Source organism: Oryctolagus cuniculus, chromosome 9 (genome assembly GCF_051225735.1).
Source record: "Oryctolagus cuniculus isolate XC-2025 breed Fujian yellow rabbit chromosome 9, ASM5122573v1, whole genome shotgun sequence".
Lineage (NCBI taxonomy): Eukaryota > Metazoa > Chordata > Mammalia > Lagomorpha > Leporidae > Oryctolagus > Oryctolagus cuniculus.
The window spans coordinates 85,894,718-86,463,465 of NC_142875.1; the positions used below are offsets into that span (position 1 = coordinate 85,894,718).

The following is a 568,748-nucleotide window of genomic DNA, read 5'->3' on the forward strand; positions in this document are numbered from 1 at the left end:
TATAAATTATATACCCACAGCCTGCTTCAACTTTTTTAAAAAAAGATTTTATTAGCCGGCGCCGTGGCTCAATAGGCTAATCCTCCACCTTGTTCTTTCTAAACAATGGCATTTTAAAAATATGAAATGTTAGGCTGGCGCCGTGGCTTAGTAGGCTAATCCTCCGCCTAGCCGGCACACCGGGTTCTAGTCCCAGTCGGGGCGCCGGATTCTGTCCCGCTTGCCCCTCTTCCAGGCCAGCTCTCTGCTGTGGCCAGGGAGTGCAGTGGAGGATGGCCCAAGTGCTTGGGCCCTGCACCCCATGGGAGACCAGAAGAAGCACCTGGCTCCTAGCTTCGGATCAGCGCGATGCACTGGCCGCAGCAGCCATTGGAGGGTGAACCAACGGCAAAGGAAGACCTTTCTCTCTGTCTCTCTCACTGTCCACTCTGCCTGTAAAAAAAAAAAAAAAAGTTTTTTTTAAAATTTATTTATTTTAAAGGTAGAGTTACAGAAAGAGAGAGAGAGAGAGAGAGAGAGAGAGATCTTCCATCCACTGGTTTACTCCCCAAATGGCCACAACATTTGGGCTGGGCCAGGCTAAAGCCAGGGGCCATAAGCTTCTTCTAGGGCTTCAAAGTGAGTCACAGGGTTCTAGAGACTTGGGCCATCTTCCACTGCTTTCCCAGGAGTATTGGCAGGGAATTGGAGCAGCCAGGACTTGAACTGGCAAGCGTTTGGGATGCCGGCATTGCAAGCGGTGGCCTTACCCACTGTGCCACAATACCAGCCCCAAGCTTCAACATTACCAGCAAGTGGCCTGTCTTGTTTCATCTCTAATTCTCTTGAATAATTCTAGGGGAAATATTTTATCACTTCATCTGTACTTACTATGTGGTGAAAGGGAATTTTACTTAGGTAATAAGTTAGTATTTGTGCTTTATATGTTGGCAAGAAAATGGCGCTAATATTTGACACCGTGCTTCACCCATTGATGTATTTCATGTATAAAAACAGAATTTGTTGAACCTGGAGATTAACTTTTTTTCCTTTTATTGGGTAAATAAGAGTTATGCCAAAAATACAGAAATAATGATTCCCATAGTTTGTATAAATGCTGAGGCAACTCTTATCATAGGAATGATAGAAATGTTGTGATTTCACAGTTGAAACATTAGTGAAATGCAGCTTATGATGTTGTGCCTTTCAGGTAACACTTGGAAGACACAGTCTCAGGTTACCTAGAGCTTGATTTTCTGGGCAATTATGTTTTTCAGCAGAAAAACCCCTACTGCCACTTATTATAGTTGATTCTTTCTCCCCAATAGCAGTCTTTCTTAAGATGCTGGTTTGGCCAGTTTGGCCCCTGACAAAGGTGAGAGACGGAGAGCTCTCATTGGTTAGTTCACTCTCCCAATGCTCACCATGGCCCAGGCTGGGCTAGGCCAAAGCTGTAGGAGCCAGAAACTCAATTCAGGTCTCCCATGTGGGTGGCAGAAACTCAATTACTTGAGCCAAAAGCTGCTGCTCCCCAGGGTGCATATCAGCATGGAACTGGACTCAATCAGTAGAATCAGGACTTAAACCTCGACCCCACAATATGGGATGCAGGCACTAGGCCTTACGCCTGCCCAGATACTTCTGTTTTTCAACCAGACTAGCACAGTATGTATCGTGCCTGGAGTAGGTGCTCAGAAATATTCACCGAACGTAAGCATATGTTTCCCGGATCCTAAGTTGTTTTCTTCTGCTTGCTCAGCCATGTCCCTGTTAAACTAAGCTGTGGAAGTTTCACGTGAAGCAAGAATATCAGTGAGTGTGCGTGTGTGTGCGTGCGCGCTCGCACACCTGACAAACATCCCAGTGTCAAATTGAAATAGGTGAGGGGCTAATTTACAAAGTAGAAACTAGACCATCTAGCACTGGGCAATGTTTTGCAACTATCAGATGTGACGTTTGTGAAGGCTGGACGGAGACACGACGCAAAAGGGCCCTCTGTCTTTCTAGAATGGAACACAGCAACGTGACTACAGTGGCTCTGTTCAGATGATGGAATTGTGAGTCATTTCCAGCTCACTCCTATCTTTTCATCTGTCTAAGATATTTTGTAACTAAAAGACTATGAAAAAAGAATAAGAAATAAAGTCAATAGCTGCCAGTTAAGCGGCACGATAAAATCAACATATGGAAGACAGTTAATTATAATGATTGAATGCCCATTATACAGATTTCACTTCTCTGTCTTTTGCCTTTTTTTCTGCTCCATCTTTCTCTAATGATCTCAGTTTGGACTTCCTTTTTCTTTTTTTCCTAGAATGCCTGGAATAAAACACTATACGTCTAATTTCCTCTTGCTAGGGTCATCAATTATTCCTAAATAATCATAATGAAAGTGCCACAGCTTCTTTTGGTGAACACACATGGTGAGATCATGTCTCTCCTCTCCCTCTTCTTTCAGCTCTGTCCTTGTCAATGATTTTAATGATGGCCTAGAAGGCACACTTATTCAATTTGTGGATAATTTGAAACAGGAAGTGTAGAAAAACCACTGAATGGCAGAATCAGAAACCGAAAAGATTTCAACAGCCTGGAAAGACGGACTACATCAAATAAGAAGCACAATGAGAACGTAGAGGAGGCTCTGCAACACGAGTCTTCAAAAACTCTGGTGTGCCAGGAAGGCCACACAACAGCTCTCATTCAGAAAGTCTCAGGGGTTTTAACCAAGAGTAAGAGTCCAAGGTGTAAAGGTGCCGACAGAAAAGATTCCTTTGATCTGAGATGCAGGGACAGAGTATCATGTCCCTATCACACCCCCTGGGGACCAGAGTGCAAGGCATGCAGAGCTGGAGTACGGGACCTCACAGAGCAGGCAGGACCTTGAATCAACCAACAGGAGATCATATAAGCAGCAGCAGCAGCAACAACCCGTGCAAAGGAGAAGGCCGGCAGGTGCAAGCAAGCCTGTGCATCGGGGGCTGGAGGAACAAGGGCATCCATAGCCTCTGGCTCAGCTCTCTGAGGGCCTCCCCTGGGCCTCCTTCCCCTTGCGGCTCTTCTCGCCTGCTCTGCTTTCCCACATGCCTGGAAGAAACCCTCTGGATACGAGGAGGGAAACAAACAACAGACAAACAACAAGTCATGCTGCGTGTTCATTCCTGAGTATCTCACCTCCAAGGACACTGATAAACTGGAAGGGCAGCTGAAAGCAATTTATAGAGCACGTCATTTGAGGAAGGGGTCAACATTAGGTGGATTTTGAGCCTGGAGAAAAGGTGCCTAGGGCATAGGAGATGTTTGTGAGCGCAGTCAAGTTTCACATCAAAACATTGGGCCTTCAAAGAGGATGCAATAAAAGTAATCCATGACTTGGCTCAGTCAATGGACTGAACGGCTCTTGAAATGATTTTCATCGCTTTAAGGTCATTGCTGAAGCTTTTTTACAATGGGGGCACTTGTAGGCTCAGTGGTAGGTTGCCATAAGCAAGGCTTTTGAGCCGATGGACTGATCAGCACCTTATCAATTAAATTTTCCCATGCCTGCCTGCCTGGAGAACTCGACAGAACGTCCCACAAGAGATTCTGTACTGAGTGCCTCTTAAACAAAGGAGCTTGAATTGTCTGGAATGTGAAGGTTTCATTCACATAATGTGGATGAGTTTTATAGGGTTGTGAGGTTCTGGTGACCATCGCCGCATGTCTGTACCATACAGTGTGTAGTCCTGGGAGACATCTGTTCTTTTGCACCAAGTCACCTAACCCATGTGGGGATGGAGCTCCTGACAGCGCCCCCAGTGAATAGCAGGGAAACAGGCCGTGGGTCCTCTCCTGTCTGTCTCTCACACTAAGGCTCCAACAGGTCTCCTGGTCTGGACTATGACAGCTGTTGCCATGTGCAACAGTGTGCTCCCCAATAGGGGCGAGAAAGACACCTCCAGAGAGTGTTTGTCCCTGATAACACTCTACAGTGTCTGGTTTTGCTAACCAAACAAGAGATGAAATGTTCTTTTGTACGTGAGCAGGAAGCAAGCAGATAGTGGACTTCAATAGCTTTTTATACCAACCAGGCGTGTTGAATTTGATCTTTCTCATCAGTAGGATCTACACACCTCTTTCATTAGCGATTCAGTTCGAAGAGTGCCGAAGCCTATTCTCACTCAAAGGCATTATCTCTTCCAGCTAAAACAGATTGCCTACTGCACCTTTATTCCCCAGTCAAGCTAAAATGAAATCACAATTGTGACAAATTATAGCATCTTTAGGTTCTTTGTAGGAAACTACCACAACTAACAAAAGGAAGTAGTAGTAAAGAAATGGCTGACTAATGCAAAAACCTGCAGCTTCTCAAAAGAATAAAGTTTCTAAAGGACACTAATCACAGCACGATATTCACATTAATCTAAGTTCGATCCAACCATGACTCAACCCTAAATAATTAGGCAATGCTTTAGTATTTTTAATGAGCGTATCCGATGGTAAAGATTGCTCCAGCTGTCCCTCCAATACCTGTTCTTGCTTTACAGACTTGATGCAGCCTAAACTCTGGTGGCAGATTTGGCAAGTGCTATCTCTGTGTGTTTAAAAAAAATTTAAAAAGAGCACGTGAAAAGAAATGGATTCAGTGAAAGTAAACCTTTGGCTGTTGCATGCTGAGCCTCTTTCCCCTAGAGCAGCCCAAGGTCTCTCCTGAAAAGCTCACTCCCCTCCAGCATTGTCCTGGGGGCCCCAAGCCATGGCCCCCTGCCCACACTCCCAGCCCCTTAGAAGGCAGAGATGGGGTCTTTCCATCCTAGGGCTGTGCCCTGGCACAAAGCCTGGCCCCCGTGGGTGCAGCAGGAGGAGGGCAGGACTGCCAGCTTCTCTTAGGGAGAGGGTGAGGGAATGAGATGAGGCAGAGGGTCAACGTGGCTCTGCATGTGCCCCAGCCTGTCTCCGGGCTGGGGGATGGGCTGGGGAAAACCCTGTTCTCAACCCCCCACCCCCACTCCTTTCAGTGGTTTGGAGGAATCACCTGGGCTGGAGGCAGAAAAAAAAAGGAGGGGGGGGGGGCCGCGAGCCAGAGGGATAAGGAGCATTAGAAAGGGCTGGGAAGCAGCACGTGAACCATGACACCTCCGGGGAACCATGGGGGATGGAAGGATGGCAGCGCAGGTGCAGGTGCCCTAGCTTCCAGGGCCGGACCCGGGTCTCCTGCGGGGAGCCGTCGGGCGGCAGCTCTCCTTGCCGTGTGGCCCAAGATGTGGCAATTTCGCGTTGCCCAAGCTCCCTGAGGCGGGGAGGTCGTCCATTCCTTCAGGAAGACTCACCAGTCCCGTTCAGGAGCCACGCAGTGTCTTTATCGTGGCCATCTGCTTTTTCAAACCTGTGGGACTTAGGTGAGACCGCAACGCTCGGTGGGGCCCAGGATGACCCCAGCCTTGGGGGTGCTGGAGACCCAGCTGAGGCAGAGCGTGGAATGAGTGTCCTGACAAATGATCTAGTACCTCACGTCGCCTGGTTTAGTTCTAAGAGTAGCAGAGTCACTCGTCCTGCGTAGCCAGCTGCCACCAGTCCGATAGCATTTCCCAGTCTTTGGGAAGCGAAGTACTGGGCCCTCAGGAGTTGTAGGGGAGTTTTTCAGCCTCCGCGCCTTTTAATTTTTTTTTTTTTAATTAAAGGTATCCTGATGCTATTCCTTGTTTTGCTTCTGGGAAGCAGGGGATTGAGGAAATGACTTGGGCGGGTGCTTCGGTACCGCCGAAAAAGTCTCAGACGCGCTCCCTTGGGACCCGAGCCGGTTCGCAGTCTTTCCCCAGGTGCCAGGCGGGCGTCCGGTCCTCTCGGGCGCTCCTGGTCAGTGACTCGTACTGAGGGTCTCTGGCACCTTCTGAGACTTCTCGGGACAGTCTGGCGGGGTCAGGGGCGGCGGGGGCAGCGCGAGAGGAGCAGGCAGAGCGAGTGAGCCGGACTGCGCCTCGCTCCTCGGTGCCAAGGACACGGTCTCGGAGGCGCGGCCAGCTTCCCTTGGATCGGACTTCCCGGCCCGAGAGCCGGGCGGCTGAGCTCCAGCCCTGTCCCCTCCCCAGTGTCTGGCGGCCCCCAGAGCTGAGTAAGCCGGGCGGAGGGAGCCTGCGAGGATTTCCTGAGCGCGAGGAGCGGGAGGGGGCAGGGGCAGGAGGGCACGGAGCGAGGACCCTGAACCTGCCGGGGCCGAGCTCCCGGGCCCGCGAGGCCAGCGCCTCCCCTCGCGCGCCCGGCGCCCGGTCCCCCGGCCCCCGCCCCTCTCCTGGGCCGCAGGGAAGCGAGCCTGGGAGGAAGAAGAGGGTAGGTGGGGAGGCGGATGAGGGGTGGGAGACCCCTTGACGTCACTAGAAGGAGGTGCCGGGGTAGGAAGTGGGCTGGGGAAAGGTTATAAATCGCCCCCGCCCTCCTCTCCTCTCAATCTAGGTCCGCGGGAGGCTCGGAGCGCGCCAGGCGGACACTCTTCTCAGTTCCTCCTCAGCAGCGGCGGCAGCTCGGAGCGGCTCCGGGGCTCGGGGACAGCGGCCAGCGGAGTGCCGGGCGGCGAGGAGTGGCCGAGGAAGTGGTTGTCTCCTGGCTGGAGCCGCGGAGAGGAGCGCTCCGGGCGCAGGACAGGAGCGCGCGCGGCGGGCTGAGGCGGCGGCGGAGCGCGGGAGGACGAGTGCTGGCGACCGGGTGGTCGGCCGCGAGGAGCGCAGGCACCGGGGGCGAGCAGGCCGCTTCGCGCTCACCATGGTCAGCTGCTGGAACACCGGGGTCCTGCTGTGCGCGCTGCTCGGCTGTCTGCTTCTCACAGGTGAGGCGCGGCAGGGGGCCGGGGCCGGAGCGGCGCTGGGCTGGGACGGCCATGGAGCAGAGACCAAGCCCCCTTCGCCCCCCGAGTCGGGGCCAGGTGCATACGTGGGGAAGGCAGGCGAGGCTGCAGCCGCGAGAAGCGAGCCCGGCGGGAACCGGAGACAGTTGCGGCGGGTACGCCCAGGACCGCGTTGCCTTTTTTTCCAAGTGGGCTCCTAAGAGAGTGGCTGACCGGAGCCCGCGGGCATCACCGCCCAGACCCGCCGCCTGCAGCGCGCCCGAGTTTGGCACTGGGGCTGCCCCTTTAAAGCAGGATTCTCTGCCCTGCTCCGGGGCAGGACCTAGCCCATCCAGGATGTGGGCACGGGGAGCACCGCACACTCGGGCTGACCTGGCAACGAGAACCTGTCCTTGGCTGCCTGGCGCGGGTCTGCGGGGCCCTCCGGGACCAACAGCAGCGGCTACGGAACGCCTGCAAGGCTGCCCGGGAGTGGGCAGCGATCAGGGCGTTGGCAATATTGGGCACTGGCCAGGACCTCGCACAGCGAGAGGGAAGCAGGAGAGCCAGACAGGAGCGTGCTGGTGCCTGCGTAGAGCGGGCGCATCCAGGGACCGGGCCAGCGCTGGTGTCTCTGGACCGGCAAACTGTCCCAACAAGCCGGACCGTCCCCGGGAGCTCTGGGAGCTCCCGCAGCGCCCAGCCCGGAGCCGACCAGGGGTCCTGAGCGCGCTGCGCGCAGCCACCAAGCTGGGGCCCCTGCGCGGAGCAGGCAGGGTGTGCCGTCCAGCGCAGGTCGCCGGCGGGGAGCGACCCTGACCCCCGAAGGCGGGCGAGGGCCCAAACAGCGTCAGGGTTTGACGTTGTAAGTCCGGTCTTTACATTTTGAGTGGAAATCGGTGATGTCCTGTCGGCGCCGCCACCGAAGTCAGTCGGGCTTTTGGGACAGGGGCGGCGGAAAGGTCAGGCAGGGGCGCGGAGGTTTTAGCGGCAGTTGGCGTGGAGACAGCTGCCGCGAGGGGTCACAGCCCAGGGGACACGGGGGATCGCACTCCAGGTCTCCGCTCGGTGAAGCAGGGAGCCCAGCCCGGTGCGTTCGGCACTCTGAGCGCCTAAGGAGCAGACCGCCCGGCGCGTTCCTTTTCAGGATCGTGGAGAAAAGGTAAAAGAGGCAGTGACATAAAATAGAAAAACGTAAAATAAATCATTGCAGCCCTTCGCAGGAAGAAGGCAAGAAGGCTGAGCGTAATAAAAACCAAAAAGACACCAGGCTTGTTAAACCCGCAAGGCAGGAGCAAACAGTCTTTCTCAATGCGAAGACTGCTGTGATCGCGGGTTTCTAAGTGACAGGTCCCTGGCAAGTCGGTGACGCTGCTCAGGCGGGAGGCAGAGAGAAGCGGTAGTGGCTGAGCCCTCAGCGGAGGTTGGGACAGATCCCAAAATTAGCACATTAAATCAGAGCTTGTGTTTTCATTTCGTAGAGGTGTATCTTGTTTTTTGAAAAGTCGCTTATGCTAAAATTCAATTGCTTAGGGAATTTACCTGGTTCATTCCTCGACTATGTAAAGGTAAATCTAGGTAAATTACTGTGAAGCCAACGCTGTAGTGGGAAAAGTACACATTTTATTGGATTCTCACATACCACAGGATCTTCAAAAAGTTTATGGAAAATGTGTTCTATGAGAAAATGGCAGGGATTTCCATTTCTTTGTGCACCAAAAATAAATTGCTCTTTTAATTCCTTTTTCCACGACCTTTTGGGAGTACCGCGGATGTATATATCCTTGCTTCAAAAACGTGGCTGATTTTTCGTGAAGTTAGCTTCATGATTGAGAACATCTTGGAGGAGTGGAAGCTTTACGGGAATGTGAAGTGGGTCCTCTTAGACTATAACTTTCTTAAATAGAACAGAAATCTTGGTACTTGTTTGGGGCTTTTAAGAAGATTTTAGACATTGTAGGAAGAATGGGGCACAAACATCGGCCAGGTGAGAACCACTTTCTTTACCTGGGGGCGTGAAGAAAGTTCTGTTTGTGATTGCACAGTGTGTGCCTTCTGGGCTGGTTAACAAACACCCTGCAGCAAAGCCGGCAGCTCCCAGCTTTCCCACCACCTCAGGCGTTCAAAGCACGGATCAGGTCCAGAAAGAGGCCTCTCTCCCGGTCCGTGGTTGTATCCGGAGTCCACTTTCCCCCACCAGGGCCCAAGTCCAAGCTCCTTCAGGTGCTACCCCTTTGCGTAGCTATCAGTTCCTAGTGTCCTGTGAGACTGTGTGCACTGTGTGTAAAACAGCCAAGAGTTTCAGGAACGAGAAAGGATAATGCGTATTTACCTCCTGCCAAGTGGTAGAGAGATGCCCACCATTCCAATAGTTTGAGTCCTCTGCATTGCGATCTGGAGGGTCGCGGTCCTTTTTCTCTGGCTCTCACATTCTTTTTCCAGGCCCCATGCCCGTGATTAAGGCCTCAGATCTTTCTTCCTTTCCTTCTTTCTTTTTTTTTTTTTTCCTTGAGTTCCTAAGCAGCGGACATTTACAATTTACTGGAACTAATTGGAAGCACTTAAATTGTACATTTTGTGATGGAAATCCACATTAGTAATACTGAGTTAGATCAAAATACCTACTTCCCAATTGAATGAAATAACTCATAATAAAAGCAGATTTTATACATAAGTTGTTCTCTCTGAGGCTTATGCAACCACACTCTCCCCACCCCAACTGCTTATTAAAAATGTTAATTATTTAGTACCCTTTGTTTGCCCACATAGCTTTCCACCTGATGGCTCCTGTGGCAGGAGCACCTACTCTACTTCTTCACATGTTTTTATTTTATTCTGTCAGTACTTTGTTACTTTTATTTATTTATTTTTTGCCTGTTGAAAATTCTTTAATAGACTATCTGATTTCTTTTCCAAGGATCACCAAGTGGGTTTTTTGTTTTCTTATACAAAATCGCAGAAGGCAGAGTAGATGGTTGATTTCTCAGGTCCCTTTCCAACTCTAAAATTCCATGAATGATTCCAGGAAGTGGACTGCACAGAGTGTCTGTCTTTCCTTTTCCTCCACTCCCACCCCACCCCCCTTTATATTTGTTTGTAGAGCGAGTGATGGACCGCTTGATGCTGGGGTTTAAGGTGAACAGGGCTTATATGGCTGTCAGGGATCACACTGTACGTTCTTAATGTAGAAATTAGAATGTACCTGGCCAACAATTAACTCGGTCATCCCTGGGCTCTATTTTGCCAAAGATGGGCTAGTAGACAGTGTTCCAGTGAGGAGTAATCATTATCTTGGGCTTTCTTCACCAGCAGAATGTGTACCGCTATGAAGCCGGCTCTCCTTCAGAATTTTAATTGCATTATCTCCTCCTTAAAGATTCCAGTCATTTCAAGTCCCCATGCATTTCTTGATTTTTTTTTAAATAAACTTTTATTTGCTCAAAAAAGAACCTTTATTCTAAAAGAGTTCCACAGGGATACTAAAACCCCTTATTTAAAGTTGTGTGTATTTTCTGTGACTTTTAAGACATACATCAAATGCTTACTTTGTTCTTTCTAAAAACATCAGCGGCACACTGTTGCTGGGGACATTTCTGAATCGACCTTGAATGTCTAAGTTGAACATGATATGTGGCAAAGAATAATTTTAAACCTATCCCCAAAAGGTAACATCTTTAAGGAAGATTATGCAACATACATGGTCTCCAAAAAGTTCATGGAAGGTGTGTAGAATGAAAAAAGAACCGTATATGTATTTTTTTTTGCACCAAAATAAACTTATCTTTTAATGCCACTTTTCCACAAATGTCTTGAAGTACCCTCATACTGCCATCTGTGCAGCAGTATAGCTGGTGTTTACTCTGGCTTGGGCAGCTTGCAAGGCCAAGAACAAATAACAAAGTAGATCACTTCTTCAGTGCTTTAGACCAAGATGTGCATGTGGGTGACTAAAGGGATGGAGCGAAAGGGAGAGAAGCTCCCTTGACACTTGGGTGTTAGATGCACGACCTGCTGGGTGGAGAGCGAGGCATGCTAGGTTTTTCTTTCAGCTGCTGCTAGGTTTTTCTTTCAGCTGCGTGGTCAGGGGGTGTGTTGGTGAGCCAGTAAATATCACCATTTTTCAGTATATTTGTCATTGCCGAGAGGCAGTGAAGGGGATTTAAAATCATAGCAAGCATTTTTTTAAGTCAAAATATATTACTAAGGGTGATTAAAGGCATAAAACTATTGGCTGGTTGCACGTGGCTTAAATAGTTTAACAGAACAGCCCATTTCACAGGGGCCCTCACCTACCGCACAGGCTCATGCCGATTGACCAGGCCTCTCACCAGGGGCTTTCTAGGATGGCTGCTGATACCTGGGACCCTTGCTTGCCTTGGAAACTGCATGCTGCAGATGAATTTGCTGGATTTTGAACCAGATTGAGGGGGAAGGAAATGGGAGGAATGGGGTATCTGAGGGAAGGCTTGAAAGGAAAGTCTCTGGCTTAGCCGTCGGGGCTGAGGGGGGTTTCATTAAGGAAGCAGTTCCATTGAGGCTGCTGAAGATAGCGGACTAGGTTTCCTGCATTGCTGCTGGGGCGGATGTGGGGAGATGTCAAGAATTCCTGGGGATTTCCCATCAGTCTTGGTCAGCCTGGTGGCCTGACCGCCACTTCTGGTGGCTGCTTGCCTTGCCTTTGAGCTCCTTGAGGCTCCATGCTGTCCCACAGGCAACCGCATCATGAGAGCTTAGATGGCGTCTCTCCCATCTAATCTACTCAGCCCAGAGATGAGAAAAGCAGCCCAGGGAAGTGTAGTGGATTTTTTCAAGGTCCAGTGCCAGACCCAGGAGAAAACTTGATGCTCCTAGGATACAGAAAAACATGTCTTCCTCATCTGTGTGTTCCATCCACCCCAAACAGAGGAGTGTTTCAAATATTTGTAGAATAACATTGTTGCCATGCTAATATTTCTTTCTAAACAATGGCATTTTAAAAATATGAAATGTTAGGCTGGCGCCGTGGCTCACTAGGCTAATCCTCCGCCTAGTGGCGCCAGCACACCGGGTTCTAGTCCCGGTCGGGGCGCCGGATTCTGTCCCGGTTGCCCCTCTTCCAGGCCAGCTCTCTGCTGTGGCCAGGGAGTGCAGTGGAGGATGGCCCAAGTGCTTGGGCCCTGCACCCCATGGGAGACCAGGATAAGTACCTGGCTCCTGGCTTCGGATCAGCACGATGCGCCGGCCGCAACGCACCGGCCGCGGCGGCCATTGGAGGGTGAACCAACAGCAAAGGAAGACCTTTCTCTCTGTCTCTCTGTCTCTGTCCACTCTGCCTGTAAAAAAAAAAAAAATATGAAATGTCTTCTATTTTCTTAAAGCCCATAAGGGGCTTAAGAGAAGGATATCAGAATGCTGGCTGCATTCTCTCTGAGAGATCTGGGGAGATTTCTTCTCCTTGCCCAGCTCCTGGGGTCTTCTTCTCCATGGCTGGTGCCAACACAGCCGCGGATTGTGTGCTAACTTCATCTTCACCAACTCCCTCCAGCACTTGTTCCAGCCACACAGCTCTGCCTTAGACACATGAGAGTCTCACCTCTGTCCTGAGGGGCCTTCATTTTTGTCACTATTCCTTAGGCTTCGCTGCCTGCAAGATCTGTTCCTGCCCTCTGTGTTCCCTCCTCCTTGGGCTGCACAATCCCCACCTCCAGCAGCTCCTCCTTACAGCCTCACACAGAACTAGTGGTTTCTTTTGCCTTCTTATGTGAGGGACTTCAAAAGTTTGTAGCTGGGGGTGGGAGTGGGGGAGCAGTGTTGTGGGGTAGTGGGTTAAGCCACCACCAGCATTCTATAATGGGTGCCAGTTCATGTCCCAGCTGCTCCATTTCTGATCCAGCTTCCTGCTAATGCACCTGGGAAAGTAGCAGAAGATGGCCCAGGTACTTGGCCCCCTACACCCACGTGGGAGACCCAGAAGAAGCTTCTGGCTCCTAGCTTCAGCCTGGCCCAGCCCTGGCAGTTGCTGCCATTTGGGGAGTGAACCAGCAGATGGAAGAGGCGCTCTCTCTCTCTCTCTCTCTCTCCCTCTCTCCCTCTCTCCCTCTCTCCCTCTCTCCCTCTCTCCCTCTCTCCCTCTCTCTTTGTCTCTTCCATTCTCTGTAACTTTGACTTTCAAATAAATAACAAATCCTTACAAAAAATGCATGGCAAAAATGCAATTAAGAGATAAGTTTATTTGGTGTAAAGCATTTTTGAAATCCATTCATGGTGGTTCCATAATGCACAATTTCATTGAGTTTTTCAAGATTCCTCATGAGCATTAACTATTTTTGCACCAAAATAAGCTTCCCTTTCTGTTCTGTTTTCCAGGAGCTGTTTGAAGTACCCTGCTCCAGTACTTCTCACAGTGCCTGTTAATATTTGATGTGTCTGTGTCCTCCCTCGTTGGGTGAGACCACATCATAGCTGTCTCCTAAAGTGTTAAATCTTTTCTACTTAATGTGTTGCCTGGCATGAAGACTTTTTGTAATTGTTGGAATGAATGAATGAATGTGCAGTCACACTACCATTTCAAAGAAATCTTTCAAGGCCTGATATTAATTTATTCCAGTATATTGTACATGCCTGTCTATTCAACCTCAGTTACAATGGATGACCCAGAATGACTGTTCTCAATAGATATTTGTCCCCTTCAGCAAATGACTAAGATGTAGGAAATCAGTGATGATCTTCAGCTCTCTGAGAGCTGTCTTATGCAATCTTCCCACCCTCCATGTTGTGGCCTGATGCTTCACAGGGCCTCTGAGACACCAAAGCCAGGCTTTGGTCTCTGCTGGTCCATCTTGGCCTCTATTTGAAGAAGGGCTGAGTGCTTTGGTTTTATCCTACGGTGTCTTACACAACTCCTGGAGTCAATGAAACTCCTGGATTTCATGGTTTGCTCCCATTGCCCTCTCATAGACTCAAACCTGAGTGCTGGCCTGGCTGCATACCCGAAGGGCAGAGGCCTGGCCACCGTCAGAATCAATGCTGTTTGCTGTGGGGCCCAGCTGGGCTGCCTGGCCTCCTCTAGCCTTAGGCTGGGTTTTCTTCAGCCCTTCTTGCTGGCTACCCTGCTGGGCATGAGGCACGTTCTTAAATAAGTTAGGCATCAGAAGACAAATATGGCAGGTCCTCACTTATAAGGGAACTTATAAAAAACTTATGTCATGCAAGTAGAGTGTAGAATAGTCTAGGAGGGGTTGGGGGAGGGGAAGTGGAGAGAATGTGTTTAATGGGCACAGTTATGCAGCTGGGGATGGGGACTAGCTTCCCATGTTCTGTAGCACTGGAGGGTTGACTGCAGTCAATTGAAAGTTTCAAAATAGCTCCTGGAGAGGAGTTTTGAATGTTTCCATGCAAAGAAACAATAAAGCTTTGAGGTGACAGATATGCCAGTTACCCTGATCTGATTGCTACACACTGGGTACATGTATTGAATACATATGTGTAACAACTATGTGTCAATTGTACAATTTTAAAATACTTTTGAAAACCTAAAGAAGGAACCAGAGAGTAGTTCATAATAAGTAAAAGTGCAGTTAGTATGTTTTTAAAATCTGAATCCTGGGGCTTGGGCTCCAGCAGGTGCCTTCCTCTGCCTGCCTCCGCCTCAATCCTGCCCCTGACCACAACATGCTCTAAAACATGCTTCTCAGAGGGTGGTCCGTGGCTGAGCAGCATCCGTATCCCCTGGAACTCAGCAAATCAGAGCCTGTATTTTAAGAAAATCCCCTGGTGACTTATGTGCACATGAAGAATGAAGCAGCACTGGTTTTAGCAAGGGATGCACAGTCAGTTGTGGAGTCAGGGTTCAATTCCTCTTCACTAACAGCCTAGGGGTGACCTTTAACTTGCATGATTAAGGAACCAGACCTGGGCCAGCCAGAAGCCTCTCCCGGCTCCCATGTTGGTCTTGTGCCCCGACTTCTTCTGGGACGCCTGTCTCCTGCTTCAAAGCTCTTTTTTACAAAATCTTAGACTTGCTTGGACATGATCTACATAAACAGGAGTTGTGGTTTTGAAGCATGCTATGGTTAACCAAATCATGGGTCTTAAAAAATATGGACTTGGTGGGAAATAGTAAAAATGGCATTAAATACATAGGCTTTAACCATAAACAAAAGTTCTACAAGGCATTTGCTTCCCAAACGTTACCTGGTAAAAAAAACTAGCAGCGGTGAGGTCTGCCCTAGAATTTTCAATTGTCAAAGAGGAGGGTCCCTGTCTCCTGCTGCCACTGATGTATTTCAGGGGCCTCTTACTGACTTGCACTTTAAGGTGCAGACCTTGGCAAGGGTGTGTGTCTTTTCACAGATTCTCGTGCTGCTCCCAGGCACGTTTTCTCAGCCTGGGCTTCAGTCCTCCTGTTTGGGTGGAGGGTCAATGGATTTCCTTTCAAGCCGCAGTCCCACCCGTGCGGTCAGCACAGGCAAAGCGGCCACAATTATCAGATTCTTTTGTTCAGAGAGGGCTGAAGTGAACCTTGTCCAAATGAAAAGCCTTGGCTTTTGTTACACACAAATATAAAAGCACTTAAATTCAAGGCTGTTGATAGCAAAACCCTGTTGGGTAATTAGCCAGCCAAGTGATTGCTGAGAAATCTTTTGCCTCCCTCCAGGGCCATGGTCCTCAACCTGAATTCTGTGTTAGAATTGTCAAGGTGGGGAGGAGGCTTTTTATTTAAAACAAAAACAAACAAACAAACAAAAACCTCTGCCCTGGCTGCACCCCAGACCAGTTTAATCACCATCTCTTGGTGGTACCCAGGCAGCAGTACTTTTCAAGCTCATGGTGATTCCAAGGAGGAGCTGAAGTCAAGAACAACCCATTCTAGCACACAGCATGGGCTTTCTCAACTCCAGCTCTTGGGGCCTCACCCCAGAGATTCTGATCCAGTAGATGTGAGATGGGACAGAGAATTTGCCTTGCTAAGACATTCCCAGGCAATGCTGCTGTCTGCTCCAGAGGTCACACTTCGAAGCCCCTGCCCTAGGGCATGTTTGAGGAAACCAGGCCACCTGGGAGAGACACCTGCCCAGGTGCTGAGCAGTAAAAGGCAGTAAATCATCACTTGACATATATTAAGATGGAAGAAGCCATGTTTTCGGGAATTCTTGCTAGGAAGCACAAGTGCTAGTAGTGTGTGGAAGAAGGAATGTTTCGATCCGGTGCTAGGGCCAGGTAACCAGAGCAGCTAAATGAAGTTGCCCCCTGAGGGCAGCAGATCTGTTCTGCTGATTGGGGTGTGCAGGTTCAGAGCCAGAGCTGTGTTGCTGGTCTAGGCAGCAGCCCTAACAGTAGCCCTCCTTCTCTGCCCTAAGTGCTGTGACAGTCAGCCTTTTCCCCAGATGAATATTGGCCAATGCCATTTTATCAGGGGGCCCTGGGCATCCACATGCCTCAGGCAGGCTTTGCTTCCCTCCAGTATTCCTTGTAAAAAATGGTGTCTCAAGCCGCAGGAGACTTGGCCTAACCAGGCTTCCTTTTTTGGGATTGGCACCTCTCACTTGATGGACTGGGTTCTCCCCATGGGAGCAGTCAGGGAGGTTCTGTGCCCTGCTTCAGTCTGGTGGTGGAGAGAAGGCATGGCTGATTGCACACAGGGCTGGCCTCCCATCTTGGACGTGCACTTTGGGAAACACCAAGAATCCCAGCTGTTTCCCTTCCCTGAGCTCACTCTCTCAAGGGGAACCTGCGGGGTATTTCATACCTGATACTGTGTGAGCTCCACTTGGACACTTGGATTTCCAGATAGAGCAAGCGCATGCCCTTTACCTACTGCCCAGTCACTGCTTCTGCTGAACGGAATCATGGTAGCTATTTGTACCTGCTACCTACTGCTAGCTAACAAGCTGTCCCAAAGCTTCCTTGGGACAAACTAAGTCTGTCTCATGATTCTCTGGGGAGGCATCTGTGCTGGGATCAGCTGGGTGATGGTCCTTCATGTCTCAGTGGGTCACGGCTGTGGCCACTGTCCCTGGAATTTTGACTAGGACCTTGGCACTGGGTCTCCCTCTCCACACAGTCTTTCCTTACTCACTGCTAACCCAGTGCTTCCCTACCTGGTGGCGGGGACATTCCAAGGGCCCAAGAGTGGCAGCTGCAGGATGTTTTGCAACCTAGGCTTTGGAGCTCCTGCAACATCACCCTGCCTCCTTCTTCTTTTTAAATGTTTATTCATTTGAGAAACAGAGAACAAAGATAGAGACAGAGCTGTCATCTGCTGATTTGTCCCCCCAAATTCCCATAATAGCCAAGCCTGGGTCTGGAGCTGAAGCCAGGAGCCAGGGACTCAATCCAGATCTCGCACATGGGTGGCAGGAATCCAACAGCTTGAGCCCATCACCTAGTGCCTCCCAGGACCTGCATTAGCAGGAAGCTGGAATCTGGAGCCAGAGCCGAGACATGAACCCAGGTGCCCCTATATGGGATGTGGGCATCTTTTTTTAAAAAAAGATTGATTGATTTGTTTGACAGGCAGAGTAACAGGGTGTGGGGAGGGGGGAGACAGAGAGAGAGATATCTTCCATTTACTGATCATTCCCCAAATGGCCACAGTGGCCGGGACTGAGCCAGACAGAAGCAGCCTGGAGCCTAGAATTCCATCCAGGTCTCCTGTATGAATGGCAGGGGCCCAAGTATTTGGGCCATCATCTGCCACTTTCCCTGGGTACATTAGCAAGGAACTGGAGGCAAAATAGCTGAGACTCGAACCCGTGTTCCGATATGGGATGCTGCCACTGTGCCACCACGCTGGCCCTGGCTGTGGGCGTCTAAATCGGCACGTGAACTGCTGTGCCACATGCTTGCCCCAAACTTACCTTTTTAATTCCATTTTCCCACGGACGTTTTAAGTGCCCCCTACACTTTGATGGAGGGAAGGGAGGAGACTAATCTCTATAGGACCGCCAGGCGCTGTAATTAACATGTTATTTCACTCACATTCATAGGCGCGAGGTAAATTTTTCCTTGGATGGCGGAAGTGGCCAGCAAAGGTGGAGTCAAAGAGTCTGGTCCCAGTCAGGCGGCAAACCCCACCCCCTCCATGAAAAGGGAGCGTGGGCGGGAGCGAGCCAGGCTTTCTTTCCGCAGCGCTCTGGCACGTCCACGGAATGTGAGAAGCCGCTGCGAGTTCAGCTTCAAGCGGCCCTGGCAGATTCCGCCGCTGTGTGCGGCAGGTCTCGTCCCAGTCTCCATCGTAGTTAAAGTCTGAAAAGGGCCCCAAAGCCGTTAAGCGCGGAATTTGATGGGGGCTTCCAATCTGCGTGCTGCGTTCTCAGTGACTGCAAACCAGGCCCACTTGCAAAGCAGGGCGGGATGACGCCAGCACCCCTAAGGCTCTCAGGCGGGTTGGGTCCACAAGCCGGGACCGGCTGACAGATTGTTCCTGCAGTCCGGGCTTTGCCGCCCCCTGCACCTCTCAGGTGCTCAGCAGCCTTGAGGACCTGGAGCTGGGATCCAGAGTGTTGGCTCCTGAAGGCGGACGCTGCATGAATTCGCGGGAGGGCCGACCTCAGCCTGCCCCCAGAGCAGGGGAAGGAATGCAAAGACTGAGCCTGTGCTTGCTCAGCTCTCAGAAAGCTCCCTGCGTTAGCTCAGGGGAGCACCTGCTTCACCCGCCAACAGGTGCTCCCGCTCTGTGAGATGTGTTTGTTGCGCTGAAATCCCCAGAGCCAGGACAAGGTGGGGACTTGCAGAGTCACCAGGACAGGATGCAAACCGAGGGCTTTCTGATCTTGATGATCAAATCGGGATCTTCAGGGAAAAGCGTTCAGTGTTTACAATACAAAGCTGCCGTGTCTGTGAGGGAGCCCACGTTCCGAGAGCCTTTTCCTTCAGGGGGTTAGGTGGCAGGGGTGGTCACGCCACAGGCTGCGACGTCCCTGCACAGTTGGCAGGCCCGGCCCTGTGGGCGGAACTGCGGGACATTCCTGATGTTTTGTTGCACCTTGTGTGTATGTCTCTTCCTGCACCTTGGATCTTTCTTTTCAAATTGTTCAGACCTGTAAGAAGTTGAGAAAGAGGAAATAGTGTGTTGCTTCTTCCTCCTTCCACTGCGTGGAGTGAGACACTTTTCCATACCAGCCTATGTTTACCAGAATCTGAGAAAATCCTCTCCTGCCACCTATCTTTCGCTCCAAGGAAACAGCTGAGAAGTGTAGTTAAGTGTGAGTATGGGTATGCCTTGGCCGGAGATTCTCAAGGGTGGTGATATAAACGCTGTTCGATGTTAATGGTGGTTTTCTGTTTTCTAACTTGGCATTCGAGAAGCCAAAAATTCGTGGAAGTGGATAGCGAGGCAGGGACCTGTGAGCTGAGACTGCAAGTGAGCAACTTGAAAGGCGGTGTCAGCGCTTGCCGTGGCAGTGCGCGGGGATGAATCCAGTTGTTTTCTTTTAGAGAAACATGGTTCACTCTCTTTTCCCACTTATTGTCCGTGCTGGATCGGATTTTTTACTCTCTGTTGATCTTTGGAAATTTTTAAAGTTTCAGAAGCTTCTTTATAGGGGATTCTGGTAGAACTGGAGAAAAAGACTGTACAGAAACTGAGTGACTGCATTGCTCTGGAATGGACTCTGGGTGCCTAGAGATCCCAGAGGGCTGGGAAGTACACGACACAGGTGATGGCTGTACAAATTAAATGTGTTTCTCCTGCTTATACCTCATCCCAGCCTCTGTCCTCAATACCAGTAGGTAAAAAATGCCCTATGCAAAGTATTTGCCACAGAAAGTCACTTAAAAGGCAAGGGGGTAGGGCAGGCGTTTGGCCTAGCAGTAAGACACTGGTTAAGATGTTCACATCCCACATCAAGTGCCTGGGTTTGAATCCCAGCTGCAGCACTTGACTTCAGCTTCCTGCTAACACAGACCCATGGAGGCAGTGGTAATAGCTCAAATACCTGAGTCCCGGCCACTCATGTGGAAGAACTGGAGTTAGTTCCTGGCTCCCAGCTTTGCCTCGGCCCAGCCCCAGCAGTTGTGGGTACCTGGGGAGTGAACCAATGCATGGGAGCTCTGTCTGCCTGCCTCTCTTTCTCTCTCTTTCTGTCTCTCAAATAATAATACAAAACTTAATTAAGGAAATACAAAGAGGAAATGCAGGGGTGCTAATTTATGAGAATCTTGCTTTTGCTTTAACCTTTTTGGGTAGATATTAAACTTAGTGATATTATATTCAGATAGATCTTCACTTAGGGTTAGTAAAATTTTCAAATGTAGAAGTGAAGTGTTTGTTGCTTTGTTTTAAAAATGTGCCTTATGGTCCAAACAGATGGGCTTAGGACTGCTAGAGTAATTCATTTTCCACTTGGAGATAAACTTGGGAGGGGATTTCAGAAACATATTAAAATGATTTGGAAAGCTGGATTTTGTGCCATGAGTTCACAAGGAAAAACATAGCTTATATCAAATTTAATCCCCCTGGTGCTTATCTCCTAGTCAATCATCATTGTAGATTCATGTCCAGTTTCCAACTTGACTTGAGATATACATGGAAGAGTGCTTTATTTCAGAACATTTAATGTATTTTTTTAAAAGGTGCTCAAGTGATTATCAACCAACTTATTATTTTTATTTTGAAGTGTAAATGTAGTTGTATATATTGTGCTGAATGTCTACCATTGAAAACGTGTTCTTAGTTTATGAGCTTAATTGTGAATTTTCGTATGGTGACTCGCATTTGTTAGTGAATATTTCGTGGCTCCCTTTAATAGGAAATGTGTTTCTTAAGCACAAAGTGTACCCAGCCTAGAGTTTCTCCCTGAAGATTTAGACTATCTGCCCTTTGTCTTGGTATTCATCTATTCTACTTCTAATTGACATCTCCTAAGAAGGCAGCTTAGGGCTGAAAGCCCTTCAAGAGGTAGGGTTTTTGTCTGATCGTCCGTGCAGTTGTGAATCCACTGCACATAACACATAGCAGTCACACAGTAAATGCTGGCTATACTTTAGAGACTGTACCATGAACCCTTCTGCTGGGTCTCAGAAGCCTTGTAGGAGTCATAGCTGCACACTGGCTCACCTACTAAGAACCTGGGTGTATATGTGTAGAGGAGGAGGTTTGCAAAAATGTGCCCAAGAGCTGGCAATGAGTCTCCCAATACATATGTAACGTCTGTTCCTTCCATCTGGGCCATCCTCTGGGCCCAGTGGCCGTTTTTTTTTTTTTTTTTTTTTTTTTTTTTTTTTTTTTTTTTTTTTGTCCATGGCTGAGCTAACTGTGTTTTCCTGAATTGATTGTACACTCAGGATTCTCTTTTTAATGTTCATTTATTTATTTGAAAAGCAGAGTGAGCGAATGACAGGGGGAGAGAGAAAGAGAGAGAGATCTTCTATCTGGTGGTCCAGCCCCCAAATAGCCACAACAGCTAAGGCTGGGCCAGGAGCCAAGAACTCCATCCAGGTCCCCCACAGGGTGGCAGGGACCCAAGTACTTGAGCTTAACTCTCTGTGCCACCACTCCTACATTCAAAATTGAGAATGAGAATACAAGCTACCCAGCCAGTTGAGAATTGGTTCTTGAGAGAGACGAGGATACTTTAAAAAATTCAAGGAAAATCGGAGTTAAAAGAAAAGTTTAGGGGCTAGTGTTTGGGACAGTGGTTAAGACACCACATGAGATGCCCACAGCCCCTGTCTGAGTGCCTAGGTTCAAATCCCACCTGCACTTTAGATCCAGCTTCCTGGTCGTGCACACCCTGAGAGGCAGCAGGTGATGACTCAAGTGGTCAGATTCTTGCAACCCACATGGGAGACCCTGATTGAGTTCAGGGCTTCTAGCTTCAGCCTGACCTAGCCTTGGCAATCTCAGGCATTTGAGAACGAACCAGTGGCTGGAAGATTTTCTCTCTCTCTCTCTCTCTCTCTCTCTCTGTGTCTGCCTTTCTAGTAAAATGAAAAAAAAATACTTTTAAAAAATTATTTATTTACTTGAAAGGCAGAGTTTACAGAGATAGAAGGAGACAGAGAGAGAGAGAGATCTTCCATCTGCTGGTTCACTTCCCAGATGGTTACAGCAGCCCAGGCTGGGCTGGTCCCAAGCCAGGAGCATGGAGCCTCCCCAAGAACTCCCTTGCAGGTACAGGGGCCCAAACACTTGGGCCATCTTCTGTTGCTTTCCCAGGAGGATCAGCAGGGAGTTGGAAGGGAAGTAGAGCACCTGGGATTTGAACCAGTGCCCACATGGGATGCTGGCACTGCAGGTGGCAGCTTAACCCATTGTATCACAGCCTCAGCACCTGTTTGTCATTTTTTATGAACTTTCTGAGGTACCCTCACATTGTCTTTGAGGTGGTCAGGGCTCCCAAACAACACAGGAAGAAGACAGCTTGATTGGGATACTTTACTTCTAGGTGCACGACCATAGCCTGAGCTACTAGGTAATGCTACCATCGCTGCCTGCCTTCCTCCCTCCCTCTCTCTCTTCTTTCTTTCTTTCTTTCTTTCTTTCTTTCTTTCTTTCTTTCTTTCTTTCTTTCTTTCTTTCTTTCTTTCTTTCCCCTTCCTTCCTTCCTTCCTTCCTTCCTTCCTTCCTTCCTTCCTTCCAATAATTTCCTCTTGGCTCTGGACTAGCCTCAGTGTAGGCTAGATGGACAGACCAAGTCCTGGCTAACGTGTCACAGAGCGTAGCTTCCTTCCATCCCTCTGATTGCTGACTTTCCACTCCAGTCCTCTCCAGGAAGCACAGCACAGCAGGACACAGTTGTATCTTCTCAAGTGTGTGTGACTCCCCCCTGCCCCCCACCAACAGCAGCTAGCAGAGTCAGATAGAGCTCAGAGTGAAAAAGATGTGCAAACCCAGGCAACTGAAGAAGGCACTGAACTTTCTCCTTTCAGCCAAGAGGTCAACCAGCAGAGTAGTGAAAGGCAAGAGACTTCTAAGGGACATTGTTACAAGAAAACAATTGCTTAAAAGTAAAGGCAGTTTAGGGGATTTGAAGATTGGGAAGTCTTTGAAAGAGTGAGAAAGAGATCTTGGTATATCCTTTAGCGAATACACTTCTGTTCTTCAAGTCTTATCTTACCTTCATTCTTCTAAAATGTCCCGCCCTCCCTAGGCTGAGTGAGACTCTCACATCTGATACTTACTCATAATGACACACACACTACAATTTAATTTTTTATTTAGATAAAAGGTAAGTCTCTCTATATATAATTAACATACAAGGGGACTTCAAAAAGGTCATAAAAGTGGAATTAAAAGTTAAGGTGCATTTTCCATGAACTTTTTTTACTTGAAAGGGAGATAGAGAGGGAGAGACCTCTCATTAGCTAATTCATGCCCCCAAATGCAGACAAGAGCCAGGGCTGGACCAGCTCAAAACCAGGAGCTAGGAACCCATTCCAGGTCGTCTATGTGGGTGGCAGAGATCCACCAATTGAGCCTTCACCTGCTGCTTCCCATGGTGTGCATTAGCAGGGAGCTGGAATCAGGGATGGAGCTGGAACACAAGCCCAGGCAATCCTGTGTGGTATGTGGATGTACCAAGTAGCATCTTAACCCATAGGCTGATGTCCACACTTCCATGAACTTCCATCCTATAATTATCTGTTGTCTGTGTTAAATCATAAACACTTTTTAAAAAGTAATCTTGGTTGTCCTGTTTACGAGTATGGTTCAAAGATAATAATGAAAGAGATGCTGGGGTTACAGATTAATCAACAAGGTAAGAGGGTGAGCAAAAGGAGTCATACATGGAATGCAGTACTAAAAGTAAAAGAGAGATAAGGATAGACACTAGACCTTCCACTTGAACAGGGAAATCCAGCCCTCACCCAGTTCGTGCATCTCATCAGCCTTGGGAACAGCTAGGGCACTGGGCACTTCTTGCTTCTGCACGAGGGTCTCCTTCTGGTTTTATGTGACTTCTCCTGACGGGTATTAGTTTTGTCCAGAGTGAGCTGAGCTATTTCACAGCCTGTTGTGCTGAAGGCCAAGCAACAACAGAAGTTGTTCCTCTCTATCATAGAGGCCGTCTCATCTATGACAGATGTCACATGTTGGGTGATCTAAAAAGGCTGGTTTCTAGAAGCTGAATTCTGGATAGAGTAAAGGAAGTGTATGATACAAGTGCCCTGGGAATTGAAACCAATATTTCTCAGGTTCAGGAACACAAAGCTCTCAAGTCTTCTCTAGATATATATAGGGAAGACCTTGGTATCATATACTGCCATGATTGGAAAACATTTGGTAATTTATTTCTTTTAAACAGTGGGATACTTCTTGTAGACACATACTATTTTTTTTAAAAGATTTATTTTATTCATTTAAAAAACAGAGTAACAGGAAGAAGAAGAGACATTGTGGCTGTTTGGTTTACTCCCCAAATAGCCACAATGACCTGAGCTGAGCTGGTGCGAAGTCAGGAGCAAGGAGCTTCTTTAGGGTCTCCCATGTGGGTTCAGGGGCCCAAGGACTTGGGCCATCTGCTGCTGCTTTCCTAGGCACATTAGGAGGGAGATGGATCAGAAGTAGAACAGCTGGGATTTGAACCTGTGCCCATATGGGATGCAGGCGTTGCAGGTTGGGGCCTTAACCCATTGTGCCACATCACCAGCCCAGACACATACTACTTCCAATGGGTTTCTTTCCCTTCCAGAAACTTGGTTCTCCATAAAACTTGTCTAGTATTAATTCTAAGGTTTTTTTTGTTTTTGTTTTGTTTTGTTTTGTTTTGTTTTGTTTTTGTTTTTGTTTTTGTTTTTTGACAGGCAGAGTGGATAGTGAGAGAGAGAGACAGGGAGAAAGGTCTTCCTTTGCCGTTGGTTCTAAGATTTTTTTTTTAAAAGTTTGCAGAATTTTAGAAAGACACAGTTATTACAGTATTTACTATGTAAATTAAGTGAGCTTAAGAAAATGTGAAAATTAAAAGCATCCCTCCTCAAAAAAAAAAAGTCAACATGTTCACCCCATTGTCCAAGCAGGATTTACGTCCAAAATACATGTAATGGAAAGCAATTCTATTACAAAGTGTCAAATTCAAAAGGAAACTGGTTTTGGCAACAGAAAGCAAGTACTTGTCAAGAATAGTTTTAATGAGCATTAGAAAGTATGCTAACGTGACTTTCAAAAACTCAATTCCCCTGTGATGGATAACTTTATCACATGCTCTTGGCTATTTAAATCTTCAAGGTCAGAGGGTTTGTATATATTACTGGCTGCAAAGACCAGAGATTCCCTCAACTTCCCTCTTAAAATATCTCCTTTGTCCACAGCCTATGGGTGTGCAGAAGAATGTTTGTTCTGTAGTAGGGACCAGAGTAGGGCAAATCATATCAAAGCAAACTCAAAATTCACATAAGAACTTCATCACACCCAGCCTTCCTGTCTCATTTTTTTTCCTTAGTTTTACATGCAGAGCAAATGGTATTGTCATTATTTGTAAGAGATTATAGAATTGGAAACGTGGAAAAGTATAAGAAGGGAATATATGCAACCACATTGATTATAACATTTTTGGCTTTTTCTTGCACCAATAGCTACAGTGTTGCCTGCCAGCCTGTCTTTTCTTTATTATACAAATATGTTAAGGCATTATTTTGGATTCAAAGTTAAAACTTGCCGCGGCTCACTAGGCTAATCCTCCGCCTTGCGGCGCCGGCACACCGGGTTCTAGTCCCGGTCGGGGCACCGGATTCTATCCCGGTTGCCCCTCTTCCAGGCCAGCTCTCTGCTGTGGCCAGGGAGTGCAGTGGAGGATGGCCCAAGTGCTTGGGCCCTGCACCCCATGGGAGACCAGGATAAGTACCTGGCTCCTGCCATCGGATCAGCGTGGTGCACCAGCCGCAGCGTGCCGGCCGCGGTGGCCATTGGAGGGTGAACCAATGGCAAAGGAAGACCTTTCTCTCTGTCTCTCTCTCTCACTGTCCACTCTGCCTGTCAAAAAAAAAAAAAAAAAAAAACTTGAACATCTTTATGGTTATTTAATAGCATCATAGTGTTACAGCTTCATGACATGTTGGGTTTTTCCTTTTCTTTCTTTTATTTAGCAGAATGTGATGTGAAAATTAGTGCTGAATTTTAACTGTGTGTGTGTGTGTATTTGTCTGAGATACAGAGGAACAGACTAGAGCTAGCTAGCATCTACTAGTTACTCTCCACATGCCCCCAACAGCATGAGCTAGACTAGACTCAAACTAGGAGCCAGGAACACAATCCAAGTCTCCTCTGTGGTGGCAAGGACCCAAATACTTGAACCACCACCTGCTGCTACCTCGAAGGGTTGCACCTTAACAGGAAGCTAGAATCCAGAGCAGAGCTGGGACATGAACCCAGGCACTTTGATGTAGATGCAGGCATTCTATGTGATCTCTGAGGTTTCCCTTTTAATTTTTTTCCTATATTTTGAAAAAAGTTTATTTAATTTGAAAGATGGGGGAAGGAGATCTTCTATTCACTGATTCACTCCCCAAATGGCTGCAACAGTCAGGTCTGGGCCAGGTTGAAGGCAGGAGACAGGAACACAATCCTGGCCTCTCATGTGGATGTGAGAGCCCCAAGTACTTGGGCCTTCGTCCACTGCTTTCCCAGGTGCATGAGCAGGAAGCTGGCTTGAAAGCAGAGCCACTGGTCCTCAGACTGGCACTTGGATCTGGGATGCTGGCATTACAAGAGGCAGCTAAACCTGCTGAGCCAAATGCTGGCCTCTTCCACTGTGCTAAATGCCTGCCTCAGTTTTTTTTCTTCCCAGAAATAACTGTGTATGAACCTGAAGAGTACTTGTGTCACATGGCAGTTTGTAAGCAGTGACTGAGTAACGTTAAAAGCTTCCGATCTCCACTATTGGTCTTTGCCATCATTTGGTACAGCCCTAAACTGAATTGATAAAATATTGCCCCAATATTCATTTTTTTAAAGATTTATTTGTTTATTTGAAAGGCAGAGTTACAGAGAGGCAGAGGCAGAGAGAGGTCTTCCAACCACTGGCTCACTCTCCACATGGCTCCAACAATTGGAGCTGCACTAATCCGAATCTAGGAGCCAGGAGCTTCTACCAGATCTCCCACAAAAGAGCAGGGGCCCAAGCACTTGGGCCATCTTCTACTGCTTTCCCAGGCCATAGCAGAGAGCTGGATCAGAAGTGAAGCAGCCCAGCCGGTGCCGTGGCTCACTAGGCTAATCCTCTGCCTGTGGCGCCGGCACACCAGGTTCTAGTCCTGGTTGGGGCGCCGCTCCTGTCCAGGCTGCTCCTCTTCCAGTCCAGCTCTCCGCTGTGGCCCAGGAAGGCAGTGGAGGACGGCCCAAGTGCTTAGGCCCTGCACCCACATGGGAGACCAGGAGGAAGCACCTGGCTCCTGGTTTCGGATCGGCGCAGCGCACTGGCCATAGTGGCCACTTGGGGGGTGAACCAATGGAAGGAAGACCTTTCTCTCTGTTTCTCTCTCACACTCTAACTCTGCCTGTCCAAAAAATAAAAAATAAATTAAAAAAAAAGAAGAGAAGCAGCCGGAACACAAACTGGCACCCTTATGGGATGGATGCTGGCACTGCAGGCGGCAGCTTTACCTGCTATGCCACAGCGCCGGCCCCTGCTCCCAATCTTCTCTCTCTGAGATGCTTTCCTACTAAGGGAACCCACAGCAATAGCAACGTCCATGAAGTTCGGAGACCTGCTCTTGCTCTCATTGTCTCCATAGACGTGACTTGTGAATTTCAACATGAACTGGTGACTGTGGTGCACTCGATAAAGCAAGACCTCTGTGTCCAGACAGGGCTCTACACAGTGACACTGGATGAGAACAGAGGCCAAGGGGGAGCAGGCTTCAAATGTTAACAAGGCTCCTGCTACTGATAGAGAAAGCAGAATGTGTCCCAGCCCTACCCAACAGACAAAACCTGCCTCTGTGCGTTTCAGGGTGTGAAGAGCGTTTGCTCTGTTCACTGCCCTTTGCATCACCAGATGATGGCCTCCCAGACTTCTCTGCCAAATACTTTACAAGCTCCATCTCATGCCCTGTCAGCCAGATCTTGACCTTTGCTCCAGGCAGCTCAGATAACCGCCCTGACATTGTACCGTAAACCGAAACGACGTTCGGCAGCTCAGTGGAGGTGGTTTTTGAATGCGTGCAATAAAAGAACAGCAGTGTGGGAGTGAAAGCAATATTTTTTTTTTGGCAGAGGGGAAAGGTAGCACTGTGGTCAGTGGGAGATTTCTCTCTGACCAACCTTAATTAAGTGTGATGTCACATGAAAAGGAGCTGGGCCTGACTATAGGTCATGGGGAGGGTAGGCTCCTGATGGTAGCTGGTGACAGGCCTAGTGATCAATGAATGTGCCCTGTTAAACCGTGACCCTCCCAAGAAGCCAGTGTCCAGAAAAAGCTCCGATATGTGCACAGAGGACAGGCAGCCGTCGTAAACGTTGGCAGTAGGAATGTTGATGCTGCTAGAGGAGCTTTCTCCTGGTAAATATATTAAGCCACACAGATTTGTTTAAGTGACTTTTTAAAAAATTTAATTATTTGAAAGGCAGAGTTACAGAGAGTGGGAGAGATACATAGAGAGATGGAGACCTTCCATTCACTGGTTCACTCTCCAAATGGCTGCAACAGTTGCAGCTGGGCCAGGCGGAAGCCGGGAGCCAGGAGCTTCTTCTGAGTCTCCCACCTAGGTGCAGCGGCCCAAGCACTTGGGCCATCTTCCGCTGCTTTCCTAGTCTCATTAGCAGGGAGCTGGACCAGAAGTGGAGCAGCTGGGAATTTAGGGAATTACCTGAATTTGGAGAATTACCTAGAATCAAAAAACTAAAGCCAGAAACCAGTGAATTCTTTTTGTGGGTTCTGCGTGGTCAAATAGGGATTTTAATACATTATGAAGATATAAAAGGAAGAAACCAGGCCCCTGGGATTAGACATTTTCTACAAATCAAATGTATTGTTGCTGGACAGCAGCGTTCTCGATGTTTATTCAACCCTTTCTTGGACCCTGAAGTTCAATAACACAATGACCTTAATCCGAAATATTCTATATTGTAAAATTGCCAATTTAAAGTCACAAATAATCTTATCTACAAAAAGCATCGTTCAGCCATGAGTCAGAGTTTCATGCTTTGCCACATACAAGTCAGTTTCTAAATCCCAGCCTGGAAAGAGCTTTCCCTATGCCTGAGCTGCATAAAGAATGCAATCAAAACACACACCTGTGGTGACAGGTAGACACCTGACCCAGCAGCTAAGATACTGGTTAAAGCGCCCATGATCCTCATTGGAGAGCCTGGATTCAAGACTCTGCCCTGGCTCCTGCCTGCAGCCTTCTGCTAATGCAGACTGGGAGTCTGCAGTGATGGCTCATGTAGTGGGTTCCTGTCACCCAGGCGGGAGACCTGGATTGAGTTTCTGGGATCTTGGCTTTGGCTCCAATCATTGTGGACGTTTGGGGGGTGTACCAGTGGATGGGGCTGTCTCTCTCTGTCTCTGTCTCTGTCTATATCTCTAACTCCCTCTCTCCCCAAATAAGTAAATAAAAATGTAAAAATATATAAATCAAGCACACACCAAACACCTCTTCCCCTTTCCATACCTACCATTGCTCCACAGCTCAAGCAAACTTGAGATTTCCTTAGACAGAAAAGTGTACATATATTTGTAGGCAGATATGTATATCTGTGTATTTGTGTACATCCTTTAATTTCATTAGATTTTACCTTGATTTAAGGCCAGTTGTTTTAGAGGGAAAATTTATTTTAAAAATTGGCACCGTGGCTTATTTTGACTTGTTATTTTGCTATCACATGAATGCTTGTTGGAGTTCACATTTTCTATGTAGTCTGTTGGTGGATGGAACTTGAACACTTGGCCCTTCTCCATTGGCCTAGAAATAAGAGAAAAAAAGCCCTTTAAAAATGCTCTTCAGCTGAGTGAGGCTAATTATACAATTAGTCTTCATTGAATGTAGTTATTCTAAGCAGTGCATTCAGTTCTGATGTCCACCTCACGGAGGCTAAGACTGAGAATTAGTTTATTATTAAGTACCTGAGCCTATGCCAGCTATAGGAATTAGCATCTCAAACAGAAACTTTGGTAACTTTCGTAAGTTTGCAACTAAATTCTTCATTTAAAAGAAAGATTTCTTTATTTATTTATTTGAAAAGCAGAGTTAGAGATGGGTACACAGAGAGAAATCTTCCATCTGCTGGTTCACTGCCCGCTCCCTGCCCCCCATGGCAGCAATGGCCAGGGACGGGCCTGACCAAAGCCAGGAGCTTCATCCAGTCTCCCACATGGGTTCAGGGGTCCAAATACTTGGGTCATCTTCTGCTGCTTTCCCAGGTGCATTAGCAGGGAGCTGGATTGGAAGTGGAACAGCTGGACATGAACCAGCACCCATATGGGATGCTGGTGGCACAAGTGGTGGATTTACCTGCTACACCACAGCACTGATCCCCCAACTGTATTTTTAACCATTCTCCCGCCAACCCAAAAGATTCCATGGATTTAGTTTATAAGACAGCTTTTTAATAAGCTACATCTTGGGGAAGTAATTTTTTCTTTTATTATGAATTATGTTTAATTGACCCCATTCAACCTTTGTAGAAGGCCCATGGCCTTAAATTCAAGTTTTAGAAACATGATACTTGGGAGTTATATTTAGATAAAGAGGTCATTTATCATGTAGGATTATGTGTTATAGAAAATGCAATATGCAAAAATCAAAGACAGGTGCTTCTCATTTGAAATAAATGTACTATACAAAGCTTTGGGTTAAAACAAATAAATTGAAAATCAATCATTTTAATAAAAAAGGAAATCCCAGTGGATTCTTCAGGGAGCACTAGCAACATAGTTTTCACTGTGGGTCACTTTGCCAATTTAGAGAGTTAAAATTACAAATATGCAATTAGAAGTGGTTTGAAATGAGGACTATGTTAAATTTGAAAGAGAGAAAGGGGGGCAGCAGTAAACTGATGTGTTTTGTGATATATTTGTAAAACTTCTGCTTCATAAATAGTAATGTTATGGAACAAGAAAGAAGTATTTGCAATCAGTTTTCTACAACTTGTAGCTGGATAAACCGTCACATTTATGGGTTATAGGTGGCAACACATCTCCAAATTTCTTCTTATTCAGGCCTTGTTTTAACTCTGTGAGTACTTTGGTTATAACTTGATGTTTTCTATCATTTTGAGAGTCAGAAACTGGCCTCCTACTGTATGTGAATTTTATCTCAGTATATATTGCCCTATTGCAATATCAATATATATCACATTATTGAGATACAGTTCACATACTGAAACTCCCCAAATGATGACCATAGGGGACCAGAATATTAGGGTGCATAACTCACTGGCTTTTTTTCTGCTCTGTTCTCAGAGTTGGCATCCATTACCAATATCTAACTTCACAACATTTTCATCACCTCAAGAAGACACTCCCTACTCAGTTATCAGTCATTTGCCTTCCCCTGAACCTCTGTCAATCACTATTCCACTTTCTGTCTCTATGGATTTGCCTGCTGTGGACATTTCAAATAAATGAAATCATGTAACATGTGGCCTTTTGTGATTGTTTTATTTTAGTTAAACTTAGCAAGATGTTTTTTAACATAGCGCTTTTCATTTTTAAAGATGTATTTATTTATTTATTTTGTTTTATTTGAAAGGCAGGGAGAGTTCTCCCATTTGCTGGTTTACTCCCCAAATGCCCACAATAGCCAAGGCTGAGCCAGGCTGAAGCCAGGCGCTAAGAACTCAATCCAGAATTCCTGGCAGGGACCCAGGTACTTGAGCCATCACTTGTTGCCTCCCAGGGTGTGCATTAGCAGGAAGCTGGAGACAGGAGTAGAGCTTTCTGGGACTTAAATCCAGGCATCCCAACATTGGTTGTGGACATCCCAAGTCTTAACCAATGTCTCAAGCACCTGCCCTTGTTTTCATTATTAAAAAAAATTTTTTAAAGACTTACTTATTTGGATATCAGAGTGACAGAGAAAGGGAGAGGGAGAGAGAGAGATCTTTTGTCTGCTGGTCCACTCCCCAGATGCCCACAACAGCTGGGGCTGGGCAGCCCAAAAATGGGAGCCCAGAAGTCCATCCAGATCTCCCTATAGTAGGGCCTCAAGTCCTTGAGGCATCATCTGCTGCTTCCCAGGCATATTATCAGGGAGCCGGATCAGAACTGGAGCAGCCAGGACTGTAAATGGTGCTTCCATATGGGACTCAGGCCATCTCAAGCGGTACTTAATCCACTATGCCACAGTGCCCGGCCTGTTTTCACCGTTTAAACAAGAAACTTTTACTTTCTCGAAGCTCTGGAAGCTGGAAGTTTGAGATCCAGATGTTGCAGGTTTGGAATCTCCCAAGCCCTCTATCTGTGGCTTGCAGATGGCCTATTTTTCACTGTGTCCTCTCGTGACCTTTTCTCTGTGTGAGCTGACAATTTTTTCAAGGCTCATCTATGTTGTAGCACGCATGAGTACTTCGTTTCTTTCTATTGTCAATAAAATCCCATTGTATGGATTTTGTGCTACATTTTTGTATATCCATTTATCATTGACAGACATTTGGATAGTATTCTCTTTTGGGGGCTATTGCTGCTGTGGATATTTATATATGAGCTTTTATGTGGACATAAGTTTTCAGTTCTCTTGGGCAGATACCCATTGAGTGTCATTGCTGAAAAATATGGTTAGCCTATGATGAACTCGATGTTTAAAGATCTGCGAAACTGCTGTGTTGTTTTCCACAGTGGCTGCACTGTTTGAAAAATTCCTGAAGCAATGCATGAAGTTGTGATCTTTCCATATCCAACACTTGTTAGTTCCATCCTTTTCATTTGTGCTATGTCTGTAGGTATAAAATATTATCTCAATGAATTTTTGCTTTGCATTTTCTTAATGACTAGTGATGTCCTTCATCTTGTCATGTGTTTGTTGGTCGGTTGTATATCTTCTTGGAGGAAATATCCATTCAGAACCGTTGTCATTTTTTCAAGGTTGGGCTATTTGTCTTTTTATTAACCATATCTTTACAATGTGATTTCTAACTTTTACATTATTATTAATTACTAACCTCAGAATCAATGGCAATTTTAGGCTGACAGGGACTATACACATCAGTCTAACCTCTGTTGACAATTTAAGAATCTGAGACTTAAGGCAGCTTGCCCATGGCCATAACATAACAAGTTAATGGCAGAGCTGGGGAGATTAAAGACTCTACATAAAAAAATGGAAAAGATAGGCATTTCATGATTTATATTTGAGAAAAGATCTTTTCTTACAGAGAATAATGCTTTGATTCCAGTGTCACAGAGGGGGTAGGGTAGCATTTGTTAGTAAGATGAACAAAATATGGGATTTGTTTTGAAGTTGCATTCAACTCCCAAGAACATTGATTTTATTTACATCAATGGAAACAGAAGTTCTCTAAAGGTCCTTTTAGTCAGACTTTATGTAAGTGTCTTCCTTGGATCTTTAAAATGATAGCAAAGCTGTCTGCTTCATGACGACCTCTTGCCTGTTCACTCAGTATCCATCACAGTAGCTTTGACAAGCCTTTGAATAAAGAGGTTCAGTCATTTGGGTTTTGGATTTGATTGCAAAATAAAACCATACTTGGAAATTTACTCACTCTTCCCATTGAAATCAAAGGAAGTCTTCCATTCTGCCTAATGAAATTAGGTGGGGATTGGAGGATGTCACTTTATTAAATTATGCTTTCAAAAACATTTTTAAATTTATTTGGGAGGCAGAGAGAAAGACATATACAGACAGACAGACAGAGACAGAGACAGACAGAGCGAGCTCTCATCTGCTGGTTCACTCAAGTAGTGTCCCAAAGGGCCTGCGATGGTCTGGGCTGGGTCAAGAGGCCAAGCCAGGAGCCCAGAACTTAATCCAAGTATCCCGACTGAGTGTTAGGGACCCAGTTACCTGAACCATCACCATTGCTCTCCAGGATCTGAGTTAGCAGGAGGCTAGAGTGAGAAGCTGGAGCTGGGAATTGAAACCCACAATACTCCAATGGTGGGGCCACTGAGGTGACCTTTCGACACGTCTGTGTGTAGGCTTGTGGGGAAGAAGAGAGGGTTTATGCCAAGGAGTCATTAAGTTCTATTCTACCTACCAGTTAATGTAGAACAGAAAAACAATGGGGGCTGGAGCCGTGGCACAGTAGGTTAATTCTCTGCCTGAAGTGCCGGCATCCCATATGGGCACTGGTCCTAGTCCGGGCTGCCCCTCTTCCAATCCAGCTCTCTGCTATGGCCTGGGAAAGCAGTAGAAGATGGCCCAAGTCCTTGGGCACCTGAACCTGTGTGAGAGACCTGGAATAAGCTCCTGGCTCCTGGCTTCAGATCGGCATAGCTCCAACTATTGCAGCCATCTGAGGAGTGAACCAATGGAAGGAAGACGTTTCTCTCTGTCTCTCTCTCTCTCATTGTCTGTAACTGTCTCAAATAAATAAATAAAATCTTAAAAAAAAAAAAAAAAAACAGAGAAAATATCCAGCAAGGTAAATACAAAGTGTCACTGTTCAAAGAAGTAGCAGTCACATGTTGTTGGGTTTTTTAGTTTGCTTTTTAAAAACTTTTTAAATGGGATACTTAGAGAGCATGCTCCCATCTGCTGGTTTGCTCTCCAAATGTCCATAAGACCCAGTCCTGAACTGGGCAAAAACAGGAGCTCAGAATTCAATCCAGGGTGATAGGGACCCGATTATGTGAGCCATCAAGGCTGCTCCCAGGTTCTGCATTGGCAGAAACCAGAGCAGAGTATGGAACCCAGGCATTCCAATGGGACATGGATGTCTTAACTGGCATATTAACCACCAAGCCAAATGCCTGGTCCAGATGTTGGTTTTTTATTATTTTTTAAATGCTATTAGTCCATACTGCTTGATCTTAACAGTTTTTTTTCTAACACACACACACACACACAGAGCATGTGATAAAGCCCATTGTCAGGCTATGCATTGAGTACTTTGCTTGTTTTATTTTATTTAAGTAATAGGTTTGCTCCTATAAATAGATCTGTGTGCCCCTCACGATTACATTGTAGTTGACTGTGATGAAAGCAGTATCTCTCAGAGGGGACAGACAATGCCAACCCATGGGGACAAAACAGCCTTGTAAATTGGATTTCTAGACTACCATGGCAAACAGTGGAAAGTTTTGATTCCTATCCAAGCTTCACAATGGGGAATCATTGTTCAGTTGCGGCGCTCCACCCTTGAACATGGACTACCCTGTGGATTCATTATCTAAATGGGAAGTGTGACTTGGAATGGCTGAGAAGAGCAAACTGCACCGCCGTGGTGTGCAGATGGACATACTTTCAGATGGGCACACGGTGTTACTTATACATATATCACTACTGTGATGGGAAAAGTGTCTGCTATGCAGTAGACACTCTAAGATGTTAGCAGATTCTTCATTGCCCAGATAGGTGTGTGGACATTAAACTGCCTCAAACAAATATTTCAAGGCCCCATAATGTGACTTCAAAGGCTTTGAGGAATAAATATTTCACTTTCCTTTTCCTTATTTGTTTTACCGTTAACTATACTCTTGGCATCGCCATTAATCTTAATGAAATTCTAGCTTCCTATGCGCCAAGGCATACAGATACACTCAGCATCCAGTTACTGAAAAAGAGTTCCCTGGGACTTCTCTCTTCCTCTGTTTCAGTTAACTACTTTTAACTAGTGTGCTCCTTCCAAGGGCAAGATTCGTGGGCTGCTTCTCCGTGGCCTCTCCTGCGGTGGGAAAGCTCATTGTCTCCACGTGGACCACAAAGATAACTACAAGTAATGCTAGAATTTTCCTCAGAAAGCTTTGCTGGTCTTTTCCAGCCTATGAACAAGTGCTCATTTAAATCCCCCAGGTTCCATGTCATTAAGACGGCCAGACACCATTCTGACCTGGAAATTTTTCAGAGTAGGTTTCATCAGCTGCTGGCTGTGGCTTTAGAAAAACCTCAAGTTCCTGTGGAGGCCTGATTTTGATTCTGCGGGAGTATGTGATGGATCAGTTGTATCTCTATGTACATTTTAATTTATGCTAGTAAATACTGAGCCATTTAATCTAGTAATAACTAGTAATACTAGGATGTATTATCTATAGTAGTTACTTACAAAAAAGATATATTTATTTATCTAAAAGGCATAGTTAGAGAGAAAGAGGGAGAGACAGAGAGAGGTCTTTCATCCATTGGTTCACTCCCCAAATGGCCACAATGGCCAGAACTGGGCCAGACCAAAGCCGGGAGCCAGGAGCTTCTTCAGGGTCTCCCACATGGGTGGCAGAGGCCTAAGGATTTGGTCGTCTTCTGCTGCTTCCCCAGGCTCATTGCCTAGGATCAGAAGTGGAGCAGGGGCTGGCTCTGTGGCGTAACAGTTGGGCAGCTACCTCCAGTGCCAGCATCCCATATGGGCACCGATTTCAGTCCTGGATGCTCCACTTCTGATTCAGCTCTCTGCTGTGGTCTGGGAAAGCTGTGGAAGATGGCCCAAGTCACTGGGCCCCTGCAACCACATGAGGGACCTAGAAGAAGCTCTTGGCTCCTGGCTTCAGATCAGCCTAGCTCTGGGCGTTGCAGCCATTTGGGGAGTGAACCATTGGATGGAAGACCTCTCTCTCTCTCTGCCTCTGCTTCTCTGTAATTCAGCCTTTCTTTATTATTTTTAAAAGATTTATTTATTTATTTGAAAGTCAGAGTTACATAGAGAGAGAAGGAGAGGCAGAGAGAGAGAGGTCTTCCACCCACTGGTTCACCCCCCAATTGGCCACTACCGCCAGAGCTGCGCAGATTCAAAGCCAGGAGCCAGGAGCTTCTTTTGGGCCTCCCACAGTGGTGCAGGGTCCCAAGGACTTGAGCCAGGCCATAGCAGAGAGCTAGATTGTAAGTGGAGCAGCCGGGACTTGAACCAGCACCCATATGGAATGCCAGCCCTGCAGGCAGCAGCATTATCTGCTACACCACAGTGCTGGTCCCCTCAGCCTATCAAATAAATAAAGAAGTGGAGCAGTTGGGACTCGCGAACAGTACCCATATGGGATGCCAGCATCACAGGTGGTAGCTTTACTTGCTACATCACAACCCTGGCCCCAAAAGTTAATTTCAAAATATTAATTTAGGAGTAGGCATTTGGTCACTTGGGACACCCACATCCCATATCAGAGCACCTGGGGATGGAGTCCCGCCTCCACTTCTGATGCCAGCTTTCTGCTCACACACATCCTGGGAGGCAGCAGGCAATGGCTCAAGCAGTTAGGTCCCTGTCACCCATGTGGAAGACCAGACTGAGTTCTGAGTGCCTGGCTTCAGCCTGGCCCAGCTTTGGCTGTTAGGGACATTTAGAGAGTGAACCAGCAGATGGAAGATGTCTCTAACTATGTGTGTGTGGGCCTTTCAAATAAAAATAAGTTATGTCAAAAAGAAAGACTGCAATAGAGCTTTTTTAAAAATATTAATTTGCATCATCAACAACTCCAGAAAAACATATGATGTTCGTTTAATATGTTTGTGGTTACCTACACAGCAAAATATTCTCTGCCAGGAGCCAAGAGAAGCAATTCCACCAGTGAGGGTGACGGTGACATCTGGCACGTGGCAGGCAGCACACTGACTCCTGCACACAGCCTGCCTGTTGGGGGGAGCATGGGTTTTCAGTTTTATTCCTGAGGCTGCTAAGCAGCAGGAAATTAAGTTATGCTAAGGCCGTGTAGTTAAGAAGCAGAAACCAAAGTTTCCAATGCAGATCTTTTAAAGAGTCCAGTTTTCCCTGAGCTATTAAGACCCAAGAGAAACACCGGAGAGCATCACTGGGCTTGACCTGGGAACTTGAGTGTCCCATCTCCCAGATCTGTTACCCAATACTGAGACCTGGAGAGCCAGCTGTCCTCAAGCTTCTATTGCATAAACCCATTTGTAAGTAAAAAGTAGTCCCTACCATTGGTGCCATGTACTTAATTTTTGTCTCTTCTCCAGTCCCTATTGCTACCTCAAGATGCTAATCCTCGGTCCCTGATCTGCTGTTACCTGGCTTTGCTACTGCCCTGGTAGAAAGAGGAGGGGAAGGAGTTGGGGAGAAAGTGGTGAGACAAGGGCTGGGGAGTGAGGGATGAGGGAGAGAATGAGGCCAAGCAGATCCTTCCTGGTGTTTTCCCCAATGGCCAGTGAGAGCTCCGGGGAGGCCCAAGCCCTGGGAAAGGTCGAAGGTGCGATCTCTCCTTTCATGATTAAGAGCGCCCAGAGTGACACGTCCAGGGTCCCATTGCTTGTCACCAGGATGGATGCCCAGAGATGGGCGGGTTTTACTGCACTCTGCTCTGCCGTACGTCCTTTCATAGCCTCTCAGCAGTCCCCCGTGAGATACCCTTGTCCTGTGTCCTGTAAGGAGTGGACAGTTCCCTTTCACTGCACCATTTTAGAGGGAACTGATAGGTTATGTTAGACAAGCCAAATGGCATCTAAACCTGACTTTGATTTTCATTTTGAGGAAGTTAGTTCAAAACCAAGGTTAGTTTTCAAAATGAGGAAGTTATTTCAAAAAGAAAAATGACGGGCCCCAAATATCAGTGCTTGTGTAGTGACTGAGCTACATCGAGAACCTAGGAATTTCTATACATTTATTAGAATAAAGATCAGACAAGTCCACGTGACTGGATGATCTACACTGGCATAAGTTCAGTATTAGAAATATATTTGGGGGGACCAGCACTGTGGTGTGGCGGGTAAAGCCTCCACCTGTAGTGCTGGCATCCCATGTGGGTGCCAGTTCGAGTCCCCACTTTTCCACTGATGATCCAGCTCTCTGCTATGGCCTGGGAAAGCAGTGGAGGATGGCCCAAGTCCTTGGGCCACTGTACCCGCATGGGAGACCTAGAAGGAAGCTCCTGGCTCCTGGCTTTGAACCAGTGCAGCTCCATCTGTTGAGGCCATCTGCAGAGTGAACCAGTGGATGGAAGATTCTCTCTCTTTCTCTCTCTGCATCTCTGTAACTCTGCCTTTATAATAAAATAAATAGATCTTTAAAAAATATATATTTTGGATAACACAAACTAATTTAATTTTGAGAGTTTTTAATAAGATCTATTAATATGGTTGTCTGTTGAACCATATGTGAATCTATTAATATTCCAAATAAATGGGCTTTTGATTATTACTTAGGTCATTGGGCTTAAAAGTATATATAATATTTGTGAGCAAGGTTTGGATTAGAAAAAACTGTGAATTAAGAAAAGTGTCTATTAGAAATGTCTTTTTATATATGTGAGTAAATTAAACATCACCTTTATAGAAAGAAATTTTTTTAAAAAGATGATAATGCAATTTGCAAATATTATATTCAAACCATTTGTTTTCCAGGAGCTAGTTCAGGTTCAGAATTAAAACGTCCTGAACTGAATTTAAAAGGCACCCAGCACGTCATGCAAGCCGGACAGACACTGTACCTCAAATGCAGGTAAGTGACAGTGTTCATTTGGGAATAACCTAGTTACCTTTCCCAAGGCAAAATTCACTCCCTGGCAGAGAAGAGAGGTAGGAAACTCAGTGGTCTGGGTGATCCTCGAATGCAAACCGCAGGTACCCAGCCTCACGTGCAGAGAGGTCCCCACAGACAGGAGAGAGACTCAGGGAAAGTGGGGTGAAGGAAGCTCACCCATTTGTGCATATTCAGAATATTGTTCAAAATCTCTTCTGAATATGTTGCTTTTCTGCAAAGAAGAAAATGACTACACTTAAAATATTTTTAAAATTGTAATGAATATGAAGAAAACAGATTTAATGCAGTCATAGGTACAGTTCTAAGAAGATAACCATACTTCCCTCCCCCACCCCCCTTATTTCTTCCTTTTTTATTTTTTGCAAAAACATTATTTCAATCCACTGTATAATCATGAGTTTAATGCACAACTAACTATAATATTCAACAAATAAAAAATATAAAGACCACAGTTCCACAGGAATGTAAAAAAGAGCTAAAAACAACAATCAAGTCACAAGGTGTCCATTTCATCCCTGTACTTTTTTGTGTATTCTATATTAACCACCACATATTAGAGAAAACATATGATACATGTCTTTTTGGGACTGGCTTATATTTCACTAACCATAATGGTTCCCAGTTGGATCCATTTAGTTCCGAAAGACAGGATTTCATTCTTTTTTACAACTGAGTAGTATTCCATAGTGTATATATACCACATTTTCTTTATCCAGTCATAAGTTGGTGGACACCTGAGTTGATTTCATATCTTAGCTATTGTGAATTGAGCTGCAATAAGCATGGGGGTACAAATAACTCTTTCATATGCTAATTTCATTTCCTTTGGGTAAATTCCCAGGACTGGGATGTCTGGGTCATTTGGTAGATCTATGTTCAGATTTCTGAGGAATCTCCATACTGAATGACTATACTTAAGAGAGAACCTTAGAACAGTGCTTCCTTAAAAAAAAAAATTTCTTAGCAAGTGGCACCAGCCATGGCCCCAGATGTAACTGTACTTTATCTTCTGCCCTCTGATTGCAGAGGAGAAGCGGCTCTCTCATGGTCTTTGCCTAAATTGGTGAGTAGAGAGAGCGAAAGCGAAAGGCTGAACATCTCGAAATCCACCTGCGGAAGGAATGGCAAACAGTTCTGCAGTACCCTGACCTTGGACGCAGCTCAGGCCAACCACACTGGCTTGTACACCTGCAGATACCTAACTATCCCCACTTCAAAGAAGAAGGAAACACAATCTTCCATCTATGTCTATGTTAATGGTAAGACTTCGGTGTTCCACATTCCTTGTGTGATTGCTTTGCTGCGGAGCCCACATCCACCCTGATCCTTGCTAGTGGGCGTGAGGGAAGTGGGCGTCTTGTAGAAACCTACAGAATGCATTTTTCCTGCATTTCCTGTGCATCCATTTCAAGTGGACCCCTCAAGGCCTGGTCAGTGAACTGGATGTTCCGTGAGGTTGGAGACTCTCCTCACTGCACCAGCAGCACCTGGAAGTCTCTAGCGTGCGTTTGGATAAATAATGAACGACAGGATCTTTGTTCTAATTTTTAATACTTGAGGAGCCTAAAAGAAGAGATTTTTTTGTCCTTCAATGCAACTGCATTGTCTTATGTGTTGGAATTGTAACATATTGGGATTTTTTCCTATTAACTTAATAAATGTAAATTTAATGTTGCTCCTTGGGTGTTAAAAAACTGGCTCTAGTTAACAATGTGATGTTATTTCATGTCCACTGAGGAAGTATTATAGTGATATAAGAGCTGGCCTGTGCCATTTTATAGTAAAAAGGACAAAAGGTAAAAATTAGTCATTTTGGGCTACAGTTTTTATGGTATGTTTTCCCCCCTTAGAGAATGAATAAATGAAGTAATATGCAAAGGGAAGAAAAGCAAAACCCTTAAGGAAATATAAATTGACAATACAAATGGATCCCTGAGAAAGAATAAGAAAAATGGCCGGTCATTTTTTTCTTCCTTGTAGAGTTACAGCTAGTTACCACTACTTGTTGAAAGGCTTAAAAACTAAGGAAAAACATCCTTGAGAACAGGATGCAAAATGAGTAGGCACCTCAAGCTCAAAATCAATTTTAAAGACACAACAACCAACCAAAAGCTTCGGTAGCTAAAAACGTAGTGTGAGTATACCTCCTGCTACGTTAAAAGAACTGGCGCCTTTGCATTGGCGGTGGTACAGTCGAATACCATTTTTGAATTTTAAAAATAAGATGACTGGCTAATGTTTTACCTGAGCATAATCTTCATATTGTAAGATCTAGATTATGATATCTGTAAGATTCAGGGTTTGACTTAGGAGGCAGTAGAAATGCTGTGTGATGTTGGCTGTGACCTCATTTGAGCGGCTATGAACCTGCTTTTGACTGGGCACTCAAGTCTCCACTCCTGGACTCAGTCCTGAAACCCTGCCTTTTTCTGTAGGGAGGGGACGAAGCATTCTGGCTGTTGTCATCATCCGCCCCCTGAAAAGGAAGATGAAGACGTAGGCGGGGCAGGGAGGGGACCGGCTGTTGCTTGGAGGAGTCAGCCTCTTCCGAGGGAGGGAAGAGAGAGTGGCAGGCAGGAAATGAGACAGGGTGGATGGAGAAGGTGCAGAATTAAGAACAGAGATTTCCAGGGAGGTGATTTTGCAGCTCCAGGGGAAAAACACTTGCTTGTGATGGAAAAAAGTCACCGCTCAGCCACTGTTTGGAGTTCCACGTGGTCCAGCCTAGTCTCTCCAGCACTTTTGGAAAAAACAAAAACAAAAACAAAAACAAAAAACAAAGCCCCTCACTGTGCGTTACATAGACTCCTTCCCTCCTGTTCCTCTGGGAAGTGGGAGAAAAATATCAATTCGCACTGAAATTCTCCTAAAAATTTCTCCTATTTTTTTTTAAAAGATTTGTTTATTTGTTTGAAAGGCAGAGATACAGAGAGAGAGAGAGAGAGAAAGGTATTTGATCCACTAGTTCTCTCCCCAGATGGCTGCAATGGCCAGAGCTGTACCTATCCGAAGCCAGGAGCCAGGAGCTTCTTCCAGATCTCCCACACGGGTGCAGGGGCCCAAGGACTTGGGCCATCTTTTGCTGCTATCCCAGGCCATAGTAGAGAGCTGAATCGAAAGTGGAGCAGCTGAGTTTCTAACTGGTGCCTATACGGGATGTTGGCCCTACAGGCAGTGGCTTTACCCACTATGCCACAGCACTGGCCCTCTCCTATGCATTTATCAGAGTCTGACTTGCACATCAGATATTTTAAATTAATAAAAGAATCCCTTCTCTTTGGAAGAAAAAAAGTTCAGCTATTTCTCTTCTTAACTGCTATACTATTTGATAGACCTCATGGGTTCATGGAGCCAGTAGGAAGGGAGTGTAGAACCTGGTCACTTCCGTCACCTTTTATGACAGAGGAGAAACTTAGCTATTTAGAATTATTTCCATTCCAATCATACAGAGCAGACCCGACCAATAACCATTACTTGAGTGTCAAACGATTATTAGTCTAAGCCCATGAGGGCAAGGTTCATGTCTGCCCTAATCACTTTTATCTGACTTGCATGCAGTAAGAATTCATTTGTTAAATGAGTAAATGACTAACAGGTGCTGTGTGGAATATACTGTTAAAATTGATGTTGAGGATAAATCCAGGCTTAGTGGGAAAAAGTGCTGTGATTGATTATTGATGTCTGTGATTGCATTTCAGGGGAAGTAGTGGCCACTGGGCCATGCATTTATCATGTCTGCTTACTTAGTGCACAAACATCAGCTTAAAGTTACAAGTTCCACTATCTCGAAACCTCTGTACAATTTGTTAGACATTAGGAAATGGTTTATTTCAAGGACTGCTCTTAGAAAAGGAAGGACTATGAAATGCATTGTTTTACAGGGCATCACATACACTTTGAATACCCTATGATTTCACTGGGAAAAAATTGTTAGGATATACATTGAGACTGATTATTTTTAAATAGTACTGATCTTAAAATATGTTTGGATCAATAATTGTAGCCATAAGAGTTTCTTGATTCTTAATCATTTGCTAATTAAAATTGTTAAAAGATTTGTTTAGGGGCTGACATTGTGGTGCAGTGGAGTAAAGCCCAGGCCTGCAGCACCAGCATCCTGTTTGGGCGCCTGTTTGAGTATTGGTTGCTCCATTTCCAATTCTGCTCCCTGTTAATGAGCCTGGGAAAGCAGTGGAAGATTGCCCAAGTGCTTGGGCCCCTGCATCCATGTGGGATACCAACATGAAGATCTCTCCCTCTATCTCTCCTTCTCTGTCTGTAACTCTGTCTTTCAAATAAATAAAATAAAAAATTTTAAAAAATATTTCATTTATTTGAAAGATAAAATGACAGAAAGAAGAGAGACGAAGAGAGGGAGAGATTTTCCATCTGTTGGTTCACTCCCCAAATGCCCACAACAGCCAGGGCTGGGCCAGACTGAAGCTAGGATCCAGGAGCTTCATCTGGGTGTCCAAAATGGTGGCAGGAACCCCAGAACTTGGGCTACTATCTCCTGCCTCCCAGGCACGTTGGAAGGAAGCTGGATCAGAAGTAGAGGCAGGACTCAATCTTGGGTTCTCCGTTGTGAGATCTGGGCACCTCAAGTGGTGTCTTAACTGGCCATGCTACAATGGCTGCCCTTGCTAAGTTAATCAACAGACATTTAGGGGACACTGGGTGCCATAGCTGCATTACCATGAAGCATAGCACCTGTTTTGTTGTTTGTTTCCAGGTACTGTGATACCGGTCTCATAATCACAAATTGTCCAAGTCCAAGATAGCTGCAATACAGTTCATTAAACAGCTGTATTTTTTTCAAGTCACCTAATACCTTCTGTATTTCTGTTTCCATTATTTTCTTACTTTATTACCTTTCTTCCTGATAAAAATTGGTGTTATAGTTCCAATTTTATTGAACACTTCCATTAAGGGTTTATCTTAGTACAGGGGCACAGAACTCACGTGCAGACTCACAGGATTGAGGTGGAGATTAATTAAATTCTAACCATGGCCTAATGCTCAGCTGTGATTACTCACCGTAGTAACTGGTTATCACTTACTTATTATTGCTGGATATTTACTTGAGAACATTCTATTCTGTCTGGAGGATTTCTGTTCCTGATAAGCTTCTATGTTGGCATTTAACATTAGTTTTCTCTGAAGCTGAGAAAACCTGTTTAGACACATCTTTTGAAAAGGCAAATTATAGTCCGGTAGGATTCTGGGAAGAAGAATCAGGAGTGTATAACTTTCTCTGTCATTGAATCTACCATGTGAATTATGAACAAACTATTATTTAGCTGTTATTAATTGCCTGAAGTGTAACAGGCACAGCTCCTATCTGAGCACTGACTTTGTGTGACATCTGATATATAGTGTACAGGAAAATCAATATCACAACTTTATCATTACAGCTTGCAAAAATCCACATACCTCTGACACCATGAAGCAAATAAAGCTAATCATATTTAACCACAGTAGTTCATTCCTGACTTGTCTGATGAATGCATTTCCATTAACATAACGACTTCTTGCATTTGGATGTTTCTTTTCACTTAAACAACTGGTTTTGTTTACCTTGTGCCATTTAATCCTTGCCATGATCCAGTGAAGTGTTATTCCGTGTGGGAAGTGGTGCACAAGTGAGAGCAGCAGGATGAGGGGTCAGATTTTCCCTTCGGATTCTCAGTGGTGGGAGGAGATTGGAAGGGGCAAGACTGAGACAGGGGACCAGAGCAGGTGCAGCCGAAGACCTGCAGGGGGCCTGATTCTCTGTAGATGGGGAAGAGAGTGGTGATAGAGGGAGCCAATCAGCCTCTGGGGTCAGAGGTCAGATGGATGGGGCAAGGGGAGGAGTCAAAGTGACTCTCAGGTTCTGGAAGGGGCAATCTGGGAATTTGTTGCAGGCCCCATTACCAGGTGGAACTTTTCCCACGAAATCACGGTGACACAACGTCAGCATCCGTGGCATCCTCCATGATATATACCCTTGGTGTGGTTGCAATAAGTGCCTTTTTTTAAAAGCTTTTTTATTTATTTATTTGAGAGGCAGAGTTACAGTAAGTGAGAAGGAGAGACAGAGAGAAAGGTCTTCCATCTGCTGGTCCACTCCGCAAACAGCTGTAATGGCTGGAGCTGAGCCCATCCAAAGCCAGGAGCCAGGAGCTTCTTCCAGATCTCCCACACAGGTGCAAGGGCCAAAGCTCTTGGGCCATCTTCTACTGCTTTCCCAGGCCATAGCAGAGAGCTGTTTGGAAGTGGAGTACCTGGAACTTGAACTGGCACCCATATGGGATGCTGGCACTGCAGGTGGAGGCTTAACCTACTGCGCCACAGTGCTGGCCCCACCAAATGCCTTTTGAGTGAGAATTGCCGACAAATGCTATACACACCTGTAAAAATCACTTTTGTGAAAATGAGTTGAACCCTCCAGTGATTATAGGCACACAGTTATGAGTCGTAAAGAAAAACAAATGTCAAAGCATCTCCCAGCTAACCGCTGGTTACAAAACTTCCGAGAGGAATATCCGTGTAGGGCTCTTCAGGGTTATCCATCCCCTGTGGTGAGAAAAAGCAGCACTTTGGCACTCCAGGTCAGCCTTTCCTAACAGGTAAAGGGTTTCTTTACAAGTAGCATTACGATATATGCGTGGTGCCCATCAGGTGAGCAGACTGAGAAGAAGAGATTTTAAATGGCACCTGCGACGTGTATAACACACTGTCCGTGCCTCCAGTTTAGCTGGCAAGACCTTGAACTCAGCACGTTGAGCTCCCCACACTGTGAAGTCAGCCTGCACAGCCCTCCTTCAGTCCCAAGTCTGAAAGTGCTGTTAATTATAATATGATGTCTCCTGATAAATTATAATCAAAAAGTGGAAAAATGGGGTGAAGGTATGTTTGGGTGGGTATCTTCTACTTCTGCCCATTACTACCCTTTTCTTCTGTTTTTATTCACTTGGTTGTTTTTTTCTTTTGGAGTATTTTCATAACAGATTTTCTTCTCCATCAATTTTCCTATATGCATAAAGTCTCATGATGAGATTTGCATAACTGCTTGATTTGAGGTAGCAAAGTCATCAGACACACTGAACGTCTGAAAATTAGTACAATTTTTAACTATCTATATTCTCGGAGAAAACACTAAGTATGCCCTTACATAAATGTATGAAGGTACTTCAGAAAGTTCATGGGAAAATGGAGGTAAAAATATTTTTAGTGCAAGACTTTTTAAATCCATGCATTATTTTTTTTTTTTTGTTAATATGTGTTTTACGTGAACTGTGGGAATTCCCTTGTATTTAGTGGGCAGAAAGCTCTACATGGGTATGGGAGTTTGAGCAAGTAAAAACCCAAACAGCAGGACAGGCTCTGTGGCACAGCAGATTAAGCCACAGTGCTGGCATCCCACGTGGGCACTGGTTTGAGTCTTAGCTGCTCCACTTCAGATCCAGCTCCCTGTTAATGTACCTGGGAAAGCAGCGGAGGATGACCCAAGTCCTGGGCGTCTGCACCCAAGTAGGAGACCTGGAAGAAGCTTCTGGCTCCTGGCTTCTGCCTGGCCCAGACCGCAGTTGCAGCCATTTGGGGAGTGAACCAACAGATGGAAGATCTCTCTCTCTGTGTCTCTCTCCCTCTCTCTGCTTTTCAAATAAATAATAAATCTTAAGGAAAAAATTCCTAGCAGCCCAGATATTTTGAGAATGATCCAATGCACTCATTTGTAAAGCAATGGATTTGCTTAAGAGCTTTTACATAATTATCACTAAAGAAACTGAGTTAGTATGCCCTCAACACCTTCGGCTAGGCCAGGCTGAAGCCAGGAGCCAGGAACTCCATCCAGGTCTCCCACATAAAGTGACAGGGACTCAACCTTTTGAGCCATCACCACTGCCTCCCACAGTCTGCATTAGTAGGAAGCCAGAATCGAGACTTGAACTCGGACATCCTGGTATGCAATGCAAGGGTCCCATCCTGCAGCCTAATGGACAGGCCAGTGCCCAGCCTCTTCTTCTATTTTGTATATGAGAAAAGAGCCTTGATGACTGCAAAGGACAGAGTTCATAAAGTGACAAACCGGGGTGGGGGGAGCCAGGTCAGAATCCCAGGTTAGGTCATTGCACCTCTTTTTTTAAAAAAGATTTATTTATTTATTTGAAAGGCAGGGTTACTGGGGCGGGGGGAGACAGAAAAAGTGAAAGATCTTCCTGCTACTGGTTCATTCTCCAGATGGCAGCAACAACTGGGGCTGGGCATGGCAGAAGCCAGGAGGCAGGAGCCTTTTCTGGGTCTCCTACATGGGTACAGGGACCCAAGCACTTGGCCATTTTCCACTGCCTTCCCAGGCACATTAGCATGGGGCTGGATTGGCACCCATATGGGATGCCGGCATTGCAGGTGGTGGCTTATCCCACTTTGCCACAGTGCCGGCCCAGGTTGTACTTTTTTACTTCAAACTATGGACTAGTGGTTATTTTAATCCCTGAAAACGTAGCCTAAATGGTTATTATTTTTTTAATCTCAAATTCTATTTGTTTCTTTTTCTTTTGAAGAATGAGAAGTGAGTCTGGTCTCAAGAGTATTTTTCTGAGCAGCAGATTCTGCTCCCAGAGGCCTTTGTGTGGCCACTGGTTGAAGACAGAGCCTTGTTTTGAACCTTCTACTTGTACACGGATTCACTGCTGCAATCCAGCTCATATAGCCTGGGAGGGAGGCATAGTTCTATTACTACATTGAGCAGAGTTTTATAAAAAAAATGTGTATCCCAACCCACTCAGAGGCTATGGAGTCAAATTAGTGGATTACAGCCAGCATTTTAAAAAACAGAAGAATAGAATGGAAAATTATCCAAGTATATTGCAAATAGCTTTAAGAATATTTATTGCTCATTATGTATTTATTTTTAAAGGTTTATTTAGCTATTTGAAAGACAGAGTTGCAAGGAGAGAGAGAAAAAGAGACAGAGTGAAAGAAAGAGAGAGAATCTTCCATCCATTGGTTTATTTCCCAAATGACCACAAAGACTAGGGCTGGTCCAGGCTGAGGCCAAGAGCCAGGAGCTTCATTTGGGTCTGCCAGTGGATGGAGGGAACCAAGGACTGGGCCATCTTCTGCTGCTTTCCCAGGGTAATTAACAGGGAACCAGATCAGAAGCGGAGCAGCTCAGACTCTTAACCAGCACCCATATGGGATGTCGAAGGCAGTGGCTTAACCCACTGTGCCACAATGCTGGCTCCTATTGTTCGTTATGTAGTAGAATTATTTTTGTTTCCATTTTATGTACATGCTCATATTAAGAGGCTGCTTCAAAAAGTGTGAGGCGGGAATGCAGAAAGCAGGTGAACCCCCTCATCCTGAACTGAAAGCGAACAGTGACGCTTTCAACGCAGGGCAGAACCTGGCGGGCAGAGGGAGCATCATGTGGCTGAACTGTCATCTCTGACGTACGTCATCTGCATCACTGTCACAGTTTTCTGAGAGAGATTTTAAAGATAAAATATTGTTTCTGCCGATTGAAACTCCCCTCACAGGGAAAATAGGCTAATGCTGTTTACATTTTATAGGAAGAAAACAATTAAGAAACCAACCAAAAAACAAGCCAAACCAAAACAAAAAATGTTCAGCCACATCATTTAGCTGGATCCTTGATCTCTGGATATCTTAGACAATCTGTGACATCAGTTATTCTGTTATTCTGCGGCTTTATATTTCAGTTTTCAATGTGTTCTTCCCACTCTTTCCTTACCCACTTCACCTCTGTCCTTAACACGTGGCTCTTCCACTTAAATTCTGAAACTTGTGTTTCCAAATTGTTGGTCTCAGGCACATTGTCAAGCATAGTAGTCACCTGAGCCCTTGTACCATTGGGCATCGCCAGGGAGCAGGGAATTGGGTGGTGGGTCACATCTTTACCTGCTGTTTTTGTTCAGGAGACAGGTGAATATTATGGGGTGAGCAAAATTTATCTCTCAGCCACTGCATGACGTGTCTGGAAACCCAGATGGATTTCCTAAAACAGCAGCAATGTGCAGCTGATCTGCATTTGCAGAATTCAACTTTAAATGATTGGGAAAGAATTCCTAGGAATTTTCCAGCCTGTCTGCTTACAGCGTCTTCAAGAATCTAATGCAAGGTCAGGTTTCGATGGGCTTTTGTGTTTTTTTTTTTTTTTTTCCATTTTGATTAAGTTGTGAAAGAAGGGAAACAAATATTTCTAGGGTTTAAGATATACACTGACTAGGTTGTTTGGAATCGCAGATTTTTCCTTGGGAAACAGACCCTGTGCATCCTGGCTCTGTGCTCCCTCCAGGGCTGAAGAATGAAGGAGATTATCCATTCTATCCATCACGGGGGGACAGCTGATTAGGACCACATGGCGAGAGTTTAGACAAGAGTAACTTAATTCTTAACCACTTTCCTTTCCAGCTACATGAGCATTTGATGGAAGACATTCTTGATATCCTTAAGCCCTGCCATTTCACATTTCCCCTCTAGAAACATTTTTGTCATTGAACACCAAGGGCCCTTGACCAATCACCCTCCTGTAATAGGATTGGAAGCCACTCGTGTTGGTGAATCTGTTGGCAGTCACCGTTGCATGTTTTTCCCTTGGCCCCTGACCTGGTGTTCGTCTAGTGCATTCTTAGGAATTTCATCCTTAAACTTGATGGTACCTGCCATATGTTCAGGCCATTCTCTCAGGGAAGGGTTCCTGATGCTCCCTAGACTCCGTATTGGGAATTTTGTTGTGCCAGCTCAGTAGAGCCACACTGCTAAGTCTTGCTAGGAACAACTAATTGTGCATCTCCAGGTATTTTGTAGAACTACATAAATACTCAAAATTAATTGGAATGAATGAGCCACTTGGATACAACGTATGACTCTGAAAAGTTGATGACTGGGGTAGAATTGTGAAATCTCCAGGCAGTAAGGAAATCCAAAGGCAATAACATTGGCCGTGACCTTTCATTCTCCCTGACAATCAAGAAGTGTCAAAAATAGTGGATCAAAACTTTATGGTTTTAAGGATTTTGAAAAATCTCCTTCAAGTAACGTTTGAAGAAAAATGAGCAAGGGACTTTTTTGGAAGAAATCCCCTTAAGCCGAAAAGGCTTTAAGTTCCTGACATTTCATAACTTTACCAGTGATAACGAGATGCCTGCCCTGCCTCGGGATGAGGGGGTGGTCTGTTTTGATCTTTATGGTCCTTGCAATTCTGATACTCACAGTTTTCCTTTACTGCTTGAAATGTTTGTTGTTTCATCATTTTGTGCTTTCTGCAGAGTTACACTGGCAGTCATGTGCCTGGCTGATTGTGCTATTCAAACTCGGCCACTTACTAAAGCAGTAAACACCCCTCCCTTCCTTCCTTCCTTCATCAAGTATCAATTAATATGCTCTAGTTGAAACCACAGAATCTGGGCTCCAGATTGGTTTCAAATCCCTATTCTAATACTTGCTAGGTCCTTGACTTGGGACAAAATGTTTGATAGAAATAATGATGAACATTTGAGTAGGTTTTACCCTTTGCTGGTTGCCATCCTAAGTACTTTGCATATGTTAACAGATTTCATTCACACAACAACTCCTATCAAGTAGCAGTATCATTTAAAAAATTTGTGTATATATTTTTAAAAATTTATTTATTAATTTATTTTTAAAGATTTATTTGTTTACTCAAAAGAAAGAGGTGGAGAGATAGAGAGAGTGAGAGGGAGAGGCATCTTCTATCCACTGGTTCACTTCCCAAATGGCCACAACAGTAGGAGCTGGGCCAGGCTGAAGCCAAAAGCCTGGGACTCCATATGGTTCTCTCACATGCGTGTAGGTGCCTAAGTAGTTGGACCATCCTCCACTGCTTTCCCGGGCACATTAGCAGGAAGCTGCATTGGAAGTGGAGTAGCCAAGACTTGAACTGGCATGCATATGGGTTGCCAGTGTTGCAGGTGGTAACTTAATCCACTCTGCCATAAGGCTGGCCCCTATTTCTTTTTTATTATTATTATTTTAAAAACACTTTGCTTTTTCTTAGAACAGTTTCAGTTCACAGCAAAACTGAGAGAAAGAAGCAGAGATTTCCCACAGAACCCTTTCCCCCATGTGCATAGCCAGGCTCCCTCCCCTGTTATCAACCAGAGTGGTGCAGTTGTTGCAACTGATAAACCTACAATGAGGCATTGTTATCACCCAAAGTCCAGTGACTTGAAAACATTAGGGTCCACTCTAGGTGCTGTACATTCTATGGGTTTATAAAAAAGGTAGAAATGATGTACCCATCATGAGGATATCATACAGAGAAGCTTCACTGCTCTAAAAATCCTCTGTGCTCAGCCTGTTCATCCCTTCTCTCCCAAGCCTTGGCAGCCACACATCCTTTCTACTGTTTCTATACCTTTATCTTTTCTGAACTGCACGTAGTTGGAATCACAGTCTGTAGCCTTCTCAGATGGGCTCCCTTCATCTAGTAATAAGTATTAATTGTTCCTCTATGGTTTTCCTTTCTTTTTTTAAAAAAAGATTTATTGTATTTACTTGAAAGCAGAGAGAGAGAGAGAGGGAGAGAGAGAGTGAGAGAGAGATCTTCATCTGCTGGTTCATTCCCCAGATGGCTGCAATGACCAGGGCTATACCAGGCCAAATCCAGGAGCCAGGAGCTTCTTCCAGGTCTCCCATGTGGGTGCAGGGGCCCAAGCACTTGGGCCATCTTTTCCCAATTTCTCAAGTGCATTAGCAGGGAGCTGGATCTGAAGTGGAGCAGCCAAGACTCAAATCGCCCACCTAGATGGGATGGCAGTGTTGCAGGTGGTGGTTTTACCCACTACACCACATGCCGGCCCCGCCTCTATGTTTTTTCATGGCTTGATAGCTCATTCCTTCCTAGACCTGAGAAATATTCCATTGTCTGGATGTACCACAGTTTATTTACTCATTCGCCTATTGAAGGATATTTTGGTTGCTTCCAGGTCTTGGCAATTATTAACTGAATATCACCAGGCATTTTGTATACTCACAAGTACATAAATACTCATGAATACTGTTAAAAACATCCATACTCAAGTTTTTGTGTGGACATTAAGTTTTCAGTTTCTTTGGGTAAATACTAAGAAACATGATTGCTGGATTGTATGATAAGAGACTGTTTAGTTTTGTAAGACACTGCCAAGCTATCTTCCAATGTGACTGTGCCATTTTGCATGCCCATCAGCAATGAATGACAGTTTCTGTCCTTCCATGTCCTCACCAGCATTTGGAGTTGTCAGTGTTGTAGATCTGGCTATTCTAATAGGTGTGTAGCAGTATCTTATTGTTATAGTTTGCATTTTCCTGATAACTTCTGGTGTGAATCATCTTTCCATGTGCTTATTTACCATCTATATGTCTTCTTTGATGAGCTGCTTGTTAAGGACCTTGGTCCATTTTTCTAATCCATTTCGTAGTGCTGAGTTTTAAGAATTCTTTGTCTATTTTGGATAACAGTCTTTTACCAATAATGTCTTTTGCACATTTTTTTCTTAGTCTTTGGCTTATTTTCTCATTTTCTTGATGTTTCTTTTGCATAGTAAAAGTTTGAATTTTGGTGAAGTTCAGTTTATTAGTTTTTTCTTTGCTGGATCAAGCCTTTGGTATTGTATTTAAAAAGTCATTGCCATACTCCTGGTTACCCAGGTTGTCTCCCATGTAATAGTCTAGGAAATTTATGGTCATGTTGAGTTTATTTATGTGGAAAGTATAAGGATGTCGATATCCATTTGTCCCAGTACCATTTGTTGAAAAGCTGTCTTTGCTCTATTGTATTGCTTTTGATCCTCTTCAAAGATCCGTGGATTCTGTTACATGGGCACACAGAAGGGCATGCAGAAGTCCAAAAAGACTCTCTACTCTTTTACATTGATATGTCCTTTTGCCAATATCACACCATCTTGACTACTCTGTCTTTAGAGCAATCCTGATATCGAGTAGTATCAGTGCTTCATTTTATTCTTCTTCAATTATGTTTTCATTATTCTGGGTCACTTGTGTCTCCAACAAAAATGTTAGGGTCAATTTAGTATCCACAAAATAACCTTTGAGATTTTGATTGGGATTGCACTGAATCTATAGATCAGGAAGAACTGACATTTTTGACAATATTAAGTCTTCTTATTCATGAACATGGGCTATCTCTCCAATTATTTGGTTTCTCTTTGGTTAAATTAATCATAGTTTTGTAGTTTCTCTCACATGTATTGATTCTTATACATGTTCTTTTAGATGTATGTTTAAGTATTTCACTCAGAGGGAGCTATTGCCAATGGTATTGTGCTTTTAATTTGAAATTCTACTTGTTCATTGCTGGCATATAATGGAAAACATTTGACTTTTGCATATTGGTTTTGTGTACTGCAACTTGCTCTAATCACTTATTCGTTCTAAAAGTTTTGTTGTTGTTGATTCTATTGCATTGTCTGTATAGACGATATTATCTGTGAACCAAGATAGTTGTACTTTTTCCTTTCCGAAATGTACACCTTTTATTTCCTTTTATTGTCTTATTGCATTAGCTAGGACTTGCAGCATGATGTTGGAAAGTAGTCTAAGGGACATCCTTCCTGATCTTAGTGGGAATGTTATCATATCCATCTGTTTCACTGGGAGGATTAAGTAACTTGCCCAAGGTCATATAAGCAGTACTTAGCAGAGAAAGCAACAAATTTCTTGACCTTTGTCACCTCTCATAGTCAGGAGTGTATACATATAAAGCATATAGAAAAGCATGTGGTGGACAGCATGCCTCCTGTGAAAGTTTATTGTTCCTGTGGTTGTTCTTATCAACTTTCGAGCCTTGGTTCCCTCACCCAGAAACTGAGAAGAGCACTACTTACTGGAGTTCTTAGGAGAGTAAATGATAAAATACACATCATGTAACACCAAGGAGCACCAATCAGTAGTCATTTCTGTGTGTGAAAGGCACTCTGCCAAGCAGAGTAGGAAGCACAAAGATGATAGCCTCAACTTCCAAGAGACCTACAATTTAATAGGTCAAATAAAGTAGATTAGAATGAGCTACACTACAGGAAGAAGAATTACTATAGGAAAAGAGAAGGTGGAGGGGAGTGCATGAGGGATGCTGTGCCTGGGACACTTCCCACCATTCCCCAAGCTCTTCTGCGCCTGCTTATTCTCACTCATTTTTCAGGACTCAAGTGAAACATCACCCCTTCTGGGAAGCTAACCCAAGCTCCCCTGAACTAGCAGTGGTAGAGGAGCTCTGCTACTGACTGTCTCTATCCTCACAGGACTCACCTCTGATGAGCTCTGTGGAGACCACTGCTGGATTCAGCGTGCTTACCACACTAGACCCAGGCCCTGGCGCATCGTCTGGTGCATAAAAAATGCCCAAGAAATATGTGTTCAGTGAAAGAAAGAAAAATGGACTTTTATGTTTGTATTAGTCCAACACGGCTTCCTTGACTTTGAAGAGGAAATAAGCAAATGAGGCAAATCCAGGGCCATCATTTACACATCATGTGACTGAACCATAATCCAAAACCATACCCAACAGACTAGCACAGTGCCCTGGGATCAGCAAACTGGGATTTAGCTGGAATAACTGCAAAGGCCTGTATTTAGCTTGCAAATCTCACCAACTACACTCCTGCTCTAGGGGAAAGCCATGGCTGAGAAAGCACACATGGGAAAGGCTTCAGGCTTTCAGTGGACTCCACATTCACCAAGAGAGTGAGCCCAATATTGAGCTGCATGAAAAAATGTGTGTTTCTGGAGTAAAGGTGATGCTGGTCCTACTGCTTAATTTATACTTCTAGAGGGACATTGAACACGGGAATTCCTAACAAATTACTTAACTCCTCTATACTTCATTTTCATTACCTATAAAATGAGTACCCGACTCATAGGGTTATGAGGATTGAATAACTTGAGAGCTTTCTTATTTTTCTTGAGGTGGGTGGGAAAACAGGAGACACAAGTCTGAGAGTCCCCTTCAAGGTTTCCTTCCATGAGAGAGGTTAAGCTTCAGATTTATAATCTTTGATGGCAGAAAAACTGTGTAAGAATCAAAGAAGTCAGGACAGGATGATTTCAGCTTGACAGAAGGAAATACTCTCAACATTTAAAGTTTTCCCAAAGTGGAATGAACCATCTTGGGAGATGGTGAGCTCCCTGTGTGTGTAGGTATTCAAGCACTAGACAGGCACTCACTTGGTGAGACTGGGTGAGACAGTGCTGACTCAGGACCTTTCCACTATTGAGATTCATTAAGCACCTGGTGTGTATGTCATTAGCATTTCTTGATTTCTGTCTCAGGCTCCTTCCTCAACAAACCAAGGAGATAAATTCTAGTCTCTGTCTCCTTTTACAGAAAAGTTGGATACATCCGGTACCATGTTCAAAGTTGTATCCTTTGTAAATGATCAAATCAAGGCTTGGGCACAGGTCTGGTTGACAGTGGAGCCACTGGTCCCACTCCAGCTTCTTCTGACATTTGTGTGCCATATGAAATCAGGGTGGGGAGCAGGGGTGCAGTGCAGGTGTGCAGACTGGAGTGTGTAGGCCAAATGCAGCTGGCACACGTCTTGATTGGCAGTTCCAGTGCCTTTGGCTGCCAATACTTTAATAAGGATTGGAAGAGTTCACGTTAAAACAAAATCTGACTTCCTGCTTATCTTTGAAAACTAGAGAATCTAACCATTCTGGGTCTCTTCCCACTTGGCAACAATTGGTTTCAGTGAGCAGGGACTACCTCTTTTACATATGCCCCCACTTCTCAACCACTCCCACTCCTCCTGTCTCACATCTAGTTCCTCTAGTCACCTGCCTTCTTGCCTGCCTCCCAGATTGACACCTGGTAGGAACATTTCAAGTGGACACAAAACACATCATGAGTCTAGAAGGTTCCTGTCCCATGTTTCAGGAAGCCAGGGAGTGAGTCCCACTGTGGCACAGGCTCCTGAGTCCCTCTGCAAGCGACCCTGCAGGGAGTGCCATTCTGATGGAGTGCAGCAGGGCCACCTCCTAGGAGAAGCCAGTGTCCACCCTGACTGAGCACCAGTGCACCTGCGAGGGAATTTCCGCCCCGGTCTCTGTCAATCAGGACTTGCTGTGGTTATCACTGAGTCTCCCACAGAGTCCGTGGGGCCCAGTGAGCCAGCTTCACTCAGATGCTGAGACTTAACTTCTCAGTCTGCTGATGTTGCTACGTCTGTCGGGAAGGTCCGTGGAACTCCCATCTCAAGACCCCCGTTTCTCCCGGGCTGTGTGATTCTCTGCAGACTGCTGAGTCACGGACGAGCGTCAGGGCCTCCTGGAGGGACGGCCACAGAGAGTGGTCTAAGATCAGAACCGAGAATTCAGTGTTGGCTGGACCGTTTCTGTTATTCTGGTGCTTGGGGACGTGTTCTCGCTGGACCACATTTTCCTCATCTGAAACATGAGAGGCCCTATCAGGGTGTCTTAAAAGTCCCTTGACGGTTTTAAAGTTTTATGGTTCAGAGGCAGAGCTGGGAATAATAGGCCCTGGGACTTGGCCAAAAGCCTTGGCAGTACGAGAGTTAGAGCGGTCCCCTCGAGAGCCTCCTTCCCCCTTCCTTTCTGTTCGTCTCCCTCCCTCCCTCCTTCCTCCCCTCTCTCTGCCTCCTTTCCTTACTCTGTCTTCTTCTTTCTTTCTTTTCTTTTCTTTTGAGATGCCCCAGTTCATCCAGAGGAAGCTGTGGCTGAGGTCCATCGTCTGGTGAGCAGAAGGCAGAAGCCAGCAGGCCAGCTCTGTGTGACGACGCGGCCGGCACCCACAGCCTGAGACCTCCTGACGTCTGCTCCATTGAGCTTGCCTCCACTCTTACTGAGCTCTCAGCTAATTTATTTAGATCCTAGGTACAAACTCTTTCTTTCTTTCTTTTTCTTTAATGGTTTCCCCACTTGGCTCCAAGGCAGAATTTCATACCTGGTTGTTCCTCGAATGAACTTTCCTGTGGGTGTTCCATGCCGCTAGACTGTGAGAAGTACAAATGCATGGACTTGGCCTTGTGCACAGTGCTGGAAACGTCCTATGTCCCAGGTTCACTTTTTCTCCTTGCTTCATGTGCTGTCTTCTCCAGAAACACCTGTTGATTGTGTGCCATGTGCCCAGCTTCTGCTAGATGTGGGATGAGTTGATTGTCTTGATTCTCTGCTGCCATACCTCTATGTCCTGAGGAGCAAATTCACGGACGAGAAAGGAGGAGAGAGGCAGAACCATCATCCCTGTTCTTGTCTCTCCTTTTAACTCTTCTCATTTTCTCTTAGTGCTGAGTCCACTCTGGGGCACTAGGACTTCAAGGAAAAAGCAAAATGATGTATCTTTCTTTGCAGAGAGGTAGATTGTAGAGAAAGAGCTTTTTTTTTTTTTTTTTTTTTTTTAGCATAGCAGGTAAAGATGCTGCCTGAGACAACAACATCCTAGTGGGTGCTTGTTTGTAGTCCTGGCTCCTCCAGTTCTGATCCAGCTCCCTGCTAATGGTCTGAGAAAAGCAGTGGAAGATGACCCAAGTGCTTGGGCCCCTGCTGTCCGTGTGGGAGACCTGGGAGAAGCTCCTGGCCCCACGTATTCCGCCTGGCCCAGCCCTGGCTGTTGTAACCATCTGGGTGTGACTCAGTGGATGAAGATCTCTCCCTCTCTCTCTCTCCGTAACTCTGACTTTCAAATCAATCTTTTTTAAAAAGGGTACTTCCAGCCGGCGCCGCGGCTCAATAGGCTAATCTTCCACCTAGCGGCGCCGGCACACTGGGTTCTAGTCCCGGTTGGGGCGCCGGATTCTGTCCCGGTTGCCCCCCTTCCAGGCCAGCTCTCTGCTATGGCCCGGGAGTGCAGTGGAGGATGGCCCAAGTCCTTGGGCCCTGCACCCCATGGGAGACCAGGAGAAGCACCTGGCTCCTGGCTTTGGATCAGCGCGGTGTGCCGGCCACAGTGCACTGGCCGCAGTGGTCATTGGAGGGTGAACCAATGGCAAAAGGAAGACCTTTCTCTCTGTCTCTCTCTCTCACTGTCCACTCTGCCTGTCAAAAAAAAAAAAAAAAAAAAAAAGGGTACTTCCTATTTTGTGCCATACAGATAATGAAATGTAACATTTTTTAAGTTTAAGGCAGCATCTTGAGTCTACAGCGACTTTCTCTGCTCACCTGAGGTGTGAGTCTGACATCTCTAGACCAGCCTTTGAGAGCTCTCAGACTTCTGAGTCTGGATCTGGACTCCACTGGAGTGGTGACACTTGGTCAATTCTAGCTGATTGTTTTACGGCAGTCATCTGGGTGGTCAGGACAGCCACTCTGGGAAGAACTCAATGGCACATCACATGCGGACTGCACGACATGAACACACCAGGCCAGTAACGTAACGTCTCATGAAGGCAGGAGGGTGTACCTTCCTTACGCTTCCCACTGACTCGGGGCAACCAAGTGCAGGCCTGAGGACATGTCCGAGGGGCGTGGGAGAGAAAGGTCTCAAGGACCTATAAGATCAGGAGTTTACCCTGGATGGTCTCTGGGCACCATTCCGCCTCAGAAAGCAGGGGGCCATCCTTTCTAAGAGCCTGGGGTGAGCCTTTTGGTGCCACAATTAAGCAGCTGGTTGGAACGTGTGCATCCATGTGGAAGTGCCTGGTTTCAGCCCTGGCTACAGTACTTGCAAGCCAGCTTCCTGTGCTCTCTGGGAAGCAGTAGATGATGACTTGAGTGAATGGGTCCCTTTCACCCATGTGGAACGCCTAATTGAGTGCCTAGGAGTGAGCCAGTAGACAGACCATCTCTCTGTTTCTGTCTCTCAAATAAAAGAAATAAGTAAAATAGAAATTTACATAATATAAATTAGAAATAAACCTTATATATTTAACATACATATGTACAATACATAAATATAATGTATATACAGAGATTTTATATATTTGAAATACAAAAGTATATATTATATATCTGAATTTTAAAAATAGGTTCAGGACACCTTAAAAATATTTTTGTACATTCTATATACAATTCCCTTATTGGATATAAAATTTGCAAATATTTTCTCCCATTCTGAAGTTATCTTTTCATTTTCTAGACAGTATTTTTATTATTATTTTATTTATTTATTAAATATTTATTCATTAAAAGGCAAAGTTACAGAGAAAGAAGGAGAGACAGAGAGAGAGAGAGAGAGAGAGAGAGAGAGAGATAAATCTTCCATCCGCTGGTTTACTCCCCAAATAACCACAATGATGAGGGGCTGGACCAGGCAAAAGCCAAGAGCCAGGAGCTTCATACGGGTCTCCCACATGGGTTCAGGGGTCCAACTACTTTGACCATCTTTCACTGCTTTCCCAGGCACATTAGCAGAAGGCTGGATGGGAAGTGGAACAGCCAGGACTCAAACTAGTGCCCATATGGGATGCCGGCACCGCAGGACTCAGAATGGTGCCCACATGGGATACTGGTGTCACAGGTGGCAGCTTAACACACTATACCACAACTCCTGCCATGATAGTATTTTTTTTGAGGCATAGCAGTTTTAAATTTTGATGAACTCCAATTTGCCTATTTCTTTCTTTTGTTCTTTGTTCTTTTTTTATCATATAAAAAACTCTTAAGAGCAAATCTAAGATCATGAATCTTTACTTCTGATTTCTTCTAAAAAGTATGTAGTTAGCTTTCACATTTAGGTCTTAAATCTAGTTTAATGTTTTTGTACGGTGTGATGTAAGGATACAACTCCATTCTTTTGCATTTGAAATTGTATCAGCAACATTTGTTGAAAACATTATTCTTTATCCATTAAGTAGTGTTGTGAAGAAGTAGTCGACTAGAAACCATTATTTTTTTAAAGATTTATTTATTTATTTGAAACTCAGAGTTACACAGAGAGAGAAGGAGAGGCGGGGGGGGGCGGGGGGTCTCCCATCCGCTGGTTCACTCCCCAGATAGCTGCAATGACCAGAGCTGTTCCGATACGAAGCCAGAAGCCCGGGGCTTCTTTTGGTCTCCCACGTGGGTGCAGGGGCCCAAGGACCTGGGGCATCTTCCACTGCTTTACCAGGCCATGGCAGAGAGCTGGATTGGAAGTGGGGCAGCCAGGACTCAAACTGGTGCCCATATGGGATGCTGGCACCACAGGTGGCAGCTTTACCTGCCAAGCCACAGCACTGGCCCCTAGAAACCATTATACTTAGTGAAATAAGCCAGTCCCCAAAAGACAGATATCATATGTCTTCCCTGATCTGGGGTAACTAATAGAGTACCTAAAATGTATTGTATTGGACTGAAATGGACGTTTTGAGATTTGATGATCATTTACAGCCCTTGTCTCTTCTGTTGAGGAGCAGTATTTTTTTTTCTTCATACTATCTGTATAACTATTTACTTAGTGTACGGTTAACTTTATGATCATTAAATAAACACAGTAGATCTTTGTAAAAGTTATGTGTGGGAATAGGAGAGGGAGGAGGAAGAAGGGTTGGAGCATGGGTGGGAGCTAGGCAAGGGTGGGAAGTCTCACTATGTTCCTAAATCTGTATACATGAAGTGTATGAAACTTGTATAACTTAAGTAAAATTAAAACAAAAAGTAGTTGACCATTTGGCCTGGCCAAGAAGACGCCAGTGGGGATGCCTGCTTCCCATAGTGGAGTGTGTAGGTTCTATCCTCACTCTAAATCCTTATTCCAGCTTCCTGCTAATGCGAATTGTGGGAGGCAGTAGGAGGTAATGGTTCTAATGATTGGGTCCCTGTCATGCACGTAGGAGGCCTGAATTGAGTGCCTGGCTCCTGGCTTCAGCCCCCTGGCCATTGCAGGCATTTGGGAAGTAAACCAGCTGACGGGCATTCTCTGTCTGGCCTCAAATAAATATAGATAGATAGACAGATACTTTTTAAAAAGCAGTCGACAATGGATCCATGAATTTATTTCTGGATTTTGGTTCTGTTCCATTGTCTGTATGCCTGGCCTTACACCAGTACTATGATTCTTGAATGTAGGGTGTTTTTCCATGGATCTAGATCTTTAATTTCTCTCCACCGTGTTCTGTATAAATGTTGCACTTCTTTTGTTAGATATATTCCAAAACTATGCTTTATTCATTTTGCTTTCTTAATTGCATTCTCAGATGATTCATTATAAGCATATAGAAATAAAATCCATTTTTTGCATGGTTTCATTGTGTCCTACAATCTTGCTGAAGTCACTTGCTGGTTCTAATGGTTTCTTAGTGGATTCCTTAGGATTTTCTTTAAGATCATGTCCTGTGAAAGTGGAAATTGTTCTCCCAAGTTCCTGCACCATTTTGATCTTTGCAGTCTGGGTGATTTTTATTCTTTTTTCTTGTCCAGTTGTCCTCGTTAGAACCTCTACTACACTGCTGAATAAAAGCAGCAAGAGTGCACAGCCCTGTCTTGTTCCTGATCTTATGGGAAAAAATCCAATGCTTTGCCATTAAGAGTATGATTTTTCTGTGTACTTTGTTATGGATACCATTTTGCATTCTTTCATTCTATTTATTCTATTCCTACTTTGTTTATATTTATCCTACCACTAGTGTTTTTATCATGAAGGAGGTTTGGACTTCGTCAGATACTTTTTATGATTTTGGTTTTTAGTCTGCTGGTATGGTATATTGATTGCATTGATTTATATTGTTAGAGTAAATCAATCTTTTATTCCTGGAACAAATCTCCCTTGGTCATTGTGTATAATTATTCTTACATATTCCTGTACTAAATTTGCTATAATTTTGTTGAGTGTTTGTGCATTCATTTTCATAAGAGATACTGGTCTGTGTTTTTAGTGTGATGTCATTGGTTTTGGTGTTGTAGTAACACCAGCCTCACAGGGAGAGTTGGGAAGCTTTCCCTTCTCTAGTTTGTGGAAAACTCTGTGAGGGATTAGTAATGATTCTTTAAGTTTAGTAGAATTCACTTGCCATCTGGCCCTAGGCTTTTCCTTGTGGACAGGTTTTCTTGTTTTTGTTGTTGTTTGTTTTTTAAGTTCAACCGCTTGATAGAGGCCTGTTTGTGTTGGCTATTTCTTCTTTTCTTATTTTGCAATAGCTTTATTTAAGATATGTTTTCTCCTTTTAAAATTTTATAAGCATAGAGAACAGATTTCATGTATTTCAGACACAATTCTAAGAAGAATATTTCCCTCTTGCTCCTCTCCCTCCCTCCATTCCCCCCTTCCTTCCTTTCTCTGAATATTTCTTAATGAGTTAGTGTCAGTAGTTTGTGTCTTTCTAGGAACTTGTTCATGTCATGATATCTAATTTATTGTCACATAACATACTCTTATAATGCTTCTTATTTTAATATGTTCATAATTTAGTAATGTCCACTGTTTCATTTCTGATTCTAGTAATTTGAGTCTTATCTCTTTTTCCTTGGCCTCTCTAGCTAAAATTTTGTCATTTTTGCCCAGATTTTTTTAAAGAGCCAACTTCTGGTTTCACTTAATTTTTTTTCTGTTGTTTTTAGACTCTTTTCCATTAATTTCCACTCAAACCTTTATTATTTTCTCCCTTCTTCTTGCTTCAGGTTTGGTTTGCTCTTCATCACCCAGGGCCCTAGGTAGAACTTTAGGCTATTATAGATTTGAGGTATTTCTTCTTTTTCAATATAGGCATTTATGGCTGTAAGTTTCCCTCTAAGCAGTTTTAGCTTCATTGAAAAATTTTTGTGTGCTGTGTCTTCATCTTCATTCACCTCAAAATATTTTTTAATTTTCCCTTTGATCTCTTCTTTGACTCTTTGGTTAGTTAGGATCATGTTGTTTTATTTCCACATATTTGTTAATTTCCCAGATTTGTTTGTTAGTGACTTCTACTTTTATTCCACACGAATATGTATGTAGTTAAACAATATACTTTGTTTTATTTCTGTCCTTTTAAATTTACTGAAGTTTATTTTATAGCCTGGCGTATAGTCTATCTTGCAGACTATTTTCCTGTGAATTTAGAAAAATGTATATCCTGCTGTGATGGGGTTGGGTGTTTTCAGATGTCTGTTAGTTATAGTTGGTTAACAGTGTTATTCTGGTGTTCTATTCCCATTTCAACCTGCTGTCTTATTGTGGTACCAATTGCTGAAAGTGGGATAGTAAAGTCTTCATCCCCTGGGGCCAGCACTGTGCCATGGTAGGTTAAGCCTTCACCTGCAGTGCCAGCATCCCATATTGGTGCCAGTTTGTGTCCCAGCTGCTTCACTTCCAATCTAGCTCTCTGCTAATGGCATGGGAAAGCAATGAAAGATGGCCCAAGAGCCATCTGCATGGGAGATCTAGAAGAATTTTTTGGCTCCTGACTTCAGATAGGTGCAGCTCCGGCCATTGAAGCCATTTGGAGAGTGAACCAGCAGATGGAAGACCCCTCTCTGTCTCTCCCTATCTCTCTCTCTCTGTAACTCTGCTTCTCAAATAAATAAATCCTTAAAAATAAATAAATAAATGAAGCTTTCATCCCTTATTTTTGAATTGTTTCTGCCTTCAGATAGTCTGTGCTTCATGTGTTTTGGAGCTCTGTTGTTAGGTGCATATATGTTTATAATTACAGCTTTCTGGTGCACTAACTCATCATTTAATCCTCCTCTTCATCTCTACTAACGTTTCTTGTTTTAAGTTCTGTTTTGTCTGATGTTAACTTTTGTGGTGATTGCTCCAAAGCCCTGTTTGAATTGTCAAAAGCTTCGATGGGCAGTGTCTGTCAGTGAAAATCTTCCTGTTTTCCATTTTTTTTGCACATATTTCAAATGAAGCAGTTTCCTAACCAACAAGCTGTCCTTGAGACCATGGCATGGTCCACAACATGACAGCCCATGTAATGTGACGGCTCCTGTGTCTATGCAGCGCCCTCTCCACAAGACTGCTTATTTGCTTTTCTTTTTTCAGAAAAAGATTTATTTACTGATGTATTTATTTGAAAGACAGTAGAAAGAGAGAGAGAGAGAGAGAGAGAGATCTTCCATCTGCTAGTTTCCCCCCTGAATGACCAGGACCAGGCCAACGGCAGGAGCCAGGAACGCTATCCTAGTCTCCCACATGGGTGACAGGGACCCAAGTACTTGGGCATCTTCCAGGTGCTTTAGCTGGAAGCCTGTGGAGCAGCCGGGACTCAAATCGTTGCTCCCTATGGGATGCCAGCATCACAATTGGTGGCTTAACTTGCTGTGCCACAATGCCAGCCATGCTTATTTATTTTTTTGTCCCCTCCATTTCACCCTCAGTAAGAAAAATCACATCCTGCAAAGGACCAGCCCTCAGGGGTAAGGGAAGTGAAAATAAAGGGAAGGGACATCAAGGAAAAGTTTATGAACATGCACATTTTTTCTCGAACTCCGCTTCAAGTCAGAAAAGCTCCCTACCTTTTGGGGGTCACCCATTTGCTGGGAGCCAGCAGAACTCCCAGGTGATACCTGTCAGAAGTGGAGTAGAGTGAGGATGACCCACCAGAGCCCCTCCGTCCATCCGTGCACCTTGATGTGCCAATGTGGTTACAGATTTCCAAAGGAAAAAACACATTTTAAAAATAGACATCATTCCATTCTGAACCAGGGTCCCTGTTTGATCTTTCCCTGTGTGTTCAAGCCCACTTGTTGACTTGAAAGATAAGTGACAGCCCAGTTACTCCCGTTGGGTGAGAAAACCTCATATTCTCTGCCAGCTTCCTGTCCCAGCTCTGAGCTCTGAGAGTCCGGTGGGGTGGGGGCAGCATGACCTCCACCTAGCCATGTGCTGGCATGAGTCCGGTGACAGTGTGTCTGAGCTGCCAGGACATTGGCAGTCTTTGGAGTAGTTCTTCCTTACTCTTTCAACAACCAGCCAATTTCATCTCAGGAAGCCGCTCTGCAGTGCTGGCTGGCTTTGGAAGTCATTTTTAATTTTGTGACAAAGACGAATGTGTCCAACGGGAGTAGTAAGTGGTTTTACTGGTGATATTAATGGAACCGTGACCTCTTCTGTATCTATGGTCCCACAAAACAAAATATGTTTGTATTCTAATATGTCAGGCAAATTCATTCTTAGCCCTTCCTTGAAGCAAATTGCAGAGGAAATATACTATTAATAAGCCCAGGGAGTATTGTTTGTGTGTGTGTGTGTGGTGTGTGTACAGATATAATCCCTTGGATTTATAAGGCTGCCAGTGAATGCTATATAAATGATATGTTTTGAATTGTTTGAGAGAAGACAAATCATCGAAATTCTGACATCTTTGAATACAACTGCTGCACTGAAATTGGTATTGGCTTTTAAAGGCCAAGAGGTCTAGTAAAATTCAGGTGTTTTTGTGATCCAAAGGCAAAACAGAGACTCAAAAGCATACTGAATTAGCCCCTTCTGTTTTCATTTGGGATTGGCATTCATTAGCCTAGAAATGACTTCACTGGTCTTTACTATTTCCTGTAGGAACTTTTTATGCCCCTGTCCTTTGTTGAAAATGGTTGCTAAAGGAGACAGTACATTAAATATGAAGGATTTACAGTTTAGTTAAATGAATTAAACCATTTCCTGGTGTTTGTGTTTACCTTGGGACTCACAAAGGAGACAAAAATATAGACTCACAGGAGGAAGGAAAGGAATGATCAAACCCCAATGGTTCCTAGCTAAATGTCTAGCTCAGCAACTTTATTTAAAGGAGGAATTTAATGCTGATAAGGAATCTTTGTCTCTGTATAATTAACTTTTCTCTTTGCATTTGTTCTATAACCTTTGAGAATGTCTAATAAACACATAACTTTATTGGTGGCGACAGTTAATGTCTTATTTTAGTGCAGAGGACAAAGCTAAAGTAAATCAAAGGCAAAACAGTTATCCGTGAGACTGCATGATGCTTTAGAATTTGAATTTAACTTCAGTCACTTAAAATATTATAAAATAATAATGATCACTCAAGAAAATCTGACAAATACAGAAAAGCTAAATAAGGAAATAGCCCATAAAATTACCACTCCAAATTAATTATCATCAACATGCAGTCTGCTTGTTTTAAGTCTTTTCTCTATAATATTACAAGTCTGAAATCACGGTGTTGGTGGGCCCAAGACCAGCTGAAACCTAAGGGAGCCCTTTCTTATCTCTTCCTCTCTCTGTTGGTTGCCTGCAGTCCTTGCAATGCCTAGGTTTGTAGCTGCTCCACATCAGTCTCTGGTTCCTTCCCCTCTCTCCTGCCCAGATAGCTCTTTTAAAAGACACCAGTCATGTTGGATTAGGGGCTTACCCTATTTAGTTTAGATTGTTACATTTGCAACACCACTATTTCCAAATGAGTTCATATTAAAAAATATACTGGGATCACAACTTCAATGATTTTGTTTTCTTTTTCTTTTCTTTTTTTTTTTTTTTTTTTTTGGTGGGGAGAGACACAATTCAACCCATAATAGTCACCATAGCACTACCTATTCTATGCAGCCACTGTCTGCTTCTTGTTCTTATTTCTCTCCAATTCGTTCTCCATTCAGCACCCAAAATGAGCTCCCTAACCTACAGGTCTGAGAGAGAACCAGCAAGCAGGTGGCGCCCTGGTTGGTCTTTCAGGCCCAGATCCCTCCTGGAGTATTGGGCTGGAGCCCAGGGAGGAGAATCAGAACCCCCTGTCTCCTGATGAGTTCCCTTCCTGTGGATGGCGGCAGGTTCCTAGGGCCAGGGCAGGGTGGACCCTGAGAATGTTTCTGAATGGATCTGACGCTCATTCCAGCTTCCTGGAGGAATTTCAGGGAAACCGAACAGGTGGTGTGAATCCTCCTTGCCGCTGAGACTGGCTCAAGGCCGCACTCTTAAGGGAGGTATTTTGGTGATTCTTTTTAAAACCTTTTCCAGAGCAGTGCAGGCATTTGCACCTACTTGGTTCTTAGTAGGTAAGTAGTGCATACCAAAGAAACAGACTCAATGTGCATATGAATTACATTTAGGATTCAACGGGCCTTTGCCTACCTCTTGCCCTCCCCCTAAGCAGCTCAGAGCTTCTTAGTAGGCCAGGAAATTCTGGAAAACCCTGAAGTCATGCTTCTGTCATTCAAATGCTAATCCTCTCTCTACACCTGTGCGTCCTGCATCTTCTCTAACTCTCCCAGAGAGAAGCCCTCTTGGCTGCCTCTCTGCTCTCTGAGTCCTAGCAAAGGCGCTGGAGGGCGTCTCTTGGGCCACTTATCATAGTTGTGCTTGTAAAGTTTATGCAGAATATTCCGGTTTCTCACTGCAGGTTGCTGGCTTCTCCTCATGGAGATGCCCCCTGTCTCACAATTGCACGTTGGGGTTTGAGGGCAACCTGCTCAAAGGCCAAGAACGGAACAGGAGATCAGTTTTTCTCAGAGCAGCTCTCTTTTTTTCTGGCCGGAAACACAAAAAAGCAAATTCAGGCAAAGACTATGAATTTACAGATTTTGTTAAGGGAAGAAGGTGTGGCTGTGGCAGGGTCTGTATGACCTTACCCACTATAATGTCTAAATGTTTGTGTTTCAATCACTTATGTAACTTTTTTTCATTTTTTTCCCATGCAGATGCAGACAAGCCTTTTGTAGAGATGTACACAGAGATTCCTGAAGTTCTGTACATGCACGAGGGGCGGGAGCTTGTCATTCCCTGCCGGGTCACATCACCCAACATCAACGTTACTTTAAAACAGGTAATGCTGAGCGATGCTGCCCTCAGCCTGCTTCTTACTGCCAGTGAACATCGTCAGGTTTCTATGACCCTGTGTCTCTGGAATGCTCTTCTGACGGATGTTTGGGCTTCTCAGTGCACTTTTCTATAATGTCCCTTTACTACAAAGGAGAAGTGCTGCAAGTTATACCCATGCATGTACTCAAACGAGTACAATGATCATATCTTACGCATTGATCTGAGTGCATAATGATGTGTTTTACGCACAGGGAGCCACCAGCTTGGATTGAGCTGGAAATTTCCTGATGACAAAGGCTCACCTCCTCTGGGCACCCAAACATAGCCTCTGGGAGAAAGAAAAGGGAAAGCCACCTAGGAGAATTCATATTATAAGTCGTACATATGCAGAAAGAGAAAGATTTAGAGTAGTTTTCTAGTAAAGACCAAAACTAGAATGTGACATTCAAGCTAATTATTCAACAATAAGAGTAGGCAGTATACTAGGACTAAGAATTGGACAAGCTCGCCAAATAGAAAACTGCTGAAAGAGGTAAAACAAAGTGAAGACTGCCCCCAAGGCAGCACCTCGCATGGTCCGCCATGGAGCAGGTGCTCTGGAAATCTTTGGCGTTGATGGTGGTGGAGGTCAGGTTGGCAGAGTTTGAAGACTGATTTTCTGTATCACCTGTTGACCCTGAGTCCTGATGGATGCTGACGTGTCTCTCTGCCTTCTCTCCTTACATTCACTCTCCTGTGTGGCTAATTTAAATCCTCTGCATCACCCAGCCGAGACAGGATTTGGCTTGCAGTGCATTTGTGTGCCACCTCCGGGAAACAGAAAGCAAGTGTATGTCAGAGCTGGGCACGTCAGAGGAATTGAACTCTTCAACTGGTTCCCAGGGTGTTGGGGACCTCCCAGGCATTACAGCCAATATCTTGACTTCCCATTCATTGGTCTTGCCTCCCCTCTCTGAGGGCTTGTGTAGAAGACCAGAGATTGCTAACTCACTGCTTGGATCTGACCAGTCTGGTGCTTACTGTTGGGCAAACTGAAAAATTAACAAACCCCTCGCCATCTTAGTTTCCCCACTGTAGAAATGGGCTGATTACAGAAGGAGCAGCTCACATGGTCAGGAATATAGTCCACAGGAAACACTTAGGAAGAGGTCTGGCACAAGATAAACCCTATTCAAGGGTTAGCTACTAGTATCACTTATTTACTGTTTAATACCCAACATTTGATTTATCATCAAGTCATATTTCTAATGTCATGGCTTAACTCCTCTTAGCCCAAGATAATAACTGCTTTTTGATTAATGTGAGAAAAACTACGGGGAGAGGAATCTCTCTCTGTCTCTCATACAAGCCCTGGTGCAGATTGGCTGTCTGTCATAAGGAATGTTCCAGAATTCCCACCTGTAAAAATGTGAGGAGTGAGGGGTAAAGTGGGATCATTCACTCTTTTTCTACCTAAGATCTGCATTGCACAATGTAAAATCCATGCATACAAGTGGTCTCTAAAAAGTTCATGGAAAATGCATATCACAGAAAAACTATGCATGAATTCTAAGTTTTTGGCACCAAAATAAACTTAACTTTTAATTTCATTTTCTACACTTTGAGGCACCTTCATATATATTGAAAATACTATAACCTATTACACTCATACTTACACTGGTGTGAAATTACTATCTTTCTCTTCCATCTCTTTTATTATTCCTTTTATTTTTTTTTTTTCCTGGAAAAGCAGAGAGACAGAGACAGAGATCCATCACTGGTTCATTGTCCAAATACCTGCAACAACTAAGGCTGAGCCAAGCAGAAACCAGGAGCCTACAACCCAATTTGGGTCTCCCAACGTGAATAGCAGGGACCCCAGTACTTGAGCCATCACCACTGCCTCCCAGGGTGTCTATCAGCAGGAAGCTGCCACTGGGAATGGAGCCAGGACTCAAATCTGTACCCAAAATGGGATGCAGGTGTCCCAACTTGCATCTTAATCTCTGTGCCAAATCCCCACCCTTCTTATCCTTCTTTCCCTCTAATTTGTTGTCCTTTCCCTCTCCTTCTCCCATGCCTGCTTCGGTATAGCCATTATCCACTAGAGACAGGCCTCCCTGCCCAGTACCTCCTTGTGAGGCCACCATGTCTCCACCCACCTGTCTACCTCTTGTGACACCTGCAACAAAAGTGGCCGGGGCCGGCTCACAGAGTCACACAGCCTGTTCCTGGTCCAGCTCTTGTCAGCTCAAAGCACACTTAGTCAGTGGAGTACCACTGTGGCAGCCATTACTAGATGGAGAGTGAGTGAAACAGTTTGAAGAATCTGTGACATATTTTGAAGTGACTCTGAGGAAGTCTGTTAGTGAACCTCTCTTTAATAGATTTGCCCCTTGCTGGTTTTCATTTATTTTTAAAGTATTGGAGATTTCAGTCCCTGGCTTAAATTTTTCTGAGTTTTCCCTTTCATCGTTTGCACCAAATTAGAAGAAGAGATTCTCTTTTCCCCACCGAATGCAGAATGTTTGGATGCTTATAGGTAGAATCTTGCTTTACTAAAACATATAATAAATCTTTCAGTTGCTTTCGGTTCTTTGTAAGCAGGATATAATTAATTTTCACCCAAATAACATGGATTACATACACCAGTACACACGTGCACCCTGGGAAGGAGGCACTAGTGACTTTCACACTAGAAATTTCCTCTTGGTCAAGATCACAAATCTAGATTAGCTCTTCCAACAAGCAATATAAATAAATGATAACTGGGTAGAGGGAGGAGTGTCAGACTTTTTGAAAGAAGATTGAAAAGGTTTCAAGCTTCTCTGTGGCTATTTGGCATTTCCTTAAAGGCAACTCACTTTTTTTCCCTTTCCCAGCTGGGAATAAGTGACAATGGTAGTCAGAGTCTAACCATTAAAATTGGGCTGGCAACCTGGCATCAGGGGAGTTGGGCTGGGCCACTCTCCAGAGCAAAGACCCTTTAATAAAGTTTAATCTTATGAAAGAGTGTTTATTTGGGGTTTTTAAAAATTAAGTCCTAGATATCGGAAGAAAGTGTAAGGACAGAAGCAATTATGGACTCATGTATTTGATGTAGACTCCCTGTGTTTGGCAATTTGGGCCTCGTGATTAAGACAGCTGGGTCCCATATCTGAGTATGGCCTTGCTCCAGTTTGGCCCTGGGCATTTGCAGCTATTAGAGGAGTAAGCCAGCAGATAGGCACTCTTCCTTTTTCTCTCTTTCTCTTTTTCTGTCTCTTGAATAAACAAATAAAAATTTAAAAGAAAATACTCCTAAGAAGGCGAGAGCACTCCGTTGCTAACGGTGCCCCTGTCTTCCCGAATCATCATCTCTGTGAGCCACTTGAGCTTCCGTGGTTTCCCTCCCAGTACAGGGCTGATGCCTTCCTGGTGTTGCAGTGGGATTTAGAATGGTCACCCCAGTGAGTGCCCTGAGTCTGGAGTCCCTGGGCTTATGCAGAGTCCACCATGCAACAAAGGAGGAGAAATGATGGCTTATTCAAAGCCGCAGGTGAACAGGACACCTGCAGATAATCCAGCAGCCCCAGTGGGGAAAAAAATGTGAACTCCTTTCTCTATTGAGTAACAGACTAGTTTATTATGAAAATACCCAGAGGCCAAGGAGTTATGAGCTCCTGCAGGAAGTCTGACATGGGGGTCAGGTCTATCCTGATAGGTGCAGCTTGTTGCCAAGACTGATAATAAATTATCATAATTAAGGATGGGCCTTTGGCTTAGAGCTAAGATGCTGGCCCCATATCTGAATGTCTGGGCTCAAGTCCTGGCTCTAGCTTCCTACCCCACACTTGTTCTTAGCCAAAAGGCCAAGAAGCGATTCTAGCTTCCTACCATTGCAGACCCTGGGAGGCAGTAAGTGATGGCTCAAGCAGTTGGGTCTTCTGCCATTCATGTGTGAGACTTGAACTGTGTGCCTAGCTCCAGATTTTAGCCCTGGGCATTTGGGGAATGAACCAGTGAATGGGAGTTCTCTCTCTTCCTCTCACTCTCTCTGCCAAATAAGTAATCGTAATTTCTATAATGTATCATAACACAAATATATCTTGCTATGTGCAAGGAAAACCCAAGACCCAATTATAACAAGCTGGAGTTTTTACCTGTATTATTTTCATTAAGCTGAAAAATTATGGTTGTACACACACCTAGGGAGAGGGTATTGCTACAGGGCTAAAATGATTTTATTCCAACCTGTTCTTCCTTTTCAGTTTCCAAGTGATCAAGTGATCCCCCATGGGGAAAGGATAACCTGGAACAGCCGGAGGGGCTTTATAGTATCAAGTGCCACGTACAAAGAAATAGGGATCCTGTACTGCGAAGCATCAGTCAACGGACAAGTGTATAAGACACACTATCTTATACATCGGCTAAGTAAGTGATGCAGGCACCAAGTCTGCCTGCTCTGTGGTTCATCTGCTTCGTGGATCTTTGATTGTTAAGCCATTTTCTCTCTTGTGCTTGCAGCCAATACAATCTTGGATGTCCAAATGAGCACCCTGAGCCCAGTCAAGCTACTCAAGGGGCGCGCTCTGAACCTCAACTGCACTGCCACCACTCCCCTCAACACCAGAGTGCAGATGACCTGGAGTTACCCCGGGCAAGTGAGTGACCTGTTTTTTTATTTCTTCCACAGGGCAGGATTTATCTTTACCAAGTGAAGCCCCCTTGGGTTTTTGAGATGGGAAAAAATCAGGAAAGTCTGACTCCACGCAGGGTTGGTCAGTCAAGAAGCCCTGGGTTTGGCCCGGGTGCTTTTCTTTCCTGCCCTTTCGTGAGCATGATATGCATAGATACAGTCTTTTGATGTCAGGGTGTTTGTTTTTGAAGGGTATAGGCTGGTGTTTGCCTTGCATGATTCTGGGTGGGAAAGGGAATTGTTTCATCCTTGGAAACTATTCTCTAGGATTTAGAGATGAGAGGGAAATTTATCACCAAATACCAGGCCAGAACTGTCGTTTGTAACAACAACAGCTTTAGGGGAGGCTGTTTTTGTCAGTGCATTCATTGAAGGTACTGGCAGCCAGGCAGGCACCTGATTAGAGCGTGTTTCCAAAAGATACAGCAACCCCACCATCCAGGATTCTGTTTGCTAAGTTTAAGTGGAGCGATTCTGTCCTTCAGAAAAATGAGAACAATGGAGACTGAGTTGAGTTCCCTTATTCTAGTCGAATATCCTCACAAACTTGTTTTATGAACATATAGATGGGGAAAATGTTAAGAAAATGTTGATGGCGATTTCCTTGTGTCAGGATGACATATGTGTCATATCCCAATTATTGCACAATCACAGTTAAGCTGTGATTAAATTCTGTTTGCCACATTGATGGATCAGCCCCAAGCTATTGTTTTTCATTAACAATCTCTTGTGATGGAAATAAACTAATTTAGCAACAAAAAGGTGAGACAAGTGTCCTAGAGGGACACTGGAGCTAATCAGTCATAAACCATCTTCTAGAAACTCTTATTATTTCATTTAAGTAAAGAGTCTGGGGTCTGTGCTGTGGCATAGCACGCAAAGCCGCCACCTGCAGTGTCAACATCCCATATGGGCGCCGGTTCCAGTCCTGGCTGCTCCACTTCCGATCCAGCTCTCTGCTATGGCCTGGGAAAGTAGTAGAAGATGGCCCATGTGCTTGGGCCCCTGCACCCACGTGAGAGACTCGGAAGAAGCTCCTGGCTCCTGGCTCCTGGCTTAGGATTTGCGCAGCTCCGGCCATTGCAACCATTTGGGAGTGAACCAGCAGATGGAAGACTTCTCTCTGCCTCTGCCTCTGACTCTCTGTAACTCTACCTTTCAAATAAGTAATAAATAATAAATAAATATTTGAAGAAAAGATTCTATGACTTGGAGAAATATTTTTGGGGTTCTGATCAAAATCAAATGTTCTCAGCAAATGACAAGTGGTAAGAAATCTCTCCTGCTAGTGTTGCTACTGTAAGTTAGTATATCGGTTATGAAATGCCAATTATCTAAAGTGGCACTGTCCAGGAGAACTTCCTGTGAAGCAAACATGATCTATCTGCTGTCCAGATCTGTGCTATCTATGGCTGCAGAGTGGTTGACACGTGGCCTACTGGGATTAGCTTTGTTAAATTTTGACCTAAATAACCACATGTGGCTGGTGGCTGCCGTACTGAACAAACCAATTCCAAAACACAGGATGAGTTGTTTTCCAAAACAGAAATTACACCAATGTTAACTCAAACTTGGGAAGAAAAGAAAAGGAAGAAGTAGTGCTCGGGGCCGGTGCTGTGGCATGGCGAGTAAAGCCACCGCCTGCAGTGTCGGCATCCCATATGGGCGCCGGTTCCAGTCCTGGCTGCTCCACTTCCAATCCAGCTCTCTGCTATGGCCTGGGAAAGCATTAAGAAGATGGCCCAATTGCTTGGGCCCCTACACCTTCGTGGGAGACTCCGAAGAAGCTCCTGACTCCTGGCTTTGGATCAGCTCATCTCTGGCCATTGCAGCCAATTAGAGAGTGAACCAGCGGATAGAAGACCCCCCCCCCTCTCTCTTTCTGCCTCTCCTCTCTCTGTGTAACTTTCTCTCTGAATTTCAAATAAATAAATAAATAAGTCTTAAAAAAATAAATATGTGTATGTTGGGGCCGGCGCTATGATGCAGTGGGTTAATCCTCCATCTGCAGTGCCGGCATACCATATAGGCACTGGTTCAAGTCCTGGCTGCTCCACTTCTGATCCAGCACTCTGCTATGGCCTCGGAAAGCAATGGAAGATGGCCCAAGTCCTTGGGCCCCTGCACCCACGTGAGAGACCTGGAAGAAGATCCTGGATCTTGGCTTCGTATCGGCGCCTCTTCAGCAGTTGCGGCCATCTGGGGAGTGAACCATCAGATGGAAGACCTCTCTCTCTCTCTCTCTCTCGCCTCTGCCTCTCTGTAACTCTGCCTTTCAAATAAATAAATCTTTTAAAAAAATAAAAAGAAGTAATGCTCATATAAAAAGGGGGTGCAAAAAGTCCCCTGGTCTGTTATGGTAGGGGACTGATTTCTGATGCTATTTTTTAAAAATGAAGTTTTATTTGTTTGAAAGAGTTATGGGGGAAGTGGTAGGCAGAGACAAAGAGACAGAGAGAGGTTTTCCATCTACTGGTTCACTCCCGAAGTGCCACAACAGCCAGGATTGAGCCAGGCCAAAGACAGGAGCCAGAAGCTTCACTTGGGTCTCCCACGTGGGTTGCAGGGCCACCTTCCACTGCTTTTCCCAGGCAATTAGCAGGGAGCTGGTTGGGAAGTGGAGCAGCCGGGACTCAAACCAGCGCCCATGTGGGATGCCTGCATCTCAGACAGTGACTTTACCCACTCTGCCACAGTGCCAGCCTCAGTTCTCTGATTTTTAATGAGAGTGACTGACTTTTACCTCTGGTTAGTGCTGAGAATGAACAAGATGGCTGGGACATGTGCTTGTACCGACAGACCTAAAGGGACAAGTGGGGTGGAAGTTTATCAGACATGGCACAGCAAAGAGCTAAGTTTAGGACCCAAAGATCAGTCTTGACAGCTTCCCAAGTCTTTTCTTCCATTCCCCACCCCTCCTTGAGGAAGGATTGAGATGAGGAAATTACATATACACTAGAAAATGTAATGCTAACTAGATAAGAGGAGGCAAGCAATGTGATCTCATCTTAAAGCCGTGAAGTCGTGGTGACCATACAGACTGCTGAGCCTCGGGCCTGTCTGCTGGGTGTCTCTGAGATCAACCTGGCTCAGCACCTGCTGCACGCTGGTTAAACTCCTCCATGGCTCTGGATGTCCCCAGAGCCACTTGCTATGATTTGGTAGAATTTCTTGAACATGGCACAGAGTGAACTGGGATGATACTACCTTAGTCTTTCCATTTTTAGCAAAAGACTCGGAAGGTGATTTATTAAGAGAAACACTGCCGGTGCTGGCCTTGCGGTATGAAGCCACCACCTGCAACTCCAGCATCCCCCGTGGATGCCAGTTCATGTCCCCACTGCCCCACTTCTGATCCAGCTCTCTGCTAATGGCCCAGGAAAAGCAGTGGATGGTGACTCAAGTGTTTGGGCCCCTGCATCCAAGTGTGAGACCCTGGTGAAGCTCCTGGCTCCTGGCTTTGGCCTGGCCCAGCATTGGCCACTGTGGCCATCTGGGGAGTGAACCAGTAGATGGTAGATCTCTCTCTCTCTCTCTCTGTCTCTCCCACTCTCTCTGTAACTCTGACTTTCAAAATGAATAAATAAATCTTAAAAAAAGTTAAAGAAGAGAAACTAAGGATAATTATTGCCCAGGTTTGTCTGTGGCAGGAGAACAGGTTACCATTAAGAGAGGTATACATGCTGGAGGAGAAGCACTACCAAGACCTGAGTTCTTAGCCTACATGGGCTGGAGTCTCTGTTGCTTCAGTTTCTCCATCAGTGAAAGGGTGATAACCTTACCACTCTCCCTCGGTTGTTGTGAAAAGCTATTGCGAGCTCTGGCCGTTACGGCCAATTGGGAAGTGAACCAGCAGATGGAAGACCTCTCTCTCTCTGACTCTCCTTCTCTCTCTGTGTAACTCTGATTTTCAAATAAATAAATAAATCTTTAAAAACAAAAAAGTAAAGCATTTGCGAATAAGTATGAGAAATTTTATTTGAAGAAAGTTAAGTGCTAAGTAAATGCTAGTATGATTCATACTCAAGGTATATCTAGACAGAGGTTTAGTTTCCTAACATCTTGCTCTTTGTAGGGTACATATATGTGTGTGTGTGTATATATATACATATATAGTTTACTCCCAAATGCCTTCAATGGCTGGTGCTTGGTTAGGGCCAAGCTGGGAGCTAGGAAGTCAATCCAGGTTTCCTATTGGGTGGCAGGGACCCAATTACTTGAGCAATCACCTGCTGTCTCCCAGGGTTTGCACTGGCCAGAAGCTGGAATCAAGAAACCAGAGTTGTGTCTTGAACCCAAGGTCCTCCAATGTGGGACCTGGGAGTATGGCTAGGCTAAAGGCCCACTCAGTCTTGGTGAGTTTGACATGCTTCTTAGCGTATAAAAAGAAGCTATCATCAAACTAATTGCTCTGAGAAATACTAAAATGCTATCCCTTTAAGCATAAGGATCATGACTTCTACGTTTGTTACATGTTTCCTTTTTAGACAAGTAAGAGGGCTTCGGTCAGGCAACGAATTGACCAAAGCAGTGCCCATGCCAATGTATTCTACAGTGTTCTTGTTATTGATCAAGTGCAGAACAGAGACAAAGGACTTTACACTTGTCAAGTGAAGAGCGGACCGTCGTTCAGATCTGCCAGCACCTCAGTGCACGTGTACGGTAAGCTGCAGAGCAGTCCTGCCCACCCGCTCTGTGCTCTCCAGTCACCGGAGATGCCTGGGGCTCAAACAAGTGACATTTCTCTTGTGTTTCTTCACTGTCATGAACGGATAGAGCTTTGCCACAGCCTCCTCCCTATCCCTGCCCCAGAGCAGCCCAGGTTACGTGGTCTTTAAGTTTAGGACTTTTGCATTGGACACCCTTTTCTTTAGAAGTTTGCTGGGGGTAATAATGCAGTTAGAAAATGCTTTCAGAATCCTTCTTTTAGTGCTCTAGAAAATGGAGATCAGTTTTATTTTTATTCTCTGGAGAAAAAGTCTCGCAGTTACTACCGTGAATTAGTGAAATAAAAATGTGCTATGCTAAATTATTTGAATTAATGCTATTTTAACCCTGGTTTTACTACATGAAATCCTAATATTGTCACTTACTTCCAATATTCAAATTCCTTATTTATCCCCATGTTGAAAAGGAAAACATGAGGCTGGCATTATGGCTCAGTGACTAAAGCTGCCTCTTGTAATGCCAATATCCCATTTCAGAGTGCTGGTTCGAGTCTTAGCTGCTCCACTTCCAATCCTGCTCCTTGTTAAACACTGCACCTGGGAAGGCAGTGGAAGATAGCCCAAATACTTGGGTCCCTTCCACCCATGTGGGAGAACCAGATGGAACTGCTGTCTCTTGGCTTCCTCTTGGCCCTAACCTGACTATTGCAGCCATTTGGAGAGTGAATCACCAGTAGAAAATCTCTCTCTCTCTCTCTGTCTTTCCCTCTCTCTCTCTCTCAAATAAGAAATCAAATGAATAAGTATTTTTTAATAAAAACAAGAAAGACAAACAGTGTGAAGAGCAGAAATTATGGAACAATTTTACCCAAAGTCTTTCGTGTCTTGTTGACTTTCTCCAGTTGATTTTTACAAAATATCAAATTAGTTGTTAGGGTATCTAGAACAACTTTCTCCAATCTTATTCAGATTGGCCGGGTAGATTTTTAGAAATCCCCTCTCCTCCACTTTTTGTTACTGTGACATAAATATTTAAGGTGTTTCAGTTTCTGTAGTTCCCACTGTTTTATGTCTGTTGGACTTGCTACCATTTGATTTGAAAATATTTCATCAGGTTGCTTTTGAATTAGGAGGGATCTTCAAAATTTTCACAGAAAACAAGAATTATGAGAAAATTATGCAGGGATTTCAAACATTTTTGTTGCAGAATAAACATCTTTTTAACTCTATTTTCCATGAGCTCTTTGAAGTACTGTTGTATTGTATTCATGGATATTCAGTCTCTTTGTCAGGCTCCATCTAATTCAGCTGTTTATTCATTACTTGCGTTCTCTCTTAGTGAAGCAGTGAGGTTTTGTTTCTATAAATGTGCTCTTTTCTAATGTACCTATCACCTTTCCTTTGAAAGACAAAGCATTCATCACTGTGAAACATCGGAGACAGCAGGTGCATGAAACTGTAGCAGGCAAGAAGTCTTACCGGCTCTCCATGAAAGTGAAGGCATTTCCCTCACCAGAAGTGATATGGTAAGACCCTGATGATTTTCTTGTCCGTGTAAGATAGGCTTCCTTAAGTAGGAAGATGTGAAAGCCCAGTGACTTGGAGCAAAGATCAAGAGGGAGCGGGGCACAGTGTTGATTTCTGGGTGGAGGGAGTATGGAGGGAGATCACGAAGCAGGAAGGGCTGAGGGTGTCCTGGGCGCTCAGTTTAGTCAGGCTCTCCCTGCCTCTCAGCCTCTGCATCTCTAAGCCTTCCTATGAGGTCAGCATTCTCTCAATGGGATGTTGAGCATTGACTAGGACGCATCATGACTGTGTAACACGCTCTATTAACCCTGAAGAAGTGGGCCTTGTAATGACGATGCTGAAAATCATTCTTTCATACACAGCTGGCTTGAGAGGTCCAGTCTTGATTTAAAATCAAACCAGCATAAATAGGCACAAGACTTACTCGTTGCATGAGAGGTTGGATGAACCTACCTGAATGAATTAAGTTTTATTTTGCTCAAAGACTGTATATTCAGAAACTCTTCAAGCAGTTATATTTTTTAAAAAATCCACTAAGACAACAATTGGTATAGAACAATGTAATCTGGTTATAATCTGCAATCATTTTGTGCAATTACTTTTAAATGCCAGTACCATTGGCTCAGGTCATTACATTTAAAACAAAGGGTATAATGCAAAATTGACTAGGAAAGCAGTCTGTATGATACAGAAGTGGTGTATTTTAGAACCTTGTCAACCAGAGCTTATTTGGCTTCCAGTGTCACGAGGGTAATACCTGTTTCCAGTTTCCTCAAATACTTAATAGGAAATTAAAGGGGAAAATGAAACTTTGCACACTCTGCCTTCACACCATCACAGTAGAAAAGGGATTTTATTTTTTGGCTCATGATAACAACATTTTGAATAGAAATGTCCTGACTCCAGGAGGTATTATGCTCATGCCTCAGTATCCTCATCTGTGAGCACTGATTTCTTCTGTAGTAAGCAGCAAGAGCCTCAGAACAATTCCAGCTCACCTCGGAAATGCTGACTTGCTAGGGAAATAATTTAAAATAACACTAAGATGATATATGTGTAATCACAAAATACAGTCTAGTTATTTTAACTGCTTGGGAACTGAGAGCTTGTAGTCACAAGAATTTATTTGCAGGACAAAGGGCCTTCAACAAATTCATGAAAAATGTTTATGATGAAAAAATTATGCCTGGATTTCAATATTTGCACCAAAACCCCATATATGTGTGTGTGTGTGTGTGTGTATACACACACACATATATATACATACACACACACACATATATATATATATACACAGGCAGAGACCACCCATTTGCTGATTCAATCCCCAAACACCTGCAACAACCAAGGCTGTGTTGGGCCAAAGCCAGGAGCTTCATCCAGGTCTCCCCTATGCAGGAAAGGGGCCCAAACCCTTGGTCCATCTTCTGTTGCCTTTCCCAGCTGGATTGGAAATGGAGTGGCCAGGACACAAATTGGCGCCCACATAGGATACCGGCGTCGCAGGTGTTGGCTTTTTTCTCATATGCCACAGCACTGGCCCCTCCATGAACTTTTTGAAGTACCCTTGTATATACATGGTTACGATACCATTTCTGATATAACACCCTGATACAGAACACAACCAATGCTTAAAGTGCCCATTAAAAGAACTGTGCCTAATAATATATAATATATATAATGTGCCCAATAATATATATGTGCCTAATAATATATATATTTTATATATATATATATATAATGAGACACTGAGAACTCTAGAAAAGTCTAGAAAACAGAGGTTAAAACTTGGCAGAGTATCCAGGTCTTTATACAATTAAGTGATAACACAGCATTGATTATGTATTTTTAATTTTTTATAATTTAAGTTTCTGTTTCTTTTGTGTTCTTCCTGGGGGCGGGGAATCTTGATGGTGTTGATCTCACTACATTTATGAAAGGGACAACTGGTGTGACCATTTGTATAGCTAATAAGAACTCCACATGAGACCACAATGGGAAAATCTATTTTTATTTTTATCTGGAGAAATGATCTAGTTGATCTTACAATGGCCCTTGTAGAGCCGATTGGAGCCTCATGGAAAACTCTGGAAAACATCTCGGGTGGGATCAGAGCTGGTGCCTGGGGATTAATACTGCAGCCAGTGTGGCCTCCAGCATCCCGCTGGGAACATTAACCCATGGCTTTTCTTTCTTCCCTTGGTTTACAACTTCCTCTTTGCTAAGGTAAATGAGGTGCTCCCCAGTCTCAACACCACACAGACCTTCACCGGGAAGTTAGTGCCTTTCCAAGGTGCTTCTCTCTTTCAAATCAACATTGATGATCAAAGGCTCAAAACCGATCACTTAAACTCTCAAACTCAAATGGCAGTGTTACCAGAGGATATCTGAGAGGCAGATGAGATGGCTACTGATGACACTTTGCACCACAGGTTAAAAGATGGGTCACCTGTCACTGAGAAATCTGCTCGCTATTTGGTCCATGGCTATTCATTAATTATCAAAGATGTAACTGCAGAGGATGCAGGCGATTACACCATCTTGCTGCGCATAAAGGAGCAAAATGTGTCTAAAAACCTCACGGCCACTCTAATTGTAAATGGTAAGTTTCCCATTCATACTCTCTTCTGGTTCTGGGCAGAGGGACATTACAGAAAATTAGCAAGTACAAAAAATCAGTATAGAACAGCAAAGGAAACAAAATGTGAAGTAATTCTTATGAAAACCTCTTCTTTTTCCATCATTGCTAGTTCATGTTTGCTTATCTTCCATAGGCAACGTGACTTTTTATAATGGTGGTCATACCATGGAATCAAATTATTACTGCTCTCAAAACACTTCGATTTTTTCCCGCTGGCGTCTTCTTGACAAATGTGGAGGTTTACTGTGTTGTTGTTTCCCCTGACATCAACACCAGGGGGGCTGTGGTCGTTGTGTGGCCCAAAAGGACATCGTAACAACCCTTGACCTCTGTCCTGTTCTCCATCTCGTTTCCAGTAAAGCCCCAGATTTATGAAAAGGCCGTGTCATCATTTCCAGACCCGACTCTCTACCCACTGGGCAGCAGACAAATCCTGACTTGCACCGTCTATGGCGTCCCTCAACCTATAATCCAGTGGTTCTGGCTCCCCTGTAACCATAATCATTCCAAAGCAAGGTAGGAACACTTGGATCTTGACTAAGCCTCAAGAAATTTAACATTAAGATGCTTTAATGGACACCAATGGGAGTTTGCACATGGAATGTGAAATATACTGGGGACAAAGGCTTTCCCTGCGATGGAAATGTGTAGACGTCAGTTACTCTTCTGTAGTAGACATACCTTGATATTGGCTACCCTTTTCATAAGTTCTCGCTCTGGTTTCCAGATTTCGGAGCACAGGCTCAGAATTAAGGTCACTGCATGAGCTTGTTACTTTAGAGTTCTCTGGGTCCTCAAGTGAGGCTCTGTGGATGTTGGCCATCCCACCTCTGTCAGCTCCCGGTCTTCCTATTCGTCACCTCATTCTCACTGGATAGGATCCAAGATCTTCCCTACACTGATGATCATTGTTTCCTACTTATGGACTTTGCTCATGCTCTTCCAACTACCTGAAATGCACTTCCACCCATTGTCTGTCCCCTAAGGCTCTCTCCAAAGCTCAGCTCTTGCATCACTTTCTCTGGGAACCCTCCTGCCTGCCTCATTCAGACTCACTTTTTCCTGCACAGCCTGACCAGCACTCCATTTGCACCACTGTTGGGTCACTCGGCGTGAACATGCTTGTCTCTGTCTAAGCTGTCATCTAACTGAGACCACCTCTGTGTGGTCAGGGCTGCTCACCAGGCCTGGTGCCCTGTGCATGCTGACATCCCTACCTTCTGCTAATTGTGTAGCATTTCCTTGCATCCTGTTGACCACTGGGCCTTGTTTGCTGTTTCCCCTTTTTGTTTAGTCTAGAAGGATGATACTAATGATAGTTCATGGGAGCTCATTTGAAGAACAGGAATAGAACTGATAGGTCCAACAATAAGATATTAGTGAAACTATCTAAGAATCATCATTAATGCCAAAAATGTTTTTAATTGCTTTTAATTCCTATAGCACAGTGTTCAGGAGAATTTCTGTTAAAAAAAGGATAGTTTGATGAAAAATAAACAAGGCATAATTCAACATAAACAGATACAAGTGGCTACTTGGCTTTCTAGATTCTTCCCACAATTCCAGTTCTTCATCTTGTGTTTTAAGCTTTTATTTAGGGTGTATCACGCAGAGAGTGGAAAGTTTCTGGTGAGTTCTGGAAATTCTGAGAAGTAGTGTTTACACATGTCTGATTTCCCATTTCAATGTCATTTTCTAAAAATAGGAATACAGAGAACTTGCAAGTCTGTCATTCTTTCTTTACCATTTTGGATATTTAACCTGACAAGCAAGTGAGATCTGAGATTTGGTATTATTTCGCTCATTTGGAGCAAGCATCAATACTTACAGACCCTCAGAAGTCTTAATACTTGTACTAACCTAGCATGCAAATAAATTTAAAAATAACTAAATAATTAAAGCTATTAGATTAGGCTCAAAGCATAGAGTTAATTTTTTGTGAAATTACATAGACTTTTAGAGATATTTCAAAAGTTTCCTTTTGACAGTATTATGCTTAAAATTTCAACGCTATTTAAGACTATAGTTAGTAACTGTTAGAAAATAACAATTATGAGTGATAGAACATATGATTATAAGCTTGGAGCTGAAGGATGCTAATAAAATAGGATTTAAGAGTCAGACCAGCTGACGTGAAACCTTGTAACCATGGCCTCTCCCTCTCTTTGTGATGTATGGGGTCTTTCCTCTACATTATCAGCCAACTCACCAAGGCCGGAAAAGATGTCTCATTCCTTTAGGCATTCTTGCAAGACTCCGAGCAGCTCTTTTCACATTTGTTGATTTTTTGAACTGGCTTCTGTTAGAGGCATTCAATTTTTGACTATTCACAAGATGTATCAGAAAGGAAAGCCTTAACTGTGCTAGCTTATTCCTTTAATATGTTGTTGCTGGAAATTATACGTCATAAATATGCACGTCCATAAGACGCTTGCCATCTTTAGTGAGCAGATACTGGTGGAGTAGCTTACATGTGTCAGGCCCGGATGTGGCGCCTGGGGTTAAATCAGTACATTTGACTTAGAAAGATTTCAGAAATATGCGTGGGACTTTGCTATGCTAGGAAACAAATCTAGCAACTCTGTTTAATCCTCTCAGAGAGAGAAAAGTCAAAATTTACAGTTCATGAAGCCTCTTTAATTTCTGGATTTTTCAAATATGTCTTTATATAAACATATTTTTATACACTTGGATTAACTTAAATTCCATTGTAGACAGGAATATTAGCAGCAAATGAATAAGAGATTCTGTCCCACTGACTTTTCTATAGTGACATGTTTGCATAATAGTATCTAAACATGATTGTCAAGAGATTGGATAATTATTATATATACATTTATATATTACTCTTCAATGTGGAGAATAATTTTATCTCTACTTAAAGGGCACATCTATATATGGTCAGAGCCAAAAACATTACTTTTGAGGCTACACTGTTGTTTGCTGTAGTTCAAAATTATTAACTGGTTTAATATGACCAGCTACTTAATAAAAGATAATATCGAAACACGTTCTGACTTGCACTGTATAATCTCTGGGAGTCTAATAAATAAGTAATTATATGTGTAAACTATCATAACTACTGTTCAACTAGAAATGTCCTCTTTTGAAAAATGTCGTAAAGGATTTCATGCAAGTACGCTATTTTAACTGAATAATATTTTGGTTTGGTTTTTGCCAAGAATTTGTTCTTATAAAACATTAGGGGGTCATGGAAGGATGGTTGCCTTTAAACTGACACAGCTAATGAATGAGCTGAGAAGAGGTAGAACAGAATCTTCCCCTGTTGTACTTTTCTGCCCATCTGGATGGTAAAGTGGTAGAAGAACCAGCCTATTTCTTTTGAATGTTTAATAACACGAGCTTCAGGTATCAACACTGAATGAGGTAAATTTTTGATTTTTTCTCAGCAACTGGGACAATTTTCAGCAACTGGGACAGATTTCTAAATAGATATTTCTAAACCTGCTCCATGTTAGCTTGGAATAAACCTAGGGTCTAGGGAGCATCCCAAATGGTGTTGAGCTTATACAAGGATACGTCACAAGATTAATGGAAAATGGAATGAAAAAGATTAGCTTATTTTGGTGCAAGAGAATTGAAATATATATGTGTGTGTGTGTGTGTGTATATATATATATATGTATATAAAGGGATCCTCAAATAATCCATGCAGAATGCATTTTATGAAAAACCCATACATGGATTTCAATTTTTTTTTGGCACCAAAATGAGACTGAATCCATAAAGTTGTCATTGAATTCAATGTTGTCCGTGGACTGTGTGAAGTCCCCTGATGATGCTTTTCACATGTCGCGTTCACAGCTCTGTCCGTACAAAATCAAGATGATTGCACACACTTCAGAGAGAGGCTACATGGCCCAAGCTAGTGTACTGGGGATAGATATGCCATCGAACTGTGAGGTTGCAATTATTGCTGGTGTGGGTAGGGGCAGGGTACATTTCTCTAAGTAAGACCCAAGAACTGTTAAGGAACTGGAAAGGAAAATTCTGCTGCTAGAGAGCTAGTTTCACAACAGTGAGAAATGTCACTCAGCACTTCTGAGAAGCTAACGCACGCTGTGGGAAGTAAAACGCAACGCTGCTGCACTTTTAGAAGCAGAATTTTAGTAGGGCTGGAAAGAGGAAATGGCCTAGAGTTGAGGAAAATGCAAGGTGTGACTTTTCAGAAGGAGAGAAATTCTAGAACTACAGAAGCGTTAGGCAAAGTAGAAGGAAGGCTGGAGGGAGGGGCGTCATGGAATGAGGCAACTCTCCGTGTCCGCGTGGCCGGACCCATTCCGTGGTTTCCTGGCACGGAGGAAGTGGTTTCACCTCCTGAATTGCCCGAGGCTGGGGTAGAGAAGAGTGGGCGTGTGGGCTCTGCAGGGCCGCCTTTGCTTTCTAGACCGCCCATCCTCCCTGCATTCGGGAGAGGGGAGCCATGCATGCCAGCCGCCCGGGTCAGGGCTACAGCTGCAGTCCTAGCCCTCTGAGCCAGGCTGGGTGCAGACTCGGAGGAAACGCTGTTCAGATGAGCTCTCCCTGGCCAAGCGCTTGGTCCGCAAAGGAACACGGAACAGCTTAGGACTGGGGGAAAGCGGCCCCTTTGTGAGGACCGCGAGTACCCCGAGAGGCCAGGGAAGGGAAAGCCTGGGCACCGTGCATCTGCTCTGTGGCTCACAGGGTCTGTGTTCTCAGGAAGAACCTCAGGAGGTGCTTCAGCACCCGCGGTCCCCCAAAGCACGGGGTCTATGTGTGGTGGTGACCCGGCTTCTGCTGGGTGCTTCTATTTTCCATTTGCCCTGATCGCTGCCCCATGAGTGTCCAGAGGCTACCCAGTGCTTTCTAAGGTTGTTCCCTCTGTTTAAAAAACAAAACAAAACCAAAAAACAACTAAAGCCTCTTTTAAAAATATTGAACGTATTTGACTTTTTTCCCTGGAGGGAGGTTGAAGGCCTACAGTCTTGTTTCGATTGGCACAGGTCTTTTAGGTCACGGCTACTTTAATCCTCTCTCCCCCCACCTAACTACCACAGCCATCATCCCAGAGTGATAAATAACAGTGGTCAGTTTTAATAGATAGAGTTGAAACATACCATGTCATTCTCCTTCTACAGAAAACATTATTAAGCAATACTGGGTTCTTTGTGATAATATTATTTTTTTTATCAGCAATCGGTGATGACTAGTAAAAATCTACTTAGACACTTCTGCTCCTTCTATGGCATTAATATTGCTCACTTCTTACGAACCAACCTTGTGTGGCATCGATATTCAGTCTAAGTATACTGTCTGCCATCTGCTCATGGCATAAATATTTATGAGGCGCCCACCATGTGTTAAAACATAAACGTCATTTGTGTTCACACTTAGGTTTGGATTGTAAAAATCAAGTGTTCATGGAGATTCCGTGTAGGAGTCGTGTTTGTACCTGCGGCATATCTGTGACACACTCAGGAGTAGGGACCTGGGAATCGAGGAAGCGGGTTCTATTCTTGGCACTGACCCTGACTTCTGGGTGACCTTGGCCAGTTATTTAATCTGTACTTCCATTTCCCCTTCTGTAAATGGCAGCTACCGGGCTTCCCCTTTCTTATAATACACAGCTAGGGATGAGTTAAATAAGAAAATCACTTGAAATGACATTTTCTGCTTTCCAAAACGCTTAAAATAATTTTCCAGTTCCTACAATGATGTTTCCCATTGACTGCTTACCAACTGTAAGGCCGTTTGACCATTCACTCTGAGAAGCAGTGCACAATTAACTGAAGCTTTCAACTTATGAAATTAGAATGCTTGTAAAAAAAAAAAAAAAAAAAACAGAAGTCCTATATACATTGTAAGTAGTTCCCTGGGATACAGAATTGACTCTGGTTCTGAAGCAGATAATTACCCAGGAAAAACAAAAGTCCAACAGCCCCTCCACCACTGTGTCAAGCAGTACTTCTTCAGGGCCAAGCTGGACCACCTGTGCGAGCTGCGGTCCAGTTCATACAGGTGAAGATGTTATCATTCTCTGCCCAGTAAGCACCAGCGCCTCACTTGCATGATTTGGTGCTTTGCCAGTGAGCTCCCTGAGGATGCAGAGAAGGTGCTGGAGTCTCCAGGCACAGGAGGTGGGGGAAAGTCGGTACAGGATTCTTCTTTACTTGTGTAGCATTGAATGATGGGTTTTCTAAGGAAAACCTTGACATACCTGGACTCTCAGGGGACTATTCCAAAAGTCTCATGGAGGTCAGAACTGGAGTAGAAAGTAATTACACATTGCAGAAGTTAAATAGAAAATAATATCCCCTGTCACTCTCAGTGACAATGTGATGTGCCCTCTCTGAAACACTGTTCATCAGCCCCATCAGTAGGGTTCTACTGGGCTCGGCCGAGAAAGCCATCCACTCCAGTGTGAAGTGTGCTTCGCTGTTTTCTCCCAGGGGATGGGAGGGGGTGGCCTACAAAACCAGGCAATGGCAGAGGCATCCAGAAACTCTAAGAAGGGCTTGCTTAATTGCATTTCTCTATTGTTTGCATTAGCAAATTGGCAAAGAAAGGAAGGCCTGAATCATTAGGGATGTGTTAGGGATAGATCATTTGGAGGAAATGTAGTTCTGTGCATCAGTGGGGTATGTAAAATTAACAAGACAAAAACAAAATAGTTGTTAATGGTAATTAATTAGAAATGGATTCAAGGACCCACATTGAATGAACTGCTGGCTTGAATGTCTATTATTTTTATGCTATAACAGTTTTATGTCCCATATTTGATTTTCTGTCCATAAAATCAAAGTTAACAATTTTGAAAAAAGTTATCCACATTTCCTGGGTGCAAAATGCGGGTCAGATGTCTGAGGGAAGTAACTTAAGAAGACTTCCTTTTGGAAATGTGATTGCATACCTCAGATTTTAATACTTACCACATTCCTCTTAAGTGCACACGTAGTTTGCTTCCATGTGTCTCTTAACATATATTCTATGCAGCGATGGCAGGCTCCCATCAGGCATGCAATGGAGAATTTTAATTTGCCACAAACAAAATCTTGAATCAGCCTTATGAAGAAGACCACTTGACCACAGACCACTTTAGCCGAACTTTGAGCTTGAACAAAGCCAAATAAAACTGGCCATCTTATACAGGAGGCTTTCATCACAAGCCAGAAGTGGATGTTCACTTACTAATGAGAAACTTCTTGCATTCTGTTATATAATTACTGCACAAGGAAGTGCACACTGTCTGATGCGAGTGTTCGGACAACAGCCCTTATTAATATTTCATACAAAGACCTGAGAGCAGAACACGAGTTCGTTTGCCAAATGCCTCTTTGCCACTTTTATATGCTTTGTGAGATTTTCCCTTTTTCCCACTCTTCGTGGTCATATAGTGATTCGGATGAATAATTGTTTCTAATGAATTAACTGTCTCCTGTAATTGCTATCAAACATTTCATTATGTGTCTTAAATTAAACAAAAAGGCTGAGTCATAGAAAGTCTATGCTGGCTGGTTTTTGTGGGGATCTTTTCAGCAAGATTCAATGTAGTTCCCAGGATTAGGAATGACAGGAGAGAATGACAGAGTTGGGGAGGATTCCCTAAGAAGACTGGAAGAACCTCTCACATTCTATGTGGCCATTCACAGATTTTTTTTAATTGAATGAGTATTTTCATTGCTGAATCTAGAAACTAATGTTCTGAAACAAGATCCTTCATTAATAGATAAATAAAACAAATCATTTATAAAACATGTACTATTTTTGAAATCTATCTTTTAGATATATCTCCATTGACTTGTTAGACTTTCTTTCCTTACTTCCCTCCCTCCCTCCTTCCTTCTTTCCTTTTTTTCATCCATCCTTCCTTCCTTCCTTCACTTTATTTGAAAGGCCAGAGAGACAGATGGAGAGAGATCTTCCATCCACTGATCCACTCTCCCAAATGCTGTAACAGCTACAGCTGAGTTAGGCCAAAATCAGGAAGCTTGGTACTCAATTCGCGTCTCCCAGATGGGTGGCAGGGACCCAACTACTTAAGCCCATCGTCTACTGCCTCCCAGAGTATGCATTAGGAGGAAGCTGGAGAGGAAGTGTAGTAGCCGAGCATGAACTATGCACTCTGATATAGAGTGCAGGTGTCCCAAACTGGAATTTAACTTCTGCACCAAATGCCTGCTCCAGTAGGCTATTTCTTAAAATACTGAATCTAGTTTGTGATGTCAGCCTAACATCACTGTCTTTTAGGTGAAGAAACAGGACACAGAGAACTGAGAATAGGAAAAGGGTGTGAAGGATTTAGACCAGGCTTCCCGTGACTAAGCCTTGTTTCTTCATACTTTCTCTAGACTCCTCCTAAGATGTTCTATCTCCTTGAATACAACGCCCTACCAGATTGTAATAGCTATAAAACGGTTCATGAATGAGCCCTTTCTCTGCCAAAAGCTGTGTTTGGCCCTCAACACACAGTCATCTGTACATAATGACCATAATTCTCCCTATTGTCCCACAAGGAAACCGAAGCTCAGAGAGTTACATCCCAGATTATGGCATGAAAGCAAAGAGGAGGAACAGGTTGGTGTTTCAGAAGGTTGCTTTTCATTGCTGTCCCCACAGGGTTCTTCTGTGCATTCCCAGAGGAAGAGGCAGTCGTCCTCCCATGGAAGCTTGGGGGAAGACTGGCTTAGCCTATCAGATCTGTGCTAACCAGCATTGAGTTCAGATTGAGTCCACCTGTTGAGTTAGGATTGCGCTGAGGCTGGCAAAAGAAAGGAATGATGAGTTAGCAGCAATTAGGAGAATTCGGCTCGAATTTCACAATTGTCTTTTGGGTCCCAAACCTGCACATGGAAGTAGATCTTTTGAGGAGCTATAAACCATAAGGGGATGAGCAAGTCTGACAAGACCAACCTCAGTAGTACAGTGAATCAGACAGTTAAAGGGCCCTCCCCAGCACTGCCCTCTCTGTGACTCTCTCATCAGCTGGGGGTATTTGATCTGTCCCAGAGTGTCCCATTCTCTTACTGATTGTTCAGGATTATTGTTCTGGATTGGGATTCAGCACACACTTAGCCTTCCTGAATAATTACATGGAGATGACACACGGAGAGTAATTGAAGGAAGTGCAAGAGGAGGAGCCCAAAGAAGACAAAGGAAAATGCATGAAGGTTTATAGTCAATGGAGTGAATGAGCTGGGGTCATGGAACCTGCCAATTTCAGCCTCAGCATGCCTTGACCCAGTCACCTCCAAGGATTACTTCCCTTAGAATGAAGAACACATTAGAAGTATAGCCCTCCCCCCACACACACCAGAAAAAAGAGCTAAAGCAAGATGAGAAACTATCGCTCATACATCAGCAGTTATCTGTCACTCCCACAGCTAGTTAATAGCAAGCCTGGAATGAGACCTGTGTCTCTGATGTCCTGTTTAGCGTTATTTCTACTACAATATTGTCTCACGTCTCCACGGGGGTGCTGAGAACCTGGCTGTAGAAAGTGGGCCAACCATAGACAGTAGGCAGTGTGTGCCACAGATTAGAGGAAGCCCTGTGGAACCCTGGGGAAGCAGAAGGATGGGTGGGTCCTGTCAAGTCACACAGAGAGGGAGAGGGAGTGGGCCAAAGATGTAAAGGAGTGGCATGGAGGTGGGAATGGGTTAAGGAGTTGATGAGGTTGTGTCAGAAGACTGATTTAGTTGGTGCATCAGGTTTGAGTTAAGACAAAAGTAAAAACCACAATTAGAAAGCGAAATTGGGACTTGATGTGGGATTTCTTGAATAGAGACAGGATAGTCAAGCCAGCTGGCCAGGCTACTTGAGCTGACCATCCATGGCCAGGGCCGGGTTGTCTGCTATATTTTCCCCAGAAGTATCCCTGGTCACTTGTTTCAGACTGGTGGACTTCCACATACTCATTATTGGTGGTCTTACTCCTGTGGCTCTTCTTCAACATGTATCATGTGCATCGTGCGTCGTATCCCCAGAATTCTGCCTTCCGTGTCTGAAAATCAAGACCAAGGAATTTCACTCAGGCTTCTTTAAAACTTGCAAGGGTGTATACTATCCTGTTCTCTTAGGTCTTGAGTGCTCCCTATGCCTTGTCATAAGAGACTCACTGATGGCTACATTATTGGCAAATCCTCTCTGTGAATATAAAAAAAGTCCTTCAATGAGTAAGGAAAACAAGAATGTGTACTTGGAGATTATCTAGAGGCAAACAGAAGGTTATGTCTGGGAGAAAACAGGATGGCCTCAGATTTCTATTTTATTTTCTTTATAACTAGAATTTATTGATCACCTCCCCATGATGTTAAATGCTTGATGTCCATTCTATATGCATTATCTTATTTAATTGTCACAGAACTTCTATGAAATGGATGAAACTGTTACCATTTTCCAGATCAGTCCAGGGACCTTGGTGAGAAACCAGTCCTCGTTGACATGGCAAAGAGACTGTGAATAAGTGGGCAAAATAACTTCTCTGGGTTTGGGTTTCTGCATCCATGCAAGGAATAATAGCAGTGACATCATAAGGTTGTTGACGAATGAAGTGAGGTAATATACGTGAAGTGCTTGGCCCAGTGAGTAGCACCTTGCAAGTACTAAGTTTGTTTGCTGAGAGTTGCCCAGTACTTTTGGTGCTTTCAAGTGGCTGCCAGCTGCAAAGCCATTTCCCTCTGAAGTGGCTTCACGTCCCCACCAATATCTTGTGAGATTGGAAAATAATCTGACAAGATGATTCAGGCTGTTAGGTTGATGTCTCACAAGGAAACACGCTTGCATTTTGGGGCATGCCTTCTTTCTATGATGACTTATTTCCAAGAAATCAGAATAGGGCCAGAAATGGTGGTTGTCTCAGCCTACTTAGGAAACTAGTGGAATCTTAGTTGCTTGGAACTCCTCTTTTTCATGAATTCTCCCTCAGCTATTCAAATCTTCATTGAATGTACTCTTGTTCAGTCTGTATGGCACGTGCCGTCTTGTTATTCCACTTGCTTGTGCTCAATTGCATTCTATTTTTCCAGGAACTCAACTCGTTTCTTCAATAAACACATATATTCCTTAATAACTGAAGGAACTAAATAGCGTAACTTCTGTGAGACATGAGCTTATATCTAAGTGGACTATCAGTGAACACATTACTTTGTATTTGAATAAAACAGTGCTGGTATAATTTTTGCAGCCAATTTTTTCCCCCTATTCTTGAAGACCACACTGGTCAGGGTTCTGTTTTCCACTGGACCAGAAGCTGCTTCTCCGTGTGAAACTGTCTGTGATTATCCACTTGTCAGGCAGAGATATTGCTGAGCCGAGTCTATCCAGAGCCCAGTGAGATCCCCTGTCTTCATTAATAGTCATCATGGTGAATGGAGAGGCACTGATGGCGGTGACATGGTGCTTAGTGTAGGGGATTGTTTGAGGGTCATTTGACGGTCACTAGTGTGACGTTGGAGGTAAGAAGGGGAAGGCAGCGTTGACACCTGCCACGAGCTTGGATCTGCATCAGCCAGGCCATGCTTTAAGGAACCCCTCTTCCCCTCAGGCCTTAACCGAGCGTACAGCAGGCAACATGTGCCTTCCTCTTCTGCGCTCTACCAGGTGACTGGGCAAAGCACAAGGCTGTAATGATGAGCCAGACAGAGTCCCTGTCATTAAGCAGCTCTCAGGGTGGTCAGAGAATAAAATGATAACCCGAATGAGCTCGTGACCACGTGCCAGGCACCGTGCTAAGCACGTCAGACAACTTAACACATGTGGTATCGCCCTAATATCTGCTGATGTCAGGGGGTTTTTCTTTAGATTCTGAAGTTATTTTCCTTCTGCTTATTTTCTGAAGCCTGTAATCAAAGAAAAGTAGTAAGGCGTGGAGGCAGAGGGCTACCACCGTGGAGTAGACCGTGCTCCGAGCACTTCCATTCCCAGAGAATGGGAGGTGGTTCGCAAAAGTACACAAATCGCGCAGCTCTGGGTGGAGCAAGAAAATGAGCTAAGACTAGAATGGAGGTATGGGCCACACACTTCACAGGATATCTTCAGAAAGTTTGTGGAAAATTGGAGTCAAGAGAACAAAAAATGGAATTTAGAAGAGGAAGGTTGTTTTGGTGCAAACAATTATGAACTTCACACATAAGTTTTTTCATAATTCTCATTTCCCATGAACCTTTGAAAGCTTCTTGTACTTTATAAGAAGAAAGGAAACAGACATTTGGAAGATGAATGCGCCCCTAAGATGAAAACAAATCAAGAGAAGTGTAAGCTTTCGGGCAGCTGAGCTGGGCGAGAACGATTTCTTGCCTCATAGTCTGTGGGATGCAGCACACACACTCCTCAACCACTTGTCTGCTGCAGTGAGGGTCACGGGACTGGTGATTCCAGCATTCCTCAGCGCTGGCCAATGGCATACCACCAAAGGAGAATTTATTAAAAAATGATTTATCTGGGCTAGTGTGATCAGAGACAACATTTCAGAGTCATTCAGGCAATCAAAAAGGTTGCAAGTCCTCTGCATAATTTTCTATCACTTTGATTCTCAGAATTGGGATTTTACAATCCAGATTCATACCTAATTAGAAAGCTGTGAAATGATGATTTGAACTCAGGGCTGGCTAATTCTCAAATCTATTGTCTTTCACGCTAACCTGTGATTCTCCACCCCTAGACCCACAAAGGCATTCTAGATGCTCTTGTATTTTTCCCAAGATTTTATGTTATTTATTTGAAAGACAGAGTTAGAGAGAGAGAGAGAGAGAGAGAGAGGTCTCCCATCTGCTGGTTCACTCCCCAAAAGGCCACAATGGCCAGAGCTGTGCCGATCCGAAGCCAGGAACCAGGAGCTTCTTCCAGGTCTCCCACATGGGTACAGGAGCCCAAGCACTTGGGCCATCCTCCTCTGCTTTCCCAGGCACATTAGTGGGGAGCTTGGTCGGAAGTGGAGCAGCCAGGACTTGAACCAGAGTCCATATGGGATGCTGGTGCTGCAGGGCCAGGGCTTTAACATGCTACACCGTAGCACCAGCACATGCTTTTTTTTTTTTTTTTTTTTAAGATTTATTTATTTGAAAGTGAGAGTTACACACAGAGAGAAGGAGAGGCAGAGAGAGAGAGAGAGAGGTCTTCCATCCACTGGTTCACTCCCCAATTGGCCACAATGGCTGGAGCTGCACTGATCTGAAGCCAGGAGCCAGGAGCTTCTTCTGAGTCTCCAACACAGGTGCAGGGGCCCAAGGACTTGGGCCATCTTCAACTGCCTTCCCAGGCCATAGCAGAGAGCTGGAAGGGAAGTAGAGCATCAGGGACTGGAACCGGTGCCCATATGGGATGCCAGCACCGCAGGCGGCGACCTTACCCACTACACTCCAACACCGGCCCCAGCCCCATACTTTTGTATTGACCATTATATAATAAGTATTGACCATTATATAATAAGTAAGCCACTCTTTCTCTGTATACAGAGAACAAAATGCAATGATAGCTTCAAAGACTCTTTTCTGAGTGATCAGAGCCAGTATTACAAGCTTCCTTCTTAAATGGGTTGAAGGATATTATTTGGAGCCACTCCTAATGTTTCCCTAAAGATTTGTGATTTATCAAATCACCCTTCCTCAGCCAGCTGGTCAGCTCTTTGCTAAGAAAAAATGAATGAACAAATAGATGTTCTCCGAGGCTTATACCTGGGAGGTACCCACCCTTGGCTAATATCTGGGTGTAACCAACCAAGTCGGTACCCACCCTTGGAGCCACCCAAGCCCAGGGTTGGGAGAGTCCCCAGGACCTGACTCTGACTGTGTGAAAGAGGGGAGGGGGTGAAGGAGGGAAGGGGCCAGGGGTTGGGTGGCTTGCTGGTGCTCAGGATGGCAGCAGGCAGAAGGGAGAGGGGAGGCAGGGATGCAGAGGCTGGGAGAGCCAGCCTTGGTCTGAGTGTGAATGGACCACGGAGCCATGGCGAGCAGGAAGTAGTGCAAGCCAAGAAGCTCACGGGAAGGCTGTTATCTCACCAGAGGTGGCCGGGGGATGCTGGATCCCCTCCACCATTGTCCAGGGAGCTGACCCAGAGCCTACAGTTCCCGAAGTGCTTCTCCACTCCGCCCTCCGCACGGAGACAGAGAAGTAATTTTCAGTATGGGCTCCCAGGCGTCACAAGGTCTCTCCCTGCCCAAGCAGGTCACTCCTCTGGGATCCCCTGGCCCTGACCCTGGGGCCCCCCTGAAGGCACAGGCCCTTTTCCTGAATGAGTCTGTCTAAACACTCCTTCCAGCTCCGCGCCGTTCTCTGCCAGCATCCTCGCTCTGATCTTGTGGATTTGCAGGGGAGAAGATAGTGGGAGCAGATTCTGTTCATCTGAAGGCCCTGACACCCCGTGGCTGAGTTCTGACACAGCACCCGCAGCAGCTGGCCTGGGAGTGTTCACTCTGGGCACTTCTCCAGGGCTGCGCCCGATCGGGGGGCCAGTCCCGCTCCTGCCCTCTGGCAGGGTTCCAGGTGGTCCATGTTTCCTTTCTTTTTTTTCAAGACCTTTTACAGCCTGGGCTCCTCTCCCCTTGTGTTTCCTCCATTGCAATGATTCAATATTCTTTCCAAACAGATTCTAATCGCAATTCTAGCGCGTGCAGTAAAATCCCATTAAACAGATAAGCAGAGTTCACAAGAGTCCTCAGATTTCATCATCCAAAAAAGAAAGAGAGCGCGAGCGAGAGAGGGAGATTATTCTCTGTATTGGGGCTTTGTAGAACTTTCTAGAGCCTCCTTTTTTCCTAACTGAATGTGCTTTATGCATACATCTAATATGTACATTCATTTGAGGCAAGGCTCAGGCTCAAATAGACAGCCATCAGGGGTTGGGGTACATAGCCTAGCTCTACCACTGGCCCTACAGCTACTCTTTCAAATATTGAGGTTCTTAAGAAAACAGGCCAGCTTCACCCCAGAATACCCAGTGGTCATGCAAACAAAAGCAAATTACCAGGGAAAGACAAACACTGGATAGAAATTTATTTTTGTTGTAAGCTTTTAAGAAGTGATCAAAATTTATCAGCCAGTAGAAGACAAAGTGTTCTTGTAATTTTAGCATCAGAGCTAAGCCGATTGATGTTGAAATGTTATTATAAAGTACACCTCTGCCCCCACCCCCACCTCCTTTCCCAAGAACTGGATCCTTCTTCTGCTTATCTGACTGTGGCAGTTCGAATCCAGAGGACCTCCTGAGCCTTTCTCTGTAAGAACTGACCCTGAGCAAATGTTGTCCGGGGAAGCACAGCGGGACAGGTTCAGACAGGTCTCCCTGTATGATGGGCTGTGCTCAGCCATGATGGGAAGAGATAAGAAGGCCTGGGTTCTAATCCCAGCTCTGCCCCTTTCTCTGTGAATTCAAGCAAGGCCTTAGATCTTTCTGAGCCTTGGCTTCCTTGGGCAATGGGGATCCTGACACCTGCTTCGCTGGGGCACTGTGAGAATTAGCTGAGGAGGAATGAATGCTCGGAGCTCCTGACCCAAGCCTGGCACTTAGCAGTAGCCCAGGCACACTGAATCTCCCTTCTGAGGAGCCAGACACGAGCAGAACGGGGCCTTCGAAAGACAAGTCGGCATGACACCAGGTATCACAGGGTGAAAGGGGATCTTCAAAAAAAATGAAACAAAACAAACTTAAGACTGATGACTGCTGGCGCCGCGGCTCACTAGGCTAATCCTCCGCCTTGTGGCGCCGGCACACTGGGTTCTAGTCCTGGTCGGGGTGCCGGATTCTGTCCCGGTTGCCCCTCTTCCAGGCCAGCTCTCTGCTGTGGCCAGGGAGTGCAGTGGAGGATGGCCCAAGTGCTTGGGCCCTGCACCCCATGGGAGACCAGGAGAAGCACCTGGCTCCTGCCATCGGATCAGCGTGGTGTGCCGGCCATAGCGCGCCGGCCGTGGTGGCCATTGGAGGGTGAACCAACGGCAAAAGGAAGACCTTCCTCTCTGTCTCTCTCACTGTCCACTCTGCCTGTCAAAAAAAAAAAAGACTGATGACTATGGGGTAGACCTTGTAGAACTGGAATGGCTATCAAACTTGCAGGAAAGTATTTCTGAAAGAGAATTTTATACAGGGTAGTGTCTGCCGGAGTCCCGCGTTCCATAGCAGGCACCAAACCAGGGGGCAGATTCTGTGAAGGCTACTGACCCATCCAGCCCAGTTTTTCAGAGTCTGTCATCTTCTTACCTGAGAGACCAAGGGCAAATACTAGCGGTGGCTGCCGCTCACCTGACTGGACGGGTCTGTCGGATTGCAGCCTGTGCCAAAGTCCTTCCCTTGAAGAAGAGACTCTGCGATTTAGAGGGGGGAAGAGGATGTAAAACAGGAGGACTGGGGGAAACCAGCACTGTTAGAAGCCAGCGGGGCGAGAACAACACAGGTGAGCATGGAAGGGCGCTCAGAGCGCATTGTGGTCCTGAGTGTGGGATCTGGAAGACGAACAGGAACTGAGCAGACCTCCGGAACTGCGGAGTGATCTCGCTCTAGTATGAACCCTACCAGCGGATAGGGCACGCTGTATCTTTTGCTGTGTGAGATGAAAGCTGTTGAACAGATTTGGGAAAGAAGGTCTATCATGTATAAAGAGCTAAAAGGAAGGAAGGAAGGAAGGGAGGGAGGGAGGGAGGGAGGGAGGGAAAGAGATAGAGAAAAAAAGACATTAAATTCTCAACTGCAGTAAGTTTGGGTGGTGAACAGCCGAGAGGACTTCTATTTCTATACACAAAAGGGCACTGGAGTAGGACGATTTCTTGTCGTATGATGGGAGCGCATGGATACCGTGTCACCTATGGTGGAAAGGTTCCACGCACACATCCTGAAACAAGCCGGAAGTGAGTGCGGAAATTCTACCAGCAATCAGTGTTAAGATAGTAGGGTTGAGCCCAGGGCTGGCTTTGCCTTTTACCCACTACGCCACAGTGCTGGCCCCTGGCTTTGCTTTTTTCTGTAGCTCCAGGCTGCCTCTGTCTTTGGTCACAGAGGAGGCAAATATTTACGAATGTGAAAGGAGTGGGACAAACCCATCACCAGGATGAGAGATTCTGCCCAAAGCACATAAGTCAGCAGTGTCATCTGCGTCCACGGAGGGGGACAGTGCCCTGTGCTGTGTTGAGAAGACGATCAGTAACTCAGAGCAGATGGGCGAGCGGGGCAGATGGCCCCCACTTGGAGTGAAACAGGCCGACGCGTCACCCAGAGTCGCAGCTGCGTGTGTTGGACATGTCACGGGCTGCTGGCTTTTCCTTCACGCGTATCACTCTCTAGTCTGAAACTAAGTCGTGTGAGCTGCAGAGTAATTGACAGAGATGACATGGAATCCACTCTTAGCCCCAGAATTTTTTTTTTCCTCTCTCTCGCTGGTTATAAATACCTCCTTGGCATGCCGTATGCAAATGGAGGTGGGAGTCCTAGAGCTCCTTAGGAGAGGGGCAGAGGCCCGGAGCGCGGAGAGGACAGCCCGAGCCTGATAACAGTGGCCTTGTCCAGAATAGTGCATGAGAGCTTTCTTATCTTGCCTTGGCAGGAGGTGCTGTGAGCTTCCTGTGCGAAATCAGAAGCGAGCGCTGCTTTCCTCTCGTTGTTCGGCTTCCTCCCCCCTCAAGACGGTTCCCAGCACCGTGATTATCTTTGCATCTTCAAACATGGCACAATCTACTTCCTTAAGAGCTTGATGTATTCTTAAGGCTTAGGCAAATCCCCCTCCCCCCCGAAATCTCTTTTCAAGTGCTGTTATAAAGTCAGCCTCCGAAATGACATTCTATTTTTGTGGTTCCAATGACAAAGAGGGAAAAATAACAACCTCTCAATTAGAAAATAGCCACAGAACGTGTCCGTTCCATTTGGGGGAGCCGGCGGTTAAGTCCAGCTTATAACTTCCAGACCAGGGCTGGCAGAGTTGCTTTCTGCCCTTAGCGCACTGAAGGAAGAATGGGGGCTGGGCGTTGGTGGGGGGGGGGGGGGGGGTCAGAAGCCCACAGCTCTGAGTGAACTCAGACAGGAGACTGTAGTTCCCTTGGGAAACTCCGAGGCTTGCTTTACCCTAACGTATTTCTTTGTATTTCCTGAAAACCAGGAGTAGGAAATTCACATCTTTATCATGGGCCTCCCTTACCTTTTTCATTGCTTTGGGTGAAAGCTAAAAGTGTTCTCTTCCAGGTACAAGAGAGTTTCAGCTGTTGCGTGTCAATGGTCCCAAGGAGCCATACACATGTCTACTATAGGTGTATACATGTGTCTACATGCGTGTTATAGATACTCAGATGTGTGTGTGTGCATGTGTGTGTGTGTAAGATGGGAAGTGAAACAGGAGTTTATGGATGTCTAGAATGTGGAGAAGAATGATCATGAAAATGATGGCAAAGTGGCTTTCACAGTGTGATTTTAAAACTTGGTCATTAAAATGTCTCCAATAAAGGAGAGAGTGAATGATTTCGCTTTAGTTCAGTCTACTCCACTAACCAATAAGTGTCAACATGTTCAATTATTTTACCCGAGGATGATATCTAATCATCAGTGAAAATCACCGAAGTTCCTTAAGGGATGCTCAGCCTACATTAGTTTTTTTTTTTTTTCATTCTAAATCATGTATGTGTAAAAATAGACATTTTTAGGGGCTTGCATTATGGTGTAGTAAGTTAAGCCACCACCTGTGATGCCAGCATCCCACATGGGCACCAGTTCATGTCCCTGCTGCTCCACTTCCAATCTAGCTCCCTGCTAATGAGCCTGGGAAAGCAGCAGAAAATGGCCTAAGAGCTCGGACCCCTGCACCCACAGGGGCCTCCGAAGCTCGGAGTGGAGCCTCAGAAGCAGAATCCTGCTGAAAGACACAACAATACAGGTCCCCAGCCCCACAGGCTCCACAGTCCAACATTCTGGGGGCCCTTCCGGGCTGAGGCGCCAGAGAGAACGAATAACCAAACATCCTTCTGACCCTCACGGTCCCTGTCCTCTTATCTTTTCCTCCCTAACCTTACCTTGTCTGTTGCGTCTCGTGTCGGTCAGTACTGCCGGTGGCTACTTAAGCTCAACCACCCCTTCTTTCTGCACGCTGGCTTCAAAAATCAGTCCCAGGGTGAACATTGCCAGAAACTGCCCAAGTCATGGACAAATTTGAGACCAGCACACTCTCTGCTCATGGAAAATTCTAGTCCAGAAGGCACAAGCACAAAGTGATGAAGTGTTTAAAGTAAAGAGGGAGATTTCATAGGCCTTATAGATAAGTGAAAGCAACATTTTTGTTTTCTAATTAGACACTTGAGGCCTTGAGATGCTGAGATGTGAGAGTTTGCCGTGATACCCAGAACTTGAAAAGAAATAGACTAACGTTAAATACTCTCTGTGATGTCTGTTTCTATGTGCAGTTAATTAACCCTGGAAAAAATTAGCTATGCAACTGAATATTCTGATGAAAAGCCAGCCTTTTTTTGGATGAGAAATGCTATTATTTCCTGGAGATTTTCATTGATTAACATGACTTCATTTCTGCTGCCCTCCCCGTATTTACATGTTACTTCTAGTAGGAACTCATTAAAATTGAGATATTAAATTTTCTAATTTATACATTTTGCTTTACTATTCACGATGCAGAAGAGGAAGGCAGTACACTGGTATGGATTTTTCTGCATATTAGGCAAATATGTTTGCTACTTTTAAGTTTTCAGGATGAATATAGGAAAATAATCTGCAGAAAAGAAGATTCACATTAAATATGTGACTTTGTTATCAGAAGACTTATGCAGTGGCTTTCTCTCTTTTTTAAAAAAGATTTATTTTGGGCAGGTGCCATGGCTCACTTGGCTAATCCTCTACCTGTGGCACCGGCATCCCATCTGGGCGCCGGGTTCTAGTCCTGGTTGCTCCTCTTCCAGTCCAGCTCTCTGCTGTGGCCCGGGAGGGCAAGTGGAGGATGGCCCAAGTGCTTGGGCCCCTGCACCCATGTGGGAGACCAAGAAAAAGCACCTGGCTTTGGCATCGGATCAGTACATTTGGGGAGTGAACCAATGGAAGGAAGACCTTTCTCTCTCTCTCTCTTTCACTATCTATATCTCTACCTGTCAAATAAATTTAAAAAAAGGATTTATTTTATTTATTTGAAAGTCAGAGTTACCAAGAGGCAGAGGCGGGGGAAAGAGAAAGAGAGAGAGAGAGACAGAGAGGTCTTCCATCCAATGGTTCACTCTTCAGATGGCTGCAATGGCCGGAATTGTGCTGATCTGAAGCCAGGAGCCAGGAGATTCCTCCGGGTCTCCCGTGCAGGTGCAGGGGCCCAGGCACTTGGGCCATCCTCTACTGCTTTCCCAGGCCACAGCAGAGAGCTGGAGCAGAAGTGGAGTTGCTGGAACTCGAACTGGCGCCCATATGGGATGCTGGCACTGCAGGCGGCAGCTTTCCCCTCTGTGTCACAGCGCCGGCCCCTGCAGTGGCTTTCATCACACTTGTCACCATGGGCTGGACTGTGCTGCACAGCAACATGGTGATGACTTTCTTTTCTACTTGCAGGTATGATTTTTGTTCCAAAAATGAAGAAGCGTTTCTCCTGGATCCTACCAGCAACACAGGAAACAGAATTGAGAGCATCACTCAGCGCACAGCAATAATAGAAGGAAAGAATAAGGTATTGTTTATGAAAATGAGCATTGGGATATTGATTCTATCACTCCAGTTGCAGCTGGCAGTTCTAGGTCCATGGGGACAGAAGTAATTCACGTGCTGAAACAAAAATTCAGAGAGGAGAGAGACAGTCTCTGAAATATGTCTCCATGGAGAGCGACTCTGTCTTCTCTGGTCACTGCCTACTCCAAGACAATGGGTATATCTGCTGCAAGCAGAAGAGACAGAGTTAGAGCTGTCCTCTTGAACTTCAAATGGGTCCATAGCAGGGCTTCTGCATCCTGGCTGCCTATTAGAATATTTGACTAACTATTGTTACATGCAGATCTCTGGGGTGGAGCCCAGGGCTTGCAACAATTCTCCAGATGATTTTAGCATGTAGCCAGGACTAAGAATCACTGATAAGCTGCCAGTGGGGTCCCAGTAGGCAAAGGCTAGTATGAAACTTCAGGCAAAAACTGAGTGCTTTTATTGCAAACATAGCAGGCTCTTTTCCTCTGTGCTGAGCTATGCAGACACAATCTATACCCAAATCCCTTGCCCTAATCAGGGCTAGCAGGTGGTTTTTTTTTTTTTTTCTTCTGTCAATCTTGAACCATTCCTTTTGTACTCTTCTAAGCACCAGTGAGTCTCAGCAGTCCTGAGCAGACTCTCCTCGGTTTTCAGACCTGATGACTTTTGTTCTTGCTGAGTGGGTGAAGAATACATTTACACCTCTGCTATGGTCAGGCACAGGAGAGCGAGGCCCCAAGCAAGAAGCAGCTATCCCATGACCCCTTGCTGAAATGTCTATTTACACATGCCTGTCTGGACTGGGAGTGGGCACTGCTCACACAGATGCCGCTCTCTGCTTGAGCCCGGTCACGCTGTTCTATTCAGCTGTATTCTTTGCATTTGAAGATGACAAAGTGGATGACATAGCTTTCTGTGTAGGATTTAACAATAGCAGTAACTAACATCAGTTTTCATTTTAGAAAACTGTTTCACATATGCTAATGTCAAAATCATTCTTGGGAAGATCAGTGTGATTGCCTTACTTTAAAGGTGAGAAAAACAAGAGTGATAAGATGATTCATCCGAAATCACACAGCTTAAAATGAGAAAGTCAGACCAAAGTCTTTCTGAGTCCAAACCCCAGTACTCTCACAGTATACAATTGAGTGAAAGTGGTGACAGCTTATAACAGTGGCTTATCAAGGATTTAGGAACAGTTTTTATAACCAAAGGAGTAGCTATAAGTGGCTCACAATTCTTTGTCCCTCACACATGATGTAATAGCTATTGATAAGAGCCATTTAATGAGATACTTAGAAAAGAGAAAATTCTATAAACTTGAAGGTTTAATTTGGGTGGTGCTGGATGTTTTAACCAAAAAATTGCCTCAGATCATTAGTAGAATACAGCCAATTAGTTGCCACAAGGTACTAGAAAACTTGCAAGATGCCATTGGTTGTGTCCATTCATTTCGCCCTTTACTGGCCATGTTAGGTGAGTCTGCTGTGGAGTTAACAATATCTGCCTCATCTAACTTCCTATTAAAAGGTCAAAATGAAATCTCAGCATGAGAAAGCCCTCTGCAAATGCTACCTTAATAAAGCAACTGCCATATGTAAATATATACCCTAGTCCCACTTCCCCAATGAACTGTGGACATATAGAATGAAGACGATTCTTCAAAAAAAATACAATTTTTTTCAGTGAAAAGATATTTAGTTAATACTCTTTCAAAGCTGACATATCTAGGGGTTGCAGAGCCTCTATGCAGTTGTAACTGTGACACATCAGACTTGAAGTATATGATTTCATGTCCTAAATTTAGGAGAATTTATTTCATTGACTTTTAGCAACTGCTAGTGTATCTCTGTGTGTGTGTGTTTGTGTGTGTAAAAAGAAGTGTCTTTCATGTGATGGTGGTGCGTGGAAATGTGGCTCTTTCTGATTTAGGTGCAGTGCTCTTTGTAATTAAAACTGCTCTAATTTTCTCTACGTTTTTAGAAAGTAAATGAAAGTTTGTGACGATCCCTTCCTCCAGTCATGTAATCAGCCTGCCCAGCAATCCTACCCCACCTATCACTGGGCAGTGCTCACCCAGGGGAACCTGTTGGATTTCAGAGACTTGTTTTTCATTTGTTTGTTCTGTTTTGTTCTGCTTAACTTAAATAAGGGTATAGAGGACAATCGAATTCCATTTCCTTATTGGCAAGTTTTGGCCCAGATTTGTGAAAAGTGAGTCACTAATTGGCATTGCTAAGAGCAAATGTGGAGTTTGCCTACTGTTCAAATGGAGTTGCAGACTACTGGGTCTGTAGACAGAGAGTAGGAAGCAGAAGGAGCCTGTGTTTGAAAAAACACATGGGAAATACGTGCTACAGCATGGAGTCTGGAGAACTGGAACCCTGTTAATGATTTAACAACATTTCCATTGAAATCATTTTGTAGGGGGCTGGAGTTGTGGCACAGAGGGTAAAGTTACCACTTTGATGCTAGCATCCCATAGTGGGGCCCCAGTTGGAATCCCAGCTGCTCTGTTTCCCACCCAGCTTCCTGCATATGGGTCTGGAGTGCAGAGAGTAAAGATGGCCCAGGTACTTGGGTCCCTGGAAAAAGCTCCTGGCTCCAGGCTTCAGTCTGACCCAGCCCTGGCTGTTGGTGCCATGTGGGTAGTGAATCAGCAGATGGAAAATATCTCTCTCTCTCTCTCTCTCTCTTTCTCTTCCTCTCTCTCCCTCCCTCCCAGCCCCTCGCCCCTTGTTTTCCCTTCCAAATAAGTAAATCTTTATTTAAAAAAAAAAAAAGAAAAAGAAATCATTTTCCAGGCACTTTGGGAAGTGTGTGTACTGGATGAGACAAAGCCATGACACAATTACAGCTAGTGGTTCAGATCCCACACGCCCGCGTTTTCTCTGATTCTCATCTTCCATTTTCCCATCAATCAGCCCAAATGTGCTACCCTACGGTAATTTTAGATTCTTCCATGACCTTTATACATCTACTTTTATTTCTCCTGAAATGCTGGAAAGGAAACTACCTTAGAAACACTCCGAGATTAATATCGCTGTTCCATATATAGGTTTTTAAAAACTGGTTCTGGAAAGTAGGCGGCATGACACACCACCCCATTCATCCTATTCCGTGAGATTCGGATGACGTTGTAGTAGGGAATTACTCATGCGGGGAAGGGGAAGGAAGGAAGGGGCGCGCAGAGGCTGTGCACCTGCAGTACTTGATGGTTTCCAGGAGCACAGAAGAGCCCAGACGATGCACCTGGAAGGATCTGCTTCTACTGTGAATGCTTGAGGTCCTGGCAGGGTCTGTGGGAGCATCCCCAAGGCAGCGGTGCCCCCCAAAGTGAAAGCAATAAACAGAGGAGTAGAAGAGCAAGGTTTTTAGGGGTGTGGAGTGAACACTGGACTGGAAACCTCCCTGAAAGCCTGCTTGTCTCCAATCACTGAGTCAACGACAAAGTGGAACTTTTATTTTTTACCACTCCTAACTCTTTTTATATTCAAGGTAAACAAAATTCAGGTATTTCATATATACAGATTTGGGGACATAGTGATATTCCCCCCTACCCTCCCGCCTGCCCACACTCCCACCCTTCTTCCTCCCTCCTCTCTAGTCTCTGTCTGAACTTTTACAATGATTACTTTCAGTTTACTTTATACTCATTTTTTATCCTTTTTTATAGAAAGCTTTTATTTAATAAATATAAATTTCATAAGTACAACTTAAATGGAACTTTTTAAATGTTGTCAGTTGATATGCTTGTTGCATGCAACGAGGCACTGTACATTTTAAGTGAGTGTGAAAGAACCTGTTATTTTCTGGCTGATCTGAATTTTGCTATTCTAATATTTTTATTTTTACTTATGCAACTTACTTGAGAAGCAGAGAGAGAGAGAGAGAGAGAGAGAGAGGACAGATAGACTGAGCTCCTGTTCACTGTTCGCTCACCAAATGCCTGGAAGCTGAGAACTCAGTCCAGGTCTCCCAGAGTGAGAGGTGAGAGGGACCCAGCTGCTGCGCAGGGTGCTCATTAGCAGGAAGCTTGAGCTGGGCACAGAGCCGGGACTCAAACCCAGGCACTCTACTGAGAGAGGAGTGTGACCCAGCAGCATGCTAACTGCTGCACGGAACATCTGTCTTTCATTTTACTTTATCACTTCTGCTTCTTTTCCTGCCTCTGTCCTCTTTCACTGATTTTTACTGATGGAAAATGAAAACTAATTATGGAACTAATACAGACATCCTTGATAATCTCTTATGGTGTGCCTTATACCATACATGATTATCATTTCAAATGTACCTTTTTTTTTTAAAGATTTATTTATTTATTTGAAAGTCAGAGTTACACAGAGAGAGAAGGAGAAGCAGAGAGAGAGTGAGAGGAAGAGTCTTCCATCCACCAGTTTACTCCCCAAATGATGACAATGTCCCGAGCTGTGCAGATCTGAAGCCAGGAGCCAGGAGCTTCTTTCGGATCTCCCATACGGGTGCAGGGGCCCAAGGACTTGAGCCATCTTCCACTGCTTTCCCAGGCCACAGCAGAGAGCTGGATCAGAAGTGGAGTAGCCAGGACTCGAACCCAGTGCCCATATGGGATGCTGGCACTGCAGGTGGGGGCTTTACCTGCTACACCACAAAGCTGGCTCCTCAAACATATCTTTAGAGTTCAAATTTGGACCCTTTTCTGTTTTAAAACATTAAGTTGATGCTTGGTGCTCCATCTGCTAGAGCAGGGGGTGGGGAGTCTTTTTTCTGCCAAGGGCCATTTGGGTATTTGTGACATTCACGGGCCATATAAAACTATCAATTGAAACATTAGCTTTTGTTGCGCATTTATTGAAATTTGAGGCTCACCTGTGGTTGCCTTGGCAGCCTGTCCAGCTCCTGGCCGGACGTTCCCTTCCCCTGTGTTGCAGTATTGCAGTTTTCCCCCTTGGATGTGCACATTGAAGAGTCAATTTGTGCCTTAACTTGTGCCTTGACACCCCTACCCTATGAGAACTTGCCTTGTAGCCCAAACATCACTGACCTTCAGCTCCTGTGGAGTTGTTTGCTGACCCCATATGATATAAGCTTCCAATGCCAAATGTCTTTTTTTTAATGAAAATGTTTTAGTTTATGATGTATGAATATATCCTCTGGAAGAAGAGAAGCACTCTAGACATGAGATAATTTTTAATAACATTGGTTTCACCTTATTTTAAAATTTTCTTTTTGTATTATAACATTGTCAAAACCACAGAACATTCTATTATTGAAAAACAGCTTGCAGTGTATGTTAGATGCTCAAACGTCTGTATGTGGCAGCATTTAGCGTATGTGACCCATCTCTACTGATTGAAGAAGGTGTTCTTGGGGAAAAACTCCATTTAGGGAGCAGAGCTTTACCAACAGATCTGTGTTATTCCAGTTAAAGTGTAGGCAAGAAGCAGCTGAGGGTGGGGAGGAAGCGCAGAAGCACTGCGCAGGCACACAATGGGCGCCAGTGCTGCCGGGCCCATCTGTGGCCTTGGAGTGAATCACTTGACCTCCATAAACCTCAGTTGCTTTATCCGTAGGATAGGGAAACAGGAAATGCACCCATCTTCTAGGAGGCTAGGGAGCATCCAACAAGATAGTGCAGGTAAACTGCCTTGCACACAGGTGTACCACCAGGGCAGCATAAAGGGACCCAGAAACAAGGAAATCCAGTAAACTCCCATCAGTGTCATTTTCTACATCCATTGTAACAGAAATCTTTCACATTGACACCTACAAGCTTCTCTTCTAATCGCTTCCAATTTCTTCCATGATTCTTACATGGTAGGTCCAATAATTTAAAGGAGACAGATATCCAGAACCTTTATTTCCCACCTCTTAGCAAGATTCAGAATCAAAATAAGGAGATAATGTACTCTTTCCATACTCTTCTCTGCTGGTTATTTGACTCTGTGGGAGTGCTGCTTTGTCAAAGAGAGAATGCTACATACTTGATCTCCAAGGAGGGACATTCATTTGTCACCTCAAAAGTTGTGAAGAGTAGGGATTATGACATTCTTCTCTGTCACCTTACAAACATCTGAGCATTGCCTTGCTAATCACTCAAGATAAGGGGTGTCCAAAAGTTCATGCAAAATGTAATTAAAAGATAAGTGTATTTGGGCGCAAAAAAGTTGAAACTCACACATCAAATTTTCATCATACACATTTCTCATGAATTAGTAATGTCTACTAAACTGAAGGGAAAATGCTACCCCTTACAGATATTTTGTTGCCAATAATTTTAATTATACACCAAGAACTTATGAGTAGACATAAACATATCCTTCCAACAAAGAGAAGAGAAAGTATGGTGTAATATTCACTCTGCCATAGTGAGATCACAGAGAATTTGAAGCAATACGTGTGCTGGCCAAAAAAAAAAAAAAAGAGAGAGAGAGAAATTGAGAATATGTTTTTTAGTCTTCTTCATTTATAGGTTAAAGACAAAAACACCTTAATTTATTAGGTGGGATGAGAGAACACAAGTAAATAGCACTTTATTTAGTGACTCAGAGAATGTTAGGACCCTTCCAGATGACCCGGATACTTGTACAGTATGAGCACCACCTTGGAAAGTTCACTGTCACATTCCAGAATGTTCATTACTTTAGCCTGTGAGGCACATGATCATTATAGTTCTGGAAACATCCACACAGCCTCTACAATTTCCAAACCCATGACCAGTTATCTATGGCCCAGGAGATAAGCTGCAAAGATTTAGAAGTCACTGGATTAGGTTTTTTTCCCCCCTGGGTAATTTCAAGGATGGACAACTAGGATTTGCAATTTTTTTTTGCTGGAAGTATGCCTTACTGTTTTATGCAAAGATGAGTTATCTTTAAGAACACTCAGCAGTTTGTTTCATGATGCTGCTTTTTTTCTTTAAACGAAGCCTTTGCAAGTCTTGAAGCTGTCCAAAATCATGTTTGATTCCTTTTTAGACATCATAGCTTGAGAAGTGCTTTGAAATGCATCCAAACTTGAGTACTGACATTAGGGTGCTAAGTTGTTAGGAGCAGCAGCAAAATCTAGAGGTGTTAGTTATTAGGTATTAGTGTTAGGTATCAGGTATTCTATTAGGTAAGTATTAGGTATTAAGATTGTGGTATTAGTTAATAACTATGTCTCCCTTTTTGAGGTTAGGAATTGACAGAGGGACTAAGTGATATCACACACACACACACTCACACAGGCATCTTAGCGCACTTTTTCAGTCCCTCTTCTCCTCAGGGCCAGTGGGGCTGCCTGCCACTTCCTTTGAGCCCGGGAGAGAACTAGTGCAGCCAGGCATTCTCTTCCACCTCGGCTCCCGGAACACTCCCGCAGCCCGCAGCAGAGCCCGCCGCCGCAGAGCAGCCTCCCGGTCTCCGTGCGGGACGCCTGTTCTCAGCCCACCCCAACCAAAGGGAAGGGAAGGCCTGGCCTCACCTGCTCCTCCTAGTGACGCAGCCCTGGCCACCTCGTGGGCTAGGACGTGCAGTCCCACATCTCGGCCTCAGGTCTGTGATTGTTAGGCCAGCAGCACGAGATAAGCCTGAAGCCCTCATACGAGTCGGATGTCAGAGGCCCCGGTCTCCTGAGGACCTGCTTTCCTGTTATTTTTCTACTCTTGCTGGGACGCAGCAAGCAGAGCGCTTTCTGGCCACCGCCCCCCAGGCAATACTGTCTTTGCTGAATGAATGGATTAGCTGAATCCTTACAGCCTTCAGAAGGAGCGTGGGGTGTTCAAAGGGTCCTTTGTCCCCTTGCTAGCTGCAATTTCCTCTTCTCTTGCAGACCGCCAGCACCTTGGTTGTGGCAGACTCCAGAATTTCTGGAATCTACAGTTGCATGGCTTCCAATAAAGTGGGGAGTGTGGAAAGAAACATGAGCTTTTATGTCACAGGTAAGCCACACAGCCCGCGGCCACGGAGCCAGCCTGGTGAACGTCCAGGTTCATTGTGTAGAACTGCCAAGTGTTGAGTACCTTCATCCTTGCTTTCAGGAGTGGAGTTCCACACCATCGAAGCTCCTGAAGAGCTATTTCCCTGAATTCTCTGTTCCAGCCCTTTGTGTGTGTCTGCTTTCCAGGCTCGACCGGGAATGTGGGAGCTCGTGTGTTCATGTTTTTTAGCTAGCATAGGGTCTGGCACACAGTGGTTGTTTCATAGCCAGTTATAATAATACAATATAATAATAATAATAGTAATAATATAATAATCAAAGTCAATTCTAATATGTATGATGACTTTCTTTTTTCAACCAAGAAGCTAATTGTTTTTTCAACTTCTGCTTTTGGGGCACTGAGGATCTCCTATAGAAATCTGAAACAGAGTCTTGTTAGCAAGTGTTATTGGGCTATTTTTATAGCATTTAAGAACTTGTAGTCTTCAATATGATGGGCTCTGCAAATCTGAAAACCTCTAACGTACACAAATGGCACTCTTATGTCCTCTGTGGGTACAGGAAGGAAGTAAGTAGCTCAAAGTATGAAAACAATTGCCTGGCTCCACACTCCCCCAATTTCTGAGGAAGCCTGGGCAGTCTGCCAGCTCTCTGGAAACTTCCCACTGCCTAGGGCAGGCTGCAGAAATTGCCTAGAAGTCTCCAGAAAGAAATGGGCAGGTCTGATTTCATGAGGCATGTAGGTTGTTGGGACAGGAGCCTGCTGGCCAGCTAGCCACAGCCACAGACCAATTGTGTGTGGGGAGATCTTTGAATAGATTTCCCCAGAATGTCCTAGCTGAAGAAGTTCAGTGTGAAAGCTCCTGCGTTTTCCAGATGGGAATTGGAGAGGTGGAGAGGGACGTGGCAGAGCGGCCCCACACCAAGTCAGCCCCTGCTGCCCACTGCTGGAAGGGAAAGCGTGTTGGCATCCATTCCCAGGAGGAAAAGGCCTTTATTTAGAGAAGGATTTGACAGATTTCACACAGATTGGTCCTCTAATAAATTTCTGATGATGTGGACTAATTAAATGCAACAGTGTGTACTGTCCTTTATTGTGACTGGAAACAGGTGACTGTCCAAGTCCACGCTCACTGTACCTTGATTTAGAATGTGGAAGACTGAGGAATTTCTCTTCTCTTCTGAACATGCATGCAGTTTGCAACAGTTTACTGAGCACTAAAAATTAAACAGTACAATTCAGCTCTGTACAGCACTCCTGAAAGACTAGCAGTGAAACCCTGTCTTTCTACAGTGGTGGGGAGCCTTTTTTCTGCCAAGGGCCATTTGGATGTTTATATCATGTGTGGGCCATACAGATTACCAGCTTCAAAATGAGCCTGCTACAGATTTATTGACTTTCAAGTCCTGCCTGCTGTTGCCTTGGCAGAGCCAGGCCAAATGATTTCACAGTCTTTATGTGGCCCATAGGCCAGGTGTTATTCTATCTAGGAAGACGTTTCCACCACCAAAGAAAGAATGAAATGTTAAATAGCATTGATGTGCAGGAGTAATGTGATAGACGAATTTACTCCCTGAAGTCATCTACGTGCAGTAGAAACATAAGCCATATATGTAGTTTAAAATATCTAGTAGCCACATTTTTAAAAGACAAAATCTATTTTATTTAATCCAGGATATCTAAAATCTAATCATCTTAACATGTAATATTATACAGCTTCAGATTTCAAATTCAAATCAATATTAGTAATATTAATGGAATAGAATTCAGGTCTTCAGTCATACTAGCCACATTTCAAGTGCACAGAAGCCACATTTGGTTCACGATTACCATGTTTAAGAGTATAGCTCCCAGTCTCTGAACAGGAGGCAGGACTTGAAGAAGCCCTGGGGTGATGGTGATTGTGGTGGTGGAGGTGTTGGTGGTGGTGGTAGTGGTGGTGATAGTGGTGTTGGTGATGGTGATGCTGGTGGTAAGTTATGGTATCGGTGATGGTGATGGTGATGGTGGAGGTGGTGGTGATGGTGGTGATGGTGATGATGGTGATGGTGGTGATGGTGGTGATGGTGGTGGTGATAGTATCAGTGATGGTGATGGTGGTAGTGGAGGTGATGGTGGTAGTGGAGTTGGTGGTGGTGATGATGGTGGTTGTGGTGGTGATGGTGGAGGTGGTGGTGATGGTATTGGTGATGGTAGAGGTGGAGATGGTGATGGTATTGGTAATGGTGATGTGGAGGTGGTGGTGGTGGTGATGGTGGTAATGGTGGTGATTGTGGAGGTGCTGGTGATGGTGGAGGTGATTGGCATGATGGTATTGGTGATAGTGGTAGTGATGATATTGGTGATGGTGATGGTGGAGGTGGTGGAAGTGTTGGTGGTAGCTGTGATGGTGATGGTGGAGGTGGTGGTAGTAATGATGCTGATTGTGGAGGTGGTGGTGATGGTGATGGTGGAGGTGGTGGTGGTGATGATTGTGGAGGTGGTGGTGATGGTGATGGTGGAGGTGATGGTCGTGGTGGTGATGGTGATGGTGATGGTGATAGTACAGAGTTTGAGTAGGTAGAGAGAAGAAGACAGACTGTCTATGACATTTTCAAACCCAAAACGAGAGTACCAGAGGAGGCTCACGGATCACTCATCTAAACACTAAGTTCTAAAACAAGCCAACAAGCTACTGAATATGTTTCAGCCTTCTATGAACAAAATCCCTTCATGATGGCTGGAGAGGCCACAACTCTGAATAAATTTAGAGTTCTGGGACTACTCAAGTTCCAGAGCACCGGGCCGTGCTGAAGGCCTGGCTCCCTCATCCTCTCTATCCACCCCTCACTCTGTCCCACACTAGGAGGGACCACACACTCTCCTTAATTACACACCAGCATCTCTTCTGTCCCACTGAGTTTTTCATTGCTGCATCATCTTTCTCTTTTATTGCTTTTTCCAGGTTTAAAATTTTTAGTTTAATTGTTTGAGATAACATTCTTAATCTATATTATAGTCAATGGTTTAATGGTTCTACTAAATAAAGAGTCTGACAAATAAAAAGTAAAAAGAGTATAACCCAGCAGGAAAGTGGGCAAGGGGTTGCATCATATTTCTAAGCGTAGTATTGTTGCTGAAAAGCCCTAGTTAATGAGGTTGGCCACCCACTAAATTCTCTCCAACCTCTCATCACATCATGTAGATTCTAAGGCTTTTCTGTGGAAAAGAACACCCATAATTGAATCATAATATACTGGAAAATTGCAACACTTTTCCTCTAAAAATTCAAGGGCTTTTTTCAAATTAATCTGTTTGAGAGGCAGAATACAGTGAGAGAGGAAGAGACAGAGAGAACTTCCATCTTGCTGGTTCATTCCCCCTAAGTGGCTGCACCAGCCAGTGCTGGGCCAGGCTGAAGCCAGGGGCCAGGAACGCCATCCGGATCTCCCTCTTGAGTGGCAGAGAGTCAAGCACTTGAGCCGCCATCTTGTCCCTCCCAGGGTGCGTTAGCATGGAGCTGAATCAGAAGCAGGATAGCTAGGACTTAACCCGACACTCCACTGCAAGTGGCATCTTTAACCCATTGGCCACAACGACCACCCCAAGAGTTTTCATCTTAAAACTGAAGAAAAGTTCAGCCCATCAAGCCCCTATTGCTTGAAATATACTTTATTTGAATTCTACCAGTCCTGAAAAGTTCCAGCTTTGACTGGGGATAGTCAATGAATTTCAGTATTTATTATCAGCTATTTTCTTTTTCTTACTCAAATCTTTGTCATGAGATTCATTCTCACCGGAGATGAGACTAAATATTCTTAGGAATGTCACAAACCTTACTTGTCTATTTTCTGGGGAAAAAAATGAATATCTATTTGTTCAGTGCATATACTTGATGCAATGCAAGTAATGCTTTAAAAACGGCTAAGATCTGTGCTCTAAAGATCTACGTGTGGATGTTTATTAATTCTCATTCCAATCACACTGCCCCTTTCTTAAAATACAATAATGGGGTGGCGTGGGGGTGATTTGCTTAGCATGTAAGATGCCAGTTAAGACATCTGCATCCCACATCACAGTGCCTGGGTTTCCTACCAGGCCCTGGCTCCTGATGGCAGCATCTCTCGACACAGACTCTGAGAGGCAGCAGTGATGGTGCCAGTCATTGGATTCCTGTCACACACAAGGCAGAGCCAACTGAGCTCCCCGCTTCTCCGGGCCAGCCAGTGTGGGTGTCTGGAAAGCAAACCAGCAGATGGAGAGCACTCTCTCTGTCTGTCTGTCGGTTCCTTTCTCTGCCTCTCAAATGCATTTTTAAAACACATTTTTCGTATACAATCATAATTTAGAGTTGCCTTTCAAATCGATGAAAGCTGGTGAACTACAGTCTTCAGAATTCTTGACTGCTTCAGCTCCAGACATTGGCACTCACCTGTCCGTGGCATCTGTTTGAACAAGTCACCCTTCCTAATCACAGCTCATTTTCTTTGTAGAGAATGCTATTTCAATTCTTCAGTGGCAGGAACGCCTCCTTATTTCCACCTGACAAATGAGAGCTCTTTCCTCCTTCTTAAATTCCTAACTTATCTCTCTGGTGAACTTAATCCACATGTGTGATCCGGCTCAGTGGATGTCTACTCCCAGAGATCGCCTTGATGACTGGGTTACTCTCTCACCAACCCCAGGTTGCATGTGTGCTGAGCAGGGCTTGAGTCTTCTCTGTGACACCTCATCAGAGGCCTTGGGTGTGCGGGGTCTCAGCTAGAATGTCCTTTGTTAACGCTGAAGACAGTGCTCAATCTGCAACACGTCCTGACGTGTGCCAAGATTTTTTGTTTTCACTTGGAGGGTTAGAAGCCGATTCTTGGGTCGGTTTTTGTACTCAAGCTTCAAAAAAAAAAAAAAAAATCAACGTGAATGAAGGAGAAAATCCCTCTGGGTTCATAAAATAGCTGAGGACATTTTATTGACCATCTTTCAGGGATCCAAAGAAAACAGTGCAGGGGGCTCTCCTGAGGTCTGGATCCTGGCTTCCAGAGGGCTGTCTGATCACAGAAACCCAGTTAGCTCCACTGACCGGGTTCCCCATATAAGAAACAGACCTCAAAATGAATGTGGCCCTTTTCTTTTCCTATGTGTGTGTTTTTGCTGCGTTGCTGGCACTCAGCATGACAATGGGTGTGTTAGCAATTACTGAGGGTGAAACAGGAACTGCACTGCCTTATCTCCCTGGTTTCCCAATGTCACTAAATGCATTTTATTTTGAGATTCCTGGTGGTGCTTGGCAAAGATAAACAAAATCTTCCATCAGGAAACCTGTGAGCTATTTCCACAGGAAGTTTCAAATCACTAAAGTAAATAGAAACTCGCTACATGATCTCAATGGTGTTACTTGGGGCTCTCTTGGGTTCTGACCACCAGAATGAGACCTCATAAACGGAAAGGTTGTGGTCTTTTCAGAAATGATTTGATTGCAACCAGCGCAGCACATCCCGGCTCTAGCGTCTGTGTAAAAGTCGATGGCTGATGGTTTGCTCCTCTCATGCTTGGAAAATGTCCAAAATGTCAAAAGATGCTGAATGAGAGGGCTATCTCTGACACCTTATTGTTATGCTAAAAATGACGGTCAGCTCTCTTGTATCATCTGGCACATTCTTTCATTTGCATTTTAAACGCAGGAAAGCCTCGACTGGTCTCCTGGAAACCACTGACCACTGACTGCTTTATAAGCCACTGTCAGCTCCCACTCCCAGGTTTCAAATGAATACTTTGGCATTCCTTCAGACGTGACACTTTATAATAAAGCCAAAGCCCAGAAAAATCAGAAAAACAAGCAAAGTGAGATTTAGGAAAGAGTTGATATGATAGCTAATTTTGGACTATTGTCCCCTAAAGGTTTAAAGGTTTCTTTATAGCTTTGTGTGGAAAGGATAATAATAATAATAGCATAACATAGTGCTTTTCATCTTCAAAGCACTTTGTAAAATGTTGGCCCAAATTCTTTGCTCAAATATAGAGATACCACTAGCAGCAAGCAATGACAGTGTTGAGAGCTGGTCAGTTTAGAGCCAGTAGCCAGTGATTTAAAAAAATAAAAATCCTCCAGGGGCCAGCTCTGTGGCGCAGTGGGTGAAGCCACCACTGACAACACTGGCATCCCCTGTGGGCAGCGGTTCAAGTCCAGGCTGCTCTGCTTCCTATCTAGCTCCCTGCTAATGCGCCTGGGAAAGCAGCAGAGGATGGCCCAAGTGCTTGGGTCCCTGTGGCCACGAGGGAAACCTTGGGGAGGTTTCTGGCTCCTGGCTTCAGTCTGGCCTAGCTCTGGCTGTTGCAGCTATTCAGGGGTTGAATGAACGAATGGAAAACCTCTCCCTCTCTCTCTGTAAGTCTGCCTTTCAAATAAAATAAATAAATCTTAAAAAGAAGAAGAAAAAGAAAGAAATCCTCCAGATCTCTCGAACCTCCAGGTATGAGTGCCAAGAGCAGAGCTCATGGTCGGTGAGCTCAAAGCCCTTGAGACAGGAGAGTAAAGGTTAGCTGGCAATGAGCATTGGAGGACAGGCTGCTAATGACACAGTCACCCTCAGAACATGGTAAATGCTTTTGAGAGTGCATTTCATTGCGACAGTTATTCCCTACCGTAGAATCTGGTGACTCTTCCGAGTCAGCTGTCTGTATTTGCAGACCCCTTCGCTCTGTTGGGTCTGAGTAGAACTGTCACCATAAAAAGTGTCCTGAGAAGGGGCCTGGTTCTTTGCAGCCACTGTGGTGCCGAAGTCCAGGAAAAGTAAACCCAGGGCAGCAGAAGAGGGGACTGAGTCCCAGCTGCTTCTTGCTGTGAAAGCTTAGGGCCAGAGGCGGACTGATGGGTACACACCTGGGACTGTGCTCACTCGGCCTAAGCTGCCTTAGATAAGGTTGACCATAAAGACTGTCTGATTTTTTGTACAAATTGCATTTATGTTACTTCAATATTTTGCCCACTCCTTACCAGTAGGAGTATCGGTGATAAGGACATAGGAAGCAACGTTATCACTCCGAGTTGGAACAAACGTTCTGCAACTTTGAGGAAGAAAGGGGAAAGTGCCATCCTAAGGCTGCTCTGGTCTGTGCTTCCTGCCTCCCTTCTGCTGGAATGAGCTTAGCTGGTGCCTACCTGATAAGTTTGACCATTTCCTCTCAAGGAAAAGATAAGATAGATATTCACACCTTTATTTTAAGGGGGAGGGGGGGATAGAGAGAGAGAGAGAGAGAGAGAGGGAGAGAGAGAGAGAGAGACTGCACTGGCAGGAAACGAGTCCCAGGCAAGCCTGGGACTCCTGCTCCGGCGCTCCAGTGTGGGATGTGTGCCTCTTAACACAGGCTAAATCCTCACTCCCGGAACTCATCCTGTTCAATGCCAAAGCTGGGGGAATTGTGTCAGAACAGATCTTCGCCGCGCCCATTAGGAGGCTGCTTTTTCTAAGAACTAAAAGTTCTGCCTTCTTATGTTGTAGACGTGCCAAATGGATTTCACGTTCACCTGGAAAAAATGCCTGCGGAAGGAGAGGACCTGAAACTCTCGTGCACGGTCAACAAGTTCCTGTACAGAGACGTCACTTGGATTTTGCTGCGGACAGTTAACAACAGAACAATGCGCCACAGCATTCGCAAGCAAAACATGGCCGTCACGAAAGACTACTCGGTGACTTTGAACCTGCTCCTCAAGAACGTGTCCCTGGAAGACTCGGGCACCTACGCCTGCAGAGCCAGGAACGTATACACAGGGGAAGAAACCCTGCAGCAGAAAGAAGTGACAATCAGAGGTGAGCACTGCAACAAAAAGGCTGTTTTCTCTCGGATCTCCAAATTTAAAAGCACAAGGAATGATTGTACCACACAAAGTCATGTAAAACATTAAAGGACTCATTTAAAAAAAGTAACAGGTGTCTCATATCAGCTTGATTTATTGTCACTGTTGCTAATCTTCAGGCCCAGAGGAGATGCTCCTCCCAAAATGAGTTCGGAGATGCTAGGAGAAATAATGAGACCCCCCAAGGTCCCTGCGTGGGCTCTGCCCTCTGGGGCTGACTTGGTGCGCATTTGGATTTGGAGGATCCCTGCACTGCCTTCTCTGTGTGTTTTTTGTTAGTTTTTTTCTTTTGCTGTCTTCTCCTGCCTGAGCCACAGCAACCGGGGACTGATCCTTTTCCTTCCACTTTGATGCCAACCTCTTTTTACTTTTAAGTTTTGAAGCTACACAAACTGAATAATTTAAACAAATGCTGGTTTCTGCCAAAGATGGACACGAATGCGTTCATTTCTCCAGCTCGGAATGAGTACAGCAGAATTGGAGACGCTGTCGGACTTCCGCCTGGGTTTGTCCTGTACTGTTTCACCTGCTCTTGATTTGTAAATAGCACCTGGATAGCAAGTTATAATGCTTATTTATTTGAAGATGCTTCTTCTTTGGCTTTCTTACTTTAAGCACATTAATCTTAAACTGGAGTTTCAAAAATGGGCCGCCCCAGGAGCGCAAGCTGTTGGTATAATTCAGAGATAATAAAGCTGTGTTATCATGTGGATTATGAAAGCCCCCCAAATCAATCCTCTCCCCCGGCTCACCCCACAGTGCCAGGTCACTCTGCAACACGCATCACAGTGCCCCAGTGCCCCAGAGTCTGCCCCCTCCTTGCCTCTGTTTGGACCACACAGCCACCGGCCACACCTGGCATGCCTCCATTTTAAGTATCTTTGTCCCCCTGCTTATTCTTTTAAAGAGCTTTGTTTGTGTCCCAATGGTGGCCTTCAAGGTGAACTTCAAGCACCTTATCAAGGAATTAAAGGTTACCATGCCAGAGGTTTAATGTGTTCTTTCAAATGTAAATTTTAAATTTGTCCAACCAGAAAAGTCCATTTTCCCCACCTGCAAATGTTCATAGGCTTTTTTATGGAGATTAAGAAATGGCAGACTGCAGAAGCAGAAATCAAAGTCATTTTGTGATACACGCCATTTTTAAATCAAGAAAGGTCCTAATCTCCTGATTTAAGCTTGCATTTGAGGGAAAAGTGACTCTGTTGCCAATTTAATATGCATTGTCCTGTTGTTTTCATTTATGATTGATCATTATATGTGAACTGTATGAACGATGCAGGGGGGAAGGGAGGAAAAAAATAACCAAAATAGCCATGGCTGAGAAACCCCGTGGCTGGACAGTTCAATAGGAGGTGACAGTATGACAGCTCTGTGAGCTTGGGAACTCACCAGCCTGCTTCCTCCTTTAGGTAGCAGCCTCTGTCCCACGCTAAACTTGTCTTTCACGTGGGAATTGCTTTTGTCAAGTGTGAAAGAGTAAACAATAGCATTTCCCCAGAATGCCAGTTTTATGGAGTCCCAAATGCTCTGAAAACAATTAGCAACCTGGAAGTTGTCAGCCCAAAGGAAAGAATAATCAATTGTATCTTGAAATTTTACCTATGCCTCTTTGGCCTGGGGTCTTTGTTCGTTCCAAGTCACAGAAACAATGGCCTAGGACCGCAGAACTGGGCTGTCCTGGTGTTGACTCCAGCTAAGAAAGCAAAGGGGATGATTTCCAGACCACTCATGGAAAAAACCAGTCAACTGGACGCAGAACCTACCACAGCCTTCCCTTTATTGCCATTTTTGTGGGACGAGAGGCTATTACTATTTTACAGAAGATGGTTTTAAGTACTTCCAAGAGAGATGATTTTCAGAATCCCATAGAGCAATTAATGGACCACTGAGTATTTCATCCTTCCAGGGGGTGTTTTTTAAAAAGTAACTGTTTGTTTTTTTTGTTTTTGTTTTTGTTTTGTTTTGTTTTGTTTTGTTTTTTTCTCACTACCCTCTTAGGGGTATGAAACAAGACAAGGATAACCATGGGAAAAAGAAAGGATAAAAAGCCTTATGTGGAGGCCAGGATGGAGTTGGGGTATGAGGCTGGTCCCTCTGTCCCCACTCCAATCACAGGGTAGAAACTCTATGTATAGGACCTGGCCCAGCTCCGGGGCCATAACCCTGCAAAGTGAAAGAAGAACCCCATGGGCAGCTTTCTTGGGCTACTGATAACCAGCAGAAATTCCCTGTGAACTCCAGTTTTCTGAGTTCGAAGGGATCAGCTACACTTTGCTAAAGTGGGAAAAGCAGGATACTCCTTGCACTGAGTAACCGAGGTTTCAGAGGGTGAGTTCGATGGACCTTTCTTATTTAAAATGGCAAAATGGATTCGTATTGGAACACATGGAGTAGGGATGGGCAAAGTAAGATTCCCACGTTGAGTGCTCATTTAGGAAGTGGCCAAAACTGCGACTGTCAACAGGAGAGGATGTTTTACAGAAAGGCATATGGAGGAAAAGCCGTCACGAGTCTGTGTTCATGTGAACTTTGTCTTTTCCCTGGGAGGCCTCTGTGTATTCTACAGCCTTGTGGCTGCTTCTATTGTCTAAAGTTTGTGCAGTACGAAGCGGGCCTTTGGGACTTCTTCATGACATTTATGTTCAAATAAAATGTTCTCTTCTATATAAGGATTGTTTTCCAATCCACCTGTTAGGGAAGTCCAAATCCTGTCTGTGTTGCTTGCTGATGTTAACAGTTTGTGGCTCTGGCAATCATTTGGGTGTTGTGTGCCCTGTAATTCAGACTTCCTTTGTGTAAGTTCTGGGAGCAATGACAGATTATTTTATCATACTGAATGCATGGGAAATTGTAAATGTGCTAGAGGAAGCTATTAACATTACAGCCCACTGAACTGGGTCTGAGTTTTAAATGAGACATGTCAAAGTTGGCTTGCCACTGTACAAGATGCAACATCGTCAATGATGCTGTTCTTTTACTCTGTTGTGTGTCACTGATGTGTTTGGGATCCTCACTGTGTAAAAATGTCAGAACTGTAATTCGCAAGCATGTACAAGTCATCAGAAATGGAAGGTATGATTCAGGCCGCATTTTCCATTAGGAAAAGACGTTTGCCACATGGTCCAGAATGCAAGTATGGGCACATTGTGACGGCTCCATCTAGGGCAGCGAGACAGGATGGAGGTAAAGGAACCACTGCTATCATTCCTTCCCAGTTATTTTGAGGGAAGCCTTCAAGAATCAGAGCCCTCCCTTTAACACTTCTGATTTCATTTGGTATAAAGTGAGAAGGCTAGTGATGAGCTATGAAAATCAAATCTTATTGAGAAATTTCCTCCTAACTGATAGTCAGCATGCCATGTTCTACTACTTGCACATGTCGTAAAAGTGCTATGATCATATCCTTTTGTAAGCTGGGACTTCTAAATGGCTTTCACCAATGCTCATCCTGAGAGTCTACCTGGTCTGGGGACTCAGCAGAAACCTACAGGGCCATGGAATCCAAGGCATTGCCAGGTAGCATCATTTGTAGCGTTGTCATCCCTCCCAAGCTGCTTTCAGAGCGATGGTAGACTGAGATGAAGAAGTCACAAATGGCCAGAGAAAGCTCATACTGTAGAACTGAAGCCAGTGCCACAGAATGCCTATGTTATGTTGCAATTCTCTGATCTCTGTCCCAGGATTTGTAACTGAAGGGGATGGGGAGGATTTGGAAGGCTGGGAGAGATGTTACAAGCTGTTTTATTCTTTTCCTTTGGAAGCTGGAGCCTCCAATTCAGTGCCCGCCTAACTAGAATGCACACACACATCAGCAGGACTGACCACTTCACTACACTGAGACGCACTGGGGTCCTTGGGGGTACTGCTGTTCCGACGTGGGATTTTCATGTTGTAATGTATTGCATCTTAATGTATTAAATTCATTTTGTTGTACTATATTGGTTGGCATTTTATTAAAATAAATTGTATTGTATCATATTTGTATGTTTTAAGAGAAAATAATATAAAATACAATATTTGTACTATTATATAGTGCAAAAACTACAAACCTGTGCCTCTGCCTCTTGAATTAATGCTTCAATGACTTGCATTGGGGAAGGGAACGGAGGAAGGAAGTAATCAATAAAGTTTTCCAAGTTCAAGAAATTCTCTTGTTTGGTCTGCTGATTTAGGTTACTGGCAATTGAGTAACACACACACATACACACACACACACACACACACACACACGACCTCACAAAGACATCAATAAAAATACATCTGAGATCAGATTAGCCCATTACCACAGCTCTCTCTATATTATGTAAAGATTCGTTACAAACCTGTCTACAAAATTGTGCTCTGTATTACGGCTCTGAAAATATTATGCAGAATCCTTGGGTTTTAGAAAAGCTCCTCTTGAAAAAATGTAAGGGATGACCCAATCAGACAAAAATTTTTGTATTGAAATCTACACATGTAGACTCTAGCCCTTGCTTTTTTAGGGTTCTAGTCCGTTTCAACTTACTGTAACATCTTGTTCAAGAGGAAGCCGTAGGTGGGCCACTGGAGAGAAAGTTAGGGAGCAAAGCACACGTGAGACCCGATAGGTGAGTGGCGACGCTTGTCTGCAGATAGTTGAGACGATGTCGTATGCGTGTGCAAGCAAAGCATAAAACTGACGAGTAACCGCGGTCCCTCTCTTTCCTCACTAGACCAGCAAGCGCCATCCCTCCTGCGAAACCTCAGTGACCACAGAGTGAGTGTCAGCAGCTCAACCACGTGGGACTGCTTTGCTAGCGGGGTCCCAGAGCCCCAGATAACCTGGTTTAAAAACAACCACAAAATACAGCAAGAGCCCGGTAAGACATTTTTGCCCTTGCACTTGCCCCTTTGCCTCCTGACTTTCCTGTCACCTACTTTCCAAGATTTCTAAAACTTTTCTATCACCTGCTTTCCAGGATTTCTAGAACTTTTCTATCACCTACTTTCCAGGACCTGCTGATAGAGTTGCAAAAACTGGGCCCTCGTTCATACTTGTACTGGGGGACTTCAAACGTTGTGGGGAGATGGAATTTAAAAAGAAGTTTATTTGGATGCAGCAAATTTGAAATTTGTGCATTTTTTTGTCATAATGCACCCTTTCTGTGAACTTTTTGATGATTCTTCTATGAACATCAACAAAGGGATACTTGGGCTAGTTCTTAGGCAGACTGTATTCCCAACCCTTTAGAAAGAGCCTTGCAGAATCTGTTCTGCATGCTTTAAATAATGCATTCAGAAAGGAATGTTCTAGATGGGTCACTCAGAAAATGGTTCAGTTCTCCTTGATGGCTGCACAGGTGAGGAGCAAATGGCTTGATTGGCGGTATTACAGAGCTTTGAGCACCTGGTGTCTGTGACATTTAGAGTAGATTCATAACCTTTTTTAATTCACCAACACCAATTTGGATGATTTGGTAAAAAGAAGACTATTTTAAATGATATTTTATCATACCAGTAAAAAAAAATAAATCTAAACCAGTGGTTATGGGTTTCTTTCCACAGTAAGTATTAATAAAAACAACCACACATAAACTATTAAGACTGTCTATTGTCTGCCTCATAATTCTATGGTTAATTGTCAACTTAATCTTATTTATGATTTTCATGAATAATTATTTTATATTGAAGATAAAATGGGGTCACTTATTTTCAATGTCCCAGCAACTTAAATAAGTAGCAGTGTGGAATGGCCCTTAAACTTGAGTCCCCTACACAAAAGGAAGCTCCCGTTTGCAGTTTGCATTTTGATGCACAGAATGAGTTTGTGCTGCAACCCTACAGATGCCTTAGGGAGGCCTTACACCCAGCACACACCACACCCTCACATCCCATCCTTGCTCTCCCTAAAGTTGCACCTCCTCTTCTAGTGTTGACATCCCGCACTCAGCCGACCTAACTGGGAGGGGCTGACCCCTCCTTGACCTCCTCATCTAAGCAGTCACCCGACTGAGCAGGTTCCACGATTCCATGGTGCGTGTTTCTCAGATCCATCTTGCCTGTTGCCCCGTTGGTTTGGGAGCTCGTTAGCCATCCCCTGAACATCTGTGGTCACCCCAGCTTGTCTCCCCACTTCTCTTGCCTCTCTTTCTGTTTTCCATACTCTGAAATGCAACTTTGAGCAGGTCAGTTCCAGCTTCCAGCCTCCCGCAGGCTCCCCGGCACGCGGTGCGATGAAGTTCAAGTGTCTGACAAGGAAGACCCCCGGCAGCCAGCCCCCGCCTGCTCCTGCAGCTTCGTGCTGGCCTCCCTTGCCTTGACCTTTGTGTTCTGGCAATGCCGGACGCCCACAGATCACTGCTTTCCTTGTTCCTGCCTCCCCACTGCCTGGAGAACCTTCCCTTTGTCTGAGGCCTGCCTGTCATGTAGCACTCATGTTGGGCCACCTCCCTGCAGAATTGCTTCTGTCTCTGTGACTCAGCAAAGTTTCCACTCTCTGTGACTGAGGTTGGTCTCCAGACTCTTCCATTTGTGTGTGTATGTATTTGCCATGCCTGTTTTTGCTGCATTCTTCCCATACTGTTTTTTAAAATAATTTTAAAATTTTTAACTGACATGAACCTTGCACATATTTATGGGGTGCCCTGTGAAGTTTCTTTTTTTAAGATTTATTTTATTTGGTTTGATTATATTTATTTATTTTTATTTTAGATAAAGTTATGAACACTCCCCAAATTACCACAATGGCCAGACCTGAGCTGAGCCGAAGCCAGGAGCCAAGAGCTTCTTCCAGGTCTCCCACCCACATGGGTACAGGGGCCCAAGCCCTTTGGTCATCCTCTGCTGCTTTCCCAGGAGCATTAGCAGGGAGTTGGATGGGAAGTGGAGCAGCCAAGACTTGAACCAGCATTCATATGAGATGCTGGTGCTACAGGCTGAGGCTTTAACCAGCTGCACCACAGTGTTGTCCCCTGTGATATTTCAATGCATATATGTGTTGTGTAACTTCCAATCAGTGTAAATGCACCTATCTCCTCAGACATTTATAATTTCTGTATGATGAAGCCTTTTAAAATCCTTTCTTCTAGCTTAGTCCTTCTTTTTTCTTTCTTTTTTGTGGAAAAATGTACATTTTTTTTTGTAGATCCATTTGTTTTATTTGAAAGACAGAGTTACAGAAAGGCAGAGAGAGAGAGAGACAGACAGACAGACAAAGCAAGATCTTCCATCTGCTGGTTCACTCCCCTGATGGCTGCAACAGCCGGAGCTCCATCCATCCGAAGCCAAGAGCCAGAGCTTCCTCCAGGTCTCCCACGTGGGTGCAAAGTCCCAAACACTTTGGCCATCTTCCACTGCTTTCCCAGGCCATAGCAGAGAGCTGGATCAGAAGTGGAGCAGCCGGGACTCGAACAGGCACCTATATGGGATACCGGCACTGCAGGCAGCAGCTTTACCTGCTATGCCACAGCGCTGGCCCCACACTATTGGTTTTTAATCACAAGCAGACGTGTGGCCCTCCTCCAGAAGGCAGACAGTGTATCTGATTTGTCTCATTTAGATCTTGTCTCTGCATCCTCAGGGCCTAGCACAGTGTGTGACCATCCAGAAATGTTCCATGAATGTGTGAACGAATGGATGGCTTTCAGAGGGTCTCCCTCTCTCCTTGGTAGCACAAACGCCTGGATTTGGGGTGAGGGTTGAGCCAATGTCACAGACGTTTTAGAGGTGAAGGAACCTGCAGAATTTCTTGAACCTACGATGTAGAATAGAAAACTCGATTCCAAACAGGTAAAGTGGTTTGCCCTGTACTGACACATCACCAAGATGGGCAGTTTCATGAAAAATAATTGCCTTGAGATGTTCTCACAAAATAAAGCATGAATTAATCCATGAGTCAATGCATAGCTTCTGAGAGGATACATGCAGTACCCCCCCCCCCCCATATTAGCATCTGAGAGAGCCAAGGAGATTCTGGACCAAAGAAAACCTGGGAGCCTTCCGGGCTTTAAGTACCTTAACCTCTAAACTTACTTGGCCACAAATACATTTGGTGAGGTTCTCGTGTCAGATGCTGAGTGGTCCTTCAAAATAAGTAAATTTGACATAAGTTCAGCTTTCGTATGTTGAGTGTGGGTTACAGAATCAACGTTAAACCAATTTTGAAAGCAAGTGACCATAGAGAGACATGAAGCTAGATAAGGCAGGAGAATGTGCCCCGGTGATCCCTATAGGCAGAAGGAACCAGTATGAAGTGCCAGGGAGACATGGTTTGAAGCTCAACATTGTCCTATACTTTACATAGAATTTGGACACTCTTGTGGCGGAGTAGGTTAGACCTCCACCTACGGCACCAGTTCAAGTCCCAGCTGTTCCACTTACAATCCAGTTCCCTGCTAATATACCTGGGAAAGCAGTGGAGGATGGCCCAGGTACTTGGACCCCTGCACCCAACATGGGAGAGAAGCTCCTGGCTCCTGGCTTCTGGCTTTGGATCGACCCAGCTCCAGCTGTTGCAGCCATTTGGGGAGAGAACCAGTGGATGGAGGACCTCTCTCTCTCTCTCTCTCTCTCTCTCTCTCCATCTCTCTATCTGTAACTCTGCCTCCCAAAAGTAAAAAAAAAATCTTAAAAAAAAAATTGGGGTATTTGGCCTTGCGCTCTGAGCCTTCCCTTGTCTTCACTCTCTGAGCCCCGATACACCTTTATGTAAAATCGGGATAATACCACACAGGGATGTGGTAAAATTTAAATGAGTTATAACAGTTAAGCTGGCCCATAGTCATGGCTTAGTTAAGTGTTACCTTCCAATGTACCTCATTTATACAGAAATTGGCCCGTGAACTCATTGGAGGATGTCAAGAGATAATAATCTCAAATGTCAAACAACTCGAAAACTAAATTATAAAATACTGAGGGGGAGGACACCTGCCTCACTGGCTGAGATGCCCACATCCCGTAGGGAACACCTAGGTCCCATTTGTAGCCCAGCTCGTTGAGTCTGGCTTCCTACTGCGGTAGGCCCTGGGAAGCAACAGGTGAAGCTCCAGTATCTGGGTGCCTGCCATCCATGCGGGAGACCTGAACTGAGTTCCCAGCTCCGGGCTTTGGCCCCTGTTGTGGGCACTTGGAGAATGAGCCAGTGAGTGAGAGCTCTTTCTCTCTATCTCCCTGTTTCTCACCTTCAAATGATGGTGATGATGATGATGATGATGATGATGATGAAATAGGTAAAATGAACTCCTCCGCCCAGGTTTTTAATCTTGGGAGAGTCAAGAGAAGAATATGTAAAATGGGTCTTCAGTACATTCTTACCCAAAGTCTTTTACAAATATCCTTCTAGTGTGCTACTATTAGCATTTACTGAACTCCACTATGCTGAGTGATTGATTTTGTCTTTCTCGCTTCCTTTTATTTGCTCTTTAAAATTACCAGAGCCTTTCTGGAAAGGGATATTTCTTGATTTTTCTGGAGTTGATCTTCTTAAGTGTATGTAGTTTCTGTGAAGTTCCATATGTAATTTGCAGCAGCAAATGCTGTCGCCAATGCAAGAGTCTCTGTGGCAGGGACCCTAACTTTAATGCGTAACGATACCTGCAGCGCTGCCGACTCTGCCGAACTTGTTCCTCTTTATAAACCTGTGACGAAAGGTTACAGAGAACCAAAGGCTAATCTTTGACTTACCAATTATTCCAAAGTTGAAGGGAAAGGACATCAAGATGGTGACCTGAAAAGACTGAAAGCTAGGTCATTGTGTACGGAGCCATGGGCAATTTAGACTGAGTTTCAAAGCCCTGAGAATATGAGCCAGGCTTTTGGCTCAGCCCGAAGTCACTGCTTGTGACATCCACAACTCATGCTGCAGTGCCCACGTTCAGCTTCCGATTCCAGCTTCCTGCTACTGTGCACAATGGGAGGCAGCAGGTGATGGTTCAAGTACTTGGGTCCATGCCACCACATGGAAGATCCTGGCTTTGACCTGGCTCAGCCCTGGCTGTTGCAGTCATTTGGAGAATGAAGCAGCCAATGGGAGAGATTCTCTCTCTCTCTCTCTCTCTCTCTCTCAACAAAAAGAAACCATGAGAATAGAGTGTGCATCCTTTAGAGACTTGGGGTGCATCATTTTATCTGAAGCTTGGCAGAGAATTTTAGCAACCTTGGATCATTTCTAAGATCCGGTCCATTATCATTGTTACTTGTTAAGTGATAACTTGCTCCCATTCCAAAGAAAATATGAGGGAGGAAGCAGGGCACACATGGGTGAGAGCTCGCGCTCCAGGCTGGGAGAACCTGGGGGACTGGGAGCTTTCTTTTCCCTTCTCATTTCCTCTCCGGAAAGAGCTTCCAATGGGCCCAGCCATTCTCCAGGAGAAACACAAGTTCAAAAAAGTGGTCATGAAAGCTGAGCCGTGAATTCTTGGGCCAAAGGGCACCAAGCAGGAACACCAGAGACCTTCAGTGTACAGGCCCAGGAAACTTGTGCCCAGGGGCCATCAGTGTAGGCCAAATCAGAAGAGAAGGCGCATTGCAAACCAGCTGCCTGCTACCCTGCTCTGGGCACTGCACTGGGGTTTTCCTGGCCCTCATCTGCAAGGCTCCTCCTGCCCCTTGAATCTTCTCATTCTCACTCTTCCTATTGTCTTCGCCCCTCCGCCCCTGGGCCTCGGGCTGCCTGAACACCTCTCCTTCCTCTCCCTAAGTTCTTCTCAATCCCACTCTAATTCTTGCTGTCACCAGGGATCCTTCTCACACATTCCAGGGCAGTGACTGTTCCTGTTTTCTTCCGTGTCCAGTGGGTTCACAGAGCACACCCCTGGGCCGCTCTCTGCTTTCATGTGGGCTTACTTTTAAAGCCTTTGAAGACAGATGAAGTATTTTAATTAGTCTCCTTTACTAAAAATAATAATAAAGACATGTTGAACATTCACCAAGACAGCACGTTGAGTATTTAGAAAGATTTCATTCAATTTTCATAATCACCTTCGAGAGAGGTCTAACTATCAGATGCAACTCAAAGATTTTTACCTAAGCATTAAGTGCTTGCTATTGCTGTGAGCGTTTTACTGGTGTTGATTTGTTTACTTCTCATAAAGTTCCATGCGACTTGCTAAATGATCGGGTCTGTTTTATAGACTAAAGGCTGAGGAAGTCTAGAAATGCAGAGAGGAGAAGTGACAGCCCCAGGTCCTGGAGCTGGTAGGCAGCCCACCAAGGTTCCCACCGGAAGCATTGGCCTCTGAGGTTTGCACTCGGAGCACTGTGTGTGTGCAGCTAAGTATTATATCACTCACAAGAGAACAAACACGCTCTAGTTTGAAATGGTCATTTCATACTGGGGCAACGGCAAACATACATTAAAAACTGCATAGCTGCAGCAGGTGCGAAGTCTAGAGGTTGAGAGGTGGTCGGGACACCTGCATCCTGAATCAGAGCACCTGAGCCTAGCGCCTGGCTCCACCTCCTGCCTCCAGTCTCCCGCCAGCAGGAGACTTTGGGAAGTAGCAGCTGGTGCCTCACGAAGCTGGGTTTCTGCACCGCCAGTGGAAATATGCACTGACTCCCTGCTCCCAGCTTCGGCCCCCAGCCTGGGCCCCTTGGAAGGCATTTGAGGAAGTGAATCAATGATCGGAGCTCACTCTCTCGCTCTCTTCTTCTTAAATAATAATAATTTTTTAAAATGAATATCTTTTCATTCCTAACCCTTAAGTCTTGTCTCCTAAAGATGACAGTTTATTTGAAGACATTTTTAAACATTTGTAAAGCACATTTATGAAAAAAAGAGCATTTTTGAAAACTGGACAATCCGTAGGGTTGATGCAAATCTAGTGACTTCTAAGTTTCCAAAGGTCCAGAATTCATGCCACATGAGCCCCACACTCATCTACTTACTTATTTAGCTAATGTTTATAAGGTACAGCTTTATCTGTGGCAATGTGCAAGGCTCTGCGAACACAGCAGGGAAAAAGACACCTAAAAATCTGAATGACCAAAAAGCAAAAGTAATTCATGTACATGTGTGCTGACATGAAATGCAGCTTCTTCAAGCAGCAAGCCTTTGTATCATCACAACAAGTCTAAAAATGGAATAAGATAAGCTAATAAATGGAACAAGTGGAAAATGCTAATGCTCATCACAAAATCCAAGGAGCTTTGATGCACAAGGGTGTGGAAGCTTTTTTTCTGCCCAGGGCCATTTGGATATTCATAGCATCCATTCGTGGGCCGTACAAAATGATCAACTTAAAAATGAACCTGCTATGGCTGGATTGAATTTCGAGCCCTCCCTGCAGTTGCCTTGGCAGGGCCAGGCCAGTGGTGGCCTGCAGGCCAGACATTCCCCACTGCTGCAGGATGAGAAAAATGAACAATACATCCTGTGCATTTAATTTTCTTCCTTTACTGCCAAGTGTAAGTAGCTTCTCATTTATAAGCTGAACATATTGATATGGAAAAGGGTCCAGAGAAAAACAGGAGAAAATATAAGGAAAGCATTTAAAGATGGGAGAGCCTCCAGTTAGAACTGAGTGAAGAGCAGCAGGGGCTGCATGGGTGCAAAGTGTTGAAAGATGAAGCCAATTTAAGACATATTTACTTTGATGGTGCTGGTGTTGGGGTGCAGTGGGTTAAGGCCTGGCTTGTGATGCCTGCATCCCAGAACAGGTTCAAGTCCCGGCTGCTCCACTTCCAATCCAGCTTCCTGCCGCAAAGGCAGGGATGATGGCTCAAGTTCTTGGTCCCCTGCCAGCTATGTGGGACACCCAGTGGAGTTCCTGGCTCCCAGTTTCAGCCTGGCCCAACCCTGAGGGGTAGTGGCCATTTGGGGAGCAAACCAGAGGATGGAAGAGCTCTCTCTTGTTCTGTCTCTCCCCCTCTGTCTGTTGCTCTGCCTTTCAAATAAACAAAATTTTTTGAAAACAAACAGAAAAGACATATTTACTTTGAAAAGATAGGTGCAAAGAGAATAGACCAGCACAAGCAAGCATGCTGTAAAGAAACAGAGGTGATGGGGCCGACGCCATGGCTCACTAGGTTAATCTTCCGCCTGCATTGCCAGCATCCGTATGGGCGCTGGGTTCTAGTCCCGGTTACTCCTCTTCCAGTCCAGCTCTCTGCTGTGGCCCAGGAGGGCAGTGGAGGATGGCTCAAGTGCTTGGGCACCTGCACCCTCATGGGAGACCAAGAAGAAGCACCTGCCTTCTGGCTTCGGATCGGCGCAGTGCACCGGCCATAGCGGCCATTTGGGGGGTGAACCAACGGAAGGAAGACCTTTCTCTCTGTCTCTCTCTCTCTCAATGTCTAACTGTATCTGTCAAAAAAAAAAAAAAAAAAGCAGAGGTGAGGGAGGGAGCAAAACCATGGAAGCCCCACCCCAGAGTTCCGTGTCTGACCTGCATTCTATCTCCCTTGGTCCCTTGGGTGCACAGACAGCAAGGCTCCTTTAAGAAACGTTTATTCCTAGTGGGCCAACAAGTTTAAGTTTGCAACCACTATGGGATAACAGCACAGAAACATAATCTGTTGGCACTGCTAAGTTCACGGCTTCACCGTGGAGAACCTATGACTCTGAGAGTTGTCCCTGCCCAGTGGACCAGCAGCTCCTCCAAAATAATAAAAAAAATTATCTTCTTACCTCACATTCCTCCCAGATTGCCCACTACAGTCCTAACATGCTTGGAGCTGTTGTATGGAGAAGCAGGTGCCCCACTCCCTAGTGGCACTTATGTGCGGGGAAGCTAGGCCTGGTGGAGGCCTTGTGTGCCCTGAAACAAGAGCAAACCATGGCATCAGTGACTGTGCAAAGAAAATGGATTTTCGGCAAGAGTCATTACAATGCTGCGAAAAAGTCACAACCTCTCCTCCTGTGAAAACACCTGCGACCACAAAAAGCAACTTTGACCGAAGACATTCGTAGTAAAGCTGGCCTGCACCAAGGAGCCACCATCAAACTGTTGTTGAAATTGAACTTCCGTGACAGCCAAACCTTTGCAACACAGTTGATTTAGTTAAGGTAGTAGAATCGAAACAGCGAAGAGTTCAGAAAAAAAATCAACTGTCTTAAATAGACAGGCTGAAAGAGGAGAGCATCACGCTAGGCTGGTCATTAGTATCCCTGCTGTAATAGGACTCTCATGGTCACAAGGACTAAGTATTTACCTAGTGATCAGCTGGGGACATCTTTGCTGCCACCACTATGTCACCGCCACCAAATGTGCCTCTGTAGGCACCATTTTCAGATCCAGGTGACCTCTCATTCTTGTACCTGGGAGAGGGGCAGGCTGGAGGCAGAATCTTCTCTGAACTGTAAAGTGGTGTGAACAGTCTCAGAAAGATACATAAAAGTGGAAGGGATGGGTGATGGTGCTGAGGCCCTCAGGCCATCAGAATCTGCAGATTTGCATGATTTCTTGGTAATAACCAAATTCAGAAATAGCAACTATCTTCTGCAAAACTCAAACAATCATTGCCGAGTGGAGTCCTGGCTACTCCACTTCCAATTCAGCTCCCTGCTAATGTGAAAGGGAACATCTGGGAAAGGAACAGATGATGGCCCAAGTGCTTGGGCCCCTGCACCCAAATAAAGCACTATTACTGCAGAAGGGAAACGTGTACAAGATTCCCAGGTACACATGGGCAGTGCATGGGCAGGTGAGCCAGCTGCTCTACTTACCATCCCCGATGCCAGGGCTGTTCTGGTGTGATTAGCTCAGTAGCTGTTCTCAACAGTTCTTTTCCTTCAATGTGCATCCTTAAGGTCAACGAGTCTGTATACCCAAACCAAGAAGAAACAGGCTTCATTAGTAGATATACCAGTACCTCCGCCCCTCTCCCCTCCCACCAGGACCTCCAAAAGTCCTCCAGGTATATTTGTACCTTTGACAGTGTAAATAATGCGACTCTGAACACGTTGTACAACCAAGGTTTAGCTCCTTTCCAAGGTTAAACTTCCCTCTAGAAGGGGAGAAAAAAAGTAGAAGTAAGGAGCGGAGTGGACTGGAGTGGAGTGGAGTGGATACCAGCATGGAAACGTGTCATCTGTTGGCAATGCCCAAGTTCAGAGCTTCAGCCCTGACTTCAGACAACACAGGGACCTTGACTTTAACCACAACTCTCACTCACCTGGTGAGAAAGTGGAAAACATTACTTTCTACAACTCTGCAGCCATTTGTTAATGTCTGCCTAGTTCAGTGAAAACGAAAAGTATAAGCTGAAGCATTCTGTTGTTTCTATTCAGAAAAGTAAGGTAACCCATGTGCTAAGTCCCATTTTGAGTCAGAAATTGATGGAAGATATTTCTTGAGAATCAATCTTTGTCCCCAAATACAAATTTATATTGGCAAGTTTCAGCTTATCCAGGGCATATGCACGTATACTTACTAAGTCTTGCACCTACATATACACGTATATGTTATATCCTAATGTTTTGTCCAAAGAAAATTTCAGGGATGGATCTTACATTATATCACCCTCAGTCCCATTTAGCCACTTAGGTCCCAACTGTGCGATCCATGCATTAGGCAGCAGCAGACTTGTGGATATAAATGACAGGGTTCCCCTGCGAGTTGCTTAAGTTTGTGTGTGTGTGTGTGTGAGAGAGAGAGAGTGTGTGAGAATGTGTGTGTGTGAAGTTCTCTTGAATTTTCAAACAAAAGATTTAGAATGTAAGAACTAAGAGAGAACTTGCAAATGTGGCCCTCACTTAATGCTTTTAAGATTTATTCATTTATTTGAAATGGAGAAAGAGAGAGAGAGATCTTTCATTTGCTGGTTCACCCCCCTAAAGAGTCAAGACTGGACCTGGTCAAAACCAGGAGCCTGGAAATCCATTCAAGTCTCCCACATGGGTGGCAGGGGTCCAAGTACTTGACCCAGCTTCTGCTGCTTTCCCAGGTACATTAGCAGGAAGCTAGTTTGGAAGCCGAGCAGTTGGGACATGAATCAGCACTCCATTATAGGATACTGGCCTCTGTGCAATAATGCCAGCCTTGTGGACATCACTTTAGAAAGAGTATCTCCTTTTTCTTAAAAGTGTAGCAAAGTAACACAACATAGGTTTTACCATGGAGAGCATTTTAAAGTATACAGTTCAATGGCACTAAATACATTCTCAATGTTGTGCAACTGTCGGTACTATCCAGTCCTAGAACTTTCTTTTTAAAGATTTGTTTTATTTATTTGAAAGTCAGAGTTACAGAGAGAGAAAGGTAGTGACAGAGAGAGAGAGAAAGAATTTTCCATCCAGTGGTTCATTCCCCAAATGGCTGCAATGCCTGGGGCTAGGCCAGATGGAAGCCAGGAGCCAGGAGCTTCTTCCAGGGTGCACTTGGGCCATCATTTGCTTCTTTCCCAGGTACATTAGCAGGGAGCTGGATTGGAAGCAGAGCAGCTGAGACTTGAACCAGTACCTATATGGGATGCCAGCATAGCAAGCAGTGGCTTAACCCACCATCCCACAGTGCCAGCCCTATCAGAACTTTTTCATAACCCCACACAGAAATCCCATATTCCTTCAAACCTCTCCTTTCTGACTGTAACTGACCTCTTCCTCTGATGCTCTCTGTGACCTCTTGCAACTCACAAAACTGTCCCGCCAAGATCAGCAGCTTGTCTGAAGAGCAGTCAATGCTTGAGGGACCAATGGCAAAGAAAATGTTGTGGGGAATGCAGAAAAACAATGAGAAGAGAGAAAAAGAAATATGAGACCATGATGGTGGGAATGACATCCTCTCCCAGTATCCATTCCGGAGCTCTGCAGGGACTGCACCCTGACAAAGACACCCCCAGATTAAGAGCTACATAGTTCTCACAATAGGAGGGATCTACAAGTTCCTCCATGTTTACCCTGAATTCTGGATGACCAAAAAAGGAAAACTCCATTACCTTAGATACGCTTTCTCCCCATCTCCTTTGTGAAATGGTTTCTTCCCTATCAAAATTTGCATGGAAATTTGCATGAAATTTGCACGGGAAGACTTTATGCCCCCAAGCACAAGCTTGGAGTCATTTAACCAGGACCTTAACAGACACAGGCTCAGCAGTGCCTCTGGGCTTGCCATGGTGCCCAATTTAGTCTAGAAAAGCATGCAAACGATCATGTGCTCAGATAAATAACCTGGTAGGTGAACTCAACCAGTCCTTACTAAAACAGTCAGATCAACAAAGTTCATCATCCCCTCCACTGAAATGACACACCCTGAATGTTACATAATCTGCTGCTAAGGAGTCTTAAATAATCAAGACTGTATACAAATTCGTTCAAGTAGTCATTTACTCGCTCATAATTAAACTGACCATCACTGAAAATCGAATCTGAAACATGGAAAACATATTCCATATCATGGTCCCTGCTGCAACCCCACCCCCAACACACACACACACACATACTTGCTTCACAGGGCGCCAATCTTCCTGATGGAATGGGTTTGGGTTTGCTCTTCTATTGCTTTAATCCAAAACTATACATTATCACAAAAGTGTAAAGCTACTATCCTTGCTTCCAAAATATTTGGTCACTCTATACTAGTCAGTATTACAAGGTCTTACAAATGTCTAAGCTTTGGATTGATAGAGCATGCAAGCTTTTATTTAATGACTCTGCTGATGTTAAAGAGGTCTTCGTTTTCTAAACTTTTCTACTCATTGTAATTAAACAAGTAATACATGAGTACATTCTCATTGTAAGAGACTCACTGAGTATAGAAATAGAATAATCTTGGGGCCGGTGCTGTGGCCAGCTTAACCCCCTGGCCTGAAGCACTGGCATCCCATATGGGCGCTGGTTCGAAACCCAGCTGCTCCACTTCCTGCCGAGCTCTCTGCTATGGCATGGGAAAGCAGTAGAACATGGCCCAAGTCCTTGGTCCCCTGCACCCATGTGGGAGACCCAGAAGAAGCTCCTGGCTCCTGGCTTCGGATGGGCACAGCTCCGGCTGTTGCAGCCACCTGGGGAGTGAACCACTGGATGGAAGACCTCTCTCTCTCTCTGCCTCTCCTCTCTCTGTGTAATTCTGACTTTCAAATAAATAAATAAATATTTTTTAAAAAAGAAATAGAATAATCTATAAACACTCTCCTTATAGAGAATTAACACGTTAACATAATTTGGTATGTCTCTTCTCAATGAGTTTTCCATTTTTATCTATATATGTGTAACATACAAATGTGAGGCTTTAAAAATATGTATATAAACAGGATTCAGTTGTTCAATCAACAGATATTCCCTGGGAGCAGCCTCTGTGACAAGCATGTACTGGGTGATGGGAACATGAAAAATCTAGGCAAGAAATTTAGCAAACCTACAGGTAGCATACTATCAGATAATAATAACCAGTGTGATGCAAATAAGTAAGATAATGGGTTACCCTGAGTCAGTAGTGGGTTTGTTTGTCAGTAGTAGCCAGCATCTCTGAGATGAAATTTGAGTTAAGACCATACTAATGGATTTGTTTCATGACTTATTTTTATCACCTAAAATATGAGATCTTTCTATGTCAGTACATAGTGTTCTATCTCGTTCTATTCTGCAGTCATCCACCATTATATATATATATATATATAAACTTTATATAGAGAAAGATTTTATATATATATATAGATTGATAGATCTCAAAAATTTATTTAGCTATTCTTTAATTGCTAGAAAAATACCTTCCTGACTTTAACCTCTCTTTTACAATCCCAGTCTTAAACTGGTCATCAGAAATGCTATTTATCACACAAGAAAAGCACATAGTATAGGTACATGAGTATATCATGCAGTAGGAATGAAACTCACATGACAGACAATGGCAAATTTAAACATATCACAGGAAGTTATTGAGGCCAAAGTGTGTGTGTGTGTGTATACCAGTGTGTGCATGCATTTGTGTATGTTTACAAGTAATAGACATACATAGTTGACACCTAATATGTTATAGTCAGTAATAATAGATGAGCACCACTTGACACATTTTGCAAATGCCTGACTCATCCTCAAACTCTTACAAGAGCAGAATTCATGGTGAATGAAAACAAAAATTATTTTATTTTTAAGTGTTGAAAAATATGTGTGTCTGGGCCAAGTTTCAAGGGGTTCACAGCAACTATAACCTCTTCCAGTCAACTAGCACACCATTTATTGAAAGCTTTTGGGAGCTATTCTATGCTCATATCTCAATTTTATAAGTTGGTGAAGCAGTAGACATTATTTCAAATGAAAAGACCTTTGTGGTTTTTTCCTTATTTGATGGTTTCATGGAGAAGACTATAATACAGCTTTTTTTTTTTAATCTTTGTCCTCAATCTTTTTTTTTAAGATTTACTTATTAGCCGGCGCCGTGGCTCAATAGGCTAATCCTCCACCTTGCGGCGCCGGCACACGGGGTTCTAGTCTCGGTTGGGGCGCCGGATTCTGTCCCGGTTGCCCCTCTTCCAGGCCAGCTCTCTGCTATGGCCAGGGAGTGCAGTGGAGGATGGCCCAGGTGCTTGGGCCCTGCACCCCATGGGAGACCAGGAAAAGCACCTGGCTCCTGGCTCCTGCCAGGATCAGCGCGGTGCGCTGGCTGCAGCGGCGGCCATTGGAGGGTGAACCAGCGGCAAAGGAAGACCTTTCTCTCTCTGTCTCTCTCTCTCACTGTCCACTCTGCCTGTCAAAAAAAAAAAAAAAAAAAAAAAAAGATTTACTTATTTACTTGAGAAGCATAGTTACAGACAAAGGGGGGGAGGGGTTCAGAGAGAGAGAGAAAGAGAGAGAGAGATCTTCCATCTGCTGGTTCACTCCCCCAATGGCTGCAATGGCCAGAGCTGAGCTGATCCAAAGCCAGGAGCCAAGAGCTTCTTCCAGGTCTCCCATATAGGTGCAGGAGCCCAAACACTTGGGCCATCTTCCTCTCTTTTCCCAGACCAGAGCTGAGAGCTGGATTGGAAGTGGAGCAGCTGGGATTTGAACTGGCACCCATATGGGATGCCTGTGCCCCGGGCAGATGCTTAACCCATTGTCCTCAATCTTACCCTTTTCTAAGAGTTCCTCTTCTTTCTCTCACGTCTCATCAGGGATCACACTGCACACTAGACCTCCTGTAAATCACATGTTTATAAACCCTCACAATTCTCTTCCAGCCTAACATGTTATTCTAAAACCACTTTTCATTATGTCTCCAGTGATCCTACACTTCATCAGAGTTTTGTTTTCTCACAGAGGCTTTGCAGGAGATTTGATATTAGGGGGAAAATTCTCAGTGAAGAAGGAAGAAGCCACAAGGTGGTCATCCGGAAACATTGGAAGCATTCATTTTTTTTTCAGTGCCATTGAATAACTCTATCGTTCTTTTTTTAAAAAGCTTTTATTTAATGAGTGCAATTTTCATAGGTACAACTTTAGGAATATAGCAGTTCCCCCCATACCCACCCTCATACCTCCACTCCCAACACACCTCCTACTCCCTCTCCCATCCCATTTTTCATTTTTCATCATCCCAAGATTCATTTTTAATTAACTTTATATACAGAAAACTAAATCTACACTAAGTAAAAATTTCAACAGTTTGTGCATACACACACACACACACACACAAAACATAAAAAGTGCTGAAAAGACAGAATTAAAATGGATGGAATGTCCAACATGGGAAGCAATCCACACAGCAGACTCATAGAATGACAGTTGCTTTAAGGAACACTCTGACCTCAGAATCAGCCCTTAAGGAATTCAGATGTGGCTGAAAAGCCCATGGGAGCAATTCAGGGATGTATCATTCTTTATCTCCCAGTTTCAGCACACTCTGCCATTTCACTAAACTTGGATTTCTCTTTCCCAGATGTAGTTTCCCAAACCTTTGAAGTTTGACTGGATATGGAAAATCTCTTGCTACAGCAAGTCAACCAGACTGTCACTCTAGACTTCCTGGGTCACCTTTAGCCATCTTAAATCTGTAGTTTAGCTTTTCTAGTCCTTCGTTCATACATAACTCTCAACTAATCAACTCCTTTAAGAGTTACCACTCTAAAGATACAATCGTTTGTTCTATCTAGCACTGAATACATGATCACTATCACAATCATCATGACTACCATTTATTGAAAACATATAATGTGCCAACTTAAAGAACCTATCATTTAGTTAGAGAGCCATTATCACAATAGTAACAAACAAGATTCACCTGTTATTCTATTGAACTTTAAAAACAGGTATTATGACTTTGTTATAATCTACAGAAAATGAAAATAAACAACACCTAGTGCTTAACTATGAAAAACTTACACACAACAGGTGCAAAGTCAATTTGCAAATGTGCAATGTGAGTGATATTCCATCAGAGGGATGAGCATTGTGGTACAGCAGGTTAAGCAGCTATTTGAAACACCTGTATCCCTTTTCAGAGTGCCAGTTTGGGTCCCAGCTACTGTGCTCCTGATTCAGTTTCCTGATAATGTATCCTTGAAGGCAGCACATTATAGCTCAAATGCTTGAGCCCCTGCCACCCCTGAGGGAGACCCAGATGAAGTCTTGGGCTCTTGGCTTTGGCCTGGCTCAGCCCTGACTGTGGCAGACATTTGGGGAGTGAACCAGCAGATGGAAAATATCTCTCCTCTCCCTTTCAAGTATGTGAAAATAAACACATTTTTAAATCTCAAATGAACACTTCTAACAGGTGATATGAGGATTTATAGAAATGTCATTTGACTTGGACTTTTTTGGATAAAAAAGGGAGTTGGGGCCGCGCCGCGGCTCAATAGACTAATCCCCCACCTGCGGCACCGGCACCCCGGGTTCTAGTCCCGGTCGGGCGCCAGATTTTGTCCCGGTTGCCCCTCTTCCAGGCCAGCTCTATGCTGTGGCCCAGGAATGCAGTGGAGGATGGCCTAAATCCTTGGGCCCTGCACCCGCATGGGAGACCAGGAGAAGCACCTGGCTCCTGGCTTTGGATCGGCGCGGCATGCCGGCCGCAGTGCGCCAGTGTGGTGGCCATTTGGGAGGTGAACCAATGGAAGGAAGACCTTTCTCTCTGTCTTTCTATCTCTCTCTCACTATCTAACTAACTCTGCCTGCCAAAAAAGGGAGTTGGGATGATGACAATTAGTTTGGCCAAATTGGAGCAACAGAATGTTCTCTAAATCAGAAGCGCAAATGTTAAACTGCACAACAAAACAGGAGTCATTTTTCAGATTAGCAGATAATTTAAGAAAGCAAAAGTTCATTGTGTGTGTATGTGTATGTGTGTGTGTGTGCGCGCGCAAGAAATAAGGAGCAATACCTGTTCATTTAATTAAATGCGTGATTCCAGAAGCACAACAGTTGTTTTTAAAGATAGATGTATTCATTTATTTGAAAGACAGAGAGAGAGAGAGAGAGAGAGGTCTTCCATCTACTGGTTCACTCCCCCAAATGGCCACAACAGCCTGGGCTGGGCCAGGCAGAAAGCAGGAGCCAGTATGAATGCAGGAGCCCAAGCACTTGGGCCATCTTCTGCTGCTTTCCCAGGCACATTAGCAGGGAGCTGGATCAGAAGTGGAGCAGCTGGCATACAAACCAGCGCCCATATGGGATGCCAGCCTCAAAGGCAATGGCTTACCTCACTATGCTGCAATGCCAGTCAGTACAGTTTTATTTACTCAACAATGAGTTGGATTAAAATGACAAGATTGCTCTTCATCGACAGGTGTAATGAGAAGAGACAGTTATTTACAATGTCCTGCAAAAATAGTAAAAGGGGTGAGCTCATTTGAATTTTAGGCCACACCCCCTGTATAAATAAATAAACTAACATGATCACAAACTGATCCATGGCCTCCATTAGCAACCAGCACAATCGGTCATTCAAGGCTTTACACTGAGTTTCATCATCAAATACCTTAGAGAGGTATTACAGGCTTCCGCAAAATCCACCCAGGGTACAGTTTTTTTGTTTTTTTTTTTTTTTTTTGTCCCTTTGGAGCTAATGTTTTAGAAACCTCTGAAACCTAGTTTGCAAACTGGGGCTTTTTAGGCCGCAAGTTGAGAAAACCAGTCGACATGATTTTAGAGGTTCTTCCCAGTGCAGGACTTCAGTCAATGCCGCCATGGAGACAGTCTGCTTTAATGACCAGCTCAGCTTCAGAATACTCAGCTCACCCCTCCTGGATCACCCACTTCCCACTTTCCATTGTCTTGATGTGTCTGGTCACTTCCTCTGTTCCTGAAGGTCACGGGTCTGTGGGTCCAGAGCCCACAGAGGAATGGACAGATAAGGAAGCCAACAGTTTCATGGCAAATCGGGACGTGCCAGAGGAGGACCATGAACAGAGTGACACAGGATGAACAGAGAAGGGATCCGAGCGTCGCAAGATGCTTTCCAGAGCAGCCAACACTGAGCTGAATAGTGAAGAACAAGCACCTGTTAACCAAGAGCCACAGAAACAACAGGGGCAAAGTCACTGAGACTTGGCAGGAACTGGAACTAGATCAGCATGGCTCATACCCAAGCAAAGTTAAGTCTGTAATAGCCCCAGAAGCCAGGAAGACAAGCATGGTCTAGGTTACAAAGGTTCTTGTTTAATCCAAATATCAAAGCTGATCCCCATGCCTATCCTCTAAGGCAGAGTGTGTCTAATCTATTTATGATGGGATTTTTTAATTGACCCTCACAGTAAATTTATATAAATTGATTTGACTGTTAGCATTTAAAAATCATGAGCTTTAATGCTATAGAAACATTTAGATTTTTGACTTCCCTTTAATTTAAACTTAGAAGACAGCACTGAGATTCCCACTAGTTGGAGCCAAGAAGTACATGGCAGATGAGCCTCCCATGCTCCGTAGACACAATCCCTCTCCCTCCATCTCATCCCCAACTCATTTATGTTACCTGCTTGCACCTTGCAGCTGTCTACATTGGCAAGATCTGCTCTATGCCCTGTTGGTCCAATCAGATACAACTACCTATAGTAAAGAGAAATAATAGGAGCTTCTACATGAGTTGTCATGATTTCAGTGGTTAAACAATCTGTATTTAGTATCAGAAGCCATGGAAACACATAAACAGGCCTATGGAAATGACTTAAGCTAGCCCTCTAGAAGCAAATAGGTCTGCAATTAAATTATCTCAGCAATACAGTGTAGCACCATGTTTATAAGTGAGTTCTATGTGTTAGTTCTAATGACAGACAGCTAAAGAGGAAACAGAAAATTCAGATACAGCAACCTTTCAAATAACCCATTATGTTTTTGTATCACAAAAAAATTACAACATCCCCAGGAATAAATCTAATTAAAGAAAGGCCAAATATTTAAAGAGAAAAGCATGAAAGTATTTAATGACATAAAAGAATACCTAAATAACTCAGACACTTGGTACACTTAGTTGAAAATATTTATTATTATGTGATACCCTACTAACATTTTTGTGGGTCAAAATATTAACAATTTTATATGCTTCAAAAGTAAATGTGATAATTTTCCCCAAATTAGTGTATAAATTCAGTAGAATTCTAGTGAACATTGCAAGCGTATTTTTTTACAGAATTTAACAGCTAATTCTGAAATTCCTACTGAAGTATAAAGAGCAAAGAACAGTCAAGATCACTGTGAGAAGAAGGTATTAGACCATACTAGATAGCAAATGTATTATCAAGCAGTCAAAATATGAACCTTTTGGTACAAGGATAGACAAAGAACTACGTTACTGTTAAGAAATAGAGAATTAGAAATCGTAGCACAAATGTATGGAAACTTAGTATCTGGTTGAACTGGCATCACAACTCGGGGGAAAAATAGATTTGGTAAATGATGCTGAGATCACTGGCTATTTATATGGTAACATTTAGATCTGTACCTCAAACCATACACATAGCCTTCCCCAAAGAAAAATCCATACAGATTACACATCTAAATAAGAAAAAAGTGAACTCTAAATCTTTTAAACAGATTTTATGAAGTATACTAAAGGAATTCTTTATGCCATCAGTGTAGGAGAAGATTTTTTTCAACAAGAAACAAAAACCACAAACTATAATACAAAGTATAGGAGTACCCTTTTGGAACACAGTTGACGCTGCACCCTATATCAGAGTGCCTGAGTTCAATTCCTGCCGCTGTTCCTGTCCAGCTTCCTGCTGATGCACACCCTGGAAGGCAGAGGTGGTAGTTCAAGTGCTTGGGTCCCTGCCTCCCATAGGGGAGATCTGGGCTGAGTTTCTGCCTCCTGGATTTTGCTTGGTCCAACTCCAGCTGTTGTGGACGTTTCAGAAGTGAACCAGCCGATGGGAAATACTTAGCTATCTCTGTCTTTCAGGTAATTTACAGAAATAAACTTTTAACAATATCCAGAAAAAAAATTTCCTCTGTACTCAACATGTGCAGATTTTTTAAAAAACAAGAAAACATTGGCCGGCGCCGCAGCTCAACACGCTAACCTCCGCCGCCGTGCCGCAGGCGCCCGCACCCTGGGTTCTGGTCCCGGTCGGGGCGCTGGATTCTGTCCTGGTTGCCCCTCTTCCAGGCCAGCTCTCTGCTGTGGCCCGGGAGTGCAGTGGAGGATGGCCCAAATCCTTGGGCCCTGCACCTGCATGAGAGACCAGAAGAAGCACCTGGCTCCGGGCTTCGGATCATCGTGGTGCGCCGGCCGCAGCAGCCATTGGGGGTTGAACCAACGGAAAAGGAAGACCTTTCTCTCTCTCTCTCACTGTCTATTCTGCCTGTAAAAAAAAAAAAATATTGATACCTTTTACATCAAAAATGCTTAAGATTTTGTATTTTAAAAATTCACCATAAATAAATAGAACAAGAGGTGTGCAACCTAATTAACTAACAAAGGATTAGCATCCAAAACATACAAAGTTCCCTAACATCACTGAGGAGAAGACAAATAGGCCAATGAAAAAATGAGCAAAAGATATAAACAGGTAAGTCACAAAAGAAGAAGCCTGAATGGTTAATTAAAATTTTCTACCTGACTAGTAATCAGAGAAATGTGGGTTAAAACCACAGCAAGATACCGCTCTACACCCATCATTTCAGTATACTTTCATAAAGTATGATAATATCAAGTGCTGGTAAATACACAAGGAAAGAGAAGCTCTTACTCATTCCTGATTAAATCGTAAATTAATCTACTTTGGGAGACACTTGTATAATACTTGGTGGAGTTAAAAATGGATGTGCCCTCCAATCCCACACCAGAAGACATGCTCATAGCAATATACACAAAACTTTGTCAAGTGCTCACTCAAGCATCCTGTTCAAAGCAAAATAATGAAAATTCTAACTATCCTACAGTAGCTGAGTAGATTTGGTTTTGGATCTGTGTCTTTTTATACAGTAGAATATTATGCATTAGTTTAAAACATATGCTTCAACAAGGAAAAACATAGACATTGTTGCATGAAAAAAAAAGTTGAAAAGGCATACATACCATATGAGCATGTTCATTTATAGTTATTCAACAGACAAAACAAGATTGTATGTTGTTTGTGCATATAAAACCATGCATGAGAGTGATACCAACATCAGGATAGCAGTCCCCCTGGAGAGAGTGAGGGAAGGGATAAAGTATCTAGAAACTTTATTTCATGTAGAAGAAGGAGGAAAAGGAATCTGTAGCAAATGCAGCAAAATGTTGACACACATTTTGTCAATGGTAGGCACATGGGCTACATTTGTTCTACACCTTAAAAAGTGTTTCCATTAACTACAATAAAAATTCAAATTAAACTCAAATAGACCCCTTTTAAGATGGTGTGCTCAACAGGACAGACAGAACCTGTGCCAAAGATCTGGAGTCATCAAGTGATACCAGTAGGTCAAGGTTTAGACGAGAAATTGCAGGAGACAATTACAAATTAAGCAAATTAAGTATGAGAAGACTCGAGGTACAGAGAAAATAATAAGGGAGTAATGTCCATTTTCTAAAAAGATTTATTTATTTATTTATTTATTTATTTATTTATTTGAAAGGCAGTTTGAGAAAGAGGGGGAGGGAGAGGCAGAGGAAGAGATATTCCTTCTGCTGGTTCACTCCCTAAATGGCCACAACGGCCAGGGCTGGGCCTGGCCAAAGCCAGGAGCCCAGAGCTTCTTCCAGGTCTCCCATGTGGGTGCAGGGGCCCAAGGACTTGGATCACCTTCCACTGCTTTCCCAGGTGCATTAGTAGGGAGCTGGATCAGAAGTGGAGCAGCTGGGACTCGAACTGTTGCCTATAGTCCATTTTTTTTTTTTTATGTATATAAAGGAGTTAAGGAGCAAACGGAGAGGATGAGAAAGTGCCCAGTGAGGATGGCGAGTGCCCTGTCTGCCTGTGACGCACCATTGTCTTTGTGCCATTTGTCCAAGTCCATTGTGCAGGCAAATCAGACACAAGAGTTTTGCCCACTGGTTTCGCTCCTACCCCATCCTTGTCCAGCACGGGATGGAAGGAAGAGCCTGGGCCGGATGCTGTTAGCTCATCCGCATCCTTGGGTCCATCCTCTCCCCTTTCGCCGTTGCACGGAAGTAAACTCCTTCAGTGCAATCCAAATCCTCTGGCTGCATTTGTTCATGGTGTGAGCCTGAAGCTGGGGTTTGATCTGCCCTTGGCTGCGGTTCAGATCTCCTGCAGAAGAGCAGTTGTGGGTAGCAAGATGACTGTTGTACTTGATACTGTCAACTCTCACCGCTGTGTCCAATCATACTTCTACTTTCTGTGTTGCCACTTAGACCATATCTTTCACTTTTCAAGGCTTCCAAGCTTTCTTTTAAATTATCTCAAAACTGACCCTCAGAGCAATACCATAAAATAGATAATGAAGCCATTACTTTCATGGTACAGATAGGGAAAGAGCCCCCAGGAGGATAAATGATTTATATGAGGTTACAGGGTAAGGCTCCCATTTTTTCCTATATTCTGGACTTAAAATCTTGGGCCAACTTTGGATTCATGTCTCTGAATTCCTGAAGCCAGTGAGGCACAGATCCCTGTGGATTGTTTCTGCAGAGTGTCTGCTTCCATTTCTTCCTCTCCACTTCCTTTCCCACCATCCAGGCTGGAGGACTTGTCAGTCCCCGGCTGAACTGCAGCTGCTGGGAGCTGGACTTGCACGTGCCGGTCTGCTCGGCTCGGTCTGTCCTGCATTCTCCTCCTAGACTAAACTTCCTGAAACAGCCCCTTCATTGTGTCACTTCCCTGCTCGAAACCTTTCTGGACTCTCTTTCCTTCCACACCGAAGCGGATCTCCTCAACCGAGAGTGCAAAGCTCTCTGTAAGCTGAGCTCACTTATTCCAGTCATCTGCTCAGAGTAGGTGCTTTGGAAATGGAGGGCTGGCCCCACATGGGAGTGCAGGGCTGGCACACATGTGGGGGCGCAGGGCTGGCACCCACGTGGGAGTTCAGGGCTGGCACACATGTTGGGGTGCAGGGCTGGCACCCACGTGGGAGTGCAGGGCTGCCACCCACGTGGGAATGCAGGGCTGGAACCCACGTGGGGGTGCAGGGCTGGCACACACCTCCTCCTCAGAGCTTTCCTAACCCTGAAAGGCCTCCTCACATTCCAGAACCCATGGCCCTCTTAACCTCCTTTATTTTCTTCATAGACTTTATTGCTACCCGAAGTCACGTTATTTGTTTGTCATTCTGTAAAAGCAGAAGTTAAGTCCTTGGCGGGCAAGATTTTATTTGCTTTGCTGATTATTCTCTCACTAGTATCTACAGTTCGTATATAATACATAGTGGGAGGTCAACCTATTTTTCACATAAATGAATGAACTATAAAAAAGAAATCCACTTAAAAATAACTAAAGGACCATCTAAGAAGCGAGATTGTAGGTGTTTGGGTTTATCATTTTTAAAACATTTTATCTTTTATACTTTCAATTATTATTCAATTTTTATATTGAGTATATCTTTAATAATCAGAGAAAATGAAAACTATTTAACTAAAAAAATAGCCAACCAAGTGGTCTGGCCTATTTTATCAGCGTTCCTCAACAAGTGCTCAATGCATGTTCATTTCAACATTAAGCATTCCTTACTCATCTCCTTCCTTGCCCAGACTTTGCACTTAACTGAGTATGCTATGCTACATTTATTCATTCTCGATCATTAAACGTTTTGTTGGATGTGTATGTGTGTGTATGTGTGTGTGTGTGTCTGAGACAGAGTGTATATGTGTGCATTTGATATACATTAATTTTCCCTCCTCAGCAGATACCACATCCCAGCCCTCCGCACAAAGTCTCTAATGCAGACTGGAGACCTAGTAAATACTCAATAAATACTTGTTGACAGTAGCAGGTGTGTAAGCTCCTAGGTGTTGAAATCTTTCAGGGATCTGGAAACTCCTGGGGCTCCTTCCCTAACCCGTGCCTTATAGTAGTACGTTAAGTCCATGCTTGCTTTTACTATGTGTCATGCACCTGCCGCTCATGTTCTCCTGCATCGGGTAGGAGATGTTTCATTTTTATCCTAACACGAGGAAACCAGAGCTTAGAAAGGTTAGGTGACTTGCCCAAAGTGACAGATCCTGACGTGGTAAGTAAGGAATGGATTCAAAGCCAGCCCATGCTCTTTACAACTCTGCCACATGGTTGCACCAAACAACATGACAAACGAAACACGGCTGCCTCTGACTCATGGGCCATAAACGGCTTGCAGTCCAGATGCAGCCCTCGGTGAAGCGACTTAGCCACGTGGACTCTCAGGGTCCTGGTGTGTAAGAGGGAGACAGGGTGGGGTTCTGAATGCTGAGGTAGGAATGGTGAGGTTGTGGGCAGGGCAAGTGCTGGTTCTCACCTGCTGGATGTGTGCCGTGCTTGAGGCTGGCTCTGGCCGCTCCCCACACTTGGCAGACCTGCATCTCCAAAGCTGGAGGTCCCAGCTCTGCCGGGTGGTGAAGGTGTTAGCAGAAAGCCTGGACAGAGGGCAAACAAACAATGCAGCCCTGGCCCAGCTTACCCGGAGTGGAGCTCGGATTTCCTTGTCTGAATGCATAATGATAGGAAGAAGGTTGTGTTACAGAAGGAGCTGTCTTTGTTTGTCATCCAGGCCCACTAATCTAAACATCTCTCACTCCTCAGGCATTATTTTAGGACCAGGAAGCAGCACGCTGTTTATTGAAAGAGTCACTCCAGAGGATGAGGGCGTCTACCAATGTAGGGCCAGCAACCAGAAGGGCTCCGTGGAAAGTTCGGCATACCTCACCGTGGAAGGTAAACAGCCGCCGAGCAGAGCAACAAGAAACTGCTCAGACACCTATTTCCCTGTTTGTTTAACTTCCTACCTCCCGGTCTCCTGCTGCCCGCTCCAGCCTGTTCCTCTCCCTGACCTCTTCCTCCCCCTCTCCCTGTCCCTCTGGGAGGCAGCTGTCTGGTTCTGTCTGGCAAGACAGCAGGTGAAGCCACCAGTGGGCTGGCCATCCTGAGCCTGTGAGCCGAACACAGCCTCGGATGGAGCAGTAGCTCCTGCTCACAGGGTGGATGCACCAACCCACGCAGAAGGGCCAGGGCCCTCTGCCCCTGACAGCAGCAGGGCCACGACCTGAGTTATCAAGGCCAGATCCAGAGAGGGTCGTACCCCCAAATCAGCCAGGCTGTAGGGTGGCAGGGAGGGGGAGACGGGGAAGATGGGCAGAGGACCCTACAGCACTTAAATGTGTTCCTTGTTTTCCCTTTTCTGATTCCCAGAGGTAGGTAGGTGTGTGCTGCTCTCCCCGTATGTTTCCGTAAGCTAGGAATTAACATGACGTTGTCTGCAAAGTATTATCAAAGAGGGAACAACACATAATAAACAGACCACATTTAAGAAAAATATTCCAAATGCTTCCTCTTTATAGGCCTCCGTTTGTTGAGCAGGAAAATACAAGGAAGCCTAGTCCAGCTCTGCCAATGGACATGTAGCTTCTGTTCAGTTCCGGGGGTGGGAAACAGCCGGCCCACGGGCCATATAAGGCCTGCAAAAGCATTTGCTCTGGTCCTGCCAAGGCAACCCCAGGTGGGACTCAAAATTTACTAAATCTGTAGCAGGCTCATTTTAAAGTTGATAATTTTGCATGTCCTACTAATGATGTTATAAATGCCCAAATGGCCCTGGGCACAAAAAAAGGCTCCCCACCACTGTACCTGAATTTCAATTTTCCAGTGCTAGTAATCATCCAAGACTGAAAACTTCCAACTCCATATAATAGCACGTTGATGCTTCTCATGTGAGTATCTATGGGCTACTGAGGTTTGACACGAAGAGCTGGAGCTTGTTCAGCCACCTGTCTCAGCATACGCAAGTCTTTCTAGCAAAAGAAATAGGAAGAAAGCAACATAGTTGAGTTCTCTCGTCTTGGGAACTTGTGCTCCTTAGAGACTGTAACTCTGAGAATTCGGCCTCCTTTAAGACAGAATAGCATCCTCACTCTTTTACAGGGAAATGGTTTTACTTTGTTACAATGTTCATTTTTGTCTGTTTGAAAGGCAGAGTAGGGAAGAAAGAGAGGGAGGAAGAGAGAGATCAATCTTCCGTCCACTGGTTCACTTCCCAGATGGCTACAACAGCCAGATCTGGGCCAGGCCAAAACCAGGAACAACTCCACCCAGGACTCCCACATAGGTGGCAGGAACCCAGACACTTAGGCCATCATCCCCTGCTGCCCAGGGTGTGCATTAGCAGGGAGCTGAATTGGATGCTAAGGAGCCAGCGCTTGTACAGCCACTCCAATATGGGATGCAAGTGTCTCAAGCAGTGGTTTAACCCACTATGCTACAGTGCCAGCCCCATGGGAGATGATTTTAGAGAAACTCCTGGAAATCTGAGACTACTACAAATTGGTTCTTTCAGAAAAAGTAAAAGAGTAGCATTTCTGTTTGTCTCCCAAATAATCCTTATTTCAAAATAGTGTTTGAATTCTTCTGTGTGTACACAGAGGAAACAATTAAGTGAGCCTCTCTCCTCATCACCCCCTTTCTACAAAGGATTCCTGATTTTTTTTTTTTTTTTTTTGGACAGGCAGAGTGGACAGTGAGAGAGAGAGAGAGACAGAGAGAAAGGTCAGCACCACGCCGATCCGAAGCCAGGAGCCAGGCGCCTCTCCTGGTCTCCCATGTGAGTGCAGGGCCCAAGGACTTGGGCCATCCTCCACTGCACTCCTGGGCCACAGCAGAGAGCTGGATAGGAAGAGGAGCAACCGGGACAGAATCCTGGTTGCTAGCCCCGACCGGGACTAGAACCCGATGTGCCATCGCTGCAGGCGGAGGATTAGCTTATTGAGCCGCGGCGCTGGCTGATTCCTGATTTAAAAAAAAAAAAAGATTTTATTTATTTATTTGAGAGGTGGAGTTACAGACAGTGACAGGGAGAGGCAGAGAGAAAGGTCTTCCATCCTCTGGTTCACTCCCCAAATGTCTGCAACAGCCAGAGCTGTGCTGATCCAACGCCAGGAGCCAGGATCTTCTTCCGGGTCTCCCATGCGAGTGCAGGGCCCAAGCACTTGGGCCATTTTCTGTTGCTTTCTTAGGCATGTTAGCAGGAAGCAGGATCAGAAGTGGAGTAGCTGAGACTGGAACAGGCTCCCATGTGGGATGCTGGTACTGCAGGCGAAGGCTTAGCCCACTATGCCACAGCACCGGCCCTACTGATCTATCTTTTAACAAGGACTTTGGATGTGGTCCTTAGGGTGTGGCTGCATCAAGCCAGGGAGTAGAGAGCAAGGAGGCATTCTTCATCCTCAGATCAAGGAGTATTTTCTGGTGCAGGCATTGTGGCGTAGCAGGTTAAATGGTGCTTGGGATGCCTGCATCCCGCACGGCAGCACCTGTTCTCATCTCAGCTCCTCCTCCCGTGATCCCATCTCCCTGTTCACATGCCTGAGAAGTAGAAGATAATGGCCCTTAGTACTTGCATCCTTACCACTCACGTGGGAGACCAGGATGGAGCTCCTGGCTCCTGAATTCAGCTTGGCCTAGCTCTGACTGCTGTGGCCATTTGGGGAGTGAACCAGCAGGTGGACTCTCCTCTCCTCTCCTCTCCTCTCCTCTCCTCTCCTCTCCTCTCCTCTCCTCTCCTCTCCTCTCCTCTCCTCTCTTCTTTCTCTCTTCTTTCTCTCTCCTTTCCCTCTCCATCATTCTGCCTTTCAAGTAAATAAATAAATCTTTTAAAAAAATAAAAGGCATTTCCTTCATAGCCTTGCAATAACCACATAAGAAACCTATAGCAATTAGGAACCTCTAGCAAGGTCTAACATGAGTGACCTCATTACAAGGTCAGGTCACAGCCATCCTAGATGCAAACTGGACCCCTTTCTTGGACTCCCCCACTCCCCCATCCCTGGCTGCCTCCGCTGGCCTTAGAAGAGAACATGGGTCAGCCACTGCTGACTGCTTAGGTGCTCTGGTGTGAAACAGATATGTTTGTGCAGAGAGGCCCTCCTTTCCCACCAGGCTGATCTGGCTTCCTCGGGAGCCCCCCGGCTTCAATTGCGCTTTAGGACATCTGTGTGTGCCTTCCGCCTACCGGTCTTGACCATCGCCCTCCTGTCTGCTCTGAGTCTGCTTTCCAGGATGCCTGAGGTTCTCCTTGCACTGCCCGGGGCCAGAGCAGTGGCACTGGGGAGGGTCCTGGACTGGATTCCAATGCAGGGCTCTGGCCATTGTTCATGATGTGACCACAGCCTGGGATGTCTTCTGTCCAGGCTCCATCCCCTATTCCAAACAAGCCTCCCCCTCACGGCCAGCCTCCAGATGAGCTGCCAAGTCACGTACTCACTTGCTGCCTGGCTCTCTCACATGCTGATTTCAGGATCATCAGTCAGAACTGATTTTCTTCTGCCTTTTGTCATGTCAGCATCAATGTGCTTCTCTTCCCTGCTGAGCTGCAAACTTTTTGAGGCAGGAACTGTCTGCTGTATCTTGGTACTCCACAGCATGCCCACGAAGCACATGTAGTTAGTACTGTAACTGCAGGCTCTGTGCAAGCTTAATTTTATGAGAATCCTAAGTAAATACACATAGTCATTATCCTCAGTGTACGGATGGGCAAATGGAGACCCAAGGACATTGAATACCATGCCCAGAGTCTCACAATGAACACACAGTGAGGCTGAGACTTGAGTCCACATCAGAGTGAATATTGGAGTAGCCCCACCTCTGCTCTTGCTGAAGTGCTATTGGCAAGGTCTGATGATAAATCAGTCTTTTGAAGTCTTTCTCTTATCCTGCTGTTTTGGTTTTCTCTCTCCATGCCTCTACACTTCCTGTGGGGACTCCTTTTCCCACTAAGTGGTTTACTGTTCTGAAAAGTCGATCAATGTCCAGGCTACTGCCTCACGGATCATTTCTGAAAGTGTCTGTCAGCCTGAATCAGTTGCTCCGGAGGAAGGGAAGAGTGTTCCCCCAGGGGCGGATGTTCTGACCCTTACCCTTCCTGGCCTCCTCTCTCAACCTCCCAGCTGGCCTGTCTACTTCTCCCCTTGCCCTCCTCCAACTCACCCCCCAAACTAGAGGAATTTTGTTCACCATCTAAGCTTAGGATGTGTGTCTCCCCAGCTTGAAATCTTGCACTAGCTCCTGGTGGCCTAATATGTACCTCCAGCCTCCTCCACCCCCTCCCCACCAGCCCAAGGCCTCCTGAACACATCGGGCTCCTCATGGCCTCTCTGCCTTGGCCGTCTCTCCCTGGTGTCCGGCCAGTTCCATCCCAACTCGTTCTCTTCCTGGGCATTCCCACTGATCCTTCAAGACTCACTCTTGCTCTCCCATCACTCTCCTTTTTGTCTGTTGGTTATTTCTATTATTTTTGTAAAGATTTACTTATTTAAAAGGCAGAATTACAGAGAGAGAAAGAGAGAGAGAGAGAGAGAGAGAGAGAGAGAGAGAGAGATCTTCCATTTGCTCGTCTACTCCCCCAAAATGCCATAATGGCAGGAGCTGGGCAAGCCAAAGTCAGGAGCCTGGAGCTCCCTCTGGTTTCCCACGTGAGTGCAGGGGCCCAAACACTTGGGTCATCTTCAGCTGCTTTTCCAGGCCCTTAGCAGGGAGCTGTATTGGAAGTGAAGCAGCCGGGTCTTGAACTGGTGGTGCCCATGTGGGATGCCAGTGTTGCAGGTGGTGGCTTAACCTGATCCACCACACCAGCCCCTGGTCCCTGTTCTTATACCTGGCCTCCCATAGCACTGATTTCCGTTGTTCACCGTTCGTTTTTCTATCCCAGAGTGCTCCATCAACAGTTGTTAGGTTGACCTATTTAGAAAACCACTATTTAATGTCAGAAAAAGAAAACGCACTACTACATTGTGTAGGGTGATAGAGATAAGCCACATCCAAGTAGTTAACAACTTATTTATTTGCTTGGGTCCCTGCAGGATATGGGGATGAAGGCTAGGATCAGTAACCTCAGTGTGCTTTGAAAACCCAACTGAGAGAAGATTCATGTTTACGAGCCTTCAAAATTGTCTGTATTTCCCATTTCTCCCCTTCCCTGCAGGGAGAGAAGTATATCAGTTTTTGAAACACCAAGTGAGTGTGTAATCACACGGCTGCGATTTCCTGTGGCATGATTTTCCCATTGGGTACATTAATAAATTGTATGCTTCTTTCCCTTATTAAAAAAAAATGAAGAAAAAAGATTAAGGTGCTCATGAGCCCAATCGACATTTTGAGCCCCTCCCCAGGGTGTAGTAGAAACACGAGCTGATAGAAAACAGGCTCCACAAAGCTACTGACAGAGGGCAGCGGAGTTCACAGGCAGAAAAGGATGTGGAGGGGACTTGACCTCCAGAGGCGGTCTTGTAGGACGCTGCATTGGCAGGAAATGGCAAGACAGCGAGTCTCGAGTCAGCTTTGACTCTTCTACCTGGATATTCCCCTGGGCGATAGCGAAGTCTAAATAATTCCAAACGTGCCCAGTGGCTAGTGCATCAGGTTTTCTGTGGAGCGAGTACTTCTGACTCAGCCCCTCTTCCTTCATGTGGCATTAATCTTCAGCGTCACTTAGGGAAATGGCACCACTTGCAAGGTAGCTGTGGACACATTAGGGGGCTTCAGAAAGCTCATGGAAAATGCAATTAAAAGGGAACTTTATTTTGCTACAAAACCCTTTTGAAACCCAGGCATAATTTTTCATAAAATCTGTTCTTCATGCACTTTCTAAAGCTTATTTATATGCTCACGATTTCAGTTTTTTGCACCAAAATACGCCTTTTAATGACTCTGTTTTCCATGAACTTTTTGAAGTACCCTCACCTGTATGACTCCTTTTTACCTATTAGTGGCCTTAACTGCTATGCTTTTTGAGTTCTCGTGTCTACTTTCTGTCATTTGTCAGCCTTCTGCTTGCTTGCTTTTGTCATTTCCTCTCTAATATTGGCTGTCTCCCACCTGTTTGCTTAAAATTTATGGTTAATGAGAAAATGGATTGCCTGATTTGCAGCCATGAACCATACCTGGAGTCCCATGCCCGTGTACAAAAGCAGCATACAGAAATGAACCATGGCCTGGGTAGAATCGTGCAAGTCTGTGAGGATAGTTAGTCTTAAAAAAAAAAAGGAGACAACCCAGGGGAAAACATGGCTGTTTTGTTCTCAACGCCTAAGGTGCTATCTGATGGAAGAGGCATCTAACTCCTCCTTTGATGCATCAGAACCAAGGAAGGGCAATGGAGGAGAAGTTTCTGGGTGGGGGGTTTTGGAGTCATCCCAAGGATCCGGTTTGTGAACAGGAAGAGTTTTTGGAAGTTCATATGACATGCATCTGAAGAAAGCCTGCACGTGGGAGCCAGCTGCAGGATCTTAAAGTACTTGTGGTTCACTGAATAAAAACTGGATCCTTGGCTGCTGCTCTTGAAAACGTGCCTGCCCAGATATGTTATAGTTGAACTTGGATACTGGCTCTCGAGCCACAGCCATTCTTATCAGCCTGGTGCTGCCGAGTCTGCCAGTTTTGGAGTTGCTTTCCTGCGAGGTGCAAGTGGACCCTCTACACTGACCCAGCTTGTCCAGCTGAGTTTAGGAAATGAAAACCAGGCAAACGAGTTGTGGCTATGTTTAACAGATTTAAAGAGGGTCACGAATTAGCCAGGAAGGAAACCGTCTGCTCTTTTTATTTCCCTTGAAAAAAGATTCGTATGCCCACAGATAAAACAATGTGTTATTTTGGTATCTGAAAAGGATGCATGGACCATGGAGTCCAAGTGGTGTCCTTAAATAATCACAGGTCTTGTTTGGTTTGGACAGAGCGTGAGCATGAGTGTGGCACACGTGGGGCTCTCAGAGGGGAAGCTGCAATGTCAAAACCGGCAACCAAGCTGTTAGTCACCCAGATCATTTCTGAAATTAATGTAACATGCAATGGGACTGTCACCTCGGAAGTCTGGCAATGTTTTCATCCAATTTTATCATCATACTGCAAGTAATAGCCACAATACACACAAGAGCATTCCCGGGCGAGGTGGAGGCCTAGCACTCAGTAGCATTGTAATTACCCAGGAGAAAATAGCTTGAAGAAGCACAACTTCAGTTTTACACACTTTCTGGAGATGATGGACGCAAAATATGGCAGAAGGCACCAAGGCTTGCCCTGGCCCTGCAGTCTTGATCTTTGACGTGAGGGTGCTGGTGTGACATGGCGGTAGTCTGCCACAATAACTGCACATCAGCCCTCCCTTGAGGCTGCGTTCACCTGTAGGAAGTACAGAACGTAGAGGTCTGTGTTCTCTAGTAAAATTCCAGGAGTCGAGACTGGAAGAGGCTCAAAGAGAGCAGAACTGTGTGGGGTTTCCAGCCACTGCTTTCCATCAGCAGCTCTCAGCTCCTGTTCCTGTGACCTCTCTGATCCCTGAGTCTTCTAGACTTTGGCCCTCCCCTTCCTGAATCCTGCCCCCCAGCCCCCTCCCGTGGCCCTCCTGGCACAGAGGAAGGATGTGGTACAGTCATTCGCAGGAACACGCTGGGGATTGATGTTGCTGCTCGCTTGGGTGTTGGCAATTCTGAAGGGTTTCCCAAGCACAGAGCAGTGCTCCCAGCAAGTGAGCTGGCTGCTTGCTGATTCCACACAGGATGACTGGGGGATGGGACACGCATGCCTTTTTTACTTCCAATCTAAACAATGACATAAAGCTGGCCTGGATCACAGATTCAAAAACTGGGTGGAATTCCATTTAGAGTGGCTTGAGCTTTTCGTAGATAGTTTCTGTGACAAAAACATTGATTCAAACTCAAACTACCTTAATTCCTCCTGTGGGAAGCAGATAGCATGAAACTGAGTAGGGGACCGTGGACTTAGCCTTGGTGAACTTGGTGTTAGGTGCTGTGCAGGCTGGAGACTATGGCATTATGTCTTATGGCTACAAAACACGCAAAGCACTGTTTTAAGCACATAGCATGCATCACCCTAGCTAATTTTTGCAATAATTCTGCAAGGAAGTGCAGTTATTTAAAAGTGTAAATCTATGCACAGAAAGGGTAAATGACGTGTCTAGGGCTGCACAGCTCGGAAGTGGCAGAGCTGAGAACTAAAGCCATGTTGAACAATTCCGCTCTATTATCTCTCAATTATGTGATAGCAGGAATATCACGGTTAAGAGGACCCACTCAGGGAGAGCATTTGGCCTAGTGGTTAATATACTAGGTAGCATACTCATGTCCCACGTCAAAGTTCAAGTCCCAGCTCTGGCTCCTGACTGCTCCTGCCGCCCATGGAGGAGGCCTGGGTTGCATTCCCGGCTTCGGTCTCTGCCCAGCCCTGGTTGTCATGGGCATTTGGGAAGTGATCCAATGGAAAGAAACTGCCTGTCTGTCTTTCTGCCTCTTTAATAAATAAATAAAAGTTAAAAAGGGAAAAAGAAAAAAAAAGATCCACTCTGAAGGTAGGTGGCTTACTGCTCATGAACTGTACAGCCTTTGGCAAGTTAATCACATTCCTGACGTCCAGGTTTCTCCTTGTAAAATGGGAATGTTAATAATGGTATTCCCACCCTTATAGGGTGTGTTGTAGGATTAACACATTTAAAGCAATGCCCAGTGTACAATAAAAACTTCATACGTGTTAGCTAACATGAATATCCCAAATCCCATTTCAGCACAACTTTCGATATTCTACTTACTTCAGGTCTTAGTGAATTTCCCAAAGAGAGTTCCAAACCACAGAATTCCCCTGTGGCTTAAAGATCTCACGAGTTATAATAAAGACACATTACAGAACTAATGTTACATTAGAACGGTATTTTGTATCTGCCTAAAATTATTTTTGAAAATGTACTTCAAATTAGATTTGAATCCATAATTTCCACACACAGTTTCAAATTGGTGTACACACATTCCTAAAAAGCTTCACAAACAGTCACAAAGGCTTGCAGGCCAGTTTTGATATTTCAGTAAGCTTTAGCGAGCCCACATCATAAGGTTAGCTGGATCACTAGCTACTAGGACAGGAGGAAGCAGCATTGTTGATCAGCCCGTGTTGATCAGGAACTCTAGCGGTCAGGTCTAGTTGGCTCTGACTAATTTGCTTTTATCCACACATCAATTTTGATTGAGACCCTCTTGGCCAGTGCTAGAGATATGAAATTAACACTGACTATCTATTTTTAATGGCCACAGAAAAATTGTAAATTTTATGGGGTATCATATGATGCCTTGATACATGTGCACATTATACAATGTTCAAATCAGGGTAGACATATCTATCTCCACAAACATTTATCATTTCTTTATGATAAGAACATTTAAAGTCCTTCCTTCTAGTTCTGCTTCTCTTTAGAAAAATGTACAGTATATTGTTATCTAGTCACCCTACTGTGCTGGAGACCCCCACAACGTCTCACTGCTGTCTAACAGTAACTCAGTATCCGTTCATCAATCTCCTTCTCTCCCTTTTTTGAAGGTCCCAATAAGTTGGGGCCCCTATAAATTGTTACCCCACATTAAAATAACAAGCAGACCAGAGAATAGCACCTACACCACCCTGCAGTGCCAAGCAAGTTTCTTGAGGCAGGCACAGCTCAGCTGTCTGCAGAAATTACAAGTACCTGAGCCAAAGTCAGAGAAAAGACAAATTGTGATGCGTGCAGTCTGTTTTTCTGAAGACAAAAATTATTTGAGGCCCAAAAAGTGACAAGGAGGAAAAAAAAGTAAAGGGGATGGGAGGGTTTGAGAGAAGGGGCAGGGAGGTAAGGAGAGAAGTCGAGGGCACCTTAAACATTTAGCTAGCACCAGGTTTACCCATTTCACCTGGGAGATAGGGGCTGTTACCCGTTTTGTAAGATTAAGGACACTGAGACATTGAGTCCTGGGTCACAGTGCTCATAGGGTCACATGAGGGCTCCCTACCCTTTCCTGATGAAACCTGTGCTCAGTCCCTAAGTGAAGCCAAGCTCTATGGCCAAGGGGCCCTGGTCTTTCGTTTAAAGTGTGTATTAATCAACTTTCCATCCCTATAGTGAAATGCCTCAATAAGACTAACTTTGTAAAGGAAAGAGGTTTATTTCAACCCATGGTTCTTGAGGGCCACAGCCCAAGATCAGGCAGCCCCACTGGGTCAGCCTCTGGTGATGATGTTCTTGCTGGCAGAGTCCCCAGGTGCACAGGCATCATGTAGCAAGAGACATGGAAGGTGTGCCAGTCTATGTCTGTCTATGTGAGGTCTCGCTCTTCCAGCCACAGAGCTGCCAGGATCCAATCACAGGGACATCACTCCCAATGACCTGATCCAATCAATCATTTCCCAAAGGCCCCACACTTAAAGACCATAACTGGAGTGGGTTTCCACCCCTCAGTGCCACTAACATCATAAGACTTTGAGGAGTACCCTCTGTGTGAGTTCAGGAATCAGATCATAGTCAAACCATAGCCAGGTATTTCCTTGACTTCTTGAGAAACTCTACCTGGTTATATCATATGAGCTGAGAATTCAGTGTGGTACCACACATTGCCTCATGCTGTGGCTGGTGAGCTGCTACATATTATGCAGCCGAGGCCACACACTCAGAGATCTGCAGTGGCCAGGAGAAAGGCTCAGGCCACTGAAGAGCGGCAGACCCTGTAGCCAAGGCACACTGCCCCTTGGAATCCGGTCTATCCCTGTGGGGTGCCTGCTCTTCACATTGCAAGAGGGTTGGGACATGGACACGGAATGTTCCAGACAGTAGGGTCAGCAATCTATGATAGAAGCCACCATCACCAAACACTCTTCAAATCAGCCACATGTGTGTCAGTATCCCAGATAAAAAATAGTCTTGTGCTGTGTCCTGACATTGGCCTTGGACACATCATATGGGAGTGATGTCCCCGAGACCCAGCACTAATTCCTTGTTATTGTCAGATTCTACCCACATCAATGCTGGGCTCTCTTCCCCCACCCTGTGCAGCTGGGCTGCTTCATGCCCTGAGCGCATCAGCTGTCACCAGGGGCTGGAGCTGGGTCCTAACCAGCCTGCTGTACAGATGCTTGGCCACCTAGACCACACCTACGAGCTCCTTTGAATCTCTACCCCCGGCTTATGACTGTCCCAACAGCCAGTTGTCAAACAGACAAGAGTGCAGACCCTGCAACAGAGAGTTCTTCAGAACTCTAGGGGAAAATGCATCGGTTTTGATGCAAAAAAATCTTTTCTTCCACACGCAGATTTTTTTCATAATACATATTTCCAAAAACTTTTTTGAAGGCCTCTCATACGTATGGACTTCAAGTATTTTTCACACCAAAATAAATGTATCTGTTCATTCAATTTTCTTTGTGTACTGTAAAAGTCGATCTTTATTTTATGGAAAGTCATACTGCATAGTATTAATCAGAAATAGATCCTTCCCTTCTAATACATGCCCATCTTGAAGATGTTTTCTAATGAGCTAATTCCTTAAATGTGTCAGTGTTTGCACACAAACACATTTGGTCCCACTGAAAGGAATTTCGTTTGAGTAAGGACTATGGAATTAGACTTTGGGGCTCAACTTCCTGCCCTGCGGAATGCAATGGGAAAGTTCCCACAATCAGAGGGGGCCTCTCTCGGCACATTCCATGCGGGAAGCATGTGCAGAGCTTTGTGTAGACAGCACCGTGTCTCGAGATGCTATCAGTCTCCCTGCCGGCCAAAGGCCATTGTGCCTTGACCAGGTCCCAATCAAATGCCATAAAACCTCTCTGTGCGTGCTCACGCGTGCGACTGTGTACAGCAAAGAAGCATTAGACTTCACGGGGAAGGGGATGAAATCCAAACTCAGAGGAACCTGCACTTCCGGCATTGCCGTGGTGAGGCTAGCTGCCGAGAGAAAGGGGTTATCATCCTTAGAAACTTCTCTAAGGAAGTTGTTCTCAGGCTCAAGATGTTCAAGGGAACTTAGCCACAAGTGGGCAAAACAGCAAATGAAGCCCATTTGCAAATCCATCCGACCGCTCCTTTCAGGATGCCTGCCACTGCCAGGCACTCTCTGGACACTGGAGATGTGAGCTGTGACCCCGGGGGTCATGATCCTGCATTCTGCAGTGTGGCTCAAAACGTTCAGCACACGCATCAGTCCAGATCTGAATACCACAGCACCACCCACACCCCTTCCCCTATCACAGGGTCCCAGCCCCTAGAACAAATCTGGGACATGGGTGCTCATCCACATGTTTATTGAATTAATAGAGATTTTACCCTCAACTCTTTGTGAAAGCTTATTCATCAGAGACAGATAAAGCAAAACATAGTTTCTGCAGCCATTCACCAAGTCCAATGGCCAGCGTGAATACAATAAATGTGATGTGTGGTCGCAGGCTCCAGGAATTTTGCATTCTGGGAGACAAAGCATGGCGGTGTCATAGGGCTGGTGTATTTAAGAGATGACAAGTATTTTGATGGGACTGGGGCCAGTGGGGAGACAGCAGTGGATGAAGCGGAAGAGATATTCAAGATTGGGATCTGGATTTCTGTGCTGACAATGATGAGAGTATTGAGGTTGAGGAGTGCAAGGAATAAATTTGTGCTCTGGCGAGAACACTGTGGTTGCAGAGGTGGAGGTGAGCCTGGTGCAGGTGAGGAGGCAGTAGCGCTGGGGCGGGAGAGGTGGTGACAGTCTCATGAACCGTGGAAGTCCAATGGGCAGGACTTGGTGATGGACGGGACAGAGAGCAAAATGTCTCTTTCCCTTCCAGACTAAGAATGCTCTGGCCTCTAGGAAGTGATTAATATGCTTGTGTAGAAGCTGACGGGATGAGAGAGGAGGAAGTGGCATGCCATGGAGGGTTCAGTAGTTGGTCATACGTGCAGCGTCAGTCCCTGGGCGACAGTCACAACCCCCAACTCGCAGGCTGTGTGCCTGCAGCAAGAGGCTTTCTCTCTCCGTGTCTCAGTTTCCTTCAGAAAGTGGGAATAAGCTGCTCGTAGGGCTGCTGTGAGTCCTGGATAAATGAACCACTGTCAGTCCACAGGAGGGCCCTTGGGATAGAGAGGGCTTGCTAAATCTACCTGTTTGAGTGATTGCTATGATTGGGGTGGGGAAGTTTCCCACTCCTGCAACATTGCATCTGAACCATGCACACAGATGCTCAGGACCTTCGATGGCCTTGCCCATTCTGTGTCTTCTCCCACACTATTGGGAGTGCCCTATTGTTTCCAGGTCTCTGTCATAATTTATCCTGTTCCCTCTCCCTGCCTTCATCTCTTCACTGGAAAATCTGCTTCCAGTGCCACCTCTTCCAAAAGCCATCAGTTACCCTCCATCTCCCAAGTTTTATAGCAGTCAGTTTCTTTGCATTTGCCTCCTATCTCGGAGGTAGGCTTGATTGGGCTCCTTGAGGGTGGCTACCCTCGCTGACTCTTCTCCCGTCTCGTCCAGCCCCTAACCTGGCCCCTTCACTGACATGAATACAGTAAATGTGATGTGTGGCCGCAGGCTCCAGGAAGTTCGCATTCTGGTAGACAAGCATGGTGGTGTAGTAAGGCTGGTGTATCTAAGAGAATTAAAACAGCCCTCCAGATGAGCCTCGTCTGTGAAATTGGGATATTACGGCTGACTCTCTCACTGGGTGGATGTGAGTGCGTGGCACTTAATAAGCACTCAATAAATTTCATCTTTATCCACATCTTCACTTCTAAAACTTTTCGCTTGCCCTCAGCCCATCCTTCTATAAACGTCGGTCTCGTGTTTACAAAAGTAGAGGATGAGGCATTGCTACACACGCCCTGGGAAATCGTGCACTGGAATCGTCATGGCGGGAAGCTCTGCTCTGGCCCACTGGGGCATTCCTCTGCAAATTCCAAAGAGCCTCCTCCCCGGAGCCATCAGCTGGACTACATTGGGCCTCTCCTTTCTGGTCTTGGAGGAGCAGCCCTCAGCTTTTGATCTCTGTGTCCCTGGGAAATGAGGTGGCTTCGAAGGACCCCGTACTGCCCATACCTCTTGCCCTCCCAGCACCTGCAGGCTGGCAGTGAAGAGATCATACAGCGCCCAGATGCGCGGCATAGGATGGGGCTGCTTTTCCCTGGCCGTTCCGAAAGCAGCAAGCAGGCAACTGTGACAGCCCTTGGGCTTTATTTTTATTTTTCTAATCTACTTTGAAGAATTTTGTGAGTCCCAAAGGAGCGCTCTCATGTCATCCATTTTTTTTTTTTTTCTTTTCTTTAGAATTTCCTCTAAAACCCATTAGGGAGAGCTAACATAATCCAGACTTAGCACTTTAGTGGGCTTTTGTCTGTGCCTTCATTTTTTGCCCCCATTTTTAATTTCTCCTCTGATTTTTTTTTAATTCATCATCTCTGGGACTACGAAGTTTGAAAACCCAGCAGCCAAATGTCTAGAAAAGCTTTTCATTGTCATGTGAGTCCCTTATGCTAATGTTGTGCACCTGCCTGACTCAGAAAGTCAGACGAGCTGAGACTAATTTTTGCCACCGCAGCTTGTGAACGTGGCAACAGACTGCGTAGAGGCCCTGGGCCTTTATGCCGGTTCAGGTATGGCTGTCAGCACCACCTTGGGGATCTTTCTCTTTCCAGGAACCTCAGACAAGTCCAGCCTGGAGCTGATCACACTGACCTGCACCTGCGTGGCTGCCACTCTCTTCTGGCTCCTGCTAACTCTCTTCATCCGAAAGCTGAAAAGGGTAAGGATGTGGGTGAAGTTCTGCTCTGCTTCTTACATAATATTCCTATTTTTTTAAGATTTATTTATTTATTTGAAAGAGTTACAAAGAGGCAGATGCAGAGAGAGAGAGAGGTCTTCCATCCGCTGGTTCATTCCCCAAGTGGCCATGGCCGTGACCAGGAGCCAGGAGCTTCTTCCAGGCCTCCCAAGCAGGTTCAGGGGCCCAAGAACTTGGGCCATCCTCCCCTGCTTTCCCAGGCCATAACAGAGAGCTGGATCGGAAGTGGAGCAGCTGGGTCTCAAACTGGAGCCCATATGGGATGCTGGCACTGCAGGCAGTGGCTTTACCCACTACACCACAGCGCTGGACCCTACATGATATTCTAGCAAGTCTGCTCTGATATCTGGAGCAAGCACTTTCCTTAGGAGCTCATTCCTCTTTGTGATCTCGTCAGCACTGGTAATCAACCAGAGAGATGTCTCTGACCACAGGCAGCAGTGGGTGAACAACAACAACAAAAAAGCAGATAAATATATCTCAGAAACAGAAGAATTTTTTATATAAAAATATGAAATTGAGTCTTTAAATTCAGGATGGGACCTGTAAAATCCTCATTGTTTTAACCTCATTCTCTGTGAAGAAATGAAAAGGAAAGGCACCCTGATTTCTCTTAGATAACACTATGGCAGTTCCAATAAAGGCAATGCTTCAAATATTTATATGAGCCTGCACAAGGCCGAGTGCTGGGTCCTGTGCAGGCCTGGTGGTGACAGTGGCGAACAAGTAGTGGCACATGCAGACCAAGGAGGAGCCTGGCTTTGATCAGCCACACAGTCGTGAAGTCCCTGCTCGAGACACCCACATGCCCTGTCAGGGTGCCTGGGTCCAGGTTCCAGCTGCCCACTTCCAATCCAGCTTCCTGCTTATGGGAACCCTGGGAGGCAGCACATGGCGGCTCAAGTACTTGGCGCTCTGCCACCCATGTGGGTGATCCAGATAGAGTTTGGAGCTCCTGCCTTCAGCCTGGCCCAACCCTGGCTGTTATGGGCACTTGGGGAGCGAACCAGTGGACAGTAGCTCTTTGCCCCGTCTGTCTCTCTTTCTATCTCTGTCTCTGTCCCTCTGGCTTCCCAAGAAAATGAAAACAAAACAAAAACTGCAACTTAGAGTTAGCTGACCAAAAGTTCTATAAGGGGGGTGATCGGGCAAAGAAGAGAGGAGAAAATTAGGCAGTCCTCTGGAATTTCAGGAATTCCATGCCCAGGAAGCTGGCCACCTGGTAATGTCCCCGAATGGGGAAGGGGCAAGAAACAGGAACCATAACCAATTTGTAAAAACACTCCAGTCTGGACACCGACTGGGCTCCCTGACCTTTGCTGAGATGCCACCTGTTAGGTGCACTTTCTTCATTAACCTTGGCTAACATGCTTACTGCTAAAAACGCACAAATAAATAATAAGAGAATTTTTAAAAAGAAGGAAGAGACAGGTGTTGTCGATGAAGGGCAGGGCGTATGTGAGGCTGGAGGGAGGGAGGGGCAGCACCGTGAGGATGAGGGAGGAGTGGCAGGCCAGGAGGGCTGCATCGGTGGGGCCAGGGGTGGCAGGGTTGGAGGCGAGGTTGGCCAGGCAGGCCCTTGTAGGCCCTGGGGAGGAATTTCGTGTGCATTCTAAGCGCAGTAAAAGCCTTGCACGGGGCAAGGAGAGTAAGCAAAGGTGGGGGCAGGGAATAGGTATGACAGAGATGGGTGTCTGTGAGAGGACTGGAGCAGAGTGAGAAAGAGTAAAAAGACAGGCAGCTGGCAGAAGGCTTTATGGTAGTCCAAGCAAGAGCTGAGGACAGGGGCCGGTGCTGTGGCGTAGCAGGTAAAGCCACTGCCTGTAGTACCGGCATCCCATATGAGTCCCGGCTGCTCCACTTCGAATCCAGCTCTTTGCTGTGGCCTGGGAAAGCAGTGGAGGATGGCCCAAGTCCTTGGGCCCCTGCACCCACATGGGAGACCTGGAAGAATCTCCTGGCTCCTGGCTTTAGGTTAGCGGAGCTCCGGGCCATTGCAGCCAATTGGGGAGTGAACCAGTGGATAGAAGACCTCTCTCTCTCTCTCTCTCTCTCTCTCTCTCTCTCTCTCTGCCTCTCCTCTCTCTGTGTAACTCTGACTTTCAAGTAAATAAATAAATCTTTTAAAAAAAAAAAGAACTGAGGACAGCTCCAAATCAATAATTAGAGTTGAGAGATAGGAGGGAAAGCCAACAGATTCCAGAAACATCCAAGAGGCCTTATTCATGTGTCAGGAGGTCCTGTGGGGTGATCTCAGTGAATCCTGCCCCAATCGCAAAGAGGAGGCTACACAGTCAGTCCTGTTTTATAGAGGGAAACTGAGGCTCTGTTGGGTCCCAAGCCACTATTCTTGGAGCTTGGTTTTCAGACCCCGGCTGTTGGAACTTAGATGTTGCTACTAAAAAGCCGGCAAGGTGTTCTGACAGCACTGTGCGAGAGGCGAGGCTAGCAGCCCCCGGTGCCAAGTACCTAACATTGGTGCCGTCCAAAGCGATTGGTGCTGAGACCTGATCAGTCGAGGCCGCTGCCTGAGAAGGAAATGGGGGGCGGGGCACAGAGCAGCTTTAGGGTTGGGGGCTCATATAGGGAAACACAGGGAACAAAAGCAAAACTCGGCTAAGCTGGACAGAGACCCAAAGGCCACAGTTCAAAGGAACAGAGGGGAAGGGAAAAACTTCAGAGAGAGGGATGCTTGGGTCAGACTTTGAAGGCTGTAGCTAGAAGAAAAGAAGCAGAGAAACACAGCCTGCCCGACCCCTCCCATTCCCCAGATTGGGGAAGTGGTCTGGTGACTTAGCACACAAGAACATGGCACACAGAGACTGGGAAGGTAGCTGGGCCTGCGTGGAAGTGGTTCCTTCTTTATAAAAAAATTTTTGATTTATTTATTTTCATTTTATTTGAAAGGCAGAAAGATGGAGAAAGAGATTTTTCCATCCTCTGGTTTACTCCCCAAATGACCACAACAGCTAGGGCTGGACCAGGCTAAAGCCAGGAGGCCAGAACTCAAACCAGTTCTCCCACATAGGTGGCAGGGACCCAAGTACTTGAGCCATCATTTGCTGCCTCCCACATTGGATTGGAAGCAGAGTAGCTGAGACTCAAACCAGACTCTCCGATATGAGTTGCAGGCATCCCCAGCTGAGGTTTTTTTTTTTTTTTTTTTCTTTAAAGATGTATTTATTTGAAAGAGTTAGAGAGAGAGAGAGAGAGAGAGAGAGAGAGAGCTCTTCCATCCTCTAGTTCACTCCCCAGGTGGCCCCAATGGCCAGGGCTGGGCCAGGCCTAGGCCAGGAACCAGAATTCCATTCAGGTCTCCCACAGAGGTGACAGGGACCCAAGCATTTGAGTCACCTTCCCTGCAGCCCCAGGCCCGTTAGCAGGAGCTGGATAGTAAGCAGAGTAGCTGGGACACCGACAGGGCAGTGGCTTCACCCACTGCGCCGCCCCGAGACTCCAGCCCCACCAGGTGGAGATTTACCCCTGCACCAAACACCTGCCCCACGGGAGCACTCTCTTCTGTTTCTAAAATTCTGTGACATTTTGACATCTTAAAAAAAAAAAAAGAAAAAGAAAAAGGATGAGAACATGAGATACTTATGTTGAAAATCAAACGCCCATAAAATTCAAAAAGGAATTGGTTGTGAGAGGCAAAAAGAAACAAGGCATCAAAAAAGCATGTGGCTTCTCTAACCACAGTGTAAACTCTTCCCTGATAAAGGCAGGATCTTATCTGCTGAGCCCTGCCCTGCGCAAGCCAGGGTTATAATTAGAGCTAACATTTATTAATGCTTGCTAGATACCAGGCTCTGCTCGAAGAGTTTTCCACTCTCTCTCATTCATTTGATAGTCACAACAACCCTGGGAGATGATTGTTCTTACACGATTCTACAGATAAGGACACTAGGCTTAGAGGAGTGAACTTGCCCAGGGTCACATACTCGGTCAGAAGCTAAGCCCTGAGTCACATCCAGGCAGCAGGCTCCCCGCCTGGGCTCCAGCACACGTAACTGTGCAGCCTCCATGCCAAGCACCTAGCAGGCTGCTCAGCGTTAACGTCAATGGAAAGAATAAATATTTGTCGGCTAGCGGTCTCCTATCACGCTCGCCTCAAAGCCCTTACTTAAGGTTTGTGTGGTGTTTCCTCTCATCTGCCCCACTGAGATAAACCGTAAAATTCCCTGGTGACCCGCAGGGAGGCTGTCCACCATGGCCTGGTCCCCTGTCTCAGTCAGCACCACTGCCAACCTCCCTACACATCCTGCATAAACTCAAGATGTCCCTTGCTACCTGGTAGCCATCCCGGGCCCTTAGGGGATTGGGCATTGTTCCTGTGGTCTTGGCTCTACTGGGCACTGAAAAGTGTGGTCAGAGGGCCTATTTCCGTAGCTTCTCACGGACACCCAGCACCTTGGGACTCATGTTGACCTCCAGGCTGAGTCCTTGCCGTGCAACGCCAATGGCAAATGCAATTTGTGACCCCCGTGCTCCCTATCTTTGTGCTCTGCTGGTTTCTGGAGGCCCCAGGCAAGCTTTTCTGCCATGAGCTGTTTATCACACACTTTGGTGATAATTTGGGGGAGAAGGAGCCCCCGACTGCAAGTGATGGATGAGGTGGGCTGTGACAGCCCAGGACAGGGTGAGTAAAGATAGAAGAATGTGGTGGGCGTGAAGTGATGTGCATGGAGAGGTCATCTCCACTCCAACTCTGAGCCGGCATGGGGAACAGCCCCGGAAGGAAGGGCCTCCCAGACTCATTTAAATGAAATTTGCATAGCTTCTAGACAAGAGCTACATGGGAAAACGGGCTTCCTCTCTGCTCTGCCCGCAGATGTGCAGACGTCAGTTCTGGAAATTTGCCCACTAGCAGGAAAGGCACCCATGGACATGAATCCAAGACATTAAATGTGAATCCAGTTATCTCTGATCTGAAATGAAGACTATTTTCTGGACTTGATTTGCATGACTGAGCTAAAACAAGTGCTTCAAGACAGATGCCTGCCTTACCCACTGGCACCCAAAATGGCCAGATGAACCCAGAACATGCCTGTGTATCAGTCTTATACCACATGCACCCCTTGTCCTTGAGATAATTAACTTCTACTCCTTACTGAAGGCAAACCTTCCTCTAACCTCACTCATGGACTCTGTAGTCTGTACAGGTGGCTGAGGCAACCCAAGCCTTCTAAGTGTTTAAAGACTTTACGACACAGGTGCCTTTCATTGCCTCTGGAGCCCTGGGTCTACTTTACGGCTTCTGACCTCCTTATAAAGAGAGAGAAGCCGCATTGCACTCCAGTGTTAGCCCAATTGAAATGTACATTCCTGGTTGTGCAGAATGGCCATGGAAAGTCCTTGTTGGTCATTGTGTGGAATGATTTTATTAGAATGGTTTGCACTTTTTTTTTTTTTTTTTAAGAAAACCCACCATGTAACTGCTTAAGAACAAACGTGACACATAAGGTCGCTTGAGAATATGTGTTTTGTCCAAGATAGGATGGTGGAGCTGGCACTGCAGAAACATAGTGTGGGAATTGTGAGGAATCATTTTGTGAAAATTGCACGCTCAACTGTGATGTGTGGATGTGCTCAGGGCACACTCTCTGTTCTCGACCAGGTTCAACTGCAAGGACCCAGAGCAACAGGAGATGCTGCCGAGTACTGTTTTACATTGCATTTCTGGAATTTTAAAAGTTGTCTTCTTCTTGGGGTGGGTGTTTGGCGTGGTAGTTAAGATGCCAAGTAAGACGTCTGCAAAACCACATCCGAGTGCCTGCGTTCAATTCCCATCAGCTTCCTGCTGATGCAGACTCTGGGAGAAAACACTGATGGCTCCGGTAATTAGGTTCCTGCTAAAAACATGGGAGCCCTGGATTGAGTTCCTGGCCCAGCTCTAGCCATTGCAGACATTTGGAGAGTGAACTAGTAGATGGGAGAACTCTCTCTCTCTCTCTCTCTCTCTCTCTCTGTTTCCCTGTCAGGTTAAGCATAATAATAATAATTCCCTGACTCTCAAGTTAAAAAAGAATAATAATACCGTTTTGTTCTTGGTGACTTTACGATCTCTTTATTCCTCAGTCTTCTTCTGAAATGAAGACCGACTACTTGTCGATTATCATGGACCCGGATGAAGTGCCCCTGGATGAGCAGTGTGAGCGGCTCCCTTACGATGCCAGCAAGTGGGAATTCGCCCGGGAGAGACTCAAACTGGGTAATGTATCTGTGTGCAACAGACTCTCAAGCCCGTGCTGTGCTCTGCGGGGGCAAAAGTCACTTAGATCCGGGAGTCCACCCTCCAGAAGCCAGGGAGGGGAAAGGACACACGGTGGCTACCCTAAGCAATGCCTCGACAGCAGGGCAGGTGACACGGCAGCAGCGGTCTGTTCATGCAGTACTTACGACGCACCTTGAGACCTGTCAGCCGCGGGCACTGGTCAAAGCCCTAGGGATGCAAAGGTGTCTGCTGTCAGCCAGCGTACAACTGAGTCTGGCGAGCAACAGTGACATCACGTGTCTGGGGAGAGTCGGTGCTCTTCAAAGTTGTGGATGGGAAGTCTCATCTGCACAGATCCACCGTTTACAGGCCTTGGGCTCCCCAGGGCCACTAAGGGGTCACTGACGCTTCATTTTTGAAGAGCACAGACTATTGTTTTCTAGGTAGCAGAGACGATGTAAACAGCAGGCCAATGTCCTTCTAGCTTACCCCGGTTCCTCCAACCCTCACGTCACAAAGTGAGTCCATCTCCAGCCCGCGGGGCTACAGAACAATTGGAGCCTCGATGACGCCGACCTAAAGTGTTTGGGTTGTGGTTTCTGTGAGTGTTCCACTCCCTCCTGGGTGTGCCAAAGTCATTAGTGATCGGAAGTAGGAAAACAGACTGTGGATCCAGCGTTCCTGGAGTTTGTCACTCTCAGTGCGAAGGAGCTGCGGTTCCAAGTTCAACAGCGTTGCCTCTCTCCCCACGAGCAAACCAGGCTGGGATGGGGAGGGGACGGAGAGGGTATGATGGCTTGTTGTTTTCCCCCTTGGGCTTTGAAATGATTCCACTTCCATTGTGAAAGGACTGGCCCCGGGAGCATGTTCTGCTTGGCTTTGACCAAAGAGTGGATATCATTAAACTCTGGAGAGGCACGACAAAGTTAGCAATGGCTGCTGACAGGGGTGGGGGAGGTGGGGAGACCAACTAAATTTAGAGTGGTGAAGGGCAGGTGACACACTGAATGAGTTCCTTCTGCAAGTCTCAATTCCATGGCAGCTGGCCCAGCCTGTCAGTGACCTTGGCAGGGACCCTGGGATCATTTTCCCACAATCGCGAGCCATTCTCAGCCCGCGCTGCTTTCCAGAGTTATTAGTCATGATTAACCATGTGTCTTCTTGCAGCGGAGGACACGTGAGCTGTGCCTCCCGTCCCTTCGTGCCATCCTAGAACGGCAGTGACCCCTAGCACGGTGAGGGACGTTGCTCACCCTTCCACCCAAGTCCCCGGGGGCTCTGGGGATCTACACGATCCCACTTCAGGAGAGCCTCCTTTCTGGAGATGCCACGTGCCATGACAGGGCCCATGTCTGCTGCAGCATCTCTGATGGGTGGGAGAAAGTGTGCCCTGGCATCTGCTGGCCGGGGGGATGCTCCTCCCTTTCGCGTGGGAGCATGGAGGCGTGAGAGTTGCTTTGTTGTCGAAGCCAAATAAGCGACAGTCATTTGAAGCAATGCCTGGCAAGTGAGAGCGCTTGTCTGCACAGAGAGAAAAGGCTGGTTTGATGGGCAGACTTACAGCAGGTTTATAAACGCAGAGAAATGCACAGACCAAGTTGCGTCTGACGTGGCGCTACCTCTGAGGGTTGCTGCGAGCAGCTCAGGCAAGGGAAGTTGCCATTTGCAGGACCTGAGAAATGGCTATAGTTGGAGCTGGGGGCAAAGATGTCGCTACCATTGAAATTCAGGAACAAAAGCAACCTGGTTTGGTTTTGTGGTGGTGCTTCCTCATTAACCCTGAGAGAAAAGTCAGCCCCCATAAATTTTATCACAGAAGCTAAGGTAATGGCCCGTGCTGCATCTTTCCAGTGGAAAAGAATTTAAAGTCAAAATTCACTCATGGAGGGAACCTCACCAGCAGTCTGGAATTTGGCAAATGGATGCTGCCTAGGCTGGGGCTGTCTATGGCAGAACCAGCCCTGAATGCCACACAGGGGCCTGCTAGGGCTGCCGTGCACTCTCCCCCAGGGTGGTGGGGGACACTGGCAGTCCTGGGCACTCTGGGAGGGGATCCCAATATTCTTGCCTTGTATGCCAATGACCTCGCACACTGCCAAGCTGGTTAGTGGCCTTGCAGGCAGCAACATGAAGAATTTGGGGGGAGAGGAGGAGGAGGTGAGGCCAAGCCCAGTGTTTGGGAGCTGAGCGGGATGGGGGTGGGGCTCCCAGCCATGGCTCTGAGATGGACTACAACCATCCAATGAGCTTCATGCTGTTTTATGAGGCAGCAACCAGCTTCCAAGAGAGTAAATGAAAAGATTGAGAGAGGCCAAGTGAGAACCCGTTTATTCTCACTGATGGAAGCGAAGTCCCCAGACACTTGTTAAAACAAAGTGTGTTGTGATGGCCTGGAAGGGAATGTGTGGGGGTGGACGGATTCCATCTGCTGCTCCAGGCAAGCGCCTGCAGGGGCGCTGTGTGGGCAGAGGAGCCCCGGGGTTTCTCCTCATAGTTAAGGGTAGAAGGCACTGTGGAAGGGAAACATCGTTCTTTGTCCCTAAGTAAAGTGAAGACTAAATCTCCAACCCAAATGCACCCCTTTCTAACAAGGTGTCTGCCAGAGCACTTCCCACGTGATTATATGTCAGCACTTTCCGGGGTCCACTGGGAGCTCTCCTAATTTTTAAAATGTTTATTGATTGATTTGGAAGGGAGAGTTACAGAGAGGGAGGGAGGGAGGGAGGGAGAGAGAGAGAGAGAGAGAGAGAGAGGGATCTTCCATCCATCCTCTAGTTCACTCCTCCAGTGGCTATAACAGCCAGGGCTGGACTGAGCCCAAGCCAGGAGCCAGAAACTGTATCCAGCTCTCTCATGAGGGTGGCACATGGACCCAAATACTTGAGCCATAGTCTGCTGCCTTCCCAGGAGCATTCGCGGGAAGCTGGATCTAAATCAGAGTAGCCGGAACACAAACTGACACTTCCATATGGGATGGGGGCATCCTAAGCAAACAGCTTAACTTGCTGATCCACAAAGCCCTCCACAAAGGGCTCTCTTATTTTCACAGTCTCCATGATGTTCTTGGATAATATTACTGAAGGAAGTGGGGAATATACAAGGGTACTTTCAAAAGTTTGTGGAAGGGCAGGCGTTTGATGTAGTGGTTAGGCCACACCCATCCCACATTTGCATACCTGGGTTTCCGTTCTGGCTCCACTCCTGATTGCAGCATCCTGCTAATGTATACCCAGGAAGGTAGCAGGTGATGGCTCATGTAACTGGGTTCCTGCCATCCATGTGGGAGACCTGCATTGAGCTCCTGGCTCCCACCTTCAGCCTAGCCTAGTCCCACCATTGCGGACACTTGGGAGTCAAATGGTAGACGGGAGCTCTGTCTGTCTCTGTCTCTCTATCCCTTGAATAAATAAAATTTTTGAAGTTCATGGAAAATGGCATTAAAGGATGCTTGTTTTGGTGCAAAAAAATTTTGAAATCCATGCATAGTTTTTTGCATAAGCATTTTTCATGAACTTTTTGGGCTTTTTTTTCCTCATCAGTTCTCATGCTAATATGACATTAATACAAAGAGAACAGAGTCAATGTAGCTCACAGATACACTTTTTTTTTTTTTTTTTTTTTTTTTTTTTTACAGGCAGAGTGGACAGTGAGAGAGAGAGACAGAGAGAAAGGTCTTCCTTTGCCGTTGGTTCACCCTCCAATGGCCGCCACAGCCGGCACACCGTGCTAATCCAATGGCAGGAGCCAGGTACTTCTCCTGGTCTCCCATGGGGTGCAGAGCCCAAGCACTTGGGCCATCCTCCACTGCCTTCCCGGGCCACAGCAGAGAGCTGGCCTGGAAGAGAGGCAATCGGGACAGAATCCGGCGCCCCGACCGGGACTAGAACCCAGTGTGCCGGCGCCGCTAGGTGGAGGATTAGCCTAGTGAGCCACAGCGCCGGCCACAGATACACTTCTAAGACTAAAATGATAGTTCCAGGAACTTCCTGAAGGCATGGATTTCAAAGTTTCTTGTACCAAAATAAAATCTAGCTTTCCATTCCAATTCTCCATAAATGTTTTGAACCCCCTCATCTCTCTGCCCAAGTGGCATGCTGTGGGAGGAACAGCACGTAGGAGTAGCCCGGGGTGCATGTTTGACCAGAGAAAAATCAGGTCATCTCACCAGTGTACCTGTACTGATGTGCAGAGACAGGCGCACGGAGGGTGTCAGCGTTGCGCTGGTAATGGAAACTCGCCCGCACCCAAACTGCATACCTGGGGGGCAGTGAGGTAGAGGCACTGGTCAGAGGCAACGGGGAAGACATTTTCACCACTGAGTGGGCCAAAAAAAAATTATAAAGGCTCCAGTATGACAAAGGCACAGGAAAGCTACGTAAGAAACATTATGAGACACTTTTCATTTTAATGTCTTTTGGGCAAGGGGATAAGAGGATGCGGAGGGGAGGAAGAAAGGTTAATTACCTGAAGGCACACTATCCAAGCAGTCTGAGAAAAAAGAATCGCTCAGGAAAGGAGGGGTCGTGGTACGTTACTCAGAAGGTGAGCACTGACTTTGGGCCTGTGGCGCTTTGATGTTGTTTGTACAAGGTGATTTCAAAAAGTTCATGGAAAAGTGGAATTAAGGCTAAGTTTATTTGGATGCAAAAATATTTTGAAATCCATGCAGTTTTTTCATAATACACAGCTTCCATAAACTTTATTTTTAGAGATTTTTTTATTATTCGAAAGGCAGAGTAACAAAGAGAGGGAAAGACACAGAGAGGAAAAAAAGAGATCTTCCACCTGCTGATTCATCCCCCAAATGGCCCCTGGGGCTGGGCCAGGCCAAAGTCAGGAGCCTGGAACTCCATCCTGGTCTCCCACGAAGGAGGCAGGGGTCCAAGCACTTGGACCATCTTCCACTGCTTTCCCAGGACTCTGGGTCTGAAACAGAGAAGCCAGGACTAGAACTGGTGCTCCGATATGGGATGCCAGCATTGCAAGCAGCAGCTTAACCTGCTGTGCCACAACGCCAGCACCTCCATTAAATTTTGAAGCCCAAAGTTTTCAAAAAGTTTTTGCACCAAGATAAACTGATACTAAATTCTATTGGCCACAAACTTGGGGACCTGCACAGCTGGCAGCGGGGAAAGTACTGGGAAGATTCAGACAGGGTCCTTGTCCCTGCGAGCCAAGTTGGCTCACTGGAAGGAAGGAAAAAAAACCAGGTTTACCCTTGGTGATAGCATAGCCCAACTGGTACAGTGAAGGAAGCCTTGTCTTGTTACCACAGCTGGCAACTGCTTCTCTGGGGTCGAAACAAGTTCCTAGCAGTGGTCGCGGGGCTCCCATGCTGAGCCACGAGGATTTATAATCATTGCATAGAGACATGCTGGCAAGACTGGGGATATTTTGCCTGAGAGGGCAGTCTGAGAAATGGCTTGGCGATTATTACTGAGTTATGAAGCATTATTATAACCCAGAGCAGAAACCACCGTTCTCTATTTCTCTCTTTTAGCTGAAAACAGATGAGAAGAAATGACCTTAAGTGGCAAGAAGAGGCCTTAGGTTAAGTAATCACGTTATTAAACAATGGAGAGACCACCCAGGATTTGGTAGCCTCTCTCCTAGGAAACTGCCTCCTAGACAGCCAGCCTCCTTCCGAAGGATGTGGGGTCGCGCGCAAAAGAGAGCCGGGGTGATGGGAAGGCTCCAGAAACGTGTCAGCTCATCTGAGATCCATTGAAAGCTACATGCCTTGAGGAAAAGGCCATTTCCTTCCTGAAAAAGACTTCAACTCACTCTGCTGACTCGGCAAACAAACCTACTGTCTTCTTTTCCTTGCAGGCAAATCGCTTGGCCGAGGGGCTTTTGGAAAAGTGGTTCAAGCATCTGCGTTTGGCATTAAGAAATCCCCCACCTGCCGGACAGTGGCCGTGAAGATGCTGAAAGGTACGTGTGTGGCAGGTCGGTGTTCAGCTGAGCCAGCCCTACGTGTGCTCCCTATGCTGGCCCAGGTTGACAGTGGTGCAAGTAGAGACACAAGCCATGCCTGCTCTGGTCACGGAAGGCCCCTCTACTCCAGGAGTTTCCCGTGAGGCCAGCCAGCACTAGCTCAGAATAAACCTTAACCATGGAACAATCCAGCACTTCTGATGGGAAAAAGGTCTCTGTCACCTGCAAGGCCTTTCTCCTCTCCTGTTGTCTCAGCCTCTTCACTACCAAGGATGTAAGCCCATTGTAGCTGTAGGTTCCAAGCATTGACATGATCCACTCCGACGCTGCCTTAAGGGAAACCTAGCTGCACATCACAAATCCCAAGGGCTTAGAACGTGGCCTTGACCTGACTGTAAAGGGAGACTATAAATCTAGGACAACTCAGCTGATCAGAACACCACATGATTTTACATTATCCAGCCCTGACCACTAAAATATTTCTTCTTTAGAAACTGCAAAAACCAAGTTATCTTTCTAGGGCTGAAAGATACTACCACTCGGTGAAATACTAGGAGAAAGAGCCAAATCACACAAATGAGTCATGGCTACCAGCATAAGAGACAGAAAATGAAAATCTGCAAAAACTGCATAAGCCTAATGTCTCACCCATTCCTGTGGGTGCACTTCAAAAGTCAAGGGAAATGGAATTACAAGATACATTTTGGTACAAACCCTTTAACGTTTAGAAAACGCTTCAGCATTCGTGATGGAGAGCTCATGCCATTTCAAATCGTTTTAAGACAAAAAAAAAAAAAAAAAAAAAGGAGCAGGACGACTACCCAGTACTAGCACAGAATCCCGGGAGGGAGCCGTGTGCTTGGGAAGACTTTGATTATCCTGATCCTTTGCCAGCCCGTGAGGTAGACAGGATTCTTCCCAGTGTGCAGATGAAGAAATATGGCCCCAGAAGGTTAAATAGCCTTTGCGAGGCCACACTTGGCTCTGTGCGTAAGTTGAGGGTTTGTATGCAAGGCCTGAAAAATCATCCTGGCATGCTTCAGGGAGGCAGTCCAATATCTAACATGGAGGGAAAGTCAAAGCCGGATCTGGAGGAAGCTCTGCGCCCTCAGCCGGTCCCGCTTCCCAGCTCACTGCCACCCACCGTGTCAAGGAGAGGCACAGAGGATGTCTGAGTTATTCTGCTCTGCGTCCAAGTTCACACCTGGGATCCTGCCTAGAAAAGAAACAATCTGGTCAGCAGATTTTGGCCTGCGCCAAAAGGGTATAAATGCCTGGAGGGTCTGATGGGGGAGAAGATTCTGACTCGAGGTTTTTTGTTTCTTTCTAAAGAATCCATAGAAAGTTTCTATGTAGTACAGAAATCGTGTGTCCAATATCTTTCTAACTGCACATCTTTTATTAAGTCATCAGCATGAGTTGAAATAAAAAAAAAAAAAAACCCTGCCAAATGACCCACTCTACAAAATTCCTTAAAAACCATTTCCATTCAGCTCTCTTGCTTAAATTGGTTGGCCAGCTGTATCTGGGAGAAACAGAAGAGGCAGAATGTCAAACCAAGGCCACGAGTCAAAGCCCTTTCAAAGGCTCTTTGAGCAACAATCATAACCTTTTGGACCTAACATTCATGTCTGAAATGGGAAGAATAAGTATGGTTATCCAAAAATACTTGTTAAGCATCTATTCTGAGCCAGCCACAGCCCCAAGGGGAGGCTTCTGGTGTTTACTTGGTTATTATTAAAATATGATTTGTGCATATGAAATACCATGTTAACATCTAACAACATGAAATGCACATACCTTTAACCCACTTCCAACACTCTAATCCTACAGAAACACTTGCAGATGTGCACAAAGATTACACACATGCTGTCTACCACAGTGTTATCTGTCCTAGCCAAACAACTACAGTCTAAATATCTGGAGGCTTGCTAATCCATTTCACAGACTAGAAAAGGCCTCTGACAGATTGGAAGTGGAGAAAAACAAAATTTAAGAATACATCTGCGTGCAGATATGATCGCCTTCAAAGCTGACTTCTCATGGAGTATACATAAAAGTTCTGAACCGCAAGCTAGTAACAGTGGCAGTTTGGAAGAAGGTCAGTGGATCCTCCTTTTACTGCACAAATTTCTACTCCGACTCACATTGTTGGACTGTGTTAAGGCAAGACTCTTGGACCCTTCTGTTTCTAAAAATAATTTCTAAAGTTTGGATGCCTTAGACAGGAGCCAATGAGAACAAACACATGGAGGCGGTAGACTCTGCTAACTCCTGGACTGATGTGTTCCTTATCTCTCAGAGTGAAGTTGCAGTCAGATGCTACGGATCCTCCCAACCCAAGATAACCCTGTGAACTCTGGGGCAGGAGAAAATAACACATGGCAAAGATGTTTACAGAAGCAGCCATTCTGCCCTAGCTGGGTCCCCCGGTGCCCCTTCTCTGAGACTCTCCAGTGGGGGAGGGGGTGCCTCCCCTGCCCAGAGCGTTCTTGCTGCACTTGGTTCTGCCAGAAGGGAAGCCTTTGGCTGGCCATGCCCAGCTCTGAGTCAGTGCTAGATGAAGAGCACTGGGTCCACCAAGAGGAAATGTCCAATGACTAACCCCAGCACTGCACTGGGCCTTACTGTAATCAAAAGGATGTTGGCTCGGGAGGGTAGGAGTAATGAAAACAGTCTGGAGGCTTGGCCTCTCTGCAGAATGCGGGGAAGTTAATGAAGCCACCGGCTGAGCACTGACAAACAAGGCAGGCAGGAATACTGCTTCTGCCGGAAGCAGCTCTACTGTCCTGTCGCCCTGACTCTTCCTTCTTCTCACACAGAGGGAGCCACGGCCAGCGAGTACAAAGCCCTGATGACTGAGCTCAAGATCTTGACCCACATTGGCCACCATCTGAACGTGGTTAACTTGCTGGGAGCATGTACCAAGCAAGGAGGTAAAGGAGGTGGGGAGGGCTCCACCCCGCAGGGCGCCGGCTGAAACAGGGGTTCCCTAACACCCAGCTCCTTCCCCTATCTGTGCTTCTTCCCCCTCCAGCAGAGTGGCCTCTCGCTAGCTCCAGGTGACACAATTTATCCACTCACAGAAGGGCGTTCCAACCCTAGAAATGCCTTCCCTACACACAGATTCAGAAGAGACGACCCCTTCCAGCCTCTAGGTCAAGCGGAGGGCGTTCTTCTCTCAGGGTGACTTGGAGAGGGTGTGACCTAAAGAGCTAAACTTGAAAGGCTGCACATTTCTCGAAGCTTCCTCTAAATGCACGACTCACCACCACGGGTGAGATGGCGGGAGCAGGTGATGGGGGATAGCCAGAGAGGCCCTTCCTTTTCAGCTCCACCGTGTAGACAGGTCTTACTCCCTGGGACAAGTGGAAGGGGCAGGGCTGTGCCCTGGGACGAAAGGCCCATCATGGTCTCACCGACCTTTCTTCCTACTCAAGGGCAAGGCTAGTGCTTGGGTGTAGACGGTGCAGTTAATGATTGAGCCAGAAAAAAAGGGGCTTGGAGGTGAGGGCTGGGGACCTCGACACAGCCCCGCCTGCTTTCCCATTTAGCACCTGTTAATAGATCAGAGCTAATGAGACCGCCCACCTCTCTGCCCGTCCATGAGACACGGGTGGCGGGATGGAAGCCCTGCTGAAGGCAGGATTCTGTAAACCAGGTAGGCAAGGAGACAGGCAAACTGTGCTAGCACCTTCTGTTCCAGAACCCCGCGGGAGGAGGAGGTGCTATGAGGATTTCCAGCACTTTCAAAAACCAGCAAAATCCTGGTAGTAATCACACAGCCAGGACAAGCCCAGACGCCGGCAACCTCGACCTAAGGCACCCTGCCACTTCCGCACCCAGCATCCGGGGTGTGCTCCCAGCATGCCCCACAGCAGCAGCTCCATGGAGCACCTCCGGGGTCATGCGTGCTTTGACCCGGAAGTGGTGCTTGTGGTGGTTGGGGGGGAGCAGGCAACAAAAGAAAGGAGTGGTTTGTGCCCCACCGGGCATCTGCAATGCAGCCGGGCTTCCTTCCCATCCTCTTGCTTCTGTTAGACCAGGGGTTGGCAAACCACAGCCAGTCTCTAAGCTGAGAACAGTTTGTGTGTTTTAAGTGGTTGGGGGAGGAGAGAAGATCAAAAGATGAAGAGCCGTGTAAAATTGCGTGGCATCCGTTTTCGGCATTCACACGTGTGTGGGAGCACGGACACCCTCCTCTGGTGGTTTTCTGGGACTGGCTCCAGCACTGAACAGTCGGGTGCCCTGCAAAGCCTGATCCTTAACGGCAAGAGTTGACGAATCCCCTGCTTGAGACCCTCCAACACAGCCCGAAACAAACTGTGCAGACGACCCCAAGTGGCAGCGCTGCTGGACAGAGGCGGGCCTGCTGGCCTGTTCTCCGCCCTGCGAGGGACAGAGGAGCTGCCCAGTAGTCTAGGCTTGCTGTGACAGTGACCAGGAGCCACTCACCCGCCAGGGTCCGGTTCAGGGCCAGGGAGGGTAGCTGGCTTTTACCTCTCCCCGACTCAAAGTCATTTTTCTACTTCTCCTGTGCTCTTTTTCTTTCCCTCTTTGCTTCCCCTGCGCTGCCCCTGCCTCGCCCCCCCCCCACTCACCCCTTCATCTTCTCCTATTTCTATTGTAAGGTTTAACCTTACCCTTCCCAGCTTCCTTTGCAGAAGTCACTGTGCTCCGGGGCCTCTCAGCCCCCAGTTGAGCTCTAGCAAGGCAGGTTGGGTGGTGGCTTCTCTGACACCCATGGAGGGGTCCACTGGCCCCGGGGTGGCGGACATGTGCTGTTTTGGCTGCAGGGCCGCTGATGGTGATTGTGGAATACTGCAAATATGGCAACCTGTCCAACTACCTCAAGAGCAAACGGGACTTATTCTTTCTCAACAAGGTAAGGGTCTTACAGGTTGGAGTCTGAGTTTCCCTTTGGGTTGCAGCAACTTACAGCTTAGACCTGTATTGTTCTAGTAATGAAATTGGGGCCGAAAACTCAGTTCTGCTTATTCCATCTCCTTTTTCCATGTTTTACTTCCACGCTAATTTGTGGATAGCACAGAAAATCGTTTGACCCCAGCATATGCAGCAGTAATGCGGTATGATAATGTTACTTCTCTGTCGCCCCTCTGTGTTTGTCCATGAATTTGTGTGCACGCCCATGACACACATTCACGTCAGGGGGCTTTAAAAAGTCTGTGGAAAAAATGGAATTCCAAGAAAATGCACATTTTCCCATGAATTCTTTGACGTCCCCCTTGTGCAGTCTCACATATTCAAGTCACTGATTTCTTCAAGGAAGATGCTGGCACGGGTAACTGTCTCCATTTATGAGGTTAGGGAAGGAAAGGCCAAACCCACTGGGTGGCTTGGACAGGCAGCAATAGACCACTGATGGGCCCAGAGCTGGAAATCATTTTCTTTTCTTCCTTCTGCCCTTTCTCTCACTTCCTAGCACTGTCACTGCTCAGGTCATCCCCATACACACTCTGAACCAGTCTTACCAAGAAATAATTTACTCAAACTTTATGATAACACGTTGCACCAGTGCTGTGTCCTTCCCTGGGCTCAAGAAGTCCAGTGAACAATGAGTCAATGTTATTAACCAGTAAGGGATCTGTGTGGCAAAGAGATGAAATATTTAGTTTCCAGAATCAGACTTTTGTGATTTAAATCCTGCCCCTGCCTCTTCTGAAATCTGGGACCTTGAGCCAGTAACTCGATTTCTCTAAGTTTCCACTTCCCCATTTGTGAAACAGAGCTAATACTAGAACCCAACTGATGGAATTGTTGGGAGAATCAACATATCTCAGTGAAGCATTCAATACATGTTGACCACCACCATCATCCACATCTACCCTCCGAGACAAAAAGATTGGGTGAGTTCAACTTAATGCCACCGATCTACATGGCAGATAAAGAGTCAGACACCAGAGAATGGGTCCCATCTCTGTCAAGAATCTTTGCACAATACTAGACAGCTGGACCATTCTCTCAGCTCCCAAACTTTGATCTAACTAAAGACACAGGGGATCCACCAGCCTGGTGATATGGTCTGCAAGAAACACTTTCCCCAGATTTTAAACCAGGCCTTCTAATTGGTAGAATCTTGAAACTGAAAGGCATCTCTTTGATCATCTGGTTCACACTGGCAGAGATAGAGGTGCCCAGAGAAGTCACATGATTGGCTAAAGGACACACCCACCTCCCACACGAATCCAGCTCTCCTGACCCTGCACCCACTGCTTTCCTGTGCACCACACTGGATAAGGGGAAGAAACAGCAGCAGTGGAAGGTGGTGCCCTGGGCTGTGAGCAGTGCATATTCTTTTCGGTCCTGAAGTCCTGGACTAGGTTCAGAAAGAACTAAGCCAGCAGGACGCCCTGGGGATCTTGGCAGGATGGGACATTTGGGTTCGTGCGTCCTTTGTTTTAAAGAGTCTGCTTCCTTCCCTGGCTATATTTAATGGTTCGCCTCCCTTGCACCTTGGTGGAGCTTAGTGTTTTCATGGAGAACCCACAATTACCTTTCCTATTTGGATCCTAAAGGACTAGAGAGAGGAGACGAAAGAAAAATGAACCAAAAAGAAAAACAGCTGACTTGAAAATAGGATGTTCCATATTCCCAATAAATTCAGTAAATTCACCTTTGTTTCACAGAGAGGGTTACCCATAAGCCAAGCTGGATGAACCACTGGTTGGAGGGCGGGAGGCAGGTGAGAAAGTCTAAGTTTGAGTCCTTAGGGGCTGCCCGAGAGACTAGCCCAGAGGTCACTTTTCTCCCCCAGGCCATTGCTAGCACTCTCCACTGCCCTCCTGTTCTGGGAGAGGGTCTTGTGAGAAATCAAATCCCAATCTCACTGCCTCCTGGAGACCTGGCCACCAATGGTGAGACTCTCCACCTGCCCTCAGGCACACTTGGTGCCCTGGGCTTCGCACTGTGCAAAGAAGAAGAGCTAAGCGAGCATGGAGCATTTGGTGGGTGGGGGTTGTGCATTCTTGAGCCCTGCCTCTCTCTGGCCACACAGAAGGTCCGTTGTTGGGGAACAAGGGCCTCGGTACTCCACACACACACCCTTGCAGAACTCCACACACACACCCTTGCAGAAGGTCTGTTGTTGGGGCTGTCCTGCCAGAAGCTCCTCCCTGTCTTTTGCCTGCTCCTACTGTGCCCTCTAGTGGAGGGACCACTCCTGCTGTGTGACATTTCTAGAAAAGCCACTGAAGGATGAGAAGGCTGGTTAGAGGGAGCCCTGCTACGCTGTGCAGGTGGATAAAGAGATGCCACCAAACCCCACTCCCTCTCAGCCTCTGACTCAGGATCGCCCTCTAGCGGAAGCTAGGTGAGGCACGTGGTCCAATCCTGAAGCCACTGCAAGTGCCGCCTTTTAAGTGTCGCTGTTAATACGTGAATTCTTAAAGGCAGTAGAAGTCTTTTCCGGTTCCATGTGAAAACCCTGAACCAACTCCTTTCCTCCAACCCATTAAATCACCGCAGGATGGTAGAGGGTTTGGGATGAGGAAAATGCTACCCAGAACGTGAACATGAAGACCAAGCTCACGTGATGGTTGGAAAGAGCCAGAGGACCAGCCAAAGCTCAGGTGCCCATTCCACGCAGAAAGGCCTTTTCCACCTCTGTTAGGATCAGAATATATCTTTGAAAAGAAATGATCGTGTTCCCTCCTCCAGGAAAACTGGAGAAATTGGCTACGGTAGCCTACTCTTAAAGCGTCTCATGGAATTTCAAATGAAGCCCCAGGTACCCCGGGGGATACTTTTCCATCATTCACATTATCTTGCACAAGATGATATGTGGTGTGCAGAAGCAGCTACTTGTCTTCTTGGCCAGACTTAGGGGCACGTGAACTGGCTTCTCCACATCTAAGAACTACTTGATGGGGTGAGTGCCCAGGGTTCAAGTCCCGTCTCCTCCATTTCTAATCCAGCTTCCTGCTCCTGGGCACCATGGGAGGCAGCAGATGATGCTCAAGTACTTGGCTCTCTGCCACCCGTGTGGGAGACCTGGGTTGAGTTCCAGGTTTCTGGCTTCAACTTGGCCCAGCCTCAGCTGTCACGGGCGTTTGGGGATTGAACAAGTGGATGGAGGCGCTCTCTCTTCTCTCTGTTTCTCTCTGCGTGGGTATGTGTGCATGTGCCATTCAAATAAAATTTAAATAAATAAAATTAGAAAACTCCTGTGCAAAATTTTGGGAAGATTAAAAGAGTAAGCATTCAGTAAGTGCCATCTGCTTCACATTGGAATTAACAGTCTTAAATCTGATCTACGATGCTATGTAGAAGCCCGGTCAGGAGCAGAAGAGAGCCCACAACCCCACAAGTTGCCAGGCGTGTGGCCACCACTGTCCATTCTGCAGAATGAGGCCCTCAGCTCGGGCCCCTGGTCTCCAGCGTAGGGCCCAATTTCCCCGGGGCTGACCTAGAGTGCCCCTTCCTCACCTGTGTACCTTCGTGGTCTGTTCAAAGGAGGCAGCATTACACATGGAGCCAAAGAAAGAAAAACCGGAGCCAGGCCTGGAACAAGACAAGAAACCCAGACTAGACTGCGTCACCAGCAGCGAGAGCTTCGCGAGCTCCGGCTTCCAGGAAGATAAAAGTCTGAGCGATGCTGAGGAAGAGGAGGGTAGGTATCAAGTCCTTCCTGTCCTGCGGCCTGGGATATTTTTATAACATACTGTGCATCCCTGAAATTGTTTTCTTATTTCTCGCCCTTAATAAACATCCGTGGGAGACTCCAAGGGTAGTGGCCTGAGGAGATAAGATTTGAATTAAGATTATTTAGAGTTACTCATTCTGACAGGGACAGAATTGTCCCTCCCGGTCCCCCACCCTTCAGGGCCTCTATGTCTTCAGGGCTCATCCTCTGGCCCCACCGTGCTTAGGTGAAATGGGCTGGAGGGCCTGGAACAATCTCTGCTGCTCATGTTGGAACTCAGATGCTCTTGCAAATGAACTCTGACCCACATGTCGCTTTGGTTTATGTTTTGCTAACCTTGTTCCACTACATTGGGATTCGGTGGACTCACAAGCGCCCTGACAGTTACGGTGCTCATGTTTTCCAGACTTGGATGAGTTCCACAAGCAGCCCATCACCATGGAAGATCTGATTTCGTACAGTTTTCAAGTGGCCAGGGGCATGGAGTTCTTATCGTCCAGAAAGGTCAGTCTGGTTCTTTACAGTGGCTCTGCTTTGCCAGGCTTGCACGCCATCTTAGCAACAAGTCCATTTCTAATCCCCCACCCTGCTTACACCTGCAGCTTGAAGTGTAGGATGATTGTCACCACACGAGCCTTCATTTGCCCGGATAGGACAAGGTTTAAGGATGATGAACTTTGGACTTCAGCAGGCGGAACCGGTTTCCAGGGACAAACGTCATCCCGGGGTTTGGGCTTCTCATTCTGGCAACCGTTCTGCCCGGCTGGCTGATTTTCAAACACTGGCCAGAATCTCAGAATCTGTGACTCCCCAGGAGTGCTTCTAGTAATACAGCCCTGGAGGGCCCTCCCCCAAGGCGGCAGCTGGCGACAGATCTGCCCTGAGCAGCTCGAGATACAAGGCTTGGCTGGGGTGGGGGAGGGGAGTTTGGGTCACTAGAAGACCTCAACTTGCCAGCAACCATGCTGACCAGGGCACCACCTGCAAACAGTAGCCCGGTGCTTTTGGCGCTTTTCTTGGCTTCAGGGCCTTGAGGGACCTGGCTTTGCAGAGACGCGCTGTGTGTTTACGGTCACCGTGTGCTCGCCAGCCGCTTCCTTTGCCGCATGTGAAACGGATCAGGGAATTAAGACTGATGGCCCCCAGAAGGCACAGGAAACCAGTCGGTTAAATCAAGGAAGTGCATTGATTCTGCGGCCGTCTTTATTATAGTGCATTCATCGGGACCTGGCAGCCCGGAACATTCTTTTATCTGAGAACAATGTGGTGAAGATTTGCGACTTTGGCCTCGCCCGGGATATTTATAAGAACCCCGATTATGTGAGAAAAGGAGATGTGAGTAGGGTTTGGTGTTTATTTGACTCCTTTATACTCTGTCATTCTCAGACCACAGGCTGAAGCCCTCAGTAAATATTTGCACTTCCTCGGCTGTAGCCGCCGCAGCCGCCACGTGCTCCTGGTGTAGGATACACAGGCTCTGCCAACCAGACAGCCCTGGCGCGGGCTTGGAAGGGCTGTGTGTCCTGCTCCTGTGTGTCCCTCATCCCTGGCTTGGTCCCTGTCCTTGGGGCGGAGGCCCTGGTCAGATGCTCTCCTTCCCTCCCACGCACTCCTGGGGGAGTTGCTTGTCCCACTGAAAAGAACAGCCTGGACTCTCCCCCTCGAATAAACCGGATGATGGATTCAGCAGGTGTGTGTGCGTCTCAGGAAAGGGTGGGGTCGGCGGCGGCCGGGCGCAGTGTCTCCCTGCTGGCTTGTGCAGTCGCCCCTGCTCTTCTTGTTTGTGAACACCGTGTGATTTTCTCCTTCCGTGCCTGACCTCCTGTGGCCTCCGGACTCCTGTCTGGACGCCACTGTGGACTCATCAGACTCCAGTGGGCAGGCTGATAGCCAGAGAAGGCCCCACCCCCACAGCTTCTGCTTCAGGAAGCCTTGGTGGGGCCTGAGAACTTGCATTTCTAGCACACTGCCAAGTGATTCTGCCAGAGCTGCTCCCAGGACTTGGAGACCCAGTGTCCCACACTCCCTCATCAGAGGGGACAAAACACACGTCCCGTGGAGCCCCACTGCGCAAAGCTGCCATCTGGCCTTTTTCTCTTTGCTATCTGTCCGTGTTTGTTTCAGCTTCTTCCCGCCCTCCTCTGTCTTAGCCATCCCCATCCATATATAGTGGCAGGCCTCATTCACTGGGATGCTTGCTCTATGAAACAGAAGGGAGATTTGCATGCTTGAAAATATTTCTTTCTAAATATATATTTTCTGAAAACCAAATACTAAATGTTTAAACTCTAAGTCAGCTTCCCCTTTTCCTGCACCTTTGCCCACTCTCCCTATTCAGAAACTTTTAGAATCCTGCCTTTTTGCCTTTCAAATCATCTTCCTTGGAATTAAAAAATCCTAGAAATCACCAATTTTCAGGATGCCTTCTAATTCAAACCAGTCTTTTCTAAGCCCTTACGTGTTCCTATGGAATGTAGAATGTTTGGGGGAGGATTCCTTTTTAAAGTTTTTTTTTTTTTTTTAATATTTATTTGCAAGTCACAGAAAGAGGATAGACAGACACACACAGAGAGACATCTCCCTAACCCCCTGCAGCAGTTGGGGCTGGGCCAGGTTGAAGCCAGGAGCCAGGAACTCAACCTGTCCCTCCCTCGTGGGTGGCAGGGACCCACACACTTGAGCCATCACCGGCTGCCTCCGCGGGTGAACGTTAGCAGGAAGCTGGGATCCGAAGCAGAGCAGGGACTGGAACCCAGCGCTTCACCAATGTGGCATGCATCTTTACCCCGCACCAAACGCCCGCCCAGGGGCAGAAGGATATTTCACGGAGCTGTAGAGAATCTTCTGGACACACCAGAGGGGCTTCCTAAGCGTGTGTTGCCCTCATGGGCCTCAGCTCAGCATGGCGTAGGAGCGCACGGCAAAACGTTGATAGAAAATGTGTATTATGAAAAACACATGGATTACTTTTTTTTGGCACCAAAATAAACTCACTTTTTAATTCCATTTTGCTTTCACTGGGGTCCGTCTGGTAGCAGAGCAATGTGCGCGGTGAGAGTGCTCTCCCTGTTAGGAAGCCGGGGCTGCTGTAGGAAATGATTTCTGGGCCAAGTGTGATCTGGGAGGTGACCCTTGGGCACGTGGGTTGCGGCTGCTTTGTGTTCTTGACCTTCTGCTCACAGTCACCCTGCTTCCTTCAGACTCGACTTCCTCTGAAATGGATGGCTCCGGAATCCATCTTCGACAAAATCTACAGCACCAAGAGCGACGTGTGGTCCTATGGAGTCCTGCTGTGGGAAATCTTCTCCCTAGGTAAACCTGGGCAGGGGCAGCGGTCAGACAGCCCAGAAGTGCTTGCCCCTGGGAGGGACACCACCTTCAGATCAGCCTGTGAAACAGCTGCCAAGTCCTAGGGAGGCCTGGGTCCAGGGAGACGCTCGGATGGGTGTTAGCATTGTGTGCACCCCTTGCTGTGGAAAGGGTCAGTAGGGTCATCAGTGGCTTACACAGATGGCAGAAAAACTGAGGTCAAGTTTATCTTTCTCTGCTCCATGCCCCCTTCTCCTACTTCCTCAAACAGCCAGCTCCCTTCCCCTTCGCCCCCTACGCTACCTCCCCTGTCAGAATTTCTTCTTAGAGAGGCCTTGATAAGCACACTGAACCAGTAGAGAAGGTGCTGTTAGAAACAGGAGGCCTTTCTAGTGCTTCTAGTACCTACTAGCACCTTCTAGTACTTTCTCGTGACATTATCATTACACAGTCCAGGACCCTGGTTTACGATAAAGAACAGTGGTTGTATTTATTCTGCTGGCAGCGGCATCCACGGTGGGTGGCTAAAAGCCGTGCTCCAGGTCCCATGTACACAGATGCACAACAAGCCCACATCTGCTCACAGACATACAGCACAGACCTGAGGCCTCCCTAACTCGGGTTCTAGCCAAGAGTCTTTTGGGCTTTGCCAGAGATTTGCCTTTGCAGCCCATCGGAGCAAAAGCCACCGGGTAACATCCCTGGTTTCCTGTAATGTGTGAAAACGATTCGCCTGCTTTAATGACAGGCACCTGCTGCTTCCAGTCTTTGAAAGCAGCCTGGCGGCCACAGTGATCCCTCAATGACACAGTGCCAGCACCGCGCGTCTCCCAGCTGCTTCCTACCAGCAGCGATCCCTGGAAAGTGCAGACAAACAAATGCTGGGGTCGAGTAGGGTCAAGGGCTGGGACAGAACAGACTGGGAGGCCTTGGCCACCCCTACCCAGTCTAGAGTCTCCGTAAAAGTTGGAAAGTGACAGGAGGATCTTGGACATTGGCAAAGGCAGCATCGAGGCGCTTCTAGCATCTGTAAGTCTGCAGTCTCCTGACCCCGGGCAGCCCTGGCCTCACACCGTTCAGTCTGGACCTGGAGCCCAAGGCCTGTCCCCACTCCTAGTTTCCCTGTGCCGCAAGATATTGGTGAAAAAAAAAGTAGGGAATCCAAATCATCCTCCCCCAGGGAGGTAGGGAGGATCCACAAGTCCATTGGCTTTTAAAGGAGAGGTTCATTTACCCGGGCCTGAGCCTCCAGTGACCATGCCCCTTCCCTGACAATGAGGAAACCAGAGAGGCCTGAGAGCATCAGACCCCCAGCACTGTGGGCCTGGCCAACCACGCATGTGTCGCCAGCTGGGGTCCGTTGAGCCCCTCCGTGCGTGCGTGCATGTGTGTGTGTGTGTGTAGCTGCACGCTGGAGCCATCCCTGGGAATGTATACCTAAGATGTCACTCTAGTGGAAGGGCCGTTTGTAGCCTGCAGCCGTAACGTGCCCTATGCCTCGTGCCCTGCCCCCCCCACCCAGGTGGGTCTCCATACCCAGGAGTGCAGATGGATGAAGACTTCTGCAGCCGGCTCAAGGAAGGCATGAGGATGCGGGCGCCTGACCACGCGACCCCTGAAATGTGAGCACTCTCCCCACTTCCTCCACGGCGGCCCCCAGAGAGCGCTGGGGTGGGTGTGGAGCGCCCCCTCCAGGCGGCGGGCCCCCTCAGCCCGCTGCGGGTTGCGCAGGGTACACAGTGGTCCGCCTGTCCCTCACCCACTCCCCTCCTGACCCCTGCCGCGGCTTTGCAAGGCCTGCAGCTGGGAAGTGAAGTTAGACTCTGGGTGTCTGGGCTGAATCTAGGCCAGAGGGCTAGACCACCCAGGAAGTGAATGTGGGACCTTGGCCCTCCTCACCTGGTTGGGAGCCAAATGAATTGGGGACAGAGGGCTGCAGGCTGCTGTGGACCACTCCTCCGTCTGCACCACGGGCCCACAAGGGGCTTGGTTCAGGCTGTAGGAGAGGAAAGGGGAGTTTCCTGACAGAAGCCGTAACATCTTCCACAGCGGGCTAGCTGGGCACCATAAGGGCTTTGGAATCGGTTCGAGAGGCGCAGGCCTAGAGCCCTAGCGGTGGCCCCCTGCTGTGCCTTCCTGGCGACCCTGGGGGGAGCCCCACCCGCCTCTCTGGGGCACTCCTCCTGAGCCCTGTGCAGGTCCTGCACTTGGAGGCCAGGGCAGGAATGCGATGACACCTGCAGTTTCTTTGGCACTGCTGACAAAGGCTTTGGGCCTCCAGGAGGCGGCACTAGGTTTCCTGGCCTGGCCTGACCTGGCCTGGCGGGCGGCCCTCTCCCTCCCATCCGCACAATGGGGTCCTGTTCGAGGCGTTTGGGGAGGAGCTGGAAGGAGTTAAGGAAATGCGGGCTCGGCCAAAGGGCAAGGCCACTGCTCTTTCCTGGTGTCTCAGGACAAGGCTGGGGAGACCCAGGCTGGGGAGCTAGCTGGGTGACGGGGCCAGGACTCAGGCCTGCAAAGACTCAGGCAGGGGCAGAGGACAGCAGGCACAGGGCCTGCGCTCTTCCATCCTGCCTGGGGTCCTCACCAGGGAACGGCAGAGCTGGAGGCAAGAGCCCCTCGGGAGAGCTAGGGACCAAGTTAGATTAGCGCCGGGAGCTGGCCTGGGACGAAGAGTGTGGAAGGCTGTGGGAGTCTCAAGTTTTTTGCTTCCCCAGAACTTGGCCAGAGAAGCAAACCCCAGGAGACCTGACTTTGCACCTCCTGGTTTCCCCGCTGATTTCCCACGCATCTCCTGGTCTGGAGGTCCTGGCATCGGCCTCTGAACTGGACAGACGCTGTGATGAGACGCTGTGTCTGCCGTCAGCTCAGCAGCGATGGAGACACCGTGGGAGCTCAGTCCCCTGGACCCACAGGGTCCTGCAGTGTGGGGGCTGTGAGATAGCAGAAGACCCCGCGTGTCTGGCGGAAGCCCACTCCCACTCCATCCACTGTGCCCCCTCTGCGCCTTGCATCATCTGCAATCCGTGGGACTCAGTTCTCCTTACTAACAGTGATGACAGTAATTACAAGTACTATGGAGTCACATTCAGTCACTCAGCATTTCTCCAGTGCTCTAAATGCTAGCCAGTAGCCACTAGCCACTGTTTTAGAGGCACTGTTAACATTACATTGATTGATGGACCTAATGCTCATAGCAGCCCAATAGGATAGGTGTTATTATTATAATACCCATATTACAGATGAGAAAACTGAGGCACTGGACATCTCCATGATTTGCCCAAGGCCACATTGTTAATAAGTTAAGCAAACTTGGTGTGAGTCCAGATGTCCTATATACGTGCAAGGTCTCTTTCCAGTTCTTTATCCACGTTCTGAAACAAAAGAACTCTGACGGTACAAAGTTGCATCTGTTCCGGACTAAACTTCCTTGGGCTTTATCAGACTTTCAAGTCTTTACATGAACTGCACCCGGGGTCCCCGGAACCCCAAGCAGTCACTAGAGAGAGGCTCAGCTCTGGGGGAGGGGAACATTTCTGGGAGAAACATCCAAACGTGACGGGAAGCTTTGTGAAAGGTGCGTGTGGGAAGCCAGAGCTCAAGCCCTCAGCGTCTCCCCAAGCACATGGAAGCAGAGGCAGTCAGTGATGGCCGTCTGGTCTGTTCCACCAGCAGGAGGACCCGGGAGAGGACAGCGCTCTCGGCTTCTCAGAACTGGGCTTCTGAACTTGGCCGAAAGCCGTGTGCACTTGGGAACTTGGGCTATGACAGCTTGGAATGGAAACACTCTTCCCATAGGCCTCTCATCCCGGGTTTGTGGGCAACTAGTGTCTCTTTATGACACCTGTTGACTTGGTGGTGTGAAAGCATAGAATGCTGAACCATTGGTTTCCCGCCCAAGCCTGTTTCATCAGATGTCTTTCAATAAGAGAATAAGCAGTGGATTTTCTTCTTCCTTTGGTGCGAAGCACAGTGCCTTCTAGACAAGAGGAGTGGAATCTAGGAATGAGAAGTGACATAGCAGCAAGTGGCTGAAGGTGGTCCCTGTTGCTAGTTTCAGCAGAGAAGCCAGGGAGGGTCGCGCTGGGGGCTGCGCCTCTCCCCTACACCTGCTGGCCACTGTGTGCGGTGAGCCGCTGGAAAGACTGCGCTCGCTACTGCCTGTGGCCCAGGCTCCTTTTTGTTTTCCTGGTCTGAGCCTTTCTTGCCCTGGCTGTCTTCCATACACTCTGCAGGTACACATTTGATGTTCTTCCAACTGCCTCGGGCCACTTGTTGATGGCTGGAGAGACAGGGTGACGCAGAGGCTAGTCCTGGAGCAGCCAGGTGCCTCTGGCCACAAAGGCCCCGAGCCCTCACTCCCTGGTGCTGCTGATCAGTGATGGCTGGGACTCTGGGGGCCATCTCACTGGCCACGGGGCCCTCGCAGCTCTTTCGGAGCCAGTTCACCCCATCCCACTCTGCAGGGGTCGGGTCCTGTGGGTACAGGAGATGAGATACAGGGCGGAGGGCACCCAGAATCCCCTTTAAAGTTCAAGTTTGCACGGAGAAGAAGGAGCGGGAGGCCGTCGTCCAGAACCACATGTGGATGCCAGGTTCCCCTGCCTCTCCTGGGCCTAACGCATAGCCTAGGACACAGCCCTGGGACACTCTGCTTTGCCTCGCTGAGAGCATTTTCTGCAGGTCAAGCTCTGGCCGACCTCGTAGCAAAGCAGTGCTGTGAAGCCGTTACTGCCAGGCTGGTAGGGTGGGAGAGAGGCCCGGGAGGCCCTTGTTTCGCATTTCAGGCCTGGGAACGGCCACACTGCCTCCCAGTAACTGGCCTGGTGTTCAGACTCCGCCTCCCTCGTTTCCTGTCACTGCTCCCCCCCTTTCTCACCACCTGCCTGGACGGTTGGCACCTGCCTCTGCTGAAGCGCTCAGAATCCAGAGATGGATCTCGCTTGTCCGTTTACCCCCGCCTCCTCTCTCTGTTTTGTTACCTTCCTGTATTCTTACCATCTTCGTCACCTCCCGTGCTTTGAAATAAAATAGGGCCACACTGGTGAGATAATTGGTATTGTTGGGGCAACCTGAAGGCACAGATCTAAGACGAGACAGGGACAGGAGCAGGCACTGGAATTCCTCAAGTTTTCCCCTGAAACACGTAACTCCCAGCTAACGAGTGATGCCTGCAGCCTGGCTGAAGTGCCCGTGCCAGCAGCAGAGCCATCTCTTCCCGGTGACTAGGCTGGCTGCCTTCAGCAGCTGTTTGTCACAGGCTTAACGTGCACCAGCCCTGGGCTGGGGGCGGGGCACAGAGACGCCAGTCCCTGGCGATATGATGCTGCCTGGCTGGTTCTGACCCAGTTCCAAAGGCCCAGCCATTCAGGTTCATATCTGACGCAGTCCAATGGGGTAGCCGAGAATAAATGTCCCTCACGAGAATAAATCCCAACCCCAGCGGTGCAGCGTGGGTTTTGCCGGGGGTGCGGTCAGAGTGCATCTGCAGATGTGAGCGCGAGAGGAGCCTGCTGCCTTTGCCTGTGACACGTCATATTTGCCTGGGGGCGGGGGAGGCCAGTTGGTAATAAGCAGCAGCTCTGCATTGCAACGGGAGAGGAATCAGCCCTACGCAGGCACCTCCGCACACGACATGGGCTTCACCCTGGGGAAGGGGTGGGCGTGGTGCACACCGGGCCTTCTCACCAGGCTCCACAGCTGGGCCCCACCCGGGCACTGTGAGGACTTGGAAACAGCACGTGGAAATTACGAGGCTGGGACATGAGAATGGCAGACGGTGCGCGCCCTGGGACTGGGGCCGTGTCCGCGCTTCCTTGTGAATGACACGGTCCTGCTTTGGAAGGCGAGCAGACGCTGCTGCCCCCTTTCTACAGAGCCCCCCAAGCTGCCACTGCAGAGGCTGCAGGCGCTCCAAAGTGCGGGGGCCCAGGAGCTCTGCACGGGTGGTTGGTCACCGTGCCTTGGTAGGCAGGTGTTTTCCTGTCACCAGCACGACCTGGCCCCAGGAGACCATTCTGGGCTGGTGCTGCAGGCCCAGAGGTAAAAAGGGAGCAATGTCCCTGCCACTGCGAGCCTGGTCTTGGCGCGTCCACTGACACCACCACGCTGGATCGAGAGGACGATGTGTAGTTAGCACTGTGTTCCAGCTGCTCCTGCTGTGCTCTCTCCCAACAGCTACCAGATCATGCTGGACTGCTGGCACAAAGACCCAAAAGAAAGGCCCAGGTTTGCAGAGCTTGTAGAGAAACTCGGCGATTTGCTGCAAGCGAATGTTCAGCAGGTAAAGGTAGACCATCAGAAGGCCAGATGCCTTTGACCGACAGTCCGCGGGCTGTTTTACTCGCTTGTTGTCGTTCTGAGCACCATTAGCAGAATAGCTGAAATCAGCAGTGTAAAAAAAATGTATGCGTGTATGTGCAAAATTCTCTTCTCAAAACCCAACTACGGTGGATGTTGTGGTTCGGCAGGCTAAGCCACTGCTTGCAATGCCCACATCCCATATCAGAGTGCCTGGGATAGAGTCCTGCTTCCACCTACTGATCCGGTTTCCTGACAAATGCTCCCAGCAGGCAGCAGATGATGGCCCAAGTACCTGAGTTGCTGCCATCCACATGGGAGAACTGCATAGAGTTCCCGGCTCCTGGCTTCAGCCTGGCCCAGCCATGGCTGTTGCATTCTTTAGGGAGTAAACCAGTGTTAGGAAGATCTCTCTCTCTCTCCTCTCTTTCTCTCTCGCGCTCTCTCTCTGTCTTTCTCTCAATCTCTTCGTCACTCTCTCTCCATCTGCCTCTCACATACATAAACAGATAAATCTTTGAAACACGCATACGGAACCAAGATGTGTAAATGGCGTAGCAGAAGTTGAGCGAGTGCTTCCCAGGAACGGGGTGAAGGAGGACTTGTGTGACTGGAGCTGTGTCTCTGCTGTTTCAGGGTGGGAAAGACTACATCCCCCTCAATGCCATCCTGACCGGAAGCAGTAAGTTTCCGTACTCCGCTCCTGCCTTCTCCCAGGACTTCTTCAAGGAGGGCGTGTCGCTTCCCGGGTTTGATTCAGGAAGCTCTGATGATGTCAGGTAAGATTTCTTTCCCCAGCTTTAATTACTGAATTTTCAAGCCTGCCAAATGATAGTAATAAAAAATAAATGAAGAACTGTGTAACAGTCACCTTTATGCCCACCTCTGTGTCCAACCCTTGCAGCCATTCGGCCCTGTTATGTTTATATACTCTAAATATCTGTGCATTTTATAAAGAACATTAGGCATTTCCAACACTTTAGTCTTAACTATTTTTGGTGTGTTTTTGCCAGAAGAGAATTCCATGTAGCTGCATCAAAATTATCACACTAAAGTAATTCCTAATATCATCTATTCAGATTTTTAAAATTTCTGCCAAACATTTTTATATTTCTTTTAAAAACAACAAGAACCCAATAGAGAGTAACACAGGGTATTTTCTGAGGTTTCTTTAGTCTATCTTATTTGAAAATCATTCCTCTTCTTCCCCCCCTCCCCCCATGACATTGATCTTTTTAGATGAAATTAAATAAACAGGGGCCGGTGCTTTGGTATAAAAGGCTAAGCCTCCGCCTGCAGCGCCAGCATCCCATATGGGCACTGTTTCAAACCCGCACTGCTCCACTTCCCATCCAACTCCCTGCTAATGGCCTGGGAAAGCTGCGGAGGATGGCCCAAGTCCTTGAGCCCCTGCACCTGGGTCGGAGACCCAGAGGAAGTTCCTGGCTCCTGGCTTCAGCCTGGCCAAACCCCGGCCATTGCAGCCATTTGGGGAGTGAGTGAACCATCAGATGGACAGTGTCTCTCTCTCTCTGTCCCCCCTTCTTTATTTCTTTCTTTCAAATAAATAAATAATCTTTAAAAATTAAATAGACAAAAAAGGCTCTTTTTTCTTGTCAAGCAAATGAATATGCTCACGTTACTGCAGAGGAAATTGGAGAAGGGGCAAGGGGACAAATATTCATGGTGGGCACCCCCTGCCCCCGCCAGCCATGGACCTGTCGTCACACTTGCGTTGACCACACGCAGCCCCGGCGGTAACACAGGCACACGCTGTGCTCAGGCACTGCCCTGGGCTCTGTGCTTTCATCAGCTCCTTTGGTCCCCAGAAGTCTCGTGAAGTAGAGATTTTTCCTGTTACACATTCAGCATTAAGGCTCCAAGGAGGAGAGCTTGCCAAAACAGCGTGGCTAGGGATGGCAGAACGAAGCTTCCAACTCAGCAGTTCTGACCGTCTCTCGCTGCACCCCAGGCAATCCGGACACCCTTGAGGACTTCTAGACTGCCCTGCAGGCCTGCCAGCATCTTTGTCTGCAGTGGGCACAGCGCTCGGCCTTGACCTTGACCGCCCCCTGGGGAGGCAGGGGAGAACTGCAGCCTGGTGTGACAGCCGTCCCGTGGGCAGCCCAGACTTATCCGTGCTCTTGCTTCACAGGCAGCCCAAGAGGCCGGAGCACATGAGTCAGCCTTTTTTTTTTTAAATATGAGGAAGCTATCTTGGATAACCTGGATTAGCAAGGTCTGATTCGGCTGGTGATGGGAGTGGTGTGGAGTGGCGTGGAATGTCCAGGTTACACGGGCCCTGCTAATATGTTGCTCAGTCTTTGATGCTTGCCTAAAGAAATTTGGCCTTCCAAGGATGACAGAGTATCAGCTGGCCTGGTGGGTAACCTGCTCTGCCACTCTTTCCTAAATAGATCATCAACAAAACTCAGTGGGTACTTACAGAGAAATCATGTACATAACTACCCATTTCTCCCACTCTGCAGTCACGGAACAACATACAAGTGCAGCCCCAGCACTTCACAATACCTTTTTTTAAGATTTATTTATTTATTTGAAAGGCAGAGTTACAGAGAGGCAGAGGCAGAGAGAGAGAGAGAGAGGTCTTTCATCTGCCGGTTCGCTCCCCAAATGGCCACAATGGCCGGAACTGAGCCAGGGGCCAGGAGTTTCTTCCGGGTCTCCCATGCAGGTGCAGGCATGCAGGCACCCAAGCACTTGGGCCGTCTTCTGCTTTCCCAGGCCATAGAAGAGAGCTTGATTGGAAGTGAAGCAGCCGGGACTTGAACCGGCGCCCATCTGGGATGCCAGCACTGCAGGCGGCAGCTTTACCTGCTACGGCACAGCACCAGCCCCCCACAATACCTTTCAGTTAGCTGTGCTACAAGCTTGGCAGGCCGTTTTATGTGTGACCTCACAGCCTTTTAGGAAGTAGGCAGTGGTAAGATTGCTTCCCCGGACATCATTTCTCTGTTGTCCACCGCAGGCGCGTTCAGAACACGTGAGGTCTCAGGTCTCTTGGTGGCCTGATGCCTTCTGATTCCACAAGGGACCAGTGTGGGACCCTCTGGGGTTTTGCTCAACATCACGGAATGTGAATTAGCAGCCGCGGGAGGAAGTTGCATTGCCCTGAGGATTCCCAGGGGCCCACCACTGGGAAACGTGAGCCTTGGGGGAGTTCAGCGGCGCCTTCTGGCGTTTCGGTTCGTCTTCTTGGGCCCTGGAGCCCCAGGTCTCCTGACTCATCCCGGCTGGTACACTCTCCCAAGCTGGCTGTTCTCTCTGCTTCCTTGTTAGATACGTGAACACTTTCAAGTTCATGAGCCTGGAGAGAATCCAAACGCTGGAAGAACTTGCGCCACACACCACCTCCGTGCTTGACGTAAGTTGTGAACTGAAGCTTCTCGAGGCCCCTCAGAACCCTCAGCCGGCATCCACCCAGATCCCAGCTGCAGGAGTCCCCGAGGGCCGGCCACCGGCGGCCAAGCCAGCACTGTCGGCAGACCAACAGCTGGACTTTGCTCTGCCGAGCTCATCTGAAAGTAGAATTTCATGGTTTGAAGATGACCCAGAATTCCCCTCAAGACCCAGGACCTTGCCTGGTAGGAATTAGACCCTCGGTAAACTCATACATGTTTCTAAGCCTTTGGGCGATCAGTGATGCCTCCTTGCTTTCAGAGTAATAGAGGAAGAACTCTTGGCTGTGTGAGTAGCTAGGCCTTGAGATGTAAGCGGGAGTTCACTCTGAATAGCCACCTACAATCTGGTAGGTTTCTACCTAGGCTTTCGGCCCTGGCTCTGTGTCTCAACCAGCTCTTCCCTTGAAATCCCTGGGAGAGGAGAGGAGGGGTGGGCAGGAGCACACTGCTGCTACTGCGCATGCTCACACTCGGCCTGTGGCCCCTGGAAAAGCACGGGGCCATGACCTGACAGCAGGTTAGAAACACCGACCCTCGGGACCTGCTCCGCCTTGCCACAGATCCCCAGGGGACTCCCGTGCAATTGAAAGTCGGAGAAGTGCTGATCTTGACCATGGCCCGCAAAGGGACTGGAAGACAGCCACAATGCAGAGATCATCACCACAGCTGATACAGCCTTGGGAGAAGCAACAGCCACCCGTTAAAAAACCCCAGAGTGGGCAGTGAGCCCAGCAGTTAAGATGCCCGTGTGCCACATCAGAATGCCTGCCTCTGGCTTACTGGTGGGCGGCAGTGAGGGTTCAAAGCACTGGTCCCTGCCACCCATGTGGAACAAATGCACTGAGTTCCCAGCACCCCGTTTCAGTCCCAGCCAGGGACTGGTTCAGGCATCTGGGGAGTGAATCAGCAGAGGCGCACTTACTCTGTCTCTCCTCTCCCTCTCTCTCTCTCTCTCTCTAATAAGTGTTTTAAAAAATTTCTGGCCGGGCTGGTGTTGTGGAGCAGCAGATTAAGCCGCCACCTACAACGTCAACATCCGTGGTCCCGGGGCACTGATTTGAGTCCTGGCTGCTCCGCTTCCTGTCCAGCTCCCTGCTAATGTGCCAGAGAAAGCAGATGGCCAGGTGCTTGGGCCCCTGCTTCCCGTGGAAGACTTGCATGGAGCTCCTGGCTCCTGGCTTCAGCCTGGCCCCGCTCCAACATCCTGGGCATTTGGGGAGGGAATCAGTAGATGGAAGATGTTCTCTCTCTCTCTCTCTCTCTCTCTCTCTCTCTCTCTCTCTCTCTGTAATTGCCTTTCAAGTCCAAGGAGATAAAACTGAGAAGAACACGGAAGGTATCTTGTAACCTTAAACCCCACCCCAACACAGGGGTGAATTACGACGGCTGTTTTGTTTGCTCCGGTGTTTGCTGGCCTTTGAGAACATTGCATATAGCCCAGTGAGGTCCCTGAAGGCTGGTGGGAGCCCTATGAACCCACTTACCGGAGCACGCTGTGTTAACAGAGTAATGAAGAATCTGCGTGACACTCGATGCCAGAGGTGAACCCGTGAGAAAATGTAATTGCTGCATACAGTGACTAAGGAGGGCCTGAAAATGCCACAGAATCTTCAAGAAAAAAAATTGAACCATCTCTTTATAATTTCCTAGAACTTTTATGGATCAGGCTCCCAAATAATATAGCATTGGCACTGGTGTTCTGCTGCAGCATGGTTAAACCAACCATAGCTTAAGATACCAGCATCCCGTATAAAGGTGCCGGTTTGAGGGGCCAATGCTGTGGCGCAGTAGGTTAAGTCTCCACCTGCAGTGCTGGCATCCCATATGGACACTGGTTCGAGTCCTGGCTGCTCCTCTTCTGATCCGGCTCCCTGCAAATGGCCTGGGAAAAGCAATGAAATATGGCTCAAGTCCTTGAGACACATGGGAGACCCAGGGGAGGCTCCTGGCTTCAGCCTGGCCTAGCCCTGGCTGTTAGAGTAGTTTGGGGAGTGAACCAGCGGATGGAAGATTCTCCCTCTCTATCTCTTTCTTTCTTTCCTCTCTGGATCTCTGCCTTTCAAATAAATAAATAAATCTTTAAAAAGAGAAAGAAGAGGCTGGCGCTGTGGCTCAATAGGCTAATCCTCCACCTTGTAGCGCCGGCACACCGGGTTCTAATTCCGGTCGGGGCGCAGGATTCTGTCCCGGTTGCCCCTCTTCCTGGCCAGCCCTCTGCTATGGCCCGGGAGTGCAGTGGAGGATGGCCCAAGTGCTTGGGCCCTGCACCCCATGGGAGACCAGGAGAAGCACCTGGCTCCTGGCTTCAGATCAGTGCGCCAGCCGTGGCAGCCATTGGAGCGTGAACCAATGGCAAAAGGAAGACCTTTCTTTCTGTCTCTCTCTCTCACTGTCCACTCTGCCTGTTTAAAAAAAAAAAAAAAAAAGAGAGAGAGAGAGAGAAGAGGTGCCAGTTTGAGTCCCAGAGGCTCTACTTCCAGATGGAGCTCCTGGATCCTGGCTTCTGTCTGCCCCCAGCCCTGGCCTTTGCGGGCATTTGGGGAGTGAGTGAACGAGCACATGGAAGATGCCTCTCTGTCTCTCCCTCTCTGTCACTCTTTCCAAATAAGTAAATCTTCAAAAACAATAATAAAGCAGACTCATAGCCAAAAGTAGTTTTCTTGCACTTGCACAGTGATCGGCACTAAACATAATCTGTGGACAGTGCTAACCTGCTGCTGTGATTTAGATTCATCCGCTTCACCTCCATGCACCAGGAGTAGGCATTTCTTGTCGCTCGCCAAGTTCCTATTTGCAATCTGGAGAAAGTGCTTTGTCTCAGTAGGGAGTGTGGACATCAGAGGCTCATCGCGATATCACTCCCGAGACTGGGCAGGGGCGCTGCGGGGGCCAGGCCAGACCATAACCTTTCCCCCCCTCCCTCCCTCCCGCCAGGATCATCAGGTGGACAGTGGCACACTGCTGGCCTCCCCGCTGCTGAAGCGCTTCACCTGGACTGAAAGCAAACCCAAGGCCTCGCTGAAGCTCGAGTAAGGACGCCGGGCCTCCTCTCTGTGACCCGATGGTGGAGGGGACTGCCGGAGGCTGCGGGGCACAGGGCTGCAGGGGGCTCTCTCAGGGCCGTGGGCAAGAGGGGCTATCTCAGGGCCGAGGGCAGGAAGGCTGCAGGGGGCTATCCCAGAGCTACTTGCCCTCCTCAGCTGTGGCTTTCAGGCATCGCAGAAAAGCACTTCCCCTCCAAAGCGCAGCAACAGGGCATGAAGTCAGGCAAGCGAACGCCGAGCTCAGGGAGACAAGCCTGGGGCTTAGGAGAGAAATGCTGCAGAACATTCCTGCAGGCACGGGCGGCCGGGGTCCGGCTGTGCAGGGCGCACAGGGCCTCCGAGGAACAGAGCCTGCAGCTGAGCTAGCAGAGGGAGGTGGGCTCCCGGCAGGTGAGAAGGTTTGTGCGAGAGGAGTCCCAGGGCTCCTCGGGGCCGAGAATCCGCCCTCCTGCCCCCTGTTGGATTCTGGCACCCTTCTCTCACTTGAGCATATCTCCCCCTCCCCGCCGTGGTCAAACCTCCCCACCAGAATGACTCTGGCTCCTGCTGTGAGCTCCACGGACCCCCGCGGGTGTCACTTCAGAGAAGCGGGGTCAGCCCGGCCCAGCCCCAGCCATGGTCGTTTGGAGAGCGGCCCAGCCCCAGCCATGGTCGTTTGGAAGGCAGCCCCGTTCTCTCTCGTTTGTGCCTCTCTCTGTAACTCCGCCTTTCCAATGAATGCGTACAGCCTTTAAAAATAAAAAATATAGACCCAACGGTACCAGCCCCTGGGCAATCTAAGTTATGGCAACAGATACATCCGAGTGCCACGACGGACACAATCTGTCACCCGTCAGTAGCTTGGAAAGACAGGGAACGTTCCCAGGTGGTGATCTGCATGTCCGTTCCCTTCTAATGCAAGCATCGTGGCGGGGCCAGGGGTGAGTCCCAGCAGCCTGGAGGACACCATGAGGTGGATGAAAAGCGGAAGGAGGGAAGGAGAACTACCTACCTTGGAACACTCCAGAAAGTGGGTGGGCACCTTTCTCTGGATCTTTGACGAAGGAAAGAAAACTGTAAATTCTATCCCCCCCACGCCCTCCCCCCACTAAGCCCACCAGGCAGCACCTGCTAGGCCTGCCCTGCCTTGCTAACCGGGTCCTGAGGGTCTCCCGCTAAACAAACACTGCCTTCGGAGGTTCTGGGAGGGAATCCAGTGCTGGCGGCTTGTGGCCCCTGGTAGCTTCAGGCACTCCCTGGCTGTGGCTGCACCTCCCTGTGCTGTCTGCCCGTGGTCTTCCCCACTGTGGGAGGTCAGGCATGGCTCTGCCTCCCTCGGCCTTCCTCCTGTAAGGACCTGCGGTGCTCTGTAGGGTCCCCCCAGAGAGTTCTGGGTAAGCTCCTCTGTTCACGATCCAGAGCGCACTCAGACCCTCCGCAGCTTTTGCTCTGTTGCCATAGAAGGTGTCATCACAGGTTCTGTGGATTTGACGTGGGTATTCTGGGGACCACCACAGAAGCTATGCGACCCAAGGGTAGCAGAGATGCCCCCCTCCCGGAGTTACTGCCTGCTGGAATTGTGAATTTTCATTCTCTAACCGTGCCTTCCACCCCCAACCCCTGGGCCGCACCCTTCTACCCGGTGACACCACGCAGGCTTCCGGGAGGTGGCGTCCAGTTTTGGAACGGAGAAAATCTGAGCAGAGGTTGAGATGGGCTCGGGAACCCTGCACACTCCGGGGACGGGCGCCAGCAAAGCACCCACTGAGAAAGCAGAGATTGTGCATTTGTTGTCGGGACACCCATTTTGTACCTACAGCTGATGGTGTTGCTTTTTCTCTCTTCAGCTTGCGAGTGACCAGCAGAAGCAAGGAGTCGGGGCTTTGTGACATCCCCGGGCCACCTGTCTGCCACGCCAGCTGCGGGCACCTCAGCCGAGGCCGGCGCAGGTTCACGTTCGCCAACGCGGAGCTGGAGCAGAAGACGGCTCGCTGCTCGCCGCCCCCCGACTACGACTCGGTGGTCCTGTACTGCACCCCGCCGGTCTAGAGCCCGAGGGGAAGCCTTCCGTCTAGAAGCACATGTGTATTCACACCCCGAAAGCTAGCTTTTGCCAGTATTATGCATATATAAGTTTACACTTTTTCCTTTTCACAGGAGTGAGCTGCTTTTTGTGAGTTTTTAATAGTGCTTTTTTTTTTTTTGGACTAACAAGAATGTAACCCCAGATCAATTAGAGAAATAGTGACAAGTGAGGAACACTACTGCTCAATCCTCATATTACTCGCTGTGTTGGCAAAATCCCTTCGAAGCCCCGTGACGCACCTGCTCCAACCCCTGAGACGTCAGGCACACGCATGCGCTTTGGGGCGTGCACTATGGACGCCGCTGGGCCAGCCCCACAGCCCCGGAGCCAGGGGACAACAAGGCCTGTGCTGGAGGGATCGCTCTCTGGCCGAAACGTGGCCTGTGGAATCCTCTGGGAGGCAGGTGTAAGATGTGGGAGAGAGAAAAGGGGAAAGAGAGAAAAAGGAGGGGAAGAACCAGGAGAGGGTCCAAGATGGAACTAGAGGCATGTCAGGCCCTCGGGTGGCGTCCAGCCACGGCCCCTGTGCCCAGACAGTGCAGCGATAAGGGGACGGTGGCTGGGTTCTGGGAGGCAGGAAAAGGACAAACCGTTTTTGGAACTCAAGTAGATGTCAGAGCTTCGCCTGTGGGAACAGGTCTGTGCCCGCTTGCACACGTGGCCTGTTTCGAGTTTTAGCACTGAGGATGGCGGGTGGGCTCCTCTGGCGGATACACTGGGAACTTAGCAGGGCTCGGCCTGCTCCGGGCCTCTGCAGCACGCTGTTCAGGAGGAGCCCTGCGGGATTAGTTTGGTTGGCAGGGTTGTCCACTATGGGGCTCAAAGCCATATGTTTAAAAATGACGTCAGATTGTATTTCCAAGATTAATGTATAGTCAAGACACTAGCTTTGTTTCGTGTTCTATCGTTTTGTACAGTTAGCTGCAAAAGGAAGCTGAGGCGACTGGAGATGCAGTCTTGCAGGGGGTTTTCTCTGGATGAAAACTAGCACAAATGGGGAAAAACAAGGCAGGGCGCAAACTCCGTCTCTATAGCAACCAAACCACCTCAGCAGAAGCGTTGGGACCCGGACGCCCAGGAAGTCAGCCGTACTTCCTTGTGGTCTTACACTAACCTGGAAAGGGTGTGGAGAGCGTTAACCAATGTTCATCAAGCACTTTATGCTCCTGAGGGGGCGGGGGAGGGAGAGGTGAGATGTGATTTATGCAAGGTGTCTCTCCAGCTGGGACCCTGGATAGCGGCTCCTGAGCCATCCCCAGGGGAGGAGACAGCTGTGGACCTTGCCTTGGGGCTGAGGCCGCAGGCAACGGGGGACAGGGTAGCAAAGGGCGCCTGCTCTCTGGGGGGCTCCAGAGCAGCGAGCCCCGGACCTCTCCACCGGCTCTGTGCGATGCTATTTGTACAAGCTGTGGGCTGTGTGTTAGGATGTGTGCAGGCACGGAAGCCAGGCAGGCAGCAGTGACCGCTGCTTCCGAGAGGAGCGTGGGGGACTTGCCTCTGTGCCGGTGAGGTGGCTCTGGGGCCCCAGCTCCCAGGTGACAGAAGACTCCTCCTCCACCTGCCACTTTCTTGTGCAGGTTCTTTGTGGGGAAAGCAGGGCGAGGTAGCACAGGCCCGGCTGAGGCAGTGGGCGCCTAGGGGGGCTTCTCAGGGCCTCCACGGCCAGGCCAGAGGAGGCAGCAAGGCCTCTCCACCAAGAACCAAATTCAAGCAAAATCAGGCCAAGGCCAGAAAGAGAGAAACACCTTTGTTTTTCTTCTTCTTTGCATACACAGAAGCACCTGTGACTACTGGCAGTAGTACAACTAAGATAACCTAGGAGGAGGTTCAACAGAGAGAAACGGAAGAGGACCCGAGTAATTCTCTACTTTTTTTTCAAATCAGATAAGGCTCCAAAAATGAGTGATTACAATAAAAATCTTAGCTACTCATCTGATGTCTTGATTTTAGTCGTCTAATAATCTTAGGAGACCAAATGAGCCAATCTATTAGAATTAGGCTACTCTGCCTCTTCAAAGCCTCGGATTTGTAATCTGCGCGAGTGCATCAGTCAAAAAAAATTTTCCCATCTGGAGTCATAACACAGAAAAATGGAAGCTTGCAGGCATGAGTGTTGCCGAGTTGCACAGTGTTTGCTCGTTAAAACAGTGCTGGCAGTGCAAGTACGAACGGATGGTAATTCCAGAACTGGTGTGCCGTTCAAGACGGAACTGGCTGGCACTAACCAGGAACAGGCACGTCTCTGAACTAGCGTGGGTGGGATGGGACTGACACCATATGCAAGTTTTACATCAAGTTAATCTCAGAAACGATGCTCAGAAAGTAGTTTTAGCCCCTGGGAAAATTCGTCCAAGTCTTGAAACCTGTGCAGCTCTCGCTTGTTTCCCAGCCCATGAGAGTGTCAGACATGACACGGATAACACGTGCCTGCCGCACTCAGATCCAGCCAAGGGGGAGCGCCTCTCTGACCGCAAGTGCTCGTTACCGTTTGTGTACTCGTGGAAGTATGTGTGTCTCTGTGTTTTGTGCATGACTATTTAAGGAAACTGGAATTTTAAAACTACTTTTTATACAAACTAAGAAGATATGCTACAGATATAAGGAAGACATAGTTTGGTTCTACATGTCTAGCCATGATGAATGTATTTTGTATACTATCTTCATATAATAAAATTAACATCCAAAGTTATCTCCAGGTGTTCCTCTTGATCTTGTGAGTGAAAACTGGGTGTCGGTGGGGGCGGTGGACTGGTGTTCTGGGAGAGCTTAAGTACTACACAGTGCAAGAGAGAGAAAGCCAACACAACCAGAGAGGGCAAAGAACTTTCCATCACAAAATGGCTGCACTGAATAATCAGGGTCGTACAAACTGTAAATAAGAAGTAAAACCAGTCTAGGCGGATTGCCCAGAAAACTAGACACTCGAGTGAACAGGATGCTGAAGCCACTGGTGCACACACACAGTGAGTGAGTCCTGGCTGCAAACCGCTGCCCTCCATTCTGGGGGGCGCGGGAGGGGGGGTCCCGACCATAAACAGTTACCGTAATTACAAGGTTTGTGTGTGCGTCCACACGTACGCACGTGCATGTGTCCTGGAGGCTGCCATGCAGGAAACCATAGGACGTAACAGACAAAAGCCTAAAACACGAGGGAAGTACACCAGCTGAGAATTCGGTTTTGTTTTCTGGATTGCATTCCAGGGAGGGAAACAACCGGCGATCACTGGTAGACGTAGAAAAAGTGGCCAACAGCCTGACTTACGGAGTGCTGAGTCTGACCACATCAGCACGGAAACCACATTGCTAGGGGAAGGGTCGGGCCTACTTGCTTCAGGGCAACAAGAAGGAAAGAGGGTAAATGGCCAATTTCAGTAAACTCGTGGCTAACTGAAGAACGTAAGAGATAACTTTATCTGCAGTAGCCTGAAATCCTTCTAAAACCTCGGTTTCCCTAACACTCATTTGGACAATGATTTGAAGAATGCTTGAGGAATCAGTGTCACATCACAGGTCAGAAATTTTCTCACGACTCCGGAAACTGATGGTGCATTGGGGAATTCTTTCTTTCTTCCTTTCTTTTTCTTTTTTCTTTTTTTTTCTTTTTTTTTTTTTTTTCTGCAGGAGGATAGCCTAGTATGGTTAATGGACTCCTCAATGTTAAAACACATTTTCAGATTCTTGGGTCTCACAGGTCAGGAAACTGAAAAAAATATATCCTGGTTCCAACACAGTGATGACCAAGCTTCTGTGAGTATTTTGTGAAAGAGGAGCATTTTAGGGAGGAAAAAGCAAAATGCAAACAATGTATTACAACCCTAACTGGATGCCATGGACGGGACGCTGCATTTCCTGATGTGGGTGGTGCTGCCCATGTGTGTTCACTGTGTGAGAAGCCACTGTGCTGGACACTCGTGTGAACTTTTGTGCGTGCTCACACCCTGGAGCTCCGCAGAAGAATCACGGAAATGCATATGAGAAACTCTGCATTTCAAAACTTTTTGCAGTGGCCGGCGCCACGGCTCAGTAGGCTAATCCTCCACCTAGTGGCACTGGCACACCGGGTTCTAGTCCCGGTCGGGGCGCCAGATTCTGTCCCGGTTGCCCCTCTTCCAGGCCAACTCTCTGCTGTGGCCAGGGAGTGCAGTGGAGGATGGTCCAGTGCTTGGGCCCTGCACCCCATGGGAGACCAGGATAAGTACCTGGCTCCTGCCTTTGGATCAGCGTGCTGTGCTGGCCGCAGCGCGCCAGCCATGGCGGCCATTGGAGGGTGACCCAACGGCAAAGGAAGACCTTCCTCTCTGTCTCTCTCTCTCACTGTGCATTCTGCCTGTCAAAAATAAAAAATAGAAAAAAACTTTTTGCACCAAAATAATCTTTTGATTTCATTGTCCATGAACTTCTTGAAGTCCCCCGTAGGCAGTGTATGTGAATGTATGTTGTCCTTTTTATGCAGAGTTTTTCTGATTGACACATAATCGTACATATTTAGGATGCATACTGTCATACTTCCAGACATGCGCACAACGTGAAATGATCAAATGGGAGTTGTTAGTATGCCTATCACCTTAAACATTTGTCATTTGTTATAAGAATATCAAAGATTCTCTTTTAGCTTTTTTATAAAAGATTTATTTATTTATTTGAGAGGCAAAATTACAGAGAGAAGGGGTGAGAGATGAGAGAGAGAGACAGAGAAAGAATCTTCCATCTGCTGTTCACTCCCCATATGGTTGCAACTGCAAAGGCTGAGCTGACCCAAAGCCAGGAGCTAGGAGCAACATCCAAGTCTCCCACGTGGGTGGCAGGGGTCCACGTACTTGGACCATCCTCTACTGCTTTCCCAGGAGCATTAGCAGGGAGCTGGCTCAGAAGTGGAGCAGCCAGGACTTGAACCTGTGCTCATGTGGGATGCTGGCATTGCAGGCGGCGGCTTAACCCGCTGCACCACAATGCTGGCCCCTGGAGCAAGCGACTCTTCTGCTGCGCGATGTGTCCCAGGGCGCTGGTTGGATTCTTGCACTGGCTTTGGTTCCAGGTGGCTGCTTTGGTGTAGTGGCTGTGCAGCCTCTTCAGCTGCAGTCGGCACTGCTGGTGTCTGTGGGTGTCTCCGCAGCTGAGGCTGCAGGATTTGGAAGATTGCACCGCTAGCTGAGATTCAGCTCCCTCGGGCCTGGGTGCAGGACACCTGGCTGCAAGTGTGAGGTGCCCATCGCTTTCTACAGGTTATGGGAGGGCAGGAGCACCCCTATGGGTCCAGGGAGGTGTGGCACAGTACGCCTGGTAGTGAGATGGGGGTGCCGCTCATGTGTGAGGGCTACCAGGTGACTCTGTGGGGCCTCCAGATGCTTCCCAGGGCTGGAGGTGGGTGGGCAGGGCATAACCTCAGCTTCTCATGGCCTCAGTGGGTCAAGATGCTGAGAGCAGGCTGTTGAACTGTTTCCGGGGTGAGCCTCTTGATTCCTGGGAGCCTCAGGGGGCTAAGCCATTCAAGAAAACCTCCTTGGCTGCTTACTGGGCCAAGGGTAGTGCACCTGGGTCTTTATGAGACAGCAGGAGTGCGGGCTGGGCTGCCCTGCTACTCCCTGGGGCCAAGCCTATGTGCACAGGCTACCTGCCTGCTTCTGCGGTGGCAGGAGGACAGGCATGGTGAAGCTGCCCCCAGGGCCTCTGTGGGATGAGCCACTGAGTGTGCTGTCCAGGTTCTTCCCAGAGGCACAGGCAGGCGGGCAGGGCCTCCTGGCCAGTTCACAGGGCTGGTCTGTGGAGCTTCCAGAAGCAGCTATCCAACTGTCTCGTGGGCTCCCGGGTGGGCGTGGTGGGTATCACAAAATGACTTCATGCAGCCAGAGCCTGGGTAGAAGGGGGCACAATGGTGGCTCACTCACCACCAGGGCCTTGCAGCAGTGTAGTAAACAGCAGCTCCCCAAGCACACAGGGCTCTCCAGTGCTAAGTGCCCCGGGATCTGTGGCATGAGTGGGGACTGCTGGAGGCTTCTTGCTTAGCCTTCAATCACATCTGTCTTGGTTCGGGTTGAGAGAACAGCAGTGCCATGTGCTTAGATCCCATATTTACAGGGCCATTGCGTATCTCCATGTTCTGCAATGCCCAGTCCACCCTCCAGCAGCGGAGTCACCATCGGGGCTGTGCTGCCTAAGACTGGGGCAGGGGTTCTGGAAGTTGTCTCCTGGTCACCTGGCTAAGCTGGTTGCAGGCACTCAGTCTTGGGTTCCTGGTTGGGGCAGGGGCCATGGGGATCTGCCCAGAAGACTTCATTTAATCCCCTCTCTCCCAGCCGGTGCTGTGCCACAGCGAATTAACACCCTGGCCTGAAGCACTGGCATCCCATATGGCTGCCGGTTTGAGACCCGGCTGCTCCACTTCTGATCCAGCTCTCTGCTGTAGCCTGGGAAAGCAGTAAAAAATGGTCCAACTCCTTGGGCCCCTGAACCCGCATGGGAGACCCGGATGAAGCTCCTGGCTCCTGGCTTTGGATCAGAGAAGCTCTGGCCATTGTGGCCAATTGGAGAGTGAACCAGTGGATGGAAGACCACCCCCACCCCCCGTGTAACTCTGACTTTGAAACAAATAAGTCTTTAAAAAAATCCCCTCTGGCCGGCGCCACGGCTCACTAGGCTAATAATCCTCCACCTTGCGGCGCCGGCACACCGGGTTCTAGTCCCGGTCAGGGCACCGGATTCTGTCCTGGTTGCCCCTCTTCCAGGCCAACTCTCTGCTGTGGCCAGGGAGTGCAGTGGAGGATGGCCCAAGTGCTTGGGCCCTGCACCCCATGGGAGACCAGGATAAGTACCTGGCTTCTGCCATCGGATCAGCGCTGTGCGCCGGCCACAGCGCGCCGGCAGCGGCGGCCATTGGAGGGTGACCCAACGGCAAAGGAAGACCTTTCTCTCTGTCTCTCTCTCTCACTGTCCACTCTGCCTGTCAAAAAAAAGATCCCCTCTGTCACCCCCAAATGGGAGCCCCCCATATATATATGTATACATATATATATACACATATATATATATATACACACACACACACTTTATATACACTTTGCTGCTTGGGGTTGAGGGAGGGGTGACACAGGCAATTATTTCCTTTCTGCCTTCTTCACTGGGTCTTTTCCTATTACTGCACGAAATCAGGTGCTGTGTCTCACCTGGCTGCCCCAGCGCTTGCAAAGGTGGAAAGGTGGATTGTGAGTGAAAAGCTGCCCAGACCGGCATCTCTGTGGGGAGACCATCCGTGGAGCATCCTACCCGGCTACCATCTTGCTCTACTTCAGCTCTGTGTGCTAATCTTCAGACACACACACACACACACACACACGGCAATAAGGAGAATCAGGTGAGAGCATCATGGCACAGAGGGTTAAAGTCCTGGCCTGCAGCGCTGGCATCCCTATGGACGCCAGTTAGAGTCTTGGCTGCTCTGCTTCCCATCCAGCTCCCTGCTAATGCACCTGGGAAAGCAGTGGAAGACGGCCCAAGTACTTGGGCCCCTGCACCCATGTAGGAGTCCTGGATGGAGTTCCGGGCTCCTGTCTTTAGCCCAGGCATGGCTGCTGCCACCATTTGCAGAGTGAACCAGTACATACACAGATCTCTCTCTGTGTAGTTCTCCTTTTCAAATAAATAAATTTTAAAAAAAAAGAAGGAAAAAGCCCTTCTGTCTACTACCACAACTTCCCACGGTGGGTGGGGGTGGGTGGGGACCATTTTAAAAGAACTGCTTGGCTGGCGCTGTGGCTCACTTGGCTAATCCTGCCACCTCCGCTGGCACCCCGGGCTCTAGTCCCAGTTGGGGCGCCGCATTCTGTCCCGGTTGCCCCTCTTCCAGGCCAGCTCTCTGCTGTAGCCCGGAGTGCAGTGGAGGATGGCCCAAGTGCTTGTGCCCTGCACCCCATGGGAGACCAGGATAAGTACCTGGCTCCTGGCTTCGGATTGGTGCAGTGCGCCCGCCACAGTGCGCTGGCCATAATGGCCATTTTGGGGAGTGAACCAACAGAAAAGGAAGACCTTTCTTTCTGTCTCTCTCTAACTCTGTCAAAAAAAAAAAAAAAACTGCTTAATCTCAAACTATATTCATTCAGCTTTATTTCAGACATGCGCCTCGACTTACGTGATTACATTGCAGTAAATCATTGTCAGTTTAAAACACCATAAGGCAAAAGGGTGCTTACTACACCCAACTCAGCACCATCCTGGTTTGGGAAGAGCTCACTGCAGGGCGTGGGTTGTGTGCCCGCCTGACTGCAGGGCTGTCTGAGAGACGTGGCTGCTGCCGCTGCCCAGCACCCGAGAGAGAATCGGAGCACACAGCGCCAGCCAGAAAAGACCAAAATTCAAAACCTGAAGCAGAGTTTCCACTAAAGGCAGATCCTTTTTTGCACCATTGTGAAGCTCAAAAATCATTAAGTTACGGGCTGTTGGCATTATCTTTCCTGTTTCCACTTTAATTTATAAAAACAAAAACAAAAAACCCACACAGCCTCATTAGGAAGACTCAAATGAACAAATGCTATTCTGTAGGTTGATATCTGGACTCAGCGCCGCTGCCTAGTGAGTGCTTACTCCCACCCTCACAGCCGCCGGCACCTCTGCTCGGATGCTATGGCTTCCCTTCCACACAGCCAACCCAAAGCCCAGGCCAGTGCACCTGACCCCTGGGCCTCACCAGCTCCAAGACACTGCTCCAGCAAGTCACCACTGCCTCCCTCCCAGCGGTTTTTCCCCCTTTCCACTGGATAGTACAAACATGCTGTTCTCTCTCACGTCTTAAAAAACAAAAATCCCCTCATTTCCCTTGCCAGCCCCTACCCCATTTTCTGCATCCCCCTTCAGAGCAAACCTCCCTGGATGGGTCAGTTACACTATCTGCTTCCACTGCTCTCCTCCCAGTCACCTTACACTCGCTCAGAGCTTTCACACTCACACTCACAGAAACCGTTTCAGATGATCACAGCGACCCCACTACTGCTAACCCTAACGCTCACTTCTCAGGCCCGGTCTTACCCGACATCCAGCACCTTTGTTCTTCCCATCTCGCTGGCTCCTGTCTCTTCTGCTTGTCTCTGCCTCTGTTCCCTTGCCTTTGAGCAGTGCTCCAGTTACCTCGGGGCTCTGCCCCGGAACTCCTCTCTTCTCAGCCGATGTCAGGGCTTTCAATAGCACCTATGCGATAATGACTTTCAGGTACAGGACAGACCTCGCTACACTGACATCCCTCCCTGGCTGCTGTGGCCGACTCTTGTTCAACATAGTATGTCCTGTCCCACCTGTTTAGCAACACGCTCTTGCCACTCTCCCTTCGAATCTTCTTCCCCCAAGGGCAGAACTGACTCTATGACTCACTTGGAAATGGCAGAATTCAGAAGTGACATTGCCTAACTTGGAAGCCAGGTCAGAGAACACCACGCCCTTTCTCCCTGAGCATCACGGTGCACTCCCCTCCAAAAGCTCTTCCCAGGGAGCCAGCTGCCATGCCCAGAGAAGGCGGAGCCACATGGCAGATAGAGGACAGACATGTGCAGGTGTTCCTCGGACAGTCCCCCCCTTAGTCCAGCCCCCAGCTACTGAAATTTTCCTTCCTGAAGTCCCAAACACAATGGGGTCGATCAAGCCATCCCTGCTGGTGCCCTATCCAAGTTCCGGACCCACAGAATCTCTGAGCAGAATAAAATGCATGTTTTATGCCATTAGGTTTCAGCCATTTGCTGTGAAACAATACATTAGCAGAATAAATGTGTACTAAACATTTCAAATGTAATGGGCACCAAACTCCCAGTGGTCTTTCCCACTGCCTTGCAAAGCCCTTCTTGCCTAAGCGTCTCTCAACTCGGCAGAGCCCTTCATCCTGCACGCGACAAGCCAAAATCCTAAAGTCACTCTTGACTTCTCCCTTCCTTTCTTACTCCACATCGAACAAATCCAACAGGACGCCTCCTCCTGTTGGGTCTGCTTTTAAAACAGACTCAGAATTCAATCACTTTGCACTTCCTCAGCTGCCACCACCCTAGTCTAATCCCGCATCTTTTACGTGGGGTGCTTTCTCCCATAGCTGATGCTCACCTCCTGTTCCCGGTCCATTCTTAACACAGTAGTGGCCAGGGTGACCCTTGTCAAGTGATGGAACATGGAGCCATTTTGTTCAACCCCCCCTGCAGTTCCCCAGTTGAGAGTGAACGCTTTATAAGTGGTTCACCAGACACCACCTCTTCCCCACCTTTCCGGTTTCCCTTCCTCCTTAACCCTGCTTTAGCTGCACCGACCCCCCTGCCACTCCTTAGATGCTCCTGGTGCATTTCCTCAGCTATTTGCATGGCTGGTTTGTTCTCTTGCAAGTCCTTGTTCACCCATCAGCTTCTCACTGAGGCCTCCTAGTGAGATTACCTCACTTGGAATCATCGCACCACCACTCCCATCTAGAGCTGCAAGATGAAACACAGGACAGCCAGGTGCACGTGAATAGCAGACAATGGGGGATTCTCTAGTACATGTCTGTCTCAACGTAGTACTTGACACAGCTATACTATAAAAATTATCAGCTGTTTATCTGAAATGAAAATTCAACTGGGTATTCTATATTCTTCATTTGCACAAACTGGCAATCCTACCCAACACCCTTTGTCTTGCATGGCTTTCTTCTTGTATCCATCACTGTTTTCTTACACACAGCCACCCCCTGGTATATTGGCAGGAGTGGTTCCTGGACCACCACTCCACCAACGCCAAAACCCTTGGATGGCCAAGTCCCTTCACTTAAGAGGGCATGGCATTTGCATAGAGCCTTTGCATACTCCGGCCCCATATACTTCATTTAAAAAAAAAAAAAAGATTTATTTATTTGAAAGGCAGAGGCAGAGAGAGGGAGAGAGGTCTTCCATCCACTGGTTCACTCCCCAAGTACCTGCAACAGCCAGAGCTGGGCTGATCTGAAGCCAGGAGCCAGGAGCCTCCTCCAGGTCTCCCAAGTGGGTACAGGGGCCCAAGGACTCGGGCCACCTTCCACTGCTTTCCCAGGCCAGAACAGAGAGCTGGATCGGAAGTGGAGCAGCCAGGACTAGAACTGGTGCCAGTATGGGATGCTAGCACTGTAGCTGGCATCTTTACTTGCTACGCCACAGGGCCGGCCCCAGCCTCACGTACTTTAAATCATCTCTAGATTACTTCTACTACCTAGCAATGTAAATGTTATGTAAGTAATCACTACGCTGGATTTTTGCAGGGGTGGGGGACATCTGGCCAGTGGGCTGTATGAGGTCTACAAAATCATTTGTTCTGGCCCTGCCAAGGCAACTGCAGAGTAAATACAGCAAGCTATTCTTTTATTTGAAAGGTAGAGTTGGGGGGTAGGGGGAGACAAGAGAGCTATCTTCCATCCACTGGTTCACTCCCCAAATGGCTGCACCGGCCGGAGCTGGGTCTATCTGAAGCCAGGACCTGCCTCCAGTTCTCCATGGGTGGCAGACCCAAGCACTTGGGCCATCTTCCACTGCCTTTCCCAGGTGCATTAGCAGGGAGCTGGATGGGAAGCGGAGCAGCCAGGACTCAAACCAGTCGGTGCCCATATCAGATGGCAGCTTTACCTGCTATGCCATAGCATTGGCCCCAGCAGGCTAATTTTTAAGTTGCTAATTTGTATGGTTTGTGAATGATGTTTTAAGTATCCAGATGGCCCTTGGCAGAAAAACTGCTCGCTACCCCAGGGAATAGTGACCAGAAAAAAATCTGACATGTTCAGTACAGATGCATTCATTTACGACCCACAGTTGTTTGAATCCATGGATACGGGGGATCAACTGCACTGTCGTGTCTCTGCTATAAGGAAAACTCTGGACAGCAGAAAATTGTCTGCTGGGGTCATAATTTTTCCCTTGGTTCCTGGAACAACAGCTGGCACAAAATACGCATTCAGTAAATACTGAGTGAATCCCAATTCACTCAGCTGTGGCACTGAGGTCGTGAGTGGGTTAGCCAAGAATCCAGAGCTCCACGTGTAGTTCGTATTCCATTTCAGGCGGTCTTGTTCTAGCCAGTGGGTTTCTGAACCACATGGCATACATTCTAAACACACTGTAAAAGCCATGGGTCTCTAAACCCTCTTTCCTCTCCCTCTGCCTGTAGCTTAAACACAGGGTGCTCCTGTGTACTTCATCAATGCGGAGCAAAAATCTCACTTGGACCATTCAAACCACAGTTCCACGTGCCAGAGCACACCAAATATAATACTGGCTTAGCTTTATATTTTTCATGTTTTCCCCTAAGAAATTCTTTGTTTTACAAATTTTATTTATCGAAAGGCAGAGAGCAAGTGAGCACATGCGTGCAAGTGCTCCCAATGCCCACGGCAGTCAAGGCCAGGCCACATCAAAGCCGGAAGTTTCTTCCACGTGGATGGCAGTGAGACAACTACTTGAGCCATCACACCTGCGGTCTCCTAGGGTGAGCATTAGCAGGATGGCAGAACTGGAAGCAGAACCAGCACTCAAACCCAGGCACTGATATGGGAAGCAGGCATCCTAAATGGCATCTTTTTCTTTTAATAAATTTCATTTCTTTGAGAGGCAGAGTTACAAAGAGAAGGAGAGACAAAGGTCTTCCATCTGTTGGTTCACTCCCCAAATGGCTGCAACTGCCAGAGCTGAGCCAATCTGAAGCCAGGAGCCAGGAGCTTCTGCCGGGTCTCCCACTTGGGTACAGGGGACCAAGGACTTGGGCCGTCGTCTGCTGCTTTCCCAGGCCACAGCAGAGTGCTGGATTGGAAGTGGAACAGCTGAGATGTGAACCAGCATCCATATGGGATGCTGGTGTCACAGGCAGAGGCTTTGCCTACTGCACCACAGTGCCAGCCTCCCAAATGGCATCTTAAGTACTCTACCAAATGCCTGCCCCCAACCCCTCCAAGACATTTCAAGCTAAAAGATCTCCAAGTAACCTCATCCAAGGCCTCACAATCTCCTTTTTGTCTTCCAAACCTGTAGTGATCACTTCCATCTCCATCCGAATCTGAAGACCCCTCTGGGTGTCCTACACAAGAGCCCCCTGCTCTCCTGTGCTCTCCCCTCCAGTGCGTCCTTCCAGGAGGACTTCCCCGTCCTGCTGCTCAGACAATCCCTCCTTCCTTTCTGCTTACTCTTCACCTGTGTCTCATGTCCATTCCTGTCTCTATGCTGTGGTTGTTACCATTTTATTTCAAATGTGCAGAAGCAAAAATAAGCATGCACTACTCAGGTTCAAATAAAACATTTCTATTTTGTCATATTTTCTATATCTACCCTTCTAGCCTGCGAGTTTCTGGAAACCTGCAGGTGAGGTGGGACATCCCTCACCTCTATGGCAAATTAAATGCTGAATCAAAGCTCAGCTACCTACTAGTTCCTATTTCTTCTCTCAATTACTCTAAGCCATGATGATATTCAAATGTGCGGGTAACTACACTTTATAAATGCCGGTCCACACATCTGTAGTCTGAGGGCTGAGAACAAAGATACTGTAGGCAGGCATTTAAGAAATGTCTGATAATGAATAAATCTGCTACCACCTCATCCAAAGATGAAAATTCCTCCAAAATATATACAAAACAATCTTTTCAAACCGAATCATAAGGTAAGCATCATCTTGTTACATGAATTGGAGCCAAAAAAAAAAGGACAAACTTATCTCTGTAATTCTTTATTAAAAATACTGCTGTACACATAGAGACTGAAAACAGGATTAAAGATGAGTAACACATACTGGGATCATGACATGAGAACTTAACATACTGGTGCTTTTCAGGGAAGCTGTTGACATCCAAATCACAGAACCAAAGTCAAATGTGAACTACAAAGGTACCCTCGAAAATATTTACAATGAAGTAAATATGCTAACAGAATTTAAAATAGGTACAAAAAATTGAAATGACCAACATTGCATGATTTCAAGGTTGTCTCTTCTGTGCTTTGTACCTGTTGTAACAGGGAAGTATGGGAAGTTTATATTCTTAATTTGACTGCTCTCGGGTATTAAAATCTTCCAATGAGTTAAAAAGACTAACTTTTAGACAACCTCTTAAATGGAATTACACTATGGAAGAAAAGAGGACTCCCCCAAAAACACCTAAGCAGAACTGAGAGTTCTTTTGAAAACCATCCCCAATAAAAACTAACTGAAAAATAAATATAAAACAAAGCTAAAAGAAAAAAATGCATTACCTGACACCCACTGTTTTCTGGCTGACAGTATTTACTCATGAAAACATATCAGCTGTCTACCTTTTATAGTCAAACCGAGTCCTGAGGTCATAGGGGCTGAAGCCAACTAGCATTGACGACGCAAACATTCTTGGGTTTGTGATGTGACCCTGCCTTTGCAGAGGGGAGTGTGCTGGTCTACACAGAATGGAAAGTTCAAGCCCTGTTTTACCCCTGCCCTTCTTTAGCTTTCACAAAACATTGGTCCACAAATTAAATTTCAAAAAGTTCCCAGACCCTAAAACTAAAATAGATGATCCCCTTTCATTTTCAAAGAAAACAATATTGGAAAAAAATCTCCAGCCCGCTTATAAATTAAGCATTTCATATTTCTTCTAGAATACAAGTAGTTCTTTTTTGTACAAAAGAATTACAATATGATTTGTCAAAAAACATATAAAAAGACAGCTGCTCTTCTCAAATACATGAGCTAATGATAAAAGACTTTTGCATGTTAATGTCTCCAAGTTCTTGTTCCTTTTACATAAAAAAGAACATTATGGTGGCAAATGTTAATTATCCTTTCAATGTTGAACATTATGTTCTTTAAAAATCCATCCAGATCAAATGCAATAATTGATTTTCTTTTTAACTCAACAACTGATGCTACCGAATGTGGCCTCATTTGTTATCATGTGTAAAGCGTATCTCTGGTCTTCAAAGCTTTCAGGTGAAGAGAGGTGCTTTTTCTTGATGCAAATCTCAAGGCAGAGAAAATCATGTTAAAGCTTATAAAAAGTGGACAGAGAAATATTAAAAACTTCTCTGAAACATACAAATATGTGTAATTATTAAAATTGAAGACAGTAACATCAGTTGCAAGTGCTTGGGAGTCTGTCCTAACCTTCTGAGTTTCCACATGTTCTTCATAGTTGCACGGTGAGCACCCAGTGCTAGTGAAACATTCAGTGCTGGGAAAGGAGATACAGTCTTCATTTTGTTTTTTTTTTTAAGAAAGAAAATTCCTATATATTTGGCAGTCTTCAGTATCAAAGTATAGGTATTTCATTAACTAAAAATTCCACGAATACCCAAGTTTGGTGACAGTTGCATGTCCAAATATTAAGAAAGTTAAGAGGAGGAAAATTCCAAACTTTTGAGATGGACTTATTCAGGAATATCCCACTGAGTGAGTTTTATCAAAAGTACTATTACTTTGGGCTAAGCAGTGACTGCAAAGGCACAGCAGATCGTTATCCCTCCAGAGTCAGGCTGTACAACATCAGAAAGCTCTTGATGCCAGACCACTGCTGTGTTAGTTCATCTTCCAAACAGTGTCTCTGAGTCTGTATCCAGTGTAAAGTACCATAATAAAGCTGTAGTTCAAAGAATAGAACTTTATACAAAAAAAAAAAAAAAAAAAAAAAAAAAAGGCAGACTGGAAATAACCTAAAGTATTAATGCTCCTGAACTTTAGGTCTTTAACACAATTTCTTAATTTCTATTTAAAAAATTGCATAAGTGTAAGCAGGCAAACACCTTTTTTTAAAAAAGGCTCTGGTTGCATCTGCAGCAAAGAGCTATCCATGCTCCTTCAGGTACTCTTTATTTAGTCCTTATTCAGAAGAAAACTGAAATCAACTAACAGGAATTCATATCCAACCATTCACTGATATTTCTCTGAGTGTTCTTAAAAAAAAAAATCTCAATTTGAACTAACAGTGGGTGGCATTTAGAGCTTGCATACAATACTCTTACAAGAGTTATGCACTATCCTGCACTTCTATGCAATTATTTACCTGGTCCATTATGTTATTCATGGCAACCTATCCCCAAAAGAGCAAACTCAGCAACCCTCAATGGCAAAAAAGGCTGCCCAGCATTGCTTCCCCAAATGTCCTTGCAAATAGTTTCCCTTAATAAGTATACAATGTGGCAAAAGTTCAAAGATCAGAAAAAAGTCTTTAAAAAATTAAAATTAGTGCATATACAAGTGGAAAAACCAAAAGTAGGAACATCATTCACCTGATGGTGCTCCTGAATTTAAAATAAATTCTTCACAGATATAGCCTCCAACGGCAGCCAGAGCTCTTGGATAAATGAAACATTCTTCCTTTCAAGTAACAGTGTACCTGACTGAAGTGCAAGCAGCTTTGCTCATCTCCTGTTTGTTTCCCAAATGTGAAATGAGATGATGAAAACTGTTCAGCTGTAGTGCAATTCGCTATTAGATTCCTCGGCCATGTCCTGCGTGCTTTTTTAGCAAATACTACAACTGACCATTCGCAGCTGCAATCAGTTCTTGAAAAGTATTTTCGAAGCAGCGCTTCAAGTCACTGTATGTCACCACGAGTACACTCTTCTCGTCTCTGGAAATCAGGCTGATTTTTTCTGGCACACCAGCATCCAGCTGAAACAGACAGACACACAAAATAGCAAGTGCTTACAACATGGAACAGAATCTATTTTAGGACATTTCCAACAATGATAAATGATATGTTATGTCTTATTATCCTTTAAAGTATCCATAATACTTATACCACTAGTCAGTATGCACACAATTTCCAAATCATATGTTTTTAAACACTTTATAATTCTACCTTATGAATGTATTGTTTATATTACTGCATTCCATTTGATATTCTGTACTTATTCCTCCAGTATTCCCCCCCCCCCCGGCCCCGTTTAAGGTTTAAAGGTTTTATTTTTATATATCACAGCTGATGAACACCAAGGCCTTCCCCTGCAGAGGCCTTGCTCCACCTCGGACCAGGGGCACTGCTCTGGAGTGAGAGCTGCTCCCAGCAAAGTGGGTGGCGTGAGAGGCAGAGCTCCAAGCGCCCGTCCAAGGTAGTGAGGAGACAGTCTGGAAGCCTCAGCCACAAGAGCGGTGGGAGCCACAGTGTGTGCACTCAATGACACGGCCTCCTGGGCCCCAGCTTGCTTTTTGGAACCCAGCAAGTGCAGTCTGTCCCCAAATTGGTGTCCTATGTCTGAACGCACCACAGGCAACATGAGTTCTCACAGCCTTGCTTCTTCCACCTTGCCATCAGGAATTTGTCCACCTAGCCTTTACTACAGTATTCATATAGTTGTCTGTTTTATGGCTTTCTGATTGTGAAAGAGGTCAAAGATGTAGCAGGTTTTCTGGGGGTGGATACTGAAGCATGCCACAGAGATTCTGATTCTACCTTCCTATTTCAGAGGTTCCATTTCAGCTTTTTTTTTTCTTTTTTTTTTTTTTTTTTTAATTCTTGTTTTACTTGAAAGGTAGTTATCAGGTTGGGGAGGCAGGGAGGGCAGAGAGGATCTTCCATCTGCTGGTTCACTCCCCACATGACAGCAACAGTTGGTTCTGGGCCAGGCCAAAGCTTAGAACTCTATCTGGGTCTCCCATGTGGGTAGCAGGGGCCCAAGCGCTTGGGTCTTCTGCTGCTGCTTTCCCAAGTGCATCAGCAGGGTCAGAAGTGGAGCAGCAGGGACCTGAACCAATGCCCATATTGGATGCCAGCAATGCATGCAGAGGCTAGACCTGCTGCAACACAAGGCAGGCCCTCTTCTCTCATCTTTTGATCTAATTCATCCAGTGCTGACTCGATCAACTCCCAGCCATCTGGAGGAGCTTTCTGGCTTGTTTTGACTTTAGGCATCTTTTCCCACAAGATAATTAGCAAAAACCCTAACACTGGGGCTGGTGGTGTGGTGTAGTGGGTAAAGCTATCTCCTGCAAAGCTGGCACCCCACATGGACACTAGTTTGTGTCCCGGCTGGTCCACTTCCGATTCAGTTCCCTACTAATGGCCTGGAAAAAGCAGCAGAAATAGGTCCAATTGTTTGGGCCCGCACTACCCACTTATGAGACCAAGGTGAAGCTCCTGGCTTCTACCTGGACCAGCACTGACCACTGTGGTCATCTGGGGAGTGAAGCAATGAATGGAAGATATGTCTCTCTTCTTTCTCTCTTACACTCTTTCTGAACAAAGATCTTTTTTTTTTTATATCATATAGAATTTTACTGCCAAGTTTCTGAAATATTACCAAATTTGGCTGACACAGATAAAGAGAGCCATTGACCTCTCTCAGTGTCATCAACCCTCTATTATCTGTACACTATCCAGACCAGAAAATGTTCTCCTTAGAAGTGACACAGTGTCTTAAAAAGATCTTCAGCCCCTCCTGATACTTGGTTCACATAGAGATGAGTGGATTCAGGGCCGGCGCTGTGGCACAGCGGGATGACACCCTGGCCTGAAGCGCCAACATCCCATATGGGTGCTGGTTCTAGTCCCGGCTGCTCCTCTTCCAACCCAGCTCTCTGCTATGGCCTGGGAAAGCAGTAGAAGATGGCCTGAGTCCTTGGGCCCCCGCACCCACGTGGGAGACCTGGAAGAAGCTCCTGGCTCCTGGCGCAGCTCCGGCTTCTAGGGAGTAAACCATCGGATCGAAGACCTCTCTCTATGTAACTATCTTTCAAATAAATAAAATAAATCTTAAAAAAAAAAAAAAGAGGAGTGGATTCCACTTTTCCTGAGCTGCCATCATTTAAGCACCCACTCTTTCTCTAGCCCTGCCTGAACCCCAACCACCTAATGAGAGTGAGGCTGCCCCACCTGACCTCAAGGTTCCTTTTCCAGGCGTCAGAAAGCTAAACATGAAGGCTATGGACATTGCATTTATCTCCTCCATTCTGAGTAACCAAATGTCCTAGCCTCATTCATCACCTTTTTAAAAAAAAACCTTGTTCATGTGGTTATAAAGACATTTTCTCTAATTTCATCTTAAGATTCTGCTTCCTCTCAGAGGCACAACATGGTGAAGCAAAAAGAACAGAAGTCTCGACTCATGCAGTTCTGGTCCCAAGGCCAAGGTCCAGCTCACATTAGCCATCTCATTTCTCTAGCCCTCAATTTCCTGTTAGGTTGATGAGATGAACAGAGTTCATACGTTCTTTCAGATCATTAAGTAGGATGCTGAATGTAAACCACGGTAACAGAGTTCCACATCGTGTTCCTGATTTCCATCTTCTGAACGAAGATCATCTCTGCAGTTACAAGCTCAGATTTCAGTGCAGCTCTACCAGGTATCCTGTGGCTCTGGAGAAGTCTCATCAGTGCCCTGGGCACAATCAACAAGGAGCTGCCTCCTCTCAGGAACTCACTCTGGCTCCCTGGCCCCCATCAGCGCCCCCCCCCCCTTTTTTTTTTGGACAGGCAGAGTTAGACAGTGAGAGAGAGAGACAGAGAGAAAGGTCTTCTTTCCGTTGGTTCACCCCCCAAAATGGCCGCTACGGCCGACATGTTGAGGCCAGTGTGCTGCGCTGATCCGAAGCCAGGAGCCAGGTGCTTCTCCTGGTCTCCCATGTGGGTGAAGGGCCCAAGCACTTGGGCCATCCTCCACTGCACTCCTGGGCCACAGCAGAGAGCTGGACTGGAAGAGGAGCAACCAGGACAGAATCTGGTGCCCCAATCGGGACTAGAACCCGGTGTGCCGGCGCCGCAGGCGGAGGATTACCCTAGTAAGCCACAGCACTGGCCTGGGTTCCAATTTTTTAGTAAAATGATTATTCTGCAATGAAAATCTGATTTTCTTATTCTGTGGAAGTTTTAGATTTTTTTTTCCTTAGGTGAAAAAAAAAAAAGAAAAAGAAAGGACAGAAATCTCCTAGGTGAAATATTTAAAAGTATAAGCAAAGTGTAAAGTATGAGTGACTTTGTAATTTGATACATATAGCTAACTATTTTCCAAAGGATAATGATAAAGCAATATTGATTTATGAGTTGTAACAATTTATCAACAAACTCATATGGAACAAGTGCCTTGCAACTGATTATATAATTAAACTTTTTTAATATATTTACTTTATTTTTGATTGTATGAGTGCCAATCAGTGATCTTTACCTACTCATCAGTTGAGATTTGGTAGTAATAGTTTAATGAAATCTTTATACAGCATTCATACTAATCCTTAGTCCACCTAAATAACTTGGTTTTCACATTGTGTTAGTTTTCAATAATGTATTTTAAAAATTTGACTCACTTTTTAAAAATTTGTTTTATTCATCTGAAAACCAGAATGACAGAAAAGGAGAGGCAGAAAGACAAAGAGATCTTCCACCCACTGGTTCACTCCCCAGAAGCCCAGAATTCCATATTGGTCTCCCATATGAGTGGCAGGCACCCTTGTATACCTGAGCCATCTTCCAGTGCTTTCTGAGGCAACAGATCAGCTCTGTTGCTGGACTGGAAGCAGAACAGCCAGGACTGGAACCAGCACTCCAATATGGGATGCCAGCTTTTCAAGTGGTGGATTGAAGCAATGAACCACAATGCTGGCCCACTGATTCATTTAAGTATGTTTAAAACTTAAGGCTTGGCAAGACACTCTGGCAAAAAGATCTCTGTGAGTGAGATCCCAGTGGAAAGAACAGGTCTTCAAAGAGGGAGGTGCCTTTCTCTGAAGGGAGGAGAGAACCTCCACTTTGACTATGACCGTGTCTAAACAAGATAAGAGTCGGAGAACTCAAGGGGCTTCCATAGCCTTGGAAACTCATAACTGGTGCATAGGGAGATTACTGATGCCATAAACAGGAGTGTCAATTGGTAAAGTCAACAACAGGAGTCACTGTGCACTTACTCCTCATGTAGGATCTCTGTCCTTAACGTGCTGTACACTGAGGCTTAATGCTATAACGAGTACTCAAACAGTATATTTCACTTTGTGTTTCTATGGGGGTGCAAACGACTGAAATCTTTACTTAATGTACACTAAACTGATCTTCTGTAAAAAAAAAAAAAAAAAAAAAAAAAAGAAATTATCAATTCCCAACTTGACTCTCACTGGGATTAAACATGACAATAGGTATGATCTGATTTCATCATCATTTAAAAAAAAATCATCTATTATTTTTCACTTTATGTTTCTGTGTGGGAGCAAACTGTTGAAATCCTTACTTAAGGTATACTAAGCTGATCTTCTGTATATTAAGATAATCGAAAATGAATCTTGATGTGAATGGAAGGGGAGAGGGAGTGGGAAAGGGGAGGGTTGTGGGTGGGAGGGACGGTATGGGGGGGGAAGCCATTGTAACCCATGAGTCGTACTTTGGAAATTTATATTCATTAAATAAAAGATTAAAAAAAAAAATAAATAAATCTTTAACTAAATAAAAAAAAAAATCACGATTTGTGCTGCGCGCTCTTGTGTAACACTGCAGAGTCTCCTGTTTGAAGGAGGTGTTATAAAGGTTACCTATCGCTTGTTACCCCCTCTGAGATCCTTGTTATCCCCTCATTACACTTCACCAAGTGAGCACGCAGCCTGGGACTACACCTGTCTATAACCGAAAATCTATTTTACTTCTAGAAGTGACCAATTTCATTTGTTAGAAATTCTTCTCCATGTCACTGTGCACTTACTCCTCATGTAGGATCTTTGTCCTTAGTGTGCTGTACATTGAGATTTAATGCTATAACTAGTACTCAAACAGTATTTTTCACTTTATGTTTCTGTGTGGGAGCAAACTGTTGAAATCTTTACTTAATGTATGCTAAACTGATCTTCTGTATATAAAGAGAATCGAAAATGAATCTTGATGTGAATGGAAGGGGAGAGGGAGTGCGAAAGGGGAGGGTTGCGGGTGGGAGGGACGTTATGGGGGGGGGGGAAGCCATTGTAATCCATATTCTGTACTTTGGAAATTTATATTCATTAAATAAAAGTTAAAAAAAAAAGAAAAAAAAAAAAAAACTTAAGGCTTGGGGCCACTGCTGTGGTGTAGCAGGTTAAACCACCACCTGCAACACCAGAATCCCATATGGGTACCGGTTCAAGTCCTGGCTACTCCACTTCTGATCCAGCTCCCTGCTGATGTGCCTGGGAAAGCAGCAGAAGACAACCCAAGTGCTTGAGTCCCTGAACTCATGCAGGAGATCTGAATAAGCTCCTGGTTTCAGCCTAGCGCAGCCTTGGCTGTTGTAGCCTTTGGGGGAAAGGGGTTAACCTGCAGATGAAAGACCTCTCTTTAACTGCCTTGCAAATAAATGAAATAAATCTAAAACAAACTTAAGGCTCAAATTTTCAAATCATTTTGTTGGTTAATTTCTCTCATCATTTCCATCAAAATAAGCTTATTATGAAATCTTAAATTTTATAGAATTAACATGATCTCCCTTCCTTTTAATTTATCATACTTTTTACAAACTAAGAAAATTGTCACACTTCAAACTTGGGATAAATTTTATTTGCTACTAGGTTACCATAGGATATGTAATAGAATTTCCTGTAAATTTTCAGTTGTCCTAATATTCATTAAATAATCTTGGGTTAAGATATCTGTGCCTTATTACATAGGCTCTAGTTGTCAGTGTTTATATAGCAGTTCTATCTGTTCTTTTTTAAGCTTTTTTTAAGTTTATTTATTTATCTGGAAGATAAGAGTTACAGAGAGAGGGACAGAGAGAAAGGTCTTCCATCTGTTGGTTCACTCCCCAAATAGCTGCAACAGCTGGAGCAGAGCTGATCTGTTGCCAGAAGGTTCTTTTGGGCCTCCCATGTGGGTGCAGGGAGCCGAGCGCTTGGGCCATCTTCCACTGCTTTCCCAGGCCATTATCAGAGAGCTGGATTGGGAGAGGAGCAGCCAGGACATGAACTGGTGCCCATGTGGGATGCCGGTGCCACAGGTGGAAGCTTATCCCACTATGCCACAGAGCTGGCCCCTCTTTAAAATTTTTATTTATTTATTTTAAAGACAGACAAATCGTGGGGGGGACAGGTGGAGAGACAGATCTTTTATTCACTGGTTCATTTCCCTAACACCCAGAACAGCCAGGGCGGGGACTCAAGTACCTGCTGCTTCCCAGGGTACATTAGCAGGAATGCTGGATCAGAAGCAGAGGTGGGAGTTGAATCCAGCCACTCTGATATGGAAGGAGGGCATCGCAAGATGTGGCCTGACCACTGTGCCACAATGCCCACCCCGTTCTACCTGGTTTTAAACATTGAATTCTCCATGCTATGGATACTATGTTCCAAAATCTGTTAATTTATTCTCCACTGGCTGTTCCTCAAGAAAATGTTTTATCCTTAAGAGAAATTAAGGGAAAATGAAAATATAAATCATACTGAAATAGTTCAATGGTATACACAAAAATTTTGTGTTGTCTTAATCCAGGTTATGTAGGTATTCTTCCCTGTAGTACTCATCACCTACGGACAGTCTAGACCAAGGGTCAGCAACGCTCTCTATAAAGGTGAATGTTTTAGGTTTCAGCCACACAGTCTCTGTCACATATATTCTGCTTCTTTTCCCCACTATCCTTTTACTTGCAGGCTATACAAAAACAGGCTGCAGAATGGATCTGGCCACCGGTCAGTTTGCCTTCCCTGGTTTAAACATAAACCTAGCCAAAGACTAGGATTTACTTCTGCAGACTAGTTTTAAATTCTGTTATTCTGTGTAATTTTCAAGGAAATTGGATTCCTTCTTTCCTCTGTAAATTCTATCTGTTCTCAGTGCTTTGAAAAACACAGAGTTCATCATTCCAATAAATCTGCTGTATCTCTATCAGATCACTCAGTTCACCATTTATAATAGCAAGGACTAATGATATTAACAATATTGTGCTTTCATTTTATTATTATTATTATAAACAAATGAATTGACAACACTCAATACAATAAATGACATAGAACTATTTTTAAAAAAATATTTAACCTAAAATAATTTTTTTTCTGACTCAAATGTTTCATTGATATAAAAAATAATGTGTAAGTAAAATACAACAGAGAAAGGGAGAAAAGCAGTTGTTTTGTGACACTTAATCACAATAAAAAATTCTGAAATTATTCAGTGTTAAAAACTCTTCTATCCTAGAAAAATGTTAATAAAACAGACCATCATAAGAGTACATCCCAATTTTTTAAGTCTCAGAGTATTTGTAAAAGATGCAACTCTACAAATTGTAAATAGCATTATAATCTAGAAATCCAGAGACAGGGGATGGCATTGTGGCACAGCAAAGTTAAGTTGCCACTTGCAATGTCAGCATCTGGTACTGAGAGTGCTGGTTACAGTCCTCCCTACTCCACTTCTCATCCAGCATCCTGCTAACGTGCCTGACAAAGTAGTGGAAGGCGGCCCAAGCACATGGGCCACTGCCAACCATGTGGGAGACCAGGATAAAACTCCTGGCTCCAGTCTGGCCCAGATCTGCTGTTGTCATCTGGGGAGTGAACCAGCCAATGGAAACATTCTACCTCCTTCTCTTTTCTGCTTTTCAAATAAAATAAATGTTTTTTTAAAAAGAGATTTAATTATTTGGAAGGCAGAGTTAGAGAGAGGGAAAGATACAGAAGATTTTTCCACCCTCTGGTTTCTTCCTGAAATGATGGCAACTGTTGAGGTTGGGCCAAGCCAATGCCAGGAGCCTGGAACTTTATCCAGGTCTCCCACTTGGGTGGAAGGGGCCCAAGCACCTGTGCCATCTTTCACTGCTTTCCCAGGTGCATTAACAGGGAGCTGGACAGGAAGTGGAGAAGCTGGAACTTGAACTGGCACTCATATGGGATGCTGGAGTTGCAGGCAGCAGCTTAATCTGCTATGCCACAACACTAGCTCCAATAAATTTTGTTTTTCTTTTAAAGTCCACGTACAAGTTACCTTGTTAAGACAAGAAATGATGTGACTGAGGTCAATCCAGGGAGCACCCGCTTCTGTCACCTGATGAAAAAGATGATCCCTAAAGAGTTTCAACAGGTAACGGTCTCCAGTCTCTGACCAGGTAGGATCCTTCTGAAACCTAAGGAAGTCAATATTTTACCTCAGTAACTCAGTTTGTACACTGCATGACCACGTGTTTGTTTTCTGGACTCAAAACAAGTTTAATTTTTTCCCCAATTTAAGTAAGAAATTAAGAGGTTTGTGTAGTTTTTTACAAAACACTCTCACTAAACATGAAGGTACATCAATTTCATATTCCAACTCTTAATTCCCAAGGAAATCATCCCTTGTGCAATCCTGTTTTATATATGTCCTTACTGCAGTCCCTATCGTAAGACAGAATGGGGGGATAAAAAAATCTCCTAAGGTATCTTAGAAGTTAAGAGAACACTCTTTTCTCTACTCTCCAGACGAGACAGAGAGAGAGATGTCTTCCACTTCACCAGTAAACAGAAAACAGAAAAACGTCCAATGAAGAAAAAGGTGTGGTTTCCTTCCATTCCATCTGAAAGCAAACTGGAGAATGAGATGACCACAGTTAGTTTCCAGTGACCTCAGGAACTTACTGTCTAGGAAGGAAATAGATGTTATTTAAATATTCAAAGGAAACCTGTAATGCAAATTTACATATTGGCATTAAAGAAAGGGTAATGACACAGAACAAACCATGAGTTCATCTGGGAAGACAAGGAAGGTTTTCCAGAGGAAAAGCTTCCCGTGGATGCATCTTAGACCCAAGAACATGATGGAAGGTCAGTGTGTCTGGATGGGGCTCAGCGAGAAGAGAGAAGGAAAGAAGAAAATTCAAGGGGAAGGATGACGAGTGGGTAGGGACAAGACAGGAGGACAGAGAGAAAACAAAGAGAAGGCAAGAGGAAGGGAGGAGAAAAAAATGTAAAAAAGGCAGATTTGAAGCAAGGATGAGAAGTTAGAGGCAGGGACCAGACTACATAGCCCCCGTCATGTCAAAAACCTGGGTCTTCAGTCCAGGAACCTGGGGGGTGCCCAGCACAGGGTTTAACATGAATGCACTGCAAAGGCCACTGAGGGACTTCAACTAAATGGCAGGTTATCTTTGTTCTCTAAAGCAAGTACCTTAAAAAGGATGCAAATCCAAGAACAAATAGATCAAAAGCCAACAGTACTGGACAAGTTATGAAAATCTGGAAGGCAGTAAGCAAAAAGGTGAGTGGTCACACTTAGCAGACCTAACATAAGTAAACTCTATTGTTGTAGGAAGCGCTAGAAAGGGGGACCCACAAAAATTAAGTCATATTGGTGAGGCTCAGGAACACAGTGCTTCAGATAGTCCTGAGGTACAGGTTTGGCCTAAGGCTGCAAACAGCAGAACTGAGGAAGGATTTCACACACAACAAAAGGACAATCTCAACACTCCACCTCCACTTCTGCCTGGCAGAAATCTGAAGGTCTTTCGACCAAGAGTGAAACACGGAAGCCCCAGCCTCAAGGTGGCAGGCAAAGTAGGAGCTGAGGAACTGAGGAGTAGCAGGGGAGGGGGAGATCCCATTCAGCAAGGACCTCCCCTGCTGGACTCCCAGCCCTTGGCTACTGGGCTTCCTCAGCGATGCTGACCAGATCCAGACAAATGCAGACATTAGGGAGTCTGCCAAAAACCAAACAAAACTCACACATAATCACATCACGCAGAAAAGCTCAACGTTCTGCAAACTCTGTCCCTACACAGAACTTCTCATTAGCTTTTTAGCGCCTTATTTTTAGCACGAGTAGATGGCCAAGGATCAGAAATCTTTTGAAGAGAGAATAGGATAAAACAAGGCCAAGTAAACTCTTGTTTCCTATGAGATACTGTGTGGAAGAGAGTAAAGCTTAATATCTCCCTGCATCCGCAAAACAAAACCACCAGAAAACCTATCATTGACAGCTTCTGAGAAACAAGAATTAGACAGTACAAAACAAACATCCAGAGAATTTAACAGATCATGAAAATTGAAAATGTGAGCAGAAATCTGAAAATTCAAGGGAAGATTAGAAAAAACTTTTAACTTTACACAAAAGTTAACAAATCAGAACAAAAAGATAAGAAATAGGAAGCAGAAGAGAGTATTAGAAACACAATAGGAACAATGGGAATTTCAACAGAAAAGGAGGAGGCCAGGCCAGTGTGTGGCACAGCAGGTTAAGCCACTGCCAGCAACACCAGCATCCCAGCCCAGCCATTGCAGCCATTTGGGGAGTGCCAGTGGAAGGAAGATGTATGTGTGTGTGTGTGTGTGTGTGCACGCACACACGTCTGTCGCTTCCTGTTAGTCTGTTTTTCAAATAAATTATACTAATTATTTAAACAGAAAAGGAAGTTATTAAAGAACCAAAGAAGACCATTTCAGAGACCCAGATACAGTATCTGTGTCCTGGCTTTGGCAGGCCCAGCCTGGCCATTTTAGTCACTTGAAGAGTGAACTGGCATATGGAAGATTGATTAATTGACAGTTGATCTGTCTCTTCATGTCAATCTATCTTTAAAATAAATAAAATCTTTCAATTAAAAAAAAAAAAAAGTAAGTAAGTAACCAGTGAGGATCATTTCCCAGAATTGAAGGATTTGTTTCCAAGATAGAAAAGACCAAACTGCTGGTTCATTGTTATGAATCAAAAATGAACTCCAAAGTACTCCATTGTGTATTTTTAAACTACAGCAACAAAGACAAGACCTCAAAAGCTAAGGGAGAAGGGAAGGATTTGGAAAGACAATGGTTTGTAATCTGTCTGGACATTCTGAAGACAATGGAGCGAAGTTTCAAACGCTAAATACACCTGTCCTTACTATTACTTAACTATGTATTTTAAGTACTAGCTAATAGTCACTCAAGAGAAATGAAATGTCTAAGTATTAGAAAAAAAAAGAAATATGACTATCACTATTGGAAGATGAGATTATATACCCGAGAATTCCAAGAGAATCTAGTGAAAAGTTATCCAAATAATAGGGTGTCAGGATAAAAAAATTGCAGAATTAAATAATTTTCATGTACACCAAAAAACAAGCAGTAACAAGGCAGAATGGGGAACAGGGTTCACATATATAATAGCAACAAGACAAACACTTCAGAATAAACTCAGGATGCTAAAACTACTTAAAGAACAACTTAAATACAAATAATGATATACCATGATGTTAAGATGATTTAACATCTAAAACAACAACACTCCTTAGGTTTATTAATAAAATAAGTTCTCTTCCTTATAAAAAATACCATCAGACTGAATGTTTTTTTTTTAACTAAACAGAATAATTCTAGAATTTACACAGAAAATTAAAGTTTTAGGAAAACAGTGAAACAACACAAAATGAAATGGGAATGGGAAAGAACCAACACTATTAGATTTTTAAAACTTCGTTAAGACAATGTGGAAGAGCAGAGCTTCAGGTCAGTGGGGGTGAAGCTAAACTATTTAATAAATACCAGAGTACGAAGGAGTCTTCTAGAGGGAAAAAAATGCTGGATCGACACTTTGAACTCTGTGTAATTGTTGGTTACATCACAAATTTTAATATGGAAAAGTGAAGCCAGAAACATTCTAGAAGAAACCACAATTCCTTCATAATCTTGGAGTCAAAAAGACCTTTATAACAATGACTCAAAGTGCAGAAACATAAAAGAATTCTGATCAGTTAAGCTACACATTTAAATATCTGCATGGAGAAAAATGACCAGTCTTTTAAAACAAAATTTGCACTAAAATTCAATTTCTCGTCAATCAGGTTGACCGTGAGATGTTCTGACACAAGCACTTGGTAAACCCTTCTGTGCCAGTTCTAAAAATATAGTGACACATTCACTGAACTAGTAAGCAAAAGAGGCCTATCTTTAGGCATGCACAAAATTAAGAATGCATAAGAATCTTTGCAGCTGTGTTTATCTTGAGCAACAGACTGAAAACATTGCAAAAGACCATCCATTGGGAACTGGGGAAATAAATCCTACTATATCCATAGAATGGACCATCAGCTAGCCATAACATATGAAGAAATCTAGTGTGATGATTAAGAACACAGGACTCTGGAACCATACTGTCTAGGTTAGATTCCTGGCTCATGTACACCAGGGACAAGTTGTTTAACCCCTCTATGCCTCAATTTCTCTGTTAAATGGGAATAATAACAGAACATCCATCATAGGTTGTTAGGAGGAATAAGGTCGTATCTGTAAACTATTTAGAGTGTTACTTCACCTAGCCTCAACATATCTAAATAGATTTTTAGAAAATATTGTTAGGAGAAAAGAGAATACTGTGTACAGCTTACATATACTTTAACATTTCTATATATTTAAAAGGGGATAAGAATATATAGTTGTATTTATAACTCTCAGAATATATGTAAGAAACTAAAATACTGGCAGAGGTAACGGTGAGGATTGGGGATGTCAGGCAGAAAAGAGACACTATTTTCTACCACAAACCTTTTTTTTTTTTTTTTTTTTAACATTTGTTCACACATAACCAATTCAAAATATTTAAGTAATAAGAATTTCCTGAGGACAATTCAGAATTTTATAGGCAGTCATACTATAATGATGATGTGTGAACGTAGAATTCTCAGGGTACAAGTGAAGCAAACCTCTAGCTCTAAAGTCCAAGTGTGCAGGCTTAATGTGCACCTGCCCCACAGGGAGCTCCAGGGACAACTTCTCTCTAGTGGAACAGAAAAGGGAACTGATAGTTTACCTGTTTCTGACCACATGGAAAGGTGTTTTATAACTCTGGCAGAGAGTCTGAAATGAATTTTTCATTTGTTTAGTTTTCTAGATAAGACAATGATTAACTCAGGGGATGGTAGGGGAAGGACTCAAAACTATACAGAAGAAAGGAAGTATAATTATATTTGCTAATAATTATACTTTATTAAGTGGTAAAGCTGTGAACAATTATTTAATTAGACATGAATATGGCAACACTAAATATAAATTTGACTCAAAACTCCTGGGTTACATGGCAGAGTATATTTATGTATATAGGTATTGAGGGAGAAATCAGCTGAATATTGAAAAAAATCATGAAGTAACTAGCATGCATTGTGGAAGATATATACCACACGAAATAGCTAAAACAGTTTTGGAAAAAAGGTTCTATATTCTCTTCATTTAGAAAAAATATTTGGAAAAATATGGAGTCTGCTGACTTAAGCAAAGGCAAGCAGACGTTAATTTTATGATCAAAACAAAAAAGCTGTCAGGCAATGATATTTATTTATCACCTATCTCTATTAACAGATGAACAATTGTGAAATATGAGTGACATTACAGAGCTGTAATTCTGTTCTATATTTGACAGTTACAAACTACCAACATCAACTCTGCTTATGAACATAAACAACAACAAAGCAGAAATCAATGACAAACAGTGTAAAACGGTGATGTCTTTCCAATGTCACTGACATGATGGCTATAAAGGCAGCACAGTTAAGAGAAGATTAAGAGGCATGCAACAATTCTAGATTGCTAAGTTTATAAAGGAACCAAGGTAAACTGATTTGGCAAGGCTTCAAAAGGAACACAAGGTAGAAGTGTGCACATGTGCAAAAGCACAGTAGAGATTTCTAACTGTATTTTCTGTGTGCACATAAACATGTAATATCCCTATGGACAGCCACACCTAGGTTATGGTTAAAAAATAGCACCTTAATGCTTACTGACTAACACAAAGTTAAGGTCACTTCATATGAGAAATTTTTTTTCCAAATAAAAGCAAAAAGACGAAGGTACACTCATAAAAAATGGAGCCCTTAACTGAAAACACAGCATAAAATATTGTAAATTCTTACTCCGGCCTCTCATTGATTGTTCCCAATTTTGCTAGAAGCCTAAACAGTCTTCCATTTTGAACCTCCTATAAAACATTTTAAAAAGAGAGAGAATGTTAATGTTCCAGCTAACTGAATATTAACACTAAATTTATAAACACTGGCATTCTCCACCAATATTATCTTTAAACAATAAGCCTTAACACTCCCACCTTTTGGATATACTTTTAAATACAAACCATTTCATTCAATAGTAATTCTCAAGAGGATTAAGCAATTTAGCAACTTTGGGAATTGTTACAATATATACACATAAGAAAAAAAAACTGAAGATTTTTGTCATGTGACTACAGCAAAGCCATGAATGAAAAGAACAATGCCCAAGACAAAGGAAATTAAAATACTAAACATTTAGTTTGGGCAAAAATATCTGCACTGTTATCCAATAAGGTAATATATTCAGCACAGTGATTACCACACTTTCTACCTGCTTATTCACACAGATGCAAGAGTATGTTCACTCGTTCAACTGCGCTCTTTACCTTCGCAAGGTCTTCCTCTATGACATCATTTCTCATTTGAGCAGCATCCAATTGAGTATAAAATCGAGCACCAATCATAGGCATGATGTCATTTACACTTCGCATTCTATTTTGGTCAGTCAACAAATACCTAACCAAGATAAAGAGGAATCACTTGAATGCCCATCAAGCAATTTAGAAAGCAACACAACTCTCACAGTTCTTGCTGCTGCCATCATCTCAGGGTACACAATTGTGAGAACAATTTTCATGCAAGTTCATTTTAAAGCTACATTTATATAAATTTTAAAGTAATATTTATATTACTTTTTCTCCAGAAAATTTTAATAAGCAATGGAGATACATGTCTCTTTTGCATATTTTCACTTTCATTGGAAATGAGAAAGGAAAATACCCATTTCCATTCTCAAACCCTTCTTTACTCTTGTGGCAGATGAGTGATACACAAGTTTTGAGAGGGGTTATGGGATGGCTTGGAGTGGGGTGCTTTCCCTGTTACTCTTCAAAGATAATGTTTAACTAAAACTGGATCTTCAATTTTGCTAAACTGAATGAGCCGCAGATTTGTGGAAGATGTTCTCTACTAATTTTATTAGTTGTCATGATGTATTTATTTCTGAGAAAGCTTCATGGGCTAATACACACTGGAAGAGATCAAGTTTTTTCTATCAGTTTAACTAAGAAAATATTACATACTACATTAATAGTAATATTATTAATATTACATATTACATTTCAAGGACTACCTAACTAAAAGACAATGATTCTCATCTATTACTGCTTATTCCTGTAGGTAAAAGCCACTCTCTGATCTTCATTAAATCAGTCTCCCACTTTTTTTTTACTCTTTAGCTTATAGTTCTAGCTTATTTTCATCACTCTTATTGTTATCTGTAAATATCTTAGTTGCTTTTAAGTTTCTCTTTCTTTCCCTTTGGGTGTAAGCTTCAGAAAATGGAAATTAATTTTGCTCATCTTGCTCAATGTATTCTCAGCATTTGGCACATAGCAGGCATTCTTTCAATGAGTAAATGAACAGTTACACCCAGGTGAATAATCTATGTCCCGGCTATGTATCTACAACTGCTGACATATTTAAAGTTGTAGTAAGCTATATGATCTTGGCAAGTTACTTTACCTCTCAATTCTGTCATCTCTAAAATGGGGCTGATAATACCTAATTTGTAGGGTTACTGTGAGCACTAAGTGGAAAATAATTCATATCAAACAGGTTCAAAGCATCTGACACATGCTTTATTGCACCATAAATTTTGGTTTGTGGCTATTCCAAAGTATGATCGACTTTGTTTGTTCACTTTTTATTAAGGAAAATTTCAAGTACTTGTAAAAGCAGAAAACAATATAATGAATCCCCATGGATGATCATCCAGTTTAAACCACTAACAGATAGCTACTTGTTATATTTTTGTTCTCTACTCTTTTTTAAAAAGGAAAATCTGGAGATTACAACCTATTATTTAAAATATACTAAATGTTGTACACTAAGGCTAGGAATCACTGCTACAATTATATATTAACTGTTTTTATTTAAAGGAGAAATCATTTTATTTATTAATAGGATCCAGGCAACAACTGGCTTCCAGTGCTCTTTGATAACAGGGCACTTAGGCCAGGGTAAGAAAGAACAGGTGGGCAGCCCCATCCTCCATCCCCCAATTCCATACCCCAGGGCTGGTCCAAAAAGACTGGATCATCCAGGGCTACACAGAAAGATCAGAAGGGACAGCTGGAAGCTAAAAGAGACTGTTGATTAGGATCAATAAGTTCTAATTGCTTCTAGAACATAATAGGAAAAATTTCAAGAGACTTCCTAGCATCTCTTCCATAGAGTAACATAATTATAATAAAGCTTGTGTTTGCCCACCCTCTGGAATCTTCTAACATTAGGAAAGAAGTCCTTTTGTGGTAACAGGAGTCCCAGTGGCTTTAAGACAAATTCATTTTAAACTACACTATTTTCTGGAGTCTTAAGATACTGTAGCATCAACATGGGGTTCTGCACACATGTGCTTTCTGGAATGGGTGTCTGGATCACAGAGCACACAGGTAGTTTGCACTGAGGTGCATTCATGACACCCTTCACATTGAGAGCATCACCGGCCCACAGAACTCTGAGATGATGGAGATGCTGGATGTCTGTGATGTCCAAATGTCAGCCAGGAGGTACAAGTGGCTGTTGAGCTCTTTGAGATGTGGCTAGTGTAACCGAAGAACTGAGGGATTGATTTTAATTAAGTTCAATGTAAAAGGTTCCACACAGCCAGTGGATACCAATAAAACTCTAGATGGTGCCCTTTGACCAAATGCTTTTCAAACATCAATAACACACTGATTTGTGAATTTAATCCAACAAATATATACTTAGCAATAAAAAAGTAAAGAAATAAAAAGGTGCATTTTGATTTTAAATAGTGGGAACTAAAACAGATCATTGTTAAAAGGCCCCTTATGGAAATCAGCAACACCAAAACTTGAAACAAAAACAGCTCAGCCTTGTCTCATATGATCATTACATAGGTCTTACCATATATCACAACTTACAAAATCAGATTCTTCAGATCAGAGGAGTAGTTGATTGTCACCAGTTCCATGGCTTTCTGTAAATTTTCTCGCTGAATTCCTGCCAAAGAGTTGCAAGCCAAAGCCAACACAACTTTTCCTAATGATATCAGATCTGCTTGCTGACATGAAAGAATAAATAATACTTTTAATTTTTACTTCAGGGGTACACATATAATACACTGATACAACAGCCTATAGGGAGAAAAAGCACTGTTATACAAAAGCTGCAGAATTAAAGGCGAGGTTTTCAATTATTGGCACTTCTCAGCATCACCTGGGAGCTTACTTATAAAGATGATTTCTGAGCCTCTGGGCTAGAGAGTCTCATTCAGTGGATATGGGAACAGGCCCAACACTTTTATCATATCCAGGTAATTCTGATGAAGTAGTTCTAGGACCACATTTTAATAAATGTTACTCTAAGCAATTCACATGCCAACTACAGAACTGTTACTAAAAAAATTTACTTTTTGAACAGAATGGATAGTCTCCTCTATTAGAACAAATTCAAGATTATTATACTCTTGCTTTACTACAAACATGGCAATTTAAGGTAAGCATTTTTCTCATGTTCCATGATTTCCAGAATACAGTGGAATGTTGAGAATTGTTATCGTATCCAGAGGCATCAACCTGATTTTAGAGCATGTTCTCTAGAACATGGAAAATACGGCAAACCTCCTTGGACACCTCTTTTTTGTTTTTGAGGTCTGGAACCACCTGCTTTCCTACCCCTACCCCCACTTTTTTTTTTTTTTTAATAGATTTACTATGTTGAGGCATTTCTTCTAAAAAGATTTTCCAAAGACGACTAGCTAAGGTGAGCTCTTTACCACCCTTAACTCCAGGAAACGGAATGGACACCTCAAATGGCCCTGCTTAGTAATCATGACTAGGAGGACAGGCCTGGCTCAGTTAGCATGAAATCACTGAAATAATTCTGACAGAAGATTTCCATAAATCTTCAAAATCTGAGATCTTTTCTGAATTAATGGATACACATTCACTTACTGAATGCTGATTTAGTAAAAAGAATTTTCAAGCTGGCTGAAATTTCTACATCATCTGAGGAGCTTAACCAACAAACAAAACAAAAATAACAACAACAACAAAAAATCACCTGGTGGCCATCTCTTCCTCCCAGTTTTGGTATTAGTGTGGGGTAAGGTCTAGGGAACTGGTACTTGTCAAAGCTCCCACAAGAGATTTTATTATATAGCCAGGTGAGTATTTTAAGACAATCACTAATGAAGTTTTAACACTAGATGACTATCCTTAACAACATTCTAGCCAAATGATAAATAGCAGGAAGCTATTAGTAGCTCCCATTAGTAAAATATTAGAAAGTTCAGATTTTAAAATGTATCCAAAATTAGCCTTTGTGAGTCTAACATTTTGAATATGAGAACCTCTTAATCAGTAGAAAATTTGATTAGATAAACAAACTACTCTGGATCTATAGAAGAGATGCCAAGGACTCTTGTCAGAGAAAAAAACTTCACTAGAGGTATGGAGTTACAAGCCCAGCAGGGCAGGAGGGAAGGGCACCACTATGAGCTCTGGGGGGCTGTCCCCAAAATCAGTAAAACATCCAAGTTGTTATAAATTATAGAACTCTTGGTTAAGAGAAATCAGTGTGTGTCAATGCTAACTATTTTAATTCAATGTATTGATCAAAGCAAACTGAAAGCTGTTGTAATTTATCAAGTACCCGAGCAGCAGGTACCAATACCCAGCCTCCCAACTCTGAAAGCAATACAGTTTTCATTGTGGCTCCACAGTTAAGTGATGCTGTACTAAGCCTCCCAGCATCAATCCCTGTGTGAGACAAGAAAATAAAGGTCCAAGATCGCTGAAAAGCTGAGTGGGATTAAACCTTGAGTATATTCCAGCACAGAATTCCCCTAAGCTGACTCAAGGTGAGAATACCTACTTTTAGAAATAAAGTACACGTGAGACACAATCCAGATTAAGTTAAAATTGATTTTTTAAATGAAAGAGGCTAATAAAGTCTTGTTTAATTGAATTTAACAACATAAATAGCCAATAACTCTCCTTTCCTTATTTTCCAGCTACATAATTTTCCATTTGTTATGTTGCTTCTTACCTCCATCTGGTTTTTCCCCCCATTTGTTGAATTCAGGAGGTTTTCCCCCCAATTCATTTTCAGTTTCTTCCTGATTCTTGACTTCGTGATTTCTTTCTCTGATTCTATCTATGGCTCTACTTATGTCCATTTTACTGAAAGTCAGTCTCTATTCACGTGTCTGAAACAGACTATGAAAAATAGACTACAAGAACAATGCACTCCTTTCTCACGTACCCTCTTCTCTGTAAAATTACACTCCCCCTTTTGGGATATCTTTAATTCTCTCCTGTACCTTATGATAATAAGCTCTGTGAAAAATTTTCTATATGTATATACCAAAAAGTTCTTAAATGAAGAAAAGGAAACTTGATCATCCTTTACTACTGAGAAATAAAGAGGAAGTAACACTTGCTTGAAGGCTGAGTTTATAAATGAAAACAGTTCTTGACATAAATCATTTGCTCTAAATTTTAGCTTAAAAAGTTCGGAACCTGAAGATTTTTTCTTATGAAGTATTTTTTTCCAAAATAACTACACAACCCATAACTGAAATATTGTACATCCACAAGCAAAAAGTAGGAAATAAAATTATGACACCGAAACAAAGCCCAAGTAGTCTTACTTTACATGGATAATTTTTAAAAAGAGAGGAGGGGAGAACCTAATCACAAGAGAATGAAGAGGCAACTGTAAAGCATGTGTTTTATTTTTCAACGTGGACAGGGTTTTTCCAGATAAACAATAAAAATTGATATCTCTGACTCTAAAAACAATTACTTCCTAAGAAAAATTTAACATTATTTTCTTGCATAAGTGAAGATTAATAGTATTTTAACAGATAACAATCACCTTTGAAAGCATAAAAATCAGGAAGAAAACCTAATGAGAGCCACTTAGGCACTTGGTATACAACAGAAGGTAAGAAGGAAAGCAGCCAAGAAACAATCACCCCAGCTAAGATGGAGGGAACGAATTCTTTCAGGTGGAAGAAAGCTGCTGCTGGAGGATGAAAACAATCAGTGAGATTCTTGCCTGCACTGTCCAGACACTCCATCAACCACAACAGGTCAGCTGCTGTGCAGGTCAAGTAGGTACAAGCAGAGAAGGAGATATGAAAAGCTGTATACAATTGCATGCAATGATTGCCTGTACATCTTGGGGTTCCACTGTCTGTAGGTGAGTAGCAGAAGAGATTTAGGTAAGAAGTGAAACACTTAGATGCTATTTCTCACTCGTCCTTTATTTTTTATTTTGAAATTTTGTCTTACACAAAAGGGAACTAAAATATTCATTCAAAACATTAAGCAAAAAGAAGTTGAAATTAGAAGAGCAAGACGGTAAGGTGTTTCTCCACAAGATTAAAAGAGTCTGCCTGGGGCCAGCGCTGTGGCGCAACGGGTTAATGCCCTGGCATCCCACATGGGCACCAGTTCGAGACTCGGCTGTTACACTTCCAATCCAGCTCTCTGCTATGGCCTGAGAAAGCAGTTGAAGATGGCCCAAGTCCTTGGGCCCCTGCACCTGTGTGGGACACCCGGAAAGCTCCTGGCTTCTGGTTTCAGATCGGCACAGCTCTGCCCGTTGCAGCCAACTGGGGAGTGAACCATTGGATGGAAGACCTCTCTCTCTCTCTCTGCCTCTCCACACTCTGTGTAACTCTTTCAAATAAATAAATAAATCTTAAAAAAAAAAAAAGTCTGCCTGTTAATCCCATCTAAGTTACTAAATGTCAAAAAAAAAAAAATCCAAAAACTTCTTACAAGCAAAGAACTAAAACAACCCCAAAATAATGGTTGCATATCCTAATGTGAAGCACTACAACACAAACTGGTTTACATGAAAATTTTACTTTAAATAGTAATGTTACTTGCAGAGAATAGTCAAGGTGAAAGCAACTATTCTTAATGCTTCCTTGCAGGCTCTTATTCCCCTATGTCTTATCACATTAGTCAGAGAATAGGAAATAGCAAACTAGTTACCAAAAAAGGACGGACCTAAATCAACACTAGTAGAATTAAGTCACACAAGATACATTCTGACTAAACAAAGGAAAAAAATGACTTAGAAAGTGGAAATACAACAATCCTTTGAAAATGCTTCCAAACTTCTATGATTGGCAGTGGGACGAGTGCTCTAAAAAGTGAAAAGGATAGATGTCATTAAAGTGAAATCTAAGATGTCACAATATAATCTATTCAGCTAACAAATGGATATGTTTTCAACTACAACAAGAACAACAGCTGCAGTTTGTGACATTCACTAATTCTACAACACTTCAACTTCAAGGGCTCTACTCTGAACACCTCACAGGGGCTAAGCCACAGTCAATGTTTGCAGAGATGACTACTCAAGGGTAAACTGAAACCTAGACTTTCAACCCAGAAATGCTTTAAAATAAGTATCATTTGTCTTTAAAAATATGAAATGAAAAAAGAAACAAACAAACAAAAAACACACCCAAGCATTGTTTTCATGCTGAATTTTACTCACCTGGTACTGGGCCATTAATGCCAATGGATTATTGTTTTGACTGTTATCAAATGTTAAAACATCAAAAACTCCAACACAATTTACTCGTAACCTTTAAAGACCAGAAAATTTAAGAAAATTAAAATAAGTTTTATTATGTACTGACAGGAATTTAACATTTCCTATAATATTAGCAAGGATCTCAGATTATTATTTAAGTCTAACTTCCATCCCCAAACCCCAATAATCTTCGCTACTCACAATTTTAGAGATTAGAAAATTAAAGTTCAGAGGTATCAAGGAATATACTTCCACTTACAGAAGTAACTGACAAAACCAAGACCTTAACTCACATTTTTTGACAATCAGATCAGAGTCCATTTTTAATCACTCCAAGTTGTCTATTAGCTATTCATGAAAGAAAATGAATTAGCTTTCTAAAACTTGCTAAAGATGTACCAGGTACTGTTTTACATGTACTGACTCACTCCCATCTCTCAATGACATTGAGGTAAGTACCTTAAATTTGAAGAAAATGTACTTAGAATAGTACGCATCTAATGAAGCTGTTGAAACACAGAGAAGTTGTAACTAGTTCAGGGTTGTATCAATACTAATAAACAGAACCAGGATATGGACTCAGGGAACCTGGTATTAGATCTTAAGGTTTTTCTACTATGCTCCTCAAGACAATGCTGAAAATTATAGCAACTCACAACTCAGGTGAAGTTAAGTCTGTGTTATTTAACTCTATCTGTTGTTGTCAAAGCATGGGACTTAACCAACAAGAGCATCAGGAACTTCACAGTGTGCAAATTCTCAGGTCCCACTGCAGATTCAGTAAATACAACAATTGGGGTAGAACTCAAGTACGGATGCTCAATCAGCCTTCTAGATGATTCCGACTCATGCTAAAAATTTGAGAATCCTCTAACCCTAACTACATATATCTTCCTGATCCTTCCTACCAAGATTTTTGGTTCATTACCAGGAATTTTATTAAGATTAACTTTTTAAAGAAAAAAACTTACAAATGAACACTGTCACAGCAGTTCTTCTGGATGGAATATATGAAAAGGTAGAATCAAAACAGATCATGCTTTATTTACTGTCATAAGTTAGATGCTCAATTAAGAAGCCAAAACTCAAAATGCTAGTACCTTGTCTTGCCAGTTATCAGAATCTTTGTTGGGTCCATAACTCGACAGGCCAAACCTGCTGTATGAATGGTACGCAATGCAGAACTCAGTTGGACAATATATGCCCAAATAAGAGACTCTGGCAACAATCCAGCGTGTTGTCTGGGCAATGGTCCATCATGTTGACCTATAAAGCAAATAATGTAAAAAAAATGTCATTTTCAATTAAGTAATCAACTAAAGATTAAGTATCAGTCAAGCTAAAATTAACCAAGAAAACTATATTCATGGCACAACACGTGAATGTGTGTGTGTGTGGACAACTTAAGAGACAAGTTCAGTTTCCTGTGTCCAAAATAATACTGTTATATACCACTGGCAGCAGCACAGCTTTTACTGAAATGCACTTTTTGTGACTTGATAATTATTAAGCTATAAACAAAAATTTAAAGAATTCATGTTAGCCAAATAAATATAAATCCTGATTAAAAGCAGGAACCACTGAAACTCTTCTTTTTCTTAAAATGTAGATAATCCTAGTGCATTGTATTGTTTAGGCATTTGACAGCTGTTCATTCATGGACTGAGGGAAATAAAAGTCTCTAGCGAAATCTGTATTTAATGTTTTCTTCCTTATACTGATAAGCCTCTTCTATTACACATATATACACAGGATGATACTCAATCCACACAAAAATACATGTAAAACACTGAACAGCACTTTATGTAATACTGAAACACACACACACTCTGATCTACCACAAGTAATCGTTTTTATTTTACCAACTTATATGTGATTTTTCATACTTTCTGGGGCATTGTTAATACTTAAAGTGGTGCCAGTGCTGTGATGCAGCAGGTTAAAACCCTGGCCTGCAGTGCCAGCATCCCCTAAGGGCTCACTGGTTTGAGTCCGGGCTGCTCCACTTCCAATCCAGCTCTCTGCTATGGCCTGGGAAAGCAGTAGAAGATGGCCCAAGTCCTTGGGCCCTTGCACCCACATGAGAGACCCAGAAGAAGCTCCTGGCTTCTGGCTCTGGATCAGCTCAGCTTTGGCTATTGTGGTCATCTGGCGAGTGAACTAGTGGGTAGAAGACCTCTCTCTCACTCTTTCTCTCTCTTTCAAATAAATAAAATACATCTTAGAAAAAAAAGACATAGTTAAATGACTACTTATAGAGATAACAGATAGCAAATATATAGGATAGTCAAAAAAATCCATGGGAAATTGAATTTAAAGGTAAGATTAGTTGGGTGCAATTTTTTAAAAATACATACATACAAGGGTCTTCAAAAAGTAACCTGCAGGGGTTGGTTTTGATCTAACAGTTGGGAAACTCAAGTCCCAAACTTGAGTGCCCAAGTTCTATTCCCAGCTCCAGTTCCTGACCCCAGTGTCCTGCTAATGCAGATCCTGGGAGGCAGCAGGTGATGCTTCAAGTTAGTGGGTTCCTCTACCTACATGGAAAACCTGAATTGAGTTCTTGGTTCCAGCTTGAGCCCAGGCCCAGCTCTGGCTGTTAGAGGCAAATGGGAAGTAAACCAGTAGATGGGGAGTGCTTGCTCTCTCTAACAGTTTTTAATTGCATGAAAAATGTGTACTATGAAAAAACCAAACATGGAGGCCAGACGTTTTCTGCACCAAAATAAACTTATCTTTTAATTCCATTTTGCCACTTTGTTAAGTGCCCTTGTATTCTCATACTTATGAACTGGGGATACAATTTCTAGTAAAAAGCACATGTAAAATTCAGAACCCATGATCAATCAATTTGGATAGAACTAAAGATAATGTTCTGGAAAAAAGTGTTCAATGACTCACAAAGTGGCTGCCATGATAAATATTAAAACAGTATCAAAGATTATCATGAATACTTCAAATAAAATAAACAAGCTAATAAGCAAAGGGAATATTTATACACATAGTACTTACTGTATGCCAGATTAAGTTATAGGTATTTTATCTACTTCAATTCATTTTAAACCTCTTATCAAAATCTAGGATAATGTATTGCTCCCATTTTCTAAATTAGCAATTTTTTATGTGACTCTTAGTTTGTTCTAAAACAACAAATTACATGGTATAAGAAAACAGCAGGGGAATGGCACTGTGGTATAGAAAGCTAAGCCTCCACCTGCGGTGCTGGCATCCTATAGAGGCAAGTTCATATCCTGATTGCTCCATTTCCGATCCAGCTCCTGCTATGGCCTAGGAAAGCTTGGGGCCCTAAACCTGTGTGGGAGACCTGGAAGAAGTTCCTGGCTCTTGGTTTCCAACAGGCTCAGCTCTGGCCATTACAGCCATTTGGGGAGTGAACCAGCAGGTAGAAGACCTTTCTCTTTTCTTTCTCTAACTTCATCTCTCAAATAAAATAAATTTAAAAAAAAATCTTAAAAAAAAAAAACATAAAAGAAAACAATAGACTTCCATGCACATATGGTAAGCTTAGGGAAGGACTATCACTCAAAAAATTTAAAATGTAAAATATAATTCCTGTGAAAATATAAAGATTAATATATCAGTCAGTCAACACCGAAACCCAAAGGGAAAATAATGCTATAATACAAAGGAGTGGTTTTCAATAGGAGTAAATTCTGCTTCCCCAGAGAACATCTGGCAATGTCTGCAGATATTTTTGGTGTCAAAAATGGGGTAGAGAGGATTGCTACCAAAATCTAGCAGATATAGGACAGGCTATACAGTGGGAACGGCTACTGCTAAACATTCTTCAGCACACAGAACAGCCCCCACAAAAATCATCCAGCCCCAAATGTTAATAGTGCTGATGTTGAGAAACCCAGCTATAAATTAAAGCCAACAGCCATTTCCCAGGTGTTATGTCTAAAATAACTTGAACTACAATCATGTATAGGAAAAGTTCTACCACATCCCCTTCAAGAAAATTATGCATGTGTCTACAGTGACATGACAAAAGGAAAACAGTGACCACACTATATGAGTAGACTTTTAATGTGAAACGACCATGTAACCACAGCTTTCTTCTGTAACTGTCAGAATACAGGAAGCAAAGTCATAGGTTAAACAGAAGTAATGTGTATTTTACCTAAAACTACACTCTTTAGAGGAATTACAATCCCAAAGATAATATAATGCAAACTCAAATCTTTCAGCTTCTTCTAATTAATATCAGTCATCTGCTTAGGAAAATCGTAAAAAGCCTAAAAACCATGACAAAAAATGTGATTCTTCTTTCTTACTCCCAAACCAGAAAATGAGACCTTTTCCAAATACATATATGAAGTAACATTATCAAAATGGACCTCCTTTTTCTCTGAAATAACTTATTCTTTAAATACACATTTGTCACACCATGAAAATATTCTGATTCTTTATAAAACCTGATTATAAAACAATTCTTTAATATTAGAAAAGGGTAAAAAAGGAAGGTAATCCATGCTTATGCAAAGTTAAGAGAAAACCATTTATTTTCTTAGGTAAATAAAATAAAAACTGATTTAGTCACACTGTACTATAAGGGAATTATTAAATTACATTCAGAGAAAATAAAATTTAAGGTGAAAATATTTAGAGTAAATGAAAAATTAGATGTAAAATGACAGACAAAACAATGCAAAAAGAGACCAAAAAAAACCCACAAAGACTGGGAAGAAATCAAAAGATTCATAATAGTTGTGATTCACTAGAGAAGAACAATGATTACTTTTCTAATTTAATAAATTTCCCATATATTTTTATTTAGAAAGAATAATTTAAAAGAAAAACATTTTGGGGTCCGTCCTGTGGCGCAGTGGGTTAAAGCCCTGGCCTGAAGCGCCGGCATCCCATATGGGCACTGCTCCTCTTCTGATCCAGCTCTCTGCTATGGCCTGGGAAAGCAGAAGATGGCCCAAGTCCTTGGGCCCCTGCACCCACGTGGGAGACCTGGAAGAAGCTCCTGGCTCCTGGCTTCAGATTGGCTCAGCTCCGGCCTTTGCGGCCATCTGGGGAGCAAACAGTGGATGAAGATCTGTCTCTGTCTCTACCTCTCTTTGTAACTCTTTCAAATAAAATATATCTTAAAAACAAACAAACAAAGCAAAACATTTATGAGGGGGAAAATTTTTTTAAACACATTCATAGTTATTTCAAACACCTAGATTTCAGTCTTCTGTCAATCTCAGTGAACAGACATAATATATTATTTCCTAACTTAGTACAGATCTACTCTATTTACTTGTGATATTTCTTCCTAAAATGCAATAGATTGCTTTAGCTAAATGATTACAGGGATAAGTTTATATGTATCTGTCAAAATAAAGTTTGCTTGCATCTTTTTCTTACCCCATTTTCTCTTTGTGAAATAGGCGTCAGCGTTGGGGTCATTAAAGTGTCTGCTCATCATAGTTTCTCCTCCAGCATGGAAATCATATGCAAACACAAGAGCTTAAAATAAAACACAAACACTCATTACTGAAATCTGGCTTCAAATAATGAAGCTCACCAGGTGCAAAACAGCTACAGTACAAATTACTCACAAGGCTCGGCGAATGCTTTAGTGGTAAATACTTCACGCAAGGTTACAATATTTGAGTGCTGAATTTTTTTCCACATATCAACCAACACCATGCACTTTGTGTTAACAAGACGAAAACCTAAAAAAAAAATTTTTTTCACTCTAATAAACTGCAAATGACATCCCCTTTGTATTCCACCAGAAATGTCATGTATAAACTGTTTATAAGATACTAATTTCCAAATGAAAAAATTTACCATTCCTTAAATTCATGTATTAAATAAATCAACATACTCAGTAAGGTTTTTCAAAAATAACCTTAGCCTCAATAATACGATTATAAAAGAGAAGAATTTATCTTCCTTACCATGTATCCTTCGAAGGCAGTATGGCAGATCATCTTTGCTATTTACAGCTTTGTAGCAAGATGTAATATATCCAAAATTACTTGATTTCTGTATTCGGTTGGGGGGTGGCAGTGGTTCTAAAGGGAATAGACTATGGTAGCTGTCAACTTCTGAAGGGACCGCTATAATAATTCACAGAAGATTTTATATTACATACAGTCATAAATCCTCAACAGTACTAAAGAAACCAAATCTATAAAACATTCAGTTATTAAAACTCATATTACAGAATAGTGCCAACATTTACAATTCGCCCCCCAAAAAAACCCTGAAGTTTCCTATAACACAAATTTTGTTTCTCAGAAATAACTGTTAGAAACAATTTTGAGTTCTCACTTAGCTATTAAACATTTTTTATTGTGATGCTGAATAAAAATCAAGATGGACTATTCCTTTAAATACTTTATTCTGTATAAAATCTATTTAGATAATGATGCACCCAGGAAAAACAGGAGACAATTTCACGAGTACTTGCACCCCTGCAACCCAGTGTAGGAAACCTGAATGGAGTTCCAGGATCCTGGCCTTGGCCTGACCCAGTCTGAGCCACTAAGGCCATCTGAGGAGTAAATCAACAAATGAAGATTTCTCTCTGGCTCACCCCTTGTCTTTGTAACTCTTTCAAATAAACAAATATTTAAAAATGTATATGAATTTTAATTTTTAATGCATAAAGAAACTCAAAGCATATTAAATTGGTATGCATGTTTGTATGTGTAACTACTTATGTAACCTATAAACATGGTAATTTTTAATCAAAACTCTTAAATCCAAACATTCGGTGTAGTAAGTAACACAAGGAAATTACCCTCACAAAATAATTAAGGGATGAACAAATGGCAGCAATGTTCACTGTGGTTTAAAAATAGTGAAAAATGCTTAAGAACAGGAAACTTGTTATAAATAAATATTAGTAGAGACACTCAGTAAAATATCACAGCTTGAATCCCTAGAAAAATACTAAAAAACAAAACTTTATCATTAACTTTCATGTTCCTCACAGAGAGAAAAATTATGTTTAAGAACATACAACACGTAAAGATCTGTCCATGATATACTGTGAGTTCCAGAAGCTAAGTACAATCCAATTTGGTATTTCATATAAAAACTAAGAAGCTGTATGCTAACATGACTTCAGTGGCTGCTGTTACAGAGTACAGACAAGTTATTTTCCCATCTTTACTGTTTCCCAATTTCTCAAGCAAACATGAATCAGTTCTATAATTCACAATGACAAGTAGGCTTTTTTTAAATTAATGCTTCAAATACAATTAGGTTTTGAACTTGGACAGCTTCCACTCAGCTAACTGTCTTGGATGCTTATGCTATTTTAGGTGAAAAGAAGGTAACTAAACAGGCAATATACACAGAAGAAAACAACCAGAAAGACAACAGAAAAACTGCGACAATGGGAGCCAGTGATGTGGTGTAGGGGGTAGAAACCACCACCTGCAATGTTGGCATTCCACATAGGCACCAGTTTGAGTCCCGGCTATTGCACTTCCGATCCAGCTCCCTGCTAACGTGCCAGGGAAAGCAGACGATGGTCCAAGTGCTTGGGCCCCTGCACCCATGTGGGAGACCCAAAAGATGTTCCTGGCTACTGGCTTTGGGTTGGCCCAGCTCCAGCGTATGTGTCCATTTAAGGAGTAAACCAGTGGATGGAAGACCTCTTTCTTTCTGGCTCTCCTACTGTCTGTCTGTAACCCTGCCTCTCAAATAAATAAATAAATCTTTATTAAAAAAAAAAAAAAAAAAAAAAAAAAAGAGGGGCCCGTGCTGTGGCATAGAGAGTAAAGCTGCCACCTATAGTGCCAACATCCCATATGGGCGCTGGTTTGAGACCTGGCTGCTCCACTTCCAATACAACTCTCTGCTAAGGCCTGGGAGAACAGCAGAAGATGGCCCAAGTCCTTAGGTCCCTGCACCTGTGTGGGAGATGCAGAAGAAGCTCCTGCCTCCTGGCTTCGGATCACCCAGCTCTGGCCATTGTAGCCATTTGGGGAGTGAACCAGTGGATGAAGATCTCTCTCTCTGACCTCTCTCTGCCTCTCTGTAACTATGCCTTTTAAATAAATAAATGAATCTTTAAAAAAAAAAAAAAAAAAAAAAAGGAAAAGAAATTCTCACGTAACTACAGAAGTCTGGGTCAAAATGATCCTTCTGGCCGGTGCCGTGACTCAATAGGCTAATCCTCCACCTGCGGCGCCGGCACACCAGGTTCTAGTCCCGGTCGGGGCGCTGGATTCTGTCCCGCTTGCCCCTCTTCCAGGCCAGCTCTCTGCTGTGGCCCGGGAAGGCAGTGGAGGATGGCCCAAGTGCTTGGGCCCTGCACCCCATGGGAGACCAGGAGAAGCACCTGGCTCCTGCCTTCGAATCAGCGCGGTGCGCCGGCCACAGCATGCCAGCTGTGGCGGCCATTGGGGGGTGAACCAATGGCAAAAAGGAAAACCTTTCTCTCTGTCTCTCTCTCACTATCCATTCTGCCTGTCCAAAAAAAAAAAAAAAAGAAGAGAGAGAGATCCCTCTGCCTTTACCAGATATTTCACACTGATTAACTCAGTGAGATGGGATTTGCTATTTCCTGAACAAGGAAAATGAGGATTATAAAGCTTTGAGAGGGAATCTGCAATGCAAACCCACTCTTCTTTAATCCTGTAGTCTTATGCTTTCAAACTTTATTTGGCATTTTGGCCACAGTACAAAATAAACAGAATGATTCCATGTTACTTTATTTTTTTTATTTATTTATTTTTTTGACAGGTAGAGTGGACAGTGTGAGAGAGAGACAGAAAGGTCTTCCTTTTACCGTTGGTTCACCCTCCAATGGCTGCTGCAGCTGGCGCACCGCGCTGATCCGAAGCCAGGAGCCAGGTGCTTCTCCTGGTCTCCCATGAGGGTGCAGGACCCAAGCACTTGGGCCATCCTCCACTGCACTCCCGGGCCATAGCGGAGAGTTGGACTGGAAGAAGGGCAACCGGGACAGAATCTGGTGCCCCGACCGGGACTAGAACCCATGTGCCGGCGCCGCAGGTGGAGGATTAGCCTATTGAGCCGCGGCGCTGGCCCCGTGTTACTTTCAAAGTTAAGTGAAGTTGTATGTTCTACTAAAATAGAAGTAGAAATAAAGTATACACACAAGTGAGTATAACTGCAACTATTACTTTTGCTCATTAACTTTTTTATTTGAATAATCAGTGTAATTTCCATAAAGAAATCAAATGGTGAAAAATTCTGCTTCCTAGCTATTTTATAGGTAGTACTTAATACAGGAAGTACGTAATTTCAGATCAGCAAAAAACATACTAAACCCATTATGTACTAGTGCACCCACAATGACAAAAAATGAATTGGCACCCTAAAAAGCCTTAGAGAAAAATAAAGACAGTAAGCTTACATAAAACGTAATACTGGGGCCAGCTCTGTGGCATAGGCAGTGAAGTCACCACCTGCAGTGCCAGCATCAAATATGGGTGCCAGTTTGAGTTCTGGCTGCTCCACTTCCAATCCAGCTCTCTGCTATGACCTGGGAAAACAGTGGAAGATGGCCAAAGTCCTTGGGCCCCTGCACCTACATGGGAGACCCAAAAGAAGCTCCTGGCTCCTGGCTTCGCATCAGCGCAGCTCTGGCCAGTGTGGCCAGTTGGGGAGCGAACCAGCGGATGGAAGACCTCTCCCTCTCTTTCTCTCTCTGCCTTTCCTCCTCTCTCTGTGTAACTGACTTTAAAATGAATAAATAAATATTAAAAAAAAATACTAAAAAAACAGCTATTAAAATAGAGATTCACCATGACACTGGCTCCTGAACTTTAGCATTCCATTAGGGTGACAAGAGTCTTGTACAAAGACAGCTGGGCCCCACCTGAATCAGCAAGTCTGAAGCAGAATCTAGGAATTTATAATTCTAACAAGTTCCTACACACTATTGGAATTGTTGCTGCTTGCCTAAAGACCATACTTTGAGAACTACAATGCTAAGGAAATAATGGGAAGTTAGCCATTCCCAAGAATATTAGGAAAGACCTCACAGGGTAATCTGCATTTCTTACTACCAAATGAAGGGTAACACTGCTTTCAAGAGGCTAAAAGGAAGCAGAAAGGTGCTTCATGGTAAGGGAGTAAACAGAACAACAACAAAGAAGGCCTACATATGTACACTGTGTTCAGGGAGGGAGAGATTTCATTTGGTAGGAGCACATGTGTGTGTTTGAGTGCCACAAAGGAGGTGCAGAAGGAAGACAGAGCTAAAACAGATGCAATGACATCCTAGAGAAATTTAAAGGCGCTGAGGACTTGAGATTTATTATGTCAAACAGTGGTGTTCATATCACCACATGACAGGAGACCGGAGAAGGGACACAACTAGCTAGACTGTAATGCTTTCACCACCTGTATTCTCTGACCACTTTTCAAGCAAGTCATATTGAATTCTACAGTGCAGGAAAAAAATCTGTGCTTAAGTGGAAAACTTAAATGTTATCCAAAGGATAATCCTTGGGTGTTGGATTCTGATTTTGGGAAGCTATTTTACAATCTGGTACACCATAGGTAATGAACAGCACTATAAAATCATACAGGTTCCATCTAGTAGAAATCCAACTTCCCTCTTCCTCAGTAGAGAAACCAGTACTTGTTTTTAGTTCAAAGTAACAAATACACATAAATAAGCATGAATAAAGCGGTGCTTCAATCACTGTTAGGCATTAAAATGATTACTATGAGTATGCTAGAGTTCTTATAAAAGCAAAAAAGAAAATCAAGTTGGAAGAATATATCTAAAATAGGAATAATCAACTTTTAGACTACAACCAAGTTGTACCAGATAGCATAAAAAAAAAAAAACCCTTAGTTTTTGTTTCCTATATAAGTACACTTCCCCTCAAAAAGCATATACATGATAAGCTGGTAAATCCACAACAGGGTTTCTCCATCTCAGACAATAGTATCTTGGACTGAATCATAATTTGTTGTAGGATGTTCAGTAACATCCCTGGCCTCTATCCACTAATGCCAGTAGCATTCTGCTTCCAGTGGTGACCATCAAAAAATGTTTTGATCATTGCCAAAAGCCCTCTTAAGGTTAAGGATAAAATCATTCTTGGTTGAGACTCACTGATCTAGGGGAAATAGATTATGTTTTCATAGTTCAGAAGTACAAATCTGATGGAAGTATGAAATACAGAATAGAAATGAAAAAGAGAAAAGAAAACCAAAGAGTAAAAGGGCCCGGGTTTGTAGTGCAGTGAGTTAAGCCTCCAACTGCACCACCAACATCTCATATGATTACCAGTTCAAGTTCCAGCTGCTCCACTTTGTATCCAGCTATCAGCAGAGGATCACCCAACGTTTTTGGGCCTCTGCCACCCATGTAGAGACCCAAATGGCCTGGCCCAGTCCAGGCTGTTGTGGATATTTGGAGAATGAAATAGCAGATTAAAGATTCTGTCTCTCCCTTTCTGTAATTTTGTCTTTCAAATAAAATCAATGAATCTTTAAAAAGATTAGTCAAAATAAGAAATTGAGTATCAACAGCCAACCTATGAAATGAAAAAGATCAGAACTACACAAGTGGCAGAAAGAACTACCAAACCATGTCTGAACTTAAGTACAGAGTTCAATTAATCAAACCTTTACTTCGTGATAAAAGCATGGCCTGCTTTTATTTAGCTAATAATTCTTAATAATGTAATAAGAATCTGAAAACTTGGCACTCAAAACAAAGCTGAGATCTTTACATTAGCTTACATCTGACCATATGGCCCACTGTACCAATCTCTGCCTTTCTTCTCTTTCCCTTCCCTTCCTGTTTATATATGTTTTATTATATCTATTATGTATTTCACAAAAGCGGATTATATATGTGTGAATATATATGTATACGTGTTTATATATACACATAAATATACATAGTCTTCTGCCCATTTTTAAAATTTGTATTACTAAGATTCTCACGTATTATCACATGTCAATATACTTTCTTCATTAAATATTTAAATATAATTTCAAAAAGTTTGTAGAAAAAAGAATTAGAAGTTAATTTTGGTACACTATAGACAGCCAGACACTAAAATAAATATCTTCCTTGTATTTCCCCACCCATTAGGGATACTCAACATCTCTTCACATACCTACAAGTGTTTCTTCTTTCATGAAATGCCTACTCTTATCTTTTGGTCATTTTTCTTTTGAGTTGTTTGTGATCTTACTCACACGTGAGGTTTTTTATAGTCACTTGTATGGAAGGCAAACATCTTCCAAGTTTTGTTTTCTTTTTACTATAGGTGCCTTTGGACAGTTTTAACTTTAGTAATAGTTTTCAGTATTTTCTTGCGGAGACAATAATATTTAGGACCTGTATATAAAAATCTTTTCCTACTAAAACATTAAAACTATTCATTTATGTTTTAAAGTTAAAGAATTTTGTCTTAGATATGTAAATTCTTAATCTACTGAGAGTTGATCTTTTAATGTGGCTTAATTTTATCTCTTTTCATTATTTATCAATCAGGACGACACTGGACTATGCTGAATCCTGAATATCATCAAGTATTTTAATACTATCTTTGAAGCAAATGTATTCTTACTGTATTGTTTCTATAAAGTTTGCTAAGTTATATTGTATTTAATTTTTACAGAGTAAGCTAGAGAAAGAGATTTTTAACATATGCTGAGAGTACTGTCAGGAAAACCTAGGTTTATATCTTGACAGACTATTTACCAGCTTTTGGTCTTAAAGGCAAGTTGCTTAACCTGTCAGTTTCAGTTTTCCTTGTAAGTGAAATGCAAATGATAATAGCATGTCACAGAATGTGAGGATTAAAGTCACAAAGATTAAAGTCACAGATTAATTAGCACACTGTGGTCTCGGAAATAATAAAGACCTTCCCCTTCCACTTAAAAATCCCTCATTAAGTTTCAAAAGTCAAAAATATTCTAGTTAATAGTGAAGTAAATCACTGCGAACTGTAAAACCGCATTTGATTAACTAGGATACTATTATACGTAAGACTGACTGAAATACACTGAGTGATCAGGAGCATCTTGGGATTCTTAAATTTGCACAGAAACAAGTAGTACTACATAGGCATTATAACAGCCTTTAAAGGGAAGAATGAATCAACTTGCATTTTACCTGGCATATCTGCTTGATCAATTTGAGCCATTGTTATTAAATGTCTGTTGATCAGCTCCTAAGAAAAGGAAACAAGTATATTGATATCTAAAAGCAGTTTCTTACCTGACTCCTTCCCTCTCCGTTTCTCAAATAAACATCTTAAAAATGCTTCTTTATATTTTAGGATACACAGAGCTTCTGAAATATAGATTTCCTATCATAACTAATATGTGTACTTTTAAATACAGACATCATGAAATAACATTTTTAAAAATGATAAAGTATATAAGCCCCAAAACTAGATAGACCTGTCCATAACTAAAGTTGAATTTAAAGAGCTGTGCTATAACCCAAAGTATATGATAAACTCATTAAAAAAATCACTATATTGGTAGAACTTACATCTGTGAAACAAAAATATTTAAAGAATCTGGGAATTATCAAATAACTCCTAGCTATTTACAAAAAAAAAAAAACCTAAGCTACTTTATAAAATTTTTTAATAATTAGAACACTTAAAATGAAATCAATTTCTGGACCAACCTATCAACTCTAAACTTACACCTATTAGGTTGGAAACCACATAAAATATTTAAGTACTTCCAAGAACTCTTTCAATCGAAAAGAATATGAAGTACACAAAGGTGGACCATTTAAGTAGCTATTGTTGATATTTTCTTAAAAGGTTTCCCTCAATAAATAAACCAGTTAAAATGTATGCATTCTAAATAATTTGCTTGAGCACAGCATTTTGAGTTGAAAAGAGCTCTTTCTCTTCTCTTTGCTAAAGCACAGTAAGTATTTCTACTAAGAATTATGAAAGCATACCTGTCGGAGTTCATCAGCCATGAAGAAGGAAGGTGCATTTGCTTTTGGCTGCATGTAAGCAACGTGAGGTGCAGTTGGAGGATAAATATGATAGTTTGGAAATACCTAAAAAGGCAGGGGGGGGAAATGCAATGACCAATTCTTCTCAGTGGATAAGCTGTTATCATTGTTTCATGTGACTGATAAATCTTGAGTACATTTTTAATTGTTAAATGATAAACATCTCAGAGAATAGCTATCAATATTTTCTGAATTAATTCACTTTCAAAAGGCTTGTATTTTAATAATCAATTTTTAAAATCTAATGAGGAATGGGGCCGGCGCCATGGTTCACTTGGTTAATCCTCTGCCTGAGGTGCCGGCATCCCATGTGGGCACCAGGTTCTAGTCCCGGTTGCTCCTCTTCCAGTCCAGCTCTCTGCTGTGGCCTGGGAGGGCAGTGGAGGATGTCCCAAGTGCATGGGCTCCTGCGCCCGCGTGGGAGACCAGGAAGAGGCACCTGGCTCCTGGCTTCAGATCAGTGCAGCGCCGGCCATAGCAGCCATTTGGGGAGTGAACCAATGGAAGGAAGACCTTTCTCTTTGTCTCTCTCTCTCACTGTCTATAACTACCTGTCAAAAAAAAAAAAAAAACATCTAATGAGGAAGAAAACTTTTTTTAGATATACTCAAATTTAGGCTCCATTAAGTATACAAAATTAGCTCTTTGAAGAAATGTCTTCCACTTATAAAAAGATTACAGGAATTATTGGAATGCAATTGGGAGAGAGGAAGAAAGAGACTGTGAAAGGTGTTTGGGCACAGAGGCATAAGGAAATGGGCCACCTAATTCAAGCATTCTCTGCACATTAAGCACTTCACCCTGCCATAGCAAAGAGAACCAACTTACTTGAGGTCAGAGAGGGAAGTGAACAGAATGATGCAGTGAATATTTGCCTTCCAAGCAAACAATGACAAAATTACCAAGTTGGCTTCCAACTTCTTATCTTTTTATTTCTCCAACTGGACTCACCCTTACAACACTGCTTTCTTCTCCTTTTCCTTATCACTTTGTTCTCCTGCCTCTCCTTCCCATCACTGGTCCAGGATACAAAACTCAAGGCACATTTTAAAATATCTTTTCTATTTTTTATTCTTTCATTTTAAAAACTCGAACCTTTTTTTCTCTTTTAAAAATCCATTTAGCTGTTCTGTTGCCCTTAGACAATTATTTTGCTCTAGATCGCAAGTAGAACACTTATAAGTATACAACACTTATAAGGTTTCCTTTAACCCTATATCTGCAGGAAGAATAACACCTCTTTTTTCTTGCTTTGGTTTCCTTACATCAGATAACAGTTTGGCTTAATTACTTCAGGTTTTTCTAAGAGCAAATTTAAAGGGTAGTTTGAAGGGTAACAACAAAAACATGTGCCACATTTAATCTCTGTAAAAATAGCAGAAACAGTTTTGTGACAAAAGCACCTCTTTATTAACTAAATTTCCTCTTTCTACAAATGTGATAAAATAAAATATAATAAAAGCATAAATAATTATAAAACATAATATCCTCCACAAGGGCAAAATACAGATGAAGTCCTTACTTGAAAGGACTAAAGAGAGGCTTCTACTCAATTATTTGACCTTTTACTGATAAATAGTTCTAAACTGACTTGTGAAAGATTTCTGTCCAAAACAACAACAAACAAGAAAAACCCAAAATTCATCAAGACTGCTAGTTATTTTATTATTTTCCTAAAACCTATGTTAACAGGAATTACAACTACTTCTGTAACTTTTTTATTTATTTCTTACAAGGTGTTTAGGAACCATTATCTTCATTTTATACCTGAGAAAAGAAGTATAAAGATTCGGGACCAGCGCTGCAGCACAGCAGGTTAAGGCACCAGCCTGCAGCACCAGCATCCTATATGGGCACCAGTTTGGATTCTGGCTGCCTCACTTCAAAGCCAGCTCCCTTCCCATGAGCCTGGGAAAGCAGTGGAGGATGGCCAAAGCCCCTGGGCCCCTGCACCCATGTGGAAGAAGCTTCTGGCTTCTAGTTCGGATCAGCTTATCTCTGTCCATAGCAGCCACTTGGGGAGTGAACCAGTGGATGGAAGCTACCTCTCTCTGTAACTCTTTTATATAAATAAAATAAATCTTTAAAAAAAATATAAAGATTCAGAAGTCAAAACAAAGGCAGGACTAGGCTTTTAAAAGCAAAAAGGAATTTCCTGTCTTTTCACTGGTCACCTTTTGGGATTAGTAAAAAAAAAAAAAAAAAAAAATCAATCAAAATAAATTATTAAGCCACTCAAGGAACCAATCTGTTTACTGAAATCTAAATATACTTTCCATAGGAATCTCTCATCTAAGACTGTGAAATGCCTCTGGTTTATATCTGTCCTCACTCCTGTAATGGAATTTGGCTTCCTTACACATGAGCTCTTCATCCACTACTTATTTTTCAAGAGTAAATAATTTTTGAACATGGACAAAATAATGAAGCGGAAAAGGTACAATGTATGTAACACCTTAGTGCTCCCCCCTTCTCCTCTCTGTACCCTGTCATCTATTTCTGGCTCCTGCTTTTTCTCTCTGTCTGCACACTACTAATTCACTCTTAGAAAACTTTCTTGCTAGACATATTCTTCTCCTCTTGGGCTTCAAGGTCATGATTTTTCTGAGCCTGTCTCTCCCCATTTGATAACTCTCTCTTCTCCCTTTGCTTTGGCAGCTCCTTCCTCATTCAAACTCAAGACTTTCATCTGAATCTTCTCCCTACTTAGCAATGATCCCAACAGTAACTGTTACATCTGGGGCAAGTCAATCATCAGTTTGCTTTCAGTAACTACCAACAAAATACTACCTAATTTCTGACCTTCTAACTAGAGGTCAAATTACCTGTACAGTACAAGCAAACAAATGTCAGTGAACATCAATGCCAGCTAACATGCAATAAGCAAAACATATTATAAAGTACTAAAATAAAGCATGAACAAAATCTCATTTCTGATTAAAACCGGATTTGCCAAAAACTAGATTAGAAAGACAGAACTCGATTAATTTAAGATTAAAATTCTCAATTGAATTAGAAAATGAAATACTTTTTACATCACAATAAAAGGATGCAAGCAGGAACATCACAGTAACAAGAGTACTATAATTGCTGTCTAGCGAGGACATACCATTCCAGTCAAAGGTGCTGGAGCTGGAGTCGTGTCTGTATAGAAGTAAGTTGTCCCACCAACAGTTTCCTTCTGGATCACCTGACCAGAAGATGGGTTCTGGGAAACAGGATTATTAGCAGGTGTCGAGGCACTAGAAGGCACCATGTAACTGGCTGGATTCGGAGTGTGACTTCTTCTCCTGGGGGCAGGAGAAGTGTGTGGAGTAATCTTGGGGGAATGAAGAGGGGAGGATCCAGCAGACAATGACATTCCTGAAGAAGACATGAAAAAGCTTCTTAATGAAACCATTGGTTGTAGAGTAAAAAAACAAACAAACAAAAAAAAACACAACGACAAAAACTGGGAAATAAAATGCAAATGTTCATTTGGAAGCAACATCTGATCTTTGGCAAATTTTAGGTACAAATATAAATGGCATAATTTTATCTCATTTTGTTTCAGAAAAAGAACTGATTAAAGCAATGTTACTTTTTCAAATAATAGTAATTTCCAAATAAACTGACAAACTTACTACAAGAAGTCTCCATATTAAAGTTTATACCAGAAACTTCAATAGTATGAACCACCAAAAATTTAATGAATCAACTTCATGGAACAGTGGAAAATAACAGAAGAGTGACTCTATAAAATTATGTCTTTTATTTTTAAAAAAACCTTTTATAAAAGGCTACTTTTATTTTTATTTATTTATTTATTTTTGACAGGCAGAGTGGACAGTGAGAGAGAGAGACAGAGAGAAAGGTCTTCCTTTGCCGTTGGTTCGCCCTCCAATGGCCACCGCGGCCTGCGCACTGCGCTGATCCGATGGCAGGAGCCAGGTACTTATCCTGGTCTCCCATGGGGTGCAGGGCCCAAGCACTTGGGCCATCCTCCACTGCACTCCCTGGCCACAGCAGAGAGCTGGCCTGGAAGAGGGGCAACCGGGACAGAATCCGGCGCCCCGACTGGGACTAGAACCCGGTGTGCCGGCGCTGTAAGGCGGAGGATTAGCCTAGAGAGCTGCGGCGCTAGCCCAAGGCTACTTTTTTATTAAGGATCACTTAAAAGTGCTACTACTAACTATTCAAACACATTCCCCCAAATATCGTAATATCCAAATGCAAATTATCTACTAAATTTCTTTTAAAAAGAATTAAGTGTTTCAAGAAGGTAAAAAAATAAGTCCAAGCTGACACAATACACATTTTTAAAAATCAAGCAGTGTATCTCTTTGATGACTTTTTGTCCATAACTCTACACAGACATACTCTAAAACAAATGGAAATTTCTACAGAAGCACTTTTTTAAAAATTAGGGCAACTGATACAGTATAATGTTTTAGCACAAGTTTCACATACTAACAACCAACAAGAAATTATGTGCAGAGCACTCATTTTATTACGCTGTTGTGGGGAAAGAGAATGACAATTGTCTTTTACCCTTCAGGAGTTTCCAAGCTAGCTGAGAAAAGAAGACCAGGTCACACATAAAAGACATGAAATGAGTTACAAAAACACTCAAATAGAAATTAATGTACTGCAAACCATATGCATAGATGCAGATGAAATGCAAACTAGTTAAAACAAGGTAGATTTAATTAAAGGCTTAGTGAAAGCGATCCGTTTCTAGAAGAAATTGAAAAAGGAATCTAGAACTATATTTCCTGGATAAACTAGCTTATTCAGGAACTATATTTTCTGGCCAGTAGGGAAATGACTAAAATCTTTTCTTACTGAAGTTATATGCTACCTTACAATCTAAGAAAAAGAAAGTATCAAAAAGCTGCTGATCAGAGAATTATGATGCATAGGGATATGAGTTTGTCTAGTAAGACAAAAGACAACAACATAATGTTTTCTGAAAACTTGTCTTACCAAAATGACCTGAGTTTTCAGATAATGTCTGTATTTTCTCTGGACAGCTCTCTGCATTTTCTAATGAGCCTCAACATAATCATTCCATCTGATTTTCTTAGCAACTAAATTGGTAGGTAGGTAAGGCAGGTCAGGTTATAAGCACCAAAGTACAGATCAGAGAACAGACATAGGGATGCTTTGGTATTTAACCAAGAACATATGTGCAAAGTCAACAGAAAAATTAGGATTTTAACCTAAGTTCACAATTTCCTGATCTAGTACTCCTACTGCTGTAACACAATGTCTACTACATTGATACTAAAATATGCCAGGAACTTTCAAGTATGTGTTAAATGTAACTAAGAAAAACTTCAAAAGCCTAAAACCCTGCTTTAATTTTAAAAACTTATGAAAAATTATATTAAGATAAAAGCCCAAGATTTATTTCAATATTCTAACTTCTAGAAGTCTGTTTATCAAACTCTGCATTATATATTTAACTATTAACCCATACAGCAAAACTTTTTAGTATATTTTCAAAGGACAAATACTCCTACTTATCTAATATGAAATGTTTTAGAGAATTTCTCCTAAACTTTTCCCCCGTAACAGGCACCAGTCTAAGTGTTCCACATGCCTCAGTTTAAATTCTCACAACCACACTGAGTTGGTATGTCACATTCATCTCATCTCACTAAGGAGGACAAACACAGATTATAAAACAACAGAATCACGATTCAGACTCAGGTCTCACTGATTCTAAAATCTGTGCTCTTGGTCAATATGCCATGCAACTGTCCAACCCCTAATCCCTTACATGATGGAACAGAAAGTGGATCCATTATACTTCTTAGTAGTCTCCAAAGTAATCAATCACTCAAGCTATATGGGGAGGGGTAAGTGCAGCATGGAGTGATGGGAAAGATTTTGACACCAAAGTAGGTATATAAAGTGAAACAAAAGATAAGACTATCCCATTTCTTAGAAATGGACTACTAAAAATGATTTAAATGAGGTTAAGAAAATTCACGGACAAGTGTTGTACTGCAGCATGTTAAGCCACTGTCTGCAAAATAGGCTCCCGTATCAGAGCATTGGTTCAGGTCCTGTTTGCTTCTGATCCAGCTCCCTGAAAATTCACCTGGGAAACAGCAGAAGATGGCTCAAGCACGTGGGCCCCAGCACCCTGTGGGAGACCCGGAAGAGGCTCTTGGCTTTAGCTGAGTCCAGCCCCTGCTGTTGTGGCCATTTGAGGAGTGAACCAGTGGATGGAATCTCTCTCCCACTCTCTCTCTAACTCTGCATATATATATGAACTGAGGCTGATTGGAGTTATTTACATATATTCAAAATAAAACATGTATATGAAGCATCACCACATACAAAATTAAAAGGGTACTTAAATTCTATAGGAAGCTAGAAATGAAACTTCAAATTACTAAAACACCAAAACTAGTCAGAAATAGCACTACCTTGGATCACCTGCGTTTACAAATATGCTAAAGAATTAAGTAAAAAATCTACATATTCCTTGGACAGATACTTTATAATTAGTATTATGAAGATGACAACCATAACATGTTCATTATATGCCCACAGGGGCCGGCGCTATGGCTTAGTGGGTAAAGCCACCGCCTGCAGTGCCAGCATCCCATATGGGCTCTGCTTCGTGTCCCGGCTGCTCCACTTCTGATGAAGCTCTCTGATAATGGCCTGGGAGGCAGTGGAAGATGGCCCAAGTCCTTGGGCCTCTGTACCTGTGTGGGAGACCTGGACAAAGCTCCTGGCTCCTGGCTTCAGATTGGCACAGCTCTGGCTGTTGGGGCCATATGGGGAGTGAACCAGTGGATGGAAGACCTCTCTCACACTCTCTTTCTCTAACTCTGCCTTTCAAATAAAATAAATAAATCTGAAAAAAAAGTTATATGCCTATATAAAAACACTGAAATATAAATAGCATGAAGGGATAGAAACATACTACACAAATGAGTTGTTAAAAATAAGGGTGCAACGTCCCCTCAGACCTACCCCCAAGGGTAAAGCTAATAACCTGCCACAGGATTCCAAAACCCATTAAGTTGGCAGGTACCAATACCATCTTTTTTTCTTTTTCTTTTTTGGACAGGCAGAGTTAGAGAGAAACAGAGAGAAAGGTCTTCCCTCTGTTGGTTCATCCCCCAAATGGCTGCTAAGCCAGGAGCCAGGTGCCTCCTCCTGGTCTCCCATGCGGGTGCAGGGCCCAAGCACTTGGGCCATCCCTCACTGGCTTCCTGGGCCACAGCAGAGAGCTGGACTGGAAGAGGAGCAACTGGGACTCGAACCCGGGGTGCCAGCGCCACAGGCAGAGGAATACCATCTTACTAGTTAAAGTGATCAGTTTAAGTTCATAACTGATCATGAAGATAGAATTAAGTGTTAAAGGGATCACATAAATGAGACCAACTGTCTGCTAATAATAAAAGAATTAAAAAGGAGAGAACAATCCAACATGGGAAGTAGGCCACTCAGCAGACGCACAGAATGACAAATGCCCTAAACAGCACTCGGGCCTCAGAATCAGCTGTTAAGGCATTTGAATCTGGCTAAAAAGCCCATAAGAGCATTTCAGACATGGAAAGCCAAGACACTGTGGCAAAAAATTACCTAAATGAAATATCTCTGAATGAGATCCCAGTGGAAAGAAGGGGTCATCAAAGAAGAAGGTACTTTTCTCTGAAGGGAGGAGAGAATTTCCACTTTGAAATGGTCCTGCCTCTCAATAATGTCGGAGCTTGGGAATCAAGAGGCTTCCATAGCCTTGGAGATCATGACAAGAGTCTCAGGTGATCATTGACATCATAAATAAAAGTGTCAATGGTTAAATCAACAATAGGAGTCACTGTGCACTTGCTTCACATGTAGGACCTCTGTCCTTAATGTGTTGTACTATAAGAATTAATGGTAAAACTAGTCTTCAAACAGTACTTTATACGTTGTGTGTCTGTGTGGGTGCAAACTGTTGAAATCTTTACTTAGTACAGAGTTGACCTTTTGTATATAAAGATAATTAAAAATGAACCTTAATGAAGAATGGGATGGGAGAGGGAGTAGGAGAGGGGATGGTTTGTGGGTGGGAGGGCAGGTATGGGGGGAAGAACCGCTATAATCCAAAAGTTGCACTTATAAAATTTATATTTATTAAATAAAAATTTTCTATAAAAATGAAATAAAATAAGGGTACAAATAAAAATGAACAGATTCTGCTTAAATCAAGCAAAGTTGATCCACAGTTAAGAATTCTTGGTTAAAAATTACATCTTCGTGGGGCCAGTGTTGTAGTGCAGCAGGTAAAGTTGCCGCCTGGGACACCAGCATCTCATGTGAGCACTGGTTCATGTCCTGGTTCCTCCACTGCCCCCCCCCCCCGAAGATTTATTTTTTGAAAACACTTATTTATTTGAAAGGCAGAGTTACAGAGAGGCAGAGAGGCAGAGAGAGAGAGAGAGAGAGAGATCTTCCACCCACTGGTTCACTCCCCAGATGGCCACAACTGCCAGAGCTGTGCCAATCCAAAGCCAGGAGCTTCTTCTGGGTCTCCCACGTGGTTGCTGAGACTCAAGTTCTTGGGCCATCTTCTACTGCTTTCCCAGGCCATAGCAGAGAGCTGGATCGGAAGTGGAGCAGCCAGGTCTCAAACTGGCACCCATTTGGCATGCCAGCACTGCAAATGGGGCTTCAACCCACTGTGCCACAGCGCTGGACCCTCCTACGTTTCTGATCCAGTCTCTGTGGATGGCCTGGGAAAAGGTGGGCAAGATGGCCCAGCTATTTGGATCCCTGCTACCCACATGGGAGACCCAAAGGAAGCTCCTGGCTCTTAATTTCAGCCTGGCCATAGCAACCATCTGGCCAGTGAACCAGTGGGTAGAAGATCTCTCTGACTCTCTCTGCAATTCTGCTTTTCAAATAAATATTAAAAAAAAAAAAATACGAAATTTTCCATGGCATCTAACTTAATGTTTAACCATGGGATCTTTCACTTAAAAGGGTCTCAGGAATCCATCTGATGTAAACTGAAGCTTCTTCCATCTATGATGATGCACATCAGATACCTTATTAACAATGTTAATGTTCTTCACTACAAATTTCAACTCCTTCACATACAAGCATTCCTTCATCATTTGTACCTTTCTCTATAAGCAATGGGAAGGATTACCACTGATTATAGTAGCCTGATATTAACTGGCATACAATCAACAGAACTCAAAAGCAAATACAAGAGTACTTCAATAAATTCATGGCATAAGGACTTAAAAGATAAATTTATTCTGGTGCAAAAACAGTTTGAAACCCATGCATACAAAGGATCTACAAAAAGTTCATGAAAACTCCATAAACTGGATGGATTTCCATTTGTTTTTGCACCAAGATAAACTTATCTTTTATTTTTATTTTCAAACTTTTGAAAGTGCCCTCATCTATCACACACAGAATGATCAGTGTAAGAGACAATCTGAAGGGGATAGCATTATGGTAGAACAGGTTAAGCCTCTGCCTGTGATGCTGGCATCACATATGGATGCTTGCTGGAGATATGGCTGCTCCACTCTGATCCAGCTCCATGCTAAAGTGCCGAGGAAAAGCAGTGGAAGATGGCCCAAGTGTTTGGGCCCTTGTACCTACATGGGACACCCAGAAGAAGCTCCAGGCTCCTAACTTTGGCCTAGCCTGGCCAACTCCAGCCATTGCGGACATTTGAGGAATGAACCTCTCCTTCTATCTCTTTCAAAAAAAAAAAAAAAAAAAAATCCAGAAAATGAAAATTTGTACTGCTTTGAGATCGGGTCTAAAATCTTCAAGTGGGGCTGGCGCTGTGGCATGGTGGGTAAAGCGACCACCCGCAGTGCTGGCATCCCATATGGACACCGGTTCGAGTCCCGGCTGCTCCACTTCCAATCCAGCTCTCTGCTATGGCCTGGGAAAGCAGTAGAAGATGACCCAAGTTCTTGGGACCCTGAACCCACTTGCGAGACCCAGAAGAAGCTCCTGGCTCCTAGCTTCAGATCAGCACAGCTCCGGCCGTTGCAGCCAACTGGAGTGTGAACCACTGAACCGAAGACCTCTCTGCCTCTCCATCCTCTGTGTAACTCTTTCAAGTAAATAATAAATCTTTTTTTTTTTTTTAAAGCCTCTTGTAAATAGTGACAATTCACTGAAGTAACAAAGAAATTAATATACAACAAATCAACACATTTCCCAAATACAAACATCTAATTAGTGAAAGACTCTGGAAAATGAGGGACAGAACTAATACAAAAATCTATCAACTCTCACCAATGTTATAACCACACAGAACTGTGAGATAATTTAACAATAAAGCAGAGGTAAGAAAAACAGTAATAATACACACACCACAAGCATGAAACTTAAGTAGAATTTAGAGCCTAAGAGGTTACTTTGTGCAGTTTAGCCCTGAGTCCATAAATTATGGAGAATGCAACTAAAACCCTTGTATAAAGCCAGGACTCTGGAAAATCTGCAACATCAGTTAATGTAGGACCAGAAAATTTCTATGTTATCAGCCCAGAGGCCCAAAGGGAAGTGGTCATGGGAGAAAGATGGAGGAGAATTTAAAGCTTGGGGTGATATCCTAAGGGAAATGGAAATGCCAGGCTTGTCCTATACATATGGTATATTTAGGGGAAACACCTTCACATGAACTTCCATTAATAGGAATCCCAATAAGAAATCAGTATAAAAGTTGATTTGTTCTGGCAAAGCCCTCAGAAACCTGGATGAAGCAAGACAATGAAGTATTTTCACGAACACCTCCCATATACACAAAACATACAGGAGCCTTTCCTAGAAAATAATTTCACTTAAAAAGAGATCAAATGTAAGAATCAGGGGCAGGCACAACAGTTAAGTGGCTGATAGGAAGCCAGCATCCCATACAGTAGTGTCTGGTTTGAATCCTGGCTCCTCCACTTCCAATCCAGCTTCCTAATAATACATAAACTTGGGGACAGGAGATGGCTCAAGTACTTATATCACTGCCAAAATTGGGTGGCACCATATTCTGGTCTCCCATATTCTGGCTGTGGTGGGAATTCAGGTAGGGAACCAGCAGATGGAAGATCTCTGCCTTTCAAATATAAAATGAAAACAATTGTTATAAATAAAAATTTTTTTAAATCAACCAATGGTGTTCCCATATTCTGGCTGCCTGGGAATTCAGGGAGTGAACCAGAAGACGGAAGATCTCTGCCTGTATCTATCTTTCAAATATAAAATGAAAATAATTATTGTAAAGAAATGTTTATAAAACATCACCATGTAAATATACTAGAGAATTAGCATCCTGACAACAAGAAACCCTAGAAGACAGAAACTTGTAAAATATAATTACTACTAAAATGACTGAGATGAAAGTAACAATCACAACAGAGCAAGATGCACGTTCTGCAACAGAACAAACGAGGTTCTTTAAAGAATGTAAGCATGAAAATTAAAGCAGAAACATTCTCAAAAGATGAGTTAAACAGCAAAGCAGACACAGAGGAAAACAGTAAATCAGAAAGATATGAAGAAATTATCTAGAAATTAAACTTATAAAACAGAACAAGAGGCTGGCACTGTAGCTCACTAGGCTAATCCTCCGCCTTGCGGCACCGGCACACCAGGTTCTAGTCCCGGTCGGGGCACCGGATTCTGTCCCGGTTGCCCCTCTTCCAGGCCAGCTCTCTGCTGTGGCCAGGGAGTGCAGTGGAGGATGGCCCAAGTGCTTGGGCTCTGCACCCTCATGGGAGACCAGGAGAAGTACCTGGCTCCTGCCATCGGATTAGCGCGGTGCGCCAGCCGCGGCGGCCATTGGAGGGTGAACCAACGGCAAAGGAAGACCCTTCTCTCTGTCTCTCTCTCTCACTGTCCACTCTGCCTGTCAAAACACACACACACACACACACACACACACACACACACACAAAAGAACAAGGGGGTCGTCGCTGTGGTGTAGCAGGTTAAGCATCCCACATGGGAACCAGTTCAAGACCTGGCTGCTCCACTTCCAATCCAGCTCTCTGCAGTAGCCTGGGAAAGCAGTAGAAGATGGCCCAAGTCCTTGAGCCCCTGACCCTTTGTGGGAGACCCGTAGGAGACTCCTGACTGCTGGCTTCGGATCAGTGCAGCTCCAGCCGTTGTAGCCAATTGGGGAGTGAACCAGCGGATGGAAGACCTCTCTCTCTCTCTCTCTCTCTGCCTCTCCTTCTCTCTTTGTGTAACTCTGACTTTCAAATAAATAAATAAATCTTTAAAAAAAATAAGAAGTATCCTAGAGAAAAATTAAAGATTAGAGAAATGATATTCAAAAAGAAAAATATGATTTTCAAGAACTAATTCACCATAAAAATTCTCATTCAAGAAATCTTAAGAGTTCTGAACAGAATAAGAAAAAAATAAATCCCCTTTGACAAATTATGTGAAACTATAACATGCCAAAGAAAAAGAAACAGAAAATCTTAAAACCTAACAGAAAACAGACAAACTATCAGTGGGTGGGCACTTAGTCTAGCAGTTCAAAGCCAGTCAGGATGCCCCCACATTCCTTTTCAGAGTGCCTGGGTTCAAGCCCCTGGTCTACTCCTGATTCCAGCTTTCTGCTCAACGCACTATCAAGGCAGCAGTGATGCCTCAGGTAGTTGGGTCCCTGGTACTCATGTGACATGTGACATGGACAGAGTTCCCAACTCTTAGTTTCAGCCTGGACCAGCCCTGGTTGTTGTGGGCATGGACATTTAGAGAAAGAACTACTGGATGAGAGAACATGTGTGCTATTGTGCTTGCTCAAAAAAATACATAAAAATTAAAACAATTAAAGTTATGAATAGACATTTCACCAAATAAGACATACAAATGGCCAATAAGCACATAAACAGAAGCTCAATGTCATTAGTCAACAATGACAAGAAAATAAACCCACAAACACATACCATTTCCTACCTACTAGAATGGATACTGGAACTTTCATACATTGCCAGCAGAAATGTAAAACAGTGTTGTCACTTTGAAAACAGTTTGGCAATTGCTTAATTTGCTAAACATAGTTACCATATTATGCTGCAATTCTATCACTAGGTACATTATGGGACAGAATTGAAAACATGGGAAAATTTGTATATCAATGTTCATAGTAGCATTATGCATAATTGCTAAAAAGAGGGAACAATCTAAATGTCTATCAAGTAATAAATGTGTAAACAAATGTAACATATCCATCAACAGAATATTATCTCCCCCCAAGAGGAAATACCAATTCAGGTTATGACATAAAAAAACCTTGAAAACACTAAAGAGGAAGAAGCCAGACATAGAAATTCCACATATTATATTTTCCTACACATATGAAAAATCCAGAATAGATAATTTATAAAGTCAGAAGGTAGATTAGTACTTTCCAGGGGCTGGGAAAATGCAAAATGACTACTACCAGGTACAAAGTTTCCTTTTATGGAATTAATGATGATGGCTGTTATACAATCTGTGAATATACTAAAACATACTGAATTAAAACTTTAAAAGGATGAATTTTATGATATGTTAATTTTATCATAACAAAAAACAATACTAATCAGTGCTAAAAGAAAAAAGAATCAAGAAAACTTTATAAATCCAGGTAGAAGAGGAGAGCAATGAAATACAAGAAAAAAAAAACCATTTAAATTAATTAGCAATAAAAAAAGATTAAAATTCTAAGCATAAACTTAACTAGAAATGTACAAGATTAAAATTCTGGAAAAAAAAAAAGCTTGAACAAAGAGAAATAAACATCTGTATTAAAGATGTCAATTCTACCCTAATCTAAAAATCTGTTAGTACAATGAAAACATGAACCATAATCTTAAAATTAGCCAACTTAATTAATTAGCCGCTAAATAAACATTGAGAACAGCCTGCTCAAATATAGAAAGGGAGAGGGGGGCGAACAAGATAAAGAAAGCAAAAAGGAGAATATTATCACCACTGGATATTAAAAAGTAACCTAACTACAGTCATAAGGATGCCTTAAATTGTCCAATATGAATAGTGGACCAAAGCTGTAGAATAGAGTGCCACAAATGAACTTAAATAAATATGATAAAATAAGTATAAGATAAAGGTGACTTCAAAATCCAGAGAAGGTACACAACAGCTACTCAAGAGTCAGGAGTCAACCATCAATAGATGAAAACACTTTCTAGCCATCAATAGATAATGCAATGATTAGAGGTAAACACGTTTAGATAAATGCAATAAAAGTGAATCTTTGATCCTCACACATAACTTCCAGATGAATATTCAGATTAAATATTTAAGTACACAAAAAGAAATGAAAAGGCTCTCACATGTTATAAAGACACATGTCTTTACTTTCATAGGTCAAAATAAAGTCCATCAATTTAACTTCTTCAAAACACTGAAAATTTCTACACAGCAAGAAAAGATGATTTGTAACACTTAATAAAGGGCTAGTCTACTTACCACACCATTCTTAAAGTCATTAATAAAACTGAAAGCAACCAAAAGAAAATGGACAAATTACACAACTAGCCAACTTAATCAAAATTAAATGTCTCAAACACAAAAAAGATGCTGTGATCACTTCTCAACCTTTTGGCTAACCTCAAGTATAAAAAAGAGGCTGCGACCCCTGATAATTAAGGAGATACAAATTAAAACCACTTTATTCCTTATCACTGCTCTCTTCCTAGTTAACACAGACAATAAGTAGAAAAGTGAATGACAAATACTGTCATATACTACTAATATCTTCTTGAAGGCAATCTAGCAGTGTCTATCAGTTAAACTTTTTTATTGCCATCATAATGGTAAACAATTACACAGAGAAAGTCATAAAATGAAAATGAAAGCTATTAACTCCATGGAACTGGAAATCTTTATTTTGCTCATCTTTGTGGCCCAAATCCATTTGAGGAAACTCCAAAAGAAATATTTTTTTCAATCAGAAAAGTTAAAAGATTTCCTCTCAAAATAAATCTATCTGAGATCTCCCAGTAAAGATCATTCTAAATAGGAAAACATTAAAAACATTCCTTTCTGAAGGAAGTAAAGAAAGAAGGGGGAGGGAGGAAGGGAGAGAGGAAGGATAGAAAGGAATTATCATTATATACTTCGGACTATACTTATGAACTACATTAAATCTGATCTCTTTATCTTGAAAAAAAGCTTAAACATTAATTTTAAAATCAGGGACAAGACAAAACGTCAACTATGTTTGTTCACTTGTACACAACACTGTACTAAATGCTCTAAAGACTGTAAAGGAAGAAAAATATTATCATTATTTGCAGAAAATGTAATATTCCAGACACTAGAATCTATAAAATATTAGGAGTAACAGTTTACTCAGGTGAATAAATATGAAATAGAATCATCTGAAACAGCTCCCTGCTAATGCGCCTGGGAAATCTGAGGAAGACGGCCCAAGTCCCTGGGCTTCTGTACCCACACAGGAGATCTGGAAGAAGCTCCTGGCTCCTGGCTCCAGCCTGGCCCAGCCCTGGCCACTAGTAGCCATCTGGGGAGTGAACCAGCAGATGGAAGATCTCTATCTCTCCTTCTAGTTCTCTGTAACTCTACCTTCCAAAGAAATGAATAAATCTTAAATAAAAAAAAATGGTACTCAATACAAAGAAATAAGAAATACTACTTAGTCTATTTGATCATTACATATTATATACGTATATAAAATTCTCATATCCCATACATATGTTCAATTATTATGTGCCAAACTGAAACACTTTAAATAAAAATTTAAAATATATTTGCAGCCTGACATAGATATTCTAGTTGTAAAAAGTGCCCTTAAAAAAAAAAAAAGCCCCCAAAATATTCTGGAAGATATTGAAAGCCAAATGTATATACATAAAACATATATATTTATGCTGCTTTTTAAAAGGCAATGCTATTTTTCAACTTTTAAGTAAATAAAACAAGTTTTAAGAGACTGACAATTTGAAAGGCAAGGAAAACACTGTCAATTAGCTGAAGCTTACTAAAGTGCTAAGAATGGTTTCTTGGGGAAAAAAAAAATGCTCTACAAGTGATGCACCGAAACATACAACTAAATTTTTTCTCACAATTATTTTGATTCAGTCACAAAATGTTGAAAAGTTACCCGAATGCATAACTACCTAAAATTAATTTCTTGTAATCTCATGAGTAACATTAAATATTTTAAAATTTAAAGTTACTATCACTTTGTAATATACATGAATTTTTAAAACTTGGAAAGAATTCCTTAGTCAATAATTTTCATTTCATAATAATCACCTCATTTAAAGACTCATCTTCAAACATAATTATCTTTTACAATAGAATTCTAAGAATTTAATTTGTAAATTTGTCAACAGTTGCAGGGGAGAAATTTCTTTTAACAATTTATTTATTTGAAAGGCAAACTGACAGAAAGAGAGGACTCTTCCAACTGCTGGTTCAATCTTCAAATACCCACAACAGCCTGGTCTAGAACAAGTCAAAGCCAGCAACTCTAACCAAGTGTCCCATGTGGGTAACGAACCAGAGCACGACCTACTGCACCACGACACCCACCCTGAGCGGGGAAAATGAAAATTTCCACTATTCAAGCCAAAAGCGATCCAGCTTTTCTGCTCTTTCTTACAATTAGATAATTGGGGCAGAATATACTTCAGTGATGTGTTCAGTCATTTAAATTTATACTTAATGATGAAAAAAATCGATGAAATGTGTTCTACTGGATGGCATTTTAGAATCCAAGAACATTATAAAAACCTTGTTTATAGTTTTAGCCACTTTTCTGCCCAAGAGGGACTGATGGCAATAATTCTTTCAGTTCTTGCCATTAAGATTAAAGTAGAAAAAGTCAGTATTTTACTAAAAATACCAATTTGGGAACATTTTTGCCACCTCTTTTATGTTATAAAATGGGATGAGAAAAGGAAACTTGAAAAAAATGGACACAAATAAAGATAGCACTGGGACAAGTATCAAATAGGTATATGTGTATTTTTGCTGTGAATCTAATCCCAGAACATACTGTACAAAATAAAAAAAAATACTCCATGATCCAAAACTCAACAACATTAGGAAGTAAAAACTAAGATAATACCAGCCTTTACTTCTAATATTTCATTGTCCAAATTCAATGCTGCAGATAATTACCAAAATTGGCTAAAAATATTCTTAATCAAGAGCATCATGCTTGAGGTCATAATAATCAAACAGCTAATAAACCTCAAGCGGAACTGTTTATAAGTCTACTTGTCTATGATAAAATTCTCCTAGCTCTGCCATGATGCAGGACTATTTGCACCTCTTGCCTAAATAATAAAAGGTATTTAGAAGAAATCTAATACATATAGATTAAATTCCCATCATCCCTACATATTTTGTATCAACTAACTTCAAATGATTAAAACTAATATATTTACAAGCACTCTGGCCTCAGAATCAGCCCTAAAGGCACTCGGATCTGGCTGAAAAGCCCATGAGAGTATTTCAGGCATGGAAAGCCAAGACACTCTGGCAAAAAGATCTCTGTGAGTGAGATCCCAGTGGAAAGAACAGGTCTTCAAAGAGGGAGGTGCCTTTCTCTGAAGGGAGGAGAGAACCTCCACTTTGACTATGACCATGTCTAAACAAGATAAGAGTCGGAGAACTCAAGGGGCTTCCATAGCCTTGGAAACTCATGACTGGTGCATAGGGAGATTACTGATGCCATAAACAGGAGTGTCAATTTGTAAAGTCAACAACAGGAGTCACTGTGCACTTACTCCTCATGTAGGATCTCTGTCCTTAATGTGCTGTACACTGAGGCTTAATGCTATAACGAGTACTCAAACAGTATATTTCACTTTGTGTTTCTATGGGGGAGCAAACAATTGAAATCTTTACTTAATGTACACTAAACTGATCTTCTGTAAAAAAAAAAAAAAAAAAATTATCAATTCCCAACTTGACTCTCACTGGGATTAAACATGACAATAGGTCTGATCTGATTTCATCATCATTTTAAAAAAATCATCTATTATTTTTCACTTTATGTTTCTGTGTGGGAGCAAACTGTTGAAATCCTTACTTAAGGTATACTAAGCTGATCTTCTGTATATTAAGATAATTGAAAATGAATCTTGATGTGAATGGAAGGGGAGAGGGAGTGGGAAAGGGGAGGGTTGTGGGTGGGAGGGACGGTATGGGGGGGGAAGCCATTGTAACCCATGAGTCGTACTTTGGAAATTTATATTCATTAAATAAAAGATAAAAAAAAAATAAAACTAATATATTTACAATCTTCTAATTTTAAGCAAAATTATATGCATTAGATACAGATGCAGCTTTGAGAAAATACTTCCTATGTCATCCCACATTCCAAAGTTTTACAATCTTCAAAAAGACAATTCTAAGTATCCACACATGATTTATTACAGCCCCCAAATTTAAGATCTTAAGACTTTTCCTTCTGTAACCCAAATTCCTCATGCTTCAGATTTTAAAATCTATTTATTTAAACATTTAAAATCACTCTCATTAACTCAAAGATTGATACCAATAAAACTAAATTTTTAAGGTAAGGAATAACTGTATTACTAATAATTTGTAAGTATTAAGTATCAAAAAGGCATATAAACTGAAATATAAATTTTTCACTAACCTAATAAAATATTTACTAATCAAGTGAAGTCCCATTTAACCCTAAAATTTTCAAACCACAAATGCACTCTACCTCTGTAAATATGAAATAATCCAAAGGCCAAACGGTTTACTTGAGAGAAATATTTACAACCCCATGTGAAAAAAGGGTAACTTGGTTTTACAAGCAGGCTGCAAAACTCCTATGCTGACCTCTCAGGAAATACAAATTCTTGCTGGCAACAAGTTGCAGCAAAATATCTACATTTTCAATAATTGTTCATGGAGTTTGGTGATAAAATGGAAATGGAATCAGTAACACTGATTTTAATTGCCAGAACTGATTCCTCCAAAACCCTGTTTTCACAACAGCAACCCCTTATGATAAGGGGAGTTAAAAGTTGCTGAACTCAACAATCCCTTCAGTTAAACAAACAGACCCCTCATAGAGCTGTCCAACGCTGCCCAAACTATCCATCCTTTAGTCGAATCAGTCAGTTTCATGAATTGTAGGATTTATCTTCAAGTCCAGTGCTGACTCAGAGGGTAGCTTGTTCCCTAGAGAAAACAACCAACAAAAATCAGAACAGCTACTGCTCATAAGCTCTTTCAACACCCAAGTGGAAAAGGACAAACTTATTCTGTCCAAAAAAACAGTTCAACTTGCTTTCAACTACAGAAGTAGCCAATAAACTGAAAGGTATCTATAATACCACAGGGAGTTATTGGTTGAAGCCCTCCCTGAGTTACAGTAGAATGTTAAATAGCTAACAAAATTTGTAAGAAAAGCTACTGACAAAACATAAGGTTTTTCGCTGAGCAAAAAATATGCAGGAAATATAAATGGAACATATTCTGAAAGCCAAAGTGTTTTTGTTTCGTTTTATCTTTGAGAAGCCTCTTTCCTGTGTGTATACTGGGGTGAGGGAATTTAAATGTCTCCAACCAGAAGGAATTCACTTGTCTAGAGTAGCTTTGTTTAATGGCAGACACAATAAATTACTGAAGTGTTACCTAATTCCTTAAGTGGAAGGTTACAAAACTCTGAATCAAAAGATAAAGGGAGTTAAGTACTATATTTGGTTTCAAGAGCTGAAATAATGATTTGTCTACAACAAAAAAAAATCAACATACATAGACTGAGCTTCAAGATATGCTCAAAAACAAGAAAGCCTTTCCATTTCATGAGTTAGTGATTTTGTCTACAGCAATGTGATATTATGAATAAGGGGGGAAAGAAATATTAAGAAAGGGAATCAGAGAACTCAAGCTCATTTCAAAGCACTAGAATGTCACTGTCTTTCACAAGAATTAGGTGAAATGGTTTTCATAAAGCAAACATTACTCAAGACTATGTCCGGACAGAATCATGAAGGTGACCAACACAATGTTTCTTTTAAAAATTTATCAATGTGATCAATCAACATGAAAATATATTCTAATAAAAAATTTTCAATCTCATTTCTAGTTGTAATATGAAAAACTCTTGATTCTCAGTCAATAACCTTAGTGCCTAAAAGCTCAGATGTGGGAGACGGTAATGAAGTTTTATCTGTTCTATTCAATGTTAGGTTTGAAGATTTTATATTAACTTCACAGGAGTTCTGCTACCTTTAAAAATGTTTGAAAATCACTGTCCTAGGCTCTAATTACATTTTGGTACTCCTGATTCACAGGTTCCCTAGGGGCAGAAAAGGTAATTAAGTCTTAAAGACTTTTGATGCTAGCTGAGCTGCCAGTTCCTGTATATAGGGATGTTCCAACCCATTCTTACTATCTTATCCCTTATTAGTCTCCTCACTTTTGACAACCCTAGAAAACAATATGTCAAACTCTGGGATGCTAATGGTAAATATTCATAAAACTTAAGATTTCAAGATTTTAAAAGATTTAATGAAGCACTTTAAATGTATGAAAAATTTCTCCAGAAAAATTTCTTTACCTAGATAGCATTCTCCATGTTTCTGCAGAATCTATCCTGCTCACCCTCCTGACACTTCTAATTTTTAACACAAACTTCTGTGCTTCAGATATTTCATATATGGTTGCTCTCCATATCACACAAATGACTCCAAGAATATGCATTTGAAAATAAATGTAACATCATAAAAGTAATGACTAAGAGCCTCTAAGAGGGCTCAATGAAACAGAACTATCCATATGAACTAATAATGATAGTTTAAATTATGTACAATCATGGCCACTTTTAGAAGGGCTGCTACTTAAATCACTACACACTAGTACTAATTTAAAAAAAAAACAAAACCTGAAACAAAGTGCAAGCTGGTAAACAACCTTGCCCTATACCAGCTCCTCCAATGGAACTCTGGACATCTCCACAATGGGCATTTGACAGTTACTGCCTACTCCAGCAGGACTCTGTTTCAACAGAAAGAATCTGCTCCAGGCCCATGGCCTGGTTCCAGGCCTAACTGGGATTGTCTTCACACGTGGTCAGTCTTGACCTCAGATTCAACTACTTTTTCAAAGTTCACTGGTTGAGTGAGAACCTTAATAACACTCATTAAACTGGTTAAAACAGAAAAAAAATCATGAAATTCATGAAACCTCAACTGTCTGTTTAAACATCCAAAGAAATCCTGTCCATTCTTTAAAATTCATCTTGAAGTATTTTCTTTTCCAGACTTTTTGTTTGTATACCCTTATTCATTCAAATCAGATAAATATCACTTTTCTTCAGATTTTCTTTCATGTGAAACTTTTTAATTTCCTCTGGAAATAAAACAGCATAATGTCAGAATCTCTTGTGAATGCTTATATATACAGATGAAGGCCAATGCTCCAAATTTGGGGCTTCTGATTTACTACATCATAGATGGGGACAGGGAGACCTAGATTTTCAAAGTAACATGGATGATTCTGACCTGTACCCACATATGAAAATTCCCTGCAAGACGTAAGGCACTGAGCAAGACTTCAGGAAATCAAGAAGTAAGATCTAGGCCTGATCTTACACACAGTTCATATTCTACCACAAAGCTCACTAAAGTGATTCTAAAATCTTATTCTTAATGTTTACTGTAGGTTTCCATGTGTGATCACACAATCAATATAATAAAAATATCTCCAGAAGTATTTAACTTCAGTGGAGGAAAAAGGACATACAAAAAAGTAATATGATAATCAGGCCGGTGCCGCGGCTCACTAGGCTAATCCTCCGCCTTGCGGCACCGGCACACCAGGTTCTAGTCCCGGTCGGGGCACCGGATTCTGTCCCGGTTGCCCCTCTTCCAGGCCAGCTCTCTGCTGTGGCCAGGGAGTGCAGTGGAGGATGGCCCAAGTGCTTGGGCCCTGCACCCCATGGGAGACCAGGAGAAGTACCTGGCTCCTGCCATCGGATTAGCGCGGTGCGCCAGCCGCGGCGGCCATTGGAGGGTGAACCAACGGCAAAGGAAGACCTTTCTCTCTGTCTACTCTGCCTGTCAAAAAAAAAAAGTAATATGATAATCAAAGTACACTAAGCATAGAAACAGGAGATATTAATAATGACAAGAGAAACAGAACTGACACCGAGGAACAAGGCAACTGATATAATTTATGCAAATGTGGAATCTCAAGAAATAGAGTCTTCAAGGAGAGTAAGATCCATGCAAAGTCAAAGACTTAAGAAAAAGGCTTTCCATATTCCCATACATCTTCCCAAAAAACATGGTACGTACTTTATAGCAGAGACGGCCCTTCATAAAGTAGAGTTAAAGGGACAAGAATTATTTACCTAGTAAATAAAGTTGGTGATGTTTTAATAGAATAGTAGCTTCTTCCTTTATCTGAGGGGACTGCATTCCAAGACCCTTGATGGTATCAACAATGATGTCTTAATGTCTTTTTCATTTTACTTATGCACTTAACATGCACTGTGGCCATAACTTACTTTCAAAAAAAAAAAAAAAGATTTACTTATTTATTTGAAAGGCAGAGTTAGAAAAAGATCTTTCATCCACTGGTACACTCCCTTCCCCAAATGGCCACAATGGACAGAGCTGGGCCAGTCCAAAGCTAGGAGCCAGGAGCTTCTTCTGGGTCTTCTACATGGATGCAGGGGTCCAAGGACTTGAGCCATCTTCTACTGCTTTCCTAGGTGCATCAGCAGGGAGCTGGATCAAAAGTAGAGCACCTAGGATTTGACTCAGTGCCCAAACGGTATGCAGTGTCACACCTTTACCCACAATGCCAATGCTGGCCCCATTTCTTGCCATATAACTTCAGATAAGATTCATTATTACAGCAGATCTCAGCAACCTTGGCATATGATTTTTTTTCCTCTTTTCTTATTAGAGAGTTTTTACCTTTTCATGTAAACCAAGCACTTTATGGCTTCTTTATGGCAAATCAATATTGTCAGTATCACTATTTTGCACTTCGGGATCAATATTAAATAAAATGGTTATTTTTAACACAAATACTACAACAGCTCAACAACCAATCTGATAACAGAGATGCTACTAACAGGCAAGATTCACATTCTAGTGTGATTTCACCTTATTATTCAGAATAATACATTTAATTTAAAGCTCATGAACTGAGAATGGCATTTGGCCTACTGGCTGAAATGTTCAAAAACATATTACAGTGCCTGTGTTCAAGACCCTAGCTCTGGCTCTGGACTCCAACTTGCCACCAACCTTGGGGGGCAATGGTGAGCAATCAAGTAAATGAGTTTCTGCCACCCAGAGGGGAGACTGGCTGTTGGCCAGGTGGGCATTTTGGGAGTGAACCAGCAAATAATTAAAATTTATGAACTGCTTATTCCTGGAATTTTTTATTTAGTATTTTCAAACCATGAATGGCTACACAGTAAACAAAACTGCAGAAAACTAAATCATGGATTGGGGAGACTATTTCCTTCTTCAATTATTTCAATTTGAGAAATATTTCCTGAACATCAGCCCAGAGAGGTTATTTCAGTGGTTTCCCATTTCAGTTTAAACAAAAACAAAAACTTCAGATTGTAGTAAATTCTAAAATGGAAATGCACAGAGTAACATGCTGGAAGATAATAGTGGGAAATTTCCTTGATGATGTAAGGCCATATTTTGTAAAAGACATTTTAGCAGAGACCTAAAGGAGAAAAAACAAGCCATGAGAACAGGTAGAACAACATATACCAAGAACATGAGTCAAAAGGTGTTGACATATTTGAGGAAGGCCAATAGAGACAAAACTGAGTAGACGAAGGAAAAAGCAAGAGACTAAAGACATACACAAGACACAGATTGGGTAGGTTTATAGTTACAGACTTAAATATAAATTAAACCATGGCTTTAAAAATTCAAGATTTTTCATTTTATCTATATGAAAAAGGAACTGTGGTAGTAGATCAACTAGGCAATGTGAATAGTGTGCGACACAGGCAATGGCAGCTATAAAGCAGGAATTCAATCCAGAGTTTGAGAGATATAAATGAAAGCTTCATCAACAGAGTTAATAATAGACTAGACATGGATCTAGTCTAATAAAGGAAAAAGCAAATCTTAAAAGTCCTTAAAGCAGCATCTTTGAGGTGATCTGTTTATTCAAATTCAAAAGACAAGAAAAAGCCTAACCTCAACAAATGTGAGTAGACTGTAGAATAAGAATAAATTCCCAAATGAACTGATACACCAAGGGAAGTTAATACTTATTCCCCTAACATAATTAAGAGATTTTCAATTAGCTTAGCCACTGAAAATGGAAAAATTAATCAGTCCAGGATCCTTGCTTACTATAATTTTTAACAGAGAAATTACACATTCACATGCACATAGGCACAGACCATAGTAAAACTTCAAACCATGAAAACTCTTAAGATAATATAATTAGCATTTTCGCTACAAACATAGGGAACGGGAAGTATCTGAGGAACAAAAAGAGTCCTCCTCCTACTCATTGTACCAAGACTAGCGCTTCTGTACTGCCCCACCAGTCCTGAAGCATCGACTGGTTCCTTAACCAGTACTGGACATTGGCATTACCAGAAAGGCTTTATAATGTTGACATGCAGAACTAGAGAGAGAGAAAGAAAGATCTGGTAAGACACTGGACTGATAAGTTCAGGATAGACTGTGGTTAGGATGATAAATTACAAAAGCAACTGGAGAAGTGTTCATGTGCATTCTTGGTAAATCTTTAAAATATTAACAGAGCCAAATTAATTTCCATAAAAAATCTTGATGATTAACCTTGCCTAGAAGGGTTCAAACCATGAGGTAAATCCATTATAGTTAAAAATATTTCATAAATGAACATAAGTGAACTTAAGCAAGAGAACTGTACCTTATTACATGAAATTAAATGTTTAAATTAATAAAGTGATAAAACAGAAAGATTACCTTTATAAAATTATGTTTAAACTATACCTTTTTTTTTGGGGGGGGAGGATAAGGTGGTCATGTTTTCCACTGATTTTAATTCAAGTACAGTATTATTTTATGATAACACAAAATCTAAACACCTACTTAAAAAGTTTCTCCAAATAATTCTCCTAGAGAACACCAATACTTTCTGCAAACATAGGTACATACAAAACTATCTTAAGGGGCCGGCACTGGGGCACAGTGAATAAAGCTGCCACCTGTAGTGTCAGCGTCCCATATGGGCACTGGCTGGAGTCCCAGTTGCTCCCCTTCCAATCCAGCTCTCTGGTATGGCCTGGGAAAGCAGAAGATGGCCCTTGCACTTGCATAGGAGACCCGGAAGAAGCTCCTGGCTCCTGGCTCCATATCGGCGCATCTCTGGTTGTTGTGGCCAACTGGGGAGTTGAACCATCGGATGGAAGACCTCTTTCTCTCTCTGCCTCTCTTTCTCTGTGTAACTCTGCCTTTCAAATAAATAAATACATCTTAAAAAAAAAAAATACACCACTATCTTAAGGGAGTTACTTATGAGAGGCAAAAATTCCCTCATCAAAGCTTAGATTTCTAGGGACAGGCATTTGGTTTTAGCAGTTAAAACACTGGAATCCCGTAAGAGTGCAGAGGTCCTGACTATTCCTGATTCCAGCTACCTGCTAATGTAGGCTAATGTAGACAGCAGCCCAACACCTGACTCTCAGATCTATGAGAGAGACCTGGATTGAGTTCCCAGCTCCTGATCTCAGAAAAGACCAGCCCCAGAAGTTATGGGAGCTCTATTGATCTGTCTCAAACAAATGTAAAAATAAACTAAATAAACTGTTTTGTAAAAAAACCCCACAAATTTGTCAAGCTTTTCAGCATGTAAAATAAAAATCACAGATGTATTAATATGTTTTACCAAGTCATTTTAATAAACCTAAAGATTTTTATTGAAATAAATTACTTTTCGTTAGACAAAATTTTCAAATTGCATTATGTTCTTTTCATAGAAACAAAAGTAGGAGACAGAGTTCATATCTCAGGTATATTAAAGATCAGAAAGACTATAAACCTGATGTTCCTAAGTAAAACGATGCAGGCCTATTATTTCACCTCTACTCTGACTTTCTAATATCCTGAGACAGCCAAGTCTGCCTTACAGAATACAATGTTCAAAACACAAAAACTGTCAACATAAAAACATATAAAAACGACACAATTGTACTTCCTCCAAAAGAAGTCACAGTTAAAAGAATCAGAGTGTCATAATTTCCAAAATATTAGGAAACAATGCACTTTAGCAAGCTGCAAAATTATCTTCTCCAGAAATCCATAACCTATTTTTAAATGATACTGTGTGAAGTAAATAGTAAGAATGAGTAATAAAATGAAGATTAGCTCACAAGAAATATGGAAGTATATATACAAGACAAAACTCTACCCCTTATGTTATTTTTTTTTTTTTTTTTTTTTTATTTTTTGACAGGCAGAGTGGACAGTGAGAGAGAGAGACAGAGAGAAAGGTCTTCCTTTTGCCGTTGGTTCACCCTCCAATGGCCGCCGCGGCCGGCGCGCTGCGGCCGGCGCACCGCGCTGATCCGGTGGCAGGAGCCAGGAGCCAGGTGCTTTTCCTGGTCTCCCATGGGGTGCAGGGCCCAAGCACCTGGGCCATCCTCCACTGCACTCCCGGGCCACAGCAGAGAGCTGGCCTGGAAGAGGGGCAACCGGGACAGAATCCGGCGCCCCAACCGGGACTAGAACCCGGTGTGCCGGCGCCGCTAGGCGGAGGATTAGCCTAGTGAGCCGCGGCGCCGGCCCCCTTATGTTATTTTTAATTAAAATCAATTTATTTTTGATTTAGGAAATGACGTACGAGTTTTTACAATCTTCTATTTAAGAGCTGCTGAAACAAATCCTAGAAAGTTATTATCTGAGGCAGGTGTTTGCCTGCATCAAGTCTCAGCTCTACTCCCAAATCCAGCTTCTCAGTATACAAAGTAGTTGGGCCCCTGCTACCCACATGGGAGACCCAGACTGAGTTGTTGGCTCAAGGCTTCAGCTGTCCCAGGGCCAGCTTATGCACACATTTTGGGAGTGAACAAGTCAAGAAACCTTAGTCTTTCTACCTCTCTGCTTTTCAAATAAATTTTTTAAGTTATTATCTATGTTTTTTCTAATTATATCAACCACATTTGCCTTATTTGAAATTACTGATTTAAAATTCCCATATTATAATTTAATAAATAGCCAGCATGCTTCTTGTTTATGTACTCAAGAGGAGGGAAAAGTATAAGAAAAATCACATTCTATTATGTAAATTTAGATTAAAGTTATAAAATAGGCCTAACCAAAAATCTTTCTGTAAAAACAATAGGGGATATGCACATTCACAAACCACTATTTACAGAGGTAGGATCTCTCCATAGATCTTATTTATTTTTATACTGATTTCCTGATAACCAATTATAGCTTTTACCCAATATAATAAAACGCAGCATTGAAAAAAATTTGGGGATGAAAGTTATTCATTTCAGTACTCAGGTTGAGCTACCACCTGTGATGCCAGCATACCATATCAGCAACACCTGGAGTCTTGCATGCTCTACTTCCTATAGCTCCCTGCTAGTGCTCCTGGAAAAGCAGCAAGACGGCCCGAATGCTTGGAACCCTGCAACCCACATGAGAGATCCAGATGGAGTTCCAGGTTCCTGGCTTTGGCCTGGCCCAGTATGAGCCATTTCGGCCACTTGGGGGAATGAACCTACAAATGAAAGATCTCTCTTTAACTCTGCTTTCAAATAAAAATAAATCAATCAAAAAAATCCTCAAGAATTTTATCTAAATACTGATTCTTTATATACATATACATTATTTTGCTGTCCTTCAATCTGTATCTCCTAATTATACAATTCTTTGAAACTTCCAACTCCTTACTGAATATCCATACAGTGAGTGTAAAACCTAACTCTTATTTTTACAACTTCCAACAAAAAACTGGACTAAAGATATAACCGAGACCATGAATATATTTATTATATATTTTTTATGACATAGCACTCTTTTCACTTATGAAAAGTATGAAATGTTTAGCTACTCAATTACAGTGACATTTCTATTATACCAGGGATTTATATTTTTTCTCATTATATTATGCAATAAAAATGACAAGTTTCCAAAAGACTTCATTTTAACTTACTGAGAAATTTAAGTAACATTTTACAGAAGCCATGTGGATCTTACCAAAATAAAAGCAATTCAGTATCCATCTCTGGTTTCCTCTCAATAATTAGAGAATCCTGGCAACTGATTTAAAAGTCACACATCATTTTTGCCACATATTTATGATAAAAGATATTTGGACTATCTGGATATTAAAAATATTACAAGCATTAATAAAATTAAGTACCCTAAAGCTTCTTCATAAAATTTAATCACATTGATCAAGCTCAGGCAAATACTATCCATTCATATATGATTTTAACTTGAGTTTCATCAACCACATACTCTTCAACAATACTTGATGGAGATCATGGTCCATACTTTTGCTTTGCATGTCTACATATAACAATCTTCCTTTGAGCCCAACTTCAGCCTTGCCTCTGTCAACAGCTTCATTTCCAGATGAGTTGTTGCTAATTCAACAATTATTAGAGTAATGAATATGTATAAAACACAATACTTATACCCCTAAAAGTGTGAATAACTCAACCACACTTTTAAAAACCATTGTCTGAAAAGGGAGGTAATTTATTTTGGTCACTGTAACATCTGAAGAAACAGTACCGCGAGTGAATCACTTACTCCCAAACGTGGCCAAATAATCTGAAATGGTATGACCACTCCCCCAGACTTCAATGGTTGGGATCTTTTAAATGGTAACACCTAAGATAATTTCAACAAAGAATCAAAACATAAGCTACTAAATGTAACATTTTTTGATCAAAGGAACTATTTGTTTCTTATATAAAGATAAATGGTTATGAGTAAATGCTACTCATTTATAGCAATAAATTGTCTTGTTTATAAACAAAAAACTTGCTCCAAGACAAGTTTTCTGAAAGTCACAAAAAGTAATGTAAGGTCAATATTAGTTAACATAATTTTTTTCAAAGATTTATTTTTTATTTGATGGGCCTGGGGATGCGGGGACCCAGAGACAAATCTTCCACCCACTGGTTCACTCCCCCAGTGGCCACAATGGCCAGGGCTAGGCCAAGTCAAAGCCAAGAGCCAGGAACTCCACCTGGGTCTCCCACGTGGGCAGCAGGTGCCTGAGTACTTGGTCCATCTTATGATGTTTTCCCAGGCACGCTAGCAAGCAGACGTACTACAAGACCATCCCAACTTAACATAATTTAATTTTGGACTTCTTTCCAATGAATAAAAACTGGAAACAAATTTCAAATTTGACTTCAAGAAAATGTTGTGACTGAATCAACACTTTTCTTATCTAATATTATGAGTACTAATTTTCATTAACCATTTTTAAACATACTATTAAATATATAACATGTAAGTAAAACAATATGTGATTACTCATTCCAGACTCATGGGTTTAAAATTTTAAACAGCCAAAGTACTTAATACTATTCATTTTCCAAGTAATCCAACAAATCTATTAATTATATAATTAATTTACATTATTTTTGTCTGGTTTAATTATGAAAGTCTGAGAAACCCCTGTTGACTCTTTTATTAAATTTGTATATGTGCTCTTGAACTTCAGAAAAACCCCTGCAACAATGAACTCAGTTATTTAGAGCACAGACATGAATCAGAAATGAAGTAAAACTAGTTTCAGCCTAAGGGTAATTTGAAGTCTGTGTACCTTACTCACAGGTATAACTTCAAGCCCTTGACACAAAGACCTTTCCCTATTTTCAAACAAGTATTTAAAAATGAGTTGTTAAGCTTTGTTTTGCGCTTCCTCATTTTCACATTGGAGTGCCTGGATTTGAGTCCCATCCCTGCTTTCCATTCCAGCTTCCTGGGGGACAGCAGTGATGGTTCATGTCACCCATGTGGGAGATTGGAACTGAATTCTCGGCTTCTGGTTTCAGCCGGGCCCAGCTCTAACTGTTGGCAGGCATTTGGGGAGTGAAAGAGCAAGTGAGGCATCACTGTTTTTCTTAATAAAATAAGATGCATTTATGTTCTTAGCCCTTAGCAAATTAAGAAGAGGAAGAGGCCGGCACTGTGGCTCAACAGGCTAATCCTCCACCTGTGGCGTGGGTACCCCAGGTTCTAGTGCCAGTTGGGGCTCTGAATTCTGTCCCGGTTGCTCCTCTTCCAGTCCAGCTCTCTGCTGTGGCCCCGGAGGGCAGTGAAGGATGGCCCAAGTGCTCGGGCCCAGTACCTGCATGGGAGACCACGAGGAGGCACCTGGCTCCTGGCTTTGGATCGGCGCAGTGTGCCAGCGTAGCAGCCATTTTGGGGGTAAACCAATGGAAGGAAGACTTTTCTCTCCTCTCTGTCTCTCTCTCTCTCACTGTTCACTGTCTAACTCTGCCTGTCAAAAAAAAAAAAAAAAAGAGGAAGAAGAGATTTTAAGAGAAAAGTTGAGATATCCGGTTAAAGGTCTAACAGTCACTTTCAAACATGAGGGCCTAGGACAAGTCTTCTCCAGTTCACCCAGACTTACTCAAAAGAAATTTTGAGGATGGGTCCCTTAGGCTCTGGGTGATTCAAGAAGCATCTAAGTCATTCTGATGAACTCTTCAAACATCCGAAAGGTAGGGATACTAACAGGACAACACAGTCATCAATAATCAGCTCATGTGAATTTTAAAATGGCTTAACTAAGCCTCCCCAAAGAGTCATTCAAAGCACTATTTTCAGACACTTTAACAGATTTAAAGACGAGAGAAAGGACATATTTTCCATATTTTCAATGAGTTATAACCTAATATAGTGAGGCAGAAGGTTAATGGAAAGTATAAAGAATCTAAGAAATCAACAATACTCTATCAACTCTGAATACTTAAGGTAGTCAATCTATAGTCTTTCAGTACAATTACTGAAATATGTATGTTTGAGCATGAGCCATCGAAAAGTTTAAAGGACTACATTTTGTTTGAAGCAAGAGATAACTAAGTTTTAGCAGCCTTCACATGGAAAAACTGGTGAAAATGCCAAGTTCTCACAATCAAAAAAATAGAAGCTTCTGATATAGAAAAATAAAGCATGCTAAAGAAATTTCTCTTGATACTAGATAAGTCAGTTATTGCAGTTCCTTTGGTGATAATTTTAAAGCACACAAAGAATATGCAAATGAGATAATGCCCCAATGAACCAGCTATTAAATTTTTGCACCTCAAGATGCCTGAAAAGTATAGTCTAGCTGCCTTAAATAATCCAAGTTCAGACTGTGATCAATGGTCATCACAGAAGAAACTTGCAAGCAACTCAAATGCTTGGTCCATACCAACTTCCCACTCTTGCTACTATCCATGCTTTCCCCCTTCCAGCTGCTCCAGAAATGCTGAGAAACTGTGGAGAAGAGGATCTAGATGACCTGAACACACACCCTGGAATGCCATAAATTCAAGAAATAAATATTTTCCATTACATTAGCAATCAATTTGTTTCAGCAGTTTAACCTACCACCAATGAAATCTACAAACAGTTGGTGATTATATTATGGCCCATACCATGACTTTAGAGTAGGTGATGCCCAAAAATGTATTAACATCCTATTGATCTAAACCGTTTTATCAAAGGAACACATCCCCTAACATGACTATCAGTTACTAATTACTACTTACGAGAATATCACTCTAAAATCTGGATAACTACTTTTAAAATATGGGAATGTGTTCGTAAAATCCTAAGCAAAAATCTCACTGCAAATGTATCATTGTGAAAGAAGCTCAGGCCTAAAGAATCTAGAACTAAACACTACCACTATAAACATGCAGTACACATCTGGGTCTCTGCTAACAGGAATCACATGCTTGCACTGGAGGTTTAACAGGGGTTACATCTAGGCCAGGCATTCAACCTAGCAATTATCACTTAGGCTGCCTGCATCCCATATGAGAGTGCCTGAGTTCAAGTCCAAGATGCACTCCTGATTCCATCTTCCTGCTATCCTGGACCCTGAGAGCAGCAATGATGGTACAAGTAGCGGTGTCCCTGCTACCCATGTTGGGGGTATGGATTGAATACTGAGCTCCTGGCTTCAGTCCAGCCTATCTCAGAATACTGTGGGTATTTGGGGAGTGAACCAGTAAATGGTTCTCTGCTTCTCAAATAAATATAATTTTTTTCAAAAAGTTTTATCTCTAATTTATCTCTTTTTAAGAGAGAAAAGATCCTTCCCAAATGCCCTACTTTGGAGTCACCATATGTGAAAGACAAGAAAAGGAAGTAAAAGATTACTTTCATAGCTAAGATGAAGTCACATGATAATTCAACAATCAAAAGGGGTAACAGCCACCTAATTCATTCCTACAGCATTAGAGGACTGCTCCTAAACAGACATGTAACACACAGCAAATTATTCATATAAACACTAACCCCTTCCCCATTACTATCTACAGTGCACCAGGCACAAAGCCAAAAGATTAAAGAAATGATGCCTGGAGCTCTCAAACCTATTTAATCGAAGAAGCCTTGCCAGCCTTGGTGGGTAGGGGAGTGGGTAAGGACTCACTTCTAACACACCTCTTTCAGCTAAGGATCTGATAATTTTTCAGTTCATGTTCTATCTCTCAGTTCAATTAGAACCACAACACTCTGATTCACTCCACAATCTGATCTTACACTGCTAAACCAAAGTTCCCCTCCTCTGTACCTATGAAGAGATTCAACAAGGAATTTCAAATGCTTTTTCAAAATCCTTTTAAAGTCTAGTACAAGCTGTACTCTTTTGCTCTTTATGCTACTTCTCACCGTGTTCACTTGTCTCTGACTGCTATCTCCTACAAATCCACACCACAAAAGAATGCAATGTTAGAAGAGAAGAAATCATCCACTATTATCTATCTCCTGATGGATAATAAAGACTCCAAAACACAGAAATCAAGTAGTATGCTGAAAACCACATTAACTACTTTAGTAGATAAACTAGCACCGTGTTCTAAAGGCAATGGGATCAAAATCCAAAGAAAGCAGTCCCAGATCAGCAGCTACAAAAACACTGAATCTACGCCCTATAGTTGAAGGAAGCCCCTACCCAGTCCCATTCAACCCCTACCCCCTAAGTTTTAGGACAAGATAGTCAACACAATGAGATTTAAGTAGGAAGCTCACAATAGGGGAACTCTCAAACCTAACAGGACACATTAAATTAACCAGGGATTGCCCAATCAGTAGACTCTTATCTACCAGCAGCTATTTAAGCCTTACCTGACAGGTCTCCAGGCCAGCTGCAGCAGCCACATTTCCCTCTGTGCCATAAACGTCTCGCCTCAGTTTCCTGAAATTCCCAACTGGGATGGGAATATGGCCAGCAGGCACTCCCAACACCAGTATGATGCTATAGTTCTACCGTTAGTAATGTTCCCTGGGATATCCATGCATTCCCAGACCAGCCCTCTTCCAGGATAAGCTCAACACTACTGGGCAATGAAAAGGTCATCTTCACAAAAACCTTGGAGACCCCTGATGTTAACTACAAAACAGATAATTTGCTAATCTTTTTATTTTTTTTTTTTTAATGTAGAAAGCAATTCCCAAACTAGAGAACCTGGAAAGGTTTGAGTGATTCTGGTGAATATACCTGAAAAACAAAGTAGTTACAAAAAACGGAAACAAGCAATTTAAAAATATTTAAACAAATACTTTAAAACTGGTTGTAAAAATGTTTAAGCACCTCAAAATACATAGTGACTCTAGTTTTGTGCATTTATGCTATTTCAACAAGTAATTTCTGTTCCTCATTTGACTATTACTTATCTATATAGGCTTGAACATTTATAGTTTTAGAAGTTCTTCTGAGATGTTTACTGAATCATTAAAATTCACTGTACTTAAGAAATACCCACCAATTATAAAATTATTTTCCAAGACAAGAATGAAATTTTGCTACAAACATTTAATTAAGCAGCATTTATGCCTAAATTTGTGCTAGAAATGTAATGGACCTTTCTTGTTAAGGAATTTGTAAAAAGCTTAGGAAATCAAGATTAATACTTAAAACAACTGGAGTAATATTTTAATGCTAAACTACTTCTATATACGGTAAAAATAATGCAGAGAAATCAGTTTAGTCTGAAATACCAGAATAAATGTGACAAAATTACTTGACCATCCCACAAAGTTGATTTAATAGCAGGCTTCTGAAAAATAGTTACAAGGAAAACCCACTTTACCTATTAAATATGGTAAAGTTTAAGAACTATGTAAATATTTTAATAACTTTTTTCAGTAAGTGGCATCATTTAATAAACACAAAACAGTATAAAGCAATAGTTTTTATTCCTTGAGTAACATAATATAGAGGCTAAGATACACAATGAAAGCTTAAATATGAGATTAGATTATTTACCATCAACATGGTCATAGATTCTCCCTGTTGGCTGACTTTCTACTTTTCCAATGCTACCCTCATAGCTGAATTTCAGAGTAACAATACAGCTAGGTAATGTATCTGTGAATTTAATTTTATTCACGTTAGTGTTCAAGTCCTTATGGCATATCTCACAATTTTTGATCTATAAAATTTCAGTTTTCCCTATACCCTCTTGTCTTTCAGTCATACAACTGTATCACTTAGGAACACACACATTAAGAGCGAATCTGAAAAAGAAAACTAAAAAGGCCTTCATGTAGAAAATTTATTCCATTCAACAAAAAAGGAAAAGAAGTAGGATTTGAACGTGTAAGATAAAGACAGATTAGCATAACATGTAACTTTTACTTTTATCCAAAGTGTCAAATGTACACTGCACTGCCTTGGATATCTAATGAATTCCTTAGTAGTGAAAGTGACATAGCAAAGGTTAGATGACCACAGCACTCTGTAAACCCAAAAGCTTCCAATGAGACTGATGACCAATGTCACATTACTTCCTTAGCCAACTACTAAGCAATTTAAATGAAATAAGCTTCCATTTCCTCATATATGATATTTCATGGCAAGAATCACAGAATTTTATTTGTTTAGCATAGAACGTTAAAACTGAAAGCGAGTTTTCTTATCCAAACCCTTCAACATGGTAACTATTTTTAAATTGCCTACCACACAGAAAACGCTTTGATATTATGGAACAAGAATGCTGAATAAATATTTATTTCCCCTTTTATTCCCCTTCTTCTTTCCCCCTAAACCTTTCCAAAGCTAAAAATAAATGTAAAAATATTAGCAAATTTTACTAATTAATTTAGCACCATCAATTTCAGGAATACATAATAAATGACTTCATTATTTCAAAAAAACTGAATACAAGTATTTCAAAACATCGGAACTAAGAATATAAATATGAGGGTAATTCAAAAAGTTCATGGGAAAGTTTGTTTAGGTGCAGAAGGTTTTTTTAAAATTCATGCAGTTTTTTCAAAATATGCATTTTCCACAAACTTTTTGAAGTACTTCTGTATTTTCTTTAAACTTATTTCTCCAAAAAAATACAACAGAATGGTAATAAATGAATACAACTATAAATTATGTTAAGTTTGATACAGTAATTAAATGTTTCCTCCCATATCATGAGACATGTTATAATAATTCACAATAAACTGCATCTAATGGTTTGAAAACCTGTACTACCTTGATCATGACAGAATGAATATCTGAAAAATGCTGAAGTCACTGCAGCTGTTTCTCACTTATAAATCAAAGATGACATTTCAAAAGCCAAGAACTCACCTCTGCCCCTCCCAAAGGCCCACATACAATTAAGCAGAACAAGAGATGCTGGATTCCTGAATCACATTGCACAGGAAACCAAAGACATATCAGAATACTACTCAGAAATGTGTTTTGCTCCTATTGCTACCTCCCTTAAAATCATATCCAAATTATATATGTGAATGTGCTGTGAATCTGGTAATACTGAGGTATCTAAAGTACATAAGATTTAGTTTACTGTCTTATTAAAATGTTCTTAGGAAAAATATTGATAAATGATTTTGTAATTAGTTCTCAATGAATTCTTTTTCAGGGCAAAACAAGGGTATAAACTGTCATCATGTAATTTCATTTCCAAGCATCTCTTTTTAAAAGTTTTTGTCCACATAGATCTATTAGAAACATATGTCTTCATATTATGTGTCAATGAAAAGTATTCTTATTAAAAAACACTCTGGAAAATAATTTTGCTAAATGTGTCTTAAGCCAATGGTTCTTAAATTTTGGAAGGCTGTGATACTCTGAAAGAATACTAAAAGCTAAGACCGAAGAAAAATACATGCATACAGTTGCAGAAGTTCAAAAAGGCCATGAAGCCCAAGTACTATCCCTTAAATATTCTTAAAATAACTATTTACACAAGAGATACTCAGAAATATGGCTTTTAATTTTTGTATGAAGTTTTACTTCTTGTATTAAAGCTTATGAATAAAAACATAATTTGTATTTTCTTTAAGAGGTCAAAACAGGGGCCGGTGCTATGGCATAGTGTGTAAAGCTGCCACCTGCAGTGCCAGCATCCAATACGGGTGCCGACTAGAGTCTTGGCTGCTCCTCTTCAGATCCAGCTCCCTGCTAATGTGCTTGGGAAAGCACGGGAAGATGGCCCAAGTCCTTGGGCCCCAGCACCCACGTGGGAGACCCAGAAGAAATTCCTGGCTCCTGGCTTTGGATCAGCTCAGCTCCAGCAGCTGTGGCCATTTGGGGAGTGAAACAGCAGATGGAAGACCTCTCTCTCTGCCTCTGCCTCTCTGTAACTCTGCCTTTCAAATAAATAAATCTTAAAAAAATAAATAAAAGGCCAAAGCAAATTTTGAAAAAGAAATCTCTAGAGCCCACATTATGCTAGGCATTATGTTTTTGTTTTTTTATAATTTGAAGAAATCTAAAACCTGAATACCTATTCAATTTAGCTTCAATAACCTTACTTGTTTGGTTAAAAATATATTGAGATGTATATATGTTGTCCATGTATAAAGAAACTGACAGGGCCAGCACTGTGATGCAGCAGGTTAAGCCTCCACCTGTGATGCCAGCATCCCTTATGGACACCAGCTCCACTCCTTGCTGCTCCACTCCTGATCCAGCTCCCCGCTAACGTGCCTGGGAGAGCAGTGGAAAATGGCCAAGTGCTTGGACCCCTGTACACACGTGGGAGACCAGAAAGAAACTTCTGGCTCCTGGCTTCAATTTGGTCCAGCACTGGCTGCTGCGACCATTTTGGGGATAAACCAGCAGATAGAAGACCTCTCTCCCTCTGTAATTCTGCCTTTCAAATAAAACAAACTTTTAGAAGAAAATGACATTAGATTGATTATACACGGTCCAAAATATTTCAGGTTAAATATTTTTCATATGACACATTTTCAAGGGCAATAATTTTAGGAATAGAAATTTTTAAAAAAGGAAATAAATTACCAATGAATTATATCTATAGAAAATAAGAAACATTAAATATAAATGAAATCATCACTAATGTAGGTAATCTCCACAATCTTATTTATTCTATAATCTTAAAGAAGAAAATGTCAAGAACCTTTCTCATGAAAGACAATAATATTTGTGGATAAGAAATGCTTGAAGATAGGGAGGGGGCAAAACAGTTTCCTGAAAATAATGCTGTTTTTCTTTGCTTATCTCCAGAGTCTTTAGCCATTAACTAAAAGAAAAACATATACAGAAGTAATAAATGCAAAAACATTCATCAATCCAATATTATCAGAAAATACTTTAATCAGTTGATGCCATTTGAATGATGAATACTTTTAAAATAATAAAAGAATTCAGGAATACATTTAATATAAAGCATTAACCTATTTCCAATGGTTCCAGAGAATAATTATTTTTATCATTAAGTAAGCAGAATGGCCATTTTAATTCTTGAGCTATGTAAAAGCATTCAGTTAATTTAATTTTTAAATTAATTTCACCTTAAACTATGATAATCAACTGGAACCACTGAAACACCTACTTAGAAATAAGTTAATATCTACTGAAAAACTTAAAAAAATACTAAAGTAATGGATTTATTAAAAGGTTCTCAGGCATGAAAACTCACTTTAATATTTTAACTCCTCAATATTCAAAACCGCTAGTACTCTAAAATGAAATTGGAGAATCTGATCACACAATAGAATGTAAACAAAATATTTTATCTCTGATACAGGGAAGGATGTACTGGTAGGATAAAATTAATTGGCACTGAATTAGTAAGCAAGCCAGTTTTCTGCTTGCCATATGGATCCATTATCATGGATGCTTTGTAAACAGACATATCAAGGTAAATTACAATAATACTCAGAATTTTGGACAATGTCTAAAAAATTTTAGATTTATAGCTGACATGCAAACTATGCACCAATAAACAATGTGAACACACCTCAAAGAGAAAAATCAAAGTACCATATTACTTACAAGTAAAACTTTTAGACTATCATAGTCAATTCTGAACCCACTCTCTAGGGAAAAGGGAAAATGTTCATAAATTCAACTGAACCTGAAAAGAATTAATGGAAGAAATGGTGGAGGTCCACATAAGAGGAAGGTGGTTTGGAGAGATGAAAGGTGGAAAACGAGAGAGAGAAAGATGGAGAAAGGAAACAGGATAAAATCCTGGACAAGACCAAGGTTGTTCAAGCTTTGAGTATTTGTGACACTTTGTAAACTAATACACATTCTGTTTCATAATGTTATCTTTATCTTCATTTTTCTCCCCTAAAAGATCCTTGATTTAAATACCAGTATCAAAATCAACATTTATTTTACTTACTAGATTAAGCCCTGAACCTGGTACTAGTTCCAAGCTAATCTAGATAGTTCTTTTGGCTTTGTTTTAATGGGTATATATTTCTTCTTATGTCTGTTTCTTGCACTGTCCAAGATGACAACATGATTTTGCAGTACAAGTTAAAGAAACTGCACATCTGTGCAGTTCAAACATTTTAGATACAAAATGACTTGCTAATACTAACTCTGAATTCCATACAACAGCCTACCTGACTTTCCAAATCAAAACAATAGTAGTGGCACCTGGTGATGTTACTTATCAAAGAAATTTTTATGTTTTTATAACAATAAAGTAAATGAGAAATCTATATTGTTTTAAAGATAAAAGAGAGGACCTCCAGAATCACAGGTCTATTAAACGTTCACTTGAACTACACCTCAGGATCCCTTGAGTATAAGCAAACTGGCTCAAATTCTTCTGCACTGAGTGTACTTGGAAGAAAATGATTGAGAAGCAGTTCTCACTCCTTGCAGTAGGACTTAATATGATTCACTTTTTCCTTCTATTCTTTGGAACGCTTCACCCAATTTGAAGTTACTACAGTATTTATAATAGCTAAAAGACAACACATCAAAGGATGTATTTAGAATCAATACTGTTTCTCATGATTGCACAAAAATCTTCAATGAAATAGCATTATCATTGACTTTAAAAAGGAATATCAAAAACCAGATAATTTTTATCTTTTATTTTTGTGCTCTTAAAAGTTCTTATATATAATTTCATTTATATTTAGATTTTGCTTTAAAATTCTCAACTATACATATTTGGTCTATGGAACCAAAACCCAGAATAAAACTCATAATGTGTTCAAATGAGAATCACTCAATTATTTAATTTCAGTGCTGATAAATTAACAGCAAACAGTGGTTACAGATTTGATATCTGGAACTAACTGGAAATAGTTACTCAACTTACCTGGTGCTAATCCAGCAGTAGCGGGGCTTCCCATGGATGGGTGAGAGAAAACTTGAGAGAAGGCAGACATATTTGACTGGGACACGTTACTCAGCCTGGAGGTTGATCCTCCTTTAGGAATAAACTCGCTTGCAGTAGGATTTGGTGTCTATTTAAAAATCAAATATATTAAGTTAACACACTTCAAGCCTAAAAAAGACATTGACTCTACTAGGTATTATTCCACAGTGTTCTGTTTACTGAATTTACAAGTATTTTAAGTTTACATATTTTGGTGTGGTATGACTAACTTTCTTGAAGGAAAGTCTGATAATCAAATTTGAGGATTCTGATCATTTCATCTGCAGGACTGTAATCTCTAACATATGAAATTTGGCTTTATTGTCAAGCATGCATCATTTCTGAAGTATTCTAACATACTTTAGAGAACTGGGAGGTTGACACTACCTCAAAACTGAGCAACAAGTTTCAAATTTAATATCTTTTACCACTTCTACCAGGATAAAGGACAAAACTACCTTATTTCCAAAATTAATCACTTCTCTTTTCTATATGTACAAATATTTCTCTAACAATATGCTGCCACAGATTTAAGTAACAGAGTAAAGATAAACACTTAGAAGAAGGCAAACATGTAGAAGGAATCAAGATAAAAGAAAAAACTGAACAGAGGCCCAATGTCTGGGCATCATCACCTACTACGAGTTATACTGAATATATTTACTACGTGATACCATAGTGGCATTATATAAATTTTTATACATCCAAGTGGTATGGTACTTCCAGTACTTCATGAACTACTAGAATGGTATGAAACTGTATATCAAATTCATAAAAAGCCTACATGTTGTCCACAGTGAATTTCCATAGGAGGCAAAAAATAAAGTGAAGAACTAATTACTACAAAATCCTAGAACAAGTTCCTTATTTGACATGAATCACACCTTAAACTTCAAAGACAGAGTTCAAAATACTAGATTTGGAACACAACAAGAGTATTTATTTATAAACTCTAAAATAAATGATATTAGCAGTTATGAACCAGCCAAAATTAAAAATGAAGTGATAAAATATTAAAGAAGTACTAAATCTGAAATTATAATATACCAGAAATACAGAATGAAATTTCAGTTTCTGCCACATCTAAGATATAAAACCCTGAAAATTAATCAGGTCTCAGTCAAAGCAGATTTTCCAAAGAGAAAAAAATAAATTATTTTTCATCACCTCAAGTATATTTGTTTATTTTATTTATTTATTTATTTTTTGACAGGCAGAGTGGACAGTGAGAGAGACAGAGAGAAAGGTCTTCCTTTTGCCGTTGATTCACCCTCCAATGGCCGCCCTCGCCGGCGCGCTGCACTGATCCGATGGCAGGAGCCAGGTGCTTCTCCTGGTCTCCCATGCAGGTGCAGGGCCCAAGCACTTGGGCCATCCTCCACTGCACTCCCGGGCCGTAACAGAGAGCTGGCCTGGAAGAGGGGCAACTGGGACAGAATCTGGCGCCCCGACCGGGACTAAAACCTAGTGTGCCGGCGCCGCAAGGCGGAGGATTAGCCTATTGAGCCGGCCTATTTTTATTTATTTATTCGACAGGTAGAGTTACAGATAGTGAGAGAGAGAGACAGAAAGATCTTCCATCTGATGGTTCACCCCCCAAATGGCCGCAACGGCCAGAGCTACACCGATCCGAAGCCAGGAGGCAGGCACCTCTTCCTGGTCTCCCACGAGGGCACAGGGGCCCAAGCACTTGGGCCATCCTCCACTGCTTTTCCACAGAGAGCTGCACTGGAGAGCAGCAGCCGGGACTAGAACCCGGTGCCCATATGGGATGCCAGAGCTGCAGGTGGAGGATTAACCAAGTGAGCCACGGCGCCGGCCCACCTCAAGTATATTTTTAAAACCCTTTCGAATTCTAAACTTCTCAAAATAGTAATATGTTCTTTAAATGTATGGCAAATTCATTAATTTCTGGAATAGAAAACAAACCACCACAGTTCACTGACATTTTTTTCCTGCTTATAAGGAAACAAATAACCACTTAACAGGATAACAAATATGTCAGAGCTAGCACAAACCAGTTAACCTTAAACCTATCCTACAAGGTGAAGGTAAAGGGACTGGCATTGTGGCATATTAGCAGGTAAAGCCACTGCCTGTTCCCATACAGGGTCTGGTTAGGTCCCAAGTGCTCCGTTTTTGATCTAGGTCTCTTCTAATGGCCTGGAAAAGCAGCGGAAGACGGCCCAACTGTTTGGGCCCCTGCACCCACATGGAAGCCCCAGAAGAAGCTCCTGACACCTGGCCCAACTCTGGCCATTAAGGCCATCTGGAGAGTGAACCAGAAGATGGAAGATCTCACTTTCCCTCTCTATAACTCTGACATTCAAATAAACAAATCTTAAAAAAAGACAAAAACTATCATATATACTGATAAGAATTCAAAATGGCTAGAAGACACAGGGTTTCAGGATTACAAGATTACAAGGCAGCAGCAAAATCAGACAAGGAAAATAATATACATGTTTTAACATTTTTAGTGTATTCCTGAGAAATAAAGACTAGCCAGTTTCCATTTCCCATACTTGTATATCTTACAATTATAGTCAATAATAGAGTGATTTCAAAATTGAACTTTTCCAATTTAAAATTTACTTTACAATATTTTTGAAAGCCTGTTTTAAAGGAACTTTAAAGGGTAAGCATTTGATGCAGCAGTTAAGATGTTGCATAGAAGCGGGTATGGGGGGCAGTTTTGTGGTATAGTAAGTGAAGCCATTGCCTGCAGCACCTATACCCCATACATGTGTGGGTTTGAGTCCTGGCTGGCTTCACTTCTGATCCCATTCTCTGCTAATGCACCTGGGAAGCAGTGGAAGATGGCCCAAGTGCTTGGGCCCCAGCACCTTGTGGTGACCCAGAAGCTCCCAGCTCCTGGCTTCAGTCTGGCCCAGCGCTAGCCATTGAAGCCATTTGGGGAGTATACCAGAAGGAAGACCCCCCCCCTCTCTCTCCCCCCCTCTCTCCCCCTCTCTATAATTTTGCCTTTCAAATAAATATTTTTAAAATTACTTTTTTAATTTTAAAGATACTGTATGGGACGTCCACATAACATATCAAAGTGTCTGGTTCAAGTCCTGGTTCCTCTTCCAATCCAGCTTTCCAGCTAATGCATGTCCTGGGAGACAGCAGATTATGACTGAAGAACTTGGGTCCCAGCTTACACCGTAGGACTCTTGGCTTAGGTCTGGCCCAACCCTAGCTGCTGCAGACATTTGGAGAATGAGCCAGCTGATAGAAAATCTGTCTCTTTGTGTCTGTCCCTCTTCCTCTGCCTTTAAATATACTGAAAATATATAAATAATTTTTAAAAGGGATACCATAAAGGAGAAAAGATGGAGAGGGAAGAAAATTGTACCTTCAACAAGCAAATCATATTATAATGAATTATAAAGGGCCTACAAATTTATAATAGAAACTATGTAAATTGTAGTTATATTAATTTTAATAAACTATCAATTTTATACAGTAATAACAGATGTCAAAAATCTATGAAACTGAATTGGAAGTAAATGAAAAAAAAAAAAAGGGCAAAAATCCCACCTCCCTTTTTGAGCTAATATCCCTTCAACTGCATAATTTGGGAGTTTGTTTTGTTTAGCTGTGAGCACTTTAGATGACATTTAGACACAAACATAAAGGTTACTGTAATTAAAGATAGTATTACTGTAATTATCATCAATATATATTAAGATAACATTTTAATCTAGCGATCCCAACTGATTAACTTCCATTTTCAAATGATAAATACAGGGATATTTTTTACAAGTAAAATAATATTCTGGGGACCAGGGTTGTGGGTAAAGCTGCTGCCTACAGTACCAGCATCTCATAAGGGCACTGTTTCAAGTCCTGGCTGCCCTCATTCCAATCCAGCTCTCTGCAATGGCCTGGGAAAGCAGTGGAAGATGGCCCAAGTCCTTGGGCCCCTGCACCTGCGTGGGAGACCCAGAAGAAGCTCCTGGCTCCGGATCAGCGAAATCAGGCCATTGTGGCCATGTGGGGAATGAACCAGTGGATGGGAAACCTCTCTCCCCCGGCCTCTGCCTTATAAAAAAATAAATCTTTTTAAAAAATAGCAATAACATTGTGATGAAGTTTGAAATTCAAATTTAATAAACTTTATATTTTTCTACTATCACATTACCTCAAATAAAAGTTGTTTTTAAAGTAAAATTTAATACTCTGGTGGATTATACTACAAGCAGAATATTTACTATTGCAAAAAGATACTCTTTAAGAGGCTAATCAATTAACAGTGCAATAAGAGAATACATCCACTAAATTCTTTCAAAATTTAGGTGGACAAACACAATAGGTTTGTGTTTAATGAAAACAGAACATAAGATATGTAATATCTCATTGCAAATATGTCAAAAAAGGCCTGTAAGAAAAAAATTATGATATTGATGGGAAGAATGATTGAGAAACTACGAATAATCTTGAATACTGGCCAACTTTTTAATCACATAGTAAATTCATAAAACCATAAAATACCTTCCCTTGTAGAGCTACTTATACTAAGTTTAATTAAGCTTGCTTGACCTTCCTTATTGACTAATATCATTAATCACTCTGTTGTAAACATGACCTAGCTAACAACATTATTTAGAGATAACTGTCAAGTAATAAATGATAAATATTTGAAGCATAAACTCTAATAGCTCTTAACACAGGCATACAACCAAGCAACTACCAACCAAATCTAGAAGATGAACATATACATCATGCTGAAAGTCTTAAATTCTGCATTTCCACCCTTCTCTGCTTACTGTACACCCACCCCAGGCAACCACTGTTCAACTTTCTGTCCCTAGAATATTCTAAAATTTTATATGAATTAACCATATGGTATTTTTCACTAGCTTCTGTCACACAGAATCAAAATTTACTCATGTCATTGTATCTATCAATATCTGTTATTAATGCTGATTTTAGTACTCAGTAATATGGACATACAAGTTTGTTTATCCTTTCATTTACTGGGCATTTAAACTGTTCCTACTTTAGACTATCACAAATAAGCTGCCGTGAACATCTGCACAACTTTGTGTGTGTGCCTATGTTTCATTAAACATAGTTAAACACAGTGAACGGCTTGGATGTCAGCAAACTGTTTTCCAAAGTAGTTTACTGTTTTAATACATTCAGCAGCACTGTGTAAGAAATAAGCTGGTCTGTGTTCTCAAGCTCATGTGCTCTGGTTGTTCTTTTTCACATTAGTCCTAACAGGTGTGTCATGGCATCTCACTGGGGTTTAAGTCTACACGTCTCAAATGACTTCTTTGCCATTCTGTATCTTCAAGGTGTCTGCTCACATTTTTTGGCCACTATTACAGGGCTTTTTGTTTTCTATTATGGAAGTCTGAAAATTATTTATATTCTCAACAGAAGGCCTGTCTCAGATATGTGAGTTACCAACTATTTTTTCTAGCCTATGAGTTGTCTCTTTAGGCCTTAAATTTTGATAAAGTCTGTTCTATCAAACTGTGTTTTATGGGTTATGTTTTTGGGGCTGTATTTAGAAATATTTGTCTAACCAAGAGGAGCAAATATTTGACTTAAGTTTTATAATTTTACATTTGAAGACTATGAGCTATTTTCAGATCATTTGTGTATGGAGCGTGACAGATGGGTCTAATTACACATTTTGCATATAAATACATAATGATCCCTTCTCCATTTGCTGAAAAAGATCATTTCCTCTCCTCTAGTTTTTCTACTTTATTGAAATCAACAGTCTACTAGTTATTTAATTTCTGGCCTCTCTAATCTGTTCTATTGAGTTGTCTAGCTTGATGCAAATACATTATTTCAATTTCTTAACTTTACAGTGTAGTCTTTCATCTTTGTTCTTTAAGTTGGTTTGGCTTTTAAGTACTTTATATTTTCATATGAACATTAGAGTAATAAGGCTGTCAATTTCTATTAAATAGTCTGCCAGGATTTTAACAAATTCTAACAAGTCTCTGAATTAATTTGGTGAGAATTCACATTCTTTTAACTTTTATTGTAAAACCAAGGAGGAGTGTGTGTGTGCTGGACTGAACCCCTTTTCAGAAAAGCCACTTCTCATATAAGCAGAGGCCATTGATGTCACCTTCCACCTGAGCCAAGGATGTCCTCTTCTCAAACTTGAGCTCCCCAGAGTACATCATGGCTCAGACTTGGGTCAAGCTCTTGGTACCAGTGTCTTGGCAGGAGTGCTGGATGCCAGCAATCAGGGGATGAATTTGTGGATGGACCCTTTCTCCTGCACAGACCAAGACCCCAGAGACCTCTTGTGCTACTTTGATTTTGTCAGCTTCACTGAAATAGTGGTTCTGGCTGCTGAGATGCTTGTCCATGGCATCGAGAGAACCCATACCCTGATTATCCCATCAAAGAAGTACTCCCCAGGGGCTTCGGTAGTGGCAGCCAGGAGGGAGCCCATCATTACTGTGGAGGCCCCAAGGGCCAAAGCTTTGGTGATATGCTCTGCATTCTGGATTCCTCCATCTGTGATGATGGGAACACCAAAGTGCTGTGTGTACTCGTATACCTTATAAATGGCTGTTGCTTGGGGCCGCCCACAGGCCAGATGGAGCTACTTCGCACGCCCACCCACAGGGCATCCACCCCTGCATCAGTGAGGTTCTTGGCCTGTGCAGCAGTGACCACGTTACCTCCAATAGCTTGGAGATTGGGGTATTTCTCCTTGATGTACTTTATCATATTGATCTGGAAGATGGAGTTTTCCTGGGAAGAGTCCAAAATCACTACATCTACACCACCTGGGCTAGCAAGTCCAGCCTGTCCTTGTCATCTTAATGAGTGCCGATAGCTGCCCCAAAGAGCAGCTGCTTCTTGGCATCTTTGGAGGCCAGTGGGTAGTCCCAGTTCTTCTTTAGGTCAGTCCAGGCAATGATGGCCACCAGCTCCTCATCTTCATTTACAATGGGCAACTTTCCCTTTTTGCTGCACAGCAGCATTTCATTTGCTACCTTCAGTGTGATGCCTGCAGGGGCAACCACTAAGTCTTCCCTCTTTGTCATGATCTCTTCTAGAAAACAGTCATGCTCCTCTTCCTTAAGAAAATCAATGTTCCTTGAGGAGATGATGCCCACCAAGCAGCTCTCCATGTGGCCTGTGTCAGTGATGGGGATTCCACAGAAGCCTCAAAAACATCCCACACTCAATCCTTGGGGCTGAGGACCACAGGGTCTGTGATGAATCTTTGTTCGTATTTCTTCACTTTCCGAACTTCATTAGCCTGGAATTTAGTTGTGGTGGATGAAGACAATACTTCCTGTAAGCGCCATTACTATGGCCATCCCAGCCTCTGTGACAATGTCCATGGGTGAGGACAGAAGTGGGGTCTTTAGCATGATCTTCTTGGTCAGAAGTCAGGACCACCTGGTCTGCAGTGAAGATGATGCACCCAGGGAGAATGAGACAGTCGTTGCTGGTGAGGCCATCCCCGCAGTTGAAGAGCTGCTGTGAGGTGAGTCTGTTGTCGGGCATGGAGGACGTGCCCCCACTTATCAAGCAGTCAGCCATTGCCAATGAGGAGCACTGCCGCATGCCTCAGAGGACCAGGCCACAGAGGCCTCTGCCGTCTGGGCCACGCCAATATAAACCAAGAATTCACATCTTAATATAACTGAGTCTTCCAATCCATGAAAAAGACAAACACTTCCATTTATTTAAGTCTTTAACTCCTCACTGGAATGTTTCATAGTTTGAGGTTTTCTTTTTTTTTTTTTTTTTTTTAAGATTTATTTATTTGAAAGGTACAGTTATAGAGAAGGAGAGGGAAAGGCAGAGGCAGAGAGAGAGAAAGTCTTCCATGCACTGGTTCACTCCCCAAATGGCCACAGTGGCCACAGCTGGGCCAGACCAAAGCCAAGAGCCAGAAGCTTCATCCGGGTCTATCCTTCACCTGGGCCACCTTTCTCTGCTTTCCCAGGCTCATTAGCAGGGAGCTGGATCAGAAGTGGAACAGTGGAGACTTGAACCAGCACCCATATGGGATGCCAGCACTGTGGGAAGTAGCTTAAACCGCTATGCCACAGCACCAGCCCATTTTTCATAGTTTTAAATGTAGAACTCTTAACCACTTTTGTTAGACTGGTCTCTAGGTATTTTACATTTTTGATGATACCACAAGTGCCTGAATGTTTTAAATTTCAATTTGTATGCATTTGTTGCTAGTACCTATGTCATCAGTTTACTATAGCTGATGTAATAAATTATCAAAAAGCAATTGGCTTAAAACAAGAGTTTCAGAATCCTAAGACCAAAATCAAAGTACTGGGGTTCACATTCCCTCCAAAGGGTCTAGAGAAAACCCCATTCCATGCTTCTCTCCAAGCTTTGGATGTCTGCCAAGCATTCTCTGTCATTCCTGGACTTGTAACCATATCACTCCAATATCTGTTCCACGTTTACAGCATCTTCTCCTATGTGTGAAATCTCTCCCAATTTAGTCTTAGAAGGATTTCAGGCCCAGTTGACAATTCAGAATGATCTCAATACCCGTAATTAGATCAACAAAGATTTTTCCAAAAAAGGTGAAATTCTTAGGTTCCATGAATTAGGACATGAACTTATGTTTTTAATTCAACTTTATGGAATTCAATGTTTTTTTTTTAACCAGATCCTATCTTATCTACAATAATTATGTCCCCCAAAAAATACACTTGTACTTACTTCTATCCAATCAGTATCTCTTATTTCTTCTTGCCTTAACACACTAGAATGTGCAGTAAAAAGCTAAACAAATGTTGTAAAAGCAGATACTTTCCTTTACTTCTTTCTGATCTTAGTGGATAAAAACTAAATGCTTTTCCCACTAAGTATTATACTAGCTAAGGCTTTGTTTCTTTTTACAGATGCACTGTATCAGATTAAGGCTGTTCCCTTGTATTCCTAGTTTACTGTGAGTTTGTTCTGAGAGGAAGAAAAACAAAGTTCCCACCACTGGTTCATTCCAAGTGCCAGCAACAGTCCCAACTTGCAGCTGAAGTTGGGAGCCATGAATTCAAGCCAGATTTCCATAGAGGTGGCAAGAACTCAATGACTTGAGCCATCACTGGGTCTACATTAGGAAGAAGCTAGAATCAAGAACCAGAGCCAAGGTTCAAGTCCAGATACTCCAAACTCCAGTGTAGGACATAGGCATCTTAACCCCTGCACCAACTTGCTACCAGAGTTTTTAACGAGTGCAAGTAGGATTTTGCAAATGTTTTTTCTCCATTGAAATGATCTTAGGACTTTGCTTGGTTGTGGTAAATAATTCATTAATTGATTTTTTTAAAATACTGAACCATCTTACATTGAGACAAGTTCTTCTTACTATTGTATTATCATTCTATATATTTGCTAGAATATTTAATAAAATTTTGTAAATTTCTATAACTATGTACAGGTTATTTATATTTTCTTTTTGTGCAATGTCCACTTTTGATATCATAATAACCTCACAGTAAGTTGGGATATATTCCCTCTTTTTCAATTTTTGGGGAAAGTTCACAAAGAATTTGCATTATTTCTTCCTTGTACACCTGGCAAATTCACCAATGAAGCCATCTAAGTCTTCTTCTAGGGAGGTTTCCATCATCTTTATAAACTGTTCCTTTGTTTGAATGGCCTTCTTTATCCCTGGGAATACTGTCTTCTTTGAAATCTAATTTTTCTGAAACAAATACAGTAATGCCAGCTTTCTACTGACTAGCATAGTATAATTTTTAACTGATTTTTGCTGTTTTGTTTCAAGTCAGTTTCTTATAAGATTCAACCAAATAAATCTGACAGGTTTTTAAAGCTCAACCTGAATATATCTGCCTACTACTGATGTATAGCATACTTACATTCAATATGATTATGGATATGCCGAGGTTTAAGCTATCAGTTGCTAACTGTTTTCTCTGCTCCATCTGACATCCTTTGTTTCCTTTTTTCTTTGCCTCTTTCTTTTTGCCTTCTTTGGGATAAACCATATTTTTCTAATCTCGTCTTATATCCTTTCTAGACTTACCAGCTGTAATTCTGTTCTTATGTTGGAGCAGTTGCCTTTGGTGTGTATCTTCATACCACATCACACACAGCGTAAGAAGCTCACGATATTATACTTCCATTTTCTCTCTTGAGATAGTCTTTTTGCTAGTCTTATCACTGATGTGTTATAAACCTTATAAGCCCACTGTTACTAATTTTGCTTTGAATGGTCAATTATCTTTCAAAGACACTTAGAGTGTAAGGAAAAAACTTTCTCAAATTTATTCACATAGTTATTGTTTCTCCCGCTCTTTCTCCCTTTGTGTAGATCCAGATTTCCATGGGGTACCATTTTCCTTCTGCCTGAAGTGCTTCCTTTAACATTTATTTTTTTTTATTTTTTATTTTTTTTATTTTTTTTTTTATTTTTTATTTTTTTTGACAGGCAGAGTGGACAGTGAGAGAGAGAGACAGAGAGAGAAAGGTCTTCCTTTGCCGTTGGTTCACCCTCCAATGGCCGCCGCTGCAGCCGGCGCACCGCGCTGATCCTGGCAGGAGCCAGGAGCCAGGTGCTTTTCCTGGTCTCCCATGGGGTGCAGGGCCCAAGCACCTGGGCCATCCTCCACTGCACTCCCTGGCCATAGCAGAGAGCTGGCCTGGAAGAGGGGCAACCGGGACAGAATCCGGCGCCCCAACCGGGACTAGAACCCGGTGTGCCGGCGCCGCAAGGTGGAGGATTAGCCTATTGAGCCACGGCGCCGGCTCCCCTTTAACATTTATTGAAGTATTTATTTGCTGGTGATGAATTCTTTCAATTTTGTATGTTTGAAAAGTCTTTACCTTAAAATAATTAAGTTTTATGCAAAGATTCGGAAGAAGTGGTACTTTTCACTATCTTTCACCAGGCAACTAAAATAACACTAGTACATTTTCAAATCCAAGAAATTAATATTGCTGTAATAATTTTAACTGAACTACCCCCTGATTTAAGTTTTACCAGTTTTATACGCATTCATTTGACTGCATTTTGGGAGAAAAATTCATATATAAAATTCTGGGTATTTTCTGTTTGTCCTATATTTTAAAGATACTGCTGTACCGTTATCTGGCTTGTATTATTTCCAAAGACAAACATGCAACTTTAATCTCTGTTCTTCAAAAATGGGTCTTTCATCTGGGGTTGCTTGTTTGACATGCCTTGGTGTAGTTTTCTTCATGGTTCTTGTGCTTGCAATTTTATAAGTGCCTTGGATCTTCAGGTTTACACTGTTCAACAAATTTGGACAGTATCTGCCCATTATTAGTTTTTTTGTTTTGTTTTGTTTTATTTTTCTGTATATCCCACACTCACCTCTCTTCAGGGACTCCAAATGCAAGTATATATATTAGGCTACTTGATGTCACCTCACAGCTTGCTTTTCCTCTGCATGTAGTTTTTCAGACTGTCTCTATTGTTATGCATTCAAGTTTACTACTCCTTTCTTCTGCAGTGTCTATATGATCTGTCATTAATTCTATCCAATACATTTTTCATTTCAGATATTGTGGAATTAAACTCTAAAATTCAACACGGATTTTTAAAATATCTATTCCATGTTTTTAATTGCATGTTTAACCTTTCCTCTAGTTGTCCTAAACATACAGAATGTGATCTTCTGGTATTCTTATACACTATTTCTGTTTAATTTTTGGGTAACTGTTGATTGACTGTATATTTTTCTTATGAATCTTATTTTCCCATTTCTTTACCTGCCTGGTAATTTTTTATTTATGGCCAATACCATACCTTGGTTGGTGATATATTCCCAAAAATATTCTAAACCATTGTTCTCCACTGTAAGTTGTTTAAAAATCAGTTTGATTCTTTTGAGTTTTGCTTTTAAATTCATTAGGAGAAATAAGGGAAGCATTTATTCTAAAGCTAAGTTGGCCCTGTTATTGAATAGTCCTTACTTGATCGTTCATGAAGCAGAAAGTTTTCCATATTCACTGGGGAGAACAGAAACTAATTTTGGCCTTGTGGAAGCTCTGAGAGTCATTTCCTGTGACTTTTCTGGAGATTTCTTTTTTCAGCTCAAATAGTCTCCTCATGATCAATACTGAATGGCAAGTTCAAGGGGATCCCCTTTACAAATCTTCAGAGCTCTGTGTATGAGCTCTCTCCTCTTCAGTACTTGTTCTTGTTGACCTACTGATGCCATGACACTGTGGAATTCCAATCTCATATCTTCAATTTACAAAGACTACTAGGCTCTCCCTGAGGTCTCTCTCCCTTCATGGAGCCTGGAAACTCTCTCAATTCAGTGAGCTAGGTTAATCACAGGGCTCATATCATTTGTTTCTCTTATTTCAAGTGCTATATTTGTGTGTACGTTCCTTGCAAAAGCCAATAACAGTGAATTACTTGGGAAGGCAGAAGAAGCAGTACCAAAAATGAAGGGAAAGGCAGGACTAAGGAACTCTTCTGCCAAGCTACAGTGATCTAAGAAGCATAAAAAGAAGAGACCCATGGATAGAACAGCCCTATTCAAAGCTATTTTACTAGTCTGTAGATTTCATAAATAACACAGAATAAAGAGGAACAGAGTAGGACAGAAAGGGGAAATCAAATGGTTAACCAGAACCTCCAAGTTCACATTTCCACAAGACCTTTCTTCTTCTAATTTAATGGGTTGTCATTTCCTCTTATTCAAGCATATCCAAATATGGTAAATTTAAAATTTATTTTCAAAATATACTCAACTTCTGAGTTATTCACATAGTTGAGGACATCTGGCTCTCCGATTTGTACTTTTCTGTAGTATCTGATTTTTTTTTAGTAAGTGTACTATATAATTTTTATCAAAAAGTTTTTAAAAAATGTGTTAAGATTTGAAAATCATGAAACCATGGATACCATTCCCCACTTCCTATTTGTTTGCATATTATCCCTGAGTGTAGAGTGGTATTATTACAAGAATTCACATGAAGTATGCAACATTTTAAGTTGAAACCATTAGAATCAAGGCATATAAAAAAAGAAAAGCTGTATCTGGAAGATAGAAGGCATTTAAAAGCAAAACCAGACTAACTGCATATCTAATACTCAAAAGAATCTGAAGTTATTTAAATGTCAAAGTGCTCCAGTAGCAGTAATCATTAGTCGTCACAGGGCATATGACCCAGTTTATTCCCAATATTACTCCCCTAAATAAATAAATAAATTTCCATTTAAGTCAATTAACAAGTAGACCAGGAAACTGAGACCATCAATGTATTTCAGAGAGGTAAGAATTACTTTATACAGCTACACTTATTTTCTGTATCTATGCATATCTTCTATCCATAGTTATAAAAGTATGTAAGTAGGCAGAATTATTTAGAAGCATTCTTCTTAACCAGGAATCTTGCCATATTTAATCACAAAATTTAACATCTGTTAAGATTTCCAAATGTTTTCCACAATGGTATTTTTTGCCATGAAGTAGTATCAAGGGACAATTTAAGACTACAAAACATGATATTTCAGGACTAGCAATAGGCCAAACATTCATATAGCTAGAAAACCACTAATGTTCACTCATTCAGTAACACATAAAAGACACTGTGTTAGGGAAAACACAGGCACTGCATGTTCACAGGCTGGCAGCTCTCAGGTACTGAATGTATCCTCAACGCAAAACAATGCTACACTCCCAAGAGATCAGAACATCCATGTATCAAACAAAACATTAAGTATCCACAATAAGCTATAAACTATTAGCCTTTATAATGAGCTATAGAAATAATTAGGACAATAGCATAAGTGAGCAGGTGTCTAATGCTGTCTAATTAGTTCATAAGACCAAATGCTTGAATTCAACCCAAAAGAAAGATGTGCCAAGTCAAAAACAGAGTGAAAGAAATGGAGGGAAGGAGGTACACAAAACCACACGAATGTTCAAACAGAAAGCTCAAAGGCAGAAGCATGAAGACGTGGCAATTTTCAGGGTCCATGTTCAATAGGTCCACAGCAGGAAGCAGGAACAAGATCAAGAGGCAGTGCTGAGGGCCAGTTATGGCTTAGCAGATAAAGCCACCTCTTGCAATGCCAGCATCCCATATGGGTACTGGTTTGTGTCCTGGCTGCTCCACTTCCAATCCAACTCCCTACTAGTCTGCCTGAGAAAGCAGTGGAAGATGGCCCAAGTGCTTTGGCCCCTATACCCACGTGGAAGACCAGAAAGAAGCCTGGAAGAAGTGCCCGACTCTGGCTTTAGCCTGGCCTAGCCCTTGCCATTGTGGCCATTGGAGAAGTGAACTAGTTTAGATGGAAGATATCTCTGTCTCTACTTCTCTCTCTGTAACCCTTTCAAATAAAATTAAAATAAAAATCTTTGAAAAAGGAAAAAAGAGATATTAGGATGCTTTCTAAAGGGATGTAGATTTTTTTCCTAGAAACAAAAACCAAATGAAAAGAAAAATCAAGTAATAATGAAGTGATTTGAAAGGTAAGATCAGAGGCAAGAAACCAGGTAAGATACTATAATGTTGACAGTCCAAGCAACAAAGCTGGAGTTAAACTATAATTCAGTAACAAAAGAGTGAAGATAATTTCAAAGTAGCATAAGCAATAGATTTTAGTAGATGAAAGATGTGGCAGGTAAGGAAAGAAGAGTCAAAACAGTCTCACAAATCAGATACTGAGTGACATTAATAACAAAGATAGACAGGGACATATAGTTGTGAATAAGTGTCCTTTGTGACACTCATTCATGCATGAGTGAAAGAACAGGTCTGAAGCAAAATACATGGTTGCCATTTTAAACCTACTGAAAGTGAAGGCCTGTGAAATATAGATGAAGATGTTCAGAATAAACTAGAAATACAAAGATACATCAGAAAGTTCACGGAGGCTGGCACCGCGGCTCAATAGGCTAATCCTCCGCCTGTGGCACTGGCACACTGGCTTCTAGTACCGGTCGGGGCGCCGGATTCTGTCCTGGTTGCTCCTCTTCCAGTCCAGCTCTCTGCTGTGGCCCAAGAGTGCAGTGGAGGATGGCCCAAGTACTTGGGCCCTGCAGTGGGCCCTGTACCCACATGGAAGACCAGGAGAAACACCTGGCTCCTGGCTTTGGATCAGCGCAGTGCGCCGGCCGCAGCGCTCCAGCTGCAGCAGCCATTAGAGGGTGAACCAATGGTAAAGGAAGACCTTTCTCTGTTTCTCTCATTGTCCACTCTGTTAAAAAAAAATAATAATAAATAAAAAAAAATAAAAAAAAAAGTTCATGGAGGGGCCGGCACTGTGGCGGAACAGGTTAAGCTCCCAGCTACAGAGATGGCATCCCATTTGGGTGATGGTTCTAGTCCCCACTGCTCCACTTCTGATCCAGTTGCCAGCTAATGTGCCTGGTAAAGCAGCAGTGGACAGCCAAAGTTCTTAGGCCCCTGCACCCGTGCGGGAGACATGGAAGAAGCTCCAGATACCTAGTACTAGACTGGCTCAGCCTCAGCTGCTGTGGTCATTTGGGGAGTAAACCAGTGGAAGGAAGACCTCTTTCTCTGTCTCTCCTTTTCTCTCTGTAACTCTTTCAAATAAATAAATCTTACAAAATAAAGTTCAAAGAAAATGCACATTATTTTTAGTTTTCAATGAACTTTTTAAGTATCCTCATATAATATTTAGAGTAAGTGCAGAGAACCTGGAGGAGGGGGAAAAACCAACTTAAGTCAAATCCAAATCCAAACAGAAGTAGCTGAAGTAATGAAGATATTTGTGGACACCAAAAAGCACTATGAACAGTAAAAGAGAAGACAGTCAGCAAAAGAGCTCAGGAGTTTTTAAGGGAAAGGCAAAGGACAAGAGGGCTACAAAAACAAATAATAAAGATACTTGCTCCCCTTCCAATTCAGCTCACTGCTAATGTGCCTGAGAAAGCCCCTGCACCCACATGGAAGACCGATGAATCTCCTGGCCCAGCCCTAGCCATTATGACCACTTAGGAATGAACCAGCAGATAGAAGACGATGACTTCTCTGCCTCTGCCTCTCCTGCTGCCTCTCTGTAACTATAATTTTCAAATAAATAAATCTTTAAAAGCAAACAATGAAATATACCAGTGAGGAGTTAAAGACCTAAATAAATGGAGATGTCTATCTTATTTGTGAACCAGTGAGTGGAAGTTATCTCCCCTCTTTTCTCTCTCTCCCTGCCTCTCCTCTCTTATATAAAACTCTGGGTTTCAAATAAATAAGAATCTTTTTTAAAAAACACTGCCAATTTTGGCAGTTAGTAAACTTATTAAAGTTTTTAATACAGTGTTCAAAGGGAAAAGGAACATACAAGGAATTAAAGATAAATGAAAGATGGAAAAGTAGCCACAGTAACAAACATTGCCCAAACTGTACAGCAGTTTCTTAAACAAACTAACCACCTTTCTCCTCATGTAGCACTCTTTGTTCTAAGGTTCCCCAAATAACAAGAGAGATTTAAACATACTGTGTTTGATTTCTTCCTCTTACTTTACAATGTTGAAGGAGAGAAAATCTAAAAATTAGAGATAGGTGATAGAATAAACTGCTAGAAGGAACAATGATGAATTATAGAGCACACAGCAAAGGAGCATCTATTTGTCTGACAAAGGAGGAAAAGATTAAGAAAGGATATGAATAAAATATACAGAGGGCTGAGAATTGAGGAAATTCATTCCCAATGGCCTTTTTTCTCCCGACTCTGTATGACAAAGTCATTATTCAAAAGTGAAAGTGAGGGCTGAGTAGATTCAAACAAATTGGTATAGCTAAACAACAGGAACTGTAGAGAAGAGGAGAGAGGGTCTGGAGTAGAATGAAGGGCACAAAATCCTATAGCTAAAGTAGAGCCACTGCCACTTTACCATAGTTACCCAACTCTTCAAAGGCTCAAGGAAACCGAAGCAGCTAAGCTGAAACTTCACGTTATAATTTTCAATACATTCCATTCAAAGCCTAAATTCCCCTTTTCCTTGAACATACAGACAACAAAACCTAGAGAATAACTAAAGATGAAGCATATCCAGTGAGTTCAAAAGCTCTCTGAGATTTTAAAAGCACCAGCAATAAGCAAGAGAACCTGTGGGCCAAGAGATTTAATGTGAACATTTTAAAACACTTGTACCAGAAATGCCATCTGATCAGAGCAGAAGAGGGGAAAATATCATCAAAAGAAATGCTGAAAAGTAGATAATGAAGTCAGATGGGTCCCCTAACAGAAAAACAGTCCTTGCTGTTTGCTGGATAAACTAAGAGTAATAATGATAAGCTATGATAGAAAATCTCACTATTTTCTAAGATCTGAGACCAAATGAACAAGATTTAACATGTTATTACTTTCAGGTAAAACTTAATCTATAACATCATAAGAAGTTTATAAAATCATGTATTTCCCAAGAATTTTACACAAAATTTTTATGTGAAGAAACACACTGTTACACTGTTACCCTTTGCCTGAAAAAAGCAAATCAAAACTAATTTTTGAAAATACTCAAGTGAGTCAGCATTGAAATGTAAGTCACTAGAAAGTTAAATATCACTGCACCACTCTACACATACCACGATGACATATACACATGAATATAACTACACATAGTACTCTATAAATAACTATACACGAAGACCTACTTTAGGAGACACCATGGTAAAATGAAAGAAAAAAAACATTTATAGAAATATCTTTTATGTGCTTGGAAATATGCTCCCTTACAACAATTCTATAGGAGACGTGATAAAATATTTTAACCTCAAGCAAAGGCATTTGGCCTGTACAATCACGGAACAAAAGTGCATTTGAACTTAGATGAAATAAAGTATTCCTAAGGCAGAGTCTTAGATGATCTTCCATTTACCATCTGCTGGTGTTCGATTATGAGAATAATACAAAACGGGGAAGTTTTTTCACTAAAAAACACTGTTGAGAGGTAATTAAAACTATTACCATGATCAGAATACTAAAAATTATCAAGAATAACTGGATACTATTAAACATTGATTTTTTTTTAAGGAATGGAAGATCTCTAATATTTCAAAAGAAATTACCAACTTTAGGTCTAAAACAATTGAGACACTAAAACTAAATAGTACTAACAGTTGTTACAAAATTCAAATAAAACCAGTGAAAAAGGCATTGTGGTGTAGCAGGTAAGCCTGCCCATGCCAGCATCCCATGTGGGCATTGGTTCCAGTCTCACCACTCCACACTCGATCCAGCTCCCTCTTAATGTGCCTGGGAAAACAGTGGAAGACGGCCCAAGTCTTTGGGCTCCTGCTGCCCATGTGGGAAGAAGCTCCAGGCTCCTGGCTTCAGACTGGCCCAGCTAAGACCAAAGTGGCCATCTGGGGAGCAACCAGAGGATGAAAGATCTTTGTCTCTCCCTCTCTATGTAAACTCTGCCTTTCAAATAAATAAATCTTTTTAAAAAAAGTATGATCAATTTTCTTAAAAACATAAATGTCTCAGAATGAAATTTTACAAAATCTATTATACAATAAAAGAAAATTAAGCTGTGGCATTTTCAAACAAGCATAATACCTTAAGAAAAATAGAACACACATATGGCTAGCCTCGATTACTTACAATTCAGTGGGAAAAGACAAACAGTTAAGAAAATTTACTATAAAACAGAATGAAACTGGTAAACACCAAGTATTCTAAAAATGGGAAAACAGTATACACACACACTCATACTCAAATATATATACATATGTTCCCTGCCTCCCCTGCCAGATAATTGAGTAAGTATTCACAAGGAGGTAGCATTTCAGTCATCTCTTGAAGAAAAACCAAGAAAGATGTTTTTTTCAGGTTCATTTAACAATAGTACAGAGAACCGACACCATATTTCATAATATATATAATACAAAAGATACTATATAAGAATGTAGTATATGTGGATGGATATGGAGAGACAGCCTTTGAAAGGCAGGATATGACAGATGGAGATGATTTGACAAAAATTACTCAGAAGATGTTTATGCATAAAGTGTAAATGATGTCACAGCTGAAAACAAGGAAAGGAGGGAGATGCTGCAGATTTTTAAACAAGGATTAGAGGCAAACAATATAACAGGAAAACTTCTGGGCTTAGGATTAAATACATTTTGGCTAGCATCCCAGCTCTACCACATAGAGGATATCCAAATGCTTAGGACCAAAAGTGTTTCAGATTTTTGAAGAATCGCACATATATAAGAAATCATGAGGAAAAGAAAGACCCAAATCTACAGATAAAATTCATTTGCTCCATATAAACCTTATACACACTCAGTCTGACAGTAACTTACACAACATTTTTAATGGACTGCATTTTGACTGCAACCCACTGCATGAGGTCAGTCTGTGATTTTCCACAAATATATGTGGCGCCTTGTGGTACTTAAAAGGTTTCAGATTACAAAGCATTTCTGTTTCCAAATTTTCAGATTAGGGATGCTAAATCAAACTAGCATTAGGTTTTTCTAACACACAATTTTCATTTTTTTTAATCAAATGGGGATAATATGTGGTTGTTGTTACAAAGATTCAATATGATAGGAATTGTATTATTACCCAATGTATTGGTAGCCAAACCTCAGGAGTTAACGTCTCATAGTAAGTGGCAGAATGTGGGAGATGGCAGAAAAGGAGAAGTCAAAAGATATTTAGTCTCAGTGACTGGGAAGATGATAATACCATTAACTGAAGTAGAAACATAGGAGAATACATAAAAAGCAGATGTGGAGAACAGAAAAATAAGTTTAAACATGTCAGATCTGCAATGATGGGGGATATAAATTACATGCAAAGATATCAGAAAGCACAAGAAATCTGAATCTTGAACTCAGAAGACAGTTTAAACTTTATTTAAATTTCAGGGATAAACAAAGAGCATGCAAAGAAAAGAACATACAAAGAGCAGAATTAAAAAGGAATCATGAATGAAACAAAGAGTTAAGAGTGCAAAGAGAAAAGTGTTTCAAAAATAAACATAGCCAGCAGTCTAGGAACTGCATGAAACTGTTAGATTTAGCAATTAAGGAGATCTACAACAAACTCTGAGAGCAGTTTCAGGGGCTGGTGCTACGGCACAGCAGCTTAAGCTACCACCTGTTGCACCAGAATCCCCTATGAACACAGGTTTGAGTCCCGGCTGCTCCATTTCCCTTCCAGCTTCCTGCAATGACCCTAGCAAGGTAGCACCAGATGGCCCAAGTGCTTGGATCCCTGCACCCACATGGCAGACCCAAATGGAATTCCAAGATCCTATCTTCACCTTGGCCTAGTGTGGCTATAGTGGCCATTTGGGGAGTGACCCAGCATATGGAAGATTTCTAACTGGCTTTCAAGTCTACAAATAAATATAACATTTAAAAACAGAGAGAGAACAGTGTCAGCAGAAATTTGGTGACATGAAACTGTACACATTTAAGGAATAAACAGGTGGTAAATAAATGAAGAAAAATAGTACAAAAGATTTCATGGGTCCCTAGTTGGGAATTCCACAAACACATTAATGGAGAGCAACTGGGTATTATCAGTATTTTTTTTTTTATTTGACAGATAGAGTTAGACAGTGAGAGAGAGAGAGAGACAGAGAGAAAGGTCTTCCTTCCGTTGCTTCACCCCATAAATAGCCGCTACGGCCGGAGCCACGCTGATCTGAAGCCAGGAGCCAGGTGCTTCCTCCTGGTTTCCCATGCGGGTGCAGGGACCAAGCACTTGGGCCATCCTCCACTGCCCTCCCGGGCCACAGCAGAGAGCTGGACTGGAAGAGGAGCAACTGGGACTAGAACTCGGGGCCCATATGGGATGCCAGCGCCACAGGTGGAGGATTAACCAAGGCCATATTATCAGTATTTCTAATGCCATATGAAGAATAAATTTAGTCTCTATAAAATGACAAGAGACTGAAGAAAATTTTATCTCTTTAATTCTAAAGTGAAAACATGAAATCACTGTTCTTGGTGGAAAACAAAAAGATTAGTAAGTAACAAAAGGTTGACAATCATGCATGTTAGAAATCTGGTGCTAAGGAGAATAAAGGCAGTATGAGTGATTATATTTCATCACTTGAGTTGAAAATCTAAAAGATTTTGTTAAGCTTTTTGTTGTTTGGTATTCATTTTATTTTCAGAAGCTGAAAAAGGCCAAACAGTAGGTCAAGATTAAGAAATCAATGTAAAGAGGCCAAAATTCTGGTATAATGGTGAAAGCCATCACCTCATATGGACACCATTTCAAGTCCTGTATATTCTACTTCCGATTCAACTCCCTGCTAATGCTCCTGGGAAAGCAGTAGAAGATGACCTAAGCATTTGGGTCCCCTGCGCCTATATGGGAGACCAGGAAGGAGCTTCGGGCTCTTGGCATCAGCTTGGCCCAGCTCTGGCCATTGTGTTCATTTGGGGAGGGAACCAGAGGATGGAAGACCTCTTTCTCTGTCTCTTCGTCTCTTTCTGTAGTTCTGTCTTTCAAATAAATAAATAAATCTTTTCTAAAAGAAGAAATCATAAAAAAAAAATAAAAATAAAAAAAAAAGAAAAAAGGCCGGCGCCGCGGCTCACTAGGCTAATCCTCCGCCTAGCGGCGCCGGCACACCGGGTTCTAGTCCCGGTCGGGGCGCCGGATTCTGTCCCGGTTGCCCCTCTTCCAGGCCAGCCCTCTGCTGTGGCCAGGGAGTGCAGTGGAGGATGGCCCAGGTGCTTGGGCCCTGCACCCCATGGGAGACCAGGAAAAGCACCTGGCTCCTGGCTCCTGCCATCGGATCAGCGCGGTGCGCCGGCCGCAGCGCGCCGGCCGCGGCGGCCATTGGAGGGTGAACCAACGGCAAAGGAAGACCTTTCTCTCTGTCTCTCTCTCTCACTGTCCACTCTGCCTGTCAAAAAAATAAAAAAAATAAAAAAAAAAAAAAAATAAAAATAAAAAAAGAAGAAATCAATGTAAAGAAACGCCTAAAGTTCCAGAAAGGCAGGAAAATATCACTGAGAAAAATAAATTATATGGAAAAGAATTGACCTTAATAAAGCAGCACACTTGGGCATAAGCTACAGTCCATGTCTAGAAAATTACATGTGCAATCTTACTCTTAAGAAATGCTGTCCTATATAAGCTCAGTAAACCAGTGCAGTTAGAACTGTATCACATCCAAGTGAAAACATGGGTTCAAGTTTTGGCTCCTGGGGCCAGTGTTGTGGCATAGCAGGTAAAGCTGACACCTGCAACACCAGCAGCAGCCCATATGGGCATCAGTTTCTGTCCTGACTGCTCCACTTCCAATCCAGCTCCCAACTAATGTATCTGGGAAAGCAAGAGAAGTTGGTCCAAGTGCCTGGGCACCTGCCACCTACATGAGAGACCCAGATGAAGCTCCTGGCTTCAGCCTGGCTAAGACATGGCCTTTGCAGCTATCTGGGGAGTGAATCACCAGACAGAAGATCTCTCACCCTCTCTATTTCAAAATAAATAAATGAAACTTTAAAAAAAAAAAAAAAAAACACAAATTTTGTCTCCTCTACTGACTGTTTAACATTACTCAGCTTCTCTGAATGCGTTTCTTCATTTCACATACATTTATCCCATGAGATATTAGGAAGCCCAAAAGGCAATGTATATAAAAGTTAGCATGGTGCATGGCACAAGACAATTAAGAACTACTGTTAGCTATGATTATTAAAATAAATATAAATATTCTTCTAACCTGAAAAGACCTAAGCTTTAAAAATTTACTTATTTGAAAAGTCATAGTTACAGAGAGAGGAAGATCTTCCATCTTCTGGTTTACTTCCTAAATGGCCGCAACAGCCAGGATGGACCAAGCCGAAGACAGGAGCTTTTTCTGGGTCAGTTGGGTGCAATGGCCCAAGTACTTGAGCCATCTTCTACTGCTTTCCCAGGTCCATTAGCAGGGAGCAGGTAGGACTCAACCCGGCCCCCAAATGAGATGCTAACACTGCAGGCGATGGCTTAACCCACTGTGCCACAACACTGGGCCTAGGACCTAAGCCTTAAAGGAAAGAAAATCAGTGGAACACAAAAGACTAATATTTATGGCTAACAATTTAAACCTTTATGTGTTAAAAATAAAAAATAATATTAAAGGGTAAACATTACCCAAAACCAAAAAAAATCTTAGGGAATTGATATATAAAATTATTTTTCTTACTAAAATATAAAAAATATATACTAACATAATCTTCAGGTCCCCAGTTTAGGAATTCCCAAAGACAGCAATGGAGAAGAACTGCATTTTTCTCAATACTTCAAACATGACTGATAAATGTAAGGCATTTTAGAGTTAAAAAGCTCAAATTCAGAGTATTAACATTCTGCGTCTCCTTAAAAAAACTTTTTGAAGCATAAAATAACAGTATTTGAAATATTAGACACCAATTTAATCTTTCATACACATTAATGCAAATTTATTACTAGATGTCTTAACAAAAAAGCATAACTCTGGTATATGTTCTTACACAGACAAAAGTGACCTCAAAACTACTACTGTTGATAAATGGCAGGGAGGGAGGGACAGTGGCAGAGAAGCCTAGTGTCTACACCTCTGCATTGCTAAGTATAACATCCCCACAACTCACAAGCAGTTCTAGTACCACATCTATCTGTTCTTACACAGGCAGGGTTCAATTTACTTTCAGGTTTTCTTTTCAAAATTGAAAAAAATCCCATCTCTAATCTCTCCTACTGATCCCAAAGACAAGAAAAATTCAGGTAAAACACTATTCCTAATTGACAAATCCAAAATTTTCCAACAGTATTTTAAGTACATACATGATATATGAAACCCTTTGGCTTTCCATTATCTTTAGGGGGGGAACAAACACTACCAAAATTTCATTTGGGACAAATCTCACATTTTGCAACATGTTTGAGAGTAACATTTTTGTTCTTGTGCCCAAGGTGGCATATATATTGCTAGTGTATCTATACTGAACAAAACAAGAGAGGCTGGTATTATGAAGTAGTAGGTAAAGATGCTGCCTGCAATGCCAGCTTACCACGTGTTAGCTGGGTCGTGTCCCAGCTGTTCCACTTTTGATGCAGCTCCCTGTTACTAGCCTGGGATAGTAGCAGAGGATGGCCCAAGGGCTTTGGCCCCTGCTACCAATGTGGGAGACCTGAAGAAGTTCCTGGCTCCTGGCTTCAGCCTGGCTCATCCCAGCCACTGTAACCACCGGCTCCCTCCTTCCTTCCCTCCCAATCTTCCCCTCTCTCCCTCCCTCCATGTAAATTTTTGAATTAAAAAAAAAAATGATATTGTAGAATCTGTTTATAAGGTAGGAGACAGAAATAAAGCCAAGTTGTGAAATTTGTAATATTTTTTTATGCTTTGTACACGTGGGATTGCAGAGATTGGCTAGGAATTATTTTTAAAACTAATTTACTCAAAATTTAGAAAGAAAATATGCTACTACTTCTGGCTAAATTGAAAATTTTGACCAAAAGCATTATCTATACTATAAAATAATTACCAGTTATAATCCAAACTAAAATGGAATATGAAATTTTTACAGGTACTTCAACATCATATAGGGACTAGCCCTTGAATTATTAAAATTCACTTTTCATTGTTTAGAACTGACAACAAAAGGCAGAGTCAAAGACTGAAATGCATCTGTAATGACCCTATGACAACATACCATTGAATGTGATTTTAGAGGAAATCTGATGTTTGTTTATACACAATCTTTATTTCCTATCAAAAGTTGAAAGAAAGAAAATATATAAAGCTATTATATATAAAAGATATATAGATATATATATATCTATATATAAAGTTCAGATTCTAAACAAATGGGACTTTCTGTACTAACTTTTATAACATGACTTTTGAGTGTAATACCCTAAGTAACTCTGTATTAAAAACTAATTGATCTCAAATGTTAACAAGTTTAAGAGGAAAATACAGAAACAGGAGAAGCTTAAAAAGCCACTGAAGCTAAAAATCATTCAGTTGGTTACTGAACCACTAACTACACTTTGATTCAAAAATTTTAGAAACCACTCAGGTATTTCAGATAGGTCATCCAATCTTTTTACACCCGCCATCACACATAGATACAGAAAGTTGCCATGATATTCACTTTCAAAAATGTCTAATAAAAATCATTTTTACCTGTAAATTGTTTTCTGTGACTCTGTTCCACCAAACCATATTGATGGGTACTCCTGATTTACACCTGTCGGCAAGGCAGCCAATAGGGTTCTTTGCTTTCCGTGCCTTTGATCCCATCGGAACTAGCCTCTCTTCCAGCATCCCCAGGCGATACTTCCTTGGCTAGGAAAAAGAAGGAAAGAAACCAGGCCACTCCTAACATCCCCACACTAATCTAAACTAACATATAGAAGACAGGGGAATGGTAAAATAGGGAACAAGAAAAATTTCTATGATACTCCTTCTAATGTCCATATCACCACCCACTACTTCCCACCTCCACCCCCCATACCTCCAAAATAATCCACAGTCTTTTAGAGGCTGAACAATATTATATAAAGCTACAGGTGTTGTACAGAAATATATTGTAATCTGATTTTAGTTAATGAATAGAAGAAATTATCAGCAAAGTAAATGCTTTGCACAATTTTCCACTGGCACTTACCTATTCTCACTGCAATATGAAGAAATGGCTTCAAGGGCACAAAATACAGATTAGAAAAATTCTCCAAACTGTAGCTTTTTCTGCTCCTCAACTTGTTGCCTTATTTTCTAGTAAGAACTACTCCACTTAAAAGAAGGAGCTGATTTCTAAGCAATGGATTTTTATACCTTAAAAACTTCTATGCATATTAGGCTAGATTCTAAGACACTCACTCTACCTGAAATGAGCATTAAAACTAAGGTACTCAATGGAAAAAAATTAATTTCAGACTAAAAGTAAAAGCAACAAAGTAACAATAACACAAACCTTTTTGGTCTTTTAAATCTTAGTAATTTGTTACTGAATAAACTGTCCAAAATCATGAAATCATTGGGTAACATTGTAATAAAGTTAATAAACCATCTTAACAGTGGTGAGCAGCGCTTTTAAACCTGGAATGTAATGAGTTTTCACCATCTTTTTACAATTTGCACTAAATTGTATCTTACAGGGAATTTGTGTGTTATGCTTGTGTATAATCTGCCCCTTCAAGGAATACTGATATATGTGTAAAAAGTTATCTAATTTAAAACCTCAATAAGAAAATCTATGTATAATTATGGTTCTGTCATGACCACTGAAACATTTGAAAGTTCTCACAGCCAAACATGGATTTTAAAAATTGTCTAGTATAAAGAAAATCAACCTGAACATTTGCTTTCTAAATTTCAAAAACCTTGCAAATAACCCTACACAAATTATATTTTTCTCCCCACAAGTGGGCCTCTTCTATACTGGAATTTAAGAGGGTCAAAATAATTAACCTGGCATTATGAAAGGTAACCACATTACCTGATCAACAGTTATAGCAATGGAAATAGTTTAACTTCATTAAATAGTTTAATAGTTTAATGAAGTTACACTATTTCCACTTTTATGCTGTCTTGGATCAACCTAGTTACCTTCTGTATCAGAAGAAACTGCTATGGGTATGAATAATCATGCATTCTCCATGATTCATAAGAACATTACACGCCAAAGTGGTTTAAAACAACTTGTTTCTAGTAATATATCTCATTGGAAAGAATATAAAATGAAACTCATGTTTTTGAGTTCAAGTAGACAACTATCAAGGTTTTGACATATGAATACATTAAGAATAATATAACCTTCATTAAGCCTTCGATAATATAAAATTTGTATTTTAGAAAATATTCCAACAAAATCATAACCTGTCAAACAGGGCTTATACAAGAACACCTACTCATATATATGAATGCAATAAAATTATTCCTTTATGTAATCTACTGTAATTCTGAGACTTCAAATTCAGACCCATTTTTAACCCAGGTATTACAGTTAGTACAATTTGGTTTTTTTTGTTGTTGTTGTTGTTGTTTTTAATTTTTGACAGGCAGAGTGGACAGTGAGAGAGAGAGACAGAGAGAAAGGTCTTCCTTTGCCGTTGGTTCACCCTCCAATGGCCGCCGCTGCAGCCGGCGCATCGCGCTGATCCGATGGCAGGAGCCAGGAGCCAGGTGCTTTTCCTGGTCTCCTATGGAGTGCAGGGCCCAAGCACCTGGGCCATCCTCCACTGCACTCCCTGGCCATAGCAGAGAGCTGGCCTGGAAGAGGGGCAACCGGGACAGAATCCGGCGCCCCAACCGGGACTAGAACCCGGTGTGCCGGCGCCGCAAGGTGGAGGATTAGCCTATTGAGCCACGGCGCCGGCTTACAATTTGTTTTCTACATAGTAGTGCATTAAGTAACATAGGAAAAGGGTTTAAAATATATCTAACATATGATCCTCCTTTCTCAACAGCTGTCATTATATAATGATGTTTCTTGTTTTTTTCCAAAGAGGAATTCATCACCCTTGTCTCTCTACCCCATGCCCAAAAACCCAACTATTCCTAGGCTTTTCATTTTAGGTAGAAGAGATGTCCAAACATGTGCCATTATAAATATAAGGTTTTTTCAATAAATAGCCAGAGATTAAACTCTAAAGTACAACTATATATAACTATATAAAACTATATACATGATGATAATAACTGTATGTATGCATGTATGATGATGAAAAGACCCAAGGTATCACTATCATTATAAGCACAAGGACAAAAATGACATCTGAAGAGATGGCAGCAATAGAAAGCATGATAGTTTCACTGCCTAGAACATAAATTACAGCACTATCTCATCTGTAAGATAATTTTCAAATTTGAATTATCATTAACCCCATTAAATATGTTTTCAACTAAACATTTTAGAACTTATTTTTTATCACAAAATGCTCTCTGTACTAGGAATTCAATGGTGAATAAAATACATACTTATCCCTCAAAGAGAGAACATGATCTAGTAGGTAAGACAATATGTAACAAAACAGCTTATGATGATGTAACAATGAACATAAAATCAAGGTGCTAAATGCTTTCTGTAGAATACAGAAAAGTAACAGCCTGACAAATAAGGCAAATGCTTGGCAGTATTTTGAAGGAAACATAAGTGTGTCTAGACAAGAACAACCAGAGAGAGATGTATTATATGCTAGGGAAAGTGTATGTAAAGCATAAGGGCACTGTGATATTTGGAACAAATGACAGGTATTCAGTATATCATCAGATTAGGCTTGACTGCAAAAGACTGAAAGCAATAAAAAACATTTGTTTATACCCTGTACTTCAAACCATGGGCAAAGTGGAATTTCTGAAAGCTTATGAATGGGAAGATTTCATTTAGAAAGTAAGTAATATGGCAGTGTGGCAGAGAGATCAGGGAGCGAAATTACAAACAGGCAGACAAATCACTAAACTCTGGGAACAGTGTTAGTTAAGGTTTCTGTATCTCAGCACTTAAACACTTTAGGTAATTCTTTGCCCTGTGCATCGTGGGATGTTCATCATCATCCCTATCTTCCACACTAGATAACAGTAGCACCACTGTCCTAGTTGTGCCAACCAAAAAATGTCTCCAGATTGCGTTCTCGAGGTAAAGAGACACAAATGACTCTAAGTAAAGGATGTGAACTTGAGGCAATTACAACAGAAAGATGGAGTATGACTATAGAAAGAGCTGGTGGGTAAAATAACTACTGGCGATTAATGAAAAGAAGGGAACGAGGAAAAGGGAGAAGTCAAATGAAAAACGAAGAAATAAAAGGGGCAAACAAAACTGTAAGGGAAATGTTTACTTACTAAAGCTTTCTGAGTTCTATAAGGTCCAAGCCCCTCCTCTTCCTTTTCATTAGCTTCTAAAAATCCCTACCCAATCCTGAAAATGTAATAGTTTATTTTAAAAATAGCAAATTCCCTTGTTAATCCTATATAACTGATGGTCTGGTCAGCCCCATCTTGCTAGTTATAATGCAGTGGAAATACTTTAAAATGCCAATCCTCATAATAACCAGCTTTTCTACTCTACCTTCTATACATCAACTGTATACAACTTCCTGATAAAATATCCAACAGAGCCTATAACTAGCTTCTTTACTCCTCTTTCTCTCATACACACACACACACATACATTTTAAGTCTCAAAATAACTAAAGTGACTGGTTTTTATTTTTCTTCACAAAATCTAAATGAGCAACAAAATTAGATAGCTGTTGAAAAAAGTGTTATCCTTTGTATTGGTGATTAAAGAAACTTAGAGCTTGAACAAACATTTTTAAGGTTAAAAATTTTCAGAATGTATTCCAGAGTAGAGTTTGTCAAACTGTAATTTACAAACGAATCTTCTAGGGATGATACTAAAATAAATAATCTCTCATGGTAGACACTGAGGAAGGCCTGAGACTTTGCATATCTAAAGAGCTCCCAAGACTGAATGTGCTGCTGGTCTGATAAGGATACTTTGGGCAGTAAAGATCTTTAGAATGTCAGAGAAAATCTGGATAAGAAACAACTAGTGGTACAAACCTCCCAAGATGAAAAAGGATACAGCCTTAAGTCCGATACCTCAACTCCTTATATCTCTCTATCCCTTTGGAGTTTGACCTAAGCACTCTGTCTTTAAAACCACTACTCAAAGCCCACAAAACACTAGCTTTCCAAAAATGATTTTCCCATTCCATACCAGTTAATTTCTATGGTTTGAGATTAGGGGAAGTACGCTCTGATTCCTAACAAGTGAGTTAAGTCTCCAGACTCACTACGTCAAAGGAAAGACTAGCAATCTTAATTTAGAACTATTTTAGCTTTGTACCCTAAATGAACACATATTTACTGTGTTAATTCACTCAAGATTTCAGAATTGGCCTCTCTGACCTTCACAGAAATACAATCAACACTTGGAATTATTTTCTTCCTGAAAAAAGTTCACAGTCTAACTAAACAACTACCTATAAAAATCAGTGATTATACAGAAAATGTAGTTAAAGTTATCAAGTAACAAAGCGATATTCAAACTCTTTTGGTAATTTGAAAACAGCACCACCTCCAAAATGTCTCACAGCACCACTCACACATCATATACAATAATCTAATCATTAATAATGAGCCGGAGAAACAAACTTATCACAGGACAAATGTTTGCAATACCCTAAATTTTAAGAACCCTCTCTTAAAATCAAAAGCATAGTAACTGACATTCCTATAATGGCTGCTTCCTGGAAGGTAGTGTCCCACACAACGGTTTAGCCTCAGGATCCAGAGCTCCACCCAACAGAGTATTTCAACCCAGATGTATCTCAAGATCCCAACACCCTGACCTCAGTTTCAACACAGTTACTCTGTCTTAGTATCACTGCTTTTGATGCTGCCTGTTGAAGCAGAAGAACTAGAGATAAAATGGCATTTGGTGTGATCTTCAGCATTACAATCATTCATGCTTACTTGGGGGTATTCACACCAAATAGATATGGACAAGTACGACATTGAAGGGCCTCCTAAATCTAAACCTCACCCTGAAAACTTTTGTGATAATGCAGTTAAGTCTGAGCTCTGGTATCTGAAAGTTTCCAAGAGTAAAAACAGTATCTTCACATTCTTCTTTCCTATAAAATGGAAACAAATTACTATATATTAAAGAGAAAAACCAGGGGCTAGTGTCATGGCATAGTGGGTAAAGACACTGCCTGAAATGCCACTATCCCACATGGAAGCCAGTTCAAGTCCCAACTGCTTCACTTCCGATTCAGCTCCCTGCTAATGGCCTGGGAAAAGCAGTAGAAGGTAGCCCAAGTGTTTGGACCTCTCTGACCTACACGGGAGACCTAGCATAGGCCGCTGTGGCCGTCTGGAGAGAATCAGTGGATGTAAGAATCTCTGTCTCTCATCCTCCTTCCCTCTCTCATATTCTAACACTGACTTTCAAAATAAATAAATAAATCTTTTTTAAAAATTGAAAAAAGTCTTTTCTTTATATATATATATATATATATATATATATATATATATATAAAATAATGCACTAGGGGCCAGCACTGTGGCATAGCAGGTAAAGCCACTGCCTGCAATGCCGGCATTCCATATGGGTGCTGGTTCAAGACCCAGCTGCTCCATTTCCGATCCAGCTCTCTGCTATGGTCTGGGAAAGCAGTGGAAGATGGCCCAAGTCCTTAGGTCCCTGCACCCGCACAGGTGACCTGGAAGAAGCTCCTGGCTCCTGGCTTTGGACTGGCACAGCTCCGGCCATTGTGGCCAATTGGGGAGTGAACCAGCGGATGGAAGAACTTGCGCTTACACTCTCTTTGCCTCTCCTGTTTAACTCCGACTTTCAAATAAAATAAATAAATCTTTAAAAAAAGATGAAACTACTATGAAAAAGTTCATCTAAATTTACAGCAAAACATGATTAACATACATAAACATTTTTTAAAGTTCTGTTATGAGATCACTGAAGGAATATTATCTATGAAAACTTAATAAGCCTATAAAACACTAATTCTATTCTTCAAACTTCACAAGGCCACATTAATTTCTTTAAAAAAGAAAAAAAAATTTACTTATTTGAAAGGCAGAGTTATGGGGGGGAGGGGGAGTGGCAGAGGTAGGCAGAGAAGTATTCCATCCGCTGGTTCACTCCCCAAATGGCTGCAACAGCCGGAGCCAGGCCAGGAGTCAGAAGCTTCCTTCGCGTCTCTCATGTAGGTGCAGGGGCCCAAGCACCTGGGTCATCTTCTGCTGCTTTCCCAGTCCATTAGCAAGGAGCTGGATGGGAAGTGGAGCAGCCAGGACACAAACCAGCACCCATATGGACACTGGCACTGCAGGAAGTGGCTTAACCCTCTTGCTAGGCCACACCACTGGACCCCACATTTAATTTCTCAAGAACCGGAACATCAAAATGCAACTTTTTGTATTCTTTTGCTTCAGAATGCACCAGAATACAAAGTACGGAAAAATAAAATACCACATCAAAGTAATTAAAATAGAGTGAAAATGAATAAAGTTCTCTTTTTAAAGGTAAGTTATTTTCATAATAAACCATCAATTGTAATTATCAGTACATTTTTTTAAATCGCTGACCAAAAGTAATCATCATGCTAAAATGCTACTGCTTATTATCAAAAGGTGTCCTATTTAATTTACGTGTATACACTTTAGTTATATCTTGACACAGAGTATCTTCAGAAATTAAACTAAGATAGTTGTTAAACTAAGTTAATGAAAAATAATCTTACACACATGTAGAATCAGGTAAACATAAGCTTTAAAACTGCAGAATCGTAAGCAACAGAAAAATATACTAACCTTTGATAAACACAAGACATTATGCCAAGTGTTTTATATCTAATAATAGTTAATATGCACAATTCTATGAAACAGTGCCTATAATTAGAATGACTTTACAGATGATTAAAGTGAGTCTTAGAACATTACCACAACTTGCCTGTAATCTTACAACAAACCTAAGGTTGGACTCCAAAGATTCTATTCTTAACTGAATCTTGCCTGCTATTCAAGTGTATCTATTCTACATTCTATAATATTCTATCATTATTCTAGTTAAAACATCAGATGACCATATACAAACTCCTAAGTGAAGGCAAAACATCTGGTACAGCAGTTAAGATGCTGTTTGGGACACCTACATCCATATTGGAGTGTCAAGGATGGAGTCACCTCTACTTCAGATTCCAGCTGCCTGCTAATGTAGTTTGGGAGGCAGTAAAAATGGCTCAATTAATTGGGAGGCCCAGATTGAGTCCTAGCCTTCTGACTTTGGCCTGGTCCAACCTCAGCTGATATGGGCATTTGGGGAGTAAATCAGTGAATGTTTCTCTGAATCTAATTGGTACAAATGAAATCAGTAAGAACAGCTAGTGTCTTCATTCAAAGGCCCATGTGGGAGACCTGGATGAAATGCCTGCCTCCTAGCCTCAGCCTGGCTCAGCCCTGGATGGTGTTGCCATCTAGAGAGTGAACCAGGGCATGGAAGATCTCTGTCTTTCCCTCTAACTTTGACTTTCAAATAAATAATAAATAAACAAATTTTAAAAAAAAAAAATACAAGAACAACAAATTTGGGGGGATAAAATAGACTACATGGGTTTGGTTAAGGTAACCTTAAAACTTAGGCAAGAATGTGGATGAGAATTCTAAACCCACCTTTAATATTTCATTCCTTAAACCTACTTCTTAGAAAATAGGGACCAACAATCAGTAATGCCAAGCTCTTTTAGAAAAACTTTTTTTTGTTTGAAAGAGTTAGAGGGGGAGACAAAGAGAGAGAGATGGGTCTTCCATCCGCTGGTTCACTCTCCAAATGGCCACAATGGCTGGAACTGGCCAATTCAAAGCCAGGAGCCTGGAACTTCTTCCAGGTCTTCCACATGGGTGCAGGGGCCCAAACACTTGGGCCATCCTCCCACTGCTTTCCCAGCCCATTAGCAGAGAGCTGGATCAGAAGTGAAGCAGATGAGATTTGAACAGGTGTCCACATGGGATGCCAGCACTGATGATGGCAGCTTTACCCCCTATGCCACAGTGCCAGTCCAAATGCCAAGCTCTTACACTAGCTATTACACTTTGTAAATGCAAAGACCTGCATAGAGTATAAAGAAGCTAACCAACTAGTTGGCTGAGACTAGTTCCTAGGTCCAACTGGCGCATGCACTATGGTCTTACTAAACTATCATTATTAGTAACAAAGAACTCAAAATCCCCAAAAGGATAAAATGCCTATAGCCAAAAGTATTATAAAGAAAAGCTTTGTAAATTTCAGTTCACATGTAAATATAATGAACACCATACCACCACATACACTGGGGGAAAAAAAAGGCTTCTAAAACAAAATTTTTCATGAGCTATTAATACAACAGAAATCCTAATTCAGAAAAATCTCTTGATTCAACAAAAACAGGGGTCACTGCGCATAAAATACCAATTAAAATATATAGAGTACACAGTTGAATCACTCATGTGTAACGTTACAACAGAATTTGATCTGTTCTTCCCAAAGCATACTGTTATCTCAACACAATCCTGGAAAGTCACCCTGCAGTACTCTTAGCAGAAAGAAAATTAACCCTTTCAAAACTGAGTCCTTTATCAGCCATTTTGTTTTTAAATAAATTTCAATCTAATGTTACTTTTTTATTTTAAGGAAAGAACAGACTAAAATAGGAAAAACATTTAAGTCTTCTGGTTAAAAAGCAGAGAAGAGAAAGAATATAAGCCATTTACTATGGGAAGCTGATTTCTACAGACCATTAGCAATAAAAATAATAATGCATTCAAATAATTTTACTCAAAATTACCAACTCATCAGATTACAGCCTATTCATGTTATTTTGGCAAAGATGAGTTTAATATTGTATTCTTTTTAATGTATTTAATGCAAGAATATCAGTGTAAGCATGGTATTTTGAAACTTTGAAAACTGAAATTCAAGATCAAAATCAAAATGGGGAGAGACTTCAACATCTGATGGAAGAGGTTTGACTCTCGAATATGCAAAGAGCTCTTGAAATGAATTTAAAAGAACAGTCCAAAAGAAAAATGAACAAAGGAAATGAAACATACACCAAGGTCCAATAAACATAAAAATGAAATTCAATAGAATCAAATTTAAATGAAAATTTTTGGCCTATAAAAATCAAAGAAAAATTTTATATTCCAGTGTTTAAGAAAACCAGTATCTATGAGAAGGAATATAAATTTGTATAACTTTTGTGAAAGGTTGTCTGACAACCATCAAAATCTGTATTCTTGTTTAAAAAAACTGTGGTCATAGAAATTTACAATGAGATAATCACAGAAATAAGGGGAGGTAAAAGGTTAATTAACATTTTATTTCCTCCTCTCAGTATCACCAGTAGCCTCTACCCACTATCTCTTGGTTTTTCACCTTACAGAAGCTCAAGTCATCTTACCCCCTTCTCATGTTGTCCTTAGAGAGATTCTTGCTTTCCTCTTAAAGATGAATAAATATTATCTATGTTATTCTAGGTAAGTCATGTGATCTCTCAAAATTTTCACTTCCAAAAACAGGGCAAGATAGTACTTTTCTAAGAATTGGAGGGGGAGGGGTGATTAAAAGACATAAAACATTTAAGTTATGAAAGGATTATGTAAGTTTACCATATTATGTGAAACACAGAAAATCATCAATATAAATAAAAATAAAATGAAGTTTCCATATTTCTTGAACTACATTGCAAGAGGACCCCAGCTAGGGTCCAAAGTGAAGACATGTTTGAGAAGCTAACAGGAGGTTTTAGTGGGGACAAAGGCAAAAAATTAATATTAGAAGAGGAGGCAACCCAAACACCTCCAAGAAAAGGTGGACATATTCAGAGCAGCTATTCATTAGGCAATTTTAATACAGCCTGACCTAAAGTAAGCAGCAAGAGATATGTATCTAATAATAGTTAGCAGCTTCCAAGCAAGGCTTGGAACAACAATGCATTACCTACCTGCCAGTAACAGCTACCATTTACCAAGTACTTGTGTGCCAGGCAAGGTAGTTCATTTAGTATGCCACACAACTCTGCATAGTAAGTACTATATATTAGTATTCTCAATTTGCAAGTAAATAGCAGGTTTACTAAGTGAAGAAACGGGTTTTCAATTCTAACTTCCTGGCATCCAATTACAAATCCTAAAGTCTTAAGTAGTATCCAATACCAACAGGCTACTACTACTCTTACTGTTTGCTCTTTGAGAGACATAAAGTTCACTAAGAGGCTCTAAGCAAACTATATACAGGAACCATGCAGGAGTGCCCCCCTGCATAGGAACTTGAACTCCAGTAACTACTAGATATCAAAAGGGGAGGGAGCCACACATTAACTGCAGGTCTAAAACCACACCTACATGATGGCAGAGTACCCACCAGCACAGCATGGCAAGTGGAGGTAAAGAGAAGTTTAGTGACTGCAGGAGAGGAAAAATAGCTCTGAATATGTTTAGTTTGGAATTCTAAATATATTTTCCACAGAAACATTACTGTATAATATTCATGGGTAAAGGGTACTGATACAGCTTACTGGAAATCCAATTACTAAATAAAGTATTATTACTTTGAAAACATATATAAAGAACTTAAAAACAAAACAACTGTTTATGACATTCAGGACTGCAATTCTGATAGGCATAAAGGGCCTAACCTTCAAGCAATAGTAAGAAAGAATCTGTATTCCAAATTGTGCATACAATAATTCTACTGATTTCTTCAAATTTACCTTTCTCCACGAAAGAACTCTACAAATACTCTAGTTTGTTAGTCCATATTCTTTGCTAGAGTAAAAACATAAAAGTGATCTTTCAAAGACTTTCAAACAAAAACGCTACAAGAATTTTAAATGTCATTTGATCAGAAAATATAAAATATCTATCATAAGTTTTCTAATAGAAATGGTAGAGAAGAACATATGCTCTTAAGCTAGACAAGAGTACAAATCGGAACCAAAACTACACTCAAACAAGGAAGAAAGTACTATTACTGAAATTTTCTCTCATGCAGAATAATCCAGAACTGGACTTCCACCACCCATTTTCTCCTCATAAGCCATCAGCAGATGAGCCCACTTCCCTCATCCTAACAAAGAACTTTAAAATATGAAATAGAAGAAATAAATGTGAGATTTAAATCTGTGTCTCCCAACTCCAAAGAATTTAACTTGCTATTAAAGCCTTAAAAAAGTACAAGTATGTTAAATTATTATCCCACAATTTAAAATATAAAGCAAAAGCCCATAAAGCTACATACTGACTAAAATAAATCAACCAAAGAAGCATAAATGATGGGTACCAGATCCTTTTTATTTATTTATTTTTGCTTTATTGGGGTGAAGAAACTGAATAGAAAAGTCCTATAAAAATAAAATGGAAAAGTGAAGGGCAACAGCTCAGAAACATGAAAAGTGGGAAGAATGCAAGACAGAAATTCTGAAAACTGTTTGGTCTGGGATTTGCCTTAATCACGGACAGCCTTGCATAAAACTCACAGCTTAGCAAAAATCAATAACAAGACATTGTGGCACTAAATACTTCATTTATGATTGTCTATATTTCAACATCTAACTTTGTTAAAAAGACACTCTGTTCCCAAAAGATGTATTAACTGAAATGTTTATTGCTTGCCTGGATCAATTTGTAATTCATGAAGTCTCTCAATCTTTTTCTTCCCCTACCAATATTTCCATACCAGTGTTCAACTTTATCTACTGCCGTGGGGGATGGGGGCTTAACTCTCCTACAGAACGTAAAGCTGTGATTCAATTTCTTAACCACCACCCTTGGCCAAGAATTATACAAATTTTGAAATAATGGTTATTTTTTACCTCAAATTATATATTTCTAATGTCAAACATCAACATAAACAACCACTCTTAAAGGTTTTTCCTATACATCATGGTCCAATAATTATGTAAAATAAACAAAACAATGATCACATATTTGGATGTCACATTATTATCAAACTGTTAGAGAAATGTCTAAATGTTTGCTTTCAATTGTTTGTGTCCTCACAGACAGTAAGAAATAATGCATGGACTAGCAATGGTCACTTGACACACAATAAGTAGCAGTGCCCTAGGACATATATTCATAGTACAGAGCTCTTCAGAAAGTTCCTCACATGTCTTACAAAATTAATACAGCCCTTGACATCCCACATATTAAGTAAAGCTACTAAAGCTGTCACCCATATCTTCTTAGTTTATCTATCTCAGAAAGTAGACTAAGAATTTATAGATGCTTCTACCTATACTACATATAATCAAGCATACATTCTCCCCAGGTGTTCCTCACCCTCAAACACCCCATTGAAAACAACTTCTCTCTATAAATTGTTTAGTATCTAGAGAATTCTCTACCACCTAGCAATTACCAGATGGTTAAGTTGGCACTAATTAGTATGCTGCTATGCAAATGTATCTAGCAAGTTCACATATGGTCTCAAATTGGAGGAAATCAGTTCTTTTCAATTTTCCATACAGCACAAAGTAAAGATACCTGACTGCTCTGAACTCAAAAATGTCACAGAACTTCATAGGCAAAAAGCAGCACATATGGCCAGGGACTGACCCAATGTGATTTTTATTAAATGATTTACCTCAATGGTTATGAAAGAATGGTAAGTTACAGCCTAACTCACTGTTCTCCAACATCATTATGAGGTAAAATGCTACTAATTAATCATTCTAGCCTATTTGATAAACCTGGAATTATATATTTACATAATCTTTAGTTAATTCCACTTTGTCATTAAACAGACACTATGAATTACTACAACGAAAAAAAAATAGGCAGTCCCATATGACTTCACTTTATAACGTATAACATGAAATACTCTTATGCCAAGAGTGTTTCTAACATGAAGATGTTTCAAACCTCCTCAAATCAACCATTAACAATTTTAAAAATATATGAAACCTGTATCCACATACATTCCTATATAGATAGCCCACAACTGGAAAAACTTTCCATGTTACTAAACTACATATTATTTCAAATGTAAATGACAAGAAAATATGGTTCTTTAAAGTTGTATGAATACAAGAACCATGAATTTCTAGGTAGAAACCAACATGTGAATGCTTTTACTTTATACAATCATTGAGCTTTAGAGAAAAAAGATACACAGCAACTACTAGAGCCATTTAAACACAGAAGATTATAGTCTAGAAAGATGGCATAAGGTCACAAAGTTAGAGATGCAAGTACTCAAAAAAATCACATCATGGGGTGGGCATTGTCACACAGCAAGTCAAGTCACCACTTGGGACAGCTGCATCCCATACTGGAGTCCCTGATTTGAGTACCAGCTACTCTGCGCTACCAAGCTTCCTGCTAGTGTACCTGGGAGATCATATATATTGGGTTAATATGGCAGACACAGGATGGAGTATCTGGCTCCTAACTTCAGTCTGCCCTTAGCCCCAGCTGTTGTGAGCTTTTGGTGAATGAACCAGCAGATCGAAGGTTATCTCCCCACTACCTGTCCCCCCATCATTCACTTGTTAAAATAAATTTTTTAAAAATCACAGCAGAGTGCTCATTTCACTGTTAGTCTGCTTCCATTAAGATATAGTCTAGTATCTCTTCAAATGTTAACATTTATAGTAATATTTCCTTTCACTATTTTCCTTTAAGATACACACACACACACACACACACACAGCTTCTCTTTTTGAGTATCCAATGATTTTTAATATTTTTTCAAAAATAACTCTTAATAGCTCTAAATCATGCCTTTCAACTTTAAGATATATTACACCAACCCCACATATTAGGAATACTTTAAGTATTCATTTACTTTCTGTGTGTACATGAGAAATGCCAATGTTACTATTTTAAAATGAGGAAAAGCCATTAGGAGGACCCCAAAAAACTTAAAGGACTTTCTATTTCCCCTAAATAGCTCCAGATATTTGATTTCCAAGTTTTCACCTGCTTTTCAGCATTTTATTGTTTACTTTCATATTAACAGGCTTTCTCAATTGTCATTGAGTCTGCTTATATCCAATTCTGGTGCACCTCTGGCATACAGATTTACAAGTTACATATGACAAAAAAGGTATTTAAAGTAAGAGTAAATTTATTCTTGGTGAGTGCCTTTAAGAAAATCTATAAAATCAAATCTATATGCTCTAATCTATCAAGTCTAATTACTTACAAACATTTTATAATTCTTTTTTGTTCACATCCATATCTTAAAACGGAGATAAAAGTACATGAAATGTTAATGTAATTTATACTGTCCATGTAATTTCTTCTTGAGAACATCTAGTCTTCCTGATTTTTTTTTTAAATCACTGTAGTGAGGTAAGCCTGGTTTGTAAAAAGCTGTGTATTTAATGCATACAACTCAATGAGTTTGGGGTTACACATATACCATAAACCATCACCACCATCGTCTTCCTAAATTTCATTTTATAATACCACCCTCTGATCAGATCCTTTGTGAAAGCATCTGATCATTTTTCCTAAAATGAATATTCTTTTATTTCTTGCCTCTCTTTATAACAAAAGAAAATGGAATAATTTTTCTAACTTTAAACTCCATGAAGATTTACAACCCCCAGAATATCTTCAGGTGCTTCTGATCCTAACCACCTTCTTTAGATTATTATGTATTACAAGATTTTCACAAAAACTCAAAAGCATCAAGCTATTTACCAAAACTTGTCAGAAATCAGTCCTTATAGCATACTTCCAAAGTCTATATATGGTCTATTAAACTCAATTCTAAATAAAATTCAATTAAATGTCTAACATGAAGACATTTTAAACAGTTGGGCCAATTACAAAAATTGAAACCTTTAAGTTTGCCTTGTAATGAGGAATTTAAATAATCTTTGAAATTTAGGCAAAGCAATCAGAAAATAAAGTTAAAACATTATTTACATACCTATAATGGCTCACACTGTTGATAACTACAACATTAAATTAGATCTTATCTTAAATATAGAGCCCATTAAGAAAGAAAATAAACAAAAGCAGGATTATCCCTTCACATAAAACCTACTACATGCACAGAGTTCAAATATAATTCCATACCAAAAAAGATAGAAAGGGGATAAGCAAAAAGGCAAAAAATAAAACCCAAAACATTGTTTTCTCCACACACTTATGAAATTGATACTACATAGGTAACAATCCTAATATCACCTCTAAATTCCCAGTACTTTCACTCAAATTTCAATGTCACCCACCTTTCTTCTCTGAGAGATGTTGAGGGCACCAAAGTCATTAAACAAGGATGAAGCAGGTGAAGTTAGAGGATCTGGAAGGTAAGTTACATAAGTTTCCATACAGATAATTTAGGCGACCCATAAATCTAATAAATGTTTAACTTGATATTAGCTATAATAGTAACAAAAATTATTTACCACAATTTCAGTGCCTTAATCAGTGGCTATTCAAATTACTTGTAATTTCTAAGTAAATGAAACATAAATTGCTGAATACTTAATTCAGCCAGTACTCAATACACACTTATTCAGAAGCTACCTGAATTAGCATGCATCTATTTGATAAGAACCAAAAGAAAAATCTAATAGAGAAAAAAGTATCTCAACCATGTTATTTGGAGTAGGTTTACATAGAAGTGAGTCTACCTATAATAAGTAAATGTATTCTTATAGCCCAATCCTAAGAATTTAAAAAAAAAAAAAAAAAAAAAAAAAAAAAAAGGAGGCAGTCAACCATACTCAGAGATCTAGACTTGGATTTAAACATATTGGCAAGGTTTTAAAATCATGTACTCTATTTTATAATTTTATCTCAAGAAATCTTGATATTCTTACTAAAATGACAAGGTAAATTACTAAGTTTTTAAAGATGGAAATATTAAATGTTTCATAACACAAATATGAAATTCAAGCATTTTAGAGATTCATAGTTTCAATACTCTGCAGGCAGAAGTTAAAAACACAATTATATCTCACTTTACAAATCTGAAAGGGTACGCATGAGATCCATGGAAATAATTTTCATCTCGAAACTTTATTATCTATAAAGTCCTTACAAATATATTAAATGTCCTCAGTTAAAGAATCTTAGGTGTCGGTGTAGCAGGTATAGCCTCTGCCTGCAATGCTGGCATCCCATTATGGGCACTAGTTTGTGTCCAATGTTCCACTTTCCATCCAGCTCTCTGCTAATAGTCTCGGAGAAGCAGTGGAAGACAGCCCAAGTGTTTGTTCCCCTGCACCCACATGGGAGACCAGGAGGAAGCTCTTGGCTTAGGCCAGGCCCAGCTCTGACCACTGTGTCCATCTGGGGAATGAACCAGCAGATGGAACATCTATCTCTCTCCCTCTAACTCTTTCAGAAAAATAAATAAATCCTAAAAAAAAAAAAAAAAAGAGGAATCCTGATCTTCTCACTATGCAGTAGAAACTATTATTAAATTTTTCTACCTTCTCCCTAGTCCTAGACTGTCATAATCTAGCCCTTCATTAGAATTAGCATGAATTTAAAATTAAATCAGAAGAAACTAAAAAAGCAGGAAACAAAATATTTTTATATAATTTATACATTGAAGGCACCTGTAAATAGGACATTATTAATCCTTTATGCTACATCTGATAGCATTTTGAAATCGGCATTTGAATTCCAAGGAAATACTAAATCTATATAATGCTACAACTTATTTTCTAACAATTTTACTTAATATTAAAATGTTCAAATTTCCTAATGATGGAAATTTGATATACTACCACAAAACAGCTATAACAAGAAGCAGTAAACACACAGGCTCTTATTCTAACATATCACTATACTGACACTCAACTGTTACAAGTATTTTAAAAATTATCCTTTAATATTTTTAAATATAGCAAAATACCTCAAAATTCTGAATCAAGTCTTAAAAATATTCATAATCTGAAGTAATAATTCCATTTCTTGAGATGCAACTCCATAGGTTACTAACTCGATAGGTTCACATAGTAGTTAAGATGTAACTCAATAGTTACATAGTTAAACATAGTTAACATGTAATTCAATAGGTTAACAACTCAAAAGGTTCACATAGTACACTGGAATATAACAGTTTAAAGAAAGTAGTTAAATGAACTATGAAAATAACAATGGAATTGAGTTTATAGTGATGAAGAAAACATTTAAAGATATATTTATATGATTCTAATTATTAAGTATATATTAATATACACAAAAAGTAAGGTATCTAAGTTTTAATAGTTATCTCTGAGCAGGGTGATAATAGATTATATACTCTTTTTTAAGCTTATTCACAATTTTTCAAAATTTCTACAATGAGCATATCGATTCCAGAGTAAGTGTGTACACACACACACACACACACACACACACGCAAAAGGAACCAGGGTCTTACCATGGCCTGTATATGGCTTGGCACTGTCATTTAGAAGGCTTGGGGAGCTGCTACTATTAGTCATTCTCTGAAAAATAAAATATGTATACACATTATCACTGAAGAATACAGAATTAAAAGTATTCAACAAATTAAAACTGACCACCAATGTTTCTTACCCTCCACCCACCCATTACTGACAAAAACTTATCTTCTGATAAATACTGCTGTTTGTATTACAACTATCTGCAGAAACTTCCAAAGACTCCTACAATGCATGAAATGAAAATTTTACTCACTAGCTAGGTATCTAAAGCCAAAGTTACAGATCTAACTGGAACTGTTCTTCCATAACTTATTAGCTTGGGTAAAACAAATAACCATTTTGCTTATCCAAAGAATATGAATTCCAATATCCATGCAAGAGGATATAAAGTGATTATGTATAATCAATAAACGCTCTAATATCTTCATTCAATTTGTATTATCCCATTATTTGTATTAGATATTATCTTCATTCAATTTGTATTTGTATAACACCTTATGGAGCTTATAAAATTAGGCTATTTTCTTTTCTCTAAATAAGTTCCATGCTTTCTTGACTCACTCCATAGTCTCTAATGGCCTCTCCATCCTGGAAGGTCCCTCATCCAATGCCCACAAATCTTTGTCTCATATATAACATCTAACTCAATGCCTTTGGAAGTAGAAATTAAGAAATCCCAACTACAGGTTGAATTCTACAATCCTGAACTTGCATTTCCTTTTTATTTTTAAAATTTATTTATTTGGAAGAAGAGTCACAGTGGGACGGACAAGGACACACACACACACACACACACACACTTCTATCCACTGGTTCACACCCTAAATGGCTGCAAAGGCCGGAGCTGTGTCAGGCTGAAGCCAGGAGCCAAGAGCTTCGTCCAGGTTACCACACAGGTGCAAGGGGCCAGGCACTCTGGCCATTCTTCTGCTGCTTTCCCAAACACATTAGTAGGGAGCTGGCACATACATGGGGTGCCAGTGATGCAGGCAGCTGTTTTACCCAATATGCCACAATGTCAGCCTATACATTCAATTTATTTATCAATTTATGTATAATTAGAAGAAAGGAATTAGAGTTAAGTTCTTGAGGCGATTTGTGTGTGTGTGTGTGTGTACATAAGAAAACTGTACCTGAAATCACAACAGTTCAAATAAAGGTATAAACTGTTCATTTAAAAATCAACCATTTCTGTATATGGATATGCATATTTACTTATTTGCTTACAGTACAAATTACTCTTAGGATTCTATCTACGTGAAAATTTAGCTTTCACAAAAATAAAAGTTAAGTAGGGGCGGCAGTGTGGAGTAATGAGTAAAGCCGCCGCCTGCAGTGCCAGCATCCCATATGGGTGCCGGTTCAAGTCCTGGCTACTCCACTTGCAATCCAGCTCTCTCCTATGGCCTGAGAAAGCAGTGGAAGCAGGCCCAAGTACTTGGGCCCCTGCACCTGTGTGGAAGACCCGCAAGAAGCTCCAAGGTCCTGGCTTCAGATTGGCCCAGCTCCAGCCATTGAGGCCTTTTGGATAGTGAACCGGTAGATGGAAGATATCTCTGCCTCTCCTCTCTTTCTGTAACTCTGAATTTCAAATAAATAAATCTTTTAAAAACAAAAAAATAAATAAAAGAATAAAAGTTAAAATCAGAGGCAGAGCTTGTGGTACAGTGAGCTAAGGCACCACTTGGAACACCCACATCGCAGTGGAGTGCTGGGATCAATTTCCACTTGCCTCTGCTTCCAAACCAAACTCTTTGCTAACATACCAAGATAGCCCAAAACACTGTGTTCCTGCCACCCATATGAGAGACCCAGATGGAGTTCATGGCTCCTGGCTTCAGCCTTGCCAAACCCTTACTGCTGCAGGCATTTGGGGAGTAACTAGTGAATGCAAGATATCTCTGCCTGTCTCTCTGTCTCTCTCTCTGTCTCTCTCTCTCTGTCTCTCTCTCTCTTTCTATCCGTGTCACTCTGTTTTAGAGAAAGAGGAACAGAATGGAACAGCATGGGAGGGAGGGGGGGAGAAGGAAGGAAGGTTGATTATGAAAGGTTAAAATCATTCAAAAAAAGCACTGGCTGGGGATGGCACTATGGTGCAGCGGGTTAACACCCTGGCCTGAAACGCCGGCATCCTACATGGGCACCAGTTCCAGTCCCAGGTACTCTCCCTCCGATCCAGCTCTCTGCTATGGCCTGGGAAAGCAGAAGATGGCCCAAGTCCTTGGGCCCCTGCACCCATATGGGAGACCCAGAGGAAGCTCCTGGCTTCGGATCGGCACAGCTCCAGCCGTTGCAGCCAATTGGGGAGTGAAGCAGCAGATGGAAGACCTCTCTCTGCCTCTGCTTCTCTGTGTAACTCTGACTCTCAAATAAACAAATCTTAAAAAAAAAAAAAAAAAAAAACTGGCATCCTATAGATTCTTAAAATCAGTCCAACTTGAAATGTAAAAATTAAACCCTCTTGAACCAATGGCAAAGGAAGATCTTTCTCTCTGTCTCTCTCACTGTCCACTCTGCCTGTCAATAAAAAAAAATTAAACCCTCTTGTGTTTAAAAGGCCTACTGTAATTATGAATAGGCTGACTTGTGGTGCATTGCAGTGGCAAGACAAGACAGTATGGTGCCAGCACTGTGGCACAGAGGGTAAAGCCACTGCCTGCAGTGCCGGTATCCCATATGGACGCCAGTTCGAATCCTGGATGCTCCACTTCCGATCCAGCTCTCTGCTATGACCTTGGAAAGCAGTAGAAGATGGCCCAAGTCCATGGGCCCTGCTACCCACGTGGGACTACCCAGAGGAACTTCCTGGCTCCTGCCTTCAGATCAGTGCAGCTTCAGCCATTGCAGCCAGCTAGGAATAATAACCAATAATAATAACCAGCAGGGCCGGCACCGCGGCTCACTAGGCTAATCCTCCGCCTAGCGGCGCCGGCACACCGGGTTCTAGTCCCGGTTGGGGCGCCGGATTCTGTCCCGGTTGCCCCTCTTCCAGGCCAGCTCTCTGCTGTGGCCAGGGAGTGCAGTGGAGGATGGCCCAGGTGCTTGGGCCCTGCACCCCATGGGAGACCAGGAAAAGCACCTGGCTCCTGGCTCCTGCCATCGGATCAGCGCGGTGCGCCGGCTGCAGCGGCGGCCATTGGAGGGTGAACCAAGGGCAAAGGAAGACCTTTCTCTCTGTCTCTCTCTCTCACTGTCCACTCTGCCTGTCAAAAAAAAAAAAAAAAAAAAAAGACGGAAAAAAAAAAATAATAACCAGCAGATGGAAGACCTCTCTCTCTCTCTGCCTCTCCTTCTCTGTGTAACTCTTTCGAGTAAATAAATAAATCATTAAAAAAAAGACAATACACTGCCTTCACTGTTGGTATATGCCAATTTTCCAATTAGTAACACTAGAAATTTTCTAATTTTTCAAATTCTTGCCACATCAATCTACAAAAATGTGAACAAAAAAATCCTCAATATTACATGCAGATAAACAAAGAAAAAGCAAATAGGTAAAAATAAAATGGGTAAAAAAAAATTCAAAGACATCTTTAACATACAAGATCTCTCAAGTACCATGGCTTTAAATTTAACACTTTAGGGGCCGGCGTTGTGGCGTAGCAGGTAAAGCCGCCATCTGTGATGCCAGCATCCCATATGGGCACTGGTTCATGTCATAGATGTTTCTTTCCTGAAAGAAACATCTCTCTACTGTGCCTGGGAAAGCAGTAGAGGACAGCCCAAGCATCTGGGCCCCTACACCCATGTGGGAGACTCAGAAGGAGCTCCTGGCTCCTGGCTGCAGCCTGGCACAGCCGTAGCCACTGTGGCCATCCAGAGAGTGAACCAGCAGATGGAAGATTTGATTCTCACTCTCTGTAACTCTACCTTTCAAATAAAAATATACATAAATCTTTTTAAGAAGTAATAAAATAAATTTAACACTATAAACATTAAATAAAATAAAGCTAGCAAGATGCCTCTAAATATAAAGAATATTCTTAAGGACACATAGGAAATTGGTTAACTAGCAATGGTAGCTGCCTCTAAGGTTAAAAGAATGGGTGATGATCTGGTAGTAGAGACTGATTTGTAATTCAGACCTTTCATAACACATACATGTATTATCTACTCCAAAATCACATTAAGGGGCAGGCATTCCATATCTGAGATACCAGTTAATATACACACATCCCATATGGGAGTGCCTGGGTTCAAGTCCTGACTTAGATTCCCTATTCCAGCTTCCTAGTAATGTAGAGCCCAAGAGGCAGTAGGTAAGAGCTCAGTTCCTGGCTCTGGGCTTGGGCCTTTTACCAGCAGAAGGATGTTTTTGTTCTCATTCTCATTTTCTCTTTCTCCCCACCAACTCTACTAATTAAAAGAAATAAAATTTAAAATTGTTAACTACTACCAAAATATACATACAAAATACAAAGAGTGGAACAAGTCTTTATCTTCCCACTACACACCCCAGGCTCATCTTCCAAACCACAATACCTACAGCCTCCCACTGATTCTAACTCTATAGGAAATGGCTTACCTATACTTCACACACCTCATCACCTAAACTCTCACCTCCCACTCAACAAATTTAGGAATAAACGAGGACTCCAGATAATCTGCAGCCCCAGAATAAACTTCAGTGTGTCGTGCAATATAAATTCATACTAAGGATACCTGCATCAAGGGATATTTTGTTTCTACAGGGCTTCCAAATCCATTGACTCCAATAAAGCTGGTGCTGAAATAGGAATCTGTGATACTTGAATCAGTTAAAGCACTTCCATCCATTCCAGGAACTGAAAGAGAAGAAAAAAATCCAAGTATTTAAAATTATTCAAAAGGACAAAACACAAATTTTTGTATTCTTAATAAGTTTAACATCTCAAATCCCTGAACACTTTTATTTACCAGTTCATAATTAAAAGAATTCAAATAAAATTGGCTAAGTTCTAAAAATTAAACCATGTTAAAGTTGACAATTTCTACCCACAGAAATAGTAATTTATTTTGTATTAATCAGCTAATAGCCACCAAGCACAATACAAAAGAATCCACTCTTGCATTTCTAGCTTTCAATCCAGTTCTCTTCAACAAAGGAACAGGAGAATATAAACCACTGCAATTTCTCCTGTGAATCATTCTATGTTAAACAGAGGTGAACTTCTCTAGATTGGTTCTCACAAGACCCTTTTTGACAGAGACCAGAAGTCTCATTCTAACTCATAATTTGGGGAGGAAAATTCTGCAGCAGTAACAAGGAGACAGAGTCCAGGAACACTGACAGCTGTCTACTACTTTCTGGACAGGATAATATAGGTTTATAAAGCTAGTAGGGCTTGTACTCTTGTCAACAAAGTATTGGACAATTTGTTTCAGATGCTACTGAGTACTGGGATGGTTGAGTACTGTTGGCTAAGTACAGAGCCTTATCCCTCACCTAGAAGCTGAGCTGTAGCTCTGCCCTTCACTGAGCAAAGCCACTGAGAAGACCCTATACCTCCCTACAAAGAAGCAAGCTTGGAAAAATGCTCACAAAAGGATGCAGGGTATCCCTGGAAAACAATCTGAGGTAATTTTATGCTCTTCATTGAGTTTTATTTCCCAAAATATTCACAATGAAAATGTACTAATTTTATAACTACAGAAACATTATTGTTTAATAACTTATATCTTAAATTAGTGATTACAACTCCACATGTGGGTAAAGAAAATAATCCAAAGCCCTGAATATTTATATACAACTTTTATACAAATTTTATTAGACAAATTTATACAGGTTGATATATGCATAAAAATTAAAAGTATTCATTTAATAAGAAATCAAAAACAATGTGAAATGTCCAACAACAGAATAAGTAACTTCCAATATACTGGTTGAGGAACTATTATGAAAGAACTAAAGATCTTAGCAATTAATATCTAGAATTGTTTAACATATTCTAACAAGGGGCCGGTATTGTATGAGGGTTAAATCATCGCCTGCAACAGCGGCGTCCCGTATGGGCACCAGTTCAGGTCCCAGCTGCTCCCCTTTTGATTCAGCTCTCTGCTAATCTACTTGGCAAAGCAGTTGAGAATGACCGGAGTCCTTGGGCCCCGGCACCCACAAGGAAGACCTGGATGAAGCTCCTGGCTCCTGTCTTTGGCCTGTCACGGCCCCCCCCCCACAATGTGGCTATCCGGAGAGTGAACCAGCTGAGTCTGTCTCTCTATAATTCTGCCTCTAAAATAAAATATTTCAACAAAGAAAAACAAAAACTGAGAGCACTGTTGATATCTGGGTAACAGAGGATCATACTACCCTCTACTGTTATGGAAGTTTAATTTTTCCATGATAAAACATGGTAGGAACTAAGGATGAGATTAATAGTGTCTGCGATGTGAAAGAACTATGTAGTTTATTTTTGACTCAAGCTCCTAGCAAAGGTCCCCTAAAACCCCTGTAACTTCCTAAGTGATAGGATACCAGGAGCAATTTTTGTTCTAATACTTGGTCTTTGACGCCATGCCTGATACAGGCCTCCTCCTAAATTTCTAGGAATTTCATGGGTAATAGAAGCAGTTTCTGTTCTACTGAAGTGATTCTTGGTGAGTTTCTAGATAAGGAATGGTCACCAGAAAACCATGCCATGATTACAGACTTGGAACATTGAGCCCACTTGTCTTCCAGGTAGTGGAGAAGGGCTGGAGATTAAGTTAATAATCAATCATACCTAAAAGACTCCATAAAAACCCCTGACCTAGGAGGCCAGGCTTGTGGTGCGTGATAAATACATCCAAAAACAAAGAGCGGCACATCCAACTCCAAGGGACAGAAGTTCCTATGCTCAGGACTCATGGAGACTACAGTTTACCTACCTCTTCTTCTGGTTATTCATCCTCCCTTATAATAAACCAGTAAACTTGCTTCCCTAGTTCTATGGTCTATCTTGTAAATTACCAAACCTGAAGAGGGAATCATGGGAACCACCAATATACAGCAAGGCAGAGAAATGTGTTATAACCTGGGGACCCATTATTTGCAACTAGCATCTAAAGTTGGGGGCAATCTTTTGATACTGAGCCCTTAACCTAAGAGGTTCATACTAACTCCAAGTAGTGTCATAACTGAATTGGAGGACACCTAGGTGATAGGGGAGGAAAAATCCACACATTTGTTGTCAGATGTATAGGAGTACAGGAGAGAGAAAACAGGAGCTATTTTTATTTTTATTCATTTTAAGTATAATAACAATTTAAAATGTGAAAAAGAAATACATTTTATTTATTTATTTTTATTTATTTATTTATTTATTTTGACAGGCAGAGTGGACAGCGAAAGAGAGAGAGACAGAAAGGTCTTCCTTTGCCCTTGGTTCACCCTCCAATGGCCGCCACGGCCGGCACGCTGCAGCTGGCGCACCGCGCTGATCCGATGGCAGGAGCCATCCTGGTCTCCCATGGGGTCAGGGCCCAAGTACTTGGGCCGTCCTCCACTGCACTCCCTGGCCACAGCAGAGAGCTGGCCTGGAAGAAGGGCAACCGGGACAGAATCCGGCGCCCCTACATTTTATTTATACTATGATAACGATGTGGGATTCCAGATATATACACACAGAAAATAAGACTGAAGAAATATGCCAAAATGTTAATCTGGGGTTACTTAGTTGATTGAAAGGAAGAGGTTTAATCTTTTCTCTTTTGACTTTTCTAGTAATTATTTTGAGAATAATGATACAATAATATCCAATAGAGGAGAGAAGTCCCTCTATTCCACCAAAACCCTTATGGCATCCACTCTTTATTCTTCTGCTAATAAAACAGATCAATCACTACAACTCCAGACTCAAAATTTCGTGTAACAGCATTTTTACTTCCAAAGCTTTTTGTCTCAAATGTTTATTATTCCAAATGTTTTTTACCTTTCATTTCAAACCCAATTTTCTCTTTTCTTTATATTTTATACAAACCAATGCAACAGAATGTTTAGTAAACATATTAGAATTTAACTACTAATGGTCAGCGTATTACTTTACTTAATAGGTAAGCCAAAACGCACCATCATGAAGCAGAGCGCGGCTCTCCTCAAACAAGGAACCTGATAAGGGCTAGGCAGAGAATCAGTGAGGGACAAGGAACTAAAGACTGCTAATGCCCATCCTATAAAAAAGACTCCAGCCTGGGTAGAGGAAATTCTCCCTTATGAGGTTCCCTGCACTCGTGTTTTAAGTGTGTACTATCAATCTACCTTTCAATAAATCCTGCTTTTTTATTCACCTCTATCTGCATCTCCCAGTTGTATTCTTACACATGGAAAGACGAGAACCTGGACTAAAGCTAGCTGGGGCTATGTTGCTCGGCAAACTGTAATCCAGGGTTCTCTATCCCCACAAAAAATCTACAAATGCCTTGATCATAAATTTCTTACTCTTCCAGTTGTGCGAAATAAATTCTGTTCTTTATAAAGATAAGAAACTGGTACCACTAAGTGGCGTATTGTCATAACAAATACCTAAAAATGTGGAAGCAGCTTTGGACTGAAAAACGAGTAGAGGCCAGACCCTAAAAAGCAATCCTGCTGAGAACTCAGAAGAAAATAGCTATAGAGAAAAGTCACAGACTTTCTCAGAGATTATTTAAGTGGTGGGGGTCAAAATGTTGGTACAAATGTATAGTAAAGGCTGTTCTGATGAAGTCTTAGGCAAAAATGAGAAACATGTATTAGAAACTAGCAGAGAGGACATCACTGTTATAAAAGTGACAATGGGGACCAGCGCCATGGCTTAGTGGGTAAAGCTGCTGCCTTGCTCCACTTCCAATCCAGCTCTCTGCTATGGCCTGGGAAAGCAGTAGAAGATGGCCCAAGCGCTTGGGTTCCTGCACCCACATGGGAGACCCAGAAGAAGCTCCCGCCTCCTGGCTTTGGATCAGCACAGCTCCAGCCGTTAGCAGCCATCTGGGGAGTGAACCAGTGGATGGAAGACCTCTCTCTCTCTCTCTCTCTTCCTCTGTCTATAACTCGACCTCTCAAATAAATAAATCTTTAAAAAAATAAAGTGACAATAAACTTACTCAACTGTGTCTGTCTTAGTGTTCTGTGGTGACAGAACTTCTCATAAATGAACTAGCATATTTGGTGGAAATCTCTAAGATTTGAAGTTGTTGCATGGATTCTCTTTATGAGAAGAATGAATTAAAAATGATATTTAGGGGCTGCCATTGTGGTGAAGAGGATCAGTCACATCCTGGCTGCTCCACTTTCAACCCAGCTGCCCATTAATGGCCTAGGAGAAGCAGGGGAAGCTGCCCAAGTATTTGGGCTCCCATGCCCATGTGCAAGACCCAGTTGAAAGCTCCTAGGCTCCTGGCTTCAGTCTGGCCCAGATCCAGCTGTTGCAACCATCTGGGCAGTGAACCAGTGGATGAAAGAACTCTCTCCCTCTCTCTCCAATTATTCAAATAAATAAATCTTTAAAGAAAAAAAAAAACAGAAAATGAAACTTATAATAAAAAAGGGAGGCAGAATTTTTTTAAGACTTATTTATTTCAAAGGCAGAGTTACAGAAGCACAGAAAGGGGGGTTGGTCTTCCAACAGCTCGTTCTCTCCCAAAATGGTGTAACAACCAGAGCTGAGCCGATCTGAATCCAGGAGCGTGGAACTTCTTCCTGGTCTCCCTTGCAGGTGCAGAGGTCCAGGCCATAGCAGAGAGCTGGATCAAAAGTGGATCAGACGGAAATTGAACCGACACCCATATAGGATACTGGCACTGTGGGCAGCCTGCCAAACCACAGCACCCACAGAATTTAAAGATTTGAAAAATTCTCAGCCTGACTAGTCTTTTGTAAAGACTAAAGAGGGGGGCCAGCACTGTGGTATAGTGGGTAAAGCTGCCGTCTGCGGTGCCGGCATCCCATATGGGCACCGGTTTGAGTCCCGGCTGCTCTACTTCTGATCCAGCTCTCTGTTATGGCATGGGACAGCAGTGGAAAATGACCCAAGTCCTTGGGTCCCTGCACCTGCTTGGGACACCCAGAAGAAGCTCCTGGCTTTGGATTGGCCCAGCTCTGGCCACTGCAGCCATTTGGGGAGTGAACCAATGGATGGAAGACCTCTCTCTCTTTCTGCTTCCTTCTCTTTGTGCAACTCTTTCAAATAAATTAAAAAATCTTAAAAAAAAAAAAAAAAAAAGACTACAGAGGTGTGTCTAGGAGAGAATTATCAAAGTACAGCCAAGGGTGTTTGATAAAGAGAATAACAGATAGACAATGGAACAATGGTACCTTTTCAGGTATCTTCAGGGCTGCCATTTCCATCATTGCCCCAGAATGTCAGGATCTTGAGGCAAGAATCCTTTCAGGCCGGCGCCACGGCTCACTAGGCTAATCCTCCACCTGCAGCACCGGCACCCCGGGTTCTAGTCCCGGTTGGGGCACCAGATTCTGTCCCAGTTGCTCCTCATCCAGTCCAGCTCTCTGCTATGGCCAGGGAGTGCAGTGGAGGATGGCCCAGGTCCTTGGGCCCTGCACCCACATGGGAGACCAGGAGGAAGCACCTGGCTACTGGCTTTGGATCGGCGCAGCGCGCCGGCCACAATGCGCCAGCTGTAGCGGCCACTTGGGGAGTGAACCAACAGAAAAAGGAAGACCTTTAAGTCTCTCTCTCTCTCTCTCACTATGCCTGTCAAAAAAAAAAAAAAAAGAATCCTTTCAAGGGATGAGCACAGGGTTACCACAGGACTTCAGCACTCACTGCCCAGGACTGCCTCAAGTCTCTGCCCAAAGCATTTCCCAGTAGCACTCCTTGGTTGCCCTAGCTGTAGCTCAAGGGTGCCCAAGTGCACCTCAGGTTACTGTTCTTGAGGGACAAATGGTAAACCTTGATGGCATCCACATAGTGCCACCTCTGAGTATGAGTTGCAGAGGCATAGTTTCTCCAGTCTAGATTTCAAAGGATTTTTTAGAAGATTTATTTGTTTGAAAGGCAGAGTTACAGAGAGGCAGAGCGGAGGGGCAAAAAGATCTTCCATCCAGTGATTCACTCCCGAGATGGCTGCAACAGCCAGAGCTGAGTTGATCCGAAGCTAGGAGCAAGGAGGTTCTTCTAGGCCACAGCAGAGAGCTGGATTGGAAGTGGAGCAGCCTGGACTCAACCCCTGTCCATATGGGATGCCGGCATGGCAGGTGGCAGCTTTACCCACCAAGCCACAGGCAATGCAAAACAGAGCTGTGGCGTCTGGGTTGCTACAGAATCCTCCCTAGCACAGATGTCTGATACAGATGTTGACATGAGAGCAGAGCAAACCCTATGATTCCAGAACTGGCAGAGTGCAGTACAAGCCTTGAAGAATCAGAGGCACTCATACCAAACTGTGAGAGCTACAGCATGAGCCAGGCTAAACCCAGCAAAAGTCATGGGGGCAGGGTCTCCAGAAGTTATGAGGACTAACACTCCATCTCAGTGTGTCCAGAAGGCAGAATACCGAATTCAAAGACGATGCTATGGTTTGGATGTGTCCCCTTAAAGTTCCTGTGGCTCTACCTCTGGTGGAGCTTGCATCCTATGAGTCCCAGCTGCTTCATCTCCAATCCAGCTGCCTGCTAATGCACCTAGGAAAGCAGGGGAAGATGGCCCAAGTGCTTGGGCCCATGCACTCACGTGGGAAACCCAGAAGCTCCAGCTCCTGGCTTCAGATCCACCCAGCTCCAGCTGTTGTGGCCATTTGGGGAGTGACCCAGCAGATGGTACATTTCTGTCTCTCCCTCTCTCTCCAACTCTGCCTTTCAAATAAATAAATACATCTTAAAAAAAAAAAAAAAAAAAAAAAAAAACTTCATGTGCTAGAAGTTTGGTCCCCGATGTCACAGTGTTGAGGTGGTAGAATCTTTTAAGACACTGACCTAGTAAATGGTCACTAGATCATAGAGTCACTGTCCTCCAAAAAGACTGAGGTGGTTCATGCAGGACTGAGTTAATTCTTACCAAAGAAGCTTATTTTAACAAAAGGATACGCTGTATGCTTGGCCTCTGCTGCAGCCAGCTGGCTCCCTTTCTATTTCTCTACCACACTGTGATGCAGCTTGAGAGGCCCTTGATAGGAAGGCAACACCTCACTCTTTTTTTTAAAGATTTATTTATTTATTTGTAAGTCAGAGTTACACAGAGAGAGAAGGAGAGGCAGACAGAGAGGTCTTCAACCTGCTGGTTCACTCTCCAGTTGGCCGCAAAGGCAGGAGCTGCGCCAATCCAATGGCAGGAACAAGGAGCTTCCTCTGGATTTCCCACACGGGTGCAGGGGCCCAAGGACTTGGGCCGTCTTCCACTGCTTTCCCAGGCCATAGCAGAGAGCTGGATCGGAAGTGAAGCAGCCGAAACGTGAACCAGCGCCCATATGGGATGCCAGCACTGCAGGCGGCATCTTTACCCGCTGTGCCACAGCACTGGCCCTAACCCTCACTCTTAAAAGACTTCCAAGAGTCTGATTTTAATAAATCCTTTTCCTTCATAAAATAACTAGTCCAGCTTTATAAAATAGCAATGAAGTTGACTATTAGAGAAGATCTTTCATTCTCAAGCATCAAGAGTTAATGTTGTTTGCCTGTTGGGTTTTGGATCTATCTGAATCCTTTTATCCCCTTTGCCTTTTGGAATGGAAATGTTTATGCCATGCCTGTCCCATCACTGTATTTTAGGTACACATAAACTGTTTGATTTCATAGGCTGACAGCTGGAAAGCAACTTGCCCTAGGTTGAATCATACCTTGAGTCTCATCCATATCTGATTTTGATGAGACTCTGGACTTTGAAATTTTTTATTGGTGCTGGAATGAGTTAAAACTTTGAGGGCCCTTAAGGTGGAATGAATGTATTTTAGGAATGAGAAGGAAATGCATTGGGGGATGGGAAGAGGGTCAAGGGCAGAATGCTATGGTCTCAATGTCTCCCCCCAAATACCTATGTTGAAGCTTATTTAATAACAATGTGATAGTACTAAGAGGTCAGGCTTTCAGTAGGTAGATAAGGTCACAAGACCAGAAAACCCTTATGAATGGTCTTAGTACCCTAAAAAAAAAAAAAAAGAAAGAAAGAAAAAGACAAAGGAACTGTCCTTCCCTTCCACCATGTGAGAACACAGTAGCATGGTTTTGCCTTCAAGCAAAGAAACCAGCCCTCACCAGATACCAAATGTACCCACATCTTGGTGGTAAAGACTTTCCTAGCCTCCAGAACTATGAGAAATAAATATTTTTATCAGGTAATATTGTTATAGCTGCAGAAAAGACTAAGACACTGGGGCCAGAGCTGTGGTACAGCAGGCTAAGGCATCGCCTGCATCTAATATGGGCCTGGTGTATGTCTCAGCTGTTCCTCTTCTGATCCAGCTTCCTGCTTATGGTCTGGGAAAGCAGTACAAGATGGCCCAAGTGCTTGGGCCCCTGCACTCACAAGGCAGACCAAGAAGAAGCTCCTGAATCCTGGCTTCGGACTGCCTCAACTCTGGCTGTTGCAGCCATTTAGGGAGTGAACCAAGGGATGGAAGAACTCACTCTCTTTCTCCCTCTCTCTGTAACTCTCTCTCAAATAAATAATCAAATCTTTAAAAAAAAAAAAAAACTAAAACATTATGGGATTATAATCAATTGGCTAATTATTAGGCAGATATGAATCTCCATCTGAATAACAACTGAGGCAAAACTGATATTCTTTTTATTTTATGGCTAAGCAAACTGATTCAGAGAGATTAGATAGCCTGCCCAATGCTACAAAGTTAGCAAGTGGTACAACTGGAATATTAAAGCAATCTTGTCCTGCTCTAATTTGACTTTCAGTTTTTAAAAGAGAAGTATAAATCAAGAGACAAAATATCAACTTTTCCATTTTCAAATGATTACAACACATTCAAACTTTGGACCAAAGGATATGACAGTATGGAAAGGAAAGAATAAGAACTTCTACATCTGTCAGCAGTTACCCCAAATACCAAATATATGAACATATCAATAACCTATTTTAAAAAGAATAAAAAAAAAAATCTCACAGCTATTCTCCTTTACCTTCACTCTTACCCCCTCTTAAGGAAATGAAATTAATTCTCCAACAACATCACACTAGATCAGTGTTACCCCAAAAGGTTTCTCTGGGTTCCAATAATTGTGCAAAAGGTGTGGGCCGGGGCGGGGTGAGAGGGAGAGGAGTAAATCAACTTCTTTTCTGCATAACTTACCAGAATCTGCATATAAAATTGAGGTGAGCCTATCCAAAATGGAGACAGAGAATTTCTCAAACTTACTTGACCAGGAAACCCTTTCTATATGCTGAATCTTGAGGAACTAGTTTCATAGAAGACATTTTACAAAAAGTGCCCAGCGAAAACTGGTGAGTATTCCTCTGCTAACAAGTACATCACAAACAAGATGTTGGTGATGCATACCCAAAGGGATGAAATCCAAACCTCTTAATGTGATTAGCAGGCTCTCAACAAACTGTTCTATGCTAACCTTTCCTAAAGGGTGTTCAGTTTGAGTTTCAACTCTGCCACTTAATAGCCGCAAAGTTTTGAGCTACATTTTCATAAAATGGAGATTACATCATCAATTATAAAATCAGAATATACCATCTCCGTTGCAAACTTCAATGAGGAGTTGCATAAAACAATGAAATCTTAAAAAATCTGTTTAATAATCTTGATGGTTCAAAGGAAGAAAGTTGAAAATTAACAACTCAAGAATCTTTAAAACATGCAAACACATGGAAACTGAACAACATGCTTCTGAAGGAACCATGAGTCACAGAAGAAATCAAAAGAGAAATTAAAAAAAATTTCTGAATATGAATAAAGACAAAAATACAACATATCAAAACCTATGGGATACAGTAAAAGCAGTGTTAAGAAAGCAGGTTATAGCAATTGGTACCTTCATCAAGAAACTGGAAAGGCACCAAATAAGTGAGCTATCAATGCATCTCAAGGACCTAAAAAACAAGAACAAACCAAACCCAAAGTTAGTAGGAGGAAAGAAATAATCAGAAATAATAAACAAAATTGAAACTCAAAAAAAATACAAAAAATAAGTGAAATGGTTTTTTTTGAAAAAAAAAATGAACAAAATTGATATACCACTGGCCCAATTAACCAAAAAAAGAAAAAAAGGGGGAAGATCCACATCAATAAAATCAGATGAATAAGGAAATGTAACAGATACCACAGAAATAAAAAGAATCATCAGAAATTACTACAAAGAGCTATATGGAACAAATTGGAAAATCTAGAAGAAATGGAGAAATTCCTAGACACATACAATCTACCAAAATTCAAATCATGAAGACACAGAACACCTAAACAGACCAATAACCCAGAAAGAGATTGAATCAGTAATAAAGGCCCTCCCAACAAAGAAAGTGCAGGACCAGATGGCTTCACCACTGAATTCTACCAGACATTTAAAGAAGAACTAATTTCAATTCTTCTCAAGCTATTCAAAATGACTGAAAGGGAGGGGATCATCCCATCCTCCTTCTATGAGGCCAGAATCACCTTCATTCCTAAACCTGAAAAAGGTACAACAGAAAAAGAGAACTACAGACCCATTTCCCCGATGAACACAGATGTAAAAACCCTCAACAAAGTACTAGCTAACTGAATCCAACAACACATCAGAAAGATCATTCACCTAAACTAAATGAAATTTATTCCTGGTATGCAGAGATAGTTCAACATTCACAAATCAATGTGATACATCACATTAACAAACTGAGGAACAAAAATCATATGATTATCTCAATAGACGCAGAGAGAGCATTTGATAAAACACAATATCCTTCAATAGGGACGGAAGGATCATTCCTGAACACAATCAAGGCAACTTACGACAAACCCACAGCCAGCATCTTATTGCATGGGGAAAAGTTGTAAGCATTCCCATTGAGATCCCACTCTCACTACTGCTATTCAATATAGTCCTGAAAGTTTTAGCTAGAGCCATTAGGCAAGAAAAAGAAATCAAATGGATACAAACTGGGAAGGAGGAAGTCAAATTATCTCTATTTGCAGATGACAGGATTCTATATATAGGAGAACCAAAAGACTCCGCTAAGAGACTACTGGAACTCATAAAAAAGTTTGGTAAAGTGGCAGGATATAAAATTAACACAAAAATCAATAACCTTCACATATACAGACACTGCCATGCCTGAGAAAGAACTTCTAAGATCAATCCCATTTACAAGAGCTACAAAAAAAAATAAATACCTTGGAATAAATTTAACTAAAGATGTCAAAGATTTCTGCGATAAGAATTACAAAACATTAAAGAAACAGAAGACACAAAAAAATGGAAAAATCTCCCATGTTTGTAGATTGTAAGAATATCATCAAAATGTCTATACTACCAAAAGCAATTTACAGATTCAATGTGATCCCAAAATACTAACAACATTCTTCTCAGATCTAGAAGAAATGGTGCTAAAATTCATATGGAAACAAAAAGATCCCAAGTAGCTAAAGCAGCCTTATACAACAAAAACAAAGCTGGGCAGATCATAACACCATATTTCAAGACATCCTACAGGGCAGTTACAATCAAAACAGCCTGGCACTGGCAAGAAAGCAGATGAGTAGACCAACGGAACAGAATAAAACTCTATAATATAATCAATCCACCCATCTACAACCAACTATCTTTGACAAAGGAGCTAAAATCAATCTCTGGAGCAGGGATGGTGCTGGGAAAATTGGATTTCCTCATGCAGAAGTATGACACGTCTACCTTACACCTTATACGAAAATTCACTCAAAATGGATCAAAGACCAAAATCTATGACTAGAGAACCTTGGGGAAACTCTCTAAGACATTGGCATAGGCAAAGACTTCTTGAAAAAGACTCCAGAAACCCAGGCGATCAAAGCCAAAAGTGACAAAGGGTAGTACATCAAGATAAAATGCTTCAGCACTGAAAAAAAAAAACAAAAACAAAAACAAAAAACAAAAAAAAAAACCTCTGCAAAGTGAAGAGACAACCAAAAAATAAGAAAAAATATTAGCAACTATCAAATTGGTAAAGGATTAATACCCAGGATCTACAAAGAGCTCAAGAAAAAACAAACAAAAAAATAACAATCCAAACAAAACAATCCAGTTAAGAAATGGGCAAAGGACTTCAACACGCATTTTTCAAAAGGAAATGCAAATGGCCAACAGACACATGAAAAAATGCTCAAGATCACCAGCCATCAGAGAAATGCAAATCAAAACCGCAATGAGGTTTCACTTCACCCCAGTCAGAATGGCTCTCATACAGAAATTAACAAACAATAAATGATGGCAAGGATGTGGGGAAAAAGGTACCCTAATCCACTGTTGGTGGGAATATAAACTGGTGCATCCACTGTGAAAGACAGTATGGAGATATCCCAGAAATCTGAAAAAGAGGTCTACTCTATGACCCAGCCATCCCACTCCTGAGAATTTATCCCAACAAAATGAAATCAGCATATGAAAGAGTTATCTGTACCCCTATGTTCACTGCAGCTCAATTCACAATAGCTAAGATATGGAATCAACCCAGATGTCTGGATGAAGAAATTATACATACACTATGGAATACTACTCAGCTGTAAAAAAGAATGAAATACTGTCTTTTGCCACAAAATGGATGCAATAGCTTAAATATCACGTATCATGGATTCTTCCAAATTCCTAAACAACTTTTATTAACACTTCTACCTCTGATATATGGTACTATGCCATAACTTGAAATTTAAAACTCTTTTACTAGACTATGCACTCATATTATGAGGATCATGTTTGAAACATCTCTGTGGGGCCGGCATTGTGGTGCAGCGGGTTAAAGCCCTGGCCTGAAGCGCTGTCATCCCATATGGCCGCCGGTTCTAGTCCCAGCTGCTCCACTTCCAATCCAGCTCTCTGCTATGGCCTGGGAAAGCAGTGGAAGATGGTTCTGGGGTCCCTGCACGCACATTGGAGACCCAGAAGAAGGTCCTGGCTCCTGGCTTCAGATCGGCGCAGCTCCGGCCGCTGCAGTCATCTGGGGAGTGAACCAGCAGATGAAAGATCTGTCTCTACCTCTCTTTGTAACTCTTTCAAATAATAAATTCTTTAAAAAAAAAAAAAAAATCTTAGTATTCCAATATCTAGGTGGCACCTGGCCCAGAAATGTCCACTACATGTTTGATAATTAAATGATGTTATCTAGTAAGTGTCTAAGTGTCTAGAGCAACATAAGCTGTCATTTATAAAAGATTTGAGTTGTCTGCATAAAAAAAGTTTCTAAAAAGGAAAGGTGACACTATTTTAAGGCACAGTGTACCTGAGAAACTGGCCCTTATGCTGTCACACCTTTGACCCAAAATAGCCAAAGCAATGCCTATGACAAGACTTCTCTGTCTCTCTCTGACATACACACACACACACACACACACACAAATCTTTAACAGCAGTTTTAAATTGATCAAGTGGCTTAATCTGTACCCAGTATGCTAGTATGTTGTTTTGACCTGAAATTTTTAAAAAGATATTAAAAAATTATTTCAAAGGCAGAGTTACAAAGAAAGAGGGAGAGATAGGAAGATCTTCCATCCACTGATTCACTCCCCAAATGGTCCCAATAGCCAGGGCTGGGCCAAGCCAAAGACAGGAGCCTGGAACTCCAACCAGGTCACCCACACATGGGTGTCAGGGACCCAAGCACTGGGGCCATCTTCTGTTGCTTTCCCAAGAGCATTAGCAGGGAGCTGGATAGGAAGTGGACTTGAACCAGCAGCCATATGGGAATGTTGGCATTTCAAGCAGCAGCATAAGGCTGAACCCAAGACAGATTTCTTTTTTCTTTTTCTTTTTTTTTTTTTAAGATTTATTTATCTAAACGGCAGAGTTACAGAGAGGCAGAGGCAGAGAGAGAGAGATCTTCCACTTGCATTCACTGGTTCACTCTCCATATAAGCCAAAGCGAGGAGCCAAGAGCTTCTGGGTTTCCCATGTGGGTGCAGGGGCCCAACGACTTGGACCATCTTCTGCTGCTTTCCAAGGCACATTAGCAGGGAGCTGGACTGGAAGTGGAGGAGCCAGGAGTTGAACCGGTGCCCATATTGGATGCTGCCACTGCAGGTGGCAGATTTATGCACTATGCCACAGTACCAGCCCCAAAGACAGATATTGTTTTTTCCAATCTGGAAAGAACTGCAGTGCAGCAAGACTGCTAAAACAGGTGATTCTGAGGAACTCTGCAATAATCATAGCCTCTCCAAGATGAATGCTGCAAATCTGACCAACTAAATTGGGCTCGTAGGTGAAGCTATTTAGTACTGTCTATCTGAATACTTACTGCAAACTGTCTTACAATAAGACAGTTTGAGATTTATGCCAAACTGCTATTTTTTCACAACCTAAAGCTGCCAATAAAGCAATGTTCTGAAACTTTTCAACTGCTTATGTTTCCTCAGTAAAGTAGTTTGGAATTTAATGGAAAATGAAAAAATTATTTCTAAAACCAGCTTACTCATCACACAAAGCATCAATTTAAGATCACCTTAACCTACAGTTTACTGACAACTTAAGAAGGGTAACCCTGAATTTTTGAAAGAACTCAATCCAGGTCTCCCCTGAGAGTGAAAGGACCCAATCACTAGAACATCACCTGCCGTCTCCCAAGGTGTCCTCAGCAGGAATCCTGATTGGAAGCAAAGCCAGACTCAAGCCCAGAGACTCTGATTCAGTATGTGGGAGACTTAACTGCTGCACCACCAAATACGCTCTCAAGTTGTTTTTGAGTTTCTTTTAATACTTATTTATTTTCAAAGTCAGAGTTAGAGAGTGGGCAAAGACAGAGAAAGGATCTTCTATCCACTGGTTCACTCCCCAGCGGTCAAGGCTGGGCCAGGCTGAAGCCAGGAGCTTCATCCAGGTCTCCCACTTCTATATGGTGGGATGATGCCACGGGCCCACCGCCACCCCAAGTTTATTTTATAATGGGGTAATTATCTCTAGCTCTAGGCTAATCTAACCATAAGCGTGGCCAATTAGAATAATGCAGCAAAGACTGAATGAATATACCACTCAGATAAAGACTTAATTTTAGTATAATGTGTTGTATCTGAACCAGTTACATTCTACTGCAAAAAGAACATGGGCTTTGAAATAAAACAAATGTGATTATAAATCCTCTCAACTACTTCCTTCGTGACCTTGAAAAATTACTTAGCATGTGAGTGCTAGTTTGAACTGTCAAATGAAAAACATACCCACCTTATGAAATAGTTAATGAGTAGGAATATTAAATGTGACAGAAGAGCATTATTTATAATATGCTTGCCACACAGTGAAGTACCCATGGTTTTTTTTTTTTTTTTTTTTTTTTTTTTTACAGGCAGAGTGGACAGCGAAAGAGAGAGACAGAGAAAGGTCTTCCTTTGCCGTTGGTTCACCCTCCAATGGTCACCACGGCCAGCGCGCTGCGGCCGGCGCACCGCGCTGATCCAATGGCAGGAGCCAGGTGCTTACCCTGGTCTCCTATGGAGTGCAGGGCCCAAGCACTTGGGCCATCCTCCACTGCATTCCCTGGCCACAGCAGAGAGCTGGCCTGGAAGAGGGGCAACCGGGACAGAATCCGGCACCCCGACCGGGACTAGAACCCGGTGTGCCGGCGCCACTAGGCGGAGGATTAGTTTCAGATTTTCTATATTTTTTATTTAAAAGCCAGAGTGACATAGTCACAGAGAGAAACAGATCTTCTATCTGCTGGTTCACACTCCAGATGCCCACAACTGCTAGGGCTGGACCATGCCAAAGTCAGGAACTCCATTCAGGTCTCCACATGGGTGGCAAGAACCCAAGCAACTGGTCTATCATCTGCTGCCTCCCGTATGCATTAGCAGGAAGCTGGACTTAATCCTAAGCACTTTGATATGTGATGTGGGCATCCCAAATAGCAGCCTAACCCCACTGTATCACTGCAGCCATTTTAAATGTCATGATGACTTATGTTTTACATCTCCTGTCCCAATCTTTCCCAGGAACTCCAGTCTCACATCTACCTCCTCAAAATCTTTAATCCAATGTCCTATATCTCAAAACTAACATATTCAAAACCAAACTCTTTATCCTCTATCCACAACATCTGTTATCTGAACCATCTCAGATGGTACCAACTCCATGCTTCCACCTCCTTGAAGCCAATCCTTTGACCCCCTCACACTTTACATATAATCTGAAATTATGTTAGCTCTACCTCAAAATATACTTGGAATCTGACTAGTTCTTGCCACTTCCACTGCAATGTCCTGCCTACATACACTACCATCACTTCTCACTGATTACTACAAGTTATCTCCTAAATTTTCTCCAGCCCTCTTCTTTACCAGAGAATCCTCTGTAAAACTAAGATCAAATCACTCCTTTGACTCAAAATATAAGTAAAAATAACTGTTCCCCTTTCCTTACTCCACAACAGCCTTACTGGTCTTCTAATGTGCTCTGAGACCTTAGCTCTACTGGTTCCCTCTACCTGAAATACTTTCTCCTGATAACTTGCCTTGGCTATCATTATTCCAGTCTATGCTCAAATCTCATCATCAGGGCTGATGTTGCGGCGTAGCAAGTAAAGCTGCTGCCTGTAACACTGGTATCCCATATGGGCACAGATTCATGTCCTGTCTACTACACTTTGGATCCGGCTCCCAGCTAGCTAATGGCCTGGGAAAAGCAGCAGAAGACAGCCCAAGTACTTGGGCCCCTGTCACCTAGGTGGGAGATCTGGAAGAAGGTCTTGGCTCCTGGCTCTGGCCTGGCCCAGCACTTGACTGCTGCAGCTATCTGAGGAGTGAATCAGTGATGGGAGATTTCTGTTTCTCTCCCTCTGTGTAACTAACTTTGAAATGAATAAACAAATCTTTAAAAAAAAAAAAAAAAAGCTGGCGCCGTGACTCAATAGGCTAATCCTCCGCCTGCTAACACGGCGCCAGCACCCCGGGTTCTAGTTCCGGTTGGGGTGCCAGATTCTGTCCCGGTTGCTCCTCTTCCAGTCCAGCTCTCTGCTGTGGCCCGGGAGTGCAGTGGAGGATGGCCCAAGTGTTTGGGTCCCTGCACCCGCATGGGAGACCAGGAGAAGCACCTGGCTCCTGGCTTCGCATCAGCACAGCAAGCCAGCCGCAGCAGACGGGGGGGGGGGGGGGGGGGGGGGGCAACGGAAAAGGAAGACCTTTCTCTCTGTCTCTCTCTCTCTCTCTCTCACTGTCCACTCTGCCTGAGAAAGAAAGAGAGAAAGGAGGGAAGGAGGGAAGAAAGGAAGAAACTCATCCTCAAGGAGGATTACCCTGATCTGCCTTTTTAATTCTGTTAACAACTCTACTTCTATATTACCATTGCCTCTGACTTAACTATCCTTTGTAAAAAATAACACTTGTCGGGGCCAGCATTGTGGCACAGTAGGTTAATACTCTGCCTGTGGTGACGGCATCCCATATGGGCACCGGTTCAAATCCCAGCTGCTCTACTTCCCATCCGGCTCTCTGCTATGGCCTGGGAAAGCAGCAGAAGACGGTCCAAGTCCTTGGGCCCCTGCACCCGCATGGGAGACCCAGAGGAAGCTCCTGGCTCCTGGCTTCAGATCGGCCCAGCTCTGGCAGTCGTGGCCATTTGGGGAGTGAACCAAGTGAACCAGCCGATGGAAGACTTTTTTCTCCCTCTCACTCTACCTTTCAAATAAATAAATAAAATCTTAAAAAAAAACAACCTGTCATCTTTCTACATACCATGAAATTGAGGTTTATACTTATAATATGCCTTGCCCATAAAAATACAAGGGCCACAAAAGAAAGAGTATTCTATTTATTTCACTAATGTATCTAGAACAATATCTTACACAGAGTAAGACACTCAATGCCTGTATCTCATAGCAGAAAGTGCTGGTTTGAATCCTGGCTACTCCACTTCAGATCCAGCTCCCAGCTAATGCACTGGGAAGGCAGCAGATGATAGCCTGAGTACCTGGGTGCCTGCCACCCATGTGAGAGAACAGTATGGAGTTCCTGGCTGCTGCTTTCAGCCTGACCCACTTTTGAAGTGAACTGAGAGATGGAAAATCTTTCTCTGTTTCTCCTCCTCTGTCACCGTGACTTTGAATTAATTAAAAAAAAAAAAGAAAGCAACACAACATGAGATTAAAAAACACTATTCTTTTATTACAAACACAAATGAAATTCCCCAGTGATTACTAGACTCTTTACAAAATACTAAGCTATTAAGTTACGAAAGACGTGATTTACACATCTACTTCTAGATAGTGAACCACTAGGAAAAAACGGTCTTGCTGTGGCTTTTCAGCCAGTAGTGCAGAAAATACAGTTTTTATTAGCATACCAAGTTTGAACCAGATTACTGAAGATTCTACAAGCTCCTTAATATGTATGAAGCATATATTGTATAAACTTATACGTAAATATTCATAATACATTAGCAATTTAGTGCAACCATTTACAATAGGAAAATTATATACAATCTACATATGCATTATAAAGAACTTAATAACACAAACATATAGTGGAATACCATGCAGCCATGAAAAAATAGATTTCTACATGTGAATGTGGACAAACTACAAGATAAATGATTACATGAGAAACTAGGCTTTCATGTGTGTGCACCCACCAATGTGTGTTTATATCTGTGAAAGGTGAGGAAATACAAATGTATGTATAAGAAAAGAATATTCTTGAATGGCTATAAAATAAATTGAGAGGCTGAATTTTAGAGAGATCTAGGTAATGAGAGAGACTATTTTGTGTTTTTAAATGTTTAACCTGTGCATATACTTTTTTAGTTCCAAAAAACAGATGCTCCTGTTTTCAAAAGCTGAAATACTTTAAAATTAAAGATGTAATTAAAAACTAGCTTTAGGAACAATATTTTTGAAAAAAACAAAGGAAATCAAAAAAAATGAGACACCAAAAAAGAAATAACTTCAGGAAAAAATTCCTCTACATACCAATTAATTCACTCAAAGTTTTGAGAACAGTATGCCCTTACCTATGAAAAGAAACTACACTACCGAATGGTGGGCGTTTTTTCCCATTACTTTTTATTTATTTATTTTCATTTTATTTGAAAGGTAGAGAAACAAATCTTCCAGCCACTGACTCATTCCTTGATTGACCTCAAGAGCCAGGGCTGGGCCAAGTGGAAGCCAGGAGCCCTAGGGCGCCATCAGGGTCTCCCACATGAATGGCAGGGGCACAAGTATTTTTTTTTTTTTTTTAAGAGATTTATTTATTTGAAAGGCAGAGTTACAGAGAGGCACAGGCAGAGAGAGGTCTACCATCTGGTAGTTCTCTCCCCAGACGGCTGCAACGGCCAGAGCTGCACCGATCCAAAGCCAGGAGCTTCTTCCAGGTTTCCCACGTGGGTGCAGGGGCCCAAGGACTTGGGCCACCTTCTACTGCTTTCCCAGGCCATAGCAGAGAGCTGGATTAGAAGCGCAGCAGCCAGGACACGGGACAGGAACTGGAACCGGCGCCCATATGGGATGCCGGCACTGCAGGTAGTGGCTTTACCCTCTCTGAGGAGCCCAAGTACTCTGAGGAGCCTTCATTTGTTGTGCATTAGAAGGAAGTTGGATCAGAAAGGAAGGACCAAGAACTGAAACCAGGCACTCAACAGAAGCAGGTGTTCCAAGCAGCAACTTAAGTGGTGCACTAAACAATAGCCCCTGGTGTCTTTTTAAAAGTTATCAGAGGGCAGCCCGGCCCTGTGGTGCAGTAGGTTAATCCTCTGCCTGCAGTGATGGCATCCCATTTGGGCACTGGTTCTAGTCCCGGATGCTCCACTTCCTTTCCAGCTCTCTGCTTTGGCTTGGGAAAGCAGTAGAAGATGGCCCAAGTCCTTGGGCCCCTGCACCCGCATAGGAGACCCAGAGGAAGCCACTGGCTCCTGGCTTCGGATCGGCGCAGCTCCAGCCATTGCGGCCATTTGGGGAGTGAACCAGCAGACGGAAGACCTTTCTCTCTGTCTCTCCCTGTCACTGTCTGTAACTGTACCTCTCAAATAAATAAAATCTTTTAAAAACAAAAAAGTTGTCAGAGGGAAGGGGAGTCCCAAATATTGAACATAAAATAGTTGTTTTCTACAACAAAAACACATAACAGCAGAGAAGCACTTGAGAGCTGAAGTGATTTGAGGTCATACACTCTATACTCCAATCTCCTATGTCTAAGGCCACAAAGTCATTTCTAAGAGCACTAAAATCATAATCTCAGGTCTCCCCAGCCCAGGACTAATGGCTTTGACCTAACTCAGTCCCAGCTTTTGCAGCCACTTGAGAAGTGAATCAACAGACGATCTACCCCCTGACAAGCCCCCAAAATGCCACTCTGCCTTTCAAATAAATAAAAAGTAAATCTTTTTAAAAAATGAAAATAACCCTCAAGTAGATTAACTGAAAAACAAGTATTTAAATCTGGTGACAAATTCTTATCTTGACAAAAATTTTCAAAATATCATTGCTAAGTACTGTAAGTGTCCACAGCTTTATACACAAAACCAGATACGGCTATAAAAAAGCAAGCAAAAGGGGCTGGGCTGTGTAGGTAAAAGTTGCCACCTGAAGTACCTGCATCCCGTATGAATGCCAGTTCAAGTCCTGGCTATCCCACTTCTGATCCAGCTCTCTGCTATGGCCTGGGAAAGCAGCAGAAAATGATCCAAGTCCTTAGGCCCCTGCACCCACCTGGGAGACCTGGAAGAGGCTTCTGGTTTTGGTTCAATCCAGCTCTGACTTGCGGCCACTTGGGGGAATGAAACAGCAGATGGAAGATGCCCCTGCCCCTGCCTCTCTGCCTTTCAAATAAATAAATTTGAAAAAAAAAAAAAAAAGAAAAGAAAAAAAAAAAGCTGCTCCAAAATAAAAACAAATATAAATTTTCCAAATCAAGAGAGACAGACTCAAGAGAGAAATTCAAGCAATAAAAACAAATGAACCAGGATGGACATTGTGACATGGCAAGTTAAGCCCCCACTTTGGACAGTAGCATCCAGTCAAGTGTCAGTCAAGTCCCAGCTACTCTGCTTCCAACACAGCTTCCTGCTAATGCAGGCTGGGAAGCACTGGGTGATAGCTCAAGTGCTTGGGCCACTGCTACCTGCATGGGAGATCCAGATGGAGTTCCTGGCTCCCAGCCTCAGCCCGGCCCAGCCTAGTTGCAGCCATTTGGGGAAGGAATCAGCAGACAGGAAGATCTCTTTATCTTTCCCTCACTGTCACTCTGCCCTTCAAATAAATAAATAAATCTTTTTAAAAAAAATTGGGGGGAAGATGGAAATGTAGAGGTTACCCATAGGTGTATTGATAATATTCAAAACTGTTGCAAATAAGACTGAAAGCTCACTATGTGCCTGGCAATGCCTTGTAGTGCCCCACACAATTCTCATCAACAATTCTGAAGAATGCGATATTATCTCCTCTTTTTAAAAGACTTGTTTCTTTGTTTAAAAGGCAAAGAGAGCAATCGATTGACTGATCTATCTTCCATCCACTGGTTTCACTACCAAGTGACCAAAATAACTGGGGTTGGATCAGGCTTAAGCCAGGAGCCAGGAATTACATCCAGGTCTCCCATGTAGGTGAGAGGTACTCAAGTGCTTGAGCCATCATCTGCTGCTTCCCAGATGCATTTTATTAGCAAGGAGCTGGATCAGAGGCAGAGGATCCAGGACTTGAATCAACATTCAGATATGGGATGCAGGCAGCTTAATCCACTTTGTCACAAAGTCTGCCCCATCTCTATTTATTGCTTATTTGCTAATTTATTTATTTATTTATTATTTATTTATTTGAAAGGCAGAGTCAGGGTTGGGTGGAGAAGACTGTCTATCTGTTGGTTCACTCCCTAAATGGCCCACAATGACTGACTAAAGTCAGGAACTCCATCCGGGTCTCCCACATGGATGGCAGTGACCCAAGAACCTGGGCCATCATCTGTTACTTTCCTAGGCACATTAGCAGGGAGCTGGAACAGGAGTAGCGAGGACATGAACCAGGCACTCAATATAGAAAGCAGGCATTGCAAGCAGCAGCTCAACTCACTGCACCTACAATGCTGGACACCCATCTCCATTTTTAAGACTGAGACACAAAAGGCCGGCCGCAGCGGCCATTGGGGGGTGAACCAACGGAAAAGGAAGACCTTTCTGTCTCTCTCTCTCACTGTCCACTCTGTCAAAAAAAAAAAAAAAATTGAGACACAAAAGTTAAAAATGTACCCAAGAACAAAAAGCTAGTAAATAAAGGAAGCAGGATTCCATTTGAGATAAATCTCATTCCAAAGCTTTCACTACTAAGTTAACAGAACTGAAAAGATAAGTGTTATTTTGGGAAAATAAGTAAGTCTAATAGGTTACAAATAAAGTAATACACATAAAACACAAATACTGGGATAATAAATATATTGGCTACTAAATAATAAATATACTGAATAAAGCCATTTTGAAAATCTAGCTGGTAGAAAATATTAGAATCATTAAAATGTCAATCATTCAGTTTAGCAGTTAAACATTAGAAATTTCAACAAAAATATAAAGTGCCAAAAAATTAAAGTAAAATTTTGTGCTTTTTTTTAATAAACTCATCTCCCTAAAAACATCCTGAATGCCAGAAAATGTTTACTACCAAACTGCCGGGTCAACAGAGGAACTCTAGGACAGCAGTTTTGGGAGACAGATCCGGGACACCCCACAGGCTCAATGTCCACAGCCACTTCAGGACTCTGCTCCACGTAGTCTGCCACAACACTCCTCAATCACCCCCACCAGAGCTCAAGCTGGTCCAGGTGCAGCTTGAGCTAACCTCCCAGAAGGCACAGGTGAAAACCCTTAGTGGTGTCCGTATGATGCTGCCCGTGCAGGTGCAAATTACAATAGTTGTGGGACCATGTCAGCCTGCACCTGGATTTCAAAGGACCTCAAGGACAGCCTCAGGGGCCCAGGGAAAGACGGTTGCAAAGGCAGAGCCACCACAGAGAATGACAAGATCAATGCCCAAACTGTTGGAGCAAGACTACCAAAGTCCCCTCTCTCTTGGCAATGCCAAGTGGAGCTGTGGGAGTGGCGCAGCCGTGGAGATCACCAGCATGCAACCCCAGCCTGGGAAAGCGGCAACTATGAGACTCCAATTGGTGAGAGCTGCTGGGCCCTGACCCCAGCAAAATCATACACCTGGGGCCTTGGAAACCCAACACCCACCCCCAGTGTGTCCAAGATGCTGGAATCTCCAGTTTGTACACTACTACATTTTGGAAGCATAAAGCTTGTTAATTTCACTGGCCCACAGCTGGAGAGGTATTTGTTTCAGGATAAATCCAGCCTTGAGAGTCACCCATCCCTGATTTAGGTAAGACTTTGGACTTTCAACTCGATGTCGGAATGAGTTCAGATTTGGGGGACCAAATGGGACAGAATGGATCTATTTTGCATTGTAAGACACATGAATTTTGGAGACAAGTACTAGAGTGCTATAGCTTGAACATGTCTCACAAAGTTCAAATGCTGTAAACTTAATACCCAAGGCTACCAAGGCTATCAGTGTGTTTTTTTTTTTGGGGTGGGGGGGGTGGGGGGAGATGGTGCGGAGCCTGGAGCCAGGATCATGGCATAGTGGGTAAAGCCGCCGACTTAGATGCCAGCATCCCATATGGGCACCGGTTAGAGACCTGGCTGCCCAACTTCCGGTCCAGCTCCCTGCTGATGTGCCTGAGAAGGCAGTGGAGGATAGCCTAAATCCTTGGGCACCTGCACCCACAAGAGACACCCGGAGAAAGTTCCTGGCTCCTGGCTTCAACCTCGTGCAGCCCCAAATGTTGTGAGCATTTGGGGGGAGGAACCATCCAACAGAAGATGTCTTTCTTTCTCTGACTCTTCCTCTGTGTAACTCTTTCGAGTAAATAAATCTTAAAAAATATATATATAAATTAAAAAAAAAGGAAGGGAGGGAGGGAAGAAGAGAGGGAAGAAGGGAGGGGGCTAATAAGAGGTGATTAGGCCACAGAGGCTCTTCCCTCAGGAGTGGATTAGCATCTTTACTGTGGAGTCAGCTGGTGGGAGAGCGGTGCTATCAAAAAGGAACCTTCAGGCCCCTCTGCACTCTTGCGCTCTCACCCTTCCTCAATGGGATAACACAGCATGAAGGCCCTCATCATATGCCAATACCTTAATACTGAATTCCCCAGCGTCCAAAAGCTAAGAAATAAAATTTCCTGACTTTATAAATTTCCCAGTCTTTGGTATTGTTACAGCAACACAAAATGGATTAAAACAGCATATAATACTTAAATAAAAAGTTCAAAAACACACATGCCTGCACATACACGATAACAGAGGAAAAAGAAAAAACATTAAGGTGCAAAAGAAGCCAAACAAAATATTAACACAGGAACATCCAGCTTATCACAGCAGATCAGCTTATAACTCCTCAGCATAAGAAATACTGCACATTCTTACATTTTAAAAAGAGCCAAGATAAAAATAAATAAAACTGTCTCAGTAATGCTAAAGATCAGGTCAGCAACTAATAAAATTAAATTTCTCAAATAGTAATCTCTTAGAAATGTGCTATTTTAACTGCTTCATACTCTTAACAGATCCAGCCTGTCTCAAAAGATATAGTGTAACACAGTACAAGAAAGCAGACTAACAATTGAGCATATAAAATTCAGAGTCCATGTTGTTACCAACACAACCCTCTTCCCTTATTCCTGAACAACTTCACTTAACACACACTGATAGGAAGCAACTTGATTTCATCCACATGTCACAACCTAGGCATTACTGAAGAGATACCAAGAAGCCTACCACAGAAAACAGAAGCCTTATGTTTCCGCCAATCAAGTTAAAGTAAACGCCCCCGGCTCCAAGAATGAAAATCGGCTATTTAATTAGAAAACTGTTACAGGAGTACTAGGTTTTCCAATGCTTTTTTAGCACTAACTGCCTGAGCTCCGGACCCTATCTCATTCCTCTTCTCATCTGTGGAATGGTTCCACCCCGGGGTCCATGCTAGTTATTTTTCTCCTACCTCAGGGGCTTGCTTACCCTTCAACTCCCCTCTTCCCCTGTTTACATCCTGTCCTATCTTCCGTGTCGCAACTCTACCCATTTTAAGTTAATTAGAAAAGCCTAGAACGATGGCATATTAACTCAAAGATCAGCATTTTCAAACGGGCCTTTTTGTGGGTAAGAAAACTACTGCTTAGTTTCTTTCACTGCTTATTACTCAAATAACTCGAGTCCAAAATCACCGTCCAGCAGAAGTTTACCATGAAAATACAAAGTTGCTGCTCGAGAATGATAAAATTTCACCAATAAAGTAACTGCTTTTTACAAGACATCTGAAGTTACAAATTAATTATCCTAGCATTTCAGCTTCACCAAATACATCTGCATTAAAGTCAGGACCATCACACCAAAGGAAACACATGATCTGTTAAATAAATCTCGAAAACAAAACAAAAAACCTGACACCTACTCTCCTTTTTCTTCGCAGGCAACATTCCAAAAAGTTCAGAGGTTACACTTGCACTTGCACTTGCAAGCTTCCCCGACTAACAACTAAGAAGCCGCACGTCAACAGACACTAACGAACGAAAAAGTAAAAGCTATAGGCGGCACTCCACGGCTCGGCAGCATACAGCCGTCCACCGCACAGCACAAGTTTTCAAGGCACCGCGCTAGGAGTTTGCTCATCCAAACCTGTAGAAGACAGGACTCCAGACGACGGGCGCAAAGTCGCTCAAGCTGTCCGAAAACTATGTTGAAATGCAAATGCTGTGAAATTCCTACACTACACTCTAGATTAAACCTGAGCGCGCTAAAGACGCGGCGGTCGCCCTCTCCTAATCCTTAGAAAGCATTTCCTGCCTTGGGAAACTTCCCTCCGTCCTTTGAAGCGACTCCAGGAGGCCTTAGGCCCGCCCCCTACCCCCACCCACTAGGGAACCTCCACTCTCGGCAGACTCCACTCCACACCGGCACGCAGAACACATGTGGCCTCCAAACCCGGCCCCTTTCCACACCCCCCGGAAACGACACCCCCTTTCTCACACTCCGCACGCCACAGCCCATCCCCCTTCCTCCCCGCCCCCACTCGCATCACCCCAGTCCACCCACCCACCCACGTTCCCAGGAACCCAGCCTCCCTGGCTCGCCCAGGGCAGTGGGGAGGGGAAGCAGGAAGAGGGAAGGAAGGCTCCAGGCCCGGCCTAGGCCGCCCAGACCGCCTCGGGGAGCTGAGGGGGGGAGCCCGCCGGCCCAGCTCGGCTCCCGTCCGCGGCAGGGCCTCATCCGGCCCCAGGCCTGGCCTCCGCTGCCGCCCCGAGGCCCAGGCGGCCCTCCCGGCCCGCAGCACACTCACTGGCCAGCCGCGGTCCATCGAGTCCCCCGCTGCTGCCGCCGCCGCCGCCTCCTCCGCCGCTGCTGCTGCTGCTGGCGGCTCCGGCGCCCGAGCCGCCCAGGTCCGGCTTCTTGGGCCCCGGGGGCGGCCCGGCTCCCCCGGCCGGGGCCGCTGCTCCGGACGCGAAGCCGGCCACCGGCGCGCCCGCCAGAGCCAGGGGGACGCTGTTGCTATGGAGGCCGAGGCCCGGGGCCGCCCCGGCGGCCGGGTCCTCATGCAGGAACTGACACTCCTCCCCGTAGAAGCAAGTCTTATCCTTGGCATAGTAGCGGCAGTACTTGAGCTTCACGCCCGCCGCCGCCGCCCCGCCGGGGACACCCCCGGGCCCCGGCGGGGCCACCACCGCCACTGCCGCCGCCGCCAGCGAGGAGGAGGAAGGGGAGGCGGCGGCCGAGGGGGGCGGGAGGCCGCCGCCACTGTTCATGGCAACGCCGCAGCCTCGTCTTCCGCCGCCGCCCGAGGAGCCGCCGCCGCCACCATAGACGGGGGAGGGACGGAAGACGCTGCCGGTGCCGGATAAAAGCCTGGGCGGGTGGGTCTGTCCCGCTGCGGGAGCCGGAGCCGCCCGGGGAGAGGGGGGGAGGGGAGAGGGGAGGGAGGAGGGGGTAGGAAGGAGGGGAGGGGAGGGGGAGAGTTGGGATTCTCTCACTCACTCTCTCGTTCTCTTTTCTTAAAGGGGCCGCGCGGGACGGCGGGGTGGGCACGCGGGCCCAGACGGGGACGTCGAGGGCGCGGGCAGGGGGGAGAGGGAGCGGCGGCGGCGGCAGCAGCGGCGGCGGCGGCGGCGAGCGGGTGGGCAGGGCGGAGGGGCTGGTTTATTTTTAAATTCTGCCTCCACTCGCTCTCTCGCGCTCTGGTTCCTCCGAGTTGTTTATTCCATTTTCCTCTTCCTGAGACGGCCGTCGCCGACGCGCGTGCGCGCCGCGGCGCGGGGGCTTGTGGGTAGCGGGAGCGCGTGGGGAAGCCCGGCTGGGCGTCGGGTCCCCGGGGCATCCGCGAGCCGGCAGCGGTTGGACGGGCGGGCTTCGGCGGCGGGTCCGGGCGCCGCTCCGAGGCCGGAGTTCTCACGAGACCGGAGGCCCTTTTGTCGTATATTCTCTTCCTTGTAAAGCCAGGTGTCCTTTTTTTTTTTTTTTAATGGAAAAGACGGCATGGGCAGACTGTAGCCGGTCATTTGGAAGGGACCGTGGGCGTGGGGACGCGGCCCGAGCCCTGGTTCTGGCTGGAGACTCGTTTCTGATTGCCACACTTCCTCTCTTGCCCTCCCCTCGAAGGTTGGGAGAGCTACAGGACCCATGATGACCTTAGCTTCTGGGCCCTTTGTCAGAAACCTGAGCCAAGAAGTTGATTTAGACAAACCCCCTGCTCAGAGCGGCACCTGTTTTCTCTGTGTTTATGTGACTAAAAGCCCTCAGTAAATTATCACGGAACACACGGTGCCAGTTGGGAAGGTTTTCTCCATAGATATGCTAGCTTGCTTTTCTCCCATCAGCCTACCGACTTGAAATTCATTTTTAAAGCATGGGGGTCCCCGTGTCCCCTCCCCCGCTGTGTCTGGTGTTTTGCTGTTCTATATTTTAGAAAGGTGGGGAGGAAGAAAGGGGGTTTGGGAGATTTTCAAGGATTGTGATAAAGGGGAAAGTAATTTTAGCATTTTAGCTTTTCCCCAGTAAAAGAGATTGATGTCGGGAGGGGAGAGTGTTTGTTGGCAATATGTAGAGAATGGAGTCAAATGAGATCACAGAAAGAAGACCGGATATGAGCAAAAAGGACCGACCGCACTGCCAAGAGGGGAGAAAGGTGGATCCCTAGAAGACACGCTGGTAAGCCTGGTGATGTTCCTCAGCTACATTTGAAAATGCTAACATGTATTGTGTCTTTCTGTTGAGAAGCGTTTCCACTTATTGTTCGGCTAAGGCCCATCAGGTGCAGCAGGAAGTCTGTTAGGAGCCCGCCAGTGGAGCACAGGTGAGTAAAAGGCAGCCTTAGTTGAGTTCAGGTGCTTTATCCTCTGGCTGGGGAGGGGTAAAGTACTCAGGAGGTTGTAAGTCCATGTCTTTAAAGCACTGCCTGTTAGAGGATTTTGCAAGACTTGCTGGACAATGTGGATGCCTTAGTAGCAGGGATCTCAACAGTGCCTGCCCTTAGCAGCTGTGATACTCTTGGTAAGTTGCTTCACTTATCTGTGCCTTACCTACACAACTGAGGTAGGACTAGTACAGCCTCGTAACGTGTGAACCATGAGTGTGTGTAAAAGGCCCACACTTAGGAAGAATTCCCCAGATTGGAGCTGTTCCACTTGGTGGTATTGCTGCTAATAGTAGTCCACGCACAGAAGAGCATTCTGGGCAAAGCAGACAGCTTGTGCAAAAGGACTTGAGACACAAGAGCCCAGTTGTTAAGGAGAATGGTAGGGAACTGAGCAGAGACCTTGAAGTCCTTTTAAGGCCAAGTTACAGGGTTGGACCTTTTCGTTAAGGTCCTGGGAAGTTTTTACAGTGTTTTTGAAAAGTCAAGTAATGACATTCAGATTTCACTTCAGGAAATAAAGTACGTTGACCTTCCTAAGAACCCTGTGAAGCAAGTTCAGAAGGTGGACTCTCACCGTTTTTAGTAGAACAGACTGAGTAAGGCCTGGAGTTACAAAAAATTACCAGCTTGAAAATGTCCAATTGATTACAAAACCGTGCTCTATTACACATTTTGCCATTTTTAAATGAACATGTGTTTTCTGATGTCTTGGGTAGGAAAGTGGTGTTTATAGTGAGACAATAGGGGTTGAATAGATCCGTGCCAGATTAGGTCTATCACTCCAACCTTCTTTGAAAATCTACTATATACTGTGTGCCGAGGATGTTCTGTGCTAGGCTCTGATACACCAAATCATGCAAGATGCAGTCTTGGCCGGCACCGCGGCTCACTAGGCTAATCCTCTGCCTGCAGCGCCGGCACACCAGGTTCTAGTCCCAGTTGGGGCACCGGATTCTTTCCTGGTTGCTCCTCTTCCAGTTTAGCTCTGTTGTGGCCCGGGAAGGCAGTGGAAGATGGCCCAAGTGCTTGGGCCCTGCACCCGCATGGGAGACGAGGAGGAAGCACCTGGCTCTTGGTTTTGGATCAGCGCAGCGCTGCGGCCTTAGCAGCCATTTGGGGGTGAACCAACGGAAGGAAGACCTTTCTCTCTCTCTCTCTCTCTCTCTCTCTCTCTCTAACTGCCTGTCAAAAAAAAAAAAAAAGATACAGTCTTCGTCTTTAAGAGTTACTGGAGGTCATAAAGATGTATAAAGATAAAGCAAATCATCCCTCAGGACCAAATTTGATGAAGTTTTCTATTAAATTCTTGTGAACTGCGTAGAAAAAAAAATAATACTAAGGAACTACTGCTAGGTGACTTCAGTACTCTTTGATTAGTTGTAATCCAAATGTTAATAAAACTGGATTGGAGTCCTTGAACAATTTCCAGAGGGTATTGATATATGTCAGAATACTCTTTACTGCCCTCCTTTTGGACTCTATCTTAAGCTTCTTTATGTAAAAATTTTGAGTACTGCCAAGATGACGAAGTTACCCCCACAGCAGATTCAGCAGACTTTGCAGTGTGCTGCGAAACCAGTCAGGATAGATAATGCGATAAATGACAGCTGAGGATCCGTGAACCTCTGTCTGCTGGAAAAATAGACAATGCCAACAAACTTAATACAGGTAAATGTTAAGTTTTTGGCTCTGATTAAACTGAAAGAAACAGTACACACACTCATGGATGATGCAGTCTTCTCACTCCACCCAAAAGCAGGTTGCCAGTGTGTTTTTTTTTGTTGTTGGTTTTTGTTTTTTGTTTTTGTTTTTTTTTTCAAAAAGCTTTAAAATGTTCATTGCCTTTCAGTTGTTACTATTCCGCTTGGCAAACAAATCCCAAGAAAGTAGCTGTTGTAAGTTTTGTTACCAATATATTCATTTCAGTAACAGGAGAGTTGAAAGAAAAGGTAGCAAATAAACTAGATTGAAACTACAGGAATGGCTAAATAAAATGGACTATCCACTTGGAATATTATGCAACTATTAAAAATAATAGCCATTAAATCTTTTAACTTTATGACACAGTGTATCTTTTATGTTTAATATGATACAAAATTGTGCTGTATTATAAGGGTATACCAAGACTAGAGCCATGGCTCAATAGGCTAATCCTCCACCTAGCGGCGCCAGCACACCGGGGTTCTAGTCCCGGTGGTGGTGCCGGATTCTTTCCCGGTTGCCCCTCTTCCAGGCCTGCTCTCTGCTGTGGCCCGGGAAGGCATTGGAGGATGGCCCGAGTGCTTGGGCCCTGCACCCCATGGGAGACCAGGAGAAGCACCTGGCTCTTGCCTTCGGATCAGCACGGTGTGCCGGCCGCAGCGCGCCAGCCATGGCGGCCATTGGAGGGTGAACCAACGGCAAAAGGAAGACCTTTCTCTCTGTCTCTCTCTCTCTCACTATCCACTCTGCCTGTCAAAAAAAAAAAGGGGGGGGGGTGTATAACAAGAGACTAGTGAAAATAAAGGTTAAAGTAGCTGCACCAAAATATTGATTACAGTCTTAGTAAGGAGATAAAATGACAGGTTTTTCCTATCTTTCCTCTATTTCCCAAATTTATTACACAACTATATAATCCTTCTATTATAGATAAAGTATTAAAAATGTATGTAATTTAATCTTCTAATTCTGAGGAGTGGGTACATGATGTTAATTAAATTGTTCTCTACAAAATTTTCACTAGCCCAGTGTGTCTCTTACTATTCTATGTGTTTAACAGTGAATTTGTATTATACCAAGAAGGATTCCAGTGTTGGGAAAGTTTGACAGCCACTGAGTAAACATCTTTAATTACAGCAGGTATTTTTCAGAGCCTTTAGTAGTTAAAAGCAGGATATGTTATGTACCATGAGCCACATCTTTAAACCACAGAACACTTTTCCTGTCTTATCTTGTGGCATTATCATCCTAGAACACGTGAGAAACGCCGTCAGTCGCCCGCTGTCTCTTTCCCTTTAGAACCTGTTCTCACATTCTTCCCTAGTCTAAAGTCCCCATCCCAGGCTTCTACCTTTCTTTCTTCTTACAGCCATAAAAAGAAAGCACCCAGCACTAACCCTCTTCTGCATATTCTGAACTTCATCCCCTGACACTTTCTGAGAAATCCAGTTCTCTATCGAGAATCTTCTGACTCCCCTGTAAGTATATAGATATGTAGAGTCTCACATATAAGTAATTTTTAAGGCATCCAGTTCTTTCTACTACAGACCTTACATAGAACCAAACAAAAAAAATATTATTTCAAGAAACACCCCAGAAGCTGAAATACTGCTGGGAGGGAGACTTACTGAGTAGCTGCTTTGAGGGAGATTTGGCACTATCTATAAAATCTTTAAGTATTCCTACCCTGAGCCCCAGCAGTGCTACTCTTGGTATCTGCCCTAGAAAAACACTCTGATGCTCAAGGAAGCACCACACATAATAATGTTTATTTGAGGCAGTGTTGATTAATGCTAAAATTGGAAAGAACCTGGCTATTTATGAATATGTGAATCATTCTGTAAGATCTGTTGAATGAAAAAGGGAAGGTGCTGATAAGAAAGTGGAATGTGACACCTTGTATGTAAAAATGTTAGTTGAAATGTATTTCCTATAAGGATATATGTGAATGCATACAGGAGGGCTGCAAGGATAAACATTGAATAATCAAAGGGAACTTTAGTTTAATCTGCATTGTTTCCATTTTTATATGCAAAATATATGCCTGCTTTACCTAATTAAAAATTCATTCCTTAAAGAAAGCCCTCACCACTGATTTCCTTTTGCTGCAGCCCTTCTCTTCACGAGTCTTTAGTCATTTATTTGTAACCAGTCTCTTCCTCTCCCATTCATCCCTTAATCAGAGGTAATCTGACATTTATCCTTGCCATGCTACAGTGTTTTTTGCCACAGCCACCACTGACCTCTCTGACCATATACTATTTCCTCGGCAGTATTCAGTGGTAACCACTTCACACTTCTCTTGCTTGGCTTCCAGTCACTTTCCTCCCCTTTTGAACCCCATGGCTTTTCCTCTGCCTCTATAAATTCAGTGCAGTCACATAGTAGGCATTTTAGAAATACCTGAGAAGTACATTTAAGTTATTAATTATAATTCAGTATCATGCATAGATACCCTCTGAGCTTTTGTGTTTGTGTTTTGAGCAGGAAGCTGAATATTAATGACAAAAAAAGTACAGTGTGTTTGGGATTAAAATAACTGGTGTGAAACCTGAATTTTATTACATTATACCTGTGTTGCTTCCTGCTAGTCTCTTAACCTCACTTAGTTTCAGTTTCTTCATTTTTAAGATGCATATAATGCCTATCTTATGGCTTTTTCTTGAAGATTGAATGATACAATGACAGCCTCCTGGAAAAAATAATCTCTCAGCCATTAAGTGAAATACAAAAGTTTTTATTTGCAAAATTATTTTAACCATCTTTCTGTGCAGTAGGGACTGTACTCCTGACAACTTTATATTTTATTGCCTTTAATATTGCCTCCCTTAGCACTCCCTCTCCTGCATCCCTCTACTTAAATGATGATGACTTTGGCTATTACCGTGATGATGCCTCAGATTCCATAGGGTTTCTTAGCTTAGAAGAGCAGCCAGGCAGAGTTTTCTTTGTCCTCGTAACAATCCTCTGAAACAGTTAAAAATGAGGATATGATTTTCATATGGGGAATCAGAATTTGAAAAGACCCTGTGAGGTTCTATGAGTTGACCCAGAATAATGCAGTTTAGGCATAAACCCAGGTCTTTGAATTCAATGTTCTGTGCTCTTTCTCCTAAGATACAGCTATCTCATTTGTATTTGGATCCTCTCACTCTGGGTTTTCCTACTGTTGCCTTCAGCCCACTCAGGACCTAAATATATTCCTTCCTCATCCTCTCTTGAAATGCATCAAATCCGTATTTCATTCCTTTAGATTCTCAGTCATTATCTCACAAGCAAATGTGGGCTTTTGAAACTCACAATCTACTAATAGGAAAGGAGCATCACTTCCAGTATTACCTGTGTGTGCTTTAGCAAGAATGTTAACAGATACACTGACATTCCCACTGTGGGGCATGGAGGAACTGAGTTGTATCAAAAAAGTAATGAGATTTTATTTTATTTTCTCCTTAAACTGATAATCTAAGTACTATTTTCCACATAGTCTCCTTGGTTTAAAAAAAAAAAAAAGGCTTACTCTGCATAATATTTTTTAAAAAAATTTATTTATTTGAAAGAGTTACAGAGAGGTAGAGCCAGAGAAAGAGAGAAAAGTCTTCCATCCACTGGTTCACTGCCCAAATGGCCACAGTGGCCAGAGCTAAGCTGATCCAGAGCCAGGAGCTGCTTCCGGGTCTCCCAAGCAGGTACAGGGGCCCAAGCACTTGGGTTATCTTCTACTGTTTTCCCAGACCATAGCAGAGAACGGGATCAGAAGTGGAGTAGGCAGGACTCGAACTGGCGCCCATATGGGATGCCGGTGCTGCAGGCCACGGCTTTAACCTGCCATGCCACAGCACCGGCCCCAATAACATACTTTTGAGACTAACTTTAATACCCAGTCACATTTTAAAAAATACCTCCATAATAGCAAATCTACATCTTATAGGAAGGAATTTATTTTTGGAAATGACCTAAAGTTGCCAGACCCAGGTGTGGTAAAAAATTACTAAGCAAAGCTATCTCATTTGTGATTGAAAGTGTTAATATAAATAAAATCGATATTCTTCAATGGTTCAAAAGCTGATGATGAAAACAATTTCATAAAAACAGTGAAAACATTGTTAAAATGAAAGTGTCATTTTCCCAGGTAACTATAATAGGTATTCTACAAGAAAATTTCATTTGATCATATAATCTAATGTATTTGCTTTCAAAAACTTACTTAAGGATCTTACCCTACATATCTTATCTCCTAAAAACACATTTTGTAGGCAAGTACCTGCTCTTCAAGTAGGGCTATCTTTTTAAGCAAGGTTCTTTATTTGTGTATATGACAATGGATATTTTCCTTTTAAAAAAATAAATTATGACTACTTTTTCCATTTTTCAGTGTTCATTAAGGAACTTCCAAAATAATTTATTCTTCTTCATTCTTCAGGGATTATTCACAGAGGAAATCATCATTTCATATCTTAAATCCCAGGGCGCTCATGCATTCCTTGTGGGCCTCAATTAGACATCCACAGTGCTCGTCTTCCTCGGTGCTGCAGGCGTCACATGCCTTCTTGGAATCTAGGCGGGCGCCAGCAGGATTTCAGTGACTTCCAAGGATCTGACAAAGCCGGGCTTGTGGCCACCAGACCTGGCCTCAAGCTTCATTCTTGAATAGCCTTTACTAAAGAATATGTCTGTAGACAGCTCCAAGTCATCTCCCTGCTGATTATGCCAGCTCTCTGCTATGGCCCGGGAGTGCAGTGGAGGATGGCCCAAGTGCTTGGGCCCTGCACCCCATGGGAGACCAGGAGAAGCACCTGGCTCCTGGCTTCGGCTCAGCACGGTGCGCCGGCCACAGCGGCCATTGGAGGGTGAACCAACAGCAAAGGAAGACCTTTCTCTCTGTCTCTCTCTCACTGTCCACTCTGCCTGTCAAAAAGAAAAAATAATAAAAAAATAAAAATTTCTCCCCTTAGACCATCTAAAGTTGAATTTACACGTGACTAAGTTAGAATTTACTATTTTAAGTCCTAGAAATGAAATTTGCTGCATAAGTAGATAAATACATACATCTATTTCTTACATGTCACCTTATGCCCTAAGCTTTGCTCTGAATATTACTTGAAAATTTTATTTATTTGAAAGGCAGAGAAACAGATCTGCCATCCACTGGTTCTGTTCTCAGATGCCTACAATAGCCAGTGCTGGGCCAGGCTGAAGCCAAGGAGGAGGAACTCTGTGTGGGTCTCCCACATGGGTGGCAAGGACCCAACCATGTGAGCTACCACCTGCTGCCTCCCAGAGTGCTCATTAGCAGGAAGCTAGATTGAAGCAGAGGGAGATTCAAACCCAGGCACTCTGATAATAGGATATAGGTATCCCGAGCCGTATCAGCTCTATGCCAAACACCTGGCCCAGGCAGGATAATTTTAAAAATTTTTACTAGCAGTTGCTTTAATCTTACGTTGTCAAGCTTTGGGTGCACTGGAAACAAGATGTTTCCTGTTTGTAACAGTTAAATAACTGCTATTTTGAAAGATTTTAATGTATCTATGACTCTATACCCAAAGAATCTATTATCACTATCATAAACTTAGGTTTATGAGAACTTCAAAAAGTTCATGGAAAAAATGGAATTAAAAGATGAGTTGATTTTGCTGAAAAAAATTTTGAAATCTATGTATATATAGTTTTTCAAGATACATGTTTTCCCTGAACTTTTCAAAGATTTCTTTGAAAGGCAGCATGGCTCAGGAAGAGAAAGAGATCTTCTGTCTGCTGGTTCACTCCCCAAGTGGCTGCATCAAGCCAGGACTGGACCAGGCCAAAGCCAAGAGCAAGGAATTCCATCCAGGTCTCCCAAATGGATGGCACTTGGGCCATCTTCCATTAGCCATCCAGCCAGGCACGTTACCAGGGAGCTGGATCAGAAACAGCAGCAGGACTGGAACCGGCACTCCAATACATGATACAGGCATTGCAAGCAGTGGCTTAACCCATTCCACCACAGCACCGTTCACAGATTCTAGAAAGTTTATCTTTTGTAGTCTGTTCTTTCACAGTACTTAATATAGAGCAAGAATCCAGGTACTACAATTTATTTGGTATGTTTTAATGATTACCTAGATACAAATGAAAGCAAGAGATTATTCATAATGTCAAGCAATAAAGGTGGAAAAGAGGAATATTATATAAACAAAAGGTGTATGCCACAAAAATTATCTTAATAAACTGTACTCAAAATAATAACAGTACAAAAAACCAAAAACCTAAGAACTTGGTTAGAATTACGCATGATTAAAATGAGAGAGTTTAAGATTAGTAGATGAAGGGACCTGCGCTGTGCCGCAGCGGGTTAAAGCCCTGGCCTAAGGCGCTGGTATCCCGTATGGGTGCCTGTTCTAATCCCGGCTGCTCCACTTCTGATCCAGCTCTCTGTTATGGCTTGGGAAAGCAGTAGAAGATGGCCCAGGCCCTTGGGCCCCTGCACCCAAGTGGGAGACCAGAGAAAGCTCCTGGCTCCTGATGGGCTCAGCTCCAGCTGTTGCTGCCATCTGGAGAGTGGACCAGTGGATGGAGGACCTCTCTCTCTCTCTCTCTCTCTCTCTCTCTGTCTCTCTCTCTCTGTCTCTGCCTCTCTCTCTAGCTCTGTTTTTCAAATAGATAAAATCAATCTTTAAAAAAAGATTAGTAGATGAAAAGCAAGGATATAAGTACCAACTGACTTGGTTTTTGTCCAAATATATGATTTTTCACCCAATTGTAAAAGTAGATGTCCTTTTCATGTGATCACGGAAACTTTACAAAAATCAAACATAGTTGGTAATAATTTAAGCGACAAATTTGTTGAAAATAGAGGTTTTATAGGCTATATCTTCTGATTATAATTCAATGTGGCTAGACAATAACATACTATAAAGAGATCAGTACAGATTTTTAACCTGGTGGTTCAAACACCAGTTAAGACACTTGTGTCCCATTTCTGAGTGCCTGGGTTCAAGTCCCCTTTCTGGCTCCTGATTCCAGACTCCTGCCAAAGCATACCCGGGAGACAGTGGTGATGGCTCTCAAGTAATTGGATTCCTGCCATCCACCTGAGAGACCTGGATGCAGTTGCTTCAGTCCATCTTCAGTCAGCCTTTGCACACATTTGGAAATGAACCAGTGGATGGGGGCTTGTCTGTCTCTATCTGAGTTTCCCCAACTTGAGATAACAGATTAACAGCACAGTGGGTAGCCTGTATGAGTGCTGGTTGAGTCCCAGCTGGTCCACCTCCAATCCAGCTTTCTGCTAATGCTTCTAGGTAAGGCAGTGGAACGTGGCTCAAGTGCTTGGGTTCCGGCCACCCATGTGGGAGACCCAGATGGTGTTCCAGGTCCCCAGCCCGTGCCATTGTAGCCATTTTGGGGTGAACCAGCAGATACAAGCTCTCTGTCTCCCTCTTTTTCTGTAACTCTACCTTTTAAAAAAATAAGGAAATCTTTTAAAAGTTAGTGAATTAAGAGTAAAAGGGACCATCAAGCCCACCTAATCAGATTAAAGAAGGAAAAATAACAAACTGAAAAGTCAAGGGAAAGGAGTACATACTCATTTTAAGACGAATAGGAGGGGTTGGCACTGTGGCATAGTAGGTAAAGCTGCCACCTGCAGTGCTGGCATCCCATGTGGGCGCTGGTTCAAGTCTTGGCTGCTCCACTTATGATCCAGCTCTGCTGTAGCCTGGGAAAGCAGTAGAAGGTGGTCCAAATCCTTGGGCCCCTGCACCCATGTGGGAGACCTGGAAGAAGCTCCTGGCTTCTGGCTTCAGATCGGCCCAGCTCCTGCCTTGCGGCCATCTGGGGAGTGAACCATGGATGGAAGACCTCTGCCTCTCTGTAACTGCCTTTCAAATAAATAAATCTTTAAAAAATAAAAAGTATAGAAACACTACTACACTTAGAATTACGTACTTTTAAGTGGTTTTATTACTTAAAAATGAATAGTCACAAACAATGGGCAAAATGGACAAGAGAAAAGAAAAAATGTATCATAAAGGAAAGGCTGAAATAAAATGGAACATTTTAAAAGGATGATGAAATAAAGACTTTCATACAAATGAAATCTGTCGCTAACAGACGAAGATTTTGGAGGGAAGGAATAAAGTAAAATATGAGGGTAGACTAAATTCATATTGACTATAAAATTACAATACTTGTAGAATTTCTAATAGACATTATTTTAAAACAAACAAAAACACCATCAGGGATGTAAAGGAAGGACCCTAAGGCCTTACATTTCAGAGTAATGAAAGTAATAATTTATCTTAAACATCCATGTTACAATTTCTAGGGTTACTAAAAAGTAAGAGAATATGTAACAGCATAATAGAAGGAAGAATGGAATAATGAAGTATTTAATCCAAAAGAAATTGGTAGAGAACTGAACAAAGAATAGGCAGAACAGATAGAAAAAAGTAAGACAAATTTAAATCTAAATACAGTAAATCATCAAGTTCCAACTAAAGGACTTTCAGAATGGATTAGGAAAAGAATAGGAAAATTATACTTCTAATAGGGTACAATCAGAGAAGCACAACCACTATGAGTGCTAAAGAATGATTAAAGGGGTTGCTGTGGCGTAGCCAGTAATGCCACCACCTGCAGTGCTGGTATCCCATAGGGGTGCTGGTTCCAGTCCTGGCTACTCCACTTCCAATATAACTCTCCGCTATGGCCTGGGAAAGCAGTAGAAGATGGCCCAAGTCCTTGGGCCCCTGTACCCAAGTGGGAAACCTGCAAGAAGCTCCTGGCTCCTGGCTTCAGATCAGCCCAGCTCTGGCTGTTGCAGCCATTTGGAGACTGAAGCAGTGGATGGAAGACACTCTCTCTGCCTCTGCCTCTTGTAACTCTGCCTTTCAAATAAATTTTTAAAAAAAATAATTAGAGTTTATTATATAGATTAGATCTTTATGGCAGCAGGTGATGTCAGCATCTGGCTCAGAGCTAAAGCCACTCTGTCAGCCATACCTGTAGTATGGAAGGGATGATGGATGTAAACCAGGACCAACAGGAACCCAAGTCTTTTCTCGTGGTATTGCACATAAACTTGACCCATGAATTAAAAATCTATAGAAAGCCATTGAAGGAGCTTCAGTGCCCCATGCTTCCCACATCACTATTAGAATAGAAAGACTGGGGCTGGCATCATGGTGTAGTGGGTAAAGCTGCTGCCAGTGATGCCAGCACCCATTATGTGGGCTCCAATTTTTGTGCTGGTTGCTTCATTTCCTAGTCGGCTCTCTGCTAATGGGCTGGGAAAGCAGTGGGAGCATGGCCCCTGCATCCACATGGGAGACCTGCAAGGTGCTCCCGGCTCCTGGCTTTGGATTGGCTCAGCCCTGGCCATTAAAGCCATATATGGGGAGTGAACCAGTGGATAGAAGATCTCTCACTCTCTCTCCCTCCCTCTCCCTAGCTCTGACTTCCAAAGAATCAAATAAATCTTAAAAAAATAAGTCATAAGTACCTGGAGCACTGCGCTGGCTGCAACTTCCCTTCCACCTGCCCAATCGCAAATAGAGTTCCCTGTCCTCAGCACGAACTAAGAACCATACTGAGAAAGAAAGTGGTAAATGGAGCTCTAGTTTAGCAAATTCCACATAATACAAAGGCACACCAGTCCATAATTTGGCACCAGCATATTTTCTTTAAGCATTCTTTACCTAAAAATAAAGACAATAGCAAAGCATGCTTCCAGCTAGATTGGTCAGTTTCCTTCATAAATTTAAGCAGCTCTCTCCCAACAGGAGGATATAAAGTCATTGTCCATCTTTTGGTGGTATTCCTAACTGAATCAACCGCCCTTAATGATACCCTGTAACTTAAATCCAGTGTTGTAAGGATAATTACTATTAACACAAGTTATATGTGTTAGATGATGGGGTAGTAGGAGGAGAGAGGAAAATATTTAATATGCATGAATATATTCAAACCAAAAGAAGAAATAGCAGTGAACTTTTGGCTTAGTTGTTAAGACACCAGTTGGAGGGGGCCAGTGCTGTGGTGTAGCATGCTAAGCCTCTGCCTGCTGTGCTGGCATCCCATATGGTGCTGGTTCATGTCCTGGCTGCTCCTCTTCTGATTCAGCTCTTTGCTTATGGCCTGGGAAAGCAGGAGAAGATGGCCCAAGCCCTTGGGCCCCTGTATCCACGTGGGAGACCCAGAAAAATCCCCTAGCTCCTGGCTTCAGATGGGCTTAGCTCTGGCCATTGAAGCCATTTTGGAGTTAACAAGCGGGTAGAAGACCTTTCTCTCTGACTCTCCCTTTCTCTAACTCTACTTCTCAAATAAATATAATCTTAAAATAAAAAAAAAAGCCACCAGTTGGGATGCCCAAGTCTCAGAAAGGTGAGCGCCTGGGTCTGAGTCTCAGCTCTACTGATTCTGGCTTCCTGTTGATGCACACCCTGGGAGGCAGCAGATGATGCTTGGTTCTCTGCTGCCCATGTGAGAGACCTGGTTTGGATGCCAGACTTCTCTGGGCATTTGGGGAGTGAACCAGTAGATGAGTGCTCACTCTCCCTCCCTCTCTGTCTTCCCTCTCTCTTTCTCTGCTGCTCTTTCTCAGATTTTTCTATGAAAAATAAATATTTGGGGGCAGTTGTCAAGCCCTCCCTGATCTGCCTGCCCACTGTTCCTTGAATGGTGTTCAATAAATCCAGATCTGCTCAGTTTCAGAAAGAGAGAGGATGGAAAGAAAAGAATTATTCCCAGCCTTGTTTCTGTAACTCGGTCACATTGTATTACTTCCTTCTCCCGCTATCTGTTCCATGGTCCCCTTGCCATTAGGAGGTACCCTTCATTCCTGTAGGGTGTAGACTGTTAGCGGGCCTGCCTTGTTAACTATAGCTCTCCATTGACTTTCTTTTAAAAAAAAATCTATTTATATGAAAGAGTTACAGAGAGGCAGATGCAACAAGAGAGAGAAGTCTTCCATCTGCTGGTTCATTCCCCAGTTGGCTGCAACAGCTGGAGCTGAGCTGCTTCTGGGTCTCCCAGTGGGAGCAGGGGCCCAAGGACTTGGGCCATCTTCTGCTTTCCCAGGCCATAGCAGAGAGCTGGATTGGAAATGGAGCAGCCAGGACTCAACCCGGTGCCCATATGGGATGCCGGTGCTGCAGCCAGTGGCTTTACCCGCTACGCCACAGCGCTGGCCCCTCCTTTGACTTTCATCACTGAGCAAGGAGTACTGTGTGATACCGCAGGGGATCAGCTGCATTCCTGAGAGAATCTTTACCTAATTGTCTCGTAGTGATGCAATTTCTTTTTTATAGGCAGAATCAGTCACCCCAGCCACTATAATGGTTTCCTTCTTTGCTTCACTGTCGTGGGAAGCTAAATATGGCTTGGTGAGTCTCTGCTCCTAGTTCAGTCAGCCCTCTTTACCAATGCAAACAGAGTCAAGACTATCTCTAAACCTTAGAAAACTAATTCCAGATAATCCAGAGACAGAACACATCCATGAAATTGTGCTCCACTTTTTGGGTGTCTGTTGTTTGAGTAGCAGATCACCCCAAAACTCGGTGGTTGAAAACAGTCATTCATCTCTGCTTATGAGTCAGCAGTTGTGTTTTGGCAGCCATGGCTTATTTCTGCCCATGCAGTATCGGCTGAGCAGCTTGTCTGGGAGCTGGGATTTACTTTCAAGATGTCTTACTCAGGTTGGGCCTGTTTGGATGCCCCCATCTTACTTCAGAGTATTGGGTTTGATTCCTGAGTCCAGCTTTCTCTATTGCAGACTCTAGGAGAGAGTGATGTAGGCTCAAGGAATTGGGTTCCTGCCACCCACATGGGAGACTTGGATTGAGTTCCTACCTCCCAGATTTGGCACCCTGGTGGTTGCAGACATTTGGGAAGTGAGTCAGCAGATGAAAACTCGTTATCTGTCTCTCTTGCTCTCTCATTATCTGCCTCTCAAAAAAAAATTTTTTTTAAAAGATGTCCCACTGCTATGACTGTCCCACTCCTGGTGCTAGCTGTCATGGAGGAGATTACTGTGCTGGACTGACATGAATGGCCCAGTTGCTGGATACGTGGCTACAGTTTTCAGCTCAAGGATTGTAATTTCTCCAAGAGATGTAGGTGCTTTATTCTCCAACCAAATGACCAATCAAATTAAATAAAGATCATTCCAAAATCAATTGGTTTTGTACAATACACACAAAAGCAGGATAAGCAAAAATAAGCAAAAGATCGGTAAGAAAATTACTTGGGCATAGAATGTTGCTAATGAACCAAACACTGTATCTGTGGAAGAAATTGTCCAAATGGTCCAACAGACAGTCTCTTCAGGGTGCCCAGGTCCAAGTGATGTCAGATCATGAGCAGTGAAGGAAAGGACTTTTCACTCCAGGAGATTTCCTAGTGGCCATCAATCTCTGCCTTTTCAGAGTAAATATTCAGAGTGGAGTTGCAGAAGGATGTGTCCAATCTGACCAAGACACTCGTGTTAATCACCCCCAGAAAGTGCATTATTTTAACTTTCCAATGTCAGTCTTGGAGGCAAAAGTTGTGGAGCACGCCATCCCATTTGCATATCACTATAGTGTCAATTAGCTGACTGATGTGAAGGGTGACTCTGTCAGCCATTTGGCTCAATTACAGCTTGTGATCCAAGGAAAAACTCTTGTAACTAAATGGAGCCAGTGCTTTCAAAGCAAATATAGATTCACAAGAATTGTAAGACAGCAAAACACACATCATGATGAGGATACCCAACAATGTGGGGCAAGGGTCTCACTTGTACTCCTGCGTGAGTTGCTTGGGCTCTCTCACATCATGGTGGCTAGGTTCCAAAAATGGCTGACAAGAATCAGGAAGAAACTGCATGGCCTTTTCTAACAGGAAGTCCCACAGTATGGTTTCCACTACAGCCTACTCTTGAAAGCAGTACTCTATCCATCCAGACTCCAAGGGTGGACAAAATACCTTTTGATGAGGAGGTACTTTCTTTCTTTGTCTTTGTCTTTGTCTTTGTCTTTGTCTTTGTCTTTTTTTTTTTTTTTTTTTTTTTTTTTTGACAGGCAGAGTGGACAGTGAGAGAGAGAGAGAGAGAAAGGTCTTCCTTTTGCTGTTGGTTCACCCTCCAATGGCCGCCGCGGCTGGCACACTGTGGCTGGCACACCGCGCTGATCCGATGGCAGGAGCCAGGTGCTTCTCCTGGTCTCCCATGGGTGCAGGGCCCAAGTACTTGGGCCATCCTCCACTGCACTCCCTGGCCACAGCAGAGAGCTGGCCTGGAAGAGGGGCAACCGGGACAGAATCCGGCGCCCCAACCGGGGCTAGAACCTGGTGTGCCGGCACAAGGCGGAGGATTAGCCTAGTGAACCGCGGCGCCGGCCAGAGGAGGTACTTTCAAGAAGAGCGTGTGGGACAGGAGATATTGTTGAAACTGTCTTTGGAAAATATAATCTATCGCAATCTGTTACCTTGAAAATAAAGAATCAAAAAAGTTAAAAGTGAGGATGGCATTGTGGTATAGCAGGTTAAGCCGCCACTTGAAATACCAGCATTCCATATCAGAGTTCCCAGTTCACGTCTCAGCTGCTCCACTTCTGATCCAGCGCCCTACTAATGTGCCTGGGAAAGCAGTGGAGGATGGCCCAAGTGATTGGGCCCCTGCCACCTGCATAGTAGACCTGGGTGGAGTTCTAGGCTCCTGGCTTTGGCCTGGCCCAGCCTTGGCTGCTGTGACCATCTGGTGAGTGGATCAGCAGATGGAAGATATCTCTCTCTCTCCCACCCTATGACTCTGCCTTTCAAATAAATCTTTTTTTTTTTAAGTTGACAAAATATGTACAATAGAAACAACAAAATATACCTCTACTGATAAAGAGAGACATTTCGTATCTATAAGTTAAATTCACCAATAAGATTTAACAGTCCCTGGGGCCAGTGTTGTGGGTGAAGCCACCACCTGCAGTGTAGGCATCCCATATGAGCACCAGTTTGAGTCCTGGCTGCTCCACTTCCAATCCAGTTCTCTGCTATGGCCTGGGAAAGCAGTAGAAGATGATCCAAGTTCCTGGGCCCCTGTACCCACTTGGGAGACCTGGAAGAAACTCCTGGTTCCTGGCTTTGGATGTGCCCAGCTTTGGCCATTGCAACCATTGGGGGAGTGAAGCAGCAGATGGAAGACTCTGTCTCCCTCTCCCTCTCTCTCTCCCTCTCTGTAACTCTGTCTTCCAAATAAATAAATCTTTAAAAAATTTAACAGCTCCAAATTTGTATTTATGTAACATATGCTCAAAATATGTAGTGTAAATATGTCAAAATTAAAAGGAGAGAATAAGCAAATCCGCAATCAAAATGGGAAATTTTAATTGCCTCTCAAAAACTGATAGACCAAGCAGACAAAATCAGGACACAGATGATGCAAACATGATTTAACAAATCTTGTAGTCACTGTACCTCTGCAATTGCAAAGTGTGCACTTTTCAAATACTATAGAACGTTTTTAAATTCACCAAATGTCGAGTCATAAAGCAAATCACACTAAATTTCTAAGGATTGAAATCGTGTATAGTCTCTAATCACAACAGAATGGAAATAAACTTGAAATCAATGATGATGATGTGGAACTGAAAAAAACCTCTCTATGCTTAGAAACAACTTCCCCACCCCAAAGAAACCGTTTATTTAATGAGTACAAATTTCATAAGTATAAGTTTAGGAATATAGTGATTCTTCCCATAATACCCACCCTCCCACCTCCACTCCCACCCCACCTCCTCCTCCCTCTCCCATTCCCAGTCCCATGCTTCATTAAGGAAAAAAAAAAAAAAAAAAAAACCTGTTCCTTGAAAGTCAAGACAAAGGCAGTTCAAGTCATTGCTTCTCAAAGTGTCAATTTCACTTCTACAGATTTCCTTTTAGGTGCTCTGTTAGTTATTATAGATCAGGAACAACATATGGTATTTGTCCCTTTGGGACTGGGTTATTTCACTAAGTATGATGTTATAAACACAACTTTAAATAACTCACAAGCCAAAGAAGGAATTACAAATGAAAGTTAGAAAATATGTTGAGAGGTGGCCATTTGGTAGAGCAGTTAACATGCCACTTGAGATGCCTGCCACCATGTTGGCCTGCACAGGTCCGAGTCCTTGCTCTGCTGCTAGTCCAACTTCTTCCTTGGAGGCAGCAGGTGATGACCCAAGTAGTTGGGTTCCTGCCACCCATGTGGGAGACACAGTTGGAGTTCCTGGCTTCTGATTTCCACCTGGCCCAATCTCAGCTGTTGTATTTGGATGGGAGACACATATTTCTTGCTTCTGCCCTTCAAATACATAAATAATTTTTGAAAGGAAAATACATAATAAAATTACATATCAAGGCTACTGAGATATAGCCAAAGAAACTTAGAAAAACAAAGCCTTAAATGCATGAATTAGAAGAGAAGCGGAAGAAAAATTATTAAACAACCATCTCAAAAAGTTTGAGGATAAGCAGAAAATAGAACTATGCACATAATTAAATCACTAGTTAAGAATTAATCCTTTGAAAAGGCTAATAAGAAAATGGATCCTCTGAAGACAGTGATCAAGAAAAAAATGAAGTTACATCATTACTCGTATGAAAAGCAATCTTTTTATTTTTAAGATTTATTTATTTATTTGAAAGGCAGCGTTTCAGAGAGGCAGAGGCAGAGAGAGATCTTCCATCCACTGGTTTACTCCCCAAATGGCTGCAACCGCTGGAGCTGAACCCATCTGAAGCCAGGATCCAGGAGCTTCTTCTGGGTCTTCCAGGCATGTGCCGAGGCCCAAGCACTTGGGCCACCTTCCACTGGTTTCTCAGGCCGTAGGAGAGAGCTGGATCAGAAGAGGTGCAGCCAGGACTCGAACCGGCACCCATAGGGATGCCAGATCACAGCACCAGCCCCTGAGAGGGAATCTTTCATAAAAAGATATGAACAAAGAACTTTATGAAATATGTTTGAAATTGTAAAGAAATTATTTTTTCAAAGAATTTTAACAATATGAGAAAAAGGAAAGGTGGATAGTTGTCTTCTAAAGGAATTTAATGTAACATTGTAGATATGGAAACTACGGTAGCAGACACCATGAAAGATTTTAAGAAAGAATTAGACCCTTTGTTACACAAACTTCAGAGAACTACAATGAAGGAACACTTCCCAAACCTTCTTATACCAGCAGAACCTTGACATCAAAACTGAGCCATGCCATTACAAAGAACAGACACTTGCTCATTTATCAGCATAGCCCTGACTGTTAATGAACAACTTAATACATTATCCCTCTTAGTAGTTTTTTTTGTCTGTTCTACTTAATATGACTGGTTTAATTCTGTAATTAATACACAATTATTCTTAAGTGTTAAAAATTAACTGAAATGTGATCCCTGTTAAACATAAGAGTGGGAATAAGAGAGGGAAGAGATGTATAATTTGGGACATGCTCAAGCTGACTTGCCCCAAATGGTAGAGTTAAAAACATACCAGGGGATTCCAATTCAATCCCATCAAGGTGGCATGTACCAATGCCATCTCACTATTCCAAGTGATCAATTTCAGTTCACAATTGATCATAATGAAAGGACTAAGAGTCAAAGGGAGCACATAAACAAGTCTAGTACCTGCTAACACTAACCGATGGAATAAATAAAGGGGAGAGTGATCCAACATGGGAAGTGAGATACTCAGCAGACTCATAGAATGGCAGATGTCCTAAATAGCACTCTGGCCTCAGAATCAGCCCTAAAGGCATTCGGATCTGGCTGAAAAGCCCATGAGAGTATTTCAGGCATGGAAAGCCAAGACACTCTGGCAAAAGATCTCTGCGAGTGAGATCCCAGTGGAAAGAACAGGTCTTCAAAGAAGGAGGTACCTTTCTCTGAAGGGAGGCGAGAACCTCCACTTTGACTATGACCTTGTCTAAACAAGATAAGAATCGGAGAACTCAGAGGGCTTCCATAGCCTTGGAAACTCATGACTGGAGCATAGGGAGATTACTGATGCCATAGACAGGAGTGTCAATTGGTAAAGTCAACAACAGGAGTCACTGTGCACTTACTCCTCATGTAGGATCTCTGTCCTTAATGTGCTGTGCATTGAGATTTAATGCTATAACGAGTACTCAAACAATATATTTCACTTTGTGTTTCTATGGGGGTGCAAACTGTTGAAATCTTTACTTAATGTATACTAAACTGATCCTCTGTAAAAAAAAAAAAAAAAAAAAAAAAAAAAATTATCAACTCCCAACTTGACTCTCACTGGGATTAAACATGACAATAGGTCTGATCTGATTTCATCATCATTTAAAAAAAATCATCTATTATTTTTCACTTTATGTTTCTGTGTGGGAGCAAACTGTTGAAATCCTTACTTAATGTATACTAAGCTGATCTTCTGTATATTAAGATAATCGAAAATGAATCTTGATGTGAATGGAAGGGGAGAGGGAGTGGGAAAGGGGAGGGTAGTGGGTGGGAGGGACGGTATGTGGGGGAAGCCATTGTAATCCATAAATCGTACTTTGGAAATTTATATTCATTAAATAAAAGTTTAAAAAAAAATAAATGCAAAAATCTGAAAGGAATCTAACAGTACACATATAAAAAAGACAAAAACAGAGAGCTGTATTCCAGGAAAGGAAGGGTTGAAAAATCAATAGTCTACCATATTCACAGAATAAAAGAGAAAAATCAGAGCAATAGTAGTAGGAAAAATATGAAGTCCTGTGGGGAGCAACCCGGACTGGACTGAGTTACTGGAATTAAGACTTATTCTATGCATCTGCTCTCCCACAATATGGCGCTGGGAGAGGAGAAAACAGCTTCTATGCAGCTGCCTCTTGCCAAGTTGAGTGATGACCTCCAGGAACTGATCCTGCTCCTGATTGGAGGAGAGCAGCGTACTCGGCGTGTGGGCAGCTGAGTTGGGATTGGCAGAAGAGGACTATAAAGGAGGAGAGAGACAACATGCACCAGGAACATCTAAGAGGAACATCTGAGGGAACACCTGTGCAGCCCCCGAGAGAGCCGGCCGGCGGTGTGCCGCTCCCCTGCGGAAGTGGGGAATGTGGCAGGGGGAACCGCCCTTCCACAGAGGTGGAAGGGACGGCAGCCAACCCGGGAAGAACCAGCAGCAAACCCGGGGAGGGCCGAGCAGACGAAAGAACAGCGCAGGGTCCTGTGTCGTTCCTCCACGAAGACGGGGAGCGACAAAGTCCTAGGATTTAGAAAGAAAAAAGATAAACCAGGAATGGAAAGGATCACATTTAACCTTATAAATAGTATATTTCGCTAAATAAAAACCTACTAACACTAGCAAACAGCATATTTAGTGCTGAAATAGTGAAAAATTTTTCTTGAAACCAGGACATGAGGTGACCATGATCCACACTTCTATTCCACACTGTACTGAATGTCCTAACCAGTATTTTTAAGAAAGGAAAATTAAGGATCAAAGGGGAGAGAGAAAGCTAAAGATCTGCAGTCTATGTGACCATGTATTCCTGGTTACAAGGTCAGCACGTAAAATTCAATTGTGTATCTATGAAACAGCAAAAATTAGAATACTGAAAATTTTTAAGTGGTAATACTTACACAGTCATTCCAAGAAACAATTCTAAAGAAAGGCATGCAAGAGCTCTACACATAAAATTATACAAATAACAAAAATAAGAATTATTAACACCTAAATACATAGATATATCAAGGTGAAATATTGGAAACATAGAGATGTCAACTCTTCCCAAATTGATATACGAAATGCAATTTTACAGTGGGGAGAAAATATCATAAATGGAAACCACATAATACATCCAACTGACCAGATATCACAGCTTAGCTTCCCAACATATTGTATAGTATCAGTTGTTTGTGCCCATGATCATGCACCTAACTGGGAACTTAGAGCTCACTGCCAAAACCCAGCATCATAAAGAAGTGCATGCATATCACTACCCTGGGGAAATATGAAAATTCAAGCTGCAAAGTTCAGTTTCTACTGAATGCATACACTTTGAAAAATCATAATATTGAAAGAAGCTAAATTGAACCATCATATGTTTGGGGCCTTCTGTATAGATTTAATACAACCATAATCAAAGTACCAGTAGGATTTCTGCATCAAGGGTATACCAGTATCTCTGCAAGAACCTGCTTTCAGTTCTTTTGGGTATATATCCAATGGATGTGCAGCACAGCAGTGAAGAATGTGTGGTCTTATCAATAAATATTAGTGTTTCAACTGAATATACCTATGTAGGGATTGGGGAAGAAAGCTAACCCTACCCCACACCATATACAAAAATCAACCTCAGATGGAAAATAAGTTTAAATTTGAAATTAAAACAATAAATTTTCTTTATAATAAAATGGTCGAATAGCTTCATAATCCTGAAACAACAAAAATTTATGAAAAGAACATAAAACACTTCAACAAGAGAGAAAAATGAAACTACATTAAAATTAAGAGCTTCATTTTTAAAGATACCATTACAATAGTAAAAAGTGGAAGTGGGATAAGGTTTTACAACACATATATAACCAGCAAAGGACTTGCGATCATAGTATGTAAAGAACCCCATCAGAGTCAGTATTATGGCACATTTGGTTAAGCTGCCACTTGTGATGCCAGCATCCCATATGAGCACTGGAGTCCAGCTGCTCCACTTCTAATCCAACTACCTGTAGATGTGCCTGGGAAAGCAGCAGAAGATGGCCCAAGTACTTGGACCCTGCCACCCACCTGGAAGACCCAGATGGAGTTCCAGGCTCTTGGATTCAGCCTGGCCCACCCCTGGCCATTGAGGCCATTTGAACCAATGGATAGAAGTTTCTTTCTCTTCCTTTCTTCCTTCCTTCCTTCCTTCCTTCCTTCCTTCCTTCCTTCCTTCCTTCCTTCCTTTCTTTCTATCTATTTTCTAGCTCTAGCTCTATCTCACTCTGCCTTTCAAATAAATAAATCTTTTTAAAAAAAACTCAAAGTGATAATGCAATAGAAAAATTAGCAAGAAATGCAAGTCATTTCTGAAAAGACGGTGGACAATAAGCACATAGAAAAGTGTTCCTCAACATTACTAATCAAAAGAATAAAAATTGAGGGGCCCAGTGTTGTGTCATAGTGGGTAAAGCTGGCACCTGTAATGCCAGCATCCCGTATAGGCACCAGGTCAAGGCCCGGCTGCTCCAGTTCTAATCCAGCTCCCTGATAATGGCCTGAGGAAAGCAGCAGAGGATGGTTCAAGTGCTTGGATCCTTGTACCCATGTGGGAAACCAGGAGGAAGCTCCTGGCTCCTGATTTCAGCTTGGCCCAGACCTGGCCATTGTGGCCATCTGGGGAGTAAGATACTTTCTCTCTCTCTCTCTCTCTCTCTGCCTCTGCCTCTGCCTCTGCCTCTGCCTTTCTGTAATCACATTCAATATCAAGGGGCGTAGGTTCATGTCCTGGCTCTACTTACAATTCTAGTTTCCTGCTAATGAACACTCTGGAAGCAGCAGGGAATGGCTCAAGTAGTTGGGTCACTGCCATCCACATGAGACCCACATTGACTTCTGGGCTCTTGGCTTCTGCCTAACCCAGTTCCAGCTGTTGTGGACATTTGGGGAGTGAATGGAAGATGGAAAATCTCCCTCTTTCTCTGCCTTTCAAATTAAAAAATAAAAGGGAATAGTCCTTGAGAATTTTCTGGGTTTTTAAAAATTAATGAATTTATTTGAAAGACAAAGAGACAGAAAGAGAGGGAGAGACAGAAAGAGGAAAAGGTCTTCCACCCACTGGTTCACTCCCTAAATGCCCCTAGTGGCTTCGGGGATGGGCCAGGCCAAAGCCAGGAGCCCAGATTCAATACAGGTCTCCCACCTGTGGCGCCGGCACACTGGGTTCTAGTCCCGGTCGGGGCACCGGTTCTGCCCCGGTTGCCCCTCTTCCAGTCCAGCTCTCTGCTGTGGCCCAGGAGTGCAGTGGAGGATGGCCCAGGTCCTTGGGCCCTGCACCCCATGGGAGACCAGGAGAAGCACCTGGCTCCCGGCTTCGGATCATTGCCGTGCGCCGGCCGCAGCAGCCATTGGAAGGTGAACCAACGGTAAAGGAAGACCTTTCTCTCTGTCTCTCTCTCTCTCACTGTCCACTCTGCCTGTCAAAAATAAAAAAATAAAATAAGAAATGGAACTCATATGGGATGCCAGCGTTTCAGGCCAGGGCATTAAACCGCTGCACCACAGCACTGGCCCCAAAATGAAGGTTTTTAAAAAGATTTATTTATTTATTGAAAGGCAGAGTGAAGCCGGCGCCGCGGCTCACTAGGCTAATCCTCCGCCTTGCGGCGCTGGCACACCGGGTTCTAGTCCCGTTCAGGGCGCCGGATTCTGTCCCGGTTGCCCCTCTTCCAGGCCAGCTCTCTGCTGTGGCCAGGGAGTACAATGGCAGATGGCCCAAGTGCTTGGGCCCTGCACCCATGGGATACCAGGAGAAGCACCTGGCTCCTGCCATCGGATCAGCGCGGTGTGCCGGCCACAGTGTGCCGGCCGCGGCGGCCATTGGAGGGTGAACCAACAGCAAAAGGAAGACCTTTCTCTCTCTCTCTCTCTCTCACTGTCCACTCTTCCTGTCAAAAAAAAAAAAAAAAAAAAAGAAAGAAAGAAAGAAGAGAAGAGAAGAGAAAAGAAAGGCAGAGTGAGAGAGAGAGAAAGAGATCATATATACACCCGTTCACTTCCCAAAGTTTGCAACAGCTGAGGCCCAGCCAAGCCAAAGCCAGGATCCAGTAACTCCATCCAGGCCTCTCACAGGAGTGACTGGGCTCAAACACCCTGGGCCTTCATCTGTTGCCTTCCCTGGTGCATGAACAGAATCCTCTGAAGTATTATTTCCCCTGTTTGTAGAAGAAAATGAAGCTGAGGAGGGTAAAACATTTCCTCAAGATCACACAGCTAAGTAGAGACAGCCATGGTTCAACACAGATCAAATAAATTTAAAAGTTATTTTTTCAACGGCCCATGCTAATTAAAGGAATGCTGTTACCTTTTCCCCAAATATACCCCTCCTGTCCAACTCCACCATAGCTTCTCTGTTCTCTGCCTCCCAGGTAAGGGTGACTGTTCTCTGGACAGGTGTATCCTTAGCTGACTTGCATTAGGCCAAGAATTTATAGTGTGTTAAGAAAACCCAAGACACATCACAGGAAAGATGCAGTCCCTCATTAAAGTATTTCTGTGCTAAAATAACGTATAATTGTAAGCTGAAAGCTTGGATTCTCCACACTTAGTCAAATGGAAGTCCTTTCCCATCAGGAATGCATTCAATAATGCAATATTTTGAAGTATAAAGGGACAGGTATTTGTCCTGAGGATGGATAGGACACCTGCCCGGATTTGAATCCTGTCTCCATTTCCAATTCTGGCCTCCTGTTAATGTGCTCCTTGAAGACAGTAGGTGATAGCTTCTGCCACTCATGTGGGAGACCTGACTGAATTTCAGGATCCTGGCTTTGGCCTGGCCCAGTTCTACCTCTTATTGGCATTTAGGGAGTGAACCAGTGAATGGAAGATTCTCTCTCTCTGCCAACCAAATAAAATGAAAATCAATAAAAAATAATAAAAATTCATTTGGGATGTAAAAAGGACTGGGTACATATGAATACATGCTAGTGAATTTTTAAAAATATATAATTTAAGAAGTCTATAGGGATGGGTATTTGGCCTAATGGCTAAATGCAGTTGGGATGCCCACGTTCCATATTGGAGTGCCCAGATTCCATGCCCAGCCCTGACTCCTGATTCCAGCTTCCTGCTAATGCAGACTTTGGGAGGCAGCAGTGAAAGCTCTGATGATTGGGTCCCTGCCATCCACATGGGGGACATGGACTGTTACTGGTTCCCAGCTTCAGTCCAGCCCTGTCTCAGCCACTGCAAGCATTCGAGCAGTGAACCAATGGATAATAGTGCATGCTCCCTCTCTTTCCCTTTCTTTCTCTCTCTTTCCCTCTCAAATAAACTCATTAAAATATTTAAAATAAAATAATTGAAAGTATATAATCACAGCATTAATTGTTTTAAAAAATGGAATGCATAAAATAGAATTAAGCAAAAAGCCTGTGTTTGTAGGACAAAGCCTATAGCGGTATTACAAAGAGCAAGAGCATGCTTCTCTGTGGAGGCAGATGCTTTGTGCATTCCTGGTTGGAATGTAGCCAGGCCTATCTAATGTATCTTGTCCTGACAGAGTCTCGTGGTTCCAGATGGAATGACATGCACCTTGGCTCCAAGGCAGCGAACTGGCCCTGAAATCACAGCACTCGTATATGGAGGAAGCTTGACAGAGACGTCCCCGAATTTCACAGAAGTCCAGGAAGTTTACACAGCATAACTAATCATGAGGTGCGATGCAGACATTTTGAACCGCTAATAAAAAAGAAACTTTGATTGACCATGCTTTATGAATGACTGAATCATCTTTCTAGTCTCTCTGTAGAATAGGATGTTCCAAAAGCTTTGTCATGAGAAGGAGCTACCAAAAAATTGTGCAGTTGGAAAAGGTAGGAAAAATGCTAGTCCCACAATTATTTAAAAATCAATTAATTAATTAAAATAATTTTAAAATAAAGTTTTATTCTGTGAAATTTGTGTTGTCACTTTCTAGAAATCTACAATCTGTTATATTTTCTTTAACTGAAAATAAACATTTACCTTTGTGCCTAATTTTATACTCATGACTTTCTCTCTCTCTCTAAGATTTCTTTATTTGAAAGGCAGAGTTAGAAAGAGATTCCATCTGGGGCCAGCACTGTGGCATGCCAGCATCCCATATGGGCACCAGTTTGAGTCCTGGCTGCTCCACCTCTGATCCAGCTCTTTGCTATGGCCTAGGAAAGCAGCAGAGGATGGCCCAAGTCCTTGGGCCCCTGCACCCACTTAGGAGACCTGGAAGAAGCTCCTGGCTCCTGGCTTCAGCTGGCCCAGCTCTGGCCATTGTGGACCCAATGGGATGGAAGACTTCTCTCTCTCTCTCTGCCTCTGCCTCTCTGTAACTCTACCTTTCAAGTAAATAAATAAATCTTAAAAAACAAAAAAGTGTAGCAGCCTGGATGCCAGCAGCACAGGTGGAAGCTTAGCCTACTATGCCACAGCACCGGCCCCAGTCTATTTATTCTTTTTCTTTCTTTTTCTTTCTTTTTTTTGACAGGCAGGGTGGACAGTGAGAGAGAGAGACAGAGAGAAAGATCTTCCTTTGCCATTGGTTCACCCTGCAGTGGCCACTGCAGCCAGCACACCGCGCTGAGCTGAAGCCAGGAGCCAGGTGCTTCTCCTGGTCTCCCATTCTCCCATGCAGGTGCAGGGCCCAAGGACTTGGGCCATCCTCCACTGCACTCCCGGGCCACAGCAGAGAGCTGGCCTGGAAGAGGGGCAACCGGGACAGAATCCAGGGCCCCGACTGGGACTAGAACCTGGTGTGCCAGTGCCGCAGGCAGAGGATTAGCCTACTGAGCCGCGGCGCCGGCCTAATCTTTTTCTTAAAGAAGGCTCCCCCCACGTTGTATGACTCAGGATCCCTCCAAAAACTGGGTCCTCACTCTAGGACCTTTAGCACAGGCTTCACTTAGACATAATGGGGTTGGTGTAGTTGGCCCCTGCCACCCACTTGGGAGACCTGGGAGGAAGCTCCTGGCTTCGACCTGGCTCAGCCCTGGCTGTTATGGTCATCTGGGAAGATCTTTCTCTCTTCCTCTGGCTCTCCCTCCATAATTGTTTTTTTTTTTTTTAATTAATTTATTTATTTGAAAGTCAGAGTGACACAGAGAGGGAAGGAGAGGCAGAGAGAGAAAGAGATCTTCCATCCATTGGTTCACTTCCCAATTGGCCACAACAGCTAGAGCTGTGCCGATCAGGAGCCAGGAGCTTCTTCCAGGTCTCCCATGTGGGTGCAGGAGCCCAAGGACTTGGGCCATTTTGTACTTCTTTCCCAGGCCATAGCAGAGAGCTGGGTCAGAGACCCATAGCAGAGAGCTGCAGCCGGGACCCGAACCAGCGCGCATATGGGATGTCGGCACTGCAGGCGGTGGCTTTATCTGCTACGCCACAGCACCAGCCCCTCTGACTTTCAAAGAAATAAATACATCTTTAAAAGAAAGGGGGAAAAAGAAAGAAAGTAAGTGTAGATATTGTTATGGTTTGGATATAGTTTGTCCCCTTTCCATCCCCCAAACTCATGCAGCAGTTTAATGCCCAAAGTCTCATGTTAATGGTGTTAAGAAGGTAGAAACTTAATTCAACTATAGTATTTATACCTGAGACCTCTGGGAAATAATGAGATTAAATAAAATCTTTGGGGGGCCAACGCTGTAACGCAGCGGGTTAACGCCCTGACCTGAAGTGCCCACATCCCACATGGACGCCAGTTCTAGTTCCACTGCTCCTCTTCCAATCCAGCTCTCTGCTTTGGCTTGGCAAAGCAGTAGAAGATGGCCCAAGTGTTTGGGCCCCTGCACCTGTGTGGGAGATCCAGAAGAAGCTCCTGGCTCTTGGCTTTGGATTGGCGCAGCTCTGGCCGTTGGGGCCAGTTGGGGAGTGAGCCATCAGATGGAAGACCTCTCTCTCTCTCTGTCTCTCTCTCTGCCTCTCCTCTCTCTATGTGTAACTCTGACTTTCAAATAAATAAATAAATCTTTAAAAAAAATAAAATCTTCGGGGTGGAGTCCCCATGATTGATAGCTGGTGGCTTTATGAGGAGAGGGAGAGATTGCACACAGGCAGAGATACATCTGTAGCCCAGCCGTGATGAACTGCAGCCAAGAGGGCTTCTTACAAGAGCTGTCTCCATGCTGTTTGCATTTGCAGGCTCCAAAACTATTGAGCTAAATAATCCTCTTTCTTTTATAAAGTAGCTTGCCTCGGATATTCCATTATAGTCACGGCAAGTGGAATATACAGATACGCATAATAGAATAGATGAGTGAACAGGATCATGAGCCAATGCACAGGGAAGCCTGCTCACTTCTGCAGCCCCACATTCAGAGGGTGAGTTTTGGGGCCAGTGCTGTGGCGCAGTGGGTTAATCCTCTGCCTGTGGCACCGGCATCCCATATGGGTGTCGGTTCTAGTCCCGGCTGCTCCTCTTCCAATTGAGCTCTCTGCTGTGGCCTGGGAAAGCAGTAGAAGATGGCCCAAGTGCTTAGGCCCCTGCACCCACATGGGAGACCAAGAAGAAGCACCTACACCTGGCTCCTGGCTTTGGATAGGCGCAGCTCCAACCATTGCAGCCATCTGGGAAGTGAACCAATGGAAGGAAGACCTTTCTCTCTGTCTCACTGTCTGTAACTCTACGGCTCAAATAAATAAATAAAATCTTAAAAAAAAAAAAAAAGGTGAGTTTCTCACAGAAGACACTGATATACTTGGGTGCTGCATGTTCCGGTCTCTCGTCTATCCTCCTCCTCCACCATCTTCCTTATTTGATTGCACTGAGTCCCCTTACTTCAATACCATATCCACAGGCCAGTGGCTCCCACATTTCTCTCTCTAGCCCAGTTTTCTCTTCTGAATGCCACCCTTGTAAGACTCATTATCCATCATTATTTGAATTTTCATAACATTTCACAACATTGACCAAAAGGGTACTGCTTATTTCCCCAGACTTTTTCCTTTCCAGTCTCTCCCATGTTAGTCAAAGGCAGCTCCAAACACTGAGTTTCTTAAGACAGAAACACGAAGGACATCCTGTGTACCCTGCTTCCAAGTCCCTTCAACCCACCTTCAAAATCCATCCACTCTCTTTTCTTCCCCTCCACTGCCATGGCCCTTGTTCAAATCATAACCATCTTTCTCCAACTTTATGTTCTACAGTCCATTCTCGACAGAACAGCCAATTAATGCTTTAAAAAAAACAAGTGAGCTGTTTTATTTTTTAAGATTTTATTTATTTATTTGAGAGGCAGAGTTACAGACATAGAGAGGAAGAGACAGGGAGAGAGAGGTCTTTCATTCACTGGTTCATGCACCAAATGGCCATAGTGGCCAGAGCTGGGCTGATCCAAAGCAAGGAGCTTCTTCCAGGTATTCCACATGTGTGCAGGAGCCCAAGAACTTGGGCCATCTTCTGCTGCTTTCCCAGGCCATAGCAGAGAGCTGGATCAGAAGTGGAGCAGCCGAGACAAGAACTGGTATCCATATGGGATGCCAGCACCATAGGTGAAGGCTTAGCCTCTATGCCACAGTACTGGCCCCTAATTAATGCTTTAAACATGTAAACTGGGGGTAAGTATTTGGCACAGCAGTTAAGACTCTGCTTGCAACTCTTTACTTAACATAGAATTAATCATAGGTATATAAATCCAATTGAAAATAGATCCCTGTAAAAAAGTAAGAGTGGGAATAAGAGAGAAGGGAAATGTACAGTTCAGCACACATTCCCACAGACTTAACCCTAAGGGTAAAGCTAAAAACTTGCTATGGGACTCCAAATCCCATTAAGCTTGGTGGTACTAATGCCATCTTATGTGCTAAAGTGATCAGATTGATAGAACTAAGTGTCAAAGGGATCACATAAATAAGACTAAGTGTCTGGTAGTAACAATATATAGAATTTAAAAAGAGAGAATGTTCCAACATGGGAAGCAGTCCACATAGTAGACTCATAGAATGACAAACACCCTAAATAGCACTCTGACCTCAGAATTAGCCATTGAGACATTCAGATCTGGCTGAAAAGCCCATGAGAGCATTTCAGGAATGGAAACCTAAGACACTGTGGCAAAAAAATATCCCCACATGAAGGATCTCTGTGAGTGAGACCCCAGTGGAAAGAAGGGACCATCAAAGAAGGAGGTACTTTTCTCTGAAGGGAGGAGAGAACTTCCATTCTGCTTATGGCCCTGTCTAAATACTGACAGAAGTTGTGACCTCAAAAGGCTTCCATAGCCTCAGCAGCTGATGTCAAGAGCCTCTGGTGATTACTGATGTCTACTTACTACCCATGTAGGACCTCTGTCCTAAATGATTTGTACTATGAGAATTAACTGTAAAACTTGTTTTCAAACAGTACCTTATACTTTGTGTGTCTGTGTGGGTGCAAATTGTGAAAGTCTTTACTTAGTATAGAGTTGGTCTTCTGTATACAAAGTTAATTAAAAACAAATCATAATGAAGAATGGAATGGGAGAGAGAGTAGGAGATGGGATGGGGGGTGGGTGGGAGGTGGGTATGGGGGAAGAACTGTTATATTCCTAAAGCTGTACCTATGAAATTCGTATTTGGAGGCCAGCGCTGTGGTGTAGTGAGTTAAGCTGCCGCCTGTGGTGCCGGCATCCAATATGGGTGCCGGTTCAAGATTCAGCTGCTCCACTTCTGATCCAGTTCTGCTGTGGCCTGAGAAAACATAGAAGAAGATGGTCCAAGTCCTTGGGCCCCTGCACCCATGTGGGAGACCCAGAGGAATATCCTGGCTCCTGGCTTCGGATCGCTCAGCTCCAGCCATTGCAGCCAGTTGGGTAGTGAACCAGCGGGTAGAAGAGACCTCTCTCTCTCTCTCTGCCTCTCCTTCTCTGTTTAACTCTGGCTTTCAAATAAATAAATACATATTTAAAAAAAGAAATTTGTATTTAATTAGATAAAAGCTTTCTTTAAAAAAAGACTCTGCTTGGGACACCTGCACTCTGGTCAGAGTTCCTGGGTCCCAGGCTCAGCTTTGCTCGGAAACTCCTGCTAATGTGACCCTGGGAGGCAGCAGGTGCTGACTCAAGTCCTTGAGTCCTTGTCACTCCTGTGGGAGTACTGCATTGACTTCCAGGCTCTTGGCTTTGACCTGGCCCACCCCCACTGATTATAGGTGATTGGGAAGTGAATCAGCAGATGGGAGTGACCTCTCTCTCTCTCTCTCTCTCTCTCTCTCATTAAATGAATTTTAATGTAAACTGGAGAATCAAGTCTCACCCCCCACTCCACCTCCAGTTCAAACCTTCATTTGATCGTACAGGATTCAATGTAAATCCAGACTCCCTAGCTGAGCTCCAGTGTTTGAGGACATGGTATATCCCTCCAGCTCATCTCCCCTCAGGGCGGCAGCTCTGACCTCACTGCAGTTCCCGGATACATGAAAAGTCCTTGCTACCTCCGGTCTTTCTCTATACCATTTCCTCTACCAGGAAGACAGCCCCCCTGCCAAGCCCCCACACCCCACCCCACCCCCAATTTGAACAAACCCTTCTACAGGGCTCAGTTAAAATCTCTTCCAAGAGGCCTTCTCTTAGCCTGCAATTTGAATTAGGTGGCCAGCAGAGAAATTCATTTGCACCCTGCGCCTTCCTGCTTCTGGCCCATGTGCCCTGAGTAATTAGTGATCGCTTGTTTAATGCTGGTCTGTTCTCCTGTGCTAGAGAACACCGTGAGGGTAAGAACTTTTTCCATCTGGCTCAGCACCTGGTGCACAAAATGCTTTTGATAAATGTTTGTTAAATGAATGAGTGAATCTATGCAATGCCTGCTTACACCTACAAGCAAGCCTATTAAAAGTACAGTGCAGAATCACAAGGGAATAAACTTAGCCCTTGTACCCGATAACCTTCCAGGTGCAGCCTAGTATCTGCACTTCAAAGTCCTGCCCAGATCCTGATGACCTTCCAGGGAGTCCTGCCTCTTCTACCTGATAACCATCTAAGGTGGGTCGATGGCAGCCAGGCTTCCCCTGTCTGATAACTTCTTGTGGGGAGAGGGTGGACTCAGAAAGGAATTTTTCGTATTTACATCCAACATGTCCTTTGTTTGGGAGAAGAAAAGGAGAGGGGGAGGGAAGACAAGACCATACCCTTAAAAACCTCAGCCTAAATGTGCATTATGCACTCTCTCTTAGGTCCTGTCTGGAGAGGTGCCCATCCGTTCTTACGAATGTCCCTACCCTAATAAACCCTGCTATTTTGCTTTCCACTACTCTCTATCTCACGCCTGAATTCTTTCTTCCACGAAGACAAGGACCCTTTGCCTCTCCGGTAACGCTTACACCTACAAGCAAGCCTACTATAAGTACAGTGCAGAATCACAGGGAATAAACTTAGTTCTTGTATTACCTCTTGTTGTGGTCTCTGTGGGGTATCTCCGTACTGAGTGTCTGTCTTTTCTTAGCCTGCTGCTGATTAAGGTCTGTTAAATTGTAGGCATTTTAGAGTTAGAAACATACTTACAGCTGGAGGTAGCCTTGTGGATGAAAAAGCAGAAGTCATGACCTGCCAAGGTTACATGGCTTGTGCATGGCACAATTAAGACAGCACCACACCCAATAATTGCTCCATCAGGGAGCTTTTCACTAGGAGGTAGCAGTGAGCTTCAAAAGAGGGGAGAGAGAATGGAATCGCAAATGCTATGTAAGCTACTGTAACTCTTAGGATATTTATAAGTCTTTTTAAAGGTTTATTTATTTATTTGAAAGTCAGAATTAGAGAGAGAGAGAGAGGGAGAGAGAAGGAGAGACAGACTGAAATCTTCCATCTGCTGGTTCACTCCCTCAATGACTGCAACTGCCAGAGCTGGGCCCAGCCAAAGTCAGCAGCCAGGAGCTTCCTCTGAGTCTCCCATGTGGGTACAGGGGCCCAAGTGCCTGGGCCATCTTTTGCTGTTTTCCCAGGTGCATTAGCAGGGAGCTAGAATGGAAGAAGAGCAGCTGGGACACAAACCAGCATCCATACTGGATCCCGGCACCACAGGCAGCCATCTTATACTTGGAAGAGGAAAACCTGGAACTCGAATCTGCACCCATATGAGATGCCGGCCTGCAGGCAGAGGATGAACCTATTGTGCCACAGCACTGGCCCCTGAACATTTCTATGTGCAAAAATTATGATCTGGAATCCATAAGATACATTGTTATTTTATGTTGTGCTAAAGGGAAGAAGTTTTATTTTGAATTCTTGTGTTATACTTATTGGAAGAAGGAGCTCTTTTAAACACTTTTTTAGGCATAGGTTCTAAAAATTTTTATAGATCCTTTTAGGTTTCTACAAAAAAGACAATACAGGGTTAAGCTGCAGCTTGGAACACCCATGTCCCATAACAGAGTGTCTGGGGCTGGGTCCCTCTTCTACTTCCAATCCAGCCCCCTATGTGCCTTTGGAGGCAGCTGGTTCTGACTGTAGTGGTTATGTCCCTGCCACCCACATGGGAGACCTGAGTGGAGTTCCAGAGTCTTTGTTCAGCCTGGCCCAGCCCCGGGCTAGTGCAGGCTCTCTCTCACTCTGCCTTTCAAATACATAAAAATAAACCTTTTTTTTTTTTAAAGAAAAATATAAACAAAATTAATGAATTTCCTAAAACGTCCTCCTATGCAGAATGACATCGTGACATAGAGCTGTCAGTGTCACATAGTTCCTCCACAACATGCTTCTTCAAAGAAACTGAGGGGTTAAAGTTAGAATTCAAAATAATAGAAACTTTTCCCTGCTTATTTAATTTGAATCCCAGCCACAAACATTGTTGTTAGATAGGAAATATATTCCCTTATGAAAGTGGAGAAAATGCAGCTGTCTAGCTGAACAAAATTAAAAAGTCAGAAATGACAACAAGTGCATAATTATTAGCTGAGTAATTGGGAAGTGGATGAGGACCCTCCCACGTTGTGGGGGTGGGGGCTTATTTGGAGCTACTGATTGTACTGTGATATACACACCCTTAACTTTATTGACCAGTTCAGTTCCAAATGGCTGGCTCTTAATGTATGGTGGGGGGGGGGGTGCAGAGAGAGAGAGAGAGAGTGTGTGAGTGTGTGTGTGTGTGTGTGATTCCATCACATTTTCTAAGCCTCAACTTCTCATGTCGCCAACCAGGTATGATATCTTTCTGCTGCTTTTCCATGTCATGAAAACGTTGCTGCCAGTCCCCAGTCCACATCAAAACCCTCATGTGATAACACAATGGTGGTGGCTAAAAGGAATACAAAATGGGCTAAATGTTGACATTTGAAAAACAGTTTGAAGAAGCCACCAGGTAAACAGACTGGCCTGTGTGAATTAACAGGAAGATGTACCTAGATTCTAATTTCTGACGTTCGATATGTAATCTATAATCCTAAATACGTATCAGAGCCAGCCTGAGCTCCATTTAGGCAGATGAGTGACTTCCAACTCTGGGAAGTTTGTAGATGATTTAAAAAAAAAATGCAGAATGGGCATTTGACATAGAAGTTGACACCACTTGTGGCACCCACATCGCACATTGGAGTGCCTGGGTTCCAGTCCTGGCTCTACCTCTGATTCTAGTTTCCTGCTGATGTGTACCCTGGAAGGCAGTAGGTGTTGACTTAAGTACCTGGGTCCCTGCTATTCACCAGGGAGATCCAGGTAGAGTTCTGGACTCTTGGCTTCAGACTGGCTCAGCTCTGGCTGTTGTAGGCATTTGGAGAGTAAACCAGTAGATACAGTATCTATCTGTGTGTGTGTTGAGGTGGTGATGGTGGGAGAGAAGTGTCTCCTTGCTTTTCTATTTTTTTTTTTTTTTTTTTGACAGGCAGAGTGGACAGTGAGAGAGAGAGAGACAGAGAGAAAGGTCTTCCTTTGCCATTGGTTCACCCCTCAATGGCCGCTGCGGCCGGCGCACCGCGCTGATCCGAAGGCAGGAGCCAGGTACTTATCCTGGTCTCCCATGGGGTGCAGGGCCCAAGGACTTGGGCCATCCTCTACTGCACTCCCGGGCCATAGCAGAGAGCTGGACTTGAAGAGGAGCAACCGGGACAGAATCCGGCGCTCCGACAGGGATTAGAACCCGGGGTGCCAGCACCGGCCTCTATTTTTTTTTTTTTTTTTAATTTGACAGGCAGAGTTAGACAGTGAGAGAGAGAGAGAGAGAGAGAGAGAGAGACAGATAGAAAGGTCTTCCTTCCATTGGTTCACCCCCCAAATGGCTGCTAAGGCCAGTGCACTGCACCTATCCGAAGCTAGGAGCCAGGTGCTTTCTTCTGGTCTCCCACGCGGGTGCAGGGGCCCAAGCATTTGGGCCATCCTCCACTGCCTTCCCGGGCAACAACAGAGAGCTGGACTGGAAGAGGAGCAACCAGGACAGAATCCGGCGCCCCAACTGGGACTAGAACCCGGTGACCATGTGGGATGCTGGTGCTACAGGCGGAAGATTAGCCAAGTGAGCCATGGCGCCGGCCCCTCCTTGCTTTTCAAATGATAAATAAAGAGATAAATATTTAATTCCCAAATTTTGTCTTATTGTGCATGTAAATATGACTTAAATGCTGATGAAGTCTGATTAGGTTTTTATTAGGTGTTTGAAGTACTATAGAGAAATAAATTAGGAATGACTAGTTTGAAACATCTAAGGAGCTAGAATAAATGTCTAGAGGAACTTAATAAAATACAGTGTTTAAATTTATAAATGATTGAGTATTAATCAAATATAAGTAAAATATGTGTTTTACATTTCAAAACAAACTGTTAGATTTGCAAATAAAATGGCAATATTTGCAAGTTGAATTTAAAAGCTGCAAAAAACTGTTATACAAGTTTGATTCTTTTATAGCTGAATGACAGCTTCAAATTGGTTACAGAAATTGTGATTCATCCATATGATGGAATGTATAACTAATAAAGATAATGTTATAGGGGGAGACATTTAGTGCAGTGGTTAGGATGGGAAACCCACATCCCATATCAACATGACTGCTTTCAAATTCCGGCTTTGATTCTGATTCCAACCTTTTAATCATAGGCACCCTGGGAGACAGCAGGAGATGGTTTCAGTGGTTGGGTCCCTGCCACCCATGTGAGAGACTTGGCTTATGTTCTAGACTCCTTGCTTCTGCCTGGCCCAGCCATGGCTGTTGTGGGGATTTTGGGAGTGAACCAGCAGATGAGAGCACTCTCTTTTTCTTTCTCTCTCCCAAAGTCCTGCCTGGCCAGTAAATAATTCAAAGTAGAAGTAGAAGAAAAATTAAACACCAGTCAAAAAAGGGTTAGTCAAGCAGTCCAGAAAGAGCAAGGAAAATGGTTAAGAAGAGGGAATGGGTCTTTGTGGACAGAAACCACATCAAGTATCAATAAAGAGAGATCAGGAGTTTGTAGTTCTGCCTCACCATGACTCTAAGTTGAGGTTTATATGAAGGCGAGATAGGAATGAAATAGATACAGGCTAAGCCGTTGGTACAAAGAGACCCCAAGACACATCAGATTAAACAAGACTGATGTTGGTTTCTCTCAAGTGCAGTCTAGTGGGATACAGGCAGTCCCAACTTGCAGGGTTCTTCATTCAGATCCCAAACAGTGTCTGTACTCTGCCTTCACTCTCCCATAGCATGTTGTCCTCTGTATCATCAACAGGGGAGTCCTGAGACAGCTGTGGTCCAGCTCAAAGGGAGGACAAAGCATAACATGATCAGAGTGCTGCATACAGTTTGAGGCTTAGTACACGATAGATGTTTATAAAGTGCCACGTAAGTCCCAAGAGCAGATGCTGTCTCTATTTGTAGGATATAAATTCAATGAAGATATGTTAACTCTTTCCTTGTTAATTGTACTGCCCAAATCTCCTATGTCTTTACTGGATTTAAAAAAAAAAAAAACATTTTATTTATTTATCTTTAATTGATTCATTTATTTGAGAGACAGAGTTACAGACAGACAGAGGGAGAGATAGGGAGAGAGAGATCTTCCATCCACTGGTTCACTCTCTAAATGGCCACAACAGCTGAAGCTGGGCTGAACTGTAGCCAGGAGCCAGGAGCTTCTTCCAGGTCTCCCATGCAGGTGCAGGGGCGCAAGCATGTGGGCCGTCTTCTGTTGCTTTCCCAGGCCATAGCAGAGAGCTGGATCAGAAGTGGAGCAGCAGGGACATGAACCAGTGCCCATGTGTGATGCCGGCACTGCAGGTGGAGGCTTAACCTACTGCGCCACAGTGCCGGCCTCTTTCCTTGCTGTTTACAATTTCAGATGGGCCAAGTAGTCTTTAGGACAGTTCTTTATCACCTGTCTCCTTTCCATGAACTCCCTCCTTTGGTCTCCTGAATCATCCAATCCCTCTCTGTTTCAAAGTTTCTGATTTTTTAGACTTCTCTGAAATGGGAATAATACCTACCCTATAGGATTATTATGAGGATTCAATAAAAATAATGATTGCAAGGTGGTTACTGCAACATTTGGCACATGGCAGACACTCCAGTGGCAGTAACTATTATACTGAAACATCATTTGTCAATAGGGACTTGGGATACAGTCAGCTGAGTGGTAATCTCGTAGAACCTCCTACTAGCCCTGAGACTTTGGGTGTGTCACCTGACAGCTCTCGTCCTTAGATGTCCCATGGAGAAACCAGATCGGTCTCATTCCTAAGGAGACAAGTCAGAGATAACCAGTCTGCAGTTTGCTGAATTGCCTTGCAGTTATTTGAGGACACAGACATGTGTCTTCTAAAAATTTCCCAGGGGTCATATTATTTAGTTTATACCTTTTCGTTTTGCCTTAAACTCTTTTAAAGCAAAATTTTCAACAGCTCCCATTTTGGTGTTAACTTTTTAAAATTACTCTTGTTACATTTCTTTAAAAATATAAAATATCAAATTGATATATTCAATATAACAATTAGTAACAAATCTGTAGAAGACTGTGGATTAGTTATGAGATATTACCTTTAAAATCTGTTATAAGATGACTTATGTCCCCACAAAAAGGACATTTTTGAGTCCTAACCCCCTATTCCTTTCAAAATATTTTTTAAAAGATTTATTCATTTATTTGAAAGGCAGAATTACAGAGAGAGCGCGAGGCAGAGACAGAGATAGAGATCTTCCATCTGCTTGCTTACTCCCCAAATGGTTGCAACAGCTGGAGCTGTGCTGATGCAAAGCCAGGAGCCAGGAGCTTCTTCCGGGTCTCCCACATGGGTGCAGGGGCCCAAGGACTTGGGCCATCTTCTACTGCTTTCCCAGGTGCATTAACAGGGAGCTGGATTGGAAGTGGAGCAGCCTGGACTGGAACTGGTGCCCATATGGGGCAGCAGCTTTACCTGCTACTCCACAGTGCTGGCCTCCAAAATGTTTTTTTTTTTTTTTCAAAATATTTTTATTTATTTAGGAAAGAAAGAAAGAGAGTGTGTGTATGTGAGAGAGATTACTCCTGGGGCCAGTGCTGTGGTGTAGCGGGTAAAGCCACTGCCTGCAGTGCCAGCATCCCATATGGATGCCAGTTTGAGATCTGACTGCTCTACTTCTGATCCAGCTCCCTGCTATGTCCTGGGAAAGCAGTGGAAGATGGCTCAAGTCCTTGGGCCCCTGCACCCAAATGGGAGACCCGGAAGAAGCTCCTGGCTCCCAGCTTCAGATCGGCCCAACTCTGGCCATTGCGGCCATTTAGAGTGAACCAGTGGATGGGAGACCTCTCGCTCTCTGTCTTTGCTTCTGCCTCTGTCTTTCTGTAACTCTGCCTTTCAAATAAACAAAGAAATCTTTTTAAAAAAAGAAAAAGAGAGATTACTCCCGTCCACTGGTTCACTCCCCAGCTGACTGCAAGGACCCCAGCAGGGGCCAAAGCCCACAGCTGAGAACTCAATCCAGGTGTCCCCCGTGGGCAGCAAAGACTCAACGGCTGAAGTCACCCTGTTCCTCTGTGGGTCTACAAGAGCATGAGACTGGAGGTGAGGAGCTAAAACCAGGATTCAAACCCAGGCACTCTGATATGGGGTGTGGGCATCTGAACAGCCTAAATGGCTGTTCCTTGGAGCTGGTGCTGTGGTGCAGCCGGTTAATTCCCTGGCCTGCAATGCCGGCATCCCATATGAGTGCCAGTTTGAGACCTAGCTGCTCCACTTCCCATCCAGCTCTCTGCTATGGCCTGAGAAAGCAGTAGAAGATGGCCCAAGTCTTTGGGCCCTTGCACCTGCATGGGAGACCCAGAGCTCCTGGCTCTTGGCTTTGGATCGGCACAGCTCCAGCCGTTGTGGCCAATTGGGGAGTGAACCAACTGATGGAAGACTCTCTCTCTCTCTCTCTTTCTCTCTGCCTCTCCTCTTTCTGTGTAACTCTTTCAAATAAATAAATAAATCTTTTAAAAAAAATGGCTGTTCCTTAACATTCTTTTATCACAGAACATTTCCAAGAAAAACATGAAGAACTTACTTGACAGTTGTTCTGATTCAAGTTAGTGAGTTGTGGCCAATCTTGATTCCTCCACTTAACCTTCCATTCAGGTTACTTTGGAGAAAATCTCGGACTTTGTATCATTTTAACAGTGTCATTGATATCTAATTTGCATGCATTTATCTAGTTAGTGCACAATTCAATGACTTTTTAACATATTTTCAAAATCATATAAATATCACCACACAATATTTTCATCATCCCCAAAAAGAAACCCTATAGCCATTAGCCATTACTATCTCTTTCCCTCCAGCTTCCCACTTTCCCTTCATTTTAGCTGTAATTATTTCATGTGTACCCCCAGAAAGATGAAAACTACTTTAAAAATATGTGATGTTGGGGCTGGTGCTACCCCACAGTGCCGGAATTCCATTTGGGCACCTGTTCGAGTCCCAGGTGCTCCACTTCCAATGCGACTGGGAAAGCAGTGGAAGATGGTCCAAGTGCACCCTGAAAGAAGGGTTTCCATCCACTGGTTCACTGTTCACAGTGGCTGAAGCTGGGCTGGGGCCAAAGCCAGGAGCTGGGAGCCAGGAACTCAACCCAGGTCTCCTAGGTGGGTGGCGGGGATCCCATTACTTGTGGCATCACCTGCTGCCTCCTAGGGTCTGCATCAGCAGTTAAGTTGGAGTTGGAAGCTAGAGCCAAGGACTTGAGCCCTGGTACTACAGTGTGGGGCTTCGGCATCTTTACTGATGTCGCGACCACAAGGCCAAATTCCCACCCTATATCACAGTTTTTGATGAGAGAGAAGGGAGGAGGGAGATATTTGTATGATTGTATGAATGTATTGCTTACTCATAGCCCTATGGCAGGTGAGTATAACAGTGCTAAGATTCTAGATGAAGATCAACCCAGACACAAACTGAACTCTTCTTGCAACTCATTCCCCCCGAATTGCTTCTTGCCCCTTAGGAGCGACAGGGCTCATATGAACTCTGGAACTGAAATCTTCCACTGGAGAGTACACACTGGCTGTGGGAGACAGGACTCTGGGTAATCTCAGGCTACTCTCCTTGGGCTGATGCTGCAAGGAAGAAATTAAATGTCCTATTACTATAGGACTCCTGCACACCTTCAGAGAATGATGGGCACTATGTCACCATCCACATGTCTGCTATATCTCATCCTCCAAAATATTTCAGTTAAAATTTTGCTTCTGTGGGTAGGTATCTGTGTAGTGATTAATAAGACACCACTTGGGACACTTGCTGGAGAGCCTGGGTTCAAGACTCAGCTCTGCTCCTGATTCTGATTTCCTGCTAATTTGCATCCAGTGAGGCAGCCATGATGGCTGAAGCAGTTGGGTTCCTGCCACCCACACAAGACATGGACTGAGTTTCTGTCTCCTGACTTCCATGTGATCCACCTCTCACTATTTTAGGCATCTGGGGAATGAATCAGCAGATGGGTGACCTCTTTCTCTCTTAAATAAATAAAGTTAATAAAAATTAAGAGGGTTAGCACTGTGGCATAGCAGGTTAAGCTGCTGCCTTTGAAACCAGTATCGCATATGGGTGCTGGGTGGAGTACCAGCTGCTCCACTTCTGATCCAGCTCCCTGCCAATGGCTAAGGGAAAGCAGCAGCAGATGGCCCAAGTGTTTGAACCCCTGGATCATTGTGGGAAATGCAGATGAAGCTCCTGGTTGCTGGTTTAGGCTTGGCCCAGTGCTGGCCAGTGTGGCCCTCTGGGGAGCAAATCAGCAGATGGAAGAGCTCTCTCTCTCTCTCTCTCTGTAACTGTGCCCATTTTTGTTTGTTTTAAAGATTTATTTATTTGAAAGGCAGAGTTACAGAGAGGCAGAGGGTAAGAGAGAGAGGAGGAGAGGGAGAAAGAGAGAGAAAGAGAGAGAGAGAGAGAGAGAGAGGTCTTTTATCTGCTGGTTCATTCCCAAAATGGCCACAATGGCTGGGGCTAGGCCAGACTGAAGCCAGGAGCCAGGAGCTTCTTTTGGGTCTCCTATATGGGTGCAGGGGCCCAAGGACTTGGGCCATCTTCTACTACTTTCCCAGGCCGTAGCAGAGAGCTGGATTGGAAGTGGAGCAGCCAGGACTCAAACCAGCACCCAAATGGGATGCCAACATTGCAGGTGGTGGCTTTACCAGCTACACCACAGCGCTGGCCCCTGTTGTGCCTTTTAAACAAACAAACAAAAATCGTAAAAAGTTTTTTTTGACAAAACATGGTCATGTTGAAATTATTTTTCTCATGTGATTTCCAGGGAAAATGAAGTGAGCCTAGAAACCATTCCTAATGTCTACTCTCTTACCACACCTTCTTTGAAAAGGCAGCAGTATCTTTACAATTTTGTGTCCTAAACAGTGTTCCACCCAAGCTGATGTTTTGCAAACTTGTAATCATTAGTTTCCTTTCAAACTTGCAGTAATTGAGCCTTAAATGGAGGGCAATGCCTGAAATCTCAGCAACTCACTCCAAGGGTCCCAAGCCCACTTTTCTCCCATTATCAGCCTGCTTTGTAGCTTCATCTCATTTCCTACTTGTCTTATGCCTCCTTTTTTCAATTCAGTTTCTGACCTAAGACAGACAAGAAATTAAAAAAAAAATTGTGATACCTTTCACATATATAAAATTTACCATCTTAACCACTGGCTTAAAAATCATTTATGTGAAAGGCAGAGAAACTAACAGAAATCTCCCATCCACTGCATCACTCCCCAGATGCCTGCTAGGAGGCAGAGCCTGGATCCCCTATGTGGGTGGCAGGGACCCATCCACATAAGACGCCACCTCATGCTGCCTCCCAGGGTGCGTATTTGCAGGAAGCTGGAATGGAGATTAGAACCAGGCACTCTGATAGGGGATGTGCCCATCCTAAGCAGCATCTTTTTTTTTTTTAATAGAAAATGTTTATTTAATAAATATAAATTTCAAAATACAACTTTTGGATTATAGTGACTCTCACCCACAAACCATGCCCTCTCCTACTCCCTCTCCCATTCCATTCTTCATTAAGATTCATTTTTAATTATCTTTATATATAGAAGATCAACTCTATACTGAGTAAGATTTCAACAGTTTGCACCCACACAGACACACAAAGTATAAAGTACTGTTTGAAGACTAGTTTTACTGTTAATTCTCATAGTACAACACATTAAGGACAGAGGTCCTACATGGGGAGCAAGTGCACAGTGACTCCTGTTGTTGATTTAACAATGGACACTCTTATTTATGATGTCAGTAACCCCCGGAGGCTCTTGTTGTGAACCGCCAAGGCTATGGAAGCCTCATGAGTCCACAAACTCCAACATTTTTTAGACAAGGCCATAATCAAAGTGGAAGTCCTCTCCTCCCTTCAGAGAAAGGTAGATCCTTCTTTGATGGCCCATTCTTTCCACTGGGATCTCACTCACAGAGATCTTTCATTTAGGTAATTTTTTTGCCACAGTGTCTTGGCTTTCCATGCCTGAGATACTCTCATGGGCTTTTTAGCCAGATCCAAATGCCTTAAGGCTGATTCTGAGGCCAGAGTGCTAAGCGGCATCTTAACTCCTGGGCCAAACACCCACTCTTTCCATTTTAAGTGCTCAGTAGTCTTAAGTCCGTTCACATGGTCTGTGCAACCCATCTCCACACCTCCCTTCTGCTTGCCAAAGTGAATCACAGTCCCCTTTGAGAAAATCTTCATTGCCCTCTCCCCCAGCTCCTGGTGCCCCCCAATCCATGACCCCCATGCTACTTTCTCTAGCTATTTGTCTACTTTAGGTATCGCACAGAATGGAATTATAAGACAGTGTTTGTCCTCTGTGACCAAACATAGCACTTAGCATTATATCTCAAGGTTCATCCATATTGGTAGCAGAGACTCAAACCTTCCTCCTTTTTCAAGCTGAAAAATATTCCACCGTATGGGTATCCCACTTTTGGTGGATCCATCCATCTACCAGGGGACACTTGGTTGCTTCCAGGTTTGGGAACGATGCTGCTACAAACATAACCCTCTTTTTAATTCTTCTGGACATGTACCCAGATGTTGAACTGCTGAATCATAGAATTTGTCACTGTTTGGAGAAAAAAAACCAGAGAGTTTTCCATAGTGGTAGGCACTTTTTTTTTTTTTAAAGATTTTGTGATGCCAAAGAAATAACTACCCCGCCCCAGAATACATCTGAAGCAAAGGAGAGTAAATATGGTCACCTTTCTTTCGTCAGAAATTACTAAAATAATGAAGAGCAGAGAATTCCTAGTATTAGGACCATTTGGTCCACCCCCTTCCTTTGGGGTGAGTGGACCGGGAGGGGCAAGAGGGGCTTCTGGAGGTCAAAGAGCAAGTTAAGGAAAGACGGAGAGGAATCCTCAACGCCCTGCAAAGCAAATAATTACCAACTCGAAATATTATGCGACCAAGAAGGAAAACCACGAGGCAGATCATGCTAAACACCCTCTGAGATGTGTTGTCCGCGGGTTTTTGTTTTGGCCGCGGCTTCACTGCCTGAGTTGGCACTGTTTCTCTTGATGTGTCGCTGCCCCGATCCTGGGGAGCCCGGGAGAAGGAGCGGGGAACAAAGAGCAGCAGTCCACAGTCAGGATGCGCCGCGCGCGCGCGAGACCCCCTGCCCGCCTGCGCGCGGGTTCAGCGCCCTTCGTGGGGCCTCCAAGATGCCCGCACGCAGGGCAGGGCCGGTGGTGGCTTTCTTACGGTCCTCCCGCTCCGTAATCCGAACGAGAGGGTTCGGGCACTCCCGGGGGCCCAAAGCAGCCAGAAGCCCAGAGCCCGTGCAACTTCCCCAGCGGGACCGCGCCCAGTCGTCCCCGCCGCAGTCAGGGAGCCCCGGGCGCTGCCGAGCGCCGGCTGCGGACCGCGGCGAGCACGTGGGCTCGGCCGCAGCGCTGCGCCAGGCACCGGTTCCTCGGTTCTGCCCGAGCTCTCGGCTCCCGCCTCGGCCCCTGCCTCTGGGGAGAGGGTTCCTCCCCCCTTCCACTTTGCACCAGTCCGAGGGAATTTGCGGTCGGTGACGCGCATCCTTAAGCGAGCCACCTGCAGCGCAGGGCGCGCTGCTCCGGGCGGCATCGCAGGGCTGGGCCGGCAGGGCCTGGGCACCCCGGGCTCCGGAGGCCATGCCGGCGTGGGCGCGCCGCGGCGGCCGGCTCCCGCTGCTCGGTAAGGCCCCGCTCGCCTGCTCGCAGCCCCCCGCGCGGCCCTTCGGCCCCCAGCCCGCACTGGGGCCCCGGGCGCGCGCCTCCTCCGGCCCCGCCGCCTCGCTCCTCCCCGAGAGCCCGCTCCTCCATCGCCGCCCGCGCCCCTCCCCTTCTCGCGCCCTCCCGACTCGCCCAGAACTTGCCCGAGCCCCGGCTTTTCCCACCCCACGTCCGCCTCCCTCTTCTCGAACGTGGCTCCTCGGGCCCGGGCCGCGGTCCCCAGCGGCCGCCGCCGGGAGTCGGCGGGCGGCCTCGCCAAGGCGCAGCGCCGCGTCGGGCCGGGGGCCGCGCCGCCAGCCGGCTCGGCCAGCGCGCTCGGACAGGGGGCGGCCACCGCGCGTCTGCGGCCGCGAGCTCGGAGCCAGGTGCCGGGGACCTCGCCTGACCCGACCCCGGGATGCTGTAGACTCCGGTGGGGGCGGGGGTGGGGGCGCGTCTTTAATTCAGTCTGAGGTTTGCGTTTATGGAGTGAACTCTGGTGGGAAAATACGCCGCATTCTCCCCTAAAGCGAAGTCATTCTCAATCACGAACCCGCACCCGCGCCGAATTTCGGTGGGCTCAACGAGTAGTTACTTTGGAAAAATTATGCAAGCAGGATTTACATATGAGAATGTAGTCGGAACTGTAAGCTGCCCATCCTTGTACACGCTTGATTCTAGCTCGAAGCCCCAGTGGGTTTTCAAGGACTCCAAGGACTGTCCCCAGATAATCTGCCCGGTATCTTGGTTGTGATTGCAAGGGAGATAAAAATCTCCTTGCCTCGCTGTTCTTGTAAGTTTCCTATAGGGAAAGATGAGAAGGTTGAATCAGATCTGCATGTATGGAGCCAGACTCCTGGGAGCCCGGGAGTCCCTGCAACCTTGAGGCTGGCACCACCCCCCCGCCGCCCCCCCCCCTGGCCCTTCGGGCCACCTCCTCTGTCCTGGGAGGGCTTCTGGCTGTGTCCCTTCCACCTTCAGAATTCTAGGATTCTACCTTGGCGACTCTGTGGTCATTGTGATACAAATGTGCAGAAATGATTGCCCATTGCTTTTGTTACAAACAATTCCGAATTAGAATAAGAAATGGAAAAGAAGGGGAAGAGAATGGAGCAACATAGACATTGTGTATTTTTTACACATGTATCTGAACTCACTAGTGACTGTCGAATGTATTGTGCAATATCTGTCTCGTACTGTATTACTACAGGAACCTGGCTCGTATTTAGGCTGTGAAGTAGTCAGGGCATTTTGGGGACACGAGAAAGGCTTTCTGAAAGTATACAGATCAGGACTCGAAAGTACATTTAAGCTGCATTGCATTTAGGAAAGAGCTCAACAATTTCTGTCTCTCTCCAGATCTTCCGCAGTAAAGGATAAGTGGCATTCCAGAAATATGCACAAATCTTAAGTATAAAACTGCATTTATTTTCATGTATTCATATCTGACATAACCACTGGGGAATCAAGGGTCAGGATAGACAAGCAAGTCTAGCTCCGCCCTCTCTTGACCAGTTCTGGAGGCAAGGTAGCCACTATTCTGACTTCAAATTCCATCAGCGACTTTTGGCTGTGTTTGCTTTTCATGCAAACCAAAACCATCATTATGTACTCTTTCGTGTCCAGCTTCTTGTACTCAACTGGTCATTATGAGATTCGACCTTTTGTCTGTAGCAGTGTTTGTTGTTTAATTGCTGCTTTCCTTCTTTGGTATGCATATACTTTACAGTGTATTTGTCCATCCTATTGTTGAAGAACAAAGAAGTGATTTCCGGTTTTGTGTATTGTGATGGAACAGTGTTATGAGCATTTCTGGAGGGGACATAAACAGCCATCTCTCTTGGGATTATACCCATGTGTAGCATTCCTGGATCACAGGAAATGAAGGCTTGTGTTCAGTTTTTGGTAGGTACTGCCCAACAGTTTTCCAAAGTGGTTGTACATTCCCACTAGCATTGTGTGTGTGTGTAGGGGGGTGTTCCACTTCCTTACATCTTTGCTCATGCTTAGTAATACAAAGTTCCTTCAATAAAGTAGGATAAAATGAGCAGCCTAACAGTGAGACCTTTAAAATATTGAAGAGCTCAGGTTCTCTGCATTCCTTAGAACTGGGAGAGCCCCAGTTTCCCTTCTAGGTGTAAGCCCTTTGTCTCAGGATGAAAGATGAAGCTTTTGAAGTGCCATTTACAAAATGGGAACCACTCTCCCTGGCTTTATCTGCATTTAGTGCTGACACTGGACAAGGGGAGTGTTTCTAGAACTGTGATGCTACCTGTCAATAGTGTCAGGAAATTCTGAATACATTTTAACAGTCAAGCTTTGCCCCTTCCAGCTTATCTCACTTTGTTTGCCTTCTTGTAAACTTCTAGCCCAAAGTGGAGGGATGACTCAGAGGGAGGTGGAGGGAAGGGAACCGGGAGGAACTGGTTTGGATTGGATTGGATGGGAGGCCAGATCCTGTGACCTGATGTTAAAATCCTCTCTGACTCAAAAAGTCTGATTCTATCCATTTCCTTCTATTAAAAGAAGTCTTCAGAATATTCATGGAAAGTGCATATTATGAAAAAAAATTTGCAGCAAAACAAGCATATTTTAATTCTATTTTTTTCCTGCAACTTTTTAAAGTATCCTTGTGTGGCTTCTTAATGTACTTTGCATCTCCATATAGGAAAATTGGCTTCTTATGTGGACTACTTGCCTTGTCTTCCAGTAAAGAAGGGATCCACTCTTTCTAACTAAGAAGGTTCTTTCAGGAACTCTTAGTTATCAGTAAAGATCTTTCTTTCTTTCTTTTTCTTTTTTCTTGTTGATGTCTACTGTTCTTTAATCAAAAAAGAAGAAATCAGGGGCTGGCATTGTTGCATATCAGGTTGATGCTGGCATGCCTTATGGGCGCTGGTTCAAGACCCAGCTGCTCCACTTCGATCCTGCTCCTTGCTAATGTGCCTGGGAAGACAGCGGGAGATGGTCCAAGACTTGGACTCCTGCACCCATGTGGGAGACCCAGAAGAAGCTCCAGGCTCCTGGCTTCAGTCTGGCCCAGCCCCGGCCATTGTGGCCATTTTGGGAATGAACCAGCAGATAAAATACCTCTCTTGGCTGCTGCCACAGCTCAATAGGCTAATCCTCCACCTAGTGGCGCCGGCACACTGGGTTCTAGTCCCGGTCGGGGCACCGGATTCTGTCCCGGTTGCCCCTCTTCCAGGCCAGCTCTCTGCTGTGGCCAGGGAGTGCAGTGGAGGATGGCCCAAGTGCTTGGGCCCTGCACCCCATGGGAGACTAGAAGCACCTGGCTCCTGCCTTTGGATCAGTGGGGTGTGCCAGTCGTGGCGGCCATTGGAGGATGAGCCAACGGCAAAAGGAAGACCTTTCTCTCTGTCTCTCTCTTTCACTATCCACTCCGTCTGTCAAAAAACAAAACAAACAAACAAAAAAAACCAACAACAACAAAAAAACCTCTCTCTCTCTTTCTCTCCCTCTCCTCCTCTCTCCATAACACTGCCTTTCCATAAGCCAGATAATGCCAGATAATGAGATATTAAACATGGAGGAAAAAGACATATTCCAAGGAAAACTTCAGATAATAAAAATGAAGAGAAAGCACAATGAGGAATAAAACATTTTTAAAAACTTAACAGGCTTTTATTGAACATGTATTTCTGTGCTTTTGGTACAAGGGATAGAAAGATGAAAAAGATGGGATGGGGGAACTTACGTATAAGTTGCCAATTTCATCCTATTTTAGAAATGCATGGTTTTTGCCTTTCCCCAGGAAAGTCATTTCAACATGAAGCTTTCTTTTTCAGTTAGTTAAACCTTCCAGTGTGGTTATTATGGTCATTAAATACATGGAATCTAGTGTGCCTCAATGAAGGAAGCTTCTACCATCTCAGATAAGATCTCAGGGTTTCTGCCCCGTAAAACTATTAAAAATGAATACATTACTGTAATTTCCATGGGAAAGGAAATGCTCTTCCATTTAAAGAAACATGAATTTGGAACTGTTCTAAAATTGAATATGGCTGTCTTTCGGTCTTGGGAAGAAGCAGTTTTCTAAATGATTCTTTGAACATATTTGGTTTCTTATTATTTTCTTTTTAGAAATTTACTTATTTTCATTTACTTAAAGATAGAATGACAGAGACAGAGAGAGAGGGGGAGAGAGAAAGATCTTCTATCTGCTGATTCACTCCTCAAATGCCGACAATATCCAGAGCTGGGCCAGGCTGACACTAGAAAGTTGGAACTCCATCTGGGTCTTCCATGTAGATGCCAAGAACCCAAGCACTTGAGCCATCACCTGCTGCCTCCCAGGCACATTAGCGGGAAGCTGGGTCAGAAATGCAAAGTAGCCGGGACTCAAATGGGCTCTCTGATGTGGGCTGCAGGGTTCCCAGCAGGGAGTTTATGGCCTGGGCCACATTGCCCACCCCTGAACTACATTTTACTCCTGGAGAAGGTCCCTGCCCACTTGAGAAGCCCCCAGACTGGCTCAGCCTTGGTGGCACCCCCACAGTGTTTCGTGTTCCCCTTATCTCAGACAGCAGAGCTACAGGAACGCCTACATTGAAGGCCATGTTCAACCTCGTCTTGCTCACTCCCCAGATACCCAACAGGCACTCCCTTAATCTTTGGGTGAAGGACAACAAAAACAAATAACCTCAAAAATATCCTATTTTTATCCCTTTCCTCGATTTTGAAAGAGACCGTGCAGATTTTTTTATTTTTATTTTTTTTTTAAAAGATTTATAAGAATTCCAGAGAGGCAGAGGCAGAGAGATAGAGAGATCTTCCACCTGCTGGTTCACTCTCCAGATGGCCACAATGGCTGGAGCTGAGCCAATCTGAAGCCAGGAGCCAGGAGCTTCTTCTGGGTCTCCCACACAGGCACAGGGGCCCAAGGACTTGGGCCATCTTCTACTGTTTTCCCAGACCATAGCAGAGAGCTGGATTGGAAGTGGAGGAACTGGGACTTGAACCAGTGCCCATATGGGATGCTTTACCCACTATGCCGCAGCACCAACCCCCGAGACCGTGCAGATAACAGGAATAAGAATTTGAAGAGGAACAAATAAGGGGTTGGAAATGGGCTCAGCCTCTCTGGTAGTTTGTGTCCATAGCTTTGCCCAGGCAAAAGCTTTATTCCCTCTGAAATGGCAAACTCATGAATCTTGCAGTTGGTGTTTTGTCTGAATGAGATTTTTGTTTATCGTCAGGTGACTTTGCAATCTGAAGATGCTTTCCATGACTTCCAAGAAAGTTTTAGCCACTTCTTAGATAGCCATTGTTATATTGTGGTCAAGGATTTTCCTTCTTTTGAAGGTCTATGAGCGTTGAACCTAAGTAACTGAATTACTTTAAAAAATATGGTTCAAGGACACATTCTATTTTTACAGCTTTTAATTCATTCATCTTATTGAAAAGGCAAAGAAAGACAGGGTTGCCCATCCCCATGTTCACTCCCCAAGTGTCCACAACAGCCGAGGCTGGGCCGGAGGAAGCCAGGAGCTCCGAACTTAATCTGAGCCTTCCACATAACTGGCAGGGACTATCACCTGCTGCCTCCCAGGGTCGGCATTAGCAAGAAGCTGGAACTGGGGGCAGAGCTGGGCATTGCAATATGGGATGCTCACATCCCAAGTCATGCTTTAATTTCTAGGCCAAGCATCTGTCCCTGAGTTACTTTTAGTCAACACTTTCTCTGGCTGTGTCAGAGTGGTCCCAATGTGATGGAAGCTTTTGAAGAAGTCGCTGATAGTCGTTAATTTGACTCATGCATTTCTTTTTTATGGGTACCAACACATGAGAAGGAAATATAAAAATAATAAAAAGTACACACAGTGTTCTTTTGTGGCTAGAGGAATTGCATAAGATCCCAAAAGAGGAACTATTGGTATTTTTTTGGGTTTAACAGTAGAAATTTTTTTTTACTACTGTCACTATAAGGCCACTTAGTAGCCAACAATCGTCCACAAAATTATTTGTTGTCTGCACTACAGCAGGCTGTTTCTATGATTTCTGTGACTTTGATCAGAAGGTGTTCAGTGATTTCAGTCTTCAAAATGCTATGCCATTTGATGTATGGTTTTCTTAGCAGTAGGTAAGTGTGTTCTTGGCCTCAGCACAGATGCATGTCTTTAACCACACAGCTAGGAAACGTGTGTTGCTTACTGTGGCAGAGAATTTCTCTGCGCTCAGTTCCTCATTTGTAGAAAGGAGATAAGTACTTCTTACTCCTTCATCAGATAATCTCTGTAAAGCACTGGCGCCTTCCTTGTTGGGCACGTGTTTTTCAGAAACAGGTATACAAAGCCAGAAGGAATTAGGATTTAGAGTCCCAGGGTTTTTTTTCCCTTCTTCCCTCCTTCCTTCCTTCTTTTCTCTCTCTCCCTCCTCCCTTCCTTCCATTGATGTTTTGAGCTCTGCCTGTGTCCAGAACCTGTGTTCAGTGCTGCATAGAGCTGGCTCCTGCCCTTCAAAGCTCACATTCTAATGTTGGGACTGTCAGGACAAGGTCAGACACATAGAAGGAAAATTGTGGTGCAATTTTAGAAATATGCACAGAGCCTCTAACCCAGGCTGAGAAAATAAGGCAAAGCTTCCAAGAGGAGGTGATGTCAGAGCTTTGACTGGAAAGATAAGGAGTTGACCGGGAAGAAGGGGGCAAGGACATTGCAGGAAAATAGGACAGCAGAGAAAAGGTACAAATATGGAGTAGACGGAAGACTATCATGCCATTCCAGCTTACTGAGACGGGGATGTGGCCTCCAGAATTAGAGTTAACTGTCTTTTACGAAGTTGCGATTGTTTGCAGACTGTTCAATGAAGATCTAAGACACCAGTTAAGATGCCCATTTCCCATATCAGAGTGCCTGTGTTTGAGTGTTGGCTCCACTGCTTGGTTGCAACTTTCTACTAGTGTGCACGCTGGGAGGCAGCAGGTGATGGTATCCCTGCCTCCCACATGGGAGACCTGGAATGAGCTCCTGGCTCGTGGCTCTGGCTTAGGCCACTCTCAGCCATTGGGGGTCTTGGGGGGGAATGGATCAGTGGGTGGAAGCTCTCCTCTGACTGTGTCTCTGTCTCTCTGTCAAATAAATAAATGTATGTATGTATGTATGTCAGGGTTGCCTAACCATGAATTATCGTATGTAAGGTATGCATTTGTGATGTGATGAGGGACTTGGTCTTGTGGACCCTAAGTATCTGGATGCATTTTAGGAAGATTGTGTGTGTGTGTGTGTGTGCATGCTCTTTTTTCTTTCTTTCTTTTTTTTTTTTTTTTTGCGTTATTTTGTTTTGTTTTTTTGAGAGAGGGTTAATTGCTTTCATCAGAATTTTAAAGGGGTCTGTCCCTCAAAGGTAAGAACCATCACTGCCATTTGAGCAGAGTTTGAAACAGAGGAGTGGTGTGTCCTGATTTCAGCTTTAGGAAGTGATTCTGGAGTCTGTGTGTAGGATGGACATAGAGCCAACAGGACTTACATCAGGGACACAGCTCCAAAGTGGCTAGCGATGGCCCAGGCCAGAGGCTAGCCATGAGGGCTTGAACTGAGGCAATGGTAATGCAGAGCTAAGGGTAGATTTGAGAATTATCATGGAGTCAAACTGCGAGGGCTTGGCCATTGCCTTAGTGATGGGAAGTGAGGGAGAGAGAGGAGTCAAAAGTGGCTGCTGAGTTTCTGGTGACCAGGAATGCACTGCAACTGAGTGAAGAGTGAGAGATAAGGGAGGGAGTGGGAAAGGTGAGTTCAATTTGAGTTTTGGGCTCCTGGGCAGCCCCCTCATTTGTGGCTATGCACTCAGCAGTTATGAGTTTGGAACCTGTAAGCAAATACACAGTAGTTTACAGAGAAAACAATAGGCTAAATAAGCCTATTGGCCTCATGTACCAGAACAGGGAGGGAGATGGTCAGATGGTATGCTCAAATTCAAAGTCACTAAAGCTGGCCGTTATCAGAAGAGGAACTTGGAAATTGGATCTCCTACTCTTACCCCTGACTTGAAAATTAGTGTCTTGACATCTTCTAGTTTGTTTAAGTCTGAAACTCTTTCAGCAAAGAATAGGTCTTATTGAACCTAAAGTTTTATTTTAGGTTAATGTCGATTTTCCTCCCAACACCCCCCCCCCCCCCACCGGCTCCAGTCCTGTCCCTTCAAACTAACGCACTGAGCACTTTCCTGCATTTCAAAGTTGTCCTCATTGCTCCGTGTTTGCAGCTGGACTGTGGGAATTTCCACCAGGGGTTTTGAGATGGATTCTTGCAAAGAACTTTCATGTTCATGGTACAGTAAAGTCCACCTCTTTGGTGTATCTTGCTCAGAGTTTAGCACACCAATCACGACACTGGCACACCAATGAGACATAGAACACTCCCTTTCCCTCAGAAAGTTCCCTTTACAGTCAGCTCCAACCCCGAGTCCCCAGTGACCTCCTCCAAAATGTCCATCCTGTTATTTGAATCATACACTATATAATATGTAAATATTGCAATATGCAAATATTTTTATTAAAAAGGTTAATTTATTTGAAAGACAGAGCAACAGAGGGAGAGAAGGAGTGACACTAAGGATCTTCCATCTACTGGATCACTCCCTAAACAGCCAGAGGTTGGCCAGGCAGAAGCCAGGAGCCAGGGGCTCCATCCTGGTCTCCCACATGGACAGCACTTGGTCCATCTTTCACTGCCTTCCTAGGGGTTTTAGCAGGAAACTGGATTGGAAGTGGAACAGCCAGGACTCTAACAGGCATTCCAATATGGGATATTAGTGTTACAGCAACGGCTTAACCTGCTGTGCCACAACAGCGGCCCCGCAGTATGTGGCCTGATTTGCATGTAGCAGATTATTTGGGGTTTATCCATCTTGTTACATATATCAGTAATTTTTTTTCATTCCTAAGTCATAGTCTATTGTATGGACATGCCACAGTTTGTTTATCCCATAACCAGCTGACTGTCATATGTTTGCTTCCAGTTATTATGTGAACAGAACTCTTATTAAATATTTAATCAGGTTTTTGTATGAGCATAGGTTTTAATTTCCTGCAGGCAAATACCTAGGAATGGTATTGCATTGCATTGTGTGCTAAGATAATATTTAACTTCAGAAGGAGCTACCATGCTGTTTTCCAAGGGAACTGCGCCATTGTTCTTCCTCCCCAACAATGTATGAGAGTTACAGTTGCTTGATTCCATTGGTAGCACGTGGTATTGTCAATTTCTTATTTTTGTCTTTTACTCATTCTAATATTTGGGCTAACAGTATGTCATTGTAACATTTAGTTTAAATTTCCCTGATGACTAATGATCTTAAGCAACATTTTTGCATGCTTAGTTGCTATCCAGATTTTATTTGGTGCAGTATCTCCTACATCATTTGCCCATTTTTATTGGGTCATTTATTATTATTTAGTAGTGTTATTGGTTTTAAGAGTTCTTTGTGTATTGTGGATACAAGTCATTTATCAGATATGTGTTTTGAAAATATTTTCTTCAAAATATGTGGCTAGTCTTTTCAGTTCTTAACAATGTCTTTCGAAGAGCAGAAGTTACTGATTTTGATGATGCTAATTAATTTCCAGGAAGTCCACTAATGGAGAAAAATTAGCCCTGGACTAAACATTGCTCTGGTCATATCTGACCATGCTTAAAATCAAGACCTGAAAAGGAACAAAGTGTTTACATGAATTTAGTGAAAAAATGTGGATGAATATTCACAAAATACAAAAATGCATTTTACTAGGTAAAATTCTCAATGTTTTGACACCCAATTATAAATTACCAGTCAATGAAAAGAATAATTCAGCCCAACATAAGGAGTAACATCAGGTTGAGCCTTAGGCACAGTGATTAATGTGCCACTTGCGATGCCTGCATCAGATTGGAGTGCCTGGGTTCGGGTCGTGGCTCCACTTCCCATTCTGATTTACTGCTAATGTACACCCTGCGAGGAAGCAGGTGACAGTTCAAGTAGCTGGGTCCCTGGCAACCACATGGGAGACCTGGGCTGAATTCCCAGCTCTTGGCTTCAACCTGGTGCAGTCCTGGCCATGGCAGGCATTTGGGGAGTGAACTAGTGAATGAAAAGTCTTTGTCTATTCTGTGTCTCTATCTCTTTACCTTTAAATTAAGAAAAAAAGGTTTTAAATGATTAAAATCTGTTCTAAGTGGGATCCAGAAATGATGTAGAATGAGGAGTTAGTAGGCAAGAATACTAAAACAGCGATTATATCTATTCTATACATTCCTGAACATTGAGGAAAGATAGTACGTATTAAGCAGAGACATAATAGGTATAAAAAACCACCCACATTGAACATCTAGAGATGGAAACTATCGTGATGTTGGATAGGATTGGGGACAGATTAAAGATTAGAGAAGAAAATATGAGGATGCTGGCAACGTGACGTAGCAGGTTAAGCCGCCACCTGCAATACCAACATCCTATACAGGCGCTGGTTTGTGTCCTGGATGCTCCACTTCTGCCCAGCTCCCTGCTGATGCTCCTGGGAAAGTGGTGGAAGATATCCCAAGTACTTGGACCCCTGCCACCTGCAGGTTCCTGAACCTCCTGGTTCCCAGCTTCAGTCTGGCCCAACCCTGGCCCTTGTAGCATTTAAGAGGTGAACCAGTGGATAGAGAGTCTCTCTCTCTCTCTCTCTCTCTCTCTCTCTTCATCTTTACCTCTATCTGAAACTTACTTTCAAATAAAATAAATAAACCTTGACAAAAAGATGAGTGAACTTAAAAGCTTAGCAAGAGAAACTTTGCAAAATGAATAGAGAAAAAAAGGCAAAATAAAATGAACAGAGACTCTGAGCTATAGAACTCCAGGTGGACAAATGTGAGTGTGATTAGAGTCCCTGAAGGAGAGAATGAGGAAAAGAAAGAGATCTTTGAAGAAATAATAATGGGAAAATTTCCAAATCTGATAAAATTGAAAAGCCTCCGATCCAAGAAGCCCAGTGAAACCCAAGCATGAAGAAAACTACCTGTTATAATCAAATTGGGTCAAGTCGGTGATAAAGAGAAGATCTTAAAAGCATCCAAAGAAAAAGATATATTCATGCAGCAGGTTTCTACTCATAAATAATGTAAGCCAAAAGATTGAAGCAGCATTTTTTTTAAAGAACTGAAAGAACAATGCTAGGAATATAGAACTTTTTATCCAGGAAAAAATGTCTTTCAAGAATGAGGTGGAAAGAAAATAATGCAAGATGAAAACCTGAATGTACAAAGAATTGAAAAGCACCAGAAATGACAGCTATGTGAATAAGTATAAACTTTCCCTTAATGTTTAAATTCCTTTAAAAGATAATTGGTCATTTAAAACAAACATTGTAACAGTGTCTTTTGGGATTGATAGCTTATATAAAAATACAGGTATAAGAGCAGTAACACAAAGCCTGAAACAGATGAAATGGACTATATACTATTGTAAGGTTCTTGTATTATACATGAAACACTTAACATCACTTAAAGGTAGACTGTGTTAAAGTAATGATGTGTTCTACAAACCTGAAGGCAATTACTAAAATAACAAAATAAAGCATTAAAGCTAACAATCCAAGAAAGGAAATGGAGTAAAAAAAAAAAAAAAAAAACTGAACAAAGACACTTCAAGTATTTCCAAAAGAGGCAGGAAAAGAGGAAAAGGCGATAAAGAATAGATGGAACAGATAGAAAATAAAGGACAAACAGGATATTTAAACTTAATCATGTTACAGTGAAAAGAGAAAAGAAGCAGAACAAATTGCTTTGGCTGATTCTTTTATTAGCCTTTTCCTCAAATTGTTAAAATAAAACATAATATAAGGTAGATAGTAGACCATATTTCAGCAAAGCTAAAATACTAGTGAATTCTTTCATGTTACAATATACGCTAGGAACTGAATTATTCTCAAGAATTCATATATTGAAGCTGTAACCGCAGTGTGACCGTGTTCTGAGATAGAGCCTGTAATGAGGTTAGGTAAGATGTGATGAACTCATTAGGGTAGCAGGGTCCTAGTCCGATAGAACAGGTGTCCTTATAAAGTGAGGGCACCCCAGGAAAGGTGATGTGAGGACACAGCGAGCAGGCGGCCATCTGTCAGCCAGGAGAGCCCTCACCAGAAGCCAACCATACTGAATCATGTCAATCATCCCAATACATTTAATGATCTAAGTATCACAGTGAAAAGGTAGAAGTTGAATTGGGTATGTTTGAGTTTTCTCCCCAAAGGTTCACGTGTTGGGAGATTGGTCCTCGGTGGGAAGGTGCTGGGAGGTGGGGCCTCTCAGAGGGCCTGGTGGGAGCCTTTTCGGTCAGCTGGGGGCTTGTCCCAGGAAGGGAGTGCTGGTCTCCTGCAGGGAGTTCTCCACTGGGGAAGGTGTAATAAAAGCCTGAGGCAGAGCCCTGAGGGGCTCTTGGGCTTCCTGTTATAGGATGTGATTGCCTCCTCCTGACAGGCACTCCTACCATAATGGCATGGGGTCCCCACCACAGCTGAACTGATGATAGGTGTGCCATGCCCTTGAGCCACCAGAACTACCAACCAGATAAACCACTTTCATTTATAAAGTTAGCCCATGTCAGGTATTTTGTTATACTATTGGAAAAGGGACTGAAATGTTACCTAAAAAGATCAATCCTGGATATGAGGACACAAATAATTTAAAAAATGGGGTCCCTGCACCCATGTGGGAGACCTGGATGAAGCTCCTGGCTCCTGGCTTCACCTGGCCCAACCCCAGCTGTTGCAGCAATTTGGGGAGTGAACCAGCAGGTGGAGGACCTCTATTTGTTCCTCTCTTTCTTTGTAACTCTGCCTTTCAAACAAATAAAATAAATCTTTAAAACATGTATATATGTGTAGTAGAAATATTATTAATGACCCTATGCTTATATTTTGCAAACTTCAATTTAATGGAAAAATTTGTTGAAAACTACACTACCAAAACTCATTAAGAAACATTGGTAACCTAAATAATGTCATAATAAATATATTGAACTGTGGTTAAAAATATTTTCACATTGAAAACTATTGGAGCAGGTGGCTTCACCGGGAAATCAGTTGAACATTTAAAGAGAAAATAAAACTGATCTGCAGAAACTCTTCCAGAAAATTGAAAAGAAGATAACACCTCTCAAACTCACTCACCAAGTCAGAGATATAGAAAGTATAGGCCGGAGCTGGAGCCGTGGTGCAGTAGGTTAATCCTCCAACTGCGGTGCCGACATCCCATGTGGGCGCCAGTTCTAGTCCCGGCTGCCCCTTTTCCAATCCAGCACTCTACTATGGCCTGGGAGAGCAGTAGAAGATGGCCCACGTCCTTGGGCCCCTGCACCCGCGTGAGAGACTGGGAAGAGGCACCTGGCTCCTGGCTTCGGATCATCGCAGCTCTGGCAATTGCAGCCATTTGGGGAGTGAACCAACAGACAGAAGACCTTTCTCTGTCTGTAACTCTCTCAAATAAATAAATAAAATCTTAAAAAAAAGTATAGACCAAAGACAGCTATGAATGTAAATGCAAAATTTTGTAATCAAATTTAAACAAAATGATTTTAACAGTATCTTAAAAATATATAGTACTTCATACACAACTGGTGTTTATTCCAGGTTGATTAACACTTGAAAATCAATCATTGTGGCTCACCATATTCACAGACTAAAAAAGGAAAACCAGTAGATAGACACAAAACAAAAGCCGATTTTGGGGCATGTGTTTAGCACAGCAGTTAAGAAGCTGCTCCGCACCCACATCTTATTTTGGGGAACCTGAATTTCAGTCCTGGATCCACTTCTGACCCACTTCTTGCTAATGTGACCTTGGGAGGCAGTAAGTGATGGCTCAAGTGCTTGGGTCCCTGCCACTAGTGTGGGAGACTCGCATGGAGTTCTAGGCTCCTGGCTTTGTCCCGACCCAGCTCTGACTGCTATGGGCATTTGGGGAATAAATCAGGGGAGGGAAGATCTGTCTGTCTCTCTACTTGTCTCTCTCTTGCTCTCTGCCTTTCAAATTAAAAAAAAAAATTTTTTTTTCATTAAAAATCCCCAAATCGGCTGGCGCCGTGGCTTATAGGCTAATCCTCCGCCTGTGGCACCGGCACACCGGGTTCTAGTTCTGGTCAGGGCGCCGGATTCTGTCCTGGTTGCTCCTCTTCCAGTCCAGCTCTCTGCTGTGGCCTGGGGAAGGCAGGGGAGGATGGCCCAAGTCCTTAGGCCCTGCACCTGCATGGGAGACCAGGAGGAAGCACTTGGCTTCTGGCTTCGGGATCAATGCAGCACGCCGGCCATAGCGGCCATTTGAGGGGTGAACCAACGGAAAAGGAAGACTCTCTTTGTCTAACTCTGCCTGTGAAATAAATACATAAATAAATAAATAACGGTAATTCAGTGGAGAAACCATAGTCTTTGAACAACTGATGGCAGAACAGTTGACCATTCATGTGTAAATACACTCATATGCAAAATTTTCCTCCGTAAGTCACACTGTATGAAAAGTTAACTCAAAATGGATCAGAGATCTAAGTGGAAAACATAAGACTCATCATAAACTATAGCATCTAGGAGAAAACTGACGCTACATTGGACAAAGATATTTTTAGGTACAAAGTCAAAAGTGTAATTTATAAAAAAAAAAAAAAACTCAGCAAATTGGACATCTTAGAAAGCAAACCACAGACTGGCACAAAGTATTTGCCAATTACATATCTGATAAAGTACATAGTCACTGTAGATAATAACATTGTGTAAAATAAGACAAATGTCAGTAATTTATTGTATTTTATATATTTTTCTCTCTAGGCCATTGTAAGTACTCATTATTTGTTAGTTGCAGAGATGGATGAACAAATAAATAAATGTCAAAATGTGCATGTTAAAAAATACATTGTGGGGGCCGGCGCTGTGGCACAGTGGGTTAACACCCTAGCCTGAAGCGCCGGCATCCCACATGGGCGCCAGTTCTAGTCCCAGCTGTTCCTCTTCTGATCTGGCTCTCTGCTATGGCCTGGGAAAGCAGTAGAGGATGGCCCAAGTCCTTGGGCCCCTGCACCCACATGGGAGACCCGGAGAAGCTCCTGGCTCCTGGCTTCAGATGGGCGCAGCTCCAGCCATTGCGGCCATTTAGGGAGTGAACCAGCGAATGGAAGACCTCTTTCTCTGCCTCTCCTTCTCTCTGTGTAACTCTGACTTTCAAATAAATAAATAAATCGTTTAAAAAAATACATTGTGGATTCACGCTGGCATCCCATATGGGCACCAGTTTGTGTCCTAGCTGCTCCACTTCCAATCTAGCTCCCTGCTAATGGCCTGGGAAAAGTATCGGAAGATGGCCCAAGTGTTTGGGCCCCTGCCACCTGTGTGGGAGATGAGGATGAAGCTTCTGGCTCCTGGCTTTGACCTGGCATACCCCTGGCCGCTGTGGCCATCTGGGAGTGAACCAGCAGATGGAAGACCTCTGTTTCTGTCTCTTTCTCTTTCTCTGTAACTCTGACTTTCAAAAACTAGTAAATAAATCTTTCTTAAAAATGCATTGTATATTTGAAAATTGTCAAGAGAGTAGAATTTTAAAAATGAGTGAGTTGATGGATATATTGACTTAACTCTATCTAATCATTCCACAATGTATCCCTGGTTCAGAACATCACATTGTACTCCATGGATACGTGTAACTTTTCTCATTTAGAAAAACTCAGTGAATATACATGCAATCAAAGAAACTGTAGGAACATCTGAAAGGGCGTTCCACATTATTAGTCACTAGAAAATTGCAAATTCAAATATGCAGTGAGCTACAACACATCTATTACAAAGGCTGAAACTTTAAAAATCTCAGCATACCAAATGTTGGCAAAGACATGACACAACTGAAATGGGATACCCTGTGAATGGGAATGTAAAATGATGCAACTTCTGTGGAAAACCCTTGGACACTTAAAAAGTTGTATATACACCTACCATAGGACTCAGACATGCAATTCCTTGGTAATTACCCAAGAGAACTAAAAGTATATGTCCATATCAAGAGTTTTTTAAAAAATAAAAGATGTATTTATTTATTTGAGAGGCAGAGTTACAGACAGAGAGAAGGAGAGACAGAGAGAGAGAGAGAGAGAGAGAGAGGTCTTCCATCTGCTGATCATTCCCCAAAGGTCCACAATGGCCAGAGCTAGGCTGAAGCCAGGAGCCAAGAGCTTCCTCCAGGTCTCCCATGTGGGTGCAGGGGTCCAAACACTTGGGCCAGCTTCCACTGCTTTCCTAGGCCATTAGCAGGGAGCTGGATTAGAAGTGGAGCAGCTGGGACTCGAACCAGCGCCCATATGGGATGCTGGCACTGCAGCTTTAGCTACTATGCCATAGCGCTGGCCCCTTTACCAAGACTTTTGTATGAACATTCACAGCAGCTTCCTTTGTAAGCGCAGAAGTGGAAACAGCCCAAATATCTATTGATGAATGAATGGATTAGAATGTTGTGCTGTATCTATATAGTACATTACTGTTCAGCAATCGAAAGAAATGAACTGAGGGAGGGAGGGAGGAGGGAGAAAATGAAAGGAATGAACTACTGACATACACTATACAAGACTCAAGTAAACATAGAGTGAAAGAACCATGTGCCCTTCCCCCATAAAAGGGAGCTCATACTGTAGGGTTCCATTTGCATGAAATTCTAGAAAATTCCAACTGATCGAAAGTGACAGAAAGGAGAACAGAGGTTGCTTGGTATGAATGAGTAGGTTTAGTGGGAGGTCTGGGTCACAAAGGGTCATGTGGGAACTTCTGGGGGTGACGGATAAGCTCGCCGTGTTGATTGTGGTAATGGTATGATGTGTATATATACAGCCAGGGTACGTGAAAACTTGCATAGTACATGGAATTTAAAAGTGACATTATTTGGGAAACAAACAATTTGGGAACCCATTCACAGCTTTTTCATAACTCAAATGTTCCTGGAACTTTTTGAGAAAAAAATACATGATTTATATATACATACATACATACAATTTCAATGTATGAAACTGATAAGTTAATTATGCCTAACTAAACTACATTACAATAAATAGTAGAAAGGAAAAAGCATTAGAGAGTAGAGCAACAGAGTCTCTGGGACGAAGATGGTTGAGTGCATGTCTTTACTTCCTGTCTCTACCAATAGACCACTCAAACAGCAGGTAGTGTTTTTAAAGCAATGAGCCCACATATTTGCTAAGAGAGTAGATCTTAAATGTTCTCTGCACACAAAGCTGGGAAGTATGAGAAAAGATGGATAGGTATGTTAGCTTGACTGTGGTATTCATTTCACAAGATATACATTTATCAAATAGTACCACATGGACTCTAAATATATGCCATTTTTATTGTCCATTGTGCCTCAATAAAGCTCTCAAAAAACTTCACAAAACAAAGATCTAAATCTATTCACACAAACAGAAGAGGAAAATAAAACTTTGACAGCACTAAAGCAGATGAAGAAAACCAAATCACAGAGCCAGCTTTCCACTGCAGGACCCTAACTGAGTGTAACTGCCAGCACCAGCTCCCAAACATGGGCATCTTAACCACTGGGCGGAAAGAAAAGTTTTCTCTGAGGGATCTGACCAGCTGGTGAGATCCAAAGATGAACTTTCAGAGCATATCGGACAACACGCCACATGCCATGTGTGTAGAGCAGACAATGGACACTTACTTAGTGCCTGCACTGTATATGAGCAGGCTGCCCAGGGTCATTGTTGTTTGGGAAGAACACAAGATAATAGGATAAAACAAAGTGAAGCAGAGAGAAAGAATCAAAGAAATCATTCAAGAAAACTCCTAGGTTGGAAAGGCTCACAGAGTATCCAGCGCATTGGGTGAAAATTTAACATTTGAACATTCTAGGACACTGGTTGCAAAGAACAGCTTCTACAAGCATCCTTCAAGAAAAAAAAAGGTGGCTTAAAAAATAGGTGGCTTCTTAAAATCCTCAGTTCCTCAGTTGCTCTAGCCTCAGTTCAGGAGCTTAACAGCCACACAGAGCTAATGACACACGGGGCAGCAGGTGTAGGATGCTTCCTTCTGTCGAGATCATTTTGTGGGCCAGCCCTGCCCTAAGTACCTCAGCTCCTGACTGGAAGCAGACTTGCCCTTCATGAGATTGCCTGTCCTGCCTTCTTTCATCTGGGCCAGGGTCCCCAACTACATTTATTTTGCTGTTTTGTTATAAGATAAATACACGCTTTCTTTTCAAGGTATGTGTGTATCGACCTCACTGCTTGCATTTTTCTTTTCCAGTTGTTTTCTCAGCTGTGATATTTGGGGCTATTGCCAATCAAGAGCTGCCTGTGATCAAGTGTGTTTTAATCAATCATAAGGACAATGATTCATCAGTGGGGAAGTCATCACCATATCCCACGGTAAAGTAATTTTAAAATTATAGCTTTCACAAGTTCTCCTTTGGAGGCTTTATTTTGTAAGCTATTAACATTTACCCTGGCTAAATAGACTTCTCCTTTTTATGTATTGAAGTAGATTATGTTCTCCTGTCTGGAGTCCCTGTCGTGTCTACTCTCCCAGCCACCCGCTCTCCATTCCATCAGGAACTATGTTCTCCTTTGTGCAGATTCTTGAGGGGCATTGATACACCCATAAAATAACAAGTATTTTCCTTTTTAAAATAAAAACATTTTTACTTACTCATTTGAGAGGCAGACAGAGAGAGAGAGAGAGAGAGAGAGAGCAAGCTGGCTTACTGGCTCACTCCCTAAATGCTTGCTGGCTTAGTCCCCAAATGCGTGTGATGGTTAGGACTCGGCCAGGCCAAAACCAGGAGCTGGGTGGCGGGGGCCCCACTACTTGAGGCATTACCTGATGCCTTCCAGGGTCTTCAGTAGCAGGAAGCTGGAGTCAGGAGCCAGAGCTGGGAAACAAAGCCAGGCATCCAATGTGGAACACGGGTGTCTTAATTGCTAGGCTAACCACTTGCTCCTTCCCTTCCCTTTTGAAGAATCCAGGTATTTCTGCCAAGCCCAAGGCTCTAATTTCTGACTGTCTCCTGGATATAGATTTTTCATTTACACATTAAAATTCACCTGCATAAGGTACTTCAAATAGTTCATGGAAATGGAATTAAAATCTATGATTATTCTCACTCCCCCAAACCTTGAAGTCCATGCATTGTTTTGTCACAGTATACATTTCCATGAATATTTTGAAGATCTCAAATGCATGGATTTCAACATATTCTTTTTTTTTTTTTTTGCATCAGAATAAGCTTATTTTCCAATTCTCATTTCCACAAACTTTTTGAAGTACCCTTGTACAATTTGTTCCATATAATTTCCCCACATCTGGTCTTCTTCTTAGATGAATTGATTTCTGTTTATATCCCTCTCCAGGTTGCCAGTCTGTAAGCCCAGTATTGTTTTGGACTACTTCCCTTTCTAAGCCTTTGCATTCCACCAGCTACTATGTTTTGTCAGCTCCCTGTAATAGTTCTCGCATAATAACCTCATTTCTCCAGTTATGCTGCCACTTTCCTAATTCATGCCCTCATTAATTCCCCTCATAGTCACCATGATTCCTTCATAATCATCATATCTCAGATATGGCTGCCAGACCAGCCTGCCGGCTACAACCCTTCTTTGCCTGGCTTGGAACTGTCTGGGACTTCTCGGCCCTTAGACTGATATCCAAGTGACTCTAACATGTGGCTCTGACTCCTTCAAGTTCCAGTCTTGGTTTTCATTGCTCCATTCTTTTATGCTGTTCATCTGATGCAGCTATCCCCACCTCCCTATGTTAATTAATGTTTAGCAAATTTACTCCAATGAAGGAAGCTTAAATGTTAGAGAAATGATAATATTGGACATCTCTATACAAAAAAGAACTAAATATAAATTAGCTAACTCCATGGACATTTCCAGTTGTAGATTCATATGAATCACATTTGTCACTTTGCTTTTTTTATATAACATGTAAATTCATGACATATGATCTCCCCTGCTCCCCAACAGGAAACTCCACAAAAATATCAGAGATATTAGGTATGTTCTCAAATTTTTTCAAGAGTTTTATTTATGTATTTTTATGTATTTGAAAGGCAGACAGGCAGAGACAGACAGAGGTCTTCCATCTACTGACTCACTCCCTGAACACCTGCAATGGACAGGCCTGTGTCATGCCAAAGGTCTGGCACTCAGTCCGGGTCTCTTACGTGCTTGCAAGTCACTGGAGGTACCCGAATGTGTCTCACTCCCAGGCAGGTGGCCAGCCCGAGCCAGTTCATTTTGCTTATTTGCCATGTCATACCTCCCACTTTTTAGGAAGGCAAGTTTCTGAAATCTGATTTTTTTTTGCTATAAAAAAGATTAGCAAGAGGATAGATTTGACTGGTGTAACATAGACCTTGTGTAGTTTCACTAGACTGTTCAGTTTGTCTAACTGTAAGAGCTGAGTTAGCAATTACTTGAGCCATGTCCCATCCTTGTGAGTTTGAGATCCTTGTTCTAAGAAGGCCAATGGACTAAACCTCTTTGTTATTATAAAAATTATTTAAAATTATAAAAATTCCATTTATTAAAAAGATTTATTTATTTGAAAGGCAGAGTAACACACACACACACACACACACAGAGAACTGTCTGCTGGTTCACTCCTCCCCAGATGGCTACAACTGCAGGGCCTAGGCTGAAACCAGAAGCCAGGAACTCCATCTGGATGTCTCACATGGGTGCAGGGACCCAAGCTGCTGAGACGTCTTCTGCTGCTTTGCCAGGCCATTAGCAGGGAGCTGGATTGGAACTGGAGCAGCCAGGACTCAACCCAGCACTCTGATGTGGGATGCCAGCATGGCAGGCAGTGACTTAACTCAATGCACATAATGCCAGACCCAAAGCTCTATTTTTTTAACATTACAGATTTTAGAGGCCACAATCTCTATCTTTTAAACACCAGTGCTTCACAGTACCTTGGACCCTGGCCTAGCTGGGCACTGAAGAAGCTCACCTGGCCATGGAGGGCACCCCAGGCTCCAGTGCACTGTGACTCAAGGCTGTTCAAACCTTGCTCTCCCTGATGTCCCACCACCTCTGTACAGTTTTTTGTTTGTTTGTTTTTGAGATGCAGAGATAGAGAGAGATAAAGACAGACAGACAGACTGACAGATCTCCCATCTGCTGATTCACTTCTCAAATGCCTGCACTGCAGGACTGCACTGGGCCCTAGTTGGTAGGCAAAAGCTCCATCCACGTCTCTCATTGGGTGGGTGGCAGGAATCGATGTCCTTGAGTCATCACCCTGTTGCTTCCCAGAGTGTGAGTTAGCGGGAACGATAAAGAGCTGCAGCCAGAGGTTGAACTGGGCGCTCCCAAATGGGACCTGGTCACCATAGGCAGCAGTCTAATGGCTAGGCCACCTCTGTACTTGTTTTTCCGTGCAGTTCTTCTTTGCTCTTCTCTCTACTTGGAGGCCCTCAGGTTTGTCTATCCAGATTTTACCCTTGAACTTTTTTCATTTTAAGAGTTTGAAATTTTCAGAGCAAATAGTGCATGTGAAAAGAGAGGTGTTGTCCCCTTTGCAGAGGAGAAGGGAGTTCTGGTGATGACAGTTAAGACATGATATGCATGCATGTTGGTAAGAGAGTAGATTTCAAATGTTTTTATCACAAAAAAATGGTGAGGATGTGAGGTGAGGCGTATGTTAACTAGCTCAACTTAGAGTCCTCTGTGTGTGTGAATTGCATCACATTCTACACTATAAGTATGCACAGCCTTTTATTTGCCTTTTTTAAAAAAAGATTTATTTATTTATTTGAAAGTCAGAGTTGTACAGAGAGAGAAGGAGAGGCAGAGAGAGAGGCAGAGAGAGTCTTGCAACCGATGGTTCACTCTCCAATTGGCCACAATGGCCGGAGCTGCGCCGATTTGAAGCAAGGAGCCAGGAGCTTCTGCCAGGTCGCCCATGTGGGTGCAGGAGCCCAAGGATTTGGGCCATTTTGTACTTCTTTCCCAGGCCATAGCAGAGAGCTGGAGTAGCTGGGACTCGAACCAGTGCCCATATGGTATGCTGGCACTGCAGGTGATGGCTTTACCATAGCACTGGCCCCAGTTGTCTTTTTTTAAAAAAAAAAAGGACAAAAACACCATGAAATTTTAAAAATAAACAGTTCCTATATACCCATCATTCAGCCTCCTCTAATGTTGACATCTTATGTAACCATAGTGTACAATGCTCAAAACCAGGAGGTCCACCCTGGCACAGTACGAACCAAACTCACTGGCATTTCACCTGCTTTCCACTCATGACCTTTTTCTGTTCTCGAATCCCATCTCAGGCCTCACCCTGCATTCAGGTCCCTTTGGCCTCCCTAGTCTTTCTTTGTCTTTCATAACCTTGACATTTTTGAAAAGTGCCAAAAAGCCTTTTTAAGATATCTGTACATGTCTGACCTTTTTTTTTTTTTTTGTAAAGAAATAGACATTGTGCATTTTTGGCAAGGATTTCCCAGAAGTGGTGTTGTGTCCTCTCAATCCTGATCCCCTGCTTCCAAACCAGTTTCCTGCACCCTGGGAGACGGGCGGGGATGGCTCAAAGAACTTGGGTCCCATGCACCGCATGGAAGGCCCGGGTTGCGTTCCAGGCTCCTAACTTCGTCCTGGCCCAGTCCTGACCAATAAGGGCATTTTGGGGAGGGAACTAGTAGATGGGAAATCTTTCTCTTTCTTTCTCTCCTCCCCTTTCAAATAAACTGAAAACAAAGAAATAAATATTTTTTTTAAAAAGAAGCGTGCTCAGAGACGTATCACTCCTTCCTTATCCCTACTACCAATTTTCTGTGCTTGTCTCTTTGACCTTCTATAGTTAACCAATCCCTTTAGTTATTTTTTAATATTATCCCTATATTTCCTGTGTACAAATGGGCAGATATGTCCTTGTATCCCTCTCTGTTTTACATAGTGTCACATACCTGAAGGTGGAAATGTTTTGCGCTTAGCTCTCATCACTGAACACTGTATCTGGGGAAGCATTGCTGATCAGCCCATGAATTTGTCGGCGTTCTTCACTCCCTGGTGCATCCCTGCTACCACAGTTTGTTCAGCCACTCCTGGATATATGATAATTTAGGTTGTCCCCAGTGTTCTGCAGTTGCCAACAGTGCTGCAAGCAATTGTTGAAGGCATTCCTAGCTTTGGGGCTGCTGGCTCAGATGTGTGGGGGGCACGCCACTGTGCATTTCCCCAGCAGTGACTGGCAGTAACTGTTCCCTCCATCTCACCGTGAAAATGTGTTGTCGTTCTTTTCAATTCTGGCCAATCTAATTAGAAGTGACATCTCTGCTTCTTACTCTATGATTCTCTAATTATAAGTGAGTTTGCATATTTTCTTATATGTTTGAGAATCATTCTGTATATATATCTATTCTTTTGGTGAATTATTTACTCAATTCTTTTCCCCATTTTTCTACCATGTTTTTAGTTTTGTGTCCCTCAACTTCTAGTTCTTAAATTTTTAAAAACTTTTGTTGATTTACTTATTTTTGAAGTTTTATTTATTTATTTGAAAGAGTTACAGAGAGAGAGAGAGAGAGAGAGAGAGATCTTCCATTCACTGGTTCATTCCCCAAATGGCCACAATAGCCCTTGCTGGGCCGGGCAAAAGCCAGGAGCCAGGAGCTACATGTGGGTCTTGCACTTGGGTGGCAGGGGTGCAAATACATGGGCCATCTTGCACTTGTCAGGTATTGCCTAAGCAACTTACAGGATATTCACTGAATAGGTGAACAAAGAAAACAGTAGCAGAAGCACTGACCTACTCTTTAGCAAGAGTGTGTGCATGTGCCTGTGTGCGCTTATGCACATATGGGTATGTGTAGGAGATAGGGGTCCAGCCTCTTGCTGAATCTCACCTATTCAAGCTTCCAAGGAGTGTGTGAGCCTATGGTAGCATCTATCCAGATAATTTGTTGGTTTATTTTTAATTAATTAACTTAAAATGCATTTGAAAGACAGAAAGACAAAGAACAAAAAAGACAGAGATAGGCAGAGAAAGCTCTCCCATATACTAGTTCACTCCCCCCACCCCCAACACCTGCCGTAGCTAGGCCAGACTGAATCCAGGAGCTGGAAACTCAATCTGGGTTTCCCAGGTGGGTGACAAGGATTCACTTCAGCCATGACCTATTGTTCCAGGGTGTGCATTAGCAGGAGGCTGGAGTTGGGAGTGGAGCTGGGGCTAGAACCCAGACATTCTGATGTGGGATGTGGGTATTGCAAGAGGTGTCTTAACCTCTGCAAGAAATGCCTGCCCCAACATTTGTCCCCTTTAACAATTTATCATCACTGTGTAGATTCTTATCTTCATACCAATGATCATAAATGCATCATTTTACCAGTGTAGTATGAATTTTTTTATTATGGTTTATATTGGTTTGCTAAGGCTGGAGTGACAAAGCAAAGCCTGGTGACTTAAACAACAGAAATTTATTGTCTCCCAGTTCTGGAGGCTTGAAGCATGAAATCAAGAAGTTTGCAGGGATGGTTCCTTCAAGTTCTGTGAGTGAGACTCTGACCCAGCCTCTCCTTGGCTTGTAGATGGCCATGGTCAAGGGCACAGGTCGTTCTGCCTGGATGCATGCCTGTTTCCAAATCTGCTCCTCCGAGGAGGATGCCAGTCATGCTGGATTAAGGCCCACCTAGGGTTCTCATTGTGACGTGATTACCTCTGCAAAGACTCTGTCTCCAGGAGCTGCATTGTGGTGCAGTGGGTTAAGACTCTGGAATCTTATCTCAGTGCTGGTTCAGGTCCTGGCTGCTCTGCTTCTGATCCAACTTTGCACTTATGCATCTGCGAAGGCGGCAGCAGATGACCCACGTACTTGAGCTGCTGCCACCCATGTGGGAGACCAGGATGGAGTTCCTGGCTCTTGGCTTCAACCTAGAGCAGATTTGGGCTGTTTAGGCCACTTGGGGAGTGAACCAACAGATGGAAGAGCTCTATCCCCCCACATTTCTCTCTCTCTGTCATTCTGCCTTTCAAATAAAATAAACAAAGTTTTAAAAAAAACCCAAAACAGAAGACTGTATCTAAATAAGGTCACATTCTGAGGTCCTGAGGGTTAGTACTTCAACAAACAATTTTTCTTAGGAGTGGGCACAGTTTCAACCCATAAGAGTCCACACACCACTTTAGAAATGCAGTCTAAAGTTATTTTTCTTTTCTTTGGAGAATTGTAATCAATAGGTTTTTCACCTAGCAATATGCTCTCACAAGAAGCCTGAGTGTCAGGTGCAGTAAACACACACTTGTATTCGATAAAGGCCCATGGGAAGAAGAGCATGAGTTAGACATGCAGCTGTGGTGAATTCGTGTTGCTCTGTCCACACCACAGGTGTCGGAATCCCCGGAAGACCTCGGGTGTGCGCGGAGACCGGAGAGCGCAGGCGCAGTGTACGAAGCCGCCGCGGTGGAAGTAGACGTGGCTGCGTCCATCACGCTGCAAGTGCTGCTCAGCACGCCGGGGAACATCTCCTGTCTCTGGGTCTTCAAAGACAGCGCGCTGAATTGCCAGCCGCACTTTGATTTACAGAACAGGTGAGAGGGGGGATGGCCTGGGGAGCAGCGCGTTTGCTTGCATAACGCGGGGTTCATTCGCAGTTCCCTTTCAGGCTCATGTCCTTGTCTGCCACCACTCATCTCCAGTGAAATAAACTACAAATGTGATTAGGGCATGGACGGATGTCAAATCCCACGAGATGTGCAACATTAAATAGTGACCCTGAATGGAAACCGTGGGCTTTAGTTAATAATCATGTGTCAATATTGGTCCCTCAATTGCAACAATATACTACACTTCCCCAACATGTTAATGCTCTGGGTAGCTGTGTGTGTGTGTGTGTGTGTGTGTGTGTGTGTGTGTGTAGGGAAGGGTGTGGAGGGATCGCTTTGTACTTTCCACTAAGTTTTTCTGTAAATCTAAAACTTCTCTAAAAATAATGTTTATTAATTGGTGAAAGAGAGCACACGATCACTATTGAATGGCTGGCAACATGTAAAACAAATAGTGAAAGGAATGCTTGGGATGGTTAAAGTGTGTTGTTTTTTTAGCTGGATCACATGTTCCAGAGAGAAAGAATGTTTTATTTTATTCTAATTAAGTAGCAAGAAACTGTCTTCCTGAGGAATGCTTGGGAGAGAACGTTTGCTTTCACCTCTACCTCTCTCTTGCTCCACCATAAGAGAACGGCTGTGTTGTGTGATACCTACAACATATTTCAGTCAGATGGAGCTGTTTTGCAGGGAGCCTCTGTCTCATTGCCCACAAGATTCTAGGCCAGATCTGGGCCTGATGGGCAGCCGGCTGTCTAACTTCTGCTGATTGCTGCCCCCTGCTGTCCTTCTCCTCTTGCCAAAAACAGAGAGGGCAAGGGCAGGAGCCTTTTAAATGTCCACTTACTGATTCTAAGGCCGATTGTCTTTTTAGATTTCAGGGATATCCTGGTGGCCATCGCTGTAAAAGACCTGCCAGAGCAGTGCAGCAGGGTGATACTCAGATGGCAGGAAAGGGGTGTCATGCCCTTGACTGAGGCAACAGGGACCGTATCTGTGACTGACCTGTGCCAATTAAAGTTGCATTTGTTCCCTAAGGTCAAGCAAACAAGTAACGTTCGGGACAGATGGTATAACGCAGAGGTTTAGTTCTAAATCTTGGAACACATTCATTTTCCTTTCCTCTTTTGAGAGCCTGTTACTCAGTTCTGTTTTTTCGGTTACTTTTATCTTGGGGTTACACCAAAGTACTCTTCTATTATGAATTTTAGCTTCAAGAAATTTCTGGTATTCTTATTAAAATTTTGTGCTGCAGCAGTTCTCACCAGATATCTATCCAAAACAAAACAAAACAAAAAACCCCAAAGTTGTGAAGGAGGGTTCTTTTCACCTTGGAAGATTATTTTTGTTCCTCTTGCTCAGTTTATTGGTCACTCCCGTGGGCCAGTTAACCTCGAATCAGCACGTGTGCAGAGGTGGGCATTGTGGCGCAGCTGGTGAAGACACTGCTTGGGATGCCTGAGGTTGAACTCATCTGTGCTTCCGACTCAGCTTCCTGCTATCACATGCCCAGGGAGGCTGCAGGTGATGGCTCAAAACCTTGAGTCTCTGCCACTCACAGCAGAGACCTGGAGAGAGTTTCTGGTTCCTGGCTGTGGCCTGGCCCAGCTCTGGCTGTGGCAAGCATTTGGGGAGTGAGCCGGTGAATGGAAAATTTCTCTTTATCTTTCTCTCTCTCAGTCATTCTGCCTTTAAACAAAAGAAAATAAACTGAAAAGCAACCACTTCAGTGACGGTAGAGAATTATAGAAATGTGTACCTGACCTGTGATTTCAGAGAAGCCAACCCACAGAATCAGATCAAATACAGATCCCAGTATCTCCAGTATCTTTCCATCTGTGTGACTGCAATCACATGGACTCTGGAGCTGTGCTGCCCAGGGCCCTACAGCAGGGCTTCGGGAACATAATGTACATAATGTGCATTTGGTTTGCCTGGGGATGTTGTTCAAATGTAGACTTTGATCTGATGGGTCTAGATGGGGCCTAGGATTCTGCCTCTTTGTCAGCTCCCAGCTGAGGCTAAGGCTTACTTTGAGTAGTAAGGACCTAAAGGCTCAACAAATATGAAGTGAAATCCATCATCCCTCAGCAGCCTGTTGGAGAGTACTTTAAACTTTAATGAGAGTGGCTGTCACCAAATCCACAGCCAAGTTGTCTCCGTATGAGCAGGTGTTAAGACACCACTTGGGATGCCCATGTCCCAGATCCAACTGCCTGTGAGCGATTCCTGGCTCCCTATTCCGGTTTCCCGCTAATGTGCACCCTGGCTGGGGAGGCAGCAGGCGGTGGCTCAAGTGGCTGGGTCCCAGCCACTCATGCGGCAGCTGTGACCCCCCCTCCCCCCCGAGCAGCCCTCTCTGTCACAGTCGGGGAAGGTAGGAGTCACTGAAGCACTCTCTGACTCAGTATGAAATTTTATGTTTTTAGTTTCACATGTTTCCCAAAAACAACAAGTTCTCTTTCCTGTTTTGCAGAGGAGTTGTTTCCATGGTCATTTTGAAAATGACAGAAACCCAAGCTGGAGAATACCTACTTTTTATTCAGAGCGAAGCTACCAATTACACAATATTGTTTACAGTGAGTATAAGAAGTAAGTTCAGCTTGCTACTAGGCATTTCCAGTCCCCCAATGCAGTGGCTTGGAAGCCACGAGCTTCTGGCCAGCAGCTCCAAGCGTGACACGCAGGGTGCCCTTGATAGGTAGCTGAACTGGGGTGGGTGTTTGGTACAGCATTAAGGACGCTACCTGGGAAGCCTGCATCCCGTATCAGAGCACCTGGTTCAAGTCCCAGCTCCACTTTGGAATTCCAGCTTCCTGCTCATATGTTGCACAGGAGACAGCAGCGATGTCTCAAGTACTTGGGTTCCTGCCACCCATGTAGGAGAACCCAGACTTGGTTCCCAGCTCCTGGCTTCAGCCTGGCCCAGCCCTAGCTGTTGCAGATGTTAGGGATGTGAACTAGCAGATGGGAGATTTTTCCTCTGCTCTTTCTCTCGGCCATTGAAATAAACAAATAAAAAGAAATAAATATAAATAAATAAGAAGGAATTCAACTTAAAACATGTAGTTGAGTTGGCTGAATTGCTTCCTACCACCCACATAAGCTGCTGAGAGCTGGGAATCTGGTGTGTCCTGTGGGCGCTCAGATCGTGAATGTTGTTAAAACCCCAGTGCACCCTCTGTTTTGGGCTCCCATTTACTTTTTTCAGTAACAGATGGTTGATGGGGAAGAAATGGAAGGCATTTTGACATTGGCATCAGATGATCTGGGTTCTAATTCTGCCTCTGATACTGCCACCATTGGCAGGTCCCTTAATCTCTCAGTTTCCTTGTCAATAAACTCATCATGGCTGTTGAACACTTGAAATGTGGCTGGTGTGACTGGACCGTTTTAATTTTATTTCCTTTGGATTAATTAAAATTAATTAAATTAAATTTTAAATTAATTAAAATTTGACTTTATCTGGCCATGCATAGCTAGTAGCTACTGTCTCCAACAATGCAGGTCTAGGCAAATGCCAGGCCATATGCAGCTATTAAGGAACAGGTTGGCAGAGTCACCAACTGCATGAGCTTTCTGGCTTGCTTCCTTCCTGTTCTGCACAGGTCTAGGATTTGCACAAACATGGTGCTGTGCACACTAAACCCACTGCTTTGCCTTACATGTTATACTATAGTTATATTAAATATAACATAGAACATAGTTCTATTAAAACTAAAGATGGCTGCATTTGGGTAGGTGCTCATGCCTCTGGGGGCCAGGGCAGTGCTGTGAATAATCTGGGTTTCTACTACTTCAAATTAGCTTCCCTGGGTGGAGGTGGGGGCTGCAGGTAGGTATTGGCTCAGGCAGTTAAGACACCCATGTCTCATGTCAGAGTGCCTGGGTTTGAGTCCTGCCTCAACTCCACATTCCAGCTTCCTGCTAATGTGCACCCTGACAGGTAGCAGGTGATAGCTCTCAAGTAGTTGGGTCCCTGCCACCCATGTAGGAGACCTGGATTGAGGTTTGGGCTCCTGACTCGGCCCTGGCTCAGCCCTGGGCCTTTGCAGGCATTTGGGAGGAAAATAGGATAGGGATTCCCCACCTCTAATAACTAAGCAAATTTTTTAAAAAATGTAGCTTCCTGGGCTACACATTAGTGCAGTGCCAGGCTACCCTCTGCCTGGTTAGTGACAAGTGCGTGAAGCTGGGCAGTGGTGCACACATGTCCAGCCCACAGATGAACTCTGGGCAGCAGTGACCATGAGCATGCTTTGCAATGATCCTGTGTTCACAAAGATGAGAAATGAGACACTCAAGTGAGGAAATGGGCCCAGCGAGGGGTGACGTGAGCCAGGCCTACTCTTTCCTCACATACTGCACTGGGCCTGCTGTGATAATGCATGGTTTTGTGGTCAAAGTTACTCGCAGAGGGGAACACTTCACATTTCCCACAGTGGCATCTTCCTCCAGGCAGGGGCAGGGGCAGGGGCAGGGTGTCAGCTTCTGAAGTCAGCCTGTGAGGCAAAAATCTGGTGAAGTGAAAATTTGTTTGGAAAAGCCCTTCAATTACTCAAGAACTCAGAGCTGGAGAAGCTCAGTGTGTCCATGTTGCACAATGTGTCCATGTTGTGTAGTCTAACATGTGTGTCCATATTGTAACAATGTGTCCTTGTGTGTCCATGTTGTAGTGTGTCCACCTGTGTCCATGCTGTGTACTGTGTCCACCTGTCCGTGTTGTAACAATGTGTCCACATGTGTCCATGTTGTAGTGTGTCCATGTTGTGTAGTCTAACATGTGTGTCCATGTTGTAACAATGTGTCAATGTGTGTCCATGTTGTGTGGTCTAACATGTATGTCCATGTTGTAATAAAGTGTCCACATGTGTCCACACTGTGTAGTCTAACATGTATGCCCATGCTGTGCAGTGTGTCCACATGTGTCCATGTTGTGTAGTCTAACATGTGTGTCCATGTTGTAACAATGTGTCCACCTGTGTCCATGTTGTGTACTCTGTCCAGCTGTCCATGTTGTAACCATGTGGCCACATGTGTCCATGTTGTAGTGTGTCCATGTTGTATATAGTCTAACATGTATGTCCATGTTGTAACAATGTGTCCACGTGTATCCATGCTGTGTACTCTGCCCACCTGTCCATGTTGTAATAATGTGTTCACATGTGTCCATGTTGTACAGTGTGTCCATGTGTGTCCATGTTGTAGTGTGGCCCAGTTCTGTCCATGTTGCACTGTGTGTCCACGTGTGTGTTGTGCAGTGTGTCCATGTGTGTTCATGATGTACAGTAAGTGTGTCTACATGTCTGTATCTGTGCTGTACATTGTGTCCATGTGTCTGTGTTGTACAGTGTGTCCACATATTTCCATGTTGCACAGTGGGTCCACATGTGTCTGTGTTGTCCAGTGTGTCTACATGTGTCCATGTTGTACAGTAAGTATGTCCACGTGTGTCTGTGTTGTACAGTGTGTCTATGCTATACAGTGTATCCATGTTGTGCAGTGTGTCTACATGTGTTCATGTTGTGTAGTCTATACATGTGTGTCCATGTTGTAACAATGTGTCCACATGTGTCCATGATGTACACTGTGTCCATGTGTGTACATGTGTCTGTGTTGTATAGTGTGTCCACATGTATCCATGTTATACAGTGTGTGTCTGTGTTGTCCAGTGTGTCCACATGTGTCCATGTTGACAGTAATTATGTCCATGTGTTGTCTGTTGTACAGTGTGTCCATGTTGTACAGTAAGTGTTCATATGTGTCTGTGTTGTACAGTGTGTCCGCATGTGTGTTGTACAGTAAGTGCATCCACATGTGTGTGTGTTGTATAATGTGTCCACGTGTGTCCATGTTGTACAGCGTGTCCATGTTGTACAGTAAGTATAGCTCATTGTGCTCCAGGTTAGAAGATGCTTGGGAATTTCTTGCTCTCTCTCTCCCCTTCCAAGCATATATAACTTGTATAACTGTAAAAGGTAGTAGATATCCACTGTGTCTATTATATTTAGTGTATCTTCCTTTCACTTAGGATTTACACTGTTGTAATACATACAATAATAACCAATGAAGTCTACTATATAGATTATAACATGTTTTTGGCATTCTGATGGGTCACAGGGTTCAAAATCACAGGTAGAAGACACTTGACAACTGTCTGTAAAAAAACGGGCAGGCATATGGGGCAATGGTTAAGACACTACTGGGGATGCCTACACTGCATATCAGAGTGCCTGAGTTCAAGTACCGGTTCTGCTTTAAATTCTAGCTTCCTGCCAGTGCACATCCTGGGAGGCAGCAGGTGATGGCTCAGATACTTGGGCTCCTCTCACCCATGTGGGAGACTCAGTTTGAGTTTCAGGCTCCTGGCTTTGGCCTGGCCCAGCCCTGGCTGTTGAGAGCATTTGGGTTGTGAACAAGTAGATGGAAGATCTCTCTTTCTCTTCCTTCTGCCATTCAAATAAATTAAAAAAATTAAAAAACATAGCTTTAAAAACATAAAGCTTTTTTGGAAAGGAAGAGTTCAGTCAACTGCAAATCCAGTATTAACCAACAGTGTTGTGTGGTTGCCAAATAGTGAATTTGAGGGTCTGGTGCTGTGGTATAGCAGGTAACACCACCACCTGTAATGCCAGCATCTCATCTGGACACCAGCCTGGGTCCTGGCTGCTCCAGCTCTGATCCAGTTCTCTGCTAATAGAACTCAATGGAAGATGGCCCAAATACTTGAGACCCTGCTACCCACATGGAGACCCAGATGATGCTCCTGGCTCCTGGCTTCAGCCTAGCCCAGCCATGGCCATCATGGCCACCTGTAAGGTAAATGAGTAGATGGAAGATTCGTCTCTGTCTCTCTTCCTCTCTCTGTAACTCTTTCAGATAAATAAATAAAAATTTTTTTTGAAAAAAAAATGAATTTGAGCCATGACAGTGTTTATGAAAATATCCTATCTAGATTAAGTAAATTCATAGATTATTATTTTCAGTTCTACATTTTTTTCAGAAGAATACTGACAAAGTAGAGCATCCAGGACTGACAAGAACTTGAAATTCCTTGAGTTTGGAGCAGCTGAAGGAATTGGGGAATATTTAACTTAGAGAAGGAACTATTTTGAGGACAGAAGATTGATTGTAATGTAAGGTAGAGGAATTCTTCTGGGATTTTGAGTCAGGACACCTGAGATAACTAGTTAAAGGTCTTGGATGGTGATTATCTTTTTTAACCTTGGTTTCCTATTTAAATATTGAAGAATTTTCTTGTGGAAATAAAGCTGTTCATTAAAAACAAAAACAAAAGCAGACACATGTTCTAAGGGGTATAAATGGGGCCAGTTGTTAGAAATTATGGGGGAGCCGGTGCTGTGGCGCAGCAGGTTAAAGCCCTGGCCTGAAGTGCCAGCATCCCATCTGAGTGCCGGTTCTAGCCCCGGCTGCTCCTCTTCCAATCCAGCTCTCTGCTATGGCCTGGGAAATCAATGGAAGATGGCCCAAGTCCTTGGACCCCTGCACCTGCGTGGGAGACCCGGAAGAAGTTCCTGGCTCCTGGCTTTGGATTGGCACAGCTCCAGCCATTATGGCCATTTGGGGAGTGAACCAGCAGATGGAAGACCTTTCTCTCTCTGTCTCTACCTCTCTCTGTAACTCTGTCTTTCAAATAAATAAAACAAATCTTTTTTTTAAAAAAAAAGAAATTATGGGGAGAATAAAAACTGCCAGAAGATGGGAAAAGACATTTTCAATTCACAAGCAACAAAGGATTAATAGTCGTAATATGTAAAGAGCATCTATAAATCAATAAGAAAAAAGTGGCAAAAAAGTCCCAGAGAGGTATTTCATTTATAGATCATGAAATTGAAGTGGTTAGTAAATGCATTAAAAGGGAAACTTAAGCACAATCAATTTTTTTTAGATTTTATTTATTTGAATGGCAGAGTTACAGAGAGAGAAATAGACACACACACACACACATGCACACATGCACACAGGGCGGAGAGAGAGAGAGAGAGAGAGAGAGAGAGAGATCCTTCATCTGTTGGTTCACTCCCTAAATGGCCACAATGGCTTGGGCTGGGCCAGGCAGAAGCCAGGAGCCAGGAGCTTCTTCTGGGTCTCTCACGAGGGTGCAGGGGCCCAAGCACTTGGGTCATCTTCCACTGCTTTTCCAGTCACATTAGCAGGGAGCTGGATGGGAAGTGGAGCAACTGGGACTCAAACTGGTACCCACATGGGATGACAGTGTTGCAGATGGTGGCTTAATTTGCTGTGTCACAACACCAGCCCCAGGTACATTAAATTTTAAAGAGTATTTGAACAGACAATGATTTATGAATCAGTAGCAGATGGCACACTATTGGGTACCACCAAGGGGGATGTGAGGAGAAATTTTTATAAGGTGTTTGTGAAAACAAGACAAAGAGACTATTTGATTGGTTCAAGTGGAAAGTCCCTAGGTAGAAATGAGTTTGCAGTGTCTGGTAGTCTCTTGTTAGAGTTTAGTTGGTGGCTTCTGATTGGTTAAGCTGAAGTTTTATTTTACTACTTACACTGAGTTGATCTTTGATTTGCCTATGTACAAACCCAAGACGCTGGAGCAATCTCAGAGAAATGGCATCTGAATAAATCACTTTCAATTATTAATTGGGAAAGTTTAGGGTAGGCATTTGTGCAGTGGTGAGACTAGCATCTGGGACCCTGCATCCTTTGTTGGAGTGCCTGGGCTGGAGTTCCAGCTCCACTCTTCATTTCTGTTTCCTGCTAATTCACACACTGTGAGGCAGCAGTACTGGCTCAAGTTCTTGGGCCCTTGCCAGTTACATGTGGGACTCAAACTGAGTTCCCAGCTCCTACCTTTGATCTGGCTCTGCCCTGGATGTTACCAGCATTGAGGGAGCAAACCAGTGGATGGGCAATCTCCTCTCTCTCTCTCTCTCTCTCTCTCTCTCTAGCTTTCAAATACAAAAAATAGGTCAGGATGAGTGTTTTGCCTAACAGTTACAATGCCCATGTCCCATGTCAGAGTACCTGGGTTCAACTCCTAGCTTTGCTCCTGGTTCCAGCTTCCTGGCAGTGCAGACCTGGAAGGCAGCAGGTAGTGGCTCATGTAATTGGGTCCTTATCACACACTTAGGGGATCTGGATTGAATTCTCTGAACTTCAGCACATCCCTGCTCTGGCCATTGCAGGCATCTGAGAAGTGAACCAGCTCTCTCTCTCTCTCTCTCTCACTCTCTCTCTCTCTCTGCCACAGCCTTTTTCTCTGTGTTGTGTTGTGGTGTGTGTGTGTGAATGTGGGAGCTTGAGTAAACCTCTAAATTCTACTCCAATTCTTTGTGCATCCTTATATTTCTGCTAGGTCTAGAAAACATTTTGGGGAGAAAGTTGAGTTTTGAACTATATGCTAATCACAGGTTTTAAACTCTATGTGATTGGCGGGTTTTTCTTTCTGATGTGTAGCAATATTTCTACATCCACATGGCTTCACCCCACCTCGATGATCTATGGGTGTCTGAAATAACTACAGGAGTGGCTGGGAAGATGGAGCTGCCCCTGCTACTAGGGTTGAATTGATTGTGGCTGAGTGAGGAGGCAGAAGCCATGGGTGTGGTATAAAATATGAACTTCTCTTTTTAGATTTATTTATTTATTTGAAAGTGAGAGTTACACAGAGAGAGAAGGAGGGGGATAGAGAGGGAGAGGAAGAAGAAGAGGGAGAGGCAGAGGAAGAGGCAGAGGGAGAGGGAGAGGGAGAGAGAGAGAGGTCTTCCATCCACTGGTTCACTCCCCAATTGGCTACAACAGCCGGAGCTGTGCCGATCCGAAGCCAGGAGCCAGGAGCTTCTTCTGGGTCTCCCATGTGGATGCAGGGGTCCAAGGACTTGGGCCATCTTCTACTGCTTTCCCAGGCCATAGCAGAGGGCTGGATCGGAAGTGGAGCAGCCGGGACTCGAACTGGCACCCATATGAGATGCCAGCACTGCAGGTGGCGGCTTTACCCGCTATGCCACAGCATTAGCCCCCTGAACTTTTCTTTAAGGGTGTAGACTTCTTTGTTGAGAGGGCTGCTAAGATGGTCATGTTTACAACACTAAATTATAATCATTTATGGTGCTTTAGATACATTGTTTTACACATTAAGAAGACCTTACTTCAGAAAGATGGAAAATCAGGACGCCCTGGTGTGCATCTCTGAGAGCATTCCCGAGCCAATTGTGGAGTGGGTGCTTTGTGATTCGCAAGGTGAAAGGTATGGCAAGTGTACAGGTAACTGCTCTTACTGCTCTGTTTGTGTTGGTCTTTTCCTGATGCCATTGATAGCCTAGCGCGTGTAAAATTCAATTTAACCCCATTCAAGCAGTGAACTTTGAAGATGTATTTCTTTCTTTATTTGCTTACTTATTTGAAAGGCAGAGTGACAGAGAAATTTAGGTGGGTAGGAGAGAAATCTTCCATGTGTTGGTTCACTCCCAAAATGGCTGCAGTGGCCCCCAGGGCTGGTCTCATGCCAGAGTCAGGTGGCTAAAAACTCCATCCACATCCTCCATGTGCATGGCAGGGCCCCGAGCACTCAGGTCATCTTCTGCTTTCTTCTCAGACCATTAGCAGGCAGCTGGGTGGGAAGCGGAGCGGCCAGGAATTGAACCACTGCTCCTATACGGGATGCCCATGTGATAAGCAGGAGCTTAACCCACTGTGCCACAGGGCTGGCCCCACCAAGCGGGAAACTTTGGCTCCTCCAATGTAAATAATGACTAGCAGGGGCTTCCATGGGGAGGATGGTGGTGGGTATTCTGAGTAAAGGGGCTTGGGGGAGCTGCGCAGACAACCTGCAGGTTCTTCGTGGCATTGCACCACACACCCGGAAGCTCCTGACCGCACCCCTGGCTCCCTGAGTATCTGGTTGGGGAAAGAGCCAAATACTGACTTTACAGTAGAATTGCCTTACAAGAAAGAAATTCCCTGAGATGAAATGTTTAACCTGTTTATCTTGGAAAAGCAGTTTGATATGGTGGTTTAAGGATATGGAGTCCAGAGCCTCAGAGCCTGGGTTTGATCCTTGCTCTGCCTAGCAGCTGTGTGGTCTTGAATGAGTTGCTCAATGTCTGTGCTTCATCAGAAGCATGGGGATGGTAGCAGGTGCTGAGCGATGATGAAATAAATACACAAGCAACACATGGCAGGCAGTAGGGATGGTATAAATGTCATGTTTGTTTGCATGTGGGCCACAGCTGAGTTCTCATAAAGTAAGAATTCACACAGTGTAAACAACTTAACCTTCACTGAGGGGCTTGCATCGCAAAATGTAACTAAATAGAAGGAAAGAGTAAAAAAAAATCAGATTACCAAGTCAGCGAGTCTACACAGACTCCACAGCCATTAACTGTTTTGGGAAAGGTAGTGGCTAGGGAAATGCTCTAGGGAATCCAGGCTCTTTTTCATCTGAGAAGGGAAGACAGAGCATTGCTGCGGTGAACACCATGTGGTCCTGGCCCACGGCCTTCCTGAGTGACATGTGGGTTCCCTGCTGTGCTCGTGGTGGGGACTCCGTCAACTGTGGCAGCTCGGCCCCTCTGCCTCTGCCTGCTCGCCCTCTCCTGGGCTTGAGGAAGCAGGTGTCTCGCTTGTTAGGCTATGTTGAAGCCCTGTCATGCTTTCTCTCTTCCCTCTTTCTTCTCTCTCTCTTTGCTTTCTTTTCCTGTCATCTTTCTCAATTCCTCCTTTTTTAAAAAGATTTATTTATTTGAAAGTCAGAGTTATACAGAGAGAGGAGAGGCAGAGAGAGAGAGAGAGAGAGAGAGAGAGAGAGAGAGAGAGGTCTTCCACCTGCTGGTTCACTCCCCAATTGGCCACAATGGCTGGAGCTGCACCAATCCAAAGCCAGGAGTCAGGAGCTTCTTCTGAGTCTCCCACACAGGCACAGGGGCCCAAGGACTTGGGCCATCTTCTACTGCTTTCCCAGTCCATAGCGGGGAGCTGGATCAGAAGTGGAGTAGCCGGACCTCAAACTGGGATGCTGGCGCTTCAGGCCAGGGTGTTAACCTGCTGCACCACAGTGCTGGCCCCTCTCAATTCCTCCTTTTTAAAGATTTATTTATTTATTTGAAAGACAGAGTGATAGAGAGGAAGAGTGAAAGAGAGAGCGATCTTCCATCTGGCTGCAGTGGGGTAGGCTGATCCAGGCTATGAGCCCAGAACTCTGTCCAGGTCTCCTGCATGGGAGGCAGGGACCCAAGCACTTGGGCCATCTTCTGTTTGCCATCTCCTGCACATTAGCAGGGAGCTGGATAGGAAACAGAACAGCCGGGACTCAAACCGGTGCTCCCACAGGGGATGCCAGTGTCTCCAACCCCAATTCCTCCTTTCTTTCTCTGTCTTTTAACAACAGAAGAGTTCATCAAGCATAAAAATTTTGAATTGCTTTATTCTGTAATTCTCTTTAGTGTTATTCTTTTTTTAAGGTTTTTATTTAATGAGTACAAATTTCACATGTACAGCTTTTAGGAATATAGTGGTTCTTTCCCCCATTCCTGCCCTCCCACCCCTACTCCAATCCTACCTCCTATGCCCTCTCCCATCCATTTTTTTTTTTTTTTTGACAGGCAGAGTGGACAGTGAGAGAGAGACACAGAGAGAAAGGTCTTCCTTTTCCGTTGGTTCACCCCACAATGGCCGCTGCAGTCGTCGCGCTGCGGCCAGTGCACCATGCTAATCCGAAGCCAGGAGCCAGGTGCTTCCTCCTGGTCTCCCATGCGGGTGCAGGGCCCAAGGACTTGGGCCATCCTCCACTGCCTTCCCGGGCCACAGCAGAGAGCTGGACTGGAAGAGGAGCAATTGGGACAGAATCTGGCACCCAAGCAGGACTAGCACCCGGTATGCCGGTGTCACAGGTGGAGGATTAGCCTATTGAGCCGCGGCGCTGGCCTGGAAGCCTTTTGAGTCCACAAACTCTGTCAGTATTTAGACAGGGCCATATGCAAAGTAGAAGTTCTCTCTTCCCTTCAGAGAAAGGTACATCCTTCTTTGACAACCCATTCTTTCCACTTGGATCTCACTCATAGAGATCTTTCATGTAGGTTATTTTTGCCTATAGTGTCTTGGCTTTCTCCTTGCCTGAAATGCTCTCTTGGGCTTTTCAGCAAGATCTGAATGCCTTAAGGGCTGATTCTGAGGTCAGAGTGCTATTTAGGGCATTTGTCATTCTATGAGTCTGCTGTGTGTCCTGCTTCCCATGTTGGATCATTCTCTCTTTTATAATTCTATTATTATTATTATAAGGCACTTGGTCTTATTTATGTGATCTCCTTGACACTTAATCCTGTCTCTATGTGGTGCTATTCTAAATAGTAGAGACAATGACTGACTAAATTTCCTATGAACTCTTGGTAGAAACTGTGGATTCGGTCTGTTTGCCTTTTGGCTTCCTCTTGATTTTGTCCCTTTAAAACAGGCTCTTTAATTTAACTTTGTTGTTCTCCTAAACATTCATCATCATTTTAAAACATATTCAGTTGAGAACCAAGCAAGTCATAATGTATTGTTAAACCCTCTAACACCATTGCATAATAGCATTTATTACCCAGTGGCAGATTTCTTTAGCTGACCTGGTGTACTCATTCTTTGTATATGTCTTGGATGTATTTGGCTCCAGGAAAGTCATTTGGATTTTCTTTAGCTAAATAGTAAATGTGCCCCCTCTAAATCTGCAGGATTGAATCGTTTTGAATTGTTTTGAGGCTTCCAAAGTTGTCTTGGTGACCAAAATATAGGGGCAGTCCTGCTAACAAGGGGTTGCTTACTATGTGTCACACCTAAACTTTCCAATGTTTGAGATTTTAAAGTGCAAAGTCCTTCTGTGTCAATCTCAAGGTTTTAGGAGAGTTTTGGATTTGTAAAAGAATGAAATAGGCTTGTGTATGTTAGAAGCCCATTCACTGGCAGTATGGTGGTTGAGAGTGCTAAATTCCAGATAAGCCATAAAGATGCATTACGTGGGGGCTGGCATTGTGGCTGTGCCTGCAATGTCAGCATCCTATAAGAGGGCCATTTCCAGTCCTGGCTGCTCCACTTCTGATCCAGCTCCTGGCTAATGTACCTGGGAAGGCAGTGGATGATGGCTAATGTGCTTGGGCCCCTGCCATTCACATGAGAGACCCAGATGGAGTTCCTGCCTCTTGGCTTCAGCCTGGCCCAGACCTGGCTGTTGCAGCCATCTGGGCAGTAAAGCGGTGGATGGAAGATCTCTCTCTCTCTGTTTCTCTGTCTCTACTTCTCTCTTTCTGAACTCTGCCTTTCAAATAAATAAATACATCTTCTAAAAAAAATTCTTATTTCTATAGAATTAGCTGTAGTAACCACTGGCTACTGAATAAAGTTGTACTCATCCCACAATATGTAATGTTCACTTTTCACCATTTTTCCTTAGCAAACCTGGGTATCTATTTTCTGCTCCAATTTATAAAACCAGATTCAATAATAAAAGTAATAATAATAATAATAAATTTGATGTGTTTGGTCAAATGGACTCTGTTTCCTGATTGCAGCTGTAAAGAAGAAAGTGCAGCCGTTGTTAAAAAGGAGGAAAAGGTACTGCACGAATTGTTTGGAACTGATATAAAGTGCTGTGCGAGAAACGAACTGGGCAAGAAATGCACCAAGCTGTTCACCATAGGTAAAGCCCGCAACACCACGTGCTTTCACTGTTTGCTACTCTTCCGTAGAAACCATCTAGAACTAACAGCAATTGTGTAGGAATCATTCAACTTCCAAAAGGCTCCGGTTCCTTCCTCCCGTTTTAAATGTAATATGACAGATTCTGTGAATGCTGATTCCTTCCTTAAAGCCCACACAGTCTTTGAAAGATGCGTTTTTGACAGTGGTCGGTACCATTTGCACTGATGCTGACATGTGTGTTCTGCAGAATGCTCTGTAAATAGTGTGTGATAAGGACAAAGGCCCCTTCCTTCCCCTCACTTGGGATGTTTTCATCTTCTAGATCTGAATCAGACTCCTCAGACCACGCTGCCTCAGCTGTTCCTGAAAGTAGGCGAGCCCCTGTGGATACGGTGCAAAGCTGTTCACGTGAACCACGGGTTCGGGCTCACGTGGGAACTGGAACACAGAGCCCTGGAGGAGGTAGTGGGACAAGCGTGTGCGCTGACAGTGCAGGGAGGAGGGAGCTACAGCACAGCCTGACGGCGTGACTTCCAACTGTGTTTCTTTACCGTAGGGCAGCTACTTCGAGATGAGCACGTATTCCACAAACAGAACTATGATTCGGATTCTGCTGGCGTTTGTGTCGTCGGTGGGAAGAGACAATGCAGGCTACTACACCTGCTCCTCATCCCAGCACGCCAGTCAGTCAGCACTGGTTACCATTCTAGGTAATGCAGGCCACCCACTTAGTTTTAATCATTCAAACTGTAATCATATACTATTTAATAATATTTACATTAATGATTATTACCATAACTTAATAATCCTTGTCACTTCATCATCTTTATTCATATTTTTAGTCATTTTAGGGTTTGATGTGAGGTATGCAATGCAAATTCTGCTCTCAGGATAATGTTACTACCAAAAAGCTGAAAAAGAAACTGAGTTAGAATACTTTGTAAAAATAAGCTGCCCAGGGGCTGGCACTGTAGCATAGCAGGTGAAACCACCGTCTGCAGTGTTGGCATCCCATATAGGCGCCAGTTCGAGTCCCCGCTGCTCTACTGCCAATCCAGCTCCCTGCTAATGGCCTGGGGAAAGAGGTGGACATGGCCCAAATTCTTGGACCCCTGCCACCCACATGGGAGACCCGGATGAAGCTCCTGGTTTCAGATGGGCACAGCTCCAGCTATTGCGGCCACTTGAGGAGTGAACCAGCAGATAGAAGACCTCTCTTTCTCTCTCTCTGCCTCTGCCTCTCTGTACCTCTGCCTTGCAAATAAATAAATAAATAAACCTTGGGGGTGGGGAAAAACAGGCACTAGTAAGTAAGTGCTGAAAGAACCAACTGCCAGAGCCGTGAGCCATGATTGAGAGAACTGCACAAGTGCTGAGAGGGACCATGTAGGATTTGAAAGTAAGCACGGGTAAGTGGTCTCAGATTAGGATGTAGCCTTCAGCCATATTGCAAATGCTACAAACTGCAGTGAGTTTCTTAGCAACTAATAATGACGGGCTCCAGCAGGAAGCCTTGCTCTTCCATTCATGCTGTGACATTATTTCATGTGACACCTGTCACAGAGAGAGCAGGAGCTTCCAGATTCTCACTGGTGTGTATGTGATTGGCTGGGAGTGGGGCCTTCCTTTAGCTTCTTGAAATCGTCTGCAAATCTGTAGACTTACTTATTCAAGGGATCATTGAAAGGTTCCTAGAAAAATTGTTCATAATATGAAAAAACCTTGTGCAGATTTCAAAAAATTCTTACATGAAAATAAGCTTCTCTTTTAAGTCCACATTTCCGTGAGTTTTCAAAGTGCCCTTGTACATTTCTCTGGGAAGAGAGTCAATCATTTATATCACATTCTTAAAGTAGTCTGGACTCCAGAAATATCGAGCTCTGGCTTAGAACTGCAGATGAGACGCCTGTATTTCTCCTTGGAGTAGCCAACTTGAGCTTTCTTGTGTGAACCTGGTGAATAAAATGTTACTTTATGTCATCTCAATAACCTCTCCATGGGAATCTCATTATCTACTTACAATACTCTTTTCCTTTCTAACAGAAAAGGGGTTTATAAACGCTACCAATTCAAGTGAAGATTATGAGATTGACCAATACGAAGAGTTCTGTTTTTCGGTGAGGTTTCAAGCATACCCACAAATCAGATGCACCTGGACCTTCTCTCAAAAATCTTTTCCTTGTGAACAACGAGGTCTTGAGGATGGATACAGGTGAGGCCGCCGAGGCGTGTAAGACATCCCTGGTGGTGGGCGCTGCTTCCCCGTTCCCTTTGAGAAACACTGCGTTCTGCTCACCGACGCGACTTCAGCATGTCTGGGATGGGACCTGGAACTCACATTTCCAGTATGCCCAGATGATCTGCATACAGGCGGTTTGTGGCGCGCATCCTTGGAGGGAATAATTAATCCCAGAGCCCTGATAGGCTTGAGAGGATGTGTGTCCCTCTGTCCTTCAGTGTCTGGCCTGAAACCCTGTCATACAGCATCAATTTTAAGAGCTAGAATGTGTCAAAGCTCTTGACGGTATAAGGAAAAAATTGTTCCAAAGAGAGAATGGATAATTACTCCTAAAAGGTAATTTCTTAAAAAAGACTTATATATTTATTTGAAAGGCAGAATTACAGAGAGGCAGAGGCAGAGACAGAGGCGGAGAGAGAACGGTCTTCCATCCACTAGTTCACTCCACAAATGGCCACAATAGCTGGAACTGGGCTGATCTGCAGCCAGAGCCAGGGCTTCATCCGGGTCTCTGCACATGGAGTCTCCCTGCACGCACCTGCAGGGGACTGAGGAAGCAAAACTCTTTAGAAACAGAGAAACCCACGTGGAGGTGCGCTGACTTGTGTTTTCAAAATTAAAAGCGGAAATAGCCTGGTAAAGAGTGAGGGGAGTTTTGGTTTGGGGGGATTTCTCTCTCTCTCTCAAAATTTATTATTAATTTGAAAGTCAGAGTTACAGAGAGGGAGAGGGACACACACACAGAGGTATCTCCCATCTGCTGGTTCACTCTTCAGGTGGTTGCATTGGCCAGAGCTGGGCCAGACTGAAGCCAGGAGCCAGGAGCTTCCTCCAGGTCTCCCATGTGGGTGCAGGGGCCCAAGCACTTGGGCCATCTTCTACTGCTTTCCCAGGTCATTAGTAGGGAGCTGGATTGAACGTGGAGCAGCAGGGACTGACTCAAACTGGTGGCCACATGAGATACCGGTATAACTGGTGGCAGCTTTACCTGCTACGTCACAACATGGGCCCCATTCAAGACTCTCTTATGAAAGGCATTCTCCATTCCCTGTTTGGGAAATGAAAAACCACTTTCCCCATCTGTTCTGGCTATGGCACCCCTATCTCTGGAGACTGATCCCAGGTAACATGGTTTCAGGCTGGAACCTGAGGGACTGGGAGACACTCATCAGCTCTTGAGCAAGTCCAGAGTTGGGATAAATCACCGTTTCTGAGCCTGCGGTTCATCAGCCGCCTGTCCAAGAGCCATGTGGGTGAATGTTAACAAGTGTGGGTTCCTGCCTCCTACTCCAGACACGCTGAATCCAAACTGGGGCAGAATGAGTCTGTAATGAGGACTTGAGGTGGTTCCTGTCACAGGTCTGCACCTGTGCTATGTGACATGGTAACCACCAGCCACATGTTGCTGTTGGGGACTGAAGGTAGACAGTCCATGCTGAGCAGTGCCAGGACTTCACAGTACATGCTAGGTTTGAAGACTGCGTAAAGAAACCAAGAGCATAGTGAGATGGTGTAACTGTCTCATCAATTGTTTTTCTATTGGCTGTGTGGGAAAATCATAGTGTTTGGATATATTGACTTAAATTTCTGGTTATGTTTCATTTCATCTGCTTCTTTTTGCTTTCATTATGTAGCCAACTGAGAATTTTTATTTTAATTAATAAGATTCATTAATGATTAAGAGAGAGAAACAGATGCACAGAGAAGATATCTCCCACCTGCTGGCTCACTCTCTCCCAAATGCCTACAACAGCCAGGGTTTTGCCAGGTGGGAGCTGGGAGCCAGGAACCCAATCCAGGTCTCTCCATTTGGATGGCAAGAACCTAACCTCTGGAGCCATAACTGCTGTCTCCTGGGGTCTGTATTAGCAGGAAGCTGAAATCGGGAGGCGAGCTGAAACTAGAACCCAGGCATAGGACTGTGTGTATCTCAACCAGCATTTAACCACCTTGCCCGATAATTTTCGAATGATGCATGTGGCTTGCGTTTGTGGTTCATGTATTTTATAGGACAGCACAGGTCTAGATGAAGGGTTAGAGTCAGATTCTTTTCATCTCAGTTCCGCTGTGGTTCCATGCCCACTGTGTGGTTCTTCATACCCCAGAGTGATTTGTAACTGGTCCCTGATGGGTTTTGAAAGAGTTGCCATGCAGGGTTTGCATGGGGCCATCCACCGGCTCTTGCCCAAACCCTCTTCTGTCCAAAGCGTTCATCTCCCAGGTGATTCAGACACAGCCCCTGAGCTGGTGGACCAGCATCCCCCAGCTCTGGGCTGCTCAGTAGCAGCACTGCTGCCCCCTGGGCTGGAGCAGTCTCTGCTGCGGGGGACTGCCCTGAGCATGGCGGGATGTTCACGAGCGTCCCCAGCCTCCACCCACTGGGTGCCAGTAGCGCAGCCCCTCTCTCTGTTGTGCCCACAAAACTATCTCTTGACCTTGTTAAATGTCCCCTTGTGGGCAATTCTGCCCCTGGCTGAGATCCACTGCCTCAGAGGGAGCACCCACCGCCACCAGCTCGTCCTTAGAGCCATCGAACTCTCCAGCGTGGAAGGCCAAGGAGTCGGCCCCTCTGCTGCCTCCTGGAATCACTCAGAAGAGCCAGTGTGTCCTCGTCTCCTCTCTCCACCACGTTGTGTGTCCATGCGTTGCTCACACTTCTAGAAAAGCTCTTAGCGTTGGGGGAATCTCTTCTGCCCTGAGTCACAGGGACAAAGGAGCCACTCAGTTTAGTTCAGCAGCTGTCTCTTGAACACCTTCTTGATGGGTTTGGTGCTTACAAGGAGCTGCGACAGTGACTGAGGGAATGTCCCCTCCCTCTCGTTCCACAAAACACGCAGATCACCACTGAGCTGGTGGCAGTTGGCAAGGGCTTTTGAGAGCCATAAACTCACTGATTCGAGGACCAGGGCTCTGACATATGGGCAATGCAGTGGCTTCGTGTATTAGTGGCTTAGTTTACTTCCTTGCATGGCCACAGTCTGCTTCCCTGATCCCAGCAGTTATCCTATAGATATAGCCAAGTGAATGAACTAGGGCACATCTTGACCTCTGTAGTGTTTTGTACCTTTTACTTGTAATTAGCTGATAATATGATTACCTTTGCATGTTGGTTGTCACTAGTGAGTTTATAAACTTCATAAAAATAGATGCCTTGTCATCTCTCCGCCTTTGTACAATGCCCTGTTAAGTAAATGCGTGTTTCATAAAGGAACAAATTCAACATCATTCCTGGCAAGCAGCTGAAAGTGCTCTGAGTCTGAGCGAAGGATGAGTCAAAATGATCCTTTTTTTTTTTTTACAGTAATTTATTTATTTGACAGGTAGAGAGAGACAGAGATAGCAAGAGAGAGACAGAGAGGGAGAGGGAAAGAGCCCCCAAGAGAGAAAGTTCCCAGATGCTTGCAACAGCCCCAGGCTAGGCTGGTGAGCCAAAACTGGGAGCCGGGAACTTAATTCGGGTCTCCCACATGGGTGGCAGGGACACCTACCTGAGCCATCCCTGCTGCCTCCTTGGGGTCTGCATTAGCAGGACACTGGAGGCAGGACCCAGAGCTGAGTATCAGACCCAGGCAATCCAGGGTGGGGGGCGGGTGTCCCAGCCGCCAGCTGACTGCCTGCGCAAGGGCATCGTCTTCGCCCCAGCGGCCAGCGTGCACACACGCTCACCACAGCTCCTGGCGCTCAGTGCTCACTTTCTAGGCCACCGTAGGCATCAGGAAAAGAAGAGCCGGAGCCTCTGTCTTCCTGGACAAGATGCCCAAAACACTGAGCAACAACAAAATGAACGACAAAAATTGGGCACACTTTAAATGTCTTTTGCTCTCCACGTTAGGCTGTGTTGAGATGGGGTGGGGGATGTTGCATGAGTTCTTTTAAAATTTTACTTTAGAGCTCACAATTAACTAAAGGTATACAGTAAATGTGCTGAGTGTCTTTTATCTCTCACCTTGATTCAATGATTTAAGCAAGGCGAATTTAGCCTATGAAATCGAGTCTAAGGGCCCTTCACAAAATTTGTGGAAATGGAATTAAAAGACCAGTTTATGCTCAGGTGTTGAGGGCGGTGGTTAAGACGCCTCTCGGGATGCCTGAATCCCATATGGACGTGCCTGGGTTCGCTCTGCTCCCTGTCTGATCAAGCTCCCAGTTAATGTATCCTGGGAGGCAGCAGGTGATGTCTCAAGTACTTGAGTCTCTGCTCCTGTGTTGGAGACCTGATTTAAGCTGTGGGCTCCTGGCTTTGGCTTAACCCAGGTTTGGCTGTTGTAGGCATTTCGGGAGTAAACCAATGTGTGGAAGATCTTTGTCTCTTTCCCTCTTTCTGTCTCTCTGCCATTCAAACAAATACAAATAAAATAAAACGTTTTAAAATGTAAAACGGGGTGTTTACTTTGGTATGAAAATGTTTGAAATACGCCTAGTGTTTTGTAATACACATTTTTCATGTACTGGGTGAGGATTTCTTGTGCACATAGGCTTCAAAAATGTTTTGTGACAAAATAAACCCCACTTCTAATTCCCCTGGCTGTGAACTTTTGAAGGCCTCTCGTGTCTGCATCATGTTGCAAGAGAGGTTTGTTTTTCAATCTGCAACCGAAAGCTCTGGGTAATAACGCTACTCCTGCGCGAGGCCGGTGTGGTCACGGCGTGTGTGCCAGACTCTGTCTGCTTCCCCACCTTCCCTGCCTCATTTCTCCAATTTACTTCCTCAAATGGTCCAGCCGGAGTGGAGTAGGGCTTGCTTTTACGTGTTTGCATTTTATTAAATTATAACTTTCCACTTGTCCCAGCATCCTGCTCTTGATAAAAGGATCCAGGATATTTGACCCACGTGTTTGCTTACTGCCCTATCTCTGTAGACTTAAATCTAAAAACACCAGATCTGCCTTAGCTTTCCCAAGTTCCGTGGTTAAAAAAAAAAGAAGGAGAAGAAGCAAGGCACTTCGTAGACCTTCACAATTATGTAGTAGTCCCTTCTGAGACACCCTCATTAGCCTTCCCTCCTCTTGTCCTTTTCCTTGAAATGTTCAGTTCTCCAGCGCCAGGACTTCGAGCTATGCCCATCGCAAGCACGGACGAGACTTGCTGGGTGAGCAGGGCAGTGATGGGTCCTGGGTGCTGAGCCCGGGAGAAGAATGGGCAAATTGAGACGTTCTCGAATATAAAGCAGGCTATGTAATCCCGGAAGCCTGGGGAGGAATGATTTCTCTCTCCCTCTTTTTTTTTCTGAGGAAGATGGGTCTGGTGTGTGTATAAGATGAGGGGTGACATGCGTGAGTCGTGTGTCACCCCACCTAAGTCACAGCCCCTCTCTTTCTACCATTTGAGGCAGCCGTGCTGGCTCCTTTTCTGGGTTGTCAGCCACGTGCTCCGAAGCCACTCCCAGAGAAGGATTCTTCTCTGAGCTTTCCACATGTGCCAGACAACAAGCAAAGTCCTTTATGGGAATGAGCTCATGGACTCCTCACAAACCCACTTGATGAACCAGGGAAGCCGAGGCTCATTTACTTGCCGAGTCACACCGGGCAGTCAGCACCCTTCATTCTTTCCCATAATCTGTCCTCCAGAAATAATGTTTCACTCCCTTACTGTTTCCATTGCAATAGGGACGTGTGTATCATGTACATCTTGTACCAACATGAAGGGGATTGTGCCATCTGTCATCTGGGTTTTTTTTTTCATTTAAAAGATATCATTTTATGTTAATACATTTTACTGTTGATGGCTGCATAATATTCCACTTTTCAGAAGTCTTTACTTTAACTGGGTGATGGGCACTGACTTTAGTATCTTTTTTCCTTATCTTTCCTTGTATTTTACTATGATTTTACCCCCAGAGTAAAGGTTCTCAATTTCTTTTTTCCTCAAAATGATTACTGGTTTTTTTTTTAAAAGATTTATTTTTATTTATTTGAAAGACAAAGTTACAGAGAGGGGTAGAGACAGAGAGAGGGGTCTTCTATCCGCTGGTTCAATCCCCAAATGGCTGCAGTGGAGCTGATCCAAAACTAGGCTAGCTCCAGGCCCTTGGCTTCTACCTGGTTCTAACAGCCCCAGCTGTTAGGAGTATTTGGGGAGTGAGCTAGTAGATGGGAGATAGCTGTCTGTCTGCTTCTCAGATAAATACATATTTTTAAGTTCATAGAAAATGTAATTGAAATGTTTATTTTGGTGCCAAAATTTTTGAAATTGTATTTACAAGGGATCTCCATAAAGTTTATTGAGAACATATCATGAAAAAGCAGGCATGGATTTCAAGTTTTGGCACCAAAATAAATTCATCTTTTAATTATGTTTTTCCATGAACTTTAACAAATTTATTTTATTTGAAAGAGCGAGAGAGATCTCCCATTTGCTGATTCACTTCTCAAATACCCACAATGCCTGGGGCTGGGTGGGACTGAAGCCAGGAGTCAGGAGCTCAGCCCAGGCCTCCTGTGGGCGGCAGGGACCCGACTGCTTGCGCCATCTGTTGCTGCTTCCCAGTCTGCATTGGCGGGAAGCTGGCATCAGGAGTGGAGCTGAGACTCAAACCCAGGCACTCTGATATGGGGTGCAGGTGTCCCAAGCAGCATCTCGACCATTGTGCCACAACACCCACCCCTGCTATTGAGTTTCTAATGGTTGTACACCCCCAGGTGTGTTGGTTACCTTGAATAAAATAAGAAGGAGTCATGATGGTATATAGGGGAAGATGGAGTCCTCGGCACAGCCTCCCGCCTCCCGCCTCCCACCTTGCTTGTCTAATAGGATGACATCGGGAGAGAGCAGATTCAACTTCCGTCGGGCTGCAATGCACCTCTCCCACAGGTGCCCGGTGCCCCGTGACGCCCCCTTCAGGCTTGCCAGCTCCCAGCTGCCCCAGCTCTTTGCTTGCTTTCTTGTTCTCTGCATTCTGATTAGACTTTGCTCTCTGAGTGCAGTGCTCTTTCCTGGATAGTACGGTTATCCCCCGAGCTGAGGGAGACAGCCTTTTGGACTCTTTTCTCAACTCCTGATCTCTGGGCTTAAATGGAAAATAAAAAAAAAAAAAAGACCTGCATTTGGATGACAGGGGAGAAAACTCCTTTCCCTGGTCATCCTGAGAACACAGCTCCTGGTCTCTAAGATACTGTTTCACTGTTCACTCAGATTTCCTGATCTGCCATTTCATGCCAGTTGGCCACTCTTACAAAAACCCTGGGAGAGGGGCTGGCATTGTGACACAGGGGTTAAGTCACCTGTGGTGTTGCATCTCATATTGGAGTCCCAGTTCAAGTCCTGGCTGCCTCACTTCCGATCCAGCTTCCTGCTAATGGCCTGAGAAGGTAGCAGTGGATGACCCAAGAGCTTGGGTCCCTGCCACCCGTGTGGGAGGCCCGGCTGGAGTTCTTGGTTCAGCCTGACTGTTGCAACCATTTGCAGGACGAACCAGTGGATGGAACATATTTCTCTCTCTTTCTCTCTCTCTGTGTCTCTCCCTCTCTCAGTCAGTCTGCCTTTCAAATGAAATAAATACATTTTCAAAAAAAATAAGAGGAAAACCCCCAGGAGAAAAAGGAAGCTTTGACACTCACAGTCACCTGATGGTTAGTCCCCTTGGAATTCCCAGAGGTTCAGCCACACCATTGCTGCTGCCAAGGTCAATGTAGCCGACAGGAAGCAAAGCGATTTAACACCTTGACTGAGCAGTTTCCTACCTGGAAGTTGTTCAGAAGACTGAACATATTTCAGGAGCTATCTCATCTACCCAGTGACAGACCACACTACACAAAAGACCCAGGAGGAAAAAGCTGTCATAAAATCTTTTGCTTTGGTCTGTGAGATGGAAAATGGCAGATAATGGCACCAGCTATTTCTTTTTTTAATGATTTATTTATTTATTTGAATGGCAGAGTTACAGAGAGAGGAGAAAGAGAATCTTCCACCTGTTGGTTCACTCCCCAAGTGGCCACAGAAGTCAGGAGTCAGAAACTCCATTCAGGTTTCCCACGTGGGTTACAGGGGCCCAGGTTCTTGCGCCATCACCTGTTGCCTTTCCAGGCACATTAGCAGGATTGAAAGTGGAGCAGCTGGGACTCAAACTGGCTCTCTGACATGGGCTACTGCATCGCAAGTGGCAGCTTAACCTGCTGTGCTACGATTCTGGCCCCTCTAGGAAGGGGATTTTTTTTTAATTATGGAAAATGGAATTTAAAAGATTATTATTTTGAAATTAGTTTATTTGAGAGAGAGAGATACAGACAGATGGAGAGAGACAGAGACAGCTCTCATCTGCTGGTTTACTACCCAAATGCACACAGCAGCCTCAGCTGGGACTGAAGCAGGTAGCTGGGAACTCAATCCAGGTCTCCTAGGTGCATGGCATGGACTAAATGATGTCACCTCCTGCTCCCAGGGCCTGTATAAACAGGAAGCTGGCATTAGAAGTGGAGCTGGGCCGGCGCCACGGCTTACTAGGCTAATCCTCCACCTTGTGGCGCTGGCACACCGGGTTCTAGTCCCGGTTGCCCCTCTTCCAGGCCAGCTCTCTGCTGTGGCCAGGGAGTGCAGTGGAGGATGGCCCAAGTGCTTGGGCCCTGCACCCCATGGGAGACCAGGAGAAGCACCTGGCTCCTGCCATCGGATTAGCGCGGTGTGCTGGCCGCAGCGTGCCAGCCACGGCGGCCATTGGAGGGTGAACCAAGGGCAAAGGAAGACCTTTCTCTCTGTCTCTCTCTCTCACTGTCCACTCTGCCTGTCAAAAAATAAAATAAAATAAAAAAAAAAAAAAAAGGAGAGGAGCTGGATATCAAAACCAGGCACTCTGACGCAGAACACTGGCACCTTAAGTGGTATCTTATTCACCAAGCCAAATATCCACTCCAATAAGTTTATCTTGAAGCAAAAGAATTTTGAAATCCAGGTATAGCTTTTTCATAGTGCACATTTCACCTGGACTTTTTCTAGTATCCTGTATGAACTTCTTCGTCGTCTATATGCAACCCAGCTCCTACAACTTTGTTTTCCTGGTGCCTCTTGAGTTCCCTCTTTCTTCTCCTTTCCTACTTTTCTTCTGTTAGCACTCAGCTTGTCATGCTCTGCAAGCCTAGATCTCAACTTTTGGTTCTCCTATGGTAGGACTTCCTGTTCTCTACCATTGCTGTTTATTTACTCGTGTACCTACACCACCAAACTCCACATGCTGTGAAAACAGAAACTTCATTGTTCCAAATTGGTATCCCTGGCTCCTCCTACAGATGGAATCCACCTTTGCTGGTTGGGTGAAAGACTGAATTCTTGGATTGTTACAGCTGCCTCCAGACTGCCCTCCAGTGAACCTCTCCCATGCGAATCTGAACTACTGTTTGTGGCATTCGTCTCCAGCCCAGGAATCCAGAGCTTCCGCTTCCTGTGTGCGTCAATAATTCTTAGATAGTTAGGCTTCCTTTCAAGGGGCCTGTCAGTTGGCCATACTCCTCCCACTTCTATGCCACAACACATACCTCCAGTCCAGGGGCCTCTCTGTTAATGGACTTCAGTGGCCGCATGCGATCCTTTCTCCTCTCGCACCTGCACCCAGCTTCACCTCAGCCTTGCTGTCTTTGTTTTCATGTTCTCATCTAAGCCAACTCATCTGGAAAGATCAGCTCAAGTCCTGCTTTGTCTGTGCAGCCCCCTGGATGTCTCTCTTCCACAGTGGCCCCCGCTTTCTTTGATCAGCTACAGTTTTTCAGTTTAAGGCTTGAACCACTCCACACATGTAGATGTTTGGGATTTTTGTGTCCTATCTGGCTCCTTGTTTTTGTTGGTTGGTTGTTTTGGTTTTGAATTTTATGGAGTTCAATTGAACAGAAAAAGGCTATTACCTCTCCTATAATATCCCACATCCTGTGACAATACCAGGTCCTGAAAACCTGGTAGACAGTGAATTATACCCTGTATCCACTTATCTAGGCCAACATGTACTGCCTGGGGCTGGCATTGTGGCAAAGCAGATTAAGTCACTGCCTGTGGTGCTGGCGTCCCACATCAGGGCATTGGTTCAAATTCCAGCTGCTCTGCTTCTGATCCAGCTCCCTGCTCATGGCCTGGGAAAAGCAGCAGAAGATGGCCCAAGTGCTTGGCCCCCTGCCACCCATGTGGGAGACCCAGATGGAGTTCTGACTCCTGTTTTGGGCTTGGCCCAGTCCTGGCTGTTGTAGCCATTTGGAGAGTGAACCAGTGGATAGAAGATCTCTCTCTCTCTCTCTCTCTCCCTCACTACAGCCTACTGAGACCAGGCAAAGATTTCTGTGTTAACTGAGTAGATTTGACCCTTCACCATGGTTAACTGCTATGTAAGTCAAGGATTGGTCCCCAGTCCTGTCTTGGACCCACATCAGTGCGCTGTCATTTCTGGAAGCAGGGCAGCCACAGTTCCTCCACCTGCAGACATTCCTCCATGTTCTGGAAAGCTAGAGTATCCAGAGTGCACGGAACAGTAGGGGCTTTCAGGGACTTCCGTGCCTCTCGGAGGCTCCCCAGCCAGCCCCAGCTCATAAAGTGCACATGACTCACAGGCAGATCATGAGATCCAAATGCAGATTCTGAGCCAGTAGGGTTGAGGGTGGGGCCTGGACTTTTGCCCTTCTCACAAGTCCGCAAGGTGGTAAAGATGCTGATGCCAGGGGTGCCCATCCATGGACCACAGCTTGAGTAGCAAGTGTATAGAATATGATACTTCCTTGTTCAGGGAACTCTGGCAGCTGGGGAGAGTCTCCAGAAAGACTTCCCCCAAGCACACCGTCCGCTGTAACAGTTCCTGTAAGGGTCCAGCTAAGTCTGCCTTTCGTTCTCTCTGCCAGCGTATCCAAGTTTTGCAACCATAAACACCAGCCAGGAGAGTATATATTCCATGCAGAAAACGACGATGCGCAATTCACCAAAATGTTCACGCTGCATATACGAAGTGAGTCCAGTTGCTGGGAATCCATTTTTGTCTTAGAACTCCTTAATTGTTTATTACTGTTAACCAGGAAGTGCTAAGTGTGATTTGGGGAGGAACCTCTCGGCCTGCTGAAATGGTTTGAAATTTGAGTCTCCTGCCTGCTGGCCTGGAACCCATATGGCTTGTTCTGTGTTTATCCTGAGACACGTAGAACACTTCGCCCACATCCTTCTGCTCTGAATGTGCTTTAGTGTCACAACTTCATAGACTTCAGTAACTTGTAAGGTCACGGTCAGGGAAGGCAGAGGGTCATAGTACCTGCCACATATTTGGCTTCGTAATCTTCACTCTTTGGTCTGTGGAAGATGAGAAGGGATTTCCTGGGCTTTGTGCAGCCTTTGTAAGGCTCATGTGGAGGCATCCAGGTAGACTGAGATCTGCACCCGGCTGTCCACAAGGAAAGCCTGGCGGTGAGAAAGCGGTGTTCAGTGGGGTGATGTTAGAAGGTTACCATGTAAGGGGGAAGAGAGGCAATGACCAAGGAGCTTGAGGCTTCCCCCAAGGCGCCAGCCTCCCAGAAGCACAAACAACCCCAGGGTAAACAGGCAGCCCAGGCTGCAGCCGTCTTCCAAGCCATTTCTGGAAAGTACCCTGCTCTGTGAGCTCATTGTACACTTTATTCTCCGCAGGGAAACCTCAAGTGCTGGCCGAAGCATCAGCAAGTCAGGCTTCTTGTTCGTCGGATGGCTACCCGTTACCATCTTGGACCTGGAGGAAGTGTTCAGACCAGTCTCCCAAGTAATCAGGACCCAGTGTCTCTCCTAACTAAAGGACTCAAGCCCTGTGCCATCTTCCCTCTGTTTCATGAGTACAGTTTCAGAAGAATCATTTACAGTGCTTACTTTCTGAGTCAGCCCTAACTGCCAGTGGTCTGAGATGCCTTCTGATCACTCCTAATAGATAGCTGTCTCTCAGACCTCACGAAACAGAAATCCCAGCTTCCAATCTGGTGATAGCCCACCTGTCTAACTTCTCGGTCTGCTGTCTCCTTGCAGCTGCACAGAAGAAATCACAGAAGGCGTGTGGAATAAAAAGGCTAACAGGAAGGTGTTTGGGCAGTGGACATCGAGCAGTACACTGAACATGAGCGAGTCCATCAAAGGGTTCTTGGTCAAGTGCTGTGCGTACAACTCCGTGGGCACGTCGTGTGAAACCATCCTCTTAAACTCACCAGGTACCGAGTTGTTGTTGTCATACTCCGGCACCAGGAATTCCCCCCGAGAACTTAGTCCCTCTGGCTGGCTTTTATTTGGGGAGGGGGGATTTCACAGGCCCAGCATGTGAGAAAAGAGGGCTTTTTGAGTCAGGCAAGAATCCCCAGTGACATCAGCTGGAGTGTTTTGCAGTTTAGGGCGGACTTCTACTTAGCGCCCCTTGAGAGCTCTAATGATGTTGAGACCCGTGAACTCCCAGTGTCACCAGTACTGACTGAATGCCCCAGTGTCAGAGAGACGAATTGAGTAATTGTGAATCGCTCTCTATTTTCCATTCTGGTTAATCCTTCTGTTTTATAATTTTTGCTTTATGTTTTAGAGCCCATCCTCAGTTAAACAATTCTGAAAGCTGGCTGCCCACACGGATAGGTTAGAATCCCCAGCCTCGCAAAGCTGACTTCTCCGCCTTCCTGTGCTATTTTCACTGAAGGAACCCAAGCTGCTGCTGCTGCTGCTTTTTTTTTTTTTCCCCATCTGCTTTGTACATCCTGTGGGTTTAAAGAGGTGTAATTCTTCTTGTCCTAGTACTGATTTTTAAAAATGGGTTCAGAATCACTGACAGTCTTATAGGAGGGAAACCTGTCCTTCTGTGAAATACACTGCCTGATTTTCTGCAGGCAGCAGAATACACCAGAAGAGTTGTAAGGCCTGAAAACAAGTGGTTACGCAAAGAGGATGTGAGAGATTATAATGAGGGCCTCCTATTTCTACATCTTTTGTTGTAGGCCCCTTCCCGTTCATCCAAGACAATATCTCATTCTATGCGACAATTGGGCTTTGTCTTCCCTTCATTGCTGTTTTAACCATGCTGCTTTGTCACAAGTACAAAAAGGTAAAAGCAAAAGGGAACACTGGCGATGGGTTCCTGTATCTGTAGCACTGCTTCTTGTTAACGGACTCATTATTTCGTCTCTGAAGCAATTTCGGTATGAAAGCCAGCTGCAAATGGTCCAGGTGACCGGCTCCTCCGATAACGAGTACTTCTACATTGATTTCAGAGAATACGAGTATGATCTCAAATGGGAGTTCCCAAGAGAAAATTTAGAGTTTGGTAAGAATCGGTCATTCCAGATGTTCCTGTAGCATTGCCTTCCCAGTGGAGGATCTTTCAAGTGCACTGACTCGCTGCTTATCTTTGCAGGGAAGGTCCTAGGATCAGGTGCTTTTGGAAAGGTGATGAATGCAACAGCTTATGGAATTAGTAAGACAGGCGTCTCCATCCAGGTTGCAGTGAAAATGTTGAAAGGTATGGTACATGCAGGGGAATGACGCTGCTACAGAACACCCCCAAAACTGATGGGAAGAATCACTATAACACCCAAAACTAGACCTTTTTGCCTGACATGCAGCAAAGCCATCACTGGTACCAGGATGACGGAAGGGAGTCTGTATTTATTGCAAAGTGCACAGCAAGAAGGCAGGCAGTGATAGCTCAATTTCCAGACTCCCTGGAGGATTAAAGGCAGTGAATCTAGCAGACTTAAAGCAGGGCTGAGCTGTGTGTGACTAGCTTGTGTGTGAGCCTCTCTCTGATACAGAGTGCTCCTGCCTTTGCTTTGACTGGTCAGTGACTGGGGCCAGTGTATTTCTTTTGCAGTGGCAAGGGTGTGCCCCCATCTGTCTAGGGTTTGTGGGCAGATTGGGCATTACTTTGCTAAGGACTTGTGAGTTCTTGCAAAGCTCTAGAACATAGACTAGCATTGCGATGTTAGCTATAGGGGCAATTTGAGTCTTTGTGATCAGGGTCTTGGGTCTGGCTTTCTCCTTGTGCCCCTCCCTTACTCTTGGAGCTAAGGGAGAGATACTGGGGCTTGATACAGTTTACATCAAAGTCATTAGGGGTAGGGACTCAGCTTCAAATCAACAAAGGTGCACAGATGGGAGGCAGTTTTTCACCTACCTCCTGTTTCCAGGTTCCTGTTGGCCATGCTGCAAGGCCTAAAAGGGAATAGGGTTGGGCTAGTGTCACCTGAGTCATGGGTATCAGATGCAAGTCAGGAACACAAAACTCTCCCTCTCCCTCTTCTCTCTCTTGGCTTAGTTTTTATCAGCTTAGTATTTGAGGATCCAATTGCTACAGGCAGAAGTTGTTCCTTACATTTTGATAGCAACTCTGTAGAAGACTAAATTGGAACCCCCATCTCCTTGTTCCCCATTCATTGCTCCATGCACCCCAATCTGGTGCCCACTCCACCACTCCCCTGAGCACCACTCACTCAGCAAGAGCACCTCTGCTTGGCTCTCTCACTGCATTGAACAATGACTTTGCAGCAAGGCAAAGGAACTTTCCCCTCCATCCTCTGAAGGTTTGCTGAAGTGAACTGGCAATAGGCAGATTAAAAGGACTAAAAGTCATACAAACTGATTAACGTGCATAAGGGGGAAAAAATCAGGCCCGGAAGTCATAGACAAAATGTGAGCATCCAAGATAAGCCAGATGGTTGAAGTTTGTATATCATCCTGGGTTACAGAAAGGCACAGAAGCTTGGATAAAGAGCTTGGGTGTCCTGGAGAGGGGTGGCAACAAGCTGTGGAGGGATACAGTAAGAACTGTACAAGGGAATGGAGTTCATCTCGTTATGTAGTTGTAACAGTTTCCAAGAGAACCAATGAAGGCTCTCTCTGGTCGGCGTCGGTGTCCTGGGCCTGGAAACTTTGAGTCTTCTCTATCTAGAGTTAATCTTTCTTGGTCAATGGGATTTCTTAAGTGAGATCAGAAAACTCCAGAGCTTTGGGAGAGAACAAGGATTCAGACAGAGCAGTGAGGCCAGACTGTGGACACAGAATGCAGAGAGATCCTGAGGCTGTGCCTTCAGGCCAGAGTTGCCATGCTCTGGATTTGGGCTGTGTTTTCAGAGCCCCAGCACCTCCAACTAACCACGTCCATTTTGAACTAACCACGTCCAGTGGGCATTTTGAAGTCCCCATGTCACTTGGCTCCCCAACATAAATTGACACCAGGCACTTGAAATGCCTTCTTCTGGATTTTGTGTCGCCGTGTGCTGGTTTTGCTCCTGCCTCTCCGACTGCATCTCAGTGCCTCTGGCCTGTCCTCTTCCACCTGGCTTCTCCTGTGGAGTTCCTTAGGGTGCTGCTGGACCCACCCCCCCACCTGGCACTCCCCGCCTCACTGCACCTGCTCACCGGGACCATCTGCAGCACCCCTAGCTTTCCACCTTGCATCTCCCCTCTGAGCTTCAAGTCCATATATTCAGGTGTTTGGGCATCTTTAAAAATCCCTTAATTCAACCTATCCTAACTGAATTCCCCCAACCCCGGCCATCCCTCCTCTCTTCCCCTTAGTGATTGGTCCCTGGTGCCAACACAAAGCCACATTCTTCACAATCGGGCCCGATGCTGTCTCCTGGCACCCCTTCGTGTCTTTCTAGTCCGCCCTCCTTTCTCCTCCAGCCCAAGTCTACTTCTCGCAGATGGTGCCGTAGCCTTCCAAGCAGGTGCCCTGGCTGCATCTTTGCTTCCTTTGGATTCCCTGTGCTGATGCCCAAGTGCTGATCAGGAAGCACAAAGCTGATCAGAGTGTTTCACGCTCAACCTTTCCAGCGGCTTTCAATTCTCTTACAAAGGTCTGCGAGGCCCGCTACTCTCCACCCCGCCCCGTGCGCCTCACGCCGCCCTGTGCTCTCCACGCCTCCCTGTGCTCCTCACACCTCCCTGTGCTCTCCACACCTCCCTGTGCTCCTCATAAATCCCTGTGCTATGCACACCTCCCCGTGCTCTCCACGCCCCCCTGTGCTCCTCATAAATCCCTGTGCTATGCACACCTCCCCGTGCTCTCCACACCTCCCTGTGCTCTCCACGCCTCCCTGTGCTCCTCATAAATCCCTGTGCTACGCACACCTCCCTGTGCTCTCCACGCCTCCCCGTGTTCCTCACACCTCCCCGTGCTCCTCACACCTCCCCGTGCTCCTCACACCTCCCCATGCTCTCCACACCTCCCCGTGCTCCTCACACCTCCCCGTGCTCTCCACACCTCCCCGTGCTCTCCACACCTCCTGTGCTCCTCACACCTCCCTGTGCTCTCCACACCTCCTGTGCTCCTCACACCTCCCTGTGCTCTCCACGCCTCCCTGTGCTCTCCACACCTCCCTGTGCTCCTCACACCTCCCGGTGCTCCTCACACCTCCCCGTGCTCTCCACACCTCCCCGTGCTCCTCACGCCTCCCCGTGCTCTCCACACCTCCTGTGCTCCTCACACCTCCCTGTGCTCTCCACGCCTCCCTGTGCTCTCCACACCTCCCTGTGCTCCTCACACCTCCCGGTGCTCCTCACACCTCCCCGTGCTCTCCACACCTCCCCGTGCTCCTCACGCCTCCCCGTGCTCTCCACACCTCCTGTGCTCCTCACACCTCCCTGTGCTCTCCACGCCTCCCTGTGCTCTCCACACCTCCCTGTGCTCCTCACACCTCCCGGTGCTCCTCACACCTCCCCGTGCTCTCCACACCTCCCCGTACTCCTCACACCTCCCTGTGCTCTCCACACCTCCCTGTGCTCCTCACACCTCCCTGTTCTCCTCACACCTCCCCGTGCTCTCCACACCTCCCCGTGCTCTCCACACCTCCCCGTGCTCCTCACGCCTCCCTGTGCTCTCCACACCTCCCTGTGCTCCTCACACCTCCCTGTGCTCCTCACGCCTCCCTGTGCTCTCCACACCTCCCCGTGCTCTCCACACCTCCCTGTGCTCCTCACGCCTCCCTGTGCTCTCCACACCTCCCTGTGCTCCTCACACCTCCCTGTGCTCTCCACACCTCCCTTTGCTCCTCATGCCTCCCATGCTCCTCACATCTCCCTGTGCTCTCCACACCTCACGGTGCTCCTCACACCTCCCTGTGCTCCTCACACCTCCCCGTGCTCTCCACACCTCCCTGTGCTCCTCACACCTCCCTGTGCTCCTCACGCCTCCCTGTGCTCTCCACACCTTCCTGTGCTCCTCACACCTCCCTGTACTCTCCACACCTCCCCATGCTGCTCACACCTCCCTGTGCTCTCCACACCTCCCTTTGCTCCTCACGCCTCCCATGCTCCTCACATCTCCCTGTGCTCTCCACGCCGCCCTGTGCTCTCCACGCTGCCCTGTGCCCCCTGCACACCAGCAGCGTGCCGCCTTCTTTCAGTTCCTCCGCGCACCATTCGCCGCCCTGCCTGGGACCTCTGCACAGGCGGAGCCCCCTCTCTCCCTTCCCCTTTTGCTGTGGATCCTGCTGTTCCCTCTGATCTCAGCTGAATTATCACTTCCTCGGGGAAGCTTCTTTCACACCCCAAATGCGATCAAGGCCTGTGCGGTTTGTTACCTTAGCTCCCTGTAGGCTTTGTCGTAGAATTTATCGTGACTGTAATTATATATTTATTTTGTTATTCAGTTACATCTCACCTGCCTCATTAGTCTGGAAGCCTCTTGAGGGCAGGGTCTGTGTCCATTCCGCTGTGTGCTCTTCTTCTCAGCCTTTGCCCATTGTCACTCCAGGCTGCCATCAATGGTCTCCCCCTGACCAGGTCCCCTCCCCCATGCAATCCCCTGGCTACCTCCCTATTTTTCTTCATGTCTCAGTGAGACACTGATTGCATTATAAAGCCATGCATTTCCTAGGAGAATCTAAGCACCAGCAAGACAGGGGCTGTGTTTTCTTATCCTCCATTCCCCAGTGCCTGGCACATAGCCTTGGATGTAGCAGGCATGCGTCTCTTTACAGAATTAAGGTTCCAGTCCTCAGGGCCACAGGCTGGAGCCAGCCAACCTCATTGTTTCCCTGTGATGTCAACGAGTCCAAGAGCCAAAAAAAAAAAAAAAGATGTTTCTCCCTTTAGTGTATTTGTTAGCTTCTGTGGAGGAAAATCCTGTATTGTTATCACTGTTTTGCTTGTGGGTTGGTTGAGGGCCCACTGGAAGGACTTTTATTTTGGTTGGTAGAGAAAAGCCCAGTAGGAAGGCCTATTATTAGAGTCAACATTTACACCACAGTCCTTGCAATTCTGTCTTAAAATTTCAAGGTGGACATTTGGTCTAGAGGTGCAGGTGCCTGAGACCACTATCAGAGTGCCTGGGTTCGACACCCAGCTCCGGCTCCTGACGCCAGTATTCCTGCTAATGTAGCCTCTGAGAGGCAGCAGTGAAGGCCCAAATAATTAAGTCCCTGCCACCCACGTGGAAGACTTGGGCTGAGCTCGTGGCTCCCTGCTGTGCTGTGGTGTTTGGGGGAAAAAAACCAGTGGATGGCAACTCTTTCTCTCTCTTTCTGTCTCTCTGCCTCTCAAGTGAATTTTATTTTTTTAAAAGCTTTATTTATTTATTTGAAAGGCAGAGTTACAGAGAGGCAGAGGCAGAGAGAGGAGAGAAAGAAAGGTCTTCTATTTGTTCACTCCCCAAATGGCCTCCACGGCTGGAGCTGCATTGATCCAAAGCCAGGAGTCAGGAGCTTCTTCCAGGTCTCCTACACAGGTGCAGGAGCCCAAGGACTTGGGCCATCTTCTACTGCTTTCCCAGGCCACAGCAGAGTGCTGGATCGGAAGTGGAGCAGCCAAGACTCGAACCAGCGCTCATATGGGAATGCCAGCACTGCAGGTGGTGGTTTTACCTGCTATGCCACAGTGCCGGCCCCTCTCAAATTAATTTTAAACAAATAGATGATGGATAGCTATATAGATATGAGAGAGAAAGCATTTCTCAAAATATAGGATTAATGCTCAAAAGGCGTATGTTATTTTTGTCTTATACTGTTGAATTTCGATGAATAGTGCACATCAGCTCTGAACTGAGGAAAACCTTCATCTGTTGAATATTACAGAATGTCTTCCTTTCTCTGTACTCCTCCACTGACAGAAAAAGCAGACAGTTCTGAAAGAGAGGCGCTCATGTCCGAACTCAAAATGATGACTCACCTGGGGAGCCACGAGAACATTGTGAACCTGCTGGGGGCGTGCACGCTGTCAGGTAGTCTCTCCCCGCTGAGCGCACCTCCTGCCAACGACTTTGGCTTGGATACGGAGAGCACGTTTGTTCTTATTTTTTTTTCCTCTCTCCTCATTCACTGTGTGGGCTCTCCAACCTGAGTAGAATGAGGCATTGAGTACTCCGTGAATCAGATGGGTCAATATATAAACAATGCCTCTCTTTCATCTTCTTTATTGAGATACAGCCCATATTTCTAACCTGCCTAAAAGTGACCACGAGGGTGGGAATTTGGAGCAGTGATTAAGACAGTGGGATGCCTACCCACATCCCATTTTGGATTAGACCAGTTTGAGTCCTGGCTACACTACCACTCCAGCTCCCCGCTACTGTGTACCCTAGGAGGCAGCAGATGACGGCTCAAGTACTTGGGTCCCTGCCATTCATGTGGGAGGCCCGGATTGCCTTCCTGGCTCCTAATTTGATTTCTGTCCTAGCTCTACCCTGGCTGTTGTAGGCTTTTGAGGAATGGAAGTGATGGAAGATCTTTCTCTGCTTGTCTGTCTCCATCTCTGTGCCTTTCATGTAAAATGAAAATAAGTAAATTAACTTTTTTTTTTTTTTCAAAAGAAATAACCACACTGCAGGGACGTGTTGTGGTCTCTCTGCTTCCCCTCCCGCTGTGGAGGTGACATCAATACAGTGGTGCAAATAGTTACAGATCTTGGTCACTGCTCCAATTGGGTTGCCTTTGTATACCGGAGCAATTTCGAGAAGCTACTGGAAAAATGAAATTAAAGAGTTAACTTTGAAATCCATGTGTGATCTTTTGGAGACCCCTCATGTACTTGGATTTCAAAACTACTTTGCACTAGAATAAGCTTCTCTTTTCATTTAATTTGCTGTGAACTTTTTGAAGTGCCAACATAAGTCATAGCCAAGGCAGGAGGTTGAACTGTGTTTCCTAGCATCTGCTGGGGGCATGCTTTGTGGTTCTCTCACTTCTGCCTAGAAATATCCAAATGATGCGCCTACAGGAGTCATTCCTTCTGGGACAGCAGACCTGGGGACGGGACCAAAAGGAGAGGAAAAGAGAAAAATGCTAAGGCTGAATTTAAATACAAGAAGAAATAGGCTCCCAAAAAAGTGTAGTGTTCCCAAATCCAGGGAGTCCCAAGCTCTCATGGAATGTGTCATCTGCTTACACACATTTCTGGGGGGAAAAAAGTATCAGCATATCTGTAATTGAAACTGTAACTATTTCAGGACCAATTTACTTGATTTTTGAATATTGTTGCTATGGTGATCTCCTCAACTATCTAAGAAGTAAAAGAGAAAAATTTCACAGGACGTGGACCGAGATTTTCAAGGAGCACAACTTCAGTTTCTACCCCACTTTCCAGTCACATCCAAATGCCAGGTAAGCAGGTTGAGCCTCCGGAGTGACCAGTTGTGAGAGAGACTCGGGGTGCGATGCGAAACACCTGCCATGGACGCAGGTCCACAGGCACACGTGACCTTCAGGGCCTGGGGCCTGGAAGAGCACTCCCCTCTTTTCCCACAGCTCTGCTCCCCGTGGTGTCAGTTACACATGGCCAACTGTGGTCCAAAAACATTAAATTAAAACTTCCAGAAGAGACAGCTGCTAAGTTTTAAATAACAGTGTATTGTTATAACTGTCCTATTTTATTATTAGTTACTTTAATCTCTTACTGGGTTTAATTTACAAATTTTATCATAGATATGTATGTATGCATAGGAAAAAACAGTCTAGGTGGGATTTGGTTTTATCTGTGGTTTCAAACGTCTGCTGGGGTTCTTGGAACGCATCTTCCATGGGAAAGAGGTGACCTCTCGTTTCCCTGTTGATGTGGATCCCTTCCCTTGAGAGCAGGGACTGCAGCTAAGTCAGCCTGTCTCCACATGTGCCTATGTCACACCCTGGGTACATGCTGGTCTGGGGAAAATTGTCTTACCGAATTCTTCAAAGACTCCTGGCTGCTACATGGGTACAGGTGGAAAGAAGGAGAACTTTTCCCAAGGTCCTTGGCATATTTTGTAGAGAGTAGCCAGGGCCTAGGGCCACTGCACAGAACAGCTCTAAACTCACAGACTGGATTTGGAAATATTAGGAGGAATTGATCGCCAAGGGCTGTCCCAACTAAAGCCATAGTGCCTGTCACTGGGCTTGGCGGTGTGTCTCCTGCCGTCCGCAGAGATCCTGAGCGTGACCTGGTCCTGATGAGGTCCTGATGAGGTCACAGATGAGAGCTCTAGGAGTTTAGCAAGATGCTTTCCCCATCCTTGAATTTCATGATAATGACTTGAGCACAATGGCTCTTCAGCGTCTTTCTCTGAGTGGACTCCCAGGCACGCTACTGGAATGATTCCCCACGCCACAGCATGCTCTATACCCCCAACCCAGGCAACAGCTCCCCCTTGTTCAGAAGGCATATTTCTGCCTCAGACTCTTTGGTTTTCACTGGGGCCTTTTGGGGAGGGTGCGTCTGAGATTCCCAGCTCTGTTTTCTGAGAATGTTGCATTTCAGTGTAGGCCACTGGCTTGCAAAGTCTGAGACAGAAACCCAGGCTGTTAGAAGTCACAAGACCCCAGGGAGGTCCCCATGCACACCCAGGAGCTCTTGCTTAGAATTGGCTCGGAACCGTCACAGCATCATCCCCCTCTACCCTCCTTTCTCAGATCATTGTCTAGGACTGAGAAAGCTCGCCAATGCCATGCACGTTCCAGAACACAGAGAGACTGTCCCAGTGGGTCAGAAGTGTGTGACCAGCACTCCGTGGTCACGAGTTAACGCCTTTGGTTTATTCTCATCTCTGGGTGTGTTAAATGCCTGACACAATTCACTGTGGAGTATCTGTGGTCTGAAAGTGTGACAGCGTTCTTCAAAGCTATTGAAACGGTGCACTGTGGTGAACGTGTATGCAGGAATCCATCATGAGCTGTCTGAAACGAGCACAGAACTTCTCAGGAAAGCATTCCATAGGGTTGACCTTAAAAGAGGTTTCGTTATTACTGCTTGGTAATCTCACCAAGGCAATGAGCTTTCCAAAGGCCAACTTGAAAAAAGAAGCAGGAGAGAGCACTGGCAGGTCTCTCTAGGAGATCTGGATTCCACGAGCTTTGGGAGGGAAAGCAGCCTGCATTTGGGAGACGAGGAATGGGGCGTGCGTCTCGTTCCATTCTTCATGAGCTTTGTGATGCCAGCCGGTCATGTCTATTTCACAAGCCTCATTTCTTTTTCATAAAATGTGACTCGAACGCCCAGCGTGGAAGGTGTAGTGAGGATCAGGTGAGGCCCTCTGGGAGCTGTGAGATTCCAGGCCTCTGACAGGGGTGCTGCACTCCACCTAGACCTGGTGAGCCCTGTGACACTGAGGTTTCCAGTGGGAACAAAAAAGGTGGGCGAGTTGACAGTGGGCTTCCAATTAGAAAACCCATTTACAATTGGACTCCACTTCTTTTTTTTTTTTCTTCCATAGTATGCCTGGTTCAAGAGAAGTTCAGATACACCAGGAGCTGGACCAGAGCTCGGGGTTGAATGGGAATTCATTTCACTCTGAAGGTAGCATTTTATTCTAATTAATTGTACTTTAAAATGGAAATGGATACAAGAATTTTGCATTAGCTATTTTTAAAAAGTGTGTAAAGACAAGAAATATTTTCTTCTTTGCTAACTGTCAATGATAGGCTTTTTTTTAAAAGATTTATTTATTTAATTGAAAGGCAGAGTTGCAGAGAGGCAGAGGCAGAGAGATCTCCCATCCACTGGTTTACTCTCCAAATGGCTGCAATAGCTGGAGCTGGGGCGATTTGAAGCCAGGAGCCAGGAGCTTCTTCCAGGACTCCCACATGGGGTGCAGGAGTCCAAGCACTTGGACCATCTTCTGCTGCTTTTCCAGGAAATTAACAGGGAGGGGGATTGCAAGTGGAGCAGCCGGATCTCCAACCAGTGCCCGTATGCGATGCATGTGTATTTGCTTTAAAGCTAACTAAAAGCTAATCGTTTCTATATTGAGAATCACCTATCAGTGGTGGATAAACACTGAAGACTATTTTATTTGGTGAAGTTGTTCTTTCTCTAGCGTCATCAGAGTTCTTATTACCTGCTAAGTGAGACAGGCAAGTTCTGGACTGAGACGGAGGCTGGAGTGACTTCCGGTTCCTTTCTTTCTGGCTGGAGGACTCTGGGTTAGTCATTCAGCCATCCTGAGTAACAATTTCCTCATTCATAAAACAGGCCTACCAGTGTTCCCAGGTTGATGAAATGGGCTAAACACTGGGTGTCCATTCTTTTCCCAATGTGACAAAACTCCCTGGGGCAAAAAAAAAAAAGAGAGAAAGAGAGAGAGAGAGGAACATCTAAAACTCCTGACAAATGGGGAAGCCATCTGCCATCAAAGTAGTTAGGGAATTTCTCACTGAGCAAAGAGAATCTTTCTAGAGCCTTCCTGCTTCCTGACCCTCTGTGATTCTCCAAGCAAACAGGCCAGGAAAATGAGGTGACGGTATCACACGCACATCTCGGCGTCTCCTAAAAGACAAAGCTGCCAGAGAGCGAGTGTGGAGATCTTAACTGGCCTGATGTGCCCTTCTAGAACTGGACAGCCCGTCACCGTGTAAGCGTTCCCATGAGCTGAGCAGAGGTGGTTGGTTTTATGGACAGAGACAGACCAAAGAAAGAAGAAAAAAGAACCACTGGGTCCTTTCAAAGTGACTTTCCTTCCAAGGCGAGGGCAGAGAGCTGGAACCCCAGCAGAATAACTGATGGAGGAGCTGGCGCTTAGCTTAGCAGCTGGGAGTTGCGCCCCACAGTGGAGTGCCTGGTTGGGTTCCTGACTGCAGCTTCCTAATGTGGGCCCTGGGAGGCAGCAGGTAATGGCTCAGGTCACTGGGCTTCTGCCACCCACACGGCAGAGCTGGGCCGAATTCCCTGCTCGTAGCTTCCATTCCAACCCAGCCTCAGGTGTTGTGGGCTTTTGGGGAGTAAACAAGTAATTGGGAGCTCTCTGCCTGTCTACCTCTCTAAAAAATTAAAAAAAATTTTTTTTAAAAATAACTGGCTAACTTCAAGTTATTCCAGGTTACCTTTTTCGTAAGGATTAAAGTGGAGGAAGCTTTGCGACAGTGCGGCTGGAAACTGACCCATTTGGGAAATTTGGTTATTATCTTTCCTGATGCCTTGGAAGGTCAGATGGCTTAGTTTCATCTTGGTGATATGGAACTTTAGCAGAAGTGACACCATTTTGGTTGGATCTGCTGAGCCTAGGGCAGGAGCTTGGTCCGAACCAACGGCCTCCCACACATGTTATTTAACACAGCCCTCCCACACATGTTATTTAACACAGCCCTCCCACACATGTTATTTAACACAGCTAACTCTTTGGTCTGAGGCTCTAATAACCTTCTCGTGGACACTGAATAGGGTCACTTCTTAGCGTTTCGGCAACAATGAAGCCTGGCTCTATTTTATAGATGAAATTGAATACGAAAATCAAAAAAGGCTGGAGGAGGAGGAGGACTTGAATGTGCTCACATTTGAAGATCTTCTTTGCTTTGCATATCAAGTTGCCAAAGGAATGGAATTTCTGGAATTTAAGTCGGTAAGCACCTCTTAAAGAAAAATAAACTGACGAAAAATAAACTGGATAGATAATTTTGAAAAAGAGAGTAGCTTGTATTTTCTCTTGGTTGTTTTGATTGCATCTGTTTAAGTCTTTCTTGCTGTTGGAACCTCAGCTTTTGACTAATTGTAGCAGACAGGCCCACGAGCCCTTTTTAGAAAAGTGCCAGCCCTTCCTGGCTGTCCTACATGCCCTGGCAAATCCAGGGCAAAAACCCAGGGTAAGAAGTCCTTGCAAATGACCACTCACTATGCAATACAGCATTGCCACTCCTGCATTGGACAGATGCTCAGGTTGTGCACTGCACGTGGGGATTGACCCAAGGGCTGACCTGGATCTGCTGCACTTGTGGAGCCAGCCACTTGGCCATCTTTGATTCTGAAATAAGAGATTGGGGTGATGGGGTTGGTTCCCAGGCTTGGATGCAAAGGCCCAGGGAGGGGAGAGTGCAGAGAGAGAGATTGCAACCCTTGGGAAAGAGACGCGCGGGGAGCCCCAGAGCAACAGGAGGAAACAGGAGCCAGTCGGGCAGAGTTCACTGAGGAATGACCTGAGCCAGGGGTGGGGGCTGGCCAAAGACTCAAATCAGAGGTCAAATCAGACTGAGGCTGGAGTGTCGCCAGGCTGGTCATACAGGGCGGGGCCTGAGCAGTCTGGACCGACAGGTGGAAGGGGGATGAGGTGGGCTGCAGGGGCTGGCGGTAGAAAGCCCGAGGAGCCAATGCCGGCGGGGCAGGGCAGCTGTGGGCGCTGTGGGTCTGTTTGGATGCCTTTGCCTCTCTGTGGTGAGGACCGAAGGGCGTCCCTCAGACCTTTGCCACCAATGTCGGGTTCCTCGGATGTTCCCCCTGTCGCAAGCCAGGACCCTTGGGTTCATGGGACCCCTCTCAGTTCAGAGACTCCCGCTAATGCCAAACCCATTTTGAGTCTCCCCTCCCCGCTGAGTATTTCCTTGGATGTTCCTTCCTTTTGCTTCCTAAAGCAATTTGACAGCCCATTAAAGGCGTGGGTCTTAAGGCTCACCCCAAGCACGGCAGGGACAGCCTGAGAAACCCCCAGTGGGGGCTCCAGGAGGCTCCTGGTTGTGTCTCTTCCTTCTAGTGAGTTAGGACCCGGACTGGGTTTGGTTTTCCTTTTGAGAGCCTCTCCCCTAGGTTGCTCGGGCCACAGCCCAGATGGTGAAGACCTATGGCACGTGTCAGGGTGACTGCTCAGAGCCCAGCCACGGGAAGACACCACCTGCCCTCTGGAACCTGCCCTGTGGGTGGAAGACGGTCCTGGGTGATGGAATCCAACAGCAAATAACACTGCCATCTCCCTCTCTGCAGTGTGTGCACAGGGACCTGGCGGCCCGGAACGTGCTTGTCACCCACGGCAAGCTGGTGAAGATCTGTGATTTTGGATTGGCGCGCGACATCATGAGCGATTCCAACTATGTCGTGCGGGGCAACGTGAGCCTGCCTCTCCTTCTGCATGCATGCACTGCTCCTTTGCGTTTTTGTCGTGATTCTTGTCTGATCCTTCGTGTTTTTGTTGTGATTGTGGTCAATGCCGGCACTCACGGTAGCATCTTTGATACATGGAGAAGTCCAACAAGCCCTCACAGCCGTTTGCTTAGGTGTCTCTGCAGTTTGGGGGATGCTCCACCTCCAGCCAAAGCTGAGCAATGAAGCATCACCATCAATCCTTGGGCTAACTGGGAAGGCAGATGGACTGGGGACCTTTGCATATGATCTCCATATAAAAAAAAACTCATTTGTTACATTCTTTTCAGTTTGCTGAGTCGTAAGCTGAGTTATGTCTCCAATGATCAGAAACCAGAGTTACAATACAGCATTAAGAGACTTCCAGCCCACATGTTAAATATTAAACATGCAATGGAAAAGGCACAAATGGGGCAAGCTCTGTGGCCCAGCAGTTGAGCCAGCCACTCGGGATGCCTGCATCTGTTTTTGGAGTGTTAGGGCTTCAGTCCTGCCTCAGTCGCAGTCCAGCTTCCTGCTAATGCTCATCTTGGGAGGCAGCAGGTGGTGGCTCAAGTACTCCCTCCCACCCACGTGGGAGACTCAGATGGAGTTCAGGCTCCTGGCTTCAGCCGGCTATGGCTGTAGCTGTTGTGGCTGTTTGGGAAGTGAACCAGCCAATGGAAGATATGATCTCTCTCTCTCTCTCTCTCTCTGCCTTTCAAGTAAATTTAAAAATTAAATAAATCTAAAAGAATTTTAAAAGGCACAATACATACATTTTATTGAATATTCACCAGTCAATCACTGTTTACACAGGGGACTTACCACGTGACTGAATCTACTTGTTAGGAAACAAACCCAAAAGACAGATGTATTCTTTTCTTCTTTTTATTTAATGCCAATTTTTATTTTATTTTTTCCCTGAGATACCTTTTATTTAATGAGTACAAATTTCATAAGTACAACTTTAGGAATATAGTGATTCTTCCCACCATACCTGCCCTTCTACCCCCACTCCCACCCCACCTCCTCCTCCTCTCTCATTCCCAGTCCCATTCTCCATTAACATTCATTTTCAGTTAACTTTATACACAGAAGACCAACTCTATATTAAGTAAAGATTTCAACAGTTGCAAACACATGCACACACACACACACACAAAAAAAAAACACTGAGAACAAGTTTTACAGTTAATTCTCATAAAACAACCTCACTGAGGACAGAAGTCTTGCATAGGAAGTAAGTGCCCAGTGACTTCTGTTGTTAATTTAACCATTAACACTCTTATGTATGATGTCAGTGATCATCTGAGGCTCTTGACATGAGCTGCCTAGGCTGTGAAAGCTTTTTGAACCCACAATCTCCATCGGTATTTAGACAAGGTCATAAGCAAAGTGGGAGTTCTCTCCTCTCTTCAGAGAAAAGTACCTCCTTCTTTGATGGTCCCTTCTTTCCACTGGAGTCTCACTCACAGTGATCATTCATGTAGGACATTTTTGCCACAGTGTCTTGGCTTTCCTTGCCTGAAATGCTCTCATGGGTTTTTCAGCCAGACCAGAATGCCTTAAGGGCTGATTCTGAGATCAGAGTGCTGTTTAAAGCAATTGTCATTCTATGAGTGCTGTGTGGACTGCTTCCCATGTTGGAGCATTCTCTCTTTTTAAATTCTATCTATTTTCATTTCTAGACACTTGATCATATTTATATGATCCCTTTAACATTTAATTCTATCTATATATTCACTTTAACACTTAATATGATCACTTTAACAATTAAGATGGCATTTTTACCATGAAGCTTAATGGGATTTGGGGTCCCATGACAAGTTTGTAAACATACCCTTAGAAGTAAATCCATAGGAATGTATGCAGAACTATACAGCTTTACAATTACAAACTTCTTCCTCCCTCTCTTATTCCCATTATTATTTTTTTACTGAGATCTATTTTCAATTGACTTTATACACATATGATTTACTTTGTTAAGTAAAGAGTTCAACAAATAGTATGAAGAAGAAAAAAAAATAGATGTATTATTTTCTAAAGAACTGTGAAAACTCTTAGATGATGGAATTGTGTAATTGAAAAAGTGTGGATGTTAAGAATTACAACAGCAGGGGGCGATGTTTGGCATAGGGCTCAGCCATTCCTTGGGATGCCTGTAGCCATATTGGAGTCTCAGGGTTTCAGTGTTGAACTCCCATCTACACTCTCAATTCCAGTTTCCTATTAATATGGCTCGAGTACTTGGATCCCTGCCACCCTTGTGGGAGACCTGGATTAGATTCCCACCTCCTGGCTTCAGCTTGGCCCAGCCCTGGCCATTGTGAGCATTTTAGAGTGAACCAATGAATGGCAGATCTCTCTCTCTTTCCCTCTAGCCCTTGCTATGTCTGCCTTTCAAATAAATGAAATAAATGATTTAAAGAAAAAAAGCTTTAGCACATCTGGATTTAAGCCCCTAATCCATTTCTTTTTGGTTATTCGTTTCTGGAATTTCTCTGCATTACTATCCCTGGTTGTGAAACAGTAACAACAAATGCAGATGCTGTGCTTACTGTGTGTGTTTACATATATTCATTCATTTAGTCCCCAGAGTAACTACTCTGTGAGTGAGAAAACCAAAGCACAAAAAAGCAGCGTGGCAGGTGGATTTGAACGTGAATAGTCTGAGCCTATCCACTAGGATAGAGTTTCCCATGAGGGCTCTGCACTCAGGTCCCAGCACTGGTGAGGGGGAAAACCAATGTGGAAGCACCGTGTCCAGGGTAGAAGTTTCTTTTCTTTCTTTCTTTTTTTTTTTAAGTTATTTGAGAGGTAGAGTTACAGTGAGAAGGAGAGACAGAAAGGTCTTCCATCTACTGGTTTACTCCCAAATGGCCGCAACGGCAAGAGCTGGGCTGATGCGAAGCCGGGGCCTCCTGTGGGTCTCCCATGCAGGTGCAGGGCCCAAGCACTTGGGCCATCTTCTACTGCTTTCCCAGGCTGTCGCTCCCCCTCTTTGCGGAGGAACAACACTGGACCCTGTGCTGTTCTTTTGTCTGCTCGCCCCTTCCCGGGTTTGCTGCTGGTACTTCCCGGGTTGGCTGCCGACCCCTCCACCTCCGTGGAGGGGCGGCTCCCCCTGCCACTTTCCCCGCTTCCGCGGAGGAGTGGCACACCGCCGGCCGGCTCTCTCGGGGGCTGCTCAGGTGTTCCTTCAGATGTTCCCGGTGCATGTTGTCTCTCTCTTCCTTTATAGTCCTCTTCCACCAATCCCAACTCTGCTACCCACACGCCGAGCACGCTGCTCTCCTCCAATCAGAAGCAGGATCAGCTCCTGCAGCTCATCAGTCAAATTGGCGAGAGGCAGCTGCATAGAGGTTGTTTGGGCTCTCTCTCAGCGCCATATTGTGGGAGAGCAGATGCATAGAATAAGTCTTAATTCCAGTAACTTAGTCTAGTCTCAGTTGCTCCCCACACCAGGCCATAGCAGAGAGCTGGATCGGAAGTGGAGCAGCCAGGACTAGAACTGGCACCCATATGGGATGCCGGTGCCACAGGCAGAGGATTAACCCACCATGCCACAGTGTCGGCCCTCAGGGTAGAAGTTTCAATACTGTGAAAAATCAAATTACACTGTCTCTTCACAGGAATCCAATAATCATCTCCAGTCACTACAGCTGAAGACATAAATATGATGACTGTTCAGATCTGATTATGCAGTTTCTCCTGCCAGCTGGCTGTCTCTCTTTTGAGAAGGCCAATTCCATTTAGAGCCTCAATCAACTCCTTTGAGTAATCAAATCAACCAGACTAACCTGCCTGATTCAATTACTCATCATGTCGTGTGGGACTTAAGAGTTTTGCCTTTCTTGATTTATTAATTTATTTGAAAGGCAGAGTTAGAGAGAGAGAGAGAGAATCTTTCATCTGCTGGTTTATTGCCCAGCAATGGCCAGGGCTGGGCTGATCGGAAGCCAGGAGCTCCATCCAGTTCTTTTTTGTTTGTTTGTTGTTGTTTTTTTTTTTTTTTTTTTTTTTTTTTTTTTTTGACAGGCAGAGTGGATAGTAAGAGAGAGAGAGAGACAGAGAGAAAGGTCTTCCTTTGCCGTTGGTTCACCCTCCAATGGCTGCCGCGGCCAGCGCGCTGCGGCCCATGCACCACGCTGATCCGAAGGCAGGAGCCAGGTGCTTCTCCTGGTCTCCCATGGGGTGTAGGGCCCAAGCACTTGGGCCATCCTCCACTGCCTTCCCGGGCCACAGCAGAGAGCTGGCCTGGAAGAGGGGCAACCGGGACAGAATCCGGCGCCCCGACTGGGACTAGAACCCGGTGTGCCGGTGCCGGCGCCACTAGGCGGAGGATTAGCCTGTTGAGCCACAGCGCCGGCCCCTGAGAAGAGCTTTTAAAAAAGGTTCTGCTGGCCGGCGCAGTGGCTCAATAGGCTAATCCTCCACCTAGCGGCGCCGGCATACTGGGTTCTAGTCCCGGTCGGGGCGCCGGATTCTGTCTCGGTTGCCCCTCTTCCAGGCCAGCTCTCTGCTGTGGCCCGGGAAGGCAGTGGAGGATGGCCCAAGTGCTTGGGCCCTGCACCCCATGGGAGACCAGGAGAAGCACCTGGCTCCTGCCTTCAGATCAGCGCAGTGCGCCGGCCGCAGCGTGGCAGCCATTGGAGGGTGAACCAACGGCAAAGGAAGACCTTTCTCTCTGTCTCTCTCTCTCACTATCCACTCTGCCTGTCAAAAAAAATAAATTAATTAATTAAAAATAAAAATTAAAAAAAAAAAAAGGTTCTGCTGATTCACCAGGACCCATTTAGCCCCAAGCAGCCACTTGGCTGCTCCGTAAAGGCAGTGGGTACCCCCAGCACAAGATGAGTTTGGAAGAAATGTGTACTTTCGGGCCATTGCCAGTGGCAAACCATCCCGCTTGGGAAATGCAATTTTCCCCTCGGAGGCGTGCAGGGTGGCCTTGGGAAGACAGTGCATTTTGTCTCACCACCAAGATTTATGTCTTGTTCTCCACCTGCTCTCGCCTGGTTCCCGTAGGCGCGTCTGCCCATCAAATGGATGGCTCCAGAGAGCTTGTTTGAAGGCATCTACACCATTAAGAGTGACGTCTGGTCCTACGGAATACTGCTCTGGGAAATCTTTTCCCTTGGTACGTGCCCCGGCTGGCCTCCTGGGCTCTGGGTTTCACACTCTTGGCTCTTTTGGTGCCCGCCCCCAATCTCCACCTCCTAAGTCAGAGAGTGGGTGAACCAATGGCTCCTTGCTCTTAGTTCTGCGGCACCGTCTGCCACTCCGTGTTTTCCTTGTCCCTGTCCATAGGTCTGTCTACTCTGCTGCTCTCCAGCCTGCTTGGGAGCAGGAGCCATGTGTTTTTTTCCCAGTTGCTGCCTCCCTGCCAAGCAGGGACTGGCACCTGCGGACTCTCCATTGCTATTTGTTGACTGAATGCACACACAAGCGAATGTCATGTCACTCCGTTTTCCCCAGGTGTGAATCCTTACCCTGGAATTCCGGTGGACGCCAACTTCTATAAACTCATTCAGAGTGGATTTAAGATGGATCAGCCTTTTTATGCCACAGAAGAAATGTGAGTTGGATTCACACCGTTGCTGATACCACAGCTTTCCTCTCCGTCTCTCCAATGCTTGATACAAACCGTACCAACCCCTTCATGCCGTGATGCATTCCTGCTCGTCTGCCAATCCCTCCTTTCTGAGTTCAAAACACAGTAGAGTCCTTGCCACAAACCAAATGTGCCGTAAGCCACTAACTCGGCAGCCACTAACTCAGGTTGGTGGGGAAGGGTCCCTTTTGCTTCGCCCACGCTTCCTCACCTTGGCCTTGCTCTGTGACTTACAGATACTTCATCATGCAGTCCTGCTGGGCTTTCGACTCCAGGAAACGGCCGTCCTTCCCGAACCTGACTTCGTTTTTAGGATGTCAGCTGGCAGACGCGGAGGAAGCGGTATGTAGCAGCCAGGACTCCGTAGGGCATCATTGTAAAGGAAACCCGCCACTTCAAACGCTCACTGCTTCCTAGGAACTCAATGCACAAAGTGGCTTTTCTCAGCACGATTCATTCTGGGTGCACTCCGAAAGCTGTGTGGTGTGAGGTGTTTAAATATGATAAGTGTTTGCAGAAACAATACTTTCCTTAAGATGTCAGCCAGTTGGGTGATAAATGAAAAGCTCCTGGGGCAGGTGCTTGGAACAGCAGTCCACTTGCAGGCCAGCGCCATGGTGCAATAGGTTAATCTTCCGCCTGAGGCACTGGCATCCCATAAGGATGTTGGTTCAAGTCCCGGCTGCTCCTATTCTGATCCAGCTCTCTGCTGTGGCCTGGGAAAGTGGTAGAAGATGGCCCAAGTACTTGAGCCCCTGCCCCAGCATGGGAGATCTGAGTAAGCTCCTGGCTCCTGGCTTTGGATTGGCATAGTTCCAGCCATTGTGGCCATTTAGGGAGTGAATCAGCAGATAGAAGACCTTTCTCTCTGTCTCTCCCTCTCTCTGTAACTCTGCCTCTCAAATAAATAAATAAAATCTTAAAGAAAAAAAATGCTGCTTGCAACACCGATTTCACATATCAAAGTGTGGAGTTTGAGTCCTGGTTCATCTTCTAATTCCAGCTTCTTTCTAATATTGCAGACAAGTAGTAAGCTCAAGTGCTTGGATTCCTGCCACCCACATGGGGCGCCCAGTCCAGCCTGGCTCTGGTGGGCATTTAGGTTGTAAACTAGCAGCTGGGAGATCTCTTTCTCTACCTATCTCTGGTTCTGGTTCTCTGCTTTCCAAAAAAGTAAAAAAAGAAATGAATACAAATTTAAAAGCTCTTAAGTGTCCACTTACATAAAACTTAAGCCCTGGCTTTCAAATGCCACTGACCTGTCCTCATTCAACATGAGGCATGATTATGGAATAATCATGCAGCTCAATCATGTAATGTAGAGTGAGAGCATCCACGCATATCAACCCTGCCACTCCACCTCCTAACAGCTGTGCCCATTATTACCAGTGGCTTTACTTCTCTGGGCCTCCGTTTTCCTATCTGTAAAATGGGCTGTCTAGCTAGATTAAACCATAAGCCTTAGGATCCTGGAATTACTTTGCTGAGTCTTTGCAACCCACACCACCTGGAGTAGTGAAGAGAGCCATCTCCAGATGAAGTGGGCAAAGCATGGAATCTTAAATTCCTGATGTCAAATATGGGCTCCATCGTTTACTTTATTTAGTTATTTATTTGAATGTCAGAATTACAGAGAAAGAAGTGGGGGGAGAGAGAGAGAGAGAGAGAGGTTTTCCATCTGCTGGCTCACTCTCCAATTGGCCGCAACAGCTGGAGCTGTGCTGATCTGAAGCCAGGAGCCAGGAGCTTCCTCCAGGTCTTCCTTCTACCCACCTGGCCAGCCCATCCTTCTTCCCTCCCTCCCTCCCTCCCTCCATTCCTTCCTTTCTTTCTTTTAAAGATTTATGTATTTATTTGAAGGCAGAGTTACAGAGAGGCAAAGGCAGAAAGAGAGAGAGAGAGAGAGAGAGAGAGAGAGAGAGGTCTTCCATCCGCTGGTTCACTCCCCAGATGGCCACAACAGCCAGAGCTGGGCCTATCTGAAGCCAGGAGCAAGGAGCCTCCTCTGGGTCTCCCATGCAGGTGCAGGGGCACAAGGACTTGGGCCATCTTCTACTGCTTTCCCAGGCCACAGCAGAGAACTGGATCGCAAGTGGAGCAGCTAGGTCTCGAACTAGCACCCATATGGGATGCTGGCACTGCAGGCAGCAGCTTTACCTGCTGCTATGCCACAGCACCGGCTCCCATCATTTACTTCTCATACGACTTGATTAAGTCACTTAGTCTTTACATGTGTATTGAGGGGAGTGTCCCAGAGTTCTCACCTGGAACATGGAATTAACAAATCTTACTTCATGGATTGAATAAGAGGATGTGTGCAATATTTTTAAAAAGGTCATGGAAAATGTGCAGAGTTCAACAGTTTTTGCACCAAAGTAAACTTATCTTTAAAAAAAAAAAAGCAATTGTCTTTACTTATTTGAGAGGCAAAGAGACAGAGAGAACTATCCACTGGTTCACTCCTCAGATACCTACAGTGGCTGGGGCTGGGTCAGGCTCCAGCTGGGTGATGGGAACTCCATCCAGATCTCCCTCATGGGTGACAGGACCATCACCTGCTGCCTCCCCAGGTCTGCGTTAGCAGGAAGCTGGCATCAGAGCAGGCAGTGGAACCCAGGAACTCTAATGTGGGACACAGGTGCCCCGTCCCCAACCTTTTCTTTTAATTCCACTTTCCAGGAACTTTTTGAAGTACCCTTGTATATAAAAATACTTGGTACCTTCTGGGAACTTAATATTTGTTTAATAAAATATTCAATATACCTTTTAGCCTATAAATGGATTGTCCTCTTGTTTAAGATTTGTTTTACTTATTTGTAAGTCAGAGAATTAGAGACAGAAAGAGAAAGAGACCCTCCATCGCTGGTTCACTCCCCAGATGGCTGCAATGGCCAGGGCTTGGGCCATGCTGAAGCCAGGAGCCAGGAACTGCATCTGGAGTTACACTGTAGCCCAGCTGCTTGGGCCTGGCACATTAGCAAGGGGTGGATCAGAAGTGGACTTGAAGTGGCCCTCTGATGGGATGCCTGTGTTGCAGGCTGCTTAACGCACTTCTCCATGGGAACTGCTGCTCCCCTCTGTCCTTTTTTCTAAATTAAGACTCCATTTTCAATGCTGTATTTTCTTTCTGATATGCGTAGCTGGCGCATGTCCATTCTTTCTGTTCTGATTGTTTGTAACCACATGTAGAAACTCCTGTCAAGGAGTTAAGCCAAAGGATGGTAAGGAGATGGAGAATTCCAAGGGTGCTTCTAGGCAGCTGGGCTGATGACACTCTAGGGCAAAGTAGAAGAAGGGCTGTAGAAAGAGACAAGAAGTGAATTGGTGGAGTAGGGAGAAAGGATGGGTTGGTGTTGACTTGTTGAGTAGTTGGGCATGGGAGAAGGAGTAGTTGCATTTTCACGGCTGGAGAAGGATGGTAAGCAGAATGCCCCAGCGGAATGAGTAACAGCCTTAAAGGTTCAAAGCTGAGAAAGCGAAGTGGAGAGTAAGTGGCTGTGGCTACACACGGGGGGCTGGGGGACTATGCGGGAAGACTCGACTGCACAGGTGCTGTAACCAGGGAGGCAGATCCACCACTGCCGCGGAGTCCTTGGCCTTGATGGGTCCCCACACCCATCAGATGCCCAAATCCCCCTCCCTGAGTGCAGGGGGTCCGAGAGGCACTGGGAAATGTTGTGAGACTCCATGTCGGTGGATGGCGGATCAGCTGGGGGAGTCTATGCTGGCGGAAGGGGCAGTGCACCAGCTTCTCCCAGTCCTTCCTCTCTGCTTCCTAGCCCTCTGTCCTGGACGGTTCTTCCCCCCACGAGTATCAGGGCCACAGGCAGCACACAGAGGAAACAGAAGCTGCTTCATGTGAGTTAAAAGATGACAGCTCTTTGGATGAACAATTGACATAGCAATGAAGACGTAGCTTGGGGCAGCTACAATCCATATTAGAGTACATAGGATTGAGTTCCACCTCTACTTCCGATCCAATTTCCTGATAATGGGTATCCTGGGAGGCAGCAGATGACGACTCAAGTAGTGGGGTCCTAGCCACCCACATGAGCCACCTGGACGGAGTTCTCAGCTCCTGGCTGTGCCTGGCCCCTCCCACAGCTGTTCTGGGCACTTGGGGGAAATGAACCAGCAGATGGGAGATCTCTCTCTCTCTCTCTCTCTCTCTCTACCTTTCACAAAAATGGGTTACGCAAACTTATAACTCTAATTTATTAGAAAACAAGTGACTAAACTTTCAATTCAAGAATCTACAGGGGGAAAGAAGCAGAGGGAGAGGGGAGGGAAATGGACAAAGCAGAAGGGAGGGATCAGAGATAACTGGAATTAGTGAAGCAGAGGACACAGTGGCAAAGCAGATCAGGGAACCAGAGTTGTCTCTTGGAACTCATAATGGCTTGGCTAATACTCTGCTGACGCGTTACCCAGAACAACTCCTTTAATCTCACCTCAATCCCATGCAGTGGGCCTCCTGGTAAATGAGATGTAGAGCGGTTAAGTAACTTACCTAAGGTAACACAGGAAGTGTTGGGTGTAGGACTTAAGCACAGCAGTCTGGCTTTAGTCTACTTTATGTCTGTCTGTCTGTCTTTCTTTCTTTCTTTCTTTCTTTCTTTCTTTCTTTCTTTCTTTCTTTCTTTCTTTCTTTCTGTTTTTTTTAAATATAGAGGCTGAGAGGCAGAGAGAGAGAGAGAGAGAGGGAGAGAAAATTCCCATCTGCCAGCTCATTCCTGGCCCTGGTGGAAGCCAGGAACTTGGTCTCGCTCTCCTGTGTGCTTATCAGAGACCCGGTTACTTGAGCCATCACCACTGCCTCCCAGGGCCTGGGATAGCAGGAGCTGGAGTGGGGAGCTGGAATCGACTGTCTAACCAGGCCCTCTGTCACGGGGCACTCTGATGAGGGCTTTTGTGGGGGGGCACTCTGATGAGGGTTTTTTTTTGCGGGGCACTCTGATGAGGGTTTTTTTTGGGGGGGGCACTCTGATGGGGTATTTTTTTTTAAGATTTGTTTATTTTGAAAGTCAGAGTTACACATAGAGAAAAGGAGAAATAGAGAGAGATCTTCCTTCCACTGGTTCGCTCCCCAAATGCTCACAAGCAGGACTTGAACGGGCTCCCATGTGGGATGTGGGCGCTGCAGACGGCAGCTTAACCGGCTGCGCCACAGCACCGGCCCTGATGAGAGTCTTAACTGGCTCGTTAACCACTAGGCAAAATGCCCGCCCTTATGCTATATGTTAATGTTGTATATGAAAAGACTACACAAATAGACTAGTAATTATCTTTGATGTTAACAGTTAAGAAAAATGAGAAAGCACAATTAAATAACATTCAGAATATGAAGGAGAACATAAGAGTAGAGGGACCATTTTTTTTAAGATTTATTTATTTGAAAGTCAGAGTTACTCAGAGATAGGAGAGGCAGAGAGAGAGAGAGAGAGAGAGAGAGAGAGAGAGAGAGAGAGAGGTCTTTCATCTGATGGTTCACTCTCCAATTGGCCACAATGGCTGGAGCTGCAACAATCTGAAGCCAGCAGCCAGAAGCTTCCTCCGGGTCTCCCATGTGGGTGCAGGGGCCCAAGGCCTTGGGTCATCTTCTACTGCTTTCCCAGGCCATAGTAGAGACCTGGATTGGAAGTGGAGCAGCTGGGTCTTGAACCGGCACCCATATGGGATGCCAGCACTTCAGGTCAGGGTGTTAACCCCACTGAGCCACAGCGCAGGCCCTGGGACCATTTTTTAAAAGCTATAAGCAGTATCAGCACCATGGCATAGCGGGTAAAACTGCTGCCTGCAGTGCCATCATCCCATATGGGCGCCAGTTCGAGTCCTGGCTGCTCCACTTCCAATCTCTCTGCTATGGCCTGGGAAGCCAATAGAAGATGGCCCAATGCTTGGGCCCCTGCACCCGCGTGGAAGATCCAGAAGAAGCTCCTGGCTCCTGGCTTCAGATTGGCACAGCTTCGGCCATTGTGGCCAACTGGGGAGTGAACCAGAGGATTGAAGAGTCTCTCTCTCTCTCTCTCTCTCTCTCTCTCTCTCTCTCTTTCTGCCTCTCCTCTCTCTGTGTAACTCTGACTTTCAAATAAATAAATAAATCTTTAAAAAAAAAAGCCTCTAGACTGTGGTCTGGATGCCTGGCAGTGTAGGCATGGATTCAGGTTATGCTGCGTCACAGGATTCATTGGGTGGCGGGAAATCCAGTGCTGGAGACGCTTGTTTTTGTTTGTTTGTTTTAAGATGTGTTTATTTATTTATTTGAAAGTCAGAGTTACATAGAGAGAGAAGGAAAGGCAGAGAGAGAGAGAGGTCTTCCATCTGCTGGCTCACTCCCCAGTTGGTCTCAACAGCTGGCGCTGTGCAGATCTGAAGCTGGAAGCCAGGAGCTTCTTCCGGTATCCCATGTGGGTGTAGGGTCCCAAGGACTTGGGCCATCTTCTACTGCTTTCCCAGGCATATTAGCAGGTAGCCGGATCGGAAGTGGAGCAGCCAGGACTTGAACTGGCACCCATAATGGGATGCCGGCACTGCAGGTGGCGGCTTTACCCACTACGCCATAGCACCAGCCCTGAGATGCATGTTTGGATTCAACAGGTTTGATAGGTCATTACCAAGGGCACATGTGTCCGTAGATGTCCATCCTTAAAGGGGCCAGGCAAAGCTGACTTTGTGTCTCAGGACCAGGTTCTCAATGGATACATTTTGGCTCATAAGGATATTTCTTTCTAGAAAGAAAAATTAGGAGTAGGCAACAGCCCAGTCAAACAGAAAGAAATGAGCAGTTGCAAAGTGTGGAGGGAGGAAGAGAGTCTGTGAAGTTTAAATATAGAGCAAGAGGGTGGACATTTGGCTCAGTGGTTAGGATGCCACTCAGTATGCCCACATTCCATATCATTGTGCTTGGCTTTGAGTTCTGGCTCTGCTGCTGAAGGTGGGTCTCTGCCACCTACACGGAGACCTGGACTGACTTCTCTGATCCCAGACATTTGGGGTTGAACTGGGTGAGACCTTGTGCTCTCTCTCTCTCTGCCTTTCAAATAAAATAAATAAATATTTTAAAAATATATAGACAAAGATGCTAGATTTTGCTTATAATAAAATGTATGCAGTTAAGGAGCTGAAGCTTGTTGCAAAGCCACAGAGATGTGCAAGGTTCTGCTACCCCTCATGGGAAGGCCCTGAGGTAAGTCCTGTTTCCAGACACATCAGAGAAGAAATAAGTAAGCTCTCCAATTTATGATGGGTCACCTTTAAACATATCCATCCAACCACTCTGTTGTCCATTTTCAATTCAGTGTTCAGTAAATTACATGACATATATTTAACACTATTATGAAATGGGCGAGGTATGAGATGATTTGCTAAGCTGTAAGCTATCGCCTGTGTTCTTAGCATGTTTCAGGTAGGCGAGGCTAAGCTATGATGTTGAGTAGGTTAGTGGTATATTCAATGTATTTTGGACTTAACAATATTTTCAGCTTCGGGTAGGTTGGTGTGTGTGGAGGTACCCGGTTTCAGTTGAGGAGTTTCTACAACCTCCCTGCAAGGCAACCTGGTCATGTGCATTGCAATTCCACTTCCTCCCTTTAAGCCACGTGTGCACTTCCAGTGCTCATGTTACATACCAACCTATCCACCTACCCAAAGGCTATTGATGGGACATCAGTGCTGTGGGCCCCTGGGCCACCAATGATACGTGGCCATGCTTAGTGGGTAATAACAATGTGTGGCACATATAACATACGAATAATATAACAACAATAAATTGGTAATTTAAAAGTAAGGTTCTAAATAATACACAACCTGAGCCTACTGATGCACAATTGTGAGCACTTAGCAAGCTGTCCACAATGGCAATTCCAGTCATTTTTAGCCTTGTTCTTTGTATCTTTCTGTATTGTTTCAATTATCTATGTGTGTGTGTGCAAACTTCATAATTAGGGGGAAAAAAGTAAAGCTAGTTTTATTTTTTAAAAGATTTGAAAAGCCCCTAAACTCCCAAGGGAACATTCGAGAACCATTCTCCCCCCCTCCCATCATGAGCTGCACAACGAACACATCTCTTTATGGGGTCTTTTCTCTCTGAGGTTTTTTCTGCCTGGCTTTCAAAATTCGAGAGTGCCTTTTTATTCCCCTAAGAGTAGAAGCAATAGCGAAAGAAAATACTTGATTGTGACTGAATTTCCCCAGTGATAAAAGGACCCAGATGGCTTTGTTAATGACTCTGGAATGCTCTCCAAGTCCTAAGCGTAGAGGAGTGATGCCCCTCCACATGAAACTATCCACTCCGTTGGGATCCTTTGCAGGAGAGGCAGATACAGGTGTGTCTACGTCAGATGGAGCTCAGTGTTTCTCTCTCTCACCCATATTCAGATGTACCAGAACATGGATGGCCACGCTCCAGAACGTTCTTCCGGCTACCAAAACAGGCGATCTTTTGGCAGAGAGATGGGTTCAGAGCTACCCTCGCCACAGGCTCCCGCTGGAGACTCATAGAGAAACCTGTTCGTCTGAAGGACTTCCCCTGTCCACCTATCTTATGCAGGCTATAGATGACCAAGACAAGGTTACTTTCATCACTAAAAGAAAAATATATTATCAACTGCTGCTTTGCCAGACTTTTCTCTAGAAGCTCTCTGCATTTACTCTTGTTTTCAAAGGGACTTTTGTAAAATCGAAGCATCTGGTGCCCGAGGCAGGCAGAGCCGCTAACTAACTCTCCCGGAGCACCTGCCTACATCCCAAGGCCGTCTCTGGCTGGCTTGAGTGAAAGTCGCATCCCCGGAGTATACTATATTCTTGTAAATACTTCCACCAAAAGCATTTTGCTAAGGAGAAGCTAATATGATTTTTTAAAAAATCCATGTTTTAAAATACTATGTAACTTTTTCAGCTATTTAGTGATATATTTTATGGATGGAAATAAAATTTCTAATGTAGAAAACGTTTGTTAGTGAATTATGAACTTGGTTTATTTCGGGCCGGAAGGAACTGGATGTACAAGCTTTTCCTACGGAGAAGGCTCGTTCTTGCATTAGATCCGCGGTAGCTCTGTTTCCACTGTGTGCTCTTGGTCCCCCTGTCCTCTGAAGCTGGGCACCCTGCATCCCGCAGGCTGGAAACGGCACTTGTCCTCATGCCCTGAGGGGCCAGGAGCCTTTTCTTTGCCTTTGACTGCCTGCCGAGTGTAGGTTACAGAGGAGGGCTCTGGGGGCGTTTGTCAGGACTGGGGTTCACTCCCCAGCCTTTCTCAGCTTTGTGACCTAGGCCAACGCTGCGGCCAGAACGTGTCCCCAGGGGGCAGTGCTGTGGTGCACTCTGCTTCTAATGCCAGCATCCCGTATCCAGGCGCCAGTTCAAGTTCTGGTTGCTTTGCTTCTGATCCAGCTCCCTACCAATGCACCTGGGAAAGCAGAAGATGGCTCAGGTACTTGGGCCCCTGCCACCCATCCATGTGGGAGACCTGGATGGAGCTCCTGGCTCCTGGCTTTGGTCTGGCCCAGCCCTGGCCCTGGCCCCAGCCGAGGAGGCCATTGGGAAATGAACCAGAGGATAGAACATACCTCTTTCTTCTCTCTCACTTTCTGTCTTCTCTCTGTCACTCTACCTTTCAAATAAATAAAATAAATCTTAAAAAAAAAAAAGTGCCCCCGAAAGTTCCCTTGTAAACTGAATCAGCTCTGAGAGGTGACCAGACCACATGAGGGCGCCGCCCTTCGGGACACATCCTGTTGTTATCGCAGGTCCCTCGTCACAGGAATGGGTCTGTTATAGGAGTTTGGCCCCCTTCTGCTGTCTTATTCTCCCTCGAACCTTGTGATACCTTCCATGGGTCATCACACAGCGGGAAGGCCCTCACCAGACACAGCCCCTTGGCCTTGAACTTCCCAGCCCCCAGATCCATGAGTAGCGCAACCATTTCAGCTTCAGTGTCCTTTCCTGAGCAATTAGAGGCATAAGGACCTCTCTCTCATAGGGTTGCTCAGAGAATTAGATAATTAAATATACAATGCACTTATACATATAGAACCTAAATATGTAAGTCATTGAGATCAATGCCTGGCATATAGATATGACCTAATATTATTATATGCATTTTCCCTTCTGGTTTTATTTTATTTCTTTTTTAAAAAAAGGTTTACTTATTAGGCAGAGTGATGGGGGGGAAGGGGGAGAGAGAGAGAGAGAGAGAGAGAGAGAAATCTTCCATCTGCTGGTTCACTCCCTAAATGGCCATAAAAGCCAGAGCTGGCCAGGCCAAAGCCAGGAGCTTCATCCCAGACACCCATGTGGGTGCAGGGGCTCAAGCACTTGGGCCATGTTCCACTGCTTTCTCAGGCACATCACCAGGGAGCTGGAGCCAAAGCCAAGCAGCCAGGACTTGAACTGGCACTTGGGTAGGGATGCTGGTATCAAAGGCAGCAGCTGAACCTGCTGTGCCATGCCAGCCCCCTCCTTTCTGGTTTTCATCATTTGCTTTCGACCAGGTCACCATAAACTTTCTTGGATTACCGATCTCTTGGTCACCTCTTTCCCCAAGCTCTCCATCATCCAATGTATTCTCTAAGCTGCTGCCAGATTCCCCTTCCTGAAATACTGATTTGGAGCAGGTGTTTGGTCCAGCAGTTAGGACATCCATGAATGGGGCCAGAGCTGTGGTATAGTGGGTAAAGCCGCCACCTGCAGTGCTGGCATCCCATATGGGCACCCATTCGAGTCCTGGCTGCTCCACTTCTGATCCAGCTCCCTCCTAATGTGCCTAGGAAAGCAGCAGAGGATGGTCCAAGTGCTTGGGCCCCTGCACCTGCATCGGAGACCCAGAAGAAGCTCCTGGCTTTGGATCAGCCCAGCTCTCGCCGTTGTAGCCATTTGGGGAGTGAACCAGCAGATGGAAGATTTATCTATCTATCTATCTATCTATCTATCTATCTATCTATCTATCTCAGCCCCTCTGAAACTCTGCCTTTCAAATAAGTAAATAAAACTTAAAAAGACATCCGTGAAGAATCCCACGTCCCACGTTGGAGTACCTGGGCTCCACAGGTGCTGCTGACCCCAGTTTCCTGCTAATGCAGCCGTATTGACTGAAGTGGTTGGGTTCCAGCCACCAGGCAGGAAGCCTGAACTGAGTCTGACTCCTGGCTTCATCTCAGCCAGCCCCAGCCATTGTGGGCATTGTGGGGAATGAATAAGTGCGTGAATCTTTCTACATCTGTCTCTTAAGTAAACAAATAAATAATTTAAACATTTTTAAATTAATATAAAATACTGATTTTGTTTATCACGCGTCTGGAGACCTTTTTTTCAGGGAGTGGCTCCCCAGTACCCGGCTGCTAAAGCCAAAGCTTCTCGCAGTGTGCAGCACCTACCACATGGTGGCGCCACTCCATCTCTCAGTGGGAGCCACGAGACCCGGCGTCTGTGGCACCCGGCGTCCCTGGGCGGCTGACCCAGGGACAGTGGGGGCGGCTGGACATCCCAGCCCCAGGTTACCTCTCCTTCCCCCTCCTACCAGGAATGCCAGCTGCCTTCTCCTTTTCCTATTCAAGGTCAGCCTTCTCCTCCAAGCCTCTCCAGTTCCTTTCCCCAGGAGCGCAGGTTTCCTTCTCTGAAATTGCAACGCCTTCCTGTCTGTTTCACATGGTTGACTCTTCCCAGAGTGCACCTCGCCTATGCTGTCACTTATCTTCCCAAGTGATCTGAGCCATTTGAAGGCACCTGTGATCGGTTCCAGGTTGGATGCTTAACTCCCACTTGTGTGTGCAGTCGGAGTTCAGCAAATAGATGTACTCAGTGACTACTCAAGTAAGGACGTAAAATATGTTTGATGTTAAAAATTCAAGTGGGTGGCACCAGTGTTGTGGCGCAGTGCGTTAAGCTGCTGCCTGGGATGTCAGCATCCCAGAGGAGTGTTGGTTCGAGTGCCAGCTGTTCCACTTCCGACCCCGCTCCCTGCTAATGGCCTGGGAGAGCAGCTGAGGATGGTCCAAGTGCTTGGGCCACTGCACCCACGTGGGAGACCCAGAGGAAGCTTTTGGCTCCTAGCTTCAGATTCGCCCAGCTCTGGCTGTTGCAACCATTTGGGGAGTGAATCAGCAGGTGGTGGAAATTTCTCTCTCTCTCTCTCTCTCTCTCTCTCTCTCTCTACCTCTCTCTTGTAACTCTTTCAAATAAGTAAATTAAATCTTAAATAAATTCAAATGGTTTTGTATTTTTACTTGTGTTAATAAATGATATTCCCAGGGCCGGTGCTGTGGCACAGTGGGTTAACACCCTGGCCTGAAGCACCAGCATCCCATGTGTAGGCCAGTTCGAGACCCGGCTGCTCCACTTGCGATCCAGCTCTCTGCTATGGCCTGGGAAAGCAGTAGAAGATGGCCCAAGTCCTTGGGCCCCTGCACCCATGTGGGAGACCAGGAAGAAGCTCCTGGCTCCTGGCTTCAGATCAGCACAGCTCCGGCCGTTGTGGCCAACTGGGGAGTGAACCAGTGGATGGAAGACCTCTCTCTCTCTTTCTCTCTCTGTGTGTAACTGACTTTCAAATAAATAAATAAAATCTTTTAAAAAATAAAATAAATGATATTCCCCTTTTACTCCCACAACTCACATCCCCAGATGTTCTTCAGCACTGTTATTAAAGCTTGAGGTAGGAACATTTGGGGCAGTGGCTATGTCATAACTGGAGACTCCTGCAGCTCATATCTGACAGTGCCTGGGTTCAAGTCCTGCCTCTGCTTCCCACCAGCTCCCTTCTGACACCCTCCTGGGAGGCAGGGGAGGATGGCTCAGGTACTTGGGTCCCTGCCATCCACATGGGAGAACTGGATGGAGTTCCTGCCTGCTGGCTTCAGCCTGGCCTAATCCTGGATGTTGTGGGGGAGGCCGTTTAGGGAGTGAACCAGCAGATGGAAGCTCTGTGTCGCTGTCTTTACCTTTCACATAAAATAAATATATAAATAGGTCAAAAAATAAATAGCCTTGCAAGCCCCACTGAGGAGCAGGAGGTTGGGTCCCAGTTTCCTCCAAGTCCCTCTGGCCGCTCAGCTGCACGGGCGAACGGAGCGATGCTAAAGCTGCCCAGCCCATGAAGGTGGAGGCGGCGCTGCCCGGCCCGGTTCTCCACAGCTGCCCGGGCAGCCAGCTGCCACTTCCGACGCAGGCCCCACGGCCACTCAGCAGGAAGTAGTGCGTTCCAATGTGGGGGCCAATTTTTCAAATCACAAAGCAGGAATATGGTGGTTCCAAGAAAGGGCGCCGTTGAGGAGCTGTCCTGACTCGGGGTGAGGTTTGGGTTTAAGAAAGTCAGCCTGGCTCTTCAGCACTCACAGCGTCTGCGCCCCCACTTCCTCCTGGAGGAGGCAGGACCTGCAGACCTGGACCCCGAAGGCCCTTGACACCAAACTGGCAGAGCCGCAGGAATCTGTTGAGAAATCCACGCATGCTCAGCACAAGCGAGGGTCAGCCAGGCCGGCAAGCTGTGTGTAGGGAAGCTTTCGTGCCTAACCTGGGAACCGGCTTTGACCTCCAAAGCCAACAAACGTGCACTTTCTGCACCTGCTTTGATTTCACACTGCTGCTCCAACTGTGCATCCTGAGAATGATTAAACAAACGTTTCCTCAGGTCCATTGTATACAACCTGAAAAGACCCAATACTTCCTGGTTGCCTCAAGTGTATGTTCATCCAATAAACAGCTGGGTCCTACGGTGATAGATTTTTCTAGACAAAAATACTCGAAGCAGCCGTCCAGTGACACTGGACAAAGGGATGCATGAAGTTTGTATTCCTTAAATTAAAGTTTTCTTTGGGAAAAAATGAGAAAAAATGTGTGTAAGAATGTGTGAATTTGTGTGTATGTGTATTTTTTTAAGATTTATTTATTTATTTGAGAGGCAGAGTTACAGAGAGAGGGAGAGACACACAGAGAGGCCTTCTATCTGCTGCTTCACTCTCCCAAATGGCTGCAATGGCCAGAGCTGGGCTACTTCAAAGCCAGGAGCCAGGAGCTTCTTCCAGGTCTCCCACATGGGTGCAGGGGCCCAAGCACTTGGGCCATCTTCTGCGGCTTTCCTGGGCCATAGCAGAGAGCCAGATTGGAAGTGGAGCAGAGGGGACAAGAACCCATGCCCATATGGGATCCCAGTGCCTCAGGTGGAGGCTCAGCCCACTATGCCATAGCGCCAGCCCCATGTGTACATTTATTTTGTTATTATTTGTAGACCCCATTTTTCTAGTCTTGGGAATTTTATCTTGAGCTTGATGCCTAACAAGTATGATTAAAAATATTGGCTTGGGGCTGGAGCTGTGGTGCAGTGGATTAACGCCCTAGCCTGAAGCACCGGTATCCCATATGGGTGCCAGTTCGAGACCCAGCTGCTCTACTTGCGATCCAGCTCTCTAATATGGCCCAGGAAAGCAGTAGAAGATGGCCCAACTCCTTGGGCCCTTGCACCCACGTGGGAGACCAGGAAGAAATTCCTGGCTCCTGGCTTCAGATCAGCACAGCTCCAGCCGTTGTGGCCAACTGGGGGAGTGAACCAGTGGATGGAAGACCTCGCTCTCTCTCTCTGCCTCTCCTCTCTCTGTGTAACTCTGACTTTCAAATAAATAAAAAATATTGGCTTAGGAGCTGACATGTGGTACAAACATCTACACTGCCGCCGCCTACAGTGTGGACATCCCATACAGGAGCAGCAGTTCCCAGCTGCTCTGCTTCCGATCCACCTTCCTGCTAATGAACCTGGAAAGGCAGTGGAAGATGGCTCAGGCACTTGGGCACCTGCCACCCATGTGGGAGAGCAGGCTGGAGCTCTTAGCTCTGGGCTTTGGCCTGACCCAGCCCAGGCCATTGAGGCTACTTGGGAAGTGAAACAGCAGGTGGAAGAGCTCGCTCGCTCTCTCCCTCCCTCTCTTTCTATCTCTGTCACTCTCCCCTGAAAATAAACTAAATTAATGAATCTTTAAAGACAAGAAACCACTGGCGTGGTCTGCAGAAGGTCATTCATGTTTTGTGATCACATAAGTCATGCGTACTGATTGTGTTTCCAGGCCCAGAGTGTGAGCCACAATTTAGGAGGGACGTGAGATTCGACGGTGATGACAGCGTGGAGGTCTCCGGGTCCTAGGTCTACAGATGCACGGTGAGAAATTAGAACAAACTGGGACTGGCCCTGGGCGTGTGGGCACTGCCCAGCCGCGTTAGGAAAATCCCTGGACTCCAAGCCTGAAAACACCCACACGCAGTCGGCACTCACCTCATTCAGCGTGGCCCCCTCCTTCTAGACGCTCTCCCAGGAGCGAGAGCTCATCATAGGGGTGCTCTGGGCAGTGCCAGGCTGGGCAGCACTGCGCCTGGGGAAGCTTGATTCAGTTCTTAAGAATGGAATTTGGAGCCCTGGGTCAGGTTCCCGCAGATCCCTAGGGGTGTGCACGTCCAGCTGCCTGACCGTGTCTGGCAACCTCGTGCCCAGCGGTGCTGGCTGGTTGCTCCTGCCAAGCCTGAGGAGCACACAGTGGCTTCTGTCCTTGGGAGCTAAGTGTGTGTGTGCTCTCTCATGTGACGAGCAGGGCCGCCTTTGACAAAAGGCCTTGTCCCTATAATTGTCACCCCTGGGAAGAAGAGTTTCATTCATATGGTTGCAGTTTGAATATAGATAGAATATTGTTTTTAAATTAGAACTATTTTTTAAAAAAATTCTGAGCTTAATTCAAATGTGTGCCAGCACCTTCCAAAGTTAGGTAATACGCAGGATGCTCTGATCAGATGGCTTCGGGAAATTTCTGGAATATTTACATTTGAATATTCCTCAATCATGAATGTTTTTGATGTAAATCTAACCAAAAACTGTGATCTTATTCTTTGCACATTTTCATTATATAGTATTTGTAAACTTAGTTTCAAACAAATTAATTCCTAAGCATTTTGTCTATATTGTTTTCTTAAAAACAAACAAAGTTGAGGAATATATTTCCCATCTTCTTGTTTTAATATTTTTACATTTTCTTTTTTAATTTAATTTTCATTAGTTTTTAGCAGCTTCAGTATAGTTTGTAGACACAGTTCTGACAATATAATGATAGCCCTTTCCCTTCCCTCCCTCACACCCTCCTTCTCTCTTCCTTTCTTTTTTTTTTAGTTTTGAGATAACATATTTTAAATTTATATTACAGTAAAAAGGCTTCATATTTCACCAAATAATAAGTTTAACCAGTAAAAAGGAAAAAGACCCTACTTTAGTGGGAATATGGACAACAGCTATAAATAATACTTGAGAGGCTGGCACCTTGGCCTATTGGGTAAAGCCACTGCCTGAGACACTGGCATCCCATACAGGTGCCGAGTCTTGGCTGTTCCAGTTCCTTCCTTCCTTCCTTCCTTCCTTCCTTCCTTCCTTCCTTCCTTCCTTCCTTCCTTCCTTTCTCTCTCTCTCTCTCTCTCTCTCTCTTTCTTTCTTTCTTTCTTTCTTTCTTTCTTTCTAGAATTATTTATTTATTTGAAAGACAGAGTTACAGACAGGCAGAGGCAGAAAGAAAGAGAGAGGTCTTCCATCTGATGGTTCACTCCCCAAGTGGCTGCAACAGCCAGAGCTGGGTTGATCCAAAGCCAGGAGCCAGGAGTCCCCTCTGGATCTCCCACGTGGGTGCAGAGGCCCAAGCACTTGGGCCATCCTCTACTGTTTCCCCAGGCCATATTAGAGAGCTAGATTGGAAGTGGAGCAGCCAGGACTCAAACTGGTGTCCATATGGGGTGCTGGCACTGCAGGTGGCAGCTTTACCACTACACCACAGCGCTGGCCCCTGTTCCACTTTCAATCCATTTCCCTGCTAATGCACCTGAGAAAGCAGTGGAGTGTGGCCCAAGTGCTTGGGCCCCTGCACACATGTGGGAGACCTGGAAGAAGCTCCTGGCTTTGGCCTGGCTCAGCCCTGGCCATTGCAGCCATTTGGAGAGTAAACCACCTGATAAAAGATCTCTTTCTGTGTCTTTCTCTCTCTCTCTCCCTGTAACTCTGCCTTTCAGACAAATAAATAAATCTTTAAAAAATAATTGAATGCAAAAATGACCATTTCCCCCATTTACAGTAAATTTTAAAGTAATCACAGATCCTTAAAACTATAGTAGTACACCATTCTTTTTTTTTTTTTTTTTTTTTTTTTTTTTGGAAGGCAGAGTGGACAGTGAGAGAGAGACAGAGAGAAAGGTCTTCCTTTGCCCTTGGTTTACCCTCCAATGGCTGCCGCGGCTGGTGCACTGTGGCCGGCGCACCGCGCTGATCCGAAGGCAGGAGCCAGGTGCTTCTCCTGGTCTCCCATGGGGTGCAGGGCCCAAGCACTTGGGCCATCCTCCACTGCACTCCCGGGCCACAGCAGAGAGCTGGCCTGGAAGAGGGGCAACCGGGGCAGAATCCGGCGCCCTGACCGGGACTAGAACCTGGTGTGCCGGCGCCGCAAGGCGGAGGATTAGCCTGTTGAGCCACGGCGCCGGCCTACAACATTCTTAACCGTTAGTTTGACAAAGGTATAATACAAAGTTGAACAACACTCTATTTGCAGCAATAGTGATACAGGCATTTCTTCCTCTCTTTCTTTTTAATTTTAGCTCCCACATAGAAAGGAGAACTTACAGTATTTGTCTTCCTGGTTCTGGCTTATTTTATGCAACAGGATGTCCTCCAGTTGTGTCCATTTTGCTGCGAATGGTAGAATTTCTTTCTTTTTCATAGTTGAATATATGCCATTGTGTTATATGTTCATTTCTCACACATATGTACACGCATACATTCACAAACTTCTTGTTTTCTTTTTTTAAGATTTGTTTATTTGAAAGGCAGAGTCAGAGAGAGAGAGAGAGAGAGAGAGAATTTTCCATCTGCTCGTTCACTCCCCAGATGGCTGTAGTGACGGGCTTGGGCCAGGTCGAAGCCAGGAGCCCAGGACTCCATCCAGGTCTCCCATGTGCATGGCAGGTTCCCATCTTCCACTGCTTTCCCAGGTGCATTTACCAGGGAGCTGGGTGGGAAGTGGAGCAGTCAGGACTCGAACCGTTGCTCATGTGGAATGCTGTGGTGGCAGGTGGCGGCTCAACCATGGCACCCAGTGCCCCCACGGCCCCAGCAGTGAACTGTTGCCTACACGGATGGGATCGCAGCGGACGTAGTGTTCAGCGTGTTGTCTTTCTCACAGTGCATCAGCAGCTCCCCAGCATGTGTATCTGTGAGACCCTTACGTGCTAGACACAGGGCTTAGAGCTAGACATGCATTATCCCACTGAATCTCTTCATAACTTCTCATGAAGTGGGTACTGAAACTAGGCCTGTTGTTCCTGAGAAAAATGACATTTGGGTTAATAATCTGGGGTCCCCAATCCCCCATTAACCCTTACCTCGACATTCCTCTTGTGATACGTTGAGTCCAGCAGAGGAAAGAGCAGAGGATGGCCAAGGGCTTGCACCCCTGCACCCACATGGGAGACTTGGATGGAGTTCCTGGCTCCAGGCTTCAGCCTGGCCCAGTCTGGCTGTTGCGGCCATTTGGGGAGTGAATCAGCAGAAGGAAGATTTCATCTCTCTCTCTCCCTCTCTCTCTGTGTGTGTGTGTGTGCGTGTGTGTGTGTGTCTCCTTCATTACTCTGCCTTTCAAATAAATCAACAACTCCCCCCGGTTCCTGGTTTATTTCACTTGTATAGGACTCCAAGATTCACCGACGTTACAGTGTAAGTCAGAATTTCCTTCTTGCTTAATGCTCAATAATATTCCATTATGTGTTGTTTATTCATTCACTTGCCGATGGGCACTTGGCCCCCTCCACCTCTGGGCTGTCGTGAATGCTGCTGTCAGGCAAACATTTCTGCAAGGCCTTGTGTGCGATTCTTTGAGGTCTAGCACCAGGAATGGGACTGCTGAACATATGGCTGTTCCAGGTTTGTTTTTTTTTTTTTTTTTTTTTTTTTTTTTTTAATTTGAGCACTGAGAGAGAAATGGAGAGATTTCCATCCACGGGTTCACTCCCCAATTGCCCGAAATGAAGGAAACTAAAGCCAGGAGGGAGGAACTCCATTCAGGTCCCCACTGTGGGTGGCAGGGACTCAATTACTTGTGCCTCCCAGGGTATGCATCAGCTGGAGGTGGAGTCAGGAGCCAGACTGACCTTGGGGGTCAAGCCCAGGCCCTCCAATATGGGCGTTTCAACCAGTACCTTAACCACCAGGCCAAGCACCCACCGCAGTAGTTCTATTTTGGGGGGCGGTGTCTATTACCTTCACAGACCACGTTGGGGTGACCGTGTGTTCCTCTGGCCAGCCAGTATCTATTCCCGTTTTGTGGCAACAGCACCGTGATTTGGGGCAGGCCTTCCTAGCATGTGCAGTGCAGTGGGACTTGCACCAGGTGGCGCTCTTTGCAGCGAGGGAGGGTCCTTGACCCGGGCTGGGCTAATAGACTTCCCTCCTGGTTCTGGAACACTGCGCCTCGGATGGAAGGACTTGGAGCTCGTCCACACAGTGTGGGTCTCAGACAGGCGTGGCGGCGGGCAGGTCCCCGGGAGCTGCTCCGGCCCTCTTTCTCAAGCCTGTGCCCCGGCCTTCCTAGGAGCCGCCACGCATCTTCCCAGCACCTCCTGCTCTGGAGGCCGTGGGCCCGCGTCTGCCTCCTTGCTGGCAACCTGAGAACCCCCACGGGGGTTCCTGCCGTGCAGACTCCTTGGCCAAGCCGCAGATTTTGTCGGCTGCTTCTTGCCTGAGAAGCCCTCCACATGTCTGTCTCCCAGCCTGTCTCTCTCCAGCACCATAGTCTATGTAGATTTCCAGATCCTGCCTTCTTTAAAAAAAAAAAAAAAAAAATCCAACATTTTGACGTTAAGGTCCACTCGTTGTATAGGTTGAGAATTCCTAATCCAAAAACCTGAAACGTGAAATCAGGAACTTGGGGAGGCTCTGGCGTGACATCCCAGGTGGAAAATTCCACACTTGATCTCATGTGGCAGGTTGGAGTCAATATGCAGGTGCACTACAAATATTGCGTAAAGTACCTTCAGGCATTGTGTGGAAGGTGGATGTGAACAAAAGCACATTTCATGCCTAGACTTGGGTCCTTGGGGCTGGCTTTGTGGCACAACGGGTTAAGCTGCTGCCTGCCATGCCAGCATCCCATAGGAGTGCCAGGAGAGCCTGGCTACTCCACTTCCCATCCAGCTCCCTGCTAATGCCCCTGGGAAAGTAATGAAACATGGCCCAAGTGCTTGGGCCCTCTGAACCCCCGTGGCATACTGAGATGGAGCTCCAGGCCCCTGGCTTCTGCCTGGCCCAGCCCCAGCCATTGCAGCTATTTAGGGAGTGAACCAGTAGATAAGATCTCTCTCTCTCTCTCTCTCTCTCTCTAACTCTGCCTTTTAAATAAATAAAATAAATCTTTTTAAAAAATAGGCTTGGGTCTCACCCCAAGGTGTCCCATTCTGTACTTGCAAACATTGCAAATCCCCCAAACCCTGAAATCCTAAACACTTCTGGTCCTGAGCCTCTCAGATGAGGTTGCCCCCCATGTGTGTGACCCAGAGCTGAAGTCCCTTCACATCCCTGATGTGCTGTAGCGACACACAGATGCCACTAGGCACCGGTCCTCATGCTAATGACATTTGAATTTTCTTTTTTGGGGGGTTGGGTAGTGGTTCCTACCTGTTCTTCAATTCATTGCACTTTATTACACATCTTTGGTATCTGCAGAACAGGACGTTTAAAATACAAGGTGTTCTGGGCAATTAAAACAACCCTTAACAGAAAATGAGGGCCAGCACTGTGGTGCAGCAGTTAAACCTCCACCTGTGGCCCAGTGCTGGTTCTTGTCTCGGTTGCTCTTCTTCAGAGCCAGCTCTCTGCTATGGCCTGGGAAAGCAGTAGAAGATGGCCCAAGTCCTTAGGCCACTGCACCTACTTGGGAAACCCAGAAGAAGCTCCTGGTTCTGGCTTTGGATCAGCCCAGTTCCTGCCATTGTGGCCATTTGGGAAGTGAACCAGCGGATAAAACTCTTTCTCTCTCTCTCCCTCCCTCTACCCCTCTGTAACTCCATCTCTCAAATAAATACTTCTTTAAAAAATAATAAAATCTTAAAAGAGACAAGGAGGCAAAATGAAAATAAGCTATTATTAAACCCTTCTCTTGCCCAGAGTCGATTTTAGTTGGATCAAGCTGTGTCCCTGCGATAAATACCCGTGTTCAATGTCATGGAAGATCGCCATCTACAAGCACCTAAGGTTCTGTTCTGTTGGGCAGCTCCTTCCACCTGCTCCATGTGGAGATCTTGCCAATAGGTGGCGCCCTAGTACCGTGCCTTTTAAATCGATCCTGCGAGCTTTGGTTACCACAACCTTGCCACCAGAAAGGCAAGACTTTTTTTTTTCTTTTCTTTTTTTTTTTTTTTAATTTTACTTATTTTAAATGCAGAGCAAGAGAGAAAGAGGGAGATCTTCCATCTGCTGGCTTACCCCTCAAATGCACACAACTGTGGGGCTGGGCCAGGCCAAACTCAGGAGCCAGGAACTCCATCCACCTAGGTCTCCCACATGGTTGGCAGGGGCTCAAGTATTTGAGCCATCATTTGTTGCCTCCCAGGTGCATTAGCAGGAAGCCGGATAGGAAGTGGCAGCAGGGCTCCCTCCGATATGAGGTGCCAGCCTCCCAAATTGCAGCTCAACCCTTTGCACCATGGCACCAGCCCTTTAAGTAGGCAGAATTAAAGAAAAGGCTGGTGGGTCTTCCACTGTGGCATAGCAGGTAAAGCTGCGCCTGCAGAGCTGGCATCCCACATGAGTGCATGTTTGAGTCCTGGCTGCTCCTCTTCCGATCCAGCTCTCTGCTATGGCCTGGGAAAGCAGTAGAAGATGGCCCAAGTCCTTGGGCCTCTGCACCCACATGGGAGACTTGGAAGAAGCTCCTGGCTCCTGGCTTCGGATCGGCGCAGCTCCAGTTGTTGTGGCCAATTAGGGAGTGAACCAGTGGATGGAAGACCTCTCTTTCTGCCTCTGCCTCTCTGTAACTCTGCCTTCAAATAAATACATAAATCTTAAAAAGAAAGAAAGAAAGAGAGGAAGGAAGGGAGGGAGAAAGGGAGGAAGGGAGGGAGGGAGGAAGGGAGGAAGGGCTGGCCAGGTGGGTAGAAGGAAAAGCAGCCCTCTGTACAGACAAGATCGTCCGCTCCGTCTCCGCTTGTCTCTCGGGTGTGTGTGCGTTTTGCATCCACGCCTCACCTCCCTCCCGGCACTAACCAAGCTGCCTCACTCACACCCTCTGGAGGACCTGGCTTGTCCCACTGCGTTCTAGGCAGTAGAGCACCTTCCATGCCTACAGCTGCCGGAGCCTACACTGGCTTCTTGTGTTGAAAAGGAAGAGGCCAGTTGCCTCTCTTAGGGGAAGGAAAGACACCCGCGGGGCCCGTCTGCTGCAGGTGGTTATCCTGGGCCACCTCTTCCCCAAGGTCCAGCCCCACCTCCTCTCTGGCCACAGGCTCCCAACACAGCTGCAGGTGTCCCGCCCTGGTCTGCTCATCCTTCTCTCCCCTTGGCTTTTCATGAAGGACTAACTCAGTAGCAGCTTTCGCTAAACGCCCCTCTTTAAACTCTGTGATCATTTTGTCAACAGTCAATGACACGGTAGTATTGATATCGGCTCTGTCTGTGCCACATTCACCATCGGTGATCAAAAAAAAAAGGGGGAAGAGAGACCACCTAAAAATACTGAGGGTTAGAACTCAGGCGGCCTGAGACCTGCCAGGCTCAGGACTCTGTGCTGTGCTGCCGGAAACCACACACACACTGCAGGAGGGGATATTTATTCTCACGCACGCAAGTGTGGGACACACACAGAGACTCCCTGACTTCAGATTGGATTCATCTCCATAAACCCATCAGGGGTTGAAAACATCGCAGGTGGAAAATGCACGCAGTGCACCTAACCTTCTGCACACAGCAGCTCAGCCACACGCACACTGCGGAGTGTCAGGTGGGTGCATACCCTGTGATCACAGGGCTGGTGGGGAGCTGTGGCTACCACCGCCACAGGGCATCCGAGCCAGGCGAGATCTGGATTCAACCTTCCAAGGGCGGTGTCTGCTGAATGCAGGTGGCTGTCTCATCCTGGTAACAGTGAGCAGTTGTTAAGTTGAACCATTGTATGTCGGGCCCATAGAAGTATTAACCCTTTCCTCTATCACACTTGAAAAGATCAATAATGGTGAAACCTTTAGCAGTAAATTTACTAGCATTTCATTTGTACATTGTTTATTTTTTTCAATAAAATGATCATTTTATAGTATACTTTGTAGTGTTTTATAATGTTGCCAGCTTCTTGCTATTAAGAACAATGAGATATTTAATAGCCTCTGTCTGTGGGTGCACACCTCCCCACACACATCTCATATTTAGATGCATAGATTGTCTGTAAAGATTTACTCTCTAGGGGCTGGTGCTGTGGCTTAGCAGATAAAGCTGCCATCTGCAGTGCCAGCATCCCATATGGGTGCTGGTTCAAGTCCTGGCTGCTCCACTTCTGACCCAGCTCTCTGCTATGGGCTGGGAAAGTGGTAGAAGATGGCCCAAGTCCTTGGGGCCCTGTGCACCCACGTGGGAGACCTGGAGAAAGCTCCTGGCTTTATATTGGCCCAATTCTAGCCATTGTTGCCACTTGGGGAGTGAACCAGCAGATGGAAGACCTCTGACTCTCTTTCTCTGCCTCTGTAACTCTGCCTTTCAAATAAATAAATAAATCTTTAAAAAAAAAAAAAGATTTACCCTCTTTGAAAGAGAGTTCATCAACTTCTTTTATTTAAGAGATGAGGCCTTGGTCTTGCCCAGGTGCGTCTCTGGCCAAACATCAGTGTGCAGATTTAGGACAAAATCCATGGATCGCTTGGGGTCTGAATTATCAAGGAAAGCTCTTCTGGCATAATGATGACATTAAAATGCCAGGGGCTGGCATTGTGGTTCAGCAGCTTAAAACTCCGCCTGCAACACTGGCATCCCATATGTGTGCTAGTTCCAGTCCTGGCTGGGCCACTTCTGATCCAGCTCCCGACTAATGTGCCTGGGAGAGCAGCAGAGGATGGCCCAAGAGCTTAGGCCCCTGCCACCCAGGTGGGAGACCTAAATGGATTTCCTGGCTCCTGGCTTTGACCTGGCCCAGCTCTGGCCATTGCAGCCATTTGGGGGAGTGTACCAGCAGATAGAAGACCTCTCTCTCTCTCCCTGTCTTTCTTTCTAATTGCCTTTAAAGTAAATTTATGTATTTAAAAACTGCCAATGACGCCAAAGGTGTACCTGACTTAAATACTGCAAGTCCAACATGGCCCTGTGTTTGCTTGTGGGAGTGGTTTGATCTGCCGGGGGAGATCTCTGCTCCCTGGATTGCAACCTCAGCCCGTGTTTGTTTATTACACAAGCATCCTGGATTAGCGTCTCCCAGAGGCGGCTGAGACATGCTAAGCTGATGTTGCCTAAAAAGCAAGCTTGTACATTCAGCAAACAAAACCCGGCGAGCAAGCAGAGTGTGGGATCCGCCAGCCACTCGCGGAGAGGACGACCAGCCGGGCATCCCTCTGCCTCCAGACGAACAGGAGCCATGGACATCGAGAAGGTCAACTCCATGGATTTTGGAGAATTTGTGGACGTGTTTGGAAACGTGGTGGAGAGGTGCCCCCTGGTCGCAGCGGCCGTGTGGTCGCGGCGCCCGTTCTCCAACGCGGCCGAGCTGGAGCACCACTTCCTCGCCTTCATTGATGCCCTGCCACAGTCAGGTATGGCTTTGGGGGGAGATGCTCCGGGCCAGGGGACTTCAGATCTGTGGCTGACAACACTTGCCCACGATGCATTCGTGTAGGGATACTCCCTGAGAACCAAGCCCCATCGCAGGATCAGGGCCAAGTGGTTTGGCAGAGCGCATGGTGGCCACAGGTAAATGTCCAGTAGCAGAGCCGCGGGGTCGGAGAGAGGAATGGGGTGATAGGTCGCGCACTGTGATTCACAGAGCAAAGGTCAGACACAGACCCACCTCCGGGAGCCGCCCAGTGTTCGCTTTGGCCATGTCCTGGTCTGTAGGCAAGCCAGGAGACAGCTGGGTATCAGCAGATCTAGGCGCCCAGGGCAAGGAGCACATGGCTGTCATTTGGGGCCAGATTGGACTCCACCGGGTCAGCAACGGCCTGGGGCAAGGGAGAAAAGGAGGGTCGGGATCGATAGGAGACTCTGGGAGAGAAGGGGTGAGGCTGAGGCGAGGGACTGCTAATGGAGGCTCTCCAGGGCACGAGATGGGGAGACAGGGAGCCCGAGGCTTTGGCGCACCCAGCGGACTCCGAAGCGCCAACTGCACCGTTTGCCCCAGGCCCTCTGCAGAAGGCCACGACGTCCTGACAAGGACAAGGGGCGGGGGCCGCCTTCGTGTGGGGGTTGGTGGGGGGCGGCTCGGGCCAGCACCTGCTGGCTGCCACCCTGCAAAGGTGCGAAGGGGCACATGGTCATGGGGGTCCTGCGAGGCCCGCGGTTGTCAGATGAACATCTCCAAATGCAGCAAACCTCCTTCCAGTCTAGGAAGAGCAGAGGGCAATGGAAAATCAAACGGAAAGGGACTGTGTTTGGCCCAGCGAGGGGAAGATGCTTGTGCCTTCCAATTCTAGCTTCCTGCTGCGGGAGGCAGCAGGTGAGTCCCTACCAGCCATGTGGGAGACCTAGATGGAGTCCCAGGCTCCTGGCTTTGTCCTGGCCACCTCAGCTGTTGTGGGCATTTAGGGGAGTGAACCAGCACATGGAAGCTGGCTCTCTGCTCGCTCGCTTGCTCTCGTGTGCGCGCTCTCTCTCTCTCTCTCTCTTTTCCTGTCTCAAATTTAAAAACGGCAGGCTAGGTCTCAGCTGGAAGAGTAGGTTAACCCCAGCTTCTCAGCCCCAAGTCTGCAGGACAAGCTGGAAGGGGCAGGGGGAGGAGGCGTGCTCCCCGCGGCTGGCAGGAGGATGCAGGAGGGGAGTGGGAACCTCCAGAGCCACAGGGGTAAAGGGCGTGGAAAAGGCACAAAGGACGTCTTTCTCTCCACAAAGGAAATACAGAACCCAGGAGGAAAATCCCACAATGTGGCATCGTCACACCCCAAGGGGTTGTGGGGCTCAGGCTGGGGCGGGCAGGACTGGGAGAGCGCGAGAGGGCGGAGTGCACTGCTGCAATCTGTCACTCACTCACGGCTGGCAGGGTTACTCCGTGATTTGCCATGTATTACTCTGTGCCAAGACCGGTTGAGGATAAAATCAGCATTTCTCTATTTCCCATCAGCATGTGTTCCTTCGCCTCTGACCAGAGGTTCTAGTTCAGGGTAAATCCAGCCCAGGTCCTGAGCAGTTATCCTGTATCGAGTATCATGATGGCAGAAGATCAGCAAGGTTAGCAATGGTGATAGCAATGTGACCCGTAACTACAACTTGCTGCACCTTCACTGTTGGTGTGTTTCATGCTCTTTCCCAAACACTTTGCATTTGTTAATGCACTCAATCCTCCTGCTAACACTTTGACATAAGTATTATTATTGTTATTATTTCCCCCATCTTACAGATGATAAAACGGAGGCACAGAAAGATTAAATAACTTGAGCAAGGACAGCCCCTCAGGAGAGAAAGGGTGGACCCCCTGCCAGCCCCAACCCTCTAGTGCTCAGGACCGGGGCTGGATTTACCCTGAACTAGAATTCCAGTGGAACTGGAATTCTAATCCTGGTAGTCAACCCGACAGCATTTGAAAACAGTGGCACAACTGAGAATCCACCCAACAAGTTCTGAAGGGTCTTCCTGAGACTCAGAAGCAAAGGTTACAAAGTTTCCAGAGGTTTCCTTCATTCACTTTTTCAAATAATATTAACACTGGATGTCCCAGACCCCAGTTTCAAGATAATCAACCAACATGCCCTGTTGTATGGTATAGTGGCTATAGTTAACAATGATCTATTGGAAACTTGAATATTGCTAAGTAAGCGGGATTTTAAATGTTCTTTTTTCTTAAAAAGAAGTATTTATTTATTTAAAAGGCAGAGGCAGAGAGAGAGCGAGAGAGAGAGAGAGAGAGAGAGGTCTTTCATCTATTCATCCACTGGTTCGCTCCTCAACTGGCTGCAAGCAGCTGGGGCTGGGCCAGGCCAAAGCCAGGATCCGTGTCTCCCGTATGGGTGCAGGGGCCCAAGGACTGTTTTCCCAAGTACATTATCAGGGAGCTGGATTGGAAGTGGAGCAGCCAGGTCTCAAACTGGTGCCCATATTGGATGCCCAGCACTGCAGCAGGAGGCAGCTTTACCTACTATACCATAGTGCTGATCCCTTAAATGTTCTTATCACCTAAAAAAGAATGTGAGGCGATGAATATGATAGAACTTGATTTCATCATTGTACAATATATATGTATCTATATGTGTATATGTCAAAACATCAAGTTGTACACCATAATATATACCATTTTTATTGTTCAAAAAATCAAATTTAATGCACAGCATATAAACTAGATGTAATAGAGTCTTTGAATCCAGAAACGAGAAGGGACCTTGGGGGAGATGCAGGATGTGGCCACCATCCTCATCCAGGACTTCTACTAGGGTTCCTAACAGTCTTCCACGTTAGCAGAAAACTGAGGAGTCAGGGTGCTGAAGTCAACCAAGGAGGCCATGCAGGTTTTGTTATGATGGCAATTGACCAGTAGGTGGCACTCCAGGATCAATATTGGGCTCCAGCACTAAGGGACAATGTTCCCTCTCTAGCCAATCAGGTCCCAGAGACCAAAGATAGGGAAGGGATTCCAGGCAAAAGGAATGGCCATGGGAAAAGGAAGAAGGCACATACACACACACACATGCGCACACACAGACATACCCCTCGAACAGGTAAGGACTGATTTGTGTTAAAAATCAAGAGCAATAAAGCTTTCATAGGAGGCCATCATGCATCTTTGTGTCATTTGGCAATGACAATAGTTTATTATGCAGGACTGACTACAGAGCATATCTGTTGAACCAATGAAGGGCTCAGACATCAATAATTGTCATGTAAAAGTTTTTTTAAGATTAAACTATTAAAATGTGTTCATTTGTTTATTCACTCAAAACTATATCACACTCCTTCCAAGAGTGATGTGTTGGTTAATCCCTCCTGAACACCCACCGTGCCCGGGCATCATCCTGAGCACTGAGAATTGAACCGTGAACAAGACAAATCCCTGCCTTCAAGGAACTTATGCACTGTTGAGACAGACAGGATTAACATACAGAAATACAATGATTTCAGGTTCTAAGAATGATTTGAAAAAATATGCAATACTACAGAAAGTAATAACAAAAGAAGTCTTTTATAAGAGGCTTATTTATGGGGCCGGTGCTGTGGCATAGTGGATAAAGCTGCCACCTGCAGTGCTGGCATCCCATTTGGGCACTGGTTCACATCCCAGCTGCTCCTCTTCCAATCCAGCTCTCTGCTGTGGCCTGGGAAAGCAGCAGAAGATGGCCCAAGTCCTTGGGCCCCTACACCCATGTGGTAGACCCGGATGAAGCTCCTGGCTCCTGGCTTTGAATCAGTTCAGCTCTAGTGATTACAGCCATCTGCGGAATGAACCAGTGGATGGAAGAGCTCTCTTTCTCTGCCTCTGTCTCTCTGTAACTCTACCTTTCAAATAAATAAGTGAAGAGATAAGTTTATTTATTTGGCAGTCAATGCTACAGAAAGAAAGGGATACAATCTTCCATCTGCTGGTTCACATCCCAGATGGCCTCAACAGCCAGAGCTAGGACAAGCTGAAGCCAGAAGCCAGGAGCTTCATTCAGGTCTCCCATGTGGGTGCAGGACTCAAACACTGCCTTTTCCCAGGGAGCTGGATCAGAAGCTGAGCAGCTGGTACCCAAACTGAGCTCCATATGGGATGTCGGTATCACTTTCTCTCTGTGCCACCACTGACCTCCGAAAGAGATCTTTTGTAGCAAATGGAGTTCAAGTTTAGAACGGAAGGATGTGGGCTGGGTGTGGGGCACGACTGCAAAGCTGCTGTTTGGGACGCCTGCATTCCATAGTGGAGTGCCTGGGTCCAAGCACTAGCTTCGCTTCCAATTCCAGCTTCCTGTGAATTGTGTACCCTGGGAGACAGACAGCAGGTGATGGCTCAAGTCCCTGGGTCCCTGTAACCCATGTCAAGACCCTGACTGAAAGCTTTCTCCCAAGTTGGGAAAAGTACAATTGGTATACTTTCACCAATTCCATTCAACACTTAACCAGAAGTTATAGCTAGGCCAGTTAGACAAGATATAAGAGGCATACACATTGGAAAGAAGGAGAGAAAGAAGGCTCTGCATTCACAGGTGATCCTATATAGAGAAAAGCCTAACTGTAGCTAATAAACAAATTCCGAGAAGTTACAAAATACAAGATGAATGCAAAAAAATCGTCAGCATTTCTGCACACTTGTAATAAATCCTATGAAAAGAAAAGTAAAAAAACAATTCCAGGGGTCTGCATTGTGGCATGGTGTGGTAGGCCACCACCCGTGACACTGGCATCCCATATGGGCGCTGGTTCGAGACCAAGCTGCTCCACTTCCAATCCAGCTCCCTGCTAATGCACCTGAGAAGGCAGGGGAAGATGGCCTAAGTGCTTGGGCCCCTGCACTCACGTGGGAGACCCTAATGAAGCTCCTGGCTCCTGGTTTCAGCTTGACTCACCCCCAGCTATTGTGGGGGTGAACCAGCAGATGGAATATCTCTCTCTCTCTCTGTCTCTCCCTCTATCTCTCTTGTTCTCTCTTTCTCTCTGTCTTTCAAATTAAAAAGAAAAATTCAGAGGATGAGAAGGAAGCTGCCAAGATCTAGGTTGATACTACTCTGAGAGAGCAGCCTGGAACCAACTTGGTTGCTGCAAGGGACTTGGCAGAGGGAAAGTCAGGAGCAGGCAGGCTAGACCAGAGGGTGGAGAGCTTTTTTTGCAGCAAGAAATCTGGTTTTCTCCACTTGCAAGGTGATCCAAAGATTGCTGTGGAACGGGGTGAGGGCTACATCAGACGCAGGCAGGTCCGGTGCAGGGGCTTCTGCAGTAGTGGAGGTTAGAACGGAGGAAGCCGGTGCCACGCTGGGGGCAGTAGAGAGGGGAGACGGGACTGGTGCTCAGAACGGAGTTGGAGCCAACAGGATTTTTTAAAAATGGATTTGGTGAGGGAGGCAAGAAAGAAACAAGGAAGAATTAATGATGAGACCCAAACCCCTAGTCTGCGCAACTGGGTGGAGAGTGGTCTCATTTTCTCTCATGAGGAAGACTCAGAATTGCGAGGACAAGATGGGGGAAGGTACTTGTTGAGTCAACGGTGTCTCACAATCACCCAAATGGGAATGCCGAGGCCCCATCGGATCCCAAGACAGGAACCCAGTGGAAAGCCAAGATCTGAGTGTCATGGGGGACTTGGTGACAATGGAAAATCATGGCACTGCCTGGAAACGGGTACAGAAAGGAAGGGGTGTGCCCACGGGCCCCAGAGGGTCTTCAGCGTTGGTGAGCTCACAAAGCAAGACAGCAAGGTGCAAGGAAGCCAAGTGTCTCTAAAGGCAAACGATGACAATCTGTCAACAAGGAGAGGGGGCCACCGTGTGGCACAGGACACGAGACACGCTCCTGACAAAGAAGGGCCAGGGCATTGCTCAGGCCTCCAGCAAGAGGCCTACCATCTGTGACTTTGGGGAGAGCAGACTGGCAAGTGGGGCTTAACGCTTGATAGAGCGAACCTGGAAGCATAGGGGAGGAAGCTGAGAGGCCAGGAGGCAATCCTCGGAGGGATTTGCTGTCTGGTGGAGCAGAGACATGAGCAGAAACCAAGAGAGCTTAGCTTTCATTTTGTTTATGGGATGAGTTAGTCTAAAGTGTTTGTTTGCTCGTGGGTGGGGACAGGTTGGGGGTGAGGAAACTGATGTTTTAGGTCACAGAAGCAAAATTTTCTATAAGAGGTCTAGCATCAAAAGGAACAGGTGGCTTTTCACAGAAGGGACAGTCCCCCACTGCACCAAGAGTAAGGCCACCCTGTGGCTATGGCCGCAGGTGGATTGGTAGGCGGCTCTGGGTAATCGTCTGACGGGCTCTGGGTAATCGTCTGTCCGTCAGAGGCCACCACTGTTGTCCCCGCCATTCTCCTGCTGAAACAATGCGTGTCTATTCTATGCCAGGAGCTCTTTCAGGTACAGTGATTCATGCCCTGAGATCCCAGCAAATAACTCAGGGCCACACCTACATCTGGTGTGATGTGCCAGTGACACAGCCCAAGTCCTGAAGCTCACGGAAGACCCAGAAGCACCGACACGCCCTGACCTGGCCCTCACTTGGGCATTTGAGGTTAGGGGGTGGGGTTCAGGACTGGAGACAGGGAGGTGGCATCAGCCAGCTTGGTCTCCAGTTTCCTGCTGGGATTACTGTGGGGACTGGGGGGAGGAGCAGCCAGGAGTAGCTTTGGTATACACAGGTGGTGGTAGGGAGCTGGGCCCTGGCTACAGTGATTTGGGGCAATGATGGTGCACTCTTTGGCCAAGGAGGTCGGCTTTTGTTTCTTCTGAGCAACCATCCCCTCCCCATCTCAGTGCATCTTTCCTTGTCACCTACACCAGAGGGGTGTGTGTGTGTGTGTGTGTGTGTGCAGCCCAGATCCTCTTATTGTAGTCTTTTTTCTTCTACCCATGCCCTGCCTCCTTTCTCTTCTCTCTTCCCTGTCCTCCCTAGAAGAGTGGAAACCCATGCTCACTCCCAGGCAAACATTAACCTCTGTGGGCAAGGGCAGGAAGGGCCAGGGCCAGGGCCAGGGCCAGGTCTGGCGTGCGTGTCCCCCCCCAACAGCCGGTGTGCTGGGGGAAGTGCAGGAAGGTGTAGGGGCAGTAAGAAGACACGCTCCTTACACTCCTCCCCAATTGCTAGTCCCCCCACTCCAGCTCCCGCTGGAGGAAGAAACTGGAGAGAGACAGAGAGAGAGAGAGAACCTCTGCAACCCCCCCACCTGGGTGAGGGTACAGAAGTTCACAAATACCTAAGGAGTGTAAGCCCTCAGGGCTCATCTTCTGGGCCTGAACCAGGTGGGGGCCGAGGAGTCCTCTGGGTAGGGATGCTGTCTGCCCCGAGCTGCGTTTCCCTCCAGGGAGGGCCGGTGAGCAGCCTTGTGGCACTGCTGCCAACCATGGCCCAGGGCTGGGCCACTCCTCCAGGTAGGGAGTTGAACACCTGACAAGGCTGGGGGCAGGGAGCGGGAAGGCAGGTCTCCTTCGGGCAGTGCTGGAGGGCCCTGCTGGCAGGGTGCCGGACAGACGGCCTGAAACTGAAGTGGAGGGAGAGAGAGAGACAGAGACAGAGAGACAGAGAGAGCGCGCCGTTGGTGACTCTGGTTTCCTTTTGAACGCCCTTAACCATGCAGGGGCAGTAGTGAGGAGGGTGCTCGGTGCAGCCAGCTGAGTCACCTTGGACGGGTCACCCCACCCTTTCTGAACTTTCATCCGCTGATCTTTCAGAGGTAGCCTCTGACTGTCCCTTCCTCTGGGGACATCCACCAGCGAGCGTCACCATCCCACCTGTCCTTATTGGGCACCAATGGTAACGTTTGAGGAAGAGGAGCTTTTCCTACAACCGCAGCCCCATTTGCTCTGTGTATGATACACAAGGGTGTTTTCAATACTCCTCTCCGCCAAGGCAGCCTCAGATCCAGCACTCCCCTCTCCCGGGCCAGAGGTGCTGCAGCAGGGAGTGTGGCCGGTCAGCGCAGCTCCTCAAAGGTTACCTACACCACCAAAAACGACCACTGCTCTTAGTCTCAGTGGGCTCTGGGTCTCAGACAGATGAACCCTCTCTAATGCTCACCACTACTCAGCTGTCATTCCTTGTCTAGATCCTGGCCCTCTGCCTGCCCCATCTGAAATATTGCCTAGAGCCCAGGATTCCGACTCTCTCTCTCCCTCTCCCTCCCTCTCTCTCTCTCTCTCTCTCTCTCTGGACCGCTCATCGCTCATCGAAGTGACGGGGCAGCGCCTCGGGAACCCCCCAGGTTAGGGCTCAGCAGCTCAGACAAGCCGCCAAGGTCCGGGTGTGGACCAGAAAAAGCTTTCTTCCGAGAATCCTCTGTTCTCTGTTGGCCCTTGGGGTCTCCAGCCGCAGTGAGGGGACTGATGAGCCGCCGGCAGGGCGGATGGTGGTGGGGGTGGGGTGGGGAGGTGAGCCCGGATTTTCTTGAAAAGAGAAACGCCATCCTCACTCAAAGGTGGGAAATGGATTTCTTTGCAGTTAATCATCTGCAAAGCCCTTTGGATGTCAGATTCCAGAAACCCGTAACTCACACTTAGGGTCACAAAACCCTGGGCATTTATTTGCCCAGTCCCCAGGACCCGCCCCGCCCCTACGCGTCCTCCTTCGGCCAGAACGAAACCCGTGGCAGGGTTTTCGCAGGAAGTGTTCGGGCCCTCGCGTCCGGCCCCTTCCGACATCAAAGCCCCCCCCCCGAGAGCACAGGGGTTTGAGAAGATACGGAACGCTCGGGCTCCTTATCGAGGTCCGCTCCCTCCGGAGCAAGTCGTAAATTCCGAGCCTCGGCGGCCGCCCTCTCTCCCCTCCACTCTTCCTCTAAGTCTCAAAGGACAACCCTGGCCACTTCCCGCCCCGCCCCCGGGTCCTGGATGGGCCCGAAGGTAGCGGGGACCCAGAGGGGCGGGAGGTCGAGAACTCGAGAGAGGGCCGGCTCCGCTGGGACCCCGCTCGGATCCCGCAGCCTCCTCCGGGCGGGGTAGGAGGGCAGGCCGGGCCCGTGCGCCGCGTCACCGCGGACAGAGCCGTACGTAGTGCGGCGCGCCCTCCCCGGGACGCGGCGAGGATGCAGGCGCCGCAACGCGCTTCCGCTGCGTGTTTGTGTTTCTCTGCAGGCCAGGAGGGCATCCTGCGCTGCCACCCGGACCTGGCCGGCCGCGAGCTGCAGCGGGGAACGCTCACGGCGGAGTCGCAGCGGGAGCAGAGCGGAGCCGGGCTGACGAACCTGGGCGCCGACGAGCGGCTCCGGCTGGCCGAGCTCAACGCACAGTACCGCGCGCGCTTCGGTTTCCCCTTCGTGCTCGCCGCGCGCCTCAGCGACAGGGCGGCCGTGCCACGAGAGCTGGCACGCCGGCTGCGGCGCCCGCCGGCGCTGGAGCTCCGCACCGCCCTGGACGAGGTGAAGAAGATCTGTCGCCTGCGCCTCGCCGACCTCCTCGGCTCCAACCCTGCCAAGTTGTAGCAGACGCGCGGTCCGCGGGGCCACCCCCGGGCGCACCGCGGCATGCGCCCGGGCCTCTGGCCGCCGCGGTGCGGGTGAGCGCAAGGCTGACTCGGGCCAGATCGGCGTCCGCACACACGCGCAGAAGAAGTGGAGAATTAAGGCAATCATACGCCTCTCCCCACCCCCCACCCCCCTCACGCGCATGCCTTGTCAAAATATCCAGGGGTAGTACTCTACCCCGAGTTATCCAGCTCATTGCTTCAATTTTTCCCTCCCGGTGCGGCCTGCCCGCACTGCCAGCTTTTGTGGATCCAAAGCGCTTTGCCTACTCGTGTCGGCTTCCCACCCTCTCCGGCTAAGCCCGAGCCGCAAAGCAAAACGGACGGAAAAAGGCCTCTTGTGTTTCCCAGCGGTTTGTCTGTTTGTTTTTTCTTCTCCCACCTCATTTGCAGCACCCGGCATTTACAAGTGAGCCCGAAGTGGCTTTCTGGCTCTGGGGCGCCGCTGGGGGCTGGAGCTAGGAAGACAGAGCGCTGGTCTCGGTCCCGGCGCAGCCGGGAAACTGCGGGAGGCGGGCGATGGCCCCAGGAGCAATCTGCGCGGGGTCCTCTGGGGGAAGGCGCCCCGAGGGCTCGGGCAGAATGGCTGCAGCTAGGGATTCCTCAGAGGGAGAGCAGTGGGAAGCGGGTGTCTCTACGTAGGCAAAACCTGAAGGCCAGGAGCCGGTGAGTGCCCTGGCTCTCCCGAAGATGGGCATTTGGGGGCTGGCTCCACTGCCCTCAGGAAATCTACCCGGTTTTAAATTGATGACAAGACGCTCTGCCCAATGCTGAGTGTTGTGCGCCGTGGGATGAGGGGGGACCCTGCTGAAATGCAAGGAGATTGGTGCCTTTGAAATCTTGCCCTGCACAGTCCTCTACCTCTTGTTCATGCCGGGACTCCAGGGCTGGCTGAGGGGCAAGTACGCCAGCCTCCCTGGAAGCCCACTGCATATCTGCCCCTCACCACGTCTGCCTAAAGGGCCCCCAAAGAATACCATTGAGGCTTCTGTTGGCAGAGAAGGAAAGCAGCCCTGTCTCCCCAAGGCAGGCAGGGTAAGAGGTGAAGGCAAGGCCTTCCGTGGATAACCAGCCCCGTGCAGGGTTAGCAAAGCAGCCACAACAACAAGCTAAGAACTTTTCCATAGAGAGCTGCACGGCTGCTCCCCTGGTTCTGCGACTGATGTTCCACAGCCTGACATCACGGTGGAGCACTAGGAACTTAGCCACGGAGTCCCGTCTTCCTTCCCCCCTCTTATAGGTGTTCCCACCAGTGCGGCAAGGGTGAAGGCCAAGAGAAGTGGGTTATGGGACAGGTTCGGGGAAAGCAGGCTGCTACCACTGTCCCTGTCGCCAGAAACCTCTCGGGTAGGAGCACCTGGCACACTCGACGGAGAGAGCTTGATGACTCAGTTCCTGCACCCTGCGACCCAGAGGGAGGCTTTGGGCTGGGTCCCGTCTCCTTCCTGCCAGGTAACTTTGGGGGGGGGGCACGGAATCTGACACCGGAGACTCTGCTGCTTGGCTGGGCCCAAGACTCAGAGTGACCCAAGACTAAGAGGAATCCAGGGTTTGCATAGACGGCCCCTAAATGCAGCAATGCGCTCCAGGTAAAAGGCGCAGAACCCACCGGCCCAAGCTTCCCTGCGGGGTCTTTGGTGGAAGTGGAGAGGAGCTCTGGACCTCTGCGTCTCGGATTACACCATTTGAACATTTTCAACAGCCCACAGCTTGTCCGGGAAATTGTTTATTCCCGTGGGGAGGGGTCCGCATGGCGGGCAGACGCTGCCTCTGCCTGTTTTGAAGCAGGTGTGAGTGAGGGGAAGGAGCGCTGGCTTCGCCGGGCGCTTCCTCAGGCCCCCCGCGACTGGCAGCCGCCAGGGCGAGTCCAAGGAGCGGGCGCGGGGCTGGTTAGGCGAAGGCCGTGGGTGGCTCTCATTGCCCCTTCCAGGAGTAGCGCGGAGGCCGAGGCTGCTCCGCACCTGGACGGGTCCCCTGTGGCTGCCGAGATCAGGCAGGGGAGTCTTCTCTGGCTACATCTTGGCTTCACCAGAGCCACGACCTGAGCTTCTGCTGGCCTCGGTTCTGTCCTGGTGCGCAGGATGCGGGAGACAAACCCTGGCCGTAGGCACAGCGGCCACGGACCGGGACCTGAGTGCACACGCCAGCCGGGGCTGAGAGCTAAGAGGCATCCCAGGTGCCTCCCGGGGCACAGAAGTGGTTGGGGGCAGATTCCAGAATGAAGAATTAGTACCTTACTTACTGATTCGTTAAAACAAAATAAGCACCAAACCACACACACAAGCCCAAAAACAACCCTGAAGGTTGGAAGGCGAGGATCTGAATCAAGGTTTGCCACTGGACATTCCATCCCTGCCCTTATGCCATGTCCGCACCCCTGTGAGATGTCCAAACCTGGGCAGGTGAACGGTTTGAGTAAAGGAATCGGAGAGAGCAGCTCAGCTTAGGAACTGGGGAGCCGAATCCGACCTTGCCACATGCCTACATAACTGGGGAACAGAACGGGGTTTCCTTTTTATTCGGAAAGGTAGGTTGCCCAGCCTGTGTGCCCCAGAGGTGATCCCAGCCTGGGTCTGGGAAGACAGAAGGGACAGTTCTCCCATTTGGAGCTTGGACGCCTTTTCTAGCGATCAGGCACACCAGGAAATGGGTTCTCAGGAGGAGAGAAGAACTCTTTTGAGAAAGTATTTGCTGTGAAACAAAAGCAGCAGGTGCCTTCTCTGTTGACTGGAAAAAAACCTGGGACAGAGCCTATGGAAAACCCACCCACCGGTCAACGAATAGGAGGTGAAAAGTTGCCAGATTTCTAGCCCCGGCAGAACCCGGTTATTCTGAAACTGTCAGGTGCAGGAGCTGGGGGTGGGGAGTGAGGTTCTCTGGATCTTACTGCTGCATGGCTGTGTGCTGGGGATGTGTTTCCTGAGTGGCAGCAGCCCGCCTTAGTAATCATTAACATCTCTGCAGGCTGCAGTGAGTCCCAAAGAATGCACGTGCAGCAGAGGTTTATTTTTAGGGACTTGAAGACCTAGCTGTGTGACCTTGGATATGTTACCTCACCTCTCTGGGCCTCAGATGCTCCTTTGGGAAGGGACCCAAAGATTCCTGTCACCCCTCTAGGGAAAGCAGCTAAGCCCATGGGCCCGGGGGTGGGGGGCGGTGGTCAAGGAGAGCTGAACCTTTATCTGAGTGTGTTCCCTCACCAGCCATATAAAACATAGCCTCTGGGGCTTCCTAGGAACTTATTTTCATATGATTAAACAGAGGTCTTTGGAGGCACAAGACAATGGTGACAGAACAAATGTTAACTGAAAGCCCTCCACTCCAAACCCACATGATAACACCGGGCTAGTGCCTGGCTGGACAGCCAGCCTCTCTCTGGCATCCAGCCGTTCCCTTTAGAATGGAGCTCCTTTGCTCCTGAGCCACTGACCCCCAAGGCTGCCCTAGGTTCCTCCCTCTGGAGGGATTTAAATCATTTTCTGTGCTCATCCCTCACCTAGAATTATACTGCATCATGCAGTCCCAATCAGTGTCCACTGGCACTAGTTTTTGAAGAAAGAAGGAGAACAGGCCACTCCTATTTATCTGTGTAGCTTTCATCCATTGAGCAAAATCAGATTTCTGTATGCAAAGATGATCCCCCCCCCCCCCTTTCCTTGGATTCTTTATGTTCCTTGATCTGGCTGTGAGAATATGAGGGCACTTCAAAAGCTCATGAAAAAATGGAATTAAACGATAGGTTTCTTGGGGTAGGCACTGTGGTGTAGCAGGTACAGATACTGCCTGCAGTGCTGGTATCCCAGTTCGAGTCCTGGCTGCTCCACTTCCAATCCAGCTCTCGACTATGCCTGGGAAAGTAGTGGAAGATGGCCCCAGTGCTTGGGTTCCTGCACCCACATGGGAGACCCAGAAGAAGCTCCTGGCTCCTGGCTTCAGCCTGGCACAGCCTCTGCCTTTGTGGCCTTTTGGGAAGTGAGTCACTGGATGGAAGATTTTCTCACTCTCTGTGCCTCCCTCTGCCTTTCTATAACTCTGCCTTTCAAATATATAGTAAATAAAACCTTAAAACAAACAAACAAAAAAAAACTTTGAAGAAAAGATAAGTTTCTTCAAATGCAAAAATATTTAAATTCATGCATAGTTTTTTCATAATACATATTTTCAGTGAAGCTTTTGAAGATCCTGTTAATGCATGGATTTCACATATTTTGCACCAAAACCAAACTGATCTGTTAATTCTATTTTCCATATACTTTTTGAAGTGTCCTCCTATATTTTGGATAAGGAAAGCATCCCTTGCCTTGAATCAAAAAATTTCGTGGTCCCTCCCTGGGATGTAAGGCAGCTCTGTTTTCCTCATCTAATTCTCCTTCACTCTGGTGCCTGAGCGGCAAACCCGGCAAACCCGTAGCCCTGTGACAACCTCCCATAATTCAGAAACTTGTCCTCAGGTGGAGACGGCCAGATGTGCAGTTTGCTCAGGAGGAAAGCAGGCTCCTCTACCCTGGAGGAGGACACATCTGCTGCTGTTCATGGAGCCTGGGCAGCTGTGGGCAGCTGCGGCCACTGCCTGCTTTTCGGGACGAGTGTGCTGGGTTCCATTGTGGCCTGATGAGGCTGGGCAGGTGGTGGGCTCTGGGGAGGCCTCACAGAAAGGACACTGTCATTGATTTCCTTCCCAGAGATGTTAATGAGTGGGCAACGGCAGGGCAGGGTGGGGCTGCTGGGGTCAGAGCATCTGTTAATGAGCTGTTCTTTGATTGCCTCCAATGGCCCCAAAGGCTCCTTAGACTGCAAATCAAGGAGAGATTGAGTAGCTTTCTAGGCTGCATCATTCTAGCAGAGAGCATTCTCTGTCTTAGCACTTTTTCTTAATTACCCTGGGAATTCGAGTCCGTGTGGGACGACAGTTTCCCAGTGCAGGGGAAGAGTGCTGGTGTGAAAGGGCTGTGGGTTTTGGATGAATTTCTTAATTTAAAGGGGATTGAGAAAGCAGACTTACGCGCTAAGGTGGATACAGATTGCTTGCGCTGTCTGGGTAATGTAGGTCACCAAGCTCCCCAGTTTCTAGGAGCCGCAAATATCAGGCAGAGCAGGGTCCCCCTAGCTGGAGCAAACACTGGGGACCTTTGAGCTGGGAGGGATCCTTGTCAATGATCTGTGGATTTAAGGAGTGTCTCATCTGCCTGGCAGGGCAGCCCGCCCCTTCCGGCTGCCGCCTGCTTCCCACCCCCTCTGCGGACCCAGTCCTTGCCACCGTCGGGGTGGGGGTGGTGGTGGTGGTGGTGGTCCTGGAAGCCCGGACCCTTTCTGAGGAATGTGGAATGGCTTCAGTAACAGAGAGGCATCCCTTTGATAACCTGGCGTTGGCTGCCCCTGCTGTCTTCGTGCGCGTGTTTACCTGGATCTCTTTCTTCCCACCCTCTCCTGCCTTTAAAAGCCAGTGCTGGCTCGGGCTCCCTGGGTTTGCAGCTTCAGCCCCAGCCCAACTCCAGCCTCCCTGGACTCCCTGGAGCAATGTGCTGTGCGGGCTTCTCTGGCCTGGTAGCAGGTTGGTGATGGAGAGGTACTGGATGCAAGTGTACCTCCAGCAGCAGGGGCCATGGAGGGCATCCCTGTCCCTTCCTGGGAAACCCAAAGACAAAGAAAGCTGCCAAACACCATGGGCCTAGGATTCGGACATCCCCATGGGGAGCTCTGATGCTGATGGCTCCTGCACTCAGCTCCTCTCCCATCACCTACCTCCTACTCCTCTCTGATTGCTCCCCGACCACCACCCCCAGCCCTGACCTTTGGCCAAGCGCCAATGCTGCACCCCTTCTTGGCCAAGTGGACAACCTGGATGTTGGGGGGAAACTTCCATTCTGAGGAGCTTGTCCAGGAACATCATTTACAGCTCCTATCTTCTCCCCAACAGCCCAGACCCTGGGACTGTAGGCAGGGCCAAGCTGCCACCGCCAAGGCACCTCACTTTTACAAGGAGGGAGATAGATGGGCTTGTCACAGTGGCTTCCTCTCCTCAATTCAAGCACCCCAAAGGAAGCTCAGGCTTCCCTGAGACCCTGTGCATTCAGGCCCAGCTTGATCCAGGTCTGGAGCAGGCCTGGCCGCTCCCAAAGCAACTGAGTTCGCAGGTCAGGCCCCTTCCTCCAAGGCAGCGCAGAGACACAGCTGGAAGAAGGACAATTAGCCAGCGGCCGCCTGGGCCATAAAAACGCAGGAAGCGGCCACCATGGGGCGGAGGGAATGGCTGTCCCTAATAAAGCGATTGTTCCTAAGAATGTGTGCATTCCGAAGACGCAGGCTGGAGCCTCAGCCAGGGTTGCCAGAGCTCAGGCCTGGGGGGCTGGGGCGGGGGGTGTCTCCAGAGATGGGAGGGGGAGATGTTGGCTAGATCAAAAGTTCTTGGTCCCCACCACTTACCTGCCCACATTCCTGTTCCATCAGGACTGCGGACACCCCCACTCCCTTTCTCCTCTCCCTTCGATGGTGTGGATTCCATAATGGGACCTGGGGTTCATTTCTGCTTTTATTTCTAAGGAAACCGAGATGGCACTCGGCTGTTCTTGCCAGGCCCCGGGCGTTGGGGGGGGGGGCAGAACACCTAGGATCAGCTGGGGTCTCCTGTCTCCTGAGTGCACAGTCTCTTGAGCTCCTTGGCTCTCGTGAATCCTGAAATTTCTAATTTGAAAACCACCTTCCTTGCAAAATGCCAGGGGTGGGAGGAACCAGAAAGCCGAGTTTCCGCAGCCCTAGGCCACTATGATGGCGCGGTGGCCGGTCTGCACTGGCGGACTGGTGGCTGTCATACGTAAAAAGAAATGGCTCACAGCACCTGGGTTGTGCTCAATCCTGGGAGGCCTGGGGACACTGGGAGATAAAGAGCGCTGGAGAACACTCCCCGAGCTGACAAGTGGAGGCGGCGGTGACACGTATCCAAGGGAAGCGCTGGACAATGAAAACCGACAAGTGCAGGTCTCCAAGAGCGTGACGAGCGCGCGCGTGGTACCGGAGCACGCAACGCCGCCGGTTCCGCTGCGCAACCCACGCCCGGCAGCCGCCGGCCCGGCGTCTGAGGCTGGCGGCGTCGACTGCGCCTGGCAGGACAGGCGGCGAGATTCTACTCCTCCCAAACCAAGACGGACGCCGGCGGAAGCCGACCTCTCCGCCTTGGCGCTCCCGGCCTGGCCCCGAAGCTTGGATCCCGATGGGGGCCACTTCCAGCCCCCTGGGTCCCCTGGGCACAGCTCTCCAATAACCAAGAGGGGTGGTTTCCTCAATCTTTGCCCATTGGAAGGTCTCATTAGCAACAATTCATCATTATTAATGGCCGTCCTATCCTGCCAGAGATGCAAAACAAATTTCTTGGGAGAACGTTTTACTTGGTAAAGGAGAAAATGCTTCAGGACATAGGAATGCTGTGAGACATAGAATACCTGGCCATGCATTCGCAGAAATTCCAGACTCCCCTCTCTGATTTAAAACCAGCTCCCTAAATATAAGACGACACAGAAGTATGGCTCGCTGAATTTTCACAAACGGAACACCATGCAAGGTGCGCGCACCTGGCCCATCCCTGCAATCCCCTCCTGTTCTCCAGTGACTGCCTTCCAGAGTCACCCCTCTGTCATATCTACCCCGTGCTTTTGTAGTTAAAACTGTAAATTCTTGAATGGAGATATGTTGGGAATAAACTGACTTCCTGTAACCCAAACGCCAGGTGTCAGATGAGTTCTGAGTTCGGACTTTATTTATCTTCTGCGGAAGGTGAGCGATTTCCTTGAGCGAGAAAAAGAAAATGTTCGGCTGTGAGGGTGATCTGCTGGCCCGGGCAGCAGGGTGGGAAAGACGGGCCCTTTCCTTAGGTCCACCCCTTGGTTGATCAGAAACGGTGTCATCAAAGCAGTAGCTTCCCTTTCTCTCTTTGGAACAGAGCGAGTTTTCTTGACCGCCCTCTTCCTAGCTAAAGCATAAACAGGACTGCTTCTACCTCGGAGCCCAGATTCCCACAAAGATAGCTCCCCCCCCCAGCCCCGCCCGCCCCGTCTTTTGCAAGTCTCTTGGTTTCATTCTTTGAACCTGTGATTGGAGGTTAAAGGTGCACCAGGTTGGAAGGAGGAAGCTCTTAACAATAAAGGTTTGAATATTTAGCTGTGATCAGGTCGCTACCCTCTCGCGAGCTCGCCCCCCCCCTTTATCTTTTAAAATGCAAATCGTGGTTCTGGGGGTTGTGCGCCGTGTGCGCGCTGCGCCTCGACGTCTCCAGCCATTGGTGTCTGTGTCATTACTAATAGCGTCTTGTAAACACTCGTTAATCACGTAAGGTCTCCGGCCCGGGGCTCCGCACGCCAGCCTGTGGCGGGTCTTCCCCGCCTCTGCCGCCCAGTGGGAAGGCGGTGGGAGGAAAGAAGGAAGAAAGGGAGGGAAGGAGGGAGGAGGCAGGTCAGAGGGAGGGAGGGACCGCCTCAGAGGCAGAGGCGCCGTGAGGAGCCAGCGGAGCACCGCAGGCTGGGGCGCAGCCAACGCTGCTCCCCGCACCCCCTCGCCCCTTCTCCTGCTCGCGCCCCCGGCAGCCTCCAGCGTCTGTCTCCAGGCAGCATGGTGAGGTGTGCTCTCGGGCCCTCGCCACCATGTACGTGAGCTACCTCCTGGACAAGGACGTGAGCATGTACCCCAGCTCCGTGCGCCACTCGGGCAGCCTCAACCTGGCGCCGCAGAACTTCGTCAGCCCCCCGCAGTACCCGGACTACGGCGGCTACCACGTGGCGGCCGCGGCTGCAGCCGCGGCGAACTTGGACAGCGCGCAGTCCCCGGGGCCGTCCTGGCCGACCGCGTACGGCGCCCCGCTCCGCGAGGACTGGAACGGCTATGCGCCGGGGGGTGCCGCGGCCGCCGCCAACGCCGTCGCGCACGGCCTCAACGGGGGCTCGCCGGCCGCCGCCATGGGCTACAGCAGCCCCGCCGACTACCACCCGCATCACCACCCGCACCACCACCCGCACCACCCGGCCGCCGCGCCTTCCTGCGCCTCCGGGTTGCTGCAAACGCTCAACCCTGGCCCGCCCGGGCCCCCAGCTACCGCTGCCGCCGAGCAGCTGTCCCCCGGCGGGCAGCGGCGGAACCTGTGCGAGTGGATGCGGAAGCCGGCGCAGCCGTCCCTTGGAAGCCAAGGTAAGCAGCAGCAGCGCCCCACGGGAGGGCCTTGGGAAGCTAGGGCTTGGCTGCCGTGCGTCCGGGGCGCGCACAGGGACATCCGGGACTGTCTGGAAGCCCCACGCCAGGACGGGCGAGGCGGGGTAGGGACCCAATTCAGGGGGCTCTCGCCCCGCGGGACTGGACTGGCTATTGCGCCCGGCAGTGAATATTTTGGGTCTCACACACCGTGTTCAGTTTAGGGCAGAGGAAAGCCCCCTCCCCCCATTTTCCAATGGTTTCTCCTTCCCAACTTGAGGACACCGTCGGGAGGCGCCCAGGGAATGTCGGCCCGCTTATGGTTGGACCCAGGCAGCATCGTTTCCTCCACGCCGGCTGCCGGCTGCACTCCGTGCGCAGCTCCCCGGTCGCCAAGGATAGGAGCCTCGGACGCCCCCCGCCCCCGACCACGTCCAGACCGTTTCTTCCCGCGCGCTCTCCTGTCCCATCTGGGCCATCCAAACAGTGGTGGCCAGCGAGGCTGAGCCTGGGCCCGGGTTCAGGCATTCGGGTCAATTCAAGGGATCGGAGCACAACCATCCAAGAGACCGCGGGAAGAAAGCTGCAGTCACTGGAAGGAAGGTGCCAGTCCCGGGGCCGAGGGGAAGGAGGCGCGCCCCTGTCTCTGAACCTTTGATCTGGGAAGGGGTCATTTCGGCGACAGCTGGAAGGAGGGCCAGGGACTAGAAGCCGCGGGAGTCCTGGGGCGGCTCCAGACAGGGGTAGTCTCCTGGACCTTCCTTTCGCGGGACTGGAGATGGGGCGTGCATGCAGTTCGGGTCTAGCGGGGACCCCGGGCTTGCGGGGCTGCTCCTTTGGGTACTGGGTTGTGTGTCTAGGGTAGGTGGGTGGGGGAGCAAGCGCGCGTCGGTGTAGTGGGGGCGAATCCTGTTGGTCACCCTCTTTCACACAAGTCTTGGCCCGGCCGCTGCCCTTCCTCTTCGCTCACTGCCCGCCTGCTGGCCCAGCTGGGCCGACGTGCAGGTTATGGCCACTGCGCAGAGGTTTATAGCCAATTACAGCCGTATAAATCAGCGCGCGCGTTGGGGGCTGTCTCCGGCCTCGGCTTCCGCGTAGCTGCGCGCATACTGGGGAGTGTCCCGCCGGCGACTGCGGCCTCCCGTGGGCCCCGGAGCCGCGGCGCGGTCCCTTCCCTGAGAGGAGGCGCTCCCGTCCTAGCGGGGCGCGCACCCAGACTCCAGCTTCCCAAGGCCCCCTTGCGCCTGGTGGGGCCTGCGGGGCTGAAGGGGGGGGAGGAGGGAAGCGGGGAGGCGCGCCGCAGCCACCGGGGCCGCGGGGTCAGCAGAGAGGCGGCTGTGAAGTCCCGCGCCGAGGTGGCGAGTCCGCGGTCGGCGCGGGGCCCTTGTGATGTTAATGTGGGGAGGCCGCGGCCCGCGGCCCGGAGCCCGGCTCCTCTGCGCAGCGTCATCTGTCAAGGGGCGGAGCGGGGGTCCGCGGCCCGGCCGGCTTTGATATACACCTTCCCAGCCCTGCCATTGTCTCTTTTAGGGCCCGGAAAGAGGGTGGTGACTTTCGCAGTCAATAATGAATTCTGACATGTCCCTCTCATCCCACCTCCCATTCAGCGCCCTCCTTGGTTCCCAGGGGGTGAGGGGCGCCTCCAGGGGACAGGAGAGCGCGCGGGCCGCTGAGCGCACCGGGTCCCCGCCGCCGCCGCCTCCCCCGCGCCTGCCCCGTACGCTGAAAAAGCAGCACCCGAGCGAAAGGCGGCTCCGAGGCACCCGAAGTCCAGCGTCGCTCCCGGGGGTTGGGCTGCGCCCACTCCCCGTCCCTGGAGGTGTCTCTTTGGGCTCCAGCACCACCCTGCCCTATGCTAGATGCGTGGCCTGGTCCGAGCCTCCGTTTCCCAGGCCGCGAAGAGGAGCGAGTGGGTTTCGACGTTGTCGCGGGTGAACGCGGCCCCCGGCACAAGACTCCCGGGACGCCCGTGGCTCGCACGGTAGTTGCCGGCGCTGGGTCGCGGCCGCGGAGCGCATTCAAATGCGCCCGCCGGGCCGTGTTTATGTTAATGCGCCTGGCGGGGAGGGGGATGAAAGCGGGGCCCGCCATTTGCTCAGTAGTGGTAATTCAAACAGAATGCGGTTGTTATTAAGGCATTGAAAGGGCTTTTCTTTGATAAGATCGCCTTGTCCTGCATTGTTTGCGGCTGTGTTCCCCTTTCAGCGGCTCGGGGGAGCTCCCTCTGATCCGCCAGTATCTTCCCAGGGCGCTTTTGTTGTGGTTTGCAAAGGGTTTTACCTGAACAAAGTCGGCCCGCGGGGCATTAAACACCTCCAGGCGGCTCCCAGCCCCTTCAGATCTTCCTGTGGGACTGGGCACTGGGCGATTGAACCTGTTCAGCTTCAAGAAGCCCCCGACCTGGGGCTGCCCCTCCGCCAAGGGCTGACCTGGGACAGACCTCGGTGGAGTCGCCGGGCTGGGGCCTGCTGTTCCAACAACGAGGATACTATTTGTCAAGGCCCTTCAGTAAAACAATCAATCCAAGCTTTAATATGTTGACTCAATCCAATGAGCCTAGATCACTGGTCAGGATAGCTCCAGCGGGGTTTGCGGCAGGAATAAATGGAGGATTAAAAAAGAAAAAGTGTCAGATCGTAAACCTGGCTAGAGCAGGTATAAAGAATCCCCAACAGGTGGGGACTTCCAGCCCTCAGCTCCGAATTTCACCCCATGGGCCTGCTGTGCCTGGGCGATGGTTCAGCGGCTGACCTATCAGCACCTGCGCCCTGCTTTCCACAAACACAAGAGTACACCCTCGCTTTGTGCCCCTGGAGGGATAGCCATGAGCCCAGAGCTTTGGGGGGGCCAGCTGTCACCTCTGGGAGGCCTGGAGCTCTGACCACTCCCCCTCCTGCCCCTCTCCCTTGGTGCTAAACATATTTCAGTGCTGACTGGTTTACCAAAGAGGTGGCTGAGTTGTGCCGGCTTCTATGTATGAGGTTTTGGTTTCTCTTCGATTTTAAAAACCACTTAACCTCAAGGTCAGTTTATTGGCCCTCACTAGCCTCACACCCTCCCCCCAACCAGGACCCTTTGGGGGGTCTTGTCAGACTTGGCAGGAACCGGCCAAACCCAGGCCCCCCAGGGCGGTGGAGGAAGAGAAACGGCCTCTGGGTTAGGGAGGTTTGTCATTACCCATGACTGATGGGCTGCCTTGTAGTTCTCAGCTCTAACTTCTCCTTCCTCCTCCACAGTGAAAACCAGGACGAAAGACAAATACCGCGTGGTGTACACAGACCACCAGCGGCTGGAGCTGGAGAAGGAGTTTCACTACAGCCGCTACATCACCATCCGCAGGAAAGCCGAGCTGGCGGCCACGCTGGGGCTCTCTGAGAGACAGGTGGGGACCGCCCTGCTCCCCGGGCAAGGCCTGCTGGGGACGGTCACAAAGCCTGACCCCAGCCCGCAGCTGACTGCAAGAGAACTTGCCAGTGGAGCATTTTCCAAATGTCCCTATCTCCGGTTGCCTTTTTTTGATGTTATGGAAACTTTATTTATTTAGTGTTTTAGAAAGTACGAGAGAAAGCCCAGAGCGTTATTGGCATTCTATTCAGGTAGGGTATTTTGTTGTTGTTGTTATTTCTGGAAAAATGAGTAGGAAATATAGCAAAAATAGGAGGAAAATAAAACATAAAAATCTCTGCCCCTGCTCACAGAAAGGGGGGGGGGGCTAGCTGGCAGCCAGGAAGCTCCACCTTAAATGTCGCTCTCAGCTCCAAGGTGAGGAATATCATACTTCTGGTTAGACTGGAAGAGCCAAACGTTGTCATCAGAGGGCCACGAAGCGCTGTGTCTGCTTGCTTGGGTCCACAGGGCAGGGCAGTTTCTGTTTTCCTTGGTTCTGAGGTTCCGGTAAAGACGCAGATAAAGGTTATTCTAGAAAGAATCGTGTAGAGCAAGGAAGAGTTACGCCTGGGGCGGCTCTGGTGGCCAGCTGTTACGGGGTATCCCTGGGAAGCTTCTAGAAGGGCAAGGAGCCCTTAGCTGGCACCAGCGGCTGCCTCCTGGTCCTCTTTCTCCTCACACCTTCTCCACCTGTCCGTTTCTAGGTGAAAATCTGGTTTCAGAACCGCAGAGCCAAGGAAAGGAAAATCAACAAGAAGAAGTTGCAGCAACAGCAGCAGCAGCAGCAGCAGCCGCCGCCGCCGCCGCCCCCACAGCAGCCGCCCCCGCCTCAGCCAGGTCCTCTGCGGAGCGTCCCGGAGCCCCTGAGCCCCGTGCCTTCCCTGCAAGGCTCCGTGCCTGGCTCGGTGCCCGGGGTCCTGGGGCCGGCCGCGGGCGTGTTGAACCCCACTGTCACCCAGTGAGCGGCAGAGCAGTTCCAGGCTGAGCCGTGAGGGGCGTGGACTCTGCTGGAATCCTGAGATGAGACCCCCTTCCCCGGCACCCACAATCCGCACAGCTGCAAACCTGGCCCTCGGAGGGAAAGCGAAGGGCCGAGAGGAAAGACGGTGGTGGGCCTGGGGGACTCGAGGAAGCCGCCTTTTAGATTTTCACGTGTCCAGTCTGGCTCTGACCCCGTGAGGAGACAGGAAATGACCGCTGGAGCTTCTTCCGGTACTGGCAGAAGCATTGGCTGGACTGTCTACACCGACCAGGCTCTGGGACCCCTCTTCCCTAGTTCCTCGCCCCCCAAGATCTGCAGGCTGCGTCTCCGGTGGGAGCTGAGGCGGCGAGAGCCAGCGAGCGAGCTAGCGAGAGAGCGAGCGCGCCAGCTCGGCATCGCAGCCCTGGGAGCCGAGATGTCTGTCGCCTGCTCTCGGCTGGCCGAGGGAGGACCACCTGGCCCTCCTGCCTCGAGGGCAGGCAAGATTGACACTGCAGGAGCCAGAGGCGGCTGAGATAGGACGCTGGCCGGGCCAAGGACTGCAGAACCCGCGAGGCGGCCTGTCCTGGCTGGCGTGCGGTGCGAGGGGGTGGTCGTGGGACTCCAAGGCGCGCTCCCGCCGGGCCTTGTTTAGAAAGCCTGTCACCAGAGCTTTCTCCGGGCTGAATGTATGTCAGTGCCATAAATGCCAGAGCCAGCCTGGACTTCCTGTCATTTCCACAATCTCGCGGCTGAGGAAGCCAGGGCAGTTGCTGCGGCCGCCGCCACCGCTGCTGTTCGGGGCGTGAGTCTACGAATCGTCCCAGCCAGTGTTCCAAGGGCCTCTGGATCCATGGGGGGAGAGAAGTGGTGAAGGAAGTTGGGGGGGGGGGGCGGTGAATCTGAACAACACGGTCGAATGTTTTCTAAAAAGAGATAAAGGAGCTCTCCAGATTGTAGATTCTGTAGTCACCGTCTTCAGATTTTGCCTGGAATTATGATTTTTTTTTTTTAAAAGGAATGACATAGCTTCTCCGCTTGCAAAGATATAATTAGAAACCTCAGGGAGGGAGGTGGCGAAGGTTATCTGGACAGCCGTGTAACCCACCCCCTCACCCCCACCCCCCGTCAGAAGCCCGAGGGAGCAAGAGACCTGCCCTACCCCCAAGCCTGGGCCCAGCCTCGGACTGTGGAATGCGTGGTTCTCCTGGGGGTGCCTTTGGCAAAATGCACATCTGAATGGTCAGCTGCTCACCAGCTGCTGCGGACTGGGGCGGGAGTTGGGGGCGAGAGGGCCGCCTCGAGGCGTCTCATCCAGCAGTTCCAGTCCCCCAGTGACCCCTCACCCCGAAGGATGCTCAGATATAAGATTGAATACAAACAATTTCTTCTGCTTTCCCGAGGTAACATCCCCCACGAATCGCTGCGCATTGCTAGAGCGGCCCTTCGCCCTCCACACTCCTTTCTGCCTCTCTCCCGCGCCCCGCAGAGGAGGGTCCAAGAGATGGCCCAGAAGTGGGCAGTGCCGGGTCTCATCGTCTGACCGGGCCGCCCTCCTCCAAGCTTTGCCCTCCATCTTAGGGTCCTCCCAAGCCCACATCAGCGCCTCCACGAGGGGCAGAGGTGGCTCCAGGGCTGCCGGGGAGGACGAACGGAGCGGGGAGACAGCAGGAGGCGCTCAAGTCTCCCCGAGTCCACGGCCCTTCCGGGTGGCGGATTCTGCCCCAGGATTGAGAAAGGGGCCCTTGGAGGCCGGGGCCGCGGACGCCTTGGCCTGAGAGCAGAGGGAGGGGCCCGGGGCTGCCACGCGGGGGAAGCCGTGTTGGCGTCCACTGGGCGAGAGGTTCCGCCTCGGGTCTGGGGCAATCCCAGCTGTCCCCCCACCCCCAGGGCTGCGGGCGCGGGCCCCGCGCCCTGGCCGCGCCCACATGCCCGCCCCCTGGCCGCTGGCGCGGTTGCTATGCGTTGCCGTGAAACGCCTGTCAATAAACCCTGTTTGGACAGTGGAGCAAGAGCACAAGGGTTGTTTGCTTAGTGGTTAGAGGTTCAAAAGTCGGCATTGTCCCGCTGCAAGCGATTACAAGTCCTTCCCCTTCCCGGGGCTCGGCCCCCTTGCGCGAGGGTCGGGGGGCCAAGGAGGGGCGCTCGGCCTCTCTGAAATGCAAGTCCCCGGCTTGCGGCTGCGGGCGCCTGCCCAGCCGCCCGGGTCACGGCCCAGGCGCAGAAATCAGGGCCCACCCTGGCGAACTGGGTCACTGAGCCTCGACGCCGAGACAACCGTGGCACCTTCGGAGCGAGACGGAGGCGACACGGGACCTGGAGGGAGCGGTTTGACCTGCTCGTGGGCGCCAGAAATTACTGAGGACCCGGTGGCTTGGAGGCTCCGAGGTGCGGATGGGCGCCCCCGGGGTCGCACTGCGCTCAGGGCGCGCCGCCATCGGCTTCGGCCGCCAGGGGTCGCGCGCGCTCTGAGACGAACTGGAGCCTGGGCGCGCGCTCCGGGAAAGGCCCCAGTGCTAGACCGGCTGCAAGGTACAAGCTCCGGCGCCTGTCCCCATCCCGCTGTTCCCAAACTAGGGCACCGCGAGATTTCCCTGCGTCGGCCTTGGTCTAGTTGAAACCAAGCTCAAACTAATTCAGGTACTGGAGATTCTCGGATCTGGTGACAGACAAAGCCAACCTAGGGGACAGTCTATCGTTCTTAAAAGGGTCTTTTTGTTCAAGGCCTTGTCTTTTCTTTCTTTTTTTTTTAAAAGATTTATTTTATTTATTTAAAAGAGTTACAGAGAGAGGTAGAGACACACACAGAGAGAGAGGTCTTCCATCTGCTGATTCACTCCCCAGATGGCCGCAACGGCTGGAGCTGTGCTGATCCGAAGCCAGGAGCCAGGAGCTATTTCTGGGTCTCCCACGTGGGTGCAGGGGCCCAAGCACTTGGGCCATCTTCCACTGTTTTCCCAGGCTATAGCAGAGAGCTGGATCAGAAGAGGAGCAGCTGGGACTTGAACCGGTGCCCATATGGGATGCTGGTGCTTCAGGCCAGGGCTTTAACCCACTGAGCCATAGCGCCAGCCCTCTTTCTTTTTTTTTAATATAACGATATGGGCAGGACATTAATATATGGTAACACTAAATTTAGGATCAATACGGAAATAAAATGGATCAGTATTGTGGAATTCATGTCAAAAAAGGCATAGATGGAGGGAAAACAGTCTGAGCCCCCCCCCCCCCAACAACAACTCTTACAGTATTCATCCAATGAAGCTGACAAGATGGCCTGTTAAGGAAAGTAATGGAAAGTTCCAACAGCTTTCGCTTTTTCTAGTGGTATCTTGTAAGATGCGGATATTAACTAAGAGAAGGATCTTCTATAGCAGTCTATATAGCAGCAAAGATATTAGTGCTGTGGTTATCGGAACCATTCAAGAGAAAGTGTAGCAAGCTGAAAGGAAGGCAAAGGTTATAGATTTGGGTCTTGTTTTAGAAACAGGCTGCTATCTATCAGCTCAGCTGACCTAGGGGACATCACAGCCCGGGAGCCAAGCTTCCTCCTCTGTGGCATGGGGATCAGATGGGATAATGGTAGTGAACGCATCTTTACAGCCCACTGCTGTAGACTTCAGCCATGACATGAACTGCTTTTTATCAGGAACCATCTTCTGCAAAGCCCTCCAGGGGCCTGACAAAGAACCTTTGACAGGGTGATTTCCCCATCATGAAATGATAATTCCTTCCCAGAATTTTTTTTTTTCTATTGTATTCAGCTTTGCTTACTTTGTCCAAATAGCTTCAAGTCTGGGGTCTCTTGATTTCTACCATAGCCAGTTGGAGGTGTACTCAGGAGGATCAGGATTAGTTGAGAGCGTTCTTAGCCATTGTCTTCTAGTGTGTAGGTACATTTTTAGCGCAAAAGGAACAGGGAAATAAATACTCTTAACTAAGTGGCATTAAAAGTTTATTTGAAACAATTTACCTTCCAGAATCCTGATATTCTGCACTCTTCCCAAGAGGCTGCTGTGGTTTTGATTCCTTTAAGTCTGATTCACCCCAAGAAGTCACTTTAAGGCATACATTTGACTCTAGTTCTTACGATTGAAACTGTAGAACAGATCATGTGTTGAATTGATTTTGCTTTGGAGGACAAGCAAGCATAGCAACATTATGTAGATCAACTTGAAAATATTTAAAACCAGTATTTGAATTATACCTGGATTATACATATTTCCAACACCTCTCTCCCACAACTCTTTTTTTCTTTTTATAGATTTATTTATTTTATTTGAAAGTCAGAGTTACACACACAGAGAGAGAAGGACAGGCAGAGAGAGAAGTCTTCCATCCACTGGTTCACTTCCCAATTGGCCACTGTGCTGATCCAAAGCCAGAAGCCAGGAGCCAGGAGCTTCTTCCAGGTCTCCCACAACTCTTACATTCAGTCATTTTCCTGTTTATATTTTTTTGCCTCCTGCTTCTGCTATAATTTTAGGAGACCAACCAGATTTTAGTGGTACCTGTGGGATCAGCTGCATGATTCAGGCCCAAAGCAATCACTTCTTTCCTTAGCCACAAACCAGAGGGAACACATTATGCTTCTTATATTATGACTTTTCTGGAAGCCTATAAAATTGTAAGTAGGAAAAAAACCCCTCACATTCCAAATAAACCCAAATCTTCCAGTTCCAGAGATTGTACCAACATTTACCTTGACGCTCTCGGAGGGCAGGGGCAAGTACCTAGGTGACCTTTGGCTCCCATGTCCTGGAACCCAAACATGACATTTGTTTTAACAACAGCTTTTCCAAATTGGAATCTGTCATTAACCGCAGTAGATGCTGATATTATCAACAGAATTGTCAAGCCCCAAGTTGAATGACCAGCTTGTTCTTCTTTCTGCAGGATTCCGGTAATTCTGCGCTAGAGATCTGGCTCATAAATCAGTTGTGATCTATGAAGAAGGCTTCCCTGAGATGAAACAGTTACCGACTCATTCTTTCTCATGCACACATTTATTCAGAAAGTCATAATGCAGGTCATGTACCATGTCCATGTGTCCAGTATTTAAGAGGAAGTGGGAGTCCGGGGTATTTCATACATTTTAACATTTGAGTTTTAACTCCCAGGGAAGAGATTCTTTTCTAATTGTTCAGGTTATCTTGAAACTTCAGGATTGATAGTCTGCTCTCATCACACTTGTTATCTGCAGTATGCCAATAATAGGTTTTATACAAGTGGTAGCTGATAAATTCCTCCTCAACCTCAATAAAGCAAACAATGAAAAACAATGTAGCAGCTAAAGTTATTGTAGTACAAACACACAAAGCTTGTTGTGTGCCACTTACATAATTTTAGTTTATTGATGATTAATAGAATTAGCAACAAGGATTAAGTACTGAAACCACAAAGCCGAAATTGTTAAAAAAAAAAAAAAAGACCTGGGCAGATTCTGTTTTTCTATTTGTGAGAGATGCTACTATTGTTCTTTCGCTTTGGGCATCTACAGTTTTTAAAACAGCAATCATAACAGAATTCAGCAGGATTATATTCTATTTTCAGTACTCATTCCATCTTCCCTCCACTTTTCCGGAGAGAATTATGTTAGGGTATATGTGAATTGGCAGACACAGCGGAGAGACAAAAGACCAGTGTCCAATAAACAGCAGCTTGAGAACATGCAGGAATAACAGGCAGATTAACTGAAGCCCACACAGAAAAGACAAAACCTTTTTTTTTTTTCCTCAAGCCAATTCACTAAAAATAACACACATGTAAGACAGGTCTTTGGAACAGCATTTAGGACACCTGCATCCCCTGGGAGAGTGCCTGGGTCTCAGCTCTGGCTCCACTTCTGAGTTCTTCTTGCAGATGTACACCCTGGGAGGAGCAGGTGCTGGCCTGAATACCTGGGTTCCTGCCACCCACGTGGGAGACCTGGATTGGGTCCCGGCTCCTAGTTTTGGCCTAGCTGTAGGTGATGTTTGGACAGTGAACCAGGAAATGGAAGATCTCTGTCCCTGCTTTTCAAATAAAGTGAAAAATAAGCTAAAAAAAAATTTGAACGCGTATTTTAGAAATTCACATTCTAATGGTTGTCACTTGCTACTATTTATCATTTGCATCATGTATCCATGAATGGAAAACGATCATATTTATACTTCCAGGTGTCCGCTAACGACATATTGTAACACACGCAGCACGTTAGACATTGATTCAGATCCTGCAATCTGGAGGTGGAGGTCCTCAGGCAGGGTGAGGGGTCTCCAAACCCGACAACCCGCATTTCTTCTCCAGCGCCAGAGTTTGGAAAGGCATGTCCGGTGTCATGGCTAGCGCTCTGGCTGTTCACCAAATGATCGCGCACATTTTTAGTTGGATTTGGTCTCAGTACACATGAAATCCAGATACTTCCGCAAATCTAAAGCCAGACACAGCAGACAAGAAGCAAGATTCCTCCGCCCAGAACTCTGCGCGTACCGCCATCTCCACCTCAGAGCAACTGCGGTTGGGATTTGAGTCTCTCAGGGATGTAGACAGAAAAATGGAAGAAAACTAGTTCTTCGGTTAGGCCCACATAGCCCAGCCAACCGGAACAGGCCCCGGGGAGGCATTCGGCTAGTATCCAGGCATCTGCGCGCCCGCCCTGGCCCCTTAGAGACCAGATGACTCCGGCAGCCGCGGCCTCGCCCTTCCCCGGGGGCCTGGACGGACGAGTCCCATGGGCTCCCGCCACGCGGCGGCCCAGGCTCCTCCACCTTCCCCAAGGACACCCAGAGCGCACGGCCCCAGCGCCCACTGCCTCTCCAAGCTCCCGGCGGACGCCCTGGCGCAGGCCCGCCTTCCTCTCCCAGCTGGGCCGCGCCGGTGTCAGCCTCGAGGCCCAGGAGGCGGCGCTGGGTCGCCCGAATCCGACGCCCGACGGTCTGTGTCGTCGCCGTCGCCGTCGCCGTCCGGGACTCCCCAGGGAGACCCGGGTCAACTCCCCGAGGGTCGCAGCGAGCTCGGTCGCTTCCGGGACGCAGGGAGCCCCGGGAACGCCTCCTCGCTGCTGCCTGTAGACCCGGAAGTGGCGCCTGGAGATTTCGGGCATTCTTTTTCTTCTTGGGAATAGTTCGCACCGAGCGTCATATAGTTCAACAGGCAGGATTTTTGGCCGGGGCGCACCGGTGAACGCGGAGGCGCGGGACACCTGGACTACGGACCCCCACGGCCAGGCTGGAAGCGCCTTCAGCAGCCGTGGACAGGTTGCTGAGCCGAGCTCCGGTGCGGGCGGCGGCCAGGCCCGAGGGCGTTTATTTTGAAGAGGGAGGACCGCAGGTTCAGCCCGATTGCAGCCGCCGCCTCCACGACCTCCCCGCGTCACGTGCGCCAAGCTCCCGGCAGGCGGCGCTGCTGCTCCGACTGAGCGGGCCGAACCTGCCACCTGCTCAGTGGACTCTGTCCCCCGGCCAGAGGCGGACGCCTGGTGAGGAGCGGGAGCGCAGGGGCAGCCGGCAGTGCGTCGGCCCCGCGGCCCTTCTCTGCCCCCTCGGTGGCTCCCCGGGCCTCCTCGGCGGTGTCACCTCACTCAACAGCTGCGATCGCGCCCAGCCCTTGCCCCCTTGCCCGCCGCTGGCGCTCTGGCGCCTTCCTGTCTCAGCCACCGGAAGGCGCGGTCCTGGCTGAGGCCGCGCGCCACTGAGCCGAGTCGCGTTCATTTCGGGCGGAGATCGGCTGGGTCTGGGAGCTCTGATTTCTCTCAGTCGGCTTCGACGATTAGCAGCTGCTGGAGGGCTGATTACCCCCCACCCCCACCCCGGGGTCCACTTTGGGGTGCGTGGGCGGAATCACTCTTAATATCGTGTCACAGCTAAATCATTTACTCAAGGTGTTCTCTGCCTGCCAGTTCTCGTCCTCGCTTCGCTACCCTTCACTTCCTGCTTGGTGGAGGGAAAGGCCAACTCTTAATAAAGATTAATATTAATAGTCGTGGAAGCGCCTGGCTTCGCGCTTCGCTCTGCGGCCCTTCGCCTCCTTCCCGCCCGCGCCTCCTCCTCGGCTCTCGTTTTTCAGACCGCGGGATGGGCCCTGAGCTTTGGGGTGCGTTCTGGAAACAAGGGCCTGGAGTAGGGGTGCGCGGGCCATGGTCTTTCCGCACCATAGCCTCCCCGCGGGGGTCGTGCCAGCCCCGGCAGTGGCAAAGGTGGAGCGCGCAAGGTAGCGGCGCATAGAGGCGCACCTGCCCGCAAGGGCCTGCAGACTCCGGAGGTGAACGGGGGTGCTGGCAGCCGGGCTGGCAGGAGGCTGCGCGCAGAGCCAACGAAGGCGAGCCGGCCACAATATCTGCCAACCCTGGGGACAATAGGAAGGCCGCACACCAACATTGGGCAAAGACTGGTTACTAGGATCGAAGATACTAGTTCCTAATATGTGTGCAATGGATTCAAGTCTTTCCATGGCATGATCTTGTTTGTTTTAAGCTTTTTTAAAAATTCTTGGTTAATATTTTAGAAATTTTTTTATTTATTCATTTGAAAGGCAGAGTTAAAGAGAGGGAGAGAGAGAGAGAAAGAGAGAGAGAGAGAGAGAGAGATGGAGAGATGGAAAGATGAGAGGGAGAGAGAGAGAGAGAGAGAGTGTGTGTGTCATCCATCCTCTGGTTCACTCCCCAAATGGCTGCAATGGCTGAAGTTGGGCCAATCCAAAGCAAGGAGCCAGGAGCTTCTTCTGGGTCTCCTATATGGGTGCAGGGGCCCAACACTTGGGCCGTATTCCACTGCCTTCCCAGGCCATAGCAGAGAGCTGGATAGGAAGTGGAGCAGCTGGGACTTGAACCAGCGCCCATATGGGATGCTGGTGCTGCAGCTGGCAGCTTTACCTGCTATGCTACAGTGCTGGCCCCAGGCAACACTTTTAAATTTTTTAAAAAATTTATTTCAAAGATCAAAAGATGCAACGGGGGGTGGGCGGTTTGGAAAGAGGAATCTTCGGTTGGCTGGTTCACTGTCCACGTGCCTACAACAGCAGGAGCTGGGCTAGGCAGGGACCCAAATAGTTGAGCTGTGGCCTGTGCACATTAGCAGAAAGCTGAAATCAGGAGCAGAACTGGAACTCAAACTTGGGCTTTCAGTTACGGGATTTGAGATTCCCAAGCATGCCCTTTATTGCTACAGCAAACGTCCACCGCAGAGAATCTTCCAGCTGCTGATTCACTCCCCACGTGCCTGCAACAGCCGGGGCTGGATCAAGATGAAGCCAGGAGTCAGGACCTTCATTTGGGTCTCTCATGTGAGTGGCAGGAACCCAAGCATTTGTGCCATCATCTGCTGTCTCCTGGGCACATAATCAGAATGCTAGATGGGAAGTGGCTCTGATATGGGATGCAGGGGTCCAAAACGGCAGTGTAATTCACTGTGCCATAATGCCCATCCCAGTTCACCCATTTTTAAGGAAAAATAACTTATTTATTTGAAAGACAGATGCAGATAGGCAGAGATCGAGAAAAAGAGGACACTCTCATTTACTGGTTCACTCCCCAAATGCCCACAGTGCAATGCTGGGAGCCAAGAACTCTTGAGCTGTCCTCACTGCCTCTAAGAGTCTGCATTAGCAGGAAGCTGGAGTCAAAAGCTGGAGCCAGATAGCAGACTCACCCTGGTATGGGATGTGGTTGTGTTAACTTGAGTCTCAACTGTTAAGCCAAACACTTGTCCCCTGAGCTGTTGATGCAACCTAAGGGTGTGCACAAACAATTCCTCCCAACAGACTTAAATAAGGCAAGGGGTGAAAAAGGAAAAGTTACTAATTTGTCTGTCTTTCTTTCTTTCTCTCTCTCTCTCTTTCTTCCTCTTTCTTTTTTAAAAAAATCTTAATCTAGGACCTTTTTAAAAAAGATTTACTTACTTGAAAGTCAGAGTTACACAGCGAAACAAGGAGAGACAGAGAAAGAGAGGTCTTGATCCACTGGTTCACTCCCCAATTGGCCTCACTGGCTGGAGCTGCACCAATCTGAAGCCAGGAGCCAGGAGCTTCCTCCGGGTCTCCCACACCAAAGCAGGGGCCTAAGGACTTAGACTATCTTCTACTGCTTTCCTAGGCCATAGCAGGGAGCTGGATTGAAAGTGGAGCACCTGGGACTCGAACTGGCTGCCATATAGGATGCCAACACTGAAGGCGGTGGCTTTGCCTGCTATGCCACAGCACTGGCCCCCCTGCTATGTTCTTTCAATTCCATCTTGCTGAGATAGGGATCTTAACACTCTTGTGTATGTCATTCCAATATTGTTCCATGCATGTTTACACAAACATATCACATTTACCTTTTCTATTCTTTAAAAAGCAATACAAAAATAAACACACACTTTATGACTTGCTTTCATCATGTGATGATAGATTGTTGTAATTTTCCCAGATCATTATATATAAACTCAATTTGTTCCTTTTTTAAAAAAATTTTTATTTATTTATTTGAGGGGCAGAGATATAGACAGAGAGAAGAGACAAGGAGAGGTTTTCCATCTGCTGATTCACTCTGCAAACAGCCTCAATGGCCAGAGCTGAGCAAATCCAAAGCCAGGAGCCAGGAGCTTCTTCTAGGTCTTCCACGTGGGTGCAGAGGCCCAAGTACTGGTGCCATCTTCCACTGTTTTCTCAGGCCATAGCAGAGAGCTGTATTGGAAATGGAGCAGCTGATACTCAAACTGGTTCCCATATGGGATGCTGGTGCTGCAGGCAGAGGCTTAACCTACTACACCACAGCGCTGGACCCCCAATCTGTCCTTATAATGTCTACTGTGTTTTCTAAATATGCATACACAAGAATTTTACACGTTCACTTATTCAGCAATTTCTTCTAAATGTTTACCGTGTTCTAGGTGTGAATAACTATATATATATATATATATCACAGATAAAAATCCCCTTTCTTGGACAGCTTAATTCTAGTGGCAAGAGACTTAAATATATTTCATTTGACAACTAATGGCCATTATTAGGTTATTGTTAGTGTTTTACAGTTGCAAAGCATGTACAAGTAAACTCTTTTTACATGTACTTTTGAAATTTTATTGTCTTAAAATTTTAATTTATTTTTATTTATTTGAAAAACAGATACAGCACCACACACACACATACACACACACATACACACAGAGCTTCTGTCTGCTGGTTCATGCCTCAAATGCTCACAACAGCAAGGGCAAGGAACTTGGAACTAATCCATGTCTTGCAAGTGTATGGTAGCAGTCTAACTACTTGGTCATCACCCTTGCCTCCCAGGGTGCACATTAGCAGGAAGCTGGAATTGGAAGCAGAGCCAGCACTTGAACCAGACACTCTGCCATGGGATGCTGGTGTTCCAAGCAGTGGCTTAAATGGTGTGCCAAATGCCTGTCTCCAATTTTTTTTAAAAGAATATATTACTTGGGGCTGGTGCCATGGCTCACTTAGTTAATCCTTTGCCTGCGGTGCTGGCATCCCATATGGGCACCGGGTTCTAGTCCTGGTTGCTCCTCTTCCAGTCCAGCTCTCTGCTGTGGCCCAGGAGGGCAGTGGAGGATGGCCCAAGTGTTTGGGCCCCTGTACCCACCTGGGAGAACAGGAAGAAGCACCTGATTCTTGGCTTCAGATTTGCATAGCGCCAGCCGTAGCGGTCATTTAGGGGGTAAACCAATGGAAGGAAGACCTTTCTCTCTGTCTCTCTCACTGTCTATAACTCTACCTGCCAAATAAAAAAAAAAGACTTAAAAAAAAAGAATGTATTACTTAAATTAGAAATGCTAGATCAAAGAATATGCACATTTTTAACCTTAATAAATGTAGATACTGCTTTCCAAAAAGGTTTAGCAAGTCGCACAATTCACACCTATCAGTGAGTTCCCCTTTCTCCATGTCCTCCTTTGCACTAGAGGTTATCTCTTAAGTTTTTGCTGATCTGATGGACATAAAACTGCAACAATTTAATTTCTCATTCCAAAATTATGAAGCAGTATAAGTGTATTTTATTCGTTAATTGGGAACTTGCATTTTTCTTTTGTGATTTGTTTGGATCTATTGTTTTCTAATAAACAGAACTGAAAGAAATGGAGTGAGTTCTTATACATTTGAAACTTTGTACTTGATTTTTTTAAGCTTTATTTATTTGAAAGTCAGAGTTACACACGAGAGAGATCTTCCATCTGCTGGTTCACTCTCCAGCTGGAACTTGAACTGGCATCCATAGGAAATAATGGTGCCACAGGCAGTAGCTTTACTTGCTATACCATGACCCCTGCCCCTGTACTTGATTCTTTAAATTATACCATTTAAGCTTTGCAAAAATCAGAATCCACCACCTGGAGATGGGTTCTAATCCAGACCTTTCTAAAATCAAATGCCATAATGTTTCAGTCATTGTGGAGTACAATCTCTGAATGGGGCAAATTTTCTAAATAAGGAAGCAAAGCAGTAAATTACAAAAAATACAAAAGATAGCTGTAAAACATCACTTTCAAAATTTAAAGCAAATAATAAATAAATAATAAATAAAAAAATAATAAATAAATAAAAAGGATTTGCTACAAAAACAACAGAGGACTATTATCTTAACATACAAAGAATTTAATGTAAAATGAAAAGAAAACCATGGGGCATAAAGAAATATCCCCAGCCAGCACATGCCTCTGGATATCCACAAAAGAAGCAGACACTCAACTAAGCCACAGAGGCATAGTTCAAAGATAAAGGTCCTCAGAGGAGAAAACCAACAAGTGTTTCCACAAGTGCATAAAAATAAAAAATAAAATGCAAAAAAACATGAACTAATAAGACAATATGACTCCCCCAAAGGAACACAATGATACTTCAATATTAGAATGGAAGATGAAGAGACTGATGAAATGCCTGAAAAGGAATTCAAAATAATGATCATAAGATTACTCAAAATCATAGAGGAACAAATACATGAGATAAAGAAATCCATACATGGCTGCTGCCTCGGCTCACTTGGCTAATCCTCCGCCCGCGGCACTGGCACCCTGGGTACTAGTCCTGCTTGGGGCGCCGGATTCTGTTCTGGTTGCTCCTCTTCCAGTCCAGCTCTCTGCTGTGGCCGGGGAGTGCAATGGAGGATGGCCCAAGTGCTTGGGCCCTGCACCCACATGGGAGACCAGGAGGAAGCTCCTGGCTCCTGGCTTTGAATCAGCACAGCATGCTGGCCGTAGTGGCCATTTGGGGGGTGAACCAATGGAAGAAAGACCTTTCTCTCTGTCTCTCTCTCTCTCTCACTGTCTAACTCTGCCTGTCAAAAAAAAAAAATCCATACATGACATGGATGAAACATTTTGCCAAGAGATAGAGATATTGAAATGAAATGGAAATTTTAGAAATGAAGAATTTAATTTGTCAAATAGAAAACACAGTGGGAAGCCTTAACAACAGACTTGGTGAGGCTGAAGAAAGAATATTTGGGCTCAAAGGCAAATCCTTGTAAATATCTCAGTCTGACAGAAAAAAAGAAGAAAAAAAATAGAAAACCTGAAAATAATGTTTCAATTTATGGGATACTATAAAATGACCAAACATACCTGTTTTAGAGGTTCTGAAGATGTGGAAGAAGAAATTTAATTAGAAGGCCTAACTTCCATAATTTGGATAAAGATAGGGACATCTAAGTATAGGAAGCACATAGAACTAATAGAAATAATCAGGAAATATCTTCATCACTACACATTATAATAAAACTTTCCACAGTAAAACATAAAGAAAAGATTGTAAAATGTGCACAAGAGAAACACCAGATTACCTTCAGAGGATCCCCAATTAGACTAACGGCCAATTTAGCATCAGAAACCCTACACGCAAGGAGACAATGGAGAGACAAAGTCTAAATCTTAAAGAAAAACAAACAAACAAACAAACAAAAAAACTATGTCAACCCAGAACACTGTACCCTGCAGAGCTCTTATTTATAAATGAAAGTGAAATAAGGACCTTTCAAAACAAACCGAAATTGAAATTGTCACCACTCATCCAGCCTTCAAAATAATTCTTAAGGATGCACTAAACACAGAAACACAGCGATAGTCATCATTATGAAAGAATGTGGAGGCAGAAAACCTCCTAGTAAAATTACAAAAGAAAACCAAAGGAAACAACAGGAATATTTATGAAAAAGTGGCAGGACCAGGTTTGTCGCTCCCCCATTCGCGGAGGAACGACACAAGACCCTGCACTGTTCTTTCGTCTGCTTGTCTCTTCCCGGGTTAGCTGCTGGTCCTTCCCGGGTTGGCTGCCGACCCCTCCACCTCCATGGAGGGGCGGCTCCCCCTGCCACTTTCCCCACTTCCACGGGGGAGCGGCACACCACCGGCCGGCTCTCTCGGGGGCTGCTCAGATGTTCCTCAGGTGTTCCCCTTAGATGTTCCTGGTGCATGTTGTCTCTCTCCTCCTTTATAGTCCTCTTCCACCAATCCCAACTCTGCTGCCCACAAGCCGAGCACGCTGCTCTCCTCCAGTCAGGAGCAGGATCAGCTCCTGAAGCTTATCAGTCAAATTGGCGAGAGGCAGCTGTGTAGAAGTTTACTCCTCCCCAGCGCCATATTGTGGGAGAGCAGATGCATAGAATAAGTCTTAATTCCAGTAACTTAGTCTAGTCTCAGTTGCTCCCCACACAGGTTGTTACTTATCAATAGTCACCTTGGATGTCAATGGCTTAAATTATTCAATTAAAAGATACAGACAGGCTGCAAGGATTAAAAATCAAGATCTGGGGCTGGCACTGTGGCATAGCAGTAAAGCTGCCACTGCAATGCCAGCATCCTATATGGGTGCCAGTTCGAGTCCTGGCTGCTCCACTTCTGATCCAGCTCCCTGCTAATGTGCTTGGGAAAGCAGTAGAAGATGGTTCAAGTCTCTGGGCCCCTGTATCCCTGTGGGAGACCCAAAAGAAGATCCAGGGCTCCTGGCTTTGGTGGCCCAGCCCTGGCCACTGCAGCCATTTGGAGAGTGAACCATTGGATGGTCGATCTCTCTCCCTCTCCCTCTCTCTGTAACTCTGACTTCCAAATAAATAAATAAATAAATTTTGAAAAAAATACAAGACCATATGTTTACTACCTGCAATAAACACATCTCACTAATGAAGATACCCATAACTGAAAGTGAAAGGATGAAAAAAGATATTCCATGCTTACAGAAACCAAAAATGAGCAGGTGTAGCCATCCTAATATCAGACAAAATAGACTTTAACTCAAAAACTGTTAGAAAAGACAAAGAAGGGCACCAATTCAACAGGATCAATTCAACAGGAATAATGTGACTATGCTAAATGTATATGCACCTGATGCCTGGGTGCTGGGCTGTTTAAAAAAATGTTAATGGACCACTACTTTCATCAATGGACAGATCAACTGAAATACCTAAGAAGAAATAACAGAGCTAATCTACACTATGGATCAAATGAACCTGATTGATATCTACAGAACATTTCATCTCATAGCCACAGAATACATATTCTTTTCAACATTGCATGGAACTTTCCCTAGGATAGACCATATGCTAGACCATAAAGCAACTCTCAATAAATTAAAAAAAAAATCATACCATGTATCTTTTCTGATCACAATAGAATGAAGCTGGAAATCAACAACTTAAGAATCTCTAGAAAATATGCAAGCACATGGAGACTGAACAACATGCTCTTGAATAAACAGTGGGTCATAGAAAAAATCAAAAGTTAACTGAAAAATTCCTAGAAATAAATGAAGATGACAATACAACATAGCAAAACTTATGGGAAACAACAAAAGCAGTGTTAAGAGGCAAGATTATAGCAATTAGTACCTATGCTAAGAAATTGAAAAGGCATCAAATGAATTATCTAACAATGCATCTCAAGGACCTAGAAAAAATAAGAACAAACCAAATCCAAAATTAGAAAAAAAGAAATAATTAAAATTAGAGAAGAAATAAAATTGAAACCAAAAAATGATACAAAACATCAGTGAAATGAAGAGCTGTTTTTTTTTTATTTTTTGAAAAATAAGCAACATTAATATACCATTGGCCCAACTAACTGGGAGAAAGAGAGAGAGGGAGAGAGAGAACCCAAATTAATAAAATCAGAGATTAATAAGAAGATGTTACAAGGGATACTACAGAAATAAAAAGAATCATCAGGAATTATACAAACAGCTATATGCTAACAAATTGGAAAATCTAGAAGAAATGGATGGATTTCTAGACACGTATAATCCACCAAAATTGAGTCATGAAGACATAGAATATCTAAAGAGACCAACAACCATGACAGAGACTGAATCAGTAATAAAGACCCTCCCAACAAAGAAAAGCCCAGGACTGGATGGCTTCACCACTGAATTCTACCAGACATTTAAAGAAGAGCTAATTCCAATTATTCTCATACTATTCAAAACAATTGAAAGGAGGGAATCCACCCAAACTCTTTTTATGGAGCCGGCATAATTCCCAAATCATAAAAAGATACAACAAAGAAAGACTCTCCAAATATAGACCAATATCACTGATGAACAAAAATGAAAAAGTCTTCAGCAAAATACTAATTAAATCCAACAACATATCTAAAACGTCATCCGTGTGGATCAAGTGAGATTTATCCATGGTATGCAGGGATGGTTCAAATATGTAAATCAACAACTCTGATACAAAACATTAACAATTTTTTTTTTTGGACAGGCAGAGTGGACAGTGAGAGTGAGAGAGACAGAGAGAAAGGTCTTCCTTTTTCCGTTGGTTCACCCCCCAATGGCCGCTGCGGCTGGCACGCTGCGGCCGGCGCACCGCACCAATCCGAAGCCAGGAGCCAGGTGCTTTTCCTGGTCTCCCATGTGGGTGTAGGGCCCAAGCACTTGGGCCATCCTCCACTGCACTCCTGGGCCACAGCAGAAAGCTGGACTGGAAGAGGAGCAACCGGGACAGAACCTGGCGCCCTGACTGGGACTAGAACCCAGGGTGCCGGCGCCTCAGGCGGAGGATTAGGCCATTGGGCCATGGCACCAGCCCAATAAATTGCTTTTTAGCCATAGATATTTGGAGTGAGATGAGCATTTGGCCCAGCAGTGAAATCACTGTTTGGGATGCCCATACCCCATATTGGAATGCCTGATTTTAGTTTGGGCTACTCCACTTCCCATCCAGCTTCCTGCTAATGTGCATTGTGGGAGGCAACAGATGATGGCTCAAGTACCTGGGACCCTGCCACCTATGTGGGAGACCTGCATTGAGTTACGGGCTCCTGGCTTTAGCCTGGCCTAGCCCTGCCTGGGTTTTGCATGCATTTGGGGAAAGAACCAGCAGTTGAAAGAGCTGTATCTGTCTTTGTATCTCTGCCTCTCTGCCTTTAAAATAAGATGAAAAATGAATAAACATTGAAAAAAATAAATTTATAGAGCCTCATTTCATTTTGTATTATCTCCCTTCCTTTCAGTCCAAGCTGATACAGTTCCTTTCAAATCTTTGTGGGTTGTCTATGAATCATTTATAAACTCCATTCCATTATATAAAGCTATAGCCTCAAGTCTCTTTGCAATAAGCTCTTTTCTATTTTGAATTCCCCATGAGAGTACTGTACAATAATGCCCTTATAAGATCTGTAGAAGCATCATTGTTTAGCAAAGGTTGTTTGTAAGGCATATCCAAGAATCCTTAGAAGATCTTTCTCTTTTTTTAAGATTTTATTTATTTATTTGAGAGGTAGAGTTAACAGACAGTGAGAGGGAGAGACAGAGAGAAAGGTCTTCTGTCCGTTAGTTCACTCCCCAAATGGCTGCAATGGTTGGAGCTGTGCCAATCTGAAGCCAGGAGCCCGGTACTTCTTCCTGGTTTCCCATGTGGGTGCAGGGGCCCAAGGACTTGGGCCATCCTCCACTGCTTTCCCAGGCCACAGCAGAGAGCTGGACTGGAAGAGGAGCAACTGGGACTACAACTGGCGCCCACATGGGATGCAGCGCCACAAGCAGAGGATCAACCCACTGTGCCACGGCGCCGGCCTCAGAAGAAAATCTATCAGTTGAAAAAGTCTGCAAGGGGCTGGGGTTATGCCATAGTGGGTTATACTTCTGGAACACCAGTTGGAGTCCTGACTCCTCTGCACTCTTTCTTTCTTTTTAAAATATTTTTATTATTTATTTGAGAGGTAGAGTTACAGACAGAGTGAGGGAGGGACAGAGAGAGGTCTTCCATCCTCTGTTTTACTCCCCAAATGGCTATAACAGCTGGAGCTGGGCTGATCCGAAGCCAGGAGCCAGGAACTTCTTGCAAGTCTCCCACATGGGCGCAGAGGCTCAAGCACTTGGGCCATCTTCTATTGCTTTCCCAGGCCATAGCAGACAGCTAGATCAGAAGAGCAGCCAGAACATGAACCAGAGCCCATATGGGATTGCTCCACCCGCAGCAGGTGGAGGCTTAGCCTACTACACCACATTACAGGCCCCAACTGCCCTGCTTTCAATCCAGGTCCTTACTAGTGTTCCTGGGAAAGCAGTGGAAGATGACCCAAGACTCTAAGCCCCTGCCACCCATGTTGGGGACCTGGTTGGAGTTCTGGGATCCTGGCTTCAGCCTGGTCCAGCTGGGTCATTGCAGCCATCTAGGGAGTGAACCGGCAAATGGAAGATTCTCTCTTTCTCTCTCTCTCTCTCTCTCTCTCTCTGCCTCTCTCTGTTGTTCTACCTTTCAAATAAATAAAAATAAGTAAGTCTCTTTATTTGAAGATTTATTTATTTATTTGAGAAGTAGAGTTATAGACAGAGAGAGGGAGAGATAGAATGATCCTCCATCCACTGGTTCACTCCCCAGATGGCTGAAATGGTTGGAGCTGCGCCAATTGAAAGCCAGGAGCTATGAGTTTCTTCTGGGCCTCTCACATGGGTGCAGGGGCCCAAGCACTTGGGCCATCTTCCACTGCTTTGCCAGACCATTAGCAGGGAGCTCTGGATCAGAAGTGGGGCAGATGATACACAAACAGGTGCTTACATAAGATGCCGGTGCTGCAGGCAGAGGCTTAACCTACTATGCCACAGCTCCAGCCCTAAAATAAATACATCTTTTTAAAAAAGTCTATGAAGCATTAGCTTATATCTTTCAGAGGTTCTAACAAGGGCCTTCTAAATTTATTTATTTATTTATACATTCATTCATTCAAGTGGAGTGTTGAACAAGAGAAAGAGAGAGAGGTGAGAGAGAGAGAGAGAACTTACTTCCACTGGTTTGCTCTCCAAATACATGCAATGGTTGAGGCTAGGCCAGAGCTGAAGCCAGGAGTTGGGAACTCAATCCAGGTCTCCTACAAGGGTGGCAGGAACCCAGTAATTTGAGTTATAATCACTGCCTTCCAGGGTCTGCATCAGCTGGAAACTGGAATGGGAGTTAAGACTTGAACTCAGCCCTCTTATATGGGATGCTGGCATCTAACTGGCATGTTAATCACCAGGCCAAATGCCCACATCCTAATAAAGGCTAAAGTTGCATGCTGGTGCTGATATTTTGCAGCAGGTTAACCTGCTGCCTGTGACACTGGCATCCCCTATAAAACTACCAATTCAAGTCCTGGTTGATGCAGTCCAGCCCTCTGCTTATGTGCCTGGGAAAGCAGCAGAAGATGGCCCAAGTATTTGGATTCCTGCCACCTCTGTTGGATATACTGGATCTTGGCTTTAAGGCTGACTCAGACCTGGCCATTTGGGTTGTGAACCAGTGGATGGAGGGCCTCTCTCACTTCTCTCTCTCTCTCTCTCTCTCTCTCTCTCTCTCTCATTCTTCCATTCACATAAGTAAATAATTTTTAAAAGTCACTTGCTTGGCTTCATCTTATTTTTTTAAAAAACGTTTCATTTATTTTCATTTGATTTAAGAGGCAGAGAGACAGATGGAGAGAGATCCTCCAACCACAGGTTCATTCACCAAATGCCTGTAATGGCCAGTACCAGGCTGAGCTAACCCTAGGAGCCAGGAACTCAGTCTAGGTCTCCCATGTGGAAGGCAGCGACCTAACTACTTGCATCATCTGCTGCTTTCCAGGAGCTGGAATGAGGAGCACAGCTGGGACTCAAATCTCGGCATTTGGATATGAGACGTGGTTGTCACAATCGGTGTCTTAACCACTGGGCCAAATGCTCACTCCAGTATAATTTATCTTGTTCCCTGTCTGAATCTTGTTCTCCAAACATTTGCAGGTTTAGTATAAAGATTATGACAGGGGAAGCAGCTGAAGGGTGGCACAGGCAAGCCGTGAGGGAGGGGAACAGAGCTTCCCTAACCTTGGCAACCTCTGGGTGCTCAATTATCTGCAAGTCTGATTCTTGCTATTGGTAAGCAGCTCACACATACAGGTTCATGGAATAAATGCAAACAGAAAACCCCAGGGAATCATGCTATATAAAGAACCCTTATCAGGGACTGGCACTGGGGCTCTGCAGGAGCATCCCATATGAGCACTGGTTCAAGCCCAACTGCCCCGCTTCTGATCCAGCTCCCGGCTAATGCACCTGGGAGAGCAGCAGAAGACAGCCCAAGTGCATGGGTCCCTGCACCCATGTGGGAACTGGATGGAGTTCCAGGCTCCTGGTTTTGATCTGGCCCAGACTTGCCCATTAAGGACATTTGAGGAGTGAAGCAGGTGGAAGATCTTTTTCTGTCTCTGTCTCTCCCTCTTTCTGTAACTCTGCCTTTCAGATAAATAAACAAAGAGAGAGAAAAAATCCTTTAACAAAGACTTTCCCGGGAGGACCTGGAATTCCTGGACTGGGCTCTGACAGCCAGAAAGGGAAGAAAGGCGGTCTCACAGACTGCACACTTGGCACTCGCAGTTTGTCCAACCTTGAACTGTGAGGCCAGAGGCGTGCTGCGCCCGCCTTCCTGAGGGCTGTACAGCTTGACCCCGTGGGATTGTTTCTGCTTCCTGAGTCTCTGAGGGCTAGTGCATGATTGATGAGGTGAAGAAGGCTTTACAGACTTCCCAGAGCTACCTAGCTGCTGTAACTTGATACACTCTGTGCACTTGCTGAAAGAAGAGACAACAATTTAGTCCCTGTTCTTTTAAAATACTGCCTCTTTTTTCCTGCCATAAAGCAAGGGTCAAATAAGAAAAAAAAATTAAATAACCTATAAACTCTACTCAGAGTTAATCACATATACTCTTTAAAAAAGTTTATTTTTTAAAAACATTTTTATTTATTTATTTGAGAGACAGAGTTTCAGACAAAGAGAAAAGCTTTCCATCCAGTTATTCACTGCTGCAATGGCCAGGGCTAAGCCAGTTCGAAGCCAGGAGCCAGGAGTTTCTTCTAGTTCTCCCTGTGGGTGCGGGACTTGGAACTTCTTCCACTGTTTTCTCAGGCCATAGCAGAGAGCTATATTTGAAGCGAAGTAGGGGCCAGTGCTGTAGTGAGGCAGGTAAAGCTGCTACCTATAGTGCTGGCATCCCATATAGGTGCCGGTTTGAGTCCCAGCTGTTCCACTTCCAATCCAGCTCTCTGCTATGGCCTGGGAAAGCAGTAAAACATGGCCCAAGTCCTTGGGCCCCTGCACCCATGTAGAAGACCTGGAAGAAGCTCCTGCCTCCTGGCTTTGGATTGGCGAATCTCCGACTAGATGTTGTGTTCATCTGGGGAATGAACCACCAGATGGAAGACCTCTCTTTCTTTGCCTCTGCCTTTCAAATTAAATAAATAAATCTTAAAAAAAAAAAAAAAAAGGAAGTGGAGCAGCAGAGACTTGAACCAGAGCCCATATGGGATGCTGGCACTGCAGACAGAGGCTCAGCCTAAAATGGCACAGCGCTAACCCCTAAAAAGGTTTATTTTTAATCTTAAAATTAGTTCATTCTGGGGGCAGGTATTTGGCACAGCAGATAAGACACTGCCCGAGACCCCTATATTCCATATTAAAATGCCTGGGTTCAAGTCACGGCTCCACTTCCAATTCTAGCTTTTGCTAATGCGCAGCCTGGGAGGCAGCAGATGATGACTTAGGGCTCAAGTAGCTGGGTCTGTGACGCTCATGTGAGAGACCCAGATTTAGTTCTGGGCGTCTGGCTGTGATCTGCTCTGGTTCCAGCTCTTGTGGGCATTTGGGGAATGAACCAGCAGTTGGAAGATCTCCATTGGTCTATTTCTGCCTCACTCTGTCTCTCTCTGTCTCAAATAAATATAAATTAAAATTTCACTAAGATTAGGGTATTCTCACTGCCCAATATATAAACAATGCAAACAATAATAATTAAGGTAGGGACCAGTGCTGTGGTGTAATGGTGTAGTGCCTCCTGAGGAGTCAGCATCTTATATGGACACTGGTTCGAGTCCTGGCTGCTCCACTTCCTGTCCAGCTCCCCGCTAGTAAGCCTGGGAAAGCAGGGTAGGATGACCCAAATTCTTGGGCCCCTGCACCCACGTAGAAAACCTGGAAGAAACTCCTGGTTCCTAGCTTTGGCCTGGTCCAGCACTAGACTTTGTGACCATTTGGGGAGTGAACCAGCAGATAGATGATCTCTCTCTCTGTCTCTCTCTCTCTGTCTCTCTCTAACTCTGCCCTTCAAATAAATTAATTAAATCTTAAAGAAATATATAACAGTTGGGATGCTCACATCACACATTGAGTTCCAAGTTTGACACCTGGTTCCTGCTTCTGACTCCAGCTTCCTACTGTGCATCCTGGGAGGGCACAGAAGATAGCCCAAATAGTTGGGTTCCTGAATCCTCATAAGAAACCACATTGAGTTCTCAGCTTCTGGCTTTGGCCTGCATCAACCCTGGAAATTGTAGGTATTTGGGGGTTGAACCAGTAGATGGGAGAGCTCTGTCTCTGTGCTTGTGCAGTATTTCCACAAGGGGACATTTAACAAGGTCAAGAGAGAGTTTTGTGGGCACAACAGAGAGAGGGGCTGTGCTACTGGCATCCAGTGGATGGAGGCTGGGGACCCTCGTGAGCATCCCGCCATGCCCAGGGCAGTCCCCCATAGCAGAGACTGCTCCAGCCCAGGGGGCAGCAGTGCTGCTACTGAGCAGCCCAGAGCCGGGGGATGCTGGTCCACCAGCTCAGGGGCTGTGTCTGAATCACCTGGGAGTTGAACGCTTTGGACAGAAGAGGGTTTGGGCAAGAGCCAGTAGATGGCTCCATGCAAACCCTGCATGGCAACTCTTTCAAAACCCATCAGGGACCAGTTACAAATCACTCTGGGGTATGAAGAACCACACAGTGGGCATGGAATCACAGCGGAACTGAGATGAAAAGAATCTGACTCTAACCCTTCATCTAGACCTGTGCTGTCCTATAAAATACATGAACCACAAACACAAGACACATGCATCATTCGAAAATTCTCAGGGCACAGTGGTTAAATGCTGGTTGAGATACACACAGTCCTATGCCTGGGTTCTAGTTTCAGCTCGCCTCCCGACTCCAGCTTCCTGCTAATACAGACCCCAGGAGACAGCAGTTATGGCTCCAGAGGTTAGGTTCTTGCCATCCAAATGGAGAGACCTGGATTGGGTTCCTGGCTCCTGGCTCCCACCTGGCAAAACCCTGGCTGTTGTAAGCATTTGGGAGAGAGTGAGCCAGCAGGTGGGAGATACACTTTCTGTGTGTCTATTTATCTCTCTTAATCATTAATTAATCTTATTAATTAAAATAAAATAAAAATTCCCAGTTGGCTACATAATGAAAGCAAAAAGAAGCAGATGAAATGAAACATAACCACAGGTTTAAGTCAGTATATCCAAATACTATGATTTTTTAATTTTTATTTATTTGACTCAAACACTATGATTTTCCCACACAGCCAATAGAAAAACAATTGATGAGGCAGTTACACCATCTTACTACGCTCTTGGTTTCTTTATGTAAAGTCTTCAAACCTAGCATGTACCGTGTGGATCCGGCACTGCTCAGCATGGACTGTACATTCAATCCCCAACAGCACAGGTGCAGACCTGTGACAGGAACCGCCTGAAGGCCTCATTATAGACTCATTCTGCCCCAGTTTGGATTCAGCGTGTCTGGAGTAGGAGGCAGGAACCCACACTTGTTAACATTCACCCACATGGCTCTTGGACAGGCAGCTCATGAACTGCAGGCTCAGAAACGGTGATTTATCCCAGCCCTGGTCTTGCTCGAGAGCTGATGAGTGTCTCCCAGTCCCTCAGGTTCCAGCCTGAAACCATGTTACCTGGGATCAGTCTCCAGAGATAGGGGTGCCATAGCCAGAACAGATGGGGAAGTGGTTTTTCATTTCCCAAACAGGGAATGGGGAATGCCTTTCATAAGAGAGTCTTGAATGGGGCCAGCATTAGGCTGTAACAGGTAAAACCACCGCCTGTGATGTTGGCATCCCATAACGGCACCAGTTTGAGCCCTGGCTGTTCCACTTCCAATCTAGCTCCCTGCTAGTGGCCTGGGAAAAGCAGTAGAAGATGGCCCAAGTGCTTGGATCCCTCCCTACCATTTGGGAGATCAGGATGATGAAATCCCTAGCTCCTGACTTTGGCCTTGCCCAGCCTTGGCCATTGCAGCCATCTGGGGGGAGTGACCAGCTAATGGAAGATCTCTCTCTCTATCTCTCTCTCTCTCTCCTCTTTCTCTGCAACTCTGACCTATAAATAAATACATCTTTTTTTTTCTATCTTTATTTTTTAAAAAGAGTCTTGAATACAAAGTTGTACAAATCCCCCGAAACCAAAACTCCCTTCACTCCTTACTGGGCTATTTCCACATTTAAATTTTCAAAACGTAAGTCAGCAAACTTCCACGTGGGTTTCTCTGCTTCTGGATTCAGAGTCCAGAGTCCTGACCATTACACCATGGGGCCAGCTTCTTAGGGTTTCTCTGCTTCTAAAGAGTTTTTGCTCCCTCAGTCCCCTGCAGGTGCACGCAGGGAGACTCCATGTGTCACAGCACAGAGCTCTGGGACAGGAAGCAGCAAGCTCCTGACTCAGACAAGGCCACCAAGCCCCGCTCACCTCTTAAATTGAAAAACAAACACCAAGAGTCCTTGGCATTGACAAAATTGAGTATTGCCACAGTCTTTCATTAAAAAAAAATTCAGTCTTGTGTTTTGAGTGGCTTTAAGAACTTTGCAGAAGATGTCCTTTTAATAGGGCATAAGCCCTACAAATTACATGCATCCTTTCATATATCTTAAATAGAGAGGATATTGAAGACCTCTTACTCTCTCATCAACACTGTTTAATTTCCCTTATAATGCTCACATTTCCTAAATGGTGAAATTAATAAAGCTGAAAACGAGGTGTTAAGCCCCCTGTACAAGTTGTTTGCTAAACAGAATAAAGAACAGTGGATTCACAAGTTTCCCATTTCTGGTCTCTGTCCCACTTTCCCTTTTGCTGAGGGTTGGCAGCCACCTGCTGCTGTAAGTGACACTTGCATAAATAAATTGCACCTGTGAAGTGATTTTATTTAACCTCTAGGGTTAAATCAAGTTTCAGGTGAAGCCATGGAGGTCACCTGCAAATATGGCCTTGATTGTGAGACTATTTTCAAGTAGATAGGTTGTAGCTGATTTATTTTCCTTCACCACCATGCCTTATGCATACTTTCCTCAGTCAGCTAGAGGGCTGCCCCTGGCAAAGCAGCCAGGTCACTTCCAGGAAAGGATGGTTACATTTGCAAACAGGAGCAAAGAGATTAGCATCTGCAATAGATTCTGTCTTTGCCTGTTTAATTTCTGGAGAGAGCAGCAGACGTGGGCTCCACAGACAGTGGCGAGAACCTCACAAAACCCACACTTGTATTTCACCCTCGTCACAACTCAGCGTTCAGCCTGGATTTTGCTCTTTGGAAATGTCCTTATCTTCCATTCAGCATTTAGCACAGCAGGGGTCCATGATCGCAGATTACCACAACTGAGAACTAAGTGATCTGCACCTTCATCGGTTCATTCAACAAGCCTCTCATGAAGATTTCTGACTTGTCAGGGTATTGTATTAGGGGCTCAGGATGCAGAAATGCATGACGTGTTGTTGATCAGCCCTCATTTCTGATTTCATCCACACTCTCAGTAGTATAGCATGAGCAGTAAAGCTGCAAACTACATTTGCCCAAAGTCTTAGCAGCAAGACTTCTGAAGTTCTGCCAGTGGGGTGCATTCACTCTCTGTCTGGAATATGGAAAAAAGATAGAAGTCCTTCTCATTGTAGTTGCAGTTGACTGGTTCTGACAGGTGTATTTGCATGGCCAAGTCCACTCTCCACTGTCTAGCCTTCAGATTCTTGTGTGTAGGGTAGACCTAGGGCAGTGCCAGCAATGTCCAGACCTCTGTACCCTCACCATGGTGATATGACCATAAGGCAAAAGTCCAGTGACATGCCTTTCAATGATTTTATAAGTACAAGTGGTCTTCAAAAAGTTCATGGAACAATGTGTATTATGAAAAAACTATGAATGGATTTCAAATATTTTTGGACCAAAATAAATCTGTATTTAATCCCATTTAACTATGACGTTAAAATGTTTATTTATTTTCATCTACTTCAAAAACATAACGGCACAGAGAGAGAGAGAGTTTTTCTGTCTAGTGATTCACTCCCAAGTACCTGCAACACCTAGGGCTGGGCCAGGCTGAAGCCAGGAGCCTGGAAATCCATTTGGGTTTCCTACATGGGTGGCAGGGGCTCAAGCACTTAGATCATCATCTGCTGCCTTTCAGGAGGCATTAGCAGGAAGCTGGATCACAAGCAGAGCAGCTGGGCCTCAAAATGTCACTGCAATGTGGGATGCTGCTGTCACAAGCAGGAACTTAACCTGATGAACCACAGTGCCAGCCTCTCCACGGACATCTTTTGTTTTTAAGGATCTATGTTTGTATGTATTTATACGGAAGACACAGTGATGGCAGGTCCTGTGTGGGTGCGGATGGGGCTGGTGGTAACAGCTTCTGCTGGAGGATTTACCCCCTAAACGTCTTCAATAGCCAGGACCTAGCCAGGTCAGGCTGAAACCAGGAGCCAGTAACTCCATGCATGCCTCCCACATGGGTGATAGGGACTCAAGTACTTGAGGCATTATCTAATGCTTCCCCAGCGCATTAGCAGAGAGCTGGATCAGAGACAGGGTAGCCAGGACTCAAACCAGCACTCTGTTATGGATGCCAAGTGTCCCACTCAGTGGCTTAACCAGCTGTGCCACAGCCCCTGTCCTTCTTGAAATTTTTGACTTCCTCTTACTTAATCACCTTCTTTTTAAAATGCTTCCAGTGATGTCTCTATGGAATTTTTTTCTGTTGTAAGAAATAAACAGGATTCAATCAGTACTTATCTAAGTTTGTTTGCTGTTGCTATAACAGACTGATTGAAAGTAGGTAATTCATAAAGAAAGAGGTTAATTCTGGCCCTTGGTTCCGGGGACTGGGAAGTCCAAGATTATGGTGCCAGCATCTGCTCAGCTTCTGGTGAGGGTCACGTGCTGCTTTTCCACATGTGGAGAAGGCAGAAGGGCAGGGAAAGACTAAGAAGCTAAACTTGCTTTACAGTAGTTTTCCCTGATGACAACCAATCCGGTCCTGTCTGAGGAAAACACCTCCCTGTGAGAAAGACATAAATACAAACCTCCAAAATGGCCCCACCTCTCAACCACACCCCACTGAGGACCAAGCCTCACTCTGAGTTTTGGTGGGGACAAACCATACTTATAACCTGGAGCCAACGCTGTGGCATAGTAGCCTGAAGCACCAGCATTCCATATGGGTGCCGGTTTGAGTCCCAGCTGCCTGTCTTCTGATCCAACTCCCTGCTTATGGCCTGGGAAAGCAGTGGAGGAGCTCTGGCTTCAGATCAGCCCAGCTTGCAGCCATCTGGGGAGAGAACCAGCAGATGGAAGACCTTTCTGTCTGTAACTCTGCCTCTCAAATAAATCAATAAAATCTTAAAAAAAAAGTAGGAAAAATCATAGAACTGCCCTAAGAAACTTTTCCTTAGGGGAGACAGATGATGCAACAGGACTTAACAATAATAATTCAACATTCAAACTCAATCCTTAAACTGATACAGAGTAGAGGGGTGTTTTCACACAGATAAACTGAGCGTCTTACCTTGGCTGGCCAGCAGTAGACTATGTGGGTTTACCAAGGAACCAAGAAGAGAGGTTGAAAGAGAAGTGGGCAATCTGTATCCTCCCCTTGGTAACCCTTCCTTATCCTCCAAGCAGACTATGTGAGGGGTCTTCAGAGTTCAAGGACAAGGCACATTACCTTTCAATTCCATTTTCCATGAACTTGATGGCATCCCCTGCTAACATGTTTTTGGTCCAGGGCCCAGTCAGGAGACAGAACCAATACAAGTTAACCTACCAGGGAGAAGAATTGGATACAGTAATGCCCCCTTCTCTGTGGTTTTTCCCTTTAATGGTTTTGGTTGCGCATGGTTGTCCATAGTCTGAAAATGCTGAGTGAAACATTCCAGAAATAAATAATTCATTAGGGGCAGCATTATGGTGTCTGCCTGTGATGCAAGCATCCCATGTGAGCACCTGTTCAAGTCCTAGCTGATCCACCTCAGATCCAGCTCCCTGCTAATGTACCTGGGAAAGCATCTGAAGATGACCCAGAGTCTTGGTTCCCTATTACCCACATGGGAGACCTGGATAGAGTTTTTGGCTCCTGGCTTCATTCTGGCCCAGCACTGGCTGTTGTGGCCATTTGAAGAGTAAACCAGCAAACAAAGATATTTTCCTGTCTGTCTCTCTCTTTCTCTGTCATTCTACCTTTCAAATCAATCAATCAATCAACTGCTTTTTGAAAAAGGAGCCGTGATGCTGGCGGTTTTATTGCAGCGCATTGTTAGAGTTGTTCTATTTCATCCTGAGTTATTGCTGTTAATCCTTACTCTGCCTACTTTGTAAATTAAACTTCATGAAAGGAAAGAACCTAGTGTATATAGAGCTGAGTATAAGGTGTGATTTTAGGCACCCATTGAAGGTCTTGGAATTTATTCCCTGGGCATTAAAAAAAAAAAAAAAGTAAAAAAGAGCCCTAGGGTATCATAGAAGGGTAGCTATGAAGAGCAGTTATGGGTCACGGTGCTGAGGCAACAGAGCAAAGAGATCACAGACTTGCAGACTTTGCAGGAAGGGCCTTGTGAGCTGGAGCTGGTGGCCAGCAGGTGCAGATGTCATCGTGAGACTGTTGAGACTGGAGAACTGCCAAGTGGGCTTAATGGCTGCATGGACCAGCACCTCCAGAAGGGGAGTGGCCAAGGCTCTCACTGCAGCCAGCCAGGGAAGAAGCAGACAGCCCCCAGGTCCCCCAGTGATTGGCAGACCTGGCCAATCAGCAACAGCTAAGGGAGAAGAGCAGTTTTCCGTGTCTCAACCCTGCTCCAGCATCACGAAGAAGGAATACAGATTGAGGAGTTCCTGTCTGAAATGCTTGGAACTAGAAGTGTTTTGGATTTCAGATTGGGGATATTTGCGCATACACAATGAGATGTGTGAGAGACGGGACCCAAGTCAAGAGCTGAAACTCATTGATGTTTCATATACACCTTGTACACATACCAGGAATAATATTTAAAAAAAGATGTATTTATTTATTTGAAGGGCAGAGTGGCAGGGAGAGAGAGAGAGAGAGAGATTCTATCTGCTGCTTCATCCCCCAAATGCCCACAACAGCCGGAGCTAGGCCAGGCTGGAGCCAGGAGCCAGGAATTCTATCTGGGTCTCTCACCTGGGCAGCAGAGACTTGGGTACTCAGGCCATCATCTGCTGCCTTCAGGAGCATTAGCAGGAAGCTGGATCAGAAGCACAGAGTAGCTGAGACTCGAACCAGGCACTTGAATGTGTGATGTGGACATGCTAAGCTACAGCCTAACTTGCTATGCCACAGTGACTGCCCCTGAAGATCATTTCATACAATATTTTCAGTACACCTGACTTTTGCCTGTGACTCATCACATGGGGTTAGGTGTAGAATTTTCCACTTGGGTTGTCATACTGGTGCTCAAAAGTTTCAGATTTTGGAGAAGTTTGGATTTTGGATTTTTAGATTAGGAATGCTCAGCTTGAGTGTTTCCTCAGCTTGAGGCTGAGAAATAAGAACTTAATAATCACGCCTTGTTTGAAAAGTATTTGAAACTCTCTCTCTCTCTCTCTCTCTCTCTCTAAGACCATTTTTTTCTCTCCAAAGATCTGAGTTGATTTTTAATATAGGCAAATACTAAACAGGACATTTAAAACAAAAAGGTTTAAAATGGATAAAGAGGGGCTGGCACTGGGGCGTAGCGGGTAAAGCCAGCGCCTGCAGTGCTGGCATCCCATATGGGCGCCGGTTCAAGTCCCAGCTGCTCCACTTCCAATCCAACTCTCTGCTATGTCCTGGGGAAGCAGTAAAAGATGGCCCAAGTTCTTAGGTCCCTGCACCTGAATGGGAGACCCGGAAGAAGCTCCTGACTCCTGGCTTTGGATCAGTGCAGCTCCGGCTGTTGCAGCCTTCTGGGGAGTGAACCAGCGGATGGAAGACCCTCCCCCGCCTCTGTCTCTCTGTGACTCTGTCTTTCAAATAAATAAATAAAGTATTTAAAAAATATTATGCTTATCCAGAGAAGTGTTTTCAAAAATGTTCTCTAGTAGCTAAAGTAGAAATTTTTAATATTGTGATTTATTAGGCATACACATAAATAACTGAAAAAGTCTCACAAAATATTATCTTCACTGTGCATCATGCTCTGTAATTTTCTGTTCTATTTTATTTAATTTTTCAAAAATACAGTAATACAGGTTTGTATTGTGACACAACTGGTTAAGTGGCTGCTTGTGGCACTGGTATCCCGTATCAGAGTGCTGGTGGACGTCTGATCCAGCCCCCTACTAATGCACTTGGGAAGCAGCAGAGAACAGCCCCAGGGCTTTTACTCCTGCCACCCATGTGGTGATGCAGATGGAGCTCCCTGATTCTGGCTTCTGCCTGGCCCAGCCCTGGCTGTTGTGGCCATATGGGGAGTGAATCATCAGATGTAAGAGTGCTCTCTCTGTCTCTCTGTCAGCTCTGCCTTTCAAATAAATAAATAACAAACCTTAAAAAGATATATAGTAACAACTCACTACATAGACTTTGTCAAGTGCTAATCACTTGTAACCTACTGTTTAAAAAGTGATGATTTACTTGATGTGAATGGAACGGGAGAGGGAGTGGGAGATGGGAGGGGTGCAAGTGGGAGGAAAGTTATGGGGGGGAAAGCCATTGTAATCCATAAACTGTACTTTGGAAATTTATATTTACTAAATAAAAGTTAAAAAATAAAAAATAAAAAGTGACGATTCAGAGGGGAGACTCATCCATTTCAAAAGGATTTCAAAAGGTACTTTTCACATATATCATGTTATTTTATTCTTATTCTAAAATTAATTTATTTTTATTTATTTGAAAAGTTGGGCTGGGGGCAGGGAGAGACAGAGGCCAAGATCTTCCATCTCTTGGTTCATCCTCCAAATACCCACAACAGGAAACTGGAATTCAATCTGGATCTCCCCATGGTGGCAGGGGTACCAGCACTTGAGCCATCACTTGCAGTCCCCAGAGTGCACATCAGCAGTATGCTGATAGGTGTCCCAAGAGGTGACTTAGCACCTGCTCTGAACACCATTTTATCTAGCTCTCACAACAATCCCCGCCTCCCCACCTCCCCACTGACCAGTGAGAAAGCAGAGGCTGGGGATACCAAGGCATTTGCCCCAGTTGAGAAGAGTAAAGAGTAAATGCAGAGTATGACAATAACATCTCTGGTTGAAATTGTCAACCTCTGTACCCTAGCCTAGGCTGAGAAACGCAGTTGAGGACTAACTGAATACTTGGTTTACTTCTGAGTTTCTAACAGACAAGGAAAACTTTGGGTTGTATGGTGCTCATTGTTTGATGGAAGCAAACATACAAGTTTATTGGAACAAACTTCCTTTTAGCATTGTTCTAGAACATGAACTAGATAGATAGATAGATAGATACACACACACACACATAAAAATGTCCAGTATTTCACCTGTGGTTTTTCAGAAAGCATCAAATTGCTATGACAAAGGTCATTGTAAAGACACACCCTTGGCAACTGTCATGGGGACTGCTGGTTGTCACCAGTATCCATGGATCACCCTCTCCTGTAGTGCTATATCTCCTTCCAACTGTAGTTAGATAAATGATCACAGGAAATAAATATTTCCCAGCCTGCTGAACAGGTAGGTGTTGTCATGTAGCTAAGTTTTGCTAATGAGGCGTAAACAGGGTTTTGTGTGTGTGTGTGTGTGTGTGTGTGTTCCTCAGAGTGTCACTAAAGTAAAAGGGACTGAATTCATTTTCCATTGCTGCAAGAACAAATCATCACAAATCTTGCTGCTTAAATTAGCACACACTGTATTATCTCACAGTTGATGTAGGTCAAAAGTCCCCGCTGACTCAGCAGGTTTTTCTGCCCCCAGCGTCCACAAGGTCTAAACCAAGTTGGTGGCCCAGCTGGGCTCTTAGGGGGAAGCTCTGGGAAGAACATGAATCAAGGGATTTGTGACCGCTGGACTGAGCTACTGGTTTCCTTGCCTACAGTGCCCTGGGAGCAGCCCCTGGCTCTCTGGCTTCTCTCTGGTCCTGCTTCTGCGTCTCAGAGCCAGCAATGGCTTGGCACATCCTCTTCACACTTGTTTGGGCTTTGCCTTCTGTCTGGTCTGTTGGATTCCAGTTCAAGTTCTTCCCTTTTTAGGGCTTGCATCCTTAGATTGGGTACACAAGGATAACCCAGGGCCATGCCCTATTTGAAGGTCCCTGCCCTACTTA

The 568,748-nt window shown here is 44.7% G+C and overlaps 5 protein-coding genes, 1 long non-coding RNA gene and 2 pseudogenes across 22 annotated transcripts; 5 read left to right on the forward strand and 3 right to left on the reverse strand.

Moving 5' to 3' along the window:
• Positions 1–5,768: 5,768 nt before the first annotated feature.
• On the forward strand, positions 5,769–204,273 carry FLT1 (fms related receptor tyrosine kinase 1). 2 transcript variants are annotated; one of them, XM_089304276.1, is made up of 31 exons: positions 5,769–6,067; positions 6,406–6,775; positions 39,092–39,188; positions 40,257–40,489; positions 67,704–67,828; positions 72,054–72,216; positions 72,310–72,446; positions 76,969–77,143; positions 78,557–78,674; positions 81,108–81,277; positions 81,673–81,832; positions 101,802–101,916; positions 109,716–109,824; positions 117,300–117,608; positions 122,353–122,499; positions 147,617–147,748; positions 162,486–162,592; positions 168,710–168,842; positions 174,675–174,779; positions 177,605–177,718; positions 179,579–179,667; positions 183,255–183,411; positions 183,851–183,948; positions 184,657–184,779; positions 186,645–186,756; positions 188,276–188,375; positions 192,931–193,036; positions 193,690–193,832; positions 196,354–196,438; positions 199,410–199,504; positions 201,346–204,273. In XM_089304276.1, the coding sequence occupies exons 2-31, from the start codon at positions 6,712–6,714 to the stop codon at positions 201,545–201,547; spliced, it is 4,023 nt and encodes a 1,340-aa protein (XP_089160402.1). In that variant the 5' UTR covers positions 5,769–6,067; positions 6,406–6,711; the 3' UTR covers positions 201,548–204,273. The 2 variants fall into 2 exon arrangements, with proteins under 2 accessions (XP_089160402.1, XP_089160401.1); XM_089304275.1 differs by lacking the exon at positions 5,769–6,067 and adding an exon at positions 6,151–6,282.
• Positions 204,274–215,242: 10,969 nt separating this feature from the next.
• On the reverse strand, positions 215,243–368,387 carry PAN3 (poly(A) specific ribonuclease subunit PAN3). Of its 14 annotated transcripts, none has more exons than XM_089304279.1 (20): positions 367,915–367,931; positions 351,423–351,480; positions 341,204–341,325; positions 336,517–336,583; positions 334,370–334,440; positions 318,801–318,962; positions 293,665–293,812; positions 257,074–257,327; positions 253,905–254,009; positions 253,095–253,152; positions 245,923–246,084; positions 245,578–245,694; positions 245,384–245,485; positions 241,102–241,267; positions 239,963–240,053; positions 235,363–235,502; positions 232,801–232,930; positions 232,280–232,344; positions 226,417–226,555; positions 215,243–218,168 (listed from the first exon to the last, which is right to left on the reverse strand). In XM_089304279.1, exons 3-20 carry the CDS (start codon positions 341,315–341,317, stop codon positions 218,028–218,030), a joined length of 2,232 nt encoding a protein of 743 aa, XP_089160405.1. In that variant the 5' UTR covers positions 341,318–341,325; positions 351,423–351,480; positions 367,915–367,931; the 3' UTR covers positions 215,243–218,027. The 14 variants fall into 14 exon arrangements, with proteins under 14 accessions (XP_089160405.1, XP_051690080.1, XP_008273437.3 ...); XM_051834120.3 differs by lacking the exon at positions 367,915–367,931 and adding an exon at positions 367,254–367,504; XM_008275215.5 differs by lacking the exon at positions 351,423–351,480 and having other exon boundaries at positions 367,915–368,387.
• LOC127487696 (inosine-5'-monophosphate dehydrogenase 2 pseudogene) lies at positions 299,551–318,939 on the reverse strand (annotated as a pseudogene). The gene is made up of 2 exons (XR_016213360.1): positions 318,801–318,939; positions 299,551–301,322 (listed from the first exon to the last, which is right to left on the reverse strand). The product of XR_016213360.1 is annotated as an inosine-5'-monophosphate dehydrogenase 2 pseudogene (transcript).
• Positions 368,388–369,927: 1,540 nt separating the features above from the next.
• On the forward strand, positions 369,928–395,370 carry LOC103352476 (uncharacterized). The gene is made up of 3 exons (XR_016213361.1): positions 369,928–370,118; positions 373,052–373,160; positions 394,890–395,370. It is a non-coding gene; the product is annotated as an uncharacterized LOC103352476 (long non-coding RNA).
• Positions 376,116–382,468, reverse strand: LOC149124652 (cytochrome c oxidase copper chaperone pseudogene; annotated as a pseudogene).
• Positions 395,371–413,726: 18,356 nt separating the features above from the next.
• FLT3 (fms related receptor tyrosine kinase 3) lies at positions 413,727–497,130 on the forward strand. 2 transcript variants are annotated; one of them, XM_017337503.4, is made up of 24 exons: positions 413,727–413,897; positions 432,174–432,295; positions 439,267–439,469; positions 441,961–442,076; positions 449,598–449,727; positions 454,022–454,149; positions 454,474–454,613; positions 454,708–454,861; positions 456,195–456,363; positions 467,196–467,299; positions 467,968–468,076; positions 468,334–468,512; positions 469,278–469,384; positions 469,471–469,603; positions 469,694–469,798; positions 475,388–475,498; positions 476,723–476,876; positions 478,958–479,040; positions 480,951–481,078; positions 482,428–482,550; positions 487,594–487,705; positions 488,044–488,143; positions 488,416–488,521; positions 496,556–497,130. In XM_017337503.4, the coding sequence occupies exons 1-24, from the start codon at positions 413,855–413,857 to the stop codon at positions 496,676–496,678; spliced, it is 2,982 nt and encodes a 993-aa protein (XP_017192992.1). In that variant the 5' UTR covers positions 413,727–413,854; the 3' UTR covers positions 496,679–497,130. The 2 variants fall into 2 exon arrangements, with proteins under 2 accessions (XP_017192992.1, XP_089159844.1); XM_089303718.1 differs by having other exon boundaries at positions 413,803–413,897; positions 441,961–442,063.
• A 15,484-nt stretch (positions 497,131–512,614) lies between these two features.
• On the forward strand, positions 512,615–522,832 carry URAD (ureidoimidazoline (2-oxo-4-hydroxy-4-carboxy-5-) decarboxylase). Its single transcript, XM_002721424.6, has 2 exons — positions 512,615–512,959; positions 522,095–522,832. Exons 1-2 carry the CDS (start codon positions 512,653–512,655, stop codon positions 522,439–522,441), a joined length of 654 nt encoding a protein of 217 aa, XP_002721470.4. The 5' UTR covers positions 512,615–512,652; the 3' UTR covers positions 522,442–522,832.
• A 7,992-nt stretch (positions 522,833–530,824) lies between these two features.
• Positions 530,825–538,030, forward strand: CDX2 (caudal type homeobox 2). Its single transcript, XM_002721423.5, has 3 exons — positions 530,825–531,653; positions 534,890–535,035; positions 535,745–538,030. The coding sequence occupies exons 1-3, from the start codon at positions 531,113–531,115 to the stop codon at positions 536,000–536,002; spliced, it is 945 nt and encodes a 314-aa protein (XP_002721469.1). The 5' UTR covers positions 530,825–531,112; the 3' UTR covers positions 536,003–538,030.
• The last annotated feature ends 30,718 nt before the right edge of the window (positions 538,031–568,748 follow it).

Coding starts and splice junctions, on each gene's coding strand:
- FLT1 (XM_089304276.1), top strand. CDS start 6,712: ATGGTCAGCTGCTGGAACACCGGGGTCCTGCTGTGCGCGCTGCTCGGC. Junction 122,500..147,616: donor CAAAATACAGCAAGAGCCCG/GTAAGACATTTT, acceptor CTCACTCCTCAG/GCATTATTTTAGGACCAGGA. Junction 168,843..174,674: donor CCGGGAGAGACTCAAACTGG/GTAATGTATCTG, acceptor TTTTCCTTGCAG/GCAAATCGCTTGGCCGAGGG.
- PAN3 (XM_008275215.5), bottom strand. CDS start 368,377: ATGAACAGTGGCGGCGGCCTCCCGCCCCCCTCGGCCGCCGCCTCCCCT. Junction 253,153..253,904: donor TGGCTGATGAACTCCGACAG/GTATGCTTTCAT, acceptor TCCTTTTCTTAG/GAGCTGATCAACAGACATTT. Junction 245,486..245,577: donor TAAAGCATTCGCCGAGCCTT/GTGAGTAATTTG, acceptor TTTTATTTTAAG/CTCTTGTGTTTGCATATGAT.
- FLT3 (XM_017337503.4), top strand. CDS start 413,855: ATGCCGGCGTGGGCGCGCCGCGGCGGCCGGCTCCCGCTGCTCG. Junction 469,799..475,387: donor TGCAGTGAAAATGTTGAAAG/GTATGGTACATG, acceptor CTCCACTGACAG/AAAAAGCAGACAGTTCTGAA. Junction 481,079..482,427: donor AATTTCTGGAATTTAAGTCG/GTAAGCACCTCT, acceptor CCCTCTCTGCAG/TGTGTGCACAGGGACCTGGC.
- URAD (XM_002721424.6), top strand. CDS start 512,653: ATGTTGCCTAAAAAGCAAGCTTGTACATTCAGCAAACAAAACCCGGCG. Junction 512,960..522,094: donor TGATGCCCTGCCACAGTCAG/GTATGGCTTTGG, acceptor GTTTCTCTGCAG/GCCAGGAGGGCATCCTGCGC.
- CDX2 (XM_002721423.5), top strand. CDS start 531,113: ATGTACGTGAGCTACCTCCTGGACAAGGACGTGAGCATGTACCCCAGC. Junction 531,654..534,889: donor GCCGTCCCTTGGAAGCCAAG/GTAAGCAGCAGC, acceptor CCTCCTCCACAG/TGAAAACCAGGACGAAAGAC. Junction 535,036..535,744: donor TGGGGCTCTCTGAGAGACAG/GTGGGGACCGCC, acceptor GTCCGTTTCTAG/GTGAAAATCTGGTTTCAGAA.